The sequence below is a fragment of the Halichoerus grypus genome, chromosome 13 (genome assembly GCF_964656455.1).
Source record: "Halichoerus grypus chromosome 13, mHalGry1.hap1.1, whole genome shotgun sequence".
NCBI classification, from domain to species: domain Eukaryota; kingdom Metazoa; phylum Chordata; class Mammalia; order Carnivora; family Phocidae; genus Halichoerus; species Halichoerus grypus.
This window is the reverse complement of record NC_135724.1, coordinates 15073770-15650485: the sequence shown is the minus strand read 5'-3', so window position 1 is coordinate 15650485 and position 576716 is coordinate 15073770. Positions and strand designations below refer to the sequence as shown.

Below are 576716 nucleotides of genomic sequence, written 5' to 3'. Positions count from 1 at the left end.
TTAACTTTATCATATAATTATATTGGCACATTTTGTTGTCTTTGGTTCATGTTTGTCTTGCACCTAGAACTAAATTATCACTGCCCTGATGCTAATAATTATATCTTAACTCTCCCCCATTCACCCTGCCCCAGTTACACAGGATAATGCTTTGAGTAAATGCTTACTAAGTATGTGTTTATTAGATGCCATTCAGAACGTGGCGTATTTGGCAAAAGGGTAGATGTGAGAAACCCCCATTAATTCACAATCACTGTAGAAAGATGTTTCATTACCAGGCTTGCCACAGAGATTTAGTGGATTCTTGGTGCGGAGGGAGGAGAAAAGAGGAGAATGCAAACGATGGTGGATCCTCCCCAGAAATCCCTTGTAGCTTAAATCTGGTCCTGATAGATCTGAAATAAAAGGGAACCCTTGTCATAATATCCATGGAGTGACTTCATCCAAAATTAGGTAATTTAAATAATCCTCTTCCTGGGGCGCCTGGGTGGCTCCGTCGGTTGAGCGACTGACTCTTGGTTTTAACTCAGGTCATGTTCTCATGGGTCCTGGGATCCAGCCCCAAGTCGTGCTCTGCACTCAGGGGGAGTCTGCTTGAAGATTCTCTCTTCCTCTTCCTCTGTCCCCCCTTCCCCTACTGGCACTCATGCTCTTTCCCCCTCTCTCACAAATAAATAAATCTTAAAAAAATAATCCTCTTCCCTCCAGTATCACCAAGAGCCTGGAAGTTGACAGTATTTAGAGTATCAACTTGTAACTGAACTAAAGTGAGTTTGCTCCTTGGCAAGTTACAGATAGAGACTAAACCAGGGGGAATTGTCACCCAAAGTATCTTCATTTGCAGCAAATAAGAAGATTGTGGGGAATGATTTCCAAAGCCAAGACTCCCCAAGCAGGAGTGAGCAGTTCTTTTATTTAGGGTTTAGGATGAATATTTAGAAAGGGGAGGTTTGTCATCACATGTAAAGGTGGGCATAACATTGTGCAGATGTACTTAGAAAACATGCCTACACTTGCATTGTCTGTTACGTGAATGAAGCTTGTGATCCTCCTAGGGCAGAGACCTGAACATTATAATGAAGCAGAGTTACGGTAACTGTTGGATTTGGGGGCATGCTCCAAGAGCTGGTTATGAATTGGATCGGGTCTTGGGCTCATCTCGGGTAGGGCATGCGGGACCTTGCTTGTTCTTAGGCTGAAACCAAATCAGTTAACCTTGAGTCCAGTCTTCTGCAGAGACAGCTAGTGTATTTGCTAGTGGGGTCTGAAAACAAACAATAGATGATTAGGGAGAAACAGTTCTCTGAAAAACCAAGCTTTAAATTTTCTGCTAGTTTTAACCTCATTAACGCTATGAGGCATGGATTCCGTCCTGTAAGAATGCGAGTTAGGTCGATCTTGATTTTTGAAACAGCACTGGGAATTTTACCACTGATTTATTGTTTCTGATACGGTTTGGCTATTTCCTAGATGGTTAGTTTTTGCATCCCTTTGTTCCCTTAAAATCTTTACTGAGGTTTTGCATTTCTTTGTAATTCTAGCACCTCATAGGAAGTTCTGCAAGAAGTGTACTAGGGCCAGTGAGCCTGTGGGGCATAGATCATGAAAATAGCTGGGGGCCAAAAATGACTTGTGTACCGAAAGCTGTTTCATCTTTCTTTTTCTGGGGCCCCCTAAATCTTTCTGCTTACAAAATCTCTTACCCAAGATGATTGGGCATCTTGAAGTGTCTGCCAATTCACGGTCATCAGTCATCCAAGTGCGAGTGGAGCCTCCTCAGAAGCCCCTGTGGGTGTTCTTGACTGATAAAAACAGCCCCAGGCAAGAGCCTAATAAAGAAAGATGATACTCAAGGCTTACTTTGCTTTTCTTAGGTCTATGTGAGCTTCTCTCCCAGAGGCTGGTTTTACCCCAAAAGTAACCTGGGACCACTTTTCCAGAGAAAATGTACTTCAGTAATTTAATATGCTTTCTTTCTAGGGAAGGTTCTATGACGGTGTCTGTATTATAATTGTTGCTCTACTGTTTTAAGAATATTTAAAAAGTAGCTTTTAGTGACATTGTTAATGACAATAAATCAGGGGTGTAAAACGGAATGCACAGTATGATTCCAGACTGAACCCCCCTCCCTCCCCACACATACCAGTATGTACATACATTGATTTTTTCTTATGTATTTTCATGTAGACAAAACCAGGAAGAACATGTAACAAACTTTAGCAGTGATTATCTTTGATGCATCATACGTTTTCCCCTCTGTATTCTGCACTCTTTTCATGTTTTTATCATCAGAAGAATAACTTTTTTTTTAAGGATTTTATTTTTTTATTTGAGAGAGATAGCAGGAGAGGGCCCAAGTGGGGGAAGGGAAGGGCAGAGGGAGAAGCAGAGTCCTTGCTGAGCAAGGAGGCCAGTGTGGGACTCAATCCTAGGACCCTGGAATCATGACCTGAGCCAAAGGCAGACGCTTAACCAACTGAGCCACCCAGGTGCCCTGAAAATAAGACTTTCCAAAGGTGACTCTGTCAGCAGGGAAATAGGGTTGGGGATAAACCCAATCTGCACTTCCTCTTGCTTTTCAGATGTGGAATCTAGGAGTAGAGCCAGGATCACCACTAGAAAGCAGTAGAGAACAGGGGGTGGCTACCTGGGGACTCCAAAGCTCTGCTGCAATCATCTCAGACCCATTCTTCAGGTTCAATAAAGAAAGCAGCAACTGAGGGACGTAAGACATGAACTGTTTAGGAGTAAGTGTGACTTGGTTCGGAAGCACAGAAGTTGGGGAGGTAGGAAATCCTTGCTCTATGAGTGCTAGTTTTCTCATCTTCCAGGGAATTCAACACTTGGTGGGAGGTAGTGGACTCTTGAATGCTTTGTAGACATTTTCAGACCTGCCATTTAGCTCGAAGGATTCAAAAGAGTGAGAGAAACTGATCTAGAAGTCAAAACTCTTGGAACAGGGAGTGCGAGGGTCTGGGAGAGCGCCAATGTCCAGAAGGCATCGGCACAAATAGGTGCCCAGCACAGAGAAAGGAAAAGCACAAAGGACGACACGGTCTCTGTGGACTGTGGTGGGGTTGGCTTTGCTTTCACTTCCTTTCAGGAATCCCTTGTGAGCTACTTCTCCCAAGGAGTCATTCGCCTTTCATTTGAACGTTTCTGTGATTGTCGTTCACCAGGGTTTGATCTGGCCCGTTCTTTTGTTAGCTAGCCCTTAGTTGGATGGGGTTGCTCCCTGTGGAAATGCTGCTCACTGGTTTTAATTCCCCATAAGTTCTCTTCCACATGACAAGGCTTTATGCACTTGTAGGTGACTTTGTGGTCTATCCAACCCTTAATCTCATCTTCCTCCTCCCTCACTTGGATCTACTGCCAAGGCTGTAAAGGCTAACCTCTTGCTTTTCCAGTTTTTCTTGCAGTTACAAGTGTCCTTTGCTACAGCTCTTGCCAATGAGACACATGGGGAACTCTATGGTATCTGGAAACCACAGGGAAAGGCCTCAAAATGAAGATAGTGACCGTGAAAGGCTTGACTATTGAACCAGTGCAGACAACAACCTACTTCTGACTTCTTCACATAAAAAACAACAACAACAACAACTTTTGTTTGTTTAAACCACTATATTGAGGTTTTTCTGTTACTTGCATGCAAACACAACGGTAACTGATGGAGTTTCACTTTTCAGAACCCAACACTTCCTTTTGTACTATGGAAACTACCGAGTCCTGCCCCTCTTCACTGACAGCCCCTAGTGCTTTTCTGCTTGTGTGAGAACATGTCCTTTTCTTTGTGCCTGAAGGATCTTCCCACCTGATCAGACTCAACTCATCCTTCACATCTTTCTTTAACGCAGATCCCAGCCAGAAATACCTTCTTATTTCTGACACGGAACTCCCCAATGGCTTTCTTAAGTGCTTCTCCTATTCCTCTCCTTTTTCCATTCTGCCATGAAGTGCAGATATTCGTATATTTCTCTTGCCCTTATTCACTACACTGAGAAGATTGAAGCTGTTTTAAAGCTGATTTCTACACCATATCTTTTAGTGGATAGGCTTGCTAAAAGAAAGTACTATTTGTTTTATTTCAATTCAACAAATATTTATCATCTCATTTCCTTTTTGATAGCTTAATATTGGTCAAAGTTTATGCTGGCATCTTAAGAAAGATTTTCAGGAAAGGCAACATTAGCTTACTTCAGTGAAAGTCTCTGGGGTGGCACGCCCTGGAGAAAGAAAGACCAACTACCTATTGGCTTACTCAAATGCCACTCTCTAGTGGCAATAGTTAGAAAAAAATATACATTAGTATCTGGAGTCCTAACCAAGCTTTGGAGGAAATGCTTTGTAGATGAGATTGTATTAATCAATGCTCCAGAGCTATTTGAATTTTAGAACAGAAAGCATGGAGTGGAGTACCTATCAAGATTGTAGGATTCTAGGCACTGTGCTCTCTTTGGGGCAAGGGCAATTCGCTTAGGCTGATACCTCCTCTGCTTACATGGGAGCCTCTGGCTTGAAAACAGGGAATAGAAGCTGGTGGCTTTGATATTTTTCTGAGAATGGATTTAAGGGGATTTGAGAGATTTGATTTTGGGCTGTTCAGTTATGTTTAGCTTTTGTTGTTGTTGTTTTTAAAGGGAAATGCAATTTATTTATTAAGGAGCTATAGTGGGTTCTGAGAATGGCCTAGATATACCAATTTATTTATTTTTTCATTATTAATTTCTTTTATGATGGTAAGAACACTTAACATGAGATATATCTTCTTTAAAAAATTTTTAAAACAAAATTTTAAGGCAATGATGCTGTATTGCTGAATATATATATGCAAGTACAGGTTTGTACAGCGCAGGTCTCGAATTTATTCATTTTGCCTAACTGAAACTTTATCCTCGTTTATTAGCAACTCCCCCTTTCCTCCACCTCCAGCCCCTGCCAACCACCATTCTACTCTTTGGTGCTATGAGTTTGACTATTTTGGAGACCACATGTAAGTGGAGTCATGCACTGTCTGTCTTTCTGTGACAGTCTTATTTCACTTGGCATGTAGTTTAGTTTGAAATTACAACATTTTATAGGAAATTGAAATTTTTGTGTATGCAGAAAGTAGAATTCAAGGACTTCTCACTACAATGTTGTTTTGCTTTGCTTTATTTGTATGTGTTTTTTTTTAATTTCTTTCTTTTTTTTTTTTTTAACCTCATGCTCTTTTTTGATAAATTATGGAATGAATAGAACCTCTCCCTTATGAAGTTCCTAATTTGTGACAGGCACTGTGCTGGGTGTTGTACAAGCATCATTTCACTGAATTCTCTCAGGGATGACATGACTATATACCATTATTCCCAATTACACATGAAGAAATTCAGATTGGGTAACCCACCACATAACACAGCTAGTGAATGGGAAAGTCAGCATCTGAAAACAGATCTTTTTTTCTCTCTCCTTTTCAAAACCCACAATCTTTTTTTTCCTCTAAGAAAGAGGTGGCAGGCACTCATTTGGTTACTAGGGTGAGAAATTTGCAGTTTTTCTTTCAAGTGAAGGTTTTCATAATATCTCTTTTTATTTAACATTTTACTCTGAGCAGCATTTAGTGAGTATCTAAATTTAGACTAAGTACTTGATTGTACAAGGGATTTGTACAATCCCTTTATTTGAAAAGTGTTAATTAATTTGATTCTTTTCTTCTGGGAACTACATAGATAATTTCAAGGACAAGCCTTCAAGATCATCAGAATTTAATTAAATTGATTTCTCCTTAATTCAAGCTATTTTTATTGAGCCATTATAATTAATATTGGGATAAAAGAAAGTGTGCTTAAAGAGGAGCAGGGAGAGATGGGCAATAAGCAAACTGATATCAATAGGAGGGGAGAAGCTGCCTCTGCTGAGTTTGGGTAAGTGTTCACTAAAGTTTGAATATTTTTTTTTATTTGAGAGAGAGAGAGAGAGAATGCATGAGCAGGGAGGGAGGGGACAGAGGGAGAGGGAGAAGCAGACTCCCTGCTGAGCAGAGAGCCTGACATGGGGCTCAAACCCAGGAACCCGGGGATCATGACCAGAGCTGAAGGCAGATGCCTAACTGACTGACCCACCCAGGTGCCCCTAAAGTTTGAACATTAAGGCTGAGCTGATTGGAAAACCAGCTAATAAATTTTATAGTGGGATTTCCTGTGCAGCTTAGGGGCAGAAAGTTCCCTGCTACATACTATTGTTGCTTTTCTGTAGTCTTTAAACACTTCATATTAACATTTTTAACCCAAACTAGTAGAATTTTCAAGTTTTTTTTTTAAGCAAAAGCTTCACCAAAGAAGATATACAGATGGCAAATAAGCGTATGAAATGATGTTCCACATCATATGCCAGCAGGGGAATGCAAATGAAAACAATGAGATATCACTACACACCTGTTAGAATGGTCAAATCTGGAACACTGTCAACACCAAATGCTGGAGAGAATGGGAAGCAACAGGAACTCTCATTCATTTTCAGTGCAAATGCAAAATGGTACTGTCACTTTGGAAGTCAGTTAGGCTATTTCTTACAAAACTAAATGTACTCTTATATGACCCAGCAATTGTCCCCATTTGTATTTGCCCAGAGAATTGAAAACTTATGTCCACAGAAAAATATGCACATGAATGTTTACAGCAGCTTTATTTATCATAGTTGACAAAACTTGGAGGCAACCAAGATGTCCTCCAATAGGTGAATGGATAAATAAACTATGGTACATCTAGACAGTGGATTATTATTCAGTGTTGAAAAGAAACGAGCTAACAAGCATTGAAAAGACATGGAGGAAGCTTAAATGCATATACTAAGTGAAAGAAGCCAATCTGAAAAGGCTACATACTGTATGATTCCAACTACATGACATTCTGGGAAAGGCAAAACTATGGAGACAGTAAAAAAAATCAGTGCTTGCCAGAGGTTTGTGGGGAGGTAGAGGAGAATAGTTGGAGCACAGAGGATATTTAGGGCAGTGAAACTACTCCGTATGATACTATAATGGTGGATACATGCCATTATAAATTTGTCCACATAGATGGAATCATGTACTTATATAAAATATACCACACAAAAAGTAAACCATAATGTAAACTATGGACTTTGAATGATTATGATTTGTCAGTGTAGGTTTATCAGTTGTAACCTAGGTACCACTCTGATGGGGGATGTTGATAATGGGGGGATTATTTATGCGTGGAGGTAAGTGCTATGTGGGAAATCTCTACAGCCTCTGCTCAATTTTGTTGTGAACCTAAAACTGCTCTAAAAAATAAAGTCTATTATTAAAAGATAAAAGTTACTGGTGTAGGTACAGAATGTGATACTTTTTTTTTTTTTTTTTTTAGAGATAGGATAGCATTTGGCCATTTTTTTTTTTTTTAAAGATTTTATTTATTTATTTGACAGAGAGAGAGAGCACAAGTAGGCAGAGGGGCAGGCAGAGGGGGAGGGAGAAGCACATTTCCCACTGAGCAGGGAGCCTGATGCGGGGCTCGATCCCAGGAGCTGGGATCACGACCTGAGCCAAAGGCAGACGCTTAACTGACTGAGCCATACAGGTGCCCCCATAATGTGATATTCTAAAAAATTAAACAAATATAATACTCAAACACATGAAACCCGACTAAGACAGAACTTTAATTCGCTAGCTAATTATTTTGAAAATGCTTTAAATTAACCTGTGTGGGAATTAACGAATGTAAAAGTGGTTTCATTGATTATTTTACTACTACCATAGACACTGACAATTACTGTTTTCAATTTCGACCTATTTTTACCTGTGTAAGCGTGGCATATGAATAAATCATGATACATAAAAATACAGTTGTGTCATCTCTTTATTGGTATCAGGTGCTGGTTTATTTTTTTTTCAATTCTCTAATTGGATGTATAAACACAACCTATTTGAGTCAGTTGGGAAGTGTTAACATAGAAATATCACCACGTGGCTTCATGGTTTATGTATATTTAATATCTGTAATTTAGGACAATAATGAATACAGATGAGATTGTTGCTTTGGCCTGGAGATATTCATCTGATAGGCATAGCCATTAGAACTGCAACAGCATAAAATTAAAGTCTCAGACTTAAGAGTCCTGACTGATAGAAGTTAATCATTGAGAGTTTAGAATACAGATTATCTGGTTTGCTTTTTGAATATTTTTAAATATCAGCTATTGTGGGAAAAGGTATTATTTGGATAGTAAACTTGTGTAAAAGTGTTTCTTACTATTTTATATAATGCAGGCAGTATGTTCATGGGATTTTAAGAGGTTTTTTCAGGTCACCATGAAAAACTAGGTAAACAATGCAAAGGCTTAACCTGAGTGTACATAAATAGATAAGAAAAAAATCTAATCATGGGCTAGCTAATCTTTCAGAGTCCTGTAATACCAAGTATTTATAGGTAAACCACAAGTTTCTAAATAAAACGGTTATTACACACACACACAAATATATATTTATATATGCATATGATATATATATTTCTTATCAGCTGATGTTTTGAACCCCCAACATATCTATGTCTATCTTCAGTATGTATAGATAAAATGTATTCACATATTATATGTATGTATACAAATTATCTACATGTTCTACTATACTAATATGTTTCTAAGAACATATACAAATGTAGATACTTAAAAAGTATAAGGTAAAAATAAAAACCCTAATATTTAACCTATTTTTCATTCATTTTTGGTGTAACATCATTTTCCTGCCACTAGAATTTTATTCATGGTGTTCTATTGGCTTACTTTTTAAAAAGTTTTGTTCATAGTGTTATCCTCATACTACCATGGGCTATTAGCTGGAGGCAGAAAATAGACTCAGTGTGAGGCTTATCATTAGTTATAATGGATACAAATTCAACTTTCAGTAGTATTCTTGATAATTTCTGTTTGGGGATCTTATCTGATCTCATTAGATCATTATTATTTTTATTCTCAAATGTAAGTAATACCTTGTTTTAGTTGTAGGAAAAGGGTCAGTTCTGACATTTTTTGTTGTTCTCACGTACTTTAATGATAGATATTATAGGTCACCTATGGTTTCCTGTAGGCATATTTTAAAGGTACGTTTCCATATTGCAAGGGTTATTTGAGTTCAAATAGCTGAAATAATATATTCTATAAAAACTCTTAACCAGAAGCCCACCTTGTAATACTCTAATAAGTAATGACCTTCAGTGCCCCCATCTGGTAGAACTGTCACTCTGCCCTTAGATTTCGTTGTCCTTGATGTTTGCTCTATGACATGTCAATCCGTATAGTAAATGTTAGTAAATATGTTACATTCTTTTTTTTTAAGAGAAGCATTTTTTAATAAAGTTGAAATACTGTAGTCCCCTACCAGCTGCACTCATAATAGACATCAGAGTTTTGTATGCTCTCTCAAACAGTAAAGGACAAGGGTTAGAATACTACAAAGAGTGAGAGCACCACGTTTTTAGGCACGAGTGGTCAGGGGAGAGTGCGAACCCACTCCCCCACTATCACAAATTATGCATTCGAGTTTTCCACATTTGGGGAAATTGCAGGGGTCAGCACATCTAGAGTGCAATGGATAAGCCTCGCCTTTGTGAAAAGCACCTTTGTGATCAAGTAAATGTTACATCCTTAATTTTAGATGAATATACTAATGAAGTACTAGTTTTCCCTGCACACCAGTGGATCATCGTGGCAAATCCTGGTGTGAACATGCCTGCTACCACTTTGGAGGCCCTTGGTAAATACACAACGGCAAGTGAATTAGCTCTCCAGGAAAAGATAGCTATTTGGGCTGCCTCTGTGCAAATAGCATCTTTAATCTATAAATTTTTCTTTTCTAAATAGAGGCACACTTAAACATTTGTGACCTAGAGAGTCTCATCTAGAGTAAGCATAGTACATTGAACACATAGATTGAGCAGTGCTTGGATGAATAGCTCCATAATAATACAGAGGAGGGCAAGAACAGAGGGTAATGGTGGTTCAGCTGGATTCATAGTTGTATACTCTGTGCATTTCCATTCTGTAGAGTTCTACTACTCTGTTTAGTTCAATTCTCCATTCTATTTGGATTTCCTAAATATTTAGCTCCAGCTCTGTCCTTACTGGATTCTAAAGGCACATGAAGGGGCGCCTGGGTGGCTCAGTCATTAAGCATCTGCCTTCGGCTCAGGTCATGATCCCAGGGTTCTGGGATCGAGCCCCGCATTGGGCTCCCTGCTCAGTGGGAAGCCTGCTTCACCCTCTCCCACTCAGCCTGCTTGTGTTCCCTGTCTCGCTCTGTCCCTCTCTGTCAAATAAATAAATAAAATCTTTAAAAAATAAATAACTAAAGGCACATGAAGTCTTGAAGTTTAAAGGTACCTAGAATATATATAACCTAACACCTATTCAAGGCATAAATACTCTCAACAAATGTCTTAGGGATGGAAGTCCAGTTTCCAGGTTTTCACTTGTAACATGGGCTGCCTATTCCCACCATAAGCCAGGTGTAATGGCTCCTTCTCATAATGGATTTGAGGTCAAATATTCATAGGTCTTCAGTTGTAATAAACATGACAAGGAATTATCAATACACTGCTGAATTCCTTCTAGCACCCTATGATCTACTTTGCCAGTTTTTTCTAAAATTTGGAATATATGTGAAGTAAGTATGAAACAACAATCAAAATTACTCCATGTGTTTTGGTGCAGCATAAAGTCATTCTGTTAGGCCTTTTGATTTGGCCCTTGTACCACTATTAATGTAGACTAGAAGTAGAATCACTTTTTGTAGCAGGTAGAATATGATGATTGTACATAATGCATTCGTCCACCCAACAGGCCTACTGTCCCTATTTAAGAACTTTTGTAAGCATTTCTGCTAAGAGGCATCCCTCATCATTTATTTGAGCATCTGACCTTTGAAAAGAAAGGAATCTCAGGTTTTTTTCTTTTCTTGTTTGTTTGTGTTTCTAACCATCACTCTATCAGTGTGTTTTCTTACAGACAGAGACCATAAATTATCCATAATTGTATTTGCCAGGGTATGTGATGTAGATTTTGTATATTAGATATTTAATTTGTTTGGATTTTGTGGCCAAAGTAATACAAAATTATGTTGCAGCAGGACTATCCTTTTATAATTTGAAATGAGGTAAGGCTGGGCATGCATTACTAATGAAAGAAAGAGGAAATGTTAAAGGACAGGGAACACAGGAAGAAATTGTCATAGTGCCCACACAGAAAGGTGAAGAATAAGTCCCAAGCTGTAGGGAAAAGTCCAATGATGAGCAGCTAGTTTTAATAGCCTGGCATGTTCTGACATTTTGGTTGGGAAGAACTTGTCTACATGGTCCTTAGACAGAGATTATTGAATATTAGGATTAATATTACCATATCTAGCTTCAAGATTAGCCTATGCAGGTATCACTAATTTTGACTGTAATTACCATCAGAAGAATTACTGTCCCGCTCTCCAGCCCCTGCATATGCGTGTAACTCTACATCTCCCTTCCTTGATATCTGTTAAGCAGATGACACTCCATGAACCTGCTGATAACATGGGCTTTGTTAGCTGTTTGCATCTCAACTTAGAGTGAATGAAATGATTTGATCATCTTCTGAAGCAGGCTTTAATCAATGAATCTCTAATTGTCCTTGGGAGTGGCTTAGTGTGTTACGGGAATTTGTGGATTCTATAAGGCAAACCTTGTGGTATTAATCGTTCTGCCTGGGGCCATCCTGTCTTTTAGAAACCTCCAAGCTGGTTAGGAACTCTGGATGATTTCTTCTTGCCTTTGTTTCAGAAAGAGACTTGATGCTTTAAAACAATAGAAACAGACAAACGTCATCAGAAACAGGGATATAAACCTTACCCCTATTTTTCAAATAAACTAAAAAATATGATAACAGAAACAGTAACATTGCTCTACTTAAAGGGATGGCTTTCAGAAAGATAAATGTAGCTTTGTCTCCACCTGTGTGTGATGGCAGGACTCATTGGGTGGCAGCAGGACTGTGAATATTTGAGGGCCAAATAGGCTGGATTTGCTATAGAAAGATCAGAATCAAATAATGTAAAGGGGGGTAAATCAGGGATTCGGTCTATCAGATCACAACATAGGGCAATTGAGGCCTTCTTGATAATCCATCTTTTTGTCATTGTTGATATTGAGAGAGAGCATTGCTTTGCTGCTACTGGGAAATCTGCCTCCTGGCCTAGAATCTCAAAAATTTGCCAATCTTCTGTTTTTAGGTAATTTTAATACTCCAGATTTGGTCAGTAAAGACCATTCCTTAATTTCCTTGTTGTTAGTTCCGTATTTGTTAAATGTTTACTGTTAAGCTAGCCACGTTAAGTGCATTTTTTTTTTTTTTAAAGTAAGCTCAATGCCCAACATGGGGCTTGGACTCAGGACCCTGAGACACAACCCCAGGATCAAGAGTTGCATGTTCTACCGACTGAGCCAGCCAGGTGCCCCAAGTACAGTTTAAATATAAGCTGAAGTCACGTGGTAGGACCCATACATCTCCTTCAATGCTTAGCTTTAGTCCCCATCCCATCTCATGATTTTGGCTCCACTTGCTCAATTATATTATGGTCCTTATTGTTTATACCATCATTTTCAAAAAGGGTTGCATTTGTTGAACTCTTACCTTATTCTCCCATAGTTCCAACACCAATCCCATGGGGGTAGATATCATTATTGTCATTATTATCATTTATCACCATTATTGTTACTGTCTGAAGCTATTTAGGCCTAGAAGTATTACCTCACTTGTCCAACCTCAGATAGCCACTGTTACAGAGCCAGGAATGAACTGAATCTCTCTAGAGCCCATACTCTGTGCCAATGTATCTATTAAGTGTTCATCGGGGTTTGCTGGGAAACAATCATGGCTACAGATATATTTTCTTCTAAAATGTATTTTAAAAATTAGGTTGTCTTGATTGTTATGGTAGCACTATGATTATCCATGTGCCTTTAAGAAATGGCAGGGCTCACTCCCTACCACGTCCCCAAATCCTGGTAAGTGGTTTGGGAGATCATGTCAAGTATGAATGAATGATATTAGGTTTGAAGTTGAGAACGGATTCAGAGACTGTGTTGATTGTATAACATTTGAGAAGATATATTCCTACATTTGATAATGCTAATCAATGTTATGTGTATTGTCTTATAAATTAGTATTTGTTTTTTTATTAAGCTTTTCCTCCTGTCAACTCTTATGAACTCCTTTTGGATTAGCATAGTGAAATTTTTACCATGTACCACAGTCACACTACGTCAGGAAACTTTGGTCTGTGATGTATATTCTCACACATGATTATTCATCAATCAACATTTATTTATTAAGAACCTAATATGTCTTTATAGTTATACATGATGCTCAGGAGGGAGAAAAATTTCCTGTTTTGCTGGGAGCTGCAGAAATTGTTCTCCACTTGTCTTTTACCTATAAGTTTTCTTCCCTCTTTGAGTGCAGAAATGGTATCTTCTATTGATTTATATTCCCTAAGCAATGGAGACCACAGTATTGGGAATACAGTGAACATAGAACAATATATTACTCCTAACAAAGAGCGAAAATAAACAGAAATCGACCTATTAACTTTTTAATTTTTCAGGCATTTGTTCAGCATGACTATGAAAATGAGTTTTCAGCCACATTGAAGTATTTTAATTAAGTCTGTCTCTTCACTCCAGCCAGGTTGATAGTTCTTCCTAAATTGACTGATTCCAGTTAATAATGTGTAGCCACACTTGGTGGCATTTTAATTTAGAATTATTTTCCAGAATTTGAATGGTGTCTCACCAAGACTTGTATCTTAACTGCTTATTGTTTTTTTACTGCTATCATGTCTCCTTCCCCAACAGATAATGGGGATCTTAGAAATAAACTACCCGCAGTTTGCTTTTTGCATTGTTCATTATGTCTTACAAGTCATTTGCAGTACTGATGAATTTGATAGAATGGTTTTCACTCTTTCTTGACAAATGATAGATTATAGCTTAATGATACCTCCTGAAGATATCAGCGTGCTACACTATAATGATAAAAAAGAAAACAGTAAGAGCAAACATTTGAGGGTGAGAAGGAACAGAGCTGGTTTCTAAAATAGTTCCATGTGAGTCATTAGAACTGTTCTTTAACTGAACTCCCTAACATGGAGACCATAAAAACAGGGGTTTTAGAATAAAAACAAAACAAAACAAAACAGTTTCAATGAGGCAACTTTTAAGGTTGATTTGGTTTAAGGATGTCAGATCTAAAGAATGAAGAGTGGTCATCGGCGAAGCTGCTTTAATTTGATGTAATAAGCACAAAAAGATTTCCCAGAAGGATGCTGGTTAGTACATATATTGAAAGGGGGAATTGGTCACGCTTCACAAGGGGCAAGGCCAACCAGATCAGGTGTCTCCAGCACCATCATGGTTTGCCATGTCTCCTTTCTGTGTATCTTTCTGTGAGGATTTGGTTCTTTTAAGCAACTTTTTCCGGATGGCAATGGAAATGCCCAGGAGCAGGCTCATTAGCTTACAACTCTGGGAGCAGAGAAGATAGGACTATCTTTCTCCAGCTCAGAGTCAGACTTCTGGGAAGAAGTTCCCCTTGGCTTGGCTGAGGTCATGTGACCTGCCTTTATTGAGCAATCTCAGAGTGCTGGGGCTTAAAGCACAGGCTCTTGTGCTGGATTGCCCGCTTACTACTCTGTGATCTTGGCAAGGTTACTTAACTACTCTGCACCTCAATTTTCTTATCTGTAAAATGGGGATAATTAATAAGCTTTTAAAATGAGGTGAGCATTACCTATAGACCTGGGCAAGAGAGGTTCTTGGTTGGGTCCCACACCGAAAAGGGCTGTTATGGCGGCGCCTGGGTGGCTCATTCATTAAGTGTCTGCCTTTGGCTCAGGTCATGATCTCAGGGTCCTGGGATCGAGCCCTGCATTGGGCTCCCTGCTTCGCGGGAAGCCTGCTTCTCCCTCTCCCACTCCCCCTGCTTGTGTTCCCTCTCTCGCTGTGTCTCTCTCTGTCAAATAAATAAATAAAATCTTAAAAAAAAAAAAAAAGAAAAGGGCTGTTATGGACTGAATCTTGTTCCTTTCAAATTCATATGTAGAAGCCCTAACCCTGTTTTCAGAATGTGACTCTTTGGAGGTAGGGTCTTTCAAGAGGTGATTAAATTAAAATGAGGCCATTAGAATAGGCCCAAATCCAGCTGATTGGTATCCTTTTAAAAGGAGGAAATTTGGACACACAGAGAGATAGCAGGGATGCCAGTGCATAGAGGAAAGACCATGCCTCTGCCCTGACCAGACAGAATGGCTGCTTTTGCTTAGCACTGGATGCTCCAAAGGGGGTGGCTTGGCAGCCTGGGTTCCCCAGATGACAGTGCTACCTCTCCCTATCCTTCTGCTACAGTGATATGGTTACAAGAGACTCTTAGAATGGTCTGGAAATCCCAAATGGGAAATGTGAGATACAAGGGAGGAGAATCTGTGCATCTCTGTTCCCTGGGGACTTGTTCAGTCCCCTAACTTAGGTTTGAGTATGTCCTTCCACGTTGGATAGAGGCTTTATTTATCACCTTAAAATTAGGTGTAAAAAATGTAGTCTCTATTTTTACTCTTGCCCCAAAATGTTAGGGATAATATGAGTTGATACATGTTAATTCATGGTAGTGCTTGACCCATAATAGCATTCAAGAATTTTTATTACTGTTGTATTATTGTGGTATCTGGACCAGGGTTGGAGGTCTATGATTGACACATCTTCAATCATCTATTCTTTTCTATGGTATGGGAGTTGGTTGTGTGATTAGCAATCTTCATCTGAACTGTATGGATTATAGAATCACGTTCTTCAGGAATGTGAACAATCCTGTTAGAAAAAGAATAGGTTACTAATTGCAGAAAGTTCCCTTGTTCCCTCAAAGTTGTCCTCCAAAGTTTATATATTTTATTATTTTTAAATGATATTTTATATACTTATGTATTTTCTCTCTTTGTTGTATGGAAATGATGTTATCTTTGTTTTATTCCCATTTCATATAGAATTATTAATAATAAGCACCCTAAGGTAATGCGTAGCCTCAAAATTTACATTACATTCTCAATGTTGTACTTGAACCCAAAATGTGAAGATGTGAGGGAGGGTAAGGTAAAATAAATGATCCAACTTACTGTAATTCTACTCCTTCATTCTCACCAAGCCATGTTAAGTGTTTTTTAAATGGAGAAAAATGTTTCATAATCTAGGTTAAATTCTCTGAAGTATCTTCACCACCTCAAACTTCTACGGAGGCAAATAAAAAGAGAAACAGCTTTATGGAAAGTGGAACAAAGCTATTCTTCCTAATAAAAAGAGCAGGAACATAGACAATTTTTGTGTCACTCACATTGCAGTCACCTCAGTCCTGCCTTGCCGGCTGCTGCTGGCTGGTCACTGAGGTGTGTGTCAGGTTGGGTGGGGGAAGGGCTGGGTGACATTTACATTTAGTCTGCAGTCTAAAAATAGATAATAAAACTATAGATTGGCTTTGGTAATTTATAAGAAGCATTTTATTTTAGGTTGAAAGGAAATATTTCTTATTATCGCCCCTGTCAAAATTGCCCTGCAAAAAAATCTTTCATATTTGAACCTGACATTTTATTTTTCAAGAGTATTTTGAAACTGACTCAACTTCAAGCAGTATAGTTTTAAACTGATGACCTGTATAAACTGGCATGGTTCAGTGACATTTGTTCTTTCATCTTAAGCATAGGAGTGAAGGGCAAGAAGAACACTTTAGAGGTCAAGATTTTTAGAGTCATATAATTGATAATTGAGTGTATCTGTAAAAATTGTAGCCTTAGTGATCCATGGATTTATATAGATTCTACCGGTAGAATTTTGAGGCTTTGTTTTAGTCTACTACAAGCTTCAGGAAGAGTTTGTGGGGAGAAATAAATAATATTAATGAAAAGATTATCATATCAAATTTGTGATTGTGTTATTATGTAGTATTAAATACAATAATTCTTCCCCTCAAAAATACTTATGGGGGAGGTCCGCTCTTTGACAACCATTGTACTAGGTGATAATAATCAAAACCAGGCTTGATCTCTGCTTTCATAGCGTCGATAGTCTCATGGGAGAATCAGCAGTAATTTATCACAGTATTTTTGACACCTGTTACCAAGTTCATGTTGATATTAGTGCCTACACTGTGGGTACTGGATGTAGACAGATGGTCCCAACAACGTTTCCCTAAGAAAGTGATGCTGGAGCTTAGATCTTGAGGGTGAGAAGGAATTAACTGAGCAAAGAGCTTTCCAGGGCATAAGGAAGAGCATGGAGCAAACAGCACAGCAAATAGGTCAGGAGGCTGAGGTAATAATGGGAATCATTTGAGGCTGGATAATTCCTTTCAAAAGACTGTTAGACTTTGGGAGTGAGAAGCGTCTGTATGAAGTGATGCAATTTGCTGCACATTCTGCAGCTTATAATTATAACACTAAGTGCATAAAGGAGTGATATATTAGATGTGCTAGTTTTTAAAATGGCTCTCTCTCTGCCAAACAATTACACTAAGTGTTTGCACAGATGTCTGCAGGATCTATGTGATTCATTGAACCAAATGATTAATGCTTTTGGTACAAAAGTCCATAGAATGTTTTTTCCATGTAATGATATGTGATATGTCCATTGAAAGCAATAGAATGTTACTGATAGAAGGGATTTCAGGGATCCCTTTGCTCAATCTTTTCTTAGAGAAACCAAGGTGGAGAGAAAAGGGGCATTTTCCATGGTTTCATAGTGACTTACAGAGCTGATATTAAAATATAAATTTCATAATTTTTATTCTATTGCTTTCATTCATCACACAAGTTGCAATTACAGTGTTACCTATTTTAGATTACTCACAGAAGTAATGTTTTTTCCTATTTTTTCACTTCTGCCTCCAAAAGAACATCACATGTGTGAAAACAGTTTAACACACTTTGGTTCTGTTAATGATATTGATGACCAGCTGTTGTAATATTTTTTTTTAAAGATTTTATTTACTTATTTGAGAGAGAGAGCATGAGAGGGGGAGGGTCAGAGGAGAAGCAGACTCCCCGCTGAGCAGGGAGCCCGACGTGGGACTCGAACCTGGGACTCCAAGACCATGACCTGAGCCGAAGGCTGTCTTGCTTAACCAACTGAGCCACCCAGGCGCCCCAGCTGTTGTAATATTAACAACAGTCAATATCATCGCGGCAGAGATCCAAATGGACAAAAGAGATTTTGCATATAGCTTGCTGAAACATAGAATAAATACTTCATACAAATGGAAATCCTTTAAAACTAGCCTTGAAAGCAGAATGAGCTGGGGGTTTTTGTTTGCTGCCAATTATTGTGCGTAGGTGTTTGATGGAAAGGTACAGAAAATGAATCATCTCCATAAAAATATAAAGACACTTCAACTTTGATTCTTTTTAAAGGTCACATTCTTTCCTTGCACTCACACATACATCCTTTCACAAGAACACATAAACATCTTTCCATCATGCCTCTTTCAAATCAGTGATATGATGAAGCTTTTGGGAAGCTAAATTTGAGCTGAAAAGTACTCAATTAACCGTGTATCACAAGTCTACCTTGTTGTTTGAATAGAAGATACTCAGTGCTATGCTTAATAAGGTGGTATGGGGATTTCAAGTATTTCATTATTTACTTTTAGAAAGGTTACAACTTACTCTATTTTTTTTCAGGTTTTTTTTTTTTTTTTTGAAGGGGACTGTGTTCAAATAGTGAAATTAGACATGATGGGAGAAGCCACTGGAAGATTTAACTGGTATAAGAATCATTTCCACAAATGAAGCACTTGTGCGTTTTCTGTTTTATTTAATTATGAAGACTGTCTTCTATGCTCTTCTCTGCAAATGCAGGATCTTGGTGAGATCATCTGCTTAAAGCTTTGTTGCTCCCAGCTGGGGTTGAGAGGGCCCCTCTGCATGACCTTCTTTCTTGTTTTCAGTCTCTGGCAGGACTCTGTGATATTGATCACAGTGCTGAAGTGGGGTTTTAAATTGATCCATTGAACTATAAGACCAGGAACCAATTCAAAGCAGAATTCTGTGTTGTGTTATGCCCAGTGCACATGAAGAAGCTTTCTTGTATCCTCCTAATACTACTTAAATGTATTTGTTTTTCTATGATAAAAATACATTATTGTCTTTCTTGAGAATAGAAACTATGCCTCATATATTTTCATGCCCACAGTACCAACTTATCAGGTTAATTTCAATGAGATATACGATCCAAATTTCAAAAGTTAACTTAAAAACAAACTTAGAGAACAAACCACATACGCACATTCATAGCATGACACAATATGGTCAATCTGCATTCTATATAAATATATAAATACAACTGTATGTATGTGCATTTGAGTTTTGCAAATGAAAATGTATTATTCCTAAAATATCTATATTTATATATTCATGTTGGCAAATATATGAAGCAAAACATTCAGTTAGTGCTTAGAAATTAATGCTACTTGAATTAAGATATTATTTTAACTTTTTACTTTACCTCTCATATCCTTAATTTTCTTGGGTTCCTTTAGGAAATGCATTATTTCATCTGTAGCAACATGAAGGCGGTAAACTTTAGAAAGAACAGTGATAGAAGATATTTAGCTCAGAGTAAGAGTAAGTAAAATATAGATAGCAGACTTTCCTAATGATAACTTAGTTTGCTGCTATTCAAACATGGATTTATTACTGATAGGTTTGAAGGGATGCAGCTTTGATTTGGGGGTTGGGAGAAGGTGGTGGTAGGAGTGGTAGGTTTTTTTTTTTTTTTTACCAGAACTTGACTTTAGTAATCACAGAACCCCAAATCCTATCTATTCTATGTATCCTATTCATGTGTTCCTGAAATTTATCTCTAATAAAAATTCCTAAATTAAAGGATGTGGAGATGGCTTCCCTCATTATTTCATCCAGCATTTGCTGAGCACCAACTTTATTCCAAGTACTCTCTTAAACTCTGAGAAAACAAGGATGAATCAGCCCCAACTCCTCCTCTCAAGGAACTCTCCGCTGAATCTTGCAGGTGTAATTGCAGGTGCTTTTGTGTGCGTGCGCGCTCACGCTGGAGGTTGTACGTGCGCGTGCGTGCAGGAGTGCGTGCAGGCGTGCGCCTGCGCACGTGCCCAAGCACGTGTGTGGGGCTCTATGTGTTGTTAATTGTGAGTATTCTCATAGCATTTTTCAGTGCAAATGTATCCCAGGGAAAAGGATTTCTGAGGAGTTAAGACTCCCCGGTAATTACTCCGAGTCACCATAACGACGCAGTCTTGGGGAATGGAAAGTACTCGGGTTTTGAAGCCACCGAGACCTTGGTTGAAACCTCCCGCCTGGGGATCTTCAAATCTGAACCTCTGTGCCTCCCAGTGATGTGACAACGACGTGAGATAACTTAGGTAAAGTGTGGTCCTGAGATTAGCACGTAATAGTTGCCTTGGATTCGTTTGAATACAATTGTAAATGACTACTGTCAACCTTTTGACTTGGGAGAGCCAGCCTGCCATTATGGTCAAGAGCCCTATTCTGGAGCCAGCCCCTCTGGGTTCTAATTCAGACCCAGCCATACTCCAGTTTATTTGATCTCGGGGAGTCGATCTGGGCCAGTGTTTTCTCATCGGTGTTATAAATGAAGAGTAAATGACTTAATGTTAAAAATAGACTGTTAAGAATAGTTCGTGGCACATACTAAGTACTATATGAATATTTGTTAAAAATCAGATATATTTGCTTTATTTGATTCTATAGAATCCACTTTATATTGATTATATTAGCTATCAACTTTCAAGGCTTGGGAGGGAGTTTTAGTAGCTTTTCAATGAGTTGACAAATAATATCAAAACAAACTGCTGACTCGTTTATCTCTAGGCATGTTTGATGTGTCTGTTAGTAATAGCAATTACCATCTGGACTAAAAATATTTTATAGAAATTTACTTTCATTCTTACTTTGAGTACTGTTCTTTTTTTCTTTTATTTACTGTTCTTGTTGCTAAATGACTTCAAGCTTCTATTTAAAAAAAAGATTCGTAAAAAGATGATTTTAGTTTAGAGGTGATTTATTTCAAACATCACCTCTCATTGCTGGTTAATAAAGTTTTTGGGTGATTAATTGACTTGTTGGCAACCCTGGAAATGTCTGGAGGTGAGAGATGTTAACGTTGTGGTAAAAAAATGTGACTTTAAAAATTACTGTGGCGGATGTCAGGATTTTTTTGACCTCTATTGTGCACTACCCCCAGGGCTGTTGGGCTGTACATAGTTTTGCAGGCAGATTCACCAATATGACTCACATGAAATTAGCAATGACATTTTTCAGTTAAGAAGTCACATCTGTCGTCATGTTGTTGGAGAACCAGCTGTTGTAATTGTTAAGTTGCTGAAGTTATTTGGGAGTGTAACAGCAGTTTTGTTGGGGAATGTTGCTAAAGTCAAGGAGATTCTTATCTGTTAGTGCTGGTAATGCAAATGTCAAAAGCCTAATTTATATTTGTGTTTTTTTCTTCCAAAGACTTTAGAGATATTTTGGAAAGCATCAGTAAATTGTCACATATTCTGTTATAAGAAACACTTGGGGGATGTCTGGGTGGCTGTCAGTTAAGTGTCTGTCTTTGGCTCACGTCATGATCCCGGGGTCCTGGGATCCAGTCCTGCATGGGGCTCCCTGCTCAGCGGGGAGCCTGCTTCTCCCTCTGCCTGCCACTCCCTCTGCTTGTGCTCGCTCTTTCTTTCTCTGACAAATAAATAAATAAAAATCTTTAAAAAAATTGGGAAAAGAGAATATTTGATATTCATTGTTCTTTTAAAATTCTTTTTGTCTAGTTTCTAACAATAAATACTTCATTTGCTGTTTAACTAATTTTGTCTCTAACCCCAGTACTTTTTGAATGATACTGATGACTAATTAGGGTTGTCAGAAAAAAAAAAATACAGGTATCTATTCATTCAGCTTAATTTTAGATTAACAATAAGTAATCATACTATATAATTATTTGTTGCTTATCTGAAATTAAAATTGAACTGGGAGTCCAGCACTTTTTTTTTTTTAACTAATTCTAGAAATCCTATAAATGATGTTACAAGTCCAAGAAGACAACTTTGAAATCTGTGGTTTGAAAGTTCAATATCCATTTTAGACAGAGATTAACTGTTACTTCTGTGAAATATTCTTGATGACTCCAGGGAGATTCAGCTTTCTCTTTAGCTTCCACAGCCATTCCTATATCATGGCACATATCACAAAATATTACCATTTATCTTCACAACTTCTGTTGTATGCTAGTCTATGAAAGCAGGGGCTCTGTTTTAGTCATCTTGGAGTCACCAGAATGTAGCTCTGTGACTAACAGATAAAAAAGATATTTGTTAATGAATAATGGAGGCTTTCTGGTGCCCAGCCTCCAGTCTCCAACTGAGGTCCAGACGAGTGGACGTCTGAGGGACCTCAGTTTGTCCATATCAATATATCCAAATTTTAATTTGTCATCTTTCCATAAGGTCTGATACCATCTTTCCGCTTCCTATTTTGGTTAATGGCAGCACCATTCATTCAAGTCAGCCAAGAAGTCTTGTTAGGTGTATCCCTTTCCTTTTCTCCTTCTTGCTTCTCTTCAGTACATGAGATCCTAAAGGCTCTACTTCAATATCTCTTGTATGCAGCCCTTGTTCCCAACCCCAGTGCAAAATAATAGGGAAGCATAGCAGTGCCAAAGACAAAGTAGAACTGAAATTCAGAAATAGTAAATGACTGCGGCCCCTGGGTTACTCATTCGGTTGAGTGTCTGACTCTTGATTTCAGCTCAGGTCATCATCTCAGGGTCATGGGATCAAGCCCCTGGGCTCTGCACTCAATGGGGAGTCTGCTTGAGATTCTCTCTCTCTCCCTCTCCCTCTGCCCCTCCCCTTGCTTGCATTCGCTCTCTCTCTCTCCAAAATAAATAAATAAATCTTAAAAAAGAAGAAATAGTAAGCGACTTATGAATAAACATTTTTGAGTTCAGCATCTATATGAAATCCTAACACGATCCCCAAAATATCTGATACCTGAGTTTCAGAAGAAAGTAGTCTATTATGTCTGCAATAGTAGAATTTTTGGTTAACTCTAAAATGCTATATAAAGGGACATAATTTTATTTATAGTGATTGCACCTATGAAGTAATTCAATATAAATGATATACTTTATTTGTGTTTTCATAAATATTCTGAGTAGTTTTTATTCACCTTCTTCTTTACCTTCCTTTCTCTCTTTCTCTCTCCCCTCCCTCTGCGGAACCCGGGACAACTTGAGACTCAGTCAGGATTATGTGACTCATTCTCAGTCACCCAAGTGATGGCAGTATCCAGAATGGATGGGTCTTCTTCAACCTAAGCCAATGCTTTTCCAAATGTGTGCTTGGAAGTTGCCTGTTTTTTAAGTCCTGAATATACTTACTGGTCCGTGTATAACCTTTTAAGAAGAATATTATCGTCTGTGTTTTAAAAGATCAGTTTTATAATTGCATGGTCTTAAGTAGACACACACACACACACAAAATCTTCTCTATTTTCTAGTCTGAAAAATGTGATATATGTGGGCAAGAGAAACTATATTATTTGCATTGTTTTCTGCTTATTAGCTATTAGTTTTCCAGGCAGGATGGTAGATTTAGAATGAAGAAGAATGGAACTTATACTCTAGCTTGGCTACTTTCGGTATTTGGTGTTACATAAATTATTTGGCCTCTCTAGTCCTCATCTTTCTTACTTATAAGGTGGGAAAAATAAGACCTATTTCTATGCCTACTCTGTACCCAGCAATGTTGGTTTACCTTCCTTTTGCCATCCCTTATGTCAGAAAACAAATGATTTACTTATAAGGATAAATCTACGTTGTTTTCTTAGTTTAGCCTAAGTTGTTTTGTTTTTATTAAAAATATCTCATTAGAATTATCTTTAAAAAAATACATGGTCAAAGATATCTGGCTAGTTTGAATGCAAGCATCTAGGCTCTACAGAGTAGGCACTGAAATATTGGTCTCTGAAAATTTTACAGCATTTTAGCATTTTAGCATAGTATATACTAAAAATGTTTTAACAACTCAATGAATGTATCATTATCACGTTAGAGTACATTTGTAGATTTCCTGAAAAAAGTTCTGCAAATCCATGCTGTATGCTCATCACAGGCTAATAAAACCCATTGTCTTTGAGTAATTACCTTCATGAACAGAATTAATTATTCTTTTTCCATTTATGCTAAATTAATCTTTGCAAATTAGGATTCTGTGTGTCAAAAGCTTTGTAAAGTGAAAACATTGATTTACTTCAGCAGGCTGGATAGAGAAATGCCTCAGAGAATGAGAGCTTCCACATAAATATATTTCTAGCTAATTAAAGCTCTGGAATATTTGCGTTTCTGTGATTATGAGTGAGGGTAAGAATCTTTAAAAACATACTATGACAAATTCAATACATACAAAAAAGTTTTAAACTACGATGCAGTGACTATCTTTGTTCATACTATATAGCTCAAGAAATAAAACTTTACCAACTAGTTGGAACTAACTCTCCATCCAAAATTTGGAGTTTAATGTGCCATGTATTCTTTCTTAAATAGATGTTTATTACATATATTTGCATTCCTAAGTGATACACGCAGCCTAGATTTACATGTTTTAAAAATTTATATAAATAATATATTTTGTATACTCCTATGCTCCTTTTTTTCCCTGCTCAATATTAGTTTACTGGGATCCATCTTTGTGGATACTAGTAACTCTAGTTCATTTATTTTCACTGCTATTATAAGTTTGCCATTATTCAGTTGATAGATAATTAGGTTGTTTTCAGATTTTTTTTTTTTTCAATTAAAAAATTGCTGCCATGGACATACTTGTACATATGTATGACTTCTGTTAGTCATTCACCTATGAATGGGATTTCTGCAGCATATGTATATATCTTTAGAAGACATTACAGTACTCCTTACCAATATGATTGTATTAACTTACACTGGCCAGCAAGTTATAAGAATTCCCTTTGGAGGGGCACCCAGCTGGCTCAGTTGGTAGAGCATGTGACTCTTGATCTTGGGGTTGTAAGTTCGAGCCATATGTTGGTTGTAGAGATAACTTAAAAATAAAAATCTTTAAAAAAATTCCCTTTGTTTCACACCCTGTCTAAATTGTGCTTTAACATGACTTTTGGTGCACAGTAGGATCAACTAGTGGTTTAATTTGCATTTCTCAGATTGCTAATGACTTAAGACATTTTAACTTATTTTTATTGGTCCTTTGCAATTTTTGTTCTTGTGAGTGGCTTTCAAAAAATGTTTTCAAATTACTTTGTGATGGCTAATTTTATGTGTCAGGTTGACTAGACTAACGGATGCCTAGATAGCTGGTAAACATGATTTCTGGGCAATATGGAACTCTTTTTTGGCATATATATGTGTGTGTGTGCGTGTGTGTGTTGTAATTTTCATATATTTGACTGTAATTGAGTTTCAGAATCTCATTTTACGTAAAAGCCTGTACTTTCTCCAAAAAAGTAATTCTTTTTGTTGATTTATGTGGGCCCTTAAATATTTCTAGGTGGAGTTATTTTTGCTTATCATTCTAGGCATCATTTATAAAACTTTGAAACAAAAACAGAATCTTACTTTTCTTTGGTTGCTCTTACATTTTCTTCCTTTGTAAGATCTGTAGTTGGATATCAAATTGCTTTAAAAAGTGATCTATGTAAATATGTTAAAATTAGATTTTTTTTTCCCAATAAGGTTCATTGAGGAAATTTTAACAAACACTAAAGTTTTATTTTTAAAATAAATGCATATTCCTTGCTAAGATGTACTTTTAAAAATTGTCCAATGTTACCTTCACCCTCCCTTCATTTGACGAAACTTTGACAGGTTTCTTCCTGGCTTTAGGCCTCTGACCCTCTCTTTCTTTTTTTTTTTTTTTAATTTTATTTTATTATGTTATGTTAATCACCATACATTACATCATTAGTTTTTGATGTAGTGTTCCATGATTCATTGTTTGCGTATAACACCCAGTGCTCCATTCAGTACGTGCCCTCTTTAATACCTATCACCAGTCTAACCCATCCCCCCACCCCCCTCCCCTCTAATTTTAGAGCATTTCTTTAGGAAACTTGTAGTAATAAATTCTTTCTCTGCATCCTTTGAAATGTATAACTTTTAAAAGTCTTTTGCCAGGGAATGTCTTTTTCAGGGATCTGGGAACCATTATTTTTAAATGTAATCTTGCCAGGGGCATCTAGGTGGCTCTGTCGGTTAAGCATCTGATTCTTGATTTCAGCTCAGGTCTTGATCTTAGGGTTGTGAGATCAAGCCCCACATTGGGCTCTGTGTGCCTAGAGCCTGCTTAAGATTCTCTTTCTCTCTCCTTCAGCCCCTCTCCTCCAGAGCTCGTGTGTGCTCTCTCTTTAAAATAAATAAATAAATAAAAATAAAAACAAAATAAAATATGTGTATAATCTTGCCATATTCCTTGTCATAAAACCATACAGATAGGAGAAAGTTTACTTTTCCTTTGTTGCCTGGATCTCTTACCTTTTCTCCAATCACCTTATCCTTTATTTGAACCATCCATTCCCATAGTCACACCTTTGGATTTTGTCATCAACAGTAATTGCTCCACTTCCAAAATGGCTAATTCAATCATCTTGCTCCCTGACCACATTCTCTCTCTTTCCTACTTGCTTGCCCAAACAACCCCATTGCAGTCATCCTCCAGCCTCTTTGAGCCATCAGACCATTGACCTGTCCTCCCAGTTCCTCTGTTATCTACTTTCTTCATTTCTCTCCTAATCTAGGTTAGAAATCATGACGTAGGATTGCAACATTACTCTTGTCCATACCCTAAATGACTACCTACTCCTTTTGTCCTTTTCCCCACTCATCTGACAAAACTCTAATCCTGGATGAATTTAGCTATTCATTTTTTTCTGTGCCTTAGTAAGTTGCCATTTTCTGAGTATTTCTGGAAAAAGTCACATAAAAGAGAATATTAGTTCCAAGATATTCAGGTTCCACTGACTTCCAATGGGCTCTTCATATTGCTTGGCAATCCAACTGCATTGCTATTCATTTTATTCTGCAATTTTCAAAATCACAATTTCAAATTTTCTTTACTCTCTTGAATATTTGAAAATCTAAAATCCTTAGTAGTTTTACCTTATTCTGTTTTTCAGAGAAAAGAGAAGGCATCAGATAGAAACTCCTTTATTCTCCATATCAAATATACATACTTACCTACACCTGTATTCTCACCCTGTCCTTCCCTTCTGCTACATTATGCTAGTTTAAATATGCAAGTCATGAACCTGGACTATTTTTTAATCAGCTTTATTGAAGTATAATTGATAAAATCTTTATATATTTAATGTATACAATTTGATGAGTCTGGACATATGCATACACTCATGAAACTATCACCACAATTTAGGTAATAATCATATCCAACATTTCCAAAAGTTTCCTTGTGCCCTGTTATTGTTGTTGTTGTTGTTGTTTTTGCAGTGATAAAACTTAACATGAGATCTACCCTTTTAACAAATTTTTTAAGTGCACAATTCAGTATTGTAAATTATAGGCATTATGTTGTACAACAGGTCTTTAGAACGTATTCATCTTGCATAACTAAAACTTTATACCCATTGACCAGCTTCCCATTTCCCTCTCCTACCATTCCCTGGCAACCACCATTCTACTCTCTACTTCTGTGAGTTTAATTGTTTTAGATACATCCTGTAAATGGAATCATGTGATACTCATCCTTCTGTGATAGACTTACTTCATTTAGCGTAATGTTCTCCAGGTTCATCCATGTTGTCACATATGGCAGGATTGCCTTCTTTTTAAAGGTTGGATAAAATTCCGTTGTATGTATGTACCATGTTTTCCTTATCCATTCATCCATGATAGATACTAGGTTGTTTTCATATCTTGGCTATTAATGAATAATGTTGCAAAGAATATGGGAGTGTAGATATCGTATTGAGATCTGGATTTTAATTCCTTAGATAAGTACCCAGAAGTAGGATTGCTGGATCATATGGTAGTTCTCTTTTTAATATTTTGAGGAAACCCAATACTGTTTTTCATAATGGTTGTGCTAGTTTACATTTCCACTGACAGTGTACCAGGGTTCTGATTTTTCCACATTCTTGACAATGCTTGTTAACTTTTGTTATTTTGATAATGGTCATCCTAATAGGTATGAGGTAATATCTCACTGTGGTTTTGATTTGTGTTTCCCTGACTGAACATGTTTTCTTATACCTTTATACCTGTTGGCCATATGTATGTCTTCTTTGATGAAATGTCTATTCAAGTTCTTTGCCCATTTCTTAATCTGGTCATATATATATACATATACTATTGAGTTGTAGGAGTTCCTTATTTATTTTGGATACTTAACACTTTATCAGATATATGGTTTGCATATATTTTCTTCCATTCTGTAAGTTGCCTTTTCATTTTGTTGATTGTTTATTTTGCAATACAGAGCTTTTTAGTTTGATGTAGTCCCACATGTCTGTTTTTACTTCTGTTGTGGACCCTTGACAATTGATGTAAACTGGATGGCATCCTGGAAAGGTGGGAACCAAGAAGATACACTCTGTTCCTTCACCTTCTTTCTGATACCACCATAGTCTTCTGTAGCTTTTGGCAACATTAAGTACAGAGTTCTAGGAAATGATTTTGCTTGGGATTCTAAGGGGGGTGGGGCTGAGCTGTGGCAGTCTTAAGTGGGCTGTTGATACTTTGAACTCATTAAAAGTGAACATTTTGAGAGATTTAGTATTGAACTAATACTACTAAGACCTGAAGAAATCCCTTTCATGGAGATAGGTCAAGAATAGCTGCTCAAAGAACCTCTATACATATGGGCTGCAAAACTCCCTCTCAACAGAATAAGAATAATCTCAACAGAGTAAGAAATTAAAGAGATATTTATTTCTTTAGAGTCTTAACTCACAAAGACAAGATAATTTAATTTCAGACTTTATATCCTTTGGATTTCCATATCTTTGGGCTTTAATTTGCAAACAGATTTAATCTTCAGATTTTATTTTTTCCATGGGAATTTGATAGTGTGGGCTTCATACCCAAATTTGGGACATCTTAATTTGTTGTCTATATTATATGAGGTATCTTTATGTTACCATTTTGGAGGGTAGTTGGAAGCTGTCACCATGCTGTCTTTGCCTGTGCTGCAATCCTAGCTTAGACCTTTGGTCAACTAGACCTATGGTTGACCAGTGCTCTCTGTGACTAGATGGAGAAATACGGGATTCGGTATCAGGGAAATCACTGTTGTCCTCAATATTTCCAATGGAGTTTTAATCAACAATAATGCTCATATTTTGATCCCCAGATTCCTCATTCCATGGTCTCATAATTGATTAATCATGTCTTACCTGGATTCTTTCAGCTTCCCTTCTTGTCTCTGCTGTGTATTCTCAACACAGTAGCATGAGCAGTTCCTTTGACATAGGTCAGAGCAGGTGGCTTCTCTGCTCCATGCTCTCTACATACCTTACCTAGGGTTAAGCCAAAATTGATGCAGTGCTCTATCAGGACCTCACAGACAGCACTGTCTTTGCCTCTGTGACTTCATCTCTTAGACCAGTTCCCATGACCACTTTCCTTCTCACCCTCTCTGTCCCTACCTTACTGCCTTGTTCGTGTTCCTTTAACACCAGGGCCCCTGTACTCTCTGATCCATCTTCCTGGAACACTCTTCCCCAGCTGTTTGCATGCTCAGCTGCCTCCCCTCCTTGGGGTCTGAGCTCAGATAGCACCTCAGTGAAGCCTTCTCCATCTGCCTAGTTTAAAGTTGCACTTCCATCCCTCATCCACTCCATGCCCGTGCTTCGCTTTGTTTTCTTCATAGCCTTTATCACTCTCTGGAAACTACGTGTTGTGATGATTTATTTACTGTTTATCTTTTCTTAAGTAGAAACTAAACTCAGTGAAGGCAGGAGGTATTGTCTGTTTTGTTCACTGCTATACCTCTAGCACATAAAATGGGTTCAATAAAAATATACCCAGTAAGTGAATAAACCACTCTGGGTAGTTTCTTTCTGTATAAGAAAGTAAACTGTAGAGAGTCAGGTTACTGAGAAGAGAGGAAAGTGAGTAAACTCAGATATCAAATATAAATCACCCCTCTTTCAGAAATGATGTTCTAGTCAACAATTTGTTCAAATATAAGTTCACTTATAGATAACTTATAACTTATAGATAACTTAATAATCTAGCCTAAGAACTTACTAATTTGCAGATAGCCCAAACATTAAAATTTGTTTTTCAACACTGTACAATAGTGTTGTCCCTAAAAGCATCCCTGAGGCACACTGAGTGACTCTGAAGATTTTTATAAATATTTCAAGGGATAAAAAGAAATGCTTCGGGGCTACATGCATTTTCATGTATCCTAAGTCCTTGAAAATTGGCAACCTACATAGGGTTTGTAGTATGAATCTTAGTGAGTCAGGAGATTCGGTTAACCAGAACACTTTGTTTATGCATTCAAAGGTGTTTATCAAGTGTCTGCTAAATGCCAACCCCTCAGGTCAGCCATTGGTGGTGCAGAGGTGGGCAGACACGGTCCCTGCCTGTAGGAGTGAGCAGTCTGGAAGTAAGAAGGTTTACTGTCTTTTATTTCTTATCTCATCCTCTGTGTTGGAGACTGGTACTCTTGTGTGACTGTCAAACAGACTTTTGCATTTAGGAAAAGCATGTGTTAAAGTTAATTCTCTTTCTCAAGATCACTTCCTAGTAGAGAATATTCTCAATGTTGAAATTACGATTTCTAAATATGCAACATCCTCTGCATGTTTACATGTGGCCTCTGCAACTGTGGTTTTTCTTTTTTTATATCCACTTACATCCTATATCCGATCTCATTTCCTTATGTAAGAAAACGTAGCAGTATTTCTTTGCTGTGGAACAGTGGCCCCAATTAGTGTACGTCATGTTGCTTAGAGCATGAAACTGGTGTGCTGATGAGAAAATTTATCTGACACACTTCTTTCCATTTTTGGGCTTCTCACATCATTCTGATTACATTAATTTCCTTTGTTAAATCAATTTAAGTCTACATTTCTCCTTACTTCTTTATTATCAGCTTCTGGAGGCAGTGATCCACCTGTGATACAATATAACTGGAAAAAAATTGTGGCTGACATTCTTGCTCTGGCTGAAGGCCATGCCTGACAACGTGTGGTCTCTTCTTCTATGTGTAACTAACAGAGCATGTCAAACACTACTGAATGTGGAATAGAAATAAATATTTGTTAGATATTAACAGATTAATTCTTTTAGCCTGAATGTGTCTGTCCCCAATCTCTGCTTGTCTCCCAGAATTATGACATTGCTTGAATTGATAGGTGAACACTATCAAAGACAGGTTTGATTTCTTAAAAAGATAGTTAATTTAATTCATATATGAGTGAACTGATGAATTGTTAGGGATGATCTTTTATCCTGGGGACCCTATAAACGTGGGGATTATTGTAGACACAAGAGAGGCATTTTGAGATATTAGCAAAAACTCTGGATTAAGGGTTGGAAGATTAAACCAATAAGTAGTTTTGTAGTGTTGACCCAGTCTTTTAACCTGTGTGTCTTATTCCTCTTTCAAAAGATCGAGCTGTCTCTTGCCCAATCTAATGTGTCAGGATTTTGAGAATATAATGAGAAGAACCTTTGAACATTACAAGAACCATGACTATACAAATGTCTTAAAAGTTGTTAAAAGTGATATTTGTGCAAATACAAGATATTTCTTATCATCATTACCTGTTATGTTTTCATTACTTTTAGGCAAATGTTAGCATTAGAAGAGTCTGAGACAGATTAATAAAAAGGCAAGATTTGCTGCAATCAGATGAGTCAATGAAACAAGATGTTTGTAGTTAGACATTTTAAAATATACTTCTAGGTTAAGATTATAAATGGTACTTGGTGATGATGGCTTTTTATGGAATTAAAATATGCTACCTCATTACTGATTGTAGATTAGGAAGCAAAAATAATTGTTTGCTCATGTTTACAGTTCTCAAGTAGAAATCGCTCTTCTGGCCATGCTGTGAAGATTTAGAATGTTTTGTTCTTCTAAGTCCCCAGTTTAGGATTAGGTTCCAAAAGTCCATTCTAAGTAAACTTTTTGGAGCAGAGAAAACCGTTTTGTTCTTCAAATGAAAACAAAACAAGAAAACAACAACCCTGCATACTCTGGGAGTTTCCACTTTCTTGCCTTTGCTCATACCTTCCCACCTGCCTAAAGGAGTTTGAATTTTCCTCATTCATCAAGGCCCAAGACAGTGAGTCCTCTTAGAGCAGAGAGCACATAATATTCATTTGTGAGAACTGCAGTGTCCCCAGCTTTTCCAGCCCACCAGGCCATCCTTTCCTTTCACGTGTAAATGTGATGGCAAGAGCCATCCCTCCCATCCCCAGGAGGATGAGGGGTCTAGCTTTGTTTCTGTTGCTTGGAGCGTTCTGGGGGGAGGATCTTTGGCCCTGGTTGTTGCTTTGTCCTTCTCTGAGTTGCTACTCTGTATTGCTCTAGGATTCCCCTAAACGCTGGCACAGCACCCCAAATTACCCAACGAGAGGCTGTGACCTTAACACTTTGCAGAAGAGGAATAGTTAACGTTGGGTGTCAGAGAATATGCTCCTGAATGCTGTCACCAGACCTGGCACAAGGGTTCACCACGATTTCTTCATGTCCACCTTCCATTGCCTTCGTGTTGCTGAGACCCCTTTCCTTTTCCCTGTGGAATTCCCCTCAATCTTGCCCTTGGTTCTCAGAGCCGAAGCCCAGTACCCCTGCTTCCTTCTTCTGGTGGATTGATAAACAAGAAAAAAAATCAGTTGACCTAATCTCTCAGAAACCTGCTGCTATCTGTATCCTCACTAATTTACACAATGAATACAGAATAATTAGCATATCTTTCTGAAGCTTTGGATTATTTTACCCATGTTTACAGTTGTTTCAGAGCTGCAGAAAAAGGTGGCCAGTAGCTGTAAAACAAAGTACTCACCAGAGTGGTCTCTTGAGAACAAATGGGAAATTGGTTTTTCCGCCCTTAGAAGTCACAGGAAATAAATTGCTTTCTGGCAATTTAAAAATAGTGATGTTGTCTTGTTTTTAATAATCAAGAGTGCAGAATAACTTCCTATGTTTCATCTCCAGCATAAACCTAGTTGATACTATGCACTGGATTCCTGTTTGTTGATGAATAATTGAATGAATAAACAATAAATGGTGTTTATCAAACCTTTCCTAATTGTCTTTGTTGGAAAGAGCTTCGCTTTCATTAACCAGAGCATTTTATATATACCTTTCTAATTTTTTAAAATCACTTTCTGATATGTATTATGGTTATTTGTGTCCATGTTGTGTTCCCTACTGTAATGTAAGTGCATTGAGAAGAGTAAACATATGTTTTCATTATTGTATATTTCATCCATATACCATAACTTTCCACATTTTCTATAATATATGTCTTAGTGATTTAGATATCCAGGTAATTCTGTTTGTTTTTGCATCCTTCCATCTGTTCATCCATCCATCCATCCATCATTCATCCATCTGTTTCTTAGAGGGGCATGACAAGAAAGCCATTTTGGCGTATTACTTAAGGATGCAAGCTCTGGAGCCTCAGTTTTCCCATATATAAAAAGCAAATAATAAATGTACCTATGTCATAAGGTGATTGTTAGATTGAATGAGTGAATACATGCAAAAAGCTTAGCACAGGGCTAGGTCCATAGCAAACACTCAGTAAATGTTAGCTGTGATTGTTGTTATTAATTCAAGAAAAAAATGGAAAGTGCGTATTTGTCAGAACATAGTGGGGGTTGAGGGCAGGGAAGAATTAATCTTTATCCTACAGAGGTACACAATCTAGTAGGAGAGACAGACAAGTCAAGGGAAACACAAGGGTAAAGAGTGCTTCTGCTCATGTACAGAGTGAATGATGGGACCAAAGGTGGGCTAGCCTGGGGACAAGAGGCTGGGTCAGAAAGGTTTCTTGGAATAGTGATTCCTGAGCTATATAATCAAATTGAAGCCAAAATGTAGTTCGCTATAATAGTGAGTGGAAAAATACTTATTCAGTATGAATAATAGAGAAAAACAGGAAAAAAGTGGTGAAATTGAATAAAAAGTCATCTTCCAATGTAGATTTATAAAGTTCACAATTGAGGAAGTAGTGATTATATAGAGCATTCTTGGTGTTTTATATCATTTGGCAGGAGAATTGGGGCCTAGCAGAAGAGCAGTGCCCCAGGGGGCCAGAACCCAGGAGAAGGGCCTTGAATGAATAGTGTGCAAAGTTGCGTACAGTCAGAAACCACACCCATTCGCGGCTAGACCCCCTCCAACTTTATATAGAGTGGGGACTGAAAATCAGTTACTTGAAGCTGGCCTGTAGTGGAGAGAGCTCAGGGTGGAAGCTGTGGGTTTTGTGCCTATGGACACATTGGTTTGGGGTTGTAGAAGACTCCTGGTAGGAAGCAAATGCTTTATTTTTGTATAGTTTTGTTTTTTTCTTGAAAGTATAGTTGACATACAATGTTACATAGTTTCACGTGTCCAGCTTAGTGATTCAGCAATTCTGTACTGTGCTCACTCTGATAAGTGTAGTCACCACCTGTAAGGAAACACTTTCTAAATGGGTCCCTTGGTTGAGGCACTGCACAGGTCTGGCAGAGCCTAGCCTGCAGGTGACAAGATATTAATTGAGGGAAGACAGACAAGGATAGACAAATTTGGCCAACAGTTCCTGATTCACCTGGCATATAAAGGATAAAATGTAAAGACAGATTCCTCCACAAACACTCCATATTGAACATGTACAAAATTACCTTCATTGTCTTTCTTTTCTTTTCCTTAATCAACTCTTCTTGCCATCTTTAGTTTGAATAGTGTCAATGCTCTCTACATTTGCTGCCTATATAATGTCTATCTGTATGTCTTTTTTTAATTAAAATTTCATTTCTTAAAAGATTTTATTTATTTATGAGAGAGAGGGAGAGAGAGAGCACATGGGCTAGTGGCACATGAGCGAGTGGGAGCGAGCAGGGGGAGGAGCAGAGAGAGAAGGGCAAGCAGACTCCGTGCTGAGCACAGAACCCGACTTGGGGCTCGATCTCATGACCCTGAGATCATGACCTGAGCTGAAATCAAAAGTCAGGTGTTTGACTGACTGAGCCACCCTGGCCGGGTGCCCCGTCTTTTTTTTTTTTTTTTTTTTAATTGAAGTATATTGACATTAGTTTCAAGCATAACAACAGTGATTTGGCAAGCTTACACGTTATGATCAACACAAGTGTGGCTACCATTTGCCACCACATAACAGTGTTATGGTACCATTGACTATTCCCTCTATCTGTCTTGTCATTCTCCTTTCATCTTCTTTCATCTCTTTTGACCAATCTGTCAAAAAGTCCTGGTGATTATGTTACTTCGAAGTCTCTGAACTGGGCATTTCCTCCAATCTACCATATCACTTGCCCTGGAACAGGCTCTGGCTACCTGGACTATCCCAATAGTTTTCTTACAACTGGCTCTGTACCTTCAGTTTCTTTTATACAAGCAGATGGTAAACAAACTTAGGCTTTGTGGCCATCCAGTCTTTGTTGGAACAACTCCAATCGGTCATTGTAGCATGAAAGCAGAGAGATAATATGTGAACAAATGGGTGCAGCCATGTTCCAATAAAATTTTAATTATAGACATTGAAATTTTAATTTCATATAATTTTAGGTAACAAAATATTATTATTATTTTCATCTAAAAATCTTTTAAAAAACATATAGGCTATTTGTAGCTCACAGAAAAACAGGTGTGGGCCAGATTTGACTGGCAGACTGTGTTTTTCTGTCTTTCTTTTTACTGCCATGACCTTTCCAACAACTGCAGAAAGAAGTTTAAATTGCTCATCAGCACACACTAGCCCCTTCACTCCATGTGTCTACAACCTATATTTCTATTCTCATCTCTAATCTTTTCCCCTGACTCTGATATTACCTAGGTTTTTGTCACATTAGATTGTCGTTTGTAATCCTAAAAATACTTCAAGGACTTTAACATCTTTAGGCCCTTCTGCATGTTGTTCTGTCAGAAAAATTCTTCTTTCCATGATTTGTCTAATTAACAGACTTCCGTAAGACACACATCATATGTTGCATCTTTATGATTGCTTTCTCTGAATCCACAACTCAGCAGAATTAATTTCTCTTTTATTTGTATTCCCATGGTACCTTGTACATTTGTGTTTTTTCCCCATAGAGATTATCACATTGTGTTTTAAAAAACTACTTAGTTTTTTTCTTCTTGGCCATAAGCTTCTTAGCACATAGGAAAGTGTTCAATAAATCTTTGTTGAACAATAGAATGACTTAGCCATATTATCCATTGTTGCCAAATTGCTATTACCATTCTTATTTTATTTCTAAGATTAAATAATGGAGAAAACATTGGAGAAAACAATGATTTGCATAATCTAAAATATGCCAATAACTAAGTCACAGCAAAGAACTCAACAATTACTCTGTCTTCTTTTCTAATTCAGTAAACTTTATTATGGTTCTTTTTTTTCCAAGGACTTATTCTTATTTTTGTCTCTTTCTTGGAAAATATTCTTCTAGCTCAGTGTATCTGGTAAGCATAATATCAGCCTTATACAGAAAATCAAGAAGGCTCTGACATTGTGATAGAGGGCTCCTGGAGATACCTCCAAATATTTCTTTTATCTCCTGGTCGGTATCTTACATTTCATACTGGCATATTCATCATTTTAGCTAGAGTTGTCTTTGTTTTTGTTTTTTCCTTTCTGAAATTGGTCCTAGTAAAAGGAAGATATACCTGAGAGAAGTAACACATGCAACTTCTATTAGTCATGTACACTTTAGTATGAACTGGAGGCGGGGGGCAACAAGTTCATATGGAGGATTTTGAACACACAAAAATCCTAAACTCTTTTGGGGTTGGATAAAGATCATTTTCTTGAAGATAATCATACTCTGTCATACCATGGCAAGAGCATCTGTATAGAGTAATAAATTAAAGTGATATTCTATCTCTTCAACATGCAATGTCCCTGAATACTTAAAGTCTTGGGGGTAAATTTGCATATACTTTTTCTTCATATAACAAAATGTGGCAACTTTCATGTTAAGATGAACTCTGTAATTACTAATAATGCTTTTTATGAAAAGAGTTCCTCTCTCAGTTTCCCTGTCACTTTGGCAATTATTGTGGGACCTGCTGCATTCAGTGTTTGTCTCTTTACATATCATCTATATTCCTGGCATGTTTGACCTTAAGTGATGGATAGAAGTTTATTTGCTCTCATAAGTAAGAGTTTGAGGGGTAAAAGGAAGAAAGCCTGTTTTTACCTCCTTGATACTTTATAGTTTTATAGCTGATATTTTTGGACTAGTAATGTGTTTCTCAATTACTTGGGTTTGAACATATGAGAACTTAATACTTTATTCTTTAAAGCTGATACATGCATTTTTAAAATCTTTTTTGTGTCTTTACTAGTGAGAAGAATTCTCCTAAAAAACGTTCTTTGTTGTTCATATTCCTTGATTCTTTCAATGTATCTTACTGACTACATTTGCAGTCTCTGAAGCTCTGTTCATTCTTTTCTTCCTTAGTATATTTTCTCTCTGTTGTTCAGATTGGATAATTTCTCGTGTCCTTCATGTTCACTAATTCTTTCTTCTGTCCTCTCCATTCTACCTTGAACTCATCCAGTGGGTTTTTTAAATTTCAGTTATTGTACTTTTAGTTCTCAAATTCTCCCTTTGGTTTTTCCTTATGTTTTTTATTTATTTGCTGAGACTATTTTTTTCACTTGCTACATTGTGTTTGTATTTGTTCTTTAGTTGCTTTAAATTTTTTGTAAGATATTTCTAATGTCTCCCTTATCTTAGTGTTGGCATTTGTTGATTGTCTCTTATTCATTTAAGTTGTGATTTTCTTGGTTCTCGGTATGACAAATAATATTTCAATTGAAATTTGGACATTTGGAGTATTATGTTATGGAACTCTGGGTTTTCTTTAAATCTTCTGTTTCACCTGGCTTCCTTTGGCACCAATCCAGCAGGGGATGGGAGAGTCATGCCTCATTACTGCCAGGTGGGGGTAGAGGTCTGGATTCTCCGCTAAGCTTCTATTGATATGAAGGGTTTGGGGTAGGTTAGGTGAAGACTCTATACATCTCTGTTGGGTAAGGGTAGGAGTTTTGGCTCCTCACTAGGCCTTAGCTGATACCACCCTGGCTGGGAGGGGGCAGGAGTGCCTTATTACTTGGGTGGGAGTAGAGGGGAATTGGAGAGGGACTGACCTTGTTAGTTCTGTGTGGAGGTGAAAGTCTTGGCTCTTCACTAGGCTTCCTTGACACCATGTCAGCAGTAGGGAGGAGGGAGGGCTCTTCATTACTTATTACTACTGGATGCTGGTTGGACAGGAAGGGTTATTGTCAAAAAGTTTCTTTTTTTCTGGGCTGCCCCTTTCCTGATACTTTGGCTTTAGAGAGCAGGCTTTTTGCTGAGGCTTTCAAAATGTGCGAGCTCATTGATATTCCCAGGTTGCTGGTTTCTCCACCTCCAAATCTGGAATATATGCGACAAAAAACCCCAGGGAGCCAACCACTGCATCACTTCTTGGGACCCAAGACCCCTAGCCAGTCTTACTTCTTCTCTCCACCTTTCAGAGTCTTCTTATGTTTCTGATATGTGTATATACAAAAAGTCTGGAGTTTTTAGTTATACTTAGTGGGAGGAATAGGGAAAGGTACTCGTATTCCATCTTTTCAAAAGTAGAAGTCAGACAACTGAGAATTCTGACTTATGTGAAAGTACTTCTGAATATTTGAGGTTTGTGCACATTTTCAGCCATATTAAGCCAAATTACTCAAATAAATATAGTAAAACTCTTTTTCCCAACTTGTGATATACATCCATTATATCACAGAGGTAGAAAAGGAAAACACTTTCCAAATTTCTCATATAACAAGCTGATACTATCTTAATGAGAATAATTTTTATTATTTTATCATGACATCTGATAAAATACTATTAATGTTTAATGTCCCGTTTGGATATAAAATGTATCTTTCAGATAGTCTACATATTAATGAGGTTGAGTCATTTATATTAAAAGTGAATCTGAATTTAGATGCCTATGTATTTTTACAAAGAAGAAAATTGCAATGCATGATGAAGATAACCAAACGGATAGACGTTTTTTTACCTTTCAACCAGTAGCCTAAGGATAAACCAAGACAAAATTTTCATAGGAATGAAATGTATCAATTATAGTGAAGCCACAATATAAGTTTTCAGCACATTTCACGTATCATAGCATTCTTGATCTTAAGTTCAAATATTACATAAATACTAAGTATTTACCACGCAACCACAAGCTGCCTAAAACACTATTGGATGTTATACAGTACAAGCAAGTGTTTGTCGTATCTATTCTGCTTAGCCTCTTGTTGTCCTTTTCGTGTGTCTGTAGCACATGGTGGCTTGGGAAGCTGTCTGTAGCCATGGAGGAACTTTTCAAGCTGTAGTGCTAAGCGATCTGTGAAGGAGCCAATCTCCCATCTGGCTGGAGAGTCAGTACATCACTGTATAAAACTAAGGCAGGTTGTTTTATATATCAGGTCTTGAGGAGTCATGCTAGTGTACCTTTGGGAGGTTTTGATTATATGAGTTGTTATACCAATTGCTTATGGCCATAGCTGTCTTGGGCATTCCAGTGAGAGTGTTAGAAATTAATCCTGTGGCAAAATTCAGTGGATCAAACTGAATTGCTGTTATGAGTCTCAGAATGTAGAAGGGAAACAAAATAAGAAAGGACCAGAGAGCACCTTCACTGAGTAAATTCCCTGGTAGCCCCGTCAAGGAGATGTGGACATTTTTAAACTAGTCCCTAATCAGCTCTATAGACATGGTCTGTTTTCATGTCTTCTTTTAAAAGCAAAGTAAAGCTAGTCCCTTCTGAGTGCTGTTAACTTCTACTGAGAGGCTGTAAAAGTGCTAGCAACTGCAGATGCCTTTTTAATGTACATTGACTGAAATCCCAAGAATAGCAGGCCCTCAGTTTATGAAGTTTTCATTGACGTTGTGTGTCCCCCCAAATGTACAGTTTGTGTTACGAACAAGAGCCTCCACTTGATGTTGATTCATTGTAAATCTATACCATGAAAAAAAAAAAGATACCACTGGAAAATGCATTGAGGATGTCAACTAAGAATAATACACCATATTTATGGTTTCTCTCTTTTCATTGCTGTCAGTATACTGAAGCATTGTATTCATGTTGAGGAAGAGTAGATTGGCAAAGGGAATGGATTAAAAGACATTTATGTATCTCATATTGTATCACTGGTAGGTTATTTCTGTTTAAAAGTATGTGATTTCATGAAACTGATGGCTTTTTTTTAATCTTTACTTTTTAAAAATTGAGTTATAATGGACATAGAACATTGTATTAGTTTAAGGTGTACAGTATAATGATGTAGGTAGGTACTGAGAAATGATTGCCTGAAGGTTAGTTAACATCTATCATCTCACAATAGTTACAGATTATTTTTTCTTGTGATGAGAACTTCTAAGCTCTACTCTCTTAGCAACAAAACTGATTGCTTCTAAACAAACGTACCAAATTGGTATTGTTTCCTATGAAAAGAGAATGCTTCCAAATGCTGCCGTTACAGAACTATCCTGGGCTTTCTGGTTCCTAATTGCTTTCTATAGTAAATATACATGAAAATGAACATCCTCCACTGTAACAAATCTTCAGGTTTTGAAGGTAGGTTGCAAAGTTGCTTGAGACAAAGTTTTTTGAATTAAAAATGAGTGTAATATTTGAAAATTGCCTCGTAGTTTGAATACTAGGAACTGGGGTACTTTCATTACTTGGAAGCCAACCACTAAGCCAGTTTCCTACTTGTGTTTTATTCTGTAAAAGTTTTTCAGTTTTCTACATGATGGAATTGGTTGACTCTTTTGACTTTTTTTTTTTTTTAAAGATTTTATTTATTTATTTGACAAAGACACAGTGAGAGAGGGAACACAAGCAGGGGGAGTGGGAGAGGGAGAAGGAGGCTTCCCACTGAGCAGGGAGCCCGATGCAGGGCTCGATCCCAGGACCCTGAGATCATGACCTGAGCTGAAGGCAGATGGTTAACGACTGAGCCACCCAGGTGTCCCAACTCTTTTGACTTTTTGTGATGAGTTAAACATCAGTGATGGCACTGAAGGTGTGTGGAATGCTCACTAGAATGCCTTCTCTTGTGATTTGGAAATAATTGCTTTCTTGGTCTTGGGCAAATTGTAGTTACTGCTGCGGATAGGGATTTACATCCCCCATAAACACTATATCTCAGTGCCCCTACCTTCCTCAGGAACACACTGTTTTATGCTTTTTTACTTTTCTGTCTCTATCATTCAAAAATTCAAGCCTCAGTTTTTGTAGAAAGTGTTTTAGAGTTTGTTGTCTTTGAGAGCATGTCTTGAGGGACACCTGGGTGGCTCAGTCGATTAAGCATCTGCCTTTGGCTCAGGTCATGATATCAGAGTTCTGGGATGGAGCCCCACTTAGGCCCCCTGCTCAGCGCACGCAGTCTGCTTCTCCCTCTCCCTGTGCTCCTCCTCCTGCTCATGCTCTCTCTCTCTCAGATAAATAAATAAAATCTTAAAAAAAAAACAAAAACAGACTGTGTCTTGAACCACTATTTTAAAAGAGACAATTGTGTACTTGAAAGTACCAAATCTGACCTTTTCAAGTTTTCTGTCTTCTGAGTAAGATTATGGTCACGTGTGTCCTAACTTCCCTCTTTTTTTTTTTTTTTTTTGGTAAGCACTGTGGTCGAAGAAGTCACATGAATGACTTTAACATGATTTAGGGAAACAGTGAAAAAGATCTAAACCAAGTACGATAGGAGGTCAAAAGAGGGGCAGATTCCCTGTGCCTACTAGGATTGGGAAAAGTTTTTTTGAGACAATGCCCTTTAAACTAACTTCCACAATAGCAAGCGAACGGGGAGGAGGGGGTTTCCTAAGAGAAAGAATTAGTAGGTGCAAAATCAGAGCAGATTGAAAGTAAAATTGTTTTTTGGACAATGGAAAATCATGTCATAATGGGATTGAACCATGGCGTGTGTGTGTGTTTGGGGGGGGGGAGGTTGGTGGTGGTGTAAGATATCTTGTGGCTGTGGATCTTAGGGTGACAGGAGATGTAGAGAACAGTGGCTGCTGATCTGTGTTTTCCACTGCAAAATTATAGCATTTAAAAATTTTCAAAGAGAAAAACTGTTTCAGTAGTATCCTCTGAATTTAACTCAGTTGGAAAAGATGGGTTAGCAGGTCTCAGGGAGAGTTCTAGGGCTCAGAAAATTGGAATGAATTGCTCCATGGTTCTGGGAAAAAAGTCAACCACAGGTCAGTGGAGATTTGCTCTGCCACTTACTTTCATTAAGATTTAGGCAGGTAATTGTGCCCCAGAATTGACCTTTATTATTAGTCTTAACAGTTAAGCTAGGGCTAACTCTTTATAATCTACTGTATAAAGCCATTTTTTTTAAAAATAAGGAGACTACAGAATGCTTTCTGCATTTATTTCCTGAAAAGTTCTTTTCTGCTTTCTTTACCATGAATGCGGCCTTGTTCTCTTTCTGGTCTTTGTTGTTTGCTTTTTGTGGTCCTTTTTCAACCTAGTGTTAGAGAAACAAGACCCACAGTTGTTCAAACACTGCAAAGAAAATGTATCTAGGATCTTGTCAGTCATCTGCCAACATCTGGCATGGACATCTTAATTTTTTAGATGCTGTACTGGGTTCATGTTCTTTCTGGAACCTAAGAATGTGACCTTATTTGGAAATAGGGTTATTGTAAATGTTATCAGTTAAGATGAGACCATACTAGAGTAGGGAGGATCCTTAATCCAATAGGACTGGTGTCCTTATGAGAAGAGAAGAGACACAGAGACACAGCATGTGATGATGGAGGCAGAGACTGGCCAGATATGTCCACAAGTGAAGGAACACCACGGGTTGCCAGCAACACTGGAAGCTGGGAGAGGTGCTTAGAACAGGTTCTCCCCTAGAGCCTTTAGAGAGAGCATAGTCCTGCTGGCACCTGGCGTTCAAACTTCTAACCTTGAGAGAGAACTGTGAGAGAATAAATTTCTGTTGTTATAAGCCACCTAGTTTGTGGTCCTTTGTTATAGCAACCCTAGCAAACTAATACAGGTGCCATGGCTTCTTCAAACAATTCGGGGCTAAACGCCCCTGATCATTGTAGACTTTTCAAATGCCTGTGTAGACATTCAAGGGATAGATAAAAACAGAATCGGGAAGGGCAGGGCGGTGTTAAAGATTGGGGAACATAAACACAATCTGATTAATACGGTAATTTAGATTGCTACCAAACAATCAGAAAGTTAAACGACTCAGTCTTTGACTGATTCTTAAAGATTTGTTGACTATGAGAGGCAGGCTTTAGAAAGTTTACTTGATGGTGGGGGAGGGGAATGTAGCCGTTCATATATTGTTGTAGGATTATTTGAATTTGGAAGCTTTGCTCAGGTAAAATTGTCAAGGTCGAGTGATTCCAGTATGAGCCAAGATAGAGCTCGGCTGACCATTTCAATCTGGTGCCGGAGTTGGCCATTTCCTGAATTGGGTTCTGTGTTAGTTTTCTAGGGCTGCCATAACAAAATACCACAGACTAGTGGCTTAAATACAGAGATAGATTTCCTCACAAATAGAAGATGATCAAGGAGGCTAGAAGTTAGAGATCAAGGTGCAAGCAGAATTGGTTACCTCTGAGGCATCTCTGCTTGCTTTGCAGATGGCCACCCTCTTGCTGTCTCTTCACATGGTCTTCCCTTGGTGCATGCATGCCCCTGGTGTCTATTTGTCCAAATTTCCTCTGTTTTTAAGGATACCAGTCAGATTGGATTAGACAGCCCGACAGCCCTGTCTTAACATAATTACCTCTTCAAACATCTTATCTCCAAATACAGTCATATTCTGAAGTACTGGGGGTTAGGACTTAAACATGAATTTTGGGGAAGGGGGCACAATTCAGCTCATAATTGATATCTAGGAAGGGTTCAAGATAATTGAGATGTATTTCTGTGTCTGATATCGGGAAGAATGAAAATTTGAAGAGGAATAATATCAGAAGAATGAAATATATTGACACTTGCTGAGGATATCAGTTGAACATATTCTGTAGTTAAATGAGTGTTTCTGAGTTCCTACTCAGAATGAAAAAAATCTACCATTGGATCATCCAAGGGTAGCTGATTTTGTCATACATTTTCTCATAAATGAAACAGCAGAACAGTAACTGAAGATTTTAAATGAGATCAGAGTCACTGACATTTACTTCAGAAAGAATTTAGCTACTTTATGACATTTCCAAGCTTTACTCTTTTCTCTGATTTCTTATCAGATTGTTTTGTTCATCTGTATAAATGCTCAGCAAGAACAATGCAGGGATGTTATGATTCTCATCCCCATCTGGAAATGTAATAGCATAGTGCACAGTGTCTGCCCATAAAGAACAAATACTAATAAAGCTTCTGAGAAGCAGAATAATTTAGATAAAGTGCCACTCCAAGTGTTGTGAAATGTGGATTCTACAGTTTTCTTACATTAAATACATGTTGTAAGACTTAGCTCTGATCTTTTTATCCCAGTGCTGAGTAACTGAAAGACCATCTCCTAAATCAGATTTTAGCATGATAGGAAATATATCCCCATATTGATTGTCCTGTCAAAATTATGCCATAATAGAATACATGTCACTTGGGGGCATCACCAGCAACGTGGTAGAGATGGTGGAGGTGGAGGTGCAATATCAGAACTCCAGCTAGGTTAGTGATGTCTGAGGGATGTAGGTCTAGAAAACAGGATACATTTTCCAGAAGAGTAATACTCCTCATTTTATAGAGTGTGCTGGGCATTGTTTTAAGTGCTTTTCAACTGTGAACCTTCCTAAGGTAGGTACTTCTTATATCTACTGATAGGGGAAGAAATGGAATCACAGAAGGGCTAAGGAAGTTGCCTGAATTATACACCTAGTAAATGACAAAGCTGGAATTTGAACACAGGAAGTTGAAGTACAGAGTCTGCGCTCTGCACTCTCAACCAGTCTGCTTTACTGTCCTTCATAGAAGCAAGGCTAATAAAACTCTCTTTGTTACCACCATACAAGGGTGTGATCAAAGGGCCATCAAGTCCAAAGGCAAGGAGAGAAGTATTAAGAGGTCTTTAGTTTAGAATGATACACTGAGTTTGGAATCTGGGTGGTCTGCAATAAAGGATGATTAACTTCTTTAAAAAATCTAGTCGACAGGTGTAGGAAACTCCCCATAGAAAAGAGCCATGTTGAAAAATGGGTCCAAGTTCTCCTCTTGCCTTCTCGCCAATGATAGAACATATTCTCAGTTTGTGGAGGTCTGAAACCTGAATATGATGGCAAATGGGGATGTCTGGATAGATCTAGAGTGTGAAGGGGGTGTGAGAAGAGATCCAATTCTCTGGTGAGATTCTAGCTTTTATGGTCTTTCAAGGCCTCACCATAGCCTTGGGGCTGATGGGGCTGATGAACAAACAAGATGCCGAGGGTTGGAAGAATGCACCCAGCCCCTGTAGAGGGTTGTCCCTGTAACCACATAGCTGAGCTCCCAGTTCCTGCACTGCCAGATGTGGCCACTGAGTGGATTCTAGCTTCCATTTAAGGCAGTCGATGGATTGCCCCATCAATGGCTGACTTGGAGCTATCTGAACCTCCTAGATAATTAAATTCCAGATTCAGCTTTTCCCAGTTGCTTTTTTCCCTAGCTTTGGCTCTGACATCTTCTGGTCAAATAATTCTTTTCCTGCTCCCACCACTAATCTGGCCTTGGCCTCCATTCATTGCCCCATCTTGGCCCACATAGTTATGTTGTCAACCTCCATGTGGAACAAGACCATACCCAGTCACTTAAGCAGCTTCCTGACGTTATAGCTAACTCTCTTGAAAGTATTCCTGGCTCTGGGTGCGCCCTCAGCCCTGGCAGGGAGCAGCAAGCCCATGCCACAACAACAAAGACTGCACTGTTGCAGAAACTTGAGTTTTTATAGCAGCCTTTTAAGTAGTTTATAGAAAATTAGCTCAGTGCAGCAGAATGTGCTCAGTGCTCTGGTAATAAATACGAGAATCACCTCATGGGACTTTAACTATGACCCATAAAGGTGACTACGTTTTAATCTGTCATTTATCAAGTTGAGTAAAAAAGTGTAGAATCATAGCTCCTGAATGTTAAACCATATTCAGTTTTCAAATGAAAATCCATTTACTTTTATTTGTTTAATCATGGAAGTGGGATTCTAATTCCCACTGGAATATTTCTTGTAGGAAATATTTCCGCTTCGAGCTGGAGTTAAATTGACTACCAGTTCATTTTGGATTTTGCAATTTTCTTTTTTTTTTTTTTTGCCGTTGAAAATCAAGTTAGATTTTTCTGTCTACTTTTCCAGGAAAAATTCCTCTTTCTGAAGGTTGTGCTTTGATCAGGTTAGTGTCTGGTTCCTTAGAGTGCGGGAGAAGCATTCTTAGGGTCTTGCTTTTATTTTACAGTACTTTCCACATTGTAAAATCAATGAAATCCTTGTTTGCTTTTAGTTTGAAATACATGATTTTGCTCTGATTGCTTAAGAAGAATGCCTTATAAAGGCTCCTTAATATTTTTCTACTAAAACTAAAGAAATTCTGCAAATATTTATTGAGTGACTAGTACGTGCAAGGGATTTGCCATGCACTTCAAGTCTTAAAAAAAAAAAAAGAGGGAACATTTTTGTATCTTCCCTATTTCTATGCCTTAGAATACACCAGTGTAACATAAAACCTATTAGGTATACCAAAAATATTGGCTGATTAATATCTAAGGGATTTGAAGAAGGAAAGATTCTGATTATTAATATACTTAGAAAATCCAGGGAAAGGCACTGATTTACCTCTATTTTTTCAAAATGCTTTTTAATTGTATTTATTTGTTTTTTGTTTTTTTTTACTACAATAAATCTGAACTAGGTTAGTGTTTGTATGCCTATTTATAAACAAAGAAACGGGGAAAATATGAACTGCCCAAGTCCAATCCCAGAGCAAAGTGTGAAATAAACATCCTGTTTTAAGTTTTATGGATGGCATAAAGATTCTTGTCTGTTTGCTGCTCTGTTCTCAATAATGCCAGATTGCTTGTGCCTTATTCAGCGGACCCCCTTGGCATTTAAGCCTGCCTCTGCTGCTGATGACATTTTATTGCCATCTGTGAACACTCCCCCCAATCAAAGGGACAAAATGGTATCAAATACTGCTTATTTCAGAGCCTCCTCATTACTTTTCCCCTTTGCCTCCATGTCTCACCTAATTGAAATGCAATTGTTTTTGCTCATGTAACCATTCCAGTACTTGCTGTTCCTCCCCAAATTATTTTTTCCGTGTATATACCAGCCTCCAGAAGTATCTAATTACATCTTATTCCACAATGTCTTTAAAGCAGAATCTGTGGATGGCATAGATAAGATGTTTTCTATCACGCTAACTAGACAGCAACACGTGACATTGCTTCTCAGGTCTCCAGAAAAATTTGAAAACTGCCTAACACCACAGGTTTACAAGTGTAAATAAAATTAAGATAAACTATGGCCAAGAATGACTCTAAGATGGACTAGTTATTTGAAGTTACAATAACGAATTCTTCTTGCCTTTGTTGCTGTTGTGGTTAGGGCTACAATTTTTCTAAGTCAGTGTTTATATTATTTTTAAAAACGATGTCATTTGGAACTAAATTATTTGGCTGCCACATCATCTCAATCAATGGCAGATAAGGTGTTAAAAAAATAGTTCAAACACCTGGGGTTCAATAGATTACTAACGGAAACAATTTTAATCCATTTTAAATTGTCTCCAGTTAGAGAAGATTGATTGTTCACCATATCTCACTGTCAAAGGAATGCAGCATTTCAATCTATTTTTTTTTGGTTGACTAGGTATTTTAATTAAAAATGTCATTAATACCACTAGTGGAATTTTACCAAAATAATAAGCTATATGTGGTTAATAATGTACAACATAAGATAATACAGTCAAACTGTTAGCATGTATGAGTTTAATTTATCTTTATAGTTATAAACAATTAGACAAAAGAAGTAATAAAAATTTGATTTATTAGCATATTTGCAATTTTTAGGAAATAGCAAGCCATTATCTGCTCTTTATTCTAGTATAGCCATGGAATATAATAATAAATTAGCTCACATTAGATATTACTCATTATTATAAAGGAATTTATCAGACTCAGTTGCATTTTAAATATAATTTGCTTCAAATTGGAGTATATGCCAACTTATTTTTATAGTTTAAAGACATGGAGTTCTAGAGAAAAAGGTAAATTTTCAAAATACCAGTATTTCTATTTGGAGTTTTTTACATTTGTTAGTTGTTGAAAAATCTACTAAACTCTTTGGACTCTCTCTTGCCAGAAAAATACACTTAGCCACAAGAAGAGGTGTGCATGCAAAGATATGCACATACTTGCAACCCATGAATCCTCAGATTAAGAATCCTATCCTATAGGATGTAGAGTATTATCTAGAATAGAATTAATATTTAAAAGTAACTAATCAAACCAAAAGTTAATTATTAATTAATAGTTAATTAAATCATTAAAATAAAACAAAACAAATGATTTAATGAAGTTGTTAAATTTGAATTATTAATTTTATTTAAAAATTTTAATTTAAATCTAATTAATTAAATTAATATTTCCTGGATTTATTAATCCAGGAAAACTTTCTGGTAATAAAAGACCTGAAACTTTTTAGATTGGCCCCACCAGTTACATGTTAAAAATTGAGAACAACCAACCAGGAAATATACCTTAGTGAAACCTCAAAAAAAGATTAGACCTCAAAAAAAAAAAAAAAATCCTTAGCACTTATGTATTAACAGACCAAATAATTTGCAAGGGCAAGATAATGATTGTGGCCTCAGACTTCTCAAAATCAACATTTAGGCAAGGCAAGAATGGAGCAGTATTTTTAAGAAATTTAAGGAAAAAAAGTGCTGAGGATTTTATATCAAATAAATTCTATGTCTTCTTTCTACTAGGGAATTCATTTGCAGTCTTAGTTCCTGAATCCTTAATGGTATTAGACAGCTATATGTTCTCCTTTATGTCCATTTGTCCCAAACCACTTATATGTCCACTGTGTGGTGAGCATGTGTAGCTTGAGAGCATCACATGACAGAGAACAATAAATTCTATATTTATGTGCTGTTACTATGAGTACATATTTTAATTTACATATTAAATATTCTGGTAGAATCACAACTGCTTATGAGAATTTTTCAATTTTGAAAGTTTTAATCCTACGTAAATTGAAACACTACATTAACTTAAAAACAAAATACACAGTGAGCTTTTGAAAAAATATCCTTGATTCTTACGTGAAAAGAGGTAATAAAAGTAAATTTAAATGTTTGTGAAATCTTTATTTATGTAGAATGCCCATTATTATTCACTCAGTAACAGACATAAATTTTCTGAGAAATTTTTGGAGGTCCTTTTAGCACTGTTCTGCTTGCAAAGAGATCGGATCTCAGTTTATGATACATCTTTGATTCCTGCTTTCTAAGATATGGTGACCAGGAGAATAATAATGGAATGCTGTTTCTCATGGAGCCTGTTTTTATATTCTAATTATTATTTTCCAATTATTATTTTAACCAACTGTTTGGTATAGTTCACCAGACTAGTGTGATTGATATAAATCTGGAAGTATTGTGATTCTTATCAGTCTCTGGCATAGAGCATTTTCCTTCATGAACCTAGAATTTATACCTCTAAGAACTTCATAACTATTACCTCATTTAATGCTTCTACAAACTTGTTATAGTTCTAGAAATGCTTCTGGATCTGGATGAAGAGTACTGAAGTGTTCAGAGTTAGTCTGAGATGGATTCCACTGGGCTGTGAATCCAGATAGCGTTCTTACTGTTACACTTCTCTTGGAAGCTGTGTGTCCCGAATGCTAACAGTAGCACCCAGGTGTTGCATCTTTTCAATAGGATTAAAGAACTGACAGCTTCAGACCAATTATTGTTAGCTTCATATCTCTGACCCAGTTTTATAGAGTGGAAAGTAATTACTTTCCTTTTGTATTAAACCCTGCCTCTTTTTACCTTGGATAACTTTATTTGCATTTCTATCATAAAATCCCACTTAATTCAAAAGAACTATTTATTTATAAAAATTGGCAAGTGATAAATTCTTTGAAAGAAATGTTGAATGTTAATGGATTTTTTTTCTTTGCCTCCATAGGCATTTATCTTTTCCAGTAAACTAATAGGACTCTCTCTTGGTCACTACTTCCCATTGATACTTATAAGGCCGGACACATAGCAAGTGGTCAGTACATATTTATTGAAGAATGAATTGTTGGAAGCCAGGTAGTGAATTCAGAAGTAAATGGGAAATGAGAAAGTGCTAAAGTAGCCATGGAGGAGATGGAGGGCTTCTGCACTGAGGAATTTTGAATTGTATATTGTTGCTAGATAAACCAAAGTTGATATAGGACACTACCATTGCCACATTTTCTGGAATGTGCTAGATTTTGACCAACCAAGTGTTGCCTCAGAACCACATAGTTTTTTTTTTTTTTTTTAAGATTTTATTTATTTATTTGACAGAGAGAGAGATAGCGAGAGCAGGAACACAAGCAGGGGGAGTGGGAGAGGGAGAAGCAGGCTTCCCACCGAGTGGGGAGCCCAATGCGGGGCTCAATCTCAGGACCCTGGGATCATGACCTGAGCCGAAGGCAGATGCTTAATGACTGAGCCACCCAGGTGCCCCAGAACCACATAGTTTTTAGAGCCTTCCACAGTGACAAGTTTTGTTGCCAGTCTGCAAATGTTCCTGTCAGAACTGTAAGAGATATTTTTGGTTATAGTAATAGATTCTCAGTTAGATTCTATCTAGTTCAGACTTCATTTACCTCACACATTTGATTAATAAGTCACTGCCGGTAGACTAATAATATGGAATTGACATTAGAGGATTATTTTGTTTGTTTGTTTGGATTAAGGCTTTTCTTCCTTTAAACCAATTGGGATGAGTACCATGACCACAAAATTATAGAAACACTTCTTTGTCCATGATTTTTCAAAGATGGTAGAGTAGCAGTTTATTAAATTTTTGTCCTTTACATTAAACACTTTCTTGTTCTTAACAAATACTTTTATTATCAAAATATATATTCAGTTTTTTGAATGTTCTATGTATGGGATCATATATTGTCTGTCTCATTCATAATCCATTCCACTATCCTTTAAGTATTTCTGCACTAATCAGACTAAAAAGCCCAAATCTGCAATTTTCAGACTTCCTTGAAAGGATAGTAGAGGCATGTGGACTTGGTTTCTAACAATAATACATTCTTTTTGGGGTGCCTGGGTGCTCAGTCGTTAAGCGTCTAAGACCCTTTGACTCAGGTCATGATCCCAGGGTCCTGGGATCGAGCCCCGCATCGGGCTTTCTGCTCAGCGGGAAGCCTACTTCTCCCTCTCCCATTCCCCCTGCTTGTGTTCCCTCTCTCGATGTGTCTCTCTCTGTCAAATAAATAAATAAAATCTTTAAAAAAAAATACATTCTTTTTAATCTGTCATCTTCTGATCAACATTATGCTTGTGAGATTCACCCATGTTGTTGCATGTTACTATAGTATGAACATTTTATTGGCTGTTTAGGGTGAAATAGAATGAATATCCTTTATTTATTTATTTTCTTGATTGATACTTAGTCACTATTTTTGAATTATACAAATAATGTTGCTTTGAACAGTCTTAAACACATCTACGCTGTGCATTCACGTGGGGTATGTATCTGAAAATAACATTTTTGGATCATAAAGTATGAGTATTTTCAACTCTAAAAAATAATGGTAAATTGTTTCCCAAAGTGACATATAGATTACACTCCCACCTTTAGTGTGTGAGAGCTCCTGTTTTATCCCTGTCAACACTTGGTATTGTCAGTTTTGTTTTTAAAGACACTCTGGGGGCTGTGTTCTGATATTTCATTGTGATTTTAATGTACATTTTTGATTACTTAAGAGGCTTAGCATCTTTTGTTATGTTTACTAGTTCATCAGATAGCCTGATTTGTAAAATGCCTGCTTGACACATTCGCTCATTTTTTCTCATTGGGTTGTCTGTCTTACTGATTTGTGGGAGTTCTTATATATCTAGGGTCTAAGCGCTTTGATTGTACATACACGTTTATATATATTTCTTCTTCCACTCTCTAGTCTAATCTTTTCACTCTCACAATGGAATTTTTGATGAACAGAAGTTTTAATTTTATGTAGTCCAATCTATAAATTCTTTTCATGCTTAGTGCTTTTGTGTCCTATTAAAAGCAGCTTTTCTACCTTAGCTCAAGAAGATATTCTCTTTTATTTTCTCTTTGAATTTTATTGTTTCACCTTTCAGATTTATTTCTGTAGTATTATTGTAATTGCATTTTCTTTTTTGATGTAAGGGTCAAGATTCCATATGTATGTCTATTGACCCAACATTATTTACCACAAAGGCAAATCTTTATCCACTGCTTTCCATAAATCAAGCGTCCATATATATGTTGTTCTGTTTCTTAGTTCTGTATTCTGATTTCATGGTCAATTTTGCACCTTTGTGCCTGTGACACCTTCTTTTATTTACCATCCCCTTAGAATAAATGTTGCCATCAAGTAAAGCAAATTGTCCCACCTTGTTTTCTTCAGGAAAGTCTTACTACTCTTGAGCTTTAACATTTCCATGTAAATTTTAGGACTAGTTTGTCAAGTTCAACACACAAAACTATTGGCATTTTTGTTGAGATTGCCTGAAATCAACTTGAGGAGGCCTGATAGTTTTACTACATTGAATCTTCCAATCCATGAATATGATATATCTCTAATGTACTTGTGCCTTATTCAACTTTTTTTTAAAGATTTTATTTATTTATTTGTGTGAGAGAGGGAGAGAGCAGGAGCAGTGGGGAGGGGCAGAGGGAGAGGGAGAAGCAGACTCCCTGCTGAGCAGGGAGCCTGATGCAGGGCTGGATGTGGGGCTTGATCCCAGGACCCTGAGATCATGACCTGAGCCGGAGGGAGATGCTTAACCTACTGAGCCAGCCAGACGTCCCCTTATTCAACTTTCTTATTTCTTATAACTTTATATGTACAAGTTTTGCATATCTCTGTTTAATTTTATTTCTAGGTGTTTGCTATTTTTGATGGTATTGTATGTAGTATTTCAAAACTTTTTATTTTCTGACAATTGATGGTATATAGAAATACAACTAATTTTTGTATATTAAATATATATCCTGAATCTTTGTCAAACTCTTAGTAATTCTAATGATTTATCTGTAGATTATTTTACATATAGAATATTACATACAGAATATTCTACATATTCTACATATTTTATGACATTATACACTATCATATAATCCTCAAATAATGAGATTATAATTGTTTACTTCGAATCTGTGTAGCTTTATTTATCACCATCATCTGTCTGTCTTTATTGCCTGATTGTTCTAGCTAGGATCTATTATTATTATTATTATTATTATTATTATTATTATTATTATTTTAAACACATTATTTAGCAGATTCAGCAAGTTTCCTTTTTTTAGATTTTTACTAAATTCCTTTAATAAATCTTTTGAGATAGTTACATATTTTTCTTTTCATGTGTTATGACTGATTATCTGATATTAAATCATCATTGAATTCCATAAATAAACCTATCATCATTTAAGTATGTTTTGTATATATTCATGTATTCATTTTGTTACTAATTTGATTAGGAATTTTGCAGCTATGTTCCTGAGTAAAAATCTCATATCATTTACCTTCCTTGTTCTATCCTTATCAGTTTGGTAACTCAGTTTTACTGGTCACATAAAATGATTGTAAAATGTTCTTCCTTTTTTTAATCTTTGGAATATTTTTTGTGCTTGCCATTTTTCCTTCTTTAAATATATGGCAAATTTCACTGGTGAAGCCATCTGGGCCAGGAGTTCTTTTAAATGAAAGCTTTAAAATCTAGATTGAGGGGCGCCTGGGTGGCTCAGTCGTTAAGCGTCTGCCTTCAGCTCAGGTCATGATCTCAGGGTCCTGGGATCAAGCCCCACATCGGGCTCCCTGCTCCGCGGGAGGCCTGCTTCTCCCTCTCCCACTCCCCCTGCTTGTGTTCCCTCTCTCGCTGTGTCTCTCTCTGTCAAATAAATAAATAAAATCTTAAAAAAAAAAAAAATCTAGATTGAATTTCTTATTTTTTGTGAAAGTTATGTTGTATTTTTTTTCCCTAGGAATTTGACTATTTCATATACATTTTCAAATTCATTGGAAGAATATATCCTAATATTCTCTTATTTTCTTTTCAGTAATTTCATAATCTGTAGTGATGTCTTCTTTTTCAATCTTGACATTGATTATTTGCTTTTCTCTTTTTTACTGGTAAGTTTGGTTACTTTTAAATTCTGTTGATCTTTTCAAAGAACACTTATTGTTAATCCTCCATTATATGTGAAGTTTAATTAATTTCTGCTCCTGATTATTTAATTCATTTTTCTTTATTTGGGTTTATTTTGCTTTTATCTTCTGAAGATGAGTCCTTACCTCACTATTTTTTTTTCTTCTTTAATATTTGCAGTTGTGGGAGTAAATCTTCAAATGCTGCTTTACCTATATGTCACAAGTTATCATTTGTAGTATTTTAGTTGTTCAGTTCAAAATGTTTTCTTATTTCCGTTGTGTTTTCTTTTATTTTTAAATTATTTTGTATTTCCAAATATATAGGATTTTCTTATTACTTTCATGTTATTGATTTTTAGCTTTATTAAATATGTGACTTACTCTCAAAAAATTTTGTTGGGCTTTTTTTTGTTGTTTTTTTTTAATTTATCTTTTAAAAAATTTCTTTCTTTTTTATTATTGAAGTATAGTTGACATATAGTGTTACGCTAGTTTCAGGTGTACAACATGGTGATTTGACCATTCTGTGCATTATGCAATGCTCACCACAGTAAGTAAGTTACTATCTGTCACCACACAAAGTTACTAAAATACTATTGACTATATTCTCTGTGCTGTATTTTTTATCCCTGTGACTTACTAATTTTATAACTGGAGGTTTGAACCTCTTAATCCCCTTCACCTATTGTGCCCATCCTCCCACCCCAATCCCCTCTGGCTTTCTTTATGGCCCGGCATATAGTCACTTTTTTCTAAATGTTTTATCTGGCCTGAAAAGAGTTGGGTTTTCTGAAGTTGTTAGGTATAGTGTTCTTTATTAGATCGAGTTTGTTAATTGTTTAGATTTTCTTCATCCTTAAAGCATTTTGTCTGTTTTGTTTCTCAGCAACTAAAAAGTGTATGTTAAAACTTCACAATATAATTGTGCTTTTTTTCTACTATTCATTGTAGTTCTGAAATTTTGCTTTATGTATTCTCAAGTCATGTTATTAGGTACATAAAATTTAGAATTTATATATTTTCCTGGTGAATTGAACCAGTCTCATTTTGAAGTGTTTATCTCCAGTAATGCTGTTTGCCTTAAAGTAATTTTGGTTTATTAGGCTTCATCATTATTTTTTTCAGTTGTTTTATTTAATGTTCACATGAAATATTTTTTCTTGCTGCTTACTTTCATCTTTGCTATATCATACTGTTTTAGATGTGTCTTAGAAACTGCACATGCTTGGATGTCTGTGTGTGTGTATTTCAGTCAGAAAATTTTTGTCTTTTAATTGCAATCGTTAAGTCCATTCACATGTAATTGTAATAATGGCTAGGTATGGGTTTAATATCTAACATTTAATATTTTAGTATTAAATGTATTTTAATATTTCCTATTTGTTTTATCTGTACTGTGTTCCATTTTCCCTCCTTTCTGAAGTTTTCTTGGGTTTATCAAATACTTTTAAAAATTCCATTTTTATCCCCATTAGTTTGGAAGTTAACAATTTTTATGAATAGTTTACCCTAAAGATTTCCTTCAATTATCATGGTCTACGTTAATTGTACTTTTCATTGTTTTGACAGATGATAAGACCTGACAACTCATAAGTTCTATTTATCTTCTCCCTTTATGTGCTGCTGTTGTTTTGTACTATAATTTGATATGTATTTCAAAAATTCCCAAGAGTTATTATGATTATTTTATGTAGTTAATATTGTTCTAAACTTACCCATGTACTTTTCTTTCCTTTCTCTGTCTCTTTTTCTCCATTTGTTTTTACATTCCTAACTTTCGATATGGGATTACTTTTTCTCTGCCTGAATTTCTAATTTGAGGAAGTGTGCCTACTTATTAAATTTGAAACCTCATTATATTCCCCTGAAATTGTGTTATTACTTTGTTTTTTCAATTGGAGTGAGAGTGAGAAAAAAGTAGTCACCCTCTTATCAACTGGATGATTGAGTCAGTGCTAGGGATTGATTTATATTAGTAAATACAGTATACTATTTATATTCAACATGATTTTAAATGAAAGGCCTTTGGGTGTCTAGGAGGCACACTGTGTTGGCCAAAGTTTTATGAGTTTTTCTCCACTTCTCTGGTTATTATTTCAGCTTGTTGTTATTTCAATTCCCTGCTGAACACTTCTGATTCAAGAGAATTGCCTATGAGTGAATTGAGATGTTAAAAATGGAGATAATATGAAAATTGTTTGTAGAAATATTTGTAGTTTTTATCAATACTTATATTAACAGAAAGCTCCCAGAGAAAATAATAGTGGAGATTATTGGTTTAAATAAGAAAAAGTGAGTACTTATTAATATGAAAACAAAAGTCTGTAGAGTTAGCAGGTAGCATAAAGCCAGGAGAGAAAACAATCAATTTTGGGTATATTGTGAGCTATATGGTAGATAGCAATGAGACAATAAATACAAATTAAAATAAAAGGGCAGCACAAGGGAGCTTTAAGGGTTATAAATCAAAATTTTAAATCAATAGAAATTGCTCTTGGGAACATGCCTGTTGCTCAAGAAAGTAATTATAACTCTACTTCATCTTGTCTTATGAAGCATCTTAGAGGGTGGATCCTAAATAAGCTATTGTGATTGGGTTTCTATAAAGTATGCTTTATGGTGAATTTTAAAAGCAGTTCAATTTTACTTTATTCTAGAGCTCTTAGGGAAAAAAATCTTTGTTTCCACAGCCAGTATGCCATCAGCTAATAAAAATGTAAACATGTATACAATTATTGCAGCAATTACTAGAGAACTTCACTGTTTTGATGTTGTGGTAAGATATGGTTTTTATATATGTATACCAAAAATGATGTATAATAGCTAACCTTTAACTATTTACATAAAGATTCTATTTTTATATCTATAGACAAATCAGGGGCTTCCATAATCAATCCTTGTCTAATTAACAGGGATTTACAAATTTATGGAAGAGGAAAAATACAAGATATACTTGTTGCTAAAAAGTAAAGCAAAGATAAAAAATAAAGAAAGTAATGTATTAGAGTCTTTTTTCTTAAGTCTTTTAGACAGCACATTCCAATGTAGGAGTTTAACAGTTTGTTCAATTGGTGAATAAATCATTTACTGGCATTAGGATTAGACTTACAAATTTAGTATACTAATATTTTCCATCTGTGTCATTAAAAAATCTTTTAAAACATTTAAATATTTCACCTGTCTTTTGCTATACTTTCATATTTAAATCAGTTTATTTACAGGTTGATTTACAGCAAGTCCTAGAAACTGAACAAATAGTAGAATTCATACTTAAATATATATTTCTACTTTAGCTTTAATCTAAGACTTTTTAAATATTTCATAAAGTTTTAAATACTTCATAAATTCTCCGTAAGACACAACTTGCCAGATAAAGAGATTCTCTAGTGTTTCCTTCTTTTCTTCCTTCCTACTTTCTTTCCTTCCTCCTGTCTGTCTGTCTTCTTTTCTTTCTTCTATTATTGTCCAAGCTGAGATTACCCAGGTACTCCTTAATAAGCAATGTTGGGTATTTATAATCAGTTCAAAGAATTTGGTCTTTATAGTTGAGATTCCAGTAAAGGCTCAGATACAGCCAGCAAACCAAAAATCCATGTTTTGTTTAGGCATTTAGCTGTAAGTGCAAGCTAGTCTTCAATTTATCAAGTGTTTAAGTTCTGAGTTATAAAGGATAGGGCAAAATGATGTCCCTTCATTTCTTGTTGGGGAGTCCTTCCTTCATTCCTTTCTTTCTTTTTTCCTTCCTTCTTTTCTACCTTCCTCTCCTAAAGTTCTCCCTCTACCTCCTCACCTTAACTCCCTCTTACTTTCCCCCTTTTCTTCTTTTTTCTTTCTTTTTATTCTTTTCTAAGTAGTTTTAGTACTAGTGAGGAAAAGGGGCAGAAATTTGTATTAAAAAGACAGTGAGATTCGAAAGGCTCTGCTGTCTGAGACAGTTCTAGAATTATTTGTGGTGTATTTTTCCCTTTGTGAATTCCTAGATTAATATTTTTTATTTTAATAAGATTTCAGTTATTGAGATTATCTAAATTATGAAATTGATGAGTGAATTTTCCCAGATACAAAAAAATGCTGGGAGTCTTCAGCTCATATCTGGCTTCCTTTGTACTCTGTGAAATGGAGTGTCTCATTATTTGTTTCCAGAAGTTATCACATTCTCCTTCTTCCCTTCCTTCCTCCCTCCCTTCATTCCTTCCTACCTTCTTTCCTTCCTTCCCCCTTTTTTCTTTCCTTTTCTTTTTTTCCTTTCCATTTCCTATCTTTTCCTTTCCTTTCCTTTTCCTTTTCCTTTCTTTTCTTTCTCTCATATCGCCTAATGGATCTTCCCTCAAAGATAATATGCAGACTGGAGACCTCACATTTTAAAATTTTTGGTCCAGTGTTTTGTTCACTCAGTGTTTGTTCAGTTTTAAAATGTTGTGGCAGGGGGTGTACCTGGGTGGCTCAGGTGGTTAAGCATCTGACTCTTGGTTTTAGGTCAGGTCATGATCTTAGGGTCCTGGGATTGAGCCCTGTGTCAGGCTTCCTGCTTAGCGGGTAGTCTGCTTGAGGATTCTCTCCCTCTCCCTTTGCCCCTCCCTCCAACTCATGCACGTGTGCGTGCGCGCGCTCTCTCTCAAATAGATAATCTTTAATTTTTTAAAAAAGATTTTATTTGTTTATTTGAGAGAGAGAATGAGAGAGAGAGAGAGCACGAGAGGGGGGAGTGTCAGAGGGAGAAGCAGATTCCCTGCCGAGCAGGGAGCCCGGTGCAGGACTCGATCCCGGGCTCCAGGATCATGACCTCAGCGGAAGGCAGTCACTTAACCAACTGAACCACCCAGGCGCCCCTAAATAAATAAATCTTAAAAAAAAAATGCTGTGGTAGGGGCACCTGGCTGGCTCAGTTGGAAGGGCATGTGACTCTTGATTTTTGGGGTTGTAAGTTTGAGCCCCATGTTGGGTGTAGAGATTACTTAAAAATAAAATCTTTAAAAAATAAAATAAAATAGGGCTCCTGGGTGGCTCAGTTGGTTAAGTGGCTGCTTTCGGCTCAGCTCATGATCCCAGAGTCCTGGGATCAAGCCCCGTATCAGGCTCCTTGCTCAGCGGGAAGCCTGCTTCTCCCCTGCCTGCCATTCCCCCTGCTTGTGCTTGCTCTCTGTCTCTCTGTCTCTCTCTTGCTTGCTTTCTCTGTGTCAAATAAATAATAATAATAATAAATAATAATAAAAAAAATAAAAATAAATAAAATAAAATGCTGTGGTAAATATGCTACTGATAAAGGTAATAGAAAATGATACAAAACCGATTTTTACTGAAGCACAAGTATTCCTTGCAGCTTGTTTTGTTAATTTTAAGGTCATTTTCAAGTGATTAATAGGATGAATATCTTGCTATAGGTGTAAAACTTGTCACCTTCAAGGCCAACTTGACTGATTGATTTGTTTGCAGATGCAGGTTTCCGGAGTCAGACAATATCAGCCATAATATTGCATACATTATGTCATTTAAAGTTTTTCACCTAAAAATTTCCATAAATAAATGAATCTACCTACATAAGTCAAAGCTTCATAAATTTGTGATTATTAGCAAAAATAAAGTTGTCATTTTGAATTTCAATATCATAATAAAGATAGACACAATCAACATCATTCTGTGATATTCTAATGATACTCAGCTTTAATGATATTCTAATGATACTCAGCTTTATAAGTAAACTTAATCAGAGGTTTATAATTGTTAACTCTGAAGTTACTATCATTTTGATTTTTATGTGGTGACTATGGTTGGTTTTTTAAAAAGAACTTATTTTTGGGGGCATCTGGGTGGCTCAGTCAGTTAAGCGGCTGCCTTCAGCTCAGGTCATGATCCCAGGGTCCTGGGATCGAGCCCCATGTAGGGCTCTCTCTGCTCAGCGGGAGCCTGCTTTTCCCTCTCCCTGCCACTCCCCTTGCTTGTACACTCTCTCTCTTGCTGTCAAATAAATAAATAAAATCTTAAAAAAAAACCAACTTATTTTTTTAGAGCAGTTTTAGGTTCACAACAAAATTGGGAGGAAGGTACAGAGATTTCCTCTATACTCCCTCCCCATTATCAACTTCCCCCACCAGAGTGATACATTTATTACAAATGATGAACTTATATAAACATATCATATTCACCCAGAGTCTATAGTCTGTATTACTTTAGGGTTCACTCTTGGTGTTGCACATGCTGTGGGTTTGTCTATAATGTCTATAATGACGTGTCCATCATTATGGTATCATACAGTATTTTCACTGCCCTAAAAATCCTCTGTGCTTTGCCTATTCATCCTTAACCCCCATCTTCAACCCCTCACACTATGACTGATTTTTTTTTTTTTTTTACTGTTTCCATAGGTTTTTCTTTTCTAGATTGTCATTTAGTTGGAGTTGTATAATAAGTAGCCTTTTCGGATTGGCTTTTTTCACTTAGTAACATGCATTTAGGTTTCCTCCATGTCTTTTCATGGCTTGATAGCTTATTTTTTTCAACATTGAGTAATATTCCATTGTCTGGATGTATCAGTTTACATATCTATTCACTTACTGAAGGACATCTTGGTTGCTTTCAAGTTTGGGCAATTATGAATAAAACTGCTATAAATATCCATGTGCAGGTTTTTTGTAGACATAAGTTTTCAACTCCTGTGGGTAAATACCAAGAAGTGAGTTTGTTGGATTGTGTGGTAAGAATGTGTTTAGTTTTGTAAGAAGTAACCAGACTGTCTTCCAAAGTGGCTGTACCATTTTGCATTGCCACTAGCAATGTATGAGAGTTCCTATTGCCTCACATCCTTCCACATTTGGTGTTGTCAGTGTTCTGGATTTTCATCAGTCTAATAGGTGTGTAGTGGTATGTTATTATTTTAATTTGCAGTTCCTAATGACATATGACGTGAAACATCTTTTCATATGTTTATTTGCCATCTGCATCTCTTTTTTGGTGAGGTGTCTGTTAAAGTCTTTAACTCATTTTTTAATCAGGTTGTTTGTTTTCTTATTGTTGACTTTAAAGAGTTTAATTGATTAGTTTTATCACCATTATGAGGATATATTTATAATTTATACCCATCAAGACCAAACTCCAAATACATTTACACTCCATGATGAATGACAACATTATCATCAATAATAAGATTTTGTTATTTAACCTTGATACTCAGAAGCTGGAATAAATAAATGGAGATTTCCATGTGTTTCTTAGACTAAGTAAGTGTTCATCATAAACTTTCAAAACTAAAAGCTAGTAACAGAGTTAGAGTTGTTGAAGTCAACTTGAGCACAGGCCTAAGAGTTTGATGTCTCCATTCTTTTTGGTACCTACAGGAAGAGTAACCATTTCTTGTAAAGCAAATGTGACAAGTCAGTTTTGCAGGAAAATGGCTTATTGTCAGTGTATTTTTTCCATCCCTTTTATTTAGACTGTGAGTCATAGACAATTCAATATGTCTTATTAAGACTATAAATGAAAACTGAGATAGTATCATGTTTTTTTTAAGATTTTATTTTTAAGTAATCTCTATACCCAGCGTGGGGCTCAAACCCACAGCCCCAAGATCAGGAGTCACACACTCTACCAATTTAGCCAGTCAGGCACCCTGAAAACATCATGCTTTTGATGATTCTACTACATTAGAAAAATAGATCTGCCTAAATAAAGTGCAGGTTTTTCAACACCAGTGTGTAGAAAGTCCAAAAAGTATTTTTCTCCATTTAGAAGTTTTATCTGAACCCGTGGAATTTTCACATAATTGATGAAAAAGGCAAAATTCATCAGCTGGAAAGGTGCATTTGCCTACATTGAGAAAACTGGAAAAAAATGAACTGTATAAAAGCAAGAAGGAGGAGGAAGGGAGAAGAAGGAGAGGAAGAGGAGGAAGGGGGAAGGGAGGAAGAGGAAGAAGAGGAAGAGGAAGAGGAACAGGAGGAAGAGATAGAGGAAGAAGAAGAGGAAGGCAAAGAAGAGGAAGACGAAGAGGAAAAGGAAGAAGAAGAAGAGAAAGAGGAAGAAGGAGAGGAAGAGGAGGAAGAGGAAGAGGAACAGGAGGAAGAGATAGAGGAAGAAGAAGAGGAAGGCAAAGAAGAGGAAGACGAAGAGGAAAAGGAAGAAGAAGAGAAAGAGGAAGAAGGAGAGGAAGAGGAGGAAGAGGAAGAAGAAGAGGAGAAAGAAGAGAAAGAGGAAGAAGAGGAAGAGGAAGAAGAGAAAGAAGAAGAAGAGGAGGAGGAAAAGGAAGAAGAAGGAGAGGGAAGAAGGAGAAGAAGAAGGAGAAGAAGAAGAAGACAAAGCAGATTATTACACTGCTGTACCTGCTACCAAAGACCAGAGTGGACTTACTTGAGTTCACAGCTGTATCTGTAAGAACTTTTTGCTTCTTTTCCTTCTCTCACCTCCCTTGATCCTTCAGGTAGTAGAAAAGGCAGGAGTAACTGCAGAAGGAGAGTAAAAGCGCAAGGGGAAGGAAGAAAAGAAAAAACGCAACCAAACACCCTTACTTGCTTGTAGTGCCGGCACAGCAGGGCTGAGGCAGAGGGGAGGTGCCATCACTTCTATGCATTTTGAATATTTTGAGTATTGCACTATGCTGAACATTTAAATTATTGAACTGAACTCTTTAGTGAATAGAAGTAAATGTATCACTTTTCATTACTTAAAAATAATGGGAAACGTCATGGATCTTGCCTGAATTTCATCTAGTTAGCAGGAAAAAAAATCTATCCACATGAAATTAATTTTAAGAGATTGTGAGAGATGAAAATAAAGTTGCATTATCAGGTATTCCATGATCATGCTTATTCAACCAAATCATTACACTTATCATAGGCATCAATTAAAGAATATGGATATGTCCCCCTTGTGTGTCAACTAAAAATATCAGAGTTTACATGAAATGGAAGATAATTATGTAAATGCTTACATGTTTCAGGCAACAAATATAATTTACTTACTATTTTTTTCAACAAAAGCTACAAATTAAAATGCCTACTACGTTCTTTTAAAATGGGAAAAATTTTTCATTAATGTTAATGTATTGTCCTTTTTTTTTTTTTTTACTGATAATTCTGTTTTCTTTTTTCTACAGATAGGGTTGTTGCAAAATTATTTGTCAAAAGAGTTTTTATACGACATTTTTAGAAAATGAAGTAGATGACTTTATGAGAGTCTTAAAATTTTAAATGCTGCTGAAAGACCCATCCTTATTTTCAACGCTGCATTTCTCATGAATCAGGCTGCTGTGGATATCAGTAGCTAGTTTTATGCAGCCTGTCAGGTCCCCATGTGTCACCCAGCAGAGCAGAGCATCTTTAATAATAATAATGGCATGATTAAAAACTGAAGAATCACTTGAAAAAAAACCTTTTAGTACAAATTTATTGCTCAGATAATTCTGGATGGACTTCCTGTTTACATTTTTGTGTCAGTTTGAATACTATTAATGATAAATAAAAAACTTTCAAAACTTTATTTCACATTATTTTCTCTAACTGTAAAATCAAGATGTGTCACCAAACTATATCACCAAACTATTGTCTATATATTTATAGCTCTATCTGTTTAAGAGAAAGTGCCTCACATGCATTTTCTCTTCACTTTTACTTTCTCCCATCTCTGTACCACCAAATTCTTGACCTTTATAAATGCAATGCATGGTTTTGGGGTCATGTTTGTTTTATAACCTGTCAAAATAAATACAAATGTATTCTTCTTTTAGGTAGTTTCTGAGATTTTCACATTTCCATTTACCACTCCTCCCCATTTGTTTGCTTCACTCTTAGTCAATTAGTAAAACACCTGCAATGATTATTTTATGACAGTTCATAGATTAAACCTCATCTTAATCCATGCATTTTAGAATCTTTCATGTGGACTTCACACATTGAGGAATACTTGGCTGTGTGTGTGTGCTGGACATTTATGCAGAGAAATGGACACAGGGTTAGATGGGTGGATACTAAATGCTTTCATAAATATTAGGTATTATATCAAAAACACTGCTCTTAAATAAAATGTTATGTTTATTTTTACCTGAATTTAACACAATAAAAAGGCATATGTTAAACTGAAGAAATGACTACATTTAATACATATTCATTAATCACAAGACATTATTTCTTAAAAGATTCTTTTAAGGCTAAGAACAAATGTTATGAGAAACTTAAGAGGTAGCAACAATACTTTTTACATACATTTCATTTTGAGACAGCTTTAATATTTTCCTGCTCTGGTCAGCCATGGCATTGACATTTATATACTTTTCCATTTGCTCTTTCTCCTCCTCTCTTTTCAGTAGTTCTATCGGCATTTTATATTGTACCGAAATATGAGCTTTGCTGTTCCTTACCCATAATTCCCGTTGTGGTTTAGTGCGTACTTTAAAAAATGCTTTAAAAACTACTCATAGCATCAGTCCTTTTGCCACAGCTTCTCCAGTGCCGAATTTCCTGTTGATTTGACATAGAAGTTTATCCCATCCCACCCTCTTCCTCAAGGAGGCTTTGGATGCTATACATTCTTAACTTTTTCAAGATGTTAAATTTCTTAAATTGTATCTTTTTTTTTTAAAGATTTTTATTTATCTGTCAGAGAGCACAAGCGGGAGGGAGCGGCAAGCAGAGGGTGAAGCAGGGTCCCCACTTAGCAGGGAGCCCAATGCAGGACTCAGTTCCAGCAATCCCAGGACCCTGGGATCATGACCTGAGCCGAAAGCAGATGCTAACCAACTGAGCCACCCAGGCATCCCTTAAAATGTATCTTGACTGCATATAGCACTACTGGGTCACTCTTCCCTTTCCCTCCCCCACCTCTAACTTTGTAGAGATTGTTCCATTGTCTTCAATAGTTCGTGTTTGGAGAAATGGTCTCCCCGAGAACAGAAAGTTTTTTTTCTCTTACAGATTTGATATCTGTGCCTGGAATATGCCTAAAGCATATTTTGTCCATCCTTAATGTTTGTCCTTCCAAGTAGAACATTGTTAGTATTGAGCATTTGTATTACATTTTACGGCTTGCAATGTCCTCTGTTAACCTGCAAATGCAGATTTTCTTTTATTTAAGGGAAATTTTCTTGCAGTATGCCCTCAAATATGTATACATCCTTTTCTGCTTGTTGAATTGTCTGTCTTAAGGAAATCAAGTTTCTAAAGGTTTTTTCTTTTTCTTTTTTTGGTCAGTCATGTTTGTCTTTCAGTTTTCTTCTTCTTCTTTTTTTTAATCTCTTTTGATTTTTATTATTGTTTTGGTGTGTTTCTGTATTCACCATCCCACTTGCTTTTATTTTGCTCATGTTTCAGGAACTCTGCATAGATATTCTTTGTCCTGAAATAGAATAAATGATTTAATGATTCTCTTCTAACTTTAAGATTTTTTTCCCTCCTGTTCTGAGCTATCACTTGAGTTTGGAATAGCACATACTCTATGGCCCAAAGAAATGGTTTGGAGAGTAAGAGGTTTGGAAGCAGAGTCTTCAGCCTGTGTTAGGCCATCTGGAACCCATGCTCTTTTCTGGTATCACTCTTCCTAGTGTGGAATATGTCCCATTTCCAGGACAGACACAGCTTTATGCAGCCTATATTACTGAAGCTGCTGCTTCCTTCAGAGAAAGTCACCCCATGTTCATATTCTGGCATCCTTACTTTCCTCCCAGGGTGAAGAAGAAAAAGATTAAGAAAGTATACAACTGACTTCTCTCTAGATTTGGGGATCGGATGGGGCATTTTCAGTATTGTCATCACCTCAGAACACCTCATGAAGTCGAGCAGGATAAGGAGCTAAAAGCTCCTGTACATGCCTATTAAATTGTTCAATAAATATTAACTCAGAAATGGGCAAGTTAATCAATGAAACATAAATGAATAAAGAATGATAATGAGGTCTTTACCTATTATTCCATGAAAAATCGTAAGCCGACTATTACATATGTTTTATGTCATTTTTTAATAACTTCAAATTTAATCAATACCTATCTATAAGTTAACTTTGAATTACCTCTCTAAGAGCTCAACTTAGTATATTTTAAACAGATTTAAAATATTGACTAATAACTCAAGACTTCGTTTTCTGTATTGTATTAAGGAAGAAAATTCAAACTAGAAAATAGGACAATCAGGTTGGAGATAAAGCACAAAGAAAGAAATCAATGTTGATTAATGATCATCTTTGTTATGTAACAGATACTAAAACACAGGATAATTCAGGGTAATTTCTTTTGAAAGTCTGCAAGCAGAAAAATCAATTTTCTTACACAAATCTCTCAAAAAATGAACTTTCATATCTAAATTAAGGTAGGTAAGAATTGTTTTTACTTGCAAATTGCTGTAGATTTTTCAGAGTGGTAGAAAAATATACAATTATTTTACCTGCTTTTTAAATGAAGAGTAAAAAGTTGCATGCAACTTTGGTTATTTACAAATTTTTGTTTTATTGTAAATCTATTTGGTTTATGTTTATATATTATAACTTAGCTACTTTATTATAAAACTTAGTTTATTTAAAAATTTTTAAGGTTGTACCTAGTGACAATTCAGAGAAGAGGATGCAGATATGAAAAAGGATGGTGAGTTAGAAAGGAAAGAGAGAAAGCAAAGTGGGAGAGAAGCAGAGAAGAATAAAGAATTGTGGAAAAAGAGCAGAGACAAGAAGGAAAAGAAAGGAACCTTCTCCAGAGGGAAAGACTAGAGAAAACAGCCATCATGTGCCAATCTGACCTCCGTCCCCCAGCTTTAGCTGTTTCCGCTGTGACCCGTAGATATTTTTGAGGGCTGGTTTGCAGACCTTACAGGTTTTGGTCATTTTTCTCTGCTGAACTTACTTTGAACTTGGTCCTGTGCAACCGTGCCCAGGCAGGGTGACAATACACAAAGCTCCGTCACTGTTACGGCTTCCAGCCTTTCTGTCGCTGGGCTTCAGGTCTAATTACATTATCTGTCAGATGGTTCAGCAGTGTACATCTGGGAACAAAGTCCTTCTGTGTCTTTGTTACTCATTTTGTCTCCAGTGAAGTAAATTGAAACTTTAGCTAACTGAAAATGGATAACGTGCCTCTTTTCTCAGGATTGTTTTTGTTCTTACTTCTTCAGTGCAATTAGTTCTGTTTCCCAACCCTGCCACCTCAGGGATTCTTAAAAGTTGCAAAGTACACAATACTCAGGTACCCAATTAACATTCATTGTCTTTGCAATATCGAGAATGTCTGTAGCTTGGATGTCTTTTAGACATTCTGCTTGAAGAGACAATCCCATTTTTCAGTATATGTTTAGCATATTGCAGAGATGCTGTTACAATTGTAAAGCATTCAAATATGTGCACTATTCATAATGAAATGTAATCACCATCAAAGAGCTTATAATGTATTTGGCAAAGTATGACATAGATTCACAAAAAAGCATAAGAATGGCATGCCAGTATAAGAAAAAAGAGTTAAATGCTACAAAAATAATATTATGGGAAATATATTTCCTTTTTGGGGGGGTGGGGCAGAGGGAGAGGGAGAGAGAGAGAGAGAATCTTAAGCAGGCTCCATACCCAGCACATGGCCTGGCGCAGGGCTCCATCTCACAACCCAGGGATCAGGATCTGAGCTGAAATCAAGAGTTGGATGCTTAGCCGACTGAGCCACCCTGGTGCCCCTGGGAGATATATTTCTTAAGGTGGAATTCTTATCTTGCTTTTCCCAACTGTGATGAAGGTACTAATGTTGTTTTATTTGCCTAGGAATAATTGAGTGGTGTTTACATCATATCCCCATCCAGCTCACCTGGTTGGCCTCTGAAAAACCCAGTGGATTGAGATGGAAGGCAGTAGACTATAATAAAATTAGCTAAGTTAATAATTCCAATTTCTACTCTGTTGGGTGGTACTGGAGATTTAATAAAGATTTCTTATAGTCTTGAGTGCTTTATGTGGCACATAATAAAGCGGAGAGAGAAAACCAACAATAATTTCTGATGATTAATTTAACTTTTTGGTTTGTTTCTTGAGCACCTTTGCTAGGCACATGGAATCCAGGGTGAATAAGGCCTGGTTCATGGCACTAGGAAGCTCATGGGAAAGTGGTGGAGGGGAACACAGAAATGAACATGCCGTTGTATCAGATTTTCATGTTCTGTGTTTTCCAAAAGAGAGCATAAAATGTCAAAACATTTATTCTATTCATACACACCTGTACTGTCATAGATCTCGTAATAGGTGGTCCATTCCATTATCAAATATTCAGGAAAGAAGCTTGTTTTGGCCCAGGTCCTGGGTATTCACAATCATATAAGACATAGTCCCTGCTCCCAAACTACTCTGAAGGAGAAAAGAAAGTAGAGCATTACCCTAGTCTTTTTGGGATGCTTTAAGCAAATATCATGGACTGGGTGGTTTATAAATAATAGAAATTTATTTCTCCCAGTTTTGGAGGCTGGAAGGCCAAAGGAAAGCCATTGACAGATTTGGTGTATGGTGAAAGCCTGCTTCCTAGTTAATAGAAGGTTGCTTTTCACTGTGTCCTTGCACGACAGAAGGAGGAAGGGAGCTCTCTGGGACCTCTTCTGTAAAGACACTGATTCCATTCATAAGGACTCTACCCAGAAGACTTAATCACCTCCCAAAGGACCCACTTCCAAATACCATCACATTGGACTACGTTTCAACCTATGAATTTTGGGGGGACACAAACATTCAGTCCATAGTAAACAAACCTGTTGAACAGTGTCTGGAGTGTTATATAACCTTGGGCATCCTTTTTCCTTCTGTAAACTGAAATATCTTAATAGCTTTCTGTGGGAATTAGGTAAGTGTGTATGTACGTAAAACACTTCGTTATATTCGTCTCGTAGCAAAGCAGATAGAAGATAGGAGCTGTTATTATTTTAAACGGGTATGTATAGGATGTTCTGGGAGCACCCAAGAGGGAAACTTATAAATCAGTTGGGGGGAGACTATGGAATACTGCAAGAAATAGTTGCTTGTAGAAGGTTGCTTTACCAATGAGGACAATGAGAAAAAAGGGAAAGGACTTTCTTGGTAGGTAGAGGCAGCCTATTTGGGGGGTTGAAGAAGCAAGGACACAGGGCACTTTAGAGGACTGACAGGTGGTTAATATGGCTAAAGAAGTAGAGACGGGGTGGGGGTTGGGGGGTAGGGGGATAGCAGTGGGAGAGGTTGGTGAGGAATCCTTCGAGAAAGTTAGGCAGTGGCCGGGCATTTCAAACTCCTCTAAGGAATATTAATGATTAAAGTATGGGTTTTGGGGGCGCCTCGGTGGCTCAGTTGGTTAAGTGTCTGCCTTCGGCTCAGGTCATGATCCCAGGGTCCTGGGATCGTGCCCCACATCGGGCTCCCTGCTGGGTGGGGAGTCTGCTTCTCCTTCTGCCTCTCCCCCGCCCAATTTGTGCTCTCTCTCTCTCTCTCTCATGCTCTCTCTCAAATAAAAATAAATAAAATCTTTAAAAAAAAAAAGCATGGGTTTTGGAGTTAGAATGATTGGGATGAAACCCAGCTCTAACACTTAAATGGCTGTGTGGTCTTTGGAAGTCATAAAGTACTCTCTGCATTGCAGTATTCAGTCTGTTAAATAAAAATATTAATAGTAATTAATTCACAGGAAACGTAAATGAGATAAGGTAATATAATGAATGTACATTACATTACTGTTGCTATTATTTGTTGAATGTTTATTATGAGCCTAAAAGTTATGGGACTCGAGGAAGGATTTTAAGCAGGGAGTGATACGATTTTATCTGAATTATGGAGTGGTCACTGGATGAGTAATGGAGATACTAGGCTATGATGAAGGTGTTGCAGAGTTTGAATACGGGGAGAGCCCATAAGATGGCTTTTGTAGGGTGACCAAAGTCAGGGCCATAAGCATGGAGAGAGGGGAAAGATAAAGGGATTTTAAGGAGGTTGCAGCCACAGATTTAGTGATTACTTCAGTATGGAGAATGTCTGAGTGAGAAGGAGGAGTGAAAACTATCTTCTGTGTGTTTGACTTGGTTGGCTGAATTAGTATCGGAATCATTCAGTGATGTGGGGAAATACATCAGAAAGTTCAGGAAAAAACAAAAATTCAGTCACATTTTGAGTTGAGGGAAGGACCAAAGGATATTCAAGCAGACATGTGCAGTAGATGGGCACATAGATCTAGAGTCAGCAGAAGCTTCTGGAATAGAGGTAGAAAATATGAATCAGGGTATAAAAGATAGTTAGAGCCTTGGAAGAGAAAGAGTTCACTTAGGGAGAATAGATAGATAGGAAGAGCTGAAGATGGAACCAAGTGTGAAACCAACACTCACTGTGTAAGCAGAGAAGATCCTTTGAATGAAACTGAGAAGGAAGGGCTTGAGAGATAGGAGGAAACCAGAAGACTGTAATGCCACAGGAGCTTAGTAAATGTTTCAAAATAGAAAAAGGAAAATTGTCAAATACCCAGGAAAGTGTGGAAAGCTAAAGTATTGGTTAGGATATTTGGGCTTCAAAAAACAGAAAACACAATTCAAAATTAATATACAAAAATCAAATTTTATCTCATGTAACAAGAAGTAGAGTTAGAATGGCCCTGGAGTTGGTTTACTCAGTGTTTTATCCATTTCATTGACATGTATACATATTCATGTTATGCTATTGCCATGATAAAGGTTTACCAACTTACGCTGGTTAACATTATGATCCTAAAATCACCACCACAATTCTAGATGGCACATCAACTGCCAAAGGTGGGGAGAGGAGTCTTTTTTCTCCCCTGTCTCTTATATCAGCAAGGGAAACTTTCCAGAAAGTGCCCAACAGACATCTCACATTTTGTTGTAGACAGAATAGTGGCCCCCTGAGAAGGCCCAGTCGTGATCCCTGGAATCTGTGAATCCACTGGGTTATGGGCAAAGGGGAACTAAAGTCACAGATAGAATTAGGTTGCTAATGAGCTGATCTTGAGATGGAGATACTATCCAGCATTATCTGGGTGGGCCCAGCTTAATCACAAGGGATCTTATAAGTGGAAGAAGGAGACAAGAGGGAGAACCAGAGAGACGGCAATGTGAGGATGACTTGGCCAATGTCACTGGTTTTGAAGATGGGGGAGTAGGGCCTGAGCCCAGAAATTCGGGCAGTCTCTAGATGGTGGAAAAGGCAAGGAAGTAGATTCTTCTTTAGAGCTTTAGGAATGGATGTAGCCTTGTTAACCCCTTGATTTTAGACCAGTGAGACACATTTTGAACTTCTGACCTCCCAGACTCTTAACATAAGGTTTGTGCTGTTTTAAGCCATGAAGTTGGTGATAAGATGTTAAAATAGTCATAGAAAATGAATACACACCCCATTGGCCAGAGTTGTAGCAAACGCCCTTGCCTAAACTCACTGTCAAGGGGAATGAGATTTCCTAAATTGGCTGAGGCAATCATTAAGCATATGGTCCCCTGATTCCTGAAAAGGAGGGAAAAATGTTGAAAAGATGATAAACTTTGTCAGATGCAGGTAAGGATGGGAAAGTATCCATTAGATTTGACAATCTGGAGGCCAGTAATAATCTAGAGAGAGGAAATTCAGTGGGTGGTAAGAAATTGGTGGCAGACAAAATATTTTAAAGTTACTTGTACATAAGTAAAAGGCAGTATGAAAATCTATCTATCCATCTGTCTAACTAACGACTTACCTATCTGTCCATCTCTATAGATGTCAAACTGTTTTTGTTTGCTTTATTTTAATATGGGTAATATTTGAACTGGTTTTGTTTTGTTTTATTTTGTTTTTTAGATAGGGACAGAGCCAGATGGGAAGAAGAGCAAGAGGGGTAGAAGATGAAGGAGAGGGGATGATAGAGGATAAAATTCCCTTAAGACATTCTCTTAGATCAAATATGTTCACATTTTTACTATAAGAATATGCTCCTGTGGGAAATCTGTAAAAGGGCAAGCCATCATTTTAGGGTATAAAGAGCAATCTTCTAACTCACTTACTTTACAAGTTCTGATTTTTCTATAATGGTTATTCATAAGCTATAGATATTTGCAGTCCATGATTAATTTATTTATGGCTCCACTTATACATAGCATCATTTCAGTGAAAGCTATAGTTAAGAAGTTTCGAATTATGGTAGCTGCTAGAACCTGTGCTGATTTCTGAGTACAGCTTTCAACTCCATGAAGGAACTCTCCTGAGATTTCTTGTCAGGGATGTCTTATATTTGGAATCTCCTTTAATAAGGTATTTGGTGCTTCAGAAATTCACCCTCTTGGATACACTTTAAGAGGCATCAACCATCTCTCTGGGATAGCAATAGGAGGACAATGGGATTGGACAAGCTGAGTGACTCCTTGCCATCCTGCATCTGTGAGTCTGTGATTGCTGTTCTTTAGCAGCATTGTAAACCAGTTTTTTAAATTTATCTTTCCTTTCAGATTGCATGAGGTAGATTTGCCCTGGTGTGTTGTTCCATGTTCATTTATTAAAATAACCATGGGGCGAGGGGTGGGGAACAGATGCCCATACGAACTGGCTGGAAGTATTTGCTGTGATGCATAAAAACTCCCTGCTATGTATGAGATTGGAAGAAAGTAATCAGTGGAGGCAGGAAGTTTGTTATCGATTGCACAGAACCCCACAATATTTCTCTTATCATCAGCTCTTTTCCTTAAGCTCCAAAGCTCCTTTGCAAAACTATTTTCTCTATTGTCACATCTCCTTGCCTCCTAGTTAGGTTCTCTCAACAGCTGACTTGCTTTCCTATTTTACAGAGACTAGAGAGTTCCCAGAAAGTGAGCTACTCAAATGTCCTTCTAGACCTTGGAACTTGACCCTCCCCACCCATTCTTTCCCTCTTCTTCTCTCTCACGATACAACTCAAGGGTCATATTAATCACGTTTTTTTTTTTAAAGATTTTATTTATTTATTTGACACAGAGAGAGAGAGTGAGAGAGAGAGAGCACACATAAGCAGGGGGAGCTGCAGGCAGAGGGAGAGGGAGAAGCAGGCTCCCCGTGGAGCAGGGAGCCCGATGTGGGGCTCAATTCCAGGACCCTGAGATCATGACCTGAGCTGAAGGCAGACGCCTAACAGACTGAGCCACCCAGGTGCCCCTTAATCATGTTTTTTATTTTCTGTTTATTATGATGTTTTGACATCCTCAAAGAACGTTTCTGGTTGGAGAGAGACTGCCCCTCTGGGAGCTAGTCAATTCTTAGAGGTAGCAGAGGACTTAGCATGCATATGCCTTATGCAAATTAACCAACCCAGAGCTATATCTCCTCTATGGCCTGTACGCCTAAGACCATATTCCCCTGCCTTAGCCAACCCAGGGCCAGGTACCAAGCAACTAGACATCACCCTTATATAGCCTAGAGCCCACTGGTGTTAATCAAAAATGAGCCAATCCTAATGACTTGTTTTGCTTTGCCTTGCCATTTCCTACAGAAACTCCATTAAAGGCCGTGGCCTAAGCACTACCCACACTCCTGTCAGCTGCCTCCTGATCAAAGCCTGATGTTCTTCCTGTGGCCCTGCATAGTGCATTGTGCTTCCTGTTTTGAGGGGAACTGTCACATGGAAATTTCCTTTCATTCAGGAGCATTGACCCCTCCTGTTGTCCCTGAGTCACCTTTGTAAATTAAGACTTGGGTGCACAACAAAGGCATTTTTTCCCCCACTCTAATGGTAATCCCTCTACCTGTTCTCTGGATCCCGTATTCTGCTGCCTACTCAGGATATTTTGATTGCTCCCTCTCCAATATTTTTCATCTTGTCTCCTCTATTACTGGCCCTTTCCTATAAATGTAAACTGGTGCCTCCCAATAAACAAAATCAACAATAGCAACAAACAAAGCATCATAAAAGCAGCCCAGCAACTACAAAGCATCATTATCACCATAAGCAACATCAATAACTCTCCCTGTTTCTCTTTCCTTTCACACTGTATTTCCTGAGAAGTTTGAGACGTTTCTACAATAGGTGCTTCCATTGCCTCATTCTCTCCTGAGCTTCTTGTAACCTGGCTTCTACCTGCTCGCTCTGTGTCAATTAGGGGCTGCTAAATTCTATAGATAATGTCATTCCTTCTCTCATGTGGCCTCTCCCCCAAGCAGATTTTATTTCCTCTGCCATGTCTTCAATGTTGGTGTTATTCATCATGTTGCCCAAGCCCCTCCTCTTTTCTCACTGGAACGTCCCTCCCTGGATGTTCTGCAGTCCCACAGCTTAAATGAGTGTCTGTGTGTTGATATGCTGAAAATACGATGATAGGCTAATGATACAATTGGATAATGATATGCTAATACTACACTGATGATATGATGATAGTATGGTGATATGCTGATGATTCCCTCCCGAACAACAGATTTATCTATCAATCGTGTTATGTCTAAGGCTGCAATCATCCCTACCAAACTATGATGGTTATTTTTATGTGTCCCTCTGACTCACCTAAGGATGCCCAGATAATAATGGTAAATGGTAAAACATTATTTCTGGGTCTGTTTGTGAGGGTGTCTCTGGAAGAGGTTAGCACTGGATTCAGTGCCCTGAGTAAAGAAGGCCCACTCTCACCCATGTGGGCGGGCACCATCCAGTCCACTGGGGGCCCGAGAGGAACCAAAGGTGAGGGAAGAACAAATTCTCTGTCCCTGAGCTGAGATGCTCATCTCCTGTCAGACATCAGAGCCCCTGGGTCTTGGCCTTCACACTCCGGGACTTACCTTAGTGGCCCCCCTTCCTAGGCCTTTGGACTCACAGACTTCTACTGCCAGCTTTCCTGGGTCTCTAGTTTGTAGACACAGATTGTGGAACTTCTCAGCCTCCATAAACACATGAGCCAATTCCTATAACAAATCTCCTCATATATATCTGTGTATCCTATTGGTTCTCTTTCTTTGGGGAACCCTGACTCGTATATAAACCTCCTTCTCTCATGTTTCCTGTCTCAGTGGAAACCAGTATCCATCCAGTTTCCTCAACTAGAAAACAAATTAGCATACTTGCTTTTCCCCTCTCTCTCATCATCTCACACATAACAAATTGACTCATTCTACTACCTCAGTGTTTCCTGTATTCACTCATTTCTGTCCATCTGACCTGACTCCCTAGTTGTTTTCACCATAATCTCTTCCTCAGCTGACATCAAATGGTCATCCGGGTGCTAGGCCTCTAGCATCCTCCTCCAAATGTGTCCCTCTGCTGCAGGCAACACGATCACTCCCCTGCTTAAATCCTCCTGTGGCATTTCATTGTTCTTATCATAAAGTCAGACCTTAAATTGGCTTGTGAGGTGCTTTTAGGTGTGACTCCTATCTCTCATCTCCTGCTTCTTACTCCGTGCAAAACACAGCATACTTTTCCTTGACTAGAACTTTGGATCTTGGTTGTCTTGTTCTCTGTTCTCCTTTAATTTGATGACTGGGTCAGTTCTATTCATGTTTAGATTTTAGCTTTAATGCTACTTCTTCTGGTAAGCGTTGCCCAGTTGCCATTCACTGGGTTGTGGGTTAGGTTCTCTAGAAGCAAAAGTTGAGGTGGAGATTGGGTTGTGGGTGGTTTATTAGGGATCAATTCCAGTGACAGGAAAGGAACAGGGAGCAGGATTGAACAAAGGACAGAATCAAATGACAATGTAGGCTTGACAAAGCCTTGGCCAGTCTGGTGAGATGTTCTGGAATGAGTATTGCCAATTAGAGTTGTCTACTTTGGGCTGCAATGGCCCAATGTTCTTCCCTCCAACTTGCTCCCTCACTGGATACAGGCTGCCACAGGACAGAGGTGATGGTAGGTGAGGCAGCTCTCGGCAGCTGAGGCAGAGCCTGAAGTTGCTGACTGCTGGAGTGGGGACAGCTGTCTCCTGAACACACTCCCCACCGCTGGTCAGCATGACCCTCATTGAATCTGAGTGGCTCTATCATTGTTTTCACTGTTTGCACTATATCATTGTACCACTGTGCCCTATCTTACTTGCTTTTTGATTGTCAGACTCATCTACTTTCTGTAAGCTTCACGAGCATATGCAACATTTTTTGTCTTGCTCACCATTGTGATCTCAGTATAGAGCATAAGCTTGATCTATGGTAGCACTCAATAAATATTTCTTGAATAAATGGATTTTGGGATCTATTTTCTTTTCTTTCTTTTTTTTAAAGAAGATTTTATTTGAGAGAGAGAGAGAGTGCATGCATGAGCGGGGCAGGGGGCAGGGGGAGAGAGAGAAGCAGGTTCTCTGCTAAGTAGGGAGCCCAAAGTGGAGCTTGATTCCAGGACCCTAATTCCAGGACCGTGAGATCATGACCTGAGCAGAAGGCAGATGCTTAACCAACTAAGCGACCCAGGCACCCTGAGATCTATTTTCTTAATATTTTTCCTCCTGATGATTGCTGAAAACTTCCTTAAATTTCAGCTCAGTTATTTGCCTTGATTTAGAGTCATCCAGATATTCTAATTATAGCAAAATAAAACCCAGCAAATTTAGAGCAACATTCCCATTCATTCTTGGGGAATGGTTTGGATATCTAGAAATAGGAAATTTCTACAAAACTGAACAGTGTCAATAGTATTAAGGATCTACAGGCAAGGAGAATTTATTCCAGACAAAATATTTCAGGTAGCTTCCCATGTTTCCTTCTGAAGACCTACCTATTCTTCTCAATTATGAAAATTTCATGAGAGAGGAAAAAACTGGGGGGGTGCCAAGACCACCTGAAACCCTTTATTTTTTATTATCACTCATTATCCTGATTGATGAAATTGTAGTAGCATGTGCAAAGAAGAGGAAACGGCATGAAACAGATTGCAAAATGGCCACCTAGTGGGTACATGCAGAAGTGTTTGATCTTGCACAGGTTTGAAAAAGTTGTTGCCAACATTTAAAAATTGGACAATTTCACATAATTCAGATTCCAGAAAAAAAATTGTAAGATCTGGCAACCTTGGGCACATGTTTCTGCTTGCCAAAAATTAGTTGGGGCTGAAGTTGTGTCTCCATAGCTTCCTTTGATGGGGCTTAAGTTCACTATTTTGCCACGATCTCCACTTTTCTGTATTGTTTACAAATCTAACTAACTTTCCTCACTCGAGTTACTTGCAGGTGCTTATAGGTACTTAACTCTGGATGATTCCTGGTGATAGCAGTTTTCAGAGTTAAGTGTCTTCGGGACAGGCTTCACCCAAGGCAATGCCATGGAGTAGGAATCAGTGGCAACCCTATTAAGTCAACGCTTCAACCCCATTGAGTTGATTGTTCAATCCTATTGAATTGACTACTTACCCCGAATAAGTGACTAGATACATGGAAACTACTAGGAAAGGGAGGTTTGCTTTTATTTTTATTTCTTTGTTTTCTTTGTGAAACAAATCTCACTTTTTTAAACTTATTTTTTTATAAAGTTTAAAAAAATTTTTTTAATTCCAGTATAAGTAACATACAGTGTTATATTACGGGAGGTTTGCTTTTATAGCAATGAACAGTTTAACTGGAACTCACTTCATTTTAAACAATTACTCTACTGATATTTGCTGATCATTGAGTGAAATGTTGGTTTTCTCAAGAGGGATTCTGTATTCATTTTACTTGCATGTGACTGTAATGATTAAGAGTCTTGTAGTAAGTTAGGAGGTACTATTTGAGGACCCCGTAGGATTTCCTGCCTCGTTGGATATTGAAGCTCACCACTGTATAGGAACGTTCAATTCCATTTAAGAACTTTTTGGTCCACTTGATACTAAAGCCTTGGGCAATTCAGTACCTTCTGACAACCAAGTGTGATTGACGACTCTTAACCTGTGCCATTACTTCAGAGTTTCTCTTAGTCCTTGTCTCTGGAACCTTCACAAATAGCACTACCTAGTACTCAGAAGTGAAATGCCCAGTCTTTGTTAGATTTTATCTGTTATCAACCATACCTCCTCTTTTTCCTTCCAAAGTGAAATGAATTTCACTGTGCCTGGAAATCTACTTTGTTTAGAAGCAAACTTTTATCCAGTGTTAAATTCATGATTTCAAAAAATTTTTGGTAATTGTTCGGGGCACTTACTTAAGTCTGTACTGATACGTACTTTGCCCAGCCTAAACCAGTAGATAAATGAAAGCCCAGTTACAAAGTTGATGTTGTGAAATTAAACTTACACCAGTCACTAACTGATAAAAACATTAATAATATAGTGTATATAGGTATACTCATTACTCATATATAAAATATGACAAACATTAAATTAGCAATCTACATCTTTTTACAAGGTGCTTTTTAATGCCTTTCTTTATATCAAATTGTGTGTTTTGGGGCATACAAACCAGTTTAAAACCTGAAATCATAGTTGGGAAGGTAAGTCTTCTGTAAAAATTTTCTCTCTATCAAGGTCAATTAGAAACCCATTTCTATTTGCCTCCATTAGGATGGCTAATTCATTTAGCTTTGAAATTGATCCTAAGTAATAGTGTGCTTATTTAAGTCAGAATAAAGCACTATGAACTGAAGTTGGCTAAGATACAGATAACTGCACAGCTAATGGTGGCATATAATGGGCAGTCATATTTTTAGTAAAACAGGGAAAAGAAGAATTATCTAGAATTTAGACACAAGACTCTAAAGAAGTAGCCTACCAAGGTTACAGAAACTGCGAGATCTCCGGGATGCCCTTCTGGTTTCTTAGATTTCATTTGCTGTTGATTCTCTTCAGTTCTTCAACTGATAGTGAATTTGAATAAAAATGCAGAGCCATGGAACAAAAGAAGAAAACTGTAGCAATGGCTATATCAAATAATTCTATCCACTCTAGAATTTCTTTCAAATATTTCCTATAAAACATTTAAGGTCATCGGGGCACCTGGGTGGCTCAGTTGGTTAAGCGACTGTCTTCAGCTCAGGTCATGATCCCAGAGTCCTGGGATCGAGCCCCGCATCAGGCTCCCTGCTCGGTGGAGAGCCTGCTTCTCCCTCTCCCACTCCCCCTGCTTGTGTTCCCTCTCTAGCTGTCCCTCTCTCTCTCTCTGTCAATTAAATAAATAAATTAAAAATCTTTAAAAAAAAAGAACAAAACATTTAAGGTCATCTCAGAAGAATTAAGCTATTTCAGTTCTCAACAGCGAGTGGCAGGATAAAATGATTGTTATCTTCCGGTGCAATTTACTCTTGGTTTTCATGTGTGGCTTTCAGACTGTCATCCTCAAAGATCTCATAATCTATTGGCCCTTTAGAAAACTTCAAAGCCTGTGATGTTTTAAAATATGTTCATAAAATGATTGATACTCCTCCTATAAGAAGTGGAGCCTGATTCCCTTCCTCTGACTGTCACTGGAATTAGTGACTTGCTTTTAAGAACTAGAATAAAGCAGAAGTGGTAGTGTGTGACTTCTGAGACTAGGTCATAAAAGGCCATTTGGGCTTTCTTCTTGCTCTTTTTTCACATCACCTGCTTTGGGAGAAGCTGTCTGTCATGTTGTGTGTAGCATTATGGAAGGCTCATGTGCTGAAACACAGAAGCCTCTAGTCAACATTTAGCAAGAAACTGAGGCCCCTTGCCAATAGCCTTGTGAACGAACCATTGCAAGTGGACACTTTAGCTCCAGTCCAGTGTTTTCTTTTTTTTTTTTAATTTAATTTAATTTTATTATGTTAGTCACCATACATCATTAGTTTTTGATGTAGTGATCCACAATTCATTGTTTTCATATAACACCCAGTGCTCCATGCAGTATGTGCCCATCTTAATACCCATCACTGGGCTAACCCATCCCCCCACCCCCCAAAACCCTCAGTTTGTTTCTCAGAGTCCAGAGTCTCTCATGGTTCGTCTCCCCCTCCAATTCTCCCCCTTCATTTTTCCCTTCCTTCTCCTGATGTCCTCTATGCTATTCCTTATGTTCCACAAATAAGTGAAACCATATGATAATTGACTTTCTGGGCTTGACTTATTTCACTTAGCATAATCTCCTCCAGTCCCATCCATGTTGATGTAAAAGTTGGGTATTCATCTTTCTGATGGCTGAGTAATATTCCATTGTATATATGGACCACATCTTCTTTATCCATTCATCTGTTGAAGGGCATCTCGGCTCTTTCCACAGTTTGACTATTGCAGACATTGCTGCTATGAACGTTGGGGTGCATATGGCCCTTCTTTTCACTACATCTGTGTCTTTGGGGTAAATACCCAGGAGTGCAATTGCTGAGTCATTGGGTAGCTCTCTTTTTAATTTTTTGAGGCACCTCCACACTGTTTTCCAAAGTGGCTGTGCCAACTTGCATTCCCACCAACAGTGTAAGAGGGTTCCCCTTTCTCTACAGCCTCTCCAACATTTGTTGTTTCTTGCCTTGTCAATTTTTGCCATTCTAACTGGTGTAAGGTGTTATCTCAATGTGGTTTTGATTGGAATTTCCCTGATGGCTAATGATGATGAACATTTTTTCATGTGTCTGTTAGCCATTTGTATGTCTTCTTTTGAGAAGTGTCTGTTCATGTCTTCTGCTGATTTTTTTACTTGATTATTTGTTTTTTGGGTGTTGAATTTGAGAAGTTCTTTATAGATCTTAGAAATCAGCGCTTTGTCTGTAGTGTCATTTGCAAATATCTTCTCCCATTCTGTGGGTTACCTCTTTGATTTGTTGACTGTTTCCTTTGCTGTGCAGAAGCTTTTTATCTTGATGAAGTCCCAAAAGTCCATTTTTGCTTTTGCTTCACTAGCCTTTGGAGATGTATCTTGAAAGAAGTTGCTGTGGCCGATGTCAAAGAGGTTACTGCCTATGTTCTCCTCTAGGATTTTGATTGATTCCTGTCTCACATTGAGGTCTTTCATCCATTTTGAGTTTATCTTTGTGTATGGTGTTAGAGAATGGTTGAGTTTCATTCTTCTGCATGTGGCTGTCCAATTTTCCCAGCACCGTTTATTGAAGAGACTGTCTTTTCTCCATTGCATTTTTTTTCCCTGCTTTGTCGAAGATTATTTGACCATAGAGTTGAGGGTCCATATCTGGGCTCTCTGTTCTGTTCCATTGGTCTATATGTCTGTTTTTGTGCCAGTACCATGCTGTCTTGGTGATCACAGCTTTGTAATATAGCTTGAAATCGGGCAACGTGATGCCGCCAGCTTTGTTTTCCTTTTTCAACGTTTCCTTGGCGATTCGGGGTCTTTTCTGATTCCATACAAATTTTAGGATTGTTTGTTCCAGCACTTTGAAAAATGTCATTGGAACTTTGATCGGGATGGTGTTGAAGGTGTAGATTGCTGTGGGCAGCATAGACATTTTAACAATGTTTATTCTTCCGATCCATGAGCATGGAATGTTTTTCCATCTTTTTGTGTCTTCTTCAGTTTCTTTCATGAATGTTCTGTAGTTCCTAGAGTATAGATCCTTTACCTCTTTGGTTAGGTTTATTCTGAAGTACCTTATGGTTTTTGGTGCTATTATAAATGGAATCATTTCTCTGATTTCTCTTTCTACAGTTGCATTTTTAGTGTATAAGAAAGCAACTGATTTCTGTGCATTAAACAGGACAAGAAGAGACAATCTGCCTGGCAGAACGCAAGGGTATTTTATAGTGCGAATGAAGGCAGTTGATGTTGGTATGAAGATGGGCATGTTCTGCCTGTGGAGTTTCAAAGACAGGAGTAGCCAGTAAATCAGCAGATTGAGTCCCTTGTGTAAGAGGTCCAGGGAGGTTAGAATGAGAACCTATATGAGTATGAGTTCGAGATTGAATTTCTAATTGTAATTCCTGAAGCAAAGGGTTAATGATAGAGTGAGTTGTGGAAATGAGAGCTGTTTCTAAAGGTGCAACAATGCCAACTACGTAAGCAGAATCAGATACGATATTTATAGGATGATGAACATTTTGTAATAAGAAAAATAAAGCTGCAAGTTCGACCTGTTGAGCAGAAGTGTAAGGGGTTTTTATGGAGCATAGAATAGCGGGACCCCAGACTCCAGCGTGCCTGGAGGAAGAGCCGTCAATAAAGTATGTAGGAGCTGAGGGGATTGGAATGTTACGAACCACGCGATTTATAACCCAGGCAGTGCGCTTTAGGAAGTCCCATAGTTTACCTGACGGATAGTGGCAACCTATGCGCCAGTATAATCAGCAAGAGATATTTGCAGATCAGTAGAGAAGGGAAGGACTTCCTTAAAAGATGTGGAAGAGATAGGTAAAACAATGAGCGCTGGGTCAAAACCAAGAATTTGAATAAAACGCTTTCATCCTTGGAGAATGAGTGAAGCGAAAAGAGATAGATACGGAGTAACAGTTTGAGAAGTTTTTGTATGTAAAGTCACCCATTCGAGAGGTTTGTCCTCTTGTGCTAAGACACCAGTTGGAGAATGAGGGGTAGGGAAAATAAGAAGAAGCATGGGGAGAGAATCATCATACCTGTAAGCAAAGGCAGTTTTTAATCGCTCCTCAACAAACTGCAGTTCGGCCTCTGCCTCTGAGGATAAAGCACGAGGACTATCTAAAGCAGAATCACCTTGTAAAGTGTTAAGTAAATTTTGTAATTTATAAGTTGGAATCCCCAGGAGAGGGCGAATCCAGTTAATGTCTCCTAGGAGTTTTTGGAAATCATTAAGTGTAAGGAGGTTATCCCTACGAATTTGCATTGTTTGAGGTTTCACTGTGGTTCTATCTACCACAGTGCCTAGATAAGAAGCCGGAGTAGTTGTTTGGATTTTCTCCGGGGCTATTAAGAGACCGGCGGAAGTCAAATGTTGAGAAGTGGCCTGATATACATCTTGTAATTCGGTTTCAGTTTGTGACGCTAGTAAAATATCATCCATATAATGAATGATATAGGATCGAGGATAACGATCTCTTACAGGTCTGAGGACCTGGCCAACATAATACTGACACATGGTAGGAGAATTAGTCATACCCTGTGGCAAAACTGTCCAGTGATATCGTTTCATCGTTTCCTTGTTGTTAGTGCTTGGAACAGAAAAGGCAAATTTCTCCTTATCCTCAGGGTGAATGGCTATGGTATAGAAATAATCCTTAAGATCTATTATTATCAATGGCCATTGTTTGGGAATGGCTGTAGTAGGGAACCCAGGCTGCAAGGCACCCAGAGGCTCATGACGACATTAACATTCCGAAGGTCTATTAAGAGCCTCCACTTACCTGGTTTTTTTCTGATAATAAAAACGGGAGAGTTCCAAGGAGATTGCGAAGGCTCTATATGTCCTGCCTGCAATTGCTCTTGAATAATTTGTTCTAAGGCCTGCAATTTTTCTATCAGAAGGGGCCATTGAGGAGTCCAAACCGGGAAAGAAGTTTTCCATGTTATTTAAATAGTGGCAGGCCTCTTTTCCTCAATGGCCCCTAGAAAAAAGTGTAACCCAGTCCAGCCCTATGAGTTTGTCCTTGGGCAATGATAGGCTCCTTTATTCCTTGACATTGTCTGCCTAAGCCCTGTCCTGACTCATAGCCCATCTTTGTCATGATTTGATTAACTGGTCGACTTGGGGGGATGATTAGCTCTGCTCCCCACTGTTGCAAGAGGTCTCTTCCCCAAAGATTAATGGGGGTATTTAAGATGAAAGGCTGGATAATTCCCTCTAATCCGTCTGGTCCTTCACATTTAAGTGGCACACTACTTTGTTGAATTTCTTCTGCCATCACAAAACTTATTCCTTCTACTGAACTAAAGGTTGCTTGTGTGGGCCAGGTATGAGGCCAATGCTGGGAGGCTATTACTGAAATAGCGGCTCCAGAATCTACTAGACCCGAGAAAGTTTTTCCCCGAATTTTGAGAGACATAGAAGGGCGGTCAGTCTGAGTCAATAATGAAGCCCATTTAACCATAAGAGGATCATTACTACCGAATCCTCCTCATCTGATCTGTTGGGACTGACCAATTTGTACATAGAGTAATAATAATAACTGGGCAATTCTATCACCTCCCTTAAAGGTCCAGGGAACCCGAGTCTGTGCTACCACCATTATTTCTCCCTCATAATCAGAATCTATCACTCCAGTCATCACCTTGATACCTTTAAGATTTAGGCTAGATCTTCCTAACACAAGACCCACGGTTCCTCATGGTAAAGGTCCGTAATAACCCATGGGTATTTTTTGGGGTCCGAGACCAGGGTGAAGATTTATTGTAAAAGGAGTGGTTAAATCTACTGTGGCACTTCCCTGGGTGGCGGGACTGAGTGATAACACGGAGGGTTTATGTGCGCAGCAGGAAGTTGCTGCTGGAGAGGCGACATATTGAATCCCCCATTGTTGTTCGGGGCCCGGGGGTGGCCCCGCATCCTGTTTCCTGACCTTAAGGGGAGTGGGTTACCTTGCCTGTCAAATTTGGATTTGCATTCCTTGGCCCAGTGTTTGCCTTTGCCGCAACGAGGGCAGAGGCTAGGGGCGGTATTAGAAAGGGAATTGGCTCTAGGTTGGGGGGCTTTATGGCATTCCTTCTTGACATGTCCTATTTTCCCACAATTAAAACATTTTATATCCTTTTGTTTTTGTAGGGCCATGAGTTGAAGGGAGGCTATTCGAGCTTGACGTATAAAAGTGCCAATATTTCTACATAGACAAAGATAATCGAGAATACGTCCTGTTTCTCTGTGGCCGGATGGCCGCTTGGCAGTCCTCATTAGCATTTTCAAAAGCAAGCTGTCTTAGCAAGTGCTCTTTGGCAGGTTTACTATCGACTTGGCGGTCAATAGCCATTTCAAGCCAAGAAATAAAATCAGTATATGCTTCTGTAGGGCCTTGCACAATTTTTATATAACTTTGCCCCACTTCCCCTGAAGGGGTTAGCTTTCCCCATGCTGTGAGGGCGATTTCAGATACTGCACTGTGGCTGCAGGTGGAGTGTTGACCAACTGCTCTCGAACATCTGAAAAGGGGCCAGAGCCAGTGAGCATTTCAAAAGAAATATAATGCACGGCTGGGTTAGTCCAATTCGCCTGGGCTTTCATATAGGTGGCATCCGATAACCACATTTTCCATTGTAATAAATCCTGTGGCTTAAGGCAAGCCCGGGCAACCATATGCCAGTCATAAGGGATCCACTCCCCAGAATTTGCCCAAGCTTTCAAAATCTCTATAGTATAAGGGGCTGTGGGTCCATGCAAGTGGCAAGCCTTCTTCAGTTCCCTTAAGGTATTTAAATCTAATCCCTCATAGACAGGACCAACAGCCTGTGTTCGGTCTATGGGGAAAGCCATAAACAAATCATTAGCCCCTTGCCATCGGAGTTCCTTTTTGAGAGGTGAGAGAGCTAGAGAAGATCGTTTAAGAGGAAATAAATCTACTGCGGAGGGGGGTTGATCATCTTCAGCAGGGTCCTCTGTTGGAAGTGGAGGGGCTGTGGGTAACAGCCAGGACTGGGAAGCCACGAAAATTTTTTTACTTTCAGTTTTAGCCTTTTCTAAAGTCTCATCGTCTAGTTCATATGTATGTAAAGAGTTGGTGGTTTCCTTAGCAACCTCAGCTGGGGATAACTTATCTCTGTTTTCCATAGTATTGATCACCACTCGTACTAAAGCCCAAATTGGCCAAAAATCAAGAGGAATCATTTCACCCTGTCTCATAGCCCTCAAGACATTATTTTTCACTTGGATCTAAGTCTCCTCATCTAATGAGCCTTCTTCTGGAAACCAAGGATTATATTCAACTACTGTTTCCAAACATTTTTCTATGCACTGCTTAGTAACTTTAGCTCCATATTCTTTAAGAAAATGATGTATCAATGCAGCAAAACCTGATGTTTTTGAATTTGATTGCCCCATAGCCCTGTAATAACCTTTCCTACTTACCACCTTCTGTAGGGTTCCTAGCACTGGCCGATCACTCCTCGATGGGGGCTTCAGGTCCCTGTTCGGGCGCGACTTGTTGACCTCAGAGAGTTGGGGACCTGGGACAGCAAAGGAACTGAGAAAAAGAGAAGACAGTATAGCGAGGCACAGGGGACCCCGAGCAAACAACCTGAGGTCCGGAGGGTTATAATGCATAATCATATATACCTTCTACAACGATATAGATCTATAATGATTTATAGCAGGGGCGTAGTAAGGCACATTCCTCCATGTACCCAGGATTAGTCAAGCAGGTAAGAATCTTTAAAACAGAATAAAGGAACAAAGAGGGGAGTGCCCAGTGTGCTGTTTACAGGACAAGGGAACAAAGAGGGGAGTGCACAGTGTGCTGTTTACAGCTGGCTTCCTGTCTACAGAACATCTTCTGCTGTGTACTTTAGAACTGACCACACACATCCCAAGGGCATTTCACTCTGATCCTTTTGGGTTATTTTTAACCCTGCAATCTTGAGTTTTCTCAGAGATCTCAGAGTCTGAATGAACATGCATCAGTGGTTGTTGTGGCGTTCTGTTTCCCACAGTTAGGTTTATTCCAAGGTATCTTATGGTTTTTGGTGCTATTGTAAATGGAATCGCTGCTCCAATTTCTCTTTCTACAGTTGCATTTTTAGTGTATAAGAAAGCAACTGATTTCTGTGCATTGATTTTGTATCCTGCCACATTACTGAATTGCTGTATGAGTTCTAGTAATTTGGGGGTGGAGTCTTTTGGGTTTTCCACATAAAGTATCATGTCATCTGTGAAGAGAGAGAGAGTTTGACTTCTTCTTTGCCAGTTTGAATACTTTTTATTTCTTTTTGTTGTCTGATTGCTGTTGTCAGGACTTCTAGTAGTATGTTGAACAATAGTGGCGACAGTGGGCATCCTTCACGTAAGATCCTGATCTTAAGGGAAAGGCTCTCATCTTTTCCCCATTGAGGAGGATATTCGCTTTGGGTTTTTCATAGATGGATTTTATGAACTTGAGGAATGTTTCCTCTATCCCTATACCCTGAAGAGTTTTAATTAGGAAAGGATGCTCTATTTTATCAAATGCTTTTTCTGCATCAATTGAGAGGACCATATGGTTCTTCTCTCTCCTCTTATTAATGTGTTCTATCACACTGATTTGTGAATGTTGAACCACCTTTGCATCCCGGGGATAAATCCCACTTGGTCGTGGTGGATGATCCTTTTAATGTATTGTTGGATCCTATTAGCTAGGATTTTGTTGAGGATTTTGGAATCCATATTCATCAGGGATATCAGTCTGAAATTCTCCCTTTGGTGGAGTTTTTGCCTGGTTTGGGGATTCAGGTAATGCTGGCCTCATAGAATGAGTCTGGAAGCTTTCCTTCTGTTTCTATTTTTTGAAACAGCTTCAGTAGAATAGGTATTATTTCCTCTTTGAATGTTGGTAGAATTCCCCAGGGAATCCATCAGGCCCTGGACTCTTGTTTTTGGGGAGGTTTTTGATCACTGCTTCAATCTCATTAGTGGTTATTGGCCTATTCACGTTGTCAGTTTCTTCCTGTTTCAGTCTTGGCAGTTTCTACGTTTCCAGGAAGGCATTCATTTCTTTCAGGTTGCTTAATTTATTGGCATATAGTTGTTAATAATAATTTCTAATAATTGTTTCTATTTCCTTGGTGTGATCTCTCCCCTTTCATTCATAATTTTATTAATTTGGGTCCTTTCTCTCTTCTTTTGGATAAGTCTGGCCAGTGGTTTATCAATCTTATTAATTCTTTCAAAGAACCAACTTGTAGTTTCGTTGATCTGATCTACTGTGTTTCTGGTTTCTAATTCATTGATTTCTGCTCTAATTTTAATTATTTCTTTTCTAATGCATGGCTTAGGTGTTTGTTGCTTTTTCTCTAGTTCTTTAAGGTGTAGAGTTAGTTGGTGAATTCGGGATTTTTCTATTTTTTGAGTGAGGCTTGGATGGCTATGTATTTCCCCCTTAGGACTGCCTTTGCAGTATCCCATAGGTTTTGGACTGATGTGTTTTTATTCTCATTGGTTTCCATGAATTGTTTAAGTTCTTCTTTGATTCCTTGGTTGACCCAAACATTCTTGAGCAGAGTGGTCTTTAGCTTCCAAGTGTTTGAATTTCTTCCAAATTTTTTCTTGTGATTGAGTTCCAGCTTTAAAGCATTATGGTCTGAGAATATGCAGGGAATAATCTCAGTCTTTTGGTATTGTTTGAGACCTGATTTGTGACCCAGTATGTGGTCTATTCTGGAGAAAGTTCCATGTGCACTCGAGAAGAATGAGTATTCTGTTGTTTTAGGGTGAAATGTTCTGTATATATCTATGGGGTCCATCTGGTCCAGTGTGTCATTCAAAGCTCTTGTTTCTTTGTTGATTTTCTGCTTAGATGATCCATCTATTGCTGAGAGTGGAGTATTGAGGTCTCCTACAATTAACATATTGTTATCAATATGACTATTTTGGTTAACAGTTTGCTTATGTAGATGACTGCTCCCATGTTGGGGGCATAGATATTTACAACTGTTAGATCTTCTTGTTGGATAAACCCTTTAAGAATGATATAGTGTCCTTCTGTGTCTCTAACTACAGTCTTTAGCTTAAAATCTAATTTGTCTGATATAAGAATTGCTTCGCCAGCTTTCTTTTGAGGTCCATTGGCATGGAAGTTGGAGCTCTATCCCTTCACTTTCAGTCTGGATGTATCTTTAGGTTCAAAATGAGTCTCTTGTAGACAGCATATGGATGGGTCCTGTCTTTTTATCCAGTCTGCAGCCCTGTGCCATTTTATGGGAGCATTTAGGCCGTTGACATTGAGAGTGATTATTGAGCGATATGAATTTATTGTCATCATGTTGCCTGTGAAGACCTTGTTTCTATAGATTGTCCCTGTAAATTTCTGTTGTAGATCACTCTTGGGGTCTTTCTCCTTTTATAGAACCCCCCTTAATATTTCTTGCAGGGCTGGCTTAGTGGTCCCATATTCTTTCAGTTTCTGGCAGTCATGGAAGCTCTGCATCACTCTATCCATTCTAAATGACAGGCTTGCTGGATAAAGTATTCTTGGCTGCCTGTTCTTCTTGTATAGTACCCTGAATATGTCTTGCCAACCCTTTCTGACTTGCCAGGTCTCTGTGGATAGGTCTGACATTATTCTGATGTTCCTCCCTCTGTATGTAAGGAATCTCTTCCCCCTAACTGCCCTTAAGATGGTTTCCTTGGTTCTAAGATTTGTGTTACATGCCAGGACATTCACCTGTTTTCCTTGATCTTGGGAGGGGTCCTCTCTGCCTCTAGGACACGAATATTTGTTTTATTCCCCAGAGTAGGGAAGTTTTCAGCTACGATTTGCTCAAAAAACTGTATCTTCTAGTCCTCTCTCTGTCTCTACCCCCTCAGAGATCACGTTATTCTGATGTTCCTCACTCTGTACGTAAGTAATCTCTTCCCCCTTACTGCCCTTAAGATGGTTTCCTTGGTTCTAAGATTTGTGTTACATGCCAGGACATTCACCTGTTTTCCTTGATCTTGGGAGGGGTCCTCTCTGCCTCTAGGACATGAATGTTTGTTTCATTCCCCAGATTAGGGAAGTTTTCAGCTACGATTTGCTCAAAAAACTATATCTTCTAGTCCTCTCTCTCTCTCTACCCCCTCAGAGATCCCAATAATTCTGACATTGGAACGTTTCATGGTGTCACGTATTTCTGTGATTCTGTTTTCATGGATTTTGATTTGTTTTTCCCTGGCTTCCTCTTTCTCCTTCTTTTCTATCAGTTGGTCTTCTAGGTCACTAATTCGTTCTTCTGCCTTGCTTACCCTAGCTGTTAGATTATCTAGATTAGGTTGGATCTCACTGATAGCATTTTTAAGTTCTGCCAGTTCAGCTTTCATTTCTGCCCTTAGAGACTCTATGTTGCCATTAATCGATTTCTCCATTCTAGCTATTATCTTCACAACTGCTACCCTGAATTCCATTTCCAACATCTTGGTTATATTTGTATCCATTTATAAATCTGTGGCAGAAGTCATAGTCTCTGAGTCTTTCCTATTTTGGGGGTTCCTCCTAGTCATTCTGTTAAGGGGTGGTTGAGGGAATGTACAGAGTCCAAATTACTGACCACAACCTAAGCAAGGTGCACCTCTTTTTTTTTTTTTTAAGATTTTATTTATTTATTTGACAGAGAGAGAGACAGCAAGAGAGGGAACACAGACAGGGGGAGTAGGAGAGGGAGAAGCAGGCTTCCCACCGAGCAGGGAATCCCATACGGGGCTCGATCCCAGGACCCTGGGATCATGACCTGAGCCGAAGGCAGACTTAACAACTGAGCCACCTAGGCGCTCCAAGATGCACCTGTTTTATAGGGACCTTAGGGTTGTTGGTCTCATTCTCCCAGCCTGTCTTCTGGGGGAGGGGCCTGCCGCACTGTTACTCAGGCAACCCTGTTCAGGCAGAGTTGCCCTGCTCCCTGTGGGGGGGATAGGCTCAGTGAAAACCGGTTTTGGGGGGCTTTTGTTCTCTGGTGGCTTTCCCTGGCAGCTTTCCGCATCTCTTCTGAGAGTCAGAGCAGAAGAGACCATTTCCAACCCTCTGCCTCAGAACAGAGAGATCGCAGCCTTCTTCAGTGAGCTCTCCAGGCCACACTATCTCCGTTTCTGTTTGTGCTGCTATAAACTGCAGCATCCTGGGTTGTGCACCCCTCAACAGTGCTCCCAGTCCTCGCCTCCAGGTCGGGGCAAGTCTCTGCCCTTTGTGCTTCTAACACTACCAGTCGCCACCAGTTCACACGCACGGCCCGCTGCTCCGGGCAGCTGCCCTAAAGTCCTTTCCCCGCTGCTATCAGTTTGCAAGTCTGTGCCCCGTCCCCAGCGTGGGAGGCTTTTGGGCTCCTGTGTCATTTCACCTTCCCGGTTCCAGTGTTTATGGCAGCTCCCTCCTCCTTCCGTTTATCTTCCAATATCTGCCCGGGGAATCACGGCTCCCCGCTTCATACCTTGAAACCAACCACCTGCGATATTCTGTTTGTAGAGATCCAGATCTATCTTCTTACATCTCAGGCTGATTTCATGTGTGTTCAGAGTGGTCTGGTAGATATCCTCCTCAATTCCGGGGACCAGTTGGAATAGGATTCCCTACTCCGCTGCCATCTTTTCCTCCGGTTTCCAGTCCAGTGTTAAGATGACTACAACTTTGGATCATGTGGGGACTGTCCTCCTGAAACCCTGAGCCAGAACCACCCAGCTAATCTACTCTCAGACTCCTGATCAGCAAAACTTCGAGAGAATTAACGCTTGCTGTTCTAAGCTGCTAAGCCTTAGGTAATTTGTTACAGGCCAACAGTTGCCTAATGCAAGCACAGAGACCACCCTGTGATGGTGAAAATGTTTCTTTTCCAAGCAAAATTTCAACTGAAAAGAAAATTTGGTGGTAATTTAATAGACTGAGAACACATTTGTTTTTTGACTTTATAAAAGGCTCCCCAGTCTTACAACTTTTTTCCTCCCATGCTGACATGAATTGCCCACGTTTGAGAAGTTTTGTGAAGACATGAGAGCAAAATATGAAACTTACTTATTTTTATGGTGCAAATGTTGCTGGTCTTCCCAGAAAAAAAAAAATAAGTTTCTGCCAGAGGGGATCCCTTTGTTTGTTTGTTTGTTTAAGATTTATTTATTTATTTGAGAGAGAGAGAGAATGAGTGGGAGGGGCAGAGGGAGAGGTAGAGGGAGAGAGAGTCTCAAGCAGACTCAGCACTGAGTGCAGGGCTCAATCTCACGACCCTGAGATCACAACCTGAGCCAAAACCAAGACTCAGATGCTTAACTGACTGAGCCACTCAGGTGTCCCTCATTTGTTTAAAAAAGAAAAATAGAGCCCACTCAGAACCATTGTCAGGTGGAGTTTATTAATGATTTTCCTCAATTGGCACATGTTCTTGGGGAAAAAAGAAGAAAAAAAGACTATCTGCTTGCCAAAGGCTCTACATTCGGCATTATAAATCCTGATGAAAAATTGCTAGTTATTTTAGCTAAGGTGCCATTGTATGTGAGGAGATTGGCAAACAAGTATATAAGCTTTTCAGCACAGTAAGAAGATTTTGAGTAATAAAACTTCATTTTCACTGCAGGTGTAAATCTGAAGACTCTTAAAACATTTATTTAAAGGCCACTGTTCAATTAAATAGTATTTCTTTCCTTTTTTTTTTTTTTTTGGTTTCTTAAATGATACAGTCCCTAGTCAAAGATGACTTCATTGCTACGAGGACAAAGGAATTGATGTGATGTATTTTCAACTTTAGGGAAGTTCCTAAATCATATTGGGTCTTCTTGTGTGCCACATTAACAAAACAAATTGGAATCAATTATTTGTTAAAAAAAAAGTCACCTGTGGCCATGTCACAGTTAACTTAATAATTTTAAGCTTTTATTCAAGCCCAAAGCATAGCAACCTCCATTTCATGTATTACTGAGAAAGAAAAGAAAATGAACTATTTTTACAATGCTTTTAAAATCACTTAAATGTTTTATTTTATACTTTTATTGAAAGAGCTAGTTAAACATAATTAGATATGATTTTATCATAATTTTATGGAAATTCATTCTTGTGCATATACAATAGGGAAAATATTAGTGAAATAAATTTGTCTAAATGTTCCAAAAATTTCTTCAAATGCCTACTCCCAACTTTTAAATAGCTTTTTTTATTTTTCCCATACAATATCATTTTCTGTACAGTTAAGAACATTGGTGATAAGGGGCACCTGGGTGGCTCAGTCATTAAGCGTCTGCCTTTGGCTCAGGTCATGATCCCAGGGTCCTGGGATCGAACCCTGGGATTGAGCCCCGCATCAGGCTCCTTGTTCAGTGGGAAGCCTGCTTCTCCCTCTCCCACTCCCCGTGCTTGTGTTCCTGCTCTCGCTATCTCTCTGTCAAATAAATAAATAAAATCTTAAAAAAAAAAAAGAAAAAAGAACATTGGTGATGAAACATTTCTCAAAGCCTCTGACATTCGTTCTGCAACTTCTGATAGGCATGCACAAGCAATAACAACTATGTCATTACATTACATACATATGTTTATATGACCAGGCTCTGGCTGATGGTGATTATACACTCTGGATTTCATTGATGTTAAATGATGAACAAAATGTGTATCCTGAGAGTTGAATAAATAGGATAATATACAGTAAATATTTTATTCAATATGCATTAATAAAATATAGAAAAAATTACATAGTTCATAATATTCCATGGTATGTATGTATGTTTATATAACCCACACTCTATTATTAAACATTTAGGCTCTTTTCAGTCTTCCCTCATAGAAAAAGTGCAGCAATGAGAATGCTTTTATGTGCATGTTTTCATATTGCTTCTGGAAAGGTTGTTCCAATTTACCTCTTTATTACCAACAATATTTATTCTCTATTAGTAATAGTGAATATCCTCTAATCAGTATCTTACTACTTTATATTTCTTTTGCAGTATCCTTTTCTGCTAATGGTTTGTGCCATCTTTTCTAGTTTGTTTTTTTAATTTTTTTATTGTTGTCTTTTCTAGTTTGAAAAACTGGTCTTCTTATGGAAAATACAAAGGCTAACCAGTTAGTTTGTAACAATAATGTTTATAGAACTGTTCAGTTGTCCCTCTTCCTGCTCACAGGTCTGAACCTTATCTTCCTTCCTTCCTTTCTCTTTCCCCCTTTCTTTCTCTCTCCCCTCCTTCCCTTCCTTTTCCTTCCTTCCTTCCTTTCCCTCCCCCTTTCTCCTTTCTTTCTTTCTTCATTCATTCATTCATTCATTCATTCATTACCTAGCTCTCCTATACAATTCTTTCATACCATGGAATCAGACATTTATATGTTTCTAAGATTTATCTATTTCCAAAAATCAGACAGTATTATGAAATTTTTCTTTCCAATAAATATTTGAGAAAAGTAGTGAGAATCATTTAAGCAGTGTTAATTTTATTAATTTTATTATACTTAAGACATGGCAAATAACTTATTAAAAATATAACTTTAAATTGCTTGCTGCCAAACTATTAGAAAAATAGTTGAAAGGAATTATATGTAAGAAAGATTGAATGAGGGAAATGTAGTTCATTCATTTTTATAGATATAGTAGTTTTACCAGGCCTCTGGTTGCCAACAAATTGTCCTGATAGGCAACGAGGATCCTCCATGGGTGGAGAATTATTTTTTCTCATTACTTGCTGCCCTTTCACCATTAAGTCCAAATTGATTGCCTCAGGAAAGGAACAGCACAAACTGTCCAGAACATGGAAATAATTGCTCAGCATTGAGCAGATTTTTATAAGTCTGCAATGGGACAATGATCTTGAGAGCCTGAATTTTGTGAGAGAAAAGAAGTATTTTCTCAGAATTCTTAGTTTTCATGTATCAAATCAAAGCCTGAAAGATTAAGTATGGAGAAAAGTATTGAGTAGATAAGATGAGGATATGATACAAGTTTTTGCTACACAGGAAGAGAAAGCCCTTCCTATCTTGGAAGTAATAGCCTGGAAGATAAATAGAACAAGCCAGGGGTAGTAAGTCACATAGGGATATCCTCGTTCCTATCCAAGAATCAGAATTTCTAGGGGAGAAGGGGGGGAAATCAGATAGGTTAGAAGAAATACAAGAATATTGGTGTTACTGATCCATTTCTCTGGGTATCTTTCTTAGAAAAGTCCCGTATTTCCTCTAGCTCCATGTTCAATATGGTATCCATATCCATGTGCTGAAAGTAGAAGAATCATTGGGGCAGTACCTACAGTGGAGGACGTGAGCTCCCTGTGTGGGTTCCCACTCATTCAGCCTCATAGAATGAATCTAAAAGTTCCTGGGCTCCAATGAGAGTGTAAATACTGGGAGAACCAGGGATAGGAATAGTCCTGAGGCTGGGAAGAAGGGGCTGGAGAACATAGTATCTCTCAACCAGATGCAGCATCATTGCTGGATCATATGGTAAGCCTGTTTAGCTTTATGAGCAACCGCCAAACTGTCTTCCAAAATGCATTCTCCTCAGCACTGAATGAAAGTTTCTGTTGCTTTGCATCACCACCAGCAGTTAGTATTGTCAGGTTTTTGGATTTTAGCCATTCTAATAGGTATGTGGTGGTATTTCATTTTAATTTCCAGTTCCCTAATGCCAATTGATATTTATCATCTTTTCATATGCTTATTTGCCATCTGTATATCTTCTTTGATGAGGTATCTGATTGGTTGGTTTCTTATTTTTCAGTGTTAACAGTTTTTTGTATATTTTGAATACAAGTCCTTTATTAGATATGTGTTTTGCAGATATTTCTTCCCACTCTGTAGGTGGTTTTTAAATTCTCTTTAATAGTGTCTTTTGCAGAGCAAAACTTTTTAATTTTAATAAAGTTCAAGTTGTCAGTTTTTTTCTATCATGGATTGTGTTTTTGGGATTCTATTTAAAAGCAAACCATAAGCCCAAGATCATATAAATTTTCTCTTGTGTTTTATTCAAATATTTTAGTTTTGCATGTTACATTTAGGTCTATGATCCATTTTAAGTTAATTTTTACTTAAGGTGTACGGTTTGTATGTGGGGTCATTTTTTGCATATGAGTGTCCTCTGCTGAAAAACTGTTTTTTTTTCTCCACCAAATTGCCTTTGCTTCTTAGTCAAAGATTAATTGACTGTGTGGGCCTATTTCTGGGCTCCATTCCACTCCATTGATCTGTTTGTCTATTCTTCAATCAACACCACACTTTTTTTTTTTTTAAAGATTTTATTTATTTGACAGAGACACAGCGAGAGAGGGAACACAAGCAGGGGGAGTGGGAGAGGGAGAAGCAGGCTTCCCGCGGAGCAGGGAGCCCGATGCGGGGCTCGATCCCAGGACCCTGGGATCATGACCTGAGCCGAAGGCAGAGGCTTAACGTCTGAGCCACCCAGGTGCCCCTGCACCACACTTTTCTTGATTACTGTAGCTTTATAGTAAGTCTTGAAATTGGATAGCGTGAGCCTTATAAATTCTTCATTAGTATTTTTTTGGCTATTTTATCTCTTTTGTTGTTCCCTATAAACTTTAGAATTAGTTTGTCAAGATCTACAAAATCACAAAATAGTATTTTAATTGGGGCTGCATTGGATCTATAGACTAAGTTGGGAAAAAATGACATCTGAACAATATTGAGTCTTCCAATCCATGAATTCAGAATATTTCTGTATTTATTTAGATCATCTTTGTTTTTTTTTTTAAATCAGGGTTTTGTATTTTTCTTCATAAATGTCCTGTACATATTTTGTTAGATTAATATCTAAGAATTTCATTTTCTGGTGTTATTCTGAATGGTATTTTTTTCAAATTTAAAACTTAATTGTTCATTTCTATATATAACAAAGCAACTTTTGTATATTAACTTTATATCTTGTATTCTTGCTATATTCACTTATTATTTTCAGGAGGCTTTTATTTTTGTTGATTCTTTGGGATTTTGTACATAGATAATCATGTCATCTGAACAAAGATAATTCTCTTTCAAATCAATTTATATACCTTTTCTTTCTTTTTCTTATCTTTTTGCACTCTCCTGGACTTCTAGACCAACGTTGATAGGAGTGGTGATAGAGGTCATCTTGGTTTTGTTTTTGATCTTAGGATGAATAATGTCCACTCTCTTTACCATTAAGGATGATGTTTTTTGTAGATGTTCTCTATCAAACTGAGTAAGTTTGTATTCTCAGTTTCCTGATAATTTTTATTATGACTGAGTATTGAATTTTGTCAGATTTTTTTTGCATCAGTTGATATGATCATATAGTTTTTCTTCTTTGCCTGTTAATATATGGATTACATTGACTGATTTTAGAATGTTGATGAGGCTTTAATATCCAGATTAAATTCCACTTGTTTGTGGTATATAATTCTTTTTATACATTGTTTAATTTGATTTTCTAATATTGTCATGAGGATTTTTATGTTAATGTTCATGAGAGATATTGTTGTGTCTTAACCTTGTTTTGACATTAGAGTGATGCTGGCCTTAAGAATAAATTTGGAAGTATTTTCTCAGCTTCTGTTTTCTGGAAGAATTGTGGAGATGTGATTTTATTCTTTCCTTAAATATTTGATGGAATTCACCAGTGAAACCATCTGGGCCTTTGGGGAAGGTAATAAATTATTGCTTAAATTTCTTTAATAGATACAGGCCAGGATAAAAAGTTATCGTTTTCTGTTTATGTGAGTTTTGGTAGTTTGTGTCATTCAAAGAATTGGCCTATTTCATCAGAGTTACTCAGTTTGTGGGTGTGGAATTCTTTGTGCATTTGTTTATTATTCTTTTAATAGTCATGGGATCCGTAATAATGACTCCTTTCATTTCTGATACTGGTAAATTGTGTCTTTTTTATTTTTTCTTGGTTAGCTGGAGAGAGATTTATCAGTTTCATTTACCTTTTCAAAGTGTCAGCTTTTGATTTTGTTTATTTTTTCTATTGTTTTCCTGATTTCAATTTTATCTCAAATTATTAATGTTTCTTTACTTCTGCTTGCCTTTGGTTTAAATTGTTCTTTTTCTAGTTTCCTAAGATGGAAGCTTAGATTATTGATTTTAATCATTTTTTTCTCTTCTCATAAATGCACTTAATGCTATAAATTTCTTGCTAAGCACAGATTTTTTGCTGTATCCCACACATTTTAACAAATTGTATTACATTTTCATTTCCTTTAAAATATTCTCTGATTTCTTGAGATCTCTTCCTTGACTCACGTGTTTTTGAGAAGTATATTGTTTAATCTCCAAATATTTGGGGTGCTGCAGCTATCTTTCTCTTTCTAATTTCTAGCTTAAGTCCATTGTGATCCAAGAATAATCTTTCTATAATTACTACTATTTTAAATGTATTAACATGTGTTTTATGGCCAGGAATGTGGTCTGTCTTGGTGAGTGTTCCCTGTGAGCTTGAAATGAATGTGTATTCTGCAGTTGTTAGATGTAGTGTCCTATAACTACCAATCCAATCAAGTTGTTTGATAGTACCAGTCAGGTCAAATATACCCTTCCTGACTTCCTGTATGCCGGAATTGTCAGTTACTGACATGGCAGTGTTGAAGTCTCCAACTATTGTAGGGGATTTGTCTTTTTTCCCCATTTAGTTCTATCAGCTTTGGCCTCACATACTTTGGCACTCTGTCGTTTGGTGTATACACATTTAAAATTGTTATGTCTTCTTGGAGAATTGACCCCTTTGTAATTATGTAGTGCCCCTCTTTATTCTTGATAGTTTCCCTTGTTCTGTGGTCTGTCTTGTCTGAAATTAATACAGCTACCCCGGCTTTCTTTTGATTAATATGAGCAGAGTATATCTTTTTCCATCCTTTTACTTTTAACCTATCAGAGTCTTTATTTTTAAAAACCCATATAACTGGGTATCTTTTTTATCCTCTCCAACAATCTTTGTCTTTTAATTCATGTATTTAGATCATTCCATTTGAAATGCCTATTGATATATTTGGATTAATAACAACCATGTTTGTAACTTTTTCTAAACATCTCCAGAGGCTTCTTATTCTGCTTTCTCTGGTTTTAGTTGAATGTTTTTTAAATCATTTTTTATCATTTTAAACATTTTTATGATTCTGTTTTATCTCCTCTTAGCATATCAATTTTACTTCTTTTAATTTTTTAGTAGTTTCCCTATAGTTACAATGTACATTTTTTAAAAAGATTTTTATTTATTTATTTGACAGAATGAGAATGAGAGAGAGAGAGGGAGCACATGAGAGGGGGGAAGGTCAGTGGGAGAAGCAGACTCCCTGCTGAGCAGGGAGCCCGATGCGGGACTCGATCCTGGGACTCCAGGATCATAACCTGAGCCGAAGGCCGTCGCTTAACCAACTGAGCCACCCAGGCGCCCTACAATGTACATTTTTAATTACTCTGTGTCTACTTTCAAATAATACTTACTCACTTCATATGTAATGTAGGTGCCTTATAACAGAGAATTCGCAATACCTCCCTCTTATTACTTGTAATGTTACTGTAATTTGTTTCACTTATGAAAATGCTATAATTACCCAATACATTTTTTACTATTATTACTATAAACAAAGTTATCTTTTAGATTAATTAAAAATAAGAAAAATGAAATATTTTATTTTATCTTCCTTTATTCTTTGATATTTTTCCTTTCTCTATGTAGATCCATGTTTCTGACTGCTATCATTTTCCTTCTGCTTGAGGAAAATCTTTTAATATTTCTTGTGGTGCAGATAGATCTGTTGGTGCTGAATTCCCCTAGTTTTTGTTTGTCTGAGAAAGTCTTGCCTATCTTGTTCTCTGCTGTATTCCCAGTACCTAGACAAATGACTGGCACATAGTGTTCAGTGTTCAGCAAATATGTATAGGAAGGAAGGAAGGAAGGAAGGAAGAAAGGAAGGAAAAGACATAGATATATATGTGATATATATGAATGTATGGTGTGTGTGTGTTTGTGTTTGTGTGTGTGTGTGTGTGTGTGTAGAGGCGGGGGGTCAGAGAGAGAGAGAGAGAGAGTGCAAGCTCCTGGAGGTGTGAAGGTGTAGAATTGGATGTTTCTAGCCTTCAGCTGGTAGTAGACAAAATGGCCTAGGAACACATACTCAAGGAGAGTGTGTGAAATGAGAAAAAGGACCAAATCTAGAACCCTTGAGACTATAAGCATTAAAGGGGCTATAAAGCCAAATACAGAAGCTATAGCTGTAGAGGATTTAAGATTTAAGAAGTGAGTGGTAAAGAGTGACCAGTGTTAGAGAGGGTTCAGTGAGCTGAGGATGGATATAGGGTCATTTGATTCACCAGTTTGGTGTGTATATTTCATTGATGGCTTCCAATGAGGAGAGCTTGAGTCTCATGAATTTTCCTTCATCTCACAGAACTGCCTTCAGTTGGGTTTTTGTATTTCACTCCTAAGCTTATATTGAAGAATCCTGTACAAAATAGCTTCACAAAAACTGCTGATGAATTTAATCTGGGGTATTACTGATTATTGACTCTTCTCTTTGTGAAAGGCAACATGAAAAAGTATTTTGCAATAAGTACACAAAAACATTAGCTTCCACCAGGGATTGACGTTTCTATTGACTCAGAGGCATAACCGAGAGATTTTATTTTTATGTTCCTGTAACCTGCTTTTATGTATTTATTTATTTTCTGAAATCGTAAAGTAGGGATAGTGAAGAGCTCATATGAGCTCGCATTATTGGAAGTATTACAGGAGACAAAGCACTTAGCATAGTACTTGGCACATAGTTGAATATTCCATAAGTATTAACATATATATTCACATACAAAATTATTTTATATTTTCTGGCATATATTCAGAAATCCCCTGTGGAACAAGGTAGGGAGTGAAGAAAATAGTTGTTAGTGACAGAAGAGTTTTGGGATCTCTAGACAAGATACAGGGAGATAGCCCTACTCAATTACCCTGTCCCGTGTTATTGTCACCACCAACCCCTCCTGCTCTTAATGCAGGATGATGCCTTCTTGCTTCCATATTTTTATGAATAGTAGGTTCAAATTTACTGTTAGGCCCTGGTTGGGAGCTTTATTTGGCATATGGAAGGATTGCCAAAGATTTCGTCCTACGCCATGAGCTCTAAATAGTGTTCCATCATAGATGACAGAGTTTGCCTTGACCCATCTCTCCTCTCACCCCATCTACCCTGGGAGCAATGACATGTGAAATTGCCCAGTACTTAGGTGTGTCATTCCTGGTTGTTTTTCTCTGTGAAATGTTAACAGGGCCATTAAATGATAGTGGCCTCATTTAATGCACAGACAGCAAGGATCCATTTGTTCCAGTTTCGAGCATCTTCCCCCCGCCCCAGGATTAGATTTTCACACAAGTGATTCATCTTATGTGACTGTATAACTGACAAAGAATTACTGGTTCCCATGATCCTTGAGTCATGAATCCTTTATGTGGCTAAAGTAAACTTTCTCCCTGGGATCTTGTTTCTACAATTTAGCTTTCTGCTGTAAAGAGATAGTGAGGCAAAAACCAAATAGAGCCAGTCATTATAGCAGTAGGAACAGAAGGATTAAACTATAAAGAGAGGAGAGAGTGGTTCTACAACATAGTAAACATGTTTTTTTTAAACTTGTATTTTTACCCTAAGCTGTTACAGGTCAGTAAAATAGTTATTATGATCGTGGCATGGGCAGGATGCTACAGAACAGAGGAGGTTGATCTGACCCAGCCTAGCTATGTGTGAGATTCAAGCCCATGTGCATATACCTGAACTGAGTTTTTGTAAGTTTGTGGCAATTAACTGGATGAAGAAAGAAGGGAATGATGGGGCTGACAAAGAAAAGAGGCTTAGTAAATAAAGAGACCCTGGCAAACATTATGAAAAGTTGAGCATGCCAGAAATAAAGCTTTTGTGTGGGAGAGGGGTGAGATCGATGGCTTTAGAGGTAGGACTAGATGATAGTAGGGTTCATTTACAGTGCCCCCTAAAATGAAGAGGGCCAGTGGAAAGACATAATCAAATTTACTTTTAAGAAAGATCAGCTTGTCAGAAACACAAAGGATGAGCTTAAAGTTACGGTTTTGAGGCTGGTGGCAAAAATATAAATTAGCAGGCTATTGCTAGAAAATCAGGGAAAGATGTAGGGACACTATGGATGGAAGGGAGGGCTAACTTCCAGAAAAATATAAGACTTGGTGACCAATCAGATTGGGCTGGTGAAAAAAGGGGGAGAATTTTAGGATGAACTGTAGGGTTAGGTTTTGTATGTCTTGGTAGACAATGATGTTATACATTGGATCCCACCTTAGTCATTAGCAGAAATATAAGACTCCCTAGTCAACCATTAATAGACTGAGCTCTTATCCATGTATCCATTTCTTAATGTAACTTACCCTCCAGTCCTGTCTTCTTTTCAGATCCTTGTGCCATGACTCTGGGAATCCAGAGTATGTGAACAGCTAATTTCTGTCTCTTGAATCTTTTAACCTCCACCTTAATGAACTTAGATTGCTCTCTAAATTCACTGCTTCCTTTTCAGACAAATAGATAACTTCTTTTTCTCACACATTATGTTCTTTGGGGCTAGAGACTGGATGACTAATCTTCTTCTTCCCTCTTCACCATCATCCATCATCACTTCCAGGCCATTGCTGTTTAACTGTTTCACAAACTCTTGCACACGCATTCAGAGGTCACGTCATCCAGCCATATCCCCAAGTCTACGTTCTCACTGTTGTCATCCTATGACTCTGTGGACATTTATTCATTCATTGCAGACTTTGGGTGCTGTCTGTCTGTCTACTCCTCCAGCCTATTTCTGTCAACATCCACAGTGATGCACATTCTACATTTTGTCCTTCCAGTTTCCTGGCCTCTCAACTCCAGGCAAGTTTTTTTTTCCCCATATTATATTAGCCACCATTTGTCATGGCTGTGCCCTTGACTTTTTTTTTTTTAATAAAAAATTTCCATGTCTCAAATCTCACATGCAAACTTTCTATTTCTCTTCAACCCCAAACTTCTACCCTTGTAGTTCACTAGCTCAGAGCTCAGGTACTCACACTACATCAGTCAGTCAGCTCCATCTTCACCTACAATCCATTGACTCCAGACCTTTTTTTTTTTTAACCGTAGGTCCCTATACCTTTGCACTTTTCTCTTTCTTTCTTTTCTCTCTCTCTCTCTTCTCTCTCTCTCTTCCTTCCTTCCTTTGTTTTTGGTATTGCTCACTATGTTGATCTATCTCTATAATCCTTCCCTTGAAAAAAGTCTCAACTCACTCCTCCCACACTCTGATGGTTGTATTTGCCTTGTGACACCCAACCTTAGATAAACTCGGCCACATGACCTCATTATGCCTGCACTTATGTAGGTGAACACAGTGAGAAATAAAACCTATGGTGGGATTCACTGGTTTAATTGCAAATGTCTGATATAAAGTATTGGTTGGGCTGTCAGCATGCCTGATCATTCAGTATTCTGTCTCTTATCAGCTGAGTTTCCTCACTTTCTAAGCCAAGTGTTGCAGATGCTCCCTTTTTTCCTTAACCTCCTATTTGTGCCTTTGTTTTCAGTGGTATACTCAAAACTTATGGTTTAACTCTTGCACTGATTACAAAGTAATAAACCAGTACACAAAACCTCCTCTGTTTTCCTACACATCTTCGAAATTACTCATATTTGCATCTCTTTTCTTTCTTATTTCTTAAGAGAACTGAGGAAGTGACCATCTTGCTTTCAAAGGCCAGTTTCTAAATATATGTTCTGGAACCCATCTGTCCTCATCTCCTCAAGCTTTTTGCTTCTTTAATTTTCCCCCTTTTTTCCCCAACATCATCAGTTTTACATGCTGGATCCAATTATTCTTACCAGCATGCAAACGTGCTAAAATCTCTCCTGCTCAATACTGGGTGATGTATGGAAGTGTTGAATCACTATATTGTTGTACACCTGCACCTATATAACACTGTATGTTGACTGTACTGGAATTAGAATAAAATTAAAGTAAAAAAAGTTCTCTCTTCAAACAAGAGAAATAATTTATGAGCACACTGGCCTTACCCCACATCTGCCTGCATACATGGCTGCTTTTTCCTGCTATTCATCACAGCATGATTTCTCAATAGAGTTGTATACATGGACTGCACTTCTCCACCCATGAAAGTTTGGGTTCTTAGTGATGCCTTTTATCCAGTTGAGGAACTTCTATTTCTAATTTGTTGAGTGATTTTATCATGAAAGTTGTTAGATTTTGTCAAGTGCTGTTTCTTCATTAGTTGAGATGATCATGTACTTTTCCCCCTTCCTTTTATTAATATACTGTATTGTATTGACTCCCATTCCCTCCTGGGGGCCTTCTGCTCCAGTGATGGTTCACATCACTCACGTCATCTTGCTGGTGGTCAAGTCTGGGTGAGAAGGCCCACTCCAGATGATCTCAGATGCTTAGCAGCTTGGGGCCAGTGAAAACACCCCAGTGCCTGCCCACCTGTCTTTCAGTTTTATATGTGCTTGCTCCCCTACAGTCATTTCCCAGTTCCACTCTCAAGCTTGGTCCTTCTTATTTTAGAAAATCTTCAGTGTTCAGGGTAGTCTGTCTAAGGACATGACATTTGACTTGAGACCTGAGTAATGAGAAGGGACGTTCAGTGGGAAGCTGTGGGAAAAGAGATTCCCAATAGCAGCAGTTTGAGAACTTCATTCTAAACTCGGAGAAGAGATCTTCTCTTGGGAACCCTCTACTCTCTGTTTTCTTCAAACTAGGTTTGAGGGACTTCCTTGAGTCAATCCTTTCAGAGAATGAAAATCTTTTCGGTCATCAGTGAGATTAACCTGCTGGTATTTCTGAGGCTTGGATATAGAAAAAGGGATATAGAGGGAAAAAAGAGTAGAGAAGCAATGTTTATTGGAGAAGAAATTGGGAGAAGACAAGAGTGGAGGAGGGAGAGCAAGAGACTTGCCCAGCAGAGAAGTGACCATTATACTGAGATGAGCCCATATTATGGGTGGTGGTAGATTCAGGCTGGAAATGTCCTCTTCCTCCTAAAGGAATATAAAGAATTTTTTTTTTTTAATTGGCAGTTTTGTCTGCTACAGATATGAAAAGAAATAGGTTCATTTACAATTTCTAACTCAATGGTGTGTCATTCTTATTTGAAAAACGCAGTGAAAGAAATTATTTTTGCTATGTGCTTATAAAATTTTCTAGCTTGCAGAGGTAATTCTCATTTCACTTTTCCCTTTAAGACGGAAGTAGCGTCTTGAGTCTGAGTTCTTACTCGGCTCAGCAACTGATAACACAAAGACTAAGGAGGAAACAGTTGTGAAACACTACATAATCAGAAATAAATGACTAAAAATTGGGTGAATCTCATTAAAACCTCTACCTGTGCAAAGAGGGAACTTATAAAAAAAATAGCTTTTACTCTTGAGGCTTTTCAGTCATTAATTTTCATCATCATGTACAGCCTTTAACTTTTTAAAATTTAAAGTTTATTCTATCCAAAGTCAGTGAAATAATCCAAATAAATTAAAGGATAAATTCAGGACTATACATTGAGCTATAAATTCTTTTTTTTTTTTTTTTTTTTAAAGTAAGCTCTAACCTTAACTTAGACCTTGAACTGATGACCTCAAGATCAAGAGTAGCATGCTGTACTGACTGAGCCAGCCAGGCACCCTGAGCTATAAAGTTTGATTGAATACACTGAGAATAAAAATACTCTAATTGATTGCTTTTTGATTATCCATAGAATCTTGGGATTTTTGAGGATAGAAGTGCCTTGAGTGTCTTACAGTTTTTCATGCAGGAAGTTAATGCTGCATCTGAGATGCAGCGATTATCCTCACTCACTGTAATAAAATGACTTTTCTGGTCAACATGCTCTCTTCTCAACTCTCCCGGCAATTTTGATCATGAATTCTTATCTAACGAGAAAACACTGTCAGTACTCATTTCACACATTGAGTCTGTAAGAGTACACTAATTGATATATCTACTCCTTTCTGAGTACGAATGATACTAATGACAGTGAGGATGGCAAATAATGATGAGTCATCTGTTATGTTCCAGCTAAAAAATCGATTAATCTTTGTAAGTCGTTGATTAGGAAGGGGACATGATTAACCACAACTCCAGGGTTTTCAGAATGGGCAATTGTGAGATCATAAACAAGAACAGCAAACTGTTTTAGTTTGGGGGAACTGGTTTCTTGGGGCAGATGGCACTGCTAAATATCAGGATGTATACAGAGAAATATTTATAAATCCAGAAAAAACTTTACACAAGCAAAAATTAAATATTGGTAGGTAGGTATATATGAATTGGACTCTGCTTTCATGTATTAAAGGAACAAGACATATCTGTTGAAGACATGAATGAATCTGTGGGAAATATTACAAATTTCCCTATTTTTTAAATGCTATTTTGTTGCAAAAATAAATGCAATCAGTTACATATTTCCTAAAAGAGATTTTCCCCTTCAAATCAATGTTATCTTTCTTTATGGGATTTCATTTTTTATCATGGAATGCCTTTTATCTGTTAGAACACATAACTTTAATGATACTATTAGTCAATGATGATATATGCTTTTATTTTACGTGTACGGTTTGTAAAAGAAGACCAACTTTGTCTTTAGTTAGGGGTCACTCTTCAGGTTTTTTTTTATTTTTATTAAGTTTATTTTTTTTAAAGTATCTCCTAGTGTCAAACCTGTTTTAAAAGTATAGCATTCCATTATTTACTTACCTATTCTGTTTTCCTCTACTGTCTGTAGTTCTCTAATTATACTCATATGTTTGGGTCTGACTTTAATTATATAGTTTCTAGACTCCATACGTAAAAGCACAAATGCCTTCCCATTGTGTTTCACTTGCAGGAGGTTTATGGAGCACAACTCTGATTTTCAGGCGAGATCCTTTGGCTACCATGTCTGTTTTTTTCTGTAGGATCTCATTGTCACATATCTCACTTTTAATGTGACTTTAATCACATGGAAGCATTTAATCTCAGGATCGTCTTATGTAAACTTATCCAGTAGGAAATTTACACAGTGATGCTTTTCATAAAAGCAAATCATCTAAAAATGCATGTATCCAAAAGATCTGCTCAGACCATTGGTCCATGGTAGCTAGCTGAATCACCTATGTTTGATCTGCAGGACATTTATTTCTTTTACTTCATAGCTGCAATACTTAAGGGTATGTGGGACTATCTCATTTCCAGTTGGAAACCTGGAAAATGCTTTCCCTTTTCATCTGTTAATATGAATGTTGTCGCTTCTTTTAAGACTTTGAGGGAAAAGAGAAGACTTCAGGCAAGAGGATTTAGGAGCTAGGAAACTGAAAGTATTCAATGGAGGAAACTTGCCAAGGGCAAGAAGGAGGAGATCAGGTAGCCTTCCAAGTGGAATATAACTGTATCAGTTATACATCTTGAAGTCAAGGTATAATGTTCATATCATGGGGCCTCAGCATTGTCCAGATACAGATTTTATTGAGTTGAAAGTTAGAGACAGAAATAGTGTATGCAGGTGGAGAGGGCTGTGTGCTTGGCTTTTGATCATCTTTTTGGCCTGTTTAAACTGACATTTGAGCCATGCAGTCAGTTCTTAATGGGAAGCAGTGATGTGGGTAATCCAAAAAATAATTTATTTTTGGCTTTTAATGGGCATTTTTGTTTATAGGGATATGGATAAGTCAGATTGTTCTAGAACTTGTGACTCTTCAAGCAAAATATTCCATTCACCTTTACTGGCAAAAAACATTTTTGAGAAAAGGTTTATCTTCTCAACTTTAATCCTGTTTTCCACCTCAAACATTGGAAATGCTAGTTTTGGAGAGCATCACATTTCACTCATTTTGATTCCAAACCGTCGCTAGGCCATGTTTTTCTCCCTTCCAGCTCACTGTCTGTTTAATCCACACTTGCCTGGGTGTGGGGAAGAACTAACTGGTTTTGGCTTACGAAGTTGTTTCCCGTAGCTGAAGTGTTAGCATGAAACCATGAAAATATGCTAACAGCATATACCATGCTTGCCTCTCATGAATTTTATGTACCTTTCTACTTCTTCTATAAAATAGTATCTACAAACATTTATTTTTCTTATGAAGGACTTTGCACAAATAATTCTATGCATAAATAGTCTCAGAAATAACTCTATGAAGGATATTCAACTAATATCCCTATTTCCCTATTTATCATTCCTTCAACAAATGTGAACCAAATGTCTGTGGCCAGGCACTATTCTAGGCCCTGGGGGTAGAGCTGTGGGCAAAAGAGCCCAGACCCAGCTCTCTCTGAGCCTGTGCCTGGTGGAGGAGGCAGGCAACACACACTTAAAATGGGATCTTTGACTTGATACTAGGTGCTGATAAGTGGCATAGAAAAGAAAACATGGGAGGGAAAGTGACTGGATGGGACAGAATTTTAGAAAATGTGATATTTAGTTTGACATAATGAGAGAATGAAACTTGTGGGTATCTGCGGAAGATTATTTCTGTAAAAGGGAAGAACAGGTGAAAAGGTCTGAGGGGAGAGTAGCTTGTTGCTGGGGGAACAGCACAGACAGGGTGGAGACCAAGCCCAGTGAGCCCAGGAAACATGACCCAGCAGATCAGGGGCCTGAGCTTGGAAGGTTGAAAGGGAATTGGGAGGATTTGGATTTTATTCCAAGTGGGATGGACCATCATATAGGGTTTTAAGAAAGGAAGTGACATGGGGCGCCGGGGTGACTCATTCAGTTGAACCTCTGACTCTTGGTTTCAGCTCAGGTCATGATCTCAGGATTGTGGGATCTAGCCCAGTGTGGGGCTCTAAGCTCAGAGTGCAGAGTCTGCTTGTCCCTCTCCCTCTGCTCCTTCCCCTCCCCCTCTCCTCTACCCCTCCCCCCTCTGCCCTTTCCCCTGTGCACATGCTCTCTCTCGCTCTCTAAAAATGAGTAAATAAAATCTTTAAAAAAAGGGAAAGGAAGTGACGTGATCTGACTGACACCTTTACTGGGGAGTTTGTTCAAGACCACGCAGTGTGGATTCAAGATTGGATTCTCTTAACTACTGAATTCATACAATAAAATGTGGTAGTGAAGTACATTTAAGGAGAAACATGGTCACTGAATTTGGGAGAAACCTCAACTTTAACTTCAAATTGGTCAAACCACTCGTCTGTTACTTGAGGCCATTTTCTGTCATTTCTGCCAACTATTTCTTTTTTTTCTTTAAAAGATTTGTTTATTTATTAATTTGAGACACAGAGATACAGAGAGAGAGAGAGAGCATGAGCAGGGGGAGAAGCAGAGGGAGGGGGAGAAGCAGGCTCCCCACTGAGCTGGGAGCCCGATGCGGGGCTCGATCCCAGGACCCTAGGATCATGACCTGAGCCGGCGGCAGACGCTTAACCATCTGAGCCACCCAGGCACCCCTCTGCCAACTATTTCTGTTATAGTCTTTTCCTAAACTTGAGACAGGGAGTTTTCCATCTCCTGAAAGGAAATCCAAGATTCTTTTTTTTTTTTTTTTTTTTATTGTTATGTTAATCCCCATACATTACATCATTAGTTTTAGATATAGTGTTCCATGATTCATTGTTTGTGCATAACACCCAGTGCTCCATGCAGAACGTGCCCTCCTCAATACCCATCACCAGGCTAACCCATCCTCCCAACCCCCTCCCCTCTAGAACCCTCAGTTTGTTTTTCAGAGTCCTTTGTCTCTCATGGTTCTTTTCCCCCTCAGATTTCCCCCCCTTCATTCTTCCCCTCCTGCTACATTCTTCTTCTTCTTTTTTTTCTTTCTTAACATATATTGCATTATTTGTTTCAGAGGTACAGATCTGAGATTCAACAGTCTTGCACAATTCACAGTGCTTACCAGAACACATACCCTCCCCAGTGTCCATCACCCAGTCACCCCATCCCTCCCACCCCACCCCCCACTCCAGCAACCCTCAGTTTGTTTCCTGAGATTAAGAATTCCTCATATCAGTGAGGTCATATGATACATGTCTTTCTCTGTTTGACTTATTTCGCTCAGCATAATACCCTCCAGTTCCATCCACGTCATTGCAAATGGCAAGATCTTATTCCTTTTGATGGCTGCATAATATTCCATTGTATATATATACCACATCTTCTTTAGCCATTCATCTGTTGATGGACATCTTGGCTCTTTCCACAGTTTGGCTATTGTGGACATTGCTGCTATAAACATCGGGGTGCACGTACCCTTTCGGGTCCCTACTTTTGTATCTTTGGGGTAAATACCCAGTAGTGCAATTGCTGGATCATATGGTAGCTCTATTTTCAACTTTTTGAGGAACCTCCATACTGTTTTCCAGAGTGGCTGCACCAGCTTGCATTCCCACCAACAGTGTAGGAGGGTTCCCCTTTCTCCGCATCCCCGCCAACATCTGTCATTTCCTGACTTGTTAATTTTAGCCATTCTGACTGGTGTGAGGTGGTATCTCATTGAGGTTTTGATTTGGAGGAAATCCAAGATTCTTTTATGTTGTTCTGAGTGTGAGGTGGTTCTCTCGTATGCTGACCTGTGAATCAGTCCGTGCAGGCCGCCATAACAGACAGACAGGTGGCTGAAACGACAGAAATTCTTTCTGTCACAGTTTCGGTCACTAGAAGTCTATCTTCTCCAACATGTATCTTCCAATGGTCTTCCCTCTGCATGTGTTTGTGTTCTAATTTTTTCATATAGATAGCAGTTATATTGGATTAGGACCCACTGTAATGACCTCATTTAACTTAATCACCTCCTTAAAGACCCTGTCTCCTAACATAGTCATATTTTTAGGTTGGTGGGGGTTAGGACTTAAACATATGAATTTAGAGGGGGTCACAATTTAGCCTATAATAATCTGTAATCAGTATTTCTTTATATGTTTTGGTTCTAATCAGGAAGCCAGATGGAAAAATGTAAACTAAACGCAGCTTCCCCACTTTTAAAGAAACCTTTTGGGAGTACAGTTGGGGAGAAGGGGTGTGTCTCAGGTCTGCTCTGAGTTCTTCACTTGGGACTTTTTTTGGGTGGCGCTTTCTACCACATGTCCGTCCCCCTTCATTTCATTCCTGGTCCCTGAATAAACTCCAGGGAGGTGCAGAAGAGGTGCCAATTTGTGTTTAAACACACTTTCCTTCATTCCCCATAAAACTCCCATCTGTGGTTCTACAGGGGCCCTCTCTCTTTCCTACCTTGTGGAAGAGGTGGGGCCAACCCAAAAGAATTACCATGGAGGATATGAGAACTTAAAAGTAGTGTGCTTGAAATGATATCCTGAGTTCAGAAGAAAGTTTCTCAGTCATAAACTGTTGTATATGATCCTCATCCTGAGGTCCACCTCCCACCTCTGACAGAGTACCTTGTTCCTTAAATCTCCATAAGGAGAAATTATTACCCAGCCCCCACTGTCCACCGCCTCCATCCTGGAAAATCCTCATGGTTCATAAACTTGGCATTGTCCTGACATTCACTCTCTACAGTACCTTTCACAAACACTTGAGTGTTTCCACCTTGACTGAAGCAGGAGTGGAGAGGGCCACGGAAAGGTCACATGTCCAATCTTTTCTAAGATTTCTCTGCCTTATCTGTTGTTGTATTCTTTAAGATCATTTGAATACTTCTAGAAAATTCCAATTCAAATGATCTTAAGTGTTTTGTGATTTCCCAGATCCTTCATTATAAGTTAACATGTATAAAGCTCTTGGGATAGTAGCTAGCACAGACTAAACTCTATATAATTTGATTTATCAATATCTTTTGGATTGAAGAAATTGAATAATTTTTTCTGTAGTTTATTGAAATCTCATTATTCAGGTTTGTATTCTATTCTTAGGTTTGATCAGAAGCAGATATTTTGATTGACCTTGTAAAATCTTCTAGCTCTTACAGTTTTTGACTAGAAAATATCTCCCAGACTGATACCTTTTTCTATCCTGAATTGTCTGTTTAACTATATTCTAAAACTTTAAAATAAAGATCTTAAATTTTGTTAAAAGATATTTTAGCCAGACATTTAGCAGGGACAGAACCAGTACTGTTTAAATCCATAAAAAGTAAAAATAAAAAACTTTAAATAGGGCGCCTGGGTGGCTCAGTTGGTTAAGCGACTGCCTTCAGCTCAGGTCATGATCCTGGAGTCCCGGGATCGAGTCCCGCATCAGGCTCCCTGCTCAGCAAGGAGTCTGCTTCTCCCTCTCCCGGCCACTCCCCCTGCTTATGCTCTCTCTCTGACAAATACATAAATAAAATCTTAAAAAAAAAAGTAACTTGCTTAAGACCTCATAGCATGTCGGGGTGCCTGGGTGGCTCAGTCGGTTAAGCGTCTGCCTTCGGCTCAGGTCGTGATCCCAGGGTCCTGGGATCGAGCCCCACGTCAGGCTTCCTGCTCCGTGGGGAGCCTGCTTCTCCCTCTCCCTCTGCCTGCCGCTCTGCCTACTTGTGCTCTCTCTCTCTCTGTCAAATAAATAAATAAAATGTTTTTTTTAAAAAAAGACCTCATGGCATGTGAGTAAAGGGAAGGAGAATTAAGCCCAAGACAAACTATGTCAGTGAAGTGTGATCTGCTAACTGCAGCGGGACAGGACGAAATTATAGAAGCCAGCAGCACCTGGCGTTCTGTCCGCCCCAGGCTGCGGCTGCTGTGAGGGCCAACACGTGGGGGCAGGACCAGGATGAGGTGGAGCAACAGGTAGAAGAATATCTCAGTAGTAGGGCAAAAATATAGCCTGTGGAGGCCAGAGTGTGGACAGCGTTGTACAGCAGGGGAGCAACAGAAGCCACCTCGTGTAGGGACCGTCTGCTCTTCATCCCTGCCAGGTGCGGGAACTGGGCTGCTCACACTGTCACGTAGTTCTTCAGAGACAGACGGGAAATGTCGGGATGGTGAGCAGGCAGCATGCAGTAGTATTAGCCAGCAGATAGCTGGACTGCAGTCACCCTAAATCCCGGAAGCTGGGCCACATGGTAGATAGAAAGGGCAGGGAGCAAGTCAAAAACCCAGTTACTAATAGAACTGAGATTCAAAGAAAGAGTGGCTCATCAACGGAGGTGATTTGATGGAGTGTTTCAGAATTGTTTCTGGAAGTCCTCTTGCCTGAGGTTAGGCTCATCCTCAAATCTGGGATGAAGCTGATCCTACATGTGGGCTTCAAAGTGAGTGAAAGAGGACACAGAAGTAGGGAGCTAGACGAGCTAGGATGGTAGACCCTAAAATATGAGTAACGAGAAATTCAATACTGAGTAATAAATACCTTTTTAATATTATCTTGAGATTGAGTTGTCTGTTCAGAAGATGTGGAGAGGCCAGCATCGTTAATGCAGCAAGTTAAAGCTGCATTACTTCAAAGGAAGATTTAGCATCTCCTCAGGTGCCTGAGTTTGCATTTTGGAGCCCAGACGTAGGATTTCTGATTTCCCTTTTCCAAGGGCATTGTGACAATGTGCCTAATTTGCTTTGTGAATATATTTGGAACCTAAACCTCATCGTATACATGCTTGATGGCAGATTTCTTAAGTATTATAGAAGAGCTTGATAAAAAAAGACTTTAGTGATTAAATTTGTATAAAAAGAACAACAGCAAAAGCACTGCAGGCTGTAGCTCTTTGCACCTGTTTGCAATTCAGAAAGAGCACTGAGGGGGCGGAGAGGGAAATTCACACTGAAATCACATCTCAGTAAAAGTTAGCCTGCAGATTGCAACAATCATTAAAACCCACATGTCATGGATGTTTAAAACATATCCAGTAAATGCCAAAACATTGTTACACCATCCTCTTACACCAAAATGAATCATCACTTCTTTTCTTCCTGCTGACAATATGTTCTGTGCTTAATGACTCATTTCTGGCGTCACTCTGTTCAGCGGAACTGCATAAAACATTATGAATTTTTAATAATTCTACATTATTTCATTTCTTCATGGAATACCCAAAGATGCTTGTGAAGGATTTTACTTTAATGCCACAGTGGCCTTTGAATGTTTCTTATTTAATTATAATTTAAACATGCAGATGGGATAGATAGTGGGTTGCTCCTAATGCATGTTTAACTGCAGACCAGGCAGAAGGGTTAATGATTACATTTATGCTGCCTAAAATATGATGCTTGGGACTCTAGTAAAAGACACAATTATCTACCCCACCTAAGACATGTTTCCTGGAAGACAGAAGTATTCGGGCGAGTTACTCCATGATGCTCTTCTGAAAGAAATACAACACCAACTTTGCCATCAATGTTTCTCTGAAAGCCACAGTACAAACTCAGAAACTCTACCTTTGATGATGGAAATAATTTGAGTTTCTAGAATGACATTTGTGGAGGCAAAATATTTTAGAAGTCTTCCATGTTGAGGGGCTTTATCTACCTTTTGCTAGCTACATAAATCTGGTCTAGTTACTCAACCTCACCAGTCCCAGTGTCCAGCATCTGGAAAATTTTAGGACAGAACATTTATCTCAAGAATGTTATGAAGATCATATTAACTAAATCATTAAAAGTGCTTAATACTGTCTTAAGGTCATAGGAAGTGCTTGGTAGATTTCTGACACTTTCAAAAGTACTAATATGATTTCATTTCTATTGAACATATTTGGAAAACATTAAGAAAATACCACATCAGAAAATCAGGGGTCCCTCAGCATCAAGGCTCCTCTACAGTCCAGAGCTTATCTCTTCAAACTTCCACTCCTCCTCATTTGAAACTACATTATAGCAAATCCAGGCTATTTATTATTTTCATACTCTGCTGTGCACACCATGACACGCACCCTTAGGCTACTCTGTTCTTTCTCCTACTCTGGGTTATTTCTTCTTTCAAGACCTCACTCAAACCACTTCTTATATTCTTTCTCTCATTTTCTGGGATATAAAAGTTCTGACTGTCATCTCTTTGACATGTTTTGATATCAAAGGAAAAACAAATAATTAAAATTATAAAGGCAATGATCTGTCTGTGGAAGTAGACTGCAAGCTTCCTGCAGGCATCTTCTGTTATCTCTCGACACTAAACACTGTATAAACCTCACTCTCAGTGGCTGCAACTGATGATGGGTGACCCTACTTTTGCTCCCCCTGGTGCTCCCCTGGAATGAGTTTGATAATTTCACTTCTCTCATTTTTACTTGTTTTCCTTGGCTTGGAAGAGGCAGTATCTTGAGTTTGAAAATCCATGACTTGAATAACAAGAGAATCAAATGTCATACAAATTCGGTGTCTCAGTCTTATAATCATGGTTAACATTGAAACATTGAAAAGAGACACTCATGCTGTACTATCTTGCTCCTAAGAGATACTTTTTTACTGACTAAAAAGAACTTTTACATTTCAGAAAATTAACTCAAAAGGTAAAATATTGCTAAAACGTATTTTGAGCTTGAAATATCTAGTTAATCTAAAACAGTTCAATTTCTTTTCTCTACCAGAGAGAATATAGCACACATGGGAACTTTTTCCTGGTGGTACCATACCAATACCCTTCGTGAGGTATACATGTTTCAACCACCATTTCTATCAAATGAGTAATCACTAACCAGTATGCTTATATAAATACATGGGCATAAAATAGCCTTAGAACAGTAGCCAACAGCCCTGAATTCTAGGTGCTCCTGGGAGGGTCCAAAGTACCAGATTCAGCCTACAGATTTACCATAAACTGACTTTGTTCTGGACTGAATATTTGTGCCCCCGCCTTCATATGTTGAAATCTGATCCTCAGTATGACGGTATTTAGATGTGGGGCCTTTGGGCTATAATTAGGTCATGAGGGTGGAGCCCTCATGATCTGGATTAGTGCCCTTATAAGCAGAGTCCAGAGAGCTAGCTCTCTTTCTGCCATGTGAGGAGGATACAATGAGAAGTAGACAGTCTTTAACCGGAGAGGGTCCTTACTAGACCATGCTGATATCCTGATCTTGGACTTCTAGCCTCCAGAATCATGAGAAATAAACTTTTGTTATTTGTAAGCCACCCAGTTTATGGTATTTTGTTATCCCAGCCTGAGTTGAGCAAGACAGACATATATCTGGTAGCCACTGGGAGTAATCGACTCTCAAAAGTCTCCAGAAGTTTTTATTGGTAGGATCAGCCCTCCGTTGTATAGAACATGATAACATCTTTGTAGATCTTTGTGGCTCTAGATCATTTGAAACCTGTACCACAAAGACTTATTCCAGAGTCTACAGAAGGACTCTGGATCTCTAGGTACAAGATTATCTTGGGGTGGCTCACTATAACCACAGGTAGAATGAACAACTACTGACCTTTATTTTAGCTGGGATCTCAGGGCACTGGTATTAGGACAGAGAGCTATGGACACCATATTCTTTTCTAAACAACACAGAAAGACTCTTAATACTTGTATATGCAAATTAAGGTAAATTCAATAAGTGATATAATATGCCAAGAAAAGTCAAAATCAAATAGTAGGTGCTGGAGATTTCAAGGAGAGAGTTTAGCTCACTGATTTTCATTCTTCTTGGAAACTACCTTTTGGTTGATTTATCAACTTTATAATTTTCTGAGTATAAACTTTCTTTCTCTTCACTTCTTTTACTGTTAACATTACTCATTACTGTTTTTTCAAGTTTATCTTAAGCCAAAGTTTCTTGTTTGGCATCTTGTCTAGATGTGTCTCGCTCTCCGGGGTGCTACTAGGAAAGAGCAATTTAGAGAGTTTAAGAAGCTTAAAACCTAGTACTCAGAATTTTCATGGGAAAAGTCATCACCACAGATCCTGTTGGATTGGATACCACACCTGATGGATTTTCCAGGACAGTTCCAATTTCAGGACCATTATCTCGTATCTTAAAACTTCCTCCCTCCATTTACCCCTTCCCTTTTTTAGTGCTGTGCTGTTAAAGCCTGATAAAGGCATTATTAAAACAATTTCAGTGGTTAACTCTGATAAAATTTTTTCCTTATGACAAGATTTTTGATAGAACCTAGAGCATGATAAGTTTTCAGAAATGTTCATTCAAATGTCAGAGCATTTCAGTTGACACATTTAAGGTTGATTGAAAGTTAAATTGGTTACGGTTATAGAATTCACTTTCTCTATGACTTCCTAAAACTTAGATTTCTAAATATGCCACTGATTTCCTTAAGAAAAAATAGGAAACCTAATATTACAGACTTGATAAAAAGAAAGTAAATAATCTGTTTTAGTACTTAAAGCTGGAGGAAACAGAATTTGTAGTTCAAGCTCTTTGTGCAAATGTTTTCTTGTTTTTAAGTGAGTAAGTGAAATAAAAATGAAAATGAGTCATGTAATTACATCTTAGGGCTTAGTAGTGCTCTGTCCTTTGAAGTTTATTTTAAAAATCAAAATGAAGTGCATACTTTAAAAATATGACTTCAAATATGTTGAAAATATGGAATAAAAAGTAAATGTGTTTTCAAGGTCATTGCATTATGTGTGAAAGCTACACCAGAAAAAAGTGTATACAGAAAATTAGATATAGCTTCCAGTAGAGTACATGAATTTGGGTGATTCTTATTACTATAACTGAGCAAAGCATCAGTCATGTGTTTAAACTATTAAAAAGAATTGTAAAGCATCTGTCATGTGTTTAAACTATTAAAAAGAATTGTAAAGTAAGTATAAAATCTAAATTCTATTCTCATTCTATTCAGGATCTCACTGAATGAGAGGAGACCTACACAGTAGAACTGAGTTGGAATATATTTCCAGTATATCTGCCTTTGTAGTTGTATCAGCTTTTATGTACTGACTCAGTTCTCTCTTCCTTATGACTTCCCAACATCCCATCACCATCCAACATCCACCACCTCCTTCTTATTCCTTTATCCATACCCCTCACATAATTTTTGCTGCTTCTTTCTGTTTTATCTTGGGAACATGCCATCTTTAACCTGACATTCCTTTAATTAGGTAGATCTCTTAAAATGCTTTTATTTGAAACTGCATATTACTTTCCTTTTAAAGCAGAGCCTCTTTCCTTCCTTCCTTCCTTCCTTCCTTCCTTCCTTCCTTCCTTCTGTGAGTAAGCTATATGTTAGAAAAGTATACTTATTAAACTAATTTTAAAATGAGATGTGAATGACAATTTAGCTACCTTCCCCTCAAAAATTTTTCCTCCAATAAAATATTTATTTTATTTGTTATGTTAATCACCATACATTATATCATTAGTTTCTGATGTAGTGTTCCATGATTCATTGTTTCCATATAACACCTAGTGCTCCATTCAATATGTGCCCTCTTTAATACCCATCACCAGGCTTACCCAACCCCCCACACCCCTCCCCTCTAGAACCCTCAGTTTGTTTCTCAGAGTCCATAGTCTCTCATGGTTCGTCTCCCCCTCCGATCCCCCCCCCTTCATTTTTCCCTTCCTACTATCTTCTTTTTTTTTTTTTTTTAACATATAATATATTATTTGTTTCAGAGGTACAGGTCTGTGATTCAACAGTCTTACACAATTCACAGTGCTCACCATAGCACATACCCTCCCCAGTGTCTATCACCCAGCCACCCCATGCCTCCCACCCCCCACCACTCCAGCAACCCTCAGTTTGTTTCCTGAGATTAAGAATTCCTCATATCAGTGAGATCATATGATACCTGTCTTTCTCTGATTGACTTATTTTGCTCAGCATAATACCCTCCAGTTTGATCCACGTCATTGCAAATGGCAAGATTTCATTCCTTTTGATGGCTGGATAATATTCCATTGTATATATATACCACATCTTCTTTATCCATTCATCTGTCAATGGACATCTTGGCTCTTTCCATAGTGTGGCTATTGTGGACATTGCTGCTATAAACATCGGGGTGCAGGTACCCCTTCGGATCACTACATTTGTATCTTTGGGGTAAATACTCAGTAGTGCAATTGCTGGATCATATGGTAGCTCTATTTTCAACTTTTTGAGGAACCTCCATACTGTTTTCCAGAGTGGTTGCACCAGCTTGCATTCCCACCAAGAGTGTAGGAGGGTTCCCTTTTCTCTGTATCCCCGCCAACATCTGTCGTTTCCTGACTTGTTAATTTTAGCCATTCTGACTGGTGTGAGCTGGTATCTCATTGAGGTTTTGATTTGGATTTCCCTGATGCCAAGTGATGTTGAGCACTTTTTCATGTGTCTGTTGGCCATTTGGATGTCTTCTTTGGAAAAATGTCTGTTCATGTCTTCTGCCCATTTCTTGATTGGATTATTTGTTATTTGGGTGTTGAGTTTGATAAGTTCTATATAGATTTTGGATACTAGCCCTTTATCTCATATGTCATTTGCAAATATCTTCTCTCATTCTGTTGGTTATCTTTTGGTTTTGTTGACTGTTTCTTTAGCTTGCAAAAGCTTTTTATCTTGATGAAGTCCCAGTCCCAAGTTTTTGCACTTGCTTCCCTTGCCTTTGGCGATGTTTCTAGGAAGAAGTTGCTGCGGCTGAGGTCGAAGAGGTTGCTGCCTGTGTTCTCCTTTAGGATTTTGATGGACTCCTGTCTCACATTTAGGTCTTTCAACCATTTGGAGTCTATTTTTGTGTGTGGTGTTAAGGAAATGGTCCAATTTCATTCTTCTGCATGTGGCTGTCCAATTTTCCCAACACCATTTGTTGAAGAGACTGTCTTTTTTCCATTGGACATTCTTTCCTGCTTTGTCGAAGATGAGTTGACCATAGAGTTGAGGGTCCATTTCTGGGCTCTCTATTCTGTTCCATTGATCTATATGTCTGTTTTTGTGCCAGTACCATACTGTCTTGATGATGACAGCTTTGTAATAGAGGTTGAAGTCCGGAATTGTGATGCCACCAGCTTTGCTTTTCTTTTTCAACATTCCTCTGGCTATTTGGGGTCTTTTCTTGTTACATACAAATTTTAGGATTATTCCATTCCATTCCATTTGAAAAAAGTTGATGGTTATTTTGATAGGGATTGCATTAAATGTGTAGATTGCTCTAGGTAGCATTGACATTTTCAGAATATTTGTTCTTCCAATCCATGAGCATCGTACATTTTTCAATTTCTTTGTGTCTTCCTCAGTTTCTTTCATGAGTATTTTATAGTTTTCTCAGTACAGATTCTTTGCCTCTGGTTAGATTTATTCCTAGGTATCTTATGGTTTTGGGTGCAATTGTAAATGGGATCGACTCCTTAATTTCTCTTTCTTCTGTCTTGTTGGTGTGTAGGAATGCCACTGATTTCTGTGCATTGATTTTATATCCTGCCACTTTACTGAATTCCTGTATGAGTTCTAGCAGTTTTGGGGTGGAATCTTTTGGGTTTTCCACATAAAGTATCATATCATCTGCAAAGAGTGAGAGTTTGACTTCTTCATCTGCAAAGAGTGAGAGTTTGACTTCTTCTTTGCCGATGTGGATGCCTTTTATTTCTTTTTGTCGTCTGATTGCTGTGGCTAGGACTTCTAATACTATGTTGAATAGAAGTGGTGATAGTGGACATCCCTGCCATGTTCCTGACATTAGGGGGAAAGCTCTCAGTTTTTCCCCATTAAGAATGATACTCGCTGTGGGTTTTTCATAGATGGCTTTTATGATATTGAGGTATGTACCCTCTATCCCTATACTCTGAAGAGTTTTGATCAAGAAAGGATGCCTTACTTTGTCAAATGCTTTTTCTGCATCTATTGAGAGGATCATATGGTTCTTGTTCTTTCTTTTATTAATGTATCACATTGATTGATTTGTGGATGTTGAACCAACCTTGCAGCCCAGGGATAAATCCCACTTGGTTGTGGTGAATAATCCTTTTAATGTACTGTTGGAGCCTATTGGCTAGTATTTTGGTGAGAATTTTTGCATCCATGTTCATCAAGGATATTGGTCTGTAATTCTCCTTTTTGATGGGGTCTTTGTCTGGTTTTAGGAACAAGGTAATGGTGACCTCATAAAACGAGTTTGGAAGTTTTCCTTCCATTTCTATTTTTTGGACCAGTTTCAGAAGAATAGGTATTAATCCTTCTTTAAATGTTTGGTAGAATTCCCCCGGGAAGCCATCTGGTCCTGGGCTTTTGTTTGTTGGGAGATTTTTGATTACTGCTTCAATTTCCTTAGTAGTAATAGGTCTGTTCAGGTTTTCTATTTCTTCCTGGTTCAGTTTTGGTAGTTGATACATCTCTAGGAATGTATCCATTTCTTCCAGATTATCTAATTTGCTGGCCCGAGAGTTGCTCATAATATGTTCTTATAATTGTTTGTATTTCTTTGGTGTTGGTTGTGATCTCTCCTCTTTCATCCATGATTTTATTTATTTGGGTCCTTTCTCTTTTCTTTTTGATAAGTCTGGCCAAGGGTTTATCGATCTTGTGAATTCTTTCAAAGAACCAGCTCCTAGTTTCGTTGATCTGTTCTACTGTTCTTTTGGTTTCTATTTCATTGATTTCTGCTCTGATCTTTATTATTTCTCTTCTCCTGCTGGGTTTAGGCTTTATTTGCTGTTCTTTCTCCAGCTCCTTTAGGTGTAGGGTTAGGTTGTGTACTTGAGACCTTTCTTGTTTCTTGAGAAAGGCTTGTATTGCTATATACTTTCCTCTTAGGACTGCCTTTGCTGTATCCCAAAGATTTTGAACAGTTGTGTTTTCATTTTCATTGGTTTCCATGAATTTTTTTAATTCTTCTTTAATTTCCTGGTTGACCCATTCATTCTTTAGTAGGATGCTCTTTAGCCTCCATGTATTTGAGTTCTTTCCCACTTTCCTCTTGTGATTGACTTCTAGTTTCAAAGCATTGTGGTCCAAAAATAGGCAGGGAATGATCCGAATCTTTTGGTATGGGTTGAGACCTGATTTGTGACTGAGGATGTGATCTATTCTGGAGAATGTTCCATGGGCACTAGAGAAGAATGTGTATTCTGTTGCTTTGGGATGGAATGTTCTGAATATATCTGTGAAGTCCATTTGGTCCAATGTGTCATTTAAAGTCTTTATTTTCTTGTTGATCTTTTGCTTAGATGATCTGTCCATTTCAGTGAGGGAAGTGTTAATGTCCTCTACCATTATTGTATTGTTGTTGATGTGTTTCTTTGCTTTTGTTATTAATTGCCTTATATAATTGGCTGCTCCCATGTTAGGGGCATAGATATTTACAATTGTTAGATCTTCTTGTTGGATAGACCCTTTGAGTATGATATAGTGTCCTTCTTCATCTCTTATTATAGTCTTTGGATTAAAATCTATTTTGTCTGACATAAGGATTGCCACCCCATCTTTCTTTTGGTGTCAATTAGCACGGTAAATGGTTTTCCACCCCCTCACTTTCAATCTGGAGGTGTCTTTGAGTCTAAAGTGAGTCTCTTGCAGACAGCATATTGATGGGTCTTGTTTTTTTTATCCAATCTGATACCCTGTGTCATTTGATTGGGGCATTAAGCCCTTTTACATTCAGGGTAACTATTGAAAGATATGAATTTAGTGCCATTGTATTGCCTATAAGGTGACTATTACTGTATATTGTCTGTGTTCCTTTCTGGTCTATGTTAGTTTTAGGCTCTCTCTTTGCTTAGAGGACCCCTTTCAATATTTCTTGTAGGGCTGGTTTTGTGTTTGCAAATTCCTTTAGTTTTTCTTTGTCCTAGAAGCTTTTTATCTCTCCTTCTATTTTCAATGACAGCCTAGCTGGATATAGTATTCTTGGCTGCATATTTTTTTCATTTAGTGTGGGAAACAGAATGCCACAATGACCACTGGTGCATGTTTGCTGACGCCAAGATCTCAGAAAACTCGAGATTGCAGGGCTAAAAATAACCCAAAAGGATCAGAGTGAAATGCCCTTGGAACGTGTGGTCAGTTCTAAAGTACGCAGCAGAAGATGTTCTGGAGATAGGAAGCCAGCTGTAAACAGCACACTGTGCACTCTCCTCTTTGTTACCTTGTCCTGTAAATAGCACACTGGGCACTGCCCTCTTTGTTCCTTTATACATGGAGGAATGTTTCTGTATACATGGAGGAATGTGCCTTACTACGCCCCTGCTGTAAATCATTATAGATCTATATCACTGTAGAAGGTATATAAGAGTATGGAAAATAAACCTCGGCACCTCGGGCTGTTTGCTCGGCGTCCCCTGTGTCTCGCTATACTATCGTCTCTTTTTCTCAGTTCCTTCACCGCCCCAGGTCCCCAACTCTCAGAAGTCGACAAGTGGCGCCCAAACAAGGACCTGAAGCCCCCATCGAGGAGTGATCGGCCAGCGCTAGGAACCCTACAGAAGGTAGTAAGTAGGAAAGTTTATTACAGGGTTATGGGGCAATCAAATTAAAAAACATCAGGTTTTGCTGCATTGATACATCATTTTCTTAAAGAATATGGAGCTAAAGTTACTAAGCAGCCCATAGAAAAATGTTTGGAAACAGTAGTTGAATATAATCCTTGGTTTCCGGACGAAGGCTCCTTAGATGAGGAGACTTGGATCCGAGTGAAAAATAATGTCTTGAGGGCTATGAGACAGGGTGAAACGATTCCCCTTGATTTCTGGCCCATTTGGGCTTTAGTACGAGTGGTGATCAATACTATGGAAACTGGGGATAAGTTATCCCCGGCTGAGTTTGCTAAAGAAACTACCAACTCTTTACATGCGTATGAACTAGATGATGATACTTTAGAAAAGGCTAAGACTGAAAGTAAAAAAATTTTCGTGGCTTCACAGTCCTGGCTGTTACCCACGGCCCCTCCACTTTCAATGGAGGACCCTGCTGAAGATGATCAACCCCCCTCTGCAGTAGATTTATTTCCTCTTAAATGATCTTCTCTAGCTCTCTCACCTCTCGAAAAGGAACTCCGACAGCAAGGGGCTAATGATTTGTTTATGGCTTTCCCCATAGACCGAACACAGGCTATTGGTCCTGTCTATGAGGGATTAGATTTAAATACCTTAAGGGAACTGAAGAAGGCTTGCCACTCGTATGGACCCACAGCCCCTTATACTATAGAGATTTTGAAAGCTTGGGCAAATTCTGGGGAGTGGATCCCTTATGACTGGCATATGGTTGCCCGGGCTTGCCTTAAGCCACAGGATATATTAGAATGGAAAATGTGGTTATCGGATGCCACCTATATGAAAGCCCAGGCGAATTGGGTAACCCAGCCATGCATTATATTTCTTTTGAAATGCTCACTGGCTCTGGCCCCTTTTCAGATGTTCGAGAGCAGTTGGTCAACACTCCACCTGCAGCCACAGTGCAGTATCTGAAATCGCCCTCGCAGCATGGGGAAAGCTAACCCCTTCAGGGGAAGTGGGGCAAAGTTATATAAAAATTGTGCAAGGCCCTACAGAAGCATATACTGATTTTATTTCTTGGCTTGAAATGGCTATTGACTGCCAAGTCGATAGTAAACCTGCCAAAGAGCACTTGCTAAGACAGCTTGCTTTTGAAAATGCTAATGAGGACTGCCAAGCGGCCATCCGGCCACATAGAGAAATAGGAGGTATTCTCGATTATCTTCGTCTATGTAGAAATATTGGCACTTTTACACATCAAGCCCGAGTAGCCTCCCTTCAACTCAAGGCCCTACAAAAACAAAAGGATATAAAATGTTGTAATTGTGGGAAAATAGGACATGTCAAGAAGGAATGCCATAAAGCCCCCCAACCTAGAGCCAGTTCTCTTTCTAATACCAACCCTAGCCTCTGCCCTCATTGCGGCAAAGGCAAACATTGGGCCAAGGAATGCAAATCCAAATTTGACAGGCAAGGTAACCCACTCCCATTAAGGTTGGGAAACGGGATGCGGGGCCACTCCCAGGCCCCGAACAACAATGGGGGATTCAATATGTCGCCTCTCCAGCAGCAACTTCCTGCTGCGCACATAAACCCTCCGTGTTATCACTCAGTCCCGCCACCCAGGGAAGTGCCACAGTAGATTTAACCACTCCTTTTACAGTAAATCTTCACCCTGATCTCAGGCCTCAAAAAATACCCACGGGTTATTACGGACCTTTACCAAGAGGAACCGTGGGTCTTATGTTGGGAAGATCTAGCCTAAATTTTAAAGGTATCCAGGTGATGACTGGAGTGATAGATTCTGATTATGAGGGAGAAATAATGGTGGTAGCAGAGACTCGGGTTCCCTGGACTTTTAAGGGAGGAGATAGAGTTGCCCAGTTATTATTATTACCCTATGTAGAAATTGGTCAGTCCCAACAGATCAGACGAGGAGGATTCGGTAGTAATGATCCTCTCATGGTTAAATGGCTTCATTATTGAGTCAGACTGATCATCCTTGTATGACTCTTAAAATTAGAGGAAGGACTTTCTCAGGTCTATTAGACTCTGGAGCCGATATTTCAGCAATAGCCTCCCAGCATTGGCCTCATACCTGGCCCACGCAAGCAACCTCTAGTTTGGTAGAAGGAATAGGTTTTGTGATGGCAGAAGAAATTCGACAAAGTAGTGTGCCACTTAAATGTGAGGGACCAGACGGATTAGAAGGAGTTATCCAGCCTTTCATCTTAAATACCCCCATTAATCTTTGGGGAAGAGACCTCTTGCGACAGTGGGGAGCAGAGCTAATCATCCCCCTAAGTTGACCAGTTAATCAAATCATGACAAAGATGGGCTATAAACCAGGACAGGGCTTAGGCAGACAATGTCAAGGAATAATGGAGCCTATCATTGCCCAAGGACAAACTCATAGGGCTGGACTGGGTTACCCTTTTTTCTAGGGGCCATTGAGGAAAAGAGGCCTGCCCCTATTTAAATAACATGGAAAACTTCTTCCCCGGTTTGGACTCCTCAGTGGCCCCTTCTGATAAAAAAATTGCAGGCCTTAGAACAAATTATTCAAGAGCAATTGCAGGCAGGACATATAGAGCCTTCGCAATCTCCTTGGAACTCTCCCGTTTTTGTTATCAGAAAAAAATCAGGTAAATGGAGGCTCTTAATGGACCGTCGGAATGTTAATGCCGTCATGAGCCTCTGGGTGCCTTGCAGCCTGGGTTTCCTACTCCTACAGCCATTCCCAAACAATGGCCATTGATAATAATAGATCTTAAGGATTGTTTCTATACCATAGCCATTCACCCTGAGGATAAGGAGAAATTTGCCTTTTCTATTCCCAGCACTAACAATAAGGAACCAATGAGACGATATCAATGGACAGTTTTCCCACAAGGCATGACTAATTCTCCTACCATGTGTCAGTATTATGTTGGCCAGGTCCTCAGACCTTTAAGAGATCGTTATCCTCGATCCTATATCATTCATTATATGGATGATATTTTACTAGCGTCACAAACTGAAACCGAATTACAAGATGTATATCAGGCCACTTCTCAACATTTGACTTCCGCCGGTCTCTTAATAGCCCTGGAGAAAATCCAAACAACTACTCCGGCTTCTTATCTAGGCACTGTGGTAGAAAGAACCACAGTGAAACCTCAAACAATGCAAATTCGTAAGGATACCCTCCTTACTCTTAACGATTTTCAGAAACTCCTAGGAGACATTAACTGGATTCGCCCTCTCCTGGGGATTCCAACTTATAAATTACAAAATTTATTTAACACTTTACAAGATGATTCTGCTTTAGATAGTCCTCGCGCTTTATCCTCAGAGGCAGAGGCCGAACTGCAGTTTGTTGAGGAGCGATTAAAAACTGCCTTTGCTTACAGGTATGATGATTCTCTCCCCTTGCTTCTTCTTATTTTCCCTACTCTCATTCTCCGACTGGTGTCATAGCACAAGAGGACAAAGCTCTCCAATGGGTGACTTTACATACAAAAACTTCTCGAACTGTTACTTCATATCTATCTCTTTTCGCTTCACTCATTCTCCAAGGACGAAAGCGTTCTATTCAAATTCTTGGTTTTGACCCAGTGCTCATTGTTTTACCTATCTCTTCCACATCTTTTAAGGAAGTCCTTCCCTTCTCTACTAATCTGCAAATATCTCTTGCTGATTATACTGGCGCATAGGTTGCCACTATCCGTCAGGTAAACTATGGGACTTCCTAAAGCGCACTGCCTGGGTTATAAATCACGTGGTTCATAACATTCCAATCCCCTCAGCTCCTACATACTTTATTGATGGCTCTTCCTCTGGGCGCACCGGAGTCTGGGGTCCCGCTATTCAATGCTCCGTAAAAACCCCTTACACTTCTGCTCAACAGGTCGAACTTGCAGCTTTATTGTTCTTATTGCAGAATGTTCATTATCCTATAAATATCATATCTGATTCTGTTTATGTAGTTGGCATTGTTGCGCCTTTAGAAACAGCTCTCATTTCCACAACTCATTCTATCATTAACCCTGTGCTTCAGGAATTACAATTAGAAATTCAATCTTGAACTCACCCTTTGTTCATTACTCATATCCACTCTCATTCTAACCTCCCTGGACCTCTTACATAGAGAAATCAGTCTGCTGATTTATTGGCTACTCCTATTTTTGAAACTCCACAAGCAGAACATGCCCATCTTCATACCAACACCAACCGCCTTCATTCTCACTATAAAATACCCTTGTGCTCTGCCAGGCAAATAGTCTCTTCCTGTCCTATTTGTCAACCCCTACATTTAACTGAGCATCCGGCGGGCATCAATCCGAGAGGCACAGCTCCTGATTGTATTTGGCAAATGGACATTACTCATTTTCCCCCTTTTGGACGCCTCTCGTATATTCATGTCACAATAGACACTTTTTCGGGATTTCTTCATGCTACTCCATTGATGGGAGAAAAGGCTGGGCATGTTATTTCTCATTTGCTTGAATGTTTCACTATTATGGGATTACCCACTTGTATCAAGACAGATAATGGCCCAGCATATACTAGCAAAAAAGTAGAAGAATTCCCTGCAGAATGGCAAATACAACATATCACAGATATTCCTTATAATCCTCAGGGACAAGCTGTAGTGGAAAGGGCACATGCCACCATTAAGAAACAACTGCATAAAACTATTTCTAAAACGATGGGGGGAATCTCCCCCCCAAGACGTGATGGCACAAACCTTATTTATTTTAAATTTTTTAAACTTACCCCAAGGAGAACCATATACTAGAGCTGACAAACATTTCTCGCCAGCCTCAATCTCAACTCAGGACGCACCCGTGTGGATAAAAAATGAGGAAAATAATTAGTTGCCTGGGAAATTAATTACCTGAGGCCCTGGTTATGCTTGTGTCATTCCATATGGATCCAGTCAAGCAATTTGGATACCTCTTCGAAAGTCCGGCCCAGGACCGGCAATGAAGACGACCCTCAAAAAACAAATGAGTGCCCAAAATCTCCATCACAGAGTGCTTACGACAGTGGCTAATTTGAAAAAAGAAAGGGGGAGCTGTGGGGAACAGAATGCCACAACAACCACTGGTGCATGTTTGCTCAGACTCCGAGATCTCTGAGAAAACTCGAGATTGCAGGGTTAAAAATAACCCAAAAGGATCAGAGTGAAATGCCCTTGGGACCTGTGTGGTCAGTTCTAAAGTACGCAGGAGAAGATGTTTTGTAGATAGGAAGCCAACTGTAAACAGCACACTGGGCACTCCCCTCTTTGTTCCCTTGTCCTGTAAACAGCACACTGGGCACTCCCCTCTTTTTTCCTTTATTCTGTTTTAAAGATTCTTATGTGCTTGACTAATCCTGTATACATGGAGGAATGTGCGTTACTACGCCCCTGCTGTAAATCATTATAGATCTATATCGCTGTAGAAGGTATATAAGAGTATGGAAAATAAACCTCGGCACCTTGGGCTGTTTGCTTGGCGTCCCCTGTGCCTCACTATACTGTCGTCTCTTTTTCTCAGTTCCTTCGCCGCCCCGGTCCCCGACTCTCAGAGGTCGACAATTTAGTGCTCTGAATATATCATGCCAGTCCTTTCTGGCCTGCCAGGTCTCTGTGGATAGGTCTGTTGCCAATCTAATGTTTCTACCATTGTAGGTTACAGATGTCTTGTCCTGAGCTGCTTTCAGGATTTTCTCTTCATCTCTGAGACTTGTAAGTTTTACTATTAGATGTCAGGGTGTTGACCTATTTTTATTGATTTTGAGGGGGGTTCTCTGTGCCTCCTGGATTTTGATGCCTGTTTCCTTCCCTAAATTAGGGAAGTTCTCTGCTGTAATTTGCTCCAATATACCCTCTGCCCCTCTCTTTCTTTCTTCTTCTTCTGGGATCCCAATTATTCTAATATTGTTTCGTTTTAGGGTATCACTTATCTCTCGAATTCTGACCTAGTGATCCAATAGTTGTTTATCTCTCTTTTTCTCAACTTCTTTATTTTCCATCATTTGGTCTTCTATATCACTAATTCTTTCTTCTGCCTCATTTATCCTAGCAGTTAGAGCCTCCATTTTTTATTGCACCTCATGAATAGCCTTTTTGATTTCTACTTGGTTAGATTTTAGTTCTTTTATTTCTCCAGAAAGGGTTTCTCTAATATCTTCCATGCTTTTTTCAAGCCCAGCTAGTATCTTTATAATTGTCATTCTGAACTCTAGTTCTGACATCTTACTAATGTCCTTATTGATTAGGTCCCTGGCAGTCGGTACAGCCTCTTGTTCTTTTTGTTAAGGTGATTTTTTCCATCTTGTCATTTTGTCCAGAGGAGAATAGATGAATGAGAGAACAAAATGCTAACAAGGTAACAACGACCCCTCTTAATTTACACTAACAAATATACACTAACCAAATCAGAAGAGACCTGAAACCGGGGGAAAAGAAAGGGAAAGAAAGAAAAATGAAAAAAAAAGAAAAAGATTAAAAAAATATATATATGATCAAATATGATCAGGCTGGTGAATAGATCAGTGCCACACACTAGATTTTGGGTGTATTTTGGTCTGTTAGAAGAAACTGCCTCCCAAAATTTTAAAGAAAGAAAAGCTTATGTATGTACAAAAATAAGGGTAAGTACGATGAAGGATGGAATATGACTGTAAAGATGAAAATTATAAGAAGATTTTATAAAAAGAATTGATAGGATAAGAAGTTGGTTGAAAAAAGAAAGAGAAATAAAAAAAAAGAATGTGATCAGGCAGGAGACTAGAACAAAGCCATACACTAGAGATTTAGGGTATATTTTGGTCTGTTAGAAGAAACTGTATCCCAAAATTTTAAAGAGAGAACAACTTATATATATATATATATATATATATATATACCAAAAATAAGGTTAACTACTATGAAGAGATAGAATATGACTCTAAAAATGAAAAATAAAAAAGATTTTTAAAAAAGGGATTGATAAGATGTTGTTTGAAAAAGGGAAAAAGAAAAATTCAAAAAAAAAAAAGAAAGAAAGAAATTAACTTTGAAAGACTAAGGAATCAGGGGGAAAAAGCCATGAATTCTATGTGTTATATTCCCCTACCGCGGGGGTTTTGCCGTTCTCCTTGATCGGTAAAGTTGGTCTTGGCTGGCTGTTCTTGCTGATCTTCTGGGGGAGGGGCCTGTTACAGTGGTTCTCAAATGTCTTTGCCGGAGGCAGAATTGCCCCACCTTTGCCAGGTCCAAGCTAAGTAATCTGCTCGGGTTTGCTCTCAGGAGCTTTTGTTCCCTGCAAGCTTTCCGTACAGCTTTGGAGGATGAGAGTGAAAATGGCAGCCTCCCAATCTCCGCCCCCCCACCCCCCCCAGGAGCTGAGAACTCGGGGCCTCACTCCTCAGTGAGCCCCTTGAGAAAAGCAGTCAATCACTCTTGTCTTCCTGGTCTCCGGCACACTCTGAGCTCACCCGGCCTATGACTGAACATTTCTATCTCTGGCACACGACCTCGTTTGGAGTCTCCAAACCCAGTAGATTCCTGTGGTGCACTCCTGCGCCGCCCCTCCTGGGGGAGGAAGGGGAGTCTCCCTGGATCTGCCGCTTGTTGGGTCCCTGCTTCCAGAAAGTGGTCGCTTTTCTGTTCAGAGAGTTGCTGCTATTCTTTTCTTCAGTCTCCTATTGAGTTCGTAGGTGTGCAGAATGGTTTGATCCCTATCTAGCTGAATTCCTGGGACCAGACGAAATTTAGGTCTCCTACTCCTCTGCCGTCTTGCTCCTCCAATAAAATATAATTTTAAATAGAGCTTTGAGTAGGGAGATATCTTGGGATAGAGGTCTTTAAATCACATCACTTAGTTTCCAACTAGCATTTAAAATTAATCCTGAGAAGATGAGGTCATGTTGGTAGTCCCCCACAAGTGCCATCATCATCTCTCCCTCCATGTCACTGCTTGTCTTAGGTTTTCTCAGATGAAGAATAATGCAGAATGGACCTATCTACATAATACTTGTCCAGAGGGAAAGAAATATAACTTGGAACTTTGGTCTCCATCTTTTTCAGCCTTATATACTTGGGGACAGGTATACTGTATCAGTTAAGATACTTTCTGCTGTAACTAAACAGAAAATCCTGACTAAAAAAGCATAAATGATAAATAGATTATCTCATACAATTGTTAGCATGGAACTAGGGTGACAGTAACAAGTATTCTTTATTGAAGTTATATGTCAGGCATTATTTTAAGCACTTTATATATATTGACTTTTTAATTCTTGATAGTAACCCCTAAGGAAAGCATTATCAGTTTCTCTGTTTTACAAATGGGGAGAGTGAGGCACTGGCTTGTTCACACTCAGGGCTGGTTCATTCTGTGGCCCAGTGATGTCATCAAGAACCAAATCCTTTCTGTCTCTAGGCTCTGGTCTCTTTAAGCTATCAGATCTTTCTCTCACACTGATTAACTTAGTGATAGCAAAATGATTCCAGTGGTTCAAGGCATCATGCCCAAACAAAACAGTATCCACAGTAAAATGAAGGCCCATCACTAATGCATCTCTTGTTTTAGTGGTGATGAGATTACTATTATTATAATTATTATTTTTAGTTTCAGTGGTAGAATTTAGTGATTCATCAGTTGCATATAACATCCAGTGTTCATTATATCAAGTGCCCTCCTTAATGCCCATCACCCAGATACCCCATCCCCCAACCCACCTCTCCTCCAGCAACCCTCAGTTTGTTTCCTAGAGTTCTTCAGCATCTCTTATGGTTTGCCTCTCTCAATTTTCATCTTATTTTATTTTTCCTTCCCTTCCCCTATGTTCATTTGTTTTGTTTCTTAAATTCCACATATGAGTGAAATCATATATTTGTCTTTCTCTGACTTATTTCACGTAGCATAATACCCTCTAGTTCCATCCAAGTCATGGCAAATGGCAAGATTTCATTCTTTTTGATGGCTGAGTAATATTCCATTCTATATATAGAGCACACCTTCTTTATCCATTCCTCTGTCGATGGACATCTGGGCTCTTTCCATATTTTGTCTATTGTGGACATTGCTGCTATAAACATTGGGGTACATGTGCCCCTTCGAATCACTATGTTTATATTCTTTGGATAAGTACTGAGTAGTGCAATTGCTGGATCATGGGGTAGTCCTATTTTTAACTTTTTGAAGAACCTCCATATTGTTTTCCAGAGTGGCTGTACCAGTTTGCATTCAGTGGTGAGGAGATTCTTTTGGCCAGGATTTGATCACATGTTTATACTTACCTTTGGCAAGGGGAATCCCATTACCATGACTTGCTTAGGCCAATTGTTTGGAATGGAATGGATGTTGAGAGATCAGTTATCATAACAACTACATATATCTTCATAGTGAGCTCTCAGGGTAACCTAAAAATATTGGGAGATCACTATGGGAAAGGCAAAAGAGACTTCAAGTCTATTTTCAGCAAATTTTGATTGGATTTTACCTTGGGGGTCTTACTACACTCAGTTTGTTTGGCAGAACTTCCTCAGTATAGGCATTTATTTGAACTACCTATCATCTGTGTAATTGTCACAGAACACACTATTGTGTGTATCATTAAAACTTCTGTCATGTTGTGTTGAGATCAAATGTATCTTGTAGTGCAGTAAACTCAGCTAATTTAGATTGTTTCTTCACAGTTTGCTGCATATATAACAGCATCTTCTGTTGCAAACTAATTTATAAGTATTGTGATGAAGATTCTTCATTTTGCTTTATATGACTTAGTGGATCATTTGAAATTTTAATGTGTGTGATCCATAAAGATGAATAAAAGTGTAAGTTGTGCCAAATTTAATTTTTACAACACAATTCAAACTCAGAAAATCCGAATTCTGTAATACTAGTTTGTTCCTTGAATGGAAATAAAAGTTCTTTGGGTTAGGCCATTAGTAGAAAAGAAAAGTAGGCTGACAGCAGTTGAGTGTAAACTGCCTTTAAACCACTGACTACATTTGAAACTTCATGGGAAAAATTTGTAGAACTCTTCTGCAAGTTCCACAAAGAGAAGTCTCGGAAGGTAGTATGTCTATAAAACATTTAAGCACACAACTTGTCCCCTACAGGAACTGCAGTTCAATGGGAACACCACCCTTTAATTTCCCAAGGTGCTGACAATAGTTTATTACTTTCTTCAAGCCTTTCCTTTCTCATAGTTTCTATCCCTCCAAGCAAATACATTTCTCTTTTTAGATTCCTACTGTTCCTCTCCTCAGTTCTGAAAAGTTCCTGCACTTCTAAGATTTTTTTAAAGGGTTATAATCAACAGGGAAAGAATTTGGCCAATTTAAGAAAAATTTAGATTTATTAGGACAGCTGGTCACAGGTTCAAAAGGAGGACGGAATAATCCAGGTTTGGAGAGTCGGAGAAGCATGAATTTCTGCCCAGGGGGCCGCTGTTAGGTTGACTCTTCTCCCCTGACTTCTGGTCCTGTGTTGCAATGTTCACAAAATAGCAGAGTCTCCCTAAACTGAGAATGTTTGACATAAATGCCTGCCTGGAGGGCTGGAGAGGAAAATCCTGTCTATTGTCCTCTGATATTCTTTTTAGTCCTGTGTTTTTATGACTTAGTTTTTATGGACATTTATAAGTTGCATACCCAAGCATCTTTTCTGCCTTTCCATTGAATACTTTCTATTTGTTCTCCTGGATCCACTCTTTACTCCTCTGTACCATACTTTGTGCCCAGGGAGGCTAAATACCACAGGCTTCTTCAAGGCCCACATTTCCCTCTGTCTTCTAGCAGAAGTTGGATAATAGGAGTAAGGAAAATTAGGAGGTCCGGGTGTTCATTTCCCTGGCTCTTTCTTGAATGGGTTTCCATGGATTGGCAGGGTTCCTTTTCCAGAACCTGGAGATCCTCATGAGTACTCTGTCTACAGCTCTAACTTCTTCAGATTTCTCCAACTAACCTCCCTTGTTAACACAGGTCTAGGGCTGTTACCAGTTTTCTGCTTTTGCTTTACAAGGTACTTTAACATCTCTTGTTCTCCTTACCCCTGCCCCAAACTTCATAAATATTACCCTTGTTAGGGCACCTGGGTGGCTCAGTTGGTTAGGCGACTGCCTTCGGCTCAGGTCATGATCCTGGAGTCCCGGGATCGAGTCCCGCATCGGGCTCCCTGCTCAGCGGGGAGTCTGCTTCTCCCTCTGATCCTCCCCCATCTCATGCTCTCTCTCTCTGTCTCATTCTCTCTCTCAAATAAATAAATAAAATCTTTAAAAAAAAAAAATATTACCCTTGTTAAACTCTTCTCAATTACCCATTGGATCTGACATCAAACTTGCTGGAGCACTCACTAATAGATCTCCCTTCCTAAGCGCACAATATCCTTTGGGGAATTGCTTCTCTGCTGTGGTGTAGCACCCTGTTAGTTTCATCCATAGCTCTAGGGGTGGGTCCTAATAGGCATAGGTCAATAAACATAATCACATCTCCCCTGTCCAGTGATTGCTACAGGGATGGGGAGTGACTCAGCCTAAACAGATTAGCTGAAGCTTTTCCATGGCTACATATTGGCTCAGTTTGGGGCAATGAGAAGGATGCTTAGGACTTCTGTTGGATGTTTTGGGAAGCAAACTTTCTCTATCCCTGGCTGTGAACAATAAAGAATAACCAATAAAATCTTATTTACTGCTGACACCTATAACACAAACATAAAATAAGCAACCCTGACGATGAACCTAATCAATGGAAGATGGAAAGCGCATTCATTGGGTTTCAGAGAAACACAATGAATCCCTGAACAAGCTATGTCTGACTGGCATTATCTCTGAACTTTCCAATGTTGTGAGACAGTAAACTCCCATCCCCTCTTTTAAATAATGCTTTTATTGAAGTATAACAAACATTTACAAAAGTGCAAAAATCATGATTAAACACCTGATGAATTTTCATGAAGCGAACATACTCATGTAACTGTTACCTCAATCAAGGAACAGAATATTTCAGGGGTGACTGGGTGGCTCAGTACGTTAAGCGTCTGACTCTTAATTTCGGCTCAGGTCATGATATCAGGATCATGAGATTTAATCCTGTGTGGGGCTCTGCCCTGGGTGTGGAGCCTGTTTACGATTCTCTCTCTCACTTCCCCTCTGCTCTGCCCCATGAGTGTGCACGTGCTTTCTCTCTTAGAAAAAAAAGAAACTAAATATTTCAGATGCATCTCTCATTTCTCCTCATTCCTAAAGTTAACCAACACCAGAGATCAGTTATGCTTTTTTTGAACTTACTGAAAGATAATAATACGGTATATACTTTTATGTGTCTGGCCCCTTTGCTCAGTTTTATGTTTGTAAAATAAATCCGGATTGTTAGGAATAATTGAAGGCCATTCATTTTTCATTGCTATATATTATTACTATATTTCATTGCTATATGCTATTCTAATGTAAACCATAATTTGTTAATTGATTATAGATCGACAGGTTGGTTTCAGTTTTACAAATAATTTTACACCATTTTCACACTATTACAAGTAGTGTTATTATGAATATTCTTGTACATGTTTGTTTTCATTTTTTATTGAGATATGATTGACGTAACATTGTGTAAGTTTAAGGTGTACAACATGGTGGTTTGATACATTTATATATTGCAATATGATTATTACAATAACATTAGTTAACACCTTTATCATGTCAAATGTTTATCATTTATTTTTTGTGTTGAGAACAGTTAAAAATTAGTCTTTTAGCAGTTTTGAAGTTTATAATATGGTATTGTTGACTATAATCACTATGCTGTGCATTAGATCATCATTGCACATCTTTAGATGAACACACTCACATACATATATTTTCAGTATATACCTGATACTAAAATTGCTGAATCATAATATATGAATATATTCAGCTTTTAGTGGATGCTTACAAAGAGTTTTCCAAAGTGGTTATACCTAATTATAATCCCACATCAATTTATGTGAATTTTGGGGTGTGTGGTGTTTTTTCATGGTTTCAAACATTTCCCTGTTGCCTAATTAGGTTGAGCCCTTTTAAAATAGTTTGTTGGCCTTATTGATATCCTATTTTATAAGGCTTTGGCCCTCTTTAAAATTAGGTGTTTGTCTTTTTCTTTTTGATTGATTGATTAATTGATTGTGTGTGTGTATTTGAACAACAGCACTCTGTTTTGTTTGAGAATTTGATTTTGACCTTCCAGTTAACTTTCTAGCTCTGTTCATCTGGCAACCTAACACAGGTAGGATATCAGTTGTGTTGCTTGGGGTCATGTAAAAATGACCCAATTTATAAACTTCATTGAATTGGGAGAACTACAAATACTGTCACTTCCTGAGACTGGTAACTCTTGTAACTGGGCTGTCTTCTGCTGAAGACCTAAAAGCCATGCCTTTGGTTTTGTTACAAGAGATTGCAATTTGAAGCATTTAAGCCAGGGTGAATCCTGCACCCAGTTGGTGTGGATCTCATTTCATTACACCTGAATCGTCCTGTCCTGCTCTGTGCATTGCTTAGAAGACTCCCACAAAAGACATCTGATGATGCCCTACTGGCAAGCTATGTTCTCTAACACCCTTCTGAGTAAACCCACATCAAATGTAGCCTAGTAAAACATTAAGTCTGAAAGTTTGGTTGTAACTAAGAAGACCTCCTGTTAGGACTAATGTATATTGATGAAACAAAATTCTTAAATTTAATGTTAATTTATCCAATTTTTCTTAATGTTAGTGCTTTTTGTGTCCTCTTTAAGAAATCTCTGCCTATGTCAAGTTTGTGAATATACCATCCTGTTTTTTAAGTCTAATTATTTTATCTTTCATATGTAAATCTTTGAGCTATTTTAATTTTTCTTAAAGATTTTATTTATTTATTTGACACACACACCTACACAGAGCATGAGCAGGGGTAGCGGCAGGCAGAGGGAGATGGAGAAGCAGATTCTCTGTTGAGCAGAGAGCCCGATGTGGGGCTCAATCCCAGGACCCTGGGATCATGACCTGAGCTGAAGGCAGATGCTTAACCACCTGAGCCACCCAGGCAGCCCTGAGCTATTTTAATTTTATCTTTATGTATGATGTGGTAGGGGTCAAGAATTAGTTTGTTCCCATGGGGATGTACAGGTAACCTACACATTTATTGAAATAGATCCGTCTTTTTCACTATATCTTGTTGTAATCAAGTGACTATGTATGTCTGGACATGTGTGGCTCTGTGTCTGGACTCTTATCTGGTCCACTCGTCCATTTTTCTATCTTGTACCCAAACCATGTCATAATTACTATATCTTTATGATAAGTCTTCATAACCTGTAGAGTAAACATTTTGTGTTCTTCTTTAGGATGTTCTTTGCCATTCTTAGCTCTTTGCATTTCCATATACATGTTAGTATTAGTTTGTTAATATCCACAGAAGTCTGAGATTTTGACTGATATCGATTCAAAGCTATAGGCCAGTTTGGAGATAACTGTCATATTTCATATATTAAGTCTTATAAACTGTAAACATGTCCTGTGTCCATTCATTTATGTCTTCTTTTTTTCATTAATACTTTGTAGTTTATTTTTTTAAAAAAAGATTTTATCTATTTACTTGACGGGGTGGGGGGAGAGAGAGCACAAGCAGGGGAAGCAGCAGGCAGAGGGAGAGGGAGAAGTAGGCTCCCTGCTGAGTAGAGAGCCTGATGCGGGGGCTCAGTCTCAGGACCCTGAGATCAGAACCGGAGCCGAAGGCAGACGCTTAACCGACTGAGCCACCCAGGCACCCCAGAAGCATTGGTTTTAAGATTGATTTGTCCAGGCCCATCTCCAACCCCAGGCTGTTCCAGGTGGTTCATCCATCCATGCAGAATTGCCTGCGAACCCTTAACTGCCCTATACTTTGCTTAGGCGCCCCTATACTTTGTAGTCTTTAGAGTAGAGGTTTTATATATATTTATTATATTTATCTTTAAGTATTTCATGCTTTTTGATTCTGTCAAATGCATTTTCTGCATTTACTGGAATGATCATAGAATCTCTCCTTCTGAAAAATTAATGTGGAAATTTACAAATATTGAGATACACTTTGAATTCTTCCTGGACATAAAGTTACTTAGTCTTAATGCATTATTCTTTTATATATATTACTGGATTTGGTTTGCTCGTATTTTGTTCAGGATTTTGTGTCCATATGCACGAGAGAAGTCGGTCTATCATTTTTTCTTGTAGTCTTGTCATGTTTTGGTGGAAAGAGTTTGTTGGCCTTATAAAATAATTTGGAAAGTTTAATTTTTTTTCCCACCTCTGGAAAATTTTGTACAAGGTTAGTCTTATTTCTTTAAAAGTTTGGGAAGAATTAGTCATAAAACCATCTGGCATTTTATTTATAGGAAGGCTTTTAATTATCAATTCAATTACTTGGTAGGTAAAAAGTGTTCAGATTTTCTGTTTCTTTTGTTGGTTTTGGTAAGTAATGTTTTCCAAAGAATTCATCAATTTTATCTGCCTTGTCAAATGAATCGATGTATAGTTCTTTACAAATTAATTCATTATCTTTTAATGTCTGCAGGAGCTGTTATGGTCTCCTCTTTTTTATTCCTCATACTGATCATTTGTGTGTTCTCTATTTGTCCCTTGATAAATCTTACTAGGAATGATCAATTTTGTCAGCCTTTTTAAAGAACGTGTTTTAACTTTGTTGATTCTATTGTGCATTTGTTTACTATTTCATTCTTATTATTTATTGTATCCTTCTATCTAGAGTTGGGCTTGATTTGCTTTTCTTTCCCTACCTTCTCAAGATAGTGGCTTAGATTAAAGTTTTTCTTCACATCTTTCATCAAGACACTTTATTTGGTTTTTACTTACTTGCAACTGAAGGTGTCCTAACTGATAGACTCAATTTATATACCACAGTGCTTCTCAGTTTTCAGTGTGTGTGCAATTCATGTGGGGATCTTATTAAAATGCAGAGGTGTAGGGCCTGAGATTTTGCTTTTCTAACAAGTTCTCAGGTAATTCTAGTGATGGTAATATGAGGACTACACTTTGAAAATCAAAAATGTAATAGTGGAAAAATCTGCCAACAGAAAAAAGCAGAATTGTTTGTATCAGAAGATAAAGTAACTATACATTGTATGAATCACCTTTTGATTTGTATTTTTCATGATATATTTTGTAGCTTTGAAAGCTATTTGGGTTTTTTTTAAAGATTTATCTTTTTTTAAAGGGAGAGAGCAGTGGGGAGGGGCAGAGGGAGAAGGAGAGAGAATCTCAAGCAGACTCTGTGCTGAGCGTGGAACCCAACAAATGGCTCGATCTCATGACCCTGAGATCACTACCTGATCTGAAACCAAGAGTTGGACGCTTAACTGACTGTGGCACCAAGGCACCTGCTATTTGTTTTTTTAAACTAGAATTCTAATGTATTAATTTAGCTTTGACATTCAAAATATATTGTAAAAAGTCACTGGATTTGGATTCCATACCTGTGTTCCAGAACCCCTGGAGCACAATTTATTCTCTTATCAAATTCACTTAAGAAGACTGAAGAGGAAACCCCAGGTCCCATGTATAGCATCACCTGCTAAGAATAAAATGTTATCTTGGTTAGAAATCAGTAGTAGCTATTTTCTTTTTCTTTTTTTTTAAATTGCAGTAAGAACAGTTAACATGAGATCTACATTTGTAACAAATTTTAAGCGCAAGATACAGTATTATTAACCCTAGGCCTGATATTGAACAGCTATTTTCAATGAAATTCATAAGTGATCATCCTTATTTGATGGCTAAAATGGCAGACTGTGAATTAGCACCTGGACAGATAGAGAAGAACCTCAGGTATATGTTCCTTAATTTTATCAGCAGGCAGTTAAAAAAGAGAGCTGGTGTTTGTTGCAATGTTATAACCATATGGGAAAACTGAAATCTAAGGGAATTCAACAAAGGATGCTGGCCTGTGTAAAATCACCAAGGATTCATCCATGAGAGGACCTGTGTATGCACAGAAGCCACCCCTGTTTGATGAGATACTAAAGTATGTGAGCAATAATTCTTTTCATTTTTTAAATCAGTTTAAGGTGGGTATTGTACCCATTGCAGTATAGTCATAAATGAGAGCAGTTGTTACAGTAGAGAAACTATAAGAGAAAGGAATGCATCTAACTCTACATAGACAAATTAGTGTGCTTTACCATGAATAGATTAGATGAGAATTCTCAAGGGCATTTGAATAATAGAAAATTTGCCAGGGAGAATTCTGGGTGCTCTGGATTGACAGGAAGGAGACCAGCTAGGAAACAGCAAACTAAGCAGTAACTGAGCTTTGTAAGAAAAGACCGATTCGGGAAAGAGCTGTGGAGAGGTAAAGATGACTAAGGGAGGTGCATCTGGGACAACTGCAGCAGAAGATGCATCTCGGCAGGAACTACATCAGCCAACATTTTCATCCAGTGTCTTTGTAAACTGGGAATCTGTGAAACTTCAAGACACTGTATTTGCCTATTACAAAATACATAGTAATTACCATTTTAAAACACTGTTTCTCGTCCATTGTGGAGATGAAGCTTGCCAGATGTGGAGCTGGTACCCGCTAACTGGAGTGTTTTAGATGAAGATTTTCTCAGGATATCGGGTGGAGCCAAGATCCTGTGGAATTATGACAGTCCCCTAAAATAATCCAGGCTCTTCATGGCAAAGACCTTTCTAATTTAAGGGTTACAGTATGTTGTTTCACAACATGATGTAGTTTACTTATTCCTGGGTAAGAATTGTGGTGTCGTAGGAGACCCAGGAGAGTCTCCTCACAGGCCGAGAATCCTCGATTACTGCCATGACAATACTCTTTTTCCAGGTGCCTGGGTGGCTCAGTCGGTTAAGCATCTGGCTCTTGATTTCCACTCAGGTTATGACTCAGGGTCATGAGATCGAGCCCTGCATCGGGCTCTGTGCTGGGCATGGAGCCTGCTTAAGATTCTCTCTCTCCCTTTTTCTCTGCCCTCCTCACCTCCCCCATTTGTACTCTCTCTCTAAAAAAAAAAAAAAAAAGGAAAAAAAATATTCTTTCTCTTTTCATGATGTACTAGGGATTGTGAGTACAAAACACTTTTGTAAAAGTGAATTTCACAGGCATCTAGGTGTTTCTTCCTGGTTCATAGACATGTTATCTGAAACAGTGGAAAAGAATATTTATTGTTTGCAAATATCCTAGTGATACCAGCCCTTATTTAGAAAGGATCATTTTTGCTCTTTATGTTTTGTAAAAACAAGCAAACAACATGCAAGGAGAAACATGTCTCAGAGGGTTTCTAATATCTTCCCTAAGGAGAGGGACAAAGGAATGAAAAGGCCAGTCATGGCTTACAGAGACCTTTCTGTAGGTGCAGGGAACCTCTAACGGACCTACCCTCAGTCTCTGAAGGGGCAGCGCCAGTTCTGACGCCTAGAAGGATTTGGTAATTGGGGAATGTGACCTTCAGGCCAAGGACAGTGCTTGTAATTGGCACCACACTTGAAAAGAGACAAGATAAACAAATTTGGGGCTATACTCTGTTTTTTGCTCCTCTAAAGTTTTCATCCCCTTGTGATTAGAATAATCAGATTAAGATCTGCTGTTCCCCATTTTCTCTGTCTTTAGGTTAAGTTGATCCAGATAGCCTTGATTCCTAAAGTTCCCCTAAGTTTTCATTAAACTTCCCCACTATGGTGCTGCGTGCCAAGTGATGTGCCAATCTGCTCATTTTTTGACCACTCATTGCCATTTATTTGTGGCTTGTTGAAAAAAATGGTAGATTTTTATCGAAGAGTTTTTATTTCAGTTTCTCTGGCTAATTGATCATTCTTCTTAAAGCTGCTTGGTTAAACCCTCAGATGGCACTGTTTTCTAGACCTACAACATCAAGTGGACAACCTTCACTTATCAGGCTTCCGAGAAACTTCCTCTTGGCAACTTCTTTCTTCTTATTTTGAAGATAATGACAGAGAAGTTCAGTGTTCCATAAATAGCAGAATAAGTGCAACAGTTTACAAAGCCATTTTAGGAAATTACTGACTTAAATAAACTCATCTCACTTGGCCTGTTTTCTACACTTCTGGATACCAGTGTGCATGTTTGTGTATATGTGTGTATGTTCAATTTGTCCTTTAGAATTCTCTGTATATATTCTTTCATATTTTCCTCGAAAGATGAAGGCCTCTTTAAGGTTCATTGTTTAACTCTACTTCAGTCTCTCTGAATTTGATCATCTTCCTTTTATCGAAACTGATTACATAAGAGAGAGACTCTATTTTCAGATGTGTACAGTAAAATCTATTATGTAACAAAATGTCTAAATAAAAATGGAACAATATAATGCAGGACCAGGTATCAGAGTGTCAAAATGAATGAATCAAGGAAACATAAGCATTTCTTATGACTTCAGCTGAGGTAGTTTCAGTGCTAAGAAAGAAAGAGGTGGTAAGGGGATCAGCGCTTATTAGGGCATACTTGTGGCTTGTTGACCCCTCTGCTGTGACTCTGGAGGAGAATTTTAATAAAAGGGCAGTTAAGTCAGGATCTTATCCAGGGACAGCTTTCTCTCACAGTTGGTCACATCTGTAGGTGTGGGTGCTGACATCACCCCGTTCCGTCTTGTGCGTCCTCTGCACTCACAGTGACCAAGAGGGCTGATCCTCCCCTTTCTGCTGCAGAAAGTACACAGTTATAAGCTGTTCCAGCATGTCTCTGCTGGTCCTGAAGTCTACTATCCCTGGCAGCAGGAGCTCCTGCTTTCCTGTTTGATATGTAGGCCAGCCATCTATGGGTGGATAGCCCCTGCTGAGTTAGGAGTGAAGTTCACTCTAGCCATGAATGAAAGACTGTTTTGAAGGCGCCTCCTACTCTGAACAGAAAAGGGTGCATGTGCATAGACCTTACTAAAGCCACTGTCCCCAGGTGAGTGCTGAGCTTGTCATCTGCCCTCTAGGGTGTGGGAGGTGTTAAAATGCCATTTCATCTGCTGGTGTTTGGGAAGGTACAGTTCCTAAGTAGAGCTGTTCACAGAGCTACTTCTTGGTGCAACTAGGGAAAAAAGAACCCAAAAGAAAAGACAACCATTTATGGAAAATTACGGGAAAATTATTTAGTGGTACTACTGAGAGTTTTCAGTAAATATTCAGTATTTTCAGCCTCTTAGTCTGTATTGGTTCTTTGCCTCTGCATCTTCCTTGAAGCTAATCCATTTTGAGAAAATTATCCCTTAATAATATATGCCCCATTCCTTTCAGTCCAGTTTATTAATAGAAGAGTCTGTACTCTGTTCTTACACTCCTGCATCTCTCATTCTACTTCTGTTTTCCATATAAGACCCAAAGCATCTGGTAGCTGCTTCAATATTTTACTGGAAATTGGCTCTTCTCATGTTTTCTTGTTTTTTCATCAAAACCTCATTTGTGTTGGCAGTTCCATTCTCAAATGAAATACACTAAATTTCTAGTTGGAGAATTTTCTGAACATTTTTCAGTTCTTTCTTTACTGAAATGACTGACACCTCATTCCTGAAAACTCACTCCTCTCTGGGCGTCAGCTATACCCCCCTGCCTAGTTTCTCTCTTGCCTCTGTGATCATGACTTTGTGTCCTATTCTTTGTTCAGAAACCTCTTAAATATTACTCTTAACAGGGCACCCAGTGCTGGCTTTTTTCCTCTATTTTTTCAAATTCCTTCCTTCACCCTCAAATATCTAGTGAGCTCTTCTTATAAACAAGCTCCATTCTAGGTGCTATAGGGAAGACACTGGATATTAATATTTTAATGATAAGGTGAACAATATATCCTGATGGATCTAAAATGGAATATAAGACAGAGAAATTAGTGGTGACTTCAGAGATTTCATTCTGATCAACTGGAAAGATCCAGTTGTCATCATCTGATGTGGGCAAAGCAGTAAGAGGAGAAATTTTGGGTGGGAAAACTAGGGGTTTAAAAGAGACTTGTGGGGCACCTGGGTGGCTCAATTGGTTAAGCATCCAATTCTTGATTTCAGCTCAGGTTATGATCTCAGGGTTGTGAGACCGAGCCCTGCACCAGGCTCCGTGCTGGATGTGGAGCCTGCTTGAGATTCTCTCTCTCCCTCTGCCCCTCCCTCCACCTCTCTAAAAAAAAAAAAAAAAATAGCCTTGTAAGTTTAGGATTTGCTATGGACTGAATATTTTTGTCTGCCTGAAATTCACATGTCAGAGCATTACTGCTGTGGTATTTGAAGAGGGGGCATTTCAGAGGAGCGTGGAGGTCCCATGACAGGCTGACTGTCCTTATAAAAAGAGGAAGAGAGCTAGTCCCTTCTCTCTTTCTGCCCCGTGATGATACAGCTAGACAGCAGCCATCTGACACCAGGAAGAGGTCTCCTACCAGGAACTGAACTGGCTGGCACATTTATTCCTAGCCTCCAGAACTGTGAGCAATAAATGTTGCTTAGGCCTTGAGTCAGTGGTAATTTGTTATAGTAACCTGTATTGACTAAGCCAGAATTTCTCTTAGAAAGCCAGTGTAGATGTTCAGAAAATAGTCAAAGTGATCTAAGTTGAAGCTACACATTTGGGAGTCTTCAGAATAGTGAAAGTATTTAATACTTTGAGACTGGTCGAAATGACCAAAGGAGTGAGTATAAAGAAGAGAACAGTACAAAGCACTGAGCTCTGGGGGATCCAGCTATTAAGTGTTTAGAGGAGAGAGGAGGAATCTGAAAAGTAATTGAGAAGATGCTTTTGAGGTAGGAGGAAAGCCAAGGATTTGAGTGTTCTGTGAGCCAAATACAGCAAGGTGGGGTGGGGGGGCAGTGACCAAAAAGTTCAAGTGTTTGTTGGTCCAAATAAAATAAGAACAAAACTGATCACCGGATTTCATAATTGCAGGTACCTTGGTCACTTAGCAAGAGCAGCTTTAGTACAGTAATGGGGGTGAAAGCCTCACAGGAATGAGATTGGAGACAGTAGGAGGAAGGACTTGCTGGCTCAAGACATGCTGAGGATTACTCATAAGCTTATCTTCCGCTGTCTGTATACATGCTCATGCCAACCAAATTTATATGTATATCCCAGCCTCCTCTGTGCCTGGATGCTAAGTAGGTTTCTTAAAAAAGCCCACCAAATCCAAATAAATCAGTCTAGCATCCTTGTCTTTCTATTTTGCCCAACAAGAATCATGTGTTCATAGGAGTCAAAACATCTTCTGTCCATACACTTCTGTGGTACATACAAAAAGGCAAAGACATTTGTGTCAGGCTTTATGTGTATGTTCTTTATTCAAAATCTCATGAATTTCATTTGATTTTGGAGTGTGAGTACAAAGTGACTGAAGTTTTGAGTCTCTGTTCCAGAGGAATATGAAATAATGGAAATGTGGAGTAAAAACGAGGAGCCAGACTTGTGTCAATGAACACTTCCGTTTTAGCCCTGTTGTTTAAGGTGAAAATAAGACCCTGATGTGGAAAATGAAGAAGGTTAGAGGTTGGGAAAAGTGAAAATGTGTAGATTTTCTTTCCAATATTGGTAGTAAATAGCTAATAGCTATATAACTAACGGGTAAAAATTACATACAGACCACAAATATCAACATTTTATAAATCATACAGTGTAAATAAAATCACACACACAAAATTACTCTGAAGACTTTCTTTCTTCTTGAATGAAAGAAGTCAGTAAAAATATGAATAATGCATGTTATTTTAAATGAAATCTTCAGGATATTGTGGCATTTATATGAAATCTGCATGCTTTGTTTTGAATGGGGCCATTTTGAAACTTTGGTATTGCAAATGAAACACATTTTGAACTGAGGAGGGAACCTTTTTGCAAGTAAAATTTTTAGCTTTAGTGGTTTTTTTCCTCAAATGGAATAATGGCCAAATTTATTGTTACATTTTCATTTTTAATTATAGGCAGTGGTGGCTTGAATTTAACAATGAAATTTCTTTCACTGTTTAAAATGTTAGGTTTAGAAATCAAACCAGAATGGTTTCATTTGCGGCTGAGCCCCATATAAAACCTCACCAAATGGTTCACTGATTGAGTTGCTGAAATTTTCCTCTTGGCTCTCTGTATTTGTGGGGCTTCCAGGTGCCTCTCAGCAGTGAAAGCATCACTAATAATTGTAAACTATGATTATTAATTCCATTAACCTAGGGCCAAATTCAACCACGACTATCACAAATCAAAGCTCCGCCGCCCCCCAAAGTGGCAGCATTAAATTATGCTAGGAATCCTTTATTTGTTCCATGCAAATATAACTTTTGTATGTTCCCTCTCACTAAGTATATTATAAAGTAAATACATTATATTCATTAAATTTTCATATAATATTGAATACATGCAAAGGAGTATTTGCATATATTTCTAAGTTGTGAAGTATAATATTAAACCAGTTATCCCACACAAGAATTAGAATGTTACCGAAGCCATTGAAACAATGTGTGTTTTCCTACCAACTCCACTCACTATCTCCCCTGATTTTTTGGAAATGTTCCAAATGTCTTTATATTTAAAATAATAAACATAGAGATTTACTCTTACTTACTTCGCTTGTTAGAAATGAGTGAAATACTGAAAACACATTTGAGTGGGTTCCTGCCTCTCCTGCTATGGAAGTGAGGCTATCCAAGTATGTACCACTATTTAACATCTTCTAGAATCTAAACTCTGGTAAGTCTATGAGTGTAACTTGATCGATCATTACAGTGATAGATACCTGTAGTGACAAGCTCTATACTAGATCCTTTAAACCAATTATCTAATTTTACATTAATATTTATCATTAACCGTATGATGAGATGATAGATACTAATATCTTCAGACTGTAGATGCTTAGCAAAGTTAAGTGACTTGCCCAAAGTTCTAGAGCTAGTAAATCTGGGATTTGAACCCAATATGCCCTAAGTCCAAACCCTATGCTCTTTCTATTCTCATGCACTTAGCTTTGATCAATATGTGATGGACCAATAACTGAGCATCCAGATGTGAGTGTAAATTCATTATTTGTAGTATTTTTCAAGGGTGTACATTTAATATCAGTGCCATCAGCTTAGATAATGTTTCTTTTTGTGCGTGTGTTACCACTTAAATTTGTGGCATAAAGTTTAATGAGTGTCAATCTTTGAAGAAATGGGCTAATTGGTTATTGCATGTTTGGCACACTATCTTTCTTTCTTTCTTTTTTTTTTTTTAAAGATTTTTTATTTATTTATTTGAGAGAGAGAGAATGAGAGAGAGCACATGAGAGGGGGGAGGGTCAGAGGGAGAAGCAGACTCCCTGCCGAGCAGGGAGCCTGATGCGGGACTCGATCCAGGGACTCCAGGATCATGACCTGAGCCGAAGGCAGTCGCTTAACCAACTGAGCCACCCAGGCACCCGACACACTATCTTTCTAATTAGCCTTTTTCAGTATTGAATGTGGCACTGCAAATTTTAAAACAATTAGCATTATTGGTGATAACAAATTATCCTTTTAACAGGTATGCCCATGTATCCAGTATGTTTAAATACATCAATATATACAAAACAGTCCATCAAAATCAAGGAAATTAAGAAGTGTGATTTAAGAAAAGATACATAGTTAAGCCTAAGGCTGAGATTTTATTGATCATGTTGAGTCTGAAAAAAATAGCGAAACTAGTAAATCTTCATTCATGCATGGGTTTATTCATTTATTTTGCATTTTAAAAATAATAATAATTACCATTTTTGAGTGCCTATATATATTGAACACTATTCTGTGGAACTTTACAACCTTGATCTTATAACTGTGTTTTATCCTTCTAAGATTTCCCTCAGACAGGTATCATTATGTACATTTAACAATGAGAAAACCAACTTCAACAAAATCTTACAGCTAAATAGTGGTGTAACCAGGATTCAATCCTAGCATTCCTTTATGACTGGGAAATGGTACTTGTCTATAGAAGAAGGTTCTTGAAATTTGGGTCAGGGAGATCTGGGACGGGGTTTTAGGGTTTTGGTGCTGCCACTGATTATGTATGTGACATTAAGCAATCTCTCAGAGTCTGCTCAGAAGGTTGGATGAGATGATCTCTAAGATCTGTTCCCAGTGGTACTTTATTTAGTTTGTAGCATACTAAATATTCTGTTCTGTGTATTCCTTGTAACATAAAACAGAAGTCAATTCTTATTCACATGTTATTAAATAATTATTCAAAGATGGTTTTTTAGTAATTTGAAAATATTTAGTTTGGGCAACAGAGACTCTTGAAGCAGGTGGGGGGCATGGGACTACTAAGAGCTTTGGACATAGTGTCTGAGTGTTAGGCTAGCTGCTAAGTGGGCAGAAATCTTGTCCCTGTTCATGCAAGTTATGGTGACCACTATACAACTTTTTAAGTCAACTGCAAGTCTTGAAAATCACTCATTTCACCAATGAAAAATAATTTCTAATATATCTTACACTTACTAATTGAACTTTCTGGTGAAAATTTCAATAAAGGTATCTGATGCTGCTTTCACATCTGGAGTGTATATTCTTTACCAGTATTTGAATTATGCTCCAGATGTATGTTCTTTACCAGCATAATTCAAATACTAACTAATCACCCTTAACAAAATATTAAAGGATAGATGCATGTATCACAGTATTTATGCTGAAGTTTTTAAAAGTAAATTCTCACTTCTTGGCATGGTATTAAAAACTTCTGTCCAAACAAAAATGTTTAATAGCAGCTTTATTCATAATTGCCAAAATTTGGAAGCAACCAAGATGTTCTTCAGTAGATAAATGGATAAACTGTGTTACATCCATACAATTGAATATTATTCAGCACAAAAAGAAGTGAGCTACCAAACCATGAAAAGACATGGAGGAATCTTAAATGCATTTTACTAAGTGAGAGAAGCCAGTCTGAGGTTATATACTGTATGATTCCAACTGTATGACATTCTGGAAAAGACAAAACTTTGGAGACAATAAAAGGATCAGTGGTTGCCAGGGGTTAGGGATGAAGGAGGGATGAATAGGTGGGGCACAGAGGATTTCTGAGGCAGTGAAACTATTCTGTATGATAATGTAATGGTGGATACATATCATTATACAATTGTCAAAACACATAAAATATACAATACCATGAGTGAACTCTAATGTGAACTATGCAGTTTGGGTGGTAATGATATGTCCCTCTGGGAGAATCTTGGTTTTACTGGAGAAAGAGGGAGTAACATAATAGAAGGATGTTTGGAGAACCGGAAAAACTGAGTAAGATGCAGTCTTAGCACTTAAAGAAACTGAAGCCTAATGTTGTGACCTGGGCATATAGAGGAGACTGGTGGGGCAGGCAGGTTCATGACTAACACTCACCCCAACTCTGTAAACAGCCCCAAGAGGGGATGTAGAAGCGAAGACAAAAGAGCCAGATTTCCTTTCCATGGGAGAAGTGGGCTGGTTCTCAACAGACAAAGCAGCATTTGATATGACACTTGAAGGAGACATAGAATAGACAGCCACCACACAAGATGGGGCATGCTTAGAGCTCTCTCTTCCATATCTCCAGTCCCCCGACCTTTGGGTTCTGACTGTTAGAGCAGTCTATGTTTACATCCTCACACTTAGTTTTGCATCAAAATAGAGGAATCATAGTGAATCAAGTACCACCTTTCAGTTGTAAACTTGAACTTCACCATTCTACTTTTAAGTAATGTTTCCACATGAATGCTGAAAAGTTCCTCAGGACTTGTTGCCAATATGTGGAACATTCATATTTGATTTAAGAAATACCTTTGCATGTGATCTCTGCCCATAAGCACTTGAAGACATTGTAAAGTAAAGGATAGTTTGTTTAGTGGTAGCCCTCAGCCTGATATATTTTCTCTCTCTTAATTTTCAAGTACCTGTAAATTGGAAAGTACAGATTTTATTGCTTAGTAGCTAAATCTGTGGGATGATTTTGGAAGAAAACAATATTCACTTTCCAAAGTGTAGTTGTGGAAGGCTGATTTGTGTTACGATGTCCTCAGGGGATTCAGGTAGCGCCTTCCTTCCTGCTCGTCATGTATCAGTATCACAGGCTCCCTTATTTTAGATTTTACAAGTATGGCATGGATATATGTGTGCTATAGATTTGGTTTGTAAAGTTAGAACCCTTGGCAATGACTACTTAAACTCCAGTGCAGCAAATAAGCAATAAATCAACAGCCAGTCACTTCCATGTGAAGAGTAAAAGAACTCTGCTGAGTGTGTAGTTCTTTAGAGATCGGAAGCCGGACCTCTCAGGGCAGCACCCCCTTTTCTGAACATTTCAGCAGATGCTGGGTCCCTGGTTAAAGGAATGAAAAGGCCTTATTCTCTGATTTTATTAATGATGGTTGGAAATAGTTTCGTATCAGGAAGTTCAGCTTGACATGTTAACTTAAATTGTCCAGAATACTTTAATTCCTATAACTACTATCTCCCTCTACCACAAACTGAATTGCCTTTGTGGAATATCAGAGTGTTTGCATGGGAAAATTAATCTCTTTGTCTTTGAGAAACAGACATAGTTTTATGGCTCAGAATCTTGGAGTTTTGGTTTTTTTTTTTTAAGCTGTTTTTCTCTCAACAGGAGCTTCATTTCTATGTCTGCACAGGGAGAATGAACACATTTTATTACTTAAAATTTCAGTTCATTGTTTTAATGAACAAGCATCTATTCATCAATATTTCCCCCCAAATGCTACAATCAAATTTCTACATTTCAGTGTTATATAGTGTAATATAAGAAGCCACTTATTAGCATATATTTAATGATTCTGTGATTTCTATGTTCCTAAAACAAGCAAAGTGTCAAATCCTTGTGAATAACAAGAAACATTGTTATGCTTTTAATAAGAGCTTTTTTCTTGTCTATAAATTCATAGTGCCTACAACCTCTAAATGCATAAACACTGTACAGCCAAAAAGTAGCATGACATTAGACATGTACAGAGACTGGGCATTTTTTTCATATCAAAACATCATAAACTTAAATTTACACAATAGATATTCTCAACTCATGCCTTACACAGAAGAAGAAGCTGTTGTCGAAACACATTGTTCAGGTTGTGTGAGAATGAAGAAGTCTCACATGCACGTTTTTAGTATCTCCTCTGTCCCCATTTAATATCTGCTAGACAAATCACAGAGACCGCCCAGGGGATAGCAACAGATGATCTCTTTGAAGGTTTTTCTCAGTTCTTGGCTCCGGAGTGCATAAATTAGAGGGTCGATGATGGAATTACACATGATCAGGATGAGATACAAGTTAAAGTGAGACATGAAACACACACAGTATGGATTCTGGGGACAAGAGATGTAGAATATTAAGTGGAGGAAGAATGGGGCCCAGCAGACAACAAAGACCCCAATTAATATGGTCAGGGTAATCGCACCCTTCATGTTGGCACCTTGGCGGATGGTGCCAGTGCGTGGGAGGACAGCGATTCTCTTAATGTGCAGTCTGGCCATGAGGAACATGTGGACGTAGAGAGAAGCCATGAGAGCCAGCATGGTGAAGAACATGGTGATGAGGCAGATGATAACAGCACTGCTGTCCGAGTAAATGATGAACAGAATGCCCGAAACCGTGCAAGCTGCCCAGATACAACTTATGATGATCCCAACCCGCCTAACCGTCATGATGTTATGGTACTGGAGAGCATAAAAGATAGTAAAGTACCTGTCCACTGCAATTGAAAGCAGGCTGCAAATCGATGCAAGCAAGGAGCTACAGATCACCGAGTCAATGACATTATCAATATTCACTGTGAAACTCTGTGCGTCCGTATCAGTACTGTTTAACAGGGTGATGACAATGGTTTCTGAGCCGTTCGAAACGCTCACCAACATGTCAGCCACAGCCAGGCTACAGATGAAAAAGTACATGGGTGAATGCAGATTCTTGTTCTTGGCTATTGCCACAATCACCAGGATATTCTCCAACAAGCTGATGACCCCCAGAGTCACAAACACCTCAGGAGAGACAAAGAGTTGCTCATAGCACCCTCCATCAGAGTAGCCTTTTCCAAGGGACTCACTGGCATTGGCGTGCTGTCGGTAGGTGCTGAGGTTCCAGAAGTGGAGAGAAGTGTGCATCCCGTGGTGGATAGTGGAGTTCATCCTGCACCAAGTGGATGCAGATCCCCACGGCACTGATTCGATCTCTTGGGTCAGGTAGCCTCAATGATTTTGTCCACGTCTTTGACGCTCTGAAAGTTCTGAGGCTAAAACTGGCATGCCAGTTGTAAGTAAATGTCACATGCTCCAAAGCCTGGAGATGGAGCTTTTCCTGTCTTCCAGGTGCAGCTCTGATCCCCTTCACTTCAGAAGCTTAGGCTTCCGAAATGCTCATTCTCCATTCAAAGAGTTTGTTCTTTGCTTTTTTGTCCTCACTCCCACCTTAACTTTAGTCTTACGCATTCAGTCAGGTCTTTTCAAAATAATTCTCCTAGTAGCTGCTGTGCCACTGGGACCCGAATCTGTGGGCACGTGTTCACGTCAGCTGTTAGTTCCCAGCCTGAAGCGTTGCTTTGAGTGTTAGTAGCTGCTGCTGATTTTATGGTGTGTGAAGGAAAAAAAAATGTTCAGAGTGGCTCCTCCTCCGCTTCCTCCTGACCAATCCAAACGCACTGGACGTCTGTGAGACACGGGGATGTTCCAGAGATACAAATTGCAGGGCAACACCGATTCAGATGCAGAAGCATGTGGGACTGGGAAGCTAGCAGGATGAGAGAGACTGGATTTTCCTTGTCAAGTTTTCAAGGGAAACAACTTGGTCCCTAGAGGCCATTCTTTGATATCACTACAAGCCAGGCACCCCAGGTTTATTCCTGCTTCAAAGAGAGGTGTGTGTGTGTGTGTGTGTGTGTGTGTGTGTGTGTGCGCGCGCGCGCATATGTTCCTGAAATAGATACACTGCCTTTTTGGTCAGGATATTGAATTTGTTTACTCTCAGTTGCTTTGAATTAAGAATCCAGGAAATAATGCTTCAATTTAAAATACCTGAAACACAGGGAGAATATTTGATAGTACAGGTACACTATGCTCTGAATGGGAGAACTGATGTAAATAGCTACAGTTTATCAAAGGGTTCAAGACGGGGTTCATTTTTTATGCACTAATACCTGATATTTCTCCATTACAGAGTTTCTGTTATCATGGCTGGGGAAGTTTTATTTTCATTCATGATATTTAATAACACCATATGGTGTTAATATAAACTATATTTACTCTGAGCTCAAAAGGAAAAAGATCAATAAATAAGCAAAAGTCAGTTTTTAAGCTTTATTGAGATATGACTGATATAACAAAATATTATACATATTTAATGTATACATTTTAATGAGTTTGGACATATGCCTCTACCCATGATACTATGGTCACAGTCAAGGTCCTAAACATATTCACCACCTCCAAAAGTTCCTTGTGAGCTTGTGTGTGTGTTTTTTGTTTGTCTGTTTTATTTGTTTTGTGGTAAGAACACTTAACATGAGATCTATCCTCTTAACATATTTTAAAGTGTACGATACCATATTACTAACTATAGGCACCATGTTGTGCAGTAGACAACTAGAACTTACTCTTCTAGCATAACTGAAGCTTTATATCCATTGGGCAGCAGTTCTTGACTACGGTCTTAGCAATGATTTCTTGGATTTAACACCAAAATTTTAGGCAACAAAACCAAAAATAGACAGGTGGGTTATGTCAAACTAAAAAGCTTCTGAACAGCAAAGGAAATATCACAGAGTGAAAAGAGAGCCTACAGAATGGGAGAAAGTGTTTGCAAACCTTCTATCTGATAGAGATTAATATTCAAAATTTGTAAGAATCTCTTACAACTGAATAGCAAAAAAATAAAAACAAAAACCAACTAACCAGCCAAACAAAAACAACTCTTTAAAAATGGGCAAAGACAGAATCACACCTATAAATACAGAAAACAAACTGATGGTTGGTAGAGGGAAGGGGGAAGGAGAAATGGGTAAAATGGGTGAAGGGGAGTGGGAGATAATAGGCTTTCAGTTATGGAATGAATAAGTCATGGGAATGAAAGGCACAGCCTAGAGAATATAGTCAATGATACTGTAATAGCATTGTATGGTGACATATGGCAGCTACACTTGTGGTGAGCATAGCGTAATGTATAGAGATGTTGAATCACTGTGTTGTATATCTGAAACCAATATAACATTGTGTGTCAACTATACTCAAATAAATTTTAAAAATAAAGTAAAAATAAAACAAAACAAAATAAAATAAAAATGGGCAAAGGCCTTGAATAGACATTTATACAAAGAAGATATACAAATGGCCACCAGGTATATGAAAAGGTGCTCAACAATTTAATTATCAGGAAAATGCCGATCAAAACCACAATGAGATATCACCTCACCCCTGTTAGGATGGCTACCATCAAAAAACAAAACAAAACAAGAAAAACCCAAAAGATAACAAATGTTGGTGAGGATGTGAAGGAATTGGAAACTTTTTTTTTTTTTTCAGCAATCTACCCCTGTAACTGAAAGTTTTGTCAATTAAATGCACACGTACCTTAGCAACTTCACTTCTTCTAGCTGAGACCGGTAAATGCTAGTTATTAAGAGTTTCTGAATGTTTTGTTTAAGCTAAGTTTGAAAGATGCTGGCCAAGTTACAAATTAATTAAGCTTCAGGTTATAAAATTTTATATAATGTCCTTTTCTTGCTATGACTATTGTTGGTTTTAGCTCTGTATGGTTTGTGGCTACTGATAATAGGGAAAATAAGAAAGAATTATTCCAGGGTTCATTTGAAGTTCTCAGTTATTTAGGTAAGGGCTTTATCTTCTGTCCGTTTTGTAACTGAGAAAATGCTATTATCATTCCTGAGTACTGAGCTAAATCAGTATCTTCCAGCCATCCCTAGAATTCAGCGGGGTCTTGTGACTGAGTTCTAGCTAATGCAATATGGGTTGAAGTGATGCGCATTAATGCTAGCTCCCCTATGATCCTACACTTTTTTTTATCATTGATATATAGCTGCAGAATGTCTGTGGCGTCTCATATTGTAGATGGCAGAACTACATCATGGAAGGAGCCTACGTCTCTGAATAACTGCACAGAGCAGAACTCACTCCTCCAGATCCCCCCACAACCTAGCCCACCAACTATTGGGAACTGTGATTTGAATAAGCAATAAATATCACCGTTGTTAAAGCTGCTGAAATATTGGTGTTATCTATTACAACAGCTAGCATTAATTACCTTGACTTTAAAACTTTATTGGAGCTGTTTATAAGGAACAAACCCACATTACATGGAAATCATTTCTTTCATTTGTTTGGGATTTATGTGAAGAGTGAATTACCTAATAAGCATCAGATAGTCAACTCTGTATAATCTTTTTCCTGAGTCAGCTCTTGATTTTGTGCTACTTACTTCTGCTAGTGGTATCATTGTTCCATTTGCTTGGCTCAAAATTCAGAGAAGCTTTGATTTGTCCATCTTTCTCAAAAATCACCATGTGCAATCACTTGTAAAATACCTTCCATTCCATCAGTGTGTCTGACTCCTCTTTTTCTCTTTACCAGACTCACTTCTCACTGTTTGCCTTCATGGAAACCTGACTGTAGTCAAACCCACATGCTAAGTGGCACCCACACTAGGGATTTCCCCATGAGTTTACTCTACTCCCACTGCATGGAATGCTCTTCTCCTGTATTTGTAAATGCACTGTCCTTACTTTGTAAAACTTAATTATATGTATTGTGTAATTTATATAGAATTATATAATAGCTAAAAATTAGTGATCAAAAACAAAACCCACTTTCTTTCAGCTTTTTTTTTTTTAAGATTTTGTTTATTTATTTGAGAGAGAAAAAGAGTGAGCAGGGAGAGCAGCAGAGGGGGAGGGAGAGGGAGAGAGAATCTGAAGCAGACTCCGTGCTGAGCGCAGAGCCCCACACGGGGCACAGTCTCATGACTATGAGATCACTACCTGAGCTGAAACCAAGAGTTGGATGCTTAACCGACTGAGCCACCAGGAGCCCCTCTTTTAGCTTTTTACAAAAAAAAAATTTTATTTAGAGACCATGATCACACTGAAATCTCAGAAAAAACCATATACAGTTAATATCTCAAATTTAATTATTTGGTGCATATTTATAAAACCTTGATTGTATGGTAAATCATGCTGAACGATGACATTTTGTCACCTCCAAAGAGGCATTTTAATTGCCTGCCATAGTTTCATTCTCTATGAGCCAGAAGAAATACAGCCAGCAATGTAAGAAACATCAATGGTGTTTTTGAAAATGTATTGCAGAGTTCTTTTTTTAATACACACAAAATTGAGTTAGATCATAATAGATTTCTCTTATGAGTGAAATCCTTGTTTTATATTTAATAACAATAAATATGAAACATTACCAAAGAAAAGTATTTATCAAACTGTGCTAGATGGACTACCATTTTTAGGAGACGTTAATGTTTTTTCTACTGCAAAATAAAAGGGAAGATTCCAAGGTCAAGTAATTTTGGAAAATACTGCAAACTCACTACCTTCTTGAAGTTTCAGAATTTACTTTAGCATATAAAGTTTATGAAATTTCTTACTAGAGAAAAATTCAACACAGCTTCATCCACTTATTTTCTCAACTTATTTGAATGTAGAACCTACCTTCTTCCACTTTTATTTTTCAAGTACCTATTATACTCAATTCAGCTATCATGCTCATTTTGAAAACACATATTTGCCCTAAACTCAACTGATGTATCAGGGAACATTTTGAGCACAACAACAAATTTTTGTTTTTGCACTGTTTATACAACGGAAACAATAGGTGAATATGGCAAACTGTACCTAGGTGAACCAGGATACACGGGACACATGCAACACACACACTCAAATATTTACCACTGCCTCAGCTCACTGCATACGTGATGAAGCACAGCACTCCTCACGTAGTATTAGTTTCTTGTGAGATTTCCGATAATCCCTCTACCACTTTGAAATAACTCATGAGCTGTAACCCTTTTGAATCTCACTTCCTCAAGGGAACTGCAGGTCTTTTTCTTGGTAAAGCTCCATATTTCTTGTAGGCTTATGTAATTTTAACATGTGTAAAGCTGCTCTGCTCTTTTTATTAGGTTCCTCTCTCTCTCTTTTATCTAATGTATCCCTGATGAAATTTATGCGTGTTGTGTATCTAACTGCATTTTTTCCCATAAACCCTAGTTGTTGTTTTGTAGGATTTTGCACAGCACTCTGAGTTTTAGATTACATATATCACATTACAGCGGGGCTAAATGTAACATGAATTCTGAGCACAGGGTAATGTATGGAAGTGTTGAACCACAATATTGTACACCTGAAACCAATATTACACTGTATGTTAACTAACTGGAATTTAAATAAAAACTTAAAAAAAGTAAATGTAACATGTGTTGGAATATACAGTTTGGGAAACATTCACGTAGAACAAATTATTCTGACTACAAAATTCGTATTTGAAAGTGTTTGTTACCATATGTACCATGAAATAGAATCTTTATTTATAATAACATATCTCTTATGTCTATTGGCTGATGTGTATACGTCTTCCAGATTATGTAACTGCTTTCTGTACATAGAATGTCCTAGTAAAATCAATATACAATTTTTATACTATAGATAGATAGATGTTATTATTTTAGGGAATAGAGTGTACAAGAATAACTGAATACTTAATGTGAACATTTTATTGCCTGTTATAAAATAAAAAATAATATTTTTTAGGTTATGATATTTATCATATATTTTAAGAGTTCTATGAATATTACATGGACTGAAATACATTTTTTGGTTGAAATCTGTGTTCTTTATTGTTTATTATTATTATTATTTAAAGATTTATTTATTTATTTTAGAGAGAGAGAGAGCAGTGGGGAGGGAAGAGGGAGAGGGAGAGAGAGTTACAAGCAGACTCCTCGATGAGTGTGGAGCCCATCACAGGGCTCGATCTCATGACCCTGAGATCATGACCTGAGCTGAAACCAAGAGACACTTAACCAACTGCACCACCCAGGTGCCCCTGTTTATTATTATTTTTAACAGAAAACAAGTGTAGTTTTCTATTGCGTCAATTTAAATATATCAGTTTCCAAACCTTTCAAAATTAGACAACACTAAAATAATATAGTAACTTTCATTAAAATACTTTTACTCCTAACACAACATTATTAAAATGTTATTCTTTATAAAACTGGTACTATGAAACCTAAATCAGTCTCAAAATAGTAGAAATTTTTCTTTTAAAAAATCACTCTCATTTGGCTGATAGCAATAGCCTCTGTATCGTTTTCCTGCCTTTCCTTAAACCTCTTTCCAGTTTGCTTAATTTGCCTTCCTTCTAGCAACCAATATTTTACTGAGCACCTACTGTTTTCCGAATATAGAGGCAAATAAGGCATGGGACCTGCCATCTAGGGACTTTGGTGGAGATACAATCTAAATGGGTAGACTTAATTGTAAGTTAATAATTCCTACGTATTGTGACCAGTGGTATATTAATAGTAATTAGTAGAAATAATCTGTGCTTGGGTTGGTCTTGTTCATTGGAGGTGTTTTATTGAGATGAGAATTGGAGGAAGATAGGATTTAGCTGGGTGAAAGGTGGAGAGGGCAAGAATTCTAGGTAGATGGAGTAACTTCTGCAAAATCAGGAAGTGAGAAATAACATTGCACATTTGGGGAATGGCAAATACTTTGGCATGGCCAGAGCACACAAAGGTGAGGCACAGAAATGAGTCTGGAGATGTTAGCAAGGGCTCATCTGGGGCTTTGCATGTCACACCCAGGGATTAGGACTTTACTTCCTTGGCCTCTACGACGATACTTACAAATCTTAAATGAATCCCCCATCACCTTCAGGATAAAGAGTTTCAAGACTGAAGGAATAACATAATAAAATTTGGGAATAGCTCAGAGTGGAATTATGAAGTGTAAAGGTGGGGAGTTAAGATAATACTGGATAACTACTAAGATGCTATTATAGAAGCCCAAGTAAGAGTCTGTGAAGACCTGAGGCAAACCAGTAACAATTTTGGGGCAGATAAGACTACTCTGATCAGTCATGAATGGAATGAGGACAAGCAAGAAATCTTTAATGCCCTCCATTTTTTGGCTCCAGTGGATAGGTGGGCGTGGGTGCCATTAATCTGGTTGGTAGGTGGATTGGCTCTCTCGATTTCCATTTGAGCCTCCTTCAGTTTAGAGTTCAGAAAGCTAAAATCTGTATTGCCCAGTCCCTTTGTCATCTGCGTTCTATATGTGAATTAGTTTTTCCTGGTTAGATATATTCATAACAGTTTTGGAAAGCATAAGTGGGACAAAAATCACCTTCCCAGAGCCCTAGCAGGATCTGACGGAGGTGAATTTTGGCATCAGGTGGCAGGTCACCCCCTTTGTGAATCAGGGAGAGCAGGAGTAGCAACTATCTCCTGATCTATGGATCGCAGCTCCAGTGGTGTGAAATTGGAAGGAAGTAGAATGGTGGAGGGCCCATGGCCATTCCAAAATTTTTGTGAGCACCTTTTTCCTGTATTAAGTCCCCATCTAGCTGATATACTGAGAGTGTGTCTGTTTTCCGCACTGAATTAGGATTGTTCTACCTGGTTAAGGAATAATGAAGAAGGAATCCTCTTATGAGACAAAATTTACAATTCAGTTGTTAAAATTTTGAATTTGAAGTGCTTTTGAGACATCTAAATAGAGATACCCACTTAGCAAAGATGAGTATGGAGCCCAGAAGAATAATTTAGTACAGAGACACGTATTTTGGCTGCAGTAGATATAGGCTGTACTGGAAGCTGTCGGCTTCTACCAGGAACGGGGAGAAGAGAGGACCGTGAACAGTATCACAGGGAACACATGTACTTATGAGGCAAATGTAAGAAATGTAGGCAAAAGAGACTGTTAGTCTGGGGCTTCTGGGAAGAGGGCACCAAGGTAGGACTAAATGTGTAGATTTTACTGAGCAATGACTGAGAGGGAAAAGAAAATGGGGAGAGAGCCAGAAAAAGCTGTCCAATCACAATGCAAGCCTGACCTTGAGTGAGGAGAGAGGGAAGAAGGGCTGGGTGAAAGCATCTGCTATGAAGTCTGAGGAAGGTTGGCAAGACCTGCCGGGTAACCCTCCCGCTAAAGCTGCCCTTCAGAAGTGTCCTGTGTCTCCCAGCGGTGGGCCTGATTTAGTGTCCCTGCTGCGCACAGTTATTGCAGGAAGCAGCCTGCAGGCAGCGTGATCTCGGAGCAAATGTGGCAGTGGATTTCGGAGGGCAGCTGCTGGGGCCCGCGGTCAGGTAAGCTCCCTATAGTTGGAGGTCTGCAGGTGCGCTCTTGTGGCTGCCATGGGGCCTGAAGAGCCCGCGCAGTGGCATAAGGAGGCCCGGGGGAGAGTCACTGGAGTATCAGAGAATAATGGGTTTAAAGGAGAGAAAGTGGCCACAGGTGCAAAGCCAGCAGAGCCATCCAGTGAGATCAGGATTTGTTCTTTTTTTTTTCCTGAATGAGTGTAGTTCTTTTTGGACTCTGTTTTATTCACATATCTTTACTGATCAAAAAATGTGACATGAAAACATAAATATATAATTCCTATCAGATCAGTAAATTCTCAGTAATTCTAAGAATACTTTCAAATAACATATGGCTAATTAGGTCAATCATAGTAACTTTATATTTGTGTGTATGTGTAAACATTTTTAAGCATATGTGGCAATTTCCTCTCTGTAAGGTTGCAATAGTAATTTCAAAGGTTACTGTGAGAAATAAGTGATTTAACATATATGACTAATGTCTTGCCCAGACTAAATGCTATATAAGCATTAGTTATATTTATTTTACATTTTTCCAACTTAAGATTTTTGCAGCTCTGTAGTCTACCTGGGGATTGTATAGTCTGCAGAATGCACCATTTTTGCACACTGATCATGCTTTCAGTTTTTAAAGACACTCCCTTTTTTTTTTTTTTAAGAGAGGGAGAGTGGGGAGAGAGGAGGAGGGAGGAGGGAGAGGGAGAGAGAGAATCTCAAGCAGACTCCCTGCTGAGTGTGGAGCCTGACTAAGGGCTCAATCTCACAACCCTGAGATCAGGACCTGCGTGGAAATCAAGAGTCGGTAGCCCAACCAACTGAGCCACCCAGGTGCCCCTAAAGACACTTTAGTTACAAAATTTGATTTCTTATTTGTGTGGGCACTGAAAACAATGCCTCTTTGTGTGCGAACACTTCATGTATCTATTTTTGGCACAGCAGCAGTTGAGAGTGGTATTGTTTAATGGTTTCATGCTCAATAACATGTAGGTTACAGTTATACACCCAAGTGGGCTCATTTTCTTACATATAAATGGAGACCTGGAGGTTTGCTGCATGGTAGTAATCAAAATCTGTAGAAGACTCTTCCTTTACAAGAAACCTGATGTGGTCTTTGTACTAGTGGGTCATTTGGGAAAATCTCATTTTTGCTTTTCAGTGGATTTTCCTTAAATTGGGGTGTAGGAGGAAAATAGGAGGTTACTTAAAATCTTTTCTTGCCTTGCTGGGGAGCTAGGAAATGCCTTGTTCATTAAGCCTTCCCTAATAAATATTCTAAAAACCTAATATTCTAAATACCTACTAGGTATTTACCCCAAAGATACAAATGTAGTGATCCGAAGGGGTACATGCACCCTGATGTTTATAGCAGCAATGTCCACATAGCCAAACTATGGAAAGAGCCAAGATGTCCACTGACATATGAATGGATAAAGAAGATGTGGTATATATATATACAATGGAATATTATGCAGCTACCAAAAGGAATGAAATCTTGCCATTTGCAATGACGTGAATGGAACTGGAGGGTATTATGCTGAGCGAAATAAGTCAATCAGAGAAAGACATGTATCATATGACCTCACTGATATGAGGAATTCTTAATTTCAGGAAACAAACTGAGGGTTGCTGGAGTGGTGGGGGGTGGGAGCGATGGGGGTGCTGGGTGATAGACATTGGGAAGGGTATGTGCTATGGTGAGCGCTGTGAATTGTGTAAGACTGTTGAATCACAGACCTGTACCTCTGAAACAAATAATACATTATATGTTAAAAAAAAAAAAAAAAGAAGAAGAAGAAGAAGATAGCAGGAAGGGAAAAATGAAGTGGGGGAAATCGGAGGGGGAGATGAACCATGAGAGACCATGGACTCTGAGAAACAGGTCTTCTAGAGGGGAGGGGGTGGGGGGATGGGTAAGCCTGGGGATGGGTATTAAAGAGGGCATATACTGAATGGAGCACTGGGTGTTATATGCAAACAATGAATCATGGAACACTACATCAAAAACTAATGATGTAATGTATGGTGATTAACATAATTAAAAAAAAAGAAGATGTGGCATATACATACAATGGAATATTATTCAGCCATAAAAAAGAAAGAAATCTTGCCATTTGCAACAGCCAGAGAGTATAATGCTAAGCAAAATAAGTCAGAGAAAGAGCATATAATTTCACTCATATGTGGAATTTAAGAAACAAAACAAATGAGCAAAGGAAAAAAAAAAGACAAACCAAGAAACGGACTCTTAACTATAGAGAATAAACTGATGGTTACCAGAGGGGAAGTGGGGACGGGGGATGGAGAAAATAGGTGATGGGGATTAAAAAGCATACTTATCATGATGAAAAAAAATAAATAAATAAAAACCTAATATTTATTAGAGTTATAGTTTTCTATGGGTAGTCAATATAGTCTCAGAAAATTTCATATAATTTCATTTTCTGATTAAATTTTGTTTCTGAATTGATTCTGAATTTTAAATGCTTTTAAATTAAAAGAAGCTTCTACCTTTCCCTGCCCCAACTTTTCTGTTAATAAATAATCTGTTCAGATATTATAGGTGACCTTCTACTTAAAAAAAACTGTAGCAAACAAATTTGTAATAAAATTTGGCATTCCTCCATTTCTGATTTTGTAAAAAAATCATTAAAATTTCATAAATAACTTTAAGAATATATAAAGTGTCTTCTCTCCTTTGAGCAGAAATTAATCATGTGAAACAAAGACAAAGGGGATTTCAGGGACAACTTCATCAATGGTAGAGTTAAGAAACAGCATGGAGTGTAAGGGACATGAATCATATAAGGATTATTTGGAATATAAAATAAGAGTCAGGTATGGTAAGGAAAGAGGGGAAGTAGATTGGCAGAAATCTGATCATGGAAGACCTTTTAAGGTCTGAAGATGTTTGAATTTATTCTATAAAGGTATGATTTAAGATGAAGGTGTTGGATGCTAGGTTGGTAAAGAGAACTAGGGCATTGGTAATAGGATTGGACATAAGAGGACACTTCATATAAATATCAAGTTAATGAACTTTGCAATATGATTTGGATATGAAGAATGAGGAGAGGGAGGAGTCAGGGATTAAAGCAGGTTTCTATCTTGGTCTGCTGGGTGGTTGGAGGTGCCATCGTCCTACAAGGGTAAGAGTCAATTGAGAAAAGATGAATAATTCCGTTTTGGACATGATTAGTTGGATGTATCTATGGGTCCTCCCTAAGAGATATAAAAGTCCATAAGCTAGCTAATTATGTGTCTAGCTAGAGGTGAAGTCTGGAATGTACATTTGGGAGCCAATAGAGTAGTGATTTAACCCGGTAGATGATCTAAATTGAGAGAGAATTAGTGTGCAGATAATAAAAGCAGGTGATTCATTTGGCTGCCAGAATGTTGACTGGGTCAAGGATATCCTGATATGTCAATCAGTTGTTACAACTTATTTTGGAGACATTAGGGCAACCAAAAAGTTTCCCACATCGGTGTACAGCAGGCCATTATCATGGCGATTTATGCTTCAAATTTCCTGAGGTTCAAAACACAACAACATTCCTAGAGTATGTTCCAGCATATACAGCTATTTGAATTAGACTTCAAGGTTGCACCCTAGCTTGCAAACTCAAGGGTGATCTTGAATAACCTTTTTTTAAACCAGGTTTTTCATTCTTATACATCTATTAGTCTAACATATTTATTTCATATTCTATATGTATTGTGTTCACTGCCTTGATGCCTTGAGTTTTTGTCACTAAAGGTGCCATCATTTTGCATATTGATAGGATTATTTGCATGTTGATTATGATTATTAGTGAATGAACTATGGAAAAATTAAATTATTTCTGAACAATTCAATGGTAGTCAACTGTGTATGAAGTTCTTATACAGAAGAATTTCTGTATAAGTGAATCAATAATATTGAATTATTTTGGATTTTAACATTACGTAAGATATTTTAGTAAGTGTTGGGCATTTGGACTCTAGTTAATAGAAAACACCTTTTCTTAAACTCTCTGTAAGAGGAAGTACACTGTTTTCATTCTTTGCCTTACTCTTCTGTGGTTCACTAACAGCCCCTTTGGTATTGAACAAAAGAAATCCTGTTTTTTTTAGATTAGTGCCTCAAATTTAATTGTTCTTTTCAAATGTGATAAACCAACAATTTTCCAAAGCAAGCGCATCACTCTATTTATAGATTTTCTGTCTAGTTCAATCAGTAGAATACAGTCTAACCTAGATGATTCTAACACTAGACTCAAGACCCTTTAATAAGATTAATAACAGATTTTAGGTCTCTGGCAATTAAATAATATCCTTTGGCTTCAGTGGTTCCTCACACTTCTCCAGTAAACAGTGCCACTCAATGTGAATTCTGTTGCTCTAGGATATGACTCTCAGTTACCTTTAAAGTTTTAGAACTTTAGAAACATATTACTCTGTAACTTGGATTTGTGGTTATTTAGGTTGGAGAAGTTTCCATACCTAAGATTATAATACTAAACAAGTTTTGCCTCTTTCAAAACAAAGGATATATTGAAGGTTTATGTAGCTATTAATATTTTAAGCTCTGCACACTCATTGGATATAAAATCACTGAAGGGTTTTTGACAAGAACAAAAAAAAAAAAAATGCGTGGATAACTTCCAAGCTGTTTTTCTATGATAGCTCAATAGTGCTAGCCTTCTTCTTTTTTTTTTTTTTAGCATCGCATTTTTTACATATGTATAATTGGAAAGACTGAATTTCCTCTAAAAATTAAACTTGGTCACACACAGCCTAATGGATTGCTTCTAAGCAGCCTTGTTACCCTCACAATCCTGGTTTGGTATCTTATTCTCCATATGCTATAGCCTTTGCCTCTATTTGGGATCTAATAATCATTGGTCTTCGATCAGGCAACTGCAATTAACAAAGTGAAACTATGAATATGATTGCTGATGGATTATATCAGGATGATAGGGTTTGGCTCAGTTTCACAAATGTCATTTTAATTCCCCAAGAGGGATAAAACCAATGCTTTTTTTTTTTTTTTTTTTAAGAGAGAGAGAGCGTGTGAGTGGAGGAAGGGGCAGAGGGAGAGAGAGAGAGAATCTCAAGCGGACTCCATGCCCATGCCCATTACGGAGACCAATATGGGGCTCCATCTCACAACTCTCGAGATCATGACCTGAGCGGAAATCAAGTCGGTCGCTTAACTGACTGAACCACCAAGGCACCCCAAAACCAATGTTTTTAATTCACATTAGAGGACCACACCAAGTTCATGATCATAGTTTGATTATTGCTGTATGACGAAATTTAACACTTGTTGAAAATTTCATTTTTCTAAAATTCTATGCATTTATTTATTCATTCTATCAGTCAAAAAAGTTCACTAAATACCTTTATTAGTTTCCTAGGGCTGCCATCACAAAGTACCACAGACTGGAAAAGTTAAAAAACAGAAATTTAGGGGCACCTAGGTGGCTCAGTTGGCTGAGCGTCTGCTTGGGTCATGGTCTTAGGGTCCTGGGATTGAGCCCCCCTGGGGTGATCCCTGCCCAGCGGAGAGTCTGCTTCTCCCTCTCCCCCTGCTCCTCCCCCACCCTCCCTGCTTGTGTTCTCTGCTCTCTCTCTCTCAAATAAATAAATAAAATCTTTTAAAAAATCCCAGAAATTTATTTTCTCGTAGTTCTGGAGGTCAGAAATCTGAAATCAAGATGTCAGCAGGATTGCTGTCTTCTCAGGCCTCGCTCCCTGACTTGCGGATGGCCACCATCTCCCTGTGTCTTCTGCACCTGTTTTTTTCTTCTGTAGGTGTCAGGATCTAAATTTCCTCTTCTTATGAGGGTACCCATAATATTTGATTAGGGCACACCCTAATAACCTCATTTTAACTTAATTATCTCTTTAAAGGCCCTATGTTCAAGTCCAGTCACATTCAGAGGTCCTGGGGTTAGGATTTCAACATACGAATTTCGGGAGGGAGGACACAACTTAGGTTGTAACAGCACCTCCTCTGTATTTGGCACTGGAATCTCTGTTAATAGTCAGATATTTACTTTTCAATTCAAAATCTGTTTAGGAAGCCAGGGACTATTCTAGGTTCTGGGGATGTAGTAGAGACCAAAAATAGAAATCATGTTCTGGTGGGCAGTGCATAGAGGCTAAATAAATTAGTGATACTCAGAATTTGTTTCATATAAACTTAATTTATATTAAATCCCAAAAGCATGTAAATCAATATAGAAAGATTTTGTGAGAATTTGTAAGCAAATCAGTGTTTGGTTCCAATATGTATAGCCATCATTGGCCTGGTGGGACCTTCTAAATTCCTCATTATTTTCTGGTAGTATAAATGATAGCAAAGTTAGCTTTGAGTCAATGTAAAATGATATTGAATATTACGAAGGATACCCTGATTTTTCTGTTGTACAAGTGGAAGGTGTCAGGTATTTGACAGAATGTGCAAATTTAAGCTGCAGATTTGTTGAAATTGTATTTCATCTCAATGTGTATTTTGTTACTGGTGACACATTTGAAATATCCACTGGAAATCTGCTGTTGCCACAGAGCCAACATTTCTGGGTTTTTTGTTGTTTTTTTCTTTTCTTTTCTTTGTCTCTTCTTTCTGTCTTTGAATAAAAATCATTCGTACATTTAATATAAACTACTAATGCAGTGTGTACATTTCAAGCAAAAGCTTAGATGCTTATTCATCTATCTATAATTCTGTAACTGAATTTTAATTTTTTTTATCATGAACTCTCCTGTCCCCTCATTGATAACATCGAGAAGTTTTGTGTAAATAAAAACAAACCAGGGATTTTTTTTTTTTTTTTTTTTAGTAATTTTCATGTAAGAATTCAGTCCTATTTAAGGGTTTCCTTTTTCTCTTGGGGTTCTGTACTTTCTCATTTGTCTAGTTTGGCTTGAAGTTTCCTGTGCTTAGTAGGTTGTCATGCTGTGTTACTTGTGCAAAATCAGCCCTGTCTGAAGCCTCATCTGGCCCGAGGTTTATATTGACACTGGCAGAGGGGATCCTGGTCCATCTGTTTCTGAGCAGGACTGATGCTTGAAGCTCAGGCCAGCACTGACTGGGTAGGCTTGTAGGCATCCCTTATGCTCCTGAGCAGCCCTGATGTTCCACTGCTCCGTGGGCAGATCAGGCCAAGCTTTTGATGTGGACCCTCCTCACCTTCTGATGGATAAGTCCATAGGCATTTACAGCTAATCACTTTGCCTATATGGCAGATTTTCTAATGCTTTCTTTTTGCATTCCAGCCATGACATTTCTCTTCCTCATCACTGGTCTTGTGTTCATATAGCTTGGGAATGGCAGACAGTATTTGGTTAAAGGGAAACCCAAACTGTTAGCCTACTAGTGAGAGTTGGAAGGGTTGAGTGGCTCCCACTTGTTTGAAGCCTTCTTTAGAAAGTGGAATACTGGACCCTTTTCTGTCCCCAGCATTTGGCCCAAGTTCCAGAGAAACAGGAAAAGTTCCACTCAGTCTTTTGTTCTTTCATATTTCTTTGTTACTGGATTTCCTTTAGGGGGCATAATTTGACATATTACAAATGTATCAGAATTTGTGGATTTGTACCAGCTCTGGAACAATTGTTCTGTAGGTAGAAACATAATGTTCTCTTTATCAGAGTGAGAGGCTTAAGTCTTTGTATGAGTAGTTTGAGATTTAAATCCTTGATCATATCTCAGGTATGCAATATGACTTAAATGGATAAGTCAATTTACTGATCTTGATCTTGTAATTCTTCAGGTATTTATTGACAGAGGGTCAGTTGGTATGGAGATTAGAAATGATGGATTGTGCAGTCATTGAAAAAGAAACATTTCCATTAAATTTGAAAGAATTTTGTTTTTATTACCAAACAGATTTTAAGGAAAAGTTTCTTTAACTGATGAGAGTATGCATTTATCTTATTTGGTCAGTACACTATGCTGTCCTTTGGTCAGAAAAATGACATATAGGAAGTTCTCCAGGGCTTGCTTTCCAGCTACTCATTTTAAGTCAATAAAATTATAGCCTAATAACATTTACCCTAAGAATCTCATAGATCTTCATTGCTCAAAGGAATTCATATTCCCGGTGTATTATGAAGATTGCAAAAATGATTTAGCTGGAAAAGCACAGTCTAAGAATTTACTGCAAATTGAAAGTAAATATAACCACTTTATAACCACCACAGAGATAGCTAGGGATGTCGCTTGCTTAACTGATGAAAGCATTGGTTTATAAGAGAAATGGAATGTGTAGCTAAAAAAACTCAAGCCTTCATTTTTTTTGCCTTTTGATCTTATTCTGTGGAGAAGGACTAAAATTAAGGATGACCCTACTGCCAATATGCACTACAAATATAAATGAATTAGCCAATTAAAATGTTTGTTCATAAAAATGCCCTGGAATTACCAACTACTTAATAGAATGCCATAGTTAAAAATGCATAGCTTATTTTTATCATTGCTTTTTAGAAAGCAGCTAATTATGGTAAAAGGACTTGAATCACCAGCATTATTTGTTCTCTAATTATTAAATTTGTTGACCAATTCATTTATCTCTTTGGATTTCCTTAGTTAAGATCATTTGAAGAGTCCCCCCTACTGATTCTCTTTGTAGTTGTTAATTAACTTGTATTGAGCAGTGCCCCCTCATTAGATTATGAGTCAGTGTAGTCAGAAGTGACTACATTTGTTTCATATTGCTATCTCCATCATTATACTTATCAATCGCCAAGTTCATGAAAGAAGATAAACCATACTTCAGCTCTATAAAATCAGTCTTGTTATGTATAATGTCTCTTTTTTAATAATATTAATAAACTGAGTATGCTATTTTATCTTTTATCAGGAAAATTTATTTTAAAAATATTAAATGACTGTACTTAGAGCTATCAAATGAAATGTTTAGGATGAGAGAAAGCAACATTGGTAACTTTTAGAGACTATCTTATGTATGTATGTATTTATTTATTTATTTAAAGATTTTATTTGAGAGAGCGAGAGAGCACGAGAGAGTGAGAGTGGGGGGGGAGGGGGGAGAGAGAGAGGGAGAAGCAAACTCCTCACTGAGCAGGGAGCCTGATGAGGGGCTCGAACCTAGGACCCTGAGATCATGACCTGAGCCAAAGGCAGATGCTTAACTGACTGAGCCACTAAGGCACTTGAGAGAATATCTTTTAGACAAGAAGTCGAGGAAAGAAAGGATCCGAATACATGTCAAGCTTTTCATTATTAACTCTATGAAAATATTTGAAATTGTAAGGAAGTAGAATTCAAATATAAGCATTTCAAGTTCATGAATTTCTTGTTTTAAATAAACTATTTTTGAGAGCATGAGTTTATTTTTTATGAAAATACCATATTCTTAAGAGTTTGCCGTCATCCAACGCCAACAAAGGTTATTAATTAAGAATTTGTTTCATGTGGCAGTGCAATAGTTCATAAAAGAACAAATTCTCTGAATGTTCCTTCACTTCTGACTGTATGACATAAATTTTAGGGCAAGTTGTAAGGGCAAGGAAATTTGGAATAAGCAAAAAAATATTACTTAGTGCCTCCAGTTGAAAATAGCCTTATGCAGACCACAGCCTTCTGCATTATCTGAATCTAATTCTGTGGGGGCTCCAAACCTTATATTGCCTTTTTGCTATTTTACAATTGTAAGTTGCAGATAAATGATGGTAATGCAAATAATTCTCATTTATAAGCATTCAAATAAATTCTGTCAGATGGAGGTTCAATATACTTGCCTTCCCCTTGTGGAAAAAGCTATGTTAAGTCCATTTACCAGTTCACTTCAGTACTCCTGATCTATACACGTGTCTGTTTTTGGATCCTCCATGGAATCTGCCTGATTCCCTTATTAGTAATGAGTTCATAAGGTCTTTGACATATATATGATATTTGCACAAAAGTCATGATTTTTACCTTTATTTGAAAATTTCCCTTTGACACAAAATAACAAAAATAATTCAGTGCAAATCATATTGATAGGCATTTAGTAACTCATCATCTCATTTTGGAATTTATTTTATTGAAAATTTTTAAAAATGGAATTACACTTTTATTCAGCATTATTGGTGATTATATGTACTTCCATGGTCACCTGGATAGCTACTGAACCCTGAGCTCTCAGTTATGAGTATGTTTTAAATACAGCTTTGGCTATTGAAAAGCACTTTCTTATATCAAGCTAAAATCTACATGCAATTTCTAACTATTGATTCTAGTTTTATTTCTTATGTGATGCAGAATACATATAATCTCATTGCCACATACTTATGTTTCAAATACAGAAAATAGGTATATTCACTGTTAGCCTTTGTTTTCCCCTACTAGGAGACATCTCCTGAGTTCTTTAGCCTTTCCTAATCTGAGAGAGATTAGAATCCCTTAATTATTTTAGACATTCTGATATGGCACTGCTTCACCAAAGACCCTCTAATTCTCTGAATATATATTGAGGATTGCATTAGCAATTTTGGCAACAACATCACTATTTTTTTGCAGATAGAGATAAAACCATAATATGTACTGCTGCCACCCGTATTTTCTGTACACAGCATTTGAAGATTCACCATATTACATTTAGCCCATTGGGGGCGTCTGGGTGGCTCAGTTGGTTAAACATCTGCCTTTGGCTCAGCTCATGATCTCAGGATCCTGGGATCGAACCCCCCCCCCACCCCATCGGAGAGGAGTCTGCTTCTCCCTTTCCCTTTGCCCTTCCCCTTGCTCATTCTCTCTCTCTCTCTCTCAAATAAATAAATAAAATCCTTAAATAAAATAAAATAAATTTAGCCCATTGTTTTCATCTCTTAAGAACACTTCAGATCATTACTCTTTCTTTTGTTTTGTTGTGTTTACTCATTCTTTGAACATTTTTATGTCTGTTTGGTGCTGCCCTGTGGATAACAAAGATAACATGTTTTTTTTTTTTTTCTTGAAGTCTCATGAGGGAGGCAGACATTTAAAAGTACAATATTAGAAACCAGGTTCTTAAATGCTCAAACAGGAATGTTGCTATATAGGCATACGAATGGTATTATTCTGCTTTTTGAGAGACAAAGATGGCTATTTGATTTCCCTACCAGTTTTGTGCAGATTAAAATTCTTTATGTATAAGTTTAAGAGTAAATATATTTTTGAGGCACCAACTATGGCACACTTAGGGGCCCTCCAAGTTTAGACTTGAATGAAACTGTGCAAAATGAATTTAATTTCCTGAAAATATTAGTATTTCAATGATCATCTAAAGAAACAAAGGAGAGAACTGCTTCAATGAAATGCAGCTTAATTAGCTCTGTATTTGTCAATTTATTTGAATCAACAAGATCAGAATATGCTAATATGATTTGGCTTTTAAGTACTGGAATCCTTCTAGCTCCTTTTACCTCCCTTTCCCCTTTGTAGCCATTAAAAAATCCAGTTTGAGGTAAATAGAGAAGATGACTTGAATAAGAACTCACTTAGTAAACCCAACTTTACTTCTTCCTATAATAACCCAGACCATGCTGCTCTGAAGCAGTGTGTGGTGGTCATCTTGTGCAGGTGATTTTTATAGTCTTTCTTAACCTAAAAGGATATCAGGAAAAACCACATACATAATTTTCTCCCTATGAGCTGTTATTGTTTTGATCTAGTATGTGGTTGGACAATTCTGAATTTTTTGCAGTATTATGAAATATACTTTTGTTTGTTAGCTCTGGGACAGCATAGCCTGAAAGTGACACAGACAAAGTACAAAGCCTCCAAAAGTGAGTGACCAGAATACTGACGAGGCTGTTATTCATGTCAAATAAGAAACAGCAAAGAAACAGGGAGGGTTTTATATGTGGTACTTTACTGTCCAAGTTTATTCGTGCCACTTGGCTTTGAGCATGCTTATTTTTTTAACCAATTTTCCATTTATTTTCTTGTAATTATTTTCTTGCAAGTAGCGTTTTTCTTCATATTCTTACATTTTATATCTTGTATTTTGGTGTTTGTGTCATTTTCTTAAGATTTGCATATTTCTTTCTAAAGTATCAATTAAAGTGCTTAAAGATTTGTTAAATATTTTCTTTCTCTCTCTCTCATTTTTTTTAAAGATTCCACCTCTTTATTTGGGAGAGAGAGCACAAGCAGGGGGAGCGGCAGGCAGAGAGAGAGGGAGAAACAGGCTTCCCGCTGAGAAGAGCCCAGTGCAGGGCTTGATTCCGGGACCCTGGGATCGTGACCAGAGCCGAAGGCAGACGCTTAACCGACTGAGCCACCCAGGAGCCCTTGCTAAATATTTTCTTAACTCATGTCTTAGCTCAAGCTGCTATAACAAAATACAACAGACTACGTAACTAAACAACCAAACTATTTTCTCCCAGTTCTGGAGACTGGAAGTCTGAGCGCAGGGTGTCAGCATGGTGGGGCTCTGTTGAGAGCTTTCTGTGGCCTTGCAGATGGTCGTCTTCTTGCCGTGTCTTCACATGGCCTCTCCACAGTGTTGAGCATGGAGAGAGAGAGAGATTTCTCTCTTCCTTTTCTTCCAAGGCTGCCAATCCTATCAGATTCAGACTCCACCCTTCTGACTTCATCTAACTTCAATTTCTTCTTAAAAGCCCTGTTTCCAACTATAGTCACATTGGGGGTGACGGTTTCACCATATGAATTTTGGGGGGCCACATATCGGTCCATAACACTCATGGCATCACAGGGTGAGAGTATGCACACCCTTTGATCATACTGTGCTCAGCTCATTATCTGAACAACTTAAGATTTGTATGTCAGGATTTTAAATGACTCAATAATTTTCTATGAAACAATAAACAAGAGTTATATCAGCTCCTGGTCTACTGTAGCCTAGTATAGTGAAACAGAATAGTGTAGGATTATGGGAACTCTGCTAGAATCCTACTCTGCCACTTGTGAGCTATGTGACCTCAGCTAAAGTAAAACATTAAATGAGTTAGTATTCAGGGATTTAAGCAATACAGCGTACATAGTAAATATTCTATAGACGTTAGCTTAGAATATCAGTAATATTACACTCATCAATTTCTATAGGCAAACTCTCCTTCTTTCTTTGCTGTTTCTCATTTGACATGATTAAGAGCCTCGTCAGTATTCTGGTCACTCACATTTGGAGGCTTTGTACTTTGTCTGTGTCACTTTCAGGATACACTGTCCCAGAGCTGAACAAGCAATAGTATATTTCGTAAGACGGCAAAAATTTCAGATTTTTTGTCCAACCACATATCAGATCAAAATAATAATAACAGCTCATAGGGGGGAAATCATCTATGTGGTTTTTCTCGATTTCATTTAATTTTCCTAAGAGACTTATCATTGAAATGAAATAGAGTAGTATTGAAATACTAACTTTTGGGACAAAATATTATCACTCATTTTGTATATTTAAAATCTTAAACTTGAGGTATGACTTAGATGTTAGCTTTAAGAAAATTCAATTTATTGATAAAAATGTTCATTTAATAATAACTTATGTTTTGGACTTAGCAATAAATCGATATATAAGAGTGGAGGTGTTTTATTTCTGTGAACTCAATAGAATGTAAGCTCCAGAAGAACAGAGATTTGTCTGCATTTTAAACTGCTATGTTTTTACCACTTGTTATAGTCCTTGGGAACATACTATAACTTCAGTAAACGATTACTGAATCAGTGAATGGCTAGTAGTTCACCATAACTACTATATATGTTCCTCAGCCTGTGACATGTCCCGGGGATATAAAGAGTACATGATCCCTGCCCACGGAGCACAGTGCAGTGGGAAAGGTCAAATGTATTGGCACAATTCACAGTAACTTATGACATAACACAGGTATGGACTAGGTGAATAAGATCACAGTGGGGAAAGTGTGTGCCTGAAGGTGACAGAGAAAGTCAGGAAATGATTCAAAGAAGAAGTGATGGGTTTGTAGAGTGTTAAAAAAAAAAGCGTGGAATTTTACTGGTGTGTGGGGGTGCAGGAGTGTTTTGAATAGAACATAATTCAGTACAGAAAAGAATAATAAACCTTGGAAGTGGAAATCTAAACCAAAGAAGGCAAAGTTGGCATGGAAGTTGGAAGGTAACAAGGCTGGTTTTGCTGAGTTGAAGGACTGGGTCTGAGATTGGGGTTCAAAAGAGAGATCAAGCCTGAATATTCAAAAAACATAGGTAGATGGTGAAGGCACATGGTTGGACAACAGTGTTCATGGAAAGTGGGGAGGACTTAGAGTCAAAACCAAAACCCTTTGGAAAGCCAACACTTAATTTTTCTAAATGTGGTGAGTAAGTAGGAGAAGGGGCTAGAGGGGCAAGAACAGGATCACGAGCAGATGGCATCAGAGATATCAGCTGCGGGGGATGACAGAAGCTTAGCTGCACCAGGGAAGTCAAGTTAGATGAAGATGGCAAAGTGCTGATTGTGCTGTCCTTGCAGACGCCCCTGGTGACTCCAGCAGGAAGGACACCGTGAAGCTGGACTCCAGCTGCAGGGGCCTGAGTGAACGGGAACCATGACATACAGGCAGAAAGACCACACCTTTACCAAGCTGAGTTGTGACTGGAAAGGCAAAGAGAAACAGAGGCTTTGGTAATCATTTCTTAGCCACTGCGTCCAGCCTTTCAGAAAGATGAGTCCTAATTCTTGATGACTTAGTAATATAAACAAATAATTTCCCTCTTTTGCTGTTCATCTGAATTGAGCATGAGGGATACTTGCTGAGAAGAGTCTAGAGATAAAAGGGAAGAAAGCAGAGGCAAGAATGAGAAATAACAGTGGAGACCAAATGGGGTTGGTGGAGTTAGAGGATCTTGAAAAAGGGCAAAACTCCACAGGGACAGGATATTTGTCTGTTTTGTTCACTCAACAATAGGCACTCAACAAATACTCGTGGAATGAAGGAATATGGGATCTGGTGTATTTGGAGGTGGTAAGCATGGGTAGTAATTTTACTTTGTTAGAAGTGTGATGATAGAACATTTAGCTTCAGACAAGCAGAACTGGAGATCACCGTGTGAAAGCCTGGTGAAAATGGACAATGGGCAGGTGGAATCTTAGGGGAGAAAGTAGACATGGGGGAAGAAAGGAGAATCCACACATAGAACTTCCTAGGGTAGAAGTCAGGTTGCCAGATTTACCAAATAAAAATACAGGAGACACTGTTAAATTTGAATTTCAGATAAACAATGAGTAATTTTTAGCCTAAGTATGTCCCATGGAATATTTGGCAGCCCCAGATAGAAAATATCAGCAGAAGGAGGAAGAGAGCCTCTGCGTTTGTGAACTGTGTCCATGCGGTGCTAGATTTGGGGACTCTCCTCTATTAATCCCTAAAAGTGCATTACACAGAGACAAGGAATGGAACTTAATAGGAGTGTGGAGGCAATCATTTTCTAAAAAGCTATTTTGAAATAAGAGGAGAAAAAAGTACAGTTGTTCCTTGTCATGTTTAGAGGAAATGGATTATTTAAAGGTTTTTTGAAAGAACAAAAATGCTCCAACAGGTTTTCTACTTTAACAGGAGAAATTCTATTAGAAGGGAGATTTGGGCAAAGACAAATCAATAATTTAATTGTAAGAAACATTGCCTTTTGCTAAAACCCTTTGTTCTCTGCGTTGTTCAAACGTTGCTATCTTGCTCAAGCCATAAATCATACACCATGTATGAATAATGCAAATAATATAAGGTCTTTTGGTTACCTAAAATATTTATGCTGACTGAATAGCTAATGAAAGATGCAACTTGAAAATCTGTTGCTAGGATTGAACATACACAGAGAAGTTAACATACACTTTTCCCTTGCTTGGCACAAGCATGTGATGTGCATGTCAAAATTTACTTTGTAAGATCCTTGTGATTTATCCATCATGGAGCAGGACATAATTTGGATCTAGAGCAGGGAGGTTTTTGTTTATTTTATTTAATAAAGTTATTTCTCCTTTTTATCTAAAACTACTTCGTAAAATTATTTTAACTGTTATATACGTATAATTTCACAAAGGCATACTTTTACATACATGCACACCTGTAATTGTAATAGACTCCATTTTTGATGCTTGGCTTCTGACAGCTTTCAGCTTCCCACCTTTCCCCTTTTTCCTTTGCTAGACATCTGTGTGGTCTGATTACGAAGCTCAGTGTCCTCCGTTCCTTGGCGCCGGTGAAGATTTCACACCAGCCTCGTCCTGCCTTGTGGGTCCCCTCATCCTAGCTCCACCCCCTTAACACCATCTCCCTTGGTTCTTGTTTCACTCCTAACAGAAACAGAGCCCTTCCTAAGGAATCCTTCTGTTTGTTCTGTGAATAAGGAACTATTTCACATGCAAGGTTGCCTATGTGTCATTTGTCTGGACACCTATTAATTTCTGCAGGGGGCAGGGTAGGGAGATGAGTGCTGCTCAGCCTCTAGCAGGGGATGCTAGCTGCCACAATAAGAGTGATCATATACATTTTTTTCTTAGTACAGTTATTTTGTGTGGTTTGATACCTCCCTCCCTCTTTCTCCCTTCCCATATCAGCAACTGCAAAGAAGGTACCCACTGTCTTGATTTCTAACACCATGGATTAGTTTGGGCTATTTTAAAGTTACATATACATAGAATAATACAGTATGTGTTCTTGCCGATGTTATTTAATGTTTTGTTTGTGAGCTTTTTTAATACTATCATTTTAGAATAGTTAGTTCACTCTCATTGCTCTACAGTATTCCAATGAATATCCCACAATTTATCTAGTTCTGTGCTATTATGAACAGTGCTTCTGTCAGCATTCCTGTCCACATTTTTTGGTGCACATTTCTGTTGGATATTTACCTAGGAGTGGAATTACTGGGTTGTTGGGTATGTCTATGGGCTGGAGTAGATATGGACAAATAGTTCCCCAAACAGGTTATACCAATTTAAAGCTAGCGTCAGGTGTTTTTTAATTTATCATCTATACTCCTAAGCAGAATCAACCTTTCTTTTACATTTAAGGCCACTGATGAGTATTTATCCACACTCCAGTCTCCTGAATTATTTTAGTATTGATAAGATTGAAAGTTTAGACTTCTTTGTTATATAGATAAAAAGTTAATTGATAGAAAGTCCTTGAAGTGCTGTGACAGTCTCTCAATTGCATCTAATTATTTCTGTATAGCATTATTTTTATAGAAGTCTTTTGATCTTGTCGTCAATCTGTAAATTGGAGTAGTTCCCAGTGAAGGGTTGAGAAGTGATAGATGATTCAACTAATCTTCATATCTCTTAGAAAATGGATTTCTTGTGTTAGGTTGGTCCTTTAGCCAGACTCCTTTGCTTGCATGTATTGGAGATCTTTTATATTAGAAAATGGTCTTTTAGGGGTGCCTGGGTGGCTCAGTCGTTAAGCGTCTGCCTTCGGCTCAGGTCATGATCTCAGGGTCCTGGGATCGAGCCCCACATCGGGCTCCCTGCTCGGTGGGAAGCCCGCTTCTCCCACTCCCACTCCCCCTGCTTGTGTTCCCTCCTGCTGTCTCTCTCTCTGTCAAATAAATAAATATCTAAAAAAAAAAAAAAAAAAAAAAAAAGAAAATGGTCTTTTAGAAAAACCAAATCATTTTCTTTTCTTCTGCTGTAATGAGCATCCAATGTAGTCCAGGCACTTCATTTTCACCTCCTATTTGGGGACTTTCTTAGTTAAGATGCTCACTTATATATAAAATTTTGAGACAAAATGTACAACACTTCAGATTAAGTGGTAAATGCTACATTGGGCTGTTGATTCTTCTCATGAAATGCTAAATGCTGATGATAAAATGATCAATATCTGTAACAAGCATACCTTCAATTATCACATGAATTCATCAAGTGAATCTCATCTGTGGCAGAATAAATAAAATGATGATTTAATGATTTTTTTAATGATTCATGGATGATTCAATTTAATTAAGTATGTTGAGAAAATTGACAAGCTAGATGTGAGTACAGTGCTTAATTTTTCTCTTATTTTTTTATTTTGGTCCACATTCTATTTCAAAATCAGAGCAAGATGGATTAAATATTTAAATGTTTAAAAAGAAAGAAGAAAGAAAAAGTAAAAATACTCTTAAAGATGGATCTTTTTCTTATTTTGAGATAGGATGCTATTGTCTATATTATTTTCTTTATGCTTTTTTCCCTTACATGTATGTATTTATGTTTATATGTGTGACTATTTACTGTATTAGGGTTCTCCAGGTAAACAGAACCAGTAGGATGTGTATGTGCTTGTGTGTGTATGTATGTGTATACATATATATGAAATGAGGAATTGGCTCAGGTGATTATGGAGGCTGTGAAGTCCCATGATCTGCCATTTACAATCTGAAGACCCAGAAAAGCCCGCGGAGTAATTCAGTCCAAATCCCAAAGCCTGAGAACGAAGGGAGCCAGTGATGTAAAGACAAGCTCAAGGGTAAGAGAAGATGAGATGAGATGTTTTAGCTCCAGCAGTGAGGCAGGAAACAAAGGGGCAGATTTCTTTCAGGTGCCTTTTGTTATGCCCTCAGCAGATTGGATGATGCCCACCCACATTGGGGAAGGCTGTCTACTGAATGCACCAATTCAAATGCTAATCTCACCCACAGGTATCTTCACAGGCACACCTAAAAATACTGTTTAATCTGGTTACACCTTGGCCTGTTGAGTTGACACATAAAATTAACCATTACATTTACCAAATGGAAAATTTACAAAATTGAAAAGCCAAAAATACCTGGTTGAAATATTGATACAAATATGGCATAAAATTAAGTGAGTTTATCGACTTAATACGTAGATGATACATACAAAATTTTCTTATTCAGAATTCCTTAATAGGCAATATATAGAGCGTATGAAAAGAAACATACAAAAGAGATAACACGAATGCAAAGACATTTATGAAAACATATCTAACACTCTAACAATCAATGAAATGTACTTTCAACCAGCATTGTTGCTGTTTTGGTTATCAAAATGGCAAGTATGAATGAAATGATTTTAATCAGTACCAGCAAGTGTATGGTGATTTAAGTTCCTTCATGTTCTCCCACGCAACTGAAATTGATCTAGTCTTCCTGGAAAGCAATTTGCAAGATTATCAAGACACTCCGAAATGTTCTGAGCCTTTGTTTTCCTTTTTTGTACATTTTGTCTGAGGAAGTGAGTTTATGATAAATCAGAATTCATGTACAAAAATGTTCATAGCTAGTGTGATTTATAATGCCCCCAAACTTGATGATAAACTTCTAATTCAGGAAATAACTCAATCATTACTCTACATCCATATGAGAGGATATTGTGAAGCTGTTGAATCTGATTTCCTCAAAACTTGCAAAAGATCATTATAAAGTAAGTGGGGGGAAAAAACCAGGATAAATTTGTTATGATACCTAATCTGCTCAGTATTAACCAAAACCCATTTCCTCTCTTTTTTGGCAACACAGCTGGAATATATTTATAGTTAGGTAGGTCAGGTGACTGAGCACTAATGGAACATTTATAGAAATTATTTTCTTGTTCTGGTCCCCAAATACTTCTTTTTTTTTTTTTTTTAAAGATTTTATTTATTTATTTGACAGAGACAGACACAGTGAGAGAGGGAACACAAGCAGTGGGAGTGAGAGAGGGAGAAGCAGGCTTCCTGCGGAGCACGGAGCCCGATGTGGGGCTCGATCCCAGGACCCTGGGATCATGACCTGAGCTGAAGGCAGACGCTTAACGACTGAGCCACCCAGGTGCCCCCCCAAATACTTCTTAAGAAAGATTACCTGTGCTTGTTTCCCTTCCAGTGAATAGACACAGATGACCATGGTGACTTTTGAACAAACAGGTTGATGATGGAGAAACTTGTCCCTGAATGAACATTCCTCCCACCCCTAAAACACACCTATGTGCCATTACTCAAGACTCGAACACATTTGAGCCTCTGAAAAGTTTGGGATGTAAATTTGTTAGAGCAACTACTAACATTGCCCTAAATAATTTACCCCCATGTAGTGAATGTAGTGTGTAGAAATAGAGAGAGGGAGTGTGGGAGAGACTGGTAGGAAATAGGATGTGCATCCAAAGATTGAGAGTGATTGTTACAGGTTTATGTTTTGCTTTTTTAGGAGGCCACACAGCTGTCCCTAAAACTTACCACGGGTAAGCAGATTATTATTATTACGAGCAATAACACAGTTCTCATGGCTTCTTTCCATTTTGGCTTATGGAAAGTAGAATGCTGCTCATGTAATTCTTGAAGTCTCCAGAAGTTGTCCTGTCTGTGTCCTGTATTGAAGTTGCTGCTTTAACTCCATGTAGACCCTTTCTGGAGCTCTGGGAATCTTCTGAAGTGCATTGCCATGGCTACCAGGTACCTTCATCTCTCCTGGGGCATCACTGAGGTACAACAGAGTGAGAAAAACTGAAACGATATTCAAGATTTCCATTTTATTCTCCCAGGCTCAGCGCTGCCAATAAAAACATGGTTACTGTTTCAAGAGGGCGTCCTTCTCTTTGGGGCACTGAAACATTTCCTTTATTGAGTAATTTGCCAATTGTTTTAATCAGATTAGGCTTCTCGGTTAATATAGCATGGTGGTATCACTGGAACATGTCCAGGATTTCACTGTTTCTACATGGAGTTAAAATAATTATTAAAAATAACAGTATTATGAGTCTTTTTCATAAAGTGGGGTGAGAAAATTTATTGTGTCCATTTTATTATTCAAGTAATATCTGTTTTATTACCTATTATCATATTTGATCTTTATAATCAAAATTTGGCTATATCACAATACTAATTCAATACTATTCCTAATGATAATCTGTATAATTCTTTTCAGCATTTTTTACACTTATTATAACCTGTATAATCATACTCTTAACAATTATTCTTACTTTGCACATTTTATAGATAAAGAGCTGAGGTCAAATAATTTTTGACTTAGCCAAGCCTATGTAATTTTGGCAAGGTCAAAATATGATCTGTATTAGCCAGACTCCCAAGAAGCAGGTGACGTACTTGAAATAGGGTAATTCATGAGAGGTTATTTACTAAGGAAGCTATTTCTTAAGACATGTGTGTAGATAGTTCAGGGACAGGAAGTTACCTCCTCTGGACCTGAGGGGATCAGAGAAGGAAATGGTTACTGGAACCTGGAAGAAGAGGTTCCTGGGGAGTCAGCAGCCTGAGAGAGTCCAGTGACCTTCAGAGGGGGATCAGCAGGCTCAAGGCAACTCACAGGGGAGGTGAGGAGAAATAAATGCACCGACCTCACTCTTCTCCCTCTTTCTGATCTGCTAGGGTCCTCTTTGACCAAATCCAACCAAAAGCCAAGGGAAGCTTTTACATGGTTGATAAAAGTCAGCATGGGAGGTGGTGCAGAGAAGGGTGGAGAAGGGCGGAGGGGCAGGGCATCTACTACGGTACCTCAGGCTCCATTTGATTAGCAGGTACTCCTTCTGCCTTCACAGCAGAGATACTGTCCTATTGACCATCAAATGTTAAGTGATGATTCACAAAGTCTCTTTTCCTGTCCTTTTCTCCTCCAGTCTGTATTGCAGTGCTCTTGGTAGAAGAGAAGAGGGAGAGTAAACTGGTTCCTGAAGATTCCACTGACTCCAGTGACTTATAAATAATATTAAGTAATCAGAGATAGAAAAGAACCTTGTACCATATATTTGTTATTTTTTGGCAGCTTCGCCTTTAAATATCCTTGCTGTACACGTGAAGTATTATAAGCCAAATATATGCTCCTACCCAGAATTCACATCTGGAGGAGGATACATACACTCGCAAAGGGACAGGAGAAATCACTTGATGCCACAGCAGTGGAATCCAGAGTCACGTGCCAGTAGCCATGGGGATGTGAACCGACGTTCACTGCTCCTGGCATCACTAGTCAACGGCCGGGGGTGGCAGCATGGTGGCTGTCCTTAAGTAGACAGTTGCTATGGCATGACCTTGGCTTTGTCTCTGCTACTCAGAAGACTGCCTTAATTCCTGCTACTTCTTTGTTGACTCTGTGTGATATCTGGTATCCTGTTCATAAATTCATTTTCTACTTAGATTAGCAAGATTAGGCTTCTGTTATTTACAACAAGAACTCTCACAGGAATAAACCCTCACAATGCAAGCATGATTTTTCAAACTGCAGGTCACAACCAGTAATGGGTTGTGAAATAATAGTTAATTAATAGTTAATAATAGTAGTTATAGTAGTAGTTGGTAATAATCATTTAAACAATACTTTAAAAATTAGAATACAATAGATGAGAAAATATAATGTATCACTTCTGTTAAAATGTTGTATTATTTCACGAGAACTTTGTGTGTGTTTGTGTGTGATTGTATAAATGTACTGAACTCAATGTAAAATCTCTTTTTAACATGGGAAATGATCAAAGAAGTTTGAAAAACATTATTCTAGAGTATATTACAATATTCTGGTTATCCTTTTTTTTCCATCCAAGGCAGATTAAGGAATTCATGGTCTCACGACAGTATGGATAGAAAATTAGTAACTTTTGAATGAGTTCCAGAAGTTTGATGTTATCAGAGAACAAAGGTCAAGGTTAATTATGAGCCAAATTTAGGTCTTACATTGTATGTTTAAAAAAATGGTGTACCAAGCTTTCATGAAGCATGGTAAATTTTTCTCTAGCATCAAAGCTTTGAAAGTAGGCGGAGAGGAAAATATGAGTGTGTGAGGGTAAATGAGGAAATCAACAATTAATATTGTACTGTGTTCCTCCGTTTACAAGTTGCTTTCAATCCCATTTGATTTTCAAAACAAACCTATAAATAAATAATGTTATCTGATCTTTATGTATGAGAAAACCAGAACTCAGGGGTTATACCTTGCCCAAACTCATCTTTAACATATATAGAGCTCGGAAATGACTTAGCTGGACTTCAAATTAAGATCATTTGAATATTCAACAAATAATTGTCTTTAGATTTCAAGATTTATTCTTTCCATTATTCTGTTAAATAAATAGATTGCCAAGTGGGCTGATTTATTATTATTCATGATCTCTTCTCTGAGTTAGTCTATAGCAATTCAGAATGATTAGTTTGACTTAAACATTGGTAGTGTGTCTCTCAGGAATTCACACCAAAATTTAAATTTATTGAGAACTCCAGGCGGTTTAAGCTACATGGACTTTATTTATAATGAAATCTGGGAATCTCCTGGAAAATAACTTATTCAAAGATCATGGAAAATCTAGGTACACAAACTTAGTTCAAAGATGAGTCCATGTTTGAGGGAAATGTGGATTCAGTATATTACAACGATTCTCCTCTAATCCAGCCTTTTTGGACCCATGTCCAGGTCCCATGGTAATGAGGTTGTGCTGATGAGTGCATTACAATGCCACTTAAAAGCTTTTCTATCCTGTCTATGATATAGATAATATGTAGACTCTGTGTGGGAGTGTGTACCTCATCCTCGACATGGGTAATTGCTGGACCATAGATTGGGCACAATGGTTTAAGTGGGTACCTATGGAATGAAAATAAAGCGGGAGACAGCATGAAGCATCTAGGTGTGGTTGAAGGTATCAGCAAGAACCGGGAAGCTGCTCAAGACCAGCAGCAGGAACAATGAAATGAAACCTCACTGCAGGGGCTGTAGACGCAAGGGTGGATGCCACAGGATGTGGAGAGCGCAGATTCACAGGAAGCTTAGCTATGTCGGGCTCATGACCCACAGTATGCTTATTTACGTGACCCACATTTATGAACACAGTGCGGTATTAGTTAACAGGGATATAATGATGATCCAGACAGGCATGGGTCCCATCTCCTCACCCCCCACCCTCATGCAGATTAGAGTCTAGCCAAGAAAACAGGTAAGTGAAGAAGTAGTATGACCACTAGGGTTGTTTGAGCGACTGGACTTCCTGAGTTTGAGGGTTGCGGCAGAGGCAGAAGCACAGGCTTGATTACTGATGATGTGTTCCTGCTGTGCTCTTCAGATGAGCGTGACCTGAGGAATGTTGATCGCAGGTCCACAGGTCTGCCATAGCGCTTCCCCACTCTCTGTTTCACTATGGTGATTTCTCTGTAGGCAGCTTTCCCTTACTAGTTTAAAATGTAGTTAAGGATTGAAAGAGTATCTTGTTTGTCTGTATTCCCCACAGCAGGATGTCTAGAATAACTTAGTTTGGTTTAATTAACAGGTTGCTCGGAATTGTATGGTTTCAAGTGTCCGTGCATTTGAAATGGACTTTAAAGTTGTACCTTCATTGTTTACACACCAGGTAAAAGAAGGTTGTCACAGAGGTGAAGAACCAGGCCAGGGTTCCTGGGGGGCGTGAGATATAGAACAGCGTTTATGCCCTTCTTTAAGAGAAGCAGTTTTGCTAGTGTTGTGATGAAGACGGACTAATTTTATTTTATTTATTTATTTAAATTCAGTTGGTTCTTATAATTAATAACACAGCTATGGTTAGCTCTTTTTTTTTTTTTTTTTAAAGATTTTATTTATTTATTCGTGAGAGACAGAGAGAGCGAGAGAGAGAAGCAGGCTCCCAAGGAGCAGGGAGCCCGATGCGGGACTCGATCCCAGGACCCTGGGATCATGACCTGAGCCGAAGGCAGATGCTTAACCATCTGAGCCACCCAGGCACCCTAGCTCTTTTTAAACTATTTAATGCCTGCTGTTTTGGTCTTCCAGGACAGTATTGCAAGCTGAAGAGGGACTAATTTTATTTTATTTTATTATTTATTTATTTATTTATTTAAAGATTTTATTTATTTATTTGACAGAGAGAGACACAGCAAGAGAGGGAACACAAGCAGGGGGAGTGGGAGAGGGAGAAGCAGGCTTCCCGCCAAGCAGGGAGCCAGATGCGGAGCTCGATCCCAGGACCCGGGGATCATGACCTGAGCTGAAGGCAGACGCTTAACAACTGAGCCACCCAGGCGCCCCGAGAGGGACTAATTTTAAATGAAAAAAAAAAAAATTACACACACACAAAAATCACAAAAATGAAAAAAAATCACAAAAAAAATCACAAAAGAACTCAGAGAGTCTTAAGCTGAAGTTATGTGTGCTTTATAATATATATGAGGAATTGAAATTCCTGGTAAATAAGATACTACAAAAATCTTTAGAAAGCTTACATTAACAGAGATAATGCCTGGAATATTCTTTAGCACAGCATGCCTACTTAACTAGAAAATGAGCTTTCCTTTTAAAATTTGTGGTCTGAGAACATTTCGACATATTTTGAACAAAGTCATTAGAATAGGTATTATACTTCAATGAGCTATGTCATAATTTAGTTTTCTTTAGTTTTCTTTATACCTCTTTATTTTTCCTTTGGGAAAATAAATCTTGGTTCACTCAATAAAATTTATCACAAGCCTTATTTTTTTTTCCAATTTCCATTTGAAGCAATCATTTTCTTGAAAATTTGACCATTATTTCCTGAGTGCAATATCAAAAAAGTCTATTTCACTTGAATTATTAGATTGTTAGATTTTGTGATAAAATTGCTTAATATTAGGGGCGCCTGGGTGGCTCAGTCGTTAAGCGTCTGCCTTCGGCTCAGGTCATGGTCCCAGGGTCCTGGGATCGAGCCCCGCATCGGGCTCCCTGCTCGGCGGGAAGCCTGCTTCTCCCTCTCCCACTCCCCCTGCTTGTGTTCCCTCTCTCGCTGTGTCTCTCTCTGTGAAATAAATAAATAAAATCTTTAAAAAAAAAAAGTAAGCTAAAAAAAATATTAAAAAAAAAATTGCTTAATATTTCTTTTACTTTGGACAGTTTTAATGATCTTACTGGACTTCAATTTTTAAGCCCAAGGAATTCAGTTCAATGTGTTATTATTAATATAATGTTCTTAATCATTAGTGAATAAATTAACTTATCAAAAATTTATTTTTAAATTAGGTAAAGAATAATATGATTTAAAAAACGTAACTACTCTTTATCACCTCTCCAAAAACACCTCATTTATTTGCCAGAGGATGTTGAAATTTCTTCGTTGGGAACTTACGGCTTTTACATAGATATTTATTCTTGTTCCATTTCAGCAATTTTGATGTATGAACTTACTAAATTCTATTATACATCTCCTATGTATAGAGGATCTGGGGTTTTCCTGTCCATAAGGTGGTTTTTAGCCTAATGCATTCTATCCACATGATTGGCAAGTGGCATAGGGGAAGCACTCAGAATTTTAGAATGGTTTTCATACACAATGCCTGCTTTAGCCTGGGGTCAAATAACTTGATATGATTGAGGAATACATAAAAAACTCTCTTCACAATTATTCCCTACTAGCCTGCTACAGTGCATTAAAATAGCCATTTGAATTTATTCCAAAATCTAAGTCCAACACATTAAATATACTATGTACTCAACCTATAATTGATGAATAACCTATAATTGAGGTAACATAGCTACAATGGATTCATGTTTTCTTGAGGAGGCTATATGACTTCAAAGCTATAAGAACTGAAGGAATTCCAGAGCTAATGGGTTAGTTTCCAGAATATATAAAGAACTCTTGCAACACAACAACAAAAAGACAAACAACGTGATTGAAAAATGAGCAGAGGAATTGAATAGACGTTTCTCCAGAGAAGTTATACAAATGGCCAGTAAGCACATGCTCAACATCATTAGTCAATAGGGAAATTAAAATCAAAACCCAAGTGAGATACTACTTTACCCCCATGAGAATGGGTATAATAATTTTTTAAGACTTTGTTTATTTTATTTGAGAGAGAGAGAGCGCGCGCAAGCATGAATGGGGGGTAGGGGCAGAGGGAGAGAATCTCAAGCAGACTCCATGCTGACAAGGAGCCTGACACAGGGCTCGATCTCACAACCCCAAGATCATGACCTTAGCCAAAATCAAGAGTCAGTTGCTCAACTGACTGAGCCACCCGGGTGTCCTAATGATAATTATTTTTTAAACCCCAGAAAATAAAAAGCGTTGGCAAGTATGTGGAAAAATTGGAACCCTCATTCATCGCTGGTAGGAATATAAAATGGTGCACCTTCTGTGGAAAAGAGTCTGGCCATTTTTCTTAAAAGGGAAACAGAATTCCATCTGACTCAGAAAAAGTGTAGGTTTATGCCCAGGAAAATTGTAAACATATGTTCAATCAAAGATCTGTATATGAATGTTCATAACAAAAAAACTGCAAAAATGTAGAAACAACCCAAATGCTTATGAACCGATAAATGGATAAATAAAATGTGGTATATCCAAACAATGAAACATTATTCAGCCATAAAAAGGAAGTACTAATACATGCATGAATGAATTTTGAAAACATTATGTTTAGTGAAAGATGCCAGACACAGAGGCCCCATGGTGTATGATCCCATTTATAAGAAATAGCAAACCCATAAATACTGACACAGATTAGTGGTTGCCAGAGATTGGGGGGAGAAGGGGATGGGGAGTGACTGCTTAGTGGATATGGGCTTGCTGTTTTGGCATGATAAAAATGTTCTTAAATAGAAAGGGATGATTTTTGTATGATATTTTGAGTGTACAAAATGGTTAGAAAGGTGAGTTTTAAGCTATGTGAATTTTACCTCAATAAAGTAAATTTGAAAGCCAATCAAAACACCTTGCCTGTTGAGCTGGAAGAGGTATGCTAGGTTGGGATGAGAGTGCCTGTCATATGATTCTTGAAGCCATGCACTGAGTTCATATTCCCATGTGGACAGCTCACTCAGAAGTGACTCCCAGTTTGTAACATGTTTGTAACCAGTAAAACATGGCATACTTGTGAGACACTGAGAGGAGCCAGTTCAGCCCTGCCCTGACTCCTGAATCACTGCAGCTGTGACGTAATAATTATGTGTTGTTTGAAGCCGCTAAATTCGTGGTAATTTGTTACGCAGCTATAAATAACATGTTCCACTCTACTACTTAATTAGCTATGTGACTTTGGGCAAGTTCCTTAACCACTGTGAGATTCAGATTCCTAATATATAAGTATGGATAATCATTGTTGTAGTGATAATCAGTGGATGATATAACTAAAGGAAAATCAATGTTGTAATCAATATTGTTAAGATTCTTGTGGTTACTAGATGAGATAGGACATGTAAAGAATATAAAAGCCTCTATCAGGGGCTCAATTAAAGCTATTACTATTTTGTATATTATCTAAGTAGTGATTACAGATCTGATGTAGTTCTTCTGAAATAGTATGTTATTTTATTTTATTTATTAGTCAGAGAGAGAGAAAGAGAGAGAGAGAAAGTACGCAAGCACAAGCAGATGGAGTGGCAGGCAGAGGGAGAAGCAGGCTCCTTGCTGAACAAGAAGCCCGAAGGGGACTCGATCCCAGGACTCTGGGATCATGAACTGAGCCAAAGGCAGACACTTAACCGACTGAGCCACCCAGGCATCCTGAAGTAATATTTTTCATCTCAAGTAATATTGATGTTCACAAGCTCAATCAGCAATATAACATGGGCAGGAAGGAAAATAATTTAAAAATTTCCAAACACTAGCTTCAATTCCTTAATGATTTCTATACTCAACAATTAGTAGAATTGTTTTGTTATCCTCAGACATGGAAGACCATATTTTTGAAATAATCTTTTCCTAAAGGAATACAAAAAGATCAAATCAACAAAGCATAGCCCATTAAAAAAAATCTACTTAGAAGCAGGGACCATGAACCTCTAGAAACAATTAGGAAAAAGTTAACAGATTGTTGTCAAAATAAAAACTAATAGAAATGTTAATGTTAATGTCAGAATGAACATTGAATAGGAATCAAAAGTTTTTATTTTAGGCAAAAAAAACCCCACCTATCAATAATTTGTTTTTTTGTTTTGTAAAATGGCAATAATGCAACTGATAATTTAAATTATTTCCTTGGTGGTTATTTTTCTATTTTGCCATGAGACTAAAATTAAAGGGATAGAACATAGATCAGAGGGCATATAGGGCTCAGAATGAGATCTCTGAAAAATAAACAAAATTATTTGGCAGCTAAATCCTTTGCTTATTATCTTTCTAGAGTTATATTTTTGATTTTCCACATGACTAAAACAACACTCTTAAAACTCAGCTGATCTCCCGGGCAGCTGTCTTTGGTCACTGAAAATCTTTTACTTTCTTGTAAGCATCCAATGATATAAAGGTTTTTTTTTTTTTAACTTTTTATTGAGAACAAATCATGAAAAGCATTATCTGAATATTATAACTTATAAAGGAAATCCAATTATCTTTAGATACTTCTGAGAACACAGGAAATATAAGGTACATGTTGGGATTTTTTCAATTTCCGAAGGTGCTATTTATTAAGTTTCTAGTTATATGTGAAGTTTTGACATCAGTGGCAATTTGGAAACTTGGATATTCAGAGTTCTAGATTGTCAACATTTAATTATGTGTTTGGTTCATTTATACAGGATAAATTTTGGTTGACTGATGAATAGAAATGAGTATTGGAATGATAGTGACTAATCCTATGAAAAGTGAAAAATAAAAAATAAAAAAGACATATAAGGTGTCTTTATGCCCTAACATTATTAAATTTGGATAATTGTCCTCCTTCCTTCAGTGTGCTATCTCAAATGATGTAACAAATATCTTGAAGAAAGTTTCTTGTCAAGGGCTATTTTAGGACCGCAGACCTGCCTCCTCTGATTTACGATCTGCACTAAGTTTCAATCTATGTAGGATGGCCATGTGATTTGTTATCCAGACCAGGACACCTTTGAGCATAAAGAGGGATGTTATTAATAAAAATGGGACAACAGGTGAAAACTGGGACTATCCTGAGCAAATTGGGATATATAGTTAACCCTGAAACTATGCACCCTCTGAACCCTGATGCAGATGAGATAAAACTATAGGGCAGAATTGCACATTTTCTTGCCTTCACTCCTTTTGTTTCTTGGTTGTTTAGTTATTCATTCATTCATTTATTCATTCATTCATTCGACAAATATCTCCTGAGCTCCTATTATGTATTAGATGTTCAAATTATTCTCAGCGGCAAGAAACTTACAATGCTTCTGGACTTCATATTCCACCCAAAGGTTGAAGTGTTGTCATAAGGTAATTTCAACAAGGAGCACAGCTCTGTTGACGGATGCACAGGATGTAATAGAGTTCTTTGTGGTTTGGGCTTTCTTGTACCTTTGAAGAGTGCTTGTCAGTCCTGTATTAAGGTGCATGTAGTAGTTCTCTCGCTCTGTTCTGCCTTTTGTTGGCTGTGGTATAATTGTTTGCCTGTCAACCGCTCTTCTCTGCTGTTTGAGGAGTTGCTATTACTTTTGATTTTCCCCTTCTTTTATCTTGTTGTTTCTGTGTTTTGTATTGCTTGTGTATTCTGCCTTTTGATGCGTCTTTAAAGTGAGTTTTAGACTGCTTCTGGGCTACAGTAGTTCCCAAAGTCCGACAATTCTAGGCATTTGTTCTCTTTGGGTCTCGCGTTAGTTGTACCTGGGGAGTGATCTATCACATGAGCATACAACCATCCAGGGTGAACCAGGCACCATAGTGCTTTACATATACTATCTCTTTTCATGGTAGTCCTGTCAAATAAGATTATTATTTTTCAGATGAAGAAATGGAGGGTCTGAGAACTAAATACATTGCAAAACATAAAATCAAAATTCAAATCAAAGTTTTATTTGATTTTAGAGCATGCCTCCCACAATGCTTTGATTTTAATTTTAGGAAATCAAAGAATTACTGTGTTAATTTTATGCTTTTTAATGTGAAGTCTCTTAAAATTTTATTTGTAGGTCTTTCCTGGGATCAAAACCAGAAAAATAGTAAACTTAGGTAATTTAATGTATCAAATCTTTAAAATTTTATTGGCAAATATATCTGGTCTTCTTACTTTTTTTTCAGTTTTCTTTCAGATACTTGGAAAATTTTAAATAAATGTTAATTTCTCATTTTGGATGAGAGCAAGACATAGATTATACTTTTCAAGCAGCCAGTACTCTAACACTTTTTCTAGGCTAATTTTCACTTAGTACAGTGCTACTCTGTAGCTAAAAAGATATAAATTGCTTTTCCTTCCAAATTTTAATGTATGATGGAATCTCAAAATTTAAAATCTATCCAGTATTCATTAGGATACTAGGATACAAAGCTAAGAGACTATAATGGTTTAAAAACTAGAGTTATGGTAGACCTAGAGAACTCAAAGATATTGCTCAATATTTCATCTAAAAATTATTTCCTGAGCACCTGCTATATGTCATACTGTTCTAGCAGTGAAGATGGGGAAATTTCTTTCACTTATGGAATTTGTAGACTTTGTTTTTTAAGGGGAAGCCAGTCTCCTCCCACCACCACCCCCCCCCCAAAAGAAGGCCACAGACTGGGTGAAGATTTTGCAATGCATATAGTGACCAGAGGTTATTTTCAAGAACTTTTAAAGAACTCTGACAAATTGATAAGAGATGGCAAACAACTCATGAGGAAAATGGATAAAAGACCTAAAGAGATAATTCATAGAAGACGAAATCTTAACGGCCAATAAATATATTTTTAAAATATGCTCACAAGAAATTGGAGAGTTGCAAATCAAAACTATAGTGAGATACTATTTTACACCCATTATATTAGCAGCAATTTTTAAAATGTACACTGTGGGTGCTGGCTAGAAAGGGGAGGAATGGGAGTTGCTGATGGAAGTATAAAATGGCAAAACGACACAAAATACTTTTGAGGGCAGTTTGTCAATAGCCTTCCAAGTTGAAGATAAAAAGAGACTTCAGTCAAGGAATTCCACTTTTAAATACATATTCTGACTCATGTGCATAAAAAGACTTCATCACAGCAGGTTTTATAATAAAAACAAAAATCACCCTGAAACACTAGCAACAGGAAAATGGACAAATACATCATGTGTTCCTTCAATGAAATAGTAGGTATCAATCAACAGAAATAAATTAAAAGTACATGGATCATCATTGAGTAAATCTCAGAAACCTAATGTTGAATGAAAAAGAATTTCAGAAAGCTAGATACAGTGTGGTACTATTTATGATATACAAAACAATTCACTGTATTTTTTTTAGCAGTGCATATCTTCCTGGGAATGACTTAGGATAGCAGATCTCAGTAGGGGAGGGAGTGGGATGGCACGAGGGAAGAGTAGACTAGACATGTAATATGCAGACACATTTGTAGCATTTTCCTAGTTCGGCGGGGCTGGGGGAAAATGTTCATTTCATTATTCTCTATACATTCATGAATGTGAAATTTCACTAACAAATTGGAAAAGTAGTGCTCAAATTATCTCTTTTCTGATAGTGTGATTCTGTACCTGTAAAACTCAAGAAACTGGAATAAAGCTCTTGTAATTACATAATTTGGTAAAATGGCCTGGGAACCAGATAAACTTGATTCAACTCTGACAATAGAGCAATAGAAATGGAAAACATTTCCATCCCCAGTAGCAATAAAAGTAGAAAAGTTTAAGTAGAGATTTAACAAGAAAAAGGGCTTTTATGAAGAAAACTGTTAAAACAGATGGATATATAACAAATATGTATATATTTGAGCAAAGGTAAGGACATGCCATGTTGCTAATGGAAGGTTTGTCATTAAAATATCAGTACTCCAAAATTAGTATATTAAACAATGCAATTCCAGTTAGAATCCCAGTGTATTTATCTTACTGGAAAAATGATATTACATTTTATTAATAAGCAATTTAAAGTATCCAAGAAAAAAATGAAAAAAAAATTGGTGGGTGACTTCCATTTTACATGTTAGATTATCCTATAAAGCTGATGTATTTAAATCTCTCTGGTCTTGGCCTTAGAACAGATAAACTGATTATAGGAAAAAATAAAGAGTATCCAGAAATTAATTTCAGTGTAGATTAAAATTTAACACATACAAATGATGGTTCAATTTATTAATAATAGAATCCTTTATCCATTAAATGGTGCCGGCACAGCTGACTAGCCTTCTGGCAGAATAAAAGTGCACATCCGGTTATGTCACATATAAAAACAAATTCTGGATGAATCTTACTTGTTAAAAAATATTTAAAAATATAAGAGATAAAAGATACCATCTGTAGATGAAGGACATTTTCTCCAAACTGAAAATCCAAATCTATTAAACAAAATTAAATATATTTGAATTTCATAATTTTTTTTTTTTAAGTTTTGGATATGGCAAAAGAGTACATAACCTAAATCAACAGAGAAACAATAGATTTAGAAAAGTAAGATAACAAAATATACTAGCAGCTGTTGCAGAATGGGAAGAAACAAACTCAAATATGCAATTAAAATGTGTGAAGAATGTGAAAAGACAATTCACAGAAGGGCAATTATACAAATCCAGCCAATAAATGCAAGGGTGCTCAAATTCTTTAGCAGTCAGGGCAGGACTAATTAATGTAACAGTGAGCTAGTCTTTTAAACCAATTATACTGAGAAAATCTGAAGGAGCTTGTGTGGAATGTCTTCTCTTTGCCCCTGCGGAACCCCTCCTCATCCTTCACCGTGCTCAGTGTCCGGCAGCCTTCTGTGAACTGGTGGCTTCTTTCACTCCATTGTCCTCTGGCCTCCAGTTGGGTTTGTTTGGTGCAATGCGGTAGCCACAGCTGTTGGGAGATGGAAATGAGGTTGGGTATTTATTTTCCTGCGCCCCCACCCCCCACCCCATCAAACTCAGGTACTTATCATGTGGCCTCCTCTTCTCCCTCCCTTGCTCCTTTAGACTCAGAGGTGGCAAGACCATCCAGTTGTAACCAGTTCTGGCAGTGGTCTCTTGTGGGTTTCCATTTCTCCTGCCAACATCTTGGAAAATATCCCTTTATTGTACTCTCCTCAAATTTCCAGATTTGAGAGTGCCATCTGCTTCGTGTACTAATGCCCAGCTATAAACACTTGTTGCTGGTATGAGGCTAGCGGAAGGGTACTCTTGTAATTGCTGAACAAAAAAATAAATAAAATAAATTGTGGTGACCTTTTGGAGAGACATCTAACAACATCCATTACAATGAAAATAACAATTATACCTACAATTCTACTTCTAGAAACCTATTCCACAAACATAAAAAAATGCAAATTAATAAAGATGTACATCCAAGGACATTTGTTGTAGCATTATTTTTGGTACTTCAAATTGAAAACAATCAATGTCTGTCAGATACTGAGAACGGTTGAAAAGATTGGCTAACATACACATGACAAACGTTACGCAAACCGTGAATAGGTAGCCATAGCACCACAGCAGATGACTTGGTTTTGGAGAGATTTTTTAGGAGTTATTGTTAAATAAGAAAAGCAGCCTGCCCCAAACTGGGTATAACTGTGATGCGGTATTTTATAAAAATATATACTGTAACAAAAATTATTTTATCTGTCGGGAAACATATGTGAATGTCTCTGATTTTATGAGCATGAAGAAAAACTTGGATGAATGAACATTAGATGTAACAGAATTGAGTGGAGGGGCAGGGATTTATGTGGGTGGAGGAGGCAGGTGAGGGATAGGGTAAGGACAAGAAAAAAAGGGAGAAAACTTGTGTAAGGATATGCATTCATTCTATAATCATTTATAAATGTATGTTTTATATGGACATTCATTCATAGGCCCCCCAAAAGATGCCTCCCAAAAATTTCAGTGACTTGCCTTTGCTTTGCTGATTACTGGTCTAGTATTCCAACCCCTCAATGCTCTGACATTGATCTTAATTTTGACATCAGTTCTCACCTGTTGCTCACCTTCAGTCTGGTGATTTTAAACTTCTTCATGCTTCTTAAACCAGAAATTTCCGTTTTCTTGCCTTGGCATATTTGCTCTTGGTCTTTCCACTGAATTCAGAATTTCACTTATCCAAGTCCTTCCCAATGATCAAATCCAAATTCAGGTATCATTGCTTTTATTAAGTATTCCCTAATTAAACTAGATTATAAATTCATTGAATGCCTACAGTGTTTCCAAAGTTGTGCTAGGTGCTTACCTCCAAACCATTGTATGGTGTCCTGCTTAATTTTTCTCCAGTCTTCAAATCCAAAGCGCTTTATAGTAGAAGCAATTTCAGTAGGACCCTTGGAAACATAACCAACTCTTTAAATACTATCCTTATTCATCTTTAATGTGGAATATCTTCATTTTCTCTATTGCTTCTTCTAGGACTTACTCCCAAGCACAATTAACTGAAATGTGTCTTAGGTTATCATCAAACTGATAATGTGTTTTGATTTCTTAATATAATTAGAATTCAGTGATCTGGTTTCTTAGAGCTTAGGATTTGAATGTGTTCAATAGATTCATTTGAATACAGAAAATGTGAAGTGTTTAATGTAGAATAGCAGTAATTTTTTAAAAATACAGTCACCAAACATTTATTGAAAGCCTATTATATGCTAATCACCATGCCAAATTTTGGAGATGTAAATATGCTAAGGCAAAAATGCTTGCTTTCAAGAAATTCAGTCTGTGGAATACACAATCCTGTAAATAGTTGTGTATCAATATAATAAAGGTCATAATAGAAGAATATGTAAAGTCAGGAGTCCACAAATTACTTCCTGTTGGCAGATTGGGCCTATCACCTATTTTTGGGCAGCCTGTGAGCTGAGAGGTAAGAATGGTTTTTGCATTTTAATTGTTTAAAAAAAGAAGAATATTTTATGGCAAGGTAAAATGATATGAAACTTACATTTTAGTATCCATAAATAAAATTTTATGGACACAAAATCTTGGCCATTCTTTATTATCCGTGACTGGTTTCATACTATAACTGCAGAATAGATTGTGAAGAATTTTTGCATCTAATTTTTAGTCCTTTAAAAATGCTACAAGGAAAACTAAAGGAAATCTGTGAGGCTGTTTGTTGATGGGTGGACCCTGACCTAAGTAGCACCCAGGACAGTTTCAGGTGTGAACAAGACATAAACTCCTTCTGCAGTATCTTTAATTTAATCTGTGTGGTCCCATTTTAATTTTTACATTTCTTCATATGCCCTGTCTTCTTACTGATCATCTTACCTGAATACCTATCTTAATTTACAGGGAATTATCTCAAAATGGCCAATCATTCCTGGAACTATTGTGCTTCAGGCCCCTGGAACACTCTGGGCAGTGAAGTCTGCAATCCCAGGGAGCGCCTCTCACTCACTTCACTCCTGTTCCCAGGGACAGGCAGTGCAGATTGAAGATATTTTAGAGAAGCCAGACTTCAGTCCTCTATAAGGCTAATTGATCCATAATTAGTCGCCAAATTTATTGGTAAAAAAATACATATTGTTTCCCTTAAAGTGTCCTGATATTTCAGTCTAGTAATTGATGATTCATTCAGAATGGATGATCTGAATATACTAAGAGACTCATCTATAAAAGGAATCACTGTCACTTTCTTTTTTCCTAAACTTTTTCCATATATACTAGCTATTGTCTCTTTATTCCATGAACATCATTTTTAAACATAACATATACATTGTTTTATTTAATATGCTCACAAAGTTAAGTATATTTTAAAAACAAGATGGAAAGGTTGACATCATATAAGTATACATTTGAACACATTTATATAAAGCTATGTTAGGATTAGAATAAAAGTACCTTATGAATTTTTTACTGGAAATTATTACATAAAATAAAATCAGAATTTGAGTTTTCTTTCTGTTCAAAGACCAACTAATTCTGTATACAGAATACAGGTTACTTTTTCTTTTGTTTCTGTGTGTGGTTGTATCTGCTTTTTTTTTAAACTGAAGTATAGTGGACACATAATGTTACAGTAGTTTTGGGTGTACAACATAGTGATTCCACAACTCTGTAGGTTATGCTGTGCTCACCAGTGTAGCTACCATCTCTCAGTACACAACACTATTACAGTACCATTGACTGTATTCTCTAGGCTGTGCCTTTCATCCCTGATGAATTATTTATTTATTCCATAACTGGAAGCCTCTACCTCCCACTCCCCTCCATCCATTTTGCCCATCCCTCCATTCCTTTCCCCTCTGGCAACCACCAGTTTGTTCTCTGTGTTTAAGGGTCTGTTTCTGCTGCTTTTGTTTGTTTCTTTTGTTTTTTAGATTCCACATGTAAGTGAAACCATATGATATTTCACATTCACATTCACATGTAAGTGAAACCATATGATATTTATATTTCTCTGTCTGACTTATTTCACCTAGCATAACGTCCTCTAGGTTCAACTATGTTGTCACAAATGGCAAGATTTCATTCTTTATTTTATGAATGAGTAATATTCCATTTTATATATATATTCTATTGTGTGTGTGTGTGTGTGTGTGTGTGTGTGTGTGTGTGTGTGTATGATTCTAACCCAGTAGTAGAATTACTGGATCATATGGTATTTCTATTTTTAATTTTTTGAAGAACAAAAAAAGGTGTTTTTTTTTGCATGAAACTTTCTTCTCTCCACCCCCCCTTCTTCTTCTTCTTTTTTTTAATTTTGCAAAAGAACAAAGGAGGATGTGGAAGTCTCTCTTGGCTTTGATTTGACAATAGAGAAGTTTTCTGTAGGCACAAAATGAGTGACAGAGGAATAACATCTTGATATCTCTGAGATACTGCTGGTGATATTAACCATAAGGTCAGTTTATTTTCTGACTTGCCTTCACTTGGAATATCACTTTCGGACCACTAATACTAAGGATGTGAAGATGATTATGGAAGTTGCAACTGTATATTACATCAATTGCACATTTTTTCAGTGTCATCCAAGTTCTATTTTTTTATGCCCTGAGACATTTTCGCTAAGTATTCTGAGATTGGAGGGCAAAAGAATTTTATCTTTTTATCTTCTTTATAATGCCAGGCTATAATACTCGCACTTCTGCGCTATCTGGAAACTCAGAGTAGACTTCCTAAAATGCCTATATTTTGCCTATCTTTGATACATTCCCTATGTCCTTGATATGATGAGTCAACTGTGTTCCATTTTGTTATTTAGACAAAATATTCTCTTTAAATAGCAGTATAGAGATACATCCTACAGTGCAGAACTTTTTTATTGGTCTGTAAGTGTTAGATCAATATAATTCTTTTTTTTAAATTTTATTTTATTATGTTATGTTAATCACCATACATTACATCATTAGTTTTTGTTGTAGTGTTCCATGATTCATTGTTTGCGTGTAACACCCAGTGCTCCATTCAGTACGTGCCCTCTTTAATACCCATCACCAAGCTAACCCATCCCCCCACCCCCTCCCCTCTAGAACCCTCAGTTTGTTTCTCAGAGTCCATAGGCTCTCATGGTTCATCTCCCAGATCAATATAATTCTATTATAGAATTTTACATACTGGAAACCCTGAAAGAAAATAGTTTCCAAAGAATTTAAAATTATCATCAAAATAAAAAGTTCAGAGCATCATTCTAGCATTGTGTTTTTCCAAGTATTTTGTTCATTGCCAAAGCTTATTATCACTGTAGTTCTACTTCAGAGTAGGGAAAAAAGCTGGCACTAACTTCCTCAGGCACATATATTTTCTGAGCACAGATAAGATACAGCTGTAATTGGCAGATGACGGGTATTCTCACTGTGAATACATCTAAAGTCACATTCCCCAGAACACCAGATGTACAGGATTCAGAAAATGGGTAGGCTCTTCCTGACAGCTCACAGACCAATTAAAAAGACTTACATGTCCTGCTTCTCCAAGAATATCTTTTAAAGATATTTCATTGAAAGGAAGATAAATACATAATCTTTTCACTTCCTATTTCTTAAGTTGCAAGTACATAGGTACAAAGATTGTTTTTCATTATCTCTTGTAATTTTAAAAGTTAACCAAAACTTAATTTTTCTGATGGTACATAATTATGCAATATCTACAACCTTAGCTCTCTTAGACAGCTAGAGAATTCTCTAAAAATATACTATTACTTATATGATATTTTACACACTATATGATATTATATATAATCCATGATAATTCTATGATGTTAATGTAACTATCATATAATCTATGCTAAAAATCTTGACTGCAATGAAGACTTCGATTTTTGAGATATCAAAGGCAAGCATGTTAATGAATTTATTATTTGGGATTTTTGTTTATTTGTTTTATATATATAAGACTGCTTAGGATAACCTACCTGTTAGTACGAATGCACCATTTCTGCTTGTCTCAATACTGCATTTCACTGATCATCCATGATGAGGATTTAGGATTTATGTTTGCTGTCAAATCACTAGAATGATTGATTAAAACATATAGGTAGTTAGCATTTAAAGAATTATTTTATTTTATTTGTTTTGTTTTGTTTTTTATTTTAATTCCAGTACAGTTAACATACAGTGTTATATTAGTTTCAGGTGCACAATATAGTGCTTAAGGAATTATTTTAGACCAAACTGCTCTCTAATTCTTGAACAAGGTTTCTGTCTTCACATGTAATAGTACATATCCATGTATAGAAGAAAGTATTCATGTTTTTCTTCCATCCTCCTGAATAAACAAATTGGTCCCCTTCTCATTTCTGATCCCAGTAAATTTCACATTCTCTGGCAAAGCAGATTTCATCAAACTGATACTGAAGAAAAATGAAGAAGCTGATTATGGGGAGCAGAATATTCACATAATCAGTTATACAATGGCTGAGGGTCTCAAAGTCCAGTTGCGTCTTAGTTTTATTTTTATTTGAAATTGGCTAGTAGGTTCCAAAGGACCCTTAAACTGCAGATAATTATTCATAATTCTGTGTCAAAAATTATATGAACTACAAACATAAATATGCACATAAATAGCAATATACAATAAATCATTTTAAATTCAGAAAATAACACTGGGACGAAAAGAGAATATTGATCTTGGACCTATATCAAGAAGTGTCATTTGCAAGTGTACCTACTGGTAGTTGAAATGGGGCAAAATTTTGGAGGTCTTTAGGTTGCATGATAAAGCTCTTTTAAAATTTTCCATCACTCTATATGCCTACGTATTTATTATTCTGTATCTGTGTTTTTCTCTCAGTAGTCTATTTTAAAGTTTTTAAATTGTTCATGTCACAATATAGAAGTAAAATATGATTTAAATTATTTTAATTTTGTTTTTAAAAACATATACAAATGTGCTACTAAAAATTATTACCTCTTTCATAATATGTAATTTATACCTCAATGAAGCTGTTAAAAATTAATCTTCAAGAGCATTCACATGGGAGAGACTTGTATATGTTTAAAATTTTTGATAATGATTCAGTTGAGAAAGGACAGTTGAATAGAAAGTGAAAGGGTTGTATTCAGTATATGGTTCCTAAGAAGGTGAGCAGGAGGGAGATCCAGAAAACTTGCAGAGGAATGAGATCCTATTAGGAGGGGACCCCTCTTTTGATGAAACAGAAAGCAAGGGTGAAATGTATTAGGACTTATATAGGTTTACATATGGGTTTAGGAAGGGAAGAAAGATCTCGTTCTTTATTCCCTCTGTTTTCTGGGTAGCAGAAAAGGGTGTTGAGTTTAAAGATTATTTATTTATTTTTTAGAGAGAGAGCGAGAGAGTGAGCGATTCAGAGGAAGGGAGAGGGAAAGGGAGAAAAGAGAATCCCAGGCAGACTCTGCGCTGAGTGTGGAGCCCGTTGCGGGGCTTGATCTCATGACTCTGAGATCCATAACCTGAGCCAAAATCGAGAGTCGGACACTTAACCGACTGAACCATCCAGGCACCCCAAGGGTGTTGAGTTTAAATAAGTATTTAAATGAAGGGAGCACTGACTAGAAAAAAGTATTTTCTAGAAACTAAGCCAATAAGTCTGTTTGGGTAGGTGATTATGAATGCCTTGTTGTATGACTATTTCAAATATTGCTCAACTTCTCAATTGCATACATGGAGAATCCATCCTCTATGGGTGGAGTTTTGTAATATGGAAATAAAAACAGAAGGGGGCAAGGGATTTAGTTTTAAGGATTTCAATAAATGATAACTCACAGAATTGCAGGGAGTGGAGAAAGTGAAGGGTTAATGAAACTGAAAGAATCAGTCAATAATGGAGACCCTGAAGTTAAGGACTAGTCAGAGTGTGTAGCTGAAGAAGCAAGCTAGGGGGGGAGGAAGGTGTGGTCAGAGTCTGGGGTGCTGGGGTTAGTGAGGTTGAATGTGGAGTGATTGGGGGAAGAATCGTTGTCCTATTAGGGTAAAGACAAAGAGGGGAGAAGTTAATCAGAGACGAGAAAAATAAAAACCTTGCATGGCAGAGTGTTGTGTAGGCATCTGCATTGCTGGTGATTCATTTAAGGTAATAACAGACCTTGGAACATAGAGAAAAATCTCAAGCCACCCATCATTTCTTAAATGGATAAGGGCATGTGACCATCAGAGTGAAGGATGACACCAACAAAGAGGATGGTGGAAAAAGACAAATTGAGCAGGCTTTTTTTTTTTGGTAAGAGGGTTCCTGTGATTTATCTGGTGATTCAAAGAACATAAACCCTATCTTCTGATCTTGAGACAGAAATGTAATACTTGACCGAATTTTAAGGGCTACTGTGTCCTCAGATGCAATTAAGACAAACAAGTATAGGAAGTTCTCTCTGAAAGACCAAGGGTATTTTGGGAATTTGATGATAATGAGCTGTATTTGCCAAGGCACAGTGAAAAATCCTTCCAAAAGGATCGTTGAATCAGGAACAAGAATATACTGAGCTTATTGGGAACAAAAGTGTGGCTAAGACTGAATGACCTTAAGGGTTACAATTTAGGTGTTAATTGATGAAATTAGTGAGGCTCTGTGTGTAGTAGTTTCAACTGTCCCTTTAATGAGAGTGAACCTCAGTCCTGGGCCAGGGTTAGGTAAAAGATGAGTTCAGGGTACAAAATTTAAGGAGACACTCACTTTCAGAGTAGTGTGTGACCCTGACAGTGAATGCCCCTTAAATTTTATGCTCTGGACTCCACTCTTTTCTCACCCTAGTCTTGGCCCTGGTGCCTTCAGAAGAACCATCTCACTAGACCTGGGACTGGGGTACCATTTATCCCAGTCCTTGCAAACTCTGCACACAAATGTATGCTAAATTATGAACAAGTACAACAATTTGTATATTTATTTTCTGTTTTGTGCCATTGATTTTTGTGCGTGTGCCAGGATTATACTCTTTTGGCTTCTATAGACTCATGGAGTAGTGCAGATGACTTTCTGTCATTACTCTTCATAACATTTGTGGCTAGGCTGGTTCTGCCCAATGATCTTTTTTTTTTTTTTTAAGTTTTTTTATTTATTCATTTGATAGAGAAAGAGAGAAGGCACGAGCGGAGGGGAGAGGCAGAGGGAGTGGGAGAAGCAGACTCCCCACTGAGCAGGGAGCCCGACACTGCCGTATTTCAGGACCTGGAGATCATGACCTGAGCTGAAGGCAGATGCTTAACCATCTGAGCCACCCAGGCACTCCTACCCAATGATCTTTAAAACCGTTTTGCCAAGGGGCACCTGGGTGGCTCGGTTGGGCGTCTGCCTTCGGCTCAGGTCATGCTCCCAGGGTCCTGGGATTGGGCCCCGCATTGGGCTCCCTGCTCGGTGGGAAGCCTGCTTCTCCCTCTCCCAGTCACCCCGCTTGTGTTCACTCTCTCGCTGTCTCTCTCTCTCTCTGTCAATTAAATAAACAAATAAAATCTTAAAAAAATAAAATAAAATAAAATAAAATAAAATTGTTTTGCCAGATCCTAAGAAAAAATACCATTGAGGGTATTGATTGGAATCATAATGAATTTATAAACAACTTTGTAGAAAAATTTTTTCCTGCCAAGTCTTCCCATCAAACAACATGATTTAGTTTTCCATTTATTTAGGTGTTTTATGCCTTTAGTAAAATTTGGCAGTATGCTTAATGTGGGTCCTGAACATTTCTAGTTAAATTGATTTCTAGACATTTCATATATTTTGTTGCTCCTATGATGGATTAATTTTTTATCATATTTTGAACTTTTTTTGGCTAGTATGTAAAAAAGTATTGTTGTTGCTTAATTGTATACTTCCCATTAATGAACTATCTTACCTGTACTAATAATGCTTCAATTGATTTTTTTTGCATTTTCTACAGAGACAGTAGCATATATAAAGGATAATAATTTTTGTCTCTTTCCAATATTTGTCTCATTTGTTTAATTTCATTTTCTTTTGCCTTGGCCAAAATGTCCAATAAAATGCTAACTAGTAATGGTAATAGAATACATTCTATTTTTCTCTTGAATCTATGTGAATACTTCTACTTCCTAAGTTATGTGTCTGCATCTTAATTTCCCCATCTGTAAAATGAAGATAATACTACCTAATACACAAGGCTATAAGAGGATTATGTGAGATAATTACATATAAATTGCTAAAAAATGTGTTTAGCCTGCTTGGAGTTCAATTAGTAGAAATATCTCAAAATACAGGACATGGTGCAGAAAAAAAAAGCTCTAAATAGAGGACATTTTGTTAATAATTATGCTCAGGGATCCAAGCAGTAGTTGCCCGTATCAAATGTACAGTTTATGACAGATTTTGCAGATTGGATCTGAGTCTTATCAACAAAACAAGAGTGAATAAAGGGTAGAAATTATTGAATAGCATAGAGATTAATTAAAAATCTGGGGGAAATCCGACGCAGATATTGACAAAATAAAAGGAGTTGAACTTTACTGAGTATCTAGTGTTTTAAATAGTGTGTCCGTACAAAAAGCCGCATGCCTGCCCTCTGGGAGCTGACAGTCAAACTGGTAAAAAACATCAGAAACATACTGTTCTTCTATTTCTATACTTACTCTAAGTCATTACAAATAGGAATTCATCACCAGACATACTTTGGCACACTAGAAATGAATTCTTAAGACTTATAAGCTATATTATATATATATAAGCTATATTAATACTATATTACTGACATAAGTATAGTAGTACTATATTCATAGAAAGACGTAATCCCTGTCTCTGTGTAACACCTTCATTTTTAGAGGCAAGTTCAGGGCAAATAGAAGGAAATATAACTTTGCACAACTAGGAGAAATTTTAATACCAAAAGCAATTAAAAACCTGAAAATAATCAATATGGGTAAAAGGATTTTAATAAATACATAGATATTAGTTCCTATTAGGTAATATCAGGAACATATCTTAGTATACCCTTTTTTAAATTTTAGCTTTACAAAAGCAGTCTGTATTGTACTTTAACTAAATGTCCTTAGATGATTCTAAATCTGAGATGAAAAATATTGATGAAAGATAGAGAAAGTACCAGCCTTGCTTGCATTCTTAAAACAATTTTCTTGTAAACAGGTATTTTTAATTTCTGGGAAAAATTCATTTGAATCCACATAGAAGAGACACTTTGAACATCTTTTCTTTCTTATAAATCATTATGCAAAAATCTACTTATCAGAGATGCTAGTTTTAGTGAGTCAAGGACACACGAATATATAACCATTTATTGAAACTTTTTAATTAATGTTTAAATTACTAAGGTACTATAAAATCACTTTTTAACAAAAAGTATAATATAAAAAAAGCAATTACAGTTAAAGTTACTCTCTTTTTCACAGAGATAATTTCTGTTTTTAAGTATGGCACTCTATATAACTGTTTCTTTGCATTTATATACATTTGAATTTATACACAGAAATATTTTTGTATGCTTTACAGAAATGATATCATGTGTTATTCAACAACTTGCTTTTTTGTTTTTTCCTGAAATATCTTAATGCTCACTCTCCAACTTGGTATCTATAAAATTAACCCATTTCTAAATGTTCTATGATATGGAAATGCTAAAACTGGAATCTTTGCTCTTCTTTTTCGATCCTTTAACGCATGTAGCTACTGATGACAATTTAGAGTAGAACCATGTTTTTAAAGAAAAACGTCACTCAGCACAGACTATTGACTTTTCTCTTCTTTTAAGTCTGTATTTGACAAGTCAATAATAAGCCATTCTTTTTTTTTATTATGTTATGTTAATCCCCATACATTATATCATTAGTTTTTGATGTAGTGTTCCATGATTCATTATTTGCATATAACACCCAGTGCTCCATGCAGAATGTGCCCTCTTTAATACCCATCACCAGGCTAACCCATCCTCCCACCCCCCTCCCCTCTAGAACCCTCAGTTTGTTTTTCAGAGTACATAGTCTCTCATGGTTCATCTTCCCCTCCGATTTCCCCCCCTTCATTCTTCCTCTCCTGCTATCTTCTTCTTCTTCTTTTTTTAACATATAATGTATTATTTGTTTCAGAGCCATTCTTTATCTTTGTAGGCATGACTTTATATTTGGCAAAACAAAATAAAAAATGTTTCCAATAATTAATGATCTAAGGTGGGAGTAACTTTTCTTTAGAGCAAAAGCAGCAAAGCTTTTAGGGTCTTAAAGTCTGTGCTGTTGCTACTTAAGAAAAAGTAGAAATAGGGGCGCCTGGGTGCCTCAGTCGTTAAGCGTCAGCCTTCGGCTTAGGTTGTGATCCTGGGGTCCTGGGATCGAGCCCCACATTGGGCTCTCTGCTCCGCGGGAGGCCTGCTTCTCCCTCTCCCACTCCCCCTGTTTGTGTTCCCTCTCTTGCTGTGTCTCTCTCTGTCAAATAAATGAATAAAATCTTTAAAAAAAAGAAGAAAAGAAAGGGCAGAAATAGTTTTTGTATAACTACTAGAATTTTACTTCTCTCTGTCAAAGTCCCATCTTCTTAGAGTACAAATAAAGTAGTTCTTTGCAAGGAGACCAACTAAAATTACACACAAACAAGAGTTTTTGGGCTGCCTGTTATTTTGTGTAATTTCATCTGAACAGTGGAACAGAGTGGCCACCAAAGGTGTACCAGGACAGGTCATCTGTGAAAAGTAACATCGAAGGAAGTCATATAGTACTTCTCTGTCTCTGTCTGACTTATTTCACTTAGAATAATACCATCAAGGTCCATCCATATTGTTGTAAATGGCAAGGTTTCATTCTTTTTTATAGCCGAGTTGAGTTGTATTCCATTGTGTGTATGTGTATGCATGTGTGTGTGCATACCACGTCTTCTATATGTATATACACACACACACACCACTATTTTATATATATGTATGTATATATTACATCTTCTTTATTCATTCAAATGGACAAACAAAACAAAACTCCTAGATACAGAGAACAGATTGGTAGTTGCCAGAGGGTAGGGGAGTTGGGGGCATGGGTGAAATGAGTGAAGGGGATCAAGAAGTACAAACTTCCAGTTATAAAACAAATGTGATGGGGATGTAATGTATACCTGGTGACTGTAGTCCATAATATTGTAGTGCATACTTGAAAGCTGTCAAGAGAGTGAATCTTAAAAGTTCTCATCACAAGAAAAAAAATTGTAACTTTTCATGATGCCAGATGGTAACTTGACTTACGTGGTGATCATTCTGCAGTATACATGCAGATATCGAATCATGATGTTATACACTCGAAACTAACATAATGTTATATGTCAGTTATAACTCAATACAAAAAAAGTCATGTCAAAGTGCCGTTTTTGGTATCCCTTTCTCTTGAGGGCTTGTGCCCTCTCAGCCTCTCTTCCTGCCCCCCACCCTCCCCTCTCTATAGCCCTTCCAAGTGTATGATCGCTTCTATCACTGATAGAGTAGACACTGTAAAGAATAAGATTGTGGTACGTTTTCTAGATTACGACACACCTTGTGCCCTTAACCATGAAAGAGGACGGTTATTCAGAAATGTGATGGCAGCCCCTTAGAATATCATTTAACCATTTATTCTATTAGCTCAATTCTCGTTATTTTTCAACTTTTTGGAGTAATAGTAGCTTGCATTCACCCAGTGTTCTTTATATGCTAGGCGATGTCATAGTAACTCTCTGAATAGGTCCCAGTATTATCCATAAATTATAAATGAAATAAATGAAGCACAGATTGGTTAAAGGGCTTGTCTAAAGCCACACAGCTAGTAAGTGGTAAAGCTATTATTTAAATTCATTTTCTGCTTTTCTCAGAGACCACTTATTCAAACTTTGATTTTATTATATTACATGGAATAAAACTGATGGATAGAGTTACAGTTGCATAGAAACATTCTTTGGAAATGTAGATGCATAAATCTGTACATTTTCTTCCTATATGGAAAAGCAATAGAATACAGGTATAGATTTTTATGAAAATCTTCTCCCAGAGTCTTACTCATTAACAACCCAGTGATGTCTTTCTCAGAGACCTGGGAGCAATTTCTTTGAAAAATAATGATCAAGGGTACCTGGGTGGCTCAGTTGGTTAAGCGTCTCTTTTTCAGCTCAGGTCATGATTTTGGGGTCGTGAGATCGAGTCCTGCATGGACTCTGTGCTCAGTAAGGAGTCTGTTTCTCTTCCTCTCCCTTTTGCCCTTCCCCCCGACTCATGGTCGCTCTCTCTCACTCTCTCTCTCTCAAATAAATAACCATCAAGAAGGATAGAATCCCTATCTCCCAGTCTTCAGGAGGGTAGGAGCCTAACTTTGATAAGTGACAATTAGCCAATGCAGATGGCCTCTACCTTGAATAATATCCTCCAGTACTTCCCCATTAGCTCACCTCAGCATCCAAATGTCCTCCTGCCTTTTGTTTCAGCAGAGTTGAGCGCAATCTCTCTCTCCTGTTGGAATCGTCTTGACTCATTACAATTGTCTTAAAGTCTTCCTTGACTGTTTAACTTCACCTGGTAACATTTTCCTTGACACTTGAAGAGCCTTCTTCTTGATAGAGAAGATGGAACAAAATATGGATGAGTCTTCTGCTCTCTTCCATCATCTACATGAGGAATCCATGAAACATCAGCAAGTCCATTGGCCCCATGCATTGTTCATCTTGACTGATACTTCTAGGACTCATTTATCATCAAAAATTTTAAATTTCGGTTGCAGCTTTACTAAACAGGTGATATGATTAGCAACAGAGTCAAAAGTTTCAGATCCATCAAATATTCTAGTCTCTGCATTTCCCTTTTTTCTCTAGCTGAATAGAGTTAAAAAAACAAAAACAAAAACTAGTCAACTGCCTCCCTGTGAAATATTCATTGGCTGTTCATACTACCTGTCTTACCATAGGTTTTTATATTGTTAATTTTCTAAATCCCAGATAGTCTCCCTAAAAATTGATATAATGATCCCATGGTTGCCGCTGTAGATTACAGATGGTGAAATAAAAGCTGTCATATATTAAGGGCTCCTTCTGTGCCGGGTGAGTTCTAAGCACGTCACACAATTAACAAATTTTATTCTCACAAAACCATGTGAAGTAGATACTATCATTTCCCTCATTTTACAGATGATAAAATTGAGATAATAGAAGGTAAATAACCAACTTAGAATTGTTTAGTTAGGAAATGGTCTTTTCTCATCCACCAAGATCTTTCTCTATCTAGTACTCTTGCAAAGAATCATTGCATTTCAAACGCACTGTCTTCCTTGGGAGATATTTAACCTTGTCAGACTCAGTTTTTTCATCTTCGAATGTACATGAGAAATGGCACACAGGATTTTGTTAGAGGAGTTCGTGCATCTTAACCTGTTAGCATAGTAATCAAGCAAAATCGACATCATCGGTGGCATTTAACTTTTCAGTATTTTGGCTTATTTAGCACACTTAGTCCACAGTGCTATAATATTTTCCCTTAAGACTTTACAGCTCCAAGAACTGTACGCTGGTACATTACTATCCACCTGGCTCTTACTAACCAGAACGAGCTTTACCGCACCAAACACACAAATAACTTTTAATTTCGGGGGTTAACAAGCTTGTAGAAAACTGGAGAAGGGAACTGAGAAAAAATTCTTTTTCTGAGAAGGCAGACATGAGACAGCTAAGGGAGGTCAGATGGAGCCTGAGAGGTTGCAGGGGGGAGATGGGGACTAAAAGTCAGACACAGTCCAGAAGGCGACAAAATGCAACTGGCTCTGATCACGGCTCTTGTGATGCCTGTCTTCCTGAATGCAAGTGAAAACTGCGCACGTTAATCCACGCAGGGGTCTCCTTCTGATACCACTGCGGCCCTCGTGGCAGAATTTGAGGCCAGCTTCAATTGGAAGCTTCAGATAGTTGAAGTACTAGGAAAAAGTTTGTTCTCTTAGCAGATAACCAAGGCTTTTGGGGATATGTACATTCCAGTTTTTCAAAGAACACTTTGGCTCTTCCTTTCTCAGTGTAATCTTTGCACATACAGTACTTCTGGTTTTCCGTGGTGTGACAGTGCCTTTCTGAAGGAAATGGGGCAGTGTTATTTCAAATAACATGAATATTACATCAGAGCAACACTACATAAAATGGGTTTTTCTCAAAGCTTTCATTTGTTTAGGAACTGAATGCTTGCTTTTTTTCTTTTTTTTTTTTTACATCTGCAAGCTACTTCAGTAATTAAATGCCCTTTCTTTGATTCTGTAATGTGGGAGATACTTGAAACTCAGCTGCTGTTAGATGACACTCTATTTGCCTTTTGTCTGATCATTAAAAGAAGGGGGTATATCACTCATCCAACACAGTTCTGCTTCCTTGTCTATTATTCAAAAAAATATTGTACAGAAAATGGGTTTTAAAGTGTCATTAAATGCCTTCTAAACATACGTTCAGCTGTTTAAAGTAAGCCAGTTCATATAGTACAAATATACACATGCACAATGAAAGCAAGTAAGGAAAAATGAGGACAGCATCCGTTTTATCATCCTGAGAGCCTATACTGTTGCCCACAAATATACTCTACATAAACTTTGTTTTCTGAAAACTTTGGTCTTAAGATATTAATTTAATGTTTGTGCACACACATACAAGTAATTTGTATGTTTATACACGTATCCACATTTGTGTATGTGGGTGTGTTTATGTTTTATATACATGCATGTGGTGGATATACCTAATTTTTCAAATGTATGAATAAAAGTATTTTATTCATAAAAGTAACACATGTTCAAATGTACAATTCAGAAAACAATGTAATTTGTTAGTTGACAAAATACTCTTTGGAGTCTGACTGACCTCGGGTAGAGTCCCAGCTTTGACCTTCACTGGCTGTGTGACTTTGAGTAAGCCACTTAACCTCTCTGAGCCTTAATTTCCTCATTAAAATGCAAATAATAACAGAACCTTTCAAATATGGTTGTCGGGAAGATTGAGACATTGTAATTAGATTGTAATTCAATTACCTGTAAAACCATAGTATCCAATGAATGTTAGTTGTTTATAAAAATCACCCCAATTCCGTATTCATAGACAGACACTGTTAATATTTGGGAATAGATAGTTCTACCTTTAAATACAAATACAGATATAGCGATAGATGGTTCCAACTGTTTCCTTGGATTTTGTATTTGTCTGTTTGGCATCCATTCATCACAGGGCCAATTATATTAAGTGTATTTTCTTCTTTTCTGTATTCTTGATGATCTGGCATTTGTGGCCTCCCTGACTGGGGAGAGACTTATCCTCCCAGGGCTAGTCATTTCTTAGAGAAAGCAAAGGGCTAAACCCATGCCTTTCATTCGCAAACCAACCAATAATTTTATGTTTGGCCCACTTTCATGATATCTTTCTTATTTCTTTTCACAAGTTCAAGCCGTGGAGCTGGAAATTGTTTCAGCAGAGGACATTTTCATTTGATTCACTTTGCAAATCAAACTCCCTTAGAGACTTAGACTGCTGTGGGCTATTTACATCTGGATAATTTTGCAGGGGGATGGAATGCAGAATAACAAAATCAGGGTTGCTGTAAGTATAGGCTTTGGAGATAGAAACAGGCCTTAGAGATACACAATTCCACTTTTAATGTCTCCCATGACGTATGCAGTATGCTGAGCTGGGTAGGAATTTTATTTGGGAATTTTGACCCTTGTCAATGAATATGGTCAGTCTGAGCTTGTGGCAGTTGCCTCGTGCAGGTTCTCCCCCTGAGAAAGCAGTCCTTGGTGCCTGGAAGCCCATTAAGAGATGAGTTCCCAGGGAGCCATGAGATCATAAGTCTTTTTTGTAAGCATGAATACTTGGGAATGGTAAAGGGGGAGGTACATACCGATTTACTTTTATAAACAGAATTGAAATATGCTGTAGTCTTTTTGGGGGGATCATAAAAGAAAGTCTTTGTTTCCTTATTTTGAAATTCTTTCCATGACTTAATACTTTATTTATATCAATAGGGAGTAACAGTAACAATCAACTCATACAATCAGAAAGTGATTTTGCAACATTGAAAGAATTCCTACTTTTGTTTCTATTATCTCTGTTTTTATCATCTACTCCTCCATTCATTGGACCATTGGTTAAGACACAGATCACAGGTGAAAAAAACAAACAAATAAAAAAACATAGATCAAAGGTCTGCCAAGACTGGGACAAAGGTGTAATTATTTCAGAGAGATTGACAAGGATGATCATCCATGGATTTCGTTTCTTTCCATAGGTAACAAGGGATGTTTTAGCAAAATACAAAAAGAAAGTTATTTTATATTATATATTAGTAACTTTTTTCTTCCACAGAGTATTAGAGGCAGCATACAGGAGAACACGTGTGCCAAAATATAACTAGGAACACAGAATGAGACTGAGGGTAGAAATAATCTGGGAGAGAAGCACATACATACCAGCCACAAATTTCATATGGTTGCTGCAGTGAACTTCAAATTTATTTTTGAAGAAATGGAGACACTTTTATTTAAATAATTCTCATTAGCATAGAGGAAGAAACTTACCAGTCATGTGATGCTATAAATTATTTTAAAAGTACTCTGAGTCATTGAAAAAACAAACAAACCAAAAAACAATGAAGCCTCTAGCTAGATGTTGGGTTGACAAAATAGCAGCATGCACAATGCAGGAACATTTTGGAATTAACAACTTGAGGGTTTTGTCATTAGGCTGGTACAAAAACCAGGACAAATTTTTCACATATATCACTGATGTATTTTGGTATTGTTCTTAATGAACTTAACAGTAGCACCACCATCACCAATAACCTCTTTGTCGCAGTTAGTATTCTAATGCATTGTTCTAAGCACTATACATTTTTAAAATTTGTTAAATTCTCTCAGTAACCCTATGATGTAAGTATTGTTCGAGTCCCCGTTTTATAGAAGAAAGCAGGCACAGAGAGGTTGAGTATCTTGCAGGAGACATCATGCAGTGAATGACAGAGCTGAGATCTCAGATGATATTTATTATGTCCATAATCTACAGAAGATGTTTGACTTTTACAGAATGGAGATGAGAGAGAAGATGAAAATGCATATTGCTGTTTACATATTTCTTACTACTTTATAAAACAAAAAGTATGAGTGAAGAAGGGAAAACCAGTATGGTCAGCTTAGACACCAGGGAGCGCGGCTGGTTAAAGCCACACCTGGAAAACGGAAGTCCAGTTGTAGAGGTCATGTTTGTGTGGAAAAGTTAGCTTTGTTTTATTTTCCATACTGCCGGGGAAGGGGGTTGTGTAGAGTTAATAAATACCAGCATGGATGGGGCCATGCCCAGGAGAGGAAAAGTAACTTGACTGCATGCCTTTCTGTAAGGAAGTAGCATTTTTCTCCAGGAGAAGGTGGCACATCCTATCAATGACTGTGGTAAGTCTAGTAGTGCCCCGTCTTTCACCCACAGGTGAGCGTTAGATCCATTACAATAGTCTGAGAATCATTACAACAGTACTGAGCTTCTGGGCTATATAAAAGTTGTAATGGGACAAGAAAGTGTGTTTGTAATAGAATATTGAGGATCATTCTGTTAACTAGCTTCCAGGTGGCTCTTTAAAATGAAGGGAGATCCATAATAAAGAGCATTAAGATTTCTGTTTCATTAAGTCAATAGATTTGCCCCTCTTAGAGAAATGAGGTTATGGGTCACTTTCCTTATTACCCTGCCACTAAACAGATTGTATAAATTATACAAAATGCCTCACATTTAGTCAACTTTCATTTTTCTATCTCTTAATACTCTCCTATTTAGAATATACATGTGTTTATGGAATATAATATCGCTACTAAATACTCATGACTTTGTCTTTTCCATCCTATAATTTTAAAAGAAGTTTAACAAAGGGAAGTAATATCCGATAAGAAATTTTCTAGATTATATTTTTTAATGCAATGCTTTATATAATACGATGAATTAAAAAGTATAAAACAGATAAAGTAATGTCGAGGTGGGAAAGAAACAGCAAGTATGGCTCTGGTAAATGTTGATGTCACTGCTATAATTGAGCACACAATTTAGCTCTTATCTCCTGTAGCTAAGGCAAAAAATGGTAATGTAATTACTTATAGAACTTATCTTCTTGTTTCCATAGCAACTTACATATATCTCTAGCATTGAACTTATGCATTGTTTTGAAATTAACTTTCTTAGAGTCTGGCTCCCACTAGACTGAGTTCCTTGAGGTCAGAGACTCTGCTTACATAAAACAGTTGCCCAAAAAAAACCCCTACATTTTTCCCCCTGACAAACTGGGACTCATCCAGAAAGACAGAAATAATCCAAGTTTTTATAGCAATACAGATTTTCCATTTACTAAATCTGAAGGGGAATTTCTTGCTTGGGATCTTATCAAGGGTCCATTGGTTGATACATCATCAGCCACTGTCCTCAGCATGTTTTATAGGAAATGCAGAAGTGAAATCCAAATGTCTGTTTCCTGTGGTGAAATCTGATATAATTTGAAGTCTTAATATTAACAGCACCCATCAGTACAGCGATCTTACAAGGAGCACAGTAGAAGCCACACACATGTAAACCTCTGGTAGTTTCCATTAATTCAAAGGTGAAAGAGTCTGTACCCAGGGAATTGTGTGTTATGGATTTACACTTGTGTTCCATGAACCCTGGGGTTCTGCAGGGCCCGAGAATTGACTAGGGAGTAAGGAGGAGATGAGAGCTTTGGATGCTCCAGATCACAACTCATTCTTCAACCAGAACTATTCTTTAATCTGACTTAATGTATTGTTTCTGTATAAACATAAATAGAAAAATACTTCATTGCTAAGCAAACATACAAACAAATAAGTTTTGAAAATCATAGACCTAGATGATTAGACATACACTGTGTGCCTTGCATGAGCGGTTCTCAAACCTGACTGGTCAATCTATTCACTGGGAGTTCTTTCCAGAGGCACAAATATGAAAGTCCTGCCCTGTAGAGATTCTGATATATGAAGTGTGGAGGAGAACTCAGAAATTTGTACTAAAAACAAATTCTTCAAGGGATTCTGTGCTTGCTCATCTTTGGAACCCACTGCTTCTGCCATTTTCTAATGATTTATTCTTTTTGTAGAACTGTTAGTGGTACGACCTTCACTGGTTCAAAGAGACAAGCTAATGTTCTGAGGTGAGAGCCTGGATTGTATGTATTAATATAATCTCCAAGTATCACAATATGGTATTTGGTGTTAATTTTAAGGGTGGAAATCATTCATTTTCAACCATGTGGAGATCATTTCCAAAAGGTACAATGCATGTGAAACTCTATCAACTGCCACTTGAATAAACAGAAGTAGGAGAGGAAGTAAAGTTCCAATTTTTTTGATAGAATTGTTTATTTTCATGATACAGTTGTTTGTGTCTTAAGGAGATAAAACACCACTTGGCTTTCATTTAGTCAGGACCAAAATGTAAATAACAATAAAAGAAGTGAAGATAGTAGAGTTGTAATAAAAGCAAGAAGGATTTTCATCTATAACATGAATGTTGTCAAGGTAACAGTATACAGTGTTTACCATCAGTCTGCATAACTGAGAGTCCTGAGTAAATATTTAAAATGCATTGGCACAGCACTTCTGTTCTTGACAAACTCTGACCGACTCTAATCACTCAGTGAGTTGACATCAGTATCCAACATTCCAAAAATTAATATGGGTGGCAGATGTGAGCTTCTGCTGTGAGAAGCAAATATAGATGGAGCAGATGCATATTGTTTTATGGAATCGTGTAGGAAATTCAAAATTGAGGAATATCACCCTCTAACTCCGAGGAGCTCAATGATTGCATATTTATGGCCTGTGATGGATTACCTGAAAAGCTTGGACAAATACTGTACTAATATATTATCAATAATAATAATGGTTAACATATGTTAAACTCTTCTGATAAACACTGCACTAAATGCTTCATATATATTCTATCTTTAATACCCATAATGACCTTACGACATAGATATACTATAATTCTTGTGCTTTAATGATAAAGAAGTTTACCTTTATAGAAACTAACTAATAAGTCACACGTGGGACTTGAACTCTTGCAGTGACTTAAAAACTGTTAGATCAACTAATGGGGGGAAATATAAACACCCGAAATGAACCCTTTTATTACTGCTGTGATTGAAAAATAAAAATGAAAGTGCCTAGGGCATTGTAGGTGCCCCTAAAATAATACTTTATACAATTGCAATAATGGTTTGGAAGGATTTGTTGTATTTTTTAAAAAGATAATTCTACAAAATCTATGTAATACTGAGCATTCCAATACTTTATTAAGTGTTGCTTATTACTTAACTGACTTTTTTTTTTTTTTTTTTAGCACTTTGGAGAAATAGAACTAGTCCTGAAAACCTTGTGATGTTGAGTTTCTTTAAAATAAACAAAATTAATTTTCTTTTGGCTTTTGTTCTTAAAAATAAAAATGCCCTGGGGCACCTGGGTGGCTCAGTCAGTTAAGCGTCCACCTCTTGATTTGGCTCAGGTCATGATCTTAGGGTCATGACATGGAGCCCCGAGCTCCATGTGGGGCTCGGTGCTGGGCATGGAGCATGTTTAAGATTCTCTGTCTCCCTCTGTCCCTCCCCCCACCCCTGCTCCCTTTCATGCATTATGCGTGTGCATGCACACTCTGTTTCTCTAAAAAAAATTAAAAAATAAAATAAAAATGCCCTTGGGATGAAAATAGGACAATTTAGAATACATAAGACATGTGATCAATAGAATCTAATCCTTTTATTTTAATTGTCCTTTTAAAAAGGGAGAACTAATTTTATCATTCAGAATGGCTCAAATTAGTGTTGAAATAACCTTTAATAGATTGAAATAAGCGCACCAATGAACAAACGTAGTGTGTCAGTATAAGACAGGTTATAAAGCAGGTATTCGCGCATCTGTAGAGGATCCATCCCAACCAGTGAATCAATGATTGAATATAAACAAACAGTTAGCCTATAGAAGATGTGTTGAGTGCTGGATTAATTATTTTACAAGTGTGACTCAGATGTGTGATTTCCCGATTTTCTCTACAAAGTCATACTATTAACATAATACTGTTTGGGTCTTCATGATATAATGGACACGGGAAAAATTAGGAATAGTTCATGTGGAACAATTGAAAAAAATATGAGGATGGAAAAGAGGGACTTTAAAGGAATTGGATGTGTTTGGCAGGTTTGAAGGCAAAGCATCTTACGCTCTAAACATGCAGGGTTGTTACCAAGAGGGGACTGATCGGTTTCTGTGTGGCTGAAGGGTGCAGTGCAAGGTGAGTGAGTAAGGTAGAAGGAATGAGTTGTGGCAGCTACCTCTTCATCAGTGCTTGGAAGAGCCTTGCAAATGATGAGGTTGTTAGATTCTCTGACTGTAATGACCTCTGCCAAAGTGAGAGGGAATGTTTGGAAAGTTGGTGAACGTGTGATGTGTTTTGGTCGCCTGCTCTTCACCCCTTTGGTGGGGGACGGATCCTGCACTAGAGTTCTGGGGGTGGCTGAGCACATGACACCTGAAAATGGGGACTTACATAAGACTTTAAAGTCACTGAACAGATGAGATGGACAGCCTGGGGAGGAGGACATCCCATGCCATGCAAGACCACCCTGGGGTTGCACTCAGGAACAGAGCAAATAACCAGGTGCTTTGGGAGGCAGGCTTTGAAACATCAAAAAAGTGGGGTAGCCCCAGGTTCCTGCAGGAGGATGTAATTGGCTTGTTTGAATAATCCTACAGCTCAGTTGAGAAATGAAACCCACTACTCCAGGATTAAGCAGGAATTGCTCCAGGTCCTGTTGATAAAGAGGGTTGTTTAGCCAGGGGACCTCTGGAGCAGAGTGGGGAGGGGAACATATGGTTTAAGGCCATTTGAGACCCTCCCAGTTTCACCAAGTAACAAGGCAGCACTTAATATTGAGCCTTACACCACACATGATGATATAAAATATTATCAAAGAATGAACATTTTATTTCACATTTTTACAAATGAAGATAAATTGCTAAGTGGCCTTCCCTTGGATAGGAAACAGTGCTTTTTCCTTTGAGCAAAGGTGACGTGAAGGGAAATAAAATATCCCTGGAAACACTTTCCTTTTGGCACACTATACGTTATAGACAGCTGACATGCATGGGCCTTTGCAGAAGCATTAGTGGACAGAACAAGCAAGAAATTTCTTCTAGTATTGTCCTTGACTGCTGTGTCATCCCCTTTGTTCTCACAGATAAGTGATCCCAACTGGAAGAGTGGCAACAAGATTTCAGCTTTATTTGGTTGTGGGGTTTAGACAATATCTATAGGTCCAATCTCAGTAAAACAGAGAAGGAGGAGGAAGTCATCTTTACCCTTCTTCCATGTTCCATCTCTGGGCCCTTTTGACCCGTGGATATCTTCTTGAGCAGTTTCCCCCTCACTTTTACGCTGTCTCTCTTTACTTCGGCACCCTAGAAGGGCTACTTTTAATCGGGTGCTTGTTCTTCATCCAAATTTAGGTCTATTCTTCATGCTCATCAGAACTTGCATTTTCTCAGTGTCAATATCTTCCATCTATGTGCTATGGTGTAAGGAAGATTGGATTTTGAACAAACAGATCTGGACTCTGGTACCAGATCTGCACTTAAGTGTGTGACTGTAAGCAACTTCCTTCTCTGGCCATGAGTGCTGTCCTTTGTCAAACTAGTTAGTTTGACTGTGATCTCTAAGTTATCTTTAGTACTTTCGATTTGTACCTCTGAATCTGCGTGTCACAAGTCTGGACCTCAGGCTTGGTTTAAAGCGAATGAATGAATGAATGAATGAACGAATGAACAGATAAATAAATAAAGTAGGTTCCTTTTCTATAAGACTGAGTATAAGAAGCTTCCCTGCTGAGATGAGGCTTACTCCAGTTTTGAAGGCCACCTGCCTGCTGATATCTCTGCTTCTGCTCACTACATGGCCTTCATCTTTGATTTCATTTCTGATAGTCCATCCTGCCCGATACCTGGCTTTGGGTTTCCTTCTGGAATTGTTCTCCTCCCCCACTCCTGCCCATTTAAAAAAAATCTTTTTTTCTTGCCTCCTGGTTCAGATTTCCAATCCTGAAGTTAATTGGAGCCCGAATTAGGAACGGTGACTGTATTAACTGGTTGCAGGAGGAAGGGATCTAACTAAACCTTGGAGGCCTTAATAGACCTTGAATTGGATAAAATTTGGAGTAACATTATATAGGTGATCACCTACTTACTTAAAAAAATTCATTTAAACTGGCAGTCATTGTGGGGAACCAGTTTTCTTTCTTTTTCTGCACAATTACCATTCCTGAAATATTCCACTAAATGTCCTGCTTGGACATACGAAGATCAACCTCGGTAACCACTATCCTTGGTGGCTGAATTTTACTCAGCCTTGGCTTTAAAGTAGATGGTGCTAAAGGGGTTTGAACAAGGAACTAGCCTTGTCTAATATTCTTTTCATCTTTCATTTATCTAGAGAGAAAGCCCAACAAGGGGAAAAACTTGATGTGATTAAATAAATTCTCATTGGAAGCAATTTTTAAAACCAACCATTCTTGATAAACTATTGAGATTTAATGTATGTTTATTTAATATTAGCCCATTATTATTCATACATTGGGATTGTTGATTGAATGTAACAGATTCAGTTTAAGATTTATCACCATTATTTTTCATCATTATTGGATAATTTAATAATGTTTTCATAAAATTAATGAAATAACATAATGATTTAATAATCATTTTCATAATTATTTAAGCCCCCAATAGAATAATTAATCCTTGACCTCAAACTTTTAGTAAGGTCTTTCTGTAAAAATTTAAAGCTAAGGAAAAGAGTCAAGTTCATTCAAGGGCAATGAAAAGCTTTGGAAATACATATCATTATTCTGCTCAGTATGAGCAGACCCACAACTTCCTGTTCTGAGAGGAACCCCGGGAGCAGCATGGCATGAGGAGTTTGAGGAGTTTGAGGAGGAGTTTGAGGATTTGTTAGTACTTTACAGGTGAATCATCATCAGGTGGTATTACAGGTATTAAAGTTATTCAAGGGCGTTCCCATTAGACTTGAATTTGCCTATCTGATTTTGGATTGGATTGTGGAAAATGTACACATATTTTGACTTCAGAACAATTCGGAACAATAAAGCATGCTTTTCAGGGAAGAACTTGACTCCCACTTAGAATTCCATTGCCAGTCTGCATCCCTGCTGAACTTGTCTCAGGAAGTCTTGGTGGCTTCTGGTGATGCGGTGCTTTCCCCAGGCTCCTGACTATGAATATACGACACCTCCGTTCCAAGGCACCAGCACAATAATACAGTGTATGAGCTTAGCAGTTGAACACATGGGTGTGAATTCTACCTTCTCTATTTACCGTGTGCCTTTGGGAACACCGCTTGACTTCTCTGAGTTCTAGCTATCTAATGAAAGAAACAGGGATGATAACGCGTAACTGTATCATTGAGCTGCCATGTGTGATAAAAAGATAAAATACAGTGTCTAGAATCTTTTGGGGCTTATACAAATGGTACTTAATATTATTTTATTCATAGAAATTCTGACATGGTACTCCTCTACATGGAAAACCCAGTCTAATTATCCTGTATTATGAGAATGATCCTGGCCTGCTGTGCAGCAATAATCTGAGCATGAAACCCAGCAGAGTTAATCATCATTGCTAGCAGGTTCTCTCCTTTATTAGAAATTCCATCCCCAGGATCGCCTGGGAGGCATCTACAACAAAGCCTTGGGTTAGAGACTTAACAGTTTGATTTTGAAAATGGTCAGGTTATAAATTGTACCTTTACAAATTTATAAAGACTGAGAAAATAAATTTTACAACACAACTCTGTTGACTTCCTTGGCCTTTTAAAATTTTTTATTACAATTTAACAAACTTTGCCATTCACAACAAAACAAACCATGCTTTCATATAGGGTGCTTGTTAACTTACTGTTTTTTTCTAAGTAGTACTGTGATTAGTGCAATGTTAGGAGGTGAAGAAAGCCATCAGAAAAATCAGCATTCATATCTATTTAAGCACACCATGGTAAAAGCCATCACCTTGTTAGGCCACTTCTTAAGTTACTATTTTATGGAATAAAATCATTTCTGTAAAGTTGGCAATCTCTTTAAATTAAATGGTATCATTTATGGACAATTGACTGTCCATAAAAGTATTAAGATAGTGATCCAGGTGTTAACCCCAGTACTGCATTAACCAAATTTTAGAAAAGACACAAAAATATTGGAATGCTTAAATAAAGTATAATAGAATAATTCAAGGAAACACTATTGGCCATTTGAAGTATGACATAGATGTACACTATTGACATAAAAATGCTCACTGTGTGTTTTTAAGTTAAAAAAATCAGGTTGTAAGACAGTGAATGACATGATCCCATTTAAAATATTATCATACTACCGTGGTAATACATGAAGGGACAAATTATTGCTTGGTGGTGAGGTTGGCCATGGAAGATGGTAAAAGTTAAGTATAATGAGAATCACTCTCATCCCCATATTGGACAATATACATCTCTATCACTTGTAACTGATCTCACTTGAAATTCATAATCTCCCTCAAATACGTCCTGCAATCCTACTTGAGTTTCTCAATTCACTCTGCAACTTTCCTATAGACTATTTGTACCCAACCTTCAATAGGTCCTCTTTCCTTTCCGCTGTTGTCTACCAATCACCTTTCTCAGTTTGCTAGAAGATGTAAGCAACTGGGAAAGACCTGCTCCCTCCTCCAGATCCACCCACCTCACCTGCATCTGTCCCTGCACGCTCTGCCTTGCCTCCTATTTCAGTGGGTAAGCTGTGTGTGCTGCCATCCAAAGCAACTTTTGGGGGGTCTGTTTTGTAGCTCTCTTCTCCTTTTCTTTCCAATATCAGATTTCCCGTCAGGATTTCAACATGTTGTAATAGTGCATTGATGACACTTCACTCTACAGCTACCGTACACTTCTGTGTCACTCTTTACAGTGAAACTTCTTCAAATGATCATCTGTACTCATTATCCCCTCTTCTCTATTCTCTGGAGCCCTCTTTAAATCAGACCTTTATCCCCATAGCCATTCTTGCCGAGGCCACCAGTGACTGCCCTGGTCCCATGGCCATTTCTCAGTCCTCATCTTACTTTCTCTCTCAGTAGTATTTGGTACATAGATTGTCACCTTTTTCTTCACTTTCTTCATTTGGCCTCCTGTACGCTGTTCTCTTTTTGGGTTTCCTCCAATTTCACGGACAGCCCCTTCTTCTTCACTCTTACCGGATCCTCCTCATCTTCCTACCCTTTATGTTTTGTGATTCTACAAGGATCAGTACTCATCTTTCTTCTTGTCTCTGGCTACAGTTACTCTTAGGTGATCTCATATGATATTTAATTATAAGTTTCATTTTGTGTGGATATGTATATATATTCACCTTCTCATTTAACTTCAGACTAAGATGTCTTGCTTCCCATTTGAGTATCTGTAGACATGTCAAATTGGACGTTTCTAAAACCCAACCCTTGTTTGAATTTTCATCACCTCACCGCCCCCCATATACACATTCCACACCTTGTCCTCATGCAATCTAATAAGTGGAAACTCCAACTCATCTGTTGTTCCAGCTAAAAAAAAAAAGAGCAATCATATTTGACTCCTCACTTTCTCTTACATCAAATCCAGGAGGAATTCCTACCAGTTGTACCTGAAATATGTTTCTCTAATCTAATGTCTTCCTACTACCGCCACTGTCACCGCCTGAGTGTAGGTGCCACCATCTCTCTACTGGATCACTGCAATAGAAGCCTAACTGGCATTTTGCTTCTACCTTAGCCTATAATCTCTTAACACAGCCACCAGTTGATCCTTTTAAAATATACGCCATTCATCTTCTCTTCTCCACCTGAATGGTTCCCATAGCGCCATCTGTCTTACTCAAGGTAAAAGACAAAATCCTTAAAGTGGCCTGTAGGGTTCTATACAGTCTAAATGCCTGTCAACCTCGTTGGCCTCATCTCCTCCTACTCTCCCCCGGGCCCCCTGCGCTCCACTCAACGCTGGCCTCCTTGCAGTTCCTTGAGCACATCAAGCAAGCCTGGATATCAGGGTTTTGGGTGTTCGCTCCCCTAGAATTCTCTCACCCCACTCTTTCCCAACAGCCACATCATTCATTCAGGTCTCTGCTCTAGAGCATCTTATTAGAAAAGACTCTCTTGACCATCCTCTGGAAGATGGCAACACTCTCCCACATCACAGTCTTCCTTATCTCACCAAACTTTCATAGCCTGCCATCACCTGACCTAGTTTATTTTATTTATTTATTTATTGTCTGTCTTGTCCAGCTAGCATAAAGGCTACACGACAGCAGGAAGTTGGCATATTTGGTCATTGCTCTATGCCCCATGGCAAATTTGTAATCTGCTTCTCCATCCTTGGGGCCAGATCACCTGGAGCTTGGCCCATGCTCTAAACCAACAGCTCTGTGCAGATAAGCTCTGCCTGAGCCCATAGAAGGACCTCTCAGCTGAAAATGACCTTGAGTGTTGTCCCTGGTAGGCTGGACCACCAGCTTCTCCATCCTTGGGGCCAGATCACCTGGAGGTTGGCCCATGCTCTAAACCAACAGCTCTGTGCTGATAAGCTCTGCCTGAGCCCATAGAAGGATCTCTCAGCTGAAAATAAACTTGAATCTTATTCCTGGTAGGCTGGGCCAGCAGCTTCCCTCTCCTGAATCTCAGGGGCCCATCTCCACTCCAGGAGATATCCTCTTACAAAGACTTTGGTTGAATTAAAGTTTCTAAGTATATATTTTTTAAAATGTGCCCAGAACATTACTAGAAACATGGTAGGTGCTCAGTAATTATTTTTAAACAAAATTGACTAATGTCATCAACTAAACATTTGAAGAATCACATTAAATCACACTAACATAGCTAGAGAGCTATAACAAGTGGTCTTGGAAATGTCCAGAAGACAAAATGGAGCAATAACTGTAAAGTTGCGTAGTGTATTTTGAGCAGGGATCATGCTTAGAAGACCCTAAATGTGTCATTCTCCATCTTTCTGGGGAGCAGGGGTTTGTAAACTCAGTGATTCTTTGGAAAAAAGTTTGGATCACAGTCACAAATGTAACTTTATATAACTTTAATATGAAAAAAACAAACTTCCAAAAAACCAAAAGTTTCTTTTCATTTTTCTGTGTACCTCATTGTTGTCATTTTGAAAATATTTATGGTAATTTTGACCACAGAATCAACATAATGCATTCATCAAAAACCTTTTAGTAAATAAATGTTGCTTCAAGAAATCATAGATTTATGGATGTGTTTAGCATTGAAATATGAAGAATGTGAAGGGTTTATGATCTAGGTTGGTTGTCAGATGATTGATACTTTTGTTTGGGGGAAAATACAAACTTTTAAGAATAAATATAAACCACTGTTGCAGCAATGCATCAATTTGAAGTGCTGAAAGTACTTGGAGGAATATGTAAACCATGGCAACTTAAATATAAATGTATAATTGTTGAGAAGATATGATTAAGTGGAAAATTATATTCATCATCGTCAGTTAAAATTTATGTGAGATAGTAAAATAAGTAGGAGCAATGTAGCATCTACTATATCCTGAGTCTGATAAGAAACTTTTTTCTAAATTAAATACAGTCTAGGAAAGATTTTTTTATTATTTTTTAAAGTTTTATTATTGAAGTATAGTTGACAACATTGCTGTATTACTTGCAAGTGTACAACAATGTGATCTGACAGTTCTGTACATTTCACCAGCACTCACCATGATAAACGTAGTCACCATCCGTCACCCTACAAAATTATAATAGCATTATTGACTATATTCCCTATGCCATACTTTTCATCCCTGTATCTTATTTATTTTCTAACTATACGTTTGTACTTCTGAATCCCCTTTACCTATTCCAGCCATTCTCCTCCCCCTTACCCTCTGGTAACCACCAGTTTGTTCTGTGTATTTATGAGTCTGTTCATGGTTTTGTGTTTTATAGTCCACATTTAAGTGAAATTCTGTGGCATTTGTCTTTCTCTGACTTACTTCACTTAGCATAATATTCTCTAAATCTGTCTTGCAAATAGCAAGATTTCATTCTTTTTATGGCTGAGTAATATTCCATTGTGTGTGTATATACATACCACATCTTTTTTGTCCATTCATCTATCTTCCATATCTTGACTATTGTAAATAATGCTGCAATAAACATAGGGTGCATATATCTTTCTGAATTAGTGCCTTTATTTTCTTTGGGTAAATGCCTAGCAGTGGAATTACTGGATCCCATGGTATTTCTGTTTCTTATTTTTTGAGAAATCCTCATACTGTTTTCTACAGCGGCTGCACCAATTTGCATTCCCGACAACAGTGCATGAGGGTTCCTTTTTCTTTACATCCTCACCAACACTTGTTATTTCTTGTTTTTTTGTTTGTTTGCTTGGTTGGTTGGTTGGTTTTTTGTTTTTGTTTTTGTTTTGATACTAGTGATTCTGATGTGTGAGGTGATATCTCGTTATGGTTTTGATTTGCATTTCCCTGATGGTGAGTGATGTTGAGCATCTTTTCATGTATCTGTTGGCCATCTGTATGTCTTCTTTGGAAAAATGTCTATTTAGATCCTCTGTTCATTTTTTAATGGTATTGTTTTGTTGGTGTTGAGTTGTATGAGTTCTTTATATATTTTGAATATTAATCCCTTATTGATATATCATTTGCAAATATCTTCCCCCATTCAGTAGATTGCCTTTTCATTTTTTGATGGTTTTCTTCACTGTGCAAAAGCTTTTAATTTTGATGTAGTCCCAACTGTTCATTTTTGCTTTTGTTTCCCTTGCCTGGGAAGACATACCCAGAAAAATATTGCTAAGGCCAATTACTGCCTATGCTTTCTTTTAGGAGATTTATGGCTTCAGGTCTTATTACATGTATGTCTTTAAAAAGTTTAGAGTTTATTTATTTTTTTGTATGGTGTAAGAAAGTGATCCAGTTTCATTCTTTTGCACATAGCTGACCAGTTTTCCCAGCATCATTTATTGAAGAGACTGTCTTTTGCCCTTTGTGTAATATTGCCTCCTTTGTCATAGATTAGTTGACCAAATAATTGTGGGTTTATTTCTGGGCTCTTTATTGTGTTCCATTGATCTATGTGTCTGTTTTTTTTTTTTTTTGGCAGCACCATACCGTTTTTTAAATTTAATTTAATTTTAATTCCAGTATAGTTGACATACAGTGTTATATTAGTTTCACGTGTATAATACAGTGATTCAGCTATTCCATACATCACTCAGTGCTCATCATAATAAGTGCACTCCTTAATTCCTATCACCTACATCACCCATCCCCCTACCCACCACCTCAGTACCATGCTGTTTTGATCACTAGAGCTTTGTAGTATACTGTGAATTCTGGGATTGTGATACCTCTAGCTTTGTTCTTCTTTCTCAGGATTGCTTTGGCTATTCAGGGTCTTTGGGGTTCTATGCAAATTTTAGAATTATTTGTTCTAGTTCTGTGAAAAATAGTATTGGTATTTTGATAGAAATTGCATTAAATCTGTAGATTGCTTTTGGGGGGAGTATGGACATTTTAACAATATTAAATTCTCAGCTTTAACTTCTAATACAGTAAACAGCAATAAATAAAATTCACATAAACAGAAACTTTTGGGATCCTCAAAATTTTTAAAGATTATAAAAGGTTGTAAAGACCAAAAACTTTTGAGAACTGCTGGTAAGTGGATTTTTTTGAATTGACACCATTTACTGTTATGAATGACAAACTCAAAACTTATATTCAAGTTCAAAATCATCTATGGAAATCATGTAAATATGTTTGTGAGACATAAAATAAAGCATATCCAAGTTCTTAAGATAAAAATATACAGTGAGAGGGCTCGAGAGTGGAAAAAAAAATAAAAAGCACAGTTATCAAGAAAGGAGATTAAAACAACCCACCTCTATTTAAATCAGATGAACACATATAAAATAACATACCTAGTTTTATGTTTCACTGAAAGAGAGTGCACTGTATTTCACTACAAATTTCAGCAAATGAGAAGATTCAATAAAGTATACATTTTATTTTGTTTTCCTTTTACAAAGGTGTTCAGAATTGGACTTGTCAGTTCTTCATATCCTATACTAATGCTAACTCTGCACTTTATTTGACTAATGGGCAATAATAATATTTATTAGCCCCAAATTCTCACATTAAAAAGTTTTCACCTGGAAGGCTAAAGCTGAGTACGTTTCTACATTTTTAAATGAAAGACTTAAAGTAAATTTTGATAGAGTTGAAAGATTTCAAAGGAAAAAAGAGCAAAGAAGAGTATTGACTAAGATTTATCGGTTTTCTTAGTTTTTTTCCTTCTTTTTTTATGTTCCCAATAATACAGTTTAACAATGAAAATACAGATGACTATGGACAGCATGGCTCAGTATTGCTCTCTTCTTAAGTTATTACTATTTCTTGTAATTCTCTGCAGAGAGAATTCGTCCTTTTATGACCATGAACTTCAGCCAGGAAGACCCTCGGTGCAGTGGCAACACGGAGAGCCCGTTGGTTATGAAACGGTGGCTCCTACCGTGTATATAGGCCATCCACCGCCCCTCTGGATCTAGAACAATATGGCACCCTTCACACCTTACAGCGTCATTTTTCATAACAAGGCTGGCAAATGGACTTGTCATTGACCATCACGTGGGGTTTCTTACCCATCACAGCCACAATCAAAGCAGCCAAAGTATTTCCTGTGCTCGGTGTGGTCTTTGGCCAGTACTTTGAAGTTGCTCACTGTCTCAGTGTTGTCTCCTACACCATACATTTTTATTATTCACAACCGAATCACGAGAATGTCTAGTTCTCAGCAGGTGTTACAGATAAAACAAGCTTGGTGCCACCTCAGCATAGACCGTGCGATCGGCTTTCTTCATGCCCACTTTGTAGCAAAGCAAGAGTACTGTCTTGTTCTGAGATCTGCAGAATTATCCTCTCTGCTCTCTGCAGCTCTGATGTTCCTCTCCTCACCAGCAAGATGAATTTCATTAGCGGCTCATTCATCCATTTCACTGGGAAATTTAACATCTCCTCTCCGAGCTTCACTTTTGCGTTTTACACGTTAAGCTTCCTCTGTTTTACATCAGAGGAGGACAGACACCAACACAGCTTTTTGTAGGGGCTTGACCATGAGTACTGAGCTGTCTGCCTAGCCATGTCCCCCAAGGTTAGGCCCTTCTCAGGCAGATACGGCAGTTTCTCGGAAAGGCCTAGAACATATCACTTAGTTCGTGCAGATAATTGTCCTGTAAAAACACAACACTTTAACAACAAAAACAGCAAATAAGCAGAAGCAAAAATTCTAAAACTAATACGTTTATCTATACAGAAGATTCAAAGGCTTATTCCTAGATGTATCTGGGAGACTTTTTTCTTTCTTTCTTTCTTTCTTTTTTCTTTTTTTTTTTTTTGAGCATAAAAAAGAAACTACCAGAAAGAAAACGGACAGAAACACATAAGTACGCACAAACACAGACTGGTTGCAAAGGAAGAAATATCAGGCTTTGTCAGACTATTAAATTACAAAACTAACAGATAAATATAAAGATGCAATAGGTAGTTTTTACAGGACGTAATGTGATTCGAACCATGTCTGGCTCATCGAGTTGGGATTATTGTATGATCTAATATAAAGACATTTTCGCTTATTCAAAGACTTAGGTAATGTATTACTTCTATTAGCTTCCTGAAACAGCAGCTGCAACAGGCAACACGACACTCAGAGATCGGGGAGAGAGGGACGCAAAGAAAACGCAAACACAGACACAGAGGAAGACAAGACGTAGGTGTAGATATTGGCGCAGGCAGAAGTAGGGGAATAGGTATAAAGCAAGAGGTGTACAGTAGCCGCCTGGGACATAAAAGCTTAAGGCTGCCCAAGTGCTAAAACATGCGTGCACGCACTTACACGTGCACACCCACCCATGCGCGCGCACACACACACACACATAGGTCATACGGTAAAGGCAGGAAGAAGAGAAAATAAGGAAGCATGAAATACCAAAACATAGAACAAAGCATAAAACAATGAAATGAGAGGAGTAAAACCAAATCCATTCCTTTAAAACTTAAGCGTAAAAAGATAAACCTTACCTGTTAAAAGATAAATGTTATTAGTGTCAAATAACAAAATCCAGATTTGAATGTTTGCCAAGAAACAGTCCTTCACTAAAATACTACAGAAACTTAACACAAAACATGTCTTTGTAATGCAAGATGTCATAATTGGAGAAGCTGGGAACTCTTTGTACTATGCTTGCAATTTTTCTGTAGATCCAAAATTGGTCTAAAATTAAAGGTCTATTTAAAAAATAGAATTCTATTCTATATACTCCATTACAATTTGCTGTAACAATATGCTATAGAGTGTTTTCCTTTTATTAACACTTACAGAGTTGTACTGTCATTTGTAATACTTGCAGAGTAGTTCCTTACTCTGTAACTACATCTATTAAAACACCCTTTTTTGAATCTTGTATACCTGAAACAGTGTTGTGATGAGCACAAGCCTTTTCTGCTCAGATAGTTTGGAAGGACATACGTCCAAATGGCACATGCGGTTATTGATGGATGGAAAAGTGAAAGTAATGCTTATTTTCATGTTTATAATTTTATGTAGTTTCTCAATTTTGGTGTATTATTTTTATCATCAAAAGAGTCCAGGATAAATTCTTTCTTACAAACATACATAAATATGAGTTATTTTGTTTAGGAGAGGAAATATATAATAAAAGTGGTTTTATATTGGAAAAGTAAAATAGGCAAGTGCTTGAGTCCCATATAACATTACATCAAAGGCATTAAACAAAAACTATAAGGAAGATGATCTAAACTAGTCAATCACTTGGTTTTCTAGTGAACTCTGTGTGTCTCCACGTAGTGTGCTTGGCAAACAGTAACTACATGGGGGAGCTGAAAAATGTATTTCATATAATTGATTTAATAAATATGTATGGACAGCATTCTTTCAAGTGTTAAGAACATTCATTACATTTGATGACCCATTAAGCCACATAAAACACATAAAACACTTACAAAATCTTGAAAAGCTGAGCTCGTAAAGGTCAAACTTAGACACATCGATAGTAGCACTTCAGCTGTTTTCCTATCCTCTATGTAATTTTTACTGTTTATGTATGAAGGGATTCAGAAGTTTTTAAAGGAATCATAAGAAAATTATCTGTTTTAAAGCATCTGTGTGAAGCCATCTTGAGGACAGAAATACTTTGGGGTCTGTTTGCCAGATATCAATGTATTGACTCCCAGCTTCAAATACACCTTTTTATACTTGCTCTGTGATAAAACTAGACTACCTTTAAGTATTTCTCCTTTATAGTGAGAACCATGGTAAGCTTTCTTAGTCGAGGGTGCTGGATGGACTTTGCAGGAGGAGCTTCTCTTGCTAATACTAATAGCTACATACTTGTCTTCGGGGGGGGGGGAAGGTCACTGGTGCAGCTCTCCCTGAGCCATACACCCAGATGTGTGGTCTCTTAGTGACCATGCAGCCCTGGCCCAGCCTGTGTATGCTGCAGGCTCCCCACATGCCCTGGCACCCCACGCCTGTTCCCCTTGCACACCCATGTACGCAACCATGAGCTGAGACTCACTTATATCTGGAAAGCTACCAAGAGCTGCTCAAACTCAGGCCACCTGGTGAACCCCTTGCCAGCCAGAACCTGCAACCACACCTTTTCCAGTGAAGTCTCATTCCTAACATTGGGAAGAGGGTCTCCTTTCAAGATTTTCCTTCCTTGGGTACATTCCCTCAGCCCTTACACACTATGCAAAGTTCTCTAGCATTTAACAGTCACTCTTTTATCATAGTTGAGTAATTCTTTATATCTAATAATCTGCCATGTTTAAATCACTGTGTGGTTTCTATCTCCTGAAATGATCACCACATCAAACTAATGATTATATCCCTCACATCCATGTAGTTACCATTCCTTTTAGTTTGTGATGAGAAGACTTAATTTAAGATTGACCCTCTTAGCAAATTTGAAGTTTGCAATACAGTATTGTTAACCATGCTGTGCATTAGATTCCAAGAACTTATCTTCTGTATCAGAAAGTTTGTACCCTTTGACCTTTGACCGACATCACCCTCTTTCCCCTTCCTCCAAGTTCCTGGCAACCATTGTTCTATTCTCTGCTTCTGTAAGTTTGACTATTTTAGACTTCATATGTAAGTGAGATCATGCAGTATTTGTCTTTTTAAAGTTAGGTACAGAAATGACCACAGTAGAACATAAATTGCCACAAGATACATTTTGAATTAATTAACTCTTGAAGGTTATTTTCTGCTACCCCTCAAATTTCAATCAGTTCCAATTCCATACCTTTCTCACTTGGCAGGAATCTCAATCTCAAAATCCCAATATTTCCAACCCCAAATATTGTGTTCAGGGTCCCTAGGCGAGGGGTGGAACTGGGTAGAGTGGGATCTTAAGGGAGTAGGGCTTCTGCTCTTTTCTAGTAGTAGAATATTGAAATATTTCAATATTTTCATAACCTGTGTAATATTTCAGGACTTGTTGAGTATAAGCCCTGATTATCACCGATTCTGTCCCTTAGGGAAATATATGAATTTGGAACAAGCAACAGGAAAGACAACGAGGTTTAAATTTGTTCAAATAAACCTCAAATATATGGTCAATAATATACAAGAGAGGCAAATGAGCAGCAAATGAAGGAAAATAAAATATCTGCCCAGATGAAAAGCATTTCCTCTGATTGCCATTTGAAAATTACAAGACATTTGTTTTCTAAAATTTAGTTTTTATAAACTTTCTGAGAAGCCCACACACATTTTTCAGTAGAAGCTTTTTACCTATCACACAAGACTACAGAAAACCCTAATCTATGCCATCATGCTCTTTATCCTTCTGGAATCCAAAATGACCAAGTGCTTAGCATATAGAACTCAGGCAACTAAAAAAAGGAAAAGCTATGTTGACTAGAAGAAAAAATTGGTCCTCATAAGAAAAAAATTACTGGTGATTTGCCATCTCTAATTCAAAACTTTGTCCTTTTTTTTATTATGTTCGGTTAGCATATAGTACATCATTAGTTTTTGATGTAGTGTTCAACGATTCATTAGTTGCATGTAACACCCAGTGCTCATCACAACACTGCCCCCTCCTTAATACCCATTGATGGCATTATCAAGAATAAGATTTACAATCACCCATTTTTATATCTTCAGATCAGATTACTTAGAGTCAGAAAGCTGATTCTTAGGAAGTAACCCATAAATGACACAAACCTCCCTAACAATGGAAAACATCAGCCTCCCTGCTTCTAATATTTAGATATTGCCTTTTGACAGAACTAAAGATTCTTGTAAGTTCATAAAAAAATAAGCAAACTTACTCCACTTATGAGGTTTCCACTATACACTTCAGTGGAGATGAACTAAAGGCCATTTTGTCACTGACATAAAGCAACCGATATATCATGTACCCAGACACAAAGGGTACCTTTCAAATAATGTTATCTATCACACACATTGTGTCAGAAATCAAGATTCTTAGCAGTGGAGGAAAATGTCAGCAGGCAATCAGCAAATGGGCTTGTTTCCAGAACAGAGTATTACCCTCCTGCTCTGCACTATTAACTCACACACACTATTTCTCAGAATTGTGTAAATGCTATATATTTGTTGCCTTGTGAATGTGGCTTTGTGAAGTATCATCACATGGTGTTCCCTGAAATTCAATCTTAGAGCCAGCCATCAGTTTCACCACATTAGAGTGATAAAATAGTCTTTGTTACTTCTCATCCTACTGCTTTATCTAAGTGCATTACTAAAGGGTGATGTGCTTTATTTACGAATATATCCACTTATATAAACCATTAGCCATAGAGAAGAAAAATGGTTAGAATCTTAGTGTAGTCCCATTCATTTACTTCATGGATTTTTAGGTCCCTGCAAACACCAAATTATTTTCCTTATAAACATAATTGTAAAGTGTATAGAGGCAAGCCTTTTTGTTATTACCAGCACTGTCGTGGAGTTGTCAATTTCTTGAAACTTTCAGGGTGCTCCTACCTTAAGGGTAAATAATTGAGGCATTCACAGTGGCTTAAAAGAGTGAGTGGCTGACTTCATGCGTCAGAACTCTGATCACCCATCCTTATGTATGTAACCTTTCCTTTCCCATGACACCACTATTGGACACGGATATTGGAAATATATTCCCCTTCATGAGTGTGGCCGTTATAATGCTTTGAATTAAGCAGACAGGGATTTTAATCCAAGTTCCACCACTTACTTATGTAAATAGCTACATCTTGGGACCTCATCTTTAAAGTGGAGAAAATGACATATAATTGGAAGAAGGGTTTTTTTTTCAGCTCTGAGGAATCAGTTTAATAACTAAATGAATTGATTAAAAATAAGTTCTTACTGTCTTAAAACTCACCTAAAATACTGGAAAACAAAATATCTTTAAAATAGTTTGGGGGTGCCTGGCTGGGTCAGTTGGTAGAGCATGTGACTCTCAATCTCAGGATCATGAGTTCAAACCCCACTTTGGGCAAGGGGCCTATTTAAAAAAATTTTTTTAAATAAAATAGCAATGTCTAAAATAATATTTGTCTCTTCTTTCTTGTATGTAAGATTTAATTTCAAATTTACCCCTTTACTAAATCTGTGGCTCTCAGTTTATGAAGTCAAGATCATCATTTTATACTTTGTATCTACTAGAAAATGTGTATGTCTTTAGGATGCATATGGAGGCATTATAGGGAAATAAACTGGCAGTTAGAAATAGCTTTACAGTTGTCACTGCTATTTACAGAATGAGTACTATTTATTAGTAATTCAATAGCTGATATGCTAATGCTAAGGAATTTTCTTTAAAAAAAAAAACAGCAGTTAGAGGGGTGCCTGGGTGGCTCAGTCATTAATCGTCTGCCTTTGGCTCAGGTCATGGTCCTGGGATTGAGCCCCGCATCGAGCCCCACATCGAGCCCCGCATCGGGCTCCCTGCTCTGCAGGAAGCCTGCTTCTCCCTCTCCCACTCCCCCTGCTTGTGTTCCCTCTTTCACTGTGTCTCTCTCTGTCAAATAAATAAATAAAATCTTTAAAATAAAAACAATTGGAATAGTGAATAGCACAAAATAATTAATTATTCATTAATTTTTTAATCAAATGAATGCGTGAATGTGGGAATATTATTTCGTTAGTTCAGAATGAGGGTTAAGGAATATATTCATCTCTCTGATGTTAATGAAGTTTTCTAACTGACCCAAATTCACACCATAAGTCACTGGTTTTTTTTCAGTTGCAGATGGAACCATCCTCCAATGTACCAACAAGGGTTCCCTTCCCCAAGGAACAGGGTTGGTTGCTGTGCTTGGGTCAGCAGTCAAATCCCTGATGGGGCTGTTTCTCTAGTAGGTGGAGACACTGCACCTCCACAGGTTATTGGAAGTAGGTTCTCCTACATTCCTTTGAGTTAGTGGCAGGAGAATGTAAAGATCTTCTCCTTGAAGAGGGTCTGTTACTCATTTCCGGTTTTCTTCTCAGTTAACAGAAAACAAAATACAAAGTTACTTGGCTTCCATTTGCTATTGTTTCACAAGCATATACATCCCTCAGGAACTCATGGTATGTGTGTGCCTGGGGGGCCAGTGAGGCCCTGCATTTGGGGTCAAGGACCTCTCTCAAGTTCATTTATGCATCTCAGGTTAACTGAAAATGTTATTCAATTAAATGAATTTCAATTTATTAATGCAACTTTCAAGCATGTTTATTTTTAGGGAATTTAATTGGGTTAGGCAGTTGTTCTTCCTGTCCATATTTCATGTCATGTGTGCAAAGTAAAAGTATAAATCAAGGATTTCACTTTGTTTGTGGTTTGTCTAAGGGGGAAGAACAAATTTGTGAAGCCATTTAATCTTATTAAACAAAATTGTTTTAAATTTGCAACCAAGAATATTTCATGCTATGCCAAAAGACATAAATTGGAATTTCTGTGAAACAAAAGACAAGAATTTCTACGAGCTCATGAATATAATTTTGCCATATCCCATCATTTTAACCAAGCTAGCAATGGGTTGAACAGTAATGTAAGGCTTTGTATCATCCACCATTCATAAAAGAGGTCCAGCTGACTATAAATATCATTATTGTTTTTGCTTTGGCAGAGGAAGAAACATACTCAGCAAGTTCGAATACCTTTTTATGTCAGAGTAATTTAAGGGAGAAATCTTAACTAAAACCTCATACTCTTTTATGCCAATGGAATTCTCATTAAATTGTTTCACTTTTAAACTTTGAGTACTTACAAATTTATCCTAAAATACTAATTTTATTATTTCTTTCTCCTGCTGAAAATATCCAAAGCTCTGCTTTTTTTTTCAGCATTCAAGTCAGGGCTTTCTATAATCTGACCACAGCTTTTGTAGTGAAAACTAATGTCCCACTAAGCAATTTCTGTCCTGTTTGCTTCCCATACACCTTGCATAGTCTTGCCTTCCTAAATGCTATTCCTCTTGGTTCTTTTATCTTTTTCCCCCCTCCACCACATCATTAAAAATAACATTGGACTAGAAGTCTCGATGCCTTTCAATTTTAGTTTTATCATTTCCAAAGTGGAATTGAAATCAACGTTTCCAAGTTGTTAATGAGATCAAATGAGGCAGTGTGGATGGGAGCACCTGATACACAGTAAAGCACTCTTGAACTGTAAGTTATAATTATTCCCTGTTATTCAGATCACAGCACAAACCCTCCTTGTCTGGGTGGTTCTTCCGTTTGCTTTAGGTCGCACCGATGGCAGTAATGATGAACACTTCTAGACCACTTACTACAGCCCTGACTAAGGCAATGCCAGACACCATTCTAACTGCTTTACATATTTTAACTTGATTAGTCCTCACAACAGTCCTTAGAGGTAGGTTGTATTATCATCCCCAACCTACAGCCGAAGAATCACAGCCACAAAGAGGCCAGTAATTGTATACATCTACTAAACGGTGGAATTGAAATTTGAATTCAAGCCACCTAACTAGAACTGTCCTGATTCAGGACCGTAATGTCAGTGTGATCTGGGCCTCACCCCTATTTTGCACAGAAACACCTGAAATTATTCAGAGAATGCTGCAGTGATTACCATTTATCTGTCTAGTCAGTTTATACATCCTTGAGAAGAAAAAACACGTATTTCTTTTTCTATAACCCATATGGCAGAGTGTGTAGTGTATGCACATCCGTTACTTTATAAAATTAACTAATCAGAGGAAGACACTGGCTGAGGTTGAGTTCCCTGGGAAACAGGTCATGAGACAGAAATCTGAGTGCGGGAGGTTTATTGGGGAGCACTGTGGGGGGCATCTGTGCAGTGAAGGGAGGAGAGGTGGGTAGAAGGAGATAAACGGTGGTGCAGTCACAACAAAGGCTTTAGCAGATGCCCAGGAAGACTCCGAGATGTTCCCAGACCAGGACTTTGAACCCCTGCACCTATAGTCATGAGATATGGGCTTCCTGCACCCCTACCCTTGGGAAGTCTGTGACACTAAGCAAGGCCGCTTTCTCTGGCCAAAGGCAAGTGACTCCGCTCTAAGCCAAGGCTGCTGGCAGCCGGGGTAAGGAGTGTTTCCGACAGGGGTGGTGTGCCACGGTGTCCTCACCGGTTGATCTCTTGCACCACTCAGATGGCTTTGTATAATAAGTCTGTGCCATCTGGAAATAGCTTCTTCAGAATTCTGGTTGGTTTCATCTCTGGGAATCTTGCAAGAGTCATAGAATGTTCTGCGACTCTAAGCACTGCAAATGGTCTGAGGGCTGCCCCTGTCACTTCTCCCCATCTTCCATTCTACATTCCTTCCGCCCGCCGTGGGCACCTCTTCCTACCTGATATGGTGGCCCAAGTCCTCACACCTGAAGGCTCTGATCACAATGCTCTTAGCAGACGGCGGCTGCTACACATGTTCATTTAGCCTCCAAATCAAGCCAGGGGTAGAAAGAGATGACACATTCGATTACCTAGATGTTAAACCAATTCCCTCCCCACCCCGTGAGGGACAGCGACTACCTCATCCTGACGGTCAGGGTCGATTACCATGGCCGGGGTAGTGACTCCTGTCTTTGCCCGCAGGTCTCTCGGCCCAAGAAGCCCGCAGTAGTCAAGCAGCAGCTCTAGTTTCATGGCATCTTGCCGTGCTCCTTGGTTAAGGGTTCTCTCTCTGGTAAGTAGAACTTCTGACCCTGCACAGATCAGAGTTCCAAGGGAGGGAGCATAAAGCCTCCAAATGGCTCACTGGGAGTGATGGTAGTCTGGCCACTTCGGCCTATGTTCCAGAACTTGTGTGTTCGTTCTATTGATTGGTGACATCATTTCATAAGAGGGTTGTTGACTGACACGTTCTCCCAAAGGAGGACCCCTTATCCTCACAGGGTATAATCTCTGAGCTACCCATCAGCTGGACCTTTGACAGATTGTTCCCTGGCTCTCCCGGGCGAGAAGCGATGGCTAATGCAGTACGTGGTAAGAGAGGCAGCTCCGCTGGTAGCATGTTACTCCTGCCCCTCCTTTGCTGGATAAAGTGGGTTCTTGGGTCAGATGAGATGTTATATGGAACCCCATGTCAACAGAGAAAACACTTAGACAGTAGGGCTGATGGAGGCCCTGTGACCGAGAAGGAAAACCTGTAATATATATCTCTCCCAAACAAAACTAATCATGACCCTTTGAGGATAGAAGAGGTCCAAACTCACCTACTGCCATAAAGAGATTTTTAAAAATCTCTAAAGAGGGGCACCTGGTGGCTTAGTTGGTTAAAGTGACTGCCTTCGGCTCAGGTCATGATCCCAGGGTCCTGGGATTGGGCCCCGCATTGGGCTCCCTGCTCGGCAGGAAGCCTGCTTCTCCCTCTCCCACTCCCCCTGCTTGTGTTCCCTCTCTTGCTGTCTCTCTCTCTGTGTCAATTAAATAAATAAATAAAATCTTAAAAAAAAATAAAAATCTCTAAAGGTTCTGGGAATATAATAAGGGAGATAGTCATGAAAATTAAAAATTATGAGACATTGTGCTTGGTGAACTAAGTTCATGTAAGGAAGAATTAATCACTTGGGTTGGAAGATTCAGAGAAGTGGAGGTTTGTGAGATGGGAACTTCAATTGGTCAGTACTCTGTTTTTATTTAAAAGATTTATTTATTTTAGAGAGAGATGAAGAGAGAGTGTGGGGGGAGGAGGGGCAGAGGGAAAAGAAGAGAGAGAATCTCAAGCAGACTCCCCGCTGAGTGCAGAGCCCAAGGTGGGGCTCAATCCCATGACCTGAGCCAAAATCAAGTTGGACACTCAACTGACTGAGTCACCAAGGCACCTGGTCAGTACTCTTGGTAGAATGAACATTTATGTTGGGAAAATGAGGTCTCTTTTATTTTCATACCTGACTTTGGGAATTCATCACTACTGAAGGTTCTAGAATGTAAACATACTTAATTCAGTGCCTGGCAAGTAGCTCATGCCCCATACAAACCAGTCTCATTTTCTTGGCTATTGCTGTGATAAATTCCGTCAACAAATCCTGTATTGAGTAGATCCATTAACAAAAGTGATTGTTCTCCAAATTGAAAGTAATGCATTCTTAAGCTTGGAAGTATGTTTCAGGGGAAGCTGGTAATGAAGAAGGGCCAAGAAAGTCAAACTTATTGAAAAAGAAATTTCTTTTTGACTCAGGATTATATTCTGTGGTGACAAAATAATTTTATCTTAAATTTAGTTTTGAACTTAAGCTTTTGTTTTCTCATCATTTGGTCTGAACTGGAATTTTTAAGTAATTGTAGGTGCTGAGTACAGTATGTTATCATGAGTATCACCTCACAGAAGTATAATTATATCTCCAGAAAAATCTAAGAAATACATAAAATAAAATTTAAAAACAAGAAAAAGACCAAGAACAAAACAAAAATAGAAATCATTTTTTTCAGCTTCTTATTTTGAATGAGATGTGCACATTTTTGTCTTATTAAAAAATCGATTTATCCATTCATCAGTCTATGGACACTTGGGCTGTTTCCATAATTTTTAGCTATTGTAGATAGTGCTGCTATCAGGGTGCGTGCATCCCTTTGAATTAGTATTTTTGTATTCTTGGTGTAAATACCTAGTAGTGCGATTGCTGGATCATAGGGTAGTTCTTGTGATGAGTACCGGGTGTTGTATGAAGTGTTGAATCACTATATTGTACACCTGAAACTAATACTACACTGTATGTTAACTAACTGGAATTTAAGTAAAAACTTAAAAAAATTTAAAAATTCATTTATATTTCTGTTAGAATAATAAGGTATTAAATATGTTTAATTAAATAATATATTTAAGGAGAAAGTATTGAGGAAAAATGAAATGTAGGATTTCAAATAATACAAAATAAATGCTTTAAGGTTATGTATATTATAATTTTTAGAACGCATAAATTTAACTTTAAATGGCAAAATTTGAATAGTCAAGCCAAGTTGCCATATTTTCTGTTTGTTTTTCAGTTCAACATTGATGAAATAAATAAAAACGCTTGAAAATGTAAAGATCAGATAATACTACACTTATAAGAATTGAAAAACAGTATTAGCACTTGACTCACTATAAATCTCACCACTTTGTTTTATTTTATTTTATTATTTTATTTTATTCTACTTTACTTATTTTTTAAGTAGGCTCCATGCCCAGCGTGGAGCCCCATGTGGGGCTTGAACTCACGACCCTAAGATCAAGACCTGCCTGAGATCAAGAGTTGGATGCTTAACCAACTGAGTCACCCCTCACCACCTCATTTTATTAATAATTTTATTAATGATTTCACTATGTTGTAAGAAAATTCCTGTATAAGTAATACAGCAATCTGATTTTCTGAATGTACTGTAAGAGGTATAATTTGACTATCAAATAGTTAAAAAATACTTTTGCTTTTGTTCTGGTAAACAAAGTGAAAGAAACTGATCTTGCTGAATTAATTCCTTGAATTTATTAGGCATGGGCTTCCTACGTCTGATTGTAAGTACAACAGTGCCCTCTATAGGCGATTCTCTGTACAGAATTCTAATGTTTGAAAACAACATCTAAGGATCAAGGAGACAAAACCCTATTCTCAGATTTATAATTTATGTCCTCTGTAATAAGAAATAACAAGAAAATTTTAGTTGTGTAATCTTTCATCCAAAATACATATTCTCAACATTTTCTTTTAAAATAGCAATATCTTAAAAAACATAAAATAAAATAGCAGTATCTTCTGGTTTCCTAAGAAGACAGATGCCAGGTAGAGCTTATATTTTGTATTTATATATTACTTATGATATTTTCAAAGCTGTATTTGAACTATGGCAAATTTTGGAATATCTTTCTTTAAAAATATGATCTGCAAAGTTTGTCACTGCTGTGGAATGAATAGGTCTTGGGAATAAAGGCACAACATAAGGAATACAGTCCATGGTATTGGAGTGACATTGTCTGGTGAGAGCTGGTGGTGACGTCCCCTTGTCTGCTGAAGACACTTGTGGTGAGCACAGCACAGTACAGAGAAGCTGAATCACTACATTGTGTGCCTGAAACTAATATTACATTTTCTGTCAACTACACTCAAAAAAATTATGAAGTTTGTCACTGCTAAGAACTAATGGAACTGGATTTTCAGAAATTTGTAAAGTTGAAATTAGAATGTAAAAAAACCAAAGATATCAACTCAGACTCTTGTCCTAGATGTAGTATTTCAACTTACTGTTTAGGTCTGACCTTTGGTGGATTGACGGAAAGTGATTTTAATATTTGATCTGATAGTTCACTCGTTAAACAACAACAACAACAACAACAACCTGCTTTTAGCCCTTCAGTTGACAAGTCTCCATGTTGTTGGGTGGGAAGGAGATGAAGGGGACGTAGAGGATGCAGACATATTTGTAAAGCTATCTTCCAATTGTAACAACTTTGTTTTGATTGACAGTAGCAAGGACACTGGTTTGATTCAGCAAGATATTTTGTTTGAGGCTTACCGTATGATAACCAAAGTAGTTGGTTCTATATAATGAAGGTTCTGAACTGCTCAAATATCATCTGTTCAAATTTTATTTGAATAGTGACTAGTTTCGAGAATTAAAATTTCTAATTGTGATTTATCTGAAAGGTAACCAAGTCGAGGTAGGAGGAGAGAATGCATAAAGAATTTGAATATCTCCTATGGATTTTGTAAAAGTTTGGAATTCAAATATTTTAGCAATCATTCAATTATCCTTTTTGGGGGTGTGAATAATTCTTAACTAGATTGTTAAAACCACATTTAAATGGTTTGACTAAAGTCTTTGATTTGTATTGAATTAGTGTTTTAACTAAAGTCTGATACCATAACATAGGTAAAGCTAGGTAAATTTAGATAATCTAAGTAAACAATCAAATATCTAATATTTATTCTTGCTTTAATTATCTCATATTTATGCTTAGCTTTAAAATAGTCTTTTATTTTTAAAAAAATAATGTTTGAGTGTAAAAACCAAATGGAAATTATCTGCTGTTAACCACAGCTACTCACTGTTAAGGTTGTAAGGAAGGCTCTATTGCTCACCTGTAGACATTGTGCTCGATGTCAGTGAAGTTTCTAAGTAAAACAAATGGCTACTTACAAATACAAATCTGCAAGATGCACAGTTTACATTATAAAGCAAAAGAAGCCTAAATTTAGCCCCAGCATTTTTAATACATGTTGAAATTGAAGGTTTGTAAAAATCAAGCTACAATCTTTTCATGAAAACCAATAATTTATTCTATATTTTTCCCAGCTGATAAAAAAAAAATTAGAGCTATTCTCCAAAATAACCATAATCCACCATGTGGAAATTGAAAGTTTCAAGGGGAAAATTGATCTAACATTCTCACCACTGCAGAGAGGATGAAGTTATTTGGATACCAGAGAAACTAACAAGAAGGCAGATTCTGGTGTAAGAGATGATGTGTCATCTGACATCAGTATTTCAGGGGAGATGCCGTATCTTTAATAGAATAATTCAATGAGACTTGATCTCATGACAAAATGTATTGCTAACTTATTTATACTAAAGATATTTGCTATAAAATTTTAAGCTGAAAAACTTGCTGAGTTGATATAGGTGACCTAATCAAACTGTTCATGTTTATTCTCTCTTTTTTTCCCCTCTGAGACCAGGCTTCAAAAAATAATGGAATATAAGGCTAATTATAATTATAGGATAACAATGCCAATTATATCTCTCAACTGGAAGACACTCTATTTCCTTTTCATTTGTTAAATTTTACAAAAGAACAAACTTGTATAGTTCAAACAATACTTGAATGAACAGTAATTGAATTTCATGCCCCATCAGCCAGTCAAATTTAAGGATATTCCCAATTATTGTCCCAGAGCACAAAGCATGGATTTCATTATATTCAACATAGAACAATGTCCTTTAGCGCTGCTAACCTTCTGAGCTTTGAGAGACTGCATAAGGACAATTGCCTTTTAGAATACATCAAGCCTTCTGATGTTTCATCTAACAGTAGCCTCTGGTAGAATTAAACTCCACCCCAACATTCATCCTTCTGACACTGAAAAAGTTAAGATAAATACCTGTGCATTTTCAGTATTAGCTGTAATTTGAAGATAAAATAGTTCTGCTCTAATTCTCTGATCTTCCAGTTGCCCACATATGCACTCTCTCTCCCCCGCCCCCCACTGTGTGTGTGTGTGTGTGTGTGTGTGTGTGTGTGTGTGTGTGTGTTAGAGATCACTTCAGCTTTGGTCTTCTTCTTGGTTCTCATGGTAAGAAAAATAATTACCAGGACGCCTCGGTGGCTCAGTCGATTAAGCATCCGCCTTCAGCTCAGGTCATGATTCCAGGGTCCCGGAATCGAGTCCCACATCAGGCTCCTTGAGCCTGCTTCTCCATCTCCCTCTGCCTGCCCCTTCCCCCACCCATGCTCTCTCTTTCTCTCTCTCTGTCAAATAAATAAATAAAATCTGTGAGAAAAAAAGAAAAATAATTACCTTGGCTCTAACAAACAGCCTGCTGGATATCCTACTGTAGAGCAGGGAGGGAGCAAGTCAAGGTCAGAGGGAAATGAAGGCTCCCCAATTGGGGAGCACAAACTGGAATTCACAGCTGAGATCCTACAGGTAGAACAGTTTAAATGACAAGGTGGTATTGCAAATGTCCCTTCCCCATCCAAAGTTTCTATGACTGAATACTCATAAGACATGGGGCAAGGTGTGTCTTCGAGACCAGTGAATGCAAATAGCTCAATCCACATTCCCATTTCTCCATCTCCAGTGAGGTGCACTCATCACACTGGAGTCTCCAAGATTTCTTCATAACTAGGGCCTTCAAACCTCTTTATGTTTAGATCCAGTCTCTTTTGCTTGAAATGCTCTTCTATCCTTCTTTACAAGTTAACTTCAAAATCTAGTTGTTACCCTTACCTGTAAGAGCTTTTCCAGTTCTCTCAGGGAGAGTTGGCCATTCTCTCTCCCTGCTCCCATATACTTGATATATATCTCTTTTCTATCTACAGGCATCCTTCAGAGATATTGTGGGTTTGGTTCAGACAATTACAATAAAGTGAGCACCGCAATAAAGCATGTCACATGAATTTGTTGGTTTCCCAATGCATATAAAAATTATGTTTACATTATACTGTAGTTTATTAAGTGTGCAATAGTATTATGTCTAAAAAACAATATACATACCTTAATTACAAAATACTTTATTGCTAAAAAATTCTAACCATCACCTGAGCTTTCAGCAAGTCATGTTTTTGCTGGTGGTGTTGGATGGCTGCTGACTAATCAGGGTGGTGGTTGCTGGAGGTTGGGTTGGCTGTGCAATTTCTTAAAATAAGGCAACAATGAAGTTTGCTACCTTGATTGACTCTTACTTTCAGGAGTGATTTCTCTGTCACATGTAAGGCTGTTTGATAGCATTTTACCCACAGCAGAACTTCTTTAAAAATTGGAGTCAGTCCTCTCAAACCCTGCCATTGCCTTATCAACTAAGATTATGTCATATTCTAAATTCTTTGTTGTCATTTCAACAATCTTCATAGCATCTTCACCAAGAGTACATTCCATTTCAAGAAACCGCTTTTTTCCCCATCCATAAAAAGCAACTCCTCATCTGTCCAACTTTTATCATGAGATTCCAGCAATTCAGCCACGTTTTCAGGCTTCGTTTCCAATTCTAGTTCTCTTGCTATTCCCACCACATCTGCAGTACTTCCTTCATTTAAGTCTTGAACCTCCAATTTGTAACAAAAAAAAAAAAAAGTGGTGTCTGTGGAGTGCAGTAAAGCGAAGTGCAATAAAATGAGGTATGCCTATATTCTACTTTGAATATTGGATTCAAGTTTTTTGAAAACACAAGTAGAATGATCTACAAGTCAAGGAGAATCACTCTTAAGAGAAGAAAGACATTGGGCGCCTGGGTGGCTCAGTTGGTTAAACAACTGCCTTCGGCTCAGGTCATGATCCTGGAGTCCCGGGATCGAGTCCCACATCGGGCTCCCTGCTCGGCGGGGAGTCTGCTTCTCCCTCTGACCCTCCTCCCTCTCACTCCCTCTCATGCTGTCTCTCGTTCTCTCTCTCGCAAATAAATAAAATCTTAAAAAAAAAAAAAAATTAAAAAAAAAAAGAGAAGAAAGACATTGTATAATAAAATAAGAGAGGCATGTGGGTTCAAAAATGGAGGGATTTTTGAAGTTGGAAAAGCTTTGAATTTCTTTTTTTTTTTTTTAAGATTTTATTTATTTATTTGACAGAGAGAGACACAGCAAGAGAGGGAACACAAGCAGGGGAAGTGGGAGAGGGAGAAGAAGGCTTCCTGCTGAGCAGGGAGCCAGATGTGGGGCTCGATCGCAGGACCCCGGGATCATGACCTGAGCCGAAGGCAGACGCTTAATGACTGTGCCACCCAGGCACCCCATGAAAAGCTTTGAATTTCTAGAGTCCAATGAAATCTGTATCAGTTTGTTAGGGCTGCCATAACAAATTACCAGAAACTGAGTAGCCTAAACAGCAGGAATTTATTTTCTATCAGTTCTGGAAGCTAGAAGTCTGAGTTCAAGATATGAGTGAAATTGGTTTCTTCTGAGTCCCCTCTCCTTGGCTTGTAGATGACCATATTTCTCTGTGTCTTTACTTTGCTGTTTTTGTATGTGTTTTTGTTTCCTGATCTCTTCTTATAAGGAGTCAATCATACTGGATTGGGCCCCACCCTAATGATCCCTTTTAACTTAATCACCTCTTTAAAGACCCATTTCCAAATTCATTTCTAACAGGGGTTAGGACTTCAACATGAGTTTTCTGGGGACACAGTTCAACCCACAACACACGTCGTTGGAGCTCTGTTTCCAGTAAAAGTGAAGAAGTGGAAGTCCTAAGAGAGGGGATTCATGAGAGAATGAAGTCCCTGCAGGACATCGGCTAGAACAGGGTGCAGAAGAGGATCAGCCATAGAGGAGAGACATTGTTTTAGATAACAGAGGTTGAAAAGTAGATAGATACAGATGAATTTAAGCTTATTGAGAAATCAGAGTCTGATGGCTTTTATCTGTGGAGGGAGAGGAAGTATGGTGGCAGCTGAGGTGAAGTTGAGGAAGATTTGCTGAGTGGGAGAGGCCAGAAAACAGTAACAAGAGGTTGAGACTATTGGCAAGAAGTAAAACCATGGGCCATGGAGCCAATGCTGGCTGGGGAAGGAACGGAAGATTGGAAGACATTAAAGGGAAGGTATTGACAAGGGTGTTGAAGGCCTAGAGAGCTCAGAATTTAGGATTAATTTGAAAAATAAGAACCTAAAGGATGATGTTTTTTTTAACTTTTATTTTTAGCTAAATCCATCCGTGCTTTTTCTTACCCAAACATCATTGAACTTTCTATACAAGAAAGATGCTTGTTCTTTCATAGAGGTTAATACGATCACTCAGTACATCCTTTTATACCAGGTATAAATATAAATAAATATTAGGTGTGTTTACTCACTATCTTATGATGTTTTGAAAGATGTTGCCTTTGGGTAAAAGAATATAATACTTATTTTGAAGGAACAGAACTGAGGGTTGAAATGTTCATGACTAATAAAATGAGAATTGTTGCCAAGAATAGATTGCAGAGTGCTCCTACAAGTGGAGGGCAGAAAAATAATTTTGGAAGAAATGTCTGGAAAAGAAAAGAATGGTGTGTGGGGGTGGGGGTCAATCTCACTTGCAAGGGCACAAAGTAAATCAAATGAGAACTGATGAGTGATCACAATTATGTCTGAGTTATAAAGGGTCTATTTTAAGTTAGCTGTCTGTAGTTTAAAATGTTTAACTGTTCCCTATATCATAAATTAGTACTGCACTATTATTAAAGTCTGTTAAAATTCATATCCTTTAAAGCAAGAAAAGTAACAGGTGAACTTACTAAATATTTAAGTGTCAAATGATGCATTCTGTAAAAGAAAGCCTTTATTTTCCAAAAGTATAGCTAATGTGTCATGAGATACCAAAAAAAATCACTCTGATTATCATCACTCCTACCACCTTCGCCTATTGCTCACCACTGCTTTACATGTTATATAAACTCACAAAACTCTGTAATGAAATATGGATCCTTCCTCAATCTATTGATTTAGCAGCTCTACTCCTGCTTCAGCTGTTCTACGGAGAAAAAGAGGAATAAATTATTTTGATGATTTAAAAATGGAATAAATAAATTGTACACATTCATGCTCATTCCAGTCTTTCTATCTCAAGGAGTGTCACTTTTTTTTAAAATAGATAGTGAAGTACACTGTTGGCTTTTACACAGTAAAAACCAAGCAGCTTATAACTCTGATCATTCTCAAAGAGCATCACTCTTATATTTTCCACCTTCTTTCAAATCCCTTCTTCCTTCTTTTCTTTGACACCCTTCTTCATCCTTCCTTAGATACAAGGGTACCGCAAATCGGCTGACATGGACATAGGTGGAATGCGAGCCTCCGAGTTAAGTAAATTTTGGGGGCCAATGTTCGTTTTAAAAAGTGGGTTTAGGATTCAGGCCCAGATCAGTCTGGACACATCCACATTTGCATTATGGTGGCCGGTTTGAGCAGGGGGACAGTTTGCTTTGGGAAAGATGGAGAAAGCCAGCCAAAATTCATCTCAATAAAAATAGGATGACATAGGGATCCTCCTAATGGCTTCTTTAGAGGGAAGAGATTGTTACTGTCAGAGATTCAGTTCTGAGACTAAGATAATTTTTTTACTCATTTTGAAAGAGTCTTAATGGCACACTTATTATGTACTAGGCATATGCTAGAGGCCAGAAATACAGAATAAAACAAGCACCATTCCTAACACTGAAAAGCTCATATCCTATTTGGAGACATTATTAGGTTTGTGCTTTACTGGTTGGTATGACTCAATCAGTTATGCGATTGTTGTGGTTCAAAGGTCTCCTGGGAGAAGTAGGTAAAGTGCAAGTAACTGTAGGAGAGGTAGGGAGTATTCACAAATATGATAAGATTATGATTTTGAAGTATGAGCAAGTTGGTTTGATATAAAAAAGGGAAAAAGTGTCCAGACAGAGGGAATAATATGAATAAAAACACACAAGGAAACGTTTAACTGCTTAAACATAATTTTACATCTGCTCTAAATAGGTAAGATTTTTTTCCCCATGATTTTTCTCCAAAAAGAAACAACTAATCTTTATGTGGCTGTTTAGATACATTTTAAAAATCTTTAAGATGATTTAGTTTTAAAGAATTAAATGTAGCAGGAAGGGAAAATTGATGGGGACACTATACGAGACTAGTGGAAACTAATTTAGAATAAAATCAAGCTGATGAGTCCTTTTCTAGAATAAATTACGATTTTTTCCTATAAGTATGTAAAATACTATCCATGTATGGAAATCTCTCCTAAATATAAGGAAAAAATGGTCACTACTGCATTTATGGCACAGTCACTTAAATCATATTTATTACAATTATTTTGTATGTTTCATAATTAAAGTTGGCTGTCAATAAAAGCTACAATTAATCTAAAAGCAATATGGGTGGGAAAGTCTAGATTCCATGATTGCATGAGGTAGGTAATCAAAGAAAATCAGTGTAAATGTAAATTTCACTATTTCACTGATTAGAGTGTCTTTGGTTTATAGTAGCAGCAAGGAATTCTATATATTTTTTGTTATCTACTTCAAGATTTTGAAAAATCAAAGAGCAAATCGCTGTTTTTTGCAAATCTATAGCTTGTTAAGAGGAAAATAGCTATTCCACTTTGCATAAACTCCAGGTTGGTTTCTCATCTGAAATGCTCATTGCTGCTTTCTGTGAAAGTGAGAATTTGCTCAAGAAGTTTGTCAACAGGATGGTATCAGAGGAGGAGACCTTTCCAATGGGAAGATGTGGATGATGAGACAGAAGAATCATAGCAGTATGAAAGAAGTAAAAACAAACAAAAACCCTATATTTTTTGGTTGCAAAGGGATAGTCATAGCAATAATCATGGTAGGAGATTGGAAGCAGTTTTAGAATCTGTGCTCTCAGATCCCAAGAACTCCAATATGGAATGAAACAGGAAGACAAGTTCACCTTAAATTTTTTTAAAGGATAATGATGTAATCCTTCAAAATTTAAAGAATTATTGATTTGCATTGTAATAATAGACTATTTCCTTTAACCTGTTTTTTAAAAAGATTGATTTATTATTTAAGAGGGGTGGTGAGGGGCAGAGGGAGAGAGAGAATCTTAAGCAGGCTCCCCACTGAGTACAGAGCCCAATGTGGGGCTTATCCCAGGACCCTGAGATCCTGACCTGAGTAGAAATCAAGAGTCAGATGCTTAACCTACTGAGCCACCCAGGTACCCCTCCTCTGACCTGTTTTTGAGAGCACAGTATTTTCCCTATTTATTTCTCTTCATCTCGTTCTGTAATACATATCTGATAAATTGAAGACATATTTCCATTTAATTATCCCATTGCAGACTCCCCTCAGTTTCATTGGGTGCCATTTACAGTAATTAGGAAAACGTTCCATCACAACTTTTAACATATCTATAAGTTTAATCCTGTCTCTCATGAATCACCTTGTTTAGGTTTAGAGTCTCTAGAACTCAGGAGAATATAGAACAAGAATTCTAGAATTGAATATAGAATTGTTTCATCATTTTCCACCTCTCAACAGTGTCCTCAGCTCATTCCCTCCTGATTCACATCCCTTAACAGTGGAGACAAGATTAGTCTCCAAAGGCTTTAGTATTCTTGGTTTGGAGGGAAATGTGGAAGGCTTACTGTTCCACTCCTAAACCAGACTGTCTATGATCCACTTTATGGTTAATAGTAATATGGAGAGTATTTTGAACTTGCTTACTCAAAGGTATTGAATTAAAGTCTCCTACAAATTATTGATCCAAAATATCTATAGAAATATCGTATGAATTTGAAAGTCAATATCCAAATAGGGGAAATGGAGGGATTGTTCTGAATATTTAATTCTCTTCTTACACTGAACTTGTATTAAATACACTATGCATTGACATACTGGTTCAAATAACTTAGTGGTATATAATATGTATTTGTTGCTTTTTTCCTTCTTTTTCTTTGTAGTATAACTTAAAATCTAAGGGTATATGGAATTGACATTTTCACCATAAATCCACAGGATTCCCAACTTTAGGGTTTAATTTCTGTGATAATATAGGAATATCCATGTATTCACTACCAATCTTAACATTGATCCTGTTTATTTAATATCTTTTCACAGGCTTGACATACAGTATCTGACACACAGAGGGAATTTATATAACACAAACATAACTTAAGAAGCAAAATGATGAAACAAACACCCATTCACTAAGCTACCTACATTCCCCTGTACTTTCTCATTTCCCTGCCTCAGATCTTTTGTCCTGAAAAATAAAGTATTTCCAATCTTACTGATGCCCCGTGTGCTTCTCTCAGTTCTCTATCTGTCGTCCACTATCTTGTATTTATTGTATATAATTCTCATGCCAGTTCCTCTCTTTTTTTTAACACTTTTACAACAAACATATGAAACCTAAACAATGTGTACTAATTTTATATAAGATTTATTAATTTGATACTTGGAGCTCCAGTTAATTAATTTTATCTATATATTAAATTAATATATCAATATTATTTATCCTTTTTTCATTGATAGTGTTTGGATAGTGATATATAGATATATTTTTTTTTTCTGTGTGTGTTAATGCTTTGATGAACATTCTTATGCAAGTTGTACACAGATGCTGAAGTTCCCGTAAGGTGGAGGTTATTAATTTTGACTGCACATTGAAATCACCTGGGGAGTATTAAGAAAACTCTGATGCCTCACTGTCACCCCCAGAAATCATAGCCTAACTGGTCTGCAGAATGACTTGGGCATCAGGATTATGTTAAAGTTCCCCATAGTGAGCTGAGTTTGATGCAGGTTTATATGTGATATGGGTTTATATGCGGAGAATTACTAGGTTGTAGGCAGTGCGTATAAACATCTTCAGCTTTACCATATATTAATACAGTGTTCCTCTGAGTGGGGGTAACCATTTTACACTTCCAGTGAAAGTGTGTGAAAATTCCCTTTTTAAAAAAATTCGCGGGGTGTCTCAGTTGGCTGCGTCTGACTCTTGATTTCGGCTCATGTCGTGATCTCAGCGTCATGAGATCGAGCCCCACATTGGGCTCCACACGCAGCAGGGAGTCTGCTGGAGATTCTCTCTCTCTCCCTCTGCCCCTCCCCCTGCTCTCTCTTTCTCTAAGATAAATAAATCTTTTTAAAAAATTCTTGCCACCGGGGCGCCTGGGTGGCTCAGTCGTTAAGCGTCTGCCTTCGGCTCAGGTCATGATCCCAGGGTCCTGGGATCAAGCCCCGCGTCGGGCTCTCCGCTCAGCGGGAAGCCTGCTTCTCCCTCTCCCACTCCCCCTGCTTGTGTTCCCTCTGTCGCTGTGTCTCTCCCTGTCAAATAAATAAATAAATTCTTAAAAAAAAAAAATTCTTGCCACCACTTAATATTGCCAGGCTTTTACATTTCTGCCAGTTTAATTAGAGTATGATATTTTATCTTCTATGGGTTTTAACTTGCCCTTTGCCTGATCATTAATGAGAAGGAGTAATTTTTCAATGCTATTGGTATTAAGGTTTTTGTTCTATGAATTATCTTTTCATATTTTTATGCATTTTAATTAAACTTTTCTTTCGTGCTTAAGTCATTAATCAGTTCCATATTGTTATTTGTGTATTGTGTAAAAACTCTAACTTAAAAAAGTTTTCTATTTTAATTTGACGGTCTCAGCATCATATTGTTGAATAGTCCATCCTTTCTCCACTGATATGCAGTGTTGTTTCAATGATGAGTCAAATTTCCACATATGTATGGGTCAGCTGTCTCCTTATTCTATCCCAATAGTTTATGTATGCCCGCATGAGTAAGTTGCTTCTGTAATGTTGGCTTTATAATAATTATTTCTATCTGTTAGGATAAATTCCCTTGTCTTTTTCTTCTTTAACATTGCCTCATCCATGTTGGATCTTTTATTCTTCCTTGGTAATTTTAGAATTTTTTGGTCAAGTTAAGATCTTTTTCTCTTTCTTTCTTTCTTCCTTTCTTTCTTTCTTTTTTCTTTCTTTCTTTTTCTTTCTTTCTTTCTTTCTTTCTTTCTTTCTTTCTTTCTTTCTTTCTTTCTTTCTTTCTTCCTTCCTTCCTTCCTTCCTTCCTTCCTTCCTTCCTTCCTTCCTTCCTTCCTTCCTTCCTTTCTTTCTTTCTTTTCTTTTTTTAAGAAAAAAGCCCAACATGGGGCTTGAGCTTACAACTCTGAGATCAAGACCTCAGCTAAGATTAAGAGTTGGACACTCAACCGACTGAGCTGCCAAGGTATCCCTGGTCAAGTTAAGTTTTTGATGATAATTCCAATGAATGTATAGATAAATTTGAGAAGACTTGCCATCACGAGACTAGGTCATCTTATGATGAGGCAAATAATTCTATTTATTTAGATCTTCCCTTATGGCTTCCAATAAATGTTTATTACACTCTCTCTCTAGACTAATTGCATCATTTCATTGGATTTCTTCTTAGGTAACATTTAATTTTGTTGCTATTATAAATGTCTTTTTTAAAAATATAATTTTTAGTAGTCATTCGTGGTATATAGGAACATAACTGATTCCTGTAGATTGATTTTCAATCCAATAAACTTGAATTCTCTTATTAGCTCTGATAGTTTTCCTGTATATTTGATTGGATTTTCTGTATTGACAGTGATATTGTCTGTGAGTAGTGGAAATTTTAATCTTTAGAACTTATTTATTTTGTTTTACTATGTTCTCTAGAACCTGAAGAAAATTTTGAACACAAACAGTGATAAAATTCATCCTAGAAACATCCCTGATTATTTTTTTCTCTTACTCTAAAGCCTATTTTGTCTGATACTAATTTAACCACACAGCTTACTTGTAATTGTCTTCCCCTAGTTTTTCTTTTCCTTCCTTTGACTTTTCATCTTTGGTATCCTTATACCCTTATGTGTGTTTCTTGTTAATAACACATATCTGGATTATGTTCTTTATCCAATTTGATTAACCACTGTCTTTTTTTAAATATAGTTTTATTGGGATATAATTTGTAGAACCATAAAATGCTCCTATTTAAGTTTACCTTTCATTTTTTGTGGTGAATTTATAGAATTGTGAAAGCATCACCAAAATCTAGTTTTAGAGCATTTTCTTTTCCCCTAAAAGATCCCCGTCAGCTGTTACAGCTAGTGCTGCAATGTACGTTCACAGACAAAGCTCGTGTGGACATAGCTTTCATTTCTTTAGGAAAATGCCAGGCAGTCCATTTGCTGGGTCTGATGGCAAGTTTATGTTTCACTTTTTGAGACACTGCAAATTGTTGTATGAAGTGATGGCGCCGTGTTACATTCCCATCAGCAACATAGGAGGGGGTCTCGTTTCTCCACGTTCTCCAACATTTGTAATTGTCTGTCATCTTGGAGGTAGCCATTCAAGTATTTATGAAATAGTATCTCATTGTGGTTTTAACTGGAATTTCTCAGATGACTCATGATACCGAAGACCTTTTCATGTGTTTATTCACCATTCATATACCTTTGGTGAAATATCTATTCAGATATATTCCCCATTTAAAAAATTAGGTTGTTGTCTTATTATTGAGTTGTTAGTGTTCTATGTTTTAAAATAAGTCCTTTGTAAATGATATGGTTTGCAAATATTTCCTCAGAGTAGGTGGCTTTTTCTTTTTCATCTTAATGGTGCCTTTTCAAGAATATTGTATTTTTGATGTTATATATTCAAGAGCTCTTTGCCTAACAGAAGGTCACGCAGAAAGTCCCAGAAGGTCCTGTGTTTTCCAATCCTTCTCTTTGGCTGATGACTTTAGTCCATCTGTTTTTGTTTTTTTCTTGTCAGATTAGTTTTTAGATCTATCCTTTACCTTTTTTATTCTTTAGTGTCATCTTGTCAGCAGTGAGAGGATTCGTGAGTTGGAAGGATGTTCATAATATTACAAAAGGACAATAATATAAAAGGATAATAATATTATCCTTTTCCCTCTTGTTCTCTCACAAGGGGACAGTGTGGGTTTTTCAGAGGCCACATGACTGATACTGAAGGCAGAACAAGATGTGAGGATCCATTTCTCTTCCCTTAAGTCATATTTAAGGAGATTGGCAGAAATGTGAAACAATGACACCCTAACTAGTTTTGGAAAATATATTTTTCATATGAATGTTAATATGGAAGAGGCTTGTTTTGTTTTCCCCAGTGACTTACAACACTGCAGGGTCCTGAGGCCAAGGTGTTTGAGAATTGGCCTGCCTCGTGTGTAGTGCAGAGTGCGCTTTGTGTGTGTGTGTGTTTTGAGTCCTGCTCAGCATGACATGTTCTCTGGTATGAGGGCCCAGAGCTTTCTTCCCTTTCTGGAACATCAGCCATGATCTCTTCCAGCAGTGTCTTCCCCTCGCCCCTCATTCTAGTCTTCCGGCCTGTTTACACCCTCTCGTGCTGGCTTCTGCACTTCTCTGTCTCTGTGGTAGTTTTCATTTCTGGGTCTCTGTGATACATCCGGAGTGATTCTTTGCATCTGGTTTGAAATTTGTTAACTTATCATTTGTTTTTTCATCATTTTTTCTCTCTTTGTTGAGGTGTAATTGACAAATTTAAAAAGTATATATTTAAGGGGTGTGCGGGATGGCTTTATATACATATATCTTGTGAAAGAATTACCACAATCAAGCTAATCCATCTGGGCGCCTGGGTGGCTCAGTTGGTTAAGTGACTGCTTTCGGCTCAGGTCATGATCCTGGAGTCCCAGGATCGAGCCCCGCATCGGGCTCCCTGCTCGGCAGGGAGTCTGCTTCTCCCTCTGACCCTACCCCCTCTCATGTGCTCTCTCTCTCAAATAAATAAATAAAATCTTAAAAAAAGAAAAAAGCTAATCCATCCATTACCTCACATAGTTACCTTTTGTGTGTGTGTGTGTGTGTGTGTGTGTGTGTGTGTGTGGTGAGAATCATTCCTCATTAGCGGAGCTGTATCAAATATGTTGTTTAATTGTTCCACTTGATTTTTGATGACTGTAGATTCATTTTTAGAAATAATATTTGGTTCTTATGAAAATCTGGTTGGTTGGTAGTGTTCTCTTTTGCAGCCTTAAGAAGACTCTATCCCTACCAGTATGTGGGCATCTAAGCTTTTGCTTCCTGAGATGAGCAAAGGCCACCTCTTCTAAACTTCCTTCCCAGTGATAAAACAGTGTCAGCTCATGTGCTTGTCTCTATTCTTTCCAGACCTGCAAAGATTTCCCCAGTTCTTTGAAAGGGCTCATGAGACTCCAAAGGGCATACTTACGTGAGGCTTTTACTTAAAGGCAGAGATTGTGGTATAATAAGAGAAAAAGAATGCAGCAAACATCTGAAGTCCTAGACATCTTAAGAGCAAGATGTCCAGTGCTCCTATTCACTCCTACATGAACTGCACCATGTCTCCAGGTTGAACCCCAGGATCAATATGAGAAATCATGGCTTTGTGAAAGTTTAAAGAGAAGCTATCAGGGAGGCCTGTCAGGTAATCAAGCCAAGTTTATCAAAGCAGGTAGGCCACCTGCAAAAGCTAGGTAAAGAAGCTGACTCTGGAAGTTACCAGGGAACCTAAAATAGGACATAAAATAGTATATCCTAAATAGTGCATCTTAAATCCCACTGCCCTGATCTTGACTCAGAGTAAAAACCAGACATGCACACTTCTCTTGAGATAAGCTCAGAGCTTTTCCATTCCATCTGAAAGTCAACTTGATCTCCACAAGGTCTCTCTTTTCTTTGGTTCCTGGAAGTTTCTTTTACTTTCATATGAGCTCAGTTATACAATTAAAGGTATGATTGTTGTATTTTATACAGAATTTGTAGGTGATTTTTAATAGGGGGCATTCCAAGTTGTCTTGGTGTTACTTAAATCAATAATCCTCTATTATTTTTAATAATGGGAGTGACCAAAATTCATTGGGTTTACTATAATCCCAGTGGGCTACAACCCTTTTCTGAACCTGCACACTTTTTTTTTAAAGATTTTATTTTTAAGTAATCTCTACACCCAATGTGGGGCTCAAACTCACAACCCTGAGATCAAGCATTATACGCTCTACTGACAGAGCCAGCCAGGCAGCCCTGAATCTGCAGTCTTTATTATGTGTCTTCTCTCCAAAGTTACTAGATCCTGTTTCTTATACTTCAGGCCACTGGCTGGATTGCTACATAAAAGAACTGTTTGCCATCTTACTTCATCTATTTTACTCAACGTCCTGTTAGTAGAACTTGTCTCAATTATGCCTGTTTCCTTTTTTTGGGGGGGGAGGGTCCTTGTAACTAGAACAGCTCCTTCAGTGCCCCAGCAGTCTCTTGCCTTCATGGACCACCACTGCTGATATTTGATTCATTGAGTACACTTTATAACAGGGAATTTAAAAATTAAAATTTCAATGAAAGCAAAGAGCATATTTTGATCTATTTTTTTTCCTGTATGAAACAAATATTTTTCTTCAGTAATTTATATTGTTGGAATTAAAAATTCTACTAACAAAGAGAGATCCCTCCACATAAATATGGAAATAAGACTGATTTCTTGTTAAATAAGCATAAGAGAGAACATGCATGTAGGTAGGTCATAAAGACTATAGAGCCAGGATAAAATTCTACACAATTCATATAGCAAAGCATGTATAAAGTTCACTTGGGACTTGAGAGAGCTATTTGTTTAGTTAATTGACCTCCTCCAAAAGAATATGAAAACTTCTTTTATCTTCCCAAGAAACTAGTGGTTACACCTGGCACTGTGCCCCTAAAGATCAGAGGAGGGAGTGAATGGCAACATTTTTTCCTACACTTTCATTGTCATGCCTGAGCCTCACAATTACCCAGTGAAGGAAGAAATCACCCCATTTCACAGACCGCAAAGACCCCAAAAGTTTGAAGTTACATGTTCCAGAACATGCAGTCAGTTGGTGTAGTGTTATGACTCTCCTCCCTCCCTCCCTTCCTTTCTCCCTCCCTCCCTCCTTCCCTCCCTACCCCCCTCCCTCTCTTCCCTCCTTCCTTCCTTCTTCTTTTCTCTTGAAACAATAAATTGGAGGTTATTTTTTTCACATCAAAGTAGCACACAGGGATGTAAGATTGTTAAAATATTGCATTTGGCCACTCTTCCACTCTTTAGTTTTCTTTTATATCTTTTGTTCTCATTTTATTCTATATAGTTAAAAGTTCATTATAATTTTCTATACATGACTAAGCTTTTAAATTACTGCAACATGTTCAAGTATCTCTCTCATTATTGGGGAAGTGGAATTTTCCTGGAGGGGAAATTATAATTAACTTGATTACCTTTTATCCAGAAAGTAAAAGAAAATAATATAGAATTGTTTTCCAAGTCAGGTTTTTAAATAAAACTTTCCTACCATTGGTTAAAGTGAGTAAGATGTTAAGTGTGCTTTGAACTCTGTATTATTTTTATAAATATTCAAAATTATTTCCTTTATAATTTTATCAGGAATTTTTTTTGGTGCTCATTGGTTCTTTAGTCTATGCATTATATACACATATATACATATTCTGTGCCTTCCATATACATATAATCTGGAATATGTCAAGCAGAGATTTTGAGTGATGAGTCTACAACAACAAATAAAGGAAGGCTCAGCTTTCAAAGAACTTACACTTCTTTGGGAGAGAGAGAGAATATACAATGAAATATATAATATTTTAGGTAAATTCTCAAGTTTTGTACAACATCGCTGCAGGCATATTGGTTTATCACTCTTAAGGGAACCTGCAATGGAGTCCAGTACCCTCTCTAATAATAGCAATTATTAAGTGCTTTTTCTTATTACCATACACACTTGCAACTCTGAAACACAAATCTGATAATGTCATTTCCACAATAAACTCCACAATGGCTTCTTGTATCCTAGAACACTCTTCTGAAGCTTTTCCACCAAAGGACCTCAGTGAGGAAAGGATACAATGAAGGGTATGATAACCAAGGCTCGAATGATTGTTGAAGACTGTGAAAGTACTTAAATCTTGTATTTTGATATAAATATGCCAGCAGATTTGTACTCTATACATAATATGCTTACTTTAAAATAATATTTTATTTATAATTATATAGTATAAGGAGAAAACTTAACCATCATTGATTCGTGGGTACAATGCTGGTGAATTTTGCCTATTAGTTTTAGAAAATTGAATTGAAAGTTGATATATTATTTTCATTTCAGTTTAATTTTGATTCTCAGATTTTGTTTTGCAATATTGTATTGATCTTTATTACCCAAATTGAGTAACATTCTTGATAAGGGAAGATATGTGTGACATAATGCTCCTTTCAAATACAAAGATTTTACTTTATCCTCTTTTAGCTGTTAGAAAAAAGACCTTCAAAAAAAAAAAAAAAGAAAAGAAAAAAGACCTTCAAGATAATTTATATTCTTTAGCATAGCAGTGTTGTTTGAACTAGCTTAGTAATAAAGATAAAAAGAAGGAAGAGGTGTTGGAATAGTATTAAGAATACTGGAATAGTTCACAGAAGGAAGTGTTCTAGAAAATAGGGACACTCTGTTGCTGGGTGAAGTGGGGAGACACGGGGGCCCTAGGGCCTGGACCCAGCTGGACCTGAAGGAGTCACTGAAGGTTCTTGGGCTTGTCATGAGAAGGAATTCAAGGACAGACATGCAGCACAGTGGATGAATAACAGAAGCACTAGTGTTTATTAAAGTGAAAAGTACACTCTCGAAATACGACAGCAGGTGAGCTCAAGAGAGCCAGTGAGCTGCTCACCCTGGGGGTTGGGTTTCTATCTTTTATTGACAGTTGTTAGTAGGGAGTGGAATATTGATTACTTGGGGTGGGGAAAGAGTTTCTGGCTTTTTCTTCCTAATTTGGTCAGGGGTTTCCTGTCATGGCACCCACCATCCTGGGCCTGTCTGGTTTGATCTGACTTCTTGTAGAGTGCTGCCAGGATAGGCCTTGGATTTTCCAATAGCTGGCCATGACTTCCTCATTGCTGACCCCCAGAGTATCCTGTTAGAACTTAATTGCTTACTCTAACAGCTCTAGAGTCCCTCAAGAAACAACCAGAGTTTGGTTGGATCCAGAATTTTCTTGTTCTGCTTCTGTTTTTTATGTTCTCTGATAATTAGCTTCATTCACTCTGGCTGATTCATGTGGCAAAGAACAATTACCAGCAGTCTGGGGTCAGACACTGATATGTTAGTGAAGTAAAAAGGTCTTTAGCACCTGCTTCAATTAAAAAATTCTTGGGGAAGGACTCTGACTGTTCTCGCTTGGGTTATATGCTCAACCCTGGATGAATGACAATGGTCATAGGCTGTGCGATTGATCATGTCTTGGGTGTATGATTGGCCCTTGAGGACCTATGTGTTTGACATGAAGTGGAACAAAATATTCTACCCCCAAATATGCCTCTTTGGTATACTGACTTTTTGAGGCTGATTATTTTTAAGAAGGAGCAGATCCCGGAGAAGCTCTGAAAACCGGGTAGAAGTTACTCTTTTGTAAGAGACATTTACATATATAATGGATAGCTCCATATATAAAGGTGTCTCCATCTCTGTACCAGAAAAGGAAAGTGACTAAATCTTTAGAAACTCTTATCAGTAGAGAAGGCAGTGACTTAATCTGAGTAACAACCATACCTTTGTTTATTGTGCTTCTCTGGCAACCCCCCATAAATGGTCTCTGCTCCCTGTACCCCCAACATTTTCTTCTGTCTTTAGCTGGAGATGGTGTTTGAGGTGGTGGCTTGGACATTTTGGGGAATTACTCAGTTTCTCCTGGATATCTCCCTGGATATATACAGAAGGTATGTGTGTTATTAAACTTCTTTTCATTTTTCTCCTGTTAATCTGTCTTTTATTTTGGGGGTCTCAGCCATGAACCTAGACGGGTAGAAGAAAAATTATTCTTCCTCCCTGACTGACGCATCAGTAAATGTCCTTAGACTAAATCAATGCAGGAATGTAAGTAACACTCACTTGGCTATGGTTTGTAGGATTAGAAGAAAACAAGAGCACAGAGAAGAAATTCAGTTAGGAAGCTACTGAGATTTGTTGGCAACTTACAAGATGAATGACACAAAGTTGTGATTAAAAGTTGACTCTTCACAGTGAACCTTGATGTGACACATGCTGTAGGTGTCTCAACTCTAGGTCACATCTCTAATACTCTGTTTCTCCATATGACCTAATATTTAGTAATTAGGACTTTGACATAATTTAGAGGGAAAAAAATAAAAGACTATATATATATTTTTAAGATTTTTTATTTTATTTTTGACAGAAAGAGAGAGTGTACAAGCAGGGGAAGCAGCAGGCAGAGGGAGAGGGAGAAGCAGGCTCCCCGCTCAGCAGGGAGCCCAACGCGGGGCTTGATCCCAGGACTCTGGGATCACGACCTGAGCCGAAGGCAGACGCTTAACTGTCTGAGCCACCCAGGCACCCAAAAGACTATATTTAGTATTTATCCTAAGATTTAAGAACATAGATTTTGTATTTTTTTCTTTTGCAATAGGAAATAAGGTATTCTTTCATTCTCATTCAATAATAATACAAAATATGAAGATGGTACTCTTGCCACTTGACTTTCCCTGTATCAAGTTTGTTTTTTGTTCCTCACAGCAGGAGATCTGTGCTGAGCTGATAGAACTTGCTGAGGCTGTTTAATTTGTTTTAGTTAACAGAAAATAGCCATCTACTAAGTTCTTTGCTGTGCACCAGAACGATACCGACAGAGCTGATTAAGACACAAAGGTGAATAAGACACAATGCTAGTTTACTTCAAGGAACTGATAATGTAGTCAATGACATAAAATGTATATAAATAATTACAGTCCAAGATATTTGATAAGCACTTTAAGGTAAAAACAGAATAAAACTTAAAATACTCTATGCTAATACTGAGGAAACAAAATTATTTCATCTTAAGGTATTAAGAAGGATGTAAGGGAGCCCTGTAGGAATAAATCGGACTCAAATAATAAAGGAAATTTGGGGAAGGCATGCAAAACTGAGTTAGCAGTTTTAACAGAGCTTAACTTTTTTTTTTTTAAAGATTTTATTTATTTATCAGAGAGAGACACAGCGAGAGAGGGAACACAAGCAGGGGGAGTGGGAGAGGGAGAAGCAGGCTTCCCGCTGAGCAGGGAGCCCAATGCAGGGCTCGATCCCAGGACCCTGGGACCATGACCCGAGCTGAAGGCAGACGCTCAACGACTGAGCCACCCAGGCACCCCCAGAGCTTAACTTTTAATTCATGCAAGTAAACTTTCACAAGGAAATAAATATATTTTGGACTTATACACAAGACCCTATCATCTGATATATATAGATCACACAGGAGGCTAAGTGAGTGAGTGTGAATGGGTAGATAGAACTCTCCCTCACTCCCAAAAAACTAGAGATATGAGAGATAAATGAACTATGCTCTGCTCTTTCTTAGTTAATTATCACCATCTCTATCAGTTTTAAAGTTTTCTAATGTGCAACAAGACTCAAACTAAGATCTCATTTTCAAATGGTGTTCAATCATGTAAATCTCTTTCATTTTTTGCTTTTATTAGCATAGCGGTGTCCAGTGACTATAATGAGAGAGCATTTTTTCAACTATTCAAATGTCATTTATTTAAGAAGCAAAATTTTGCATAATACACCTACAAAAGATCAAATAGATAAATAATTCAAGGAATATTTATGAGTTTATTCATTTGTTTTGCAAGCCTTCCTTCTCAGTAGGTGAATTAATGTGCAAATTAAATATTCATGAGCCAATTTGTGTTATTGGCTTATTTTGTGATATCCAGATGTTATTTTTTTTCCTTCTTTGTATTCAGTAATGATCATTTGAGATTCAAATGCAAACACTAGGCATGGTTGTCATACCTATGTATCATTAAAAATGAATAATAAGGCACCATAAGAAAAAGCATTTTACTTATTGCTTTCTTTTCAATTTCAATAAGACAATACCATTGGAAATGTTACTTTCTACTTTAGAATAATTTTGTATCTACAACATCTATGCTTATGAAGGCAGCATTTTATAACGCGGTAGTTTTAAAACGTTTTGGTCTCAGAATCCCTTTACATGCTTGTAAGTTATTGAAAACCTCAAAGAAAACCCAAAGAATTTTTTTTTCCTGTGGTATAACTAATAATTTTGGCTGTATTAGAATCACAGACCTGTACCTCTGAAACAGATAGTACATTATATGTTAAAAAAAAAAAAAAAAAGAAGATAGTAGAAAGGGAAAAATGAACGGGGGAGGAATTGGAGGGGGAGAGGAACCATGAGAGACTGTGGACTCTGAGAAACAAACTGAGGGTTCTGGGGGAGTGGGGGGATGGGTTAGCCTGGTGATGTGTATTAAAGAGGGCATGTATTGAATGGATCACTGGGTGTTAATACGCAAACAATGAATCATGGCACACTACATCAAAAACTAACGATGTAATGTATGGTGATTAATGTAACATAATAAAATAAAACTTAGAAGAAGTTAGATTTCAAAGAGAAAAAATATTAAATTTAAAATATTTATCAATTTATTTTAAAATAATAGTTATTATATTAATGATCATATATATTAACATTAATAACATTGTTTTATAAAATTAATCCTATTTTCCAAGACCAAAATAAAAATTGTACCACCATTCACTTGTCAACCCACCAGACTGGCTTCTGTTCTTAATATTTCATTGTGACTTGTTTCCACAAGGACAAACAATATTCTCTATACTGCCAAATCCAACAAGTACTCCTTGCCCTTACATTCTTATATTACTGGTTTTCTCTGTTGCATCTGAGGAAAATAGTTATATATATGTGTGTGTGTGTGTGTGTGTACATATATATTTTGCTTTAAACAATTGTTTTTTAAAAAACTTAAAATAAGAAAAATGCCTTTACTCACATATTTATCATTTCTAACATTCTTCATTCCTTTGTGTAGAGCCAAGTTTTTTAAAAATCTTTTTTTCATTTTTTTTTTTTTTTTTTTTAGCTTGAAAAACTCCTTAATGTATCTTGTGGGTACTGTCAACAAAGTCCCCTTTGTTTGTGATGGAGAATGTGACACAATGTCTGCTTGTTTTCTTTCAGTACTTTAAAGAAGTCTTATTTATTTGTTTGTTTGTTTATTTATAGCGCAAGTGGAGGGAGGAGCAGAGGGGGAGAGAGAGAGACTCTCAAGCAGACTCCGAGCTGAGTGCAGAGCCCGACACAGGGCTCAATCTCAGGACCCTGAGATCATGACCTGAGCTGAAACCAAGAGTCAGATCCTAACTGACTGAGCCACCCAGGCACCCCTAAAGAAGTCTTTTCATTGCTTTCTGACTTACACTATTTCTGATGAGAAATCTAGTCATTATTTTTTTTTATTAACATTAGTCCCCTGTACATAATAAATCTTTTCTTGGCTGTTTTAAATTTTTTTAAATAGCTGCTTTGAGCAATTTGATATATGTATTCAGGGTATGGTTTTCTTTCTGTTTATTCACCTTGGGATTTGTAGAGCATTCTGGGATCTGTGTGTTTACAATGTTGATCAAATGTGGAAATTTTTTTAGCCATTATTTCTTCACATATTTTTCTGCATCTCCTCTCTTTCTGGAACTCAAGTTAAGGATATATTAAATTACATTATCTTGCTGCACACATCACTAGATTCTGGTCATATTTTTCCAGCATTTTTTCTCCCTGTGCTTCAGTTTCGATAGTTTTTATTGCCCTTTCTTCAAATCCATTAGTCTTATGTTTTTTTCCTATAACCTCTAATCTTCTATTAGGCCAAGCTAGTGAATTTTTCATTTCAGTTATTTTTTTTCAGCCCTAGAAACTCTATTTAATTTAGTTTTATTATCTCCATTTATCTTTTTATTATGTGCATGTCTTCTTTAAATCCTTGAATATATTTGTAGCAGATTTTTTAAAAGTCTTTACCTGCTTATTTCATCATCTCTGTCGTTTCTGGTTCTGTTTCTATTCACTGATTTTTTTCTTGGTTGCAAGTCACATTTTTTTCTACTTCTTTGTATGTTTTATAATTTCTATTGCATGCTGGACTTTGTGAATTTTTTGTTATTTTGAATTTAGATGTCATCCTTCAAAGAATGTCGAGTTTTGTTAGGTAGTTAATTTACTTGTGGGTCACCATTATCCTTTTAAGGATCCTTGTTTTTAAGCACTATTAGGTCTAGATCAACCTTTTTTCCTAGGGCTATTTTTTAAAGTAAGAAATCATTCTCTTTGTCCAGTCTAATAGGCAATAACTTTATAATTTTAATTTTCAAAATACTAATAATGTATTATCAATTAATTTGTGAATTATTAAAATTTGAAGAGTTTATTAAAGTCATATTTACATGCCATTCCTTGATTCTTTTGAGATTGATAATTTTTTCACTTCCCTAATGTCTATTTTTAATTTTTTTCTTTTATTTCTTGTTTGCAATCTTCATAGTATCTTCAGTTCAAACTTTGGTGATTTGGCCTGGATGGAAGGGACTGATTGATTCCAGATTATATAACCTGATAAATACTAATAACCCTTAATTCCTAAAAATATCAAAAAGTTAGTTGGTTTAATTACCAGTTGTTCCATATGTATTTCATTCAGCTACTGGATTAAGTTGTCTCCGAATAACTACTATTCATAATGAAGTAGGTGCTATTTAGCTGTTTTATGGTTTACAAAATGGATAACTTGAGGTTTGCCTTGATTTTCCAAGGCTGCTATAAGTCAGTTAGCATAGATGTTACAGATCTGGTTCAGGCCAGATTATATTAAAACCTGTGAGATTCAACTTGGAATTATTTGTCCCTATTGGTCCATATTCTAAAATCATTCTTCGGGGCACCTGGCTGGCTCAGTCGGTTAAGCGTCTGATGCTTGGTTTCAGCTCAGGTCATGATCTCAGGTTCATGGGATTGAGCCCCACGTTGGGCTCTGCACTCAGCAGGGAGTCTGCTTCTCTCCCTCTCCTTTTGCCCTTCCCCCTGCTCCCATACTCTCTCTCTAAAATAAATAAGCAAATCTTAAAAAAAAATCATTCTTCATAATGCAGGCTTTGAGAAAATGTGGGAGCTTTTGAGAAAAAATATAAATTACATGTGTCAACAAATAGGATGTGGAGATACGAATGGCAATTCAATGCCCTCATTGTAGGGAGCCATTTAGAAAGGCCTCAACAAACTCAGATAATTGAAAGAATTAATGTTGAAAGCAAAGAATCGGTGTTGCTTTACATGTTAATATTTTGTGTTCAAGTAAAAGCATACATTACTTGAAAACAATTTCAAATTTTGATAACATCACAGGGTCTATTTACTAAGTCACTAGGTAGGCAGGAATAGTTAGTATGTTATGTTGTTTCAGCAAAATGAAGAGATTAAGGTTGGAAGATCTAGTTTTTGGTCTGGGGTCAAAACTCTGCCCTGACAGTTGCTACTTGTATTTTGTTGGGCAAACTCTCTTAAGTTTTCTGTAGGTTTCTATACTGTGGATATTTTGTTAGAATTATATATCTGTATAATGCAAATGGTGATTTACAAAAACAAAACAAAACTCTTTTTTTCAACTTTAAAGATCAAGCTAATAAAAGAAAGATATCCTGTAGTTATCCACAATAACTACAAAGAACAATATATGGTTTCGAGTATATTATACGATTGTGATCTTTTCTCCTTTCAATATGTATAAACAATAAGTTTGCAAGTGCTTATGGGAAAATGAAGGTGAAATGAAAGAATCACATGAATGTAAAAGGATGAAAGCATGAGAGATTTTCTCTGTACTTTGTGTATTTAGAATATCATGGTTCATGGTATTGTTGAAAACAATTTCTCAGAGATGAAAAGAAATTTTCCCAGAAGACATCAGTGATTTACAAAAACAGATGAAGTCAAACCACACAAAGTAAACACGTATCAATGTCTCTGGGTGTTTATCGAGTTATCATGTCTTTCTGTCCCACAGCTTTACCTGTTTACTCTATCTTGAAATTTATCTTTCTCTTTGAACCCATATAATCAGAAATTATGTGGAAAGAAAGGCTAATAAATATGACCTAGGTGAAGGGAATGATGGAACCCTTCTTTGGATATTACAGTGTGACTACACATCATATAAATGTGTAAAAGATTACATGATATTAAGCACTGTGAAAGTGTATAAGGAATTGAATTATACTTTTTCTCACCTTCAAAGTTTATACAATCTAAAGTATCTAGAGTATCGACATAGGTAAGTTAAGAGATAAGAAAATATTAGGTAACAATTGTCACAATCTTGTATGTTTAACATGCTGAAATACCAAACATTTTTTATATCATGGTCCAAATATAATTTTTTCCACTTTGGTAGCTAATAGGTGCACAAATGTGGGCAAGGTGCATAACCTTTTTGTGCTTCCCTTTCCTTATCTGAAAATGAGTGCCATAGTATCAGCACATGGCGTAGATTGTTAATGCTTCCCAATATCCATCTCATCTTTGTATTAGTAACGCTAAACCTCCTCTTCTCTGCTCACCTCTTTCCTCCCTTATATACAAAGTGTTAGCAGGGACAATGTCCATCCAGCAGGAGACTATAGTTTCTATCCTAACCTCCTAGCAGCTCTGTGTGGCCATGTCAGCTCTCTGGTCATGTGAGTAAGTTCTGGCCAATAAGATGTGCACAAGTTCTAGATCACACCTTAAGTGATGGTCTAATTTCTCTTGTTTCCCTTTCCCCCATTCCTTGGTTTAGAATTCAGATACAGTGCTAACGAGCTAGCTTTGTGAATGAAAAGTGGGTGAAAGCAACAGCTTTGACCTGTGCTGTCCAGTGCAGTGGTTACCAGCCTCATGCGGCTGGTCAGCACTTAAAATGTGGTTAGGGTAACTGAAGAAATTAATTTTTTTATTTGGCTTTAATGAATTCAAATTTAAAAACTGATACTCTAGTTATCAAAGAACTTTTAAAAAATTTTTATTTATTTACTTGAAAGAGAGAGAGAAAGGGAGAGAGAGCATGAGCTGGGGGAGAGAGAGAGGGAGAAGCAGACTCCCTGCTGAGCAGGGAGCCCGATGCAGGGCTCAATCCCAGGACCCGGAGGTCACGACCTGAGCTGAAGGCAGCCACTTAAATGACTGAGCCACCCAGGCGCCCCTCAAAGAACTTTTTAAGTATGTTTGAAACACACATAAATTAATCTTTTTTTATCTGTTTTTTTTCAAATGAAGCTTTTATGAAATGTAAATATGGACTATTTCCCAATTAACATGTAATTAAACATCCACTTAACATCTAATTGAGATGCAATGCATGTTTGAATTATAATATTTTGTATATAATAGGTTAAACTGAATGAATTTTTAAACATAATTTCACCTGTTTCTATTTTTTTTAATGTGATTAATAGAAAATTAAAAATTACACATGTTATTCCTTACATATATATCTCAGAGAGCACTGGTCTAGGGGATGGGAGAGTCACAAGATAGAAGGAACCCTGGTCTTTGGATGACCTCATGGACAGAATAATACAACTGCCCTGAGCCATTTACCAGTTTAGAATTCTATGTAGGAGAGCAATAAATCTTCTAATTGGCTTAAGTTACTATTTTTGTTTCTGTTAAAGCAGCCATATATGGTTTTAACTAATAAACTACTTCATAGAGTTTGGGAACAACTAAATGAGTTAATGCTCATTAAGGTTTAGAACAGATTGTGCCTCAGACTAAAGTCTCAATGCCTATAAATTATTATCATTATTAAATCTCTCAGTTTCAATGACATTTTCTACCCCCTTATAATTCTGTATCATTTTGTGTATTTGTATAATATAGTGCCATCATCACTATCAATTTCATGCATTTTTAAAAAGATTTTATTTATTTATTTGAGAGAGAGCAAGAGAGAGAGAGAGAGAGAAGGAACAGAGGGAGGGGCAGAGAGAGAGGGAGAAGCAGACTCCCCACTGAGCAGGGAGCCCAACGTGGGCTCGAACCCAGGACTCCAGGATCATGGCCTGAGTGGAAGGTAGACACTTAACCAACCCAGGAGCCCCTCAATTTCATGTATTTAAATTAGAATGCACTTTGGAAAATTTCTCAGAAGGCATATGTTCCTTTTCTATAATCTGTTAATCTCAAAGATGATAAACAGCTCTTGCTCAGAGTTTTACTAATATATGTATTACATTCAACCACCATCCCTTCACCATTGTTTCTACAACCATAAGGAAAACACAGTCATGTCACTGCATATCTCAAACCCTTCTCTGGTTATCTCTTATTTCTTTTGCTCTAAGGATAAGCACCAAACACATTCATGTGCCCTTCCCACCTCCCCAGGATTACTTCTCCCTGTTGGTTTTCTGGGCTGTCCTATACTGTGGTTTTCTCTTATTTCTTCAATTGACATCTCAATATCCTGTGCATTTGTTTGATTCTTCCTTGAATACGTCTCTTCTCTCAGCACGTAGTTAAATCATACTAATCCTACATGTTTTAGCTCACATATTGTCCTCTTTAGAGAGGACTTCCATGTTTGTCTCCTGCTAAATGTTCACAGAGCACCTTGATGGCACCTTCCTGTACCACCCTGTCCCATGTCTCTTCTAGAATCTATGATTATCATCCTTGTTATAAATGTAGCACTTTTTCCCTTATTAAAATATGACACTTTTCTGTCCATTACTCACTTTTCTGCTAAGTTGTAACTTCCTTACGGGCAGTATTGAATGTACATTTGGTACTTCCCCTCCCACATCAAAACAGAACTTCTTTTTTTTCTTTAATGTAAGCTCTATACCCAACTTGGGGCTTGAATTCACAACCCCAAGATCAAGAGTCACATGCTCTACTGACTGAGCCAGCCAGGTGCCCCAAGACACAACTTCTAATAAATGTATTAAGCTGCCAAATAAACTATACAAAAATATACAAAAATATACAAAAATCTCTAATAAATAAATACAATCTTTAAATAAAAAAATAAAATAATGTTGGTGATTTGGCACCATTTTAGTTTCAGAAAGCTCTCAGATTGTCATGATTTCAATGAACATTTCTGATTGTTGAAATTAAGTTAATGTTACTATTTCTTTTGCATAGGTGGAAGTATATCCAACCTCTATGGTGTGTTAGTAGCCCGTTATAAGCAATATCCAGAGATAAAAAGACAAGGCATGACCGCACTCCCGTGTGTTGTGTTATTTGTTTCCGAACAAGTAAGTATCAAGTCTAGATTTTTCCAACTTTTAAGAGCCTTCTGGGATAAACTGTAAAGTAATTGGAAGTCAGAATATTAGCTTCACTCTAACAATACGTAGATTCAGTAATCTCTGTGTCTGGGTCTGCATATTGATATTAGAAAGAGAAAAAACAACTTTCCAGTCAATATAGGTTCTAGAGATTAGCAATACAGATAATTCAGGATTAAAATTTAATTTCAAAATATGAGAAACTGACAAAAAATGTGATTATAAATATAAAGCATTGTGCTATCTTTACCAAAAAAAAATATCAAGCCATAAAAATTGTAAAGAGTTAATGATTTGCTTTATCATTGAATGTAGAGAAGAATGTGATTGATGTTTTATTTTTCCAGTGAGGATCAAAGGAATCAGTTAAAGAGAAAGGCATATTTTTATAGACTAGGTCCTCAGCCAAATGTTTCTGATATTGACAATGTATCCACTGACGTCTCCTCTTGTTTTAGTGTTCCAATCTTGTATACGGCATCAATGCTTCTTTTTTAAAAATCGATGCATCCCTTTAATAAATCTGGTCACATTTTTCTTTTCCACCTCAGCAATATTTGTGATATTAAAATGTAATAGTCGTTCCAGTTTGAGAATTCCACCTGAAAGTGCCTCTAAACACAGGGTTTTCTTTGAAATGTCTCTGTGTTTGTAATATGTTTCTATGACCAAACTCAAATTGGCATTATATATAGGCATATTATCAAGTTGGAGACCACTGCTGCATAATTAATGTCATTTACTATAAAACTTATATAACTTAAGATGCTCGTTTACAAATGTATATAGATTTTCATCATTTGACATATAACTTTTGCATAGAATGAGTAAATATGCTGAATTTCCATAATGTAGATTAAAAATATCATTTCCTATTTAATTGGTGCGTTCTCCATTGAAATGAATCATAGTTAGGGTTTTAAATTTCTGCATTTTTTTCTTTCATATATCTGGTCTTTTCCTGGCAACTAAAAATAACCAGGTCCAAGTTTAGATCTTGAGCTCTTAATACCTCCATCTTACTGATATTATTTACACCAGGCAGAATGATACAAGGGAATAGTTATCTAAAAGGCAAGAAATCAAAGTTGATGTCAAAGCCAAAATTCAGAATTGCAGGCATCAGAAGAATCAATGCATTTCTCCAAGCCTTACGCCTTAAAAAAATATAGATATAGATATAAATACAGATATCTGTAATGCAAGAGTTACAACTGTCTGGAACATGTAAGGATTTTACCACTGGAGAATATTATTACTAGATTTATAAGTGACATGACTTCCTATGTATATGGAGAACTAGAATATTCAAACCCCCACTGCATGTGAAGAGCTGTGTGATGGTGCCTTCTAAATAAGGTGTCACAACCTCCTTCATCTGAACAAAGGTCACCATGAGGGCCTGGAAATATGCCTTGAGACCCGTACGTGTGTATATAGATGTACGTATACATGCGCAAACCCATTCAAAGCTACGTGTTTATGCCCCCAAATGCACTCGTGTAAATGATCATGAAATGCAGAGAAATGAATGCCCTTCCTATTTTCATTTTTGTCCAAGGGTCATTATTCAGTAAAAAACGCTGCAGCAGTCCTTGGTATTGGAACTGACAATGTAATTGAAGTAAAATGTGATGAAAGGTATGTTTCTAACACATTCTTAAAAATCATTATTACCATTATGCTTCGTAGATTAAAATCCTATTTCCTATTCCAATTTTTAGCAAGAATACTCTCCCAATTTCAATAAATTTTAACTGCCATTAGTATGATAAGAAGTGCCAAAGTTATCCTATCCTATTCTTAAAATTTCTTTACTAAATACAGTCTTATATGAGTGGGACTGTCTCAGATCTTCACTGTTTTAAATATATTGAATTATATGCATAATAAATACACATGAAAATGTAATAATATTTGTAGATAAAAACTCAATTGCTTTAGCAATCTACAAAGTAAAAATGTATTTCCATTTTCCTTGAATACCAGGTTTCAGAAATAAATAATATGACAAATATTACATATATTTTGAGGATCATTTTTATTCATATCAAACTTACACATCAATTCTATGTGTATTCTGTAACTTGCTTTCATAGTTTTTTTTGTTTAGAATATGTTTTAGAAATCTTATCCCATGAATTCATGCAGACTTTATTCTTTTTTAATTACTTCAGAGTTTTCCATTTTATAAATGTAACGGAATTTCATAAATCTTATTTTAAAAGACAATTACGGGTTTCCTGCTAGATATTAGTGTTTAAGAACAATGATTAAATGAATATAATTGTATAAAAATATTCGAGAGTCTGTTTGAATATCTCACATGAATTACTAGAAACTGAATTATTGATTCAAAGAATGTCTGGATTTACAATTTCATAAAGATTTTTTATTTGCCCTTCAAACATTTTTGAGATAATTGATGCTCTTAACTACAATGCTAACCCCAAATATTATCCATACTTTTATCATTGAAAATTCTGACCAGCCAATTGTATATTACCATGATTTGTCTGTTCATGTTCTTTGCTCATTTTTTATTGGTTGTTATTATTTGTTAATTGGCTGGTAAGGAATCTTTATGTATTTAGAAATTCTGAAATATAAAGTAAATGAATATAAAATATCTTGCAAATGTGTTTTATTAGTTTATTATTCAGTACTTTATTACAAGTTGTTTGATTTTTTTTTGTTTGTTTGTTTGATTTTCTTTATATATTCTGGGTGCATTTCCTGAGAATCACCCCCACCCAAGATACTTTACATCTTTTTTATTATTATGAATGGGATATTCTATTATTTATTCACAACAATTAGTTTTTAAAAATAAGAATATGATTTACTCTTGTAAGCACCCAGTTGCTCAACATTCTTGTTATTTTCAAAAGCTTTTTAACACATAATTTTAGGTATTTCTGGTATATAGCCATATGTACTCCCATTAGGTTTTTTTCTTCTTTTCTTTTTTCTTCTCTTTTCTTTCCTTTCTTTCTTTCTATCATACATTTAAATAATAGATAATTTCTTCAGAGAAAAATGCTATAGTACTGATGGTAGTGAGCATCCTGATCTTATTCCTGACGTTAGTAGGAATGCTTCTAGTGAATCATCAATAGGCATGCTGGGTTTCAGTCTGATACCCAGACTGAGTAGAAAAGTACTGACTTTTTTTTCTCAGATATTTGCTGTGAAGAAATGTGAAGGCCATCTGAAATTTGCCACCCTTTTTCCTCCCTCTGCAATTGGATACCTGATTTTTATACCTTGATGTCAAGAGGCTTTTACTTTTTATTTTTTAAGTTTTTATTTAAATTCCAGTTACTTAACATACAATGTGATACTAGTTTTAGGTGTACAATATAGTGATTCAACAGTTCCATACAACACCCAGTGCTCCTCATGACTAGTACCCACCTTACTCCTCATCACCTATTTCATCCATCTCCCACCCACCTCTCCTCTGGAAACCACCTGTTTGTTCTCTAGAGTTGAAAGTCTGTTTCATGGTTTGCCTCTCTCCCCATTTGCTCATTTGTTTTGTTTCCTAAATTCCACATATGAGTGAAATCATATGGTATTTGTCTTTCTCTGACTGACTTATTTTGCTTAGCATAATACCCTCTAGCTCCATCCATGTCTTTGCAAATGGTAGGATTTCATTCTTTTATATGGCTGAGTAATAGTCCATTGTGTATATATACCATATCTTCTCCTTTTTTTCCCCCCAGATCTAGGGTTAGGTTCAGGGTTACAGCCAGGGTCAGGGTGAGGGTATGTGCCAGAGAAGAGGTCTTTACTTTAAATTGAAGTTTAGGGATGTCTGGGTGGCTCAGTCAGTTAAGCATCTGCCTTTGGCTCAGGTCATGACCTCAGGGTCCTGGGACTCCTTGCTCATTGGGGAGCCTGCTTCTCCCTCTCCTCTGCCTGCTGCTCTCCCTGCTTGTGCTCTCTCTCTCTGACAAATAAATAAATAAATAAACAAATAATATCTTTAAAAAATAAAATAAAATAAATTGAAGTTTAATCACTTGAAAGAAAGATTATAATTCTGTGTCTTTCTTAGAAAGCGTAAGTAATACAAATTTTAAGATGACCGAATAGCACACTGAACATTCTTTAATTCAACATGATATTTACCATTGGTTTTTGGGAACTGAACATTTACCTAATATGTGTTTACACACATATAAATGCCTTAGGGAGACACTAAAAACTAATTTTTTTTAGTCTTGCATATCATTTATTCTTCTCATTGGTAGAATTGGTATGCATATTCACTCATGATAAATCAATGTGTATTTGTATTTTTAAGGGGAAAGATGATTCCAGATGAGTTAGAGAAAAATATATTACAAGCTAAAACAAAGGTATGTTCTATAGCTCCATACTTAACACGTAAATTCATTTTTATTTTCTTTACCTATTTTCATTAGTGAAAAACAACTGGTAAGGTAATTGCTAAGAGAAATAAAATAATCCCTAAGTGTGGGAAATTCCTTATAAAATTAAACTGAAATAATTAAGTTAACATTGCAGTATTTCTCTCATAATTTTCTGTCAGATATCCAATGAAAAGTTATCAGGACATGGACTACATAAAGGAATTTGGTCATCTCCATTTTTGTGGTATTATTTTGCGAAAATAAATTTGGAGAGAAATATAATAACTGAAACTCAGAGGCAGTGATATGAGTTCCTGCTATGGTTACACTACTTCTTCCAGTCCTGGAGGTACCTCAGAATATTTGAAATTATAAGGTACTTAGTGTTCGTGTCCAAGTCATCCAGCTTCCTGGTGCCCAGGAGTGCAGTGGTGAAGTGACAGGACTGTTCCTGTGCACTTCCTGAGGCTCTGCCCACAACTCAGCTTGTGTCATCACCAGGGCCAGACCCCTTCCTGTGTCACATCCACAGCTGGCGCCACAGTGTTTGGGGCCTGTGACCCTTTCCACGACATCGCTGATATTTGTGAGACACACAGCCTCTGGATGCACGTGGACGTAAGTCACCTCCTTTAGTCTGACTCATAACTTCCCCTTTAAAAAATGTATCCTATGAGCAGTCCTTAAAATCGCTTCATTGACATTGCAGGCCAGGTGAAAGTTTCTCTGGAAATTAATTTTTATAATGAATAAAATAGACTTAATATATTAGCCTGGAAAGAGCTACAAATGTATCAAGTATTGTAAAAGAGCCCAAACCTCTCTTCAACCAACAATTTAGAAAATAAATTTGACGAAATAGTTAAATCTGATTTTATTTATTTATCTATTTATCTATTTATTTATTTTTATTTATTTGAGAGAGAGAGAGCACTCTCGTGTGAGCAGGGGAAGGGTTAGAGGGAGAGGAAGAAAATCTCAAGCTGACTCTATGCTGAGTGCAGAGCCTGATGCGGGGCTCAATCCCAGGACCCTGAGATCATGACCTGAGCCAAAATCAAGAATCGAGCACTTAACCAACTGAGCCACCCAGATGCCCCTTAAACCTGATTTTAAATCAAAAGAAGATTTAGGCCATTACTCTAATAAACATTTTAAAATTAATACCTATTAAGGAAATCACAATTTTTGATGCTATTAATTTAGTACAATGACTTTGGGCAAAACTTGCTTCAGCTTTGGTAAGAGTTAGACAAATTTAAAATTATACAACATGGGAGAGATGCTAATTTTTCTGTGGTATTGCCAAATTTGATGCCAACTTTTTTATCTGTCTCTGGAAATTATACAAAAGGTGTTTGAATTAATTAGAAACCTAAAACTTTACCGTGTCACAAATAGGCAATGAGAATTCATAGGAGGAAATTTTAAAATGCATTGTTCTTATAAGTAGTATAATGATAGTCAAGTTTATAATTATCTAACACAGCAATTAAAGGTTCATCAAATTTTGAAATAATTTAACATGGGAAAAAGTGGCCGATGCTATTTAAAAAGAAAGAATTAATAGAAGAGCACATATCTTTTGTACCTGTAGGCAGCCTGGGGAGGTGGATTGTTGCTGTCCAGAAACCACTCCCATAAACTCAGCGGCATTGAAAGGTAAGACCTGCGCCATTGCTTGTGAAAGCAAAATTACCTGTTTAGGCTTCTGTTCTCTTTCATTAGACTGTGAGCACTGATTGGAGCTGTTTTATCACCTAGGGCCAACTCTGTGACCTGGAATCCACATAAACTCATGGGTGTCCCCCTTCAGTGCTCTGCTATCCTGATCCGGGACAAAGTAAATGATTTCTATTTTTAAGTAGTGCTGTGATGGATGTCTTGGTAAAGACTAGCTTCTTTGTGAATGTTAAAAATCAAAATAATTATGGCCTCATTGAATTAGCACAGTGCAGGACAATTTGCCCTCCTAAACTGATCTTCCCCCTTGATCTTTAAGTAGCCACTGGGTCATTGAGGTGCCACAAAACCAAATGACTGTAAGCACAGGTGGTAACTCCATGTGTGGATAAGATCTGGGATGACACAGTGGGCGGTGATGAGGTCTATAAAAAACCTGATCATTCATGCCCCACTTATTAAAAACACCATGAACGAACAAAATGTCTCTTAGGGATCAAATTTGGCCCACAGGCCATTTGTTATTTCAGAGTGTAGGGCCAAAAATGTCGCTTATTTTAAGTGTAGATAACTATGAGTAACTGCAATATATTTTTAGCATAGAAAGCACAAATTTATGGGTTGTATGAAATCATTATATGCTTATTCATTTGTGTATTTTATCTCCATCAATAGTAAACGCAATGCTACACAGAGAGATAAGCCCATGATCTCCTCCAAGGAGGGATACAATGATGAGGTTCAACTTAGGAATTCTTATCTCCATGTCATTGTCAGAAATGCAAATGCATTTTATGTAGTATCAGTTACAGCTTTATTTTCTTTCTCTCTTACTCACCAGCAATCTAAAGAGTTTGGATATAAAAATAAAGTGTCGGTATTCTTACTACAAGTTGCCTTAACTTACTCTTTTTTAAAAAAATTTATTTGAATTATTTTTAAATAGTATTTAAATTCTAGTGTAGTTAACATACAGTGTAATATTAGTTTCAGGTGTACAATATATTGTGCTTATCACAAGTGCCCTCCTTAATCCCCATCACCTATTTCCCCCATCCCTCCCACCACCTCCCCTCTGGTAACCATCAGTTTGTTCTCTAGGGTTAAGAGTGTATTTCTTGGTTTGCCTCTCTCTTTCAGCCATAAAAATGAAATCTTGCCATTTGCCACAATGTGGATGGAGCTAGACGGTATCTTGCTTAAGCAAAATAAGTCAGTCAGAGAAAGATAAATACCATGTGATTTCACTTATATGTGGAATTTAAGAAACTCACTCCTGAGTACTCAGTGCCCACTTTGTCTCTTCTGAAAGAGTCTTTATTCTCTCTTAGCCTAGGCCATTCTCAGCGACGCAGGCTGGAACTTTTAGCTCTGCTTCAGACTGTGAAGTTGGCCACATGGTGGCCATATTCCTTCAATATCCCATCAATAAAAGGGCAGCTGCCTTGTGTTTGAAGCCTGCAGGTTAATAGGCTACTCCTTCCTGTCCTCTCCTGTGTGTCCAATATCTGGAAATTATAGTTTGACTACATTTGTTTTCTTTAAGAAGCTTCTGAGTTTGCTCCCTCTTCCTGTTGCTAACAGGTCTGTCCTCAACGTTCAGATTTCTGATATCTTTATGTTTAAGACTCAAAAACAAATGTTTTGCAGTCTTCCCTGATTTCTTCATCCATAGTGAGTACGTTGAAATAGTACATTTTATTCTGTTATCACATATCATGTGTTCCTCAAAGAAGTTAAGTTTCTGTTTCTTGTTTTATACTTCTTTTTTATCTTTTCTTAAAGACAGATAGATGATCAATGGAGGGAGAACAGAACCCCCAAACTACTAAAGCTTTCACTATTTTTAGGGTCATCTCTGGAAAATAAGCCTATTGTGCTGTAGCCTTAAATTAAGAGGAACATTTGATCCTTATCTATTCAACCATCTGAATGCCTAAGGTTGCACATTAGACCATTTTAACTCATGCCTTAATGAGCAGTTTAAACCAAGTATATTCAGTATTTGATGAATATATTTTTTGATGCTGAAAAGGCACATATAGGCACTATAAGTATATATATTTTGCTGTAACTGTACCTAAAATACAATTAAAACTATTTTAAATGTCTTTTATTTAATTGTTTAAGGGAAAGGAAGTGCCGTGTGTTTTGTTTTTGTTTTTTTAAAGATTTTATTTATTTATTTGACAAAGAGAGACACAGTGAGAGAGGGAACACAAGCAGGGGGAGTGGGAGAGGGAGAAGCAGGCTCTCCCCTGAGCAGGGAGCCCAATGCGGGGCTCGATCCCAGGACCCTGGGATCATGACCTGAGCCGAAGGCAGACGCTTAACGACTGAGCCACCCAGGCACCCCGTGCTGTGTGTTTTTGAAATGAAGTGCTAATCATGTCAATCTCTTTCAACCAGAAGAACTTTTTCATAATGCAAAATTGAAACCCATTCAGTGGCTTCTCATTGCTTTTAGGATGGGGATTAAAATCCCTGACATGGCCTACAAAGCCTGGGAGGTACAGCCCATACCCTTCTCGGCTCTCCCATTCATCTTGTGCTTCCTTTTGCTTTCTGCCCTTGATATCCCTTGACCTGCCCTTACTTCCAAGGAATCATGCAGCTTGTCGCCTATGACCTTCGCAGGAGTTTCTCCTTCTGCCTATCAGGGTCTGGCTCCATTTTGTCTCCCACACGTTCCCCCAGCATCTTTCTAGTTTAGCTCATACTGAACTTGAAAATGACTTTTACCCAGAAGTCTTCCTAGACTTTCAGACTAAGGGAAAAATCCTTGATCCTTAGAGTGGAATATTCCAACACTGTGAAACTCCTTCATAGCATTTAACCTTGGTACAATTTCACATTCACATATGCCATATTTGGTTTAGTGTCCAACCCACCCAACCTCCTGAAGCCCAGGTTGTAAGGTCCGTGGGGCAGAGCATTTCCACCCTTGCTCACCACAAATCCGCAGCCCCCGCACAGTGCGCAACAGATTGGGGGTAAATATGACTAACTGTAGCTTACTTATCACATCAGGAGAGTAGATAAAACTTACACTGATTATACTGTTTTAAAGTATTTTAAATAGTCTCCAGCTCTTGTCTAACATAACATTAAAAGGGAGTTTGAAGTAAAGAAAATATTTACATGTGTAAAGAGAAGTCCTAACATATAGATACATAAGGCACTCTTTTCAAGGTATCATTTCTATTCCTTTTCCCCTAAATACTTCAATTCTTACCACCACATTGTGCTCCTTTGCCTAGATCCACAGCCTATCCTAAACAAAGGAGTGTGAGATTTTTGCTTTGAAGTTGGGTTTCCACAAACTCCAAGACAAACTGCCCTTCTGTCAGATCCCAGATTGATCACTGTTTGGTTATGTGACCTTGAAGATTGCTCAATATGTTAAAGTATCCATTTCCTCAGTCTACAAAAATGATAGAACAATAGTACCTCTGCTATGAGAGTTCTGTGAGGCTCAAATGATATACTATTTGTGAAGCGGCCAGTTGATACTAAACACATAATATTGTTATTTGCTTCTTGTACAAAAGTTATGCTTGATGTATATTTAAACGGTACCCCGTCTGTGCACACGGATTTAGCCTTGGTTGTGCTCTCTCTGCACACACCCTTTGAGAAAAGTCTCTCTTTAACTGGGTGATGGGAAACATTTCTTCTTAACCATCCAAAGCAAATATTTCTCCACTCTTTCAACATCTTTTATGTGAGAAGCACAAAATTAAATGAATGGGTTACTTTATTCTCTACCTACTGTGACTCTCAGAGCACTTTGCTAACTGGCACCCAAACGGCTGATTCATGGGATAGTTTAGTTCAAGTGAACAAGGCCCTCAGTGCTCATTAACTTCAGTATATTGTAGCAAGTGATTCAAAAGAGCAGCAAAACTTCAAGGACTTTGAGAAAAGTTAAAGAAAAATATAGAAATCATGTTAATCCAATTATACCATCTGTTGTTCCAGATAAACCCAAAGAACAACTGGATATATTAAAATCCTAGAAAAGTAACATATTTTTATATAAGATAAAATTCTCTTTAAAAGTGCATGCACTGAATAACATACGGAATTGTTGAATCACTAGATTATACACCCAAAAGTAATATAACACTGTATGTTAACTATACCGGAATTAAAATGCAAAACTTTATACAATTTTAAAAAATAAAATAAATGAAGGTAACCGAAAAAAAGTGTATGTAAAGTAGAAATGCTAAGTTAATTGAAATAAATAATGGTGGTTTCTTACTGAAATGTATATAATCTGCATGTAGATATATTATTCCCTCTTTAGGGTCTTCTGGAAGCATGCAACCAGATGCGAGCTGGATGTCTTTTCCAGCCAGATAAACTCTACGACGTAGACTTTGACACTGGAGATAAAACTATTCAGTGTGGCCGACATGTTGATATCTTTAAGCTATGGTTAATGTGGAAAGCAAAGGTAGGAAATTGTCATCCCTTTTATTAGGTCCTCTTCATTTGGATAAAGAGTATAGGCTATTCCATTTTTTTAGAGTTCTATTTGGGTGTCTTTTCCAAAGTTTTAGTCTCATTATTTTCCTAAACATCTCTCAAGAAAACCACTATATTTCTAATTACAGATGACAAGCTTGGCTTCTCAGGTCTAAATTCCAACTGAGGTGGAAAAAAATTTGGCATGTCCCACTGTTACTATATACTCTACCAAACTGTAGGAATAAAAATCTATTAAGAATATAAATTTGTCTGCAACTTTTTAAAAAAAACTGTTTTTTCCCTCCTACTCATTGGAATTGTTAATAGTCAAGTAGACATAAAGTCAACATAGATTCTCAGATGTGAACCCTTATTTATTACATCGATGTGCAATCTACCTTGGAGTCAAGATCAGCAGATGTTCTCTCCAAAGATTATGACAACAGCAGGATATGTTCTATACCCTTCGCCTGCCCCTTATTTATAAGTTTTAACTTAAATAATTGGCATGCTTTTAGAAGCTGTTTCTATCACTCCATCCCCAGTCCTCTATAGAAAGATGGACATTGGGTTCTGTGCAGATGAAAGCTTTGACATGAACTAACACCATCTATAATGTATTACCGACACTGCTATTTAATTTGACGTCTTTTTTTTGTTGTTCTTGTTAGAAATCTATTACCACAAAACCAGAGACACCACTTTTCATAGAAGTCACCCAGCAACAACCTGATGTATAGTCAACATTCTGATACAAGAATATCAGTTACTCAGGAAGACAATCAGCCATTAGTTCATCTTGGAGTTTCACTGATAACTTTCACTATTCAAAGATATGCATTGTCTAAGTTCTTTTCCTGAAGATTTTTAAATATCCAGTTTGGAAATTTCGTTAAACTTGCTTTAAAAAATATTCTAAGTTCAAATTTTTGCAAACACAAAGCTCAAAATTTTGTGTAGATCTCTCAGACACTGATAATCCAAATATCCCTCAGTCTGATTCTGTACATATTTTACTTATGTAAATATTCTCATGGACCTCCTGAATTCTGTAAGAGGTTGCTGGTTCTGCTAAAGCTTAGCTGTCAGTCACTGCATATACCTTGACGTTCCTTAAATGAGTATATACACCTAGATACTTGTCAACAGGTTTATCCTTGAACTCATAAATGCTCAATATGTATCGAAACATTTATAAAAGAAATTATATATGTAAGGGATTATGAAAAGCATCATATAGTTCATCTATTATTTTATACAATAAAGGAGTGGCATTTAACCTTTTTTAATGCAATCCACAGTAAGAAATAAATTTTATGTTGTGGCCCAATAATAGATACACACACATAATTAAAACAAAAGTTTCAGGAAAACATCTTATAATATGAAATTCTCTAATATTTTCTATTTTACTCTTTCTCTTTGAAAGAAAAGCTGGTATGACCCACTTAACTGGTTCTATTATCCACCAATGGCCTATGACCTGCAGTTTAAAAGGCACAGATAAGCACGTTTGGCCTGGATTAAGCTAGACTGTCAAAGAATTGTGTACTTGGGCCACCTTGTTTGGCCTTCTATAAAACAGATGTGACCACTGAATATTTAGTATCTATATTTATTTACTTCATCTTTCCTATAAACATAAGGTTTCTGAATCAGAGGAAGATCACCTATTTACTTAGAGAATATCTCAGTGTCAGTTTTCCATACCCTGGTTCCCCCTCAGGCAACACGGTGAGGCCATGTCACATCACCCTATGTGTGCAAAGGAGATTTCTACCACAGGACAGGGAGCCTGCATTTCGGAAACTGGAATCTTGTACTTGAGCTGGCACACCCACTCTGAGGGAGAGGGAGGGAAGGAGAGAGCTCATGTTTACCCCTGAATGCTAAAGTATCTTCTTTTGAAAAGCATTTGACTCCTGGGGAGATAAGAAAAATTTAATACCCTTTCAGTGGGTGCAGATGATTACAGAAAAACTCAGTATACACTGGAATGCAAATGCTTTTCCCATTAAAAAAACATGACTCACACTGGAAATCAAGTTCAGGAAATATCCATAGCAGGTTCGAAAGGGAGGAGTTGACTTGCAAGTTTGAAAAATTCTATTTTGTCCTCCTTTGCTCTAATTACACAATGTGTACTTCATTGATGGTAGAAAGAGGAGCCACTGTTAATGAAATTCATATTTCTTATAAATAAAGTCAATTACATAAAATACTGATAGGTTATAAAAATAAGGAGACAATCATATACTAATATGAGATGCTACAAACATTGACTATACATGCAAAAGCAAATATAACACAAAAGCTTCCTTTTACATGGATTTTTCTGCATGGGTTGGACTGCTTTTGGATTCTTAAAATGAATCTGTTTTGGCCATGAGAATGCTATAGGGAGTTTAATTGTCCAAAAGCCCCATCTGCTTCTCTTAGATTCATAATGACATTTGCCCCAGGGCTGTTTCCCAAAGTTTTCTCCCAGCCAGTGACTGAGTCTAGGATTCTAAGGCATTCCCCTTCCTGAGAGGCATAAGGCTCTTCTGACAGCTGACTTGGTGTGAGGCCTCCCCAGTGGCCTTTCTGTATTTTCCTCAGACTTCATGGTAGTCTAGGGAGCTCACCCCACTTAGGCCCCCTTTCCCCTTCACTTAGGGTCTGACTTCTTCTCGTAATCTAACCAACTCCTCCTAATCTCTTCCAACAAGCTACTTCCACCACTAAAATCCTGGCACCTTTAATCTCATCGTGATGTCTGCTTTTTGGAGAACATGGGCTAACGGGGGCCAATAAAGCTTTAACTACAAGTGCCATTGTCTATAATATTCGACCTTTGTAGATTTTTTTTCACAGAGCTTAAAGATGCATTTGCAATATGGACACATACCTTGATATTTTTAAATGCCAATCCAATATGCATGAATGCCACCAAAAGTTCTATATGGAAAATTCCTGGAAAGTAGTAAATTCTATGGTAATCACTTCAGTGATCCTTGGCCTCATTTCTTCAGAATTGAAAGTAGGAACATTCTTCATCAATAAATTTCTATTAACTTTTCTCCTTCCCTTTTTAACTGTTTATAGCTTCCCCCAAACCAGATTGCCCTCAAAGAAAAATTTCTGGCATAATATCAGATGATAACGTGGTTATCACAAGAAATCAGTCCATTGATATTGAATCATTCATATTCTTAAGCATTTCAAATACTAACAATGCCTTTTCCAAATGAATGTTTGTTCAAAATTGTGAGAGTTGTTGGTTCTAACCACATATTCATAAATTAAATTTTTTACATATATTATATATGTGTACATATAAAATATACATATTATAAATATTACACAAAATATACATATATACTTCCTGTGGAGAAAGATATTGAATTCACTGAAAAGGATAAGGAGTGAAGGAAACAAATTCTGTTGGGAACAAGTTCTGGTTTGAGCATAACGTGTGGCCTCTTAGGGCTCTTACCATCCCCGCTTGCTCAGTTGTGTTCACCTGTACTCGCATGGAGAGTCACGGAGCTCCCACATATGACAGGGCCAGTGGAATCCTGTGTTCATTGAACATTGCGAATGCTGTGTGTGAATAGGGTGGCAAGACATGGAAGTTGCCTGTATCTCCTTAGCTCACATGCATGATCCACAGTCTCACTAGGGACACTTTATTCACTTTACCTACAAACACAAGCCCAAGGCAAAATTTTAAAGAATTTCAGGACAGCAATGGCAGAGAATTAAACTAAACACAAATCCCTTCTGAGTATAAGGCCTGCGTGACCGTGCAGGTGGCATGCCCATGAAGCCAGCTCTGATTACAAAGGCTTATGTATTGAGAATCCACGAACATACCACTTCATGTGGTTGTAAAGCCTAGAATAACTGTGAATGCATACCCACAGCTTGGGTTACGGGTGTATGGACAGAAGCAAAGAGATCAGTTAGGAGACAATTTCAATAATGGGGAGAGAGTGACTGGGCCGGCAGAGTGGCAGTGGACAGGTTAAGGAATATTAGATTCTAATTACATTTTGAAGGTAACCCTTATGAAATTTACCAAAATGTTAGATGTGGACTAGGAGAAAAAGCAGAAGTTCAAGGATAGGAGAGCTTTAAGGTTTGGTCTTTAGCAACTAGAAGATCAAATTGATACATTATTGACATTGGAAAGACTGTGGGAGAACCAAGTTTGTGTAGAAAGATCAGGAGTTGAGTCATGGACATGCCATTTTGAGATGTTCATTAGTCATCTCAGTGGAGAGTTGAATAAGTAGTTTAGTGTATAAGTCTGAGATTCAGAGAGAAGGTCTCAAATGAAAACAGGGTGTGGGAAAGTCACCCCCTGTGTAGTGCTTAGTACCACGAGACAAGCAGAAATCATCGAGGGAAAGAAGGTGGGTGGAGACACAGACTGGACAGCGCTTCTGTGTCTCAGTTGCCCACCTTTTAGGGCTCTTCTAAAAGTAAATTTAACCATGTGATTCAAGGACTGAACTGCATGCCTGTGATGTAGCAGAAGCTCAACGGTTGTTAATTTTTAAATACATTCTGCTGGCAAATATGCCAAGAGCTTTATTTGTAGTATTTCTCCCACTCCTCATAACATTACATGTAATTTTAAAAAATTTGCTCTACATACTAGACAGATGAAAATTACATGTCAAGATATTTAGCGAACATGTGTAGATCTAGGCCCTGCAGTATGGAAGCCTAAGTAATTGGCCTTAAGTTCACAGACAGTAGGGAGCAAAGTGGGATAAGGATCTGGAAATAAAAATGAAGTAATAATGGAGAACACCTACGAGTAGTAAGATAATAATCACATTATTTAAATAAGTACATTTAAATAATTGTAATCAATTTCAGGAACTTTTTCAATGTAATTTAAAGGAACTTACTTTTGAATGGAAACTTTATTTTAATTTTTTTTTTTTTTATTATAGGGAACCCATGGTTTTGAGGCACAGATCAACAGATACATGGAACTTGCAAAATACTTCTATAAGGTTTTGAAGAAAAAAGATAACTTTAAGCTTGTGTTTGATGCAGAGGTAAGGACTTCTTTTTTTTTTATAATTTAATTGGTTTATACTTTGTTTGCTGAGAATTCTTACCTGAATTTTACCTGAGATAATTTTAAAAGTATACTTAGCAATTATCATAAATATTTTTATCTTATCTAAATGCAAATCACTTAGGTTTTAAAACCTGTTTCATTTAAGTTTTATGTCTTATATGCCAAGGGTCCAAAAGACTTTTATCTGATGATTATATTCAATATTTTCATTTTTAAGACAATTAAAACTACTTGGTTACAATTGCTTTTCTGATTTCTCTGGCACAGAATAAGAGTAATTTAATTGTACTTGCTTTTTTCTTGTATGTTATACTATGCAGCTGGGTTTCTGGACAGTAGATCATAGGAGAAGGTGGACTTCAAATTATGATAATCTTTAGTAGATCATTATTAAGCCACTAAGTAGATATTAATGAAAAAAATTGAGATTTTTGCCAGCATTCTGTCCACTTTCCTCTCCAAGTCCCAGTCAACCATCCAGTGGCATGAAACCATGCTAATAAGAACAACTGTTAGGAAAAAAATGTGCTTTGTCTGTCTTTGAAATTATTTTCTTCTGACTATATTATTATCTTAATTTTTGTGAGTCTCTTGCAGTCTTAAGTGGAAACTAGAAGTAAAGTCTTTTTTTAAAATATAATTTAATTTAATTTTTTTTTTTTTTTTTAGAGAGAGAGAGAGGAAGGGAAGGGGCAGAGGGAGAGAGAGAGAGAATCTTAAGCAGACTCCACACCCAGTGTGGAGCCCCACATGGGGCTGGATCTCACGACCCTGAGATCAAGACCTGAGCCGAAATCGAGAGTCAGACGCTTAACCGACTGAGCCACCCAGGTGCCCAAAAGTCTGTCTTTTTTTAAATACTGCATATCCTCTACTAGTTTATTTTCCTCTCCGAAATGAGCTTAAATTTAAGTAAAGTTCTCTTACACTTTTTATCTATGTGAAAGACATCTACTCACTGAAACCAGAAAGCTTGAATTCACCTTGAAATAACCTTCCAGAGGTTATTTCAAGGTGAATTCAGAGAGAGGTTAATTATATCTGTTGAGGATTTTGGAAGTGTAAACCCTCCGATCTGTACCCACAGCCACTGCTTTAGTGAAGTCTTCTCCATTCTTTCCTGCCTTACTATCATAGCCTAATATTCTAATATCTAATATTCTTCTCTCTCCACTTGTTCTCTCCTCTAATCCATTGTCCATATTTCAACCCAAATGACCTTTCTCAAATATGAAACTGGAACTAGCATTATTGTTTAAAATATTTTGAGGAATGGTCATGGAATGGGCGGCTGAAGATCTCTGAGGGAACTGATAGCCCAGAGCACATTGAGGATGACCTGCAAAAATAGGAAAATCATCAAGAATTGTGGTAGGAGAGGTTTTCGAGAAAGACAGCAAGAGCCTAGGCCAAACTGGGAACTCTATGAGGACAGTGACCATTTCTGTTGTTTCTGTGCCCAGGGTCTGATGTGTATTAGGTCCTTAAAAACTATTTTTAAACATATTAACAATCAAATTCATTAAAATACCTCTGAAATACTTAAGGAATTAGGTAGGGTTTTAAGGATACTTGTAAACTTTTTATGTTTGATTTAGCCTGAGTTCACCAATGTCTGCTTCTGGTATTTTCCACCAAGACTTAAACATATGCCAAAAGGTTTTGAAAGAGATCAAGAATTCCAAAAGGTAAGTGTATGTGTGTGTATGTGTGTGTGTGTGCTGTTTTTAATTTTAATATTGCCTTTTAAATAATGTGTCTGTCTGGTTAGTTTGATTGGCTAGTACATGGTGGTCATGTGGCCCCAAGCAATTAATTTAATACTTGTATAGAGGTGAGCTCAATCTCAACATGTCAGTCATTTTGCAAATTAATCCAGTCATCATTTATATAATTGAAAAATATTTACTGAGTGTTTAATATGCAATATGCTGAGTTTCCTACTCTTTGCTTAAGCCATTCATCAATTAATGTATATCAGGTGTTCCAATAAGAGTTAGAGGTATAAAATAAATTAGACAGAATCCCAGTCCTAAATTGGCTAAGAAAGCTTAGTAGGAGAGAAGACAAGAATATAAATCATCACAATTCTTAACAGCAATAGAAGAGGTAGTTGGAGAAGAGTTACAAAATTTGAAATACTTATCAAAAGATCATCTGAGCAAGAATGTGAGATTTTATTAGAGAACAATAAACAATAATACTGAAAAAAAAATCCAAATGAATATCATAGCAAGGGGGATATTTTGTCTTTACCTTAATGATATATGTTAAAATAAAGAGGATCACCACCATTATATGTAATTTATCACATATATTTATTGTAAGTTTTTAACCAATCTTAAGCATGCATCCCAGATACACATTTTACTTTGAGTTAAGCCACCATCATAACCACTTAGCTGGGTAATGTGGGGTGTCCTAGCACGCACTGGACACAAACTCTCTGATATCAGTGTTCAAGAGCTTCAGCTTTTTCAATCATCAAAATCTCACTGGGCTTGTAAGGCCTAAGTGAAAATGAAGATCGTTTTGTTTTGCTTTTTGCTTCTCATAATATGACTTGTTAAAATCTTTCAGGGTTTGAGGTAAGTTTTAAGTGAAACTCTTCCTAGTTTTCTAAATCTGTAAGTGTGGTCTTCCACGAGGGCACTTACTACCAGCTGAGAGCTAGTGAGGCACGTATTTACACAGACTTGCAAGCTGGCCCCCGAGGTACACACAGCTCATTTACCAGAGAGCTGTCCCTCTTAGGGACATGTTCCTGGATGGAAGGCAAGGGGAAGACCATGAAACAATTCTTTAAAATATTGCAGGCAATAACTAGTATCTATTATTTTATGATCATCTTGATTAACTAAAATATTAACTAGGGAAGGACACTACGTGAAATGCCCGACTAGAAGGGAGATAAATATATATTGGCTTCTACACAGCCATTACATAAGCCTTAGGGGGAAGTTAAGTCATGGATAGCATCTGCAGCAATCTAAAAGTGAGCTGTGTGCAGAAGCAGAAGTTTTGAGAAGAGGAGCAGGTTGAGGGGTTCTAGAATGCCCTCTTCTGGCTTTCCTGAGTGTCCGCGCCACTTTGCCCTGCTGATAATACCCCGGGAAGGTACTAATGTGACCCAGTGTCACGGTGTGTTGTTGCTGGAAGAGCTGTTCAGGATGATTACACAGGCGGGATTTGTTTCCGGGAAATTTACTAAGAAACTGTTTTGCTGCAAAACAGTGACCTTGTAGAAAAACTCAAGATGTAGTACAATAATTCAAATAATGAAAGTTATAATACCAAAATATGCCATTTTTCCATTTCCTATTTCCTTTCACCTCTTTCTCAGATACTTCTATTTGAATTGCCATATAAATATAAGCAAGATGTCATACAACCTTCTTTAATGCATTCTAGCACCTTTATCTTATTTTATGCATCTGGTCATTGTGAAGTAATGAGAGCTACCATAGGAATATAGAGCATGATGGGTGTTATTTTTTTTTTCCTGTACTCAGCCTCTTCTTAAAAATTATCCCTGATAGTTTTAAATTGCCTGCTATTTACTCCGAACTAATGATAGTTATGTAGCCATCTAGAATGTGGGAGAGCATATACTTGTAAAATTACCTTTTAATAATATTTACATTTACACACAGATTGCTCCGAAGATTAAAGCACAGATGGTGAAGGAAGGCACAGCCATGATACGCTACCGGCCATGTGGGGACAAAGTAAATTTTTTTCGAATGGTTTTTTCTAACCCTGCCACAAGGCGAGCAGATGTTGACTACCTTATTGATGAAATTGAAAGGCTTGGAAAGGATTTATGAGACTTCAGTATGAGCTTGAATACAAGTGTGAACAACAACTTAAAAAAATCTGCTGCTGAAGATAACAAGAGAGGAATACTGTAAGTGGTATCCTCTTTTAGAACTTATGATTCTCTTTTATCCTTTGCTATGTAAGATGATGAAAGGGAAGCCGGTTCACTGAAGATAAATAAGTTCAAGTTCATTCATGTATTTGTATTTTCATTAATTTGATCGAAATTATTGAAAATCTGTTAAATGTCAGCTACTTTTCTTGGTGTGTTCAGAGTACACCAGTGAGTCAGAAAGATAAAAATCCCTCCATTAGAGGATTTTTGTAAAGGAAGAAGTTCCACTGTGGGCATTCAGTAACTTGGCATATATTTACATGTTGGAATTAACTGAATAAAGACTTCCTGAATTGAAATCATTTTCAATATCACATGGTAGTATTCTGTCTCTGTAAAAAATAAAATCAGACACAGCATGTTTCTCTTTTTCAAACAGATCGGATGGAATACAGTGTTCTGTATTTTGGAGCAGAGAGACAGGAATGACAGGGTCTGACATCTCCCTTTTGAACCTTGCCTTTGTATTTAGAAGGGACTGTGGGTCTACCATGTTTCTATGCAAGAATTTAATTCATTTTTTTCTGCAACACCATTTTTTTTTAAGATTTTATTAATTTATTTGACAGAGAGAGAGCACAAGTAGGCAGAGTGGCAGGCAGAGGCAGAGGGAGAAGCAGGCTCTCTGCTGAGCAGGGAGCCCGATGCGGGGCTCGATCCCAGGACCCTGGGACCATGACCTGAGCTGAAGGCAGCTGCTCAACCGGCTGAGCCACCCAGGCGCCCCTCTGCAACACCATTTTTAATGTCTCTAAAGATCAACTGCAGCGACATCTTTTACAGTTCTCCAAAAGTATATCAGCCATATTTTATAAAATGGAATCAGGTGGCTCCATATTGATGATATCATTAGCGTTTTCCAGCTCCACTTTGGAGATAATAGCTAACATTAATTGAGCACTTACTGTATATCAGATGGTATGCTAAGTATTTCAGCTTGCACAGTCTCATTCAGTTCTCTATTAATGCTGTGATTTAAGTGATTTATTATCTCCATTTCACGAATGAGAAGATGAAGATTTAAAGAGTTTAAATAATGTGTTTAACATCATGCTGCTGCTAAGTAATGAAACCTAAATTTGAAGCTTAGGATGGTTTCTTCTCAAGTGTGCATGACGAAGAATCTGCCAAATATCTGCTGTAATTAACATTCACTACCTACCAGTTGAGCCGTTTGTCAAATCACTTGACTTAAGCAGTTCTCTTTGCTCTTCTCTGAAACAGGAATAATAATGATGCCCATGCTACAGGTTTTTGTTAGAATAAAATAGTTATGTTAAATATTTTTTTAAACTGTGTCAGTTTTTCTTTTACAATGTATACATGTATCAAACCATCATGATGTACACTTTTAATATCTTACAATTTTGTCAATTATATCACAATCAAGCTGGAAAAATAAAAAGATATTTTCTCGATATAGAAAAAAATCAAATGATTCTGTAACTTCAAAGGAATCTGAAAACTTAAAACTTAATATCACGTACTGGGAAAAGTGGAGGGAAATACAGGGTTGAATCTAGAGAAAAATATAAAGAGGGAAAAAATTTCACATAGAGTATATGTAACTTCTTCTTTATAGCTTGTTGACAATTTACTTTCCCCCAGTAGACAAAGAAGCTGGAAGAGACCTATAGCGTTGACTGTGTATAGGCTTGGTGCATAATTAATGTTAGTGTTGCATATTTCATTTTTTAGTATGCCAAATAGAACCAGAGAGTTAAAAATATATACCAAGTAAAAATAAAGTTCCATAACATTGGCTTTATCTTTATTAATCATTCAGGGTTACAATCTGATATTGTCACGTTTCTTTACTGCAGAGGACATTGTACCCTTCTGTTTTCCAAGCTGTGTTGCATTCATTCAAGTTAAATGTGTAAGAACTTCTATATTTTAGAAAGAAAAACACATGAATTGGGATAGAGATTCTTTTCAATTGTTTTTCTACCAAATAAATAAGACATTTCAGATCCAAAGTTTTCCTCAGAGGAAACATAAAATTGATTATGCTACAGATTTTGATCGGCTGTGTCTTTGTGAGATATAGGGAATGGCACTTTAATTATCTAAGTGCGATGTATCCCTTGATAAGAATTACACTGTTCTAGACTGGAGGGTTTGTTCCAAATGTGATCGGGTTTGTCAGGCTTAGAAACATAAATCTGTTTCTCCCCTATGCATTATGCATGATTGCCTATCATTACATAAAGGTTATCAAAGAGATATTAAACATTTCCTTTTCAAAAGCGCACCTCAAGTTTCTTTGTCCCTATATTCACAATTGTGGGTACTCGTGTTATTTCTTAAAAAACACTTGGAAATAAGAATATAGTAAATCATAATACTACTTCAATATAATGTGCATATTATGTGGGTTATAGAAACAGGTTAGAACAGTGCTTTCTTCTAATATCGATTCTATGGATTAAGCAAATATTTTTTGTAGCATTTCCAGAAATCTACAATCTGAGTTTTTCAATGGTGCCCCGTTAATAGCAATGAACCTAATAAGAATTGTTCTATTATTTTGAGGTATGCAACATTTTCAATTATTTGGATACCTTTTTTACACAAGGTTGAAAATTTGTGACATTTAAATTAAAGGATAATATTCATTAACCTATGTCACCCCTTACCTCCTTGACCTTGGATTATTTTTTATTTACTGGTCAATCAAAATTATCTTAGCCACAGAACACTTAACCACTTTTCCCATGGCTGTGTTCTCTCAAACAAGCGTCTGGCATTAGCCTTGAATTGCATGAAATAATGTGTGAGTTTGCCTTCCATAGCTTATAGAAATTCTATAGAAAGTCCCCTTTCTTGCTGCTAAGAGATTTAGTTTAACATGAAATTCTTAAAAGAATATTACCAAGTTGTTTATTTAAGCTTTTACCAAACATAACATAATATGTTTTTAACACTATGAATGTCATTCATTTAACCAAAAGAGATGACTCCCAGAGAGACTGTATCTCCAGAATTTAGAGTACAGTGAGGTAGACCAAAAAAAGAAGTTAATGTATTTCTTAAAATTGTATTTTTGATTCAGAGTGCTTCTATAGAATCATACACAACATATAGGCTTTTATTCTGATGGTAGTTTCAAGGATGCATTAGAGGAGGTTCAAGCCTTGAGCACAGAACCTTAGTTTTAGAGGCTATTGCAATAAGCCAAGGAAGGATAAGGGCCTAGTAGTGCCAACCAATAGGGAATTAAGAGCTATTTAGGAAGTAAAATTACCAAAATGTATCTGGAAGAGAAAAGTTGAAAGAGCCTGCTGTTTAGTTTCTAGCTTGAGAGACAGCTTAGATCTTAGTAGCACAGAAATCCAAAAGGGAGAGCCTTGTTAGCACAATGTCATTGGTCTATTTAGCTTGCATATAGGAAGTAAACTGGAATTTATGAATTCAGAGGGTTTAGCGCTGTGGAAAATATCACTTAAACTGTGTAACTATTGGTGTATAAAGTGGAGATGTTTCATGATTGAATAAGCTCCCTTCTGTGTAATTAATGTAGAATCATACATTACTTAGAGACTCTATATGTTAATGCAGGTCACAGAGCATCCTGAACCAGCACGAAAGAATCTGGGAAACCATTGGATAATTCCATACCTCTTCCTACTTTCTGCTTCATAATCACCTCTATCCTCGAGAGTCTTACTAAGGCTTTGTACTGGATAAGATCTCTGGTTTGTTTGAGTCTGATTTAACAGTTGGATCCCTTGTATTATCTCAATGCTTATCTTTTACCCAAGAGGCTGATAAGGAATATTTGAAGACTCTGGTGCAGTTAACTCTTAAATATTTCCAGTGCAGCCCTGCAGGTGTGGGCCTGGAACAGGGAAGAGCCACTAAGGCCCTATATTAATTATAAACAATCTCTCTTTTGCTGAATCACATTACTCTATATCCTTGCATTCTTCAGTTTTCTGTCTGGCTTTTGTCTCAGCTCAGTTGGTCCTATTACTCCCTTTGATTGAAGGGTCAAGGTTTTGGGGTTTTTTTCACTCCTCCCCCCTCAAATGTCTGACTTTGACATCAGTCCTCTATCCAGGTCACAGCTTTTAATGTTCATTCTGACCAACCAGTCCCTTGCTTTTCCTCATGGGCTGTTTGTCAGACTCTTAACCCCCAGCCCACATCAAGGGTTCAGGAATACCAACCCCCAAGTGTCTGTGCTCTCCTTGGCACCTTCCTCGTTCACTTTCATTGTAATGAGACCCGGTTCTCTCCATCAAAAGTGTACCTATTCTGCAAGGTTCAACCCAGGGTACCTCCTCCTGAGTCTTTTTCTTGGGCCAAACCCTCCAGTATGAAATGTGAGTACAAATTCAACAAATATTTTATAAGAATATTGGAATTTATTCCCCCAGTCTCATGTGAGGTCTTATCTCTAGGTCCCCATCATAGTTTTCCTTTTTACAAATATAGTAGTTGATGGACATTAAATCTTTCTCATCTTCACTCCCACATGGAATGTCCTCTCACCCTAGAAAACAATTTTGCAAGAAGCTTCCTTGATACAATGATGATAGCAGCTATGCTGATGTTATTTAAACTATATATAGAAATAATAGATATCCCATTAAGTCATATCCATGTACTCCCAAATTAGTGAACCATTTATAAAGAACATGGATATGCCTTCAATTCTGCACCTCAAAGGATATTTCACAGTCTTATCCTCACCCAACTTCCACGCAATAGTCTGACATTTCCTGCTAAAAATAACTTTTAATTTTCTTGAGAAAGTAATTTTGAGGGATGCTTGGGTGGTCAGTCGGTTAAGCATCTGCCTTCAGCTCAGGTCATGATCCCAGGGTCCTGGGATCAAGTCCTGCATCCGGCTCCTTGCTCAGCAGGGAGCCTGCTTCTCCCTCTGCCTTCCACTGCCCATGCTTGTGCTCTCTCTTTCTGACAAATAAATAAATAAAATCTTTAAAAAAAAGTAATTTTAGTACATCTAGTTGCAAACCTTACTATGTTTTTAATTATAAAATAATTAAATTACCTTTGGTCAATAAATTCTAGCAGAACCTTAGGCTATGATTCCTTGAAAGGCCATGAATATTTTTGCTATTTTTACTTTGATAAAAACAAATAATTAAACTGGGTCCTACAACTGCCTAAGTTTAAGTCACTGGTAAACTGCGTTATGAAAGTCCTATGGGACTACATCAAAATAAATAGTTTTTGTACAGCAAAGGAAACCATCAACAAAACAAAAGGGCAACCTACTGGATGGGTGAAGATATTTGCAAATGATATATCTGATAAGGAGTTCCTATTCAAAACATATAAAGAACTTATACAACTCAACACCAAAAAAACAAACAATCCAATTAAAAAATGGGCAGAGGACCTGAATAGACATTTTTCCAAAGAAGACATACAGATGGCCAGCAGACACATGACAAGATGCTCAACATCATTCATTGTCAGGGAAATCAAATCAAAACCATAATGAGATATCACCTTACCTGTCAGAATAGCTAAAATAAAAAAAAATAAGCAACAACAAGTGTTGGCAAGGATGTGGAGGAAAAGGAACCTTGTACACTGTTGGTGGGGATGTAAATTGGTAAAGATACTGTGGAAAACAGTATGGAGGTTACTTAAAAAAGGTAAAAATAGAAATATCATATGATCCAATAATTCCACTATTGGGTATTTACCCAAAGAAACAGAAAACATTAATTTCAAAAGATATATACACCTCTATATTTACTGAAGCATATTTACAATAGCTAAGATATGGAAGCAACTTAAGGGTCCACCAATGGATGAATGGATAAGGAAGATGTGGGGTATAATCACAGTGAATATTATGTAGCCACAGAAAAGATGAGATTGTGCCATTTGAGACAACATGGATGGACCTAGAGGGTATTATGCTAATTGAAATAAGTCAGACTGAGAAAGGCAAATACCATGTGATTTCACTAATATGTGGAATCTAAACAAAACAAAGCACTAAATGGATAAAACAAAAAGCAGAATCAGATCTATAAATACAGAGAATAAATTGGTAGTTGCCAGAGAGAATGGGGCTAAGGGTTGGGCAAAATTCGTGAAGGAAAGTCAGAGATACAGGTTTCCAGTTAGGGAATGAATAAGTCATGAGAATAAAAAGCACAGCATAAGGAATATAGTCAATGATATTATCATAGCAAGATAGGACATATGGGGACAGATGGTGGCTACACTGGTGGTGAGCAGAGCATAACAGGAACGTATGGAATCACTAAGCTGTACATCTGACACGAACGTAACATTGTGTATCAACTCTATGCAAATAAAAAACAACAGATGTAAATGTGATAATAGGTAATGATAATCCCTAATCTTTGATAGCTGTTTTCCAGTTTAAAATCACGTTGGCATAACTTAATTTTAGCTGATTCTTTTCTAAAGACGGCACCATCACAAACTGTGAAAATAAAGAGCATAACAAAGAGGTTAAGAGCATGGATGCTGGAACCAGGCTTCCTAGGATCAAATCCTAGCTCTGTCCCTTACGAGCAAGGCAAATCGGGCTAGTTCCCTGCTTTTTCTGTATTCACTCTCCCCATCTCTCTACTAAATACTGGTAGTACTTCCTCACGGGTTGTATGAGAATTACATGGATTACTTTGCATATGTTACATACTTTAAATGTGCCTGGAATGTAATAAGCCCCTAATACATGTTAATATTAATACCAGAAACACCAGCTTTACGAGTGTTCTTGTTTATTTGTTTGTTTGGTCTTTTAGGTAGGTTTCAAACTCACTATTCTGTTTCAAAACTCAGATTCTTTCTAGTTTGCCGTGCTGCGTTTCCCTGTGCAAAACGTGTGTGAAAGGCATGATGTGGAACAGTCCGTAGCTGGGCCTGGAAGCCTCGGTAGGAATTTGGCAGATGGCAGCACCAAGAAAAGTATGATCTCAACTGTTGAAAGAAGAAAGATGTAAAGATTATGAATCTGTTACTTGAGTGAAAGGTATTTCAAATAATTCGACAACACTCCCAAAATGGAAACACTTTTACTCTGGTTCTATCATTTTATTTCCTAGGTGCCAAGAACACCACCTTTCTGATAAAATGACCAGACTTTATCAGAAAATGTAACATTAATCTAGAAGGAAGAGGTATATCTTTATCTGGGAAAGAAGTTTTACCAGGATTTCAGCCCTGAGTTATTCTTGATCCAAGGTGAGTTTGCCCATTACATTAGGATGTGCCGTGAGCTCAGGGTCCACCTGTCTGAGATAACAGCAAGAATAAAAGCTATTTTTGAGAATCCTACTCCCAGTGTTTACCAATATAAAGAGATATATGAGATATTTATGAGAGACTTAGGGATTATTTTTTTTCTTATTCACCAATTTAAAATTTTTTATTTCTTTTTTCAAAAATTTCTATCTAAATTCTAGTTAGTTAACATACAATGCAATATTGGTTTCAGGAGCAGAATTCAGTGATTCATCACTTACATATAACATCCAGTGCTCATCACAACAGGTGCCCTCCTTAATAAGAGTCTCTTACGGTTTGCTTCCCTTTACCTCTTTTCTTTTTCCCCTCCCAATATGTTCATCTGTTTTGTTTCTTTTTTTTTTTTTTTTAAAGATTTTATTTATTTATTTGACAGAGAGAGACACAGCGAGAGAGGGAACACAAGCAAGGGGAATGGGAGAGGGAGAAGCAGGCCTCCCGCGGAGCAGAGAGCCCGATGTGGGGCTCGATCCCAGGACGCTGGGATCATGACCTGAGCCGAAGGCAGACGCTTAACGACTGAGCCACCCAGGCGCCCCGTCATCTGTTTTGTTTCTTAAATATACCACATCTTCTTTATCCATTCATCAGTCAATGGACATTTGGGTTCTTTCCATTGTTTGGCTATTGTGGGCATTGCTGCTATAAACATTGGGCTGTATGTACCCCTTCAAACCTGTATTTTTGTATCCTTTGGGTAAACATCTAGCAGTGCAATTGCTGGATCATAGGGTAGTTTTATTTTTAACTTTTCAAGGAACCTCCATACTGTTTTCTAGAGTGGCTGCACCAGTTTGCATTCCCACCAACAGTGTGCAAGGGTTCCCCTTTCTCTGCATCCTCTCCAACACCTGTTGTTTGTCGTGTTGTTAATTGCAGCCATTCTGACAGTTGTGAGGTGGTAGCTCATCATAGTTTTGATTTGTATTTCCCTGATGATGAGTGATGTTGAATATCTTTTCATGTGAGACTCAGGGATTTTTGAGACAGCAAGCAACACACTTGGATCAAAATAATCAATGTTACATTTGCTGAGGTTGGTCTTGTATTCCCAGGCAGACCATATAATCTTGGCTACAGAGACCTCTCATGTATTTGGAGCTTGTACTTGGAACTGACCCATGATTTCAGATTTTCTCTTGGCAACCCTGCAGTCCTGTCTGAGAGCATTTTACCACTGCAGTCCCTTGGGAATATTTCATGCCACAGTTAATCTTTCACAGATAGTAAACACAGTATTTCTAAGTCTCAGCTCCCTTATTCCCATTCGTCAAATTATTTAAAGGTAAATAGAAATAGAAGTGAAGCCATATCCAAATTATCCTTGGCTTAGTCAAGAGCTAGAGGTATGACACAATTCATAGTTTATGTTAATTCCCTTTGCCTGATCACATATCTCAGGAAATAATTAGCATAATTAAAAGTGCAACAACCTCACTCAACACGTTAACTTTACCATGTGCGCTCTATTTCAGTGACTTATGGATAATTTTGAAAATCAACATTACTCAGCCCCTCTCAAATCCTATGGAGTGATTTTTGTATAATTATAGCAAGTACATTCGGTAGCTGTGTGATAAATTAAAATTTCCTTGGAACAGATGACTTATTATGATAATTCAACAGTTCTGGATTTTTGCTACAATAACTGTATCGAAAAGTTAAATGCCCCCAGGAAATAGGATGACGAAAATGTGAAAATGCTAGCTATATACAGTTGTTTAATAGCTTTGTTAAATTTGGTCTGTACTTCTTCCTTGATTTCCAACGTGAAGAACATTTCTGTGGTTTTGTTTTTCTCTTATGTGAGAAGAATAATTTTGTATCATTTTTCTTTTCATTTTATGCTTACCTTTCACCTCCTAACTCCAAGACCATGAAAGATAGAGACTTCCTAGTTGAGTATTGTGAGACAGGGCTTAGGCTAGGACAAATTTCCTTCTGCTTTAATTTGTTCTGGAGGTGGTCTTAGTTAGGGGTAGAAATATTATATTATGCTGCTATGGGGAAATAATTGATATGCTGTACTCTACTGCTCATTCCATTCCATTTGGCTTCCTCTGTCCTGCATTGGCAAGTACGTTTCATGCCCTCACCCTGACATAACTTCAGTTATTGGTAACTCCACAGTTCTGTATTCTTGTAACAATTCAGCACTCACACAGACCCCTTGGAACTTGGAAAATTTCCGCTGCTTTCCCCACACTGTGTTAGGGATGCTGGACTCCCTAGGAGAATTGCAACATAACAAGATATACCACAATTTTTGTTTTTTGGCCCTTTCCTTAAACCTGTTCGGGATCTTTCTGTTTTCTGCATTACTTGTCCTACTTGTGCAAGACAAGGATATAGACTGACTGTAACTCTCAGAGATTGTTCTGGGAATGCAAAATAGAGCAGGCATGCTGGAAAACACGGACTTTTTTGTATAAAGTGAAACACAGACTCACCATAAGATCTAGCAAATTCCATTCCTAGGTATTTATCTTACAGGCATAAAAACTTATATTTTTAGAAATCCTGCATGCAAATGTTTATTTATAACAGCTTTATTTCACCAAAACAAAAAAACCCCAAAAAAACAAAACCCCAGAAACCACCCAAATTCCCTTCCACCAGTAGATGGACAGACTGTGGTACCTACTCCATTGTACACTCTCAGCAAGAAGGAGAAAAAAACTCTTGGTTCTGTTGGTAACACAGATGACGCTCAAATCCATTTTGCTAAGTGAAAGAAGTTACATATGAATTGTAGAAAAAGGCAGAATTATGGAGACAAGAGATCAAATGAGTGGCTCCATACGCTGAGGGCTGGGGGAGGGCTTGTCTCTAAAGGGGCAGCATGAGGGAATTTGGGGGCCATGGAACTATTCTGGGTCATGACAACAGTGATGGATACATTACTCCATGCCTTTGTCAAATCCCACAGAACTGTGTAACACAAAAAGCAAAATTTAAAAGAGCCTATATTTCACAACTCGAGCCACATGACAAATTTCTACTTTGGCAGAAGATCTGAAGTATGAAAATAACAGCGAGTCACAAGAATTTGGGAGAAATAGGAATTGAATAGGATCCTGTACAGTGGGCTTCTGAGTGATTCTGCTTGGGGAAAGGAAAACAGAGAAGCTGATATCAAGTTTCTCTCCTTAATTTCAAACGACTGATCCCTGAACCCTCAGTGGGTCTTTTACATTTGTTGCCATGACAACAGAGCTGGGGTAAAAGAGCCACAGACTATGGTTCTCCAGAAATTACGTGTTTCATAGGATGATGTAACTAATAAAAAATGATAGTGCAACATACTGCTCTGTAGGCTCAATCTGGTTCTCTTTTGGTGCAAGCTGTCTTCCTAACCATCCCATCAATTTTTATGAACTCAAAGCCTGGTGAATCATTTGCCCTTGATCCACCGATCATCACAGGCTTTGGTTTCTTCAGACCACATAGATTCCCGCAGTCTCTTCCGCTGAAGAAGCTACTCTTATGCCCGGTGCACAATTTTTACTAGTTTGATAGTTTTCCTGAAGCTTGTTCATTGGCAGCAGAAGAGAAAGTCCTTGCTCAACTGACCTGTGGAGACAGTCTACTGAGTTATGACTTCTAACTCTGTCTTTACAGATTTCTCCCCACTGCAGGTGTTGATGGCTCATAGGAAATTTTTTCCCAATAATGTCTCATTTAATAATAGATACTTCTTATATTCAGTTGGATGATTAGCTCTACAAGGACAGGGACTACCTCTTGAATCCCATTTTGTAACCAGTGCTAATGACATAAATGGGAAGAACACAATTAATATATAGTTATCAACTGCTAACACTGAATACATTGCATTGAAATGATATGCTTGGCAAACTGGCTCTCTCACTGGACAGCAACGTCTTCTGGGTCAGGGATAATGTCCTATTCTAGTCCTAGAAAATAATGGGAATACACTGATGCCTAGCATATCAATGAGTGTCATGCACTTAGATGGACAAAGGAAATGCTTCAGGATTTTGTTAATACTATAGGATAGTGGAATTTGGAATTATTTTCTATATTTTTTCTACAATGTGTGTCATTCCTCATCCCCTGTTCACAGTAGAGAAATGATAGAGGAGCGTAAAATAATTTAATGCATAGAGCATATATGACATCAACTACAGATTTATAAAAACTGCATAAAATCAGGAGTTAATTCTTTCATTAACTGCAGTGGCCCTAAACAAGTCATGTAATATCCTGAATTCCAAGGTTTTGGGTATGTGTATCATAGGGAAGCAAAATCAGAATTTTTAAATATAATGACTTTATCTGATTATGTGCCACACATTATCTTGCCAAGGTTGTTATGGCATTCTCCCAATCCTTAAGCAGGTTTCTGCAGTGCATTATTAAAGATTACTGGGCTGGAATTCAGTGCTTTGGGTGTTTGAACCTTGTATTGTTTGTCGTTCCTTTACTCTGGGTCATGACCCCTCAACATTGGTCCAATCCAGTGATTCTCCAGGGGAGCTTTTTAAAATAATAAAAATGCATGGATCTACCCCAGACAAATTAAATGAGAATTTCTGGGGTTGTGATCAGAATATTGGTTATTGTTGTTGTTGTTGTTTTAAAGCAACCCTAGCGATTCTAAAATGCAGTTAAATTTGAAACACTGGTTTACAAGCCAATAAAGTTAAATAGAAAAGTCTGACCTCACTGGGTTCTATCCCCGGAATAGCCACCAAGAAATTGGCTAGTTGCTTAAGAGAATGAATTTACACATTTATCGTATTCAGTATCTTGCTCTACTACAACATTTGATGAAAGTTCAAATATTTACTTTGAGCCTAAAGTATCCAGTTGACCAAAAGAGCTCATTTCTCTAAGCATTTAATATGTTAATACTATGATCTATGATTTTGGATATAGGTTCTAAGTAGAAAAATATATGATTGGTCAAAGAGGTCTTATGATATTGAGAGAAGCAATCATTCATTCTGGAATGCAAGTAGCTGAATCTATTTCAATCATATCTCTCTCTAAATCAAAAATAAACATGTCTTTTGTAAAACTATAGAATTAAAGCAAAGCTTATTTTAAGGATACTTAAAGTCCTCATGTAAGTGACTTCTAGGTCCGTAAGAAGGATACAAATAGCCTATTTTGTTTCTCCATAACCTCCTCATGTGTATCAACTAAATTGAGAAGACTTAAAGCCAGTTACTTATAAGGAATAAAAAGAGATTGATTTATTTAAGCGCAGGAAAAGAATAAGAAAGTGAATACTCCCGGTCCTCTCTGTAACTCCGTTCACCAGGTAAGGTTGCCTCAGGATTGTTTTGTCTCTCCCTCGGGAGGAAGAGCAAGCCAAGAAGAGGAGCTAATGACTCATTCCAGACTACAGCTCAGCTACAAGGGGATGACCTTGCTGGTCTGGGAAGAGCTGAAGGAATGCTGCGGGGTCTCCTGGGATGATGCAACAGAAAATAGGGCATCACTCCCCCAGCACTTGGTGCTGGCTACAACTGAAAACATTTTTTAAATGATTTAAAAACCGCTCCTTGCTCCTCTTAGAAACAGCCCCAGCCCCAGCTTGTTACTCATGGACTCATTTTATCCATTGGATGGCGCTGGTATCTGTGGTAGGGTGGGCGGGACCGCTGTTTTCAGAGGCTTAGATTACCTTTGGATCAGGTGCTGTATTGCACTTAGAAAAATAACAGTATAATTTAAAAGAACACAACTGCTATGGGTTTTTCATTCTGCCCCATGTAGATTAATGTGAGTCTCTAAGTGATTTGAATAAAAATATACTTCACATCTTAATGTAAATAGTTTTATCTTACTAGTTTGGGACTACTTGCCTTTACCATTAATCTGGAAGTTTCCTTCATGTAGGCTAAGAGCTGTTCTTTCATCTCATCTTCCACGGTGGGAGGCTTTGCAGTGTCTCCATAAATATGTCAATAAGCAAGTAACTTCATTTCCATAAACTCAAATTTTGGATGTACATTAAAGAACATGTAATGTTTTAACGTGGTTATTAAGAATTTCAATGTGTCCTTTTCTGAACTTCCCTCTCAGAAAAGTGCTGATTCTTGGAGTTTTATATCTTCAATTCTTAGAGCTTTATATCTTGCCAAATTCTCCATTATATTCATCGGGATAGGTAGCAAACAACCCCAGAACCTTAGTGACGATGACAACAAAACTTTATTTCTTGTTCACGCCGCTTGTCCATTGCAGATTGTCAGGGTGCCTGGTGTCCAGCATCTTATGCTAGGCTGATAGAACACCCACTGTCTCTAATGTCACGGGTCACTGTGGTAGCAGAAGAGATAAATCACGCATGGGTTCTTAACGTTCCCAGGAGGAGTTGTACGTCACTTCCCATCATATTTGTGGACCACAAGTTACGTGGTTGTGCCTCATCTCCAAAAGGGCAGCTAAATACAAAACTAACATGTATCTGGAAAGCAAAGACATGGAAATAATTTGGTCAATAGCACTAATTACTAACACATCTGACCTTCTCATCACCAAATTGGACACTATCCCATTTCTTTGACCAAGATAAGCTCAGCCTGTCTCCTGGAAGTTAAACAACAACAATAACCACAACAAAACCCAGTTTCATTGCAGGATCAAGATCAAAGTTCAAGATTGTTGGGTAAAGTGTGCTAATTTCTCCTCGAAGGAGTGGTAAGCCATAGTCCGCAACCAAGAACCAGATGTCTTAATTCAAAGATCCATGAACTCAAAAGACCAGTCGTGTGTCCTGAACAAACCCAATACACAGTGATGGAATAGATAGGATTACCGCTGGAATACTCCCTTTCAGAGAGAGGACAAGGAGACATTGAGCTGTTATTAGTACACAGCAATTCTAAAATTTCATTGTGAAATGTCAGGAGCACCTTCTACCATGAGGGCAGGGAATATATCCTTTGATTAGGCCCCCATTTGCTTCATTGTTCTGACTCCCCAACCCACTCTTCTCAAGAGTCCCCGGCTCTGCCATTTGGAGGCTTTTATTTTTCCATTCCCTGCCTTGCCACAGCTGAACTGCAAATTGCAGAATCTGACCTCCTTGCAGATGAGTGGTTTTCTCAGCCCACTTCCTGTCTATAGATGCTGGAGTACTCAAGGCTAATTTAATTGCCAGGTAGTCATATTTTGTCTACAATCCAAGTTGGTTCTTCCTTTGTTAGGATCTCTCTCTCAAAAACCTAGTAGGCTTCTTATATATTTGATTCCAACAGTTCACTATGTGAATAGCTTCATCCACAGATCTTCTCCAGACTTGTAGCTTAGAATTGATATATTTCTCCACGTTCTTGCCTCAGTACCCAGCCCCCCCCACCCCAATAGGTGTCTCTATCTCTCTTTTGGCTTAGTTGTGGGTCCCTGAGAGCTGTTCAGTCTTCCATGGGACAGCCGTCCCTTTAGTCTCTTTCCCCTGAGCCATTTTGACCAGTTGAAAGAGTTGACCAGAAACTACTTTAATCCACTCTTTGATTTCAACTAAATACAGTTAGAAGAGCTTGTTAGAAAAACGTCCTTCTATTTTCAAAGCATAAAGAATGAGTCTAAATTGGAGAAATCTGAATCTGTCTCTATCAAAAGGCTGAAACTCTAATATTAGACTTTGATAGAAGAAATATTTATATGAAAATTTTGACCTCCAAAACTACTCAACTTCTATGTTGCTGACATGTTTAATACTTATTTTAAAAAATGAAATTCTCTTGTCAAATGAAGTGTCATCCAGACATAAATAAGTAAAACAAACCTCTAGCCAAATGATCAATAAAAACATAGAAGAACAAGTTAACACTGGGCATGAAACAGGGCCTCAAATATAGATTCTACAGAGATTTTTAAAAAATCATAATAAAATTCAAAGAAAAAAACCTATGCTACCAATTTTGAAAGATATATTACCATAATTTTCTCAAGAAGAAATAGAATAATAGAAGAAAGTGAAAACATTAAGGAACTGATTTAATAACTCCACAGCACTATGAATAGAGGTACATCAGGCCCTAGTGGTTTTATGGATGGGTTTTACACACCTTCAAGGAACAGAGAATTCTGACTTTATATAGACTATCACAGAACGAGAAAAGAGGGCGATCCTCAATCTACTTCACACGTGTATTCTAATTATTTTAATAAAACCAGAAGGCAGCAGTATAATAAAATCACATTTTATACCAAACTTCTTTGTGAACACTGACGTGAATATCCTAAACAAAATGCCATTAAGTCACACTTAGCTGTGTAGGTACATCTAAGAGAACACTCTGTATCTTAAAATAGAGTGCTCTGTTAATCTTTTAGTTCAAAGCCATTTTGATCAGCTTCTTGACAGGTGTTTTTTGTGTACTTTTCAAAACGTCGCAGCCTGACTTCAAATTTCTTATAGGAATAAAGAGCCAAGAATAATTGAAGTCAGTCTGAAGTACAAGGAAGAACTGGCCCTACAAAATTTTGTGCAAAACCAGAGGAATTCAAGCACTGGGGGACTGGCACCAGCGTAGATCAATAAATCACTAGGTGACTAGAACTGAAAGTGAGAATTCATACATAATGTAATGAAAAAGGAAAAATGTGGACAAGCGGGATACGCACCAATTTCACGATTAATAATTTCCTTCTTGAGAGGGAGGGTGAGTAGTGAGATGGGAAAGAGTTCAAACGGCTCTTCAACGAGATACGGACAGTTACATTTAAGTATTCTTAAGCAAATATGAACAAAATATTAAGTTTGTTTATCTCCATGATGGGTGAATGGATATTTGTTAAATCATCTATACAACTGAAATATTTCATAAATCAAAAATTCACTTTGGTGTGGTTGACCACGTTAAGCTGACAGTCAGAAAACTTGACTTAGGGTCCCTCCTCAGCCTATAAATGCCCCTATAAGTTCACTGTCTAAATATCAGGCTTCTCATGTATAAAGCCACCAGGATAGCTGTGTGGTTCCAGGCCGGTCACAGTCTGTGTCCTTCCCTGCCCAATGGTAATGGCCGTCGCCGCTCCAACCCGTTAATTCCCAGGAATTTCAATGTGCTTTACAGTTTAGCTGGATTTATCCATCAGCCGGCGTTTGTCAGGGAGGTGACTACAGCTCTTCCCCCTCCTGCGCATCCCCCGAGGAGGCAATTACGATGGCATCACCAGTGTAACGAGCTAACTGGCTCTTCCTGCCTATCCTTTCCAATCCAACCTCACGTCCTGATGGTAAATGCCCATAAATTCAAACATCCCTCTGGGAAAACAGTCCACGTATCCCGGCTTCCATCCAACAGGAGGCACACTGAGCCTGGACAGACTCCATTTTTGAATCGAAAAGGCCTTGGTGAGGAGTCTCGGGGCCCACGGGCTCCCTGCAGATCCCTCCCACCTCCCGGACCACCGCTTCCTTACCAGATACGGAAGACCGAGTCCCAGCCCCGCCTGCCCCCATCCTCCCCGCGCCTCACCTCCAGACGGTTCGCCCGACTTACTCACAGACAGGACAGCCAGGAGGGGTCAGAAACAAAACTAGCGTCAGTGATTTTCTCAGTGAGAGTAGTGACCGCTTGCTGGCTTCCTCTCCGGGCGGTTCTAAAAGCGGACAATTAGCACGGCCTGGAAAAACCGGGCACCGAGCCGACGCAGACAAGATCTCCACGGAAAGGGTAGGGACCACCTGACCATCCTTCCCACGAACGCGTTCGGAAAAAGGCAGTGGGACTTCGGAATAATCTTTCCGATTACCTTTCCAGTTTGTACCCCGACCCACACCCTAACATCCCCTGCAACGTGCAATCGCCACACCCGCGCCGGCACCCGGCGCCTCCGGCCCTCGAAGGACGCCTCTGCCTTGAGCACCCACAGCCCACACGAGTCAGGGGCGCACGCAAGCCGCTCCCCGGATGCCTCGCCCCCAGCGCTACGAGGCCTGCACCCCCCGCCAGGGGCTGGTGCTCGGTGAGACTCCGTGCTCTCACCGAGAGGGCCAACTCGGCCCTGATTCAAATGTTTCATTCAAACTAATGAATTTGGATTCCTCCAGGCCTCGGAGGGATAAGGAGCATGGGTTAGGTCATCCTCATTCAAAGAGTTTTGTTTGGACGGGCACGGAGGTCACTGGAGTTGCGTTTGTTTGATCTTGTCAGGCTTGGTTTTACTCCTTATCACGGCAGATGTATTTCAGTTTTTAACTTCTGGCCTTTCTCATGCCCGCGGGCCTCCGCAAGGCCCTTCCACCCGCCCGGAGCTCCCGGCCCAGTCAGTGCCAGGGCGCAGAGCCCGGGCGAATCCACACGCAGCCCTCCAGACCTCCCTGCAGGGCAGCCTCTTGGCCCAGACCCTGCCCGATGATGACTCGCAGCCGCTCCAGAACTTCAGGGCTCCCGCTCAGGTCACCGAGACCCTGTGCCCCCGCGGGGGCCACGGCGGCGGCCACGTGCTCCGCACAGGAAGGGTGCCCACTGCGCTTCCCGCTTCTCTTCTCCGGAGGCTCGGGCCTGGCTCTGCCGTTGTTCCGTGCGGGGGAACTGCTTGCTGCCCCAGATGGTGCCGGCCCGTTCATAGTTCAATATGACTGCAGGGCGAGCTCAGCACCAGGTACCCAGTCAGGCCTGACAATACACGCGGTCTTGTTTTCTGGGATGACCTTAAAAGAATAGTCAAATCAGTATGTTTTCATGGAAGGGCCAGCAGATGCATGAATTTTGTACTGGGAGGTCTAGTATTTCAGTCTCAAAGTCAGGGTTGCGTCAAACACCTCCATGGTCTACACAATGACTCCACCTATGGTTTCCTTTCGTTGTGCAGGGGTGGTTAGGCCGGGCTCCTGGAGGTGGAGCACTCCTAGCCACTTCCGGTTTGGCACTGTGCCCAGTGGTAATGGAATTTTGCTCGACTAAACTCTTATTTTTTTTTTTTTTTAAAGATTTTATTTATTTATTTCACAGAAGAGACACAGCGAGAGAGGGAACACAAGCAGGGAGAGTGGGAGAGGGAGAAGCAGGCTTCCTGCTGAGCAGGGAGCCCAATTCGGGGCTTGATCCCAGGACCCTGGGATCAGGACCTGAGCCGAAACCAGACCCTTAACTGACGGAGCCACCCAGGCGCCCCTATGGCTTGTTTTTTTAATCTTTTATTTTTGCTTTTCTTACACAAATGATGTAAGTTTCTTAGGTATTTCATTTAAAAGTATCCAATAACAACTTAGAAAACAACTTAATAGGGGCACCGGGGTGGCTCAGTCGGTTAAGCGTCCGACTCTTGGTTTTGGCTCAGGTCATGATCTCAGGGTCGTGAGATTGAGCCCTGCATCGGGTTCCATGCTCAGTGCAGAGTCTGCTTGGGATTCTCTCTCTCTCTCCCTCTGTCCCTCCCACTTGTGTGTTTTCTCTCTCTCTCTCCCTAAAATAAATACATCTTTTTTTAAAAAAAGAAAACAACTTAATAGCCTTGACTACTGAATGTAGGGCCCCATGATATTTAACTTAGATAAGAGAGGTTTAAATAAAGAATAAGTTTTCCTCTGAAATAAAGCAAAAGAGGATTTGGAGTTGTGTTGTGTTGATGCCTCTAGAAGATGAGAGAGAAGAGAAGGACCGAAGAGGAAAGAGAGAAAGAGAAGGGTCCAAGGGGATGGGGGGATGCTGGGAACTTAAGTGCACATCCACCCAGAAGTTCCTTAGGGTGGAGAGTCACCAAAATATCACTAACTAGTGATATTTTACATGCAATTTAAAATTTTACTAATCTGTGATGCAATTATTCACTCTGACCCAACATACTTTCAGTAAAAATCTGGTACAAACAAAAGCCTTGGCTGGTGAAGTCTGGGACTTGAAGAGAAAATAATCACAGTACTTTATAAAAGAGCAGCAGTACAGCAAGCAATATTTAGTAGCCAATATGTTTACGCCATACATCCTCTCAGGAGTGGACATGAGACTGATAAACTTCCCTTCAGTAAGAGATTCGGCTGAAGGGACATCCCACTTTGTGGGGTTGGCAGACTCCCAGGAAAATACCACTTAATAACAGAATGTCAAATATTCTATAAAATAACTGGCCTAGACTCTTTTAAAACGTCAATGTTGTTAAAATAAGAAAGGAGATCGAAGGAATGGGAGACTTCTCTTCACTACTTCTGCACAGGAGGAACACACCAGATGCATTGCTTTGAGGCAATTATGCTGGCAAAGGATTTTATAAGGTCTATGGGATGGAGCAACTGTGACAGCAAGTGACTGAGACATTGAGAACAAGATCCAGAGCAAATTTCCAAGCACTCTGACGTGTACATTTTCAAAATAGGCTATCTGTTTGACATGAACAAGAAAAAAGATTCCTGTCATTTCCCTGAGAAAAATAAGAGTGGTCATTCTCAGTGACTGGCATTAAGTTAGGGCCAAGGAGAATTTCCCAGCTAAGGTATCTAGGTAAAATTCTATTAGATCAGGAGGACTCAGGATAATGCAGGAATATACCATGTTTCAATGGCATGAAAGACTAAGTAAATAAATAAATGTGCTGTAAACGCTCTGTCCTAGATTTAGAAACGTAATAACTAAATGCATTGTGCAGATCTTAATTGGATCTCTAAAGAAATAAAAGAAACCAACTAAAAAAGACATTCTGGGGGCAATTAGGGCATTTTAGATATGGCCTTGTGATTACATAATATCACTGAACTAACATCAATTTTATTAGGTGTGGTAACAGTATTGTAGTTATGTAAGGAAATGTTTTATCATTAAGAGATGTGCATGCTGAAATATTTAGGAGTAAATGTCATAATGACTTTTCCAGAAAAAATGTGTGTGTGTAGATAGATAGGTAGATAAAGGAAATATGGCAAAATAGTAACAATTGGTCATTCTAGAAGAGTGTCCTGTGTTCATAATACTATACTTTCTTCTTGACGGTAGGTTTGAAAAATTTCAAAATAAAAATGAGGGGGGAGAAGAGTCTTGAACTAATTCTTGGTGACCTCTAATATCAAATACCAGATCAAGTCTGAACCAGCAGAAAATGACAAATAGTTTGGAAGGTAGAGAGGAGAGCAGAAGAGTGTGGTGCCATTGTTGTTAAGAGTGAAGAGTGTATCTAGAATAAGGGAGCCGTCCAAGTGTTCAGAGCTCCGAAGAGATCATATAAGACATGGGCTGAGGAACAGGCATTGGATTAAGTAACATGGTGGTCACTGCTCATAACATACAGCTCAAAACTGAATTTCTAGTTTGAAAGAAAAAAGTGAGATACAGTGAATTATTTTTTTTAAAAATGGAAATAGCATCATGATGGAAGTGAGGAAGAGACAAAGGTAACTGAAGACCAGGCAAACTGGTATCCCTACAGAGAAGCACAGAATTGAAAAGCCCAGAGATGGAGAGCTAACAAATTCTGCTGACCTACAGGATTACTTATCAGCAACTTCTTAGTTCCATTCAAATTAAAATGGGTAGTTGTTCTCACCTTTGGTTTAAGTTGTGCCATGAATACAAAAGAAGACAGAAGGGCAAGGAAGGCTATTGTCAAGAGTTTCTTAGATCGGGGCATTAAGTTTCAGATGACTAGGCTGTGAGGTGTATAGAGGAGTGGTCTAAACGATATGGGATGAAGCAGAGGTATTCATGGACTGGATAGATAGGAAGAAGTTTATGTTAGTGTTCTGTTTCTTGAATTAGTGATTTTGAAGGTGAAATGGTATTTGATGATAACAGAAAAAGGAAAAAGTACAAAGTAGGTATGAAATTATATGAACAAAGGAATTTCAAAAATTGAGGCCGTTCTTTTTTTTCTTTTTTAAAGATTTCTTTATTTTAAAGAGAGAGATAGTGTGCAAGTGGGAGGAAGGGCAGAGGGAGAGAATCCCAAGCAGACTCCCCACTGAGTGCAAAGCCTGACTCAGCGCTGGATCCCACGACCCATTAGATCATGACCTGAGCTGAAACCAAGAGTCAGAGGCTTAACCGACTGAGTCACCCAAGTGCCCCCAAAATTGAGGCACTTCTGTGATTGCGGCTCTAGGAGTCACACCCAATGGCTATCTGAGAAAGCAGTCCACTTAGAAGTGAAATGTGACAAGAGCATTGTATTTTGTAGGAATTTAAGAAAATATTTCTGAAATGAAACAAGACAAAACAAGAGAGGGAGACAAACCGTAAGAGACTCTTAATCTCAGGAAACAAACTGAGGGTTGCTGGAGTGGAGGGGCGTGGGAGGGATGGGGTGGCTGGGTGATGGACATTGGGGAGGGTATGTGCTATGGTGAGCGCTATGAATTGTGTAAGACTGATGAATCACAGACCCGTACCCCTGAAACAAATAATACATTATATGTTAATAAAAACAAATTTTTATAAAAAGAAAATATTTCTGAATAAATACAACTAGAAATTTGGGGGGGCATGGGAAAACATGCAGTACAGAGTAAACATTTGGATTGATTGAAAAATATTTATCCAATTCTTGTCTATCTAAATACGCAACTTTCATAACTCTCATTAAATGTACTGTACTTTTGACTACATTTTAAAACTCAGTGTTTGTCCATTCTTCTCTACGTACATATTGTAGTTATTAGATATCATACTCACATTAAGAAGCATTTTATGGAGTAGTATATGTTCACATAAACATCTTAGAAGTTTATAGACATTTTGAAACAGATTATTGTAATTCCAATAAAAATTTTCCTGGGGTTGGGATGCCTGGGTGGCTCAGTCGGTGAAGTGTCTGCCTTCAGCTCAGGTCATGATCCCAGGGTCCTGGGATTGAGCCCAGAGTAGTAGTCAAGTAGTGGAGTAGTCGTAGTCTGGCTCCCTGCTCAGCAGGGAGTCTGCTTCTCCCTCTTCCTCTGCCCCTCCCCCGGTTGCTCTCTCTTACTCTCTCAAATAAATAAATAAAATCTTTTAAAAAATTTTTCTTGGGGTTGATTCCTAATTACAAATAGAATACTTTGTTTTGAGGAAAAAGATAATTTATATTAAATTTATTATCTAATTTATGTTAATTTATTATCTAGTTGGAAAAAGTATGTATTGGCATGTTGAAAATATAGAGTATATTTCTACATGTAAAAAATACAAAAAGGGCGCCTGGGTGGCTCAGATGGTTAAGCGTCTGCCTTCGGCTCAGGTCATGATCTCAGGGTCCTGGGATCGAGTCCCACATCGGGCTCCCTGCTCCTTGGGAGCCTGCTTCTCCCTCTGCTTCTCTCTCTCTGTCTCTAATGAATAAATAAATAAAATCTTTAAAAAAAAAAAAAATACAAAAAGAAAACACTTTAAACATAAAATGTTTGAGTAAAAGCAATCTTTTTTTTAAAGGCAGGCAATTTTCTGTTAATTAAATTACTTATAATTTAACTTTCAAGTTTAAGTAATTGGCAAAATGGGAGTGTCAAGTTAAAATCAGCAATATTTAAATTTATGTATTTATGGTGTTTCATCTTAAAATTCTTTTAACCTTGGATTTACTCTCTGACCACATACAATCTAAATATCCACAATGTACTTTATGTAACTAAGGAATGCTTATTTTTTAAAATTTAATCTTCCCATCTTACTGATTAAATTTGCTCTTTAATCTACAAAAGCACAAAATAAATTTTTGAAGCTCTAGATCATTTGGCTGATTCAACATCTGAAAACCAATTAATGTAATCCATCACATCAGCAGACTAAAGAAGAAAAATCATATGACCATATCAATAGATATAGAAAGAACATTTGATAAAAGCCAACATTTATTCAGCCTAGAAACATTTAGCAAACTATGAATAGAGGGAAAATTTCTCAACTTGATAAGGAACTTCTACAAAAATGAATAGCTTAATAGAACAAGTAGGCAAGCCACAGACTAGGAAATAAATGTTTAAAGAAGACATATTTGATAAAGAACTGCTATCCAAGATATACAAAGAACCCTTAAATCTCAACAGGAAAATGAACAACCCAATTAAAAAATGACCAAAAGAGCTGAACAGACACCCCATGAAGAAAGATACACAAATGGCAATTAAGCATATGAAAAGATGCTTGACATTATATGTCATTAGGGAAATGCAAATTAAAACAACAATGAGATACACATCTATTAAAATGGACAAAATCCAGAAATAAAAATAAAAAACTGGCAACACCAAATGATAGTGAAGATGTGGACCAGGAGGAGTTCTCATTCACAGCTAGTGGGAATGCAAAATGGTCCAGCTACTGTGGAAGACAGTTTGACAGTTTCTTACAAGAGTAAACACACTCTTTTCATATGATCAAGCAATCATACTCATTGATACTTACTCAAATGAGTTGAAGACTTATATCCATCCCAAATCCTGCACACAGGTATTTATAGCAGATTTATTTATAATTGCCAAAGTTTGGAAGCAATCAAGGTGTTCAGTAAGTGAATGGATAAACTGTGGTACATCCTAACAATGAAATATTATTCAGTGCTAAAAGGAAATGAACTATCAATCCATGAAAAGATAGGAAAGAAACTTAAATGCATATTAATGAGTGAAAGAAGTCAATCTGAGAGGCCAGATGTTGTATGATTCCAACTACATGACATTCTGGAAAAAGCAAAACTATGAAGATAGTAAAAAAGATCAGTGGTTGCGAGGGGTTGGGATGGGGAGGAGTGAAGAATAGGTAGAACATGAGAATCTTAAGGGCAGTGAAGTATGATACCATAATGATGGATACATGCCATTATATATTTGTGCAAAGTCATAGAATGTACATCAAGAGTGAACCATGATGTAAACTATAGACTTTGGGTGATATTGGTATATCAATGCAGGTTCATTGATTGTAACAAATGTACCATTCTGGTGGGGGATGTTGATAGTGGGGGAGGATGTGCATATGTGGAAGCACCAGATATATGGGAACTCTCTATACTTTCTACTCAGTTTTTCTATGTGAACCTAAAACTGCTTAAAAAAATAAAATTTACTTAAAAATAGACAGCATTATATACTTAGTTGTGAGAAACAAGATGCTTTCTTCCTAAGATGGGGAACAAGGCCAAGATGCCTCCCCTCATCACTCCTATTCACTAGCAAACTACAAATCCTAGCTAGTGCAATAAGATAGAAAAGGAAATAAAATGTATAATGATTGGGAAGGAAGAAATACAACTGTCTTTGTTTGCAGATGACATGACTATCTATGTAGAAAATTTTGAAGAATTGACAAAAAAAAGTCACGCAACTAGACAGCCCAGCCATCGTCGCCATCGCTCATCGTCTCGTGCAGGGCAGCCCGGATTCTGGTGTCTGGTGGCGAATTAAATAGCCACCATGTTGAGCAAAAAGGCAAAGACCAAGACCACCAAGAAGCACCCCCAGCATGCAACATCCAATGTATTCACCATGTTTGACCAGCCTCAGTCAGGAGTTCAAAGAGGCCTTCAACATGATTGATCAGAACAGAGATGGTTTCATTGACAAGGAGGATTTGCATGATATGCTTGCTTCTCTAGGGAAGAATCCAACCAATGCATACCTTGAGGCCATGATGAATGAGGCTCCAGGGCCCATAAATTTCACTATGTTCCTCACAATGTTTGGTGAGAAGTTAAATGGCACAGATCCAGAAGATGTCATCAGAAACACTTTTGCTTGCTTTGATGAAGAAGCAACTGGCACCATCCAGGAAGATTATCTGAGAGAGCTGCTGACAACCATGGGAGATCGGTTTACAGATGAGGAAGTGGATGAGCTGTACAGAGAAGCGCCTATTGACAAAAAGGGAAATTTCAATTATATTGAGTTCACGCACATCCTTAAACATGGAGCAAAAGACAGAGATGATTGAAAGAACTTTAGCTAAAACCTTCCAGTTGCTTTGTCTTACTCTGTTTTATTTCCCAGACACTTTACCCCACCTTCATAGACCTGTTGCATGCAACTTAGTTTCACGGCTTGGCCTCTTTTTTTTTTTTTTAAAGATTTTATTTATTTATTTCACAGAGAGAAACAGTGAGAGAGGGAACACAAGCAGGGGGAGTGGGAGAGGGAGAGGCAGGCTTCCGGCCGAGCAGGGAGCCCGATGTGGGGCTTGATCCCAGGACCCTGGGATCATGACCTGAGCTGAAGGCAGACGCTTAACGACTGAGCCACCCAGGTGCCCCGGCCTCTTTTTTGATGTATTTATTCTAGACCTTTCTGCCACTTAGCACTTGTATAATCAAACTGCAAATGGGGTTGACGTTGTAAATTGTGCTGAAAAAGAGATTGTGAATAAAAATCAACAAATGTGAAAGCCCAGGAAAATATATCCAGTATTTCTGGTTTTGCTGGATTTTTACACCTTTATATAATAAAAACACTATTTTGAAATAAAGATGAAAAAAAAAGTTATGCAACTAATTAGTGATTATAGTAAGATTGCAGGACACAATCTTATGATACTAAAGTCAACTGCTTTCCTATATACCAGCAAAGAATTTTTGGGATTTCGAAATAAAAACACAGTACTATTTATATTACCACCAAAAAAGAGAAATACGTAGGCATGAATTTAACAAAATATATAAGATGTAAATGAGGAAAACTACATAACTGATGAAAGAAACCAAAGATCTAAATAAGTGGAGAGGTATTCCATTTTCATGGATAGAAAGATTCAATATTGTTAAGATGTCAGTTCTCTCCAATTTGATCTACATATTCAGTGTGGAATTTTTAAAACAAAAGAAAGCAGCAGGAGAAAATAGAAAAATGACTAGCAAGATGGCAGTTTTAAAGCCAACCACATAAATAATTACGTTAAATGTCAGCATTCTCAATGCCTCAGCTAAAAGACAGAGCTGTGATACTGACTTGAAGATGTGTGCCCATTAAGTATAAAGGTATAGGTTGAAAGTTTTTAAGTGAGGGGGAAGGAGTAAAGAAATGATAAAAGATGTCAATTCACCAAGAAAACATCACCTTCCTCTATGTATATTTGGAGCTTCACCTAATATTTGGAGCTTCAAAATACAATAGAAAATGATAAAATTTAAAGAAGAATTAAACCCATATACAATTAGAGTTTAAGACTTTTAGTTTTCTCTCAGTGATTTATACCACAAGTAGACAGATGATCAATAAGGGTAAAGAAAACCTAGAAAAAATATAACCAATTTGATCTAATTGACATCAGAGGAACCCTCCATGACAAGATAGAGGCAAAAATACACATGAAGAGCTTATCACCATCTTTAATCATTAGGAAAATGCAAATCAAACCATAGCAGAAAATCACTACAAATTAGAAAAACACACACACAGAAATTGACAATAATGCCAAGTGCAGATGAAAATGTCAAGGAACAGGAACTCTCAAAATTGCTAGTGAGCATGCAAAGTTGAATGATCACTCTGACAAGCAGCTTGGCAGATTTATATACATATTTTAAAGATTTTATTCATTTATTTGAGCGAGAGAGAGAGAAAGAACATGAGCAAGGGAGAGGCAGAGGGGGAGAGAGAAGCAGACTCTCTGCTGAGCGGGGGGCCCTGATGCAGGGCTCCATCCCAGGACTCTGAGACCATGACCCTAGCCCAAGTCAGACGCTTAACTGACTGAGCCACCCTGGCGCCCCAGAATTTTATATTTTTATACATTAAATATGACAAAGCAATTCCACCTCTAGATTTCTACCCAAATCAAATAAAAATGTATGTCCACAGAAAGCATCTTTACAAATGTTTATAGCAGCTTTATTCCTAATAGTCCCAATGAGCAACTCACCAAGTGATGACTGGATAAATAAATGGTGATGCACCCATACAATGGAATACTATTCAACAATAAACATAAAAACCCCTGACACACGTGGCAATCTGAATGAGCCTCTTAAGCATTACTGTAAGTGAAAGAAGCCAGACATAAAAGGCTACATGCTGTTTGATTCTATTTGTATGACATTTTAGAAAAGATGAAATGATAAGAACAAAATGTATAGCCGGAGTTGCCATGGTTGGGGGTTGTGCAGAGGGGACTAACTATCAGCGGGACAAGGAAACTCTGAGGTCATGGAAATACCCCACTTCTCAATTGTGATGGTGGCTATGTGGTTGCATATATTTGTTAAAACTGATAGAAATAGGGGCGCCTGGGTGGCTCAGTTGGTTCAGCGTGAGGACTCTTGGTTTAGGCTCAGGTCATGATCTCAGGGTGGGGAGATCGAGCCCCGCTCAGCCCAGAGTCTGCTTAAGATTCTCTCTCCCTCTCCCTCCCCCTCTGCCTCTCCCCACTCATTCTCTCTCTCTTTCTCAAATAAATAAAATCTTTAACAAAAAAACACAACTGATAGAAATATATACATAAAAAAGTAAGTTTGCTTTGTGTGGAATTATACTTCAAAAAACCTGATTTAAAAAAAATAAAGAAAAATGCTAAGGCAGAGCGGGGGTCAGAGCCCTCGCCCATCGCTGAGTCTTCATGTGGGGTTGGGAGGATGGTGCATGGCAATGCGGCTGGGCAGAGCATTTGCTCTTCACACAGTGAGATCCACACTCCGAGGGATGAAGAGGGGAGAGTCCACAGTGCAGGTTCCAGTTCCTCCAAGGGTCTCAACAGTTCAGGCAAGCCAGAGCAAATAGCAATTTCCCAATCTCCCTTCTTTTTCTTTTTAACAGGATGCCATCTTCTCTCTAGAGAGCACCATACCCGCTTCATATTCTAATCTCTGTCCAATGGAGGTCACATCTGTGCTTGATGTCTTTGCACAAGTTTTATCTACATCAAATCAAATGAAACAGAAATCATTTTCTATTTATAAAAACGTCTAAAGAAACAGAAAGCTGTGGGGTTTTGTGTGCCATTTAATCAAAGTTCTAATAAATGAAATAATATTCAAAGGGTTGATCAGCTGGGAGGATTACCTGCTGTAGAAGGCCTAATTTGTTTCAAGCCACAGAATTTGATTTCTCATTAAAAAAAATGAGAATATTAATATCCTCCATGCAGTGTTCTCTTGTGAGAATTAACTGATATTATGGCTGTAAATTATCTGAGACTCAGAGAAATTAAGCAATTTGCTTAAGTTGCCTCTGCATAAATGACAGATGAGGGATCTGGTATTAATTACTAGTAAACCTTGTTAAATGTATGTGGGAAGAAGCTGCAAATCACAGCTCACAGGAACTGGACTTTTTATAGCTTCAATTGAATATGCTTTACTGTGACTTCACACAAGAACATTTACTAAAATCCCTTTACTAGGGCGCCTGGGTGGCTCAGTCGTTAAGCGTCTGCCTTCGGCTCAGGTCCTGGTCCCAGGGTCCTGGGATCGAGCCCCGCATCGGGCTCCCCGCTCAGCGGGAAGCCTGCTTCTCCCTCTCCCACTCCCCCTGCTTGTGTTCCCTCTCTTGCTGTGTCTCTCTCTGTCAAACAAATAAATAAAATCTTTAAATAAAAAAAATAAAATCCCTTTACTATTTCCCTAATTCACACACACACACACACACACACGCCTACTTAGAAACCTTCTTTGCACTTATCTCATTTGTCCACCAGGTGGCATTATTAGTCCGCAGGCTGTCAAATAGTCTTGTAAAAGTACTTGTAAAACCGACATCCCTTATTTGTTCCGAGTTAAGCAAACCTGTGTTTTGTTCTCACACGTGTTGGCATTCCGTTTACCATTCTCAAATGAAACATCACTGAGAAATCCAACATGGTTTTTAAATTTTTTTAAGTTTTTATTTATTTATTTATTTATTTATTTATTTATTTATTTATTGGATGCTGGAGACAAACATCTTTATTAAAGATACTACCAAAATTTTGGCAAACATTTCAAAACAGATTTGTAAACATAATGCTTCCCTTTTCAACTGGCAGCCCTTTGAAAAGACAATACGATAAGACAACACAACTTGAATCAACATTAGTTCAAAATCCTTGTATTTTTGACCACATAACTTATGTTCCCACATGATAAAACAAATGATAGTTTAAATCAACGTCAACAGATAAACTCCATGAAATGAAAGTTTGTGCTGTTCGATGAATCACAGCATGTTATGGTTAAATATATCCACTCTTTTTTTTATATTCCTGGCTCCCAGGATGAAAAAAAAATCTTTAAATATACATTTCATGTAGGTAATAGCTTCTTTGCATATCTCTCTTCAAAAAATACTTTATAGCAGTATATAAATAGGTTACCTATATGTTTAATTTTATAATTTTGCCCCAAAACTATAGATATCTGTTTCATTTTCATAACATATTGATTTTGCCCAACATTAATAAAGCTGACAAACTGTTGAAATGGAAATGCTTTTGTCTTCCACAATAGAAGTAGCAATATGACAGAAAAAAACCCCAAAAAACAAAAAAACAACGCCCACAGTAACACTCGTCAGTTGTTTAACCTGAGCGTTTGGCTTACTGAGAGTAGCAGCTTTTCTCCTCCATGCACGCTCACATCCACACCACCTCTGCACACATACATGGTTTTTAAAAATTTATTTATTTGAGAGAGAGAGACAGAGATAGCAACAGAGAGCAGGAGTGGAGGAGTAGGGAGGAGAGGGAGAAACAGACTCCCTGCTGAGCAGGGAGCGATGCAGGGCTTGATCCTAGGACCCTGGGATCATGACCTGAGCCAAAGGCAGACGCTTCACCCACTGAGCCACCCAGGCGCCTTGAGAAATCCAACATGTTAAGTTGAAGCTGTTTTAGCTACTTCGTGGTGGTGGTGAATGGTGAGACCGGAAAGAGTTTTACAGTTTGTTTACTCCCAGCATCCTGGGGAGAACACAGAACCCCAGGACAGGGCCACTCAGGGGAAGCACCAAGCACTGGGTGGGTCAGCAGGCAGAGGGAGGGAAGTGAGCTGTGAACAAGCACTTTGATTATAGTTTCTGTGGAAAAGAAAGGGGAGGCCGGGCAAACATGCTTGGGATTGGCTAATTTGAATAATGTCAGGGGGCTCGGGGCTGTCCCTGGTTGCCTGGTACCTGGCCCTTGGGGTCATAGGAGAGGTCGTTTCGGGTGTGGACAGAATCTAATGGTTGAGAAGGACTAACTGACCTATCAGCGGCTCTCAAACCTGGGTCAAGACCACACACACACACACACACACACACTCACAGAGTGATAGAAGTATCCTTTAAATTTTGTGGCAAGTCTATTCATACTTCATATTAGTTGATAGTCATTTGGAGCTTTCTATCTTGTTAAAACTTGAGACTCTTCATTTATTCCTAAATTCTGAGGAAGTCTGGCAGAGAATGGGTAGCCCCCTCTGTTCAGCAGCAGAGTGGGAATGGAGAGGTAAGCCTGGGAGTTTCACTGCTTGGGGTTGCCTTTGGACCCATTTAATGTGAGTACTTATGTCTATATTTACTTACATCTTATATTCCTTGTGTCTAAAATTAAAAAGGTTGAACTAAATAGCGAAGGCATTTAGTTAGTGTGATGCATAGGACTTTACAGAAGAGCCTGAAACAATGGTGGAGAAAACCATACAGTTTATGGTTAGTGGAAGTCAATGAAATAACCATGTATTACATAATAAAAAGCAAATATTATGGATCCTGGTAGCAAAATGATTAAAAAGTGTGGGGGGGCATACAATTCATATGGAAAGTATAATTTCAGCCAAAAGGGGCACAGATATTAAAATTTAAAAATCAAAAGCCCAGAGGCAGCTGCTCAAGTTTTAACAACCCCCAGGCTTTCCTCACGACCCCTAAAAGCAGAAAGGGCCCCTACTCCCATGCAGAAGTAAAGAATCTCCCAGCAAGAAGGCCGCTTCCGAAGGCTTTCCACTCCAACTGCCACTATCACGGTGAAGAGGTGCTGAGGGGGAGCATTCAAATTTATACCCACCTGAGATTCAGGCCATCCAAGGTCCCTCAGGGCCAGAGGAGCCCTTCCTACAGCAGTTCTCAGGAATACTGCTCATGAATTTGCCTGAAGCCTATCAGTCAGGTAGATTGGTCCGTTCAATATGGGATGAAAAGACAAGAAATAACATAACGGTTGACCTCTGAACAGTGTGGGGGTTAGAGGCCCCAGACCCGCATGCATTTGAAAATCCAAGTATAACTTTTGACTTCCCCAAAACTGAACTACTAATAGCTGACTGTTGACCAGAAGCCCTACTGATAACATGAACAGTTAATTAACACACATATTTTATATGTTAAATGTATTATATACTGTATTCTTACAATAAAGTAAGCTAGAGAGAAGAAAATGATATCAAGAAAATCATAGAGAAGAGAAAATACATTTAGAGTACTGTACTCTATTTATTAAAAAAAAATCCATGTATAAGTGGACCCACGCAGTCCACACCTGTGTTGTTCAAGAGTCAAGTGCATTTCAAGACAGTACTGTTCTGGGAGATGCTAGGAGACAGGGATGGCACTGCTGCAGCTTACGAGTAAGAAAGTGGTCCATCCAGAAGCAGGAAGACAAACCCAAGTAGAATGATCGGATGGCCAATTCCAGGAGACAAGTTAACTAGAAACATGTGGAAGCATCTTAAAATATACAAAATGCCCAGCTTTTCTAGTGTTATGATAACATTCAGATTCCTTCCTTTTTAACGAGTTTGAGACAAAGGTGAAATCGGAATTCATGTTTCTCTAAGTTAAACATCTCATGTTTTACAAGTAGAATAACTGATTTGGGGATAAACTGCACAGATTTGTGTGATGGCATCTATTTGCAGTCCCCTCGAGCTTTCAGACAGAGGGAAATGAAATAGTTTTGTAGCCCTCATTCTGCTAGCACCTCTCCCATTCTTCATCTAGACTCTAAAAGCCACTCTTCCAAAGCTCTCTACCTTCTTATTTACCTCTATTAAAAGTTATTACATTTTGTGATAAATATATGTCTTTTTGACTATGGTTTCCACTAGGCTACCAACTCCTAAAAAGAAAATGTTCATTATTTTATATTTCCCTAGGATATTACACGGCATACAATGGCTAATTAACATAGGTTGAAGGAATAAAAGAATATACGGATATTGATTTTTCTAGGGAAAGAAATGGGACGTGGATAAAATATCAACATTGAATTATCACTGAAAAAAGAAAAGGACCCTGATCAATGCCATGTCCTAGAGTTGCACAGCCTATTTTTAGTTGGGAATAGAATGATCACTGGGAAAGAAAAACTGAGAATAGGTAGTTACAAATATCAAAAAAAGCAGAAGTTCTGTTTATTTAATTTTGAGAACAGTAAAGGCATTGCACTGAGAATAAAGTATAATTAATTGTCTTATAAGAGATAAGCATAGGAGAAACCTTACTGGAGTGCCCAAAACTCCAGGAAGAAAAGGCATGTAAAGAATATGTAGAGAAGAGTCCAAAGACGGCATCTTTTTGCATATTTAATTTTAAGCATAGATTTCTACCTTATTTCTAACATTTTCCCACCTTCACTTTTTAATCATGTCTCACAATTTGCAGTTAAATATTGAAATTTTAAAGTCATTTAAAATAGTTCACCATGATTATATTTATAGGTTTTGTTTCTGGTTAAGATTTTTATTTTACCTTTTATATTTAGTTACCTGGTGATTTGAGATCACATAGATCGTATTTTCCTGTGAGGGTTAAATCTACGCTGACAATGCTTTCTTAATTTCTTAATGAGCGTGGAAGATTGTCTAGACACAGGCCGACCATCTTGCTGCAGTTGTAGTTACTCAAATGACAAAGAAAATCATGTATACATAATGAACACTACACAAGCTTTTTGAGGCAAGGATGCTTGTTTATTTTGTTCATTTCTTATCTGCATTGTTCAGAATTGTGAATGGCCCTGTTAGATCATCAATACATTTATTTCATTGAGTGCATTAGAACCAATTTCATTTTCTGTAGATTGCTGTTTTGAAGGAAGCAAAAAAAAAAAAATTAAGGTTGAGACCCAGGAAATTCTCAAGAGGAAAATGTATGTAGCTTCAAATTACATACAAAAATATTGCGTGGAGTGGTGCTGGGTGGCTCAGTCAGTTAAGCGTCTGACTCTTGGTTTCAGCTCAGGTTGTGATCTCATGGGTCCTGAGATCCAGCCCCATGCCTGGGGGATTCTCTCCTTCAGCCCCTCCCCCGATTTTATCCCTCTCTCTCTCAAATAAATAAATCTTAAAAAAAATAGTGTGTAGAGAGTGAAAAGTATAGACTTTGGAAGCTATAGTGTAACAGAAGACTGATTCTCAGATACTGTCAGCTCTAATAAAGATAGTTGAGCTGGTGCAAAATTTGATAAAAGATTTGAATTTAGATTAGACTCAGATCTACTAAAAGAGTTGAACATTAATTTCCTTTACAAGAGGCGCTTGAATGTTTGGTTTCTTTTTGTTTCCCCAGTGCCTGGAACAGTGCAAAGTATGTGGTACGTATACAACAATAATAAGTTTAAAAGGAAATTGAAGATGAATGCTTGAGAGGTTGCACTTACATGGCAAATGGTGCTTATCTTAGAAATCTTTAAAGAGAGATAGAAGACTCTATCCCCAAAACAAATGATTGAGTCCGTATTTTGAAAGTCATTGGCAAAGTGGTAAAAGAAGTAATGAAAGGGGTAGGAGGAAGGTTAGTTTGTCTGTGAGCACATTTTTTAAATAATAAAGGGCCCATCAAGGAAGTCAGTCAATTGGGAATATCCAAGAAAGAATGGGATGGAATGTTTGTATTTCTAATGTAACTTCCTTGGATTTCTTTCTTTTCTATTTTCTACCTTTTCTATCTTTTTTTTCTTTCTTTCTTTCTTTCAGATTTATTTATTTATTTGAGAGAGAGCAGAGGGATGGAGAGGAGAGGGAGAGAGAAACTTAAGTACACTCTGCACTGGGCATGGAGCCTGAAGTGGGGCTCCATCTTATGACCCTGAGATCACGACCTGAGCCTAAACCATGAGTTGGACACTTAACCTACTGAGACACCTAGGCCCCCCGCCCCTTGAATTTCTTAAATCACCTATGACAATATTTTATACTTCATTCAGGATATCTTAAATGTCTGTTTTTTTCCCATTTTTTCTAGATATTTTTGTACTAGTGGATCTTTCTCTGAACATCATGACTGCTCTTTTCTGATGCCAAGGCCAAATTATACATGCATCTTTTAAAAAACAATAGCTCTGCAGTTGAAGAGTAATTACTTTTCCAACTTTCATAGTAAATTTTCTTTTAAAACACTATCTGCAGTGTGAAATTGAGTAGACATCTGATGGAGCTCAACCCATTTATTTCTCCCCTCAAAAAATCATTAAGTTTGAGTCACACTGAAAGTCTTACTGACATTAAATAATGCATTCTATTGCTTTAAATTGCTTTCCTACCTACGCATTATCCAGGTACAAAAACATCTCACAGTCTTCCACATTTTGAGCTTGTGTGCTTTAAATATACACACACACACATCCACACACTTACACCACTTCATTATTAATAGATAATAGCAACAAAAAGTAGAGAACAACTTGACTTACAGTTTTGGCGTCTTGGGTTACAATAAGTAATTCTTGTGATCAGGGATGTTATTGCCATTGGGTTTTTGAGTGTTATTTAATTTGATCCTAATTTTCCAACAAAAGTGCTTGCTATGTTATAATTTATTTTACCTTTTATGAAGTTATCTTAATTATGCAGAAAATGTTAGCACTATGGTTGACTTTTAAGTAGCATATTCCAAGAAGAGAATTTAATCCAAGCAGGGATATAAGGGTATTGATTTTCTGTCTTTTATGTCACAGGGTCAAGTATAATGTGGATGCTGTTTGTATTAATATAAATTCCTAGCAGTAGCATTGAAATCTGTCACTATTATTAATTCCTGTTTTAAATGGCCAATGCCCATTGATTTGAGCAGAAAAAATATTGGGATGGATTTAGCACTTGCTTGCTTTGACTTGTAGTCAATACATGACTTATTGAACAGACATTCATGATATTGCACTTTATGCATACCCATCAAAAAGCATGCAAAAAGATACAGTGGATGGGTATATTAGAAGTGGCTTGTAGACCATGTGTCCTTACTGGTTATTTTCTGATGGACTTCTAGAGGGGCTGGAGGGAAATTGTACATAGATATGTGGGTGTCTTGCAAAGCATATATAGCAGAAGCTATGGTATCTGAAATATTATCATGGAAGTATCTGGAATTTGTAAAAAAATTCCCAAGACACTAAGAGCATTAGAGTATAAGAGACTTTCTGGATTCCTACAGTCAACCATAGAAGTAATGACAATGTAGGCAGTAGTGAACATGTGACTAAATGTGAAATTCAACATTTATAGACCTAAGAGCTTATGGGTTGATATGGTCTATTTCCTATTTCTTAACAAATAATAATTTTATCAATTATTCTGAAATAACCCCATGTTCAGAGGAGTTCAGATCTAGAAAGCAGAGATACCACACCTCATAAATTCTCAGAAAGTTATCCCTGTTCTAACTAGACCTTTATATTCATACCAGCCTGACCTCAGACTTTCTGATTTAGCCTTTTATCTTGTCTCAAAACTATACTTCATTCGAGGCCTTGAACCTAATATTTTTTGTTTTTTCCCTGTTTTCTGCTGGTTTATCACAGCTTCTCCTGGTTATGTCTGTCTGATGTCCATGTGAACCTGATTTTTACAACTTCCCATGATTTTCCACAGGGCAGAAAAGAAAACATACATTCCATCTTCAAGAAAAGCACCTAAAGCTGATTCTGGGACCCCATCATGCCTTCACTTCTGTAGCTCCTGTGATTTTTCTGGTTTCTTGAGAAAAGTGTAATAGGGAAGGAAAACTAGCTAAGCTTGAGCAAGTCACTTCATCTCCTAAGATTCGTATCACTAATTTGTATAATGATCTTGATTTAAATTTTCTAAGTTCTACTAATCTGTAGAAACTCTAACAATATTAATAGTTCTATCAAATTTCATCATGACCGGGGCACCTGGGTGGCTCAGTCATTAAGCATCTGCCTTCAGCTCAGGTCATGATCTCAGGGTCCTGGGATCGAGCCCCACATCAGGTTCCCTGCTCGGCGGGAAGCCTGCTTCTCCCTCTCCCACTCCCCCTGCTTGTGTTCCCTCTCTCGCTGTGTCTCTCTCTGTCAAATAAATAAAATATTAAAAGAAAAAATTTCATCGTGACCTGGGATTTCCTGTGGTTGTAGGCCGTTTGGTATCTGAAGCACTTAGGTAACTGGTTGATAAATATTTGAGTTTGGCTGTATCTTAATGCATCGTGTTCTCAAATATTTAAGAATATTGAATTTGGTTGTTCTTGGATGAATTTCACTCTTTACATCCCAAATGTAATAATCTTCCTGGCTTTACTTTAAAAAAAAAAAAAAAAGACTCTTCCTTTAAAAGAAATCACAAAACTGTGACTGATCAAAAGCCAATCTCTAGAGTTAGGTGGCCTTGATTTAACACAGCATTCCACCACTTAATGACTGTGAACTTCAGCAAGTCACTCAATTTTTATAAGGATATTTCCTCATCTGTTAAATGAGTTCAAATTTTAAAAAAAAAGTGAGGCTTAAATAAAAATTTGTGCATATTAAGTGTATCGCATATTTAACTATGAAATGAAATATTTGTTTGCTATTACATCATTACGATTATCAGTATTACTATGATGTTTCACTATTATTATTAGCTATCTAGTTCCATCAAACTGTGATTCGACATTAGTAAGCTGGCCACAAATCTTTACAATTGGATGGGTATGTTTTAACTGTAAGTACATTCATGTCTCAAATGACTGCCTTACTTTCACTGTGGGAAGGGATAAAGTCTACATAGGGCATAACGTCGAGCACATCTCTGTAAGTTCAAGTTGACCAAAATGAAAAAGATCTAGAAAACAATCGTAAAATTTTGTAGGAGTGTGTTCATTTTCTATTGATGCATTATCCCAAATTTTGCATCTTGAAACAACAATTTATCATCTTACGGTTTCTGTAGGTCAGGCGTCCAGGCACTGCAAAGCTGGGTCTTCTCCTCAGGGTTTTGAGGGACCAAATCAGAATTTTGGTTAGCACTATGGTCTTATCTGGAGTTCTGGGTTCTTTCCCAAGCTTCACTGAGGTTGCTGCAGAATTCTGTTCCTTGTGGCGTAGAACTAAGGTCTCTCTCTTCTTGCTGGTTGTGAGCAGAGCCCCAGCAGGATAGGTCCTGAGGCTGCCCCTGGGATCCCCTACAGACATAGTTCACAAGGCTGTGCTTTCTTCCAGGCCCCCAGAGGTATCTGCTGCTGTGTCTTCTCTCCTTTGATTAGGTCCTACCCAAGAGAATCTCTCTTTTGATTAACTCGAAGTCAACTGATGAGGGACCTTAATTCCATCTGCAAAATCTCTTTCACCCTATAACATAACTAACATAACATAACATAACATAACATAACATAACATAACATAACATAATTAAGGGAGTGATGTCTCATCAGATCTCAGGTTCTCTCTGTGCCCAAGGGGAGGGGATTACACAGGCAGCTAATCCATAGGGAGGTCCATAACTTTGTGGAGCAGAGAAATTTCTTTATGTTTCCTACAAACTCTTAAGCACAAAACGGGAATATTTATAAATAAAAATATTCCTTAAGATACATAAAGAGAAGCTTAACTGGATGCTTTGTTTTTCCTCCAAAATGAGATAAAGGCTTTTAGGAGAGCTTATGAGTTAAGAATACATCATTTGTAATTAAATACTTTAAATATTTATCAAACCTTGGAGAGGGAGATGCAAAATTTTTTAAGGTTAGAAATATCAGATGAAAAGATACAACGGGCAAATTTAACTACATATATATATATATATATAAACATTCTTTATGAGACTAAAGTTCATGTTTGATAAACATGTATAGTAAATAGGTAGGGGGTTAGTAGTTTTATATGAACTCATCATATAGTAAGTGAAAGATAGTCTTTAAAAAAAAAAAAAACAGAGTAAAATAGCTGAGGGGGGCATAAATTCACCATCCTTACCATTTTCTGAATGTTTATTCATATGTCAATGGGCTCAGTGATTTATATCCATTATCCTAGTTTTATTTTACGTTATTATTTTTTAAAGATTTTATTTATTCATTTGAGAGAGAGAGAGAGAGAGAACAGGAGTGGGGGAGGAAGGGGCAGAGGGAGAAGGAGAAGCAGACTCCTCGCTGAGCAGGGAGCCCCATGTGGGGCTTGATCCCAGGACCCTGAGATCATGACCTGAGCCGAAGGCAGACACTTAACCAACTGAGCCACCCAGGCGCCCCCCCATTATCCTAATTTTAATGCTTCATTCGATATTGGTATCAGAGTTTTAAGAATGAGTACACTGATTCACAGAGGTTAAGTGCCATAAGTCCCAAGACAAGCAGGTGACAGAGCCCCTCCCAGCTAGTGCCAGGCATGACCTTGAAACTTCCTCTTCCACCTTTCTGCCTGCCCCCACTTAACTACTCCAAACATGGGTAGTTAAGAAAGAGAAAGTTCATGTAGACTTCAAATAAATGGGGTAAGATGCTTCATCTCTTTATTTATGAAAGAATTTTAAACATGAGATGTCATTTTCATTTATCAAAGTATAAAGATCTTTCTCCCTCCTCCCCTGCTCATTATAATTGGTACATATCTCAGCTTGGCTGATCCTCAAAAGACAATAGATTCAAAACTTACTTCATTTAATTGCCTTGGTTCCTATTTGAAAACACTGAGAGAGTATCAGGTAATAAAAATTCTACAACCCAGCATTCTGTTCATTGTCATTAGCCACGGAGGAACCTGAGAACATTTTCCTTAAAGATTTGACAGGGGTAATTCTCGGGCCAGTGCTGTACAGATTAGGATATGGGGATTGTAGATTGTCTAGTTATCCTAATGATAGGAGGATACAAACTTTAGTTCTTTAGTGCACACTACATATTTGGGAGATGGTCCCAGGAAATGCTGGTAAGAGAGTAGAGAAAGGATTCAGCGAAGAGGGAGGAGCCAGTAAAGGCATATTCTACCCAGCCGCCACTGGGGACTCCGGAGAATAGACTGTGTACACACATATTTCTTCTGTATGATCAGATTATAAAAAATTGCTAATTAGATATTTGGGTGGATAAAATACCCAAGTCCCCCATTTTATCCAAAGATAGATTTATCATTAGTGTCATGCTGCTCATCTGTGGACCCTCAATTGTCCATCGCTGCTAGACACAGAGGATCGGTCCCCAATTCCATCAAGCTCATAAAAAGCCAGTCCTCTGCTTAACTCCACATGCAATAATCCTCCTGTGTAGACACAGCTCCCATCTAGGTCTCAATGAAATTCAATAATTGTGTTAATTTTTTTGGTTTGTTTGTTTTCCTGGGAGAAAGCCATTTCACAACATCGTGCATGGCGAAGCAGTGCATTAACACTTTTGGATACTGAGGTTTTGGCAACATTTTTCTCGTGTGCTATGAGGCAAGTATCCTGGAGAACTGATGGGCTTATTATGGGTTTGCCGACTGCACTGCATTGCTAGACAGAAGATTTTATATATAAGGTGTCAGGGCAAAGATGTCCCTTTCTGTGTTTCAGCTGCTTTATTTTTTCCAAGACCATTCACATCGTGAGAAGTTATTTCAAAGCAGCATTTTACAAGGAAAAAAATAAACAAATGCATTGTAAATAGCATTTAATTTTCTGTGGGAAAATAGCTCAAAAATGGTAATTATGCAAAACACTGAAAAAAAATCCAGCAATCATTAAACAAGTTTCACTCTTTTGATAATAAATAGATGGACAGGATCTAAATGGCATTAAAATAATGGAAAATGTCATAGTTGGCATAACAGCTTTTGTTGTATCAATATTTCAAAATATTACAAAAATCAAAATAACAAATTACGAACGATTGAGCTTGAAAATGTGAAAAGAATTATTACATATCCACAATAATGGGAATTAAAATCAAAGTTATTTTTACATATTTTTTCCCACAACATTCTTTGTCCTCTGGACTTTATATGTCATCAAATTCAGAATAAAAAGTCAAGAATATTTCTGATCATTGCCAAGAATTGCTTTAGGATTTCCAATTCCTTTATTGTTTTTATATTAAGCAAGTGAAATGAGTCTGTTTTGTTTCTTAAATCGTCAAAGTTGTTCTCAACAGTGTTTACAACAAAGGGGTCTAGTCTCTTTGTCAAATATGCAAATGTTTATTTTAATTTAATGTGATGTTTCCAATTCAATTAAGAGTTTCCTGCAAGGGTGAATTGTTCTATGAATTAATTCTGATGCCTGCCCCTTTCTTATTACTTTGGGTCTCAATATGTACTGCAAGGAAAGTCCTTTAAAGCCTGAAGTGCAGTCATTCTGTAGGAAACTTACGTTGCACATACTCATTAGGGTCACAGTAGTCTCATGGTTTTGAGTATCACAAAAACGCTCTGAGATTTTGATGAAATCTGTGTGGATCTATGGGTCATTTCCCTTGGTCATATACAATAAATGACAAGAATAATATATGCAATTTCGGTGGATCTGTGTCCTTTTAGAGTTCATGAACTTCATTTAAGGAACTCCAGTTTATTTTTTGCCCCCATGTGTGGTGAATGGGAATTTAGAATAAGCAAACAGGAAAGACAATTGAGCTATTAATTTTGAAGCGTGATGATGGTTTCACCTGCCTGCACTCTGTCTCCTTTTTGGCAAAATGAGGTGATTGAATGGGCTGATCTTGGAATCCATTCCACCTCTGACATTCTATAATTATACATCACAATTATAATGATGTTGATAATTTCTCTAGAATAGCCACCTTCAAATTGTGCTCTTCAAGCCATAGGGGTATTAGGAGGTGCTTAAGAGTTATCACAAGGTTGTTAATGGATGCACTGTATTTCAGACTGGCTTTAAGCATTCAGATACTAACTAGATCAGTTCCTCTTGAATTTAATATATTAGACATCTGTGTGTGAGTTCATTTATATATTAAATACTGTCCAATATGGTAACCACCAGCCACAGGAAGCTATGGAGCAATCAAAATGCAGTGAGACTGAGGAACTGAATTTTTAGTTTTATTTAATTTTAATTTAAGCAGTTCCTGTGGCTAGCTTCTAAGATGTTGGACAGGGAAACTAGAAATTTTTGAGCTCAATAACCTGCCTCAATTTCTCATTATTAGTAATCTTTTTTTCTTAATTTTAGTCCCCAATTTTTGTATTTATGTTTTATTTATTATTTTAAAATTAAGATATAAGGGGTGCCTGGGTGGCTCAGTTGGTTGAGTGTCTCACTCTTGATTTCAGCTCAGGTCATGATCTCAGGGTCATGGGATCGAGCCTTGTGTCAAGCTCCACGCTCAGTGGGGAGTCTGCTTGGGATTCTCTCCCTCTCCCTCTGCCCCTCCCCCTTGTGTTCACTCTCTCTAAAATAAATAAATAAATCTCTTAAAAAATAAAAATACAAAATAAATAAATAAAATTGAGACACAGTTGTCATACAATATCATATACATAATGTCATACGACATAATTCAGGTTTCCAACATAATGATTCAATATTTGTATATATTGTGAAATAATCACCATAATATAAAATAAGTAAGTCATAGGTATATGATGTACAGCATGGTGACTATAGTTAACAGTACTGTATTGCATATTTGAAAGTTGCTAAGAGAGAAGATCTTAAAAGTTCTGATCATTATTAGCAATCTTTAAGCATTAGCCGATGACTAATTAAAAGTGTTATTTTAGAAGCAATCCAAGCATCAAGTGAATAATTGCACTGGGTGACTGAATTGTTTCATAGTTAAAATCCTGAAGTTCTTTTGCTCAGATTATAAAGTAGGCACAGACTTTCACTGAGACAAATCTGGTTTGAATTCCACTTCTGCAGGTTAGTAGCTGAGGGTCCTATCTGCCAGGGAGTCACTAACATCTGTAACCCTCAGCTTCTTTGGTAAAGCGAGGACAGTAATTCCAATCTCACAGGATTGCTGTGGGGATTAAAGAAGATCATTCGTACGAAGTTCCCAGTGTAGTGCCTGGCTCATGAAATTTACTTTCGACCAATGTTATTTCACCTCTCTATGTCGCTATGTAACATGTCACTCAGGGAGGTTTAATTCAGGTTTTGAAGTGTACAGGTAAAATACGTCTTTAGTAATGAGGATGGAAAAAATAAAAATGATCCAGACGGTGTTAAACTAGAGCTTTACTTTTCCAAATGTGACTTTTAATCTGATGGCCGAATGTCCGGGTATATCCCAAGACTGGGGAGACAAGGAGATGGAGGATAAAGATTTACAGTTATAGCTTAATATAAATAGTACAGCTTTGAATCTTGCAAGCCTAGCCCCTGCCACTAGCAGTAACATTACTGTCAACTCCAGAATGGGCTTGTCACGGAGTCTTTGAAGACCTGGCCGGGTGCTGATGTGGACACACATTCCTTCCCCGATTTCACTTCATCTCCAGCAGGAATATGTCACCTTTAGTAGAGGCAAACTGATTTCTCAGGAGGAGAGGACAGGTGAACAGCACTGTGACTGTCCCTACCCTAGGGGAATTAACCCTAGGAGAATGATCCAACTTTCTCTTCTTAAATCAAAAAGATAGTTCTTGGGTGTATTTCTGAGTAAGGAACACTGAAAGAAGACAACTTTCTGTTACCTAATAAATTCAGTGTTCTCAGCATCCTCTGACACCCACAAATGTGAGACTTGCACACAAATTTTCAGGTTATAAGTATCTTCCACTTATTTTTTTCAATAGCTTTTTGAATTTGAGTATAGTTGACACACAATGTTACATTAATTTTCAGGTGTACAACCTACCAATTCAACTTCTGTGTTACGTCATGCTCACAGGTGTGAGCTACCACCTGTCACCGTGCACTATTAGAGTATCATTGACTATGTTCCCCGCTCTGTGGCTTTTATTCCCCTGACTTACTCATTCCATAACTGGAAGCCTGGATCTCCCACTCCCCTTCACCCACTTGACCCATCTCCCACCCCCTTCCCCCTGGCAACCATCAGTTAGTTCTCCATATTTATAGGTCCGATTCTGCTTTTTATTTGTTTATTCATTTGTTTTGGTTTTTAGATTCCACATATGAGTGAAATCATATGGCATTTGTCTTTCTCAGTCTGACTTATTTCACTTAGCCTAATAACCTCTAGGTCCATCCATGTTGTTGCAAATGGCAAGATCACACCTTTTTTGTGGCTGTGTAATATTCTTGTGTGTGTGTGTGTACATTGTGTGTGTGTGTGTGTGTATATATATATGTATATATATACACACATATATTCCACTGTGTTCCTTATCTACTCATCTATTAATGCAGATGACATGGTACTATATGACATGATACTATACTAGAAAACCCTAAAGACTACACCAAAAAACTGTTAGAAGTAATAAATGAATTCAGTAATATTGCAGGATATAAAATTAATACCCAGAAATTGGTAGGATTTCTAGACACTAATAATAAGGTAGCAGAAAGAAATTAAGAAAACAATCCCATTTACAATTGTACCAAAAAGAATAAAATACCCAGGAATAAACTTAACCAAGGAGGTGAAAGACCTGTACTCTGAAAACTACAAAACACTGATGAAAGAAATTGAAGATGACACAAACAAATGGAAGGGTGTTTTCCACTTATTCTTGACACTAAATTCCAATTCGCAGATCTCCATCCTAAAGGTGCTTAAGAGGAGACAGTTTTTCAAAAATGAGTCTAGATGATATATTCCTGTACTCCATGGAAATGCTGAATTTCCTCGCAGTTGAAAATCAGAAACCTAAAACGTAATTTTGTCTTATAATATCTACTTAATATGCTTCTTTCCTTGGAAAGGATTGTTACTTCTATATATATTTGGGTAACTCCAAAACCTAAGTGCTAACTCTTCTCTTGGGACTCTCTTTGAACCCCTATAGCATAAAACAGATGTGTTCAATGAATCTCAATTGACTTACAAGATGTTTTACTAGGTCAACAGAAAAATAATATTTTTATGCTGGAGGAACACTGTTTTTCTGAGGACTAGTAAAGGTCTGGACTTATTTTACCAGTAATTAGTGGCCTTTTTGCAGGTGAAGACCTTCATTGACATTTGGGAAGGTGTGTCTAAGCAGCCACTTCTGATTGACTTCTAAACATGAAATGGCCCCACAGTGAATTACTGATCTATAAACCTCACCTCCTCCACTAAGATAAATTTTATGTAAAAGTCTGGGGCATCTTCTGAGAGGGCCTGACCTGCAGGGAACCTGCCTGTCTAATTCTGATGCTCTGCAAAACTACATAATGCAAAGCCCTTTGCTTATTCTAAAAATAGTGAGTATAATTAGTCTTGCAAATCAATGTTTCCACTCATCAGGATGACAAAATAACTTGTTAAATAGCGTGCTTAATTTACATATCCAAGAGTCAACAAAAGCTTCATCTACCATTTATTTGATTATATCCTTTTAGGAGAAAAAAATGCAGTTCATTGGCCGGCTGCCACTCTCCAAAATATAGGAGGTAATTAGAACCATACTGGTGTCATGTTTTCATAGCAAAATACAATCTGCTTTTAGAGCAAATATGCCATTATCTTATCTGGAGCTCCTTTATTCATAATTATTATGATATTTACATTTATGGGCAAAATTAATAAAAACATGGGTAAACTGAAAATGGTTTTTACATGTAACATCTTGTGGTTAATTCAACAAAATTTTTAGAAATAAAAATAAATATCACATATACATACTTATAAATCCTTTACTTTTTGGTATAATAAAGGACAAAAATAATATGCAACAATAAATGTTATTTTGTTGACATAATTAATGCCAATGACAGATCTTCAATTTTTTCAAGTGATATGAAACATAGTAATTTGAAGAATTTTGTCGATACTAGAATTGTACTATTATTAAAACATTTGGGGGCCTAGCAGCAAAAATCTACCAAATTTATGAGAACATATGAAAAATTTTAAAAAAGGGATAAATTTAGGTGTGTATTCTGTATTTCTATCTTCATTTCTGGATGTGGATTATTATTTTTGTTTCATTTTAAAACAAAGTTCTTATGAAATTTGTTTATTCCCATAATAAACAAACTACTATTCCCCTAACAAAATAATATTAATCTGTTTAGTTTTCAATCATCATATCTTGTTCAGTTGACTCAAATCTTTTGTGGATAGTAACTCTTCCTCAATCATCTGCTTCCCCAAACCAAAAGTTTTACATGCTTTTAAAAGTATGATTTCACTCATATGTGGAATTTAAGAAACAAGACAGATGAACATAGGAGAAGGGGGAAAGAAAGAGAGAGAGAGGGAAGCAAACCATAAGAGAATCTTAACTATAGAGAACAAACTGAGGGTTGATGGAAGGAGGTGGGTGGGGGATGAGTTAAATGGGGATGGGTATTAGGGAGGGCACTTGCTGTGATGAGCACTGGGTGTTGTATGTAAGAGATAAATCACTAAATTCTATACCTGAAACCAATTTTACCATATATGTGAACTAACTAGAATTTAAATAAAAACATGAAACAAAAAAAATAAAATGGCAATTTTCCAGTAATAAATCTATTTGTCAAGGCACTGGAATACTTGAAATCATTGACATCAGTGAATTCTTTCCTTGATGACAGACCGAGGTGGGAAGAAGTTCATTACAAGAAATTAGCTTTAGCAGCATGACCTTGGAATCAAGGATGATAATTTTTTGGTATCAGGATAAAATAGCATCATAATCTGGGTGCTATTTATAAGGGAAAAATGCAAATTTAATTACATTTAAAATCAAGAAATACTTGTTAAATAGATGCACTGAGCTGGCCTACTGTGTTTCAGACACTATTCAAAGGGCTGAAAAACCAAAGATGAGTAACACCAAAATGGTCACTTCCCTTACAAAACTTACACTTTAACAAGGAAAGGAGAAGCAGCAGTATTTTTACTATCAGGGGAATGGGATACTTTGAAAATATCTAGAAGAATGAGCTGGGCTTGTCCAGATGTCCTTTTAATTTTCTCCAAGGATATTAAATGTAAGTTAAAACCTGAAGGATTAGAAGTACAAGAAAAAAATACTTATTTTACTCTTACTTCCTTGGCTTAGTTGATTTTTTACAATGTATTCAATCAAATGTTGGCATTACTTTATGTTTAGGTTCAACTACTATCTAGCTTACTTAATAATACTCATAGCGTAATAATACTTCTGTATTTTTTGAATTCACCAATTAAACATGATAAAAATGTCTGAAGTTTGAAGAATGTATCATTCTTTCTAAATAGAATACAAATTGAGCAAAATTCTCACTTATTACAAGTATGTAACAGAAAAGGAAAAGGAACCAAAACATTTAAAAAGTAATTATTCTGCAGCAAGACTTTCCTAGGAACTATAGTATCAGGATAAAATACACAATGACAAATGTTATTATTTTTATAAATATTCATACATAACATACACTTATATATGATTTATACAGATTATAAATTATATATTATAAATTTATAATATAATGAACAATGCAAATATTGTACATGTACAGAATTTTCACTATGTGCATGGTTCTATATTGTTTTATAAGAAACTAAAAATGAGTTACAAACCATTTTATGTACATTCCACTTATTATAATGATTAACCTTACATTACAATTATGTTAATTTATTTTTATCAGCAATTAGATTGTACCTACTGTGTGCTAGACCCCAAGCATAGAAAGAATTCAAGCCCTAACCCAGTCCACAAAGAGTCCACAATTTAGAGAGGAAGTCAGACACATAATGATTATATATGTAGTTCAGGAATGAGCAACATCTCTTGTATCTGTCATCTCATTTGATCCTTTTAAGGTAAATAACAAAAGTATTTTTATCACATTAATTTTAAAAGGAGCGGGTAAATTACCATGCATTTTGTAAATTATAGGAGTGGACTATGGGGTCACAGATGACAAGAACTCACGAGGCTAAATAAAAACCACTTGAATTAGGTCCAAAAATCAGAATAATATATAGAATTTTTAGTTAAAAATTTATCTAGATAATGGTCCCTAATGCAGCTTCTCCCAATTCCCCACTAACAAACAAACAAACAAACAACAACAAAAAAAAAACAATTAAGAAATGGAGAGGAGACAAACATTCATCTAAGAGTGGCAATTAGCGTTGCCAACATCTGGGGCTGGAGGAGAAATTAATTAATTACAAGATGTGTGAATCCCAATTAACAATCATAATCAGAAGTTATCATTCATTCATTACTAAATGTTTGCTGTGAGCCAGACATTTTGTTCTTTCTTGAAAAAGAGGTGGTGATAGGATTTAGCTTTTTATTCCTACTGTTTTGGATCTAGTTTGCAAAAAAGAAATATCTATGCTGAGCACAAAACGGGGCAACTAGTACTTCTTTCTGAGATGGTCAATATGAACACAATCATTTTTAACTTCCCAGATACTGCCACAACCCCAAAACAGAAGGGCAAAGATTATTCATGTGTGTTTATGCTCATGGGAGCGGGGGGTGAAGGTATGGGCATTAATCCAATGTGGAAGCAGTCATTCCAGAAGTAGGGTGAGTGGAAGCAGAAGAAAGAGTGGGGCATTCTTTGCTTTGTTTCTGTTCTCTACGATCTCGTATCATTTTAAAAACAAGCATTAATATAAGCATTTGATAACAGGAGATAATATTTCTGTCCAGTAATGCATAATAAATTGTATGCTTGCTCATCTAATTCAGGCCACCTATGCGGGAAAGCCAGAGAGTATAGCTCTTACCATTACAAATAAAAGCTAGACCAAATTCACAAACATCCCTCCTTCTGTTATAAAATGCTTGCTCTTCAAATCTAGCAACACCCAGTGGGGATGAGCAGTGACAGCGGAATTTATACACCCTGAATGTACCACATCTCAATGGATTGCTTCTTACTCTAGAATCAGTCAACATATAAAAATACCCTTGAGTTCTGCTTCTGCTCAGGATAAAGAAAGCTTCCAGAAAAAAATCATTTCCGAACTAACAATGACCAAAAAAGTCCAGATAATTTACAAAATCATAACTTTTCCTTGAGCTCAACAGAGAGTTAAAGTCACACCTCAAGTAAACTCTATTCCACAGGGAGATAATCCCCTTCAGTGAGAGAGAGACAGACACAGGAACTGTTCTTTTTCAGCGAAGAGAAGAAAGATGTGAATGCCATACAAACACGTAAGGAAGGACTGGCTGGAATTGCAACGCATTATGGAAGAACCAATGTGGGTTAGCAACAGGTTAGAATAACTAAAATCCCAGACCCAATGGGGGTTTATGTTCGCGTTTCATCCTTTGGCATTGCTCCCCACTAGGTGCTCACGAGAGAGGTCAGGGATGTGGTGGGAGACAAGAGACCCCTTTGGTGGTGCAGGGATGGAGGAGGTCGCTGCTGGGGCACAGACACACAGCCCTGCCAGGCTGCCCTGGATCATTCTCTGCTATGAAGCAAAACCCCCCAAACTCAGTGGGGGGGGGGTGGCTAGAGACAGCAATCACTCAACACCCAGGGCCAATTAAAAATTAATTCTGAGGAAAGAATAGACGCAAAATCCCCTCTGTCTTACTCGGGATAAAGGCAAAGATGGGTTGTGTCTGGAGGAAACCTTCTGCACCTGAGAGAGAGACAGGATGCCATCATGTACTCAGGAGTCTGCATCCATTTCAAGCAGGGGTGAGCTACCACTGGAGAAGGAGCAGGAAACACTCTCCTGCCCGACACAAATCACAGACCGGTGTCCAAGCATGGTTAGAACGCTCATCCCCAAGGACCAGGCGCACAGGACCCGCCTGTGGTGGAGGCTGCCCAGAGCACAGGTCAGCCCAGGGTGATGCCACAAAGTGGCTCGGAGCACAGCAGAAGCGCTCCCACTGGGGACGGAGCCAGGCTGCCCTCCAAGGCCCAGATGTATGTGCGGGGACCGGGAGAGCAGATCCTGGAGCAGGAAACCCTGTGAACCAGGCCCTGCTCTCAGCGTGGGGAAAATCAGCATCTGAAATACACTGAACAAAGACAGAAGCAACAGTGAAACCCAAACCCAGGTCAAGTTCTGATGCAAGTGAATCGGAATTCTGTTACGTACTGTATTTCCGGCTGATTTTAATCCCCGTGGTCTTCAGTTTCCAGCAGTTTGACTCTACGTCAAGGTGTTTTGTGTTTTTGTTTTGTTTTTAATTCTGCTTAGAATTTGCTGAGATTCTTGGATCTTTGCATCAATGTTTTTCCTCAATTTTAGAAAGTTCTCACCACTTTTTTTCCCCAAATATGTATTTTTTTCTGTATAACTTTCTTCTTCTGGGAATGGATTACAATAATGTTGGACGGAAAAGTATTGTACAACAGATATTAGATGCTTTTTTCTATGTTTTTAACTCTTCACTTTGTGTTTCCATTTAGATTTTTTAAAAAAGATTTTGTTTTATTTTAGAGAGAGAGAGAGCTTGGAGGAAGGGTAGAGGAAGAGGGAGAGAGAGAATCTCAAGCAGACTCTGCATTGAGTGCAGAGCTCGACATAGGGCTCGATCTCAGGACCCTGAGATCATGACCTGAGCTGAAACCAAGAGTTAGTCGCTCCGCCAACTGAGCCACTCAGGCACCCCGTGTTTCTATTTGGATTGACCAATCTCGAAGTACACTGATTCTAATTTAATCCACTAGATAAATTTTTCATATTTGCTATTATATTTTTATTTCTAGCATTTCTATATAGTTCTTAGCTTTTTAGAGTTGCCACACTTCTTCTGGAGTTACTATCTCTTCATGGATTTTATCCACTTCTTCAAATAGGTCCTTGGGTTTCTTTTTTTTTCCATAATTGTTCAAAATCACTGTCATAATTGCAACAACAGAGTCACCATTGGGTCTCCTTCTATAGACTACTTCTTGTTTTGTCTGTATGTCACATTTTCTAATTTTTTGTGTGGGTGTTTCCTAATTTGTGATTATATGCCAATGTTTTCACACACAAAAAATGTAGATAATAAATCAAATGACAGATACTTTCTGCACATCAATCTTTTGTTAAGCTGTGGGTGCTGAGAGAAGGGATAATCTATTTGAACTGTAGGTTATCTGGGTCTGGGCTTTGTTACACATGGAGTTTGATCCAGTTCACCACTGACTTTAGACATTTTGAGAACTGGAGAGACACTGTCCTATCAGCAGGGCATGGGGCCAAGAACTGGCAGGATTCGGCAATCTGCCTGCGCTTCGGAGCTGAGCCCCCAGAGAGATCTCATCCTACTTCCCAGCCTGGCTGGTAAGTGTCTGGGTCCCCAGAGACCTCTCTTTGCTCCCAGTGCTTCCCTTTAATTTCTGTGCCTTCAAGAGAACTCTGTAATCCTGTTTGTTCTTCAGCCTTCAGAAGGGGCCTCCCTACATTCTGGGGTGACCCAGAATGTCTCAGAATTTCTCTCAGTTCTTCTTAGATGCCTTCAGGCTCTGGTATCCCCAATACTGGAGCGGCTCCGTGGAATTTCTCACAGTTCTGTCACCCCACTTCCAGACTTCGGTGATTAAAAAGCCCTGATCCCTTCAGGTGGCCCCCTCTGGCTGCATGTCCAACTTTCAGTTTTTGGTCATTGAAAATTTGAGGAGTGTGGGAGGCTGTTTTTGGAACATCCCTTCTTCACTCTTCTTGCAGGCAAAAGCCAGAACTTTTTGGGTAGATTTCCATCTGATCTCCTGCCCTCCCCACCACTCTCTAAAGGTGCCTGCTCTGCACTGGGGAGGGGGCTGCATGTGCCCTAGGGAGAATCCTTCTCAGTTCTCCTTCTGCACCCTAGCTGTTCATACACGACCCCCATGTTTCTGGTGAAGATGCACAGGAAGATGTTGGTGTTTGAGAGCAGACTTGCTCTGGGGTCGGGCTGCTTGTAATTCTGATATGACTTGCTGGCCCCCATGTTTGACGTGAAAAGGTTTCCATATTTTAGCTGTTTCCACCTTATCATCATCTACAGTGGATTCCTCTTCCACCTGCTCTTTACCCAGGGATAAGCTCAGCCATGGGTCTTCAATCTCCTATAATTTTGGGGGGATTGAGTTCTTTTAGGTTTCTTTGAGGCTGCAGCAAACTGCTGCTCCCATCTCTTGTGTTTGCTGTTTAGTTTGGATAGCTTCTTTTCACTAGATCTTTATAATCTATAATATTTACTAGAAAGTAATATTCTGTTATTATGAAGTGGTGACCCTTACATTATTCTCCACCCCCAACCACAGTGCAGTTACTACTCTTCACTTTCCATATTCCATTACCCTGCTGTTTAAAACAATTTTTTCTTCTTAGTCTTCTCACTGTGTGAAATCATGTTCTTTACATAGTTACCTACTTGTTTATTGTCTAAATATCTCCCCCAAAGTATAATCTCCATGAGGGCAGGAACTTGGATTGTTTATGTTGGCAGCTCTTCTATTATGATAAAAATTTTTAAATTGTCAGTTATTTAGTAAATGAAAAAGACAACATCAAGATGATATTATTTGCTGCCTTTCAAGTTGGCATTAAAAATCTATGTCGGCCAGTGTCATCATGTTTGCAGAGAATGACATATTATTATCCATTATTAGCTGATCTGTAAATTGAATGGAAATCCAAGATCAGTGTGCTGGCAAGTTTGTTTTTTTCCTGAGTCCTCTCTCCTTGGTTTGCATTCAACTTCTTCTCTTTGTATCCTCACACTGCCTGGCCTTTTCTCTGTGCTTGCCCACACCTGGTGTCTCTTTCTCTTAAGGACAGCAGTCCTATTGAATTAGGGGCCCCCTTTATGACCTCATTTAAATGTAATTGCCTCCTCAAAGCCCGATCTCCAAATATAGTCAACATTGGGAGTGAGGACTTTTGGAAGGGACACAGTTCAGTCCCTCTCAAGTACCTCTTATTTTACTGGCCATTTGGTTCTTTCTTTGGAAGTGCTATTTCAAGTGTTTTGCCATTTTGCTGTCGGGTTTTCTGCTTTTCTCTTATTGATAGTTCTATATTTTCTTCATATTTGTTCTTTGTTAAATATATCTTTGCCTTCTCTTGGCTTGCCTTTCGTCACTCCTAAGTGTGGTCTTTAGATTAAGAGACATTTTTAATTTTAATGTAGACAAATTTATCAATGTTTTCTTTCTCATTTGTTTTCTATTTAAGAAATATTTGCCTATCATGAATGATGATTTTTCTCCTATTCTTCTAAAAGCTTTATTGTTTTATCTTTTTCATTTACATCCATAGTCCACTTAGAATTGATTTATGTATACAGTCAGAGGGAGGCATCAAGAATAATATTTCCTATGTGCATATCCATCTGATCCAACAACATTTATTGAAAATACTGGTGTTCCCTTATTTCTCTGCAGTGTTATTTTGGGAAAAATCAGATGACCATAGATGTTTAAGTAAAAGTTTAAAAATACATAAATTGAACTATATACACTTAAATTTTAACAAATACTTTAGGAAATTTTCATTCTTTTAATTAAAATTTTTTTTTAATTTTTCTAAAGTAGTCACCAACTATTCTAATAACAAGGAAAATAAATACTGAAAACATCGTAGAATGTAAATTATTTTTCTTAGCATAAAAAATGCTTATCTTTTAATATGAATATTCTCCTAAAGGATACTATTATTTATTTCTGAAATTTGGATTTAGAATGGAATTGGATATTCACTCAGAGTTTGGTTTTTGAAAGGTACCCTTTCCACATACCCCTATACATGCATATAATGATACAGTATATGATATACATGCCAATAGCTATGGTTATTACATGTTGGAAGGTCCCTAAACCACCCTCAGGTTTAGTAATTCACCAGAAGGACTCAGAACTCAGCAAAGCTTTATATTCATGGTTACAGTTTATTACAGCAAGAGGAAACACATTAAGATCAGTAATGAAAAAGGTACCTGAGGGCAGGGTCTAGCAGAGACTGGGTGTGGAGACTCCCATTCTCCTCTTTAGGTGGGCTCACATGGACAATGGACAGTGCTTATTCCTCCCAGCAATAATGTGTGACAATGTGCCACACTGGTTGGAGTACTGCCAACCAGGGAAGTTCCCCTCATTGTCCAGAGATTTTATTGGAGGTTGGTCACAGAAACATAGCTGACTGCACCCAGGACTGACCTCAGCTCCAGCTCCTTCAGAAGTCAGGCTGAAACCATGTGGCCCAAGGTTCCCACCATAAATCACATTGTTAACATAGACAATCTGGTGTGGCCTATGACCCCCAGATAAACAATGACATACCTCTCAATCAGGACATTCCAAGGGACTAGAAGTTATCTCCCAGAAGCTGGGAACAAAGGGCCAAACCTTTCTTGGGGCTAGGCTAATCTTTTGTTTTATTTTTTTTAAGATTTTATTTATTTATTTGACAGAGAGAGACACAGCGAGAGAGGGAACACAAGCAGGGAGAGTGGGAGAGGGAAAAGCAGGCTCCAGGCTGAGCAGGGAGCCAGATGTGGGACTCGATCCCAGGACCCTGGGATCATGACCTGAGCAGAAGGCAGCTGCTTAACGACTGAGCCACCCAGGCGCCCCTAGGCTAAACTTTTAAAGCACAGTTCTACCATGAGAGACAATGGACTCTGAAAAACAAACTGAGGGTTCTAGAGGGGAGGGGGTTGGGAGGATGGGTTAGCCTGGTGATGGGTATTGAGGAGGGCACGTTCTGCATGGAGCACTGGGTGTTATGCACAAACAATGAATCATGGAACACTATATCTAAAACTAATGATGTAATGTATGGGGATTAACATAACAATAAAAAATTAAAAAAAAAAAATAAAGCACAGTTCTATATAGGCATTTATTCAATTAGGCTATACCAATTGTGCATCACCTAAACATACATGTTTATTTCTCCATCTTATTGTGCTGCATGCTAATTCAGTGACCTATAATAAACCAAACCAACAAAACCTCCAGAAAACAGAGCAAAAAAACCCAAACAAACAATCCATTACAGAAATATGGTTAAGTTGACGCAATAGCTTTCTGACTTTCGGAATAACTTACTGTTTAATTCCCTTATTATTTTTACTTTTCCTCAATGGTTTCAAGCTTTTAACTAACAAAATTACACTTATATAAATTAAATTTTATTAAAATTGCATTTTATTAATTGAAAGCTTGAAACCACTGCAGAAAAATACATTGGTAATCAACAATTAAGGGAAATTGCGCTGCACGAATAATAACAAATGATGCTTGGAAGTCACTGAGACATAGTTTTCCTATCTGAAGAACCAAGCAAAGATATTTATCTTTACCACTTTCCCCATTTGCATTAGAACTATTATTTATGGCAAGTAGAAGATAATGCATTTTAAATATATACAAATCATAAAAAAGATAATAAAATATTTTATGTTGGTGTCATCACTTTTATTCCCTAATTTAGTTATACCTCAAATTGTTAGCAGTTCTTTTGGAATCTGGTATCTAATTTATCAGTCATGAAGCACATTTTCTCAACTGTGAGCATTTTCTAATAGTTGCATTATATTTTGTACATATTAATCTGTGGAAAGAAATTTGAAATGAGAAATAATCAAGTAACCAGATAAAGAACTATCAAAAATAAGGGAATGTTGTTAGGATATTTAACAAAACCATTTCTAGGTTGGTTTTCTTCCAAATATACTTCCTCTATGTGTGTAAATGTATACTATCTTATTCAGATATAGTGTCATTCACAATTCATGAACAAATTTCAGAATGTAATTTTGCTAAATGAGGATTGTCAAGTCATTCTTTTCCTTCTAAGACTAAGAGATTCTTCAATTAATTAATGAAAAGAAATGCTTAAAAGTGATTACTTCCTATGCTAGACAATAAACCTAATCTAAAAGACAACCAGTTATGAACAGCTGAAAAGGTTAGGGCACCAAGAAGAAAGTCAGTAAAAGGCAAGACATATAGTTAAGAGTCATCATGATTTTAGAAGAGAAAATCCTTAGAGTGGATCCAGAACTGAAAATAGAGGGGAAGCATTATCTTGAGAATTCTTGGAGGATTTTTCTGGAACAATTTGCATGTTCAATTTAGGTTCTGAACTGATTCAACCTATTTTTATTATTCAATTTGTAAATATTCTACACCTACCCTGTCTTTATAAGAACAGCCTTCCCGCTCTCAGTAGGATGAACTCAGAGCTAGCAGGTATTTAAATGTATTCCCACTGAAGCATGAATTCCCTTTGCCTGAATAATCTGGAGAAATGGTGTTTTGAAAAACAAATCCTATTATCTAAATATCACAAAAGTTTAAACTTCTTTTATTTTTAAACAACAAAAACTGATATATCCCAAATAAAAGATTGATTAGGCCAAAGTCTTATATATGGGGTTAAGGGCACTGTTTCCATGGCATCATGGTACTCATCATTAATCACACCAAGTCAAGTTCTGCTTAAAAGAAGTACCAAGACCTCTTCTTTACCATAACATGGATATCCTGACTACTGCTTGAATAGAAGGATCCATAATTTAGCATTTCTAAGAGTTTTTGCTATTTCAGAATTCTCATTGTAATGGTACTTATTGCTATTGATTTTGATTTGAATTTATTATGTTCCTGTAGGCAGAGGGTAATGTTCTTGGTGACATAAAAAGGAATCAATCAGGTCTGAATCTTCTGCTAGGTAGTAGTCTGAGATCGGTAATTCTTACATTAATAGATGTGGAAGGGATTACTTGAACATAAGCAAACATAAATCATCATTAAAGTCTCATTAATTTGGTCATACCCATCAGAATTTATCATTATTTGAATGAAATGCATTAATGTTTACTTTTGATGAATAAATTCTTTCTTCCACAGAGTAAATGTATAAATTAAACACTTGAGGGAATATTATGTTTACAAGCCATTTAGACACACTAATTTACATAAATGGTGCACTTAAGAATAGTTAACCCACAAGAATTCTTTTTAGGGGCATCTGGGTGGCTCAATTGGTTGTGCACCAGGCTCTTGATTTGGCTCAGGTCATGATCTCCAGTGTGAGACTGAGCCTCGCAAAGTCTGTTTGTCCCTCTCCCTCTGCTCCTTAACCCACTCATGCTCTCTCTGTAAAATAAATAAAAAATTACATCTTTAAAAAAAATTTTTTTTTAATGGGAAACTTTTTTTTTTTGCTCTGAAAATGCTCAGACTTTTTCAGTATTAAAATAACTACTGCTAATCTTATGATATCCTCTTGAATATGTTTTATTTCAATCTTGTTTTTTACATGGGAAAACATTTTGAACTCAGTAGTTTTGTTATTTGTTATCTTATTGGAGAACAAATACAATCTGAAACAAGGATTTATGCACCAGATTTTACCAGGGAGGTTATCTAAAGGAGAACTGAAGAAACACAGAAAGTGAGATAGTCAGGAGGAAAATTCAGTATCAGAGCAAATTACAAATGGGGACTTAGTTCTTATGGGACCTCCTAAGAAGCAAGCAAGATCCTTCACTGAATTATTTACCCAAAGTATGGGAAACACGAATGCTATCTAATACTTCCCATATCTGATTATTTGAGATCTTCCTTGGGAGCATTCATCCCTTGTACATCTGAGCAGCACATGAATGTAGCCTGAATAAAATTCTCCCCAGATCTTTAGTGAAGATACCTGGTACACAATTGAGGATATACTCTGTCACACTGTCAGGGAGGTGGACCACTCCTCGACCTGTCCCTGGTATCCACAGCTGTAGTCTGAGATTAGATGGAGAAGGTGTAAATAGGGCTGGAAGTCGGTGGTTCATGCTTCCTCATGACTTCCTCATGCTCTACTGTAACTTAGACATCATGGTGGTTGCCTGACACAGCCTTTACAAAAGATTTCATGCGAGAGAATTAGTGAAATAAGCTCTAGTCTCCATTGCTACAGCTAGTCTTCAGATCAGAGTAGGTTTGCCTCATTTTCCTCCACCACTACCAATTCTAGATTTCCCTTACCTTCAGCTAGCACTTAAAACTGTTCGGTATATAAAAAACAAAACAAAGCAAAAACCCCAAAAAACTAGAGATGAGAAGAAACAGGAAAGTGAGATGCAATATCAAGAGAAAAGTCAGGTAATAAAAATTACCCTTGAGGTGACCATGTCATTAAAATGAACAGATAGGAACTTTAAAGGACTGATTATAAATATATTCAAGGTCTTCCAGGAACTTTAAAGGAGTGATTATAAATATATTGAAGGCCTTAAAGAAGGGGGTGGTCATAATTTGTGAACATATAAAGAACCATATCAGGCAAGTTAGAACTATAAAACTGGAAATTTTATAATTGGAATATATAACATCTGAAGTAGGATGTCTATTAGATGGACTTAAGACTGAAGACCTAAGAAAACAAAATAATAGAAATCATTCATCCTGAAGAACCAGAGGGGAAAATATTAAAAATAAACTGAACAGAGGCTAAGTGACCTGTGACATAGTGTCAAGGAGTCAAATGCATGTGTAACTGATGTCTCCGAAGAGAGAGCGTATGGGCCAAAAAATATATTGAAAGGAATATTACCTCCAAATTTCCCAAATTTGGAAATTAAATTACAGATCCAAGAAGTTCAGCAAATACCATATAGTGTAAGCTTCATGACATGTTGTTAGTATTTCTTGTACTAAAAAGTCAATTGTATCTTAAAGGTATTTAAATAACAACATTTAAAAAAGTATTCACTCCTGTAGTTAGCATTTCCAGTGCTCTTCGTTCCTTTGTACCGATCTAGATTGCCATTAGGTATCTCTTTCTTCTTCCTAAAGAACTTTCTTTATATTTTCTAGTGCATGTCTTCTGGTGCTGAAGTCTCTCGGCTTTTATATGCTTAAAATCTTTATTTCACTTATATTCTTGAAAGCTATCTTTGTTGAGTATAGAATTCTAGGGTGACAATTTTTCTCTTTAGTACTTTATAGACCATATGCCACCATCTCCTGGCTTCCACTGCTTCCACTTTCTACTTTAATTCCACTTTCTACTTTAATTCTGATCTCTTTTTCTCTGTGCATTTGTGTTATTTAAAACAACAACAACAACAACAAACTTCTCTTTCTATCCGTTGTCTTAAATAATTTGATTGCAGTGTGATTTGGTATACTTTCCTTCATGTTCCTGTGCTCAGGGACATTGAGCTCCTTGGATATGTAGAATTATAACATCAATTTTTAAGGATACTTAGCTATTATCTCTTCAAATATATTTTCTCTCCCACTATTTGAGTCTCCCAATAACATATACATTAGCCACTTGGGTTTCTCCACATTCCTGTTTATCTTCTCAGCTGAGATGACTGCCATCCTCCTCCTGATTTTCCCTTCTCTGAGTCTAGGTCTGGAAACCTTCTCTGGTTAGTATGTGTTAGCAATCATAGGCTCACCTTCTTTATTTCCCTTTTCTCAGTGATCTCTGTCCTTTGCTACCCAATGTCTAGTGTCTTGAAATACCTGTTTCAATATTTTGTTTGTGTTTTAGTTGTTTCACATGGGATGGTTTAGGTGGTTCCTCTTAGTCCATCTTAGCTGGAAGATGTACTCCTCTTGTCAGTTTTTTTAACTTTAGCCTTTCTTTTTCTTTTTTCTTTTCCTTTTTTTTTTGATGGTGAAAAGAACTTTTATTTACCATGGAAGAAATAGAAAACCTGAACAGACCTATAGCCACTAAGGAAATTAAAGCAGTAATCAAAAATCTCCCAACAAACAAAAGCCCAGGGCCAGATGACTTCCCAGGGGAATTCTACCAAACATTTAAAGAAGAATTAATACCTATTCTTCTGAAACTGTTCCAAAAAATAAAAATGGAAGGAAAACTTTCAAATTCGTTTTATGAGGTCACATTACCTTGATCCCCAAACCAGACAAAGACCCCATCAAAAAGGAGAATTACAGACCAATATCCCTGATGAACATGGATGCGAAAATTCTCACCAAAATACTAGCCAGTAGGATCCAACAGTACATTAAAAGGATTATTCACCACGACCAAGTGGGATTTATTCCTGGGCTGCAAGGTTGATTCAACATCCACAAATCAATCAATGTGATACAATACGTTAATAAAAGAAAGAACAAGAACCAAATGATCCTCTCAACAGATGCAGAAAAAGCATTTGACAAAGTACAGCATCCTTTCTTGATCAAAACTCTTCAGAGTATAGGGATAGAGGGTACATACCTCAATAACATAAAAACCATCTATGAAAAACCCACAGCGAATATCATTCTCAATGGGGAAAAACTGAGAGCTTTCCCCCTAAGGTCAGGAACACGGCAGGGATGTCCCCTATCACCACTGCTATTCAACATAGTATTAGAAGTCCTAGCCACAGCAATCAGACAACAAAAAGAAATAAAAGGCATCTGAATTGGCAAAGAAGAAGTCAAACTCTCACTCTTTGCAGATGATATGATACTTTATGTGGAAAACCCAAAAGACCACCCCAAAACCGCTAGAAGTCATCCAGGAATTCAGTAAAGTGGCAGGATATAAAATCAATGCACAGAAATCAGTGGCATTCTTATACACCAACAACAAGACAGAAGAAAGAGAAATTAAGGAGTCAATCCCATTTACAATTGTGCCCCAAACCATCAGATACCTAGGAAGAAATTTAACCAAAGAGGCAAAGAATCTGTACTCAGAAAACTATAAAATACTCATGAAAGAAATTGAGGAAGACACAAAGAAATGGAAAAACGTTCCATGCTCATGGATTGGAAGAACAAATATTGTGAAGATGTCAATGCTACCTAGAGCCATCTACACATTCAATGCAATCCCCATCAAAATACCATCCACTTTCTTCAAAGAAATGGAACATATAATCCTAAAATTTGTATGGAACCAGAAAAGACCCCGAATAGCCAGAGGAATGTTGAAAAAGAAAAGCAAAGCTGGTGGCATCACAATTCCGGACTTCAAGCTCTATTACAAAGCTGTCATCATCAAGACAGTATGGTACTGGCACAAAAACAGACACACAGATCAATGGAACAGAACAGAGAACCCAGAAATGGACCCTCAACTCTATGGTCAACTCATCTTCAACAAAGCAGGAAAGAATGTCCAATGGAAAAAAGACAGTGTCTTCAACAAATGGTGTTGGGAAAATTGGACAGCCACACGCAGAAGAATGAAACTGGACCATTTCCTTACACCACACACAAAAATAGACTCAAAATGGTTGAAAGACCTCAATGTGAGACAGGAGTCCATCAAAATCCTAAAGGAGAACACAGGCAGCAACCTCTTCGACCTCAGCTGCAGCAACTTCTTCCTAGAAACATCGCCAAAGGCAAGGGAAGCAAGTGCAAAAATGAACTACTGGGACTTCATCAAGATAACTTTAGCCTTTCTAGTGGGCGTGAAAGGCTATCTCATTATAAGCTTAATGTATATTTTCCTAATTATCTAATGATATTCAACATTTTTTATTGGCCATTTCTATATTATCCTTTGTGAAATATCTATTTTTGTCCCGTCTCATTTTAAATGGCAGCTCTTGGATTAGAGTGCATATCTATATTGCAATGGATGTAGAGTTCATATTTTACTGCTCTCCAAGAAGATAAGCACCTTTGCAACAATATAATTTCATTTATTACCCAACTGTTAATCCTAATGTCACATATTTTACATCTATACATGTTATAAACCTCAAAATGTGGTGTTATATGTTTCACATGAAAAATATAGTTATCTCTTTTCAAAGAGTTTAAAGAAGAAAAAATAGTATATTTACTTACATATTCAACATTTTGATGCTTTTAAATCCTTCTTGCAGATATAAATGTATTTTAGGAATCATTTTCTTTCATTCTGAAAAATCTTCCATTAGTATTTTAATGGAATTCTATGATGAATTCTGTCAACTTTTAATTATTTGAAAATGTCTTTAATTTACCCTCGTTTTTGAAAGACATTTTCATTAGCTATAGAATTGTGGTTTGACAACTTTTTCTTTTAGCAGTGAATCCAAATGAAGAAGAAAAAAAGTACCAAAGAAAATTAGGTAAGACATAAAACAAATAGCAAGATGTACATTTAAACTCAACCATACTGATGGGGCGCCTGGGTGGCTCAGTCATTAAGTGTCTGCCTTCGGCTCAGGTCATGATCCCGGGGTCCTGGGACCGAGCCCCGCATTGGGGTCCCTGCTCCGCAGGAAGCCTGCTTCTCCCTCTCCCACTCCCACTGCCCCTGCTTGTGTTCCCTCTCTCACTGTGTCTCTCTCTGTCAAATAAATAAATAAAATCTTAAACTAAAAAATAAAATAAACTCAACCATACTGATAATCACATTAAATGTAAATTGCCTCAACACTCCAATTTAAAAGGTAGAGATTTTCAGATTGGATAAAAATTCAGCTAAAGTCTCTCTTCAAGAAACCCACTTTAAATATGAAACATAAATATATTAAAGATCGAGTAATAGGAAAAGATATAGCATGATAACACAAATCAAAAGAAACCTGAAATAACTGTATTAATACCAGCCAATGTAGATTTTAGCCAATTATTAAAAGGAATTAAGAGGGTTATTTCATAATTATAAAAGGGTAAATTTACCAGGTAAATATAACAATGATAAACATTTATACATCTAATAACAGAATTACAAAATTCAAGAAGAGACAGCTGATAGATTCCAATACCCCCTTTTCAATAACTGATAGGACAATTAGACAAAATCAGTTAGGATAAAGACCATACAGCACTGACTAGTAACGTGTCCTAACTGACATTTATAGAACACTTTGCTCAAAGACAGCAGAATGCACATTCTTCTCAAGTGCACATGAAATGTTTACAAAGATTTACCATAATCTGGGTGTAAAACAAGACTCAATAAACTTAAATTGATTCAAATGATACGGAGTATGTTTCTGTTCAAATGGAATTAAGTTAGAAATCAATTGTATAAAGATATGTAGAAAATAATCAAATATTTGGAAGCTAAGTAGCACACTTCAAGTAAGCCATGGTTCAAAGAAGAAATCAAAAGGGAAATTTGAAACTTTTAAATTGGACAAAAATGAAACACTACATATCAAAATTTGTGGGATGCCACTAGTCAGAGAGGAATTAAAAACACAAAATGCTTATATTCAAAAGAAGAAAAATTTCAAATCAATAACCTCTACTTCTGCCTTAATATAATAGGGGAAAAAGTAGAGCAAAGAAAACCTAGAGTAAGTAGAATAAAAGAATACATATTACCATGGAAATCAATAAAATAGGAAACATAAAAACAATTGAGAAAATTGATGAAATAACAAGGTTGTTCATTGAAAATACCAGTTCAATTAAGAAACCTCTAATTGGGCTCATCAGGAAAAAAAGAACAGGAGAGCAAACACAAATCAGCAATATTGGGATTGGAAGAGGTGACATCACTACAAATTCTACAGATACCAAAAGAATTAATAAGGCCATCTTATAAACAACTTTACGAAAAATGGGCAAATTACTTGAAAGGCCGAAAGTACCAAAGTTTGTCTGAAAAGAAATATGGACAGCGTGTCCAGAGTGGGGAAGGAAGGACCTGTAAAACTCTCCTCCTCCATAAAAGCAATGAGAACCCTGGGAAAAATTTTAAAATAAACTTTTTTAGAACTCTAGAAATTAACCAAAACCCGTGACACTCTGACAAATATACGTTAAGGAAATTTGTTGAATTCACTGAATAATTACAAGTCAGACTAACACAAAAAAGAACCTGTATTTGACAATATTCTGCTTATATGTTTATCAGTATGAGTACTAAATAGTATTCCAATGTATTTTTAATCCAGCATGTAATTTATAAGCAAATATTATAGGAAAGATCCTGAGCTCAGCACGAGGGGTAAATGATGGATGCATAATAACCGTGTGTGTGCATGTTCCCACAGACCACATCCACAAGTTTTGTGATCAGAAGTTGGCTACACTGGGGCACCTGGATGGCTCAGTCGGTTAAGTGTCTGCCTTCAGCTCAGGTCATGATCCCAGGGTCCTGGGATCGGGTTCTGGGATCAAGCCCCGCGTCGGGCTCCCTGCTCAGTGGAGAGCCTGCTTCTCCCTCTTCCTCTGCTGCTCCCCCTGTTTGTGCTCTCTCTCTTTCTCACTTACTCTCGCTCTATCTCAAATAAATCAAATCTTAAAAAAAAAAGAAGTTGGCTACATAATAGAAAAAAGGGCTGAAGTGCTAGCTGGAGGTATAATTGTTCATAATTCTAGTACAAAATAAAGTGATTTGAAAGTACTATCATCTTCTTGCAAAGATAAAATTTGAAGTGGACAGTGAAAGACATAAACATTCTGATGTCTCAAATATGAAAGATCAGAAAGAGGGAGGTGGAGGACATATTTTAAACCTGAGAAAACACCATAAACAAATCTCCAAACATTTTTTGAGGCAAATTGTTTTCTATATTTTATTAAATGAGTTGGACAGAATTTTATTTCCATGAATTAAAAATAAGTATTGAATAATAATAACCAGACCACACGTACTATGTGGTTATGAAGAAATATTCTCAGGAATAAATCACAATTCTGGTCTTTCAAGGCACTTACCATCTACATAAACAAGTAAGCAGAAGATTATAATGTTGCTTGCAAATGCTGTCATATGGGGATGAACATGTCATAAATATCTTCTGTAGCCTCACTGGAGGAGTGGGGAGAACATGAGGGAGAAGGGTTCAGGGACTGCCTGAAGAGGCCCAAAGAGTAAATGAGAATTAGCAAGGTGCCTGCCTAAGGGCTGTGAACACAGGATGGAGGCGATGGTCAGGAGGGGTGACAGGTAGTTAACAATGTCTGGAGCAGACTCCAGTGTAAGTTGTGCCTATAGTAAGACAGGAGGCTGTGAGGAATACTCTGGTCAAATTGCTAGGTAGAAGCTAGACATGAGCGGCGGAAGGAACGCCCCCCAGTCAGAGTCCCAAGTCCTTCAAGGGGAATGATAGAGACTTGAGCTGGGGGCAAGAACAGTGATAAATAAGATACACATTAAAAGCCTGGGAGCAAAACATCCTGGCCTGGTGGCTTCAAAGACCTTGGGGCTGACCGATGAGGAGCCCAAGGTGCAGAGCATGCGCTCTCCTTCTTCACCTCTGCCCAGGATAACCCCTAGACTCATTATAATGCATTTGCATTGCGAGTACAGTCCCTCCCCTGCCACCAATGGAGAGAAAGTTTGCCACGATGGCTCCCCCCAAAAACCTCTAGGATCAAAAACTCCTCCTCCCAACCTGTGGGAGGAGATTCCCAAATGTTTGGAAGCAGCTTCCATTAGTGACCACCTCACTATAGGTCACAGCTCCTCCCCAGCCCAGAGAGATGCAATGATATCCAAACAAAACACAACACAGGGGCTTTTTCCACCTTCCAGAACCTGCCTGCTCCCCCACCCTGCGAGTGTGTTTTCGCTTTTCTAAACTGCTTTGTGCTTGCTACTTTCTCTCTGCCTGTCTCTATTCGAGCGCAGATCCCCACGTGATTCTTTTCATGGGAAATCCAAGGACCGAGACCTCCATTCACACAAGGCAGACCTTCCCACGGGTAACAAAATCATGTAGGGCCTTTTTAGTAACACTGACTAATGTGTCTTTTTCCTGAAGATCGTGGTGTACCAACAAAAAGTTCGTAAGGAGTAAAGTGGTGGTCAGAATTTGCTTATAATTATCACACTGGTTGTGGTTTGGACAATGGATTAGACAGAGTAAGCCCAGAGGTGGAGAGGTCATTCATTTGGAAAACTGCAAATATCAAAGAGCCAGAGGATAGTATCCTTTCCCAAGGGAGTGACCAGAGAGAGAGAGAGAGAGAGAGAGAGAAGTAAAGGAATGCCAGAGAAAATAAAGTTTAATTAAAGCAAACATAATAACTCCTTTGTATGGGGGATGAGAGGATGGGAGAATGCATGTCCCTTAGGATGCAATCAAAGGCCAATTTTTTCTATTTATTTATTTTTTTTTTGTGATTTTAGGAGGCAGTGAGAATTCGGTATTTCAAGAATTCCTAGAGAAACACTGAAATAGATCATTGTAGCCAAAAGCAAGTTTGAAAGTGATAGTTTTACTTAGACTATGGACACAAAAATCTTCTTAATGCTCATGGAAGTCTACTCTTTGTTTTATACAAAAGGAATGCTACTTTCATGGGCAAAATCAGCTGCAAAAGTTGTTAAAAGACATGGTTCATGATTCCAAAGGGTTTTTCTTTTTCTGTTACAATATATGTATCTTCCAAAGTGCTTTTGCCCATTATAGATCTGATTCCTTATCAGTAAACAGTAGCCAAACCAAAAAACTCTCGTGAATATTACATGAGACATGTTTGTAAGACATCAACTTTCACCTGTCAATAAAGGAGGCTGCTCTAAATTGGCAATTATTTTAAAAATTTCTACTAAAGAACTAGTTAGACAAGCCACTGTCCAGTAGAAACATAATGTCAGCCAAATATTTAATTTTAAATTTTCTAGTAGCCACATTAAAAACTAAGAAGAACCCAGAGAAATTAATTTTAGCAATATATTTAATTTAACTCAATATATCCAAAATACTATCACTTCAACCTATAATCAACATTCAAATCATTAATTTGATATTTTACATTCTTGGTTTTTTCCATTAAGCTTTGAAACTTAGTGTGTATTTTATTCTTACCGAACATCTTAATTCACACTAGCCACATTGCATGCTCTCAACAGCCCTGTGTGTGATTGGTAGCTAATAATGCATAGTGTGGACTTAGACACTGAGGAGCATTAGCATTACCTTGTCCTGTAGCAAGGGCAATGTCAGTATGGTCCTCAACATGTTCAGTTTTCTGTCCTTCTTGGTTTTGTCATACCTCTTCTCTTTTCTTTCTCTAGTCCTGCCCACTGAGGTCACAAGTCATACCACAATCCTTCTTGAGCAGCTACCATATGCCAGACAGTGCTCTAGTCACTAAAGAAATAACAAAAAATACAAGTTAGTTCTCTGCCACCATCATGCTTATATTTTACTGGTCATATTGCTTTAGTTCTGCATCGGTTTGGGTCACTTCTGCCTTACCTGATCAAACAGATTCCCCTGGGGCTAACCTTAACCTGGAATCATAAAAGAAAGGAATACTATGAAGAAGACTTGCAACGGTGTTCATTTGGCATAGTACAAATCCACCCTAATGTCTAAAGATTCACCATATCTTCCTTACACACATTTACAGTTGACTTTCCTCTATTTTATCCTATCTGTGGTCAAGAAAACTTTTAAATATTGGATGTCTGAAAAGAATGTCAAAAAGCACTTTGAAAAAACAAGATGTGTATGTACTGTTTGCCTGTTTCTATAATCCTGAACATGCCCAAGAGTACTGCAAAGAGTAATAGGACTTCATTCAAACCGAGACACAGAAAAGGAGGTGTTCCACATAAGGAAACAATCCAGATATATCGAGGTTACCCCATTAACTCATAAGAATTAATCATTGTTTAATGAGGGTGTCATTATTTCAGTAGTCACTTCTGGGCTACAGTCGTTGATGCCCCCAGGGGATCATCTAGTCATTTTCCCTTACCAATCGATAATGATAAAGGACATCTGAAATAAAGTCAAGGTGGGTGAAATTATTCAATTAAAAATTATTTCTACACAGCTGCTTAGAAACTCATTGAAAAGACGAACAGCAAATAAGTGGTATGTAAGCTGGCCAAGAAGTACTTATAACATCCCAGGAAATGGCACATTGGCTGATCTCAGCTTTTCTACAATACATGAACATCTAAAAACAGGAGCTAAGCACGTATAATTAAACTTACAATTTTACTATTCATTGCAGATTGGTTACTTAATATGCATTTTAATGATCTCAATGCTACTTTTAACAATTACTTTCTTTTCGTTCCATCGGTAATAAACAGTCATCTACAATTTTGGCTGCCATCATTAAGTCAGCTTCTATGAACTCTCCCTTACTTACCTTCAGTGTAAATTTCCTGTAGTCAGGGAAATTCGATTACTAAAATGTTGGGGAAAATTAAGTGGGTTCATTAATGGACCTCTAGTGACAGGGCAAAGGAGTTGTTTTTTTGTTTGTTTGTTTTGTTTTGTTTTGTGTGTTTTTATGATGGACTCTGTGACACATATCTGGGTTGTTCAGAAATATATTTTACTTAATTTGTTTTCTCTTTGTGTATTCTGAAGACTTTACCCTACCAGATAAATTACTTCTGGATAAATTAGGAGTTAGTTAATTAACTAATTAACTTATTTAAAGATTTTATTTTTAAGTAATCTCTACACCTAACATGGGGCTCAAACTCACAACCCCGAAGATCCAGAGTTGCATGCTCTCTCTACCAATGAAGCCAGCCAGGCACCCCAGGAGTTAGTTGATTTATATATATGGAATTTATGTGTAATTATATAAAATGTCACCAGTAATTTTGCTGTCTTGGTTTCTGTCATTAACTGCAACAATTTCAAATCCATTTATCACCAATTGTTAGAAAAGAGTTATTTGGAAAAAAACTTCTATAATAGCACTGACAAAACACTATGGGGGATAACTTCTGATTCAGTGTTTAATTTCTTAGATTTTCCTATTTAATTTTTCCCAAAGTGGATACCATTTTTCCCCCATTTACAAACTGATATGTGATGAAATATTATTAAAGTTATTTCCTAAGACTGCAGGAAACACTTTGATTTAAGTCACCTGTTTGAAAGGGATACATTAATGACCTAAACAAGTATTTTTGATGTTTCTAACCACTGATGACACTATTTTATGGAATTAATATAGTGTTGATAACATTTCTTCTCCTGAATCCTGAGAAAGAGGGCACGAGTTTCACTCGTTTAATTATTCTCACCTTTTATTTACGTAAAGTCATGTCTTTATGATCCTGATTACAACCAACCATAGGATTTTAGTTATAAAAGAAGTGTTTATTGAGCATTTCTGTTATGCTTGTCACTACACATAAAATATCTTAAGTCTTCCCAACAAGTAAACAAAGTAAGTGCTACCAGCCCCCTTTTTATCTACAAAGAAACAAAGCTTCAAAAAATTAAGTCACCTTCCCTAGGTCATACAGCTCCATGAGTCAGAGCTAGACATTGAATCTAGTTCACTTTGAATCTAGACTCCGTGCTCTTGCTTCTATAGTATATTGATTTTTTTTTTTTTGGAAAGAAAAAAAGCTTGTCTAAAAGGACATAATCCATATGTTTTATACAGATGCATACCTATATCCAAATACCACGTAAGTGGGAATGCCTATTATGCAAAAGAGACATAATAATTGTTTGACCTATATCACAAGGGTTTTGTGAAGCTAGCATATGTAATCTGTTTTGTACCTTGTAAAAAAATCATATAAATAAGACTTTAAAACACTTTAGGAAACTGTAAGTAAATGCAAGTTTCAAAGTTATTTATTAGTAAAAGGCAGAATAAACTGACGGAAAAGAATACAGACCCTTACTATATTTGTGACTTCCTAGTTAAAAAGAAATAAAGGGGAAAAGCTGAAATTTAGCATTTTTATGACACATAGATGTTTGGAATAAATATATTTGTACAAAAAAGAAAGTTTATTAGATATCAGATGATTCCAAAATGTCAAAGAGTTATTTAATCTATGGGACCCATTTATAGGATGAATTACATACATGTAGTATCTTCTCATAGCACAGGTCCATTATACAAATTTGGGTGCATACAACTTTTTCTCCAGTTCTTTAATACTTTGCCATTCAATTGATAACACCTACAACTGAGAGTCATATATTTTGTTGATCTCTCCAAACAGATAAATTCATAACTATTAATTTCTTTGTATTTCCTCCCCTTCACTCTCGAAGTCATCCATTTTCATTTTCATTCATTCTTTCTAGGGATATCAGAATATTTTAAATTGTTGCTACATCTGCTCAAAGTATCAGGATAAAGACAAAAGTGTCATAGAAGTCCTTGGATTTTCCAAAACCTTTTATTGCTTGTTAGGTAGAAACATATTGAATAATACATGCAATTAAAACATACATACATTAACATTTTATTACACATCTAATAGTTGCTAGGAACATGGGAGTTTATGGCCCATTTGATAACACAGACATTTATACCAATAGTCAAGGTATAGTGTGGCACTTTATGTGTCAAAGTTTAAGAGAACAATGTACAACTTTGGACAGATTATTTAAAGTGTTGGGATTGAAGAAGAAAAGATGGCCAAGGGGACAGACTTCGAAGAAGAAGTTGGGGCCCATGTGAAAAAGCAGCTGAGGGGGTGCCAGTCCAGCAATGGTCAATGGCAATCAAGCAAGGCAGTGCCTAGGAAGGGTCAGAGATTGGTTATATACATGTGATTGAGTATATTAGCACACATATTGAGGATAACAAGAGCCAGGTTTCTTAAGTTGAAGAAGGTATAATAAACTTTGATGTGTTGGATTGGAATTGGAAGAATCATTGAAAACTAACAGTTATCAATATGTAATATATTGATATACTATATATATAGTATGTATATATGTAAAATATATTTGTATGAATTTGTATATATGTATGTGTGTGTTTGTGTGTATTTTTTTCTTGGCTTTGTTCATTGAGAGAATTTGAGAATAGCAACACCCCAGTAACAATGAGCACATGTAGCATCAAGGTCTTCATTTCTAAATACCATTCTCTATGAGAAGGAAACAAGGCTCCTCAGAGAGATGACTGAGTCTTGGGGTAGGTAGGCAAAGTAGATGATGAACCTAAAACACGTTATTATGGCAAATAGTAGGGAAATGCTCAAAAGCCGATGGAAATCTGTTGAAAAGAACAGAACTCAGCTTGAATGAACTCTCACTTGCCAAAATCTGAGATAATTTGAGCATGAAAATAAATAATAATGATGATGGATTTTATTACAGTAGGTTTTAGCAATATTTAGTAATCTATGACATTATATTGATACAAAGAGATAAAGGAATGAGTGAATAAGATAAAACTCTTTCTTATATTGGTAAATAATAAATGTAGAAAGATTGAGATAGTTATAAAAATCACCACCTAGTAGCCATCTTAATAATAAAAATTTCAGGCAAGGTTCTTCGATGAACTATTTATTGGGTGAACTTTGATGAGCTAGTAGGTGAAATCAGGATATCTCACAGAGTAAGATATTTACAAGTGCCAAGTATCTCCACATACTTATTAGTTACACATGGAAAAAGATAAATTTTACAGTAAAGAAACTGGCAGATACCACCTTATTTAACTGCTTAAAGTTATCATCAACAGCAATGGAACACAATGAAATCCCTACATCTACAAAGGGGCATAAGAAGAAGAGTACGAAGTCATTCTGGGATATCCCTACCAAAAGTGCTAAGCCTGAATCTAACCATGAGGAAACCAGACAAAACCAAACTGAGGGTCATTCTACAGAATAATCGATCTATAACCTTCAACATAGTAAGATCATAGAGGCCAAGAAAGGACTAAGGGACTGTTCTAGAGGTGAGCAAATAAGTAAATACCTTGAGGATAGTGAGAACCAAATTTCTCAAGTTGAGAAGTCATTTACAAATTGGAAAAAGGGGGAAAGCTAGAATGAGTTTTTAATTGGAATTGGTGGTGTTGATCCATATGTGGAGTCATAGTTTTGAACAGAAGGATAGATGGATAGATTGAGAAATAGAAAGGTGATAGATGGATGGATAGATACACAGATAAATCAACAGATAGATACAGAGATCAATAGACCTATTGATAGATAGACAGACACATACATACATACATGCATACATGTTGAAGAAGTCGAATAAGACATAACAGCTAAGTGCAATGCATGATCCTGGATTGGATCATTTTGCAAAAATAGACATAACTGGACAATTGGCAAAACTTGAATGGAGTATCTGGATGAAAGGAATAAGGATTTTCTGAAAAATTGTAACTATTTCAAAATAAAAAGTTTTTAAACATTTTAAGAAATTTTATACAAGATAAAGCAATCATAATACTTTGAATATTATAATTTGGAATAGGCCAATATATCTAAGTTAGTGTGTTTTAAAATATAGTTTTCTATTTTACTATGTAATTACATGTTCTAATTATATAACTAATTCCTGTAAGCATACTTATATAATTAAATGATATAATTACAGAGAGTAATTGCATAATTATTGTAATGACATAATTATAGTAACTACTCAATTGCGAAACATTCAATGCGCAAGTAAAACAACCAAATTAATTGCTTTAATAAACTGTCTCCAAAAAAAGCCATTTTGAATTTTAAATAAAAAGTTTATTTACAGTTCAACCATAGTATATTTTTAAAACTCTAAAATATACCTATAAATTTTAACTGTATTTAGTTTGTATCTTCACTCACCATTTTAAAATTATGGAACTATTCCAGAAAAATATTATAAATTATTACTATTCAATGTTTAAAATTAATTAATTTCCTAAAATTTACTAAACTCTCTAGTCCATTATTTTCTAGCATTTATTGATAAGTATTTGAATGGAAGCATGGAAAATGTTATTGAGAGTAAACAGTTTTGATTTTTTTCTCACTGGTTCTTAAAGAATTCTCCATGTAATCAGAGATTCATAAATATTTTTTATTAGTCTCAGGGCAAATAGGAAATCCATAGTGTATATCCAAAAGTGGATCCAAACTCTCACATTAGATAATTTATTATATAAATCACCAAGATGAATGTTCTCAGGAGATCCCTGGACATGACGTGCTGGTGCTAATTTTTGATTTGGATTAACGTGTGATGATCCAATAATGAGGCTCTTGTTTTACTTCTATTAATATATCACTTGTTTGGTTTGTCAATGCCTCCCCTTACATAGAATTTCCTGAAGTGTTTTGCAGAGTTAGCTTTAGGTCAGCAAATACTAAGTATATCCACAAGGAGCCCAGCTTCCTTTTTTTGATTTTTTTTGTCTTGCAAGTTCGTGCCTTTTTCCCCAACCTTATTACGGATGTCTGTACTATTTTTTTCCTGTAGTATTTATTTTTAGGAAAATAAATACTTCTGTTTGTCATTTCACTTTGATGTTAATTTAGGACATTTGACATAAATTATTTTCTTTTTGAGTCATGAAAGCCTTTGATTATTAGTAAGGAACTGGGTGGAACAATCAGCAAATTTTATCTGTGAGAGAAATGGTATGATAGAAAAAAAGAACTCTGGTATTCTTGACATCACAGCACATAAGCACCTGTCTTCTCCCAGCATTTGTATTTTGACACTAAAAAAATCATGGCGCCCACACATGTGTCTGTGGTATTGAGAGCCTTTTAGCTTCCATAAGATGAGAGAGTAGTAAGCTCTACTTTCAACACCTGAAAGAATATTTTTCCCACATAGATCTGTGATATTGGGGTTATTTAAACTTTCTCTTAAAGATTATCATGATTAAAATTGTAATTCAAGGGGCGCCTGGGTGGCTCAGTCGGTTAGGCGTCTGCCTTCGGCTCAGGTCGTGATCCCAGAGTCCTGGGATCGAGCCTCGCATGGGGCTCCCTGCTCAGTGGGAAGCCTGCTTCTCCCTCTCCCACTCCCCCTGCTTATGTTCCCTCTCTCACTGTCTCTCTCTCTGTCAAATAAATTAATAAAATCTTTAAAAAAAACCTGTAATTCAAGTTAAATTATTTACTGGAGAAGTTAAATTTTTTGAGATGAAATTCACAATTCATAAAAGTGACCATTTTAAGATTTATTTATTTTAGAGAGAGAGTGTGTGTGCAAGTGGGGAAGGGCAGTGAGAGTGAATCTTTTGAGCAGACTCTCGGCTAAGCATGGAGCCCATTGAGGGGGCTCGAACTCATGACCCATGAGATCATGACCCATGAGATCATGACCGAGCTGAAACCAAGAGCCGAATGCTCAACCGACTGAGCCCCCCAGGTGCCCCAAAAGTGACCATTTTCAAGTGAACAATTCAGTGGCACTTCTATTTCTAAAACATTTTCATCACCCCAAAAGAAAACCAGGTTTTCTTGACCAGAATACAATTTTCCTATATTATGAGATGCGGGTAAACCCTCATATCCTTTGTGGGTATAAGTCCTCCTTCTACACTGTTTCTGTCTGATCCTACTGCTCTACTTTAAGAGGCCCAACATGGACCAAGTCCACTAAGAGTCTCCCAATCCATCTTCATCCTTGTTGTAATCCACAGAAATTCCTCCAGCGTTCTAGGACACCATTGTATGATGTCATTATATCCTAGTTCTGTTGAGTTTTAGATCATGTGTAAACCCAGCTAACTGATAATTCAAACTGATCTAAGAAGTTAGGTGATTTCTCCTAAATTGTGATCTCCAGGTAACTTGTCTGACTTTAAAATGCAGATTTGGATTATTAACTTAAAATGCAGGTCCCTGGCTTCACCTCAGATCAGCTGAATCACAATATCCATGTATGGCCACAAGAACCATACTTTCAAAATAAAAATAAACCCCACATGACTTTTAAATGCAAAACAGATTAAAAGCATTTATTTAGATGAGATAACTTTATAATATGTGTTGCCTAATGAAGCCCACGTAAATGTATTTGCCAAAGGTATTCGGTGAAGGAAATTGTTCTGAAGATTCTAGAATCCTCTTTCCCATAAAAAGACAATCACCATCATGATCTTCAGGAAAAAAAAAATTAGTTTGCAAGGTGAAAAACAATGTAATAGAGATATTAAGAGTATGTTCTTGGGCATCTGGGTGGCTCAGTCGTTAGGTGTCTGCCTTGGGCTCAGGTCATGATCCCAGGGTCCTGGGATCGAGCCCCACATCGGGCTCCCTGCTCGGCAGGAAGCCTGTTTCTCCCTCTCCCACTCCCCCTGCTTGTGTTCCCTCTCTCTCGCTGTGTCTCTCTCTGTCAAATAAATAAATAAAATCTTAAAAAAAAAAAAAAGAGTATGCTCTTAACTCTACTAAAAGTACTAAGTAACCATAGGGTTGGGATCATGTAGCAGCTTTCTGGGTTTCTAGTATATCATGTATATTATTGAATGAACACATAATCTATTAATACTATTGTGCCAGTTTTCATCATATAAGCCCCAAAGAAAATATTCTAGTTGACATTTTCTTCCATGCCATAGCATTGTTTGGTATTTAGAAAAAGAATGGATAAAACCTGCCAACTTGCATCTTGAAAATAAATTTCAAAACAAAATAAGCAATCATGTCAATGAGGCTTTTAATAACTGCTCATGATACAACAGAGCATTTTAAATTATCATGAAGTAAGCACTTCATTTACATTCAACTAGGCATGGATTGTATACTAATTAAACCATCACAGGGAGGGATATATCATCATGTGTTAAAAATACACAGACAGATAGTTCTTAATTGGAATTCTTGCTTTAAAAAGAGGAATAAAGATTGTGTTTCAATTTTAAATGGTTTCATCAAGATGTGTGCTATAGATTTAAGAGACAAGGCTTTATATCAGGGCTTGACAAACCACCACCAAATCCATTCTACTACCTGTTTTTATATATAAAGTTTTATTGGAACACATCCACATCCATTCCTTTACTCATTGTCTGTGGCTGCTTTTACACCATGAGGGCACAGTTGAGTAGTTGTGACAAAAACGGTATGACCTGCCAAGTCTCAAGTAATTACTATCTGGTCCTTTATAGAAAAAGTTTGCTGACCCCTACTTTAGATGGATTCAGACCTCATTCTGTGATAGCTTGTGAGCTCTCAGATCATTTATTAAGTCTTATTTTTCTACTAACCAAAATGGGAATGGAATGATCTAAGGTTTATAAAGTTCCCAGCTTTGTTTTAACTTAAGTAGGAAGGACCCTAAATGTAGATCTGTAAAGACCTATCTTCAAACTGGTTATATTATGAGGTACAGGGGTTTAGGGCTTGAACATACGAATTTTTGGAGAGCTACAGTTCAGCCCATAGCATGGCACTACTGAGGATGAGATAGAATTGGTCAGTGGAGCCATCTGGAGGAGCTGAAGTATGAGCTGGAATACAAAGTTGAGTGAACATTAACTCTTTGAAGAAGGAGGCAGTACATCAGAGGGCAGTATTTATAAAACTATTTGATGTTGAGAGAGCATCTGGTCTTTAGAAAGCTGCAGGAGGTTTAGCAGTCCTGTATTTCAGTTGGTGGTATCCCTTGAGAGAATGCAAATCTTTGGGAAAAACAAGAACTTGAGTAACAATGGCCATATTCTTAGAGTTCTAACTCATGTGTGTTTGTTAGTGGGACTTGAAGACCTAAGTTCTTTGCTTCCTTTTGATTTTGAGGACTTTTGTTCAACAAAAACTATCTTAAAAGATTTCCTTTAAGGATTATGCTTTCAGTGTTGTATCTAAGGAACTTTAGTGTATCTCAGATAAAAAGATCTTCTCTTATGTTTTCCATTGGAAAGTGTAGAGTTTTAGGTTTTTCCATTTAGATTTATGATCCATTTTGAATTAATTTTAGCATATGATGCAATGTGTGGATTGAGATTCATTATTTTGTGTATGAATGACAAATTGTTACACCACTACTTGTTAAAAAGTTCATCTCCATTGAATTGCCTTTGCATATTTCTCAAAAATCTTTTGGCCATATGTGCAGGGTCTATTTTTGGAATCTCTATTTTGATTCTTTGATATATAGGTCTATCCTTCTGTAAATATCACATCTTAAATACGGTAGGTATAGAGTAGTCTTAAAATGAGGAAGTGTGAGTTCTCGATCTATCTTCTTTTTCAGAATCATTTTGGCTCTTCTGGTTCCTATATGTTCCAGTATAAATTTAGAGTCAGCATATCCATTTCTATAAAAACAAAACCAAAAACTCCTCCTAGGATTTCTGTTAGGAATACTTTGACTCTATAGACCAATTAGAAAAAAAAATTACATCTTAACAATATTGCATCTTCTAATCCATGAACATGTATCTCTCCCATTTATTTTGGTCTTCTTTCATTAATAATTAATGTTTATAGTTTTTGCAATATCTACATACCTAAGGAATTCTCTTTTTTGTGTGTAAATTTAAACTGAACTAATCTACTAATTTCAGTTTTTAATTGTTCATTGCTAGTATATACAAACGTAATTAAATTTTGTACATCAATCTTTTGTTCTGTAACCTTCCTAAACTCCTTTATTAAAGTGGCTTTCTTTGTTGTTGCAGATTTATATGATTTTCTACATCGGTAATCAGGTCATCTGTAAATAGGGACAGTCATTCTTCTTCCTTCCCATTCTGTATGACTTTTATTTTTCTTGCCCTATTGCACTATCTAGATCCTAGAGCGATATTTGAAGGAGTGGTGAGATTGCACATCCTTTCCTTGTTCCCAAATGTTGGGGGGAAACATTCAGTCTATTACCATTTAATATGCTATCAGCTATAACTGTTACAGATGCCTTTTATCAGATTAAAGAGTTTTCCTTATTTTCCTAGTTAGCGAGAAAAATTTTTTTCATGAATGGATGTGAAATTTTTCCAAATGCTTTTTCTTCATATATTGAAATGATCATGTGTTCATATGCTTTTCTTCTTTAGTTTGCTGATATAATGAGTTACGTGACTTGATTTTTGCATGTTGAACCCAATTGATGCATATTCCATTTTATATATTGTCATATTTGATATTTGCTAATATTTTGTTGAAGATTTTGTGTCAATCTTTATGAGGGATATGGTCTGCAGTCTTCTTTTCTTGCAATGCCTTTTTTTGGGTTTTGGTATTAGGGTAGTGCTGATCTTATAAAATTAAGTTTTTCACCACCTGTGTGACTAAAGTTGGCTTCTGTGTTGACCTTTAATAAACAAAACCCTCAAATCAAGTTGCTGTAATTAGACGCTTGCTTCTGTCTTGCCTCCTGTCTGCAGCTGTAAATAATCATTTGAACGTGACTGCCCTTGAAACAGCTGAATGCGCCATCCGGAATGAAACCTTTGTGGACATGTGTTACCGGAAGTGGGTGAGCTCGCTTTGGTCTTGCTGGTCCCCCACACCACTCACTACAGCACGTGTTCCATACCCTCCCCCAGCCTCTCTGTGTCCTTCCTCTGTCCCCTCGTGTGCGGTGTGAGGGTCCTGTGCACACAGCCACGCTGCAGCGGCGGAGCTTAAGGAGAGCCTGTGTTGAGACAGCCTCCGTGTAGCCACAGCCCTTCCCTGCAGGGGGCGGTATACCTCCCTTTGGCCGTTCAAATGTCCTATAATTCAGTCCCTAATAAATGAAACAAGGCAAACTTAACAATGACTTCAGCTGTAAGGTGAGCCTTTATTGTCTGCACAAAGCAAAACTGTCCAAAAGTGGGTGGGGGAAGTGTGGTATTTCTTGATGAATGTATCGTGTACAGCTGAAAAGATTGTGATTCTATTATTGATGGGCTGTGTATTATATAAATATCACATAGATTAATTTTACTGATAGTGTTTTAAGGTTTTCTAGATCCTTACTGATTTTATGGCTATTTGTTCTATCAATTTCTGAGAGATGGGTTTTGAAATCTTCAATTATTATTGTGAACTAGTCTATTTCTCCTTTTAGTTCTGTTGGTTTTGCAAAGAGGACTCAAAGCCAAGTGTTAATATTCCAGAGTTCTTCAGCGAATGTATTATAAAAAGCCTACCTACACTGATGAAGTGTTTTCAAATACAATCTCAATGAAAGCAACTAGCTACTCAGATAGCATGCATTTCCAGGACAGGGACTGATATATTTCTAAGATGCCATATGAAACTCCAATTCTGTTTTCCAGCTGGCATACAGTATACAATTTCTAAAAAAAAAAAAATGAACCTTTGGTTGATATGAATGTATAGATGGCACTGAATATAATACATTCAGTCTTTGTGTAGCCTTTCTACTCCCTAAGATTTTTATTCATTTCTACTCCCGACCTGCACATCAAGAGACTAATATTTTAAAAGTATTTTTGTTTCATTTCTTTTATAGTTAACTCAGTACACTATTTTTAATAGCAAATAATGACATCGTCTGTCCCCTAAAGAGCCCAGCTAAGTTTAAAATGTTGCCATTTGGGGCGCCTGAGTGGCTCAGTCAGTTAAGCATCTGCCTTCGGCTCAGGTCATGATCCCAGGGTGCTGGGATCGAGCCCCACATTGGGCTCCCTGCTCCGCGGGAGGCCTGCTTCTCCCTCTCCCACTCCCCCTGCTTGTGCTCTGTCTCTCTCTGTCAAATAAATAAATAAAATCTTAAAAAAAAATAAAAATAATAAAATGTTGCCATTTGACTCAAGGAAAGATACAAGTCCCAGTGTCACATAAATGGAAGTTTCCCTTCTCTCATGCTTTGAAAGCTTCAGTTGTAACTTAATGAAATTTATTAAAATAGGACATATGTTACAAAATACCAAATTATTGAATTTGTTTGGATTATGTTTAATTTCAGTTTCCTAAAATCATTTAATACCTTAAGTATTTATTGCCATTATCTTTTCCCCTAAGGTGAGCCTTTATCAATTTTTATAATATTAAAACAAATTAAGCTTTGGGGAATGTTTTAAGGTGCTTTGTAGTGAGGTAGTTAAGCAATCTATTTGCACTTTTGCTTAGAGACCTGACAGTACAGTGTTCTTTGTGTTCATTTGAACATTCCCGGTGCACGTAACCATTAAAACCCCTGGCATCTTAAAATATTTTGGCTTTTACCATGTCACAGTTTCTTTTGTTTGGTCTCAGACCACAGAAATATATGAAAATTATAGCTTTCTAAATTTAAGTTAATTTGACACAAAAATGATTTTACAACTGTTTTATGAATTTCCCTATTGAATTACACATTTATATAAAGAGTATAATTTAATAGAATGCCAGATGGCTATAAAGATGTTATATGCCTATCACATTGCTTGATTCTCTTGTATTTAAAACTATTAAGACATAAACCATTTTAACAGTAGCTTCAGTATACTGAACAGTACACCTCTACATTACACCATGTTTTTTAGAAAAGTCATCATCTTCAAGTAGAATGCCAAAGATTGCAATCTATGAATGCCAACAGTTTGCCCCATCCCACTGTTACAAAGGCAGAAACATGACAAATGGAAATATGAATCATAATCCACTGAAAAGAATGAGATATCCCATATTTAAATCCAGTGAAGCTAGTGATTCGTATGTCAGTGGGGATGGGTAAAAGCACACATATGAGAGAAAAGACTCATGGTACGCTGAGAATTACTTTTCTCATGGAGCCGAATGGCAAGATTTTTGTAATCTGAAACTCATCTGGCTTTGTAGAAGATAGATAGTGTAATTATTTGCTCTGAAAATGTCATATAATTCAGTTACTAATAAAAGAAACAAAGCAAAATTTAACAATAATCACAGTTTTCTAGTTACTTAAAAAGAGTGGATGTATAGTATTTCATTATGTCTTCTAGTGTATTTACTTTAATATCTTTATGTCATACTTGAAAAAATGCATCTGTTGAAAAGGAACTTTAGTGAACTGGTAACCAAATCATTAGGTTGATGGCCATGCCTGTTGGGATATCGCCTTCTGACCAATCTTCACTGACATATAAATAAACCCTCAGGGAGGCCAGGCTGTGAGTTCTGCACGTGTCTGACCTATGCTTAGGTGCATCTTCTTTAGAGTCAGGCAGCAAGGATGTGGGTGGTCATCAAAGTTAACCTCCATTCAAAGCTGAGGGATCCCCGATTATTCTAGAAAAGTGTGTGTTTCCTGTCTCTGGTATACATGGAGAACAAAAATAATCAATCCTGGCTTTTTTGAAATTCTTAATGGCCTTTGCCAGAATCCAGAAAGTAGAAATCAGGGGGCTTCTGGGCGGTGTATATGAATAGCAGGAAAGAACTAACATTTGAACAGCTATTTTGTTCAAAAGCACATATTATTTACATGATATTATAACACCCTGTGCAGTACTATCATCTTTTTACTCCCCTAAATAGAGGAGGGAACCAAAGTTTGAGGAAGTAAAATAAACGATCCGATATCACACAGAAACTTGCAAAACTAGGACTTGATTATCTTTCTAATTACAGCTTTGTCTCATGGAAGTAAAACAAAACTTTCCTGTGAAAAAAACTCCAAAGATCATCACTTACCACGAACATATGTGTTAATGACACCAGAGTCTGTTAAACGTAGGTTACACTTCCCAGACACTATTTCCCATCCAATCCCAATATCAGCTAGAGATGATCACCCCCCTATTTACCGACTGATCATTTGTGCTGCACAGCTGACGTACTTCCTGCCTACGACCTAGCAGTATATGTTACTGGTGAAAAATGAAGAGGAGTGACCTAATTAGTGAAGGATTTCATTAAAATCTGTGTTTTCAGTTTTTCCATTTTAAATGTTTGATCTGTATTGTTGGGGACCAATCTCTAGATTGCTTTTAGTTAAAAATGTCTTTTAGAAAATTAATCTATATTTCAAATTGAAATCATCAACTTATAAAATACAAATGTACTTTAGTGAAGAAGGATCAAACACTTTCATAATTATGACATTAGATTATATCTATGTACTTTAAAAAAAATATAATGCCAGGGATATTATGGTGAAATTGATACCAACTTACATAATGCTGGAGACAGGGCACACTGGAACAAATCTGGTGAAACTGAGCAGTAATTCATGCATGATTGTATCCACTGATACACAATCTTACATGTGACAATAAATGCGAAGCAACCAAGAGTCTACACACATTTTGTTGGGGTCTTAGTTGGTTCAGGCTGCAGTAACAGAATCCCACAGATGGGGGGACTCAAAGAGCAGACGTTTATTTCTCACAGTTATGGAGGCTGGAAGTCCAAGATTAGGGTGACAGGACGGCCAGGTTGTGGTGAGGCCCCCTTCCTGGTCTGCAGGCCTCCTCCTTCTTACTGTATCCTCACATAATGGAGACAAAGAGAGAGTTCTGGTCTCTTACTCTTCTTACAATGGCACTAATTCCATCATGGAGGTGCCATCCTAATGACTGCTTCTAAACCTTCTAATTATCTTCTAAAGGATCCCCCCCTCTGAATACTATCAGATTGGGGATTAGGCTTCAATACATGAGTTTTGAGGGGACACAAACTTTCAGTCTGTAACAGTTGACTATTGCCACACTATCTAAAATAATCAGTCCTTTACTATTAAAGATTAGGGCTATTTTTAAATTCAGGTAAAGTAACATCATGTATAAAAATATGAGGAAATGCCATGCAATCAATAAAAATGGTAATTAAAAAGATTTTGGAATATTATCAGTAAATACATTTGAAAAAACAAAATTCTATGAATTCTGGCTAAGTCTATATAAAAAGTATGTGTGGATATAGGCAGGAATTTAAAAAGTGGAAAAAACAAACTGATCTACTTAAGAAGATGAAATTGTGGGTAATACTTTTCCTCTTCGAAATTCACTTATTTTATTTATTTATTTATTTATTTATTTGAGAGAGAGAGAGAGCAAGCAGTGGGAGGAGCAGAGGGAGAAAGAGTGGGAGGGGGAAATAATCTCAAGTAGATTCCACGCTGAGCAGGAGCCTGACACAGGGCTTGATCTTAGGCTCCTGAGATCATGACCTGAGCTAAAGCCAAGAGTCCCGCGCTTAACTGACTCAGCCACCCAGGCACCCCAAAATTCACTTATTATTTTTAAACTGTTGCTTTTTCAACTTTAATGTGCAGATGGATCACTTGGGGATCTTGTTAAAATGTCAATTCTGACTCAGTAGGTGTGGGTAGGCTATGAGATTCTGCATTTTACAAGCTCCCCAGAGGCATCTGTGCTGGTGATCTGAGGACCACACCTTCCGTAGCAAGGGGCACTATTATTCAGGTAGGTAGAAATGGGGAGAAAAGAAGGAAGCACTGATTTCTTACCTCAGAAATACTCTGCTCAGTTTTCAACTTGCACAGAAATTCTTTTTTTGGCCATGATCTTGGGAAAATTAACTGGAAAACAAGGTCAACCTCTCCCCAGTGATGACTAAAATGTGTGTTCTGTCAACTATTTTGCCCATCTTCTTCCACACTGTATCCCAAGGCCTAGCAAACTTTTTGGCAGTGATGGTACTCACTAGTTGTCCAAACAATGAAGAAAGAAAGTGGCTTATTGTCTTTGAATCTTGAACTTCTTTCTAGCACTGCAGCAACTCTTCCTCATTCAAGTCTGTGGCAGCCAGTCCCCTGGTCCTTTTGGCTGGACTCCATTTTTTTCTTTTTAAATGAAAGACAGTACTCATGATACTCTTATTCCCTCTTTCCTGATTTTTGCCTTTGTTATAAGCCTTGCAAATGGCACTAGCTCTGAAACTGACTTTTACCTAATTGATACATAGTGTTTTTAAAAAAGGGGAAGGGGAGACCTCTCAGACACCCTGTTTTATGTTATCTGATGATAGGGAGCTCGCCATTCTTGTTTGCTGCTGTGTTCCCAGCACATAAAATGTTTCCTTCCCCTAGTTAGCATTTGACACATATTTTTGGAATGAATGGGTGAATTAATTAATATTCCTACTGATTTTGTCTTTATTTTTGAAATACTTTGTTCATATTAGATTTTTGCAATAATTTTAATTTTTTAAAAATATTGTATTACGTTATTTATCTGGAATAGTTGAAGGTTGTTTTTTTTTTTTGGTGGTGGGGGCGGGGAGGTTATTTCCTTAAGTGTTGCACCAGAAGCAAGGACTTCACTTGCTTCCTCTTAGTTCCACATCTTCACGTGCCAAAAATGCAGTATCTGCAGATGAGATGTTGAATTCTTTTTTAAAAAATATTTTTGCAGTAAGAATTCAAAACAAAAATATTTCATGGAAAATATTTAGTTTCTCAAGGTGTTTAATGAGAATTGAGATTTTAATTTGTCAGTTGAATACGAGAGTGCATATATTTTATTATAATAGAATGAATGAGGAAAAAAATGGAGGTGGGAATGGTAATTAAAGATGGCTTTCAGCACATGAAGTGAGGCCATTTCATTTGGCTAGAACTGTGTGGCTAGTTCAGAAGGACCTGTGCCCGGCAGTTACTATTCCAACCGCATGGCAAGGGGTTACTGTTGCTCAGTCCTGCATTACGCATATGAGCTTTTGAGAGTTCATTAATAATGAGTTGGTGTGGTGGTAAAACAATACAAAGAATGGTTATTTCTACTGTGGCTTTCATGGAAAAATCTTACGAGAGGGCTGCTTAAATGTACTGGATGAATTGATGAATCGAAGGTGTAAGCTAACACTTGGGCCTGCGATTTCCCATATCCCTCTGGCTTCCTTAGTCATTGTTTGCACTTTCTCTCGTTTTCCTCATTTCTCTTAAATTCCCTCTTATCCATGAATCAGGTCACAGAACACAGGATGAAAAATTAACAGAATTTCAAACCATTCTGATAGCATGTTCTAACCCAACAGCTACATCCCTACACTCTCCAGGCTGCATTTCTCCTCAAATTACCCACTCTGGTAGACAACTTATGTTACTTATAGGATAGAGGACAGGCAGAAAGATGCTTGGGTTGCAAATTCCCAATCCTGATCCCAAACTCTGCCATGGTTAGTAAAGCTTTGTGAGATTCAGGACCCAAATAATAACTTTGATAATTGCACAAACCCTTCTTACCCTTTTTGAATCTTAGACAAAAACTCAATGAGGCAATTAGATACCATCTCTAATCCCAGATCACTGATATGAATATATGTCAAAGGTATAAACAGGTGCGCATACTCTTCTAGTGCTGTCATGGAAAATTTTTTCATAATGAAAAATCAAGAAAATTGTTCCTAGACTGTCAGCTATACATTATTCAGTATCAATTAACATGCTCCACATTATGCTTTCTAATGCCATTTAGCATCCATTCAGACATTATGAAGACCATTACCTATGATTGCACATCATGCCATTTAAAGTCAACTTATGTTACATATTCCATATGCTGAAAGCAAATAATATTAATTCAGAATCAGGCAGAGGATAGATATCAAATCGCATTTGGGTGTCATGACATTTCTTGATGACTTCCTTTATATACATGCATGCTGGCCCAAACACCTGGAGGGAAGTTCTCAATAAATTAGGGACCTCCTTTAGAGAGACACACACACACATACCCACACACAGCAGTGCTTTGGTGCCTGTAACATCCTTCTCTCTATATATAATCGATTCTTGTTATCCATGGTAGTCACGATCTATAAAGTCACTGCGAAAAATGAATTAATTCATGCCTGAACGAAGCTGATCTAACACATACATTTTCTTCCATAAGGCACATTACAGCCTTCTTGAGTTTAGGACTCAGTAGATAGTACTACAGTACTATGCTCGGGAGCCATTTTAAAACTTGAAGTAAAACTGCCAACCAAAAGCACAAAAATGAGAGAAGCATGGCACTCTGTAGGTCATGAACAGGACACTAGTTTATGGGGTTAGAGTTGGAAAAAGAAGGGAGAGAATCTCTCATTTGACTCCAGCAGGGACACACAGCAGGAGACACAGGTTTTTCACTGCTCTGCTCATATCCATGAATACCTGCAAAAGCACCATATTGACTTTGGGGTTATTAGTAAATTTTAGTGAGTAGACACATTTGCAAATACAGAATCTATGAATAATGAGAATCGACTGTATACATTTAAATACATGTCCTATTTTTTTTTTTAAGATTTTATTTATGTGCCAGAGAGAGAGAGAGAAAGAGAAAGAGCACAAGCAGGGGGCGCTGCAGGCAGAGGGAGAAGCAGGCTCCCTGCCGAACAAGGAGCCCGATGAGGGACTCAATCCCAGGACTCTGGGATCATTACCTGAGCCAAAGGCCGCCACTTAACCAACTGAGCCACCCAGGCGTCCCTACATGTCCTATTTTTTTTTTTAAGTCAACAACTTTTATTATAATTCATGTATTTTATAGGAAAAAAATGAATGGGTCAGGGTTGTACAAAAAAACCCAAAAAACAAAACCAACATCAACACACACACAAAAACTGCATATCCGTACACGTTGCTCCATTTACATCAGGAGCAGGCTTCTCCGGGACATCAGGCACAGCACCTGCCCTTGTCCGATGCCCCCCCTCAGCGCTGGGCGCGGAGCACAGCTCACGCGGAAGCAGGAAGCGCAGCTCTCCTCGCAGGAAGCGCATCTGCACTCCGCAGTTGCAGGAGCTGGCGCATGCGCAGACGCCACCAGTGACGCAAGCGCAAACGGGACCCACGGCGCGCGGAAGGAGCCGCCAGACTCTGGAGACCACTGCAGAGGCGGTGGCTGGTACTTTGGGGAGGCGTCTACATGTCCTGTTTTTTTAAATTGCCTATTCATACTGATAAATTCTACTTTGAGACCAGTATGAGACTCCTTTGTCCCGAAAGGACAACTACTCCCATGGGGCCCAGCAGAAAGGTACCAGCTCTCCAAATCAGGGGAGGAACGTCATCCCATGAGGAGGGGCAGCCATATTAGCTCACCCAGTACTGATAGCAAATACATGTTTGCAGAGACAGTTGTATAAACTGAGCTGAAAGGAGCCTTAAAAGTGATCTGATTAATTTTTTAAAATAGGAAAAGGGGAAGCCCAAGATCACATGGCAAGTTACCAGCAGAGTGAAGACCGGAATGCAGCACTCCTTTCTCCCAGGACTTTTTTTTTTTTTTTTGGCAAAACTACTTGAGCTTCCAAATCTGTGAGCCTTTGAGCCACTGGGATTTTCATGCCAATAGCTTGCTGCTCTCAATACAGACATATTTCCATAGTGTCATGGATAGGATGTATGGGCCATTTAAAAATATGTACAAGTAATAGAGTGAGATGTAAACACTATGTATTTAGCTGGCTTAATTCTCTAATCTGTCATCTATAAGCAAGGAAATAACTTGCTAATGAAAGTGGTCAACAGTGAGTTTCTTTTCGGCTTTTTTTTTTTTTTAGCTCTGTAGCAAATCATTTGCAAATGCAGGGGTCATATTTTGTATAGCCACTATATTGATAAATTAAATATGATCATTTTTCACACAGAGGAATAGTGTGAGCATATCAGAGCATGTGAACCCAAGCTTTCATGATCTTACCTTTGGTTTTCTTGGCAATCCAGAAGCCAGACTCTTTGTGACTTCCATCAGAGCTATTTGGGGTAACATCATTTTTTTATAAGAGTGTAAATTATCAGGATTAATTGACCATATGTAGCAGGAACAATAATAAATTATGAATCACCACATCAATTTGGAAAAACAGCTCTCTTCAGACTTCTCTTGGCCTTCATTTGGATGAAAAATTAAATCATTTCTTTTTCCTATCTTCCCTCCTATAATAAAAATAATCCAATGTTTCATAAACTCTTACTAAAATCGGAGGCACAGATTTCACCAGTCCAAAAGAATATGGCAAATCATATCTCTCTGCAACTAATCACTGCATCACTAAAGCTGTATCCTTTAGTGTCCGAAGGAAATCACAGTAAGAGAGGCTGTCCTGGCCCAGAGCTGTTCCTGTATCTCCCAGTCTGGGTGCAAGCAGCCCAGATGAAAACAATATAGAATCATTTCTTCTGACTTCCCTGCTTCCCTGAGGACAACATATTTATGTGAAAATAGCCATGTCTCCATATTGCCCATCAACAGGAAATTTTGCATTTCTATGTCACAAAGTATTGGAACTCAATCATCCCTCAGCTCTAAAATTCAGAGATCTTTATAGCATCCCCTAAACTATCAAGAAATTCCCTAGTTCATTTATTCCTGTGGCTTCTTCCTGACCCTTCCAGCGGTCATGAGCACCCAAGCAGGAAAAGGTTGTAGAAGGCCTTCCTTCTCTCCATAGAAGTAGTCATTTGATTACTAACCAGTTGGGAGTTAAATGTGACTTCTTCTTCAGTTCTAAAACTAGCGCCAGCTTCCACATCTCACAATCAATCTGACACCCCTAGTCAACCTCAACAGCTTAGATTCAACTGTTAGCCATGTGATAACTTTAGCAACAGCAGAGTTGCTCTTGCAGTGGTCTTGCATTACCTGCTCCCATTTCCACTTTATTCCTGCCTTTCTATTGGCAAAAAGTCACCCTGGTAATCACTGCTCTCCCTCCTGTGATGTGGCTTTCATGTCTTTCTTTTCCCAATAAGAAATAACACCATTAAATCATGTGAAATTTAGCAATTATATCTTTAATCTGTACGAGAGAGATAAACTTAATTTGCATCCTAACTTAGGAGAAAATACACAGTTAAAGCAGCTCATGTCAAGTACAGCTGCTTACATTTTCACGAAAGTTTTGTGAAATCAGTATTCACGTGGAAACCGACTTCTGAAACTTCGTAATAATGATGATGAGTCCTTTTCTAACCTTATTTTAAATTACTGAAATGCCTCCAAATTCCTGTTTAGATTAATTCTAGAAAACATTATGATATAAATGTAAGAGATAATATTTTTTAGTATGAACTCTTTTTTAAAAAAAATAGTATGTGGAGCCTGGAAGGAGTCAACACTTCCACTAAAAAGCACACTGGTATGAGTATATGAATATTTTATGTTGCATCTTACGCAGAGGCCTAAAAGAGAAAAAAAAAAAACCAACAAATTAAATTAAGCAATGATATTGCAAAGGTCTTGCATTGAGTATCAGAAGGGCTGATGATCTATTATTAGTTCTCAAAGTGTGCTCCGTCAACAATCCATCAACTTCCCCAAAACAATCACCAGAAAAACCTGTTGAACCAGCAAAGCTAAGAAAAGCTAACCTAAAAGCTAAGCTATTAGGCTTGCTTCCATAAGGGAGCACACTACCTTGACAGTCTTAGAAATCTCTCGGAAAGGGGATGGCGAGAGAGGATATTTATAGGGTCGGAGGTCCAGGCTAAGTGATTTCAAGGTGCGTCTTGCAAGGCAGAGTATTGGTTGGGTTGGGCAGAGTTTATGACATAAAGCCTTTGTACTTTAAGCACAGAAAAGTGTATATTATGGAATAAGCTGTTAGTCTTGACAGGTAGGTTACTTTGGTTGGTTTACAGTCTGCCAAGAATAAATATTTCCCTGGGGAACGTATTTAAGTTGTTTTGCTTAATCCCAGTATTGTTTAGCACAAAGTCAGAAGAGCATGATCTGTCCCAGAATTGCTTAGCACAGGGACAAAAAAAAAAAAAAAAAGTTCCAGTTCTCAATTCTGCCTCTAAACTCTTACTTTTCAGTAAAATGTTCCCATTATACAGATTCAGAAACAGCAACAATAAGTTCATGTCCCACTAACTAAGCCACTGGACCAATGTCACACAACACCAAAGTCAGTATTAATGCATGATTCCTCACTTCCAGTGCAGTGTTCTTCCCATTACTTTTACACAGAAGAAACTGGGTTTTAGTCTAATTTTAATTAAAAGTCTAACCTAATTGTAACTAAAATATGGGTGGCAATTATAGCTTAAGCTAGAAAACAAACAATCACTTGATCATCTAGTGGTGAGAATGGAATTTCTCATGCTGAATATTTGATGGAACTTAAATTATTTTTTTTTTTAAGATTTTATTTATTTATTTGACAGAGAGAGAGACAGTGAGAGAGGGAACACAAGCAGGGGGAGTGGGAGAGGAAGAAGCAGGCCTCCCGCAGAGCTGGGAGCCCGATGCGGGGCTCGATCCCAGGACCCTGGGATCATGACCCGAGCCGAAGGCAGACGCTTAACCGACTGAGCCACCCAGGCGCCCCGATGGAACTTAAATTATTATTGCAAAGGATTTCAGAAATTCTGCAAAAAAAATCACAAAATCTCAAAGAAAACCAAAGCTAAGTGTGTGGATTTACACATGCAAAATATACACGTGGTTGAGGGATTATTGTAACAGTGAAGATATAGATGTGTATTGTAACCTAGCAAATGGAATTTTTCTAGGCTAGACCCTAAATCCAGAGTCATCATTAGACTCTACCAGGCTTCAGGAATTAGAAGTAGATCTCTCCTTCAGGTAGACTCAGCCCAACAAATCTCTCAATTTAGGCCATAAAGCATGGTTGCAATTTAACACCATCTGTGTACTTGACTGGGCAGTCTTGTATAGGACACAGTCTGCAAAACACATGTGGTAGCCCTAAGTAAATCAATGACTCTTAGCCCTCCCAAGTCCACTTGCTACAAAGCGTGTTTACGAGAGAAAAACATATAGATGGAATTAGAACATACTGTTCAGAGTTCTTATGCTATTTTTAGAATTTGAATATGTTTTTGTTTTTATTTATTTAATTTTTAAAAAGATTTTATTTATTTATTTTAGATAGAGAGTGTGAACGGGGGTGGGGGGAGGGCAGAGGGAGAGAAAGAGAGAATCCCAGACTCGCTGTGAGCACAGAACCCCACAAGGGGCTCGATCCTACCACCCCTGAGATTATGACCTGAGCCAAAATCAAGAATTGGATGCTTAACTGACTGAGCCACCCAGGCGCCCCTGAATATGTTTTTAAATTTCTCTATTCATGTGTGTGGTATAAAGCCTTTGGAGGAGGTTTGCATCAGGTCTTATTTTATGTATTCATACAAGCTTGCTGGTATATCATTAGACATACCACCCTGAATTCTAGAGATTATAAACCACAAGTATCTTAATCTGCTCTCCAGCTCCTTGTCCCATTCAAGCTCTGTTATAAGGCCATGTGAAAGTGAACATTCAGAAGCAAAACAAGTTAATGCACATTTGTTGGGCTTGTTGGAATCTAAAATCATAGCAAAATTTTGATATACCTGAAGTTAGTCATTTGCCTTTTATGAGGCAATCAAAATTCAAGATTCTATATACGTATCATTTGGATTCCCTTAATTTCTCTTTATTACAACTGGAAATGAATCATAAGAGAATTCATCTTTAATGCCCCAATATTGCTTATCATTTTATAGATAGTCTCCCAAGATGTTATAATCTTCTATCTGGTATCAAAAATATTTAAATGACATTCAGTCCAGAAACTAAAATAAAACTTATCACACACTTAAAATTGTAATTTCCTGGAGAGCAAATAATTTGTAACTCTTGGTTTTTGGAAAAGTGAAATAGCAGCTTTTTGTAGAATTGACTCTATGGCTACAGAGAATACAGATACGATTTAGGGAGAAATGTTCAATATTCTACAACAAAATGTCCACACATATCATTTTTTTCAGTTTCTTCTTTTATTTACAACAATAAGATTATCCATCATCGGTGACAAAACAGTATCACCACCTTTCAATTTACGTGTAAAGTGAATAACAGCTCAGATTGTGAGTATGACCTAAATAAATTGATACTTGGCTCTTGGGGTATGAGGAATGGCATGCTAAATAATACTTCAGCAGGAGGTCCTTTGCCACAAGTATGCAGTTTGTCATTTCAAAGGCTATTAGGTTTGAGAGACTAGAATCGAGAAATTTCTGGATTCTAATTTAAGACATTTAACAGATAAGATCAGAATGGTGATTAAAGCAACAGAGCCTCCGAAAGCTTTTTGATTTAGAACCATTACCAACTCTTTCTTTGAATTGTAATTGTCTAAAGAAATTGGGGAAGATTAATATAGAGATTCTAGGTAGAAAAAAGTGCTTTTATTCCAGAGACAAGACAGATAAATTTGTATGTTGAAACAGCACATAAAAAGTGAATGATGAGCAAGGCAAGATGGAGGAAAGACATTTCATTTTACTTCTCCTGCTAATTACAACAAGAGTCCTGGACAAAACCCCATCAATGGCCCAACACAAGACTAAAAAGTGGAGAAAACCAGGCAGATTGGCTAGTGAGCTTAGAACTCAAGTCTCAGCCCAGTGATGAGTTCTGTGGGCTTTTCACTTGGCAGCTATATATCTCAGCCCAAGTGCCAGCGAAGCTCACAGCCTGGAAGTGCCAGAGAGCACAGACCAAAAAAAGCCTCAAGAAAAGCTGGTTTTCTCTAGACAAAGACCAAGAAAGGGTCGCCCAGTAGGCTACTTCCTTCTGTTCTTTCTGCTCTTGAGACAAGCACCATGAAAAACGTTGTGTCCCCCTCCCACCGTAAAGGACACTGAATTAATAGAACTGTTTTCCACCTTCTCTCACCTCCCTGATCCAGCTACCAGGAGGCAGCCCTCCTGGTAGAGCCTGGGGGTGGACCTCTGACTTCTAGTCCCCCTGACTGATCAAGGGGGCGGTGCCCCTTGCTCACAGAGCCTGTGGATGGAATTCTCACCTTCACAGCCCCTGCCCCAACAGTAACAGGGAGGCAGCCCTCAGCAGTGGTACCTGAGAGCAGAACTCTGACAACTTCATTCCCCAGCCAGTGCTGAGGAGTCTGTGGGGAGGTTCCCATCTCCGGATAACACACAAATGAAGCAAACCAGAAGCACACTGCAGGGCCTTTATGAACTAAATGGACATTTGAACCAGAGCCCACACAAATGAACCAGGGCTTCTGAATCTGACAGGTTGACTACCTGCTCAAAGAGAAGATTTAAATAGGAACCAGAATCTTGCAACACAGCAGTCAGAAATGTCCAGGATACAGTCCCAAATTACTTGTCACGTGAAAACCAGGGAAGTCTCAAGTCATCTGGGTAACTACAATCAACAGATGCCAACCCTGAGATCACACGGATGTTGAAATTGTCAAACAAGGATTTTAAAGCTGCCATCATAAAGTTGCTCCAAAGAGCAACTATGAACATTCTTAAAATACAGATGAAAAATTAGAAAATTACAGCAAAGAAACAGAAGATGTAAAGAATGACCAAACAGAAGGTACGAAGTGAAAATACAATCACCAAGAACAAGGAAACTTAGTAGCAGAATGATAGGAATGCAGTTCTGTGAACCTGAAGACAGAAAAACAGAAATGATCCAATTAGAGCAACAACAAAGTAGATTTAAAAAATTGTAACTGATAAAATGTGAAGTGAATAACAGTATCCTGTCACATACGTATTAGATTGGCAAAATATAAGAAGCTTAACCAAGTGTTGGTAAGAATATAGAATAATGAGGTCTCTAATCACTGCTGTATGAAAGTAAATAGGAGCAACCATTCTGGACATCATGTTGGCCTACCTGACGGTGCTGACATGCATAAGCCCACCATCTAGCATTTCTAAGGTTCCATTCTATAGAAATTCTACCACATGTGCCCAGACAAGTGTTAAGTTGTTAATTGGAGGACTGTTTCTAAAAATGAAAATTTTGAAGCATTGTTTATTAATTGAAAAGATAGATATATTTTAGAACATTCAGATGTTACTTGAACACAGAGCAACTAATATGAATTATATTTCTGTATACCAACATTTAATTTAAGGGTGAGGGAAAAAAATGCAAACTAGATAAGATTTCAGGGTATGAAATGTTTGTTCCCATTTATTGTTCACATAAATTAAATAATACTATACATTCATTTTGAATATATAAAGATGTAGTAAAGTATAAAAATACTGATTAGTGGTTACATTCTGATTAATGATTAAATCTCTGCTGTAATGAAGCTGAATACGTTTGAGAAGGGTTTTAAAATGCACTCCAAGAATTATGACTTATTTTTTTTATTTTGAGAATATTTGAAACAAATACAGTGTAATATTAGTATTTTCTTAAATGTGGTAGTCCATGAATGTTTGTTATATCATTCTTTTACTTCCTATACATTTTATGGTAACAGACAACTTAATACACAGTTTTTGAAATAGTTTATTTTTCTAAAAAAGTATAGCCTCTAGCCCAGGAACAAAATCTACACCCTGCAACGTTAGATTTTCTGTGATCTTAGTCTTGCTCTAATTCCCTCCTAACGTGTACTTCTTGTTCATTTACCATCAAGTAGCCCTGAGTTTCATTAGTAATAGCTTTATTTAATTTAGCTCCTTCACTTCCAAGTAACAGCCATCGCATGCAATTTCTAGGAAGATGAAAACCCCAGCTAACAAGAAACTGATGTCCAAGAAGGGCGTAGCTTCACTTACTTTCCCTTTCTACTTAGAATATTCTTATTTTAATTTATAATAAAATATTTTGTGAAGACACCACAATGTAGAAATGTAGCTATTGTTGGAAGAAGCTCATGGTCAGTTCAAACAAAAAGGAATAGGTACCTAATAGCAGAATACATTTTAACAAGCATTTTAGGATTTTATTATAGATAGGTGTGCAAGCATGGCCATTGCACACTGGCTCTTAAGCTTCAACCGGGAAGTAACACCCATCACTTCTGCCCATGCCATCATTGGCCAAAGCCGGCCACACGTTCACCTAATTTTTACTGTGTAGGAAGTATAATCTTTCCATGTATGTGGGAAGAGTAATGATTAATTCAGCTACTGAACAAAATAATGTAAACAGTCTTTGTTGTTTAAATCCCTTAATCATGTTATAAATGAAAAGGTCTCCGATCCCTCTTCAAAGTAAAGACCACTTCAATGGTAAAAAGACAAATACTGTCTCTTTCTTTAATTCTCAGTGTAGTCAAGCCTCAATCATATGAAAGGATTTTCAATATAGTAGATTTGAGTGGCTTAAAGAGACAGTTTGACTATTTGAATACAAATAAATATATATTATATAAATATAAATATTTCTCTCTCTGTCTCTCTCTCTCTCTATATATATATATATCTCAACACCAGAGAAATTCATATGATGGTTATAAGCCTCATAACAGCTGCCCTTTGTATATATCCAACTTCGGCTGGTCCCTGACTTAGTGGCCTCTGGTATATCAATATCGTAACTAGTGATAGAAATGGAATTCCTTCTGGAGCTTCTTTCTATCTTAGGTGACTTTGTTCAGAAAATTATTTTATTATTTTTTCAAATAATTGGTATAGTTCACAGAAGATCAAAATGTTGTAAAGCAAAAAATTAAGTAAAGAAAAAAATGTTATGTATAAGGTTTCAGATAGTATCAGCTTATCCTAGAAATATAATTTCCTCTCATACATTCCCCTCATACAAATCTTGTTTTATCCATGACCCTGAAGCAGGCAACTTTATGCCCTCTTTGACCTCATACCCTACATCCCACTGCTTATTGGGTTAGCTATGAACTTCTGAGCCAAGATGGGCAAATCAGATACTCTGTTCAAAAATAGGAGTATCTGGACATAGGCACTCATTTGGAAATGAAGTGGAAAAATCTGAGGGCTGAGGCCAGGGTTGTTGTTTGTTTGGTTTTAATCTTTTTTTTAATCTTATTTTATTTGAGGCCAGTGTTTAATGACAATATGTAAGTAGATAAACAAACTGAAAAACTGATTATAGAGAGAGAGTGTGAATAATAAAGCAGATACACAATGAGAAGCAAAGTCAAAGAAACCATCAACTATGTAGGAAGGGAGGGACAGAAACGGTAGGAGAGAGAGAGAGAGGGAGATGGAGAGTAGTTATCTGACAACAACCCATTCTACTGAGCAGGTTACATTCACAACTGAATTCCAAAGATTCCTTACATCTTTATATTAAACATCATGTTTAATCAAGCTTATTTTTATCATGTGTTAAACACAACTACTACCAGCATTCTTAATGAGCGCCATACTATTACACTTGGAAGTACCATCTTTTGCTTAAGCTGTCTCATATGCTTGACCATTTAGGTGGTTTCCAGCATCCCTCCTCATTCTGGGCCAGTTCAGTTAAAAAAGACCTAAACTCCGGGCACCTGGGTGGCTCAGTTGGTTAAGCAACTGCCTTCAGCTCAGGTCATGATCCTAGAGTCCCAGGATTGAGTCCTGCATCGGGGTCCCTGCTCAGCGGGAAGTCTGTACTCTCACTGACCACCTCCCCATGCTCTCTCTCTCTCATTCTCTCTCTCCCAAATAAATAAATAAATAAAGGACACTTATCTCATACCTCTGCACCTCTCCCTATTTTTCTTTCTCTACTCCAGTCAAGATGGGGCAGGTTTGAAATTTGCTGCCTTTGTCCCCCCTACCCTATGCAGCAAGGCTCAAGCACTAGTTGTCATCAGAAAACAGGGAGTCTTATGGATGCACTTGTATCATCTGAGACTACCAGGCTGAGTTCTGATATGCTAAAGAAAATCCCCACTGTTTTGGCTAAGCTGGGTTTTCAAGCTTATTGTCCTGTTGCCAGTTTAAAAATACAAACAAACAAAAATCTCATTTGATAGTCAAAACTGAAAAATGACTTCCTTGTTTTAGTGAGTATTCACTGAAACTCAGAGAGTCATTTTTACAAAGGGGATAGAGGGTGGGGAGAAGGAAGCCTCTAGGACAACAATATTTACTGATATGGAAATAAAGCTAAAATGGTTTTTAAGTACTTTTTCTATCCTACATAATTTATTATAGGTTTGATGCATCATATTTAGACAAAAATAAGTATGAAAAAATGAAAAGAAAGAATACAGAAGTATAAAGTACCAAGGAAAAGCAGGCAAACAGCCAAAATAAGAGTATGTTTCAAATAGGAGAATGGTTAACCTGTAGTAAAAATAAAATAAGACTTTGTAGGGGAAATACTGTACAGAGGGATATCTTGTTAGCAAAGATCTGAATATTTAAGATATACTGACATACAGCTTTACTGCTGATATTCGTGTTTTTTAAATGCAGAAAGAATCATTTAATGGGACTTGATATTCTTTTACAACAGAATAGAGACATAAGTCCAAATCCTCTGTCAGCTTGAAATCTTCACAGATAGAAGCCAAGAAAGGTTTTTAAAGCAAGGAACATAACCCCAGGTTACAGTTACATTGTCTTCCAGTAAGACATATGTGCATGCTTTTGGAAAGCAACATTTTATCTTCTACCATCATGAACGTGTCAAGAGACCTTTCTTAAAAGATGCTGAACCTTTGGCAGGCACAAGAATGAGATATTTAAAGGCCCACCCTAATACTGTATTTTGCTTCTTTCAATCTTTCATGTGCAGATCCCAGAGTGTATTTTTCAGTATTTTGTGACCTGTTTTTGTATCACCGTCAACTAGGAACTCCTCTGGAGAATGTTATATTCAAAATAAATTTAACCGTGTGCATCCTACTGATGCTACAGCCTGCTTGTAACTTGGCCAGTCCTTCTTCTTCTGTTTAGCTCTTTACAGACACAGGGGCAGGGGAAAACCTAAAAAAGGCGAGGGTGTACAGGAATAATAATTTATCCTATGTCACATTCCTCTGATACCAAAGAAAGCATTGCACTCAAGCACCTTGCAGTTAAAGAAGAACCACGAGAGTTGTACTTAATTTTATTATCAATGTACTGGGCAACTTCAGCCACTTTATTACTTTAGCCAATTTATTTATTCATTCATCTATTTAGTTTTTGTCCATTTATTCATTCATTCCTTTCCTTATTTATTTAATTTTCTTGTTTTTTTTCTTTTAAGATTTTATTTATTTATTTGACAGAGAGAGAGCACAAGCAGGGGGAGTGGCAGGCAGAAGGAGAGGGAGAAGCAGGCTCTCCAAAGAGCGGAGAGCCCCATGTGGGGCTCTGTCCCAGGACCCCAGGATCACGACCTGAGCTGAAGGCTGACGCTTAACTGACTGAGCCACCCAGGTGCCCCTAATTTTATTTTCTGAGTAGAACCAGAAAATACCACTATCTTCTTTCTTACTTGAACTTCTAAGGCAGATGAAGGTCTCCAACACTATAGTAATCAGAGACGGCAAGCTCTCGATTCTGAAATATATTCTCTAATAAGTTCCTTACATATTTACTGAACTGACCAAGAGCTTACCTCGCTTCCTCAAATTTACACCTGAAACATACCTAACATTTTATATACATCGAAAATGTATATGGAACTGCAATGAAAGAATATGGACCAAGAATATCTTAACAACTTTTAAGAAGAGGAACAATATGGTGGGACTTAATATACTGTGTATAATATAGACATAAATCTATAGCAATTAAGATAGTGTGATATTGGCAAAATTACTCACAAAGCTGATCTTTGCATTATGCACACTTGTTTTATGGAAAAATTGACTTAAATAGTAGAGAAAATTTATTTTTTCCAATAAATGTTGCTGAGTCATTTAGATAAACCAAATGGGAACAAAATTAATCTTGATCCCTACACCCCACTCAAAATTCAGCTCAAGGTGGTTTATTCATTTTAATGTGAATACTGTAACAATAAAGCTTTTAGGGAAAAAAAAGACTATTTTCATGATTTTGGGCAAAGGAAAAAGTTCATAAACAATTACAATTGAAAAATTAGACTACATAAGTGACAAAAGACTTACTTGCATAAGAGATTTTAAAAGCCTCCTACAAACAATAAGAAAAATACAGAATATAAGGTTTAAATAAATAGGCTGGGCAAGCCAGTTCATAAAGGATATGCACATGCCAATAATTGGGTTAGAAGTGCTTAACAGATTGTTTTTGTATATTATTAACCTTGTACACACTATACTTGCTAAATATGCTGATAAATTCTAATAGTTTTCTGTTTTACCTATTTTCTTCATATACAATCATGATGTTTTACAATACTTTTCTTTCTTTTTTAAGATTTTATTTATTTATGAGAGAGAGAGAGCACAAACAGGAGGGGCAGAGGGAGAGGGAGAGAGAATCCCAAGTAGACTCCCTACTGAGCACAGAGCCTGATATGGGACTCGATCTCATGACCCGAGTCGAAATCAAGAGTTGGATGCTTAACCAACTGTGCCACGCAGGCACCCCTATTTCTTTTTAATTTATAGGTATTTATTCCTTTCTTTCAAAAATCTTCTTATTGAACTGGCTAGAAGATTTAGTATAATGTTTAATAGAAGTTATACTAGTGAGCCCTCTTGTCTTATTTCTAACCTCAAAGGTTTTCCATATAGCACCACCAAATATGATAACTGTTGTGTTTATCCTTATAAAAGTAAGGAAGTTCCTATTTATTCCTGGCTTGTTAGTGGATCTTTTAAAATCACAAATTGATGCTGAGATTTCCAAAGCTATTTTTGCACCTATAGAATTGATTAAATGATACTTTCACATTTTAAATCAATGTGATAAATTGCATCAATTCATTTTTGAATGCTAAACTACACTTCCTTTCCTGAAATAAACTCCACTTGTTTGTGACATATTATAGTTTTTGTGCATAAGAGGTTTGGTTTATTAATAATGTTTTTAGAATTTTTGTGTCTACATTCATATTTTAGTGGACAATGAAACATCCTGGATCACAAAATATGGAGAGAAGAGTGAAAATGAATTAGTCTAAGCTCAACACCACTAGTGAAAATGAATTATAAGTGCATGTCCCACCAATCTGACTCCAGTGGTTTCATCTGTAAATGAAGGAGAGATCATTATACTGATATGTGCAGATAGAATTCTTTGATGTAACGTCATCTAGATGACCCCTTGTAAAATGATGAGAGATCTTCCCACGGAACCAAACAGCCTGTTATTTTTTGGGGATCCTCATGATGTTCCCTTCCCCCCTCCTTTGTAGAATCAAATTGTTTTGCTGTGATGTTTGGCCATAAGGTCTTTGTATCAATTTTTAACAGAGAAGACAAAAAAAATCAGTTCTTACAGTCAGTACATATTATAAGAAGCATAACAGACTTTAGAACATTGACCAGTACATAGATTTCAGTTGACTTTCCTTCTCTCAGTAGCTTTTAAGAAATTATGTCCTACTAAATTGAAATACCTATCCAATCTTATTTCCTGTTACTCCTCTTCACATGCCTTAAACCAATGGGATTTTTTCACTGTTACTACATTCTTACCAAGATTTTTCTTTTGTCTGTGCCATTTCCTCCACTTTGAAATGTCTACTCTAGTCACTGCATGTCTATGTTGTATCCATTAGTTAAGGTCCAACTCCTCCAGGAAGCCTCCACTAGCTTGGAGTTTATATGCCTTTGAGTATCCCTAACAGTTAATTTTCCACGTACCCAGCACAGCACTAGATCCTGGGCTGAATCCCTGAATGACGTGGGCAATTTCCTCAACTTTCATAGTTTCTCCTAAAACAAATATTAAATTATTGTATAACTGATTACTTAAAGTACACTACAAAGAAGTACCTGTGATACTTTGATTTCTACTTTAACGTGGGGAGGTTTTGATTGTTTTCATTTTGGGATTATCCTAAAGGGTTAATTTCTATTAAATTTTTTTCTGAGAATCTTTTGTTTTTGTTTATATATTTTATCATTTCCTTAAAAAAGTCTGTGTGCCTTTTATACATTTACTGTTATTGTTCTGCTTTATTTTCTTCTAAGCTATACTGTTCATGTTTGTCTGTATGTATTGGGGATGGCATTTTTCAAAAATGCTTCCTCTATATTTATATCATTTTATTGTCCTAAATAATTCAAGCATTTCTTTTGATTTTTTCCCCATAAGTACTTCATATATCTCATCAATAGTTAGGTTTCAAGTGAGCTTCACATTTTAGGGCTATTTTCATTTAAAATCTGGTGTTTATATACTTATCTACGAGTTCTAGGAATATTTCAAAAATAAATATGGTTCTATACTATCATCTAAGGTTATAGAATATTAGTTCTGGTTTTTTATGAGTTGAGAAATTTTATCTGTTCCAAATCCAATTTTTGTGTTATTTCTATTATGCCTTTTCTTAGTACCACCTTATTATCCTGTTAAATTGATTATTTCTACATGTAAGGTAGCCTTTGTTAATATGCTTTCTTCTCAAGTGAAAATTTCATATTACAGATGAATTTTTGAACAATGCGAATAACATTTTTTTGCCTCCGTTACCCAACTTTTATCAAATTGTTAATATGAATTAGAGAATGGAACTCTGTGTGGAAAGCTAACTATTAGGAGCCGTGAAGAAAAGCAAGATAGGTCATTGAAGTAGCTAGAGCCTCACAAAAGCATGTGGATGGGGATTTAATGCTGTGAGGAAAAAATTTAAAACTGATCATATAAGTTAGAGTATTGCCACTTTTCAGTGGAGAAAGAAAGCGAATGAGATAAAAATGCAAAGAAGGCTAAATAGCTCAGTCACTTGCTTGAAAATTTATTTATTCATGTGGGGAAAGGTAATTTTTAAGTGAGAATGCGTATCATAAAGCACTTCCTCTTAAATGGGTCCCCACAGTGTTTAATATTTACTCATATTAATAGACAAAGTTAAGTTAAAAGAAAAGTAACAGCAATGGTTCAGCTGCTATATAGTTAAACTAGATAAAGAGGAGAAATTATTTAACGAGAATAAATATAGTAACAATGAAATGGTCATAAAATTAGGAATAAAAATGCCTTTGTACACAATGTCTTCATATGAACAGAGATGTTACAGAAGAGAGAGAAAATGCAAAGGTAACCTAAAAAGTAATTGAAAAAGGCTATTTAAAAAATATTTTTCCAATATAATAATTAGATCAAAATTTTTTTTTCCTGAACTCAAGAAATAAGTATGGATCAACAGGATGATCCCTTTCAGGCAGCGTTTCTCAGCACAGCAGTATTGCTATTTGGGGCCAGTTCTTTGCTGGGGGGGGCGGTCTACTGCACATTCATTGTAGGATGGTTAGCAGTATCCTTGGTCTCTGTCCATTTGATGTTAGTACCATCTCTAGCCCCTGAGTTGTGGTAACCAGATGTCCCTATAGACAGTGCCAAATATTCCAACCCATCAGGTTGGGCGAGGGGAAATTGCTCTGGTTGAGAACTATTACTTTAATGTGACATTCAAATAAAAAAAATCAAAACCAGCTTCCTTAGTCACAGTATTGATTTTACATAAAACAAACACACAAAAAACTCAGATACTGGCTATGGTTTTAAAACTTCCCAGGGAGACTGTAACCATTACCTATAACACAGGTATTGAATGCTAAAGTCAGAGTATTAGTCACTGAATACCTATTTTACAAGTGAAAGAGCTGATAGTTGTGTTAGCAATCACTATATTGTTCAACAGCACAGCCGCAAAGATATATATACCCAATCCAAGTTTAAGGAAAGCTGTCTACGTAGAATTATCCTTATTATCTTGTTTAGAAAGTCCCTATTGAAAACAGCTAAAAATATACATAAAAATAGACGGTAAAACAAAACCCAAAACAAGCATCCTGGCAAATGTTCCTGGAACTTCTCAGCAACAATGACTAGTTTTTGTTGTTCTGACCTTGGCTGCCTGTCTCCTATCTCTGACCTCAGCAACGTGACCTTCTTCTGTGGGATAGGGTCTTCTAATTATTCTGGCTTCAGAATTGTCCTAGACCCAGCTGGGCCACAGACCTGTTAAGAATCCATTCAGATGTTGCAGTAAAACAGGTTTTGTCCTGTCTTTGTTCTCTTCTAAGAGGCCTGAACTGAATGGGTAGGGCAGTTGTTTCTCCAGACTTTTAGTTTTTATTCACCCAGTATATAGTTACTTACATACCAACATTGTTTTACTCATATTATATAAATATATATATATATATCATAAAATACACAGGAATTAGGTATTCATAAGGGATGGAATGAATATAGTATTAAGTATATTTACATTTTTTACAATTTTTTTTATCTCACTAAAAATGTTATTCATGCTATTTTAGTGAAAGCCATGTGATTCAATATTTATCTTTGGAAAATCTGGTTTAAATACTTTGAGATACAGAAATTCAAAAATCTAGTTTGAAGTTTAGTTTATCTGACATATGATGCATAATGACCATCTTTAAAAAAGATTTATCACAATGACACAATTTGTAAAAATAGAAAATACATTCCTAGGACAAGTTTGCCATTTTTAATACTGAATACAAATGTATATAGGAAGTAACATTCCTAATATTTTGAATTTTCGGCCAATGTCATCAAATCCGATTAGCTTGCCATTATTTTTATCAAGTAATGTGGCTGATGAAGAGCTTATATTAGAAGTAAAAATAAAATCTCTGAGGAATGACATCACTATTATTTAAAATTCTTGTTTTCTTTTCAAGAATTTATTTAAAGCCACTACTTCATTTTCTGAGAATTAGTTTTAGTTAAAACTAGATAATATAATCCATCAATCCACTTAACTGGCAATAAGTACATATTTATGCTTTGCAAAATATGGAAAACAGAGGAGGGCACTGTTGCTTATAGCTCTGAAGTACGGAACTCATAATTTTCCTTGAAGGTATGGGTACGTACTGCAGTTGATGTTGGAGGGCATGAAAATCAGTCTACACATTAAGTATTAGTAAAACCCAATTGTCATATGTTAGATTAAAATGAATGGAAGTGGAAATGAGCCATGTCCTTCCTGCACAGCTGTGGATAGTTCTGCCCTTTCCTTAGAGCTATGCGTCCTCCTCAAGCACACGAACTTATGGATTGTTCCTCTTCCTAACGTTCCCTGTGTAACTTTACTCCTTTAATGAAATACAAATATTTTCTAGATTCTGTATGCAGCTGAAATGTTCTTTTATTGTCATTCAACGAGGTCTTCTGTGCCTCACGTTCCAAACAGAAAATATACAAAGACAGAACAAGACACCATCATGACATGGCATTTTGGCTGTTAACTGGACACTAGGAAATCAAGGGTGGACAAGGTTCTCTTGCTAAGAATGACTTCAGCAGTTTGAGATTCTTAGGGCCTGGAATTGTAAAATTATTTTATTGGTAAACAATATAAGTATTTTAAAAGTGCAATCATACAGCAATTACATACAAGAGCATTCAGAAGAATGCGCTATAAATTACACTATTTTATGCCCTCAGAAAATGGCAAAATCTATGTGTCCTGCTAAATCTTTCTTCTGCTTTCCAACATCATGGTCAATGACCATCAGGTCACATCAGTCTGAAGAGAATTGATTTTATATTTATAAGTACAAAAATTGCCTAGGTATTGGGGCGCCTGGGTGGCTCAGTCGTTAAGCATCTGCCTTCAGCTCAGGTCATGATCCCAGGGCCCTGGGATCTAGCCCTGCATCGGGCTCCCTGCTCAGCGGGAAGCCTGCTTCTCTCTCTCCCACTCCCCCTGCTTGTGTTCCCTTTCTCGCTGTGTCTCCCTCTGTCAAATAAATAAATAAAAATCTTAAAAAAAAAATTTGCCTAGGTATTTAACTCCAGACTGAGTTAAACGTTTGTAGAGATATAGAAATCAGATGTTTGGGGTGCGTTGGAACAAAGAGGTTATACAAATGGAGGAAAAGACAATTACCCCAATTAAAAAGAGATAAACAGATGGAAGCAAGTCATACAGAAAATAAGATTCATAAAGTTCTCATAGAACTGTGTTGCTGAGGCCCTCTGGTTATTCCATTGTAAAGAAAGAGCAATGCATCTAGATTTTTATTCTTATAATTAACGTGGGCTTGAGTCAGAAGTTAGAAGTTCTAGGGGCGCCTGAGTGGCTCAGTCAGTTAAGCATCTGCCTTCGGCTCAGGTCGTGATCCCAGGGTCCTGGGATTGAGCCCCGCAGCAGGCTCCCTGCTCGGCGGGGAGTCTGCTTCTCCCTCTCCCTCTGCCTGCCGCTCTGCCTACTTGTGCTCTCTGTCAAATAAATAAATAAAATCTTAAAAAAAAACAAAGTTAGAAGTTTTAGATGACAATTCATAAGTGCTTTTGATGTAGGAAAGATGTTAGGGTTCGAAGCCCACGGCCAAGAAAGAATTCTTGATACGTCTTTGGTGCAAAAAGGTGATTTTATTAAAGCACAGGGACAGGACCCTTGGGTGGAAAGAGCCGCACGGGGGTCATGAGGAGTGGCCCATTACATACTTTCAAGTTGGGAGGGGGTTAGGGATTGCAGAAGTCTCTAAGGAATTTTGGAAGCAGGTTTCCAGGACCCTGGGGGGCTAGCTATTGTTAGGAAAAGGTAGTTTATTACTGTCTAATAAAACCTTAGTCATGAGACCCTTCAGATGTGTATCGGTGGGTCATATGCTTGGGGGATGACTGCCAATGTGTATCTTAGGGGTAGAGATAAAGGAAGTTTCCAAAGGAACTTTTATATGTTAAAGTAGACTTACAGGATCCTGGGGGTTGGCCTTTTGCCCTTAGCAAAGTATTAACATCGAGGCAGAAGAGTTTTGGAGGAACCCTGAAACTGGTCACTCTGCCTGTTCCAAGGACTTGTCAGTGGGCTAACAGGTAGTAAAGAAATTTAAGTTTTCTTTTGCCTTTGTTTCCCACTTCACTTTCTGGAATTAATACTTTTATATTTTTGTATAGTCATCTTTGCTCAGAAGTCTTACTGATATGTTACAGAATTTGTCTAATTGTTTTCCTACTTTCCTCTTTTGAAGAAACCATACTAAAAGCGAAAATCCCCGTGTATTTACAGACATCTATGTTGAATGCTGCTCTATATTATAATACCTGCCCACATCGCATCTTTATCAAGCAAACTCAGGCTTGTCATATTTGTATTCTCATATTCTCTAGGAACATGTTCATGGATCCTAACTTTCTCCCACTTTTAACAGTTTTGGGAGTTCCTTCTTCAGAACCCCTTCGGCCCTGTGCCTACCCCAGCATTGTACTTCTGACCAGTGTCATGCTGAGCAGTACTGGAACTCGAGGCAAAAGGAAAAATCAGTAATAGTGATCTTGCTTTGTTTAAAATTTTGTTATTTTCTTCATCATGAAATTTTTGCACCAGTTTTGATTTTTAAAAATATCACATCAAACTTGATTTATTTTGATTACTAAGATTTTTTTGGCACTCCCTTCAATGGTATACCTGAGCTGAGTGCTTCACTAGCCTCTCTGGTCCCAGCCCTGCTTTTTACAATGTATCATTTTTCTCTCTCTATATGCCTGCCTCCCCTCTATAGACTGTGGCTCTCTGAGAACAATGGTCCAGTCTTCCCATCTTTGAATCACCAGCATCCGGCACAGCACTAGCATGTAGTACATGTGTAATAAACACTTACGTAAATACCAATTAGATACACATGCATGTCTTTAAACATATGTGTGCTTTTAAAAATTATTTCTAATGAGACCACTTGACTACAAATATGATTTTTAAAAGCTGGGAAGATAGTCATCATATATTCTTGACTTTCAGGGAAAGCATTAATTCTAATATTTCTTTTTAAAATTCCATTTACTATGACATCACACCCAACCCACACTGGCTTCCCTTGTTAGAGAAAATTGTGAACTCTTCTCCAATTGCTTTTCCATAACCCATATTTTTTTTGTTATTTTTGTCTTATTTAATTGAGTTTATTTTTTAAATGAGCTGCTGCCAAATGTCATTAGAGCTTGATCTACCTCTTAATAAGGTGTGCACTAGGGCACAGAGCTGAGCCACAGGCAGAATGGGGGAATGACAGACTTATAAAGAAGCAGCAGAGGTGACAGTTAATGGCAGGGTTGTGTCTAGAGACAGAAAAGAAATAGATTAAATTGGTATCTGAAAATGGAGGGATTGATAGCATAAATTGAGAGCATAAAATAGGTACACTTGAAATTGGAATTTTTATTTTCTTCTTCTTTTTTAAAGATTTTGTTTATTTGAGAGAGAGAGCATGAATTGGTGGGGGGAGGAGGAGAGGGAGGGGGACAAGCAGACTCCCCACCAAGCAGGGAGCCCAAAACCATGCGGGCTCAATCCCAGGACCCTGAGATTATGACCTGAGCTGAAGGCAGATGCTTAACCAACTGAGCCATCCAGGTGCCCCAATTTTATTCTTCTTTATTATTATTCTATTAAGTGTAAGAAGGCTTAATATTTAATTTGAAAGAATTCTATGTTATAAGTCCTATCCTCATTAACAAAAGTGGTGACTATTATTTTTCCAAATCAAACCATTTGGTAAAAAATTGGTTAGCCAGGTCTATATATAACACACTTATTTCCTGGGATAGCTTAATGGATGGTGCAATTCATGTTTCCAGTTGTCCTTCTTTTGAGCTTAACTCAAGAATAGACAAGCCAATAGACAATGCTACTTGACAGTTTGTAAGGTACTTATACATGAGATGAAATTAAGGAAGAATGAATGCAGTTGTAAACCAAATCGTATATATTTTTAAGATAAATAAACATAATAGTTCCGAGTATCCTCCTAATTTTTGATTTGTCATGTAATTTTTCCTTCAGCACTGTAGGTGAAAATCTGGCATCTTAATACCATCACTATCATTAGTATGTATATGTTAATATATAAAATATATGCTATAACATATAATAACATCATCATCATCATGTTTTTTGTTTTTTTTTTTTAAGATTTTATTTATTTATTTGACAGAGAGAGACACAGCGAGAGAGGGAACACAAGCAGGGGGAGAGGGAGAAGCAGGCTTCCTGCCGAGCAGGGAGCCCGATGAGGGGCTTGATCCCAGGACCCTGTGATCATGACCTGAGCCAAAGGCAGACACTTAACGACTGAGCCACCCAGGCGCCCTGCCTCTTGCATTATCATAGTTTATAATTGAACTTAGGGAGGAACAGGGAGAAATAAGTCCACAGCATTTTGTCCAGTCTAGAAGTCCCAATAAACTTTTAACTTTCCCTACTTTAAGCCTATCCCTTGTAACCTATTCTCTGCTATTGTTATGAGCTTTGTCGATTAAAATCCAGGCTGCACCTCTCCTGATTTAAAATTCTGAATTAATCTCCACTGCCTATAGGATAAGTTTCAAAGTCCTAGACTGACCTACAAGGGTTTTTTTTGTTTTGTTTTGATGTGACCTCTGCCTGCCTCAGAAACCTTGTCACTCCCATAAACACCTTGCACTTTAGCATGACAGGGTATTTGCAATACCTTGAAATAACATGGTCATTCTTTACATTAGTACATCCTAACCTCTTCCCCTGAAATGTTCTTCCTTTCTCTACCAAGCAGGCTCCATTTACAAAAGTTGAAACCACACTTTTAATTTAAAGGAGAGATGTTTTAACAAAGTATTTGAGGGGTTGAAAGGATAGAAATGAAAGGTGAACTGATTAAGAAATTAATAACAATAGGAAGCAGCACCTGGAGGACCAAAGAAGGAATGTTCTGAGGAAATGAGGGCCATTTCTCTTCATGACCAATTCTCTAAACTATAATTTAATAACTGGCCCATTTGCTGAATGAAAATCTTTTCAAATTTTCTTGTTTCTTATAGCTGTTTAGTTTAACTCAACCAGTTTTGCTGTTTGTTTTGTTTTGTTTTGTTTTTGTGGTTGCATTTTATGGAATATTTTTACTTACCTTAGTCCTAGCTCTCTGTTGTTGTGGCTGGAGATTGAGAAGCAGGGAAGGAAGGAGACTGAGCACTTTAAAAATATAATCACAGAATATATGATCTTGCATATGCATTGTTTTTACTAATATCACCATTAATATATTTATCATAAAATATATAATTTTAAAATTTTATGATATTTATTTATATTACATATTTATATATCACATAATTATTTATAATATATATTTAGTAAGATACTTCCACATTTTTCATGAATATATTTTTAAGCTGTATTCTCCCTGAATATATTTAGTAAATATATTTTTCTTAGAAGTATATTCTTCTTATAAATCTCCTCAAGAATAATATATTCATCAAAAATATATCAAAGAATTGCTCCCTAAGAGTTAATTCTGGTGAAGTTTGATGAGGGATCACATTTAGCAATATTGAATGTTGAGAATAATGGAACAGAATTCCCAGTAATTCATAATTTATGGAGGTCACTGAGTCTCTGTGGGGTCAGATGGTGATTTTTAACAGCTAGTATTAACTATATTTTCAAAGAACTTTTGTTTTGACTTGGAAAGACACTTCATTACACGTGATCCTGCCCACTTTCAAGGGCAGCTTTGAAGCACATGTTTATGATAATGTCCCCTGTTAGTAGCCAGAACTTTGGCACAAGGGTCACAGAGAGGATGGAACTATCCAAGGCATATCACCAAGAGACACAGGCAGATATGTTAGCAGAAATCTTTGACTAGATCGAGAATCACAGAACAGTCATGATTGTGTCAGAGTCTTGTCTAGCATCACTGAGTTGTTCCTAGGATAAGGACAACAGATCATGGTTGCTCCATCCCTGGAACTCCAGGACTGTACTGCTTGGTAGGTCACAAACCCCAACCAGGTCCAGGTACCAGGTCCAGTGATTCTGGCAATCATTTCATTTAGAAAGGACATTCAGATTCTATTGTTGAGAGATCTTCCAAGAGTTCCAGCCATGGCAGAGTTGGTAAAAACAGATTTTTTTTAAAAACTCTAATCACAGTATCTTAAATTATGGTTGCATCATTTTCCTCTAGAGGGCAAGGTTATGTCTGAGGGAGTAGAGGTGGGGCCAGGAGCTGGGTCTTGTAAGTAATTGCAGCTCCATGACAGCTGGGGGACATTGAAGCCCCAAGTAGGAGAGCATTGTATCAAACTTTAGGTGTTTTCATGTCATCTGGATATTATTATTGTACCTTGATGACAGCATGAGCAACTTCATACTCTGCTGAGCAAGAGTCCTCCTCAAATATGAAGCCATAGAACATAACCTTCCAACTTCCTCCTTAAAACAATAAGAAAGAGCTTGTGCTTAATGTTAGGTTTTCTGAGAACTCTGAGGTTTAGAATAAAAAGATACCAGGTCCTGAATGTGAATGGATTCTATCAGTTATTAAAAATAGAGATAAGTAATAAGCAAAGAGATATGTAACATACATACATACATACATACATACAGTAAGTCATGGTCCAAGCCCAAAGGATCATAGAAACCAACTAATTCAATTGCCCTATTCATCAGTTACTATCTACTAAATATTACATTATTTATGCAATCCACTCTACTAGGTATTGTATGAATAGTACCAGTGATGCTTTGAGCATAATAACTTGTGCATTGTGCTGTTTCTTAAGATTTCTGGATGAATGGATGAAGAAATGGGCATCTTCCAAAGCACAGGCCGCCATTCAGGCCTGCAGCTTCCTGTTCTTCTGTCTCGTACTGAACCCCAAGAACAGACTGTAACACCAGAGTTAGATAGCTTAAAATTGATCTCTGACAGATTCAGAAGATCCTAAAGAATTGGTTGGCACTTCAAGTCTTTATTAGAGTCTTTAGATGTCACTTAATTAGAAGTAAATAAAATGCTAAATAATAGATATTTCTGGTTAACCGAATGATAAATATAATAAATTTGGAGCACACTGTTCAGCCTGCCTTTTTTTTTTTTTTTCAGATCCTCATTATTATCTAGGGAAGAAAAGAGAGCTAGAGAGAAGATGCACCAAAGATTCCTTCTAAGCTCTATTCCTCAACAGTTCTTTGAATCTCATCTTAAAGTAATGCAGGTTACTACATTCCTGGAAGTTCAGAATCTTTTTCCTGGTGTTGCTTTGAGCTTCTGTTATGGAGGTCACTAGTTAGGAATTACAAAGAAAATAAATCATGATTAGTTATTTAAACATAAAAAAGACGCTGTGGCTTAGAGGCTTAGAGCTAAATAACACTACTATGCTAAATGACTCAGATGTTAAAAAAAATAAAAAGCAAAAGGTCATTTATTTCCACTGCTACCACTAAGGTGTCATTAATATCAAAAAGCCCAATATCAATAACAGAAATGTCTTCAGCACAGAGACCTGGACTGCACAGGAGGACTGAGTTTCTGCAATACCAAGTACGGGGCACCTGGGTGGCTCAGTTGGTTAAGTGTTGGAGTCTTGGTTTCAGCTCAGGTCATGATCTCCCAGTCATGATGTCAAGGTTGTGAGATCAAGCCCCACATCAGGCTCTTTGCTCAGCTCAGAGCCTGCCTCAGATTCTCTCTCTCTCTCTCTCTCCCCCTGCACCCACCCCCCATCATGCACACATGCTCTCCCTCTCTCAAATAAATGAATAAATAAAATCTTTAAAATATCATGTGCAAGAAAAACCAAAGCAATTATCTCCAATGTCATTGGAAGAGTACACATGATAAATGTGAGGAAACAGAAGATCATAAATTTATGATTATGTGATTTACAGTTCTGATGAGATGACAAGCATACTCCCGACCTCAGCCTGTCACTATGGTTTTTAGTCTTGGCAAATCCATTTGTTTCATCAGTTGAGGGAGTGCAAAAAGAAACTTATTCTTTCTTATCTTTCATGTACAGTCTACATCGAAGGCAATTTTACTGAGCACCCAGAGTACATAGAAGAAGAGATTTACATGGACTAGATTTAATGGACTCTCAACCCATCCAAATAATGGTGGCCATTATTGTGTGGCTGTTAAATCATGTTGTCCATGAATAGTGTTTTGATTTACAAAACAGCCTGTGGGGTGTGAGTCTTCAGGAACTTCAGAAAATTAATACTAGCCACTTTAGGGCTAATTCTAATTTGCTTCATATTTCTATGTCCAGCAAATTTGGATCTTTCTAAAGATAGATAAGCTTCCTCATATTTTAAATAGATAGGGAAAAAGTGTCCTTTGCAATAATTGAACAGTTGAGAACAGTTGTTCTCTATTTTCTAAAATGTTTAAAAGATATGAGGGAGGTCTAATATAGAAAAGTCTCAACTTTTCTATTTATGTGGAAAAGAAACCAGTGATTTTATAGTCAAAGAAATAAAAGTGAGAGAAAAACTTTAAAATGGCTCATTCTATTTTAATTCTTCTTTTTTATTAGTTATGATTTCTTAATATCAATTTCTAAATTCCACTCTGGCTTTTTAAACTTACCAATTGACTGTAATAGCTCTCTTAAAATTGTGGCCATAGGGTCAAACCACTACTTAAATATTAGTTACATTGTACTTAAGTGTACAGCTAAGTATAAAATTAAGATCTCATCAAAAATGAGCATATATTATTTCCTATTGTTGACTAAGTGAAGATTATCTACCAAATTCAGTTGCATGGGGACCCAGATTGAGGAATGTGTACAGAACCCACACACAGCTCTTTCACTTTGGCCATATATGATTCTTCCAGTTACATACTGTGTAATAAATCACTCTCACACCTAGTGGTTAAACACTTTTTTTATTCCCATAAGTCTGCCCCTTGGACTATCTCTACTCAATTTTGCATTAGCTGGGGTGACTCAAAGCCTGGAGTCCAGCACTTCGTAAGCTTGCTCCCTCACATCTAAGCATGGGTTAAAAAGATTCAAATATTTGGGTGATAGAGCATCATAGCCTGTAACATTTTAGAAGTTTTATTGTGAATGACATCAACCATTTGTTTTCTTGAAGAAAGAGCATAAAACCCCAGAGTAGATATAATCACAGGGCAGAGGGCATAGTGTTTGTGGTCTGAGGAATAAAACCCTAAATGAAAGTACTAACTACTTAGCCTTCTCTTCCTCCTCTACTTTTCCAATATATGATTTAGTAAAATCTATTTCAAATAGAAAGGCTCCATGAAAAGAAAATTAGTAATGATTTAGAAAGGAAAAAAAACAGGATTTAAAACCAAATATAACTCAAAAAACAAGAGACACATAATACACAAAGTGAAGATAAATATATATCAGAAAAATTGCCCAGGATTTAAAAGAAAATATTAGGATATTTCCATAACTCATAAATTTCTTAGAGAAAACAAAACTAAATTAGCTCAAAAAACATATATCAAAAACAGGAGAGGGATAGAATGTGAGTGCTGAATTAGAAAATAAATGGGAAGATGTTACATTGTTAACTAAAATTACTGCTACCTTAGAGGCAACAAAATGTACAATTGATAATGGTAAAAGTATAGACAAAGCAAGAAGGCTAGACTTGAAAAAAATCACACAAAATTAGGTGGAAATTAACAAAATGTTAACAGTAAAATAATGAATAGGGAAAATAAAATATATGAAGACAGATGAAGAAATATGATATATGTTCTATTAAGAGAATAAAAATAAACACATGAACAATTTGAAAAAACAAAGATATTTCCCAAAAATTCTAGGAAAACTGGAAAAAGCACAGTAATTATATGGAATAATTACTAACAATATATATCACAGTGACATTAAAAAAAAAAAAAAAGACCTCTGAGGATAAAGGAGGAATCCAAGGGGTATCCAAAAAAGAAAAATCATGTCACTTATCAAAGGGAAATATCAGAGTGATATCAACATTCCAAATAGCACATTTTGATATTGAATCACATTTCCAAAGAGATAAAAGTTTAATTTAGTAGAGTTTCATATTTAGCCATGCGTCATTCAAATATTCTGACATATACAAGAATTTGAAGAATAAAACAACCATCAAATTTATAGGAAACAAGAAACAACTTACCTAAATAAAAGTGATCAAAAATAAATGTACTCAATCTAAATAAATAAAGATAAAAAGGACCAGGAATAGAAGCTCTAACTTAGGATATAAAAATCTGTGAAACAATTATTTCTATCTTAATAACAAGCTAAAGCCAGATAATCCTTAAAATCATAACTTCTCTTGAAATTCTTGAAAGGCAGAGGTCTCAGAGTAACTAGCCTTAAATCTGAAGGAAAACCAGGGTCTCCAAGGAGAGATGGAGGTGAGTACCAGATTACCTAGGGCAGAGCAAGGGAAGAGGATGGGAATGCCATATAAACTGATAAGAAGAATTCGGCTAAACTTTTAAATAAATTGCTAGAGGCCAAGTGTGGTATGAGAGTATGGAAGCTGTAGAAGCCACAGATGCAGAGGAATTTGCACCTGCTAGCAAACCCTTCTCCACGGACTTCCTCAGACGCTCAAGAGAAAGATAGGGGCAATGAGGAAGCTGGAGCATGCCTCCCACAGGTCCAGGCTTTGGGGAGGAAGAGACAGAAACCACTACTGGAAGACACACATCCTTCTCCCCAGTGGAACAGAAAACTTAAGCCCCCTTGAAGGGAAGCAAACTCTGTAGTCCCCAAGGCACACATGAAGACCTACTGTAGCTGTGGGAATGAAAGAAAAAACAAAACAAAACTTCTATCCTAGGGGAGGGGCAGAAAAATATGCTGAACTCAAAACTTAGAGAATCCTTCCCACTGAGAGGGGTGAAATCACTGAGAAAGCCCTACCCCGAGGACTAGGGAGCCAGTGGACTGAGGCTGAACCAGGAAAACAGCCTTTCCTTGTGCTTTCCACACTGCTGTAGAAATTTTGTTAATTCTTCAATACCCAGCCCAAATATCCCATGTTTTATTCATCACGTTTCCTATCATAATCATTCATTCATTTATTCAACAAATATTTGAGAACCTGCTGTCTTTAGACATGAGGCTGCTGCAATGAACAAAAGAGAAAAATTCTTTGCCTTCAAAGTGCTTCTATAGGGGACACAAAAATAACCAAATAAGTTTATAATGCCCAGCAGTAAAGAAAAGTAAAATACTGTAAGTGGTTAAAGTGATAGGGAAAATGAATTCAGCTAGGACTGAAGGGTGACTTTGAAGTGATGATTTAGACCAAGTCAGAGAGCAAGGGAGGGAATTATCTGGGGAAATCTCAGTCCTGATAGATGAAAAACTGAAAAGGTTCTGATGCTGAAATACACTGGAGGCCAGGGTGCTGAAGCCAGGTAAGCAAAGGGAAGCATGACTGATTCCCTCATATCCTTTCACATGACTCTCTCCCTTTGCACCTTGTAGCAATTCAATAAATGCATGTTGGTGTGTTCTGACACAGCCTGGCTTCAATTATCGTCCTCTCCTAACTTGCAAACTGGGAAGGACCTTGGTTTATTCCTTTTGAACCTTCAATGCCTGACACTAAATGTCAGTTCAATTACAGTCCAACTAACAGCATCACTGGTATATTAAAATATACCCTTTTCTAAAGCAGAAAAGAAGAGAGAAAAACAATTTCAGCTTTAAGATTGAAGAAAGGCCTTTCCACATAGCTCCTCCCTGAGTAAACCAATGATGAAATGTTTCTCCTATTTCCTTTGTCCAGCCCACTTATGAAATCAGTTCTAGGTCACTCAGAACTTCTGCCATTATTGCAGGAATATATCTTAGCTATGTCCATGTAACAATTTCTGTCTTGGTACAATTGCCAAAGCAAGACCTGAAAGATCGATTGAGACTAAAATTGATTCTGTTCTTGAAGAACTTTTGAATTTTTTGGTTTAGAGGACACCAAGATTCTCTGGAATGGGTCTACAGCTCAGAAAACTGCAATAAATTAGGGTCCTATTGTTAGATTTCTGCTCAACCCATAACAATCTCTCCCTTAATTCCCACTACTCAAAGGTGAACAGTTGGTCAAATAATCTAGTTTCTTCAGTAGCCCATATAGGTGAAGGAAACAACCAGTGTACTGCCTATCATTAATCAGTTTCCTTATCTTCTAATGGAGGGAATTCCTGAGAAAACCTCTCCTTTATTGCTCCAGCCTTCCAGCATCCACAGAATTCTGATAATTAGACTGACAAACCTATCTTTAATTCAAAATACAGCAGATTCTGTGAATTTGGCTCTTTCTTTCCCCCTCTCTCTCTTCTTTTTAAGATTTTATTTATTTATTCATGAGAGACAGAGAGAGAGAGAGGGAAGCAGAGGGAGAAGAGGCTCCCTGGTCGGATGCAGGACTTAATCCCAGGACCCCGGGATCATGACCTGAGCCGAAGGCAGACACTTAACCGACTGAGCCACCCAGGCACCCTCTCCGTCCCTCTCTTAAAACAGGGATTCACATTTCTTACTAGAAAGAGAAAAGAAGGTACTAGAAAGAAAAGTAATAGTAGTACCATTTCATATATTCATGTCCAATACTTTACAGAATCAGAATTCTCAATGAATATTATAAAGGGAGGTCAGATAGTTTAGCTTTGATACAAGAAACCATTTTAAAATTCTAATTAGATGGAAAAGGAATATGGTTTTTAAATTAAATTCTGCAATCACTTCAGTTTAAAATTTCCCTTTTGTTAAATAATAAAAAAAATCTAATGCAGTGTGCTAATACTGATACTTTTTTATCTACTAGGTTCCAAACAACCGCTGATTAAAAGAATGAAATTTCATCATAAGAGGGAAATTTAATGAGTTCTCATGAACAATTAAAAAGATTATTTGCATATTTTTAGCTTATTGGAGGAAAAAATACCAAGAGAGAAAGGTTTAGCAATAATTGCACGCTGAGAAGGAGTGGAAAGGGAAATATTAAATGCTTTTCTTTCCTCCTGAAGCCATGGATAGCATTTCAGGAGGCTTATTAGCATGCACACTGGAGTGACCTGATTTGCCAGTCCTCTGCACTTAGGCAGGTGTTTATTACAGGTGCTCCATCACTGGTATTTTTATCTCTCTAAGAAAAATTAGGAATATAGACAGGACCCATGCCTGATTATGTTCATGATAGTGTATTATTACAGCAATGGGGAGAAGGAAATTATACCCAAAGCCAAGCTTGAGAAACATTTAACAAACTCTCTTTGGAGAGTCTATTTCATGACATTTACTCTTTGTCACTCAATCTCTGGTACACAGAGCCATCAAAGACATCTGTGCCTGGGGCACGTGGGTGGCTCAGTTGGTTGAGTGACCGACTTTTGATTTTGGCTCAGGTCATGATTTCAGGATCATGGGATAGAGTCCTGCACCCATGGGATAAGACTCCACGCTCAGTGCAGAGTCTGTCTGTCCCTCTCCCTCTGCTTTTCCCCCTGCTCCATTCTGTCTCTCTCTCTCCCTCAAGTAAATAAATAAATAAAATCTTAAAAAACAAAACAAAACATGGGGCGCCTGGGTGGCTCAGTTGGTTAAGCGACTGCCTTCGGCTCAGGACATGATCCTGGAGTCCCGGGATCGAGTCCCACATCAGGCTCCCTGCTCAGCAGGGAGTCTGCTTCTCCCTCTGACCCTCCTCCCTCTCATGCTCTCTGTCTCTCATTGTCTCTCTCGCAAATAAATAAAATCTTAAAAAAAAATAAAAATAAAAACAAAACAAAACAAAACAAAACACCTGTCTGTGCCTGAAGTCAAGGCAGGAAAGGTAAGGAGTAGAAAAGAAGATGAGCTTTAGATTCAGAAATGATCAGCCACTTACTACAAAGTGACCTCAAACAAGCAATTTTTTTCTCTGTATTATCTATAGATCACACATATGTAAAGGCTGTAATAACATCTACCTTTTAGGGTTGTCATGATGATCAGAAAAAATGCATTTTTTTCCAGTACAGTTTCCTATATATAGAAGGCACTCATTGCTTGGCAGCTAGGACATAAACCATATAAATAATAATAAACATCCATTAGCAGACAAGCAGCACATCATTAATGGGAGAATACTCTAGTTAGTATCTAAAATGTGGGAAACAATATTGTCAATAAAGTCATCTTTGATTCTGAAGACCACAATGATTTCTATTACCCTGTACCTTCTACCTGCACCTTTAATTAACCCTGACATTGGAATGAATATGCTTCTTTCAATATGAAACAGACAAACTGAAAACACTGGCACACTCCCTGTGGCATTTGCTTTCACTGTCCCACATCTCATTCCCTCAGCTCATTTTTGTTTCCGCCACAGCTCTGGTGGGCTGTGCTGCCATGCTGACATTGTTCCACCCAAGAGTAACCTGCATAGCTCTCAGGGTTTGTTTGCTTCAGAGCTTTCTCAGGAGCCAGCAGCCCTCACAAACTACACAAGCAGAGCCTATAACTGCAAGATGAGAGGCGTGGGAGGGTACAATGTCTCAGGCAACCTTCAACTAAGGGGAATAGGAGCCAGTGGAAAAATCTCTCCAGCCTCCTGTCAGTTGGAATGAAAATTCTGGAAATCATTCTTCTTGCTTTGCAGAGGCCCCATCTGAACTGAGCCCTTGTTGCCTGCAGCGGGGATCTTTATAATGCAACTGGCTTTTCATCCTTTTCCTTCCTCTCCCCCCAACCCCTTTTGAGATCTCTGGCATTATCTGTCAAAAAAACTTCCTGTTTTCAAGCTTTGTTTTCAGGGGTGCCCAAGTTAAGACACTTTCCTCCCTCCCTCCCTCCTTTTTTTCCCTTCCTTCCTTCCTTCCTTCCTTCGATGTACTTATTTTAGAGAGAGAGAGCAAGCAAGAGCACGAGTGGAAGGGGTAGAGGAACAGAGAATCTCCAGCAGACTCCACGCTGAGTACAGAGTCCGACCTGGGGCTCAATCCCAGGACCCTGAGATCACGACGTAAGTCAAAACCAAGAGTCAGACACTCAACTAACTGCACCAACCGGGTGCCTCAAGACACTTCTCAAAGTTGGGATGGATATCAGGTGTAATTCAGACCTGGGCACACTCAAAAGGCACACATCTCATAACTTAGATATATTATATATAATTTGAATAGGAAAGTAGGTACCACTTTTCACAAAATCTTTCATACAGATGGAAAATAATATATGGTAGAAGAGGTGACGGACAGATCGTTTGTTAGGAGAAAAATATTTTGGAAGTAACAACATATTAGTCAATTATATGGTTAACTCATACTCATTTTGTGTGGTCTTAAGTACATAGAGGTAATAAACTCTTAAAAGATAGGAGAGATTAAAATACAGAAGAGAATCTTAGTTGATGATGCTTTTTACAGTTTTTTTTTTCAGATAATGCAGTTCAGGATGAATTTTATATTTCTAGATGGAAAAAATGTTATTTGCTAACACCTACACCATTAGTACTAGAATTTTTAACCTTTCATTATGAAAAACTTCCCAGATACATGAAATATACAAAATATAAGGAATCTCTACGTAACCATAACCAGCTTCAACAATTGTCAATGGTTATTACTCTTTTTTTAAAAAATAGATTTTATTTATTTATTTGACAGAGAGAGAGAGATCGAGCACAAGCAGGGGGAGTGGCAGGCAGAGGGAGAGGGAGAAGGAGACTCCCCACTGAGCAGGGAGCCCAATACAAGGCTTGATCCCAGGACACTGGGATCATGACCTGAGCCGAAGGCAGATGCTTAACCAACTGAGCCACCCAGGTGCCCCAACATTTTATTACTCTTAATTTTATCTATTCCTTCACTTTTTCCTTGAGTATTTTGAAGCATCTCTAAGACATCATACCATTTCACCCATGAACACTTCAGTGTGCATCTGTGCCAAATAAGGGCATTATTTTACATAACCACATGCCATTATCATGCCTCGCAAAATTAACGTTAGAATCTCATATATAATCAGTCCTTATTAAATTCTCTACTTGTCTCCAAAATGTCTTTTATAGTTAAATCATTTGAATCAAGATCCAAAAAAGGTTCTATATTATATTTGATTGCTATACTTTTTAAATGTCTTATGATTTATTACAATTCCTCTTCCATATTAAAAAATAACTTTATTGAGCTATAATAAAGGTACAATAAAAGGTACAGATTTTAAATGTACAGTATTATGAGTTTTGATGAATATATACATTAGTATAACCATCCCAATCAGTCAGTATGTGGAATATTTTCATCATGCCAGAATGTTCTCTAATGTTCCTCTGCAGGCAATCACCACCCTACCCTGCTACCACAACTGAGACAACCATCAGTAAGATTTCTAACATCATAGCTTAGTTTGACTATGCCAGAACTACATATAAATAAAATGATAAGATGTATGCCCTTTGTGACTGGCTTTTTATTTCTCTCAACATGTTACTGAGATTTATCTGTGTTCCACTGAACAAATACATCGCTATTGGTTTATCTATTCACCCTAAATAAAGCTGCCCTGAATATTTTTCTACAGGTATTTTTGTGGATTTGTGATCATTTTTTTAAAATTTCTTTTAAATAATACCTAGGAATTACCTAAGGAATTCCTGGGTTATATGGTAAGTGTGAGTTTTAACGTTATAGAAAAAAATCACAAAACTGTCTAATAAAGAGCATGTAGTCTTTTAATTTTTTTTTTGAAGATTTTATTTATTTATTTGAGAGAAAGAGGCGTGAGAGAGAGCATGAGAGAGAGAGAGGTCACAAGCAGGGGGAAGGGGTAGAGGGAGAAGCAGACTCTTTGCTGAGCAGGGAACCTGATGCGATGCGGACTTGATCCCAGGACCCTGGGATCTTGACCTGAGCTGAAGGCAGATGCTTAACTGACTGAGCCACCCAGGCGCCCACATGTAGTCTTTTAAGCTTCCACCAGTAATGTATGAGAGCTCTTGCTGCTCCACACCCTCATCAAATTTGATGTTCCAGTCTTTTTTTAAAAAAAATATTTATTTATTTATTTATTTATTTATTTACTTACTTACTTACTTACTTACTTACTTACTTACTTTACTTATTTGAGAAAGAGAGAGCATGAGCAAGAGGGGCAGAGGGAGAGGGAGAGAGACAGAGACTCTCAAGCAGACTCCATGCTGAGTACCAGAGGCCAACGCAGGGCTTGATCTCATGACCTGAGCCAAAACCAAGAGTGGGACGCTCAACTGACTGCATCACCCATGCGCCCCAAATTTGATGTTTCAGTCTTTTAAAAATTTGGCCACTTTAATGGGGTCTAATGGTATCATACTCTGTTTTAAATTTTTATTTTTATGATGACTAATGATGTTGAATGTCTTACTATATGCTTATTGGTCATTCTTGTTTTCTTTTCTAAATTATCGAATTCTTTTGTCTTCTTATTTTGTCTTCTGTTTCATATGTTCTAGAAGTTGTTTATATATACTTGATTCAAGTCCTTTGCAATGTATCTGTATTGCAAAAATTGTCACCCAGTCTGTGGCTTGCCTATTCATTTTCCTATTTTTTTCCTTGAACAGTAAATGCATTAAACATAGTAATGAAGTCCAGTTTATCATTTTTATTCTTTAATTATAGTGCTTTTATGTCCTTTTTTAAGAGAGTATTGCCTACTCTCTGTTATAAAAATATTCTCTTCTATTTTCTTACAGCTTTATAATTTCAGTTTTTATTTTTAGATCTGTGATTTATCTTAAATTATTTTTTCTGTGTATGGTGTGAGACTGGTGTCAAAGTTCTTTTTCTTTTTTAAATAGATATCCGGTTTCTCTACAACCATTGGCTGAAAGCCTATCCTTTCTCCCAATTAACTCAGTCATTGTGAAAATCAATATACATGTGGATCTGTTTCTGACCTCCCAGTTCTGCTGCATTGATCTATTTGTCTCCATCTACATCAGTATTTAAACTGTCTTGTTTCCTGATACTTTATATTAAGGCTTGAAACCAGGTTGATGAATCTCTCAAACTTTTACCTCCTTTATCAATAATGGTTTTGGCTGTTTTATGTCCTTTGCATATCCATATAAATTACATAGTTAACTTATTAATTTCTATAAAATAGCCCAGAAGAATTTGCATTGGGATTGTAGTGAATAAACACAGATGAGTTTAGGCAGAATTGATGTTGGAGTATCTATATTGAATCTTTCAATCCATGAACATGGTATATCAATTTACTTAAGTTTTACTCATTTCAGCAATGTTTTGTAGCTTTCAGTATATGGATCTTACACATAGTTTATTAACTTTATTTTTAAATAGTTAATGGGTTTTGCTACATTTATAAATAATATTTTTATTGTATTTTCCAATTAATTGTTGCTTGTGTATGGAACAATTGATTTTTGAATATTGGCTGGTGTACTGCAATGTTGCTATTATTTAATTATTAGTTCTAGTGGAATTTTGTTTTGTTTTTTTTTTTTGTACATTGCTTAGGATTTTCCAACATAAACAATCATGCCATATGCATTTTTCATTGTTCTCAGATGTTAATATCAATGGGCAAAGGACAGAAGAATCACATTATTGATTAATCACTGTGAAGTAACTAAAGAATGTAAAGCATATACCTTCCCAAAGGTGTTTCACATTCACAGCACTATACAATTATTGTCAGATTCTAAACACAGGATAAAATGAGATTTCATTGGCTTAGTGCTATTTGACAGTAGGCAAACTCTCATCCAAACTTTGTTTTAGATGGTATTTTAATTTTTTTATTTTCTATTTTATGTGCAAAGAATAAATTTTTGTGCAAAGAATAAATATTGCAGTGACAGGAACAGAGTATTTGATTTGAAATTGTCAACAGCTACTAGAGGAAGTTTCTTATTAGTTGTCAATTCAGATAAATATTGGGAAACAGAAAATTGATCCTGTACAGTATAAAATTTCTTCCTTGCATGCCATTGGATGATGTTGATGAGAACTGCTTTGAACTTGTCATAAATCCCCACTTTCAAAGTTTTAAGTCAAAGCAATGCATACTTCCTGTGATTACTCAGGTAAACTTTTCCTCTTACAAAGTTTACGTCCAGATAAATCTTGCTTGTGTCAAGTTCTGTCTTGATTACAAAATAATCCTGGTCACAATGTGTCCTCTATAACCTATGGCCTAGCAAAAAGGTTTATGTGATGTTCACTATTAATCTTCCTGTCATTAAAAAAGATGACATAGATGTAGCATTGGGGAATTAGGCTCTAGAAAGGAAAACAAAGACAACATTTCAAACATTTCAAAATGAGCTGAATTTTATTTTGTTTCATGGTGATAGTTTCCAACTATTCCCAATTTGCAGATACTCACAAGGGAGAGGTACATTCAAAGATGAAAATTTTCCTATGTTAAATTATGAATGACATGCACAATGTCTGTTGCCCACCTGATGTGGGGAGATATGTAAGCAATTAATTTCTAGAAATGAGAAAAAATATCCTTACCCTAGTTCCAGAGGAAGTAAAATAAGACAGGAATTTTGCACATTATTTTTTAAAACAATAGTACAATTAGCATCATCAGTAGTGGTAAAGCAAACAAAGAGATACTAAATTGTTTTCTTTCTCTCAGGAGAAACACTTTTCGTAGTGTTTGCTACATGGAATAAATAGCAGATGTATGATGAATGGAAAAATGATTAATAGCTGAGCTAATACCCAACGGACATAGAGTCTGCCCCTTGAATTTTTTTCTTACATTTGAGAGATGAGGTTTATCTAAGTTAAAAAGACTAATAAATAGAATGAACATTCATCTACACACTGCCCATCTCAAGAAATAGAACATTGCTAATAATTTATGAACTTCCTGTGAGTGCCCTGTGATTCTATTACCTTGCCTCTCTTCCTGAATTGTAGGTTTATCCTTCTGTTGCTATAGACTTATTTATCTATTCCTAAAAATGCATTATTCAATTGTTGATCAAGTGCTTTTAAACTTTATGTAATTATTAGTCTCACTGTGAATAGTTCTTCTGCACAATCTTCTAAAAGATTTGAGGAGATTTATTTTGCACATGCAGCCATATTTGATTTGTTGTTACTGTTGCATAATATTCCATCACATGAACATAGGACAATTTCATTCTCCCTCCTCTTCAGTGGACAGAGTTGTTTCCAGTTTTCTTACTATTACAAAAGATGCTGTACATATTCTGATATATTTCTTCTGTAGAACATGGGCAAGAGTTTTACTAGAGTATGTGCTTAAAAGTAAAATTTTTTGGTTATTTTACACTTTACTGGAACACAACGAAAGTGTCTGAAATGGTTGCTCCAGTTTACATTCCCACTAGACATGTACAATGATTTCTTGGTACCACATATTTCAGTATTGCTACTCTTTTAAAATCTTGCCTACCCTTAAGATAAGAAATGATGCCTTGTTTTTCAATTTGCTTCTTGCTGATTGCCTTCTGACTTTTGCAAATAATGCTGCTATGAACATTGGTATACCATTGATTGATTTTTGAATGCAAACTACCTGATATAAATTCTATTTGGTTAAAATGTAGTATACTTGAAAAATATATTTTAAAAACATTTTAGTTATGGTTTACTAGTATTGTGTTAAGGAATTTTGGATCTTATTTGTGAATACACTGGTTGGTAATTTTCTCTTTAGTCATACAATTTTTTTTAAAGATTTTATTTATTCATTTGAGACACAGAGATAAAGAGAGAGAGAGAGAGCACGAGCAGGGAGAGAGGCAGAGGGAGAAGCAGGCTCCCCACTGAGCCAGGAGCCCGATGTGGGGCTCGATTCCAGGACCCTGGGATCACGACCTGAGCCGAAGGCAGACGCTTAACCACCTGAGCTACCCAGGTGCCCCTCTTTAGTCATATAATTTTTTTTATCAGCTTTGGATAATAGAGATTTACTGGCCTCATAATACAAGTTAGTCTTAGCCAATTATCCCTATTCTTCTATTTTCTGAAAGAGTTTATGTTATTTCTTCCTTGAATGTTTGATGGATCTTACCATACGATTCTTGAGTTTTCTTATTGGAATGACTTTTATAAGCAATGCAATTTGTTTAATATATAGTGGGCTTGCAGATTCTTTGTTTCTTTTTGTATCAATTTTGAAAGTTGGATTTTCAAGAAAATGTGTCCATTTCATATAAATTTTAAAATTTGTTGGCATTAAGTTTTTCATGATATTCTCTCATTATCTGTTTAATGTCTATATGATCTGTGGTGATAATTCCTTTTTAATTGTTGATTTGGTGATTTGTATTCTCTCTTTTTTTCTTTTGTATTCTCTCTTTTTCTTCATCAGTATAGATAAAAGATTTGTTAATTTTGTTTTTAGAGGACTTTTGGCTTGATTGATACTGTCTATTATCTATCCCTTTTCTATTTAATTAATTTCCTCTCTATTATGTTTTTATTTCTACATACTTTTAGTTTACTTTGCTTGTCTTTTAAAATTTCCTAAGGTGAAACCTGAAGGCATTGGTGTTAAATCTTTTTTCTTTTGTATTGTAAGAAATTTCTAAAATAAGTTTCTATTAAGTAATGCTTTGTCTATATCTCACCAATTCTGATATATTTTTTATTTACTTTGAGATATATCTTAAATATATCCCCTATGATTGTCTTTTTCTTTTGTAAAACTTTAAATTTATGCTGTTTAATTTCCTAGTATAGTGGGTTTTCTTAGATATCTATTATTAAAAATATAATTTGCACAATTTTAACTAGTTTGAATTTATTGAGTCTTATTTTATTGCCCAGAATACATCTCTTTTTCATGAAGGTATATGAGCACTTGAAAAGTGTTTTTATTCTGAAGTTGTTGGATGTAATATTCCATTTAAGAATATTCTCTTCTGTTAGTAATATGTTGGGAATTTTTACCCCAAATGAATGTTGAATTTAATCAAATGCATTTTAGATACATAGTTTAAAATGATCACATGGTTTTCATTTTTAAATTTGTTTGATGTGGTAAATTATATTTATTGATTTTCAAATGATAAACTGATTTCCTGGGAGAAATTCTATGTGATTCTTTTTAACATATTGCTTGAATTGATTTTTTAATATTTTGTTATTTTTGCATCTATGTTTGTGAGGGGTATTTGTAATTTTATTTTCTCTCTCTCTTTCTATGTGCATGATAGATTTGTATGTTGTCTACCTGACTTCAGACTTACTGTTAAGTTAGTTACATATCAAGACATGGAATTAGCCAAAAGTTTAGATAAATAGATTAATGGAACAGAGAAGAAAGTCCAGAAATACAACAACAAATTTATGGACAACTGATTTTTTACAAAGTTCTTAGGGTGAAAGAAGCTCTTTCCCACTAATATTACTGGGGAGAAAAAAAAATATATATATATATGTGGAAAAAAAGTGAGAATCAACTTTTACCTTACACCATATCTCAAAATTAACTTGAATGATAAATCTAAATGTGAAAGCTAATCCTACAAAATTTCCTAAAGATAACATAGGAGAAGATCTTTTTGCAGCACTGGATTAAGCAATGTTTCCTTAAATAGGACATAAATTATTAAATAAGCATAAATCATTAAAAATTTGATTAAACTTGAACCTTATTGAAATTATATTATTTGACTTTTCAAAAGACAACATTAACAAAACCAAAGTGTCAGTTTCAGAAGGGAAAAAATATTCAAAATAGATGATTCTTACAAAGAACTTCTAACAAAAATATACAAATAACTCTTACAACTCAATGTTAAGAGATAAACCACTTAATAAATAAAAGAGAAAAGATTCAAACAAATATTTCACAAGGTGTAAAAGTAGCCAATGAGCACATGAAAAGATGCTCAAACTTATTAGCTAACAGAACAAGTCAAGGAAAAAAACCATAATGAAATATCACTACCCACTCTCTAGAATTGCCCTTTTTTCTTTTCAAGACTGAAATACTAATTGCTGGCAAGCATGTAGAGCAACTGAATGCTTCCACACAGCGGGTGGAAATGTAAAATGGTAATACCACTTGTAAAATTATCTATCAGATTCTCAAATAGTTAAGCTAACATTTACCTTATGCCATTCCTCAATTCATTATATAGTGTGAAAGAAGCAAGACACACAAAGAGTACATACTTTACAGTTCATTTATACAAAATTCTAGAAAACAAAGAACTAATCTATAATGACAAAATCTGGTTCAGTTGTGTGTGACTAAGAGCAAAGGTGGGTTGCACTTCTGAGAATGATGGATACATTCACTATCTAGACTGCAACAGTGGTTTCATGGATGTATACATCTGTCAGAGGGCACCAAATTGCACATCTAGAATGGATGTGGCTTATTTTACATAAATTGCCCCTCAGTAAAGTTAATAAAAATAAAGTATGTATGTAAACCCAAAACAACATAAATTAATTATTAAAAGGGCAAATCTCATATTTCACGGACTTTTTGGTAGAGTTAATTCTTAGAAAGTAGAGTAATTAAGCAGGATTTGCCTGTATCTACTTTGCCAGACACTGTCTTAATTTGTTTACAGCTCCACAGAATGTGACATAAGCAAGCATGCTTCTTTAACCTTTTATCAAGCTATTGCCCTCCCTCACCTGGAATCTTCTTCCTTTCTCTGTGTTCCTTTGGAATTCCCACTCATCTTTTAAGACCTGACCATCAAGCATCCTCCTCTTTAAATTTTTTCCTTGTACTTCCTGTATGTTAACAGCTCCTGCCTGTAAACCTTTTTAAATTTTTTTGTGTGTCCCTCTGTTATAGACTTGCACTCATTCCTTGCATTATTCTAGAGGTAGTTGTGTGAACCTTTTGTACTAGACTTGAAGCTCACCAGCATCTGATTAGGTGCTCTGGTTCTGAAACAGGCCTAGGATCTAAGAGACAGACAGTAAATGCACAGTTAGTTGAAGTTAAACTTAATCATTTTCAAATTTAGTTAATTTAGAAATAGGTCATATCTTCCTATTATAAGCCTCTCAGGGGAAAGATGGACAGCAGCGTATGCTGTTCCGGTTAAAGAAAAACACTCATAAAAAAGGAGTCTTGAGAAAGAAACTTCAAGCTACCTGTGGAAAAATATAGGGCATTTCTTCTTCCCTCAATTAAGGGGAAAATTTTTTAGCTTTGACCTAAATCTTAAATCACTTCTGAATAAATGGGGCTTTCCAAAAGATGAAGTATTTGCTTTTTAAATACTGCACAGAGACCTTCAGGCTTCTTAGAATTTCTGTGAAGAAGTTTTGAACTTTGAAAAGGACTTTCAAACATCTCAACTTTTGCTCATGTGTGGATGCTACTTTCAAAACCGAATTGCACGAGACAACATTAAACACGGAAAGAAGACTTTCTTCCTGGCTATTGCAATAGAGGAAAGACCAGAACTCACTCTGAGCTTTTTAAGACTTGGGGTAGGGGGATCATAGGCCATCTGGGTTTGCTAATTGGCCTTAAACAAAGGAAAAGTAAATGTTCATGTGTCTTCATAATGGGAGATAGTTTTACACATGGAACAAAGGACCCAGGAAAGGAAGGGAGGCTCCTACCCTCTCACAGAGACTGGGAGAAAGGGACACTATCTTCCTCAGTGATGTCATTTCAAAGGGATGGCCCCAGGTCCTAGAGAAAGACAGTCTTGGATTGTAAAACTAGCAAGAGGCTTTTTAAAAGATTTGCATCTCAAAGGGGCAAAGCAAGATTTTACAATGACAAGTTTTCTCAAGTAAATGCTCTAAGATAAGGGAGCAGAGAGACCTCTGTGGTTAGGCCATCTGGATTCTCTTAACGACCTGGGTAAAAGGGAGGTCAGGGGCCTGGAGGCAGCGAGAAGCCTGTCTAAGTATAGTCAAGCTGAAGGAAATATTGAGGTTATCTTGATCACTGCCTTCCTTAACTAATGATTTTATGTTTCTGACACTGAGTCTTTAGCTTTGCCAAATTAAACTTTGCTTAATTGTCCTTAAGCTGAGAACTGGTCCCTTGAGCTGGAAAACTGAGGCTTCAAGGGTATGTCATTTTGCTCTCTGCCAGGCTGAATATGGATGATAATACAGTTTTCTTCCAACACTTCAAGGCCAGAGCAAGGACAGGATAGCTTCAAGTGGCCCGCTATAGTTGTACTCATAATACTTTAATAAGGATAATTTTTCCTAATTGATCAAGAAAATGAATCCTCCAACAGTAATGAAAATAGAATTGATAATGCTTGCTGTGCACTAACTTAGGTCTTTACCATACTGTTTGTCGAAAACGATGCAGCATACATATTATTTTGGGAGCAGAGAGGTTGAATTTAATCAGTGCCTTTTGTTTTCTTGCTATTTGCTTTGATTGCTACAGTTTAGCTGTTTGGCTCTGTTGAATCATTATCTGTTCCTCTCCTTCCTTCCTTACTTCTCTTTGTTTCATTAGCATCTTTATTTTATAATTTCTTTATTGTTTGAGCTGTGGTGCTCAATGTTTAAATGATTGTTTTGTTTCTAAATTCTTTTTTCATCAGAAACTTTTATTTCAAACTAAAGTAGTTTGAGCAAATCTGATGTCTCCTCTGAAATTGTATTTCTCTACACATTTGTGATAGAGTTAGTAGCATACTATTGCATGATGTGCATAATTATGTAAATCAGGATAATATGCTATAGGTAGGGTATGTTAAATTGATTGCACTGATAGCCCCAGTTAATGGCCTCCCTACATCCATGCTCTTTGTAGTGTGATTTTGCTACTCCTCTCATCAAGAAGTAGAGTGTATTTCTCCACTCTTTGAATCTGTGCTGGTCTTATAACTTGTTTTGACCAATAGAATGGAGCAGAAGACATCTTCCTAGTTCCAAGCTTAGCAACTCTAATAAATGCCTGCATCTTCCAGGGCAGTAAGTCTAGACTACCCATTGAGAGAATCAGAGACCACACTGAGGAGTGATGAGTCTCAGAGGAGGCTATCCTAGACCAGTGAGCCCCTAACTAACAAACTGAGTGCAAGTGCTTGGGCAAGTCTAGTCAAGATCAGCCGCACTTGTCCATTATCAACAAACCAGTTGATTGATCCCTAGATTTGGAGCAAAAATAAATGTATACATTTCCTACCAGTAGGGTATTTTGTTTGTTTGTTACACAGCACTATTATAGTATTAAGGAACTAAATACTATGTACTTCTTTTTCCTATTATGGCACACATTTTCTCCCACCTAATTATTTTAAACATCTGTTGAGCACCATATAGTTAGTTGTAAATATTAAAGGCACAGAAACACGTATCAACAAACTTCTTTCAGTTGATATGCTTATGTGAAAGACAGAAGGAAAAACTATCAACACTTTATAATAGAGTGTGATGTGCTACATCAGATGACTACAGAGTTCATGGAGCCCCCATAGGGGTTATTCAACCTAAACAGACATCAAATGGTCTTCCTGGCAGTGACTGAAATGTGTGGTATCTTGAATTAGGATGAGTAGGAGATAAGTTGGTTAAAAAGGTGTGATAGAAGAACATTCTAGGAAGCAGCAAATTATTTTCTAGATCACGCGAACAAAAGGTATTGAAAAAATGGTAAATATTTTAAAATAATGACAAAAATGGATTTAGCAGAGATAATCTGGAGAATTTAAGCAGAAAACAGATTAGAGCATACATACCCTTGTGTTCTGAAACCTGATCTCTATTCTGAAAATTATAGAAAAAAAGATTATTAAGAATTACAGTTGATGTGGTTATTCTAAGTATTTCGGGAGCTCTTTATAAAAGCCACATGGAAAAAAATAAGTGATTGTCAAAGATATGAAATATGCAGGAAGAGGCTACTGCAGGAATTCAGATAACTAGTGAGGAGGATGTGGGATACCTGAAGCCATGGAGACAATGTAAAGAGAGAAAAGAGCAACAAGAATAGAGAACTTGGTTGCACTAATATTCAAGAAATAGGTATAGGGAGAAGGAGAAATGAAAGGAAAAATAAAGAAGAAGAACCACCACATATGTAGAAAGAAAACCAGAAATTAACCTAGTAAATGACATCAGTTATAGAGCTTAGTATCCCAATGGGACTTTCTAAAAGTTTCTGAGGGAGTCTGACTGAGTGACTGAATGAGCACTGAAAAGATGGGAAGAGAAGCATGGTAGAAACTCTGAGCTCAGAAATATTTGAGGACTAAATGTATGTCATAAATTACATATGAATTTTAATCTCATGGTTATATCATCATTAGTGAGAATTTCTCTAAAGAAGGTAGAGTAGTGATAGAAATGGCCATGTAATCTTTCCTTCATTCAGGAGCTAGAATCTCTTTCTATACTCCTTCAATCTGGGCAGCTCCTGTGACTTGATTTGACTAAAAAAAGCAATGGAAGGGAAACTATACAAATCCTGAGCCTGACCTCAAGAGGTTTTTGTATGCTTCTCACTCTTGGGACCTTGAGACCATCATGTGTCAAGCGTGGGATAGCCTGCTGGGGGGCTAACAGACCACATGGAATAAAAATCAGCCATTCTACTGAACATCCCCTTTGACAAACTAACCTCAGTCAACCAGAGAGCTGGCCATAGGTGCATGACTGAGACCAGATAAGTTGAAGGACCTTCTAGTTGACCCAGACCAAAGTGTATTTCCAATGCCAAATATGTAGCTATTGTTTTAAGTCATGGTGCTTATAATGACTTTTTTTTAAAGCTGTAAAAGCCAACAATAATGAATTTTCTTAGAAAGATGGTACCAGAGTATCATGGCTTACAGTTGGAATCAAGGTATTGCTACTGTTCATGTTCTACATCCTGTAATAATATCTGTATATTGAACTTGTGACATATGACTATAAAAGCAAAGAAAATGAAGCAGGGTGGAAAGAAAATGATGACTCTCTACTTAACTAAACTAGGTAGGGATAAAATTGATAACCTTTATGGTTTGAATTCATAAGCCTATTTTATCCTCAATTTAGTTTTATGCCTTCAAAAGCTTCTGTCCAATTTTACAGATTTCATAAAAGAAATAATTTTCTTTTGAAATTTCAGAATTGCTTTTTGGGTCAATTAAACCTTGATGCCAGGGTGACTGAAGCTGTTACCAGTTGACTGTCCTACATATCTTGGCCAAGTGAATACATTCTGCATTTTTCCTTTATCAGCCTTGGGTGAATTATTCATTGATTGAACTCACATTTCCAGGAACACAGATGGAAAATGGCTTAAAAAATGTGCCCTTTAATAGAGTGTCCTATTTTTTTTTTCTCATTAAATGTCTTTGTATAGTCAACTATTGCTTCTAACCAACCACAGCTATGCCCTGGTGGCTCATTATCACCTTAGGTTCTTTTTCTCTTCCATAATATTCTTTTTTTTCTATACCTGAGTTTGTTACTCCAGAAATACCTGTGCAATCCCCATATTTGAAATCATATTTTTTATGCTCTTTCCTCTGGCAAATAAAAAGTAATAAAATGCAATACATGAGACTAAGCGAAATGCTCAGTTTCTTTTCTTCCTTTCTTTCCCACTACAATTCTTCTTTTCCTCTGTCTCTCCCCACTTCCTTCCTTCTTTCAGTTTCCAGAATGCCCAATTATCATTTGATATGTTATTTGTCAGTATAGCTCTGTATCCATTTTCTTCCCAAACCTCCATCTCTTTTAAATGTGTCATGTTTGAGTCCATAAAAAATAGTTTTTATTTTTTTCTGAAATGTTGTGTAGTAGAAAGAGAAGCAATTTTGAAGTGATACATTTTGTATTTGATTCAGACTGCACCATGTTCTTGCAAAGAAATGAGTCAAATAACCTAAATGATTCTCATTATCTTATCTATGAAATAAAGTAAATATCCTTATTTTAGGAGAGTGGTATGAGAATAACATTGTGTATATTAAAAAAATTATAATGTAGGTGGTACTTCAAGACACTTAGAATTGTATGAAAATGTCAAAGAAATAAAGGGAATAGTCAGTTCCTGAAATGAAATGAAGCAGAGAAAGACTTTTCTTGGACTTAAAACTTTAAATGGCCTTTGAAGGGTTATAAAAATTTATATTTTTAAGAAAGAAGATCTCTTCTAGGAAGAAACATTCCAAATATCTGGGTTCCTAATGGCTACTTCTGGAGTCTTTGGAATACTTTAAATGGAAACATGTGTATTTTTATTACTCTAATCTATATCTCCTATTCCAAGACCAAGATCATATGGGGATACACACTTAAGTAAGTAGCAGCAAAGGCTATTCTCTTTCATTATGGTATTTTCATTTTCTTAAGAGAAAAGCTGTCCTGACAGAGAAAGAATATATTGTAAATTCCACACTCACAGCTTTTCTTCCATTTTCATCTATTTTGTTAAAACCACATTTTTCACTTCACGAACTTGGCACATATCTTATGCAAGAAAGCATAAAGTACTATCTGAAGTACAAAGTCATATATAACAAGTGGAGGTTGAGTAGACAAAAAGATTAATTTGCTTTTTGTCAACTCCATCCTCCATTTTTCTCTGTCACTGATTTCTTTCTGTGCTCCTTGGTCACTGGGAGAGATGTTGTGAGAAGGTATAATAACGCATCACCCCAGGAAAATATGTGTAATGAGGTGAAATTCAGATTCAGCCTAACCCTACGTTCTTGTTTGTGCCACCTTAGATACAATTTACTGTAAAGGTAAGAGATACAGTTTATTTTCAAACTTACAGCATTAAGCATGTGATTAGATGGTAGAATCGCTTGGTTTGCATTTTCTATTTGTGGCCTCCAGAGGGCAGCATTCATTCTTTCAATACTAAAGAACACTAATAGCTGTTCATCTATCCATCTATCTACCTACCTACCTATCATCTATCTATTTCCCCTTAAGTTATAAACGTGTTTCTGTGTAGGGGCAAGGAGTCCTCCACTAACATAGAAGACTTATGAGAAAGATAGAAACACATTATATATTATCTTTTTAAAAAAGTTACTAGATGCTTTCTTTGCATTTCTCAAAGAAGGAATACAATGTGGCCAACTAAACAGAATCCTTCTCTCTGAACTTTTCAGTAACACTAAATATCAACTAAAAATGATTTTATTTTCATAACCAAAACACCCTATTTGATTTTATAAATAATCAAGCATTCAAATGGATGCTGAAAATTACCCATTCCCTTAAAAAAAAAAAAAAGCAAAAACAAAACAAAACAAAAACAAAAACAAAAAACCACAAGCATAGAAAGAACAGCCGACTTTTACCAGAGAAACAATGAGTTTTTCCAAGAATAAAGAGCGACATGCAGCACATCCTAAACGACACTCAGATCTCCTCATACACAGCAAGGGAAACTGAGATGATTCCTCTGTAAAAGGCTTTCTTATGTATTTACTTGCATAGATTTATAATAAGTCAAGACCAATGTGTAACCACTTATAAACTACTGCTATTATTCTAACTATAGAAGGAGTGTGTGATATAATAATTTGGGAGTAGGGGAGATAAATACGTGTTGCCCAACTAAGAAAACTTTTAATGACCTCTTCTCTACAAGCTGTTTGGAGAACAATTCAGAGAGAAGGCAACGAAAGCTTTATTTTAACTTATTCTTTCTTAATTCCATATTTTGGTTTGTCTTTAATCAAGAAAAAAGGTGGAACAAAATGATCATTTTCACAGAGATATTTCAGTTAGTGGTAGAGAAAAGATGTCAATCTTGAATTTAGCACTGAAAATGAAGCAACAGTGGGAAATGCTGGTTTCAGAGAAAACAGAGACCATGAATGAGGCCATGGGGAAGGGAAAAGTACAAGACATGTGATTAATAATTATACATAAAATCCCAGTGACTAAATTTATTCCTCTCCAAATTGAAGAAAAATAAAGTTGTTAATAATGTTTAAAAATGCAAGAAATGGAAATGTTTTATTTTAATATGCTGTGCTTGCCCACTTAAAATTGTCTCTGGTTATTTGCAGGACCTGGTTACATACACTTTCACAATGACACTTGTTTTTTTATGAAGGGGAGCCTAGGTTCCTAAAATCCACTTGCAAGAAAATTAATAGGTGGGGGAAAGTGCAGAATGATTGAAAGATGTTCTTAACAAATCATGACATTTTTCTTTCCACCCTTAATAAGTAGAAATGAAGCTATGTCTATGGGATTCTTCTTTCACATGAGCACCGTAATTTACACGCAAAATAAATTCAGGTGGAGCTATTTGGGGAGCCTAGGTGTAACAGGATCGCCATTTGTCAGAGATTATTACTCTAGAAGACTCCCTAGGAGAGGCATAAATTTGCCCTGAAATAACACATCGCATAATAACAGCAAGGAGCTTGTCTCTGCACTCCTCATGGGCTGTGCACCTGCTCAGGGGGACTTTCCTACTGAGCCTATCAAGCCTACCTGCTCATTCATGTGGCAATCCCAGCTTTCAGTTAGGAACCATCGGAGCAAAACCAGACCATCAAATCACCCACTAACATGTTGCCTTTGAAGCACAGAGAGGATAGATCTGCTTTGTTTGGAAATAATTATTTAAAGAAGGCCAAAATGGATATGTGGGAAGATAGCAAATACCAGAGTCAATAATCCCAATTAAAAATCCCAATAGTTTGGCTGACTTATTAGTGATGAAGATCAGGGTCTTCATATCGGGAATAATAAAGGTCTCTTCATGGGGTTAGTGTGAAGATTATAATCGCTTTAGGCAAAGTGTCTAGTAGAGTGTTTGGACATAGTGAGTCTTTCTGTGCTAGAATCAGAAATTTCAAGCACAACTACAGACTTCATCCTTCATATCAGAAGACAGAAAATGACATGAGCAGCATAACCCCATGCTCTAAGCAGTAGCACTGACCCACTCCTGTTATGTATCCTTGACCACATTTAGCTTATGGATTGTAGTTATTAAAGGCTGGGAGAAATATAGAGGGACTCTGGCCACGGGACTCTCTAAAGAGTTAAGTGGCCTTTGATGGTATCAAAACTGGTGCTTATTCAGTACCAAGTTACAAATAACACCTTTCTATCTTGTAAGTTCTTGAGCCACTTGTAAGGAAACTTTAAGGCAAAGATACCTCTTTGAAGGTGACAGCAAACCTCCTTGTTATTGAGTACTGTTTCAGTTAATTGCATTATTAAGTCTTGGCACCTTCACCCACTTACAGCTCTACTGTCATTCTGTCATTTTGGAAGAGTGATACGAGGGGCCATACTCATTACCAAGCCTACACTAGTAGTTGGTAAATGTGGTTTTGTTAAAACTTAAATGAAAAGCTAAACTCAGCAATTTAATCCAAATAATGAGCTACCAATTATTTTCAGGATCTTAAAGCCCCTTTTGGTTATAAATTGCTGTTTGCAGATAGCAACTAGTCAATCATTTTCACCACAAAGCCTCTTATTATGTAAAATGGTTTTAATCATTAAAAGTGTTTGGAATTTCAAAAAGTCAGACAGCAATAAAATACCTAATAATATACTCTAAGCCAGCTACAATGAATTTCAACTGTATCTGGTTCCAAAGAGAAAACTGACTAAAATATTTTTGGTGGATGAGTATCAGTGGGTTTCCACTGCATATATTATTTCCAACAGGGATAAGCGTATGGTTAAGCAGAAAAAGAACTGACTGATTTGATTAAAAGATTTTTCTTAGAAAACTATAAATAGAGATCATGTAGAGAAACATGGCAAGACTTTTCAGGGCATTATAATTTATAGGACATATATGATTTTATATATAAAAAGTTTATATATATATATGTAGTGTACACATGGCGATATATGAATGGGACCCACATAAATTACCTCTCATAAAGGAATAATTGGTACTGTAAAATAATATTTTGATGCCCCTCATTAAAGCACCTTCCTTAAATAACTGTTTTCTTTTAAAAAACATCTTTTTTTTTGTATTGCTTACTTTAATAAGCCCACAGGTCAGCAGTGAACAGAATCATAACAAACATAATTTTAAAATGGGAAAACATGAACTGCTTAGAGAATATGCCCTCATCCTAGGAAGAAAAACAGTAGAAAATGTTCTAGTATTGGTTTTAGCTTATACACAAATTTATGAGTTCAAGAAGAGAGAAGAATCAAAGGCTATTTAGTATATCTCCATGTGCTACACATTCAGTAATACTTGAGTCAAGGTCGTCAGTGTAAAAGCAACAGATTGTCATGGTTCATACTATTTAATTACAATCCTATAAAGGGCATATTTTGCTTATTAAATAGGCTAAAGAAGAGTCCATTATGGGACAACAAGGATCTCTTCTTCAAAAAAGAAAGGAGTTCAAATCTGAAACATAAAAATGTCAAGAGAATGGCAGGATCCACCTTTTAACTAATTCTTCTTCTAGGCTGGATTCTAAACCCCTTTGTGAGGACATGTGAAGTAATCCCATCATTCAGTGATTATTTATGGAGAACCAACTGGCAGGCGCTCTCCAAGGTGCTAAGAACACAACAGTGAACAAAAGTCAGTGGCCTCATGGCACCACTCTAATGAGGAAAATAGATTATGGATAAACAAATGAGTTATGTCCTATAATAGCATGTAATGGTACACGCTATGAGAAGAATATATATAAAGCAGCGTAAGGGTAAAGAGAGTGGTGTCATTGCTATTTTAGACAGTGGATGGGGAAAGCCTAAGAAGGTGAATTTTGCCTAGACAGTTAAAGAAAGCAAGGGAATTGACAAATATCTAGGGGAAGGATATTCCAAATCTAGAATGGCAAATGCAGTGGTCTCGGTGTGGAAATATCCTTGGCACTTCCACAGACCTTCAAGAAAGCCAGTGTGGCTTAGGAAGATTAAGGGGAAGGATAGTAGAAATAAAACAGAATAGAAATGAATGAGCCAAATTGTGTAAGAATGTGGCTTTTATTTTGTGATGAGAAAGTGTTTGTGGAATTTTTTACAGGGGAGCAACACGATGGCTTATATTATAAGGGATCACTCTACCTGCTGGGGTTTTAAATCTAAAGAAAGATCAGTCAACCAAGTTTGTCACTTTGCTTCAGCTGAGTTTAACCAGAAAGGTGCATGGAGTAGACTGATTTGGATTTAAGTAGGATTGGGGTTTTACTAGGCAGAAGGATACATGGGCAAGAGAGTTGATGATAAGCATGTGTTCTTTTTATTGTGACAAAATATGCACAACACAGAATTTATCATTTTAACCTTTTTTTTTTTAAGTGCACCATTCAGTGGCATTAAGTATATTCATATTGTGTAACCAATCCCACCACCAATCGCCAGAACTTTGTCATCTTCCCAAACTGAAAGTCTGTACTCATTAAACAAGAACTCCTCAAGCCCCCTCCCTCCAGGTCCTCGTAACTACCTTTCTGGTTTCTGTCTCTACAAACCTGACTACTTACTCTAGGTACCTCGCCAAAGTGGAATCATACAAGATTTTTCCTTTTGCATCTGGCTTGTTTCACTTTGCATGATGTCTTCAAGGCTCATCTATGTGTGGCGTGTGTCAGAATTTCATTCCTTGTTAGGGCTGAATAATATTTATTCTGTTGTGTGCATGTACCACATTTTGCTTATCCATTCACCCCTCCATGTACAGTTGGCTTGTTTTCACCTTTGACTATTGTGAATAATGCTGCTATTAACATGGATGTACAAATATCTGTTTGAAGCCTTGCCTCCACCTGTTTTGGGTACATAGCCGGAAGTCAAATGGCTGGATCCTTCGGAAATTCTAAGTTTAACCACACTGTTTTTGCATTTTACATTCCTACCACTAGTGGACAGGACATTTCACCACACTGTCACATTTGTCATTTTTTGTTTGTTTTCTTACAAGAGCCATTCTAATAGGTGTGAACTAGCAGCTCATTGTGGGTTTGATCTGCATTTCCCTAATGGTTGGTCATGTTGAGCATCTTTTCATGTGCTTACTGGACATTTATATATCTTCTTTGGAGAAGTGTCTATTCAAGTCCTTTGCCCATTTTTAAAAATCAGGTTTTTAAAAATCATTGGTCTACAGGAGTTCTTTATATATTCTTGATATTTTCCCCTGACAGACATAAAATTTGCATATATTTTTTTCCATTCCATGGATTGCTTTTTCAGTCAGTTGGCAGTGTTCTTGATGCATAAAGCTTTTAATTTCGATGAGGTTCAATTTATCTATTTTTTCTTTTGTTGCCGATGCTTTTGGTGTCAAGTCCAAGAGATCACTGCCAAATTCAATGTCATGAAGCTTTTCTACTATGCTTACTTCTGAGAGTTTTACAACTTTAGCTATCACATTTTGACCTTTGATCCTTGAGATAATTTTGTATATGGTGTAAAAAAAAGGGGGGTACAACTCCATTCTTTTGCACTTGGATATGTTTTTCCAACACCATTTGTTGAAAATACTGCCATTTCCCCTTTGAATGGTCTTGGCATTTTGTCTATAATTATTTGACTATATATGTGAGGTTACTTCTGGGCTCTTGATTCTATTCCATTAGTCAATTTGTCTGTCTTTTGCCAGTACTACACTGTTTTTATTACCGTAGATGTGTAATAAGTTTTGATATGAAGAAGGGTCCCTTGACATTCCTTATGAATTTTAGGACAGATTTTTCTATTTCTGCAAAAAATTTTGGGATTTTAATAGGGATTACATTGAATCTGTAGATTATTTTGAGTAGTACTGACATCCTAACAATATTGATAGTAGTAATCATTTCACAATGCATATGTATATTAATCATTTGTATATCTGAAATATGCAATTTTTATTTTATATACTTATTTATATTTATTTTATATATAAATAAAAAATACAGTTATGAATACATATGAGAAAAATTACTTTTAAAGGACAGAAAATACTACACAAAATACCTTGTATCCTCGAATATTTTATCCTGACATTTACTGAAAAACTTAAAGAAAACAACAAATTTACTATGCTTAAGTAAATCCATTTCAATCTTAGGTTTAATTGTATCTCAGAGAGAAATGTTAGTTTCTGTACTGAACTTTATTCAATGTTTTAATTCTACTTAATCATGAAACTCTGCGAAAGTTCCCATTAAAAATAAACATTTTCTCCTTCTAATTATGGCAGTAAACATGACATTTGGAGATAAGTCTGTAGACATTTTATGAGCATTCATTAATAATCAATCACACACTAGGATTAATTTAAAAAGTCCTAACTGCTGATGCCGGACTTTGACATCACATATGCATTTGTATCCAACCCATCTATTTCTATGGAATAAATTAAACAATTATTTTTATCTAGTATCCAATGGGAAAATTATCAGTGACAATAAAAACTTTAATTAACGCAACACCCAGAACAAAATTTCCTTTCACTAAATGTGCACATATTTATATGGGGAAGACAGGGCTCTGTCATACCCAAGCATTAGAGAGATCTCACTTTCAAAATATACCATGGTAGGACCAAAGAGTCTACAGAGAAAAAGAAGATACAGTGTAGATGCTTTTTAGCTACAGCAATGAAATATTCAGCTTTTCTCAGAACAAAATCACTTTGCAAAAGTCTGCTCATTTATTCCAAAAGAAGAATAACAATGAATAAAGCATGCGAGTCCTCTCTTCAAGTGCACCTAACTTCAAACCAGATAATGTTTTATAATTCTTACAATGGAGTCTGAGGATGCAGGTGAGGGGCTGACGAAAGATTCTTTAGTGTAACTCTAGGACAAGGGGTGCCTGGGTGGCTCAGTTGGTTAAGCATCTGCCTTCAGCTCAAGTCATGATCCCAGGGTCCTGGGATCAAGCCCCGTGTTGGGCTCCCTGCTCAGCAGAGTCTGCTTCTCCCTCTCCCTCTGCACCTCCCTTCCACTCGTGCTCTTGCGCCCACTCTCTCTCAAATAAATAAATAAAATCTTAAAAAAAAAAAAAGTAATTCTAGCGCATTTTGTAACATAGCACATAGCATTCTAGATTGTACTAAAACAGTCCTCTTCTGTCATTTAGGATGAACATTTGTTTATACCTTCCACTGATAATCTGAATGTATTTCTTTTGTTTTTAATTTTTTTAAAGATTTTTTTTTATTTATTTGACAGATAAGAGACATAGTGAGAGAGGGAACACAAGCAGGGAGAGTGGGAGAGGGAGAAGCAGGCTTCCTGCTGAGCAGGGAGCCAGATGCAGGGCTCAATCCCAGGACCCTGGGACCATGACCTGAGCCGAAGGCAGATGCTTAATGACTGAGCTACCCAGGTGCCCTGATGTTTTTAATTTTTTAATTTATTTTTGATTTTCAATGACTGTTGATTTAAATGAAAGAGACCAGTAAGTGATGCAATTTTGAATAATTTCAGAGCAATGGTAGTCAGCTCCCACCCAAAGTCCCTGGGATCTACCTAGACATTGATTTTATGACATGTTCTACACATTCTATCTGCCATGACTGCCCTGGGTTGGCCATCTGTAAGATTCTCAGTGATTTACTGCTTGTATTGCTGATATGAAAAGATGGCCTGGAAAATCAGAAAGTCAGCCCCTCTCTTGGTCTCAATCTTTCTCAGAGCATTGTGTTTAAGAACATGAATTCTGGAATGTGATGGATCTAGGTTCAAATGCCAGCTCTTCTGTGAGTTACTTAATCTTTCAGAGTTTCATCAGTGAAACGATGATAATAATAGCTAGTTCAAGAGCTTGTTGTGTGAATTAAGTGGGATGATGCATGTAAAACAACCCAACACCTCAGAGTTAGTATTAGCTGTTATTACTGTTATTGTGTAGATTGAAATGAGTGACAGAGACCAATAGAGGTGAGTGTTTATCTTTGGGGAACCAAGGCAAAAGATCACAAGGACTTGGTCAACAGATGAGATGAGTAAGAAGAAATCAGCCAAGACTGGACAAGTTAATAGATCTGTAGAAAAGTGAACAAGCAATTGAAAAAAAAAAAAGCAAGAGACTTTCTAACATCTGGTTAGTTTGCTGACTTCAAGTTGAAGAATAATTTGTTCACAGTAAAGTGCATAAATTCTAATTGCTAAGCTCAATTTTTTTTTTATATGTGTTTATACCTCTATAACCACCAAACATACCAAATTATAAGACATTTCCAGCCCCCAAGTAGGCTCTCTCATGGTCCCAGGCAACAACCACCCTTCAAAGGTATTACTATTTGAACATCTAACTTGAACTTCATACCAACACAACGATACCACCCTTCTGTATCTGTCTGGCTTCTTTCATTCAGCATAGTGTCTGTGAGAACTATCCATGTTGTTACTTGGCTTTTCCCCATTGCTGTCTTCTATTATATGAACATCCCACAATTTATTCACCTTTCTGTTGATGGACTTTCAGATTGTTTCTATTTGTGGGCTATTATAAAAATAGTTGCTATAAGCTGTTAGAAACATTTGCCCACAGGTCTTTTAATAGACATAAACACTCATTTTTGTGTGGAATGGCTGGATTAAGGGGGATATGTATGTTCAGTTCTTATTAAGATATTGCCAAACAATTTCTTAAGTACTTGAAACAATTTACACTCCTCTCGAGCAATATCAGAACTCCAACTGTGCCATGCCCTTGCTAACACTTGATACTGGTCATTGTTTGAGTTTTAACCAATTTGATAGTAGCTTAATATATATGTGATTTTTATTTTAATTTGCATTTCCATGATGACTTATGAAGTTGACCACCATTTTGTATTCATCTTGGCCATTTGGATATCCTTTCTGAGGTGACTGTTGAAGGACTATGCCCATTTAAAAAAATGTGTTGTTATGGGGTACCTGGGTGGCTCAGTTGGTTAGGCGTCTGCCTTCAGCTCAGGTTATGATCCCAGGGTCCTGGGATCAAGCCCCACCTTGGGCTCCCTGCTGAGCCCTCTCCCGCTGCTTATGCTTGAGCTCTCTCTCTCTCTCTCTCAAATAAATAAATAAAATCTTTAAAAAAAATATATATGTGTTGTTTGTTTACTTATTTACTTATCTTTCACCTTAATCATCTATCATCCATCTTAAATTTTGCATGTGATATGAATTCAAAATCAAGGGTCCTATTTTTAAAAATTTCTACACAGCTATCCTTTTGATACAGCACCATTTACTAAATAGTATTAGTGCCTTTGCTGTATATCAGTGTGTTGGTCTCTTTCTAGGCTCTTTATATTAATTCATTTGACTATTTGTCTGTTCTTATGCCAATACACTTTATTTCTATATCTATATAGTAGGTCTTTTTTTTTTTTTTTTAAGATTTTATTTATTTGACAGAGAGAGAAAGACAGCTAGAGAGGAAACACAAGCAGGGGGAGTGGGAGAGGGAGAAGCAGGCTCCTGGCTGAGCAGGGAGCCCGATGCGGGGCTCGATCCCAGGACCCTGGGATCATGACCTGAGCCGAAGGCAGACGCTTAACGACTGAGCCACCCAGGCGCCCCTATATAGTAGGTCTTGATACTTGGTGGTGTAAATCCTCTTTGTTTTTTCTTCTTCCAGGTTACCTTGGCTATTCTAAATCTCTTTGATTTTGATATTGATTTTAGAAATCAGCTAATTACATTTCCTAAATCATTCTGTTCCTCTGTAACTTTGAGAAACAGGTAGTCATTGAGAGCTGTAAACCATAGTGCAAATTTCCTAGGTTATTATTTAAGTCCCTTAAAATATGCTTCAAACATATTTTCCCAGCCCTGTTTTCCAATTACTCTTCTTCATTAACCTCTCACCATCCCCCACATGTTTATTTAAATCCCCTGCCTCTGTCATTTGACAGCCGTTTCCCTAGCTGGAGTGCTCTCTCAAGTCCTTTCTACCCCTCTAAGTCTTATTTCTGTTCCTGAAGTTTCTGTTTCCAGATTCAAATGTCACTTCCCCAAAGCAGCTTCCTCCTCTCCCTCCAGCGCACACAGAAGTCGGCATCATCTGACCTCCCACTATAATTGTTTCCCCAACAAAATATATTGTGGACTAATCACATATAACTTTATATTTTTTGTTATTATTTTATGGGATGACTTCTGGCAGGAATCTTACTTTCAAATTGTTTCACCTTTCACAACCCTTAACTTGCCGCTTCTATGTAGAAGGTGCCGAATAAATAAATAACTGCAGATTGCTTGCCTGCAGAGCTTTTAAAATAAGAATACTAGGGGTGCCTGGGCCGCTCAGTGGGTTGAGCTACTGACTGGCGGTTTCGACTCAGGTCGTGACCTCAGGGTCTTGAGATCAAGCCCTGCGTAGGGCTCTGCGCTCAGCGGGGAGTCTGCTTGAGATTCCCTCTCTCCCTCTGCCCCTTCCCCCCGCTCCTGCGCTCTCTCTTTCAAATAAATGAGTAAATCTTTAAACAAATAAAATAAGAATACTAGAATCAACATTTGCACCACAGTATTAGAAACCACACCGTGAAATTAAAACATATGTGGCTGCTGGAATGACTTCACCTTCTCATTGCCTGTTAGAAACTGGAATGAAGCCTTAATCTGTGCATCTTCACCTTGCTGTAATGTGTCTCCACACATATGTATGATTGAAAAAGTCAGGAGTTTTATGAAGAAATTATGCTTCATGTAGCACCATAAAAGAAGGACTTTCATACTGTAAACTATTCTAACGTGAGACAGAATGTTCCAACCATTTAAAAATATAGATGGTATGTTAAGGGGATACTTTAGGGACTTGGTTTAAATGTACTGTATCTGCTTTTAGGAAAAAAAAAAGTGGATTATGAAGCCTGGATAAGTTCTTTGAAAACTAACTGAACATTTTGGAAAAAAAAAAAATCTAAATAGCTTTTTTAGATAAAGGTGAAAATGCAACAGAATTATCCTTTTGTTTTCTTATAGTCCACAGTCCTCATGATTCAATGGGCTCAATACTAACTCTACTACTGTTCTTTAATGAATAAGAATCTCTTAAAATTTACCTTAATTAAAAATAGACCACAGAGCTCTGGGCAGTACTACACTTTTGCATCAAGTAATATACAAATAAATAGCCACATGAAGATTTACTGTAATGTTATGATTCCCCAAGTAAATAGGATTCTTTCACTTGGGTCAAAGAATGATATGTGGGTTCCCTCAGCACATGCACCCTTCACTGAATGCTGCTGGGTTTGCATCCTATGGCTGAGTGACTCCACTTTGGGAACTTTGTCTTCCTTTTCTAGATACTTTTAAGTCTTCAGTTTTAAATCACCTTCATTTGTTCCATAAAAATGTTCCAAAAATCATCTTAACATAAAGTAGTTTAAAAAAAGAATTATAGGGGCGCCTGGGTGGCTCAGTTGGTTAAGCAGCTGCCTTCAGCTCAGGTCGTGATCCCAGGGTCCTGGGATCGAGCCCCACATTGGGCTCACTGCTCAGCGGGGAGTCTGCTTCTCTCTCTGCCTGCCGCTCCCCCTGCTTGGGCTCTCTCTCATTGTCTCTGTGTCAAATAAATAAATAAAATCTTTATTTAAAAAAAATAAAAATAAAAATAAAAAAAGAATTATATATGCCACTGTATTTTTGTTTTTCTGGAACTTGTTAATTGCTAAAAAAGTCTGATAAGTGGGCAAGGTTTTACTTAAAGTTACTTTAACTAAAGTCTGGAGGTATATATCTTAAATATTATTTTTATTTTCACAAAGTAAAATTTTTGCAATTATTTATGTTAATGTCATTGTAGTTTTAGCCATAAAAATTACCTTTACGTGACCTAAAAGCAGACTTTAAAAATCAGTGGGAACAAACCCTGCTCTTAAAGATGAGATGTTTAGTCACTGAAGTCAGTAAAAAAAAGATCTCACTAGGCACTTTTTCCCCAAAATGTGTGAAATTTAAAATATAAATAAATAAGGCAAGTTGAGGAAATTATGGACCAAGGTCCATAAGCAAGAGGGATAATACACAGAATTATTATAAAAATTCTCAGCTGAGTAATTAATCCACAGGGTCACAAATACAGTACTTAAAAAATCTGCAGAAATCTTGTTTTGTTTTTACTGCAATTGTTGCTTTACTACGACTGTTCAAGAACAGATGATTATTCCTGCTAGCCTCTTATGAAAACAATTCTCTTCCAATTGAAAGATGCAATTTGATTGTGGAATTGAATCATACCAGTTTTTGTAGTTACTCCTCAGATCAAATGAGGCCTAATGTGGCTAGATGTAGTGCACCTGAACTGACATACACTTTCTCTAGCCTGCATTAGTTTTATAGTACTAGTACTAGGTTATGTATCAGAGGTGGAGGATGATCAGTTAAATTTACTTATTGAACACTTATTGTGTTAGGTGTTTCAGAGCATATACAACTTAAGAAAGAACAAGTTGGTCAAAAAAAAAGAATAATTAACTGAAATATAAACCCAGAAAAATGAGGTAAGTGGCACAATAGAGAAAAAATCAGATGCAAGGAGGGTTGAGGGAAGAGAGAAAGCATCTAGAGTGAAGGAGAGTAGGTTGTTCAAAGTGTCTTGAGGAAGGTGACATAGAAAAAGAGATTTTTAAAAAGGGTGGAGTAAAGGCAGGGTAAAATGAAGGGGAAACATGCTGTTCCTGCAGATCTATGTTTATGAGGATTTGATTCTGATTTGTATATGACTATGGTCTATTGTTAAATATTGTTAAATATTATTCATTATTAATGAGAAAACTAATTCATAAACTCATAAACTAGGCTGTGAGATAGCTGGCAAACTAAATTGGCAAACTGATTCTTTGATGTTATTTTCCTAGCTTAACCACTGATTTTGATGTTTGATGTTGATGCTATTTATTGCATAGGAAAATAAGTTTGCTGTGACTTCCAGTCACTTGCTAACTTCTTTTATACACAAAATCTTTGACTTTTATAAAAATCAACAACTGGGGATCATTTTTTTTTTCCCTTTTTAAACAGTGTCTAGGCCAGAGCTAAAGAATTTATAGAGGTGAAATACCTGGAAAAACTTTAATGCCAGCAGTAAATAACTGAGGGATTCTTGATGTTAGTAAGTGGGCAGGGGGGTTTCTTTCACTTTTCTCTTGGTATTATGAGAATTTCTCATTTATCAGTAAAAACTGAGTTTTTTTTTTAATTTTATCTGCAATATATGTTTCTTTTTTCTTTTTTCTTTTTTTTATTATTATGTTATGTTAATCGCCATACATTACATCATTAGTTTTTGATGTAGTGTTCCCTGATTCATTGTTTGCGTGTAACACCCAGTGCTCCATGCAGAATGTGCCCTCTTTAGGAATCCGAAGGGGTACATGCACCCCAATGTTTATAGCAGCAATGTCCACAATAGTCAAACTGTGGAAAGAGCCAAGATGTCCATCGACAAATGAATGGATAAAGAAGATGTGGTATATACACACACACACACACACACACACACACACACACACACACACACAATGGAATATTATGCAGCCATCAAAAGGAATGAAATCTTGCCATTTGCAATGACGTGGATGGAACTGGAGGGTATTATGCTGAGCGAAATAAGTCAATCAGAGAAAGACAAGTAAAAACTGAGTTTAAGTCCATGAGAAGTGTGGATGTTTAGATCATTGGCATAAATGAATCTGTTGAAGGTTATTTTTTTTTAAAGATTTTATTTATTTATTTGAGAGAGAGAGAATGAGAGAGAGACAGCATGAGAGGGGGAGAGTCAGAGGGAGAAGCAGACTCCCCGCTGAGCATGGAGCCCAATGCAGGACTCGATCCTGGGACTCCAGGATCATGACCTGAGCTGAAGGCAGCTGCTTAACCAACTGAGCCACCTGGTTATTTCTTTTTTTAATTATAATATCTACTTCATCAGTATATGAATAGAATAAACTTAAGGTTTCTGTGAAGTCTCAATGGTGCAAGTTTTTTCTTTGCTCCCCATGCTATACATTCTCTTTCCATACACTATTTTGCCACCTTTATGTGTGTGTGGGGGGGTGATAACCTTTCTTAAAATCAATAGGATCAATGAAAGAATTGCTAAAGCATCTACTGTTGGTAGATACTGTGATGGATACTACAGATACAAAAGCCCACAAAAAGTCCACGCCATCGTATGGTTCACGTTGGTCATGATTTTGTTTCAAAAATATGTCAGACTGGTCTATACAACAATAATAACAAGAAGGAAAATGTACTTGTTAGAGCATTCTCCTACATTCTTCATGAATCCAGAACCACTCAACAAGAAAATTAACTGCAAATGATAATTAAATTATTGATGAAACACTGTGCTAGAAAATAAGATGGATTTCCTCCCCTCAGGGAGCTATGCCTAGATCGAGACCCACAGCCCTTCATAATATGGTGTGGATGGTGCCCCTTACGTGCTGGGCAGTGCTGACAAAGCACATGAGTTAGTACAAATAAAAGTAAATAGGTTCAAGTATTATTTGAAATGACCAATGCGGTATAGAGGAAAAGTTGTATTTTGGACAGTAAATGTAAGTGGACAGTTGCACAGATAATTGTAGGTTTTAGGGATATCTATTTGATTTACAGAAATAAAGTCCTAACAGGCTTATTACTCTGGGAAATAGAATCACGCACAATGATGGTGGTGACACTGAGAACCCACAGCCAATTTGTGGTCCATTGCCTCAAAAAGGAGATCTGATAAAATTTAAAAGAGATATGTTTTCGACATATTTTTTTTTGCTATTAGTATAGTTCTCAAGAGAAAGATGACAGCTTACCACGTAGAAAACATTTCTCTTAATGATGGCTTACTTGTATGAAATCTTAACATACTGGATTCCACAACTCTTCCATTTCCTTACTAAAAATAACTTTATTTCTGTACAAATATAACATGCCTATAGTTTTGAAAAAAAAATGTATCCCATTAATATCACTAATTGCAAACTTATTACCATCTTGCCTCCCAAGTAATGAAGGAAACTGTACACGGGTCGCTTCTTAAATTTCATACTGAGGGACAATAAATTTTCTTTCAATCAGTCATGATTTTCCCCAATGCACCATGAATTTTGTGGCTCCTTTCAGTTCTCTGAGGTGTTTTGCTGTCACTGGCATGCTAAAATTGGCCAGAAGGAATTGTATAGACTTTGACTAGGGAGAAAGGATAGCGTTTCCTATGTTTCATGTGTACTAATCAAAATACATTGACAAAGTCATTATGAATGAACTCACTGAGATTATTCAAGGGCAGAGAGAATAAATACGGTCAAAGGGGTAAAGCATCTCCTGGAGCCATCTTTTGGAGGATGGCTCTAACTTGCCTGGCTCACACCTCCCATACCCCTAAAGAACAGAATCAGGGCATGCAACCTTCTGGACAAGACATTTCTCATCACTGCAAATCCTCTGACTGCACTGAGTTAGTAAGAGGTTTAAGAAAGAAAACGAAAAATTAATAGGCCCCCACGATTCTGCAACATGCATATATATGAAAATTGGAGCACACCACAATGTCCTCTCTGCGTTCTCCAGCTTGTTCTCTTCCTGCCCCTAAGTCTTACCCTTGGTTCCCTCTTTGTTTTCTAGAAGATCCTGTGCATTTCTTGAATGCGGGAGGTGCCCGAGTCACCCCTGTAATTGCTGTGCCCATGGCTGGGGACATGAGAGCAGGTATTGAAAAAGTACCAGTTCCCCTGCTCACTGGGATTTCTCTTTTTTTCCATTGATGTGGTTTTTCTCCCCATGACCTGTGGGTTCTGCAAAGAGCCTGCCTTCCACATTGGCACCCGTCTTTCATTATTAAAGTATTTCACGTACTAATGGATTTATGCCTTCAAGCTGGCATCCTCTCTCCCAGGATCTGTGGCGATCAGGAACCTGCCAACCCTTCTATACAGCCACCCACAGCTCCAGGGTATCTCTGCTCATCTCTTCTCTGCGCCAAGGCCTGTGATTTTGCTAGTGGGTAGGATTATTGTGACATTTGGGGCTTTCTGTGTGGATTTGTAACACCTCCTATTACTATAAGAGATATCTGTTTGAAAGGGTTTCTATCTCAAAGTGTTCCAGGGGAAACAACAAAGCCCGTTGGTCTTTCAGAGCAATGATTTCAACGATTCACACTGTTTCACCTAAAATCATACCCTAGAAATCCATAAGCAGCCCGAACAAAATACCCCTCTAGTTCTTTCCAGACCTCAGCTATTTCAGGAGTCTAGAGAAAACTGGGTGAGAGAATAGAGTGGCCTGCCCCAGAGCAAGCACAGAGGGAAAATCCTATCTGAAGTGTGCAAAGGGAGGCAAGATATTGGTTCCTTCCCAGACCGTGAGTTGAGCTGATCATCTGGCCAGGCAGTCAACATACTGCACAATACTTGTTGTTTTTAACTGACCAAAATATGAAATTTGGGAAAATCCCCCTATGTGCCTTGTTGTGAGGAGGAAACCACCTCAACTGTAATAGATGAAAATGCTGGCTGCTCACCCACCCCGCCTCCTTGCAGTGGGGATACAAGTGTATGCTCTTTGTCCAACTGGTTAGACAGATTTTACCAGATCTTGCCAGATTTTGAATCTGCAGCTGGCAATAGAAATAACTATGGGTGGTATCTGAGTTATCTATTGCTGCATAACAAATTACACCACAATTTGGTGGCTTCAGACCACATTTGCTATCTGAGTTTCTGTGGGTCTAGACTCCAGGCACAGCTTAGCTGAGTCTTCTCTCCAGAATCTCCCTTGGGGCTGCCATCAGGGCCTTGTGGTGCCAGGGCCATCTCAAAGTTCAACTGAGGAGTTTCTGCCTCCAAGCTACCTCTTCCAGTTGTTGGCAGGATTTGGTTCCATGTAGGCTGTTGGACTCAACCTTAGTTCCTCACTGCCTGTTTGCTGGAGGCTGCTCTCAATTCCCTGTAACACGGGCCTCTTCTGGGGGCAACTCCCAACATGGCAACTGCTTTCATCAGAACAAGCAAACAAGAACCACAGACAGAGAAAGAGAATGCAAGCAAGGCAGAAGTCACCTCTTTAAAGGCTTTACCACAGAAATAACATCCCATCACTTTGCCATATTCTGTTCACTAGAAGCAAGTCACTCAGTTCTGCTCACATGAGGGAGAGAATTACATAAGGATGTGAATTCCAAGAGGAAGGGATCCTTGGCAACCTTTCAGAAACTGCCTACCATGGAAAGTATGGAATTCATTCTAGTGAGAGTGCCAGCAAAAGCAGCAGCTACACTCAGCTCTAAAAGTCCCAAAATACCGAAGCTCTAGCTGCAGTGCTAATGGCAATTTTGTCCTGAGAAACATTTCTGAGATGTGATTTTGGGTGCTATTCCTGGCAGAGTAGCTTTCAAGCCCAATTCTTTGGCCTTCTCAAGAATTCTCTGAGCTACTACATGTCCTTGAATAAGTTCCTTTCATCTACTTAAAGTAGCCCATTTATTTTTGCTGCTTGTAAATAAAAGACTTTACGGAGAGAATGAAGCAAGGAAACCCGAGAGTGTGAATGGAGACCTCGTCTTGTCTACCTCTGAATACCAGGTCCGTCCCTGGTGGATAGTAGGCACTCAGTGCATAGATACTGAATTCCTGAATAAGTGAAAAGGCATCAAGTCCAGAGGCCAAGGTGGGTCTGAAATTAGCATCAAAGGAGCAAGCAAAGGATGAATGTGGTTTAGCAACTGGTCAGGGAAAGTAATTCAGTGTCAATGCCATGAAAAAGAGACTGGTAGATAGAGACAGGTAGATGAAGTCATACATGATGCTTGGGGGCCAGCATTAAGCATTTAAATAAGGCTGGGAATTTCCCACAAAATTGCATGATGCCAGCCGACGCAAAACTCTATGGAATGAAAAAGACTTGGGCTGGCCATCAAAAGAAGTACATTGGATGGGAAGAGAAATGGCAGCAGATTGCAGCAAAAATCGCCCACTGAGAAGGGATAATGGACATGGTAGGCACCTCCCCCCAAGGCGTGGACCCAGAAAACTATTGAGCATTTTAAAAGCTCCATATTTTATTCTTTTTTTTTAAAGATTTTATTTATTTATTTGAGAGAGAGAGAGATAGAGAGAGAGAGAGAGAGAGAGCACAAGCAGGGGGAGGGGCCAAGGGAGAGGGAGAAGCAAACTCTCCGCTGAGTGAGGAGCCCGACGTGGGGCTCGATCCCAGGACCCCAAGACCATGACCTGAGCTGAAGGCAGACGATTAACCAACTGAGCCACCCAGGCATCCCCTCCATATCTTATTCTTAATAATGATATAATAGTATTTGTCTTCGTTTGGGTTCTCCCAAGCAGATCTTGAGCAAATAATTCAATTGAAAGTCATCAATTTGAAGGTAATCCCTGGACACGCCATAAAAGGAATGCAGAAGTGAGACTGGGAAAGGGAGCCAGGCAGTGAAGGTTGCCATGCCAAGTTAGTTACTCTGTGGGAAACTGGAGCTTAATCCCACAAGGGAATTCTGGGAGCCAGTGTAGAAAACACATGTGTGTTATTTCACTGGAGCGGTGATTGAACTGGGATATTTATATACTAACCCCTGATGGTCATTGTTTGTCCCTGAGGACATAAAGCAGGGTGAGGTGGCCAGAGAGAGCTACAAATAGAATGCAATGTCTTGTTCATGACCTAAGTGTAAATAGCATGCCAAGCAATTATTATCTTGCAGCAAACTTGAGAGTTAAATACTATTACATTAATTCTGGATGTGAGGAAAACTGTGCCTTGACAAATGGCCTGTTGGAGTTCAATTTTCTCTAATTCTAAAGCCTGTACAGAAATAAAATGGTACATGTTGACATAATGAAGATAGAAAAGAGAAAGGAATAAGGAACTACCATCAGCATGTCATAAAAGCAAAACAAAGCCATAAATGCAGAAAGAACAAAAAGCGCTTTAGTGTACTAAGTACGTATTATTATCCCTCTTTAAGAATGTTTGACACTTAGAGCCAAAGATTGAATGTGGGAAAATTCATCCCTCAATTCCCGAGCTCTTAATTATTCACTTTTTTCCCTCCTCACTTGCAATCTTTGTTTCCAGAACGAGAAACAAAACAAAACATACAAACCTGAGTTGTGAGAGATTCCTTACTGGAGGAAGATTACTTATTGGAGATTACTTATATTAGGAGATTTATGGGGTTGAATAACATCCCTCCAAAACCCATGTTCACTCAGAATGTGACCAGATTCAAAAACAGGATGTTTGCAGATTTAAGTAGTTAAGATAAGATCATACGAGATTAATATGGACCCTAAATCGAATGACTGGTGAATTTATATGATATCCGTGTGAAGACAGGGAAGAAGAGCAGGGGAACACGGAGTGGAGATTGAACTGATACAGCTACAAACCAAGTCATACCACAGATTGCCAAGAACCACCAGGAACTAAAAGGAAGCATGGATTCTCCCCTAGAGCCTTCAGAGGAAGCATGGGCCTGATAATACTTTACTTTCAGACTTGCAGCCTCCAGAAGTCTAAGAGAATAAATTTCCATTGTTTTAAGCCACCTACTTTCAGGAATTTGTTAGAGCAGTCCTAGGAAATCGACAGAAGGGTGTTATGGGATTAATTGTGCCCCACCCCCCCCAAATTCATAGGTTGAGGCTCTAAGCACCAGGGCCTCAGAATGTGACTGCATTTGGAGGTAAGGCCTTTACAGAGGCAGTTACAGTATAATGAGGTCATGTGGATGGGCACTAATCCAACATAACTGGTGTCCTTATAGAAGAAGAGATTAAGACACAGACAACACAGAGATGGAGAGAGAACCGTGTGAGAATACAGGGAGAGGGCAGCCATCCACAAGTGATGCAGAGAGGCCTCAGAAGATTCCAAACCTGCCAACACTGGGATCTTGAACTTCAAGCCTCCAGTGTGAGAAAACAAACTGCTGTTGTTTAAGCCACCCAGTCTGTGGTATTTTGTCATGGCATCACTGCCAACTAATAGAAGGGGTGTAGGGTAGGGGAAAGATCAAAGATGAAAAACAAACTTCCATTTTTATCCTGACTATCCCCTGACTCTTGCACTTTAGAGGCAGAACACAACTGAATGTGTGGCTGAGGGACTGATCCCCTGAAGGAGGAGGAGGAGACTGAAACATGAAGAGGATCTGACAGGTGGTGGGTAATAATTGTGCATGGCAGCGTTGTGCTGCATGGTGGCAGAAATGCGGCAACTGTGAGTCAGAAGAGCCTTTTGTACTTCCTTGGAGTGCTTATGTAGCCATCTTTGGCCAATGCTTTTTGTTTTTCTTCTTTGTCTAGGAGTGCTGTTTACATAGGCTACACTCTGATTTCAAAGAGAAAGAGGAACAGGGATGTAATCAATGGGTAGAAATAAGGAGCTGGCAGCTTCCAGCAGACATCGACTTGGGAATCTATGTGCTTAAGATTCCTTGTAGTTCTTCCAACACAGAGCCCTAGAATTTCACAGAAGACAGATTTCCAAGAAAAGCACTCAGTCTGGTAATAACGCACATTCGGTTGACACTTCCCTTGCAATATTAACTTTCATGTATCTGAACCTCACTTATGCAACACAGTATTTAAGAAAGACAAATCCTAGGATGCATGGGGACATGCAGCAGTTACACTTGAGGTGAACATAGCATAATGAATAAACTTGTCAAATAATTATTTTGTACACCTGAAACTAATGTAACTAGTAACTAATGAAACTAATGTAACTAACGTAATGTGTCTTAAGTATACTAAAAAAAAAAATAGCCAACAGGTTATCTGTTGAAAGAAGAACAGCATGTGAAAAGGTGCTGGGTATTACTAATGATCACAGAAATGGAAATAAAAACCATAATGAGCTACCACCTCACTCCTGTTAGAATGGCTTATATGAAAAAGACAAGAAATAACAAGTGTTGGTGAGGACATGGAGAAAAAGGAACCCTGGGGCATGGTTGACAAGAAGGTAAACTGGTGCTGCCACTATGGAAACAGTATGGAGGCTCCTCCAAAATTTAAAAATAGAACTAGCCTATGATTCAGGAATTGCACTACTGGGTATTTACTCAAAAAAGACAAAAACACTAATTCGAAGGGATACATGCACCCCTATGTTTATTGCAGCATTATCTACAATAGCCAAACTATGGAAGCAGCCTAACTGTCCATCAATAGATGAATGGATAAAGAAGAAGTGGTATATAAATACATACATACATATATTTATATATACATATATATATATACACACACACAATGGAATATTATTCAGCCATAAAGAAAAATGAAATCTTGCCATTTGCAACAACAGGGATGAAGCTAGAGGGTATAATGCTGAGCAAAATAAGTTGGTCAGAGAAAGATAAATACCGTATGATCCCACTCATATGTAGAATTTAAGAAACAAAACAAATAAGCAAAGGAAAAAAAAAAAAAACAGAGAAAGAGAGAGAGAGATAAATTAAGAAACAGACTCTTAACTAAAGAAAACAAACTGATGGTTACCAGAGGGAAGGTGAATGGGGGACTAGGAGAAATAGGGGATGGGGATTAAAGAGTACATTTATTATGGAAAAAAAAAGTAAAATGATAAAAAAAATAAAAAAAGAAAGACACATCCTCTGGAATTTCTATAATGTTATTTCCAAACCAGACAGCTACTGAGAGATCAAAATTGGGGGACAGAAATTATTCTGCAAAACAGAAACTCTACAGAGGTCTTTTTTTTTTTTAAGAAAATACAATCCATTACATAATGGGAAGATATTTCTGTTAAAGAATAGTCGAATTCCCTATATAGTATATATTTTGCAAATTAAATGTGTCAATGTTTGTGTTGAAAGAAGAAAGGTTACTACATGACTTTTTAGTTTGGCTAAAAATGCATCCCTATTTTGGGTGCTATACAACATCTTCATACTTTAATATATAATTGAGTTTTATTTGTTACACAGAAGGTACAAACTGTAGATGAAAACGACATTTCTCAAATTCTTCTGCATGAGAGACTAACGTTTGAGTGCTTTCCAGCAACATAGAGTGTATTAAAGACAAGAAAATTTCAGTTTAGAAAAAAGCACCCAAACATTTTTGATTCTTTAAAAAGAAAGGCAATTCTAAAGGGAAAAGAGTTAAATATATATATTTTTTCAGTTTAGGTAAACTCTTTGGCTCTAATTATCTGGGCTTTAAAATTTCTTTCAAGGAGCAACTCTTCCATTATTGCATTTCTCCCAGGTAATGGCCATGTCATATAAGAATAAAATCAAAGTAAAGGTAATTTATTGTCCACTAAAAATTTCATTTTCTGTCAGCATCCAAAATATGAGATTGTATATATAAGCCCATATACAAATTATAGAGATTAATTTTATTAAGATGCAGCAACAAGCAGAATTTTTCCCCAACACAATAAATCTTTCAGATGGATTAGAGACCTTGAATTTAAACCTGTGATGTTATCTTGCCCTCTTAAAAATGGTTATAAAAGCTAGTTAATAGAGTTGTTCATAGACATTCCTATTTCTTCCTTCCAAAACCACAGCATAATACATTTTTCTTCAGATTCTTAGGCGTATGAAATAAGCAAACTAAAAAAAAAAAAACCCTCATGTCTAGAAATTATTTATAAGTATACATATGCTTTTATAAGTATGTTAACGCAATTATATATAAGGAAGGTTTCTGAGTAAAGTTTTATAAAGCAGAATGTCAATTTTAAACAATTAAAATGGTGATAAAAATTGATAAAAATCACAGCTTGCCGAGGCTTTCTACAATCACTGGACACTCAGACATCCTTCAGAGCTCACAACAGAAATTCTGTCACTTCAGGAGATGGCATGGGCCAGCTGCCTCCTGTCTGCATGGACCCTTGTTCTTTCCTCAGGGACCTGATCTTGCAAGTGTCTTTTCACTCATTATACCCAGAATGTTGAAGCCATTAGGAGATGCTCAGGGGAACGCCAACCCCCTGTCAAGGGGGTACTCTGTACTAAAGCCAGGTCTGGGGAGTTTTTGACGCATGCTTATCACAGTGACTTGAGTTTATTATTTTTATTTTTATTTTTATTTTTTATTTTATTTATTTTATTTGAGAGAGAGAATGAGAGAGAGAGAGAGAGAGCACATGAGAGGGGGGAGGGTCAGAGGGAGAAGCAGACTCCCTGCCGAGCAGGGAGCCCGATGCGGGACTCGATCCCCGGACTCCAGGATCATGACCTGAGCCGAAGGCAGTCGCTTAACCAACTGAACCACCCAGGCGCCCCTTGAGTTTATTATTTTTAATTGAGTATACTTAATACACAGTTTTATATATTAGTTTCGGGTGTACAATATAGTGATTCGACAGTTCTATACATTACTCTGTGCTCTTCAAGATAAGTATACTCTTAATCCCCTTCACCTATTTCACCCCACCCACCCCCATCTGGTAAGCATCAGTTTGTTCTCTGTACTTATGAGTCTGTTTTTTGGTTTGTCTCATATTTCCTTGTTCATTTGTTTTGTTTCTTAAATTCCACGTATGAGTGAAATCATATGATATTTGTCTTTCTCTGATCGAGTTATTTCACTAAAGCAATGTCAGACTCATAGAAATGGAGCAGTTGGTGGTTGCCAGGGGCTCAGGGGTGGGAGACATGAGGGGATGTTGGTCAAAGGGCACAAACTTTCAGTTATAATAAGATGAGTAAGTTCTGACGATCTAATGTACAGCATGGCAACTATACTCAATCATACTGCATCGTACACTTGAGATTTACTAAGAGAGTAAATCTTAAGTGTTCTCACAACAACAAAAGGGTAACTATATCAGATGATGGATATGTTCATTAGCTTGATTGTGATAATCATTTCACAATGTATACCTATGTTAAATCATCACATATACCTTACACATATATAATTTTTATATGTCAATTATACCTCAATAAAGCTGGAGAAAAAAAGAAAATGCTAGAAAATACCATGGCTTTATTTCCTTTACGTACATCTATAAGCATGTTTGTCAGTAAACTGGCAAGAGGAAGCGATGGGATGACTGGCTTAGCACAGATTGGGACACGAGAATAGATGAGGCAGAAGGTACTTGCAGAACAAATAGGACTTGCATGGCTTGACAAGCTTTTCTACTGGGTTAAATGTGAGAGCGCAGGAGAGTGCTCAAGATTTTATCTTCTGGTGGGGGGAAGATAAGACTTCTTATCAAAGACTGTTCTGTGATCATATATGATTTTGTTAATTTTGTGTGTATGGTCAGTTAGATACAATTTTCACTATCTTTATTTATGTGCTTGTGTTTCAGTAAAAACTGACTTGGGCCGCCCGGGTAGCTCAGTAGGTTGAGCATCTATCCGGCTCCTGATTTCTGCTCAGGTCATGATCTCAGGGTCCTGGGATCAAGCCCTGTGTTGGGCTTGGCATTCAGCGTGGAGTCTGCTTGTCCCTCTCCCTCTGCTCTTTCCCTTGCTCTCTCATTTTCTCTCATAAATAAGTAAAATCTTAAAAAAAAAAAACCTGACTAAAAAATACTATTCACAGATGTTACATGGTTGGGTTATTTTGAACTCTACTTATCAAATTATGGAGGGTTGTGTCTGTATTTCTATGGAAATTCGTTCGAGTTGCCAGAAGATTTTTATGTGGAACCCTTCTGACATCGTCAGACATTTTAGTCTAAATTGATGATTCACAGAAGTACATAGAGTTTTTGTACATATGGGGTAAGATTACTTTGAAGCTTCCAGAAGCCACTTCCAGAGAAAAGATCCAAAACCTTATCTTCACAGGATTGCCAATTTAGGTGTAATTCCCCTCTCAACTCTGAAACATCCAGGCCATGGAGGCACAAGGAGAGGTAACAAACATAATCTCTTTCCCTCCTAACGATAATAAAAGTGAAACTCTTAAAAGGTGAGATTTATGACAAATGGTAGCTGATATTATCCACAATTTCATTAGTGAACTCCTGATTACATAAAAGAGTACTTTAAGGAAGCTTCTCTTCAGAAACCTGATTATTATATTTGTTTTTTTTTTTTTTTTAATATGCACACACAGGGGGAGAACATGCATGGAATTTACTAGGCCCGGCTAGTTTTCTATCAATTCCAGGAATCCAAGATTAACCATGTGCAGTTCAGAGCTGGCAGTGCAAAAAGAGAAAATCGCACCTAGAAAAAGTGAGCAGTGCTTTGTTCCTTAAAAATTAAAGTAATATGAGATGTAAGATCTCACAGTACTTTGAGAAAACAATGAGCAAAATTCCCAGAATCAATCAGCCAAAGATAATTGTGTTATTAAGAAACCATTTGACTGTGTATAGATGAAAAGCCATATTTTGCTCAATCTACAAAAGCTTTACAGTGTATCTGAAACATCTAAATTACCTTTATTAATAAATATAAAATGTGTAATTTGGGGTAGTATGCTGGATTAATTGCCTAACAAAGTAAGTGAGCTCCATGGGCATGGTATGCAATCATTTTGTAAAAGGTCATTTTTATTAGCAACAGTGGTCACATCAAATATGCAATTTCTGGAATAATGTGGCACATAATGCGCTGATACATTCAAATACTATGGATATTAAACCCCACCATGCCTTATTTTAGGAAGCTAAGTGTAAATTAAATGAATCTGAATTATTTGTGATTTACTCAGTGTTCGCTTACTCTACAAATGTTCATTGATAATCTATTGCGTGCCTGGCACTGGAAAGGGTACAGTCAGCTCCTTTGCTTATTCTGGCTTTTGCAGCCATCAAATTCTTGATCTCCAGACACCTAGCACGTGGACATATAGGAAGTACTCAGTCAGTAATTGCTACTCTCCCTTATGAACTACTGTGGAACATGTACCCGGTACAAGATACTGCTCTGGGTCTTGAGAATACAATGGTGAATAAGACATGCAAGGTTCCTACCCCAATGGAAACCATCCTCCAGTGGGAAAGATCCACACTAAGAAACAAATAGGATCACTTCAGACAGCAAGGAAGTGTCTTACCTTACCTTAGTTGTATTCCGACACATGGGGACATAAACAAAATAAGACACGTGGGGACAATATTTGGTAGAAGGATCAAGGAAGACATCTTGGAGGTGAAAACTGCCCAACCAGGAGTTAGTCACACAAAAATTTAGAGGAAGGCCCCTTCAAGCAGGAGTTGCTGATACAAAAGCCCATGCTTGAGACCATTTTTAATTAAAATAGTTTCCCTAAGTATGGAGTCTTAAAACCCCAGGTGTTTCTTATTGTTCATGAAGAGAAGAGGTTCCAAGCTGGTGGCCAGTGGGCAAATGTGGGCTGCAGAGCTGCTCTGCTTGGCCAGCATAATGTTCAGTGGTTGTTTTCTTTTATTATTTTAGGCCAACAACCAAAAGTTGTGAGGTTTCTGATTAAAACCTGGATTTCTGACTTTTCTTTAGAAACCAGGTCTGGAGTCTTGCGACCTGAATTTCGGGACAGCGGGTGTGGGCTATTCAGCTAGTTGTGCTCCTCAGGTAAGGTGTGAGGTTTCGCCCTGCCTTAGCCAAAGCTTTGCCACTTCCTTCTTTTGCCCCAATCCTGAAGCCAAACTCCAGCTGCCGTTTCTCATCATGCGTCTGCTATTGGTTTTCTCTGTAACTATGTTTTCTATCAAAACTAGGAAAAGAAAAGAGAGGCTTAGAGGGTTATGTGTTTCAGGAAAAATGGTCAAAAAATATATAAATCAGTCTTTATGTCAGCTGGATACAACCCAGCTTTCCTCTCATTTACATTTTCTTCCTGGTCCTATTAGGCATATGAGTTTGAGACACCTGAATGTGGGTTTTAAAAATCAAGAGCACGGTCCAAAATTATTTTTTGGAAAAATTAAATTAAATTAAAATAACTGCAGTTTTGGGCGCTTTTGGTGGGACAAGTTGGGTATCTGGACTTATGTGAACTTGAATCTTAGTTTCAACACCTACTAAACTGATAATGGCCCAGTTAAACGTTCCTCTCATCATCAGTGTTCTCATCTGTAAATCTATTGATTTGGATACACAATAATCAACTTTGTCACATTTTTCTAAGAATTAAAAGTTACCTATAGAAGCACGTAATACATGGTAGATGATAAATGTAAAACCCTCATTATTACGTGTATAATTTGGGGTTTGGTGTAGAAGATTCACAATGACTTACCTTACCTTAGTTGTATTCCGAAGTTCTCCTAAGGGGGTTAGAAAGAGAAGAGACTGGGGAGGTGGGAGGAAAGGAGGAGAGAGCAGTAACATTATTCATTGTACAGTGGACGCCAGCTCTGTACCAGATTCTTGACTTACAGTACTAGGATATTGTAGGTTACCTCTGTTTTACAGAGAAGGAAGAGGAGGTGAAAAGAAGCAATGTAACCTGCCACAGTCACACATAAGAGAGATGCTTGCATGCAAACCTTTCACCACCTTTCTCTTTTTTACCATCTCCCTGCCCCCCACTAGAAGAGATGGAGAACTACTGTATAACTTCCTTGAGCCACAGAAATGAAAGCATGTCTAGTATCAGTGGACTTATCAAACTCAGACATGCACAGGAATCAACTGCAGAGCTCATTAAAAATGCCCTGCCAATCGGGGGCTCTGATTCAGTGGGTGATCCAACCATTTCACCTTGAGAGTCACCAGTGAATGTCTTTCTGGTCTCAAGGGCTAGTTTTTAAGTGAAAAAATACAGAACATGGTGAAAAATTCCAAATGGTACCCAAAGAACAGACACTGCATGAGAATGGATAAAACATAAGCCCCTAATGTTACAGAGAAATCTTTAAAAATGGTCTCAGATCATTTTTTTTTTTTTTTAAATTAGGTAGAGTCGAGAGGACAGGTAAGATTTGATAGAGTTAAATTTAACTAAAATAATTAAATTCCAATGAAAAATCTGATCATGCTTTGCTTTATGCATGGTCAGAAATATTTTATGTCGTTTGCTTATTCAAGTACAGAATATATGCATGTTTAATTGAACACTAAAGTATTAATATTAATACCCATCTTAATTATACCTTACATACGAGCCATTCACATTTAAACTAATTTCCACTGTACTTCCCTCTGAAATGGGAGTTTTTTACACATCTACTACCAGTTTCGTTATATCTTTCCCAATAAAAACCCTGTTAAGATTCATTATAGAAAACAGCAGACACTACTGAAAATTACTGTCACTGAGTGCGTGGCTGGAAACTGTTCACACAAAGAGAAGTAGACCAGGTCTCTGTCTTCTTCCTTCTCTTCCCGGTAGAATGAATTGTAAGACCTAAAATTTCAAGTGCTGCTTTGACATCGCTGAGCCTCACAGGGTCCACAGGCCTAACCATGACTTTACTGCTCTTGCCAGATACGCCTTCACGCTCAGCATGAAAAACTCCACCAGCTAGTCCCCTATCAGCCGGACCAGCTGCACCTGCCCCTTCTCAATTTAAAGGATTATACTTCCTTGCCAGGCCATAAAATTACTCAAACAAGCCAATCACATTCTCCTATGGGAAGCAGAAGTCAAGCCACCCTAGTAACTATAAAGCCTGCCTCCCACAGCCCATTGGTTCCCTCTGCTTTGTTAATTTGATTTCCTTCATTATTATTATGATATTTATTACTTACATATATTTATGTTGTTACTAAATGTAGTTCATTTACGAATTAACTGGCCATGTCACTCAATCCTTTTTCAGCTTCAAGGGTCTTAGTGTTTTAGTATCAATTTGAATGGACTCTTTTTATAGTGAAAAATACTATATTTGTTGCAAACAGTTTCTCCAATCCATTTTTCATCTTTTGTTTTTAATTATGTGTTTTTGCCTTTTTGAAGTAAAAATCGTATCTAAATTTTAAATGTTTATGCAGATCAAATGTCCACTTTTTTTTGTATGCCTGTGGTTGCTTTTAAGCTAAGAAAGACTTCCATCCAGAGATCTGATGAATACTTAATGATGCATTATTCAATTTTTCTCTGGTTTGATTTTTTTTAACTCTTAATGCATCTGAAACCTATTTATTAGTGTGGTGTGAGGTGCGATTTCTAATTTCTGGCTTGGTATTTATCAGATAAAGGATCTTAATTTGTAATTCCAAATTCTTTTCTCCTTTTAATCCCTAGGGTCTTCACTTTCCCCATGGCCAAGTAGAGAGAAAAGATTACACAGGCAAGTGTGAAATACTGTATTGTTGTTTTCCTAATTAACATGGAGTGAGAATCTATTCCAGGGAATGAGTTCTCTGAATATCTTCACATTCTGGCTAATAACTTGACTCTTGCTTGTTTGTAAAAAAAAATTAAGGCAGAAAAGAGATAGATGGACTGAAACATACATAAAATACTCACAATTAGGCAAAACGAGAAAAAAAGGAACACAGTAACTCTCAACATGTACTAGAATTTGTCATCTACGGAAGGTAAATATAAATGTATGACGCTAGATTATTAGATAAACCAGGAACCACAAATGTTTTTTAGGAAAATTGTGTAGAGAATGTTGGGAGAAAGCAGCCTACGTCTGGTCTGGCTAGATCTGGGGCGTCTGACTGTGAGATGGGCAGGAAATGATGTTAGTTAGCAAAGGGTATTAATGAGTCAAGCAGAGGTTAAAAACAACAGGTTTCTGTTGCTACTCTTTGAAGGGCCAACAAGACTTGTTTTAGGCAGAATAATCTATCAAAGCTAATGAGGAAGAGTCACAGAGAAGTGCAAATCTAAATAGGGGTTCCAAATGACTTAAGGGTTTATGGGGAAATGCAGAAGATCAGCGCCTTAACTGTAAGCCCTGTTCATCCCCTATGAGCTTTCTCTTGTGGCTTCTACTTTGGCAGAAATGAAAATTAGAGGTGAGAACAGAAAAGGACATGGTAGAACAGGGCAGCCAAGACAGATATACCATTCCCAAATCACTGACTAGAAGGGTCAGAAAGAGGGAAGGGCATGATTAGTATGGTTAGGGAGACTTGTAGAGCTTTCAAGAAATATTTTCATCTGTTTGTTTCTTTGCTTACTTGCTCATCTATGTACCGGGTATTATGCTCAGATCCAAAGACAAATAAGTCCAAATGGTCTAAAACTTCATCTATCTGCCAAATATTCATTGAGGTCCTACTATGGACCATCACTCACATTAGGACTTTGGAATACATGCAGGGACAAAACAGATATGGTCTCTGCCCTTATAGGAACTCTTACCTCTTTCTCTTAAAATATTTAAAAATAGAAAATACAGAGAATCATATATCACACATTCCTATATCCCCTCAAGATTTAACAAACGGTAATATTTTGCATTATTTGTTTCAAAACATATTTTTAAAAAAACAAAATCACATAGCGACAGTTAGAGCTGCTTTGACCTATCTCAAACGTAATTTCCCTTCCTCTCTTCAGGGAAGTAATTAATTATCCTGAAGTTGGCATTCTTCCAATTATTTTAAAATATATTATCACATACATATTTGTTCATGAAAAATTCGTAGCATAATTTTGTATTTCGGAAATTTTGAAATGATGTTTTTAGTGCAAAATCATAACTTGCTTTTTATATTTCACATCAGGTTTTTGAGATAATTTACTTAATATTTATTAAATACCAACTATGCCTCAGGCATCATCCTAAGTGCTAGAATATAGCAATGAATGACCAAACATTTCTGCCCTTCATAAGCTTATATTGTAGTAGAGTGAACAAACAATAAACAACAAAATATGAAATATTCTATATAGAGTGCTGTTAGGGACTGAACTGAGAACCCCCACATTCGTATGTTGAACCCTGACCTACAATGTAACTCAGTTTGGAGATAAAGGACCATAAGGAGCCAATAAAAATTCACTGAGATAATAAAGGAAAGGCCTTAATTCCATAGCACTGGTGTCCTTATAAGAAGAATAGACATCAGAAATTTTTCTCTCTCCTCACACATACACAGAGGAAAGGCCATGTGAGGACATGGACGCCATCTACAAGCCATGAAGAGAGCCCAAACCAGAAATCAAATCTACTGGTACCTCGATCAGGAACTTCTAGCCTCCAAAACCATGAGAAAATAAACGTTTATCCTCTAAGCCACCCAAGGTGCGGCATTTTGTTATGACAGCCCCAGCACACTCGTGCAGCTGCTATATGTTGATGAGTGCTAACGAGAGCAAGTAGGAAAAGGGATGGAGTGATGAGGGTCACTCTGGAAGTTGGAACTGAGCGTCCAAGAAAGTCTTATCTAAGAAGCTACTCTTAAGAAAAGACCAACGAAAGTGGAGGAGGTGGTCACTTGGCTAATGGAGAGAACAGGAAGTGCAGAGTCTGACGCAGTAGTGTGTGGCGTGTTCCAGGAGCCATGAGGAGGTCTGGATGGCGGGAGTGGAGGGGAAGACGGAAGGGGTGGGAGAAGATGAGGCTGGAGGGTTAATGGAGGCCAGATCATGTAGAAACCATGGGAGAGTGTTTCAACAGGAATGACAGGGTCTGACATTCATTTTAACAAATTGTTCTCAACAGTCCTGTTAAGAAAAAAGTCCAGGGGCAGAAGCAGAGAAACCTCTTGCAAAACTTATTTCAGTAGTAAAAGCAAAAGATGATGGTGATTTCAATCAGGCAGGTGGCAGTGGGGGTGACGAGAAGTGATCAGATTGGAGATACATTTTGGAGGCTCTGAGCAACTTTAAGAATTGCCTTCCAGTAACACAGGTGAAAAATGAGGTCATAGGATCCTAAGTCCAAAGCATTAAGTTGAGATGTTGAATACATGGGCCATGAGATATAGGGGTCTGGCTGTTCAGGGGAGAGATCTAGGCTGGAGATAAAACTTCAAAGTCATTGGCACAAGGATGGTATTTAGAGCTATAAAAATGGATGAGATCACTTAAAGAGTAAAGGTTGATAGAAAAGAGAAATCCAAGGAGAGGTTATGGAGATGACTAGCAATCAGTAAAGGAGACAGAGAGACTGCCAGAAATTTAGGAGGAGAATCAGGTGTCATAGTCTGGATGTTAAATGAAGATAATGCTTCAAAGGGGTCATGAAATGGCTCAAATTTATCAGTGTTACTATATGCAGATCAAGGTCATTAGTTTACTTTCTACATAGTTTTCTATGATAGGAATATAACCATTTTTATTTGTGCATTGTTATAATGGTAGATATTTTAGTGATTTATGATATTTCACTTTTATCAGTAATGTAGCAATGACCATCTGTATCCATGAATGATAGTTGCTTTAGGGTATTCCCTAGATGTAGAAATGTTGGGTTGTAGAATATGCATCTGTAATGTTTCCAGATATTACAAAATTGTTTTTCAAAGTCATTGTGCCAATGAATGCTCCCACCAGTAGTATCTAAGAGCTTACATTCTTGCTCACACTGGGTGCTACTCAATTTATTTTTGACAGATGGATGTGAATTGGTATCATGTTGTTTTAATTGGCATTTGCCTGTTAGTCCTAGTGAAAAGCATCTTATGTGGAATGCCTATTCATAGCTTTTGCCCATTTTTCAACTAGGTTGTTTTCCATTATTATTAATTTGCAGGAACTTCTTATGTAAATTGGATACTAACCCTTTGCTGGTTAAACACATTGCAAATGAATGCTTCTTCCACCATATTCCTCATTGCTTAACTTTGCTTGTAGTCTCTTTAGTTGTAAATTTAAAAAAAAACTTTAATGTATACAGCATAGTTGGGAGGAATTAGTTTTAGAAGGAGAAGATGGAAGACTTACAGATAAGTTTTAAATTTGGTAACAGAAAGTAGAGTGAGTTTTGCACCTGATAAGCTATTACTTCAATAATCAATTAACCAATCCAAATAATCAATTAATCAGTCAAAAGAGCAATCTGATGATCCATATTTTAGAAGTGGAAGGCAACTTGGTACGGTTCTCTTATGAAAAAAAGAAAACCACTATCTATGCAAAACTTGGGCAACAGTGAGACTGCAGTTGAGGTGGTAGAATATGACTTTACAGGAGTTCCTGTCTATGCATTTGTTTGATTTTCTCGAGCTAGGTTCAGTGTCCCAAGTGAAGGCACAGAGAGAGCACATACTGAGCTCTTTCTAGCACTGAGGTTTTCTAGGAGTTCCTGAACAAGGAACGAGGGGGTTTACATGAAGGTGGAGAAGGGACAGTTTGGAAATTGCATGGAGGAGTGAGGATACTGCTGCCCCTGCTCCCTACCCGAGGTACATGAACTGCTATAGACTGAATTATGTCCCCCGACAAATTCCTATGTTAAAGCCCTAACCCCTAACGTGACTAAATTTGGAGATATAGTTAATTATCTCTACGAAGAGATAATTAAATGATGTCCTAAGGGTGGGGTCCTGATACATTAGGATTAGTGTCCTTATAAGAAGAGACACCAAAGAGCTCTGTTTCTCTTTCTCTCTCTCTCTCTACCATGTGAGGATACAGCAAGAAGGTAGCCATCTGCAATCCAAGGATAGAGCTCTCACTACACCCTGACCCTGCTGGGACCCTGATCTTGGACTTTCAGTCTCCAGAACTGTGAGAAAATACATTTCGATTGTCTAAGCCATCCAGCCTATGGTATTTTGGTATGGCAGCCTGAGCTAAGACACGGGTAAGGGAAAATGAGCCACCTCCATCAGAGAGGCCTCAGCAAGGAGTGTATATAAAAGGAAGAGTAAGGTTTCAATAAAGTTAGAGAGAAGAAATTTTCTGTAAGAAGCTGGAAGTGTAGGTCAGTTTGTTTCCTGGGAAACAAACTCAAATGGACATAGTTTTCTTTATTCCACAAAGGTGCCCCACAATACTGTTGATATGTTTACTTTGAATCTTGAAACTCCAATTTATTAAAATAGAAATTTTAATATTTATAATGGAAACATTTTTAAAATTTCATGTTTGGAATTTTTGTATTTAAAAATCCACTAGTTTATTTATTTTTTCCACTGGTTTGTCTTTATGGTTTTCATATATTTTTCTAAATGACAAGATATCAGAATTTCTGGCTGCATTTTCAAGTATGTAACATACTGTAGGCATAGATTTTTTTTTTTTAGTTCCAATAAACGAAAAACCTAATTTCATAAAAATTTACCATATTTTGGGCTCCTGGGTGGCTCAGTTGGTTGGGCAACTGCCTTCAGCTCAGGTCATGATCCTGGAGTCCCAGGATCAAGTCCCGCATCGGGCTCCCTGCTCAGCAGGGAGTCTACTTCTTCCTCTGACCCTCTACCCTCTCATGTGCTCTCTCTCTCTCATCCTCTCTCTCAAATAAATAAAATTTTTTAAAAAATTTACCATATTTTGATTTTTGTCAAAGTTTTTGACATATAAGGAGGGATATTAGGGTTTTACAGAGTAATTTTTATATGATAAATATCACTTACGGATCCTGCAATGATTATATCTTCAGGTAAACTGGCAGACTTTATATTTTAGGCACTTTAACTTGTGTTTCAATATCAGTATTCCTCTTGCTTTCTGTTTTTGCCAGTTGAGTTAAATGCATAAAAATAGAGCACATACAACAAATAATAATATTAATATAAAAATCTAAGCCATCACAACTACTATATTAGCTATCAGTCTACTGGTAAGGGATAAATAAACTGAGTCATGAACATGCTGCTCTGAAGTACACTAACTGCCAAGAATGCTAACTCGTTATATACTCAGTGAGTCTACAATTATGTTTAAAAGAGAAAATAATTGTGTGGGTTAGTTTTTATCAAAACAGATACTGAAACAGGGGCGCCTGGGTGGCTCAGTCCCTTGAGCACCAGACTCTTGATTTCTGCTCAGGTCATGATCTCGGGGGTCATGGGATGGAGCCCCACATGGGGCTGCACACTCAGTGGGGAGTCTGCTTGAGATTCTTTCTCCTCTCTCTCCCTGCCCCCTGCCCCTCTCCCTGTTTACGCACTCTCTCTCTTTCAAATAAATAAATAAATAAATAAATAAATAAATCTATTAAAAAACATAAAATAAAAAACCAGATACTGAAACAGATGATGCTAGTACCTTAATGTAAAACCAACCTCAAGAACAACTTTCAATTTGCGGAAGTCACAAACCAACCTTATTCAAACAGTTACATATTTAAATTTTCATCAGCATTCCCATTATTCCTGACTTAGACATTTGTATCTCAAGATATTTTTAGGTGTTAGCTTTGTCATGTTTCCTTTACCATTAGCCATGCTATACCTACAACCCTGTTCATCTTTCCATAAATAAAATAACTTCTATTGTTTTTAACCACAATTATAATAGTATAATTTGGAGAGGGCATTAAGATTTCCTAGAGCTGGAATATGTATACGATCTCTGAGTGGGTACCAGGAATATTTTAGTCTGCTAGTGGTTTTAGAGCAAGAAATTCTCAGTGTTACATCATCTTACAATGACCACTAATGAGCTCCATGGCTATAAAAGTATAACAAGTTCTAACAATTTTATGTAGAGATATTTTTCTCATTTAGAAGTTTGGCTTTTACTATCACAATGTAAATACATCCTGTATGATAAATCTATTTGCTCCTGAAGAGATTTAATATTTATCTGTATGCCTTGCAAATACCTTCTCAAAATGAGAAGTAGAATGATGACTTTAACAATAAATCTATTTTAATGTGTTATTTTTTCATATTATATAAAATGTTGAGAAATTTAAAGACTAAATAAATATTCAAGAAAAAATCGTTTATGACCCTGAGGAAGAAGAGCAAATAGGTTAAATAAATCACATGTACAATTTTGAATTTAAAAGTCTTTGATATTTTTTTGAAAGTTTGAATTTATTTTTGTTATTTAGACTAAAAAAAGCAAGTAAAATATTAACTTAGTTGTGTACCCACAAGGAGCTCAAATGGATAAAAAAATAACTCAAAAGTTGATTTTCAATATTTTTTTCCTCAGGTCCTTATCTGGAGACTTTTTCTTGTTCCCTCTCACTGGACTATTGGTGACATAATTAGCGCTAATGGCTCTTTATCAGAAACATGACTTTTTACTTTTTGTTTGTGTTGCATTTTACAGGTTCCAAGAAAGGTTCTTTGGCTCTTACAAAAGGCCTGTGAAAAGCCAACAGGGCAAAAGAGAATGTGGAGATTACAGGCAGGAGACCAGGGCCAAGTCTGTTAATAGAACATTTGTATCTGGCTGCTCTGGCTGCCCTTGGAGTGGATGTAGCTGATAAACCTTGGGTCTACTGAGCAGATGTTCCCTCTCCAGATATTTAAAAGACCACACCTCCCATTGCTCTCAAAATAAAGATGCAGAATATCAGAAGACATGATATATAAGCTTTCATATCCCTTCCATTGCCTTTTAAATATACTAGATGGCCCAATGGTCACGCTCTTTTATCTCACTATGTCGCAGAGAACCGAGGTAAATATGGCCAAGCGTAGAACTAGCTTGACTGTTGGAATCCATTTGGTCCCTTCACACAGTCATTATAACCTGAAGGGTATTCCCTTCAGGTAAGAAAGAGCAAATACTAATCTCAATTTTAAAATTGATAATGATCTTCCAGTTAATGTTATTATCATTGGGAAAAAGTATAAGGATGTATCCTTAGAGTGCCCAATTAGAGATAATGTGCTTACTTGGTGAGAATGCTTAAATGATCACCCTTCAATACATGTAAAAAACAGTATTCCCAATGTCAGTGTTTAATTCCTAATTGCTTTGGCACCATCAGCAGTACATTTCCAGAACATTTCATCTCCAGTTGAAATGATCTATTTCATTTTTATTCAATTGGGAAGAATTTAGCACCAATGCTTCCCACAAATATTTTTGTGAATTTCCTTATTCTGAAGTGAAAGCCCAACATTTTTAGTAATCCTAAGTAGAAATAAAAAAAATTAATCACGTTTTTTCCAAATTTATACCTATCACATTTTCACTGGAAAGTGACATTTTATTATCCTAAGAAAACAAACTGTAGGCATTTGCTTCTATGTATTTCAAGAACAGGAAAGAAAAGACAGTGTATGATCTCCCAGATTGTAGAACACAAGCAAATACAACTACCTACATACCTACAATTAAAAAATAATCCAGCTATGAATAAAAATGTTGATTGATTCTCTGATAAATTTGTCATGTGGGAAAGATCATAGGGAGTATGCCTGGGTACATTTTGAGATTGTTCCTAGGATTTTAGAGAAGGGTCTTCTTCAAGTAATGTGAGAATTGTCATGTCGTGCGAAATTCCACATTCATTCAAACCTTATGAATATATCCCATTTTTGGAACGGCAAAATTTTTACATTAAAGCATTAATGAAAACATCCTAAGAAACCATCTGTGCTTTCTCCATGTTTTTTTTTTTTTTTTCCTTTTCCTCTTTTAATTGTGTTCTTAAGTAAGTACAGGAAAAAGTTGGGCTTATCATAGAAAAAGTTTAACCTGGATCATTTTGTGTATTTTATAATAAATAGAAGTATCCTCTTCAAAATACATTATGTGATAATCATTTAAAAGTTCCAGATTAAGGGGTGCCTGGGTGGCTCAGACGGTTAAGCGTCTGCCTTCGGCTCGGGTTGTGATCCCAGGGTCCTGAGACTGAGCCCCACGTTGGGCTCCCTGCTGAGCAGGGAGCCCGATTCTCCCTCTCCCTCTGCCTGCCGCTCCCCCTGCTTGCACTCTCTCTAATAAAAAAAATTTAAAAAAAATCTTAAAAAAAAAAAAGTTCCAGGTTAAAACTGGCTCTAATTTTTCCAGTTCAGTTTTTTGCAACTTACTGCTAAGATATGAGGACTGGCAAAGTGAGGGAAATAATTACGAACATTTCCACTGCTGCCAGGACCTTGTACTTTGTTCCATTTTTTTCGGGGGGCTGGCTCTCAGTTTAACCCAGCTGATGGAGCACGCATGCGCTACAGTCCCCTTATCATCCCCAGAAATATAAGTTCTCTGGCAAGGAGAAAGTCAGGAATCTGCCTTTGTTCTGTGTGGGTAGAGCTTTTGCTCCCTACCCATTAGCACTTTTCCTTCTATTCTCAGTTGAAGGGTAAAACTTCTAGAGAACCAGTGTTTATGAAGTAGGCACAGGAAATAACATTGGCGTATTGCGTTCCAAGAACTTTATGGTGATGGGAATTGGAAAAATTCTGAGTGTCTCCTGAGTGTATATATATATTTTTCTTCTTCTCCTCCTGTCCTGTTTAGAGTGAAAGAGACTTGGAAAGTGGAAAATGCTAATCTCATCGTAGTTCAGCATAGTTACACTTGATAAAATCTTAATAATTGACATTAACAATTAAGCTAAGAGCTGTGCGTATTAACTGGACGTCTGGCCAAACCTCAGCAAGGGAATTTTCACCCAGCACTGAAATCCCTAGAGAATGGGACCAAAGGCAAAACATCCTTTGTCCACTGGCAGATGGTGAACCTTGACAAAAGGTACCCATCTGAGGAGGAGAAAACAAAGCAACACTAACAACAATAAAATAACAATAAAGGAACCTATGTAATGACACAGCAGGAAAAAAAAAAAAAAAAAGAAACTGTCATCCCAAAAGCTGAAAAAATGATACCAGGATCCAGAAATAATAATAATAATGAAAGGAAACTACAATAGCTCTTTAGACTCATTATAGGATGCAAAACAATACAGAATCTATGATGCAGGTGTGAAAGGCACACATACAGTACAGGGTAATGTGGACATAAACAGGATGCAGTGAAATGGGAGGTGGCTGAGAAAGGGAGATTGGCAGAAAAACTCTAATACAATGAAAAAATTAAATTCATATTAGACATTAAAATCTATTTAAAAATCAAATCACTGGTAAAATGTAAATGTCAATTCTTTTTTCCCTGAATGCAAGAAAAATGACCAGAGATTAAAAAGGGGGCTGAAGGAAAAAAGATGACAGACATGGAGGATAAATTATGGAAGAAGAATTTTGGGTGTTTTGAAGGAGAAGAAACCATTGGAACATAAGTAAAATCTAAAACAAACAAGCAAACAAAAATCTGAGTAAGTCAACTGTGAAATCACACTGCACTATACATAAAATAATTGAAGAGTTCGATCCCTAGACACCCTTGGCAAAATTTTTGAATTAAATGGTTAAAGAAAATATTGAAAGAACACCCAGAAAAACCGGCTGCCTTTATATTTTTCATCTGTATTACTAAGTGCCAGAAAATCTGGTATTCAATCTATAGCGTTTTCAAAGGAAAAGGCTATAACGAAAGAATTTCTTCACTAGCGAAATTGTCTTTCATTTGTGAAACTGACAAAAAACCATTCTCTTATAAGCAAAATTTAAAAAATATACTAATCACCTACCCATCTTGGAAACAAGTGACATAAAGAAATATTTCAGATGAGACAAAAATCAGAATTAACAATTTAAGAAGGTAGAAGTAGTGATAGACATGGTAGAGACAAATTTGCATTTATTTTCCCTTCTAGGAACTATACCAAGAGGAACTTATCTGTACTATGGAAAAAGATTTAAGCATAAAGAAACACATTATAGCACAATTATAGCATAACTGTAAAAAATTCCTAAATATTTAACAAGAGAATATCATTCAACAAGCTAAGTTTATGATGAATTTTAATGATATGGATTAAGTTTATGATGAAATATTTAGCAAAGAGCAAAGTATGAAATGATAAATCCATGAATTAGCAATGTGAAGAAAAAGTACATGTGACTTTTATCTGTAACATTTTTATATCTTTAAAAAGAGATCTGAATCAAACATTAAACAAAATAACTTCAAAATATTTTGGGTAGTGGGTACGTAAGTGTTTTTTTTTAAATTCATTATACATAGTTTTTCAGAACTAATTTCTTTCAAGAAAAATCACAGAGGGGCACTTGGGTGGCTCAGTTGGTTAAGCGTCTGACTCTTGATTTCGACTCAGGTCACGATCTCAGGGTGGTGAAATGGAGCTCTGCGTTGGGCTCCACACTCAGTGTGGAGTCTGCTGGAGATTCTCTCTCTCTCTCCCTCTGCCCCTCCCCCCACTCTCTCACACTCTCTCTCTCTCTCAAATAAATAAATCTTTTTTAAAAAAATCATAGAAATTAGATTGTAAGAAAAATTTACCAATTTGCTGCTTTGGGGCACTGATAATATGCTTCTTAACCCTCTCTTATTTTATGATTTCCATTAGTTTTTCCATATGTTCTACAGAAAATTTACATTGCCCCAGATGAGAGAAAATCATTCACCAAGTTTCAGAAATAAGAGCTTTTCAAAAAATTCTAACACCCACCCATGAGTTAAATGAAACTTAACTTCCCTATCAATTTCCTCATTCATAAAATAAAAGGGTTAACATTTCTGCTTCCTAGAATTATAAGGATTATGTAATAAAATGTTCTGCAGCAATATATCTCTCAAAAAAGGATATTTTCTGAATGCGTATCTTTTCTGGGAGGAGCTGATTTTGCTGGAACAAGATTAATTTGGTTTGTGGCTAAGGGGCACAGCAATTGTTCTTGCAGTTGTAACTGGAATTAAGCTGCTATATGAAGTTCTCTTTAATAGGGAGTGTTGTCCATTTCCTTTGGAAGACAGGGTAAACCAACATCAATGTCATTCTGTGACTTTGGCCATATTAAACAGAACTATAGAGGAAGAAGCAGAAATTTTGCTGTAGGGGAGGAAGCCCCCTGGTCTGTTCAGTAGAGGGGTGCAGTGTCAAGTACAGAAAAATCAATCAAGGGAGTAGGCTGCGGGTGTTCTAATTCACCTAAGGGGCAAGTGGTCAGATCCAGAGAAGCAACAAGTAACCGTCTGTCTAGTCCCCTGACCCTGTACCTCTTCTTCCTCAACACACAGCTAGACTACATTCCCCAGCCTCCTGCAGTTAGATTTACCCTTAGGACTGAGCTCTAGCCTGTGGCATATAAATAGAAGTGATGTACACTTCAGAGTGATGTGCTTGACCTACGAAACCTTCCCATAAATGATCCTTCACTCTCTTCTCCCTTTCACTGGCTTGAAACAGATATCCATGGCAACGAGCCTGGGCTCTGCTCATTGCAGAGACAAGAGATTACCAGTTTCTCCTGAGTAGGCACTTTGGGTTTTTCATGAGCATAAAATAAACTTTTAGTGTGTTTACCCACTAAAATTTTTAGTTCGTATGTTATAGTGGTTAGCACTGCTCTAAGTAATAGAGGTTTCCTCATACCAGGGAGGCAGCAAGTTGAAGATAATACCAAAATTGAGGTCCCAAAACCTGAGAGTAGAGGTCAAAAATAACAGAAGCCCTCATAAAGGCCTTCAGATTTTGAATCGAGGCAGCAGGGCAGAAGTGAAGTCCTAGTGCACAGCCGACATGGAGCAAAGATTTATTTTAATTGCCACGCATAGATCTTATCATACAGCATTTGCAGCAAAGACAGAATCATGCCTAACTGGAAATCAAAGGAAATTTTATGTAATATTGCCATTAAATTACAAATATGTCTTATGGCCCCCATGATTTAAAACAAAACATTTCCCATGATTCCGTATCTTCCCTTTAGCTGCCCTCAATTTCTCCACTCTTCTCTCCAGCCAAACCTCGGGAAAGAGGAAATTGTCCACATATGCTATTTCCCATCATTTCCCAAGGAGTCTTCAATCTCTTCCAATGCAATTTCTGCTTCCACCATCCCAAAAATTCCTGCCAACGCAGCCAATGACTTTCATAAAGGCGAATCTAATGGAAGCTTTTCAGTCCTCATCAAACTAAATGTTTTATCAGCTTTCAGTAGAATTGATGGCTTGGTTTCTACTTAAAACTATTCATTGCTTTTCTCTGAGCTCAGAATAAAATATAGGAAGTTTTAGAATGACCTCGGCATCTCCATGTGAGCTGGCCATCACCTGCCCGATGTTATGCCTAAGCAATATAATGTAATGGTTTAAGCACTGGGACTCTTCCATTCACATTCTTGTTGGAATCTTAGTTTCAATTTTTACCTCTGAAAGTACTCTCTCCCTGCCTCAGTTTCCTTTGTTTGTAAAATGGAGAGCATCATGATGCCTAAGTTACAGATCTGTTGTGAGGGTCAAATAAGATAATGCATAAGAAGTGGTTACAACCATGTGTGGCACATATGAAAAGCTCTACTATTATTATTACATTTTCATACCTTTACACCAGCAAAATATCTTCCTGCCGCACTGGATTTCTCTCTGTTCCTTGAGCCAAGTTTTATTTACTTCCCCTGCCCTCACCTTGGCCTTCCAGATGCTTTCTCCCCCCTAGAATGCTTAATCCCCAATATCCCCGACTGGCTTCTTTTCATTCTTCCCTTTGGGGAGATTTTTTCCTGCCTTATCTAAAATTGCTCCTCATTTTTATTTCTTAATGATGCTCCGTTATTTTCCTTCATGCACATAAAACAATGTGTAATTGTCTTAAAACACATACTCACAATGATCTATTTATTGCTTTTGTGTCTTATTGTATTACAGGCTTCACGATGTTAGTAACCACACAGGCTTTGCTCACCTTGGGCCTATCACTGTGCCTGGTGCATATCAGGTTGCCAATAAATACGTATGGCAAGAATGGTTAAGTGAATGAATGTAAGTGTTTCTCGTACAGGGCTCTAGCTTCCCCAGTGGGTGAGCAGGCCTGCCGCAAAGAAAATGAAGGGCGACAACAGGTAGAAAGTGTAGTAGACAAAGGAAACAAAGTAGTGTCTACAGAATGTGAAACATTTCATATTTAGACATGATTATTTCAGTAGTAAATTTTAGTAGTAATCAAGAGCTACTTCATTTCAGTAATACTTATGACCTTTTTATACAGCATAAAGTGTATGTATATAAGATTAAATTCACCTTAAAAGGCCACAGAATCTTTGTTAGATCTGGAAATGGTTTCGGTTTCAAATGATATAAGCTCATTGAAGGCAAATCTTAAATGGCGCCTAGGACAAGGCATTGAATAAAGTAGATGCTCGATAAATACTGATTAATTACTAAATTAGTTACTAGTTCCTTTGAAGTGGTTGGGTAACTGTAATTGCCTGTCTGATTCTAAGTGACTTGCATCTAATTCCACATTTTGATGGCAGCAATCCTGCCAAGTGAAATTGGCTGCAATCTCTGGCTAAGCTCAACTTCCTTTAATATTTTTGGCTTTTCCCCAAAATATTTATAGTTTTCTTTTCACCTTCAGTGATTTACTATTCAACCGTGGTTCACAGAGGTTAAAAGCATCAACCTTAGTACATATACAGTGTTGCTGTCAATGTCTTGAACAAAATTTTCTCATTCCAAGGGTATGGCAAAGAATTTCCAAGCATAAATTAGATGCCCTGTTCTATTTCCATTTAAAGTGTTTTTTACTAAGAGGATATTATGCACCAGACATTACCTTCAGAGGTGACTCCAGTGGGGTCATGGAGAGAGGGATAAGAAATGCGCCTCCATATGACCCAAGAACCTTGTCCTTTTAGTTAGTGGTTTGCATGCTACCACTCTCGTCTAGATGCCACTAGACTTTCTCTGTGAATTTTTGAGTCTATAGTTCTGAGAGACAGAGAAGTCCAGAGTGTTTCTGGCATGTAACATGAAAAATTAAGTAGTAGTACTATTACCATTATTGATTAAAGTGGTGTTAGGAAATCCTCTCCCAAAGGGTGTGCATCCATCTTAAAGAGTGGAATGTTGTATGATGAAGACACGCCTCTATAGGACAAGTTCCCTGAAGTGAGAGATTACATTTCAACTATAGTAAAATACCAAGAGTTTGGTTCTCCTAGGGCAAAAGCATGCACATTTCATTCCTCAAACAGGGCATTATGAGAATGAAGATTTTCTTTTATGTGCCTCTTTCCCCACATCTTCTTTTACAATTTTCCCTCTACCCATTTCTTCACAGAACAGGCTCCCAGGCCCCTGACACTGTTCTTTCTTTTTACCAGAAGTCCAAACAGTGTACCTTGCAGACCCTAAAAACACATCCTCCCTGTTTCCCCCCACCACCACCACCTTTTATCTCAGGGCTCTCCATTTTGTTAAATAACAATGGTGACAAATCAACCAGCTCTCTCTGTTATGAGTTCCAGTCCTAAGGGAAGAGGGAAAGAAACACAGATTCTTTATGCCCCATCTTTCTTTTGCTTGCCTAGCCCTTGATTTCTTTCATTTTCTGTGAATACTAACAGCTTTAGTTTCTTCCCCCCACCATTTGTCTCATGTGCTCACGGTAGCAATTTAACCTTTTCTTTTTTTTTATTTTAGCATCCTTAACATTCTTTATTATGTTAGTTACCATACAGTACATCATTAGTTTTTGAAGTAGTGTTCCATGATTCATTGCGTATAACACCCAGTGCTCCATGCAATAACCTTTTCTAAAATAGATTAGAAAATTATAATTTTCTACTAAATTCTTATCAAACTCGTCTTGTTTTAATCTATATATTGCTTATGTCTCTCCTCATTTCTATTTACCTTCTAATTAACCACATCCAATCTCTACTTACACAATTGCTGATACCAAACTAGACTTTCCAGTGTGAATTTTGTTAAGCTGGCGAAACATCTCCATTCATTCATTCACTCATTCATTCATTCAATAAACATTTACTGGGCATTGGTTTGGCAGAAACTACAGTTGCTCCCAGGGAAGTCAAAATCCTTGCCCCTAGTCTTTGAATGAAGGGGAATATACAGTATATAGTATTAATAGTAAAGAAGAGAAAGCAAACATTGGCCTGGCTTGTGATTTGTTTCAATCCAAGCATGCAGTCAGAATATGTATTCAAACTTAAAAGAGCAGTCATAGCTGTTTGAGCATTTGCAACGTCAAGTTGAGTCATACGGTGAATTGCTGCCCAATCTTGTTTGCAACACAAAGAGAAGTGGGCTTTTATCTGTGTGTTTTTTTCTCAGTACTAATACACACAGAGGAGGAAGAAAAGGCAACAACTCTGAATTTTCTGTCTCATGAAGAAAAGATCCAGTATCTTGCACTAACATAAAATTTTTATTTAGATTAGTGGATTTAAGTTTAGGATTCCAATCTCTATCATTGATATTCTTATGACTCAATTGAACCTTCGGTGAAAAAGAGTTCCCAAACTACCAAAGGCAGCATACGACACCTCTCCATAAGAGCCCTAGAGTGAAAACAGGATACTGATCCAAAGTCTTGGTACATCTTATGCCTGGTCCCCCGCTGACAAGAACAGCCTTCTGGGAGGCGCAGAACTACCTCTAATAGAAGAAACCAGGGATTCATTCTGAGGGTCAAGGCCAGCAAGCTCCTAGAAGCTATTGCAGTGCACGGTAGGAGATGATTATAAGTTGATGTTGAGTGCGCTTTTCCAGGCATGTAGAAGGGTTTTAGTACTGTAGGTGCAATTACCACGTAGCAAAGAATCAGCACCCTCTTACTGAAATTAGAACATGAAATGAGGCTGGCTGGTGGACAAATTGCAGTCCATGGCCCTGCTGTGTTAGTGACCTATATTCACTTTCCAAACTTAGTATGAAGCTCTGTATCTGCAGCTAGCGATTTAGTGGAAGGTGGCAAGGGAGGTAATGTGTTCAAGGGAGAAACAGGGAGAATTCAGAGTTATGACATCTCTTCAGATATCAAAAGGTAAGCTTAGGCTAGTGCAATCAACCTCCATCTTCAAACGTTACTAATAGTAATGTGGAGGAGTCAGGAGTGCAAGGATGTGGATCAAGAATTGGAACCCGTGGTAAGATGACAGGAAGGGCAGGGCAGAACACAGTCAGAAGCTTGAATGCCATTAAAAATGGGTAAGCAGAGTATCTAAATGTTCAACAAAGGAAAGGGAAATGACAGGTTTTGAGAATGCTGTTAATGGATGGTATGACTTTAAGGTTTTAATGTGAGACTTAGAGTAAGGTTATGAGTTCAAGGAATTTCTACTTTCCTTAGAGTGGTCTTCATCTGAATCACCCTGTAAGTGGAAATAAGCAGAGAAACTGATTCCAAAAGAATTATAAAATGAACTTTGGTTGGAAGAAATGATTAAAGGCATATGATAAGACTTGTCGAGACCTTACATTTATGTTTCTTCTATATGACATTATGTTTTGTTTTTATTCATTTTTATTGGGAGGGGGTGTGGAGGTCTTGTAATTAATGTGAACATGAGCACAAAATAAATTTAAAGAAAATAGGAAAATACTGAGATGTAAAGGTACCCAAAAGTTCACTTATAATTGGAAGCATTTTTTAAATTTCCTTACTTACTGATTTATTTATTTGAGACAGAGAGAGAGAGCACAAGCTGGGGGGAGAGGCAGAGGGAGAGAGAGAAGCAGACTCCCTGCTGATCAGGCAGCCTGACACTGGGCTCGATCCCAGGACCCTGGGATCATGACCTGAGCCCAAGGCAGATGCTTAACCGACTGAGCCACCCAGGTGCCCCTAATTTTTTTTTTTTAGTTGAAAGAAGGTTTATTTTTTTTTCTTTTTCAAGTTTTTATTTAAATTCCAGTTAGTTAACATGCAGTGTAATATTAGTTTCAGGTACAGAATTTAGTGAGTCATCACTTACATAAAACACCTGGTGCTCATCACAACAAGTGCCCTCCTTAATACCCATCACCCATTTATTGATAAAATTGATAACCCCCTAGCCAGACTTATCACAAGGAAAAAAGAAGGTACCCAAATAAATAAAACCACAAAGGAAAGAGGAGAAATAACAACCAACAAACAATTTGTCGTTGTGACAAATAATTATGACAAATAATTATAAGAGAATATTATGAAAAATTATATGCCAGCAAGTTGGACAATCTGGAAGAAACGGATAAATTCCTAGAAATATATAAACTACAAAAATTGAAACAGAAAGAAATAGAAAAAAGTTTTAGAGTACAGATTTCACCTAATTCAGAGCTTGAAGTCAGGTGATTTAATGCAATTCAATAAATATTTACTAGGCACCATTACAGATATCAGGGATGAATAGACAGCATTTTAAAAGGCATTTTTAAAAAACATCAGTCTTTTCTGGCCCTCAAAAATTAAAAACTCTTTGAGAGCAAGGGCATAGTGAGAGATGTGAGTGAAAGAATCCTGTTCAGGGATTTGACAACAATTGGAATAGTTCCTTTTTATAACACATTTTTAGTGACCACGTGGGCAAGTTCTGACTCAAGAAATCTAGGCCTAACGAAGTCCACATCCACCAAGAAGGTAAAGTTTTAAGAAGTAACACATGGGAAACACTGTAAAATCCTTCAGACTTTAAGGAGCAGGGGAACTAAGGAAACATGTACCTGATTTGGCTATTAAGAGAGAAGGCAGAGTTGCAAAATTGGCCACCAAATATAGGGATCATGAAGAAGACAAAGTCTGCAAGGACGTGGGAGCAATACTTCCAGTTAGCTCTTTTAGGACACAAGGTGCTGAGAGCTGGAAGAACCAGAAGAGGCCAGAAGCTTGAATGGCAGAGAGAGTGTGTGCGTGTGTGTGTGTGTGTGTGTGTGTGTGTGTGAGAGAGAGAGAGAGAGAGAGAGAGAGAAAGAGAGAGAAAGAGAGAGAGAGAGAGATGCTCTTTTTATTGTTTATTTACATTTAAGGTTGAAATTTGGGTAGAGAGGTGATGAAGACCACAGAGAAGGAGATACTGGAAATAAAAATAAAAGTGCAAATAATTAAGGTTTAGGTCCTGGTGGGGCAGAGATACAATGGTATCAAGAGCAGACTTTAAAACATCCATGTTGTCTTGGAAGTGAAATAAATAGTCCTTTGTCAACCTGCAGGGAGAGGGTGGTCCTTCTTCAGATGGGGGTAGGGGGTGGGGGATAATCCTTACACCACTCTTAGGGAGGGGTGGGGAGGGGGGCGGGCAATGACAGGATGGAGAGGAGTCTGAAAGGAAACAGAAATGGTAAATATAAGGGAATACCTGGACTAGAAAGGAGTGAGTTGACGAGGTTCATGTGCAATGATCTTCATTCTCTTGATAAAGCAGGAGGCAGGGATGTCCAAACTGAATTTCTATTTCGGGACTAAACTACAGGATCAGTTTTGATCTAACTAATCCAGGGGCACTCTAGGAGACTTTAGAGAGGAAAGCTGGTTAGATTAACACTAGATTTTGTTTTCATTATTATTTATAACACACATTTCTTTTTTGGTACATTTCATAAACTACATTAGGTGTTTAAGTCTCTCTCTACTTTATAATATCTTCCATGTTTCCATTATTATTTCAGAGACTGAGTCAGTATGTTAAGCAGAAAAATATATTTGAGTAAACTTTTCAATAAAACCAGTGTTCAAGGTGTGGGAGAAAGGGGAAGAAGCTAACACTTATTGCCTAATCTCAGTGGAAGAGATGAGCTTCTGGACTAAATCAAAATGACCAAATTCAATGAGAAACACATTAACTTATTGTAGAAGAACACTTATTTTCAAAATAGGATACTTTAATAAATAGCATATTGTTCAACTAATCCAAAAGTCAAATGGAAACATTCTATTCTTAGACACTTGCCAAGTAATAGTTCTCAAAGTTTGTATTGTGGACATACAAGCAGTGATATGACAGAGTAATCTTGTTTTTGTCTTAGGGAAAATTATAAGTAGTGGCACTTCCTCTGAAATTTTCATTATCAAGTAAATATTTTAATGTTTTAGAATAGTAAACTGATCTCTGAAGTGCTTCAAACAATTTATAGTCAATTTAAACAATTCAAATATTTATTCTTAAAAATTTTTAAGAAATAATCTGTTATCCTTATGTAATAAATGAGCAAAGAGATACTTATATAGAGTAGTTTTCTTCAGGCCATAATTATTTAAGAACAGACAAAAATCTGTAACCTTCTGTAACTCTTCCTTCATTCAGTCTCTTATTCATTTACCCATCATGCTTATTGCTTCCATAACTACTTTGAACCTGAAGCAGCTCTCTTCCTCAAGGAAATGTCTCTTGGAGGGTTTTGTAATGGTGTTATATACTTCATTGGCTCCTTGACTAACTGAAATAGATCGTCTTCCGTATGTGGTGTTATCCTAGAATTGTGATTTGGAGGAAAGAAGGGGCCAGGTGTGGAGATAGAAAAGAAGCTGGAAAATCATAACAGCATATGCTCTCAAAATTAATGAGCATTTTTTTCAGTCTCAGATTTGTGCTGAACTTTCAAGACTTTTAAATGACATTTACTGCTTTAAGAAGAGTTTTTATAAACTCAAAAAAAAAAAAAAAAAAACCCAAAACTAAACAACAACCAATGATTCACTTTTAAGGAGGAGCATCAGTTGCTTTCAGAGGCTAAGAGCTCCAACTCAGCCTAAGGCCAGTGACCTAAGGCCCCCATCTGTCCTATTGGGACAGCACTCAGCTGAGAGGTGGTGGTGTGTGGTCCAGAGACAATGAACTGTATACCCGTGTTAGCTTCCCAGGGCTGCTCTGACAAAGTACCTCGGACTGGGTAACTTGCAACAGAAATTTACTGTCTGGAATAAACAGTTCTGGAAGCTAAAAGTTTGAGATGGAGGTACTGGCAGGGTTGGTTCCTTCTAAAGGCTGTGAGGGAGGGATCTGTTCTGGTCTCTCTCCTTGGCTTATAGATGGTGGTCTTCTTTCTCTGTCTCTTCGCATTGTCTTCTGTGAGTGCCACTGTGTTCAGATTTCTTCTTAAAAGGACACAAGTCATACTGGATTAAGGGTCACCCTAATGACCTCACTCTAACTTGATTATTACCTCTGTAAAGACTCTATCTCCAGGGGTGCCTGGGTGGCTCAGTTGTTAAGCATCTGCCTTCGGCTCACGTCATGATCCCGGGATCCTGGGATCGAGCCCCGCATCAGGCTCCCTGCTCAGCGGGAAGCCTGCTTCTCCCTCTCCCACTCCCTCTGCTTGTGTTCCCTTTCTCACTGTCTCTCTCTCTGTCAAATAAATAAATAAAATCTTAAAAAAAAAAAAAGACTCTATCTCCAAATAAAATCACATTCTGAGATGAGAACTTCAACATCAGAATTTGGGAAGGTGGGGGACACAATTCAACCCTTAACAACTTGATAATCCAGAAATACTATGGGTTTTTTTTTAAGATTTTATTTATTTATTTGAGAGACAGGGAGAAAGAGAGCATGACCGAGGGGAGGGGCTGAGGGAGAGGGAGAAGCAGGCTCCTGGCTGAGCAGGGAGCCCCACATGGGGATCGATCCCAGGACCCTGAGATCATGACCTGAGCCAAAGACAGACACTTAACCAACTGAGCCACCCAGGTACCCCTCCAGAGATACTATCTTAAGGGTATTTAAAGTTACCAAAATAGCTTGAGAGAGAACCAAAAATACTGACATAGTGTGTGTGTGTGCACTATATGAAAGGATGATAAATCTGTATCAATCTATTATAAGGCATTTGTAAAAAAAAAAATAGAGAGAGAGAGAGAGAAATCAAGAAATGACAACATAAGCACCTTATTTGGAATTATAAAGATAGCCAAAAGAAAAACAGCCTGGAAGCCATTAAGAGGGGCTTTTTCTGAGGTCTTGGGGTAGAGGAAGGAATCAATTATTTTCATCATAGATTCTGTTATTTTATTTTTTAAAAGCATATATACTTTGTATATACTTAAAAGTATATTTACTTTTAAAAAAGTATACTTTGATAACTTTTAATTAAAAATTAAACTAAAGAGGGGCGCCTGGGTGGCTCAGTCGTTAAGCGTCTGCCTTCAGCTCAGGTCATGATCCCAGAGTCCTGGGATCGAGTCCCACATCGGGCTCCCTGCTCAGCAGGAAGCCTGCTTCTCCCTCTCCCACTCCCCCTGCTTGTGTTCCCTCTCTCGCTGTCTCTGTCTCTCTGTTGAAAAATAAATAAAATCTTTAAAAAAAAAAAAATTAAACTAAAGATCTAAATTCCTGACGACTATGAGACTAATTGATAGTTGTAAGAAAATAAGAACAGTCTGGGAAAACCAAGTAAAATGGCCTCACCTGATTAAGACTTGCACGCTGTCTCTATGCAGATAGTTGTCCAGTGATAGTGGAAGATGAGACATCACAGGACTAGGGGATAAAGCTGCCTTTTTCACTGACAAAGGTAGTGGCTAGTAGGAAAGCATTGTAGACAGAGGATAAAACTGAAAATATAGTTTCAGGATTAGAGGATAGAGAACAGGGCTGGGAGTATTCTAGATTTTTTTTTTCTTCTCAGAAACATCACTCATTTGTTTTATGGTTTTGAATAAGACACTTAACCTTTCTATCTCACTGCAAATATTTTTTTATTGTCTGTAAAATGGGAGGAATACTCCTACTTTGATTTATAATTTGTTTTTTCTCAGCCATTTTATTTTTCATAGTCTTTTTTCTTAATATTTATGGGTATATATTATATGTACATACTTGTGTGTATATACATGTATATAAACTTATTTTGTTGTCAGAGGTAATAAAATTTTGTTGCCATAGTGTAATAAATTCTCCTTCAAAACACTTCTAAAGATCACAAAAATTCACCCTACTTCTGACTCTCCACAGCAAAGTTCCTGTCATCGGAGTTGTGAAGAAGTGAAAACCCACCACCCACTAGCAGAAATTAAACAGCAACCTATTGGTTCTGGAATATGAAGTGTTGCTTATAGAACAGTTTGCAATAACCCTGACTTTAACTGCTAATCAATTTAAGTGAGTTTCCTATTGGCTACGGAGAAAGAAAAACAAACAAACAAACAAACAAACAAATGCGTCTCTGCACAGTAAGACTCTACAAAGCCTATTCCTGCAGAGAACCCAGAAATTGAATTTGGAGAAGCTCTTTTCAAGCTGTAATGAGCCACCTGCCTCCAGCTATAAAACCCAAAGAGGAAGGACAGGAAACATGCTGAACAGCAAGAGGCAATTTCTAGCATTGTGCAGCCGGATCTCTGTAGAGAAGTAATCTTTTGTATAATGTCACCAGCCTTTCAGGGAACGTGAGGCTATGTCTTATTAGTTTATATCTGATCATTGCTTTAAGTGTTACCATTTGCTTTTTTATGCATCGTCAACTTAAACAGGTAAAAAATGAGGGGACAAATTTTATTTTGTGAAATGGTCATTAAATGTTTACTAAATGTTAGTCATCATTGTAGGTGTTACAAACCAAAGGGAAGAAAAAAGGTGGGGGGGGGTGTGGTTACAGTAAAGCGGCCTTCAAATTGAAAGGACTCTTCAGGCAGAGGAAACCATCACAACGGATCATTGAAAAACAAAACAAAACAAAAACAGGCTCAAACACAGGATCTATTATATGGATACACGCATTGCAGATTTTATTTTGTTTTCCTCTACCTAGGAGCAGCTTTCTGGACAAAGGGCCATGAGGCTTTGGAAAGGGGACGACAGGAAGCAGAAAGTCCTCTCCCACATTGCAAACAAGGACCTCGTCTTTTTTACTAGGATAGAACTCCACTAGTCTTTTGCTACCGTAATGCCATTGTTGTAATATTCAGCTTTTTGAATTCCCTCCATTCCCTGCATGGTAGCAAACTAACATGTTTCTCATTAATAAGGGGAGACACCCTTCAGTTTTTAAAAAATGTAGATAAACCTCACTAATTTGGGGAAAATAAGAAAAGAGAGCTAAAGTGATTTTTAAAAACTCAACTTTTAAGGAGTTTGATGAGTGTAAAGTATCTCATGATAAAGGTAACTTACACATTGATTCCTTCGGCCTGGAGCTACCAACGCCCCTGAAAATCCCTACTCACCATTTTAGGGAGTAAGTTTACCTCGGGATTTTTATTGTTTTTATTTTGTTTTTGTTGTTGTTTTTTCGTTTCTTCTTAGCAAAGGAGTGACATGATTTGGGGTATTCATTGGGAAGATAATTCTGGCAATGATGAGGAGAAACTGAAAGGAGTAAAACGCTTAGGTAATTAAATATCTAGGTAATCTTAGTTAGGTAAGTGATAATAAGCCTGATAAGATAGCAGCAAATATAATATACATTACAGGGGGGAAAAATCAACAGAACCATGCTTTATTTATAGTTTCCCTTTCTAAAGCACCAAGGCAAGCTGTATCCTGTACACTGAAGTTGTATTAATATAGGTTGGTGGAATAAATGAGCGCACACCCATGAAAGGAGGAAATGCTTTCATACGTGAACGTGCCAGTTAAAATTTAGGGGGGGGGGGAGTGAGGAACAATGTGACAATGATAAAACTACAGTTTGAAACCTTCATGACTGTTGGTACCGGGTGGTCTTGGTTCGGAGAAATGATGCACTTATTAGAGAGACATGTTCTCATCAATTTTGCGATTGTTGATTATCCTGGGTGAGACATCAATGCTGGGATGCAGGACACAGAGTCCCTGGTATATGAAGAACAGATTGCAGAGATGTGATGCTTGAAGGATGTATGCAGTTAAAACTGCAAACAGAGGGACCCAATCATGAGATCTCCCAGGGAAGAATGTAGACAGAAGAGGAGTGAAAGGAAGAAAGGGAGGGGAAGCAGGGGCAGAAGCTCAAAGAACAATGTTTATGACGGATGAGCGTTACATGACTATCCAGTGACAGTGACACGAACATTGTCAGAAAGTTCTTTTCTCACATATTAATTATGAAGAAAATCCCATTCCTCTAATAAGAAGCTACTAGATCGGTAACCCTGTCCTTCCTTTCCTCCAAAAAAGATCTCACTTGCCCTGCTGGGTTTTTTGTTTTGTTGTTTTTTTTTAGGTAGGCTCCACGCCCAACATGGGGCTTGAACTCATGACCCTGAGATCAAGGGTTGCACGCTCTACCAAATGAGCCAGCCAGGTGCCCCCTCATTTGTCCTCCTGTTTTGAGTAAATAAAATATAAATGTTTGAACTAATCAGAAGACAACTGTTCATGTTAAAGGTCAATGTGAGGGAAAACTTTAATGAAGTTCCAATTATAACATGAAATGATTTTTAAAAAATAACATTTATCAAATATTCCCTTTTTGTGAAAATCACTGAACTGTATTGATGTATGTGCTCATTCTACAAACATAACTTACTTTCATACAGATTATGTTAAAATTTGAATCCTAAATTATTAGTAGCAATGTAGATCTTAGATTTTTCTAAAAGCCCAAATTACTTTTTAAACAGGAAGCTGAATTATTCATATATATATATTTAATTGCAATAATCCCTTAAACCATATATATTTTATTAAGAGTTTATTGCAATTATAGCATTCAAAATTTTATGAATTAAATGGACACATAATGAAGAAACAAAATGATAAGCTGTATTAAGATACATAATTTTTATCATTTTATTTTTATACATATAGAACGGTCAGCAATTATAAATATAAAATAGGTGGAATGGGGGGGGATCTTCAAGAAACTTACATATTGAAAGGTAAAATCATTTGGGAAATGCAGTCCTCCCATTAGTTAAGGCCAGCCATTACTGAATGATAGCAGACATACATGAGATCATAAATACCTACAGCAGAGCCAATCCCATTTACTAATAAGGTACATGATAGTAATAAGGATCTATGATTTTAAAAATAACTTGGCTCTTCCATGTGATCAAATCTCCCTGCAGTTCTGAGCTCTGGTCACTACTGCTTTCTACCTTGTATCGCAAGGTGTATTTTTTATCATAAGCAGGGAATTCTCTTCATTGATTCAACTGTCTACATAGTGCCTAGTCTGGGGACATGCACAGTGTGTGCAGAATAAGTTAAAAAGGAGGAGAAACGACAGGGAAGCTGTATTGTCTGATTCTCTGTTCAAACAAAGCCAAGTTAAATAAGAATCTTAGAACGGCAAAGCGGAAGATTTGAGAGATAGCATGATGAACACACGTCTCCACCAACATATTTTTGCAGCCGAAATCTCAAAAAGGTAAAGAGCTTTGCTAAAGTCCCCAACCTGGTTAATGGCAAAACCAACTTGGCATGCTTTCTTTGGGTGTGTGTGCGGGGATGGTGAAGGGAGGGAGGTATTTTAGGGCTGGTGAATAAGAAGGGGAGGGGCCAGAGGGATGGAGGAGATACACGTACATAGGACACCTTTCAAAATTAAAAAATAAAGAAAATCTAAATACTTAATTCTCTCAATGCTTCAAGTCTTTTGATTTTAAGCTCACTAATGTTTCAACGAAATTTCATTCCTCATAGAGTAATAGTAATCAAAACAATATTCAGCTCTGTGAAATTTACAGTCCTCTTCTGCCTTTAGAATTCTAAACTGTGTAGAAAAAACCATAGTGGGATATCCAAAGTTTTCTTGAAACATAAAATAATCAAGTCCACACCTTCTTCATTTGCCTCTCATCTCACATGCTTTTTTTGTGCCTTCTTCTGTGAGAAGAGGCATTTGAGAGCATCAACCTCTCTATGACACACTGAATTCTCACACGGTGGAGGGGGATTTGGAGCAGGAGACAAGCAACAGGGACAAACAAGCCATTAGTGTGCAGGATCCCATTTTCAGGTAAATGACCTTGCTAATGAAGAAAACAACAATGAAATGCCAACAATGACTTAAAAAGAACCCTCCCAAAAATCCACTCTAAATTTAACTTTCTATATAAAGCCTTCTTCAAAATTTTCTATAACCTATTAAAACACTTTAATGAATATCATATTGAGATGGAAGGAGGCCATTATAGTGAACATCCATTGTGTGGGGAATTTGCATTAACAGCTAAAAAGGTATTGGTCTCTTGCTCCTTAGCAACTGCAACTGATTTCTTGTAAAATTTTTTCCCGTTTAAGATGACCTTGTTCTTTTGCTTCCTAATTTATAGTCCCGAGGGGAGGACGGTCTGAGCAAATGGTTATAAAAAAATGCGAATTTCATGAATGCACTTATTGTCAAACTAACATTCAGAAAAAGACAAACTGCCCCCTCTCACTCTCCAGGCTGTTCGGAATGGGTGGGATTGAATTTGGGGGATTACATGGTCTTAACAAAAATCAGACAACAATAATAATGTCTAACATTTGTGGGGGGCTTAGAATGTTCCAGGCACTGTTCCAAATGTCATACATGTATTAACTCATTTACACCTTATAACAACCCTACACAGTCAGGGATGTTATTATTACTCCCATTCTGTATATGAGAGAAGCGAGGCAGACAGTGTATAACTTTCCCAAGGTCACACAACTACTAAGTAGAACCAGGATTAAAATGAGGCAATTTGACTATTCTTAACCTATAGACTACAGGTTTCTCCTACCGGACCAGGTGTAGGTTCCACTGTCCAGGCTAGCATTTGCTCCCATTTAACTATGAGACAGATATCAGCCTGACATTTAGCTGCTCAGTGGAATTTGTGAATCCTCAAGTCCTGGAATATTAGAGTTAAAATGCATTGTAGCTATCTGTATTCCAAGGCTCCAGTTTTTTTTTTTAAGATTTATTTATTTGAGAGAGGTGGGGAGGGGCAGAGGGAGAGGGAGAGGGAGAGAGAGAATCTCAAGCAGACTCCCGCTGAGCGTGGAGCCAGACCCCGGGCTCCATCACATGACTCTGAGATCATAACCCAAGCCAAAATCGACAGCCTAATGCTCAACTGACTGAGCCCACCCAGATGCCCCCCAAGCCTCCATTTTACAACTGAAGATCCGAAGAATGATTAGGACACTGACCCGTGAAGGAAGTGAAAGTGCTACACAGAACCAGAAGCTGTATTGGGTCTCCTAAAGCTTTCAGTCCTTCACTGGATCTCAGGGTCCCTTCAAGAGAGGGTTCCCTTGTCATGTGTCTGGAAAACTTACTTGTACTGATACAAGTAATTTCAGTAAAATTAGCTTTTATTAGCTGTTATATACTAGGCAATATGTTAAGTGTTTTTATATACAATCTCTAACTTAGATTTATTATCTCACCTATTTTATAAGTGAAAAGTCTCCGATGACTTGGGTTAAATGTTATAGGATGGTTTTCTACCTCATTTAATTCAGAGACTGACTTTTCCATTCCTCAGCAACCTGCCGTAAAGGATCTTGTACTGCCCATTGAGATCCCTCTTGAAGACGAATGTCTTACTCTCCCAGCTACTGCCCTCAAGAATTGCTGAAACTGAATGGGGTCAGCCTGTATCCAAAGAATGTATGGGCCAATTTTCAAGACCCATTTCAGTCTCCAAGCTCCCTGTGGAGTGGTGGTGTTGACTGAGGCCAGGCTGAGACTATGTGACAGACCAACTTCCCTGTCTGTTAATCCTGTTCCCTTTACTCTTCCTCCCCCTCAGGTGTGAATCCCAAAAGCCCTCCCTAGCAACTTCCTGTAGGCCAATCTCCATCTAAGAGTCTGCTTTCAGGGGAACTGGACCCATAACATGGAACTGTGTGTTTCACTGGAATTAAGCAATCCTTACCAAGGGACAAGAACAGATTTGCTTATAGGTGCTTAATAAACAAGAGTATCAATTTAAATAAATGTGTGTTAACATATATTTATATTTTATTTATATTTTGTCTCAAATATAAACAGAGAGAGAGAAAAAGAGAATGATCATCAATCGTCTCTCTCTCTCTGTTCCTCCATTCCTGGTCCTGAGGCAGCAGATGCTCACGACCAGAGCATCATTCCTTGGAAGAGATGTGCATGTCAATGGTGTTTCCTGTGCATTGTAGATCAGAATCTGACATTGCTGGGCCTCTGTGTTTTATTCAACTGTCCTCTCAAAGGAAACTGCAAGGGCCCTAGCTCAGTTTGAACGCATCATGTGAACTGTCTTCATTTCCCAGGGTTGCAGCAACAATGTACCACACACTGGGTGGCTTAAAAAACCAGAAGTTCATTCTCTCACAGTTCTGGAGGCCACAAGTCTGGAATCAAGGTGTCAACAAGGCCTTTCCTCTGTAAATTCTAGGGAAGAATCCCTGCTGTCTCTTTCACCTTCTGGTGGCTCCAGGCATTCATTGGCTGGTGGCCCCATCAGTCTGGTTTCTGCCTCTGTCTTCACATGGCCTTTTGCTCTGTGTGCCTGTACTTCTGTGTCCTCTCTCTTATAAGGACACCAGTTATCTGATTTAGGGCCCACTCTAAATCCAGGTTGAGTTTACTCTGAGATTCGTTTTTTTTTTTTTTAAGAGAGAGAGAGAGCACACAAGCAGGGGAGGGGAGGCAGAGGGACAGAGAAAATCTTAAGCAGGCTTCATGCCCAGCACAGAGCCCGACCCAGGGCTCGATCTCATGACCCTGAGATCATGACCTGAGCCAAAATCAAAAGTTGGACGTTTAACCAACTGAGCCACCCAGGCGCCCCCCATTGAGAGTCTTAATTACATCTCTAAATATCCTATTTCCAAATAAGGTCACAGGTTGAGGTTCTGGGAACACGTGAATTCTGGGGGACACTATTTAATTCAGGGCACTAACACACAAACACACTCTTCTCCACAGTAGCCCCTCTTTATTGGCACTCAGCTCTTGTTCAGTAATCTCAGCCTTCCCATTCCCTCCCCATCTGCTTCTGTTGAGAGCATGCTCATCTTCCCACAGGATCATCTCCTCCACTGTTGTTACATCTGAATTTGAGATTTACTTCTTATTAATTTATATGCTCCTAAGGCCCAGTTCATGGAGCCGTATTAGTCAGGTTTCAACCAGAGAAACAGAACAAGTAGGCTAATAAAGTAGGATATAAAGAGATTTGTTTCAAGGAATTGGCTTTCATGATGATGGGGGTTGGAAAGTTTGAAATTTATAGACCAGGCCAAGAGGCTGGAAACTCTCAGGCAGGAGCTGGTACTGCAGTTCACAGGCAGAATTTCTTCCTTGGGGAAATGTCGATTTTGCCCTTAATGCCTTTGACTGATTGGATGAGACCCATCCAGATTGTCAAGTATAATCTCCTTTCCTTAAAGTCAGCTGATTGTAGACATTGACCATATGTACAAAATGCCTTCACAGCAACACCCAGATTGGTATTTGATTGAATAGCTGGGTACTTCAGCCTAGTCAAAACTGACTGGTAAAACCACCTACCATAGGAAGGATGGTCTATTAACCTGACTTTAGAAGGCCCTATTTGGCAATATTAGAAATCAGTGGGTCTGGCTGGGAGGTTATTACAGCTACAGTGTAAAATTATTTTACCCATTGTGAATTTTTTTAAAAATAAAAATTTTTACTATTTGAACTCTAAAATTGTGTTCTTTTACAAGAGCAAATGAACATCAACATATTCTCTAGAGGACAATCTATAAAACAGACTGAGCCCTACTGTATCTTTCTTTATCCCAATGAAGGTTAAACTTACCCAAGATCCCCAAATGATGAATTGGAGAGCCTGGATTTGAGCTCACACTTGCCTGATGGCAGATGAACCAGACTGATAGGGCCACCAGCCAATGAATACCTTATATAATTTTACTTAGCCAAGTAAGTAGAAAGGCCAGAGCTAAATCTCAGAGTTCTTGACTGTCCAGTGTTAGTTCTCTTTTACTGGACTCATGAAGTTCCATGACCATGACATCGATGCAAAATGGCACAGTGCCTCACCAAAGGGAGAAGAGACAATATAATCTCAAAGTTATTTTTAGCTGCAAAGTGCTATATTTTATTTGAAGCCTCAAATTCTTCAAATCTAGGCCAAAGCAAATCTATTTCGGTTTACACAGGCTGGTGTGTCTTGTGTGATAACAGCTAATGGCAGGAGGAAAGAATTATGTTCTATATGGAAATCCATTCATGTACCCAGTTTACAGGAACTAAAAATTAGTCTTACTATGACTGGTAAATATTTACAAGCATTATTCAATACTAGGCTCAATCTTCTTTTATAAGAAAGCTTCATTCTAAGAAAATTTTCTTAGGAGTGAAGTAAAACTGTGTCTTAGAAACCAAAACACCATGTCATCATGACTCAGGTCCTTAATACTTCTAGATGTGTATGCTTTTTTATTTGACATTAAAAAAATGTTGAAATACTTCAACAGGCTTGCACAAGAAAAACTTATTAACAGATTTCAGCCTACTGTAATGTATCTTTCATGGTCAGGTAGCTTTGTGAAGCAAATTGAAGTCGACTCTTGTCAGCTTCGACATATTTTCATAATTCTTATTTTGTGCCCATTGTTCCCTGTTAATCTCCATATTCTAAAATTTGACAGCAGTTACCTGAATAATTATATTAATTATTATCACAAGGAATATTGCTTACAATTAGTGTTATTGCTTGGCTCTATAATTTTCTATGAAGCCAATGGGATTTTAAATGATCAGCAGGAATGCATTATAGAATTTAGAAGTTCTCCCAGATTTCCTTCTGTTCTCCTTTAGTCTGCAAGAACTTAACTAATTTTCATATTCGAAATCGGTCTCCATTGGTAAACAGTCACGTATGTCTACGAATATTTAATAGCATTTACCTTCCCGACGTACTTCAGCATTGCATTCAGTCCTGTTTTCTCCTAGAGGCGCAAATCCCTACCTTGCAAAGTGCTGATTTCAGCTGTGCCGCCACAACAGGGTAATCGTGAATAGAAATGTATATGCACATTATAACTGGGTGTGACAAATTCAAAGGGAAAGCTTCAAGCTTATCTGAGTGAACAGTATCAGTAAGGACAATGCATATTTTTATACAAGTTCATTTGAATCATAAGGGATTCAGTGAAGTTATAGACTGAACTGTGTTCCTCCCAAATTCATAGATTTAAGCCATAATCCCCAATGTGACTGTATTTGGAGAAAGGACTTCTAAAGATACAGTTAAGGTTAAAGGAGATCATATGGATGGACCCTAATCCAATCTGACGGGGTCCTTATAATTAGAGAAAGAGACACCAGGGATGTGCGTACACAGAGAAAAGGCCACGTGGGGACAGTGAGAAGGCCGTCATCCACAAGCCAAGGACGGAGGCCTCAGGAGAAACCAACCCTACTTGCACCTTCACCTTGGACTTCCAGCCTCAAGAACTATGGGGAAAGAAGCCTAAGGGCTTTCTCTGATCACCAAAACTGCTCTGGCTGTGTGTGCAGGAGGCCAGAAGTGTCAGAGATTAAGTTCCTGTCATCTTTTAATCATAATCTGTAGTTTCAGGCACTTTTTGTTGGCTTCTTTCCATTCTCTCTCACCCCCTTTCTCATCTACTGGTGTTCCCCGGGACCACCTCCCAGATAAACTGCTTGCACTGAATACTTGCCTCACTGTCACGGTCTAGGGGAACCTGAACTAAGAGAGCCACTAAGGGCTACTGTGAGGATTCAGTAAAGTTCTATATGCATTAAGGAGGGCACGTGATACAATGAGCACTGGGTGTTATATGCAATGGATGAATAACTGAACTCTACATCTGAAACTAATGATACACTCTATGTTAACTAATTGAATTTAAATAAATTTAAGTTTAAAATAAAAAAAGAAAGTACACCAGTACTTGATGCTTAATAGTAGCAGTTCAATAAATGCTGATTATTTTAGTAATGTGGACCCCCATCACTTTTGAGCTGACTTGGACTCTTTTTGTTCCTCTAGCCTAAATTCTTTCCCTTTTTTTTTTTCTTTTAAATTTTAGAGAGAATGTGTGAGCAAGTGGCGTGGAGAGCAGAGGAGAAGGGAAAGAGAATCTGAAGCAGACTCTATGCTCAGCACAAAGCCTGACCTGGGGCTTGATCCCACAACCGTGAGATCATGACCTGCGCCGAAACCAAGAGTCGTATGTGTAACTGATTGAGCCACCCAGGTGCCCCTCCCTCTAGTATAAATTCTATACTAAATTCAGAACTTATTTTTTTATGTTTTTTTAAAATTAACACATAATGTATTATTTGTTTCAGGGGTACAGGTCTGTGATTCATCAGTCTTACTAAATTCAGAACTTACTAAGCATCTCTCTTTCCCCTGTCCATATCTTAATAACAGCCTTCAAGGGTTCACCACTGTAACTGGGAGAAGAGCACAAAATGATGAACCAAGGAGTAAAAATGTGTCAAGGGACTCCATGTGAAATTCTGCACATGTTCTGGTGGAACATGCCAGAGTGGCTCATGCTGACACCTTCCCATAGCCTGAGAGGTGGTTCCAGTTCATTAGCTTGACAGGTTCCTTTTTCACTAACTCAGAGTCAGAAATGCCATGTGGTTGGGTTGGGGGGTTCTGGGAACAGTATCCATCTGCATCAGAAAGCCTTAACATGTGAAAAAGAAATTACGATTATCCATAATGATTTGTCTAGTTGATTGGTGGTATACAAAACCACAGAGCAGAGAGTCCAGACCCTGGACCCTGTTACAAATCGTGTCAGTCTTGGCCAAGTCATTGAATTTCCTCTGTAGCTCAGATTACTCATGTGCACATCGATGGGTACATTGAGGTTGTTTCAGACTTTTTTCAAAGCCTAAAAAGCTTATGATTTTTTGGTTCAATGAATGAATTTCCATGATACATTAACCTGCATGTAAAAAGACCTGGCCCAGAGCTGGAGTGTGAGAAAACTATGAAAAAAACCTGAAGTGCTAACTTGCAAATTTGAAGTTCGGTTTTTAAAGAACTCACACAACCAGAAAGTGCACAGGATTTGACATGCGCAGAATATTCTAGATTATCATACGTATCATCTGAAATGATGTTTTTAAGAGGCAGATAGTGCAGTTCCAGAGTGCAGCCTGAACCATCTGCTTGAGCAGTGAGTCACTTGAAAAGAGCCCTGAGGGGCACCTGGGTGGCTCAGTCGTTAAGCGGCTGCCTTCAGCTCAGGTCATGATCCCAGGGTCCTGGGATGGAGCCCCGCATCAGTCTCCCTGCTCAGCGGGAAGCCTGCTTCTCCCTCTCCCACTCCCCCTGCTTGTGTTCCCTCTCTCACTGTGTCTCTCTCTGTCAAATAAATGGATAAAGTCTTAAAAAAAAAAAAAAGAAAAAGAAAAGAGCCCCGAGAGCTGTAGACAAGAGGTGCTATACGCGATGGTACAAAATATGATATGTTGTATGGATTATTTGACCAAAAATCCTGATAAGCTGCTCTTTTTCAGGCTTGTGCATGGAAATACAAAAAGTGAAACTGACTAGAAATCAAACTGAAACTGACTTGCCTATTTCTGTTGACCTAGAGAATTAAAGAACAGAATTGACCCAAGAGCATATAAGATGAGAAGTAAATGGGTTTTTAAAGATTTTTTTTTCCCCCAGCATTTGAAAATGCAACATGTATCTTTTCTTATACGCTCCCTTCACCTAGTGCAGAATTACTAGGTGCTTTTTCTAATCTCACAACCTTGAAACCTTAGAGCTGATTATGCCAACTCCGCGGCCTTCAGGGAATATATGTACATAAGACAAAAAGGAGTCATTTCATCAAAGGGAGAATGCACACACCCTCCCTCAACAACAACAAAAATCCTGGCACTTTGTGCCCGCACCTGGTTTTTTGTCCTCTGCTTTAGCATATTCTACCTGTTTTCCCTCAACCTTTCCATCCAGATATATTCAGACAACAAAGCTTGTTGCTTCTCACTTCTTGTCTCTCTCTTGCATCCTTTCCTTCCTATTTTATGGCAGTAATCAAGCCTCACCTTAATTAAGCCCACATCCCTCAGACTTCCACAATATTCTCATAAGTGGAATTTTGTTTGTACTAATTTTCCTTCTTTGTGCCATCCAAGAATGCATCATCAATTTAATGTTTAAATAACCTTTCAGTCATAGGCTTCTACTCAAAAAGTGTGCTGAAGCTCCCCATCTCCAACAGCCGGAAACGCAGACTTGTCACTAGAATGTTAAGGTCAGTTTGTAACCAGGAAGTAAACTACCCTTCCAATTACCTCCCCACCAATTAAACTGGTCTTTCTTTTGGGAACATTGAGCTTGTCATCACTGCAGTTGGGCTTATATTACTGGACTCTGTTTATAATGTTCTTTTAGTCCCTCTATTTACTTGGCTCTCCCTGGCCTCCAAATGCCCAACTCACAGAAAGTATCTTCTTCCAATAGGTTTCCCTTTCTCCTACAGCTCGAAGTGAATGCTCCCTTATGTGAGCTTCATTTAAATCTGCTGTGAACAGATCACGGCAATTTCAGACACAGCAAAGACAAATCGAAGCTTACACGTCCTCCTTCGACAAACAGTTGCAGTACCCAGCTGTCTCATTCAGAAATTCACCCAATTAATGCCGAATATTTCCCCCAGTCAATACATTGTTAACTTAATTCCTTTCTAACTGAACTTCCTCTGTTCCAATACTGGCACATTAGAAGCTATGATCATTCTGCCTCTGCCGAATGCTTCTGGTACGGGGCTGTCCAGAGCCCTGCTATCCCTAAGTGCGGCGTCACTCACAACGTCTCCTACTGCCTAGCCCATAGCAGTGTATTCTAAAATATCATATCACATCTCTGAATGATCAATATGATAATTTACTGGAAATTATCCATTTAACTAAAGAAAACGAATACTCCTGTGCACACACACTCCACGTTCATCAATACTCTGTGTGACCAATGCCTCATTCCTCGAGTCACATAGTTTCTCTCGTCTCCCCTTTGGTGCCTACAACTTGCAATTTTTTATATATCTCTTTCTCACCCTCTCTCTTTCCCCCCCTCTTCGTAACATTCTAAGTTTCAGGACCTGAATAAAGGTGGTGCCATGAAAAAATGCAAAGAGTGAGTTCAAAAGTTGGGTTTTCCTCTCTACTAAGCCAGACTTGAAACCTCAGACTCATGACTTTTGACTCTTGGTTCTTGACTGTGCAATCTGATCAGCTCCCCTTGCTTCTTCATTTCCTTGCAAAGACTTATTTGGCAATGGCACTTCTTCCACAGAGTGGGGCTGGTGGTGGGGACAGGGGTGGAAGTGGGTAAGCAAGGGAGAGGGAGAAAGGAAGACCATCTGTTCCTCTGCACGTTCGCCTGGTTTTCTTTCCTTCATTTGGCACTTGGATTAGGTCTTTATACCTGGAAGTAGCAGGAAGATAATTATTCTAGCTGAACAGGGGTGTGAAGATCGAATCAAAGGTAGATCTGTTGTGGCTTACAGTTAGCATTCCCCCCCCCCCCACCACTGGGCGCTGACTTGTGGCCCAAAGAACTTGAGTATGGGTACTTGATCATACTCAGAGAAGAAAAGGTATTTAAATTCATTGTTGAAGAAGTGCTGCAGACCTCTCAACAGAATAACAAGTGTACTTGTAGAAAAATAAATAACATATGTAATTTACTAATAATATCCATCACATATGAGTGGCATTATATAATCTCTGTATAGGCAACTTTGGGATTATGACATATTTTCCAAGTCACAAGATATAATGATGAAGCACAGCTAAATGGTTTTTTAAGATTATTATAATTATATTGAGGATTTTTAAAATCAAATTATAAAACACAACAATAAAAATAGATGGTTCCAGTCCTATGACAAATAACAAATATTTTGTACTGCTATATTATTGAAATATGTGACATTGTTTTAAAAGAAAAAACATTCTACAAATTATAATGGCATCCGCATCTAAAATCACTAAAAATTGCAGAGTTTGATTATCTAAAGAAATCAAGTACAAATGATAAAGTGAATATACTTGTATTTAATTGGAATATTGTGAAGGTTGATGAAATCAAACAACCTTGAAGGGATGTAGGTGATGGTTAATATACCACATTGAATTTTTGGATTAATATTAAAAGAAAACGACCTGATTCATTTCTGTTTATTCCAATATTCAAACCAAGTGAAACTCCTGGGAATTATTAGAGAGACAAATTAAAACAACAGATGGACTTGCAGTTGCCTGCATAAGAATGTCTTTTCACAAAGCCTCCTGACAATTTCAGAGATTCTAAGGTGTTCTATTTAATTTCAAATAAAGAACACTACATTTTCCCCTCTTTCCAGGCTGTCAATCTCTGAAGGCCCCAAAGAAGATGATTTGAAAACATCATGAAAGTATTTTCTCGGGCCTTTTATAACACACATCTTGTAAGATAGGTATAAGACTCACTATTTTTTGATGATAGAAAGAAGAAGAAAATGTAAGCAGTTTCTATCAAAGTATGAATCTTCAGTTAGGGTATTATATGGGAATAATTATTTTTATAGAATACAAGTTTGACATGGATTTTAAAGAAAAATACCCAATTTCCTACTGTATTTTTATTTCACATAATTAAAAGATTTTATCTTATTTTATGGATCACTGAGTTAAATCAGTCAGTCAAATGGTGGCTGTGGTAGCATTTGCCTCTGTAAAAGTTTTGCCCTCGGGAATTGAGTCCATAAGATAGGTAATTTTGCTCTGCATTGTTATTTAAGATGTTTTGATAAATAAATATTTAGGGCACTCACTAACCTAATTTTTAAAAGAATTTTTTTTTCAATTTTGATAAAAGATTCATGCAGGCAAATATATCATGGTGGCCTCTAGTGGGGAAAGCTATCTAATTTCAAAGCATTTAGTTGCACTGATAGCACTAAAAAATGCCTGTAAAGATGGCTATATGCTAATAAAGTAAATTCTCACAATGGGCACTAGGGATTTCTGCTTCCGGCAGTTGCAGAGTGGCATTTTGCCGACCAACTCTCCTTTGGAGAACAACTAGAAAGGTTGTTTTTTTTTGTTTTTAATCTATCTGAAAGCATCAGAGATGTAAAAAGGAGCTTAAGGGCTCACAATCCCAGAAGGAATGAAAGTATTCAAAGAAATGAGCCCAACATTGGCCACTTATCTCTTTGGGGCACTTGTTCATTCTCTAGAGGTGACAGAGGTTGAGAAGCTGGGCAGAGCTTCTGGCAATGTTATGTGACTGGGAGCAAGCAAAAATGTGAATGTATGTCTCATGCAGATGCAGAGACTCTGGTAAATACTCTGGACTCTCCGTTAGAATTAATGGAGGACTGTACCCTAATAGGGTGCATAAACAAGTGGATCAGTTCTCAATGAGACTAAAATCCAGTTAGAAATCACATCAATTCTCAATTGGATTAAGGGGATCTGTCCTGAGCTTAAATGTAACATCATTATCCCTAAATGTTTTCAAAAATTATCTGGAGCATTCAGTAAAAATTTACAATGTATTTCATAAGACAAAATAACAGAATGAACATGAAAAAGAGAAGGAAAAAACATAGTAGGGACAAACACACAAAAGATATATATATATTCAAGTTATTAGACATGGCCTTTAAAATAACTATTATTAATATGCTAAAATATAAATAACATGATGGGGACTTTTCCCCATAAAGTGGAAACAATAACCTAAATGAAGAATTAATAGATGGGTTTAACAGTGGATTAGATCTATTATAAGAAAGAATTAGTGAACTGAAAGATAATTCAATAGAAATTATAAATGAGACACGGAGGGGAAAAAGTTTGAAATGTAAAGGCTACAGTAAAAAGATCTAAAATGTGTATAACTGGAGTCAGGGAAGAAGAATTAAAGAGAATGTAGCAGAAGCAATATTTGAAGATATACTGAGTGGGAAACTTTGATGCTGATGGAAGTTAGAAATCCAAAGAGCTAAGAAGTTGTATATATGGAACCATACAAAGTACCAGAACTAATATATTTGTTAGAAATCAAGAGAGTGATTACTTTGGGAGAATAGAAACTAGAATAGAGCATGAGGGATGCTTATGGTTTGGGCAATATATATATATTTTTTGATTGGGGTCTTTGATCTATATACAAAGGTGTATTTAGTTTGTGAAAATTCATGTGCTGCACAGCAAAGATATATACCATTTTCTCTATGTGTTTTATACTTCAATTAAAAGTTCAAAAAATGTTTAATAATAATAATAATAATAATAATGCTATACAAATTCCCAAGCAGGAACAATACAATGAAAACCTCCCCTAAGCACAGCATATTAAAATCTCTGAAAACAAAACTCAATCATATGCTACTTCCAAGACACACATCTTTAATAAAAGGACAAAGGTTTAAAAAAATACACATCAGGACAATCTTCACCAAAAGAAAGCATATGTAACTATACTGGTATACAAAGTAGACTTCAAGGCATAAAGCATCGCTAGACAGAAAGAGGGACTTTTCATAATGATAAATCAATCCACTAAGAATATGTAACACTTCTAAATTGGTATGCAATTCAAAAAGTAGATTCACCTTATGGAAAGAGATATTTTGACAATCTCTATAGTTGATAAAATAAGCAAACCAAAAAATAAGTCAGACTATAGGAAATCTGAACAACACATTTATAAATCCAGCCTGAATGTCAATTTTGACATATGTCAAACAGGACAAAGAACACATATTATTTTCAAGTACTCACAGAATACTTACTAAAACTGACCTAGTCATTTTATAAATGAAGAAGCTGAACTGAGTATCTCTAACAGTAAGAGAAATGAAGCAATTGGCTCAAGGTTATAATTATAGTATTACAGCTTTTTTCAGAACATATATATGGAATCTGGTCTGGTCCTCAGTACTACAGCCTCCTCAACCTAAATGAGCAAGACCAAAAGTATATTCTAATAAATGCTTTGCAACTGATCTTCTGGCTGCCTAGATAAGAAGCAGCTGCTATGAAGATTATGCTATAAACATAAAGAAAAGACTCTAGGGAGTATCACTTTCTACTCTAACTAGTGGTAGAATTGTGTCAGATTGTAGGCAGAGAGTGTCATAAATACATTGAGAGGGGCTTTCAATTTATATTTGACAACACGATCAGGGGACAGGGACTCCAAACACAGCTTACAATAAGCAACTGTAATTTGTTCCTGCTCACTCCAGTATACTATACATGGTGAGCATGAATCTCCTAAACCTTAAACCTCAAGCTGCTATAATCAGGTGAAATTTGACAGTAACTAGGAGATCTATAGACAGTTCGCTGAGTACTTATTGGACAACTGTACCTCTCCACTCTAAATTTCTGTGCAAATAGAAACAGACATAGAACACAGTATATATTTTTGGTAAAATACAAAGCATTAACATTAGCTACAGCTCGGAGTAATGTTGAAACTTACATGCAATTGGTCATTAGCTACCATTTATTTGGCACTCACTATGAGCCAGGCACCATGCTAGGTAATTTACATACATTACATTTAATCTTCACAAGAAAATTTCAAGGCGGTGTGATTCTCCCTTTTTAACTAATGAAGAACCTAGAATTCTGAGGGTCTAAGTAATTTGCCCAACATCAACAAACTGAGTTGGGTTCATATCATGTCTGTCTTGAATGTCTACTCCCTGTGTATCCTACACGGTAATCTGATACAGAAAAGTAATTATTCCAGGGGACACTACTGTGAAAATAGAGAAGAGTGTGAAATACAGAAGAGCAACAACAGATAACACAGAGCCAGGGTATCAATAAAAGAAAAGCCAAACAAAACCAGAGCAGATGTGGGGCTGTGAGGATTGGAACATTAGTCAGAGAAACACACCTGCAGTGTTCATAGTTTAAACTGAATGTATGTGTGTGTGGGGGGGGGGAGGGGTTTGATGGGTGATGTGTGATATGTATGTGAAAAAGATTATGTATCTTTTAAAATTAACTATTTGGTAAACTATTTTGTTTATTTCATGGTACAATTAAAGTTGTTTTCAATTAATCCTTTTATTAACCAAACCCCCCTAAGTCAGTGATCCTCAAACTTTAGCATGCATCAGAGTCATCTGGGGGGCTTGGTACACACAAATAACTGGGTCCCCCTACTGAGTTTCTGATCCAGTATGTCTGGGTGATATTCAAATTTTTTTATTTCCAATAAATTTCTAGGTGGTTGTTGATGATGCTGGTCCAGGGGCCACATTCTGAGAACACTGCTTGAGATAACTGCTGTAGGACAAATTGAAATTTCCAGGTAGAGATAAACAAAAAGCCAGTGGTTAATAAAACTAAGATCTGATATTTGCTGAGCACGTTTTCTTCTAGGCACCATGCTGAACACTTTACATTGCACTCATCCTGCACAATCATCCTCTGAGGTAGGTTCGGTAGGGACTGCTGACTTCTCACTTTACAGATGAGAAAAGAGAGGTTGGAAAAAGCTAGGAAACTTCTCCACGGCCACACTGCTAAAACCATTTGAATCCAGATAATCTAAAGTCCCAAACCTATGTTTTCATGATTCTCAAATATTAGGGTGAAAAAGAGATTATCCAAGGAATTTTAGAAAAATCCAGATTCCTGGGTTCCATATTCAGAGATTCTGACTCAACATCTCTATCATGAACCTCAGGAGCCTGCAATTCTAACTAGCAACACATCTGTAGACATTGAATTAAGCAAAAAAAAAAAAAAAGAAGAAATTTTTTTTTGGTCCCAGAGCAGGCAGGCCAGGAAAGTAGCAGAATTCAATTATATTGTGTTGTAAAGGTTTATTCTCATCTGTGGGCATCGTACAGACTCCACAGAACTTTTTCATTCATGTAGAGTATTAAATCAAGTTAGAATTTAAGCTTATTGTTTTATCACCAATTTAGCAATCCCATCAACACTGAACATGTGTGGGCCATTATCAAAAGTTCACACCAATCACACGCATCTTCTACTTTGGTCAATTTCCTGGTCCGGCTTACAGTAGTTCCCAACACTGAGGAGTATCAGAGTCCCCCAAGCGTGAGGTTGGTGGGTGCTGTCTGCGTGGTTTTGAGCTGCAGAAGTTCTAATTCAGTAGGACTGGAGTGAGGCTCAAATGGCAATATTAGTGAAAACACTCTGGGCGACTCGTATCATCAGCCAGGTATGGAAACGACTATTCCAGATCATTTTCTGATTAGTTACTTCCAGTTGTAAAGAGCTGAATTACAGAGAGCAAACTGTGCCTTTTGTGGTTGTGAGTATGTATTCTGCTCAGGCCTTTTACTCTGTTGCCTCAAGGAGTCACAGCTGGTGGTCCTGTCAGTCATATCAACACAGCGAAGACTAGATTGAGAGACAGGAGGGAGAGAGAGGAGCAGCAGAGGGGATCTCGCTCCACTGACCCCTGAGTCTGGTGCTCAGTTGGAAGAGTCACAAGTTGTTACTTCACTGATTTTCTCAGGCAGTCAAATAATTTCAAGTAGGAAATCCACCCAAACAGTTCGTGTAAGTAGTAGTAGCAAGAGTGTGAAGACAGTTGTTGGAGCTGATAAAAGGCCATCCATTCATTCACTTAATATGTGCTGAACACCTACTAAGTGCCAGGCACTGTTCCCAGCATTGGTGACCCTGCAGAAAGCCAGAAGCCAACGTCCCTACTGTCGTGGTAGCTTAAACTGATTAGTGGGGTTGGAAAATAAATAGGTAGGGAAATTAATGACCATGTTTCTGATAGTGATAAGCATTACACTGAAAATAAAACAGAACAATCTGGAAGCAAGTGACCGGGGATGAGATGGCACTACTTCAATGCAGTGATGGGAAAACACTAGGATGAGGTGTCATTTGAGCCAAATCTGAAATGACGAAAAGCAATTAGCCATGTGAAGAAAAATAATGAGAGATAGTTGAAAGAACATATATAACATTTCTGAGACCTGAACAGCCTGGAGCATCCCAGAACAGAAGAATGAATAGTCAAAAAGTAAGGAAGAGCCAGATGATGGAGAGTTCTGGCAGTTGACAAGGGTCACAACTATACATGAAGACTTGAATAAATATAAAGGAAAATAATATTCCTAGATCGGAGGGCTAAGAACCATACAGATAAAAATTTTCCCCAAGAAATAAAAAGAAATTATTTGTAACTTGATAAAATGACTCTAAAATTGATAATGGAAAAGTAAGCAAAAAATTAAAAGGAAGATCAGTGATAGAGAATTAGCCCTTCTGTGTTTTAAAATATAAAGCCTCAATAATTTGAAAAGTGTGGTATGGGAACATGAGTCATTTTTCATACATCATATTGAGCTATCAATGAAGCAGCATAAGTGAAAAAATAGATGCAAATAGATATAGAGCTTTAGAATATGATAAAGATGGCACTTCAGATCATCAGGGAACACAGGTATATCGATAAATTGTGACGGGACAACTGGATAACCATCTGGAAAACAAAATAAAGTTAGGTCCATACCTCATCCATAGTCTGGGTTAGATTAATTTCAAAAGAAAAAAAATGTATATATTAATATGGAAACACAAAATGGTACAGCTACTTTAGAAAAAAGTTTGGCAGTCTCTCATAAAGATAAATATACACTTACCATATGACCCAGCTATTCTATTCTTGTTCTCAGGAGAAATGAAAACATATGTCCACACACACAAAAACATGGATTTTATATAGGCTTATTATATATAACCAAAAAATAGAAACAACCAAAATATCCTTCAAGTGGTCAATGGATAAGCAAACTATATTGTGGCCATATCATGGAACACTACTCAACAATTGTGGTATGTACATCAGTAGAATATTATACAACTGGGGCACCTAGGTGGCTCAATTGGTTAAGCACCTGACTCTTGGTTTCGGCTCAGGTCATGATCTCGGGTCATGGGATCAAGTCCTGTGTTGGGCTCTGTCCTCAGGGTGGAGTCTGCTTGAGATTCTTCCCCTTCTTCTCCTCCCCCCGTTTCTCCCCCTGTGCTCTCTCTCTCTCTAAAATAAATTAAAAGAATCTTTAAAAAAAAAGAATATTAACTGTTAAAAATAAATAAATGATAGTTATAAGTATCAAGCTGCACAAATATCACATGTATGTGATAAATATAAGTATCACATATATAAAATTAAGCAAAAAAGTTAACTATAGTATAATATATGAATAAATGATGTCTATAAATATTAAATTATGAATATCAACCATATATATTTTTACAGATATATGCATATGTTTTTAAGGATATATACATGGAGGCCTAAAGAGATGTATAGGCTTGATAAACATCAAGCTCAGGTTGGTGGATATCTCCAGTGTGTAAGGAAAATAATGGAATTAGGGTAGGGTACCTGGGGAGATGGGACTCTATTGGTAATATTGTTTAAGGTGGGTGGGTGGTGGGTACATGAATGTTTGTTATATTACCCTTTATATTTTTTATAACTACTATTGTTTATTGATGGATTCATTCACTTACTAAGTAAATGCCAGGAAGCTGAAGATGGATTAGATGGATGTCTTACCATGAAAAGATTCAAAGTGTAGTTGGGAATCAAGTCATGTGAATACAATAAAAGTAATGGCAGTGGCAGCAACCACCACCGAGTTACAGTGCAGTGTAAGAAGCGCTATCACAGAGGCATATATCAGATTTGTGCAAAAGCATAAAGAAGCGATTGAGTTCATCTGTCTGTAAGAGAGAGAAGGCTTCAAAAGAGAACTAGAAATTGGGTAGGAACTCACTCCACAGTGAAAGGACAAAGTCATTTCAGGAAGAATATTAGATGCAGAAGCATGTAGTCATGAAAAACCCTAGCATTTTGAAGGAAATGTGGCTAGTTTTCCCAGCAGCCAGCGCAATATCTTTTACCCAGAACCCATGATTGAGTGAATACATGCACGAACAAAGCTAAGCTTTGGGCAAATTTTTGGTAAAGTCTAAGTCAGTAACTTACCACGTGATTTGCTAGCCTATGAGCTGGGACCAGTCTAGTTCATTTGTCAGCTTAGCTTTTGAGAAAGCCCATAACAAATTATTTTCGTTGCCTAAGAAATCTATTAATAACATCCTTACTTATGCATGTTTTGTTGAAAATTAAAATATAGGTCCATAATCTTAAGTCTAAAAATTTTTTTTATGAAATTAATAGACAATTAAGTAGTTTAAATATCATAAATATTAGGTTAATTTATTTGGCACCATCATTTTAAAACATCAGCAAATATAAATTTAATAATTAGCATGATATTACAGTAAAAGGTGACTAATACTATAAAAATAATTTCTTTTTGGAGTAACTAAATGAAAAATATTAATATATATAGAGAGCTTTTTTTTTTTCCCTTTTTTAATAAGTAGGCTCCATTCCCAGCATGGAGCCCAGTACAGGTCTTCTTGAACCCTTAACCCTGAAGTCAAGACCGGAGGTGAAATCAAAAGTCGGACGCTTAACCAACTGAGACAGCTGAGTGCCACTATATATAGAGCTTTTTAAAAAATTTTTTATTTGACAAATCTGGATAGGAATAGACAGGGGGAAATGCTAGAATTTGTAATGCCCTCAAGGCATTTGTTTTGTTTTGCTTATAAAATAAACATTTTTTAAAAGTAAAAGGCATCTAACATAATATTAAAAAAAATCTAAAAAAAAAGTAAAAGGCATCTAAATGTTATAGGAATAATAAAATTAAAATATACTGTATTACATTTATTTTTAAAGTCTCCTGAATGGACTCAGTTAAGATGGATTGAGGGTTTTGGCCAGCAGCTTCAGAGAATATTTTCATAGAGCCAGTCCTTGTAGCATTTCACCTCTGTTGAAACTGCTAAGGTGAACCTTTGAATTTACTAGATTGATTCTTTTTTTTTAGCTTTTTAAAAAAATTTTATTATGTTAATCACCATACGTTACATCATTAGTTTTTGATGTAGTGTTCCATGATTCATTGTTTGCGTATAACACCCAGTGCTCCATTCAGTACGCGCCCTCTTTAATACCCATCACCAGGCTACCCCATCCCCCCACCCCCCTCCCCTCTAGAACGCTCAGTTTGTTTCTCAGAGTCCATAGATTGATTCTTAAAGCTCAATCACTAAAGCATTCATAGTTTCTTATTTTGTTAGGTTGTTATTGAACTTTAGTGAGCTTGTATGTTTCCCTACTTTGTTTGTTATTTAACGCTGGTTGCCTACTTTGAGAAGAAAGAAGACCCAGTGATTCCTTATAACTAAACATGGTTATAATAGTTTTAAAACATATTCACATACTTATAATACAATGGGATAAATATTGCATAACCTCACCTATTAGCCTCATATCAGAATTCTCAGTCCTCCCCTTATACTTGGAGCCTTTCCTTCAGCCGAAAATGCACCCTACTTTTCTCATCACCCTACACCTTCAGTTTCTCATGTTTCTCAATTTTACACCTATTTCCCCCATGTATTTTGTACAGCATCAACTGGATTTCAATGGTGGCTGATCTAATGAGACTTACAGTTCCCTGGGGTGACGGGTGGGCTTCGGGGTTGCTCTGATCCAAAGGACTGAAAAGAACTGAATGTTGAGTTCTTTTTCTTTCTCTTTTCTTCCTCCCTACTCCTCCCACCAATAATGTCTATAGCCGATGAGTTTTTTGCTTTTCCTTGCCATTAAAGGATGCTTAGGAGCAAACACACTTCCCCCCTGAGATAATTAATTTTTCTGCACTTTATACCCTCTTTATTCTCCTGGTATTTTACAATACCTCCCCCTTTGTTATGCTAAGGGTACTTCTTTCATGCAGTATTTCCAACAGACTAATTGAAAATGCTCCTGCTTGAGCCATCTAGATGAAAGAGAGTATCCCCAAACAATGCTTTCATCTTGATAATGAGGCCATGAGGGCAGTGGGGAGGGGGGAGCTGGAGGGGGGTTACTTTCAAGTCGCCCTTCCCTACTCTCCCTTCTATAGGAACTCACCTGCTGAGGTTCTATTTGAAATTATGGTTGTCAAATACCATTATTTTTCTCTTCTCCTATGTCACACACTTGTAGCACCGGTTTTCTTGTTCTATCTTGTTTCACGCCTCCATGCTTTTGCCCTCTGGAATGACTTTCCCACCTCTCTTGATTTGGCAGCCTCTCATTCATCTTTCCGAAACAGCTCCAGGTTGGGCTAAGTGCTTCTCCCATTGTATCCCATGCAAGTAGGTTTCATAGCCTATACCAATGATCTGTTTTTTTCTGTCTCTGTAAACTGGTTGAGGGTAAGGAATGTGCTCCTTGCCCCTCCAAAATCTCCATTTAGAGATTTCAGATTCAACTTTGGATGTGGGATTTAAGAGAAAAATACCAGTCTGGTTGATTCTGCCTCATAAATGTCACTCAATCCATTTGCTCAATTTCTACTGCCTCTACCTTACTTAGTTCAAGCCCTCATTTGCTTTTGTCTCGATTATTCCTGCAGCAGCTACCCAATCTTCTACCTCCAGGACCCTGCTCCAACCAGGTTTCTAAGATAAAAACTAGGATTGTTTTGAACTAAGTTTAACAATATTTTACGTCCTCTTATTTTATGTTAGGTAAGTGTTCTCCAAAATCTACCCTTGTGCTATTCGACACTGAACTATTTACAGTCCCCAAGAATTGTGAAATAATCTCATGTCACTGTATCTTAGCTTTGTCTGTGATACCCTCCATCATCTTTAACCCAAGTTCAGGGTGTGATCAGTGCCTGGCACACAGTAAGCATTCAGATAATGATTACAGTGACGATGGCAGTAATAACAGCATATCGTGCAGCTTTCTTTGACCTCCGTAGAAAGGAGTAATTGTCCTTCCTCCGCATTTCCACACTATTTTACAAACAACTGTGTTATAGCACTTAATGCATTATATTATATTCAACTGTGTCTTATTTACCACCTAAATTGTGACATTTCTAGAGACATTTTCTTTCTTTAGGACATACATTTTTTGGCTCAGAGCCTGAAGAAACTGTGATTAGTATATACTTAAATAAAATACTTAAATAATCAACCCCATTTTATAGACCAAAAAAAAATGTTAAGTGACTTCCCAAAACTAAACAAATATTAGGGTGAGGAGCTCAATTTAAATTCTAAGGACAATGTTCAAACAATGAATACATATATTACATTAGTTTCTTTGGAAAAGAAAACAATTTGTGACTCCTAGCAGCCATTCAAAAGCTGGTAAATTATTTTCAGTTTATACCTCTGATGCCATCTTAATAATTTACTCATGCTACCCAGACCAGGATAATGACTGTCACAGCAAATACTTACGTGCAGACTACAATGTACCAAGCACAGCCCTCTGTGCTTCACATATATTAACTCATTTAATCCCACATTTTCTGGAAAAATAAAAAAAATTATTTTTGGCTTCCACAGTTGCCTTTAAGAAGACTGTTCTCCGTCTGTCTTTCTATGATAGGTAATATGGTACTTCACTTGTTTCTTTTAAAATCTTCACTTTGTCTTTGATGTCCTATAATTTCAAGAGTATGTGGGTAAGTGTGGATTTGTTTGTTTCTGCTAGGGACATGGTTTAATGGCTAAAACTAAGAATATACATCTTCAATTAAATCGATATTAAAAAACATATTTTTTATTTTGGCCATTATATTTTTTAATATTGCCTTTCCTGAATTTGGTCTTCTTTTCTGTGTAATTTCTATTGGGCATATATTGAAACTTCTCATTTCCTTCTCATCCTTTTTAACCTAGTCTCCAACTTTTCATTCCTTTTTTCTGAATTCTGACCAATGACCTCAGATTAGTCTTTCAGTTCACCAATTTACTCTCCAAATGTATATATTGTGGTTCAATCTGTTCACCGAGTTTTTAATTTCAGCTTTTATGTTTTTTAATTTTTGGAGGTTCTATTCAGTTCTTTAAAACTGACTTTTTTGTGCTTGTGTTTTTCTCATAGTTTTCAACATTTTCTTTCATATCATTATGGATATAAGACACACTTTATTTTCTAGATCAATGGCCCATAAACAGAGGTGGCACCACTCCTCAGAAGGTATTTAGAAATGTGCATGGACAGTTTTGGTTGTCACAGTATCCAAGGGTGAGGGTAGGGGTGGGACTGTTTCCAGCTTTTAGCACCGAGATAGAGAAGGCTCAACAACCTGTGGCACCCGGGTGAATCCTGCACAAGGCGAAACTTTCCTGCCCCAAACTGAAAGAGTAATGCTATAAAGAAAAACAGATTCAGCCAAAAACTGATCGTTCCCTTATCTTCAGGTCCTCTTGGGTCTCTCAACTCTTGGGCATGGTGAGTTTCTTCCTTCTTTCTTTTGTAATTTTAGTTGTGAGTTCATCTCCAGGGCAATTCATCTGTGGGAATTATTTGCTGGGATGGGTTGAAGGTAAATCTCTCCGGATTAATTTTATATTTACTTATGTCAGGTGCCCCAGGAGTATTAATAGGCTAGTACGAGACTGTATGTGAATTTATGAGCCCATGTCACACACGGACCATGTAAGTTGGAATACTAAATCTGCATGATGGCTGGCAGGCCTGTGGTTATGAGATCTTCGAGGAGACGATTTTTTTCACTCAGAAGAGGAACAAAGAAACTTTGATGTCATCTGTTTCTCGGGCAGGCAAATGTTTTACTGGCCCATGCTGATTTTATGTCTGTAAATACCAATTACAATTTACCACCTTGTGTAGAACAGAGACCTTATCTCTGCTATTCACATGGGCATTAAGCCCACCCTCCTCAATTATCTATCTACCTCGGGCAGCCAGAGTACACTTGTGCTTATAACCCTGAGTTTTCAGACCCCCTTCTCTTTTTGACTCCCAGATATTAACCTCATATTGTTTTAAACTCAGCAATGTATTAAGAAGGAAGACTGTGATATCTTATCCAGCATTTTTAAGTCTTATTATTATTTTTTTCAAAAGAAATGCCAGGCTATATAGTCTGACATTCTGTCCTGTTCTTCATATTCTAGAACAAATGGGTTTCTTCCATTCTTATTTTACAAAGAAAAACAGACCTACACAAAGAATAAATGTTGGACTGGTGGTTCTGGCATCTTTCTGGCCATTTTAATATTAAATATTTAAACTTAAATGAAGCTTTGAAGTTCAGATGATATATCCTAAAGTTGGCTCCATTTACAACAACACTTAGTATCTATGGCCATTTTTCATCTAACGGTTTAAGCTGTGTAACAGCAGATTTCTCAGAGCTTGATGGTAGTGTAGCTAATTGAAGTTACAGAGCTAATGCACTGACCCATTCACAGGATGATTATCCAAGATTTACGGCTGTCACAGAGCAGCAAAAACATGCTGATTTACTTAAGAAATTCGTAACACATGGAAATGTGGAGTGGTTCAATAAGAGACCATTACAGCTATCTTAATTTCTTGCCTTTTTGCATGGCAGTACACAAAACTGATCAATGCACATTTTCTCATCTACTTTTTAAAAAATAACAGCTTTCCAAATTCTAGTTAATGCACTCTTCATTTTCTTTTCAATTCCTGAATATGTCATAGAATTACAGAATTTCAAAGGCAGACTGTCATGTTTCCCAAATTTGAGTCCTTTAATTATTCTATATAGAATAGTCATATTCAAGATAAATGAAAGTTAGAAGCAATTGCTGTTTAATTGATAGACTGTAACACAGGAATAAGTGTTACTAGGAGAGAGTTTCAAGTTGTAAATTACTGGATTGCAAACCGAGGATGGGAATGTAAATTCATTCCTTGATTACAAACTAAGTTCCACTTTCTCATAAAGGGCTGGTAAGTATCAGTACAATAGTGTATGCGAGATTGTTGTGCTCATTGGAGAAAAGATGAGTCCACGAATGGCATTCTTAGTTCTGAAGACTGGTTAGTTTTGATGACTGAAACACGTTAGCAATGTAAAGTACAGGTATATCATCTGAATAAATATTTCATATTGGATTAAATGAAAGATTATGATCACTGTATATTCGTAACATCTGGTAACATGGTTATTAGGTGGCAGAGCCTAATCTCAGAAGAAGGAATGGAGTTTGTGAGGCTGAAGAAGCCAAGGAAGATTGAAGGGCTGCTAGCCCAGTCTAGTCGTTAAAAAGACAAGCAACACAGAAGGTTCCCAGAACCTGAGGATAAGGTAGCATCTCCTCTTCAGGCATGCATGATATATTCTATGCTCAGCTGAGTACAAGGGTGGCCCCAGAAGAACATGAACTCCCTCCCCGAATGTACATGCAGTCAGAATCAGGGCAAGGCAAAGTGTTAAGGAAGGGAATGCAGTTCTTTTGTCTCTTGAATGTAATGGCAGAAATTGCTGTGCTAAACAGAGCCAAGGAAACTCGTGTTTCCAAGACTGTATACTTCGAGGTCTCTGGTTGCTGCCTTTGTGACGAACTTGGCTTACATATCAATTACCAATGCTTGGGGTACCAGGCTCAAACGTAATTACACTTAAAATCAAACTTTGATCCTCCAGCATTTAGAGCTGTTCCCAAGACCTGAATGTCAGGCATTAGTGTGAAACTGAAGTGTAGTGTTAATTACTTGTATATGACACGGTTAAAAGGGATCACTGTTGAGTTTCTATTTTAATCATCAAGGGCCTATTTGACCCTCAGATGAGAGAGAGTTAACTATTCCCCGGGTTGAATTTAAAATAGATTTTATAACCCTGCCTATTTGAACACAATACACATACTTTCTGCTTGGTTACATTCTTTGGTCTACTCTTGATATTAATTTTCATACTGAATCACGGGTTGTAATCTTTTGGTTGTTTCAGCTTCTACCAATGTCAGCTGAAGTAAAAATGATGCTTTTGTCTCAAGAATCATAATTGTAATTTTCTGTGTAAAATATGTATTTATTTATTAGTTTTTAGATTTTATTTATTTAGAGAGAGTGCGTGAGTAAGGGGTGGGGAAGGGCAGAAGGAGAGGGGGAGAGAGAATCTTAAGCAGACTCCCTGCTGAGGGCAGAGCCCAACACAATGATGAGTTCCATCCCAGGATCCTGAGATCATGACCTGAGGCAAAATCAAGAGTTGGCTCAACCAACTGAGCCATCCAGGTGCCCCCCTTTATTCTTTTTATTAATTTTTTTTTAATAATCTCTGCACCACCCATATGGGACTTGAACTCATGGCCCTGAGATCATGACCTGAGCCAAAATCAAGAGTCTGAGGCTTAAGTGACTGAGCCACCTAGGTGCCCCTAAAATACGTACTTTTAACAACAGTGAGTTCTACGGAGGAGAATTACATAAAACATATTTATGTGACTCTGTAAAGAAGTTCTCAGGATAATGTGTCAGATTTGTTCGGGTTGTAGAGAGAGATGGAAAACTGAGAGGAATCAGAGGCAAAGGTCACAGCAGGTGTGTGTGTGCACGTGCGTGCACAGGTGTGGGTGGCCGCTGGATGCTCCTGTGTTGTTTACTTTGGAGATAATACCCCAAGGCCATATGGGGCCATTGCAATTAGGTACAATTATGGCCATAATTAGGTCAATTAAGGTGCATTATGGGAAAGGAGGAATAGTTCCACATCAGTAAATATATGTAACCAAGGAACTATCAGAGAGAGTAGTGAATAATTAGAGTTAATTCAGAAAGATGCACTTTAAAAAGTGGTAGTTTTATATTCTTCATGTTATAACTATATTCTAAAAGCTATGTGAACCATTTCATGTTCACCTTTTTTTTTTATCTGTTTGGTAAACAAATAAGTCAACTTTTTATTGATTATAAGGCTCCAGCATCTTTCACCATTATTAGTTAATCCAGTTTGCCAGGCAGCTTAGTCTTTGCGGCCCAATCACAGAGAACTTCTCATTCCATAAAGCTGCAAAATCTGGGTGTCACTGAGCTAAATTTACTAAGCTGCAATTTTTAAGATTGCTTCATGATCTTAAAAATGACATCTGGGTATTACTCTTATGCATCCTCAATTGCTTATGTTTAGAATTACCATTAGACATTCCTATGTTATTTAGATCTTAATAATTTTGGGAAAAAGAAAAACTCCATAAATACATTCTCTCTCCCATACATGAGAGACTGACAACACTAAAATAAAATACTTAACATGATTTACAATGTATTGGACCCTATTGGTCCAGTCCCACATAGTAACACTCTTCTTGGCATATAGTAAATGTTCAGCAAATATTGTTGGATGATTGATTAACTGCAAGATATATCGAAAAGAGCATAGTGTCAAACAGATCTGGCCTCACATATTTTAGCTGTATGACTTTAGGTAAGTTATTTAACCTCTCTGGGCTTCCAATTCATCCTCTGTTAATAATACGTGCCTGACAGGCCTGCTATGAAGTGAAATAAGACAACATAAATAAGGCACATATGATATGTCCCCGACATAGTAAAGATTCAATAAATATTAATTCCTTTCATCCGATGTCTTCTCAATGCTGCACACATTGGTAAGTAAGCAGCTGCATCTTAGCTAGCATATTTCTGGAATGATTTAACCTCATTTATTTAATTAAAGGTAAATACATGGGCTATAAAAATAACCATTGTGTAACATTATAAAAATGGTAAGTTGGTATATATGAAAAAAATTCACTGAACCATCACTAATTTGAACTTCCTTGACCCAAAATTGAAGTGAAATAAGAAATGAGGAGTGTTTAAGACTTGAGTTGTTATTTGTCGTTGGATAAATATTTTGTCTAGAATGGTGTCACAGGGAGTATGTGGTTATAAGGGACAGACATGACTGGAGCTGGAAGAAAGTGCAGGAAGACTGTCTGATCAGATGACCAGGCTGTTGGGGGAGGGGGGGCGCCCGAGGGCAGGATTTCAGGTGAACCACCTAAGGCTGTTAGGAAACAGGCCATTCAAATCCTCTGCCTCCTCTCAGTCTCTCCTCTTGAGTCACGTCGCACTTTGCAACCTGGCTTTTCCTCCCTTGACCTACTCATTCCTCAGACAGGTAGAGCTGCTCCAATCCCAGCTTTCCGTAAGTTCCTTTCCTTAAGTATCCAACAGCAGCTGACTGAAGTGTCTACATATCCAGTCCAGACTTGGGGAGATGCAATTTCACTGGCTCAGCAGAACCCAACATGGGCTCTCTCTGGCCAGCTCATCATCCAGGACCATGTAAGGATGGCTCTCAGAAAGTTGCCAAAGAGTGGATTCAAGCAAAGGTTGGGCATGACAGGCAAATTTAAAATCAATATTCTGAATCAGTCTAAAACCCCCAATAAATATATCAAAAACATGAGGTCTTTATTCTAGAGCCTATTCTAGAGTTTTACACATATCGGTCATTTCATTTTCTCAGCAATGCTGTGGGGGCAACAATACTTGGAATCTTTGCTCCAGATGATGACAGGGAAGCGCTGGAATGTCAAGTGACAGTCTCAAGACCGGACAGCCAGGAAGTGGCACAGCTGGGTGTCTAACGCTGCCAGCCCAGCTTGAGTCTGCTTTGAACAGCCATGCTCGTCTGCCTCTCCATGAAATTGCTTTTACCTGTAGACACGTTTGATTTTAGAGCTCTGGGCACTGTCATGAAGAGCAACATTTCTAGGATCTGGCACAGAAGAATCCCAAGGACAGAACTGTGTTTTCCTAAATCCAGATCCTGTTGAACAACCCCCCAACGCAAAGCACCTAGCTGGAATCAAGACAGAACCACCTGTTCCACGTGTCATCAATGGAAAGGAGTGACAGCCTGTGTATCGCCAACAGGTAGGTACAAAAGGGTTGGAAGGAATGCACTCATTTTGTCATTTATTCATCAGCAGATTTATCTCACAGAAAGCCATTTTCTCTGTGAATCATCTGTGAGGCAAGCCACGGTTTTCCCTGCAAAGCTAGAACAGATCCCACTGATTTCCACTCTATTACTATAAAGAGGTGAAAGGAGTATTGCCTATCAATCTTATCAAGATTATGAGTCAATTTCCTAACATTAGCATGAAAATGTTTGCAGAGGTATCATGCAGTTTGACATAATCTGTCTGGCTAATGTTCACATAGTGATGAAGCTAAACATCCTTACATGAGGCATACAGTTTGATGACCTCCTTTCTTTCAAAATTTATTTATTGCTGAACTATAAATACTACTTTTGAATAAGAAAAGATCTCCAGAATTTAGCAAATATCAAATCCATTTTATTGTACATTTAAAATATAATTTTTAGAGTCTCAGGTAATTAACTTGATATTATTATAAGTCCACTATGTAAAACAAAGGGAATGTTTATACTTGCTAATGATTTCTCCATAAGCCGTGCGACAAAATATTTTTAAAAGACATTAAAATGTATCTTAGCAGTGTTTGGGAGGCATATTACAAAACTCCCGTCTAACAGATGTGCCTGTGACAGTAAAGAAAAATAAACTTCCAAATATTCATGGGCATGTTTGCCCACCTTCCAAACCCAGTGTGCAGTTGCTGTGTGCTGGAAAATCAAGCACCTGCAAAGTGGAATAATTGACTGTGACTAAGGGCTGTGCCAAAGTTTCTGAAGCCTTCTTAAGGCTCCATAACAAAACACATATAACAATGGTTGGTCACATAACTAACATTGACAATTAAGTTTCATGAACTAACTGAGATTTGCAACCTTCTGGTTTCAATTTTACAGTTCAGTTCTGCCAGATGGAGTAGGAAGAAAATAACATACATAATTAAAATCAATGAAGTTATATCAACCCCAAACACTGAAAAAAAAAAAAAAACGCAAGCAAGCAAGAAAAGGAAATCTCAATCATTTGTTTTCCCACATCTGTAGCCAAATTTAAAAATCTCCAAGTCAGAACTTGAAAGCCTTAAAGAAGAAATCTTAGCTACGATGTACTTCAAATAAATCACTTAGATCAGGATAATACATAAGTATAATATATAAGAATATAAACAATTATCTATTAAGGAAAGAGACATACATTATCAGAATGGAAAAAAGATTAAGTAGTCATGTGGCTATTTAAAAACAATAATAAGAGGAACCTGCAATGACAAAATTGAAATAAGTAAAAGTGTGTTACCAGGGCAAGAAAAGATATACCAGTCACTAGGAAAAGGAGATAGCAAGTTGCATAGTGGCTGGAACATAGTAGCCCCTCAATTATTTTTAGTTTAATAGTGGATTACTGATGCCATAAAAGGCCCCCACTTTGCTGCAACAATTAATTTCTGATAAGGCATCACAAAGGGGTAACTGACAACTAGATTGCTATTGGAGAGTGGGAGGAGTCAAGTTATTACGTTATTTCTTGAAATGTGTCAGATAATGAATTCAGCTTAAATGAGGTAAATAAATCTATAAATGTGAATAAATCTTATCTCTAGAAGGAATAGGACTTATGATTATTTTTTAAGGTAAAAAGGAAAAACATCTTATTCAGCCTACGATTGCACACAGCGTTTTTTGGTCAAAACGAAAAGGCAATCTCCTGGGGCGCCTGGGTGGCTCAGTCGTTAAGTGTCTGCCTTCGGCTCAGGTCATGATCCCAGGGTCCTGGGATCGAGCCCCGCATCGGGCTCCCTGCTCAGCGGGAAGCCTGCTTCTCCCTCTCCCCCTCCCCCTGCTTGTGTTCCCTCTCTCGCTGTGTCTCTCTCTGTCAAATAAATAAATAAAATCTTTAAAAAAAAAAAAAAAAAAAAAAAAGAAAAGGCAATCTCCTGAATAGGAGAAGACATTTGCAAAGGACATATCCAGTAAGGGTTAATATCCAAAATATATCAAGAATTTACACAACTCGACACCAAAAAAACACAGATCTGTACCTCTGAAACAAATAATGCAATATACGTTAAGAAAAAAAAAAAAGAAGATAGCAGGAGGGGAAGAATGAAGGGGGGGAAATCGGAGGGGGGAGACAAACCATGAGAGACGATGGACTCTGAAAAACAAACTGAGGGTTCTAGAGGGGAGGGGGTGGGGGGATGGGTTAGCCTGGTAATGGATATTAAAGAGGGCACGTTCTGCATGGAGCACTGGGTCTTATGCACAAACAATGAATCATGGAACACTACATCAAAAACTAATGATGTAATGTATGGTGATTAACGTAACAATAAAAAATTTAAAAAAATAAATAAAAATAAAATAAAATAAAATTTATGGAACTGATACGAAAAAAAACAACAGTGTGATTAAAAAATGGGCAGAGGACCTGAATAGACATTTTTCTAAAGAAAATATGCAGATGGGAAAAATGAAACAAGATGAAACTGGAGAGGGAGACAAACCATAAGAGACTCTTAATCTCAGGAAACAAACTGAGGGTTGCTGGAGTGGAGGGGGGTGGGAGGGATGGGGTGGCTGGGTGATGGACATTGGAGAGGGTAGGTACTATGGTGAGTGCTGTTAATTGTGTAAGACTGTTGAATCACAGACCCGTACCCCTGAAACAAATAATACATTATAGGTTAATTTAAAAATTTTAAAAAAAGATATACAGATGGCCAATGAAAAAATGCCCAACATCACTAATCATGACAGAAATGCAAATCAAAACCACAATGAGAAACCACCTTACAACTGTCAGAATAGTTAGTGTCAAAAAGACAAGAAATAACAAGTGTTGGCAAGGATGTAGAGAAAAAGGAACCCTCATGCACTGCTGGTGGGAATGTAATTGGTGTAGCTACTATGGAAAACAGTATGGAGATACTCAAAAAAAACCTATAAGTAGAAACAGCTCATGGTCCAATAATTCCACTAGTGTATTTGCCCAAAGAAAATGAAAATACTAATTTGAAAAGATATATGCACCCCTATGTTTAGTGCAGCATTATTTACAATAGCCAAGATATGCAAGCAACCTAAGTGTCCATTGGCAGATGAATGGACAAGGAAGATGTGGTGTGTGTGTGTGTGTGTGTGTGTGTGTGTATAAAATAGAGTATTACTCAGCCATAAAAATGAGATCTTGCCATTTGCAACAACATGATGGACCTAGAGGCTATTATTCTAAGTGAAATATGTCAGACAAAGACAAATAGCATACGATTTCAATTATATGTAGAATCTAAAAAAACAAAACAAATGGAGAAGCAAAGTAGAAACAGACCCATAAATACAGAGAACAAACTGATGGTTGCCAGGGGAGAGGAAGGTCAGGGATGGGCAAAATGGGTGATGGGGAGTGGGAGGTTTAGGCTTCCAGTTATGGAATCAGTAAGTCATGAGAATGAAAGGTACAGCATAGGGAACATAGCTAATGCTATTGTAATAGAGTTTGTTGTATGGTGACAGATGGTAGCTACACTTACGGTGAGCATAGCATACTGTATAGAGTTGTCAGAAAAAAAAGAGAGAACATCTTATTCAGCCTACTGATTACACATACAATTTTTTATGTCCTTCCCTGAAATTCAATTGAAATTAGAAAATAAATATTTTTTAAAATCTCTAAAAATTAGGCAAGTGTCAGAGGCTGATAAAATAGTAAGAAATTCATGGTTAAATATGAAACTAATGGGAACAGGTGAATTGTTGACAGTAGCTGAGGAACTCTCAAAATGAGATCCACATGACTTTGGAAGTAAAGACCCTGGAATCATCCCCCCATAAGAACAATATGCTATATTTATTTGCAAACGTTAAAGAAACCAAACATTATTGAGGGAAATATGATACTAGGCAAGAGAAGAAAAGCTGAGGAAATAAAATTAAGACATGAAACATGAAAATCTTTATATAATAACTTCAGTAAGAGTCAAGAAACTGCATACACACACTCATGTATGCATGTATATACACACACACATATATATCGATACATGTGTATAAAATGAAACTATTAGTATTGGGGAAAATTGGAAATATTTAATGAAATAATTTGAAGTCTCAATTCCTAGTTAGAAAAACCAAAGTATTTAAGCTTGATGACATAAAAGACTCTGCCAAACAGAAGATTTGGCAGATCTGTCTGTTTTAATGTGAAGTTTAGTTTATTCATTTTCACTTTTATATAGCATTAAATTATAAGAATACATTATATGAATTACATGCTACATTTTACACTCAATTTCCAATTGGTAGACATAGATGTATTTTTCTATTATAAACAGTGTTGCTATAAATATTGTTGTTTATACTTCACATATATTTCAGAGCTTCCTTTGGGTATGTGAGTGTAACTGAAACTATGGTAGCTTCAATTTACTAGTTAATACTAGATGTTTTCCAAATTGATATATACTCCCACTGGCAGTATATTAAAGTTTCTGATGCTCCATATTCTTGCTATCTCTTGGTTTTGTCAGATTATTATTTTTTTTAATTTTGGGGGTTAACTGATATCTTTATGCTCTTGAGACTCCACATCTATAAACTGAGCATATTTCTCCTTTTGTTTGGTCTTCTTTAATATCTTTCAACATAGTTTGTTATTTTTCATTAGATTTATTTCCAGGTAAACTATATTCTAAACTGATGAAAATTTTTTTTGAACCTACAAAAAAGGTGGTTAAAGTACTACTATATGCTTTTCATATGAATTGACCATTTTTAATACTTTGTCACATTTTCTTTTTCTTTCTTTCTTTCTTTCTTTCTTTCTTTCTTTCTTTCTTTCTTTCTTTCTTTCTTCTTTCTTTTTCTTTCCTCTATCTCTCTCGCACTATATACTGATCTTTCTCTTTAGAATTTTGAGGAACCACTGGAAAGTAAGATTTAGCCATTATGAAAAATCACTTTGAAATGTATCAGTATGTTTTTCCTCAAAAAAGAAGATTTCTCTTACATACCCACAATAGCAATATAGATAATATACCATTTAATAATACTTTATAATCTGAAGTCATTCAATTTACCCATTTTCCAGTATTAGTCCTATTTTAAAAATCCAGATACATAAGGAATCACATATTCATCATCTGATACTTTTAATCACATTTAACCTAAAGTAGTCTACTGCCATTTGTATCTGAGACACCGACATTTTTGAAGAGTGAAATCAGTGGTCTTGCAGAATGTCCTGCAATCTGAATTTGATTGTTTTTGTGATTAGGGTCAGATTATATGTTTTTTTTAAAAGATTTTATTTATTTATTTGAGAGAGAGAATGAGAGAGAGAGAGCATGGGGGGGGGGAGGGTCAGAGGGAGAAGCAGACTGCCCGCTGAGCAGGGAGACCAATGTGGGACTTGATCCTGTGACTCCAGGATCATGACCTGAGACGAAGGCAGTCACTTAACCAACTGAGCCACCCAGGCGCCCCAGATTATATGTTTTTGACAAGGATTTTACATAGGTGATGTACTTCCCATTGCATCACATATAAAAAGTACTTTGTCCACTCATTGGTAAATTAATATATATTTTTAAAGATTTTATTTATTTATTTGAGAGAGAGAGTGAGAGAGAGAGAGCACAAGAGGGGGTAGGGTCAGAGGGAGAAGCAGACTCCCCGCCAAGCAGGGAGCCCGATGCGGGACTTGATCCCGGGACTCCGGGATCATGACCTGAGCTGAAGGCAGTCACTTAACCAACTGAGCCACCCAGGCGCCCGGTAAATTAATATTTGATCATTTGCTTAAGGTAGTGTCCACGATATTTCTCCATTGCACAAGGACCCTTTCCTTTTGTAATTAATAAGTAGTATCTGAAGTGATACTTTGAGACCATACGAAAATCCTGTTCCCCAGTAACATTTTTGTCAATGGTTTTACAATTGTTTAAAATCCTTGATGAATCACAATTATTACTGTGGATGTTTGCAAGATCACAATTTTATAACTTTCTTCATTCTACATTTACTATCTGGAATGTTTCTGTAAAGAGATATCCTTTTCCCTCCTTTTTCCTTTTTTATTATAACTATGGACTATTGACTTTTTAAATTTCATTGAGCTAAAATCCATTACAGTCATCATTATTTTGATGTTCAGACTGCCCAGAATTTGGCTGTTGGGAGCCCTTCATGCTGGATTCTGGATTCTGTCCTTTTGGCATGAGTTCATCACTTTCTTCCATTATGATGCAACAAGATAGTTAATGATAACCGTGTGCATTCTGTGTCCAGACATGGAAACAAATACTTCTTCAAAGAGTCCTGAATTCATTTAGTGATATGTGATATTTAGAAACCACATTCTGGGAACAAGGTGGACTTACTGTTATGTGGATGTCATATGGATGCTTCTGGGCCCTTTTAGTACTCATAGCTAAATGTATGGGATTTCATTCACACGCCTCCAATTCAAATTCAACACTCTTACCCCCATTCCATAATTTTATTTCTTTCCTCAAAACAATGTACTCATTTGCTTTTTCCTATGATACTTTGAGATTTACTATATTAATACCACTTACCAAACAATAAACATTCTAAGTGAAGTTAAAGATTGCTCTTGATAATTATTATTTTTCTTAGACAATTCTCATTAAGGTATTTCAGGCAGAGTACTGTATTCAAAAGCCATGTGAAAAAAACATTTTGTTTCTGGTGGCAATGTGAACTGTTTATGCTTTTTGCCCATTTTTTTATTGTTATGTTAATCCCCATACATTACATCATTAGTTTTAGTTATAGTGTTCCATGATTCATTGTTTGTGCATAACACCCAGTGCTCCATGCAGAACGTGCCCTCCTCAATACCCATCACCAGGCTAACCCATCCTCCCACCCCCCTCCCCAGGGGTTTGCTTTTTGCCCATTTTTAATTGAGTTTTAATTTTGTCATTTTTCTCTCATTGCGAGACATTAGTCCTTTATCCGTGAAACGTGTTGCAGTGACAACTCTAAGATAATTTCTTCTTCAAAGACTTTGTAACCTTCTGAAGTCTATCCTACTTGCGTCTCTTTCTCTCAGTCTCTCTCTTTCTCTTTCTCTTCAGCTTTACTTGATCTCCCAAAAAGGCATCCCTTTTTTTCAGAGTTTTCTCAGATAAAGAACAATCACTCTTCCAGGGCATAAATCTATAATAGTTACATTAAAACCCTGGTAAAGAACCAAGTAAATATTACAAATTATGGGTGCTTCTAAACCTCAAGAAGACAGGCAGGAATTTGTGGCAGAATTGAGCATTCTGTTAGATTCTTTTAGTCCCGGACTGCAGACCTGTACCTAAACCAGTTTATTTAACTGTGTTTCCCTCAGATGAGAAAAATTGTTTAAAAGCAGCAAGGTAAGAAAGGGAAGATTAAAATGACCCAGAAGTGTAAAAGCGATGGCCTTGAGAGAGCAAAGTTACAACAAAGAAAACTTCAGGAGCTTTTTTTTTTTTTTAAAGGAAATTGGACAAAGATTCAAAATTATAAACTAAATAAAGATTAAAACAGACTTTGGGAAACTTTCAAACAGTATTCTAGAATAGTCTTAATAGCTAAAGTAAAGGGAGACCTATCCTTTCTCATGATAAATGTGCTCAAAACTAAATTTAGGGACCATCGTCTCTCATGGTTCGTCTCCCCCTCCGATTTCCCCCCCGCTTCATTCCAGGGATAATGAAGTGAAAACTTGCCAATTAGAAAATACCCCATATGTGGGTGAATGTTTCCAGAACATATTAAGAAGTTAACAAAATGTAAATCAATACAACTTAAAGCTATTTAGATAAAATAACCAAGAAATTCTGTCCGGATAGGTGCAAATATTACAAACCAAAGGGCCACTGGAAGAACCGAAGTCCCACACTGAGTGAGAAACATCAAGAACAACTTCTCCAAATCTGCCAGTGATGCCGCTAGGAAGGAGATATTGATACTTCAATATATCCTGTTCTTTCTTTACTCTCAATTATAAAATTATAAGTTATAAAACATTACAGCTTTATTCATTATACGGCTGTCATGATATCTACCACTAAGGCTACTTCAACTATTGAACATCAGATGCATCAGAGAAAAATTCTGAAGACACCTGAAAAACAAGAAGGGAGGTGTAATTAAAGTATAAAAGTATAAAGTATATATAGAGTAGAAAAGAAGAAAAAGGAGGTGAGAACAAGGGTGAGAGAGAGAAATCGTGTCCTAAAGTAGAAAGACTGGTCGTGTCAATATACAAAAAAGGCTGGAAAAGATGAGACCAATGGTGTCCCATCAATTGTAAAAAGCTTGAGGACAAATGTCCTTTATTTACTTTGTTTACTAGAGCCACCTGAGTAATAGAAATTTCTAACAACCCCTAAATTCTTTCCCAAATCTCAACCTGTAACTTTTATTTTTGGATTCTTATTAGTAGAATGCTCCTTTCTCCAATGTGATATAATTTCTACAGATTTAATAGACAGGAACTACATTACAAGTGGAACTTCCAGATAAGACACACTTCAGAGAAATTATTTTAGGAGTTTTTACAGATTTTCCTATACATATTCAGAGTATCACGGATCTAGACTTCTGACTACATTGCACTATTTACGGATCCACAAATTATCAAAGTATTATCTATGGTCACAGTATCTCTATGGGCAGAAGCATATAGCATAGGCAGTCTAACCGTAGCAGAATCACTCATCCTGGATAATCACTGAAGTGGGGAGAATAGTGCCCCCTCCCCCAAACTCATGTCAATCAGAACTTCAGGATGTGATCTTATTTGAAAATAAGGTCTTTGAGGCGCCTGGGTGGCTCAGTCATTAAGTGTCTGCCTTTGGCTCAGGTCATGGTCCCAGGGTCCTGGGATCAAGCCCCGCATCGGGCTCCCTGCTCCGTGGGAAGCCTGCTTCTCCCTCTCCCACTCCCCCTGCTGTGTTCCCTCTCTTGCTGTGTCTCTCTCTGTCAAATAAATAAATAAACTCTTAAAAAAAAAAGAAAAGAAGGTCTTTGCAGATGTAATTCTTTAAAATTAAGTCCTCCTGGAATCAGGTGGGTCCTAAAACCAATGACTAACTCCTTATAAGAAAAGAGAGGACAGACAGAGACATGGATAGAACACCAAGTGGAGACAGAGGCTGAGACTGGAGGGAAGCATCTACAAGCCAAGAATGCCAAGGATTGTGGCCACCACCAAAAACTAGGTGAGAGGCAATGGAACTGGTTCTCCTCCAAAGCCTCTAGGAGGAATCGAGCCAGCGACCCCTTGATTTTGGACTTCCAGCCTCCAAAACTGTGACAGAATGAATTTATTTGTTGGAGCCACTGCATTTGTGGTAATTTCTTACAGCAGCCCTAAGAAACTAGTACAATCATAGATCCTTCTTTTCATATGTGTATAAAAATTTAGACCTTGCTCAATAACAGGCCAAGGTTGAGACTCCTTGCCTCAGATCAATTACAGACCTCAAATAAATTAGTCAAAACATCTTCAGATCTTGTACAAGGATCATTAAATCTCATGTTATTACACAGAGTGAATACCTCTGCTAAAAGAAATCACCAACATTTTTCTACTAGTTGATTACTTATTATGAATTACTGCTGTATTATCCTTCTTATAACACTGTCCACTTGTGTAATATTCTTAAAGCAGCAACTCTATAGCATTTATTCAATATAGCAGAATTACATGGGTTTGGTTTTTTTGTTTGTTTGGTTGGCTGTTTTTTTGTTTGTTTGTTTGTTTGTTTTTACTTCTTGCCTATTCTAGGCATGGACAGGAACAGGTATTTTGGAAACACTTCTACCAAATCCTGAGTTAATGTTTTTTGTTCACTGGGCTTATCTTAAAAATGCAAAAGAGATACCAGACTGGTAAGTGGTATCTAGCCTCTTCTAGGTACCTCCCCCACCCTTTTTTTAACTGGAAGCCAAATAAATTCAAATGGCAAACCCAATGTCCTTTCTAAGGCATGTCAAATTACTAAAATAAAAGAGTAAATATATATACTAATAGCTGGCATGTTTTTGGAAAAAAAAATGTACTTCTTTGAGATGTTAAAGAAACAAATGACCTCAGGTACTCTATAGAAATAAACAACAAAAGTGAAATATGTAATGCCTCGATGCTACCAAAATAATTACTGTCATTAATTAAAGCCTCATTATGGACACTCTGAAAATATTTTTAAAATACAATAAAAGTATTTTAGAAAGACGATAGAAATATTTTACCAGACCACCACACTAAACAAGCCATTTCAACTTCTTACCCCCCCCAAAAGAAAAAAATTAACAGTTCCACGGAGAAACCAAAGCATTCTATTAAGGGTGTAAAAAGTGTGGCTCCTCAAATTCTGAGAAGGAAGCACTGGTATCACTGAACTGTAAGATCCATGAAAACAAGTTCTCGCAAAAACCAGAATGGCTACTAGCTAGCACCAGAAAACAACAAAAAAACCAAACTCTCAAATGAATGCTTGCCAAAATCTTCCATGAAGCAAACCATCACAGTAGAGACAAATTGGCTGTGAGATCAAATAAACACCAGTGGGGAAACTTTTCTAGAATAGCAGAGGATGGGCAATTCATACCTCACTGTAACTAATACAATTATGGGAAAACAATAAAAGTGAAACATGAATAGGAACAGTGAGGGCTCAAGAACAGTGAGCATCTCCAAATAAACTTTGTATAATTGGCTCTTTCCAGAGATTATAAATATGAACTACTAATAATCTGCATATTAGGAGAATGGTTTGAAGCACTTTCCTGTTCAAAAAGTCACACTATTTACAGTGCTAAAAAATTTTACAGTTTGTGTTTACTACTTGGGACATTGCAACTTTTCTAGCCAATGATACAGGAACACATTTAACTAGAACATTCTTGAATTATGCCAGACTTTGCCGTTTATTCAGGAGCCTCACTTACCTCATTACTGCTGAATCTGTGGACAAAAGGAAGAAATCTTACCAGAACTGCTAAGTTATATTTTAGGAAAGATCTCAAACTGAGGTGATCCAGAGTGTTTGTTTTTTTTTTTTTTTAAGATTTTATTTATTTATTTGACAGAGAGAGAGAGCACAAGTAGGCAGAGAGGCAGGCAGAGGGAGAAGGAGAAGCAGGCTCCCCACTGAGCAGAGAGCCTGACGTGGGGCTCTATCCCAGGACCCTGGGATCATGACCTGAGCCGAAGGCAGACTCTTAACCGACTGAGTCACCGAGGCACAAGAGTGTTAAGAAGCAAGATAATTCACTAAAGTTGCTAAGAACACAAGGTCCTCAGAGCAAGGCAATGATAGCAGGAAGTAGACAGAGTCTCCTAAAACCACTGGAGTAAAAGTATGCTGTGGAGCATACTCTCATTCGGCATGCTATTGTTTATTGTCCTAAAATACTTTTCTTCTTTACTTAAATAAAGCATTTACACTTCTGATTTAGCCTATTGTACTTGGCTCGCTAATAAAACTGACTTGTCTACGTCTAAGCTCTACTAGAAGCAATCATCACCCTAACTCTATACTTCAGTTCTCCCGGACATTTGTAGTGTAATTAAAACAATGATATAAACATGGCAAACTAACCTTACCAATAATGATACATTACACTCTCAGACAATATATAAGTAAAGGAAGAAGTCCTTACACAACAAAAAGTGCATCATGCAAAAAGGACTATTTATCAAAACAATACCACTTAGAAGTGACTGAGGGTTTTAATTTTTTTCCCTCAATGTGGGATCAAGATCTTCAATGGCAAAACAGAATGAAGGCTAATTATTCTGTGGAACTATTAATGAGATTTTTCCAAGATTTAAGACTCTCTAATACCAATAATACCACCTTACAGAGTCCAAAGGAATAAAACCCTTGCTGAGATTACAAATAATAATTGATGAAACATACTCCTAAAAGTCTCAGTCCTACTAAGGGACTTGAAGATTTCCAGGTAGTCTTAAAAAAAAAGTGATCCTCAATTTGGCTGGTGTAGTAACTACAAAAGCCCAACCCCTGTAGGAACTGTAAATTGATTACATATTCTTATTTATGGGTAAGAATAGTATCCAAGTCATTATCGATAACACAGTAGAGCTGCATCTTCATTTGGTCAGTGAGCAGGCAGTCTGCACCATTTCTTACACTTTGTGTTGACCTGGATTAACACCATAAGGGAGACAGAATATGTGTGTGTGTTTGGGGGTAGAAGGGCTAGTCTGTGGAAATTTCAAAGCCTTAAAGGCATTTGTTAGAAATTAACAAATATTTAAAAATGAATGGATTAACAGATCAATTTAAGAAGCAAGAATAACAATAAAATACAATAAAGAAAGGGAAAAATAATGAAGATAAAAGCAAAAATCAATAAAACATTTTTATCTATTTTTTCTATACACTCTATAAAAACAGTAAGAATGATAGGTTGAAGTACACCTTTTTAAGTAGTTTTGTTTCTACCAACTTTTATTTTGCTCATTTAATTGTTTTGCTTTCCACATGGATTCTTGTGCGTGGCTAAAGATCAGACTTTATTAGATCTTGAGCAAAAAATGACGTGAACAAATAACATGAAACATACTAAGCATATTAAGGGAAAAATGGGATAAAACTATAAAAATAAGAACCACCCTCATTGTTTTTTGATACCTTGTCGTTTGTCAATTCATATTGTCTTGGAGGTAAAGTTTTGCTCTGTGGGACAGCATTAATCCAAAGTCCATGCAAATAGAAAATATGAATGTGTTTGTAATAGTTAATGAGAGAAGCTGATATATAACTAATCCTAGAGCTTTCTGGGAGAACAGAAGTGTCCTGTGATATGGTATACAATTTAGAATCATAGTTGTTCTTGGGGCATTTAGAGTATTGAATCCCCAGAACAGATTTTCACCAAGATGGGATGCTGTTGCATTAAAAGTCTCTTAAAATGACATCAAGATTTCTAACTGATTTTAAACAGGTGAGATAAGCTTTGAAGAAGTGAATAACCTCTTCAGAAAATACAAGTTTTGTTATTCAACTCTCCTCATAATGATCTTTAGGCTACTTACATCATCATTTGGATGATAAATACTCTGGGTTCTAACAACTTCCTCAGAATTCATACCCTAAAACTTAGTCCACAGTCACAAGGGATTGAAGCGTGATTGAAGGAAGGGAGTTAAGCATATGTATAAAATTTAGTTCCTTTCTTCTTGGTCTCTCTCCATCTCCATGTCCATCTCATCTCCACCTCCATTTCTGTCTCTACCCCTCTCTCTCTCTCTGTAGCTCCAGAAGAACACTGGAGAGCTTCTAAGGAAACCTGAGTTGTGGCAGCACCAAATCAGAGAGGGTCAGCTGCAGTCTTCCCATTGCATGGTAATACTAGGCCAGCGAGACACCATGGCTGGCTTTGGAGTATTGGGAAATTTCTATGCCATCCAGTATGTTTAGAAAGGAATATCTAACCAATGTTCCAAATTTCCTTTTTAGCCCCAGAAAAGCTCTACAGGAAGACAAGTTTTAGGGTTTATCATCCATGACACAGGCTATCGTAAAGAAGCAGCAGCTGGTTAATCAGAAGATAAATGATTAGCTTACAGAGAGACTGAAGTGTGCAACCTATTAGGGAAATATCATAAAATAAGTAAAAAGCCCCTGGAAAGGGCCCAAACTGTAAAGAGAAACATATTAGGGACATGAAAAAAACCTTAGACAACTCCTTTTGGAAAACATTCAGGGCGTCTCGTTCGAAAACATTTTCAACAAACTAAGATTAAAGATGATCGCAAAGAGTCATTACTTCAACTCACTTGGCAAACTAAAGAACTCTAGAAAATGCAATTCTTTAATTCTGAAATAACTGTAATAAAGAACTTGATCCAAACAGACATATTGATCGATCTATTGCAGAACTGATGCGTCAGGAAGGTGCCCTGAATGTCACTAGTGTGAATCACAATGAGATACTCAAAATGCAGCGGTTTGTGGGGATTCGTTTTACAAAAATAACATTGAAGATGAGTAAGAATTACTGGTTCGATCTGAAAAATAAGCCCCTGTCAGCCAGAGCATGGCAACAGTATGTTTTCAAAAACTCCGTTGTGAGTATGTCATTTTCCACCCAAAATATGACAGATGGCTTTACTCAAATAAATGACAGCGCTGGGTCGGATAATAGTGGGAAAGCTGTTTCTCCTGGTACAGTTTCCCAGTTCTGCAGCTCCACATATCAAAGGATTTCACCTTTGGAGGGCATGAGGATGAACTGACTCACAGCCATTACGATTCCAAGATATACACAACACTGCTGAAGACTTTACAGGGTTGCAATAAAACCATTAAGACGAGGGTTTATGGTAGTCCTAGACAGAGACATTTCTAGGTCAGGTCCAAGTTTCCACTGTCAAGCTTTCCCAGGTCCTGGAAGAAGCTGGAAGAAATAAGATGCACATGGAGAAAAAGAGAAAGCCAGAGAGACTGTCGTCCATTCCTTCCCCCCCCCCCCCCCCGCCCCCTTCAAGTTTGTTCCTTATCAACTTGTGAGAAGCTGCTGAAAAGTAACACGGATTTTGCTGCCAGGTCTGAACTGCAGGGGTGGAATTGGCAGTAGTAAAAGCAAAAAGATGGAGCAAATAAAAGATAATATAGATTGTCTCCTGTTGTGTCTGGTTTCAAACTACTGTGTTTAAATGAACTTCTTTTTTAGCAAACTGTCTCTAGTCTCTTCCTGGCTCCAGTGACCTTTCACGGGCTCTTCATCTCCTTTGTGCCTCAAAGCAGCTGAAACTTTGATCTTTCTCTCAAAAGCTTCATGTGAATAAACAGAGCCAACTTTCTGCATAAGTAGTTTGATCAGGTTTATGGACTCTTTGGGCAACAACATGTAATTTCTACATTATACCCTTATTTAATGAATTTATTCAAATAAAATAATTAAGAAAAAAGGGGATTAGAAGGCAAACAGCAAATCTAGTATATTTCATCTCTAGAAGAAGGGTGATGATCACGGAATAAGACTGGCTTTTCGTGGGTCTGTGGTATCAATTTCAGCTTGTTAAGAGTCACTGTGGAGAGAGTAATAGGATTCTTCCCCACAACTGTTTGATAAGGAGCAATGTGCCTTCAAAGAGAAAACCAGCACTTAGGGAAGAGGAAATGCTCATCATAGTAATGATTCTTCTCAAACAAGCATGGAAATGCAAATATTTGACCACTACAGGACAATGAATAGTGGTAAAAGTGTTCCACAGTATTTGGAAGGGCAAGTCGCCCTGCACTTGTGGTCCTAATTCTTTTTGAAGATTACCTTTGGCTATTTCTATTTTCCTAACTTAGAATTTTTATTATAGCTGCACCGCATTTATGGAATCATTTGGAAGAACTGACATAACAAAGACATTGAGTTGCATTAATAAATAGATACACCTCTGAACCTATTCAGGTCATGTATGTGCTTCCAGAATTTTAAAAATTTCCTCCATGTGGGCTAAATTAGTTTCCTGTGGCTGCCGTAGAAAATCACCACAAACTCTGTGGCTTAAAACAACAGACATTTATTCTCTCCCAGCTCTGGAGTTCACAAGTCCAAAATCAAAATGTCTGCAGGGCTGCACCACCTTTGGAGGCTCTCAGGGAGACTCTATCAAGTTCTTTCGCTCTTTAAGCTTCAGGAGGCGGCAGGAATTCCTTGATTTGTGGCCTGAAGGCTGCAGGGCTCCAATCCCTACCTCTGTGGTCACGCTGCCTCTTCCTCTTTGCGTCTGTTCTCTGAATTTACCACAATCGATTTCAGGTTAATCCTGGCTTAATTTCGACTTAATAGAACAAATTTGCTCCAATATAATGTCTTTCCACCTGATGAGGGAACGGAAAGCAAGCTGAGGACCAAGCAGAAGCTGACACCCCACAACTCCCCCCCCCCCCCCCGCCTTGGGACATTCCTCAGGCACTCCTGGCTCCCCTAAAGCTAAGGAGAAGAAAAATCGTTAACTTGTAGAGATCACAATCCTGCAAGACGTGAGTCTCCCTCAGTTTACAAATGTCTTAGCAATCTACAAGAACAAAGCATTTCTATCAATAAACCTAGCTTCCAGAAGGAAATGTAGATACAATTAAATGTCCTTATAACCTGCAGATAATTGAAGTGGGCGGAGTGTAATGTTCCTCCAGGAAGCTCCCAACTATCTACACATTAATGTCATGCTAGAGGGAAAAACAACCTTAACTTGACAATGGCCAGGCCTCCTGTATCCTGGGAGTCTTCTTTAACATATGAAAATCCTTTTGAAAACATTCCTTTTCCTTACCTCCCCCAGCCCCTCACAACCCTGGTGTAGCAGCTCTTTCTGCCCATGGGTCCTATCCCTGTGCTTTAATAAAACCACCACCTTGCATCAAAGATGTCTTAAGAATTCTCTCTTGGTCGTTGGCTCTGGACCTCATCCCACCGAACCTCACCTTTATTCCAAAATCCCATCATACCCATCCTTTTTCTGATATTATAATATTTGTCATGCCTATGTATGTTCTAAATCCAACAATACAATGTTATAACTGTTGCTTTCAACAACCTTGTGGAAAGAAAAGAAGAGAAGAGAATATAGATGCACGCATAGTCTTTTATTGTTGCCCACACGTTTACTTTTACTATTTCTGATACTCTTCATTTCTGCTTATAAAATCAACTTCCTGAAAGGGAAGGGGTCACTTCCTTTCACCCAGAAGGGCTTCCTTTAGTGTTTCCTGCCGGGCGTGTCTGCTATCAATGAGCATGCATTCTCTCAGTTTTCTGCTGTTTGGCAATGTCTTTATTTTCAACAAATAGTTTTGCTGGATTTAAAATTTGGGGTTAACTGTTTTCACTTTTAGCAGTTTAAAAATGTCATTCCACTGCCTTCCATTGTCCAATTTTTACGCGGAGAAGTCAGCTAAACTTACCATTTTTGTGCCTGTATGTGATGAGTCAGGTTTCCTCTGCTGCTTTCCAGATTTGCTTGGCTTTTGGGGGTTTGGTTATAATGTATCAAAGTGTGGATCTCTTTGTGTTTATCATACTTAAGGTGTGTTGAATTCCCTGGCTCTCCAGATTAATATTTTTCATCAGTTTGGGGCCCTTATTTATTTAATTTTTCCACACTTTCTCTTCTCCTGCTCCCTTTGAGACTACCATTACATATTAGTTGATACGTTTGGTGTTTCCCACAGGTCTCTGGATTCCAATATGTTTTTAAGAATTAAAAAAAAATTTGTTTTGTTTTGTTTTTTGTAACTTGCCTAGATTTAAAATCTGGAAACTGCCTCCTGTGTGATGCTTATCTCTTGATGTCTTTACTCAGTTGTTTTATTTTTATTTTTAATTTTAAAATGCCTTTCCACTGTTTTGCCCTGTGTCTGCAAAGCTTAGGGGCGAACCAGTGATTTGGGCAAAAGTTAGCCCCAAACACCTTGAGTCGGTAAGGTTTCCACCACTGCTGGTCTGTGTGAGGGTAGGGTTGGGAAGTGTATTCAGAATTGAGCTATTCTGCAAGTCTCCTTTGGCTTGTATTTTCTGCCAGGCTCTCTTGGGTCTCCCTGCTCATGTAGTTTCCTAGGCAGGCGGGGATATGTGGAGAAGTGATTTAGTTCATCTATGGCTCTCTCATCTCTAGGATCTCTGTTAAATTCTTGGTTATCCTGCTAGGCACCCCAACTGAGACAACAACCTTAGGCTAACAAAGTTTTAGGTTTCCTCCATTTCTTTTCTGTTTGTCACAGTTAGCTGACAGTGCTACAGGTTTTTGCCTTCCATCACAAATCAAATCTACCCTCTCTAGAAACAAAGCAGATAGCTTTAGCATCCAGAAACGTGTCGGTACAACCATTGTTCTCACCAATGAGCTATGGATTAGGGGATGGGACAGCCCCAGAAAAGAAGTCCAAGTCCACAGATTTATAGTTCTCTTACCCAAAGATGTAGCTGTTTTTAAAAAATAAACACTAAATTTCTTTTGTCCACCTTTGGTCAATATCCAGTGCCCTAAAATGGTTGTTTTTGACAAATTTACCAATTTTATATTTCTTTTGGGGGAAGCAATTTCCTGACTTTTCCATACATTGTAGCTTGTGATCACAGTCAAGAAGGTAATTTTAAATTATTTTTGGTGCTCCATTCTATAAATTAACATATAGATAGAAAGATAGAGATATGTGATATATCTATATATATTATAGATAGATCTACATACATCTACATATATATAACATACACATTTTTAGTTTTGTATCACTGTTTAATATATAAGAAAACAGAGCTCAAAAAAGTATGTTCTACATTACATCTAAGTTGAGTATGTGGTGAAGCCAAATGTGAAGTAAGGTTTTCTTAATTCAAATGCTATGCTTTTTACATTACATCATGCCCCCTTTAAATCAGAATCCAATTAAAGACACCTGAAACCAAGGAATTAGTGTGATTCAATGGAGCAGATAACCAACCAGTAGAAAAAACCGTACCTCTTATATTGCCAACCTGACTGCTATGACCCAAGGACAAACCTAGGACTCTGTGTAGGAAAGGCTTAGTACTTTCTCTTTTTTACTTACATGTCCATAACCAACTCACTTCATCTGTCTTTTTCTCATTACTTCTCTTACACCTCCAAAAAATTAGAGTCATAAGAAAATTCAAAAGTAGGTCTTCACCGAACTAAATAGTCAGTACTAATTCACAAGAAAGGAAAAATAGAATTGAAAGTCACTTGCGCCAGTGGCCTCATTGGTAATTACTAAATATGAATATAAACTTGCCAATAGATTCCAGAGTTCAAAAAAATATTGAATAGATGGACATATAAATGGATAGAAAGACACGGATAGATGGCTGGATAGATAGATCGATAGATAGATAGATAGATAGATATATAGATAGATAGATAGATAGATAGATAGGCTGATAGAAAGACTAAGCCATAAAAAGGGTCAGCCACTGGGCTACAAATGATCAGAACTATTGAGAGTGAAACTAAGACTCGGCTTTGATGGAGTTTGTCTCCTGGAAGTACGGGAAATATGGGATAATCAACTTGTCAATTTTCTTATACTATCTAACATCATTTTGTGTTGTAAATATAGCTAGTCTCTTGGCTAATCTTTCAGCCATCTTCATTTTTAGAAGACAAAGAAATAATGCTTATAAATAATTTCAAGTTCTGTAGAGGACTGAAAAACCAGAGACCACAAAATTTTGTCTTGCTATTCCATGCCCTCCTTTTTTATTTAATTAAAAATCTTGTTATCTCAAGGTTATGAGGTATATGAATATCAAATAATTACATAAAAATTTTACTCTCAATACTATACATGAACATTTGCACAATTACAAGTTACTTGCACATAAAATCACTCAACAGGAAGAAAGGAGATGGAAAATTTATATAAATATGCCCATCTTAATCCAGGGTATGAATACAGCCAATAAAATGTTGGACTAAACATTTATGTTTATTTTTGTACTCTTTGCAGAGCACTCCCATGTGATAGTGAGTTGTCACTCTTTCCAAATTTTTCTCAAGTACCTACTGCCATCACAACTCAGAAGTTAGGAAATATGTGCCTTTAGACTTGCCAATAATATTGCATAGGAAATGTATTATTCACCATTAGGGTACAGGATGAAAAGCATCAAGAACGAGAGTGTCAGATAGGCTTATGGACTGGAAGAGAAGAAAGACGATTTGGCCAAAGTTCAGCCCCTGAGCTCAGCGTTGGGCTTGAAGCCCCACAGAGGCAGCCCACTCCATCCCTGATGTCTTACTTCTACACATCCACGCTGCACTGATTTACACTGACTCCAAACACCTGTTCCTGATGATGAAAAGGAGACTGTAGCTTCGCAGACATCTTCTGTTTAATTTTGCATCAATATGCAAGCTGCAGTATGAGTTCTGATGTCGGGTTAGTGATGGGCTATGTCATTGATTAATATGCTTGCCCCAAACTGTACATCTTTTAGTGTATTTTTATCTCTCGCTAGAAAATCAGAGGTATTTTCAGTTGTTATTGATGTAAACTGTGACGAAGGTGCAAATTATGAAAACCCATGGGATTCCAAGGCAGGTAAGCCCTTTATAACATATTGTGCTAATATGGAACATGGATGGAGTGGGGTGTGTTTCCACCACACTGCACTCAATAGTTGTTAGCTGCTTTTCTTACCACCAACAAACCACTCTTAGGCTTTAAATTATCTTCAAATACTGCCCACAGTAAATCTTGTACTTCTAAAAAAAATGTATTATTCTGCTCTGACTGCTCCACATCATTGATCTCTAATAAACTATTTGCAGATGAACACTGCACGTGTTGCCTCACATGGAGCGCATCGTAAAGAAACATGTCCCTTTGTTAACTGCCGTGGCAGTTTTTATGAGTTTGAATTTTCCACTAATTTTCAAATTGTTTGAATTATAGGGCAGTTGACTTAAATTTTTCTTAAATACTGAAATTGTTTTGTCTGAGAGTTCTCTGCACCTAATCTTTAAGTGATAAATATAATTTCTGGCATGAGTTGTGCCACTCATTTGCATTAGAAATATTTAAAAAATTTTTTCATTGATCAATGAAATTTTCATGATTTATCAAAACGATACCACAATTATTTAGGTATATTCCCACAAGTGTGTGTTTATATATATGTATTTGCTGTAATGTAATACATACATAATTTATTAGATAACTTAGGTAGATACAGGAATTTGGGCTTTTCTAGCTTGTAAGAGTAAGTTGTAGGCACTTTGAGAATAAGGTTAAAGTTGGGTTTTCTGAATCTTCTTATTTTTTTTAATCATCTTACTAGGACCCAGCACAGTTGCTGCACAGAGCAGACTCCCAGCAAATTTGGTGTTAATAATGATGAAGAGACACATGACCATATCCTTACTACTCACAAAGATGTAAAGTATATTTTACCATGAGTCTAGACATTTGAAAACATATATTTTATTATTGTAACTTAGAAAAGAACATTCTAATGTTAACAAAATGAATGTTTTTTGTAGGGCCAGCAGCACAAAGTATACTTGATGAAGTTACCAAAAACAATATCATGTACTTAAACTACCTTGAAATTATCCTTAGGTAAGTACCATATTTTTTCATCTTTTTTCATGGACAGATGAAAATGTGATAGAATCGGTGCTAGAAATAGAAATAAATTCTTTTTTTTAAAAGATTTTTTTTTTAATTTACTTACTTGACAGAGAGAGAGACAGCGAGAGAGGGAACATAAGGAGGGGGAGTGGGAGAGGAAGAAGCAGGCCTCCCACTGAGTAGGGAGCCCGATGTGGGCCTTGATCCCACAACCCTGGGATCATGACCCAAGCCGAAGGCAGATGCTTAATGACTGAGCCACCCAGGTGCCCCATTCTTCTTGATATCTATCCTGAGGTAAAGGATTTTCAATTTGATTTTTTAAACCCAGCTTGCAAACGTCTTTCAGCTAAAGGTAAAACTGGATGAAGTCCCAAGAGCATGAGGTTAATTCCCATAATGCTAATCCTCTAATAAGAAGGTACAGCATGACAGGTTATTGCTCTTTCTCCATTCATTCATTCATTCATTCATCTATTGAAGCATCCATTTATTCATTCTTTCTCTAGACATTCATTGTTTAATAATTTATTTAGCAGATATTTATTGGGTACCTACTATCACAGGGACTAAAGATTCAGAAGGGAATAAGACAGAGTACTTGCCCTAGAGGATCGTATAGTGAGGAGAAATGTATTTATAAACATGCAGTTATAACTCAACATGCAAACACAATGAGAGTGATATGCAACAGTGTATTTTCAAACTCAATAAGGAAGCCAATCCAGTTTTGGGGGTAAAGCATGAGATGAGAGAAGGTAGTCAGGGAAGCCGTCCTTGAGATTATTCAACTCTATCTAAGAAGCACAGTCCCTTTCAAAGAGGTCGCTTAAGCAGAAGATAAAATTGACTCTGTGAACTTGAAGAGATTGCTTATCTTTTCCAACCTCCACAGTTTCCACATCAGTAAACTGCCCAAGTTGGACATGATTCTGAATTTGCTTCTGTTACAGCATCCTATCATTCTAGAACAATAGGCAAACAGAAAAAAGCCATCACCAACCCACACCTGATAGTCTCCAAGTTGCTCCTTAGGGTTTTACCACCACAGGCAGCTGGAGCGGTCACCCTCCCGAAGCTGGAGTATGCAAGGTATTTAGGAAATTTAAAGAGGTAGTGCACTGTTTGTACACACACTTGTAAAATAATTATAACAACAAGCACAGCCAAATTCAAATGAGGGAGGCGGGAAATAATCAAAATGCACACAGAGGGAGAAGGTTAGCCAGTCAGCAAGGGCACCTCTCATGCTGTAGTCAAAAGAGCTATGCCAGGAACCTACAGGTGCACACTGTTGGGAGCTGCCAGGGATGGAACCAGGAGGGGGTGATGGCAGCTCTGGATCAGCATGAGGCTCATCCTAGAGCACACTTATCCATCATTAGGCTGCGGCACACCCTTTGCATTAGTGCTTTTGCAGAGCACAAGCTGTTTTACTCTCTCCAAGAGCCACTGTAGGAGAACCAGCAATGGAAAGAAAATAAGGAGAGGGGAAAGTTAACAAGGCATATGTTCCTTGAACTGGAATCTTGTCCTTCTCTCTTATCCACAACACTGATTCAGTATTGGTGTAAGTAATTAAGTATATGTATATGTCTATGTATTATCTAACCATCTGTCTGTCTGTCTATCATCTGTCTGTCTATCCATCTATCTGTCTATCCATCCATCTCTCTACCTATCATCTATCTCTATTTTTATAAAGCTTTATGGAAAATTAGAAAATTAAGAAATCTTTCAAGATCAGGTAATTTTTTTTAAACTTCCTTTTTTACCACTGGTGCTTTTTAGGAGGTTCATTTTGTACTGTACTAAAATAATTTTATTTGGCTCCAACTCAAGTTGCAAAATTACCACATTTAATAACTTTAAAACTAAGCTAATTTTGAGTGCACATGAATCAGGGTGATGTCACATAGCTCATTTCAATAAAGCAACTGAGGGCAAACTAAGGAGCAGCAAGGCACAGAACTATGTGTTCTGGTCCATCAATACTTACACCTTCTGGAATGCTAAGGATAGCTACCAGGAACACTTTTTTTCTTTTGTAAATCAGAACGATGATCTTTTAAGTAGGGCTGGAGATAGAGAGCAGAGTGCGGATGGCTAAGCTGAGCTGGCAGCAGTCCATATTTATTACCTATAAGCCCTGTGTAGGTGATGGTAATTTTAACCAGCTTTAAAAAAAAAAGCAATAGGAAAGACACATTAAAAGGACAAATTCAATGTTATTGTTACCTTCTGTATTAAATAAAGACAGTGACACCCATTGGTAGAAATTCAGTTTCTCCTCTGTGATGACAATGATAAAATCTCTTTTAGTCTATAATACCTTTAATCATTCATTCATTCATTCATTCACTTGTTCATTCATTTAAAAAATAGCTATTGAGGGCCTACTATGTTTCAGACATGACTTGAATCATGGAGCATTAAACATAAAAACAAAGTTCCTTGCTTCAAGGAGTTTATCATCTAATGGGAAAAACAGACACATTTTCAGACCTTTCCAATATAATCTGATAAATGCTAAAGTGGAGATATTTGTAAGATGCGATAGAAAAGAGAGAAGGGAGCACCTGGGACTATGTTGGGATGGGGAGAGGTCAAGGACAACGCTGACAGGAAGTGTCACTTGGATTAATACTTCAATAAGAACACTTCCAGATGGATTTGTTTCAGCAGCGAGGCTCACATGTCTGCTAGAAGGATCAGCATGTGCAAAGGAATGGCAGAATGAGAACAAGGGTCAGAATCAGAGAAGGAAAAATTGTTTTTTGATATAAATCAGAGAGGGGAGGGGACTGATTTAATAGGTATGACACAAAAACCAAGGTCTTATGCTTCTTGCATTTATATTATATACTATAGGAAGCTATTGGACAGCTTTGAGAAAATATATAATTAAGTTTAGTCTTAGAAAGACAACTGCATTAGTTTCCTAAGGTTGCTGTAATAAAATACCATAAACTTAATGGCTTAAAACAATAGAAATCTATTCTCTCATGGTTCAGGAGACCAGAAGTCTGAAGTTAAGGTGTTAGCAGGATTGGTTACTTCTTGGGGGTTCAGAGACAATCTGTTCCATGCCTCTCTCCTAGCTTCTGGTGGTTGACCAGCACTCCTTGACATTCTTTGACTTGTGTTAATGTGACTCCAATCTCTGCCTCTGCTATCACATAGAATTCCCTGTGTGTCTCTGCCTCCGTGTTCAAATGTCACTCTTCTTATAAGGACACCAGTGATACTGACCACCCTGATGACCTCATGTTAACTTGATCACATCTGCAAAGACCGTATTTCCCAATAAGGTCACATTCACAGGTACTAGAGGTTAGGACTTGAATATATATATATATATATTTGGCGGGGGGGGGGCGTGCATAGTTTGTCCCACAACAACCACTACTGCAGTGCACTAGATAGTTGATGGAGAGGAAAACCACAGTCAGTCAGGAGGCTACTGTAACAGTCTGGATGAGTCAATGAGAGCCTCAACGAAAGCAATAACCATGGGAATGAAGAGGAGAGAGCCCATAATATGATTTAGAGTTATAATCAAGAAGATTTGATGATTAACACTCAGAATAATGATGGTGTTATAGACTAAATATCTGTGTCCCTCCAAAATTCATACCATGAAACCCTAACCCCCAATGTGATGAAACAAGGAGGTGAAGGCTTTGGGAGGAGGCAATGAAGTCATAAGGGTACAGCCCTCATGAATGGGGTCAGTGCCCTTATAATAAATTCCAGAGAGCTCCCTCAACCTTCTGCCACGTGAGGACACAGCAAGAACATAGCACCGAACCTACTAGTGTCTTGATCTGAGACATCCCAGACTCCAGAATTGTGAGGAAGAAAGGTTTGTTGTTTAAGCCCCCCAGGCCATTGTATTTTTGTTACTGTAGCCAAAACAGACTGAGACAGAAATTGGTTCCAGATGTAGGGTCTACAGGAACAAAATTTTAAGGATAAGTTTTCTGAAGTGGTTCTGGGGTTTCTGTAGTTGGATCATTAATCTGGTTAGATTTAAAGATGCTAATGACTTTATTTCTAGCAGTAAAGAGAGCACTGATGGTCTATGGCATTAACTATTCATAGAAGTATGCACTGGAAAGTCCTAATCAACCACTTATGAGAAGAAAGGAACTAGGTGACTATATAGGATACTTTTGAGCATTGGTTGGTTGCCGCTAATGTCACTGAATCTGTGATGGTTAATTTTATGTGTCGCCTTGACTGGCCATGGGGTGCCCCAATTAAACATTATTTCTGGGTATGCCTGTGAGACTGTTTCCAGATGAAACTAGCATTTGTATCAGTGGACTCAGTAAAGTAAATGTCTTCCTCAATGTGGGTGTGCAGCATCCCATCTCTTGAGGGCCTAAACAGAACAAAAGGTAGAGGAAGGACGAACCCCTCGCTCCTTTTTTTTTCCCCCCATGTCTCATTGCTTGAGCTGGGAAATCTCATCTCATCTTCTCCTGCCCTCAGACTGGGATTTACATCATTGCCTACCCTGGTTCTCAGGCCTTCGGACTGGGACTGAATTACACCCTGGCCTTCTTAGGTCTCCAGCTTGCAGATGGCAGATCATGGAAGTGCTCAGCCTCCATAACCACATGAGCCAATTCCTCATAATAAATCTCTTTTCTATATATGCTATTGGTTCTGTTACTCTGGAGAACCTGACTAATATGGATGGGGAGATAAACCCAACAGTTATTATTTCTGGTTGGACTGGAGCCAAAAATAAATATTTGCCTTATAAAGACCCATTCTTTAAAATCCTCTTTATTTACTACTTTACTTATAGTTGGGATTTTCCATTAAAAACTTCTCAGTTATTGATTTTAGAAAAAGTATTTCATGTTTGCATGATTCTCACATTCCTTTAGGCCACTTTCCTCAAAAGGTACCCTCCTCACTTGAGCTGTGTTTCACTTTTCCTATCATCCCTACAGTTATCCGCCCTGAATTATTTCAAATGATAAAGTGCATTAAGTCATCTGGGAAATTTGCTAAAATGTACATTTTTGTCCCATCTCCAAATATTCTAAATCATTAATTCTAGAGTGGCAATCGGGAAATGGCCTCATAATCAAAGTGCATGTGGTCCTTAGTCACACTTGGAGAACCATTCCACATCCTTCCAGTATTAGAATATGCCTCTCATTTTGCAAATTCATGGGTTATTATTTTTACTAATCATAAGGAAACTGAGTAATGTCATTTATTACAAAGAACTCAGTCAGTATCAATTCAGCCATATCATTCAGTTCTACCATGCTCTTATCCACTACTCTACAGTAAAACGCTTTTCTTGATGGCATGAAATAGGTGTGATTTGTCCCATGCAACTATTCAGGAGAAGAGCTATACATCATTGTGCTATGTGTGCTTATGTCTAGCTTCTGTATCATAATACTCAAATCTTTCTCTTTCTGTAATGTAAAGTAGATTCTATCAACATGCTAAACATTTAAGATGATTTACTTGTAGACTGTCATTTGTAAGTACACCAGGGTGAAGAATTAAAAAAATCTTGTAGAATTACAAAATTCACAGGTAATAGGTACAGATTTGTGGGCTCAGGTGTGTTTCAAGTATTTCTCCCAATCAACAGCAACCTACCATTTCACTAGTCAGTGTCCAAAATATGCATACCACATGCTTTTAGTTTAAATAAAGGATGGGGCTACAAAGAAAATAGGAAATTCCCCTACCTTAATGTGGTTTATAATCTTGCTAGGGAGAAGGGCTTTTTCTTTTTAAACTTTTAATGTGATTAATTCTAATTTTTCTTATGGGATGTAAGCAGTAGTGAGGTAGGAATTCAGAAAAACTATTCACATTATTGGATAATTTCTCAATTTTGTAAACTCGCCATATCCTTTTCTATTTAACAAAGACGTATTGAGCATTCACACAATCATGAAACCAAGAATAGTTTGAGGCTTGTCATAGTCAGTATACTTAGTATATTGCTGGATTCTAAGGTTGACTTTCATCACTTATGTACTGATTTGGCAAATATTTTTTGAGGGCCCACTATCTACTGCCTCTTTTCATTGCCACTATAATCTAATTGGAGATCTCAATTCATTTATTCATTTATATAAATATATACCTACAACCATAACGTACTAGTCTGCCATTTCTGCTGTGATAACGCTGAGTAGACAAAATCCCCAGAAACTAAACTTTTCTTTCCTTTCTCATGGTTCTGCAGTTGAGCTAGGAGAGCTCTACTTGGGGCTATGTTGCGGTTCAAATGTGTTCTAGTATCTCATTCTTCAACCAGTGGCTACTCAGAACATGCTTTTCTCTTGGCAGAGAAGGAACATAGAGAGCCAACCTAAAACTAGCAAGTACATGTACCTATGTGTCATGCCCTCTCTCATTCCACTGGGAAAGAAAGTCACATGATTAAGCCCCAAATCAGGGGAGTGGCAAAGTAGACTCTATCCATCGTAGGGGGTGGCTCACTATAACAGAGGAGGAGTGACAGCTGGAAATAATCCACTAACTATTTTTGTAGATGTCAAAAATATTTAGATGTATTTCTAATCTAAGCATTCTGTCTTCCTTTTCAGCATCTCCATCCACCCCCAGCCTCATTTCCTTCATTACTGCTACCCAAGCCTCCTCTGGTTGCCTCTCTGATCATGCTACCCACACCACAATCTTACTTCCCATTTTAATAGGCATTAAGTCCAACAGCCTCAATCTGTCCTCTTTTTTTATCATATTGGCTGGTCCTCTATTACATATGAATTTGTTTTCTATTACATCATACACTTCAGGCAGTTTCAAGTAACTTTTAGCAATTTGGGTAACCAGCAATTTCAGGTCTCATCATCCAAAACTACTGATAGCTCTCCTCGAACATTTCCTCAAACATCATTGGGAGTCCTGAAACACCCTCCTCTTTCAACACTTAACAATTATATGGACTGAATTTTGTCCCCTCCAAATTCATATGTTGAAGCTCTAACCCCCAAAGTGACTATATTTGGAGATAGGGCCTATAATCAGATAATTAAGATTAAATGAGATAATAAGGGGGGCCCTAATCCACTATAATTGGTGTTCTTATAGGAGAAGAAAAGCAGTCAGAGCTCTCCTTGTGCACACTCTCCCCACCCCACCCCCCACATGCACATACCAAGGAAAGGCAATGTGAGGATCTAGCAAGAAGGTAGCTGTCTACAAGCCAGAAAAAGAGCCCTTATCAGGAATCAAATCAGCCAGCACCTTGATCTGTCTTTCCATCCTCTGGAACTATGAGACATTAAATTTTGTTGTTTAAGCCACCCAGTCAGTGTTATTTTGTATGACAGCCCTAGCTGCCTATTGTAGGATCTGATTTTCACTATCCTCATACCCTTTGTAAGCTTCCCCAGAATGATTACATAGCCAAACCTGTTATGTAACTCACTTTTAATCTAAATCTATAGTGTCACGGATTACCTTTGTTCACCACTTCTAAAAGAGATCAATTTTGCCATGTATATGGGATGAATGAATATATGCCTATAATTCAGACATGTTTATGAGTATGATCATTGTATTCTGTTATTGAATGCTTCTATATATTCACATGCATCCATTGCTGTCTAGATTTGATAAACTTCTAAAGTTCAGCAATAAAAGCAACTACTGCTCTTACTAGATCCTAGTTAACTCTCATGTATTATCTTTTTATTTTCACAAAAACTTGCAGGTAGGCTTTATTACATTACAGCCTTGAAAACTGAGGATCATGCCTCCCCCAGGTTGTAATTCTACCTGGAGCCATCTGAATGAAGACCTACTAGATTTTTTTTTAATCTACTAGACTACTCTGTCTTCAGAAATTAAGGGTAATGATTATCTAAATCCCTGTGCTCATTCTTTAGCATGGGGGGCCATGGAAAACATGTATTCTTATTTATCTGGCTATTTGATAGAGTTTATTATTTGATAGAGATTATGGCCATTAAAGTGTTGATTGGCCAGTGACAGTTTGTGAAGATTTAACTGAAGATTCAAAATAATGGTATGTTTGTATTTCTTAGTTGTGTATCTGTATAATTCCCAATTTTCCTACAGCTGTACTCATAGAGGTATATAATTACTTTCTTGCTACAAATAAAAATATCAATGAATTTCATGCTTTAGAACAATATATTTTAGAAGACTTGAATATTGAATTCCTTTTTGCTGTTTGACAAAGACCTTAAACTTGACTGATATCTGCCTTCAAGCATTACAGGGGTCTGTTAAAACTGGCATTTAAAGAACAGATTCATTGTTTGCTGATGAGATATTTCCTTTTATGTGAGTGCAGTACCTAGTTGTTCATTTTTGACTTTTGACTTCTAAGGTCAAATGTAGGATCAACTTAAAATTTTATAAGTCCCTGTCTAAAAGTCTGTCCTACCATAACAATGATGATCTACAAGGCTGCTTCCATCTCTCATTTCAATATGTGAAAGTTCTATTAGAATTTGAGGTGACAAATTGCTTTCAGCATGAAGCTGCAAAAAACAAATTAGAGAACTCCATAGCAGTGTTGTTAGGGCATTCTCACTACCTATCAAATGGCAGAGTTTAAAATCAGTTGGATTATATAAAATGCATTTTTCAGCTCCAGCTCATGTTTCTCCTTTCCATGAAAAATAAGGAAATTGAATGCAACATGGATCTGAAACAAGACTGGAAATAAAAAAAAAATTAAAGGATTGAAGAACCGAAGACCTTATCTTTAAAATCTAACATGTCAGAAATTTCTTAATGTCATAGCTTCTGCTGCTGTTAAAAACATGAAAAATACCTCCCTCTTGGTAATGGGATGAAAATGTAGGAAAAAAATTAGAGTCATATTTTCCCAGTACACAAACGAGGTGTGATTATAAGTAATGTACTTTTCAGGGCAGCATTAACTCTTTGTAAGTTAAGTAAAAGGTTTTCCTTTTTCTGTTTCTTTCACTGATTTACTTCCTGAAGGTTAAATAGTTGACCTTTTGTCAGTTTTGTTCTTATCATCCACCCACCCCATTGTTGCTTTTATGAACTTGTACAACTTCAGCTCTGACATCCTCATGGATTATCCATACAATGCCAGCTCTAACCACCATCCTTACTATTATTCTCATTTCTCTAATTACCTGCTATGCTTGACATTCTGGATTTCATGTGTTACCTTAAATTCAATGTATCTAACACCAACATCATTATGTTTTATAAGATTAGTATTTCCGCCAAGAGATTCAATGCTAGCCTATTGTACTATTACACTTCCAGTTTCCCAGTAGTAAGTGGGGATGATGCTTGACTCTATCATTTTATTCTCTCCTCACATTAGTTATTTACTAAGCTTGACTGTTTTTAGTGTAAAATCCCTTTCTTTTCCCAAAACACTCTTTTTCAGACCTTCAACATCATTTTATATAGATCATTTTATCATTTTTCCTTATACTTCACTTTTACCCACTCCAACCCATCCTGCACGTGAATCACATATTTATCTTGCTGCAAAAAATGTGATACTGTTCCCACTGCTCTCTTGATTCAATGTCATTAAAGTTTCTTCACTTCCTCGATGATAAAGCTTATTCTAACTACCTGACATACATAAAAACCCGAATTCTAGTTTTCTTTCCAACCTTGTCTCTCACTACTTCCCTCCACAATCTCTTTAGTTGGTCCAAGATTTTCCTAGGCATGACATACAGCACTAACGTCAACTGTGCTATGTCCACCTCCTTTTTTTTTCTTAAATCTTTTTTTTTTAAAGATTTTTTATTTATTTATTTGACAGAGAGAGACACAGTGAGAGAGGGAACACAAGCAGGGGGAGTGGGAGAGGGAGAAGCAGGCTCCCCATGGAGCAGGGAGCCCGACGCGGGGCTCGATCCCAGGACCCCGGGATCATGACCCGAGCTGAAGGCAGATGCTTAACGACTGAGCCACCCAGGCACCCCATGTTCACCTCCTTAAATTATTTTTCCTTATTTTTTCATAAGGCCCAGCTCCCGCAACACTCTCTCATGATTTCTCTCAAACCCCTCCCTTATTCCTTATTCTCAATTTCTAAATCACTTTACTCATCTCATATGTCTTCAGCATGTACACAACCAATAACAGTATACCTGATCTGTCTCTCCATGTATGTTGTAATCTTCTGGAGGAAAGCCCTCTTTTATTTATGTTTTTTTTTTTATATTACCTAACACAATAGTCTGTGTTCTACATAGAGTAGTCTTACTGAATATTTCCTTAGTCATGTTGAAGATGATTATAAGGATGATATAACTGTGTGAGTACATACCTGGCACTAGAAACAACTTCATGGTAAATAGTCTTGGGCCCCTTCCATGTTCATATTCATCACTCTCTTATAATTGACCTGAGCCTGGGTTGAACTTTGCATAAGTTAAGATTTAGAAAATCAGAGGAAAGAAGAGAGGCTATTATTAGGAAATAAATCAGTACATGCAAAGGCATGGGGGAATGGACAGTGGTTGGTGAGTGAAAAATAAGCATGATGTGAGTAGAAGATATTATTCACTTAGGATTCTAGTCAGATTGGAATTAGGTAATTAATACAATAAATGTCATGGTCCAAAACTGGAAATAATTCAAATGTCCATCAAGTAGAAAATACTATCATATATTCATACAATGGAACACTACACAACTATGTAAAAGAATAAACATAACAACATGAATAAATCTCACAGACAAAATGAGTACATATTAATATGTGTAAATTTATGTTAAATTCAAAAAATAGGAAAAATTAATCCATTTCTAGAAGATAAAAGGTTCATTACCTTCAGGGAATAATGACTGAGAGGAGGCATGAAAGAAATCTTCTGATATTCTGAGAATGATCTATATTTTGATCTATATTCTATAATGTATACAAAGTAAAAATATTGAGCTATACACTTAAGATTTTTTTTCTTTACTGTAAGTTATAACTCGATAAAAAAGCGAAAGGAAAAAAAGAGAAGGTAGTAAAAAAAAGTAAGTTATATACCACTAAAATATCAGTGTCATTTCTTGTTGTTTTAGACAAAATTCTGACATTATCAGCAAAAAAATTTAATTCCAAATATAGCTCTTTTGTAGATTCCATGCACTCAAATCAACGTAAGGGTGAATTCTTCATTGTGAGGCTGGAGTTCAAGGTGGACTTGCCTTTCCCTGAATTTTTCTACCAGGAGATTTAAAACAATGAGATCCAGATACATAAACCTCAGGAAATTTAATTATACTACAATTATGGTAAAGTAAGATCACTAATGCTCCAGTGAATTAAATCTTTGATGATATAGAAAGACTTTTTATATCCTTTTCATCATCACAGCACTCAATAAATGGTAGCTATTATTTTCTGCCAAATATTCTACAATACATTCTGAATACATGATCTCATTTAACCTCTCACAGCTACTCCATTAAGTTTGGTACTACTATCTGTATTTTAAAGATGAGGTAACTGAAGTTGAGAAGTCAAGTCATTTTCCCATTAATACAAACAGTAAGTGGCAGATCCAATATTCAAAACAAGCCTATCTGAGGGCAAAGCTTGTGTCCCATTAATTATTATACTCTACTGTCCCAAGACACTTGGAAATTAAAAGTAAACGTGGATGAAAGAAAGTACTTTGGGGATGAATGCTGGAATATTAGTGTTTTACATTTCTCTCCTACCTCTGCCCTTTCCCATATAATAAAATAAAGAATAAATATAGAATAAAACTTCACTTATATTTATATGAGGAAAGGACACATGAAGTTAATGTGTAACAGTTAAAAAACCAGAAATGTAACTATAGACATTTAATGAGAGAAATTTTAAAATGAGCTTCAGAAAATTGTCCACTGAAGGAAATTTTAAAAGGTGAACTTTAAAAAGAAAAAAACAACTCCCAAAACAAAGGCCTGAGAGACAAAGGGCAGGGGGAGAAGATGAGCAAAGAAATTGTTTAAAATGTGAGTAAATATTTTAAGAAAGTATTTTTCAGAGAAAAATAATGAAAATTGTGTTGAATTTAATGGTGTAAATAAAAGATAAAATAAAGACTTTGGATAGTAATCACATTTAAGATGGGGATAACATCAGGATAACACTAAGAGATAAGATTTAAAATATTCTATGGTCATAATATTGTTTGGGAGGACAACAAAATATTTAATATCATTATATAAATAAAGTACTAGATAAAAAGAGAAAAAACTATAAAAAGTAAAGTACGAGTACACAACTTCCAAAGAAAAAGGAAAAAATAAACACAAAAAGAAGAGAGGAAAACAAAGTTTTAGGAAAAATGATAAATAGAAAGCACAGAATGACAGGAGAGAAATGAAATGAAAACTATTAGTAATCATAATAAATATAAACGGACTAAAATGATTAATCAGAAGAACCAGATTATCACTATAGTGAAGACTATTGAATGCTCACCAAAATCTGTCTCCCTTTCTTCTTGGGTACAAAAAGACTCCATACCCCAGAAGTCTTCAGGTCTGTATTGTTGATTACGTTCTAGCCAATGAAATGTGAGCACAAGTACCACTTCCAGGCCTTTCCCACAGAAATCTCCCACACAAGTATTTCCACACTCTTTCTTTCACTGTCTGACATGAAGGCAAAAAGGTCCTACGGAATTGGCCATGTGGACAGAGTCAGGACTATTACATGAGGAATAAATACACTTCTTTTGTATCTACTACACATTTTTTTTACAGCAATATAGTCTACCCTAATTGATAAAATCAAACTGGATAAACCCAAAATCCAGTTATACATATCTTAAAGGAGATGCATCTAAAATTAAATGATACAGATATGTTTGAAAGTTAAAGTACAGAAAAAGATATGCCAGGCAAACCCTGAACAAAGAAAAACTGATGGAACTATACTAATATTAGAAAGAACAGAAAAAGGATTATTAGAGATAAAAGCTGTTGCTTTTTTATGTTTCACTTCTCCAAAAAGATACAAAAACTTAAACCTATGTGACCAACAAGTTAGAATAAATAAAATCAAAACTTGTCAGAACTACATAGGGTAAACATAAATCCATCATTATAGAAGCAGTTTAAAACACATCTCCTAAATTGACAAAACAGGCAAGTTTACAGAAGATTGTAATAGCATAATTGTGAATAAATCTACGCTCATGTTGAAAAATAGCAACTCTAACTAAACTGCAGGCACACACAAAACGGGATTTTCATATGCTTTTAATATGCTGTTAGACAGTTTGATAGTATTTTCAAGAAATATTCATCTGTAGTTTTCTTTCCTTGGGGTGTCTTTGTCTGGTTTTGGTATCAGGGCAATGCTGGTCTTGTAAAATGAGGTAGAATGTATTACCTCCTCTTCTATCTTTTGGAAGAGTTTGAGAAGGATTGGCATGAAGTTTTAAATAATGGGTGGAGGGGCGCCTGGGTGGCGCAGTTGTTAAGCGTCTGCCTTCGGCTCAGGTCATGATCCCTCCCTGCTCAGTGGGAAGCCTGCTTCTCCCTCTCCCACTCCCCATGCTTGTGTTCCCTCTCTTGCTGTGTCTCTCTCTGTCAAATAAATAAAAATCTTTAGAAAAATAAAAAATAAAAATAAATAAATAAATAACAGATGGAATCCTCCAGTGAAGTGATCTTGTCCTGGCCTTTTCTTTATTGAGAGGTTTCTCATTACTGATCTCTTTACTTACTACAAGTCTGTTCAGATATTCATTTTCTTCTTGGGTTAGTACTGGTAGTTTGTGTGTTTTTAGGATTTTTGTCCATTTTCATCTGGTTATCTAATTTCTTGGTATACCATTGTTCATAGTATTCTCTTATAAACCTTTTTGTCTTAATTTTTGTAAGGTCAGTTGTAACGTCCCCACTTTCATTCCTGATTTTAGTAATTATAGTCTTGCTTATTTTTTTCCTGACCACTCTTGCTACAGTTTTGGCAATTTTGTCAAACTTCAAAAAACCAATTTTTTTATTTCATTGAGTCTGTTGTTTTTCTATTTTCTGTTTTGTTTATCTCACTATAATCTTTATTATTTCCTTCCTTCTGGTGGCCTTTGGTTTAGCTAACTTTTCTTTTTCTAGTTCCTTATGGTGAAAAATTATATTATTGATTTGAGATCTTCTTTGTTTTTATTTTAAGTTTTTACAGCTATAAATTTCACCCTAACTACTGATTCTGCTGCACCCTGTAGGCTTTGGTATGTTTTGTTTCATTTTCATTCATCTCAAAATACTTTTTTTAATTGCCTTTGTGATTTCTTTGATCCATTAGTTGTTTAGGACCGTGCTGTTTAATTTCTACACATTTGTGAATTTGCCAGTTTTCCTTCTGTTATTGATTTCTAGTTTCATTCCATTGTGATTTGAAAAGATACTTTGAGTGAATTTTTTAAAATTAACTGAGACTTGTTTTGTGGGCTAACATACAGTTTGTCCTAGAGAATATGTGCACTTGAGAAATCTCTGTGCACTTGATAGAAACATGTGTTCTGCTGTTTTGGGGTGGAGTTCTCTATATATGTCTATGAGGTCTAATTGGTTTATACAGTCATGCAAGTCATCTATTTCTTTCTTGTTTTCTGTCTAGTTGTTCTATCCATTATTGAAAGTGGGGTATTGAAATCTCTAAGTATTATTGAAGAACTATCTATTATTCCCTTCAACTCTGTCAATTTTTTCTTCATATTCTTTGGGGCTCTGTTACTCCATGTTATATTAGGTATTTATATGTATTATATATATATGCTTATAATCATATTTTCTTGATATATTGCTCTATTTTTCAATATATAATGTCCTTCTTGTCTCTTGTAACATTTTTTATTTTATTTTTTTTACTTAAAGTCTATTTTGTATATTAGTATAGCCACCCAGTTCTCCTTTGATTACTACTGCGTGGAATATCTCTTCAACCTATTTGTATCTGAGGATCTAAGGTGAATCTCTTGTAGATAACAAATGGTTGAAACATGTTATTTTAACCACTCTACCAATTACAGCCTTTTGTTGTTGTTGTTGTTATTGATGCTATTAACTATAGTGCTTCTCAGTCCTTTTTGTTCCAGTTTTATTGAGAAATAATTGACATACATCACTGTGCAATTTTAAGGTACACAGAATCATGATTTAATTGTGAAATGATTATCACGGTAGGTTCAGCTAACAACCATCTTCTCATATTGATATGGTAGAAAGAAAAAAAGAAGGGAACATTTTTATCCTTATGATGAGAACTCACAGGATTTAATCTCTTAGGAACTTTTTCCTAGATATCATATATCAGTGTTAGCTATAGTCATCATGTTGCACATTATATCCCTAGTACTTATTTATCTTATAAGTGGAATTTTGTCCCTTTTGACCATTTCCCTCTAATTTCAATCATAACCTTTTAATTGGGCAGTTTAATCCATTTATATTTACTGTGATTACTGATAAGAAAGAACTAATTTCTGTCATTTCTCTATTTGTTTCTATATGTCTTATTTTTTTTATTCCTTAATTCCTCTATCATTGCTGTCTTCTCTGTTTAACTAATTTTTGTACTGTATTATTTTGATTCCTGTCTCATTTTCTTTTCTGTATATTTTTTAGATTTTTTTCCTTACTGCCTACCCAGGGTATTACAGTTAGCTTCTTAAACTTATAACAATCTATTTTGAATTAATAACGCTTTAGCTTCAATAATAAACAAGACTCTGCTCCTATACAGTTCCATCCTTCCTCCTTCATGTTGTCACAAATTACATCTGTATACATTGTGTACCATTAATATATTTATTATTTTTATGCTTTTGTCTTTTAAATCATAGGGAAAAAAGGCAGAGTTGGAAAATACTACAGTAACAAAGTTACCTTGTCAGTATTCTTTATTTCTTCATTTGGTTTTATGTTACTAGCTAATATCCTTTCATTTCTGCCTGAAAGACTTCCTTTAGCATTTCTTGTAGGATGGGTATAATAGCAAAAATTTCCCTTACCTTTTGTTTATCTGGAAATGTCTTAACATTTCTCTCATTTTAAAAGATAGTTTTGCAAGATACATAATTCATTATTGACAGGTGCTTTTTTTAGCACTTTAAATATGTCATATCACTAGTTTTTGGCCTCTGTGGTTTCTGATGAGAAACCAGCTGCTAATCTTATTAAGTATCCCTTCTATATGACAAGTGACTACTCTTGTTGTTTTCAAGATTCTCTCTTTGTCTTTGAATACTTTATAATGTGTCTTGAGGTTGATCTCTTTGTATTTACCTTTCTTGGAGGTTGTTGATCTTGTTGGGTGTGTAGATTATTTTCGTTCTTTCTTTTACTCACAATTTGGAAGTATGTAGCCATTACTTCTGTAAATACTCTGTCTGGCCCTTTTGATCATCCTCTCCTCTCATCAAAACATGTTTGATTGTGTCCCATAGATCTCTGAGACTCTATTTTTCTTTATTTTTTTTTCTGATCCTCAGACTGGATAGCTTCAATTGACCTTTCAGTTTACTGACTCTTTCTTCTCCTTGCTCAAATCCTCTACTGAAACCCCTTAGTAAAATTTTCAGTTTTGGTATTATACTTTTTAGCTCCATATTTTCTGCTTCCTTTTATAATTTCTCTTTATCAATATTCTCTATTTGTGGAGATATCATTCTCTTATTTTTCTTTATTTCTTATTTCTTTGTCCATGGTTTCCTTTAGTTCTTTAAACATATTTGAGATAGTTGATTTAAAGTCTTTTTCTAGTAAGTCCAATATCTATGCTTCCTCAGCAGTTTCTGTTAATATTTCTTGTGATTGGGCCATACATTTTTGTTTCTTTGTGTGCTTCATCTTTATTTGTTGAAAATTGGAAAATTTAAATATTATAATAAGATAATTCTTAAAATCAGATTCTGCCTCCACCCCCTGCAGGGTTGTTTCTGTGGCTTGCTATGAGTTGTGGTTGTTCGTTTGGTTAGTGACTCTTAAATTATTCTTTTAAGTCTGTCTTCTTAGTTATGTGTAGTCTCTAGAATATTTATTTATATTGTAGTTAGCTAGTGTTTTGACAGGTATTTTCTTGAATTCCTGAAGCAAAAATGAAAGAACGAAAGAAAGAAAGAAAGAAGAAGAAAGAAAGAAAGAAAAAGAAAGAAAGAAAGAAAACCTGTCTCAGTCTTTGCAAGTTGGCTCTGTGTTGGGGCATTTCTTCAAGGCTTAGCCAGGTCATTTATACTCTGCTGTAACCTTCACTTCCAGCTTGTGTGCAGCATAGAGCTCAGCCAGAGGTGAAAGCTTACGGTCTTCTCATGTCTTTTCTGTGTTTGCATCCCGTCCTGGGCATGTATGTGGCTTTCTAAATTTTAGGTATATGTAAATGCCTTTCAGTGCCCTGATTTCCCAAAGAAACTCTCTCCTACTTTTTCTTCCAGGCTCTTGGCAGGTCTATGGCTCCTTTCAACTGTAATCTTTTGCTCCAGGCACTAGCAGGTAGTTCATTTGCCTTACAATGTTTATAAAGACTATCCTTTGTATAGCTGCTTTTCTGCCCTGAGAGGTTTCCAAGTCCAATAAAACAAAAACAAGTCCCTTGCTTCAGTTCTTTAGATAGCCCCCAGACAGGTCAAAACAGACAAACACAATTCTTTGAGAATAAGGTATGTGTGATCCCTCTGGAACCAGAAACCATGATCCCACACTGGGAATGCAGGCTGCCATATTCAACACAAGTTTTGGGCTGGTGGGGGGCAGGGCAAGTAAAATTGCTACAGATTTTTCCTACTATTTTAAAATTGCCTTTTCCTTGATTTGTCATTTGCTTGGTTGCTGTAAACCTTTGACTATTTTCCGCAATTCTGACAAAGTTGATTCTGATAGTTTTTCCTCAATTTGTTTGTTTGTTTCTAGAGAGATGCACCCCTGGGTTACCTATTCTGCCATTTTCACATCCCAGAAGCATCATTTTGAAAGCAATATTTTCATGGAAACATTTAAATTGTTCTACAGTGATAGGGTTGTTTTTTTGTTTTGTTTTGTTTGTTTTGTAGAATCAGAATTAAATATCATAATATTCTCCAATTACAAGTATTTGTATATTAAAACCTTTATTGAGTGTCTGTATTATTATAAAAATATTTGCCAAATTATTCAAAAAGAAGAGTGGAATAAGAAGGCAATTAGCTGTTTTGCTACCAAAACTGAGGTGGTCTAGTATATTGGAAATAACACAGACCTGAAAAAACAAGAACCCTGGTTTCTAGCTGTAGCTCATAGCTTAATTAGCTCTGTGGTTCTAATTTAGCCTCTCTTTTTCTCAGATTCTTCACCTATTAAATAAAATTATTGTATTTGATGAGCTGAGAAGTACTTATCAGCCCTAAATTTCCATTGAGTGTTAGAACAGAAGATGTCATTCAAATGTTTCAAACATATGTTTAAAGAGAATATTGAACAAACTTACATATAAATACAATGCAGCATTTGGGGGCAAGAAATTCACTGTGTGTCTTCCTAAGTCTGCTTCAGAAACAGGCTGAATACTTAATGTTACCTTGAATCCATTTAACATATTTTTTAATAGTTTGCAATGAATATTTAATTTGATAAGTGTCAATATTAATTAAAACAGGCCAAATTTTGAATTTGCAAATATAGAAAAATACATAAATAGCAAATTTTGAAAGATATAAAGAGGTCTGTGATTTTTTTTATAAAGAGAACACAGAAACATGTATAAAGTGGTCTAATGCAAATTTGATATGCAATTGAAAAACAAGCAAATGCCTAATCACTTTTAAACTTGTTCTTATTTGAAACTGAACATTTTATTTAGTTTCACAAAGACCAAAAGGATGCTTCTCAGATTTCTACAGATCTGTAAAACTACATGTTTTTTTTGAAATTTATAATTTATCAAATAAATGTGTGTAGACTTGGAAACAGAGATCTGATTCCACAATGTTCTCTAAAGACACAAGAGCTGCAAGCTTAACAGCAATCTGCCAAGTAAAGCAATATTTAAGTTATAGAATTTGGTGAGGAAAACGTTTATTTTTCAGAAGATTTTCTGAAAATACCTGGCTCTTACATAAGATTACATCTAAAGATACTTTCTTAAGGTAAATAAATAAAGAATTTGCATTCCACATAATTTTTGGTCACAGTTGATGTTAAACATAAAGTAGCATCAAAAAGTCTCTGTCTGTTACTAACCCACTATGAAGTGAATACTTGATTGGTCCCTGCAAAATTTAGCCAAATGCAAGCCTTCTTTAAAACACTAAATGGCTTATAAGTTTAAATAATATTTCTATAAACAAAAGGTAATGATAGAGCTGGCTAAAATAAGAGCAACCAATGTTTTTGAATTCTTACTATTGATAGGCTTTGTGGTAAATTCTATAGATATATTTTTATTTAACCCTCACAAAAACCATGGGAAGTGGATCATATTATTACCATTTTACAAAGGAAGAAACTAAGGCTCAATGAAGCAAACTGTATTGTACAAGCATTAGTACACAGTTTGACCGGAGTCAGAATGATAAAATGCAGAGGACCAGTTTGTAATTCAGACCATACTGGCTACCTGACTTCTACAAAGTGATTTTTTTTTTTTTTTTTTGAGGCTCAATTCAGTCCTCCCATCTATAAAAGGAGAGCAGCAGCATTTATATTGCAGAATTGTTCTAAAAATTAACTAAAATGTCCACGAATTATCTGTCATAGAAGAGGTACTTAGTAAATGAAAGTAATTCTTATCCGAGCAGTAGAGAAAGCATTCAATCCCAGGTCCGTTTGCCCCAAAAGCTCTTTTCAGTATACCATGTTGCTTTTTCACTTATTAACAAAGCAAAATAAGGCAAACAAAATGCCCAGTTTTGCGGCATCACTACCAGACCAAACAGGTGGTAGGGAGATACCTAGGCTTGCCACTGGTCCTAAAGGACTAAAATAATTGTGTACGTTTGGACACTCACAACTTCTCCAAGATACCAATCCTTGTCTAAAAAAGGAGGCTATCATAGAATTTTTCTCAGGGACTTAACAAGGTTATTGTAGCTGTGAAATAAGTTTAGGAAATATTAAAATATAATTTTAATAACATAATTTTATAATACAGTATAATCTATAGAATACAAATATATACCTTGTATTATAAAATTATGGTCGATAGTACATAAAAGAAATTATAATTATATTATAAAATCGTAATTACATTTTCAATGTATGAAAATTCCACATTTTCACCTAAAATTTGACTAAAGATGAACAAAACAAACAAAAAGCATTTATTTTATTAAATGACCATTTTTAAGTGTACTTAACTAATGGCAACAGCCACATTTATTGAGTACTTACATGTGTAGACAGAAATCTAAATGTTTTGTATGTATTTGTTCATTTAATCCTATTCATATATCCTAAAAACCTGAGCGTTCAGTTTTCTCTTATAAAATATTAGTGAAACGTAGTAAGAATGGTATATTGCAGCACACATTTCCTTGTTACATTTAGGTAGGTAATTAAGGAATGAAAGGGTTGGGCCAGATTTATTAGTCATATTGAGGTTACTTTATAATTTGACTTCCAAGGGGCACCTTTCTTCGTATGAGCCAAGATCCCTTTCACTCTCATTCTAGAATCTGTCAAGATAGATGCTGATAGGTCACAGAGAGGTTTTCCAAACAGATGAAGCTTCCATTTGAGAACTCAGCCAACGTTCCCATTGTCAATTTATTTTAATGACAACCTTCTGGCTGAGTGACAATGAATGTCCAATCACAACTATATTTGTCTTCAGGATAGCAACTGCAGGCTTAAAATTTTGTCACTTTAAAAACATTAGGTTCTACAGTTTGACCACAACTTATTATCAGAGTTAAGGTATCAACATTGAATATTAAAGATGATTTTTATAAGTTATGAGACAGTTTGAAAATTTCTTTTCTAAATGTAATACCACTACAGTAGAGGATAGACCTACTTATGCATATTTATATATTTATTCACATGCAAATTCTTGAAGGTCATAGAAATTGTTTTGCCAACTCTGAGAACATGGCATCTTTTAACTCAGCTGCCTGGGAAATCGAGGCCAGGATTTAATCTGCTGTCGTCCAAGGACAGGGTATGACTGAGTAAATTTTTAATGGGGGAAAGACAGGGGAAATCTCTCATTATGCCAACTGAGTCTACACCATCTTCATTCTTGCCTTATCAATTTTGTCTTATTCCCATTTGTTCCTTCATTTATGTTTTGATTTCTATCATGTGCAAGATACATACAAAGATTTAAATGCTGAGAGGTTCCAACAAGAAACAATTCAATGCTCTGCCTCCTCATCTGGTGAGGCATGGGAACAACGGACTGTGTAATGCTCTCTGTGCTTTCTTCATGAGCTTGCAGTTTTTCAATATGAGTTCAATATGCAGAATTCTAATCCCAGGAACCGTGGTATATACCTATCGAATTGTTTTGCCTCATTAATAGTGTAACACATCGCTACTTCTTTTAAGGCTCTTAACATTTTTTCATGTCTTTAATACATATTTATATATGTTGGTTCATCTATTAGATGGCAAGCACAAGCTGATTCATTTTTGTACCTCCTACAACAATTATCTCAATGTGCTTTGGAGATAGTAAAAAATGATTTACTCGATGAAAGAAGGAACAAAGGAAGTGACTGAATTTCAGGTTATTTGTTGCTAGGAATGGAATGGTTTTGATTGGCATATTCCCAATTTGTGATGTTGAGCATCTTCTTTGTACTTGTTGGCCACCTGTATGTCTTCTTTGGAAATATGTGTGTTCAGTTCCTCCACCCATTTTAATCAGATTATTTGTGCTTTTGTTATTGAGTTGTAGGAGTTCCTTATGTATATTGGGTCATAAACCCTTATCAGATATGATTTGCAAAGATTTTCTCCCATTCTATAGGCTGCCTTTCGTTTTGTTTCTTTTGCTGTGCAGAAGATTTCTGAGTTTGAAGTCTTGAAGTTTTCTGTTGCTGTCTTCAAATGTGAAGTACCAGTCACCTCCCCCAACCTTTACTGACTAACCTCTGGAGAGATACACCTTTCTTTATCTCTGCTAGGGATTCTGAGGCTTTCTCAAACCTTCTGTGAATAAGCCTGCTCCACGCTCCTTGCTCCCTCTTGTGGCAGTATTTTGAGTTTGGATACCCTCTCTCCATCTTGCAGCACACCAGACCATGTGCCCACAACCTGCCCTTTGCTTTCCCAAGGGCAGAGGCGAAGCTCAAGTTTGTGGGCTCTCCCTGGCCCACAGATTCAGCTGGCTTTCTGAGCATGCTTGCTAGCCCTGGGCCAAAGCTTGCTCTCACGGCCATTAGAAGTGTGCCCAGGGAGCTGGCCACAGGGTGGGGGGAGTAGAGGTATGAGTGAGATGCACAGAGCTCTGGGGTTGCCTGTGTGTCATCTGGGGGGATCTGTGAGTGAGGCATCCCCAGCGGCTCCTAGGTGGGTTTTTTGATGTAATCTGTGAGGCAGTTAGTAGGGTCTCTGTCCCTTTAATGCCCTCTAAGAGTCCTACCTGCTGCCCTACCAGCCTCTACCTGCTCCCCAGTCATGCAGCTCAAGACTCAGTACTCTAGATGGGGCCAGAGAGAAATGGGCCTCTGGTAGCTTCCCATACAGTTGGGGGAAAATATTACAGGCTGAGAAGGTATCTCTTGGCACTGAGCTGTGCCACTTTGGAGGAAGGGTGATGCAGAAAAAGTGAATCTGTTCCTCTCACCCTCTCCAGCGTGTCCAAACGTATCTATTTTTGCTCCAGTGGTGCGCTAAAACTTCTCCTCTGGAAACCTGGACTTCCACAAAGGCTCTCTCACCATGGCTGACTGTCTGAGACAGCATTCTCCAGGGGCTTCCAGACTGCTGCCAAGAGGGCTGGGGCTGGTTTACAGCTACTGCAGGGTCCACAGCTGTGCCTGAGGTCTGTATGCCTAGTACCCAACACAAGGGTGAGCGAGAGCCCTTCTGTTCCCTTGGTGTATGGTGCTGAATCCCAGAGCTCCCAGAAAGGCACCTCTGTCTGTGGATGGATGCCAAATTGTTGTTGAGGGAGGATACAAGCGAGAGACATCTTATTTGGCCATGTCGCTGATGTCACAGTATGAAAGCTCATTTACTTTTCAAAAGATGTGTTTAGCTCATACAGATATGGACAAAAGAATGATTTCTATGCAAGTGGAGATGTATGTCATGGAGAGTGTAGCAGGTGCTCAGGCAGGGTCTCATGAAGGGGTGATTCCCATGACCTTCAGCTTTACAAGTCCAGGAACCAAAGAATCCAATGAATGAGGCATTCTTGTAGGTGATTTGGTAATTTATTTCATTTACTCCCTCATGGCATATGTGTGTGTGGCGGGGTGTTATCTCAGTTTGTGCAGATTAAGAACCTGAGATTCCTAGAGTCTGCTCATCGCCCAAGGTTATGTACTGAAGAAGTGGAAGATTGGGGATGCAAACTGGAGCTTATCTGACACTAAGACCACTGTTGTGTTGTTGCTGTGTTGTTTTATTTTATTTTTTTTAATAGTTACATGTATGTGATTTGTTTGGGGTAGAATGGGCTTGAGGGGATTGATGTCTTTTGCCTATCAAGAGGGAAAATAAAAGAAAAAAAGAAAGAGAGAAAATCAAGCCAGCAAGCACCGTACTGAGTAGCTGTGGATTCCTCTTCAATCTGAGTTTTGTATCTAATAGTCACTCAGTTTATCTGTATAGTGAGGTTTTTCCCGTGCCCTTCCCTGGGCAACTGACACTGGGATTTCCTACCAGACTCTTCAGGCTCTAAGCAGCATCGTGTATCTGGGGTTCCTAATTCTACACACATGCATCAGCTGTCTGTTCTAACTGGAGTTTTAAACCGCACCAAAACAAGATTCACTTTCTGCCTATTAGTATTTAGACTCTGAGGGGGTTTATTCAACCTTTCTCTCCACTTTCACTTACAGGACTTCACAAATGACATCAGAGAGGCTTCCATGGAGGCAACCAAGATCAGAATTACTCCTGCAAAGTGGGCAAAAACTTAATTTGCAGTAATTTCTTAGCAATTTCAAGGAGATTTTCTAATGTAAATCATAAGAATAATTGGACTGCGGAGAATTAGTCTACAATATCTCACCAACTTTGGACAAGCATTTTTTCCCACACAGGACAGACCTTTAGCCTCTAAAGTATAGAAATAAAGTTTTTGGACAGCATTGTGATGTCCAACACAGATAGAACTAACAGGAAACTTAGTTGAAAGGTTTTGTGCAATTTCATACCGTATCTCAACCCCAAAGGACAAAAAAAAAAAAAAAAAAAAGATATGGCCATCAAATTATGCACATAGCCAAACCTTAAACTCAGCAGTGGGAATAGAAAACTAACAGTTGAAGCAGGCTAAGGAAATGACAAAGATGCACATTGAACTTAATGGTCACTATGTGGTGCCTTGAAATTAGTGGACCCTATGTTTTGCCTTTTTTCTACTAAGTCCAACCTCTGTTGCTTAAAGCAATGCATGTTGCTGGTTTCTCACTTCTTTAAATAGTACTCGCAGTGAGTGATATTATAACAACACAGGGCGCAGTGTGAACAGCCAACAAGAGAATCATTTAAACAAATGGATTTGTAAAACATGATTGTTTTAAGCCTGTCCATGTCAGGACTGCAATTTGAATTAAACATAAGGTGACTTCTTTCACTAAATCAGTAAGTGCAAATAACACTGCTTGCAACCATGTTTTATTTCACAGACAAAAATGGTTCTTAACAGCTTTCTGTGCTTCAGCCACCTGCTGTTAAAGTTGTTTGCTTTTTTTTTTTGCAAAATTTGTTTTTTTGCAGCATTAAAACAGGCAGACTTGCAGTCAGCTCACTTGGGGCTAGAGTCCAGGGATGTCTGAAAGGCACTTTTCTTAATGAACACCATAATTTCCTGCACCCTTCCTACTGGCAAGTCAGAATAAGAGGAAGCACAGAGGGGTTTGCCTGAAGCTAGTTTGCCTACAATTCTTACTAGGATCAGCTGACTTGCAGTCAGAGGCAATTTGTACCACTTTCACGAAGAGAGTCTTCTAGTGGTCCATGTGAGTTTACGATTTCTAAAAAGTTGGTTTTATTGGCATCTGATAAATTCCATGGTAATCCTGGTTAGCATGAAATCACACCAGTGATGACATCTACTCTGTCCTTGTTTATGGCTTCCATTTTGTAAAATAAAATAGACACCATTATAACATTTGTATTCATGTAGTTATTGGGTATCTGGGAAAAAAAGTAGTGGCATTGGGTGCAAAAATGCCCACAGCTATCTTCAGCTTGACATGTTGAATGATTCTGGAAGCACAATCTGGAGAAGGGAAGACTACTTTAAAAAGTGCTTAATCACCTTTCTTTTGCTTGGTCAAATTCATAGAAGTAAGTGTTACTGATTTTCATAGCTTATTCTAATCCTTGATTTTTCTAAAATTTCCATACTGAATACCTGAAAAAAATGAAGTCACTGACCTGTGGAATCACTGGGAGAAGAAAGAAATAAACAAAACACAACAGAAGGACTATTTCTTAGACATTCATGCATATTTGAGATGGGTCATTCTCTTAGTGCTTTGTTTTCATGATTTGGAAAGTAATGTGTATTTTGTATGGAGAGGAAGCACGGCATTTGAAATTTAGGCTGAAAAAAAAAATAAGTGGTATGATGAAACTGTCAGAATATTAAAGAAATAAAATGAATACTTGGTTCATAAACATTTCATGGATGTTGGTGAGTATATTTTTAACAACCTGCATTCTTTTAGAAAGTTGAATAAGATCTTGAAAATTTTGTATAATAGTAATGTTTCCCCCCAAATAAACTTATCTCTTCCCCTAAAATAAATTTCACCATTTAAATTAAAAATTAAATTTTAGACACATGAAGTTAAATATATACAGATATATATTCGGGGAAAATGGTGACTTGGTGTGGTAGGAAGTATTCTAAGAGGGGTCTGCTATGATTCCTGCCTCCTGGTACTTATATCTTGAATAATCCCTTTCTCTTGGGTGTGACTGGGGTCTGTGAATACCTTCTGGCCAATAGAAAATGACAAAGGTGAACGGATATTGAAGAAGAAGAAAGTTCCCAAATCAGTTGAGTTTGAATTCATCAAAAGGAATATATTTCCGGGAGGGCCTGACTAAATCAAGAGTTCTTAAGGGAGGATTTGGCTCTCCTTGAGATGAAAGACTCATCTTGCTGGCTTAGCGAAGTAAGCAGCCACACTGGAAAAGAGCACCTGTGAAGGAACTGTGGGCAGCTTCTAGGACCCTAGTGTGGCACACGGGCAAGAGCCAGCCAGAAGCTGGTGTCCTCATGCAGCTGCAAGGAAATGAGTTCTGCCAACAACCTGAATGATTTTTTGAAGTGTAGTCTTTCCCAGTCAAGCCACTAGATGAGAATACAGCCCAGCTAACACCTTGACTGCTGCTTTGTGAGACAATAAGCAGTTAGAGGACCCAGCTAAGCTGCGCCCAGACTCTTGACCCATGGAAACTGTGAAATAATAAATATGTGTTGTTCTAAGCAACTAAGATTGTGGTCATTTATTATGTAGAAATAAAAAACGAATGTACTTTTACATAGGTGCCTAACTATCATTTTATTGTCTGTTGCCACAACATCTCCCCACTCCCCCTTCACATGATAGAACTCAATTCAAAGGCCCACATGGTATTTCTTAAAGGAATTATTTTAATTAAATTAATGCTACCGTTGTGAGGTACCACCCATAAAATGTAAAATTTAAGAATAAACACTACATGAGTTTTAAGTCTCACCTAGGGGCGCCTGGGTGGCTCAGTCAGTTAAGCATCTGCCTTTGGCTCAGGTCATGATCCCAGAGTCCTGGGATCGAGCCCCAGGTTGGGCTCCCTGCTCAGAGGGGAGTCTGCTTCTCCCCCTCCTTCCCACTCGTGCTCTCTCTCACTATCTCTGTCTCTCTCAAATAAATAAAATATTAAAAAAAGAAGTCTCACATATTCAGAGAAAATAGTAAAAGATAAATTTTAGCTCTTTTCCCTTTGAAGAAAGTGCATTGACACTGGATATAATGAAAGAAGATTTAAACATAGCTCTTAGTTTAAACGACTAATTGCTGAAATGAAGAAAGAATACGGGGGCGGGATGGGATATTATTCTGTCACAACAGCAGTCAGTGGTCACACCAAACTTGGGAATGGCAGGGCTGCCATGTGACATAGCCTATCCCACATGCTACAGAGATATTTCCCAACATGCAGGACAACAAGACTTGGAAAGATATAAAACTCACCACGTACTTTAATTTCAGGCTAGACCAAAATGGAAACTTGACCCTTGGTATAGAACTTTCATAGAAGCAATGAGGAAACTACCATGCAGATCTGAGTTTCCACCCTTGGGATGATCCATGGTCCCAGTTCCTCCCAAATTCTTTTAAATCTGATGATATAACTATGCTCCAGTTTAAGATTTGAAAGAAAATTACAGTAGCATCTAGATGATCTTCAAAAGGACCCAAGGAGAATCCATGCCCACTATTTTAGGATGAATACCACAGCAGAAGAAATACAAATTGTAAATTAATATTTGAAAAACATTTATACCAGTAGCATTCAAAGTGATGCAAAATCAGACAGCTTCTTCTATTGATAAAATTTATAAAAATCCATTCTTCCACCAACCTATCACAAATTGCAGATATTAATATTTGCTTTTGACTAAAAGTTTAATATATTTAGTAGGGATATTTGCACATGGCTTTTTGAAAATCTAAAAATTACATTACTGCACCTTCTTTTATTAATGCATTTTTCCCCTCTCAAAAACAATATCATCAGGAACAATTACTTATAAAAAGATTAAATAAAACAGAGAACAATGTAACAGAATTTAACACTAGAATGTAATTTTTTGTATTTTTTCTGATAATTTTGTGAGATCTAGTAAATATCTATCTTGAGATACATACTCTCAAATGTGCTTTAAAATGTGTTCTTTTATATTTTCTTGCAATTATCATATATATTAAAAGAAAGTGCTAATTTTAACTTAATCAGGGCCACATGATCATGAATTGACATGATCACATATGATAAACTGAGAAATATTTTTGTTGTTACTGTTATTTTTGAAAAAGCTCTACTAAATACCAGTTAAACATTTCCAATACCAAACCTTTAATTTTCTGTCATAAACATGTTTACATGTGAATTTGATTTCATGTGTCAATTTAAGAAATTAAGTCAGTGTTTGTCTCCATTGAACACAGGAGAATAGAAAATATTGTCTAAACAGAACTACTATTTCCTAGTTTCAGACGAACCAGAAGCTGATTCTACTTATTACAGATTGGTGCTCAGCATTTCTTCTGAACCTCTCAGGCTCTTATGCTTGCCTGAGACTATCAGCCTACCTAGCAGATTTTCTGTACTAAGTCATTAGGAAATAGGCTGATTCAAGAATACAGGGTTTTCCATGTTCACCAATCTAAAGCAGCTCAACAGGAATTCTGTCACAGACTTAGTTTGGCTTTATTCATAACTTTGTTGACTGTCAAATATTTTTTTAAAGATTTTATTTATTTATTTGACAGACAGAGAACACAAGCAGGGGGAGCGGCAGGCAGAGGGAGAGGGAGAGAGAAGCAGGCTCCCCGCTGAGCAGGGAGCCCATCGTGGGGCTCGATCCCAAGACCCTGGGATCATGACCTGAGCTAAAGGCAGACACTTAACTGATAATTGTCTTACTTTACTTGTTCCACAATACAACTTCCCATTAGGGATATTCAATTCATATTTAACATCTTAAAGGTCGTGAGAAACCCAGAATAAGGCAGTTTTTAATTTTTGTTAACCAAAATTAATTAGGTAAAATTATTTGAACATTAAACCTCTTCCTTTTCTTTGTAAACCTGTTGAACTCTCCACAGCGCTGGTCAATACTTTTTGGTAGCCTGGACTAAGCAGTTTTTGATTCCTTCAAAGAACTTTCACATACAATATGATAAAGATATACCACAGGCAGGTCAGAAGCATTTGAAAATTTTGACAAAATGAAGTAGTTCATTTATACTAATAAAATGTATAGAATAGTATGTTTAATAAAGAAGATATATACCTTTGTACGAATGTCACTGAAATATTTCCTAAGTATGAAAATATATTATTCCATAAGGAAAACTTTCAATAAGTTCCATAAGGGTAAGTAAAGCAGTCCAAAATTTATGCTTAATATGAAACAAGACTATAAATTTGTGAAAAAAAAAACTCCCTGACCTGAAATTTGGGTGAAAATTTCTCTAAAAACTCTTGAATAAAAAAAAGAAACCAAAATAAAAATTACATACTATGGGAAATGGCTAAAATTTGGCACACAAAGAAACCCAGAGCTTTAAATTAAGTAAGAAGATATATGGAAAAAAAAAAAAAAAGGAATTAAGTATTCCACACAAAAATATTTGAAAAAGAAGAAGCAAAATAAACAAAAAAAAAAAGTGGCAGGAGAGAAGTAATAAATATACAAGCAGAAGTTAATAAATAAAAACAATAACTTTAGTAAATGAATTCAGAATACTGTTCTTTGGAAAAAATCAATCACTAGGTAAACTTAATTTTAAAATCTAGGAAAAAGCACAAAATCACAAAATTAGGATTGGTATTGAGAATGAACCATAATAAAGAGGAAATTTAGATAATCATTGTTTCAACTTTATGGAAATATATTTTAAAACCTGAATAAAGTGCATGATTGTCTAGGAAAATATAAGATATTAGAAAAAGGGAAAGACTGAGGAGATTAAAACAATGTCTTTCGTTAAATATTCTAGGTTCATAGGCATATTATAGATTTCCTGATCTCATCTAGGGTAATTTTCAAATTTTTTAAAGCTTAGAAAATAACAGAAAATAAGCCATGAGCCCAGTAATGCTTGTTCGGTTGGTAAACTAGTACACAGAATGAAGTCCTATCAAAATGCATTTTAAAGCCATGATTTCACTACTCGTAGCCGATTGTGTTGAGCCTGCAAAAGCAAGCAAGGGACATATGAAAGAAATAACTTGAAAATAATATTGAGGAATTAGTGATGCCTTAATTAAAAGATTAAAGGCTACTGCCAAGACTCCTATTTTCCATTTCCTGATTTCTCCAGGCTGTTCGCTCTGTCTCTCTCTCTTTGGTGGCACTACAGTTGGCAACTATCACTCTGGACTGTAATTATGTATTTATATGTGTGTCTCAGTCCCTGTCCCTTGAAGTCAGTGACTGTCTGATTTTATTCTGCATTCCAGGGATCTGCTATGAAGTTCGGCTTACTGCAAGGAATCCATGACTATTGAATTCATTCATTCATTCAACAAACACAAATTTTTGAGTTTTGGCTTTGGTTAATAAAAGAACTGTTAAAACAATCCTCAAGCCTTGAAGCTCTCCTGCATCCAAAGCCTTGTGATGAGCCAATACTTTGTTGTAGTTCTTCCTGTGTGAGTGAGGAAACCTTAGGAAAGCATGTTCACTTGGCAATCTCTAGGTAAATACAGCTCAGTCACTGGGGAAAGATGTTTATCAGAATTCCAAAACAAGCAGAAGAATATCACATCTAGAGTGAAGTGTTGGCCACATTAAAGAAAAAGGTTAATGACAAGAGTTGAACACAAGACAAATGCTAGGGCGAGGAGCCTGGTCTAGTCCATTGACAAAATCTCCTCTAAGAAATGACCAATACATCTGGAGGTAATAGTATGGCACCAAAAGAAATCACAAGATTAGAGATGCTTGTTTGCTCAGCATAAGTTTTGTCTTTTTGCATAATAACTAGTACCTCTTTTAAAAAATAAAACTTCATCATCAGTATGGCTCACTCAGGCCATTAGGAAGAGCGGCGTTCCTAAAAGTGTAAGCAGCTTTCTTAAGAGGGGAGTCTCCGATAGGGTGACCAGTGCAGTGGCAACATAATTCCCTTGGCCCTTCAGATGCCACTTTCCACAGCCCAAATATTGTGGACAATTTGAGGAAATGTATTACCTAGATTGTGCACAGACTGAGTATTTTTTCTCCAAGTCTGCAGCCTAGATTATGAAGAATGTCACTGATACATCAAACTCCTTTACTCAATTGGTTCAATGTCCTTCTTAATTGGGGACCCTCAAACTATAAGAGAGCTTCATGTGATTCACTAGGAAAAGAGAAAAAGGTATAAAAAATGCTCTTTCCAAAGTTCTGCTTTGAGCTGGAACTGTGCCCAGTGACTCACTATTATTCTAAGTGAAGGGAGCGCAGGGAAGCCATCAACCTTCAGAGGGCAGAACTATTTGAGCTACCCAGGAGGCTGATGCCCACTTCCGAACACAATGGCACTTCCACAAAGATCTAGTCAATGCTCCCATACTGTTCCTTTCATCCTCCTTTTATTCTTCAATTTCTGTCATCCTTGAGTTTATCAGAAAGTCCCTCATGCAAAAAAAAAAAAAAGAAAGAAAGAAATTTAAATATTGTACTTTTATTATTTTATTCAACTCACCCTAAAGTAATTACCAAAATATGAAATTAATTTTTAAAAAAGAAAAAAATTAATGTGAATATAGAAAATATAGAAATATATTATGTCTGAACAGTCACAATTCTGGCATGAAAAAAGTACTCACTAGATGTTTGTTGAATGAATGAATATTAATTTCTTGTAAAATCAGCTGAGCCCTTCATACAGCCTTTAAAAAGTAAACAAAAATAAATTTCTCTAAATGTGCCTGATATTTAAATGCTGTATCTGTTTGTTTGCATGAGAAAAAAGAAGATAATGAGTGTGACATTTGTTATCCACAAATAAGCTAGATTTGTAGGGCATGTTGCCCAGAGACTCTTTTATTTTGGAACCTAACCCCAAGGTAGCTGCCACCAGGAGGCGCCACTGAGGATGGTATAAAAAGCAACTTTCCAAGCCTCTCTGTCTCCCACCCTTCCTCCCTCCCTTCCCTCCTTTTTCTCTTTTCTTTACAAGGTTAACTGAAAGAAACATGAAAATATATTATCCAGTCACGGGGTTTGATTTTTTTTTTTCCCCTAGAAACAAACCCTCTAATTGCCAAAATGTCAAAATAAAAGTATCTAAAACGTCGATATATCTACATTCACACCTTATAGTAAGAAAATACCATCTGAAGCAAAATGATTAAAACCAGCATGCAAGTTGGAAGAGCAGTCACGTTAAGCTTGTATTAGAGCTGTCAAGAGTGCGTTATAAACCAACATCGTGCAGGCTCCTGGGGGCTCCATTTCAGTTCCTCCTGTCTAAATTCTTCTTTCCCCCCATCCCTGGTCAGACCTACACTGCACACTGCTGGTTCCTGGCTCTATTTTTAGGACTGCTCCCAGGGTATCTGGAGTGTAGGGACGTTTATCAGTTCAGCCTACTCCAAATTTCTGTGAGGTCCAGGATTCTGTTCACCCACCCAGACACCAGTGAGGCTCTTGCTTGGCAGCTCATCTCATTACCACGCAGGCTTTATCGACAACGGGGCTCCAATCAGTCCCTATGCTGGTGAAGATGCATGGGAGTCCCTCCGACACACTGCGGGTCAAATCTCCTCTCTATGTTGACTTTCACCTGGCAAAAATGAAGAACTAGCAAGGGATCTGTAAGACCTCACCACCAAATGTCTTTCCTTTTCCTAGGGCTTCCTCTTTCTTAGTCAGGGCTGCATAGACTGGTGACACAGCCAGCATCCCTCTCACTTGCAATGAATTATTAACCTCGCTCCTCTCGATTAACCTCTCCTGTCTGATCAGTGCTATAACTTGGCTGTTCAACAGTCAGGACATGTCAAAGGGTCGTTGCTTTTTACTCTAGAACTTTTCGACATTTGAACGTTTGTAAATCTCTAACATTGAACATTTTAACCTGAAAACACAGTTTTATGTGATGGTTTTCTCACTGTGGGGGCGGGTTTCATCTGAGGGACAAGTGCAAGAGCTCATACACAAAGAGCACGCGGTGTTCCAGAACTTGAAGCTTAGCGACACTCAACTTGCATTGCAACTCAAATCTAAGTGTTTTACCCCAAATCATGCAGCAAGTTAAGTCTGCTCCCCTATTATTTTAGTTGGGTCTTTCCCATTACACAAGGCTTAAGCTCTCCATAGTTTCTTTATTGGTTTTTGCTTAAAGAAAAGTAAGTGCTTAAACTAATAGAAAATGAGCCTGTCTTGTAGTGGTGTTTGTTTAATAGGCTAGCAAAGTACAAAGGAAAGTGCAAGAAGGAAGAACATATGCTGGCTAAGTTCTAAGAGATGGGGGTTCTCGTCCTGGTTTTCCTGTGCTCTACCATTTGGTGTTTGACCTTTTATTTGATAAACTTGGCTTCATTTTTCTGATGGGTGTCAGATTAGGTCACCTCTAAGGAGATTCTTAATCATAACATCCTATGAAACTCCACTATTTGGCATTTACCTTTATAGTGAAAACAAACTTTTTTTTTTTAACATCCTCATGGACAATTTGTTTATTTTTTGTGTTTTTAAAGATTTTTTTTTATTCATTCGACAGAGAGAGACAGCGAGAGAGGGAACACAAGCAGGGGGAGTGGGAGAGGGAGAAGCAGGCTTCCTGCCGAGCAGCAGGCCTGATGTGGCGCTCCATCCCTGACCCTGGGACGATGACCTGAGCCAAAGGCAGACGTTTAATGACTGAGCCACCTAGGCGCCCCAAAAACAAACTCTTTGTGAACTCTTTTATACTACTATTTAATCTAAAGTGAGTGGGGAGAGAGCTTATTCTGTGCCCTTCCACCTAAAAAAAATTGACTTCTCCTTGGCCCACTAAGGAAAGACATGGAATATGCATTAAATAAATATATGTGACAAAAGGGATGAAGGAGGGAAGAAAGAGACACAGAGAGAGGAATGGTAAAAAGTAAGAAGAGGTAAAACCCCTCAAAGCAGGTTTCTCTTCAAAACTGAGGACATTCCCATTCACCTAAATTGTAAGGGACAGACTAAATTACTATCTTTTCCTAGAAACTAACAACATTTACAATTTGTTTTCACTGGCACAGAAAAGCCCCCGCCCCCAATTCTTTTCTCTCTTTAAATTATGGGAGTAATGTTTTCCTTCCAATACCCGTTCTCCTCTGTGCTCTTTAGCCCTGCAGTTATTCAGTATAATTGACTGTGTGACAACTTGAGACAGAAGTAATGTTAGGTCAGCAATCTAAGTCACATATCAAACTAAGAAGGTATTATGGGACAAATCACATTTTAATCAGCTGGAGCTTAGATAAATGCAGGAATATTGATAGCATTTATGGTTTGTATAACAGCCTGTGGTGTGACAGAGCAATAGCACTTTGAAATATAGTCAGTGGATGTTAATTAACGGTAAGTCATAATGAAACTCCTGTGGTATTACATGATGTCCATGTGAATTCTCTAATAATTTATAATGCTTGATGTGATCCCACAGCGTGTGACAAGAAGTGTGACTATTTGTAGCTCTGCTTGATCTGCAGCATAAAATCTACTTTGCAGGCAATGGGATACGTCGCTAATACACACCCATTTTCAGGAGTAGTCCATCTACCCCCAGGGCGTTTGAAATCTTCCAGAATGAAGATATGGGCGTCAAGTGCTCAACTGACCGTGATTGTACAGTGACTAAACATGATCTCACAGGAAACACAGAAATACATTTTTTTTCCGGGAAGTAATAAGTAGAAAGTAGTTTCTTAATTACTAGTTCATAGCTGCCTGGTCTCAGATGCCATGATTTTGAGTCCCTAATGCTCTAATCTTAGACTAATTGCATCCTTGACATCTAATTGTTCTGTTCCAATCCTGACAGCCACACTGTTCTTTCAAATGCTTCCTGGGGAGGTGTGAGAGGGAAGGGGAAGAAGGGACTTATAATAGCAGACTAAAAAATTTAAGGATACTTAGCCCCACTCCCAAAATTTCCCAAAGCTTTTAAATTTCAAGAGTAGAAGAAGCATGCCCCACGTTAATGATACGTTTCCTCTACATTATTAAAGTGCTCCCACCAGTGTTATATTAGGTGAGTGACAAATGAGTCAAAAAATGCTAAAAAATGCTAATCAGATTCAACTGGCCTTTTTTTTTTTTTCTAATTTGTACCCATAAATTAGCTCTTGTTAATCTGCTAGTAAATATCGGTTGCAAAAATATGAGAAGCAAATGAACAGTCTTTAAGCAAATGATGCACACTTTTTCCAGGACCATCTTTCCATTTCTCTGCCCACTTACCCATACATTGAAATCGGAGCGAGAGAGTGAGAGGCAGAGGATTTCAGCTGGAGCGAAGGGCTTCATTTATTTCTCTCTGTGCAAAACCAACAGACCCTTTGCCTGTAAAACCAAATACAAATTTCTTCTTTTCGAAAATATCACAGAAGCAGCTGCTCCTCAGCTATTTTGAGTGGATTTTCTGAGAACAGCTTGTAGCTGCAATATTGTATATGGCGGATGGTTGGCAAAAGCCTGGCTGTGGGAGGGGAGGAAGGAAAACCTAAAAACCAGTGCAAATTCTGGTAACTGATAAAGGGGCTGGGGAATGGAGAACAACAAAGCCATGCCCCCAGATACGGAAGGAAATGGATGGGAAGGCACAGTTACCCCCATGGCAAAAGTGTTAGCCTTTTTTATTTACCTAAAGCAAGCTTAACACTTCTAATTTGTTCACACGATTTTAAGTGAGAAAAGACAGAGATTAGGGGTAAAGACAACAGAGAGAATCCAAAAGAATAAAGGGAGAGAAATAAATTCAGATGTAAGTGGAAACGCAAGGTGCAGACCCATCCGCCAGGTTCAGTGACAAGTCAGCGGAGCGGGTGCTGGTATATTTCTTCCATGCTGGGCTTGCATGTCACATCTCTGGCTAAAGGCTAAAACGTTTTTAGGTCCCTGCTCTGGTTCATAGTTACTAATCCCGTGTGCAACAAGGAAGCATGGTTAACCTGTGGATCCTGAGATAGTGGCCAAAGTGTCATCAAAAGAGCATCAGTATTTGAAGTCAAGCTGAGATAACGGAGCCTCTTAGAACCCATGTTCTTCATAATTAGAGAGGTTCAAAGCAGCAGTTACTTTGAGACCTCGGGCTGCTAGAAAACATGCTCATGACATCCTGTTTGTTATTCCCCAAGTCTCACGTGCCTTTATTCCAACACTCACTCTCCAGACCTTAGGTACTTATTTTAACAGCTCAAGTCTAGTTTCACCTCCTTTCGTTTCAAAAATTTAGAAATAAACAGTTGTCCTGACTGACTCACACCACTTCTCTATTTTTGATACTTGTTTTTGATTAACCCCTCATCCCTACCCTTAATTGTAGCTTGGACCACACGTAGATACTTAATTTGAAAAACAATCACAGATTGATCAATCATCTAAGGCAATAAGAAAACTCCAGCGTTCTGAAAATTTTGAAAACTGCTCCATAAAATATACCCCCCAATAAAGCATTTATTAACATTAGAAGAATTGTTCCTAGTGACCCTTCTGTGATCTCTAGTGCTTTGGAAATCTGAAAGGGTGTTGTGATTATGGCAATGGTTGGGGTCATTTCTGAAATTTAATATAGAAGGGCCAGGGGTACTAGATGGCCAGAAGGATACTTACAGTCCTGTACAATTGAAGAATTGCCTTACATTTTGCAAGACTTTCAGCTATCCCACAGGATATTCTTAGAGATAAAATACCTGTTCATAATTTCCCAAATTTATGGCATAGCTCTGTTTTAAGTATAAACATAAGATTTTTTTGTGTGGGTTTAACTTACATCGACTATTCTAGGAATGCAACCACTGTGTAACTAGAGACAAAAGACTATACCTTCTTTAGACCCTTACCAAGAGTTGAGTGCCATTTGGTAAAACCATTAGATCCATGGAAATGCCACTCATGAAATGTGAATTGCAACGTAATGCACCCACATCAGACTGCCAATCTGCAGTAGTCACACTCATGGTGATTCTACCTATAGGTGCAAACACCTGCCCACTTAATTAGCTCTCCCAGTGTTGTCATGTCTAAGCATTTGCAACTTGGGAATATATATTTACTTGCCCTAAAAGAAGCCTAATTAGACCAACTATAGACTTATCTCTAATTACTGTTTATCTCATTTGCAGAAGATTTTTCTTATTATCATGTAATTGCCACAGGGCAGATGGTTTATTTCTTGGACCTCCATGAGTGGTGCCTGCTTAGGCAACTTTTGATGAGAACCCTTAGCTCACTCTACTTGATCCAATGTATAGGGTCTTCTTTGCTACTCTGACTCTTATAGTCAGATTCTGTCACTTTTCTCTTATGTTTTACTTCTCTCTCCTCAAGATTTCACCCACAATTGTTCTGGAATTTAATAATTTAACCCCTTCTATGCCTACTAGTTAAGCTTGATACTTTCCCCCACCTCCTGAAAAGTCCTCTTCCCAGTCAATATATAATTCTTGCTCTTAGATGATAAAATTATCCAAATCAAACCAAGATGTTCTCCTTTTTCTTCAGTAGGGTGGATATATTGACATAAGACTCAAAATTCAGTCCTTATAGTAAATAGATAACTATGATAGAAATGCATACATTAGATATCTCAGCTAAAACCAGCCAATTACCTTCCCTTTCCCTGACTCAATTGATTCTAAGTAGCTAGTTATATTTTGCTTTCTATATAGAATTTCTTACAGAGGTGAAACCAAATTGATCAATTGGCACAAGTTTTGTGTACTCTTTGCACTTATATTAATCATTATATATCAATACATTGACATTCTTATTTCTATGTAAGTCTTTTGTGAGTTTAGTTGCCCTATTCTGTTCCCTGGATCCAATTAAGTCTGAGTATGCTAGCAAAATAAAATTCATGGAGAAGGAAAATTGAGAAACGGACCATATATCAAGTATTCACTTTCAAATCTATGAAAAAACTAACTTTCCGAGTAGTTACTAAGTCTTAGAGATCTAATGCACAGCCTAGTAAATATAAACAGCAATACTGTATTGTAATCATCAAATTTGCTAAGAGAAAAAAACACACAATAAACAAAGGAAGAACATCAAACTACATAGAGGCAATATGCTCTGTGGAAGACACTTAAAACACAAACTTTATAGGAAAAAATACCTGGAATTTAACCCAGACATTCACTATGGTGTGACATCTGCATTATTGAAAGCAGCTATGCTCACCAACTATACCACCAATGCCGGCTTATGCATTATTGAGACAGTCCCTAGACTTATTTTAAATGCTTCACACACACACAGATGCCCCCCACACAGTAACTTTCTATTTGCTTTTTTAAATTTCTTAGTTGGCACACATACCCTGCTGTTTGCACTAATAAGAATGGATTTTGTCATAAAGAAAATGGTCCTTAATCTAGAACTAAAGGAATGTCTAAGTAAAGGATACATAACGGGCTTAATCTGTGGATATTATTTCACCAGCTCCCATGTGGTCCTGGGATGCCAACCGCTAGGACGATGGAAGAAACCAATCGCAGACATTTCCTTATGTCTGAGTGCAGACAGCTGCTGACTTTATCACCACTCCCTCCTTCTTACTTCACAACAATTAGAATAGCAGTTGCATGACATACTAGGACTGACCCATGTATGTAGTGTCCACAGGACATTTTTTAGTTGCAGCTACTCTACTCCTCGAGTTCAGGAGAAACTATAAAAGTGACCCTTTTGGAAACATCCATCATAACTACAGGGGTCACTAGAGTTAGGGCCTGGAGCTTTATATTTTAGCTGACTGCCAGTGCATCAGATTCTTTCTGTCCTTTAATGTGAGCACTACAGAGGCCCAATGTTGGACTCTGGATGGCCATGACAAGAAAATGCCAGGTGACAGTCAGACCTCCACCAAGCCACCACAAACCAGGATGAAGTTCTGCTTTAAACATACATTATAGTTTTAGTTTAAAAAATAAAGCTTTCTTCTTGTTTTAGCAATAGAGCATTGTAGTTGTTGCGTTTGCTTTTGGCAAATCTACAGATCTTAGGGTGGAAGGAATTGATCAAACACTGTCAACAGCTGCAATTCTTACAAGAATCCCCCTAAGACTCATCAATTAAAACAGGTATAATATCATCTAACTTACAAGGTTGTTGTGAAAGTGAGACATAAAATTTATAAAGGAATTTGTACATAATAGGGATTTAAGACATGACAACTTTTATACTCATTATTACAAATCAGAACTGGCCAGGATTTTCCACTCTAGTAAGGAGAAAAACTATAACTCATCCCAACAGCCACATACTTAGGAATAACACTCATTTTTGGTCACATTGTAATTGTTGGAAGTTTTCAAAGACTCTTCATATAAAGCAAACAGTAAGTTTCTCATAAATCATAATAATTTTATAGATTCAGAAATACAGGTATCTAGCCTAACCTGCCAGATTTTAAGAAAACTTCCAAACAATTAATGATAAGCAAGTCCCTATATTCAAATGGAGTTAACATAAATGAAACTCATGTACTATTGGTATGCTATTGAATTAGTATATATTTGAGCCATCATTTATAGACTTGAGAGACTGAGGATATAGGAGGGAAAATATACTTTGAACTATGTGGCTTTAACAATTGTGTGGAATAGACTCACAGAAGAATCTATGTGAATGTTGCATATTTCACTCAACTAGTTTGTCATGTTTCATGACCTTCAGCACATGTAGGAAAAAAACACAAAAGACTCGAGTGATCAAATCCTGAGCATATGTATACTGAATCCATGCAAAGAAATAGATGTTGGTTACTTAGATGCAATTGTTTTAGGATATGCTGTCATTAGAAATATGGGGGGAAAAATCCTACAGTGGGTAATCCCTGAGGAAACAGTACTACACTCTAACCAGAACTATAATAGAATGCCTATCAATCCATGAAACTTTTATGTTGTGCTATATTTAAAAGGTGAAAAACCTGAAAAGGGAAAAAATAATGCCCTTGAAGGAAGGATTTTAGGTATAAGACATCGTCTTTTGGTGAGAAACAAAATACAAGAGCATTTACCTCAGAGTATACACTCTGCGTATTTCTTAAAAAGAGAAGAAAACAGAAATAAACTCGACTCTTTACCTACCACAGCAATTCATAAAAGGATTCTCATTTTTAACAATGTCAAAAATTTGACAGCCTGACATGCGTAATGAAAGACAGCCCAAACTATGAAGGGACATAACAGATTAATGCTGAGAGAAGAGAAAGGAAACCACATATTTTATTATCCAGAAGAAAGTGCAATCTCGGAATAAGAGTCATCCAAATGGATTAATATTATGAGATAAAATCTAATGAGATGCAGGTACAAAGAATCAAGTAAGGAAATACATTTGGAGATGCACAGTTCTTTTGAATTTTAAATGTATCAAATGATTACCAGAAGTCTTAAAAGTGAAAATTATTTGAACTGTGCCTTCAGAAGTATTATATGAAATAGTAACAGACTTAACTATTTAGAGGAGTTTTAAGTTCACAGCAAAATTACAAGGAAGGTACAGGAAATATATTTCCCATATACCCCCAGACATGTATAGCCTTCCCCATTACCCATGATTTTCAAAATGTGTTTGGATGGAGAGGTTAGTGATCACGACTGAAAAGAATATCCACAAAATGAATGTCCACGTAACTTGAAAACAAGTGAAATCCACTAACATACGGGATTAGTCATCTTTATGAAATAAGTCAAGAGTTTTTCTGAAGACATGTCAAGGGAAAAACTATAATGAAAGCATAATATGATCACAACTAAAAATCATTAAGAAAATTCCCTTTATTTTTTTTAACACAGTCTCTCCTCATACTGAATATACAATTTCTGAAATCTTGAAGAAGAAGAAGAAGAAGAAGAAGAAGAAGAAGAAGAAGAAGAAGAAGAAGATGCCACATAACAATGATTGATTAGTCTGCTTCTGATACAGAGTGGGAGTGGAGGCCCCGAATGGGGGACTCCAGCATTTGATGAGTGAACACAGCTATCAGAGCCACTGTGATCCTCCAAATAACTTCTTCCTTCAGTTTCAGGTTCAACATAGACACTTCTGACTATAATTGGCTCCATTTATAGACTAGGAGAGAATAAATTGACCATTCCACACAAATTTCCAGCCCACTTATATTTACATTTTTCATTATACATTAATTAGTTGCATTCCAGTTAAAAATTGTGTATTCACTTGAAAAAAATTTAAAAGGCATAAGTTTGTTTTTAGTATCTGTATATTTACAAGTATGTGAAAAGTTAAAAAATGTTTATTTTATAAGAATTTAAAGTAGCAACAAAAATAGTGTAAGAAATGCATGATTAAATGTCAAACTAACTGTGTAAGTGGTATAAGAAATAAAGTAAGATGCATGTCTTCAGTATGAACTTGGAGAGGTTGAGAAGAGACAAAAAAATTTTTTAAGATGTATATAGGATTATGGTTTCTATTCCATTGTAAAGAGCTGGAAAGAGCATCATTACAAGCATCGTTATATACTTAGAGCAACAACAAATGACAAATTGCCAAGATCCCAATTTCTCTTATCATAAAGCCAAGGTTGCAAGGTAATAAACTAGCTCAAAATCTAAGGGAAGGCAGGTACAGACAGGGAGAGATAGATTAGAAGCACCTGTTTAGCTGGGACAGCTACAGTCAGACATTGATACAAAGAATTCAGCTAGAACTGTTCACAAATTGGTGGATGCTGAGTGTGGGCTGATGAGAGTGTGGAGCCTCTGGGGAATGCAGATACAGGGAACGTTTTCACCCACTTAAAAGCTCTTCTCGCTGGACCTCACTGAGTGAGTTCTGAGAGGGCATCCTTCATGGTCCAGGCCTGGGGCCTGAGAACAGCTGCTGCTTTGGAGAAGCACAAAGTCCCACTCAAATCCTTCTCTTCTCTTTCCCCTCAGGACCAAAGCATTCAACTTCCAAGGAAAGGGTAATAAAAACCATCATTTTTAAAGCACTGCTGTGAGCTCACTGATGTGATAAAAAAAAAAGAGAGAGAGAGAGAGAGAGAAATATTCTCTCTCACTGGCCGAGGGACAGGAATAGGAGCTAAGCCCAGAGTTGGAGAATGGGACCAGTAAGCAACCACACCCCCCGGACAGGGACTCAGTGCCTGCTTAGGACTGAGGCTTAACAGAAGGACTCCTCCTGCTCCAACCAAGCTAATGAGCATTAAGTCACAAGTAATAGGGAAATATTGCTGGGAGACTTACAGGAGCATAGAGAGAGACACTCCTAGGATAGCACAAAGGGGAGACCTGAAGCTGAGTGTGGAGGAGCTATTGAGAAAAATCTGAAATCTTCTGGAAGTCCATGACAAACCGTATTGGAGCCTGAGGCAAAAGAAAAAAATGTGTCCCTATTCACACTCATCAAAATATCCTTTCATATTGTGAACCAAGTGAAAAAAGTGGATAAATGCCCAACAGTCAATACACATGACTATTTATAAAGCCCAAGTTGCCCAGTGAGTTTGCACACCAAGGTCAATGTTCATTAACCGACCCAGCAAGGAGGCCATGCCTGGAAACCACAGGCTGTTCCCACGGAAAATAACATAATGTAGTACAACAACAACAACAACTTGTCTTTATTTTAAAGTTTGCTATTTGTTTGTCATGGATTTTTTTCATTAATTTAATTTTTTAAAATTCAAATTCAATTTCAAACCCAGCTCAACTCCTCACTATATTGACTCAAATACCCAACTTAGGGCTTAGCAGAAGTAAAGGGAGTGCCCATTACCAAGCTCTAACGGAAAAGGTGGACTACAGGCAAGATCAGATGGGTAATTTTAGCACAGATGGACATTATAAGGAAAACATCAAGTGGAACTGCTAAAAATGAAAAACACAATAACACAGAGGAAAATGGGCTCATGAAAAGATTTGACACAGCTGAGGAAAAAAAATTAGTAATATGGCGATAAGTCAATAGAAATTACTCAAACCAAAACATAGAGAAAAAAAACAGTTTAAGAAATAAAATATGGGCACCTGGGTGGCTCAATCAGTTGAGTGGCCAACTCTTGGTTTCAGCTCAGGTCATGATCTCATGGGTCATGAGATCGAGCCTTGTGTTGGGCTCTTTCTTTCCCCATCTCCTCTCTTCCCCTCTGCTTCTTTCCCCTTCCTTCCCCTCTGCTCCTGCTCACATGTACATGTGTTCTCTCTCTCTCTCCCTCAAATAAATAACAAAATCTTAAAAAGAAAAAAGAAAGAAAAGAAAACAAGAGAAAAATAGAACAGAGTATTCAAAAACTATATGGCAATATCAGGTTTGCTGACATAAACACAACTGGAATTCCAGAAGAAGAGCAAATGGGGCAAAAGAAGTATTTGAAGAAATAATGCCTAATAATTTTCCAAATTAAGTAACAGATAATAATCTACAGATGCAAGAAGCTCAAAGAACACCAAACAGGATAAACACCAAAACAGACAAAAAATAAACAAATATAAATTGGTCATATTTCATTCAGTCTCCTGTAACAAAAAGACAAAGAGAATATCTTCAAAATAGTGAGAGGGAAAAAAAGACATGTTACATGCATAGGAACAAAGATAATACTTACAACAGACTTCATCAACCACGATTCCTACAAGAAGACAACAGAAAGAAATATTCAAAGACCTGAAGGGGGGGGGAAATTCCAGCCATAACTCTATATCCATTAAAAATATATTTTATAACTGGAAGAGGAATAAAGATTTTCTGAAACAAAGAACTATCTGAGAGAGGGAGGGAAACTGGGCAAGAAAAAGGGAGAGGACCAGACCCTCACACCAGGCACCCCAGGAATGGGAAACCCACACAGGGAAGACGAATCCTCATAACATCCAACTCTGAAAAGCAGAGGGACATAATACATTAAAATCAGCAGGGCTTACTACCTGGAACTTTAAAAATCAGTGGGATCAGTTCTGGGAGAGCCAGGAGGGTGATAGGAAACTAAATCCCCACCCTTAAAGAGACAGCACACCAAATAGTCCCACAAAGATACAGCAGAGAAGCAGGAGTTTGAAAAACACCTAGGGTATACAAGAGGGAGATTTGTTTACTAATCTCAGAGCATGAGCTGGAGGGGCAGGGATCTTAAGGAAACTTCTCCAGGAACAAATGAGCTAGGGCACCATTTCCCTCCTTTGCCCCCTGGCCTAGACACGCAGACACCTGTGGGAACCAGCAGAGCACCAACAAGTCTCTACCTAGCTTGCTAATGGTGTGCCCCACCCCCACACTCTTCAGCATTTCCACCCTCTTCAACTGTGCAGCAGGAGTTTTTTAAAGAGGCTCCAGGTCCCCTCCCACAGCAGACCTACTCAAACTTTGCTAACACTGCACACCCTGCCCGAGTTCTCCTGTGGACGTGCTCCCTCCAATACACCCTTAGTCAGATCCCATCCAAAGCAGTGACACAAGCGTAGCAGCGTGCAAGCAGTCCCAGCGGGGGCCAGCACCACTCCGCACTGCCTTCTGCCCCAGGCAGAGGAGAAAATTACACACACCAGTCCGACTATGGCTCTAGTAGTGGGCTGGCAGCAGACATCTGGCCTGACAGCAGGCCCCACCAACCAAAGCAAGCTTCTCAGAGGACAACATAGGAAAACAGCCCTGCACTTTGGTGCTATTGCATCTCTGGGCAAATGCCTGGTCTGACTGAACTCAAGTCCAAAGCTGCTACAGACTGGTCCACTAATACCACAGGGACCAAACCCTGACCACACAAACAAAGAGAGCCATTACAGATGACTGGACTGGAGATAAAAGCAGCTCAGCCACAAGAGTAGGGCACACACAACACACAGAGGAGAAATCCCTGAAGTTCCAGGTTCTGGGGAACAGGGGATATTGCACTGCAGGGCACCACAGGACCTCCCCTTCATAAAAGCACTACTTTCAAGAGCAGGAGACATAGCTGACTTTCCTAACACATGGAAACAGACACAGAGAGTTAGATAAAATAAGAATACAGAAGAATATGTCCCAAATGAAACAAAAGGACAAAACCACAGCAAAAAAGCTAAACAAAACAGAGATAAGTAATATGCCTGACAGAAAATTTAAAGTAATGGTCATAAAGATACTTAATGAACTTGAGAAAAGAGTGGAGGACGTCAGTGGGGCCCTTAACAAAATATAAAAGAACCAATCAGAGATGAAGAACTCAATAACTCAAATAAAAATATGCTAGTGGAACAAACAGTAGACTAGAGGAAGCAGAAGAATGGATTGGTGACCTGGAGGACAGAGTAATAGAAAGCAATTAAGTTGAAAGGGAGAGAGAAAAAAATAATAAAAACTAAAAATAGACTTAGGGAACTCAGTGACATCATCAAGCATAATAACATTCACATTATAGGCATCCCAGAAGGATAAGAGAAAGGGGGCAGAAAATTTATTTGCAGAAATAATAGCCGCAAACTTCCCAAGTCTGGGGAAGGAAACAGAAATCCAGAACCAGGAGGCACAGAAAACCCCCAACAAAATCAACTCAAGAAGATCAACACCAAGATACATAGTAATTAAAATGGCAAAAAGTAGTGATAAAGAAAGAATTTAAAAGCAGCTAGAGAAAAGAGAACAGTTACATACAAGGGAAACCCCATTTAGCTATCAGCTGATTTTTCAACAGAGACTTTACAGACCAGAAGAGAATGGTATGATATATTCAAAGGGCTGAAAGAAAAAGAACCTACAGCCAAGAATACTCTATCCAGCAAGGCTATCATTCAGAATAGAAGCAGAGATAGAGTTTTCCAAACAAACAAAAGTTAAAGGAATTCATCACCACTAAACCAACCCTACAAGAAATGTTAAAAGGGACTCTCTGAGTAGAAAGGTAACACCATAGTAAGAGTAAGAAAAGTAGGAAGCATCAAAGCACAAAACAAACAAACAAAACAACAACAACAACAACAACAAAAACCTCACCAAACCCCCCCCCCCACATCTCCCATATATATATATGGTTTATATATATAAATCAGTCAAGGGACTCACAAAATAAAAGGATATAAAGTATGACACTATATTCCTAAAATGTGTGGGGAGGAAAGAGGAGTAAAGAATGGGTTCAAACTTAAGCGACCATCAACTTAATATAGACTGCTATATGCACATTATACATAAACTTAATAGTAACCACAAAACAAAAAATTGGCAATATATGCAAAAATAAAGAGAAAGGAATCCACACATATCACTAAAGAAAGCCTGCAAATCATGACAGAAGAGAGCAAGAGAATAAAGGAACAGAGAAGAACTATGAAAACAACCATAAAACAAGCAACAAAATAGAAGTATGAACTTATCAATAATTACTTTGAATCTAAATAGAATAAACGCTCCCATCAAAAGACACAGGGTGATGGAATGGACAACAAATGCTGTGAAACTAGAAATCAAAGATGAGAGAAAATCTAGAAAGAACATAAATACATGGAGGTTAAATAACCTGCTACTAAACAATGAATGGGTCAACCAAGAAATCAAAGAGGAAATCAAAAGATACATGGGACAAATAAAAATGAAAACATAATGGTCCAAAATATTTGGGATGTAGCAAAAGTGGTTCTAAAAGGAAAGATTATAGCAATACATGCCTATCTCAAAAAGCAAGAAAAATATCAAATAAACAACCTCCCCTTACACCTAAAGGAGCTAGGAAAAGAACAAACAAAACCCAAAACTAGTAGAGGGAATAAAATAAAGATTAGAGCAAAAGAAGACGAAATAGAACAACAACAACAAAAAAAAACAATAGAACAGATCGATGAAACCAAGAGCTGCTTCTTTGAAAAGATCAACAAAATTAATAAACCTTTAGCCAGCCTCATTGAGAGGGAGGGGGAGAGGGAGAGAGAGAGAGAGGAGATTCAAATAAAAATTTGAAAATTTGAAGAGAAATAACAACGAACACCAGAGAAATATAAAGGATTATAAGAGAATATTATGAAAAATTATATACCAACAAATTGGACAATCTAGAAGAAATGGATGAATTCCTAGAAACATAAGCTTCCCAAAACTGAATCAGGAAGAAATAGAAAATTTGAATAGACTAATTATCAGCAATGAAATTGAATCAGTGGTGATAAAACTCCCAACAAACAAGTCCACGACCAGAAGACTTCACAAGTGAATTCTACCAAACATTCAAAGAGAGTTAATACCTATTCTTCTCAAACTATTCCAAAAAAAAAGAAGAGGAAGGAAAAATTCCAAATTCATTCTAGGAGGCCAGAATTATCCCCATACCAAAGCCAGATAAAAGCACTACCAAAAAAGACAATGACAGTCCAACATCCCTGACGAATATAGATGCAAAAATCCTCAACAAAATATTAGCAAACTGAATCCAACAATACATGTAAAAAAATAATTCACCATGATCATGTGGGATTTATTTCTTGGTTGCAAGGGTGGTTCAATATTCACAGATCAATCAATGTGATACATCACATCAATAGAGAAAGGATAAAAGCTATATGATCATTTCAATAGATGCAGAAAAAGCATTTGACAAAGTACAACATCCATTCATGATAAGAACCCTCAACAAAGTAGGGTTAGAGGGAATATATCTCAACATAATAAAGACCATATATGAGAAACCCACAGCTAACATCATACTCAATGGTGAAAAAATGAGAGCTTTCCCCTTAAGATGAGACATAAGACAAGGATGTCCACTCTCACCACCTTTATTCAACATAGTACTGGACATTGTTGCCACAGCAGTCACAGAAAAAAAAAAAAAATAAAGACATCTAAATTGGTAAGGAAGAAGTAAAAGTTTCATTATTTGTAAATGACATGGTACTATTTATAGAAAACCCAAAAGACTCTACCAAAAAACTTCTAGAACTGATAAATGAATTTGGTAAGTTCTCAGGATACAAAAATCAATATACAGAAATCCATTGCATTTCTATACACTGATAATGAGGTATCAGAAAGTGAAATTAGGAAAACATTCCCATTACCATATGATTTTACTCATATGTGGAATTTAAAAAACAAAACAAATGAACATGGGGGGAAAAAAAAACAGAGGCAAACTAAAAACAGACTCTTAACTATAAAGAACAAACTGATGGTTACTGGGGAGGAGGTGGGCTGGAGGGTTGAGGTTAGGTAGGTGATGGGTATTATAGAGGGCACTTATGATGAGCACTAGGTGTTATATGTAAGTGATGAATCACTAAATTCTCCACCTGGAATTAATATTACACTATACATTAACTAACTGGAATTTCAATAGAACCTGAAAAAAAATTTCACAAAGACACTTAGCAAATTTACCTGTACATCATGTTCACAGCAGTTTTAATATAAACATTTGTAGTCACTATTACTTTGGGAGTACTTTCCAAACAAATTACCCACATTTTATAACTTAATACTTTTGATTTCATAAAAAGATAGTAAAACATCATAGAAAGATGTGACAGTGTATGTCTCTTGAGTCCAAAAAGGGTAATGGGAAAATGAGTCAAGTAGCAAAATGGTAAGAGGTAATATTGAATATGAAAGTACTGAAAAAACATATAGACAATCAGGAAACTTGAACAGTGTTCTGATTAAAAGTATTTATGAAATAGCAATGCATACTGAAGTAAAATCTATACATATGTACATATCTTCCTCTGCGTGTGCGTGTGTGTGTGTGTGTGTGTGTGTGTGTGTGTGTAAACTGTCAAGAGAAACATCAACAGAATTTCTTACTGGTTAATAAGTAGTTTTATTTTAAAATTCCCACTCTGTACTACTAACATTTAAAAAAATGAATCTATTATATTTATGTGTTAGTTATATTAAAACAACAAAAACAAGTAAATTAAGTCCCAGTAATACTGTTCTTTCTAAAGAGTGCCTCCTATTAGAAAAATTTATTTAAAATACTTTAATTTTGGGGTGCCTGTGGGTGGCTCAGTCGTTAGGCATCTGCCTTCGGCTCAGGTCGTGATCCCAGGGTCCTGGGATCGAGCCCTACATCGGGCTCTCTGCTCGGTGGGGAGCCTGCTTCTCCCTCTCCTGCTCCTCCTGCTTGTGCTCTCACTCTCTTTCTCTCTCTCTGTCAAATAAATAAAATCTTTTAAAAAAATAAAATACTTCAATTTTATTTTTAAAGACTATATTTTTCCTCTTGCTGAGCTTTACAAAAAAATGAAACAGTGCTAAGTATTTATATTAATCTTATGACTTACAAAGCTCTTATGTGTATATTTTCTCATTCAATTCTCACAACAGTTCTGTGGATTAAGTCTTAGTTTCTTCATTTATAAACTGGAATAAGAAGGCCCTGAGCAGTTAAATGCCTTTCGCTTTTTCACATATTTAGTATATGGTAAAATCAGATTTAAAATAAGCAGTTTCCAATACCAAGTCCAGCATTCAATGTAGTTTCATTTTGTTTCTCCTACTCTGTTGCATATTTCAAGAATTTATTGTCAAGTCCTACAGAAGTTATCTTTTGTATAGATTAAGGTTTAGCCCTACCATTATGGTTAAGGGCTTAGAGATTTGAAACTGTCTTTATTTGCACATAAAAACATTGCCTATGTAGAAAATCCCGGTGATTCTACAAAAAGTTCTTCTAGAACGAAAAAGTGAGTTTAACAAGGTCACTGTACACAAAGTCAAAATATAACGATGATATTGCCTTCTACTACGCCTTGACCATTTGGGGGTTTCTACTAACTGCACTGGTTACCTGACATGGCCTGTCAACTTTACTTTATCAGAACCCCTCATCTCCCAGGATTTTGGGACCTTCCAGAACTGTTCAGCTCGGGGTTTCCCAGTTGTTCTCCCATCCTTCTAAATGTGCAAGTCTAGAATTCACTAAATAAATTCAAGGTAACCTATGAAGTTTTGGGAAGCACTTTTCTGCATAGTTTCCTCCTCTCTGACATTCTGCTCATTTTTCTGGCCATATCAGCCACTCTCAACTTCTAGCTCAGCCTCCACAATTCATCAAAATCTCTGCACTCTGCTTAAGATCTCTCAATCTGAAATGTAATTTAGTAAATGCTAAAAGATCGAAAGATGGGATGATTGTGTGGCTCACTCCATTTTTTCCCCTGTTCTGTTAGGGATTACAATTATTCACTCATTCAAACACTGGAAACAGTGTTAAAAGTAGGTATTTCTTATATTGTTCAGTTTTCTAGTTGTTTGTGGCAGGAGGAAAATCCAGTCCAAACTCCTTCATCATGGCCAGAAGCAAACATACAAGCTTTAATTATCATATTAAAATAAACAGATCCGTTATACTTTAGTGCAATATTTACATTAATAGCAAAACACAATGTAAGATCTCAAAGGCATTTAATGGCCACGTTACTATTGTTAGTCTCCATTCTCACTTGAGCAATTGAAATGGCAAGTTTGAGATACTGTTTATGCTGATTAGCTAGCTTATGACCTTCTAAGCAGGAAAAAGAAAAACTGGTGCAGAGATGTGCAAGGTGTTTTAAAAATGTTTTCTACTGAAATAGTTTCAAATGAATACAAATGCCATGAGGATAAAACAAAGAGCATCTGTTTACCTGTATCCATTTTCTATGCTGGGTAACAAAGTATGACAATCCTAGCTTAAAACAGCATATATGTGTTACCCCATAATTTACACGAGTCAGGAGTCCAGGCACAGCTGAGCTGGGTCTTCTGCTCAGACTCTCTCAATCAAGGTGTCAGTAAGGTACTGTGCCTTTCTGGAGTTGGGGATCATCTTCCACCCTCACACGGCTGTTGGCAGAATCCGGTATCTTGAGGCTAAAAGAGCGAGCTCCTGTTTTCTTGACGGCTGTCAGCTGACAGACTCTCAGCTCCAAGAAGTCACTTGCTCTTCCTTGCTAGGTGGGTTTCTCACAGACCCTCCCATAACTCAGCAGCTTGATTCCTCAAAGCCAGCAGAAGGATGTCTCTGACATCTACTCTTTTTTACAGGGCTCAGCTGTTGAGATCAGAAGCCACTCAGGGTGATCCCCCTTTTGATAACTTAAGGCAACTGATTTGGGATCTTAATTGCATCTGCAACATCTCTTCACCTTTGCCAGACAGCCTAATCTAATCACGGAGCGACCGCATAGTTCCACTCACACTCAGTGAGAGGGGTTATATAGGATGTATACAGCCGGGGTGGAAATCTTGGGAGCCATTTTAGAATCCACCTATGGCAACATCCTTTACAGTTTCCCCATTTTAATACTTTGCCACATTCATATTCACTTTCGTTCTCTGGTGTATGTGTATGTATGTACATACACGGGAGTACATGTGTATAAATACACACCACATGAAGCTATGCTGTATTGTTCTTGCCCACTTACCCCATAAAACTAAGAGTGTATATTGACTAAGAGCAATAATATTTTCTTACATATCTACAGTGAACTTTTTAAAAATAGGAAATTTAACATTGATATTATACTTTCTATAATCTATAATTCATACTCCAGTTCCATCATTTGCCTCAATAATGTCCTTTATAGTATTTTTTTGCAGTGAAAATCTAGCCCAGAACCTATGTATTGCATTTAATTGTCCTGTCTTTTTAGTTTCCCATGACCTGAAACAGCTCCTCAGCCTTTCTTATTCTTTCAATCCACTGTTTTTGAAGAACATTGGAGGTTGTCTCTAGAACAGGGATTGACAAACATATCCTACAAGCGAAATCCAGCCCTTGGCCTGTTTTTGTACAGCCCTAGAACTAATAATGGTTTCTATGGTTTTTAAAGGGTTTTAAAACAAAACCCAAAAAATATGTGATAAAAGCCATATGTTTTTTTAAAAACATCTTTAAAAACTCCATAAAACCCTTCAAACCTAAAACAATTGGCCCATTTTGTCCAGTTTCCAGATAGCTGTCCTAGAATGTCTCTTACTTTGAGTTTCTTTGGTTTCCTTATGATATGATTATATTCAGGTGATGAATTGTTTGGAAAACTATATAATTGATATTATATTCTTTTCAGTGTATGGAGGCACATGGCATCTGTCTGCTCCTTACTGGTGCTGTTCATTTTGATCTTTTGGTTAATCTGGTTTCTTCACTCTGTAGTTAGTATTTTTTCTTGTGTAATTAATGAGTAATTTGTTGGACAATATTGTAAGGTCATGTAAATATTATCAAAACTTTCCCTTAGATGTAGTATCTATTGATGACCATGATAGTGCTTTTCAAACTCCATTGTTCTGTTTACAATTATTAGTTGGCATTTTATCTACAAGGAAGCACTTTCTTTTCTCCATATTTATTTATTTACTAACTTAGTTATTTGCTTATCTATTGTCAGTATAGACTCACAATTCTTGTTTTATGGAATTGGCTATAATCTATGATGGCCCTTATTTATTTTGGTGTTCAAATTTTTTTAGACTTTTCAAGTGAGAAACCCTTCAAGTGGGTTCCTATCTAGTTTGGGAG

The 576716-nt window shown here is 37.3% G+C and overlaps 2 protein-coding genes, 1 long non-coding RNA gene, 1 other non-coding gene and 1 pseudogene across 4 annotated transcripts; 2 read left to right on the top strand and 3 right to left on the bottom strand.

Moving 5' to 3' along the window:
* Positions 1–9481: 9481 nt before the first annotated feature.
* LOC118530349 (U1 spliceosomal RNA) lies at positions 9482–9644 on the bottom strand. The gene has a single exon (XR_004914589.1). It is a non-coding gene; the product is annotated as a U1 spliceosomal RNA (small nuclear RNA).
* Positions 9645–150205: 140561 nt separating this feature from the next.
* On the bottom strand, positions 150206–152551 carry MC4R (melanocortin 4 receptor). Its single transcript, XM_036083765.2, has one exon. It carries the CDS (start codon positions 152157–152159, stop codon positions 151161–151163), a length of 999 nt encoding a protein of 332 aa, XP_035939658.1. The 5' UTR covers positions 152160–152551; the 3' UTR covers positions 150206–151160.
* A 92604-nt stretch (positions 152552–245155) lies between these two features.
* LOC118530348 (glutamate decarboxylase 1-like) lies at positions 245156–287764 on the top strand. The gene is made up of 13 exons (XM_078060484.1): positions 245156–245218; positions 245320–245433; positions 246401–246461; positions 268162–268277; positions 269872–269951; positions 272626–272680; positions 273197–273313; positions 274293–274357; positions 274460–274538; positions 278691–278840; positions 283804–283911; positions 285536–285625; positions 287591–287764. Exons 1-13 carry the CDS (start codon positions 245156–245158, stop codon positions 287762–287764), a joined length of 1272 nt encoding a protein of 423 aa, XP_077916610.1.
* Positions 287765–312360: 24596 nt separating this feature from the next.
* LOC118530344 (myosin regulatory light chain 12B pseudogene) lies at positions 312361–313085 on the top strand (annotated as a pseudogene).
* A 2340-nt stretch (positions 313086–315425) lies between these two features.
* LOC118530346 (uncharacterized) lies at positions 315426–559713 on the bottom strand. Its single transcript, XR_013443142.1, has 4 exons — positions 559508–559713; positions 353904–354077; positions 318969–319059; positions 315426–315863 (listed from the first exon to the last, which is right to left on the bottom strand). It is a non-coding gene; the product is annotated as an uncharacterized LOC118530346 (long non-coding RNA).
* Between the last annotated feature and the right edge of the window lie 17003 nt (positions 559714–576716).

What these genes read in the sequence shown, in the direction of transcription:
- LOC118530348 (XM_078060484.1), top strand. Translation starts at nt 245,156, where the DNA reads ATGGGCCATGGAGCCAATGCTGGCTGGGGAAGGAACGGAAGATTGGAA. An exon ending in AGTACATCCTTTTATACCAG is followed by an intron (nt 245,434 to 246,400) that starts GTATAAATATAA and finishes ATCCTTCCTTAG; the next exon opens with ATACAAGGGTACCGCAAATC. An exon ending in AATGCGAGCCTCCGAGTTAA is followed by an intron (nt 246,462 to 268,161) that starts GTAAATTTTGGG and finishes TCTTTTGCATAG; the next exon opens with GTGGAAGTATATCCAACCTC.
- MC4R (XM_036083765.2), bottom strand. Translation starts at nt 152,159, where the DNA reads ATGAACTCCACTATCCACCACGGGATGCACACTTCTCTCCACTTCTGG.